Raw genomic sequence first — 470167 nt, 5'->3', positions numbered from 1 at the left:
GGTTGTAGCGACAAACAAGCAGTGATAGAAGCAGAATATCAAAAGATGTCAACAACAATAGTACAATAGGACACATAGGTGTTAAAGATAAAGTTGGTGATATTATCTAAACGAATGTGCTAATTAAGAATGGATGGTAGGGCACTCAAGGTATAGCTCTAGTGGGTTTTTTTTTTATTTTATATAATGGAAATAGGTGGGAAAAGGAAAATCTTTATAATTTATTGGGAAAAAAAAAAAGAGAAGGGGGAAACAGAAAGGGGGTGAGGATGGGGGAGGGGACTCACGACCTAAAGTTGTTGAATTCAATATTCAGTCCGGAAGGCTGTAAAGTCCCTAGTCGGAAGATGAGGTGTTGTTCCTCCAGTTTGCGTTGGGCTTCACTGGAACAATGCAGCAAGCCAAGGACAGACATGTGGGCAAGAGAGCAGGGTGGAGTGTTAAAATGGCAAGCGACAGGGAGGTTTGGGTCATTCTTGCGGACAGACCGCAGGTGTTCTGCAAAGCGGTCGCCCAGTTTACGTTTGGTCTCTCCAATGTAGAGGAGACCACATTGGGAGCAACGAATGCAGTAGACTAAGTTGGGGGAAATGCAAGTGAAATGCTGCTTCACTTGAAAGGAGTGTTTGGGTCCTTGGACGGTGAGGAGAGAGGAAGTGAAGGGGCAGGTGTTGCATCTTTTGCGTGGGCAAGGGGTTGTGCCATAGGAGGGGGTTGAGGAGTAGGGGGTGATGGAGGAGTGGACCAGGGTGTCCCGGAGGGAGCGATCCCTACGGAATGCCGATAAGGGGGGTGAAGGGAAGATGTGTTTGGTAGTGGCATCATGCTGGAGTTGGCGGAAATGGCGGAGGATGATCCTTTGAATGCGGAGGCTGGTGGGGTGATAAGTGAGGACAAGGGGGACCCTATCATGTTTCTGGGAGGGAGGAGAAGGAGTGAGGGCGGATGCGCGGGAGATGGGCCGGACACGGTTGAGGGCCCTGTCAACGACCGTGGGTGGAAAACCTCGGTTAAGGAAGAAGGAGGACATGTCAGAGGAACTGTTTTTGAATGTAGCATCATCGGAACAGATGCGACGGAGGCGAAGGAACTGAGAGAATGGGATGGAGTCCTTACAGGAAGTGGGGTGTGAGGAGCTGTAGTCGAGATAGCTGTGGGTGTCGGTGGGTTTGTAATGGATATTGGTGGACAGTCTATCACCAGAGATTGAGACAGAGAGGTCAAGGAAGGGAAGGGAAGTGTCAGAGATGGACCACGTGAAAATGATGGAGGGGTGGAGATTGGAAGCAAAATTAATAAATTTTTCCAAGTCCTGACGAGAGCATGAAGCAGCACCGAAATAATCATCGATGTACCGGAGAAAGAGTTGTGGAAGGGGGCCGGAGTAGGACTGCAACAAGGAATGTTCCACATACCCCATAAAGAGACAGGCATAGCTGGGGCCCATGCGGGTACCCATAGCCACACCTTTTATTTGGAGGAAGTGAGAGGAGTTGAAGGAGAAATTGTTCAGCGTGAGAACAAGTTCAGCCAGACGGAGGAGAGTAGTGGTGGATGGGGATTGTTCGGGCCTCTGTTCGAGGAAGAAGCTAAGGGCCCTCAGACCATCCTGGTGGGGGATGGAGGTGTAGAGGGATTGGACGTCCATGGTGAAGAGGAAGCGGTAGGGGCCAGGGAACTGGAAATTGTTGATGTGACGTAAGGTGTCAGAGGAATCACGGATGTAGGTGGGAAGGGACTGGACAAGGGGAGAGAGAAGGGAGTCAAGATAACGAGAAATGAGTTCTGTGGGGCAGGAGCAAGCTGAGACGATCGGTCTACCGGGGCAGTTCTGTTTGTGGATTTTGGGTAGGAGATAGAAGCGGGCCGTCCGAGGTTGGGCAACTATCAGGTTGGAAGCTGTGGGAGGGAGATCCCCAGAGGAGATGAGGTCAGTGACAGTCCTGGAAACAATGGCTTGATGTTCAGTGGTGGGGTCATGGTCCAGGGAGAGGTAGGAGGAAGTGTCTGCGAGTTGACGCTCAGCCTCCGCGTGGTAGAGGTCAGTGCGCCAGACAACAACAGCACCACCCTTGTCAGCGGGTTTGATGACAATGTCAGGGTTGGACCTGAGAGAATGGAGTGCAGTAAGTTCAGAGAGAGACAGGTTAGAATGGGTGAGAGGAGCAGAGAAATTGAGACGACTAATGTCGCGCCGACAGTTCTCAATGAAAAGATCGAGAGAAGGTAAGAATCCAGAGGGAGGGGTCCAGGTGGAGGGAGAATATTGAAGATGGGTAAAAGGATCCGTTGAACTGGGAGAGGACTCCTGCCCAAAGAAGTGAGCCCGGAGACGAAGACGGCGGAAGAAGAGTTCAGTATCATGCCGAGCCCGAAATTCATTGAGGTGAGGGCGTAAGGGTATGAAACTAAGTCCTTTGCTGAGCACTGAACGTTCAGCATCGGAGAGGGGAAGGTCAGGGGGTATAGTGAATACACGGCTGGGGTTGGGATTGGAAGATGGGGTGGGGACGGAGGGACAGGCAGGGGTGGAGGGTCCTAGATGGGTGTTGGTGTCGATGAGTTGTTGGAGCTTGCGTTCCTTAGCACTTGAGAGAAAGAGAAAAAGTTTCTTGTTGAGGCGTCGGATGAGCCGAAGGATAAAATGAAACTGGGGGCACGCGCAGCTTTGAAAAAGGGTACGGCGGTGCTGCTGGAGGGAGAGGTCGAGTGTGTTCATATGGCGGCGCATGGCACTGAGAGTGGATTTCAGAATGTGACGGGAACAGCAGTCCGAGAAACGTTTTATGTCCCGGAGATACCTGTAATCCTGGGTGGGTTCGAAACATGAGGGGTGGAATTTCAGTTGAAATCCATGTGGGGTAAGTCGGAGACGGAGACAGTCACTGAGAAAGGAGATATGGCTGTGAAAGCGGGTTTTAGTAAACACCTTGTCAAACACTAGGAGAGAAATGGAAAGCAATGAAGGTGAACAAGGCAACAGAGAAATCCGGAAATCTTGTCGCAGAGAGGAACAGAACTTCTTCAAGGAGGTAGGCATTTCTTGAAGAGCAGTGGCAGTCAATTAAACACAGAGATAAAAACAAAAAAACTGCGGATGCTGGAAATCCAAAACAAAAACAGAATTACCTGGAAAAACTCAGCAGGTCTGGCAGCATCGGCGGAGAAGAAAAGAGTTGACGTTTCGAGTCCTCATGACCCTTCGACAGAACTTGAGTTCGAGTCCAGGAAAGAGCTGAAATATAAGCTGGTTTAAGGTGTGTGTGTGGGGGGCGGAGAGATAGAGAGACAGAGAGGTGGAGGGGGTTGGTGTGGTTGTAGCGACAAACAAGCAGTGATAGAAGCAGAATATCAAAAGATGTCAACAACAATAGTACAATAGAACACATAGGTGTTAAAGATAAAGTTGGTGATATTATCTAAACGAATGTGCTAATTAAGAATGGATGGTAGGGCACTCAAGGTATAGCTCTAGTGGGTTTTTTTTTATTTTATATAATGGAAATAGGTGGGAAAAGGAAAATCTTTATAATTTATTGGGAAAAAAAAAGAGAAGGGGGAAACAGAAAGGGGGTGAGGATGGGGGAGGGGACTCACGACCTAAAGTTGTTGAATTCAATATTCAGTCCGGAAGGCTGTAAAGTCCCTAGTCGGAAGATGAGGTGTTGTTCCTCCAGTTTGCGTTGGGCTTCACTGGAACAATGCAGCAAGCCAAGTAAAAGGTGTGGCTATGGGTACCCGCATGGGCCCCAGCTATGCCTGTCTCTTTATGGGGTATGTGGAACATTCCTTGTTGCAGTCCTACTCCGGCCCCCTTCCACAACTCTTTCTCCGGTACATCGATGATTATTTCGGTGCTGCTTCATGCTCTCGTCAGGACTTGGAAAAATTTATTAATTTTGCTTCCAATCTCCACCCCTCCATCATTTTCACGTGGTCCATCTCTGACACTTCCCTTCCCTTCCTTGACCTCTCTGTCTCAATCTCTGGTGATAGACTGTCCACCAATATCCATTACAAACCCACCGACACCCACAGCTATCTCGACTACAGCTCCTCACACCCCACTTCCTGTAAGGACTCCATCCCATTCTCTCAGTTCCTTCGCCTCCGTCGCATCTGTTCCGATGATGCTACATTCAAAAACAGTTCCTCTGACATGTCCTCCTTCTTCCTTAACCGAGGTTTTCCACCCACGGTCGTTGACAGGGCCCTCAACCGTGTCCGGCCCATCTCCCGCGCATCCGCCCTCACTCCTTCTCCTCCCTCCCAGAAACATGATAGGGTCCCCCTTGTCCTCACTTATCACCCCACCAGCCTCCGCATTCAAAGGATCATCCTCCGCCATTTCCGCCAACTCCAGCATGATGCCACTACCAAACACATCTTCCCTTCACCCCCCTTATCGGCATTCCGTAGGGATCGCTCCCTCCGGGACACCCTGGTCCACTCCTCCATCACCCCCTACTCCTCAACCCCCTCCTATGGCACAACCCCTTGCCCACGCAAAAGATGCAACACCTGCCCCTTCACTTCCTCTCTCCTCACCGTCCAAGGACCCAAACACTCCTTTCAAGTGAAGCAGCATTTCACTTGCATTTCCCCCAACTTAGTCTACTGCATTCGTTGCTCCCAATGTGGTCTCCTCTACATTGGAGAGACCAAACGTAAACTGGGCGACCGCTTTGCAGAACACCTGCGGTCTGTCCGCAAGAATGACCCAAACCTCCCTGTCGCTTGCCATTTTAACACTCCACCCTGCTCTCTTGCCCACATGTCTGTCCTTGGCTTGCTGCATTGTTCCAGTGAAGCCCAACGCAAACTGGAGGAACAACACCTCATCTTCCGACTAGGGACTTTACAGCCTTCCGGACTGAATATTGAATTCAACAACTTTAGGTCGTGAGTCCCCTCCCCCATCCTCACCCCCTTTCTGTTTCCCCCTTCTCTTTTTTTTTCCCAATAAATTATAAAGATTTTCCTTTTCCCACCTATTTCCATTATATAAAATAAAAAAAAAACCCACTAGAGCTATACCTTGAGTGCCCTACCATCCATTCTTAATTAGCACATTCGTTTAGATAATATCACCAACTTTATCTTTAACACCTATGTGTTCTATTGTACTATTGTTGTTGACATCTTTTGATATTCTGCTTCTATCACTGCTTGTTTGTCGCTACAACCACACCAACCCCCTCCACCTCTCTGTCTCTCTATCTCTCCGCCCCCCACACACACACCTTAAACCAGCTTATATTTCAGCTCTTTCCTGGACTCGAACTCAAGTTCTGTCGAAGGGTCATGAGGACTCGAAACGTCAACTCTTTTCTTCTCCGCCGATGCTGCCAGACCTGCTGAGTTTTTCCAGGTAATTCTGTTTTTGTTTTGGATTTCCAGCATCCGCAGTTTTTTTGTTTTTATCTCTGTGTTTAATTGACTGCCACTGCTCTTCAAGAAATGCCTACCTCCTTGAAGAAGTTCTGTTCCTCTCTGCGACAAGATTTCCGGATTTCTCTGTTGCCTTGTTCACCTTCATTGCTTTCCATTTCTCTCCTAGTGTTTGACAAGGTGTTTACTAAAACCCGCTTTCACAGCCATATCTCCTTTCTCAGTGACTGTCTCCGTCTCCGACTTACCCCACATGGATTTCAACTGAAATTCCACCCCTCATGTTTCGAACCCACCCAGGATTACAGGTATCTCCGGGACATAAAACGTTTCTCGGACTGCTGTTCCCGTCACATTCTGAAATCCACTCTCAGTGCCATGCGCCGCCATATGAACACACTCGACCTCTCCCTCCAGCAGCACCGCCGTACCCTTTTTCAAAGCTGCGCGTGCCCCCAGTTTCATTTTATCCTTCGGCTCATCCGACGCCTCAACAAGAAACTTTTTCTCTTTCTCTCAAGTGCTAAGGAACGCAAGCTCCAACAACTCATCGACACCAACACCCATCTAGGACCCTCCACCCCTGCCTGTTCCTCCGTCCCCACCCCATCTTTCAATCCCAACCCCAGCCGTGTATTCACTATACCCCCTGACCTTCCCCTCTCCGATGCTGAACGTTCAGTGCTCAGCAAAGGACTTAGTTTCATACCCTTACGCCCTCACCTCAATGAATTTCGGGCTCGGCATGATACTGAACTCTTCTTCCGCCGTCTTCGTCTCCGGGCTCACTTCTTTGGGCAGGAGTCCTCTCCCAGTTCAACGGATCCTTTTACCCATCTTCAATATTCTCCCTCCACCTGGACCCCTCCCTCTGGATTCTTACCTTCTCTCGATCTTTTCATTGAGAACTGTCGGCGCGACATTAGTCGTCTCAATTTCTCTGCTCCTCTCACCCATTCTAACCTGTCTCTCTCTGAACTTACTGCACTCCATTCTCTCAGGTCCAACCCTGACATTGTCATCAAACCCGCTGACAAGGGTGGTGCTGTTGTTGTCTGGCGCACTGACCTCTACCACGCGGAGGCTGAGCGTCAACTCGCAGACACTTCCTCCTACCTCTCCCTGGACCATGACCCCACCACTGAACATCAAGCCATTGTTTCCAGGACTGTCACTGACCTCATCTCCTCTGGGGATCTCCCTCCCACAGCTTCCAACCTGATAGTTGCCCAACCTCGGACGGCCCGCTTCTATCTCCTACCCAAAATCCACAAACAGAACTGCCCCGGTAGACCGATCGTCTCAGCTTGCTCCTGCCCCACAGGACTCATTTCTCGTTATCTTGACTCCCTTCTCTCTCCCCTTGTCCAGTCCCTTCCCACCTACATCCGTGATTCCTCTGACACCTTACGTCACATCAACAATTTCCAGTTCCCTGGCCCCTACCGCTTCCTCTTCACCATGGACGTCCAATCCCTCTACACCTCCATCCCCCACCAGGATGGTCTGAGGGCCCTTAGCTTCTTCCTCGAACAGAGGCCCGAACAATCCCCATCCACCACTACTCTCCTCCGTCTGGCTGAACTTGTTCTCACGCTGAACAATTTCTCCTTCAACTCCTCTCACTTCCTCCAAATAAAAGGTGTGGCTATGGGTACCCGCATGGGCCCCAGCTATGCCTGTCTCTTTATGGGGTATGTGGAACATTCCTTGTTGCAGTCCTACTCCGGCCCCCTTCCACAACTCTTTCTCCGGTACATCGATGATTATTTCGGTGCTGCTTCATGCTCTCGTCAGGACTTGGAAAAATTTATTAATTTTGCTTCCAATCTCCACCCCTCCATCATTTTCACGTGGTCCATCTCTGACACTTCCCTTCCCTTCCTTGACCTCTCTGTCTCAATCTCTGGTGATAGACTGTCCACCAATATCCATTACAAACCCACCGACACCCACAGCTATCTCGACTACAGCTCCTCACACCCCACTTCCTGTAAGGACTCCATCCCATTCTCTCAGTTCCTTCGCCTCCGTCGCATCTGTTCCGATGATGCTACATTCAAAAACAGTTCCTCTGACATGTCCTCCTTCTTCCTTAACCGAGGTTTTCCACCCACGGTCGTTGACAGGGCCCTCAACCGTGTCCGGCCCATCTCCCGCGCATCCGCCCTCACTCCTTCTCCTCCCTCCCAGAAACATGATAGGGTCCCCCTTGTCCTCACTTATCACCCCACCAGCCTCCGCATTCAAAGGATCATCCTCCGCCATTTCCGCCAACTCCAGCATGATGCCACTACCAAACACATCTTCCCTTCACCCCCCTTATCGGCATTCCGTAGGGATCGCTCCCTCCGGGACACCCTGGTCCACTCCTCCATCACCCCCTACTCCTCAACCCCCTCCTATGGCACAACCCCTTGCCCACGCAAAAGATGCAACACCTGCCCCTTCACTTCCTCTCTCCTCACCGTCCAAGGACCCAAACACTCCTTTCAAGTGAAGCAGCATTTCACTTGCATTTCCCCCAACTTAGTCTACTGCATTCGTTGCTCCCAATGTGGTCTCCTCTACATTGGAGAGACCAAACGTAAACTGGGCGACCGCTTTGCAGAACACCTGCGGTCTGTCCGCAAGAATGACCCAAACCTCCCTGTCGCTTGCCATTTTAACACTCCACCCTGCTCTCTTGCCCACATGTCTGTCCTTGGCTTGCTGCATTGTTCCAGTGAAGCCCAACGCAAACTGGAGGAACAACACCTCATCTTCCGACTAGGGACTTTACAGCCTTCCGGACTGAATATTGAATTCAACAACTTTAGGTCGTGAGTCCCCTCCCCCATCCTCACCCCCTTTCTGTTTCCCCCTTCTCTTTTTTTTTTCCCAATAAATTATAAAGATTTTCCTTTTCCCACCTATTTCCATTATATAAAATAAAAAAAAAAAACCCACTAGAGCTATACCTTGAGTGCCCTACCATCCATTCTTAATTAGCACATTCGTTTAGATAATATCACCAACTTTATCTTTAACACCTATGTGTTCTATTGTACTATTGTTGTTGACATCTTTTGATATTCTGCTTCTATCACTGCTTGTTTGTCGCTACAACCACACCAACCCCCTCCACCTCTCTGTCTCTCTATCTCTCCGCCCCCCACACACACACCTTAAACCAGCTTATATTTCAGCTCTTTCCTGGACTCGAACTCAAGTTCTGTCGAAGGGTCATGAGGACTCGAAACGTCAACTCTTTTCTTCTCCGCCGATGCTGCCAGACCTGCTGAGTTTTTCCAGGTAATTCTGTTTTTGTTTTGGTAAGATGTTACACCTAGCCAGAAGAAGCTAAGCCAAACATTGTGTTTATTTTTCCCAAAGGTTACTGATTAAAATTAGCACTATGAAAAAATTTATATTATGTGAGAGGTAAGATTCCAAAGATATATCGAAACAACAGAATTTACATTAAAAATTGGGAAACATGTATAAAGGAGATGAGGCTATGTGTAGGAGGTGAAGGCATTCTAAGATTTAACACAAGCGTGAAAAGCCTCCAGCCTCTTTGCATCAAATTGCAGTCTATAGAACCAAAGCTGAGAAAACTCACTTTGAATTTTACTGTCCAAGCTGTATTGCTTTGCCTGGGTCTGTTTAAATCTATTTGTTTTTACTGTTGCCTTAATGGAGGTGTAACTGGGAGCCAGATTAATTATTGGTTTTAGGAATTATTATAGTAGTAATTTGTAGACCTATGCATGTGATTGAAATCATTTCTTTTGTTAATAAATGTTTAATTTAGTTTTCTAAAAACCTTTGAAGCTGTGATAGTCTTATTACTTCTGAATTCAGGGCATGCATCTTGAAATAAAATACAAATTGCAAATCAGTTGTGATTTCCATGTCTTGTTTTCAAGTTCTACTCATGTGACCTCATTTGAGGAGCCTTCTGAGATAGCATTCCGCCTAATTGCAGTAATTGACACCTTGATCAATATTGAAACACCACCTCCTCCTTTACACACCCCCCCCACCCAAACACCGTCTCGTCTGAATAATCTATACCCCGGAATACTGAGCTGCCAGTCCTGCCCCTCCCTCAACCATGTCTCAGTGATAGCAATAATATCATATCCCCATGTGTTAATTAACACCCTCAACTCATCTGCCTCACTATCAAGACTCCTTGCATTAAAATAAATGTCATCCAGTCTTGCCATACTCCCTTGTGCCTTAACTTGACTATATACTCTCTGCCTTCCAGACTGACTTGGTTTTTCTTCTATACATCACCTCCTACTATACCTCCACTCTGTATCCCACACCCTGCCAAATTAGTTTAAACCCCCACCAACAGCACTAGCAAATCCAACCCCAACCCCAGCCCCCCGGCAAGGATGTTGGTCCTGCTCCGGTTCAGGTGCAAACTGTCAGATCTATACAGATCCCACCTTCACAGAAATGAACCCAGTGATCCAGGAATCTAAAGCCCTCCCTCCTGCACCAAGTCTTCAGCCACGTATTCATCTGCTCTATCCGCCTATTCCTATACTCACTAGCACGTGGCACTGGGGGTAAACTATAGCTTACAACTTTTGGGGTCCTGCTTTTTAATCTGCTACCTAGTTCCCTAAATTCTTGTTGTAGGATCTCATCCCTCTTTCTAGCTATGTCGTTGGTACCAATGTGAACCACGATCTCTGACTGTCTGCCCTCCCCCTTCAGAATGCCCTGCAGCTGCTCGGTGACACCCTTGATCCTGGCCCCAGGGAGGCAACACAGCATCCCGGAGTCACATCTGTGGCTGCAGAAACGCCTGTCTGCACCCATCACCGTTGAGTCTTCTACCACTATTACTCTTTCTCCTCACCCCCACCCCCCCTCCCCCCACCAACCGTTTTGCAGCTGGGCTCTGACTGCACTCCCCAGAAGAAACGTCCCTCTCACCATTTTCAGAAAAACTGTTCTTGAGTGAGATGCACTCAGGGGCCTGCCCGCTTCCCTCTTCCTGACTTCCCACATACTGCAGGCTGTGCATCACACGGGACTGAGCTCCCCTCTCATACCTTTGGTTAAAAATACATTTACCCTAAATTTAAGCCAAGTAGAAAATCATTTACCTTTTTTTTAAAAAAAGCTAGAATTCTTATCTTTCCTCAATGTAGCTCTTCTTCATAATAGTGGCTATGGAATCATTTACGACCACCTGACAGCGCAGACAAGACCTTGATTTGACATCTCATACAAAATGTGGCACCTCTGACATTGCAGCACTCCCCTCAGCACTGCGCTGGGATTTGTCAGCCTCAAGTATGTGATCAAGCGATCAGAAAGCACTGAAACGACTTCCCCCTCTTACTACCGGAGCTGCAGTCAACTAACTCTGCTAAGATCTTATTATCAAATTGGGGTCCTGGAGTTAGAATCCTATTGGCCATTGCACCAGAGTCAATCTGTCTGACTGACAGCACCCAGACACAGAGCTTCCATCAAAATATTGCTCTCTTCTGACACCTAGTGGTATTATATGGTATAGTACATCCTCAATCCAATTCTCAAAGGTTTCAGCTATGGACCAGAGCAGGCTCATCAATAACATAAGACCGTACAGATAGGAGCAGGAGGCGGCCCAACAGCCCTTGAGTCTGCTCCACTATTCAATCAGATCATGGCTGATCTTTTATCTCAATCCCACTCTCCTGGACTATCCCCATATCTCATGATTCCTTCGAGCCCAAAGACTTATAGATATCAGCCTCGAATATAGGACAGAGCATCTACAGCTCTCCAGGGTACAGAATTGCAAAGAATCACACACTATTAATGAAGAAATTCTCATCTCAGTCCGAAATAGTCGATCCCTTATGCTGAGACTGTTCCCCCCCCACTCCCCCAGGTTCTAGACTCTCCAGCCAGGGAAAAGAGCCTCTCAGAATCAAAACAAAAAAACTGCGGATGCTGGAAATCCAAAACAAAAACAAAAACAGAATTACCTGGAAAAACTCAGCAGGTCTGGCAGCATCGGCGGAGAAGAAAAGAGTTGACGTTTCGAGTCCTCATGACCCTTCGACAGAACTTGCGAAGGGTCGAAGGGTCATGAGGACTCGAAACGTCAACTCTTTTCTTCTCCGCCAATGCTGCCAGACCTGCTGAGTTTTTCCAGGTAATTCTGTTTTTGTTTTTGTTTTCTCAGAATCAAACACTGTCCAATCCTTGAAGAATTTTACACATTTCAATGAGATCACCTCATTCTACTAAACTCCAGAGAGGCCCATTCTACATCTCTTCTCTTAGGACAACACATTCATCCCGTGAATAAGTTCAGTGAACAAAAGCAAAATACTGCCGATGCTGGAAATCTGAAATAAAAACAGAAAGTGCTGGAAATCCTCAGCGAGTCAGGCTGCATCTGCAGAGAGAGAGACAGAGTTAATGTTTCAGGTCAGGATGACCTCTCATCAGATCATCTTTCATCAGATGAAAGGTGATCTCAACCTGAAACGTTAACTCTGTTTGTCTCTACAGCTGCTGCTTGACCTGCTAAATATTTCCAGAATTTTTTGTTTTTATCTCAGTCCATTGAACCCTCATTGCACCCTCTCTAAGGCCAATATATTCTTCATTGATTAAGGAGATCAAAACTATAAGATCTGTCTTTGAATTTTGCAACAACTATCAATACATTGATTTGATAAGCTTTATTTCTCTTATCCTCTCCATTTCTTTCAAATGAGGATGGCATTATTATATTATCCAGACTTTTGGTCTCACAGTTTGCTTTGTATTTGTGTGTGCTCCAGCGTCATGGTTGGTCATTCTCCATGCTTGAACCTTCACTTCCGTATAGCCAATCTCTCCATTATATTTCAAGGATTCAGCATTCATTTTTAGCTTTTATTTTGGTTTCAACAGATGAATTACTTTTAAATACTCTTACACAATTCTCATTGGGGAATGGGTCCCACACACACTGACACTCACTGGGGTAAGGGTCCCACACACACTGACACTCACTGGGGTACGGGTCCCACACACACTATCACTGGGGTACGTGTTCCACACACATTGACACTCACTGGGGTACGTGTTCCACACACATTGACACTCACTGGGGTATGTGTTCCACACACACTGACACACTGGGGTATGGGTTCCACAGATACCTATCTCTCTGGGGTACGGCGACAAAGGCATTGGACACACCTCATCCAAGTAATTGTTCCTGCTGTAGGAGCCTGCACAACAAATGTTGTCAGACTGTTTAAGATCTTTCTTAGTGACTTGTCACCAATCAACAGTTGCATATGTGCCTTTGCATCAGCTCTCACTGGATAGGAGGAGGAAGCAGGAACCCAGGCAGATCCTCCGTCTCTGGGCTGCAGCGTCCCTACCACTGCTAACTTAGTGGTATCTGGTGATTAAGGAGATCAAAACTATAAGATCTGTCTTTGAATTTTGCAACAACTATCAATACATTGATTCGATAAGCTTTATTTCTCTTATCCTCTCCATTTCTTTCAAATGAGGATGGCATTATTATATTATCCAGACTTTTGGTCTCACAGTTTGCTTTGTATTTGTGTGTGCTCCAGCGTCATGGTTGGTCATTCTCCATGCTTGAACCTTCAATTCCGTATAGCCAATCTCTCCATTATATTTCAAGGATTCAGCATTCATTTTTAGCTTTTATTAAACATAGAGACATGGATGGTCAAAGAGCGAGGTTTTGAGGACTGTCTTAAAACAATAAGATTAAGTTGAAGCCTTCCTAGGCTCTCTGAATCATCCACTCACTTTCTAAACTCATTGAGCAATTGGGGAATGACTTTGAAGTTTTCAAACACTTACAAAGCAGAGGCACATTGTAGCCAATGTTCCCTCAAAGCTGCGTGGGGGTATGGCCACAACAATCGGGACATAACACACAGTTTAACAAACAGGAACATTGGAAGGAACATTGGTAGTAGCAACATATTCTGTGCAAACCAACTCAAAACAGAGTTTGCTTTATTCAAAGCATTGCCATAAGGATTGTCAATTATTTCATCACATGGCCTTCCATTGCCTTGTTCAGTCAAACTTGCTTTTCTCCCCCAAGGTCTCTGCGCTTCTCCAATTCAGGCCTCTTGAGAAGCCTCAATTTAATCACTCCACCATTGACACCTCTGCTTTCAGCTGCCTGGGTCCTAAGCTCCAGAAGTCCCTACCTAAACCTCCCCACCCCTTTTTCATGTTTTAAGACAGTCCTCAAAACCTCGCTCTTTGACCATCCATGTCTCTATGTTTAATAAGGCCCCTGGGACATTTTGCCACAGTCAAAGCCCTATATAAATATAAGTTATGTTTGTCTCCATCTCCAACACTTTTGTAACTGACAAGCAAACGTGGTTTTTCTCCGACGCCGCAATGTCTTTAATCTTTAAATTCTGGAGACTTCAGGACCCTACACGCAATGTGAATGCTTGGAACAGAAGCACAAACAACAGCACCAACTAAATCCCTCTGAAGTTCCTTTCCAGTGCCTCCTCTTGAATAAAGTTCCTACTGCTGTCGCAATTACACAATTTGCATCACAAACTAGTATAAAACCAGTTATATCAGAAGCGCTGAAAGATATTGTCCTGCAAATTGAACCCTTGTGTACTTTGGGAAGCTGCAAAAACCACAGATGCTCCCACAGACACCAGGGAAAAATAATTTAAACTTTAGAGTGATGCACCTCTGCAATTTGCCCTATTTTGTTTAAAATTGTTTTCTCTAAAAGAGCTCTGAAGGGCCTCGATCCAAAAACCTTAACCTTTCCTTTGCCAGATCATTTCTGACCTAGAATTTTAAAGTGCGGAAGGAGGCCATTCAGCCCATCATACCTGTGCCAGCTCTCTGATAGAATAACCCACTTAATCCTATTCTCCTGCCCTTTCCCCCAGACCCTTACAGGTGAGTCTACAGCGGCTGCTGTTTTCATTAAACAACTTATATCGATTATAGCATCTTCAATATAAGGAAACATCTCAAGACCTGGAATTCGCTGTCTAAGGGGTGATGGAAGCAGAGATGATGAATGATTTCAAAAAGAAATTTGACTGACACTTGAGGTAACTAAACTAGCAGGGCTACAGGGATAGAACAGGGGAATGGGGCTGAATGGATTGCTCTAGAGAACTGGCATGGACCCAGTGGGCCAAATAGCCTCCTTCTGTGCTGTTATGACTCTAAGACACTTCACCAAGCTGGACCAACATAAGTGGGGCATGCACAAGAGGCCAGAATTGGAGGTGCACAGATGTCATTGTAGCAGGTTACAGAGATAGGGTGACGCTAGGCCATTGAGGGATTTGAACATAAGGATGAGAATTTTATTTGCAGCTTCCATTCCAGTTGCATGAGTATCCTCAAACCTTCCCTGTCCCATTGTCTCAGTTGTGAGATTGATGAAAAGTCTGTGAAATACAGAGTGTGATTTTGTGTTGTGCATATCACACTATAGTTCTGCTCTACTCAGATTTCAGTTATGGTCGCAGACTCCAATCAGGACAGCAGAGACACTTTAGGGATGTCCTCAAAACATCCCTGAAGAGATCAAACATCTCTCTCCCCCACCCCGCACCCCCACCCCCCCCGCCCCACCAACTTAAACCAGCTTATATTTCACCCCTCTCCTATTTTTACTTAGTTATGTTGAAGGGTCATGAGGTCTTGAAACGTCAACTTTGCTCTTCTCCGCCGATGCTGCCAGACCTGCTGAGTTTTTCCAGGTATTTCTGTTTTTGTTTTGTATCCCCACCCACTCTTGGGAGTCCCTGGCTTGTGAATGACCCAAGGGGAGAAGGTTCATTCGGGAAGGCACCAACCACATCAAGAGGCTTGATTGGGAACTTGTGGAGGCAAAGTCGAGGCATTGGAGGGAGTGCACAAACTTCCAAACAGCCCATTACCCAACCCTTCAAGCACTGCCTACCCCACATGCAGCAGAATCTGCAGATCACGCGTTGCATTTATCAGCCATCTCAGAACCCATCGAACCGGAGTGGAAGCAATTCACCCTTAATCCCAAGGGATTGCCTTAGAAGGATAGCTGTGTGTGTAATTCACTGCATGTCCTTCCCTCCCTTAAACATTACCTGCCCTGAACATGAAGGCAATGATGTTTTTTGACTACCAACCAGGCTTTTTAACTCTTGCTGTGGAAAGCTGGGCCTCAGAGGCAAAAACTGGGAAGGCGATGGCATAGTCATTGGATTAGTATTCCAGAGACCCAGGGTAACGCTCTGGGGACCCGGGTTCCAATCCTGCCACAGCAGATGGTGGAATTTGAATTCAATAAAAATCTGGAATTAAAAGACTAATGATGACCATGAAACCATTGTCAATTGTTGTAAAAACCCATCTGCTGTCTTTACCTGATCTGGCTACGTGACTCCAGATCCACAGCAATGGGGTTGACCCCATAAATGCCCCCCTGAGCTAGGGATGGATAATAAATGCTGGCCTGGCCAGCAATACCCGTATGCTATGAACAACTGAATGAAGTGCAATTAACAATGAAGTTTAAGTGCAGCGGACCAGGGAATAAAAAAGGTGATATGAAACTATGTTACAGGAAGTATACACACTATGCAAGAATTTGAAATATATTTTCCCTTCCTAGTTGTTGGCCTCAGCTGAGATATGTAACAAACTGGGATCAAAGCTGGGACCTGCATGGGTAGCTGGTGAACAGCCTTGCAGACCTCTAGATTCCAGGTTTATCTGCCAAATCCACAAGGTGTTGGACAAAATGTTCTGTTTTTGTAATCTGCTGACTAGAAAAAACATTACACATTATGGTGGTGTCTTATAATGCAGTCCCTGCCCTCTTTAACATACTTTGTATAATAGACAGATTAAACACTGGTGATTAACTATAGCCTATTAATTGATAAATTGGCAAGGTCAAGACGTACTCAGCCCAACAAAATTATTAACCTATTATACATGTTTGGGCTTAGAATGCTGTTACATAAAGGAAAGTTTCCCCAAAGCAAATACAGCACCAACGTTTTCTCCATAACACACCCCATCGTCAGGGCACTGTTTGGATTTAAATTCATTGCAAGAAGCAAAGATTATGCAATTAATCTGAAACTCATGCATAATGAGGGTGTGGGCAGAAGGGTAATATGCAGTATGATTCAAGTGAATAGAGAATCACTCACTTTAGCTTTAATCTATCAAACTGTAATATAAAGATAGATCCACGAGAGGGAGACAATATTAAGCAATTTTAAAGATGGGGAGATAACAATAACTTATTTTCACGATTAAGGAAATTGCAAGGAAAATAAATTTTCCCACTCAGAGAAAAATATATAACTTCTTTCACAACCTCAGGGTGTTGTCCCAAAGCACTTACAGCTAAGAAAACACTTTTAAGTAAAGTCATTATTGCAGTGGAGGAAAGAGGTTAATATTTTACACATGGCCTTTTACAAGTTGCTTTCCAGTACCTTCCTAATCCTCTGACCACTGTCTAGTTTCCACCTCTTCACAATGAGTAGTCACTGCAACTTCTATAGGTCCACACAGTTTCAAGTGGCTCCAAAGTTAAGAGTTGAACAGAAAATAGCGTCTATGAAGTCTGTCGGAGTAGGAAAAAACAAGCTATGGTCAAGCAGGGTGTGAGAAAGTTGGCAGTGAGCTGGAAAGTGGACAACAGTTTCAGGTAGTTAAAAAACTATCAGACGCTTCTCCCAGACGTCTACGGAGGCTCCAGGTGTGACTATGGCCCATAGAGATTAGAAAGTCGAGGTTGATTTCTGTTCTCTACCGAATGATTTGAGTGATTCGGTGATGCAATTGGCCTCAATGTTGCTGGCCTAGAGGGTAGGATGGAAATAGAAGTCAGCAAGGGCTTTGTGTCCTATTGACCCCTGGATGAGAGGGCAGATGGTGCCTTATGTAAAGCAAAGCTTTTGGGAGCAGAGGGATTTAAATTACACATGAAATGAATGTTTTACTGCAAGGCTGCACACTTGATGAAAGTGCAATGCTTATTATAAGCATAAAGCTCGGAACTAGTACTGTCGCCTCTAATGCTCCCAAACTCCTGGCACCTAAGCTAGAAAGATCCCAGGGTCAGGCAGCTAAAGGCACATCTGCCTATGGTGGAGCAATGATAATCAGGGATACATAAAAGGACAAAATTAGAGGGATGTAGGGTTGGAAGAAATTACAGGCAGGGAGAGGGGAAGAGGCCAGAGAGGGATTCGTCACAAAGGCAAGAATTTTAAATCTGAGGTATTGAGCAGGGGTGAACTTGATTTGCAGTGAGTTAGGAGAGTGGCAGAGTTTTGGAATGAGCTCAAGAGGAGAGTAAAAAGTTTGAAGTAATCCACATACAAACAGAACTTTCATGAGGGACACAAGAATGCAGTGTGTCTTTACATATCAGTGAAACACACACTTGAAGCAAAAGAACCTGCAACTGTCCTGCCCTCTTCCTGTGACAGTTTTGGAATGCTGTGGGAAAGCCAGCATTGAACGCAATGGGCCGAGTGGCCTACATCTGTTCGGCAAGCCTGTGCAGTTCTGCCCAGCTGGTTGTTGGTGCCTGGCACTCTATGATCTCCAGACAGCAAGCTATTGGTTGGTTAGGGGATTAAAAGCCGACAACTAAGCCTCAGGCCCTATGTTGGGTCGTCACTACCTTAGCTGACTCAGCACTTCATGGGTTTGGCATGAGACCTTGCAGGTTTGGATAGTTCCCCACCCCAGTCAGTTTACTCACTGAACCTTGTTGCCTGAATGTTCCCAGTGGACAGTGGTTTCCTGGAAACAGCTGACAACCTTTCATCATGGGATCTTTGATTACCATTGGGAGGAAGTAGGATAAGCAACAGAGACGTTAAACTGCTGACATTTTAAAGGCCATAGGCTGTGGATATTAAAGTGAGCAAAGCTAGGATGTTCCTCTGATATTTCTATAGCTATTCATACAGTTCCCAAGTGTATAAAACTCATGCAACTGATTTCCTATGTTAATTAGTCTGCACCAAATTAATTTTGAGACATTTAACACTCTGCCTGATGTTATCTGTGTAACTGAGGTTCTACAGGTGCTATGTCTCCTTTTATGGATCCAGACACAGCAAGCATTGTAGTCGTCGATTCATGTCTCAGGAAAATGGTTTGTTTCATTGCAGCCGATCCTAATAAGGTTGTGCAAATGCAGTCAGTCAGACTTTACAAATGTGGTGTAATGTAATATAATGCAGCCTTTCCCATGCTCAGATACTGCCAGGACACCAAATTCAGGTCAAACCTGACAACTGTGTAAACCCTTCACAAAACCACACCCAATTCATTCAAATACAAGACCAAAAATTACACACAGCAGAAGGATATGTATAGCAACAGCTGCATTTTGAGTACGCTGGTGACAGGCAAAAACATAGGGATGGGAGGTGGGGGGTGTGCAGGGATGGGAGGGGGGGTGTGCAGGGAGAGAGAGGATGCTGATGTTGTGATAATGTTACTGCACTAGTAATCCAGAGGACCAAGCTAATGCTCTGGGGGCAAATCCCACCATGGCAGCTTGTGGAATTTAAATTCAGTTAATAAATCTATTAATTAGATTTATAATAAATTATAAATCCTATAATATTTTGAAATGGGAATTGAAAGCTATTCTCAGTAATGGTGACCATGACTGTTGTTTTTAAAAAAAATCTGGCTCACTAGGAAATCTGCCAATCTTACCTGGTCTTGCCTACATGCGACTCCAGAGCCACAGTAATGTCATTGTCACTGATGCCCTCTAAAATGGCCGAGCAAGCCACTCTGCTCAAGGGCAATAAATGCTGGACTTGCCAGTGACAGCTACATTCCATGAATGAATAAAAAAAAAACACCTGACACGATTAAGCTTAATTGAGACAAGCTCAAAGCTTCCTTAAGTGTCAAATAAGTCATATTACTGTCAGAAAACATGGAGTCATAAACTACAAGAGGAAAGACTATGGGTATGGCTTGGGGCAAAGCATCAATCCATCTTCAACTCCACAGCTGAGTCATTGGCTGGAAGAGGGGTAATTCCACACACCTGGGGCAAACATTTTAATTTAGGGATATTAGCACTCATTTGTTTGTTGGTGTGGACATCACTGACTGAGAAGGTGGTGGAGGAGCCACCTTTATGAGCCATTGCAGACCATGTTTGTAGGTACACCCCCAGTGCTGTTAAGAGAAATTTCTATGATTTTGACCCAACAATAATGGAAGAGCTGCAATATAGTTCCAAGTCAAGATGAGAGATGGTGGGAGTAATCTCACAGGTGGTGGTATTCCCATGCACCTGCAGCCCTTGCCCTTCTAGGTAGTAGAGGCCACAAGTTTGGAAGGTGCTGTCAAAGGCGGCTTGGCGAGATGCTGTCATGCATCTTGTGGATGGTACAAATTGCAGCCACAATCTGCGCTGGCAGCAGAGGAAGTGAATGCTTGAGGTGGCAAATTCGGTGCTAAACCTCGATGTCAGGCTTCTGAATATTGTTGGAGTTACATTCATCAAAGTAAGTGGAGAGTATTCCATCACACTCCCAACTTATACCTTGTAGATGGTGGAGGGGCTTTCAGGGCTACACAGAAATTGAATAGCACTTTCAAAAATCAGCAGAGAATGAGTTCATTCAGCCCTTTTTGCCTGTACTGTATCATTCTATGATTCTGAAGCAAGTTGCTAACTGCAGAACTTGCATCCTCTGAGCTGCTCTTGTAACCATAGTATGTGTGTCTCTGGTTCAATTTAAGTCAATGATGAGCCTCAGGGTGTTAATATTACCATTGCTGCAACCCCCACCATTAAGTCAAGGGGAGGTGGCTAATCTCTCTTTAGAGACTGCTATTTACCTGGCACATGATGCACGAACATTACTTGCTATTTTCAGCCCAAGTCCAAAGGTTGTCCAAGTCTTGCTGCATGAGGACTTTGGCCTAGAGCTAAGATATTTGGCCTCCAATGTCAAGGAAAGAATCTAAAGGACACACCTTCTCTGGCTAATAAAGTTAAAGATAGCATCAAATTGAAAGAAAAAGCAGACAATTCCACAAAGGTTAGGTTGTCAGATAATTGGTCGGAATATAAAAAAACAGCAAAGAGTAAAAAGGTAGAAATTAGAGTACAAGAGAAAGCTAGCTAGAAAGATAAAAACAGATAGTAAGAGTTTCCACAGGTGTTTAAAAAGGAAAAGAGTAACTAAGGTGAGCACTGGTCCTCCAGTGAAAGTCTCACAGGAATTAATGGAAAATAAGGAAATGGCAGGTGAATGGAACAGATATTTTGCATCTGTCTTCATTGAACAGGATACAAATAACATTCCAGAAATAATTATGAATCAAGACGTGAAAGTGAGGGAGGAACTGAAAACAATTACAATCACCAGGGAACGGGTACGAGAAAATTATTAGAACTAAAAGTTGACATCCTCAGGTCCTGATGGACTTCATCCTAGGATCTTAAAAGCAGTAACTGCTGAGGTAGTGGATGCATTGGTTTCAATTTTCCAAAATTCCCTACATTCTGCAAAGTCCCATCAGATTGGAAAATAGCAAATCTAACTCTACTCAAGAAAGGAGGGATACAAAAAGCAGGAAACTATGAGCCAATTATTTTAACATCTGTCACAGGGAAAATGTTGGAATCAATTAAGGTTATAGCTGAGTACTTAGAAAATCTCAATACAATCAGGCAAAGTCAACATGGGTTTATGAAAAGGCAAATGTGTTCTGACAAATTTATTGGAGCTCTTTGAGGAAGTAACAAGCAATGTGTATAAAGGGGAACCTGTAAATGCCATTTAGATTCCAGAAGGCATTTGATAAGATGCCATAAAAGGTAAGAGCTCATGGTGAAGGGGGTAACAAATTAGCATGGATAGAGGATTGGTTAGCTAACCGGAAGTAGTAGACATAAATGGGTCATTCGCAGGTTTCAGGATGTAACAAGCAGAGTGCCACAAGGGATCTGTGCTGGGGCCTAAACTATTTACAATCTATACCAATGATTTGGATGAAGGGACCAAATGTATGGTTACTAAGTTTGCTGATGACAAAAAGATAGGCAGGAAAGTAAGTTTAAGACAACACAAGGAGTCTGCAAAGGGATACAGACAGAGTGGGCAAGCAAAGATTTGGTAGAAAGGAGTTTAATGTGTGAAAATGTGAACTTGTCCACTTTGGCAGGAATAGAAAAGCAACTACCTAAATGGGGAGAGGTTGCAAAACTCTCCAGTATAGAGGGTTCTGGGCATCCTGGTACATGAATCACAAAAAGTTAGTATGGTACAGGAAGTGATTAGGAAGACAAATGGAATGTTGTCATTTACTGCAAGGGGAATGGTAGGGATGTTTAGCTACAGTTGCACAGGGCTCTGATGAGGCCACATCTAGAGTACCGTGCATTGTTTTGGTCGTCTTATTTAAAAAAAGGACACGATTTCTTTAGAAGCAGTTCAGAGAAGGCTTTTTCGACTGATTCCTGGGATGAAGGGGTTATCATACGAAGAAGAGCAGAGCAGGTTGGGCCTGTATTCATTGGAGTTTAGAAGAATGAGGGGTGATCTTACTGAAACAAAGATCCTGAGGGAACTTGACAGGATAGATGCTGAAAGGATGTTTCTCCTTGTGGGAGACACCAGAACTAGGGGAAAGTTTAAAAATAAGCAGTCTCCCATTTAAGACTGAGATGAGGAGAAATTCTCTCAAGAGGATTATGAGTCTTTGAACACTCTTCCCTAGAGAGTAGAGGCAAGGCCATTGAATATTTTTAAGACAGATAGATTCTTGACTAACAAGAGAGTCAAAGGGTATGCAGAAAAGTGGCAGTGATATCATATTCACATCAGCCATGATCTTATTGAATGGCAAGCAAGCTCAAGCCTACAATAGCCTACTCCTGTTCCTAATTTTATGTTCACAACCAACTTTAGTTCTGGGCATGACCACAGGCTGTGATATCAAATTGAGTAAATCTATTTGACTTTGGTAGGGGAGATCTCTAGAGAAGAACATGATGAATCATTCACTTGGAACTCCTGGTTGAAGATGATTGCAAATGCATCATAAAAAAAGGTTTCCCATCTGCCAGTATAAAGCAAAGTACAGAACTAATTGCACAGAGGATGATAGAATCACATGGTTGGAAGATGGACTAACCACAATGTCCCCTTCTCACTTGCTGACCCTAGCACTGCTGTGACATCATTTCACAGAAGCAGCATTGCGATTATAGCTAGTTTGGTCATTCGCTAGAAATTAAGACCCTGCAAGCATCAGAGAGACAAAAACATTCAGCTGGGAAACTGTTTGGATTACAGTCTTATTGATGGGATGGTGGTGCAAATATAACTGGATGCATTCACATTTATTCATTTAATGCATTTTAATAGTCCATGCAGGTGTGCTCTGTAACCCGGGTACCAGCCTCTGGGGATTGCTTTGCACCATTAATGGGTTCCTCATTTTTGCATTTGGAAATAAACCAATGTCACTGGACTCTTCATGACATGAAAGGAGAAAAAGGCAATAATCAGTAGGAACCTCAGTAAAGCAAAATATCAATATTAATTGGTGTGCACAATCTAGGCAATTGAGAATTTGGCAGGAACCAGTTAACTGTAAGAACATTCTTTAGTACATGAAAACTAATTCGCTAGAACTAAAAATTATGCAATTGTGCATTGGTTTGCTTTGTTTCATAAAATTCAAGTTTACCTAGCCAGCCTTTACAATAACCCATGTAAAAAAAATTCATAAGCTCATATACATATATGCCAAGGTTTATTTTACTTTTCAAATAAAAAACATCTCAGTTGATCTTATTGAATGGTAGAGCAGGTTCAAAGGGCCAAACTCCTGTATCAATATTCCTTATGCGTAGGGTGTGTGGCTACTGAATTTGGATGCCAGGGAGAGTTGTATGCTCAATCTCAGAACTATATGGGTGTACCAGATATAAAAGATGCTGCAGATTGAGAGCAGCAACAGATAAGGATTCTTCACTATAAACGTTACCTTTTAAAATACAAGAACTTGTTACTGTTTACAACTAGTAACTTGGTATGCTGGAACATTCCTCACATAATATGCAAGTGATGGTAGCACTTACCATGCATAAGCTCAATTTTCTACCACAGAGCCAAAATTCTGCATTAGTTATTTCAGTGAAAATACTGCTTTATGAGCAGACCTGAATGACAAGCTGCAATGTACAATAAATACAAAAAAAAAAAATCAATGGGCTGTGTTGGCTCCAGAATTTGAGTGAACAAATCAAAGTTCAACTGAGCCACAGTGAATAGTTGAATGGTCCAGGAGCAGGTTTTGTAAAGTGTGAAATGGAGTATGGTGCACGTACACACAAAGGAAGCCAGTCAAAGACTAACAGTTTTGAAATAAGAGTCCAGCACCTTTTCTTTCTCAAAAATATTGATGATTTATTTCATCAAACAGGGCTAAGGTAGCAGAGACCAAGTGAAAACACCCTTAAATCAAATGTAGAAAGGCAGCCCTCACTTATCGCACCTCAGAAATATGGTAATATAGGCTATAACAGCAGGGGAGAGAGAATATGTTCAGAGAAGCCTCTTCACTAATATTCCACAAAATCTCATTTGTCCACTGGAATGTTCTTCAGAATGTTCAATTTATTTCCTCTTAAAATCAAGCAGTAATTACAGTCCATGAAAGTGTTTCAGATGATATATCTTTATATACTGTATAATAAGTCCCCATGTTAATGTAAATAGAAAAAGCCCTCCATCACCACCAAAAAAAAAATACTGCAGCTATTACTCTAACTCAAGGCCAGCCTGTGTCTCACAGCAATAATTCAATGTGGAGTAGTTCCCAGGAGCAAGGAGAATCGAAAAGAATTAAAACAAAACCCACAACAGCACCCGTTTTTTTTTCAACCAGGGACTTGTTCCTGCAAAAACAGTACCTTCACAGAAAATGCCCAGCTTTGTTTTTTTTTTTAAAAAAGGCAGTCTTTTCATTCAAATTAATGGTCACTGCAGTATGTACAAGAAAAAAAAGATTAAATATGAAGAGATAAATATCTTTTCTCTACCTCAAATAAATGTGCTATTTTGAGCTCAACTGAACTATCAAAATGTGTTTTTGGGGGGGGCTGGAAAACAGGTGGTAAATTTCTCCTGATGACAAAGTTTAAACTTTGTCAGGTGCCCAATGTACAGAAACTTAAGTGGAACCGATAGTCACCATACTCCCCCGTTAAGCTTCAAATACTTCCTGGTTTTGCTTTAGAACCACATGATTAACATTTTAGAATGCACATTTGGAACAGCACAATTTCATTTAAACCCCTCTGATTCCTTAATTAACAGCCGACTCAATGATTTGACTCTGGTAGGCAGAGTATGCCCCATTTCTGATTCCAAATTCACTCCCTACCCTGAGGTGCGCACGACTCTTGCTCACTGTAGACAATCCAATGTATTTTATGGATCTGGGGAAAAAAGACTTATTGGATTCAGTCTGGATTTGGGCAATTCTACACCCATCACCCTTGCTTTTTCATGGTTTAGCCTCTTCCAACAATTTATGGTAGTGATTTGGATTTCCCAGTGGGGAGTGACTGCACTATTCTGACAAATGGTTTCACTGGTGCTACAGGTTAAAAAGGAGAAACCCTATTATATAATACCATGGATGGTTTACTCTCTTCATTCCCTCCTGGAAAAATAATTACTGTAGTACCAGTGCCTCTGGTCCCACCTCAGATTTTGGTTATGCCTCATCTGTACTCAAGCCACTTAACAGCAAATGAAATCAAAGTTTAATAAGCTTATATATAATAAATAACTGGCAACTATATTGCAGCAGTAACTCATCATTGGAGTTCTGATGACTCTCCGAAACCACTTTACCCTCATGGTTCATTTAGAATGCCATCCAAGCCTCTCAACTACATTACCTGCCTTTAAACCCACCACCAGCCATTTTTTTTTTAAAAAAAAAGAGTAAGGGCTGCCTCTTCAGTGAGTGTCTTCTGAGCCATTTGAGCATGTGTTTTCCAATGGCTTAACTCATTTTGTACACAGTGAGGATAGTATGGGCCATGCTGGTACACTGAATTAAGAAAAAAAAATGCAAACTAGATCAGCCATGATTTTCAGTAAAAACATTGCCAGGTAACCCAACCCCCTTTAAAGAAACTACTAGTTGGGGGAATCAAGTATATGCCGCACTGTAAAGCTAAGTATCGTAATGATAAAATACATTTTTGTGCTATTCATACATGGTCCATCCGGTGCAAATTTTTTTTTTATATATATAGTAGTAGCTGCAAAAAAACAATTCATTCATCAAAGCAGCTCGTCTTTATCACACTTCTAGATTTGTGGGGGAAAGTGAAAACAGCAGGAATACTAAATATTTATAGTACAAAAATATTTAGTTTTACAGTATCGAGTACACTTGGAAAAATACAAAGGACCCAGTTTCCTATGGAATTTTTAGAATTTAAAATCAAAACCTCCAAATTCCCAGACTGATTCTCACGTTCCTGTGGCACTTATGAACAACAGTTGATATGCCCCAAATGTTTGTAACAGTTCGCAGAGAAAAAAAATATTTGCAGAATTACCACCCAATATAGAAATGGAAAATGGAAATATTTGCATAGATTTAAGACTGAAAGTCATAATATAAGAACACAATGGAATGTACGGTAAAGGTTCCTCAGATGTATGTGCTAACTCCAATATGCTGTATATAGCACTGATTTTAGGCGGTGGTGGGGAGAGCGCGTGTGCGAGAAAGGGCGGGGGGGGAATAAAAGTGGGCTGGCTGTAGAAAGATGATCAGATTACAGGTCACTTTCACCATACAAAGCTGTGGAGAAGGACATGTAATCCAGAGCACCAGGCACTGCGTCAGGTCCTCTATATGGAGCCATCCGGGCAATACAGTATTCAGCTTGATCAGGGGGAAGCTCACGGCGCAGCTCCTCTGCTGTGATGTAACTCTGAAAAGAGAACAAAAAGTCACAAAATGCTCATTAGATTTTGAAACCCCAACCAAGGAAAAAAAAAAAGATTCAAGCTATACTGCTGTCAGGACACTTTTGTTTAAATTTGTTCCAAGTGTGATCAAAGCCACATTATTGCCCATCCCTGGTTTGTGACCCGCCTTCTAAACATTTTAATTTTACAATGGAGTGGCTTGCTAGACTTTATCAGGAAACAGTAAAGAGTCATCCATGTTGTCTGGGATTGGAGACATAAGCAGGACATAAACTTGATGGGTTTTGATTACAGCTATTTTCATTCCTAGTGCCAGCCCACAAATGGCCAGATTTATTAAATTCAACATTTACAACTTGGCATGGTGAAATTTGAACTCTTGCCTCTAGATCACCAATCCAGTACCCTAACTATGTTGCTTAGCAAGGTAACATAATAGTTAAATACTATGACATTAACTAGGGAGATAGCTTACTGAAGTTATTGGGTGGGAGAATTGAACGGAAAATCTTTGGGTTTAAGAAATAAGAGTAATGAAACCTCATTTAATAGGTTTCCCAACCAAGATTCTCAGTTTTTGAACTGATCACCACTTGCAAATAATTTTGGGAGACCATTACAGAGTGATACAGAAGGCAGCCATTCAGCCAATGTCAGCTCTTTAGTCAAACTGTCCATTAGCCCCATTCCCCAACAGTCCTGCACATTTTTCCTTTCAGGTATTTACCCAACTCCCATTTAAAAGTTAATACTGAATCTGCTTCCAACAGCCTCAGGTAGTGTACTACAGGTGGTAACAACTCGCTTGAAATCTTTCGTATTGTCACTTCTGGTGTCTTTGCCAATTACCTTAATTGTGTCTCCATCTGGTTACCAACACTTCAGCCACTGAAAGCTTTCTCCTTATTTACTCTATCAAAGTTGTTCATGATATTGAACACTTTCAACAAATCTCCTCTTAACATTCTGTTCCAAGGAGAATAATCCCAGCTTCGCCAGTCTCCTCTCCACATAATTGAAATACCTCAACCCTGGTATCATTCTATCAAATTTCTTCTGTGGACTCTCCTAGGCCTTGACAGCCTTGCTAAAAAGCGTAGTGCCTAAAACTGAACAATACTCCAGTTGAGGCCTAAATTTTTATTTATATATATATAAAAAAAACAAGCTTCTCAACTTGAACTTCAAAAAAAATTTCTCAATTACTGCACCCCTTTTAAAACTCTTCAAAATTCATTTACTTCCATAAAATGTTTCATGAATCTTCAGAAAACAGGATCTGGCATCTCCTTTTTCCCTTCCAAAATACCTGTACTGAAGCTTGATCGCTTTTGCTGCAGAAATTAAACTAAGAATTCAGTTTTATCTTAAGCATTTAAAAAAAGTCAGGATATAGATGATACTGGCAAAGCTGCATTTACTGCCCATCCCTGGTGATTACAAATGAGGGACTTGCCAGGTTACTTCAGCGTATAAGAGTTGACCACAGGGTGGGCCTTAAGTCACATGTAAGCTGGACTGGATAAGGGCAGCAGGTTCCCTTTCCTAAAGGACATCGCTGAACTAGTTTGGGTTTCTATAATAGAACTTTCATTACCACTTATTCCTGGTGTCAGGCCACGAATTACCAGATTTACTGAATTTGATTTTATCATGGTTGGTTTTGAACTCAGACTTTCTGACCTAGTACCATAATAACTACACTAGCCATTGAAGAGGAATTAAACTTGGTTTCAAAATGACACCAAACAGAATTGCAATTGGTGGTGGTGGTGGTGGGTGTTGTTAGTCCCAGATTATTTTCAGGAATTTTTGCCAGTTAGGAGGAACTCGGCTCCACAATCTGGAAAAGGGGAACTCGAGGGTCTGTAGAGAAATTAGTGAAAAGGAAGTTCAGTAGAGATAACTTTTAAAGCTGAGAGTATTGAGAGAATGGAACTAATTATGCTATGCAATGCAGCAAGCAGTTTTATTTGGCTGGGAAGAGAGTACATTTTTAAGTTACATTTTAGTTTCAAGATTCCTATAAAAAATCTTTTTGCAGCTGCACTCGCCTCAGTCTCTTCCTCCCCCATCCTCCAACAAGCTTTGATCAGTATAAAGTGTTGAGGTGCTTGTGATGTTTAGACAAGTCAAACCCTAACACCAGCACTCCACTCAGTGATTCTGTCAGAAAGAATGGAAGCTAGCAGACTGGTGGCCATGTCAGGGTGCAGGGTGAATTACTTCTATTGCTAGGCTTCATACACGTGAGCTTAAAATAATTTCGTAAAAATACTACTACTATCTGAATATCAAACACCATTCATCCAGCCCAGAAGCAGCCATTTGCATTAAATTATGAATTCAAGATTATTTTGAGTTAAAGTATGCCACAATAGATTTTTTCTAACAGCTTTTTCTTACCAGTTCATGTCCTCATGTCTTTTAGGGGAGCTTATTATTTCAATTAAATTATTGCACTTGTGTTGTATCTCAGCCATTATTTATATACAAACTTCCATATCAAATATTCAAATAGTAGTTTGATAGTACAGGTCTTGAGTATTGCTGAAAAAAAGGACATGTTGAAGCTTTTTGTCTTGTCCCGATGAGTGCAAGTCCCGATGAGTGCAAGTCTAAAATCTTCAACTTGTCTCTGTTCAGCAATACATGCCAAACACTGATGGGCATCAACTACCAAAGCATCAAGGCAAATCCATAAAATGTGGATTTCTGGTTAACAATTGCAGGGTGAGTCGGGAGCTCAGCCAACTTTCCAATCCCTAACTCTGGGTTGCCAAGGCCTGATATAGCCTTTGTATAACCACCACCTGAGCCAAGATTAACTAACTGAACACAGGCCTGCCTGGTCTTTATGGTTCAGCTACTCATTTTGCTGTGAACCAATCAAGTGCATTCCAATGGGATGAACAAGACATCTGACAACAGGCTCCGACATGCCCCACAAATATCTTTAATCAAACACAAGGGCTTTTACTCCACTCACAGATTGCATCTGGTCTCTAAGGCAACAGCTAATAAATCGCCAATGCAATGATTCACTGACACGGAGACTAGCTCAAACCATGCGACTGACAGTAGAACCTGCCTTTACAAAAGACTAGTGTGTTATTTCAAAAATCTGTGAAGGACTTGGGGAAAAAAAAATGTTAGGTATATTGTGCTGTTGATTGTTACTTTCAGATCGTCTAGAAAACTTCACAGATATTATATTTTACGATTCAAAGCTGCAGAAAGAAGTCATTCAATAGTAGGAATACAAATGTTGATCAAGAACTCCAAACCAGATTTATGAAGAGAATTATGTTCTAGATCAGTGTTCATATCTTCCTGTAATTTCTTACCTTGTCTCCTGCCAGAATCTTGAAGGAGGCCATGACTTGTTCAGCTGTATCAGTGTCTGTTGTCTCTCGTGACATGAAGTCAATAAAGGCTTGGAATGACACTTCATCAGTGTTGTTGGGTGCAACAACACTCATTATACGTGCAAACTCTGCTTCACCCTGGGAATTACAGAGTAAAAATATGAACTCCTAATCTTGTCTCAAGTCTCTGTCTTAAGAGGCAAGAATAAACTAGTCTACAATCATCTTTTCCAATCTATTGCCACATCCTTACACTTGGACACCTGCAGCTAGGATACAGGTCAAAGGTTATTCCACAGCATGTCAACATTGTAGCTGAGGCTGGCTGACAAGATGTAAACTGCAATGAGGGAACCAGCAGCATGCCCCTCACCATTTGATGTAGGGAGTTCCAAGCTTGCAGTTCATTTTGACCAGAAGTCATGCCAAGAGTTAAGGAGAGCAAACAGTGCTGGATATATTGCCCAACTATCAAGTGACAAGAATTTTCCATTTCTCTCATTTTCGTCAAAATCCTCCTCAGTTGAAGGGTCAGGAAAACTATTTTAATTGACAATCTCAGTCAACCTGTACTCACTTAACACCCTGCAAGTAATTTCCAACAAGAGCAATAGCAAGCAGGAATTCTGGCACCTTTCCCCCCAACTAGTCTGGAAGAAGGGAAGTCAATTATACCACTTCAAGAGAGGTTCTGGCTGGGATCAGCTGACTAGGCAGAGATTAGAGATTGATGTTGGCACATCTCTAGTCCACAAGCCTCAATATCAGCGTGCCTGCTCTCAGGTCATTAGAGAACCCATATTATTAAAGTATCTTTCTATTCTCCACTCAATAAAACATTTAAATGAGACAAAATTCAAATTCAAGGATACACCCATGATTACCCACTTTATCCTATCCCTTGATTTTTCTAAAAATGCTGACTATTGTAATTAAGCAACCAGAGAACAGTTCTTTCAAGGCTGGGGTAGGTGCAAAAAGAAATCTGGCATAGAAGCTAATGGACTGCCCCAACACCTCATATGGTGGACTTGAGCTTTTGTTTGTTGAAGTCAAAGGAGGTTCTAATGCCTCAAGAAACAATGTAATCTCAGAACTATTCAGGTATTTTAAAAAAGACCAGGAATTTTCAAACAAGAAACTGGCTGGGTTTTCTGCCTGTTCACACGCCAGCCTCGAATCATTTTAACGGAGTAGAAAATTGTAGGCTGGTTAAGTGCATCAGTAGAAAACCCAAGCGTGTTAGACATCAGGTCATAGGAACAAAATTAGGACACTTGAAAAAAAAAAAAAATTTGCAACTAGTGGCTTTTTGTTTTTAAATAAAAATGTCACGTTTCCTAACAAATGCTATTGGTTTTCTGTTGCACTGCATTAAACTCTCTCTGGTCACTTAAAGTTACAAATTAATACCCAGTACATGCCAACACTGCAGAAAATCTACTTAAGTAGTAGACATAGCAGCTTTATAAATTTTGTTTTTTTTTAAAATGAAAGAAAATCTATTTCTACGAAATAAAAATTTACTAAAATATGAACGCTTACAGGTCAAACCCCTGGTATTTCTGGGTGAAGATGTGGAGAAGGGAAGAGGAACCGTACCAGACTGTAGCCCGTAGAGATAAGGAGAGCTCGAAAATCATCAGCGTCCATCAGCCCCGTTCGCTTCTACTCCAACAGGAGTAAGCAAGAGAAAAAAAACACGCACACAAGATGGCACAGTACCATGAACAAGGGTTTTACAGGTCAGACAAGACAAGTACAGAACCAAACCCAAAGATGGGAGGAGAGAAAAAGGAAAAAAATAAAAGGTTAGGGTAATTCAACAAGGAATAAGGGAATAGGTCAGAACACAGAATCCAGGAGAGAAATGGAGAAAAAAAACATAGTTAGATGTTTACTGACTTTTATTGCATTCAAATCATCAATACCTGCTGGTCATTTCCAACATCGTAGCCCAAGCTGATAAGGCAGGCTTTAAACTCTTCTGGTCCCAGTTTCCCGGTATGGTCCTACACGAAGTCATGGTGCAGAGATCGGAGCATGCAGGTAAATGATGTGTACACACAGTGGAGGTTGGTGAGGAGTAGGAACATGGGGAAGAGGACGGCGTTGGTGTAGTTGGTGATGCAGCACAGCATGCACCGTGCACAAAGCATGCAGACAGGGAGAAGGAAAATAAAAATGTCATGTTAGACAAAGGACAAATGAAAAACATTTTTAAACAAAAAAGAAAATGCAAATGAAACCATGAACCTGAAACATCTTTCAGCTGCAAAACAGTGCCAAAGAATTACATTATGAACAATTGGTAAATGCAGCTTCTGCATCTGAAGCTTTACCATTTTGAAATTTCAGGAAAAGGATTTCTTTGCTGCTGAGTGTAATATTTTCTATGTATTGCAACTGCAGCCAGCACGATGCACTCGAGTCAGGTACAAATGCCATCGTGCATCTGGGCTCAGTCTATTTTCCTTAGAACTCAGGAGCTGGAGGAGCCATCCAATCAGACCTTGCAGAATCCCAGGTCTTAAGAGGTAAAAGGACAGTACCTCAAACATGCTTAGGATTTTAATAAGTTAGCATATATTCTCTCAATGAACATTAAGTCCTGTTCATTAAGGTTGGTGTAAAGTACAATTCCAACACTGCAACTTTATCTGTGTCGTCATTGTTTATCACATTGCTGTTCAACTAAAGTATAAGCTAGTACAAGTATCACATAAGCAAACATGATAGCCAGGGTTAATTAAACAATTCAGAGTTGGTCCTCCAGATTTTTACTCAGTTCTACAAGGCCAATTTTACTAAGTAAAATATATTAAACCTAAGAGATTGATTTTAACATTTTATATATTACAATTTGCACAACTTATCGTCCTCTGAGAAGTTGAAACTAAGTGACATTCTCTTTGAAGGACATTAAGCAGAGTAGAACTCCCTCAAGTTCAAAGGCTCAGTATTGTCTATAATCACTGAAGTACATTTTTAAAAATTCATCACATCATGGAATTAATATGCCATGTGTGTAAAAACATTAACGCTGCAAATGAAGTCTAGCTCTGATGAAAGGTCATCAACCTGAAATCTGAACTCTTGTTCCTGCCACAGATTTTGCCTGACATGTTAAGAATTTCCAGTATTCTTATTATTCCAGGACTTTTTAAATCAATTAAACATTTCTTGCTAATATTAAAGAGGTTTTCTACATTATTTGTAAGAAGTTTAACATACTATTCCTCCTGCAGATATCCAAAAATCAAATCAGATTACAATTTGTTTTTTTTTTGGTCAATTAAAACCTAAGGCCAAGCAAAGAAAATTGTGTTTCTCAAAAGGGATTAACACTAAGGGAGCCAACACAGAATGGGTTGGTTTCTCCTGTGCTGTAAACTTTTAAAAGGAACTGTTTTGACGTTTCTAAATTTCATCAGGAATACTCAAAAAAAGATGAAAATCAAAAGATAATAAAATTTGGCCATTCGAAACGTTAAAAGCCACACTTCAGAAACAGCTGCTACAAGTTTAAGACACCGATCAGAAATGGCTGCAGTCCTACTAGATACCTGTTAATAATACGAGGCACTATTCTCAGCACCATGAGACAGTTCCAGCTACAATGCAACATTGAATATGCAGCTGAAAACCAATATTTTCTGCATTCCACTTTGCATTCTCATAACCCACCAGTTCTGGAACTGCAAATTGTGTTTTGCACGCATAACTCAGTCTGCAGCATCTCAGGAGGGCTTCTGGTGAGACTATTGGAACACTGGGTACGGCAAAAACAATTCTGCTTTAAAACTGCATTTAATGGATCCATATAATTTAAGGCCAACAGATCTCCCAGAGGGAATTTGGGTTTGTGGTTGTACCCCCCCACCCCAACCACTGACAATTTGCAACAGGGAGAGGGGAAAATCGATACTTCTGATAGTCACTGAAAACAAACTGCTCTTGAGCCTACTATTTTTGATGGATTTAATTTACTTTAAATTTTATGACGATCAGGTGGGCTGATCTACAGAATATTTATATTCTGTAAATATACTGACTGATAGGAGCCAAACACAAACTTCAGTAGTGAAGGAACCGCCCAGGTTGCTCACTTCTGTCCCAACTGCTCAAGCATTTTCAACATGTTCTGGCCTATACATGTCATGTCTGAGGTAATTTGAAAATGCTGTAAATAAGTGCTCTGCACATTTCACACATCATTTTGCTCCAAGTTTAGCTCTTAAACTAAACCAAGACAAGATTGACATGGTGGATCCCAATGAACCACTTGAAAGACCACCAGTAGAAGAGTGGGAGATATTTTGCTAAAATTATGCAGATTTGGGGGGGGGGGGGGTTGCAAATCAACATATACTGTTCTGATTTAATTACATCTTTTGGAAAGTAAGCTTAACTGCGATTTCTAGGGTCTATGCTTAAAAAAACATTTTTAGCTTTGAACATTCAATTTTGTTCACATGGGGTAAATACGCAGTCATTAAGATAAGCTAGTCATTCTATCACTGGTCGCAGTCACTGGGATTCAAAAATATCAACGGACTTGTGCATACAAGTTTGGGAGGAGGTAGAACTGTGCATTCAACAGCAATATGTAGATTCAAGTTCATGGACAGTGTAAAATTCAGCACCTCAATATGCAGTAAAATAGTGGAAGACCACCACGTTAGAGGCAATGAAGACTGGGCAATAAATGCTTGCCTTGCCAGTAACACCTATATCCCGAGAATGAATAAAAAAAAGAAATAGCCACTGATTATCATTAAATGAATAAAATGTAACACAGCTGCATTACAACCTATTATTTGCTATAAAGTTTTCTTGTTATAAGTACACAAAATCCTGAGTGAACCATCCTTAATCAGAGACAAATCAGTTAACAGTATTATTCTTTTGTTTCCCTCTAAGGAATGTTTAATCTAATAGACTGGTCACGACAAGACATTTGTTGTGCTAGAATGCAAAAGCATACATTTTATATTCTCAAGGAATACTGCATATTTTTCCACATCTGTCATCATATGCACGTTATGCAGCTTAACATAACTAGGAATAGGAGTAGACTATTCAGTCTCAAGCCTGCTTCATTAATATAATCATGGCTAATCTTCTGCCTCAACTCCACTTCCTGTCTGCTCCCCATACCCCTAAGTTCTGAGAGATCAAATATCTATCACTCTCAGACCTGACTATATTCGATGATGGAGCAACACTCTGGGGGTGAACAATTCCCAAGAGTAACCGTGCAAAATTATCCACAAGCAGGCATTTGGAGTTTACAACACAATCATAATTACAGCAATGCTCTAGAACAAAAACCATATTCTCAAATGACTAAATTAAATAAATGGTAGCTTTACAGAGGTGGGGGAGGCCAAAGGGGAGAAAAGAAAACAGCAGCATTGGGGAATCACGTGCTTCTACAGCTAACCTGTTGCATTATAATTCTGAAAAAAAAAATTAACCCAAGGACCCAGCACGCCATATGTAATCCCTTAATGACAGCGACTACACTTCGAAAGTACTTCAGTGGCCGTAAAGCACTTTTGAAACACCCATTTGTCATTAAATGCTGTATAAATGTAAGCTTTTTCTTTTCTCAATGATCAGGTTATACATCACATCAAAACATCTTTTAGTTCCTTCCCACGTATGGCACACAATAATCTGTCCTGCAATCAATATTTCATTCTCCCTATTCACTGAAGATTAAAACTCTGTTCCTCCCCCATCCCTCTGACCCCATGACAAACAAGTGACCCAGTGAACTGATGATCAGTACACTGGCGTCAAGGCACAAATAAGTCAAGGATATACACAAAATTACATATTACTTGAAGTGGTCACTGAACTACAACAGCTCAGCTCTGACATTATAATAGCTGTACCTCCTGGCACTTCTGCATAAACATGTCCCTCTCTTGAAAGAGCAAGAAATAGGAGTACACCACACGGCCCATCGAGCCTGCTCCACAATTAAATATCATGGCTGATCTTGCATTTAAGCATCTTTTTCACGCTGCTCTTCATATCCCTTAATTCCTTGAGATATCAAAAACCTGTCTATCCCAGCCTTAAATGTATTCAACATTGGAGCATCCACAACTCTCTGGAATTCCAAAGATTTACAACCTTTTGAGTGAAGTAACTTCTCAGCTCAGACCTCTTATCCTGAGCCCACCATGTTTTAGATTCCCCCACCAACAGAAACAATCTCTACCCTGTCAAACCCCTTCAGAATTTTATAGGGTTTCAACGAGATTGCCTCTCATTCTTCTAAACTCCAGAGAAGCTAAGCCCAATTTACTCGGACTCTCATCATAGGACAACACCCTAGGTTGGGAGATGGTGATTTTAGACCGGAGAGCAGAGGCCAGCAAGGGAGGGCGTGAAAAACGGAGACCGAGGCCAGAGAGGAGAGGCATATCCTCAGGACCTTCAGGCAGTGGAGTTTGCAGTGACATTACGATTCAAAAAGTGACGCGACACTGGGGAGGCAGCTGATTGTTAAGTAGGGTCAGGTGAGTACTTCTACTTTTTCTGCTAATTAAACTGCTGCAATCCATTAGCTTAAACAAAATGTGAGGACTTTGGACAGTAGTGAGTTTGTTTAGAGTGGAATAAGGCCCCTAGCATCGTTAGTATTCTTTAAAGGGAGTAATTAGCGAGCTTCATCTAAAGGGAAGTCATTAGCTTGACCTAAATAGCCAAGTGCTTATGGTACTGGGTTTGTAACCCCAAGATCAAGAGTTCAAATCTCACAATGGCAAGCTATGAAACAATGTAACTTCATCTGAAACAAATGGAAACATGTTTGTTCTCAAAAGAGTTACTTGACGGTCTCTGTGGCGCAATCGGTTAGCACGTTCGGCTGTTAACTGAAAGGTTGGTGGTTCGAGACCACCCGAGGACGAAGCTGTTGCTGTTTTGCTTGGCCTAAATAGCCAAGTGGTTATGGTACTGGGTTTGTAACCCCAAGATCAAGAGTTCAAATCTCACAATGGCTAACTATGAAACAATGTAACTTCATCTGAAACAGATGGAAATGGGCTTATAGCTTGGCCTAAATAGCCAAGTGGCTATGGTACTGGGTTCGCTTGGCCTAAATAGCCAAGTGGTTATGGTACTGGGTTTGTAACCCCAAGATCAAGAGTTCAAATCTCACAATGGCAAACTATGAAACAATGTAACTTCATCTGAAACAGATGGAAACAGGTTTACTCAAAAGAGTATCAAGAGTTCAAATCTCACAATATCAAGAGTTCAAATCTCACAATATCAAGAGTTCAAATCTCACAATATCAAGAGTTCAAATCTCACAATATCAAGAGTTCAAATCTCACAATGGCAAACTATGAAACAATGTAACTTCATCTGAATAGGAACAGATGGAAGCGTGTTTGTACTCGAGTTACAAAAGAAACTAAAGGGAAGTCATGGCAGCAGAGCACACACCCATGATATGCTCCTCCTGCACTCTGTGGGATGTCATGGACTACTGGTTGAAGTACTGGTTAACTGCATTTCAGAGCTGGAGCTACAGGTGGATTCACGGCGGAGCATCCGCGATGCTGAGGTTATCGTGGACAGCATGTAGAGTGAGGTGGTCACACCGCAGGTAAAGACTAAACAGGCAGAAAGGGGGCTGCCAGGCAGAGTAGAGGAAGGCAGGTAGTGCAGGAGTCCCATGTGGCAATCCTGCTCTCTAACAGATACAGCGTTTTGGATACTGTTGGGGGAGATGACATCTCAGGGGAAAGCAGCAGGAGCCAAGTCGTTGGCACCACAGGTGGCTCTGTTGCACAAGCGGGGAGGAAGAGCAGCAGGGCTATAGTGATAGGGGATTCAATAGTAAGGAGAATAGACAGACATTTCTGTGGCTGCAAAAGAGACTCCTGGATGGTATGTTACTTCCCTGGTGCCAAGGTCAAAGGTGTCTCAGAGAGGCTACAGAGCATTCTGAAGAGGAGGGCAAACAGCCAGTGGTTGTGCTACATATTGGTACCATCAACATAGGCAAAAGGAATGAGGTCCTACAAGCTGAGTATATGGAGTTAGGCTGTAAATTAAAAAGCAGGGCCTCAAAAGGTAGTAATCTCAGGAGTACTACCAGTGCCACATGCTAGCACGAGTGGAGATAACAGGATATATCGGATGAATACGCAGCTGAAGAAATGGTGTAGAGGGGAGGGATTCAGATTCCTGAGACATTGGGACCGGTGCTGGGGCAAGTGGGACCAGTGCAAACAGGATGGGATGCAATGTCCTTGGGGGCGGGGGGTTTTACTAGTGTTGTCAGGGAGGGTTTAAATTGGAATGGCAGGGTGATGGGAACCTGAGCAGGGAGAGTGGTGGTGGGGGGGGGGGGGGGGGGGGGGGGGGGGGGGGGGGGGGGCGGGAGCGCAAACAAGGATAGAAACGAAGGACAGAAAATCAAAAGTGGAAAAAAGGGCAAAAAACAAATGGGGTCATAGTGCAAAAGTAAAACTAAGGTGACTTAAGGTTAAAAAGACAAGTCTAAAGGCATTGTATCTTAATGCATGGAGCACTTGCAATAAGGTAGATGAATTAACAGCATAAATAGGTATAAATGGTTATGATATAGTTGCAATTATGGAGACATGGCTGCAGGGTGACCAAGGATGGGAACTGAACATCCAATATTTAGGAACGGCAGGCAAATAGGGAAAGGAGGTGGGGTAGCACTGTTAGTAAAGGAGGAAATCAATGCAATAGTGAGGAAGGACATTGGCTCAGAAAATCATGCACTGGAATCTGTTTGGGTGGAGATAAGAAACACCAAGCTGCAGAAAACATTGGTGGGGCTTTCTATAGGCCCCCAAACAGTAAGGGAGATGTAAGGGAAGCATTAAACAGGAAACTAGAGGTGCATGCAATAAGGGTACAACTGTAATCATGGGTGACTTTAATCTACAAATGGACTGGACAAACCAAACCAGCTATAATACTGTGGAGAAGGATTTCCTGGAGTGTACACATGATGGTTTTATAGACCAATATGTTGAGCAACCAACTAGAGAGCAGGCTATCTTAGACCGGGTATTGTGCAATGAAAAAGGATTAACAATCTTGTTGTGCGGGGTCTTTTGGGGAACAGTGGCCATAAAATGACAGAATTGTTCATCAGGATGGAGAGTGAAGGAGTTGAATCCGAAGCTAGGGTCCTGAAACTAAATAAAGGGAATGAGGGTATGAGGCACGGGTTGGTAATGATGGATTGGGAAACCTTACTAAAAGGGTTGACAGTGGATAGGCAATGGCTGATATTTAAGGAATGTATGCATGAATTACCATTATTCATTCCTGTCTGGCACAAAAATGAAACAGGAAACGGTGGCTCAACCATGGATTACAAAAGAAATTAGGGTTAGTATTAAGTCCAAAGGGGAGGCATAAAATTGCCAGAAAAAGCAGCAAGTCTGAGGATTGGAAGCAGTTTAGAATTCAGCAAAAGTGGACAAAAAGTTTGATCAAGAAGGGAAAAATGGAGTAGATGAGAGTAAACTTGCAGGGAACGTAAAAATTGACTGTAAAAGCTTCTATAAATATGTGGAGAAAAAAAAAAATTAGCAAAGACAAATATAAGCCAGAAACAGGGAAAATTATAATGGGGAACAAAGAAATGGCAGAAGAATTGAACACACATTTTGGTTCAGTCTTCACAAAAGAGGACCAAAATTTCCCAGAAATGTTGTGGGTGGGTGGGTGGGTGGGATGGAGGGATGGAGGGAGGGAGATTTGAAGATATTCAGCATTAGTAACAAAAAAAAAAATGGTGCTAGAGAAATTAATGGGGTTAAAGGCTGAAAAATCCCCAGGGCCTGGTGATCTATATCCCAGAGTAGTAAAGGAAGTGGCCCTGGAAATATTGGATGCATTGGTGGTCATCTTCCAAAATTCTATAAACTCTGGAGCAGTTCCTACAGATTGGAGGGTGGCAAATGTAAGCCAGCTATTTGAAAAAAGAGGGAGAGAAAAAGCAGAATTACAGACCAGTTATCCTAACATCAGTCGTGGGGAAAATGCTAGTACCTATTATAAAAGATGTGGTACAGAACACTTGGAAAGCATCAACAGAATTAGACAAAGTCAGCACAGGTTAATGAAAAGGAAATCATGCTTAACTAATCTACTGGAATTTTTGAGGATGTAACTAGCAGAATAGATAAGGGAAAACCAGTAGATGTGGTGTATTTGGATTTCAAGGCAGCTTTTGATAAGGATCCACATAACAGTCTAGTGGGCAAAATTCAAGCACATGGAATTAGGAGTAATATACTGGCATGGATTGAGAATTGGTTGACAGACCGGAAACAGAGAGTGGGAATAAATGGATCTTTTTCTGGATGAGAGGCAGTGACTAGTGGTGTACTGCAGGGATCAGTGCTTGGGCCCCAGCTATTCACGATATAAATGACTTGGATGAGGAAACCAAATGCAATATTTCCAAGTTTGCCAGCAACACAAAACTGGGCGGGGTTGTGGGTTGAGAGGAGGATGCGAGGAGGCTTCAGGGCAATTCAGACAGGTGTGTGGGCAAACGCATGGCAGATGCAGTATCATGTGGATAAATGTGAAGTTAAACGCTTCAGTGTGAAAAACAGAAAGGCAGAGTATTATTTAAATGGTGATATATTAGGAAGTGTGGACATACAAGGGGTCTGGGGGTCCTTGTACACCAGTGAACGAAAATAAACAGGCAGGTGCAGCAAGCAATTAGGAAGGCAAATGGTATGTTGGCCTTCATTGCAAGAAGGTTTGAATTCAGAAGTAGGGATGTCTTACTGCAGTTATACAAGGTCTTGGTGAGACCACACCTGGAGTATTGTGTGCAGTTTTGGTCTTCCTACCTAAGAAAGGATATACTTGCCATAGAGGGATTGCAGCGAAGGTTCACAAGGCTGATACCAGGGATGGTAGGACTGTCATACGAGGAGAGATTGGTTAGACTGGGCCTGTATTCACTAGAGTTTAGAAGAATAAGAGGGAATCTGATTGATCCGCATAACATTTTAATAGGGCTAGACAAGACTGGATGCAGGGAGGATGTTTCCCCTGGTTGGGGAGTCTAGAACCAGGGGCCACAGTCTCAGGATATGGGGCAAGCCATTTAGGACTGAGATGAGGAAAGATTTCTTCACTCAGAGGATGGTCAACCTGTGGAATTCTCTACCACAGAAGGCTGGATCACTGAGTATATTCAAGAAAGAAATTGATAATATTTTTGGATATTAGGGGCATCAAGGGGTATGGAGAGAAAGTGGGAATGTGGCGTTGAGATAGGGGGTCAGCCGTGATCATACTGAATGGCGCAGCAGGCTCGAAGGGCTGAATGGTCTACCCCTGCTCCTAGATTCTATGTAACTCCCTCATCCCAGGGACCAATTTAGTGAACCTTTGTTGAACTACCTCCAGTGCAAGTATATTCTCTGAAATGTGCAGACCAAAACTGCATATAGCATTCCAAATGTGTCCTCATCCAAACCCTGTACAATTGTAGCAAGCCTTCAGTAATGTTGCTTAACTTCTAAAGACATTTTTTATTCACACTAGTTTCTGAAATATGAAATAAGGAAAACAGTAGATATTAAAACTTTGGAAGATTTTTTAAATCCAATAATGATAGATGGAGACAAAAAAGTCAACTTCCTTCTTTCTGATAATCACCCGGTAACACTGATTGGAAAGTGAAAACATCCAATCAAGACAAGATGGGGCTAGTAGTGATGGCTTCCACAACCTAATGGCTAATGTTCAAGGTACAGAATCACATAGGAATGGTAATTTGAGTGAGGTACTGGAGGGGAATCAGCATCTACAAAACTCTTATACTCAGTGCATATTGGGAAGGAGAAGAGTGAAAAGCATGTCTGTCTGTCTTGTCTTACACTTGTTTACCAAATTGCCTCCCCTAATTTGACTATGAGGTATCAAAGTAACCATACTGCAATAAAGTGGCCTTTTGTCACGAGTTGCATCAGGGAGCCGAGCATACATTATTATGGGAAAGTGGCAGTATCTCAGCTACAACAATCTTATCCTTCTCATCTTATGTCTAGACAATAGGAGTTGCTAGATAAAATAGAAATAGAGCAGGAACCCTGGCAGATTTCCCCTATCCACTCTAGTTAAGTCCACACAAAACCCATCACCTGGCTGAATAAATGCGTTAAGCCACCATATACGCTTAGATTATCTAACTTAATATAATGCAGAATTATAACGTAGCCCTTAAGCATACTACAGCAAGTATTTAGTGAACTAATGCACAAATAGAACAATTCCCAGTATATATCCAATTTAATTAACAGTGAACAAAACCAGAGTGATTACATGTTCAATTATAAAGGAATGAATGTAATTTAAATTAAACTCCTCACTGATACCATAAGTCCACCTCAGGAGCACTGTCTATGGACTGGCTAGCAGCATGTTCGAATGGAAACTGGGAAGTGCACAATTTGCTTCACTTGTATGTTCTGAAGGATACGCTAGCCTTTATAGACAGAGGGCTAGAATACAAGGGAGTAGGAGTTATGCTTCAACTATAAAGCTCTGGTTAGATCATACCTCGAGCATTGAGAGCAGGTGTGGGCACTATACCATACAAGTATTTTTGGCCTTAGGAGGAAGTACAGCATAGAATGACAGCACACTGCTAAGAATTAAATTACAAGGAGAGATTACACAAACTATAGCTGTATTCCTTGGAATTTAGAAGGTTAAGGGATAATTTGATTGAAGCTTCAAGCTATTAAGGGGAGCAGAGTGTAGAGACATATTTTGGCAAATCCAGGGCTGGGGCAGAGTCAAAAACTTAGAACCAGGCCTTTCAGGAGTGAAATTAGGAAACGCTTCTGCAAGCAAAAGGTGATAGAAGTTTGGAACACTTCTACAAATGGCAATTGATACTAGATTAATAGCCAATTTTAATTTGGGATGGATAATACCCTTTGTTAACAAAACTAAGGGATATTGGTCTAAGGCAGGTATATAGATTTATATCTCAAATCAGCCATGATCCTCATTGAATGGTGGATCAGGCTCAAGGGACTAAACAGCCTCCTCCTGCTCTCTTAGGTGTCTCAAAGTAAAAGTCTGTAGTGGAGACACCGCTGTAGCACAGGAATCCTCCAGGTTAACAGTAATGCTAGTAGCCCCAGGCTGTCATTTCACCAACATATGGAGCAGCTATAAAGCACCAAAACAGGCTGCCAATTATATGCCAAGCCTAAAACTTTTCCACCTTCATAAAAACCAACAGTGTTTTTTAAATTTCAGGAATTAAAGCTAATGCAACCGTATAGTTTAGCAGCTTTTCAATAGCCAAAATTTGCAATTGTGTTGAATGGTACTCCCAAGGCAGGAAATCCCCATAGGTGTCAGCCACAATCAGACTGCACAGATATCTGGGGAGACAAGAGATTCTTCAAGACTCCAATACTTAGAAATGCAGGGACATACCCGCTTTCTCTGTACTTCCTCTCTCTGTACTTCCTCCTAAGGCCAAAAATACTTGTATGGTGTAGCTCTCGGGTTAATTCTGCTCAAAAGTACAAACTCAGTGGAACCTATGTAACATTAAAGGTACCAACTTCCTGATTAACCCTTGAAGTACTGCACACAATTTCAGACTTGAATTCAATAGTGAAAATTAAATAGATGAAAAATTAATAAAAATTAACTAGAGCCATACAAATGCATATTACAATTCATGCATTCTATTTACAACCAAAGATTAATTATGCAATTATCAAACTTCATTCTGGGTAGAAATCAAGCAGATTGTGGCAAGTGTGAACGGGGCAGGAGAAAGCAGGAGAATGACAATTTCACATGTAAGCCACTGTTTAAAAGGAAAGAAACTTGCATGGAAAATTTGGTCAATACTGCATGTTGGAAAACATTCTGAAAATTGCAAAAAGACAACCAAGTAACCATTGGGTAATACAACATGCCACACACTATTTGAAGTGGCTATAGAAGACATATTCCTTATTTTAATGTTGTCTTTATTCTGAGTAATTTATGTTATGATCACCCAAGAGAATTCCCTCCACCCCAACCTTTTGTTCCCCCTTTGCATTCTAACACAACATGCTTGTAGTGGCTGATGTAGCCTTACTCTCAATCACTTCTCAAAGGACAACTTTGTTGCAAATCAGATCCACAGTAAATAGGGAGTCTAATTCTCTTACTGCAGCTTCAACTCACTAGAGATGACATACAAGTCTCTAAGAATTGAATTCCAGTCAAAAGGGAATATTTTTCTGGTTCAGAAACCACAGAACGATGAAGGTTTGCAAATGCTTTTTGAACTGTTCAGCTGGCTACATATCCCAAAATCATGCAGAGTGACCATATTGCATAAAAAGCTAAAAACACTAGTATTTCAAAAAAAAATCTTTCAACTGCCACAGCCAATAAGTTACAGCACCAATGGGATTTCAGTACACGTATTAGGGAGCAGGGCATCAATTCTTTGTGCTCAGTAGTAGTCCATTACATTACTGTTTTCCTGCAAGGAGGGGAGCGGCCATGATCCTCATTTTCTCTCCATGAAAGGAGACTGGGCACGAAGAAAAACTCTGCTCTGTGAACAGCTATACACCCATCAACAACATATGATCAATACAGCTGCTATTTGGCAGATCACAAACATCAAGTTAATTAGTACAAGGTCCCTCATTGTTTTGTGATTCGATAGATGTATTAGGTTAAATCAATCAATTGCTGAGCTTGGTCTTTAGAGGATAAACTTAAAGGTGGCTGCAGGATCATTATAGCACAATAATTCCAAACCCAGCGCAGCCACTAATCAGTGAATTTTCACACCATCTGCCTTTCATTCTTTCATGGGATGTGGGCGTCACTGACAAGGCCAGCATTTGATGCCCACCCTTAATTGCTTTTGAACTGAGTGGCTTGCTAGTGTTTCAGAGGGCAATTAAGAGTCAACTACATTGCTGTGGATCGGGAGTCATACAGGCCAGACCAGGTAGGAAGGCAGATTTCCCTCCCTAAAGGACATTAGCAAACAAGATTTTTTTGTTTTGAAAACAAATCGATGATAGTCCAAGGTGACTATGAAACTAACTTTCAATTCCAGATTTTATTAGCTAAATTTAAATTCCACTAGTTGCCATAGTGGGATTTAAACCCATACCCACAGAGGATTAGCCTGGTCTCTGAATTACTAGCCCAATGACATTACCACTGTGCCACTGCCTCCACCATTTAACGTGAAAAGCAATTTCATTTAACAAAAGCATAAACTTGAGAATGCTGTAATGAGAACAGATCTGCACTCAAGTGTGCTAATTTCATGTGTTATACTTAAACCCGGTGCAGTAATCTGGATTTAGTACATGGAAACATTGAAGGTAGATTAACGAAGCTCCACAAGTCATTGCGTACATCAGCAATTAAGCCTGCAAACAGTACCCACAGCTTCAGCACACTGTGCTCGACACTGGAGGTATTCCAACAGTTTATATAATGAGGGCATCAGGATACCAGTTGCTCATACACTAGCCACAAGACTGCACTGAGACCTCTAATATTATAAAGCAACTCATCACTTTGCATCTAACTGGTATTAGAATTAAATTGATGAATGGCATGCACGCTGCTAGTTACAAAACGCACCTTGTCAAAGTGATTAAATGATGATCGGAACTCGTTGAGCTGATCCTGGCTGATGCCTTTCGCATCACGGGTGAGGATTTGGTTTTCTACTTCATTAATAGTTCTGGCAATCGTGGTCAGCAGCTGTTCCCAGCCAACTCGGATGTGCTTTTACATAAAAAGCAAAAAATAAGTTGTGGTATTAAGACAGTTTATTTGGCATACATCATACAGCAGGAAACAAAGGAGCAAAAATTAAGATCAAAACAATCTAATCTGCTAATGTCAGCATAGGCTTTGAGCAACAGGTTTATTTTTAAAAAGCTGGCCTTGTTAAAAACTGGGCAGCACGTGTTAACCAGACATTTGTCATCTTAATTAACACCTTTCCAAATCCAAAGTGCATAGGTCTCAGCTGCATTGAAACCAAGATTTTGTGTAGGCAACAAGGCTGTAATCTGAAGTTCCAGTTATATTGCACCAAGCAGAGCAAATTCTGGAGCTTTTAACGTGATTTGAGGCAGCCTTGACTGTATTTGCACCATGCTTGCCTGGAAAATGCAGCATGGTGTGCATGAGAGTTGTTCATCAACCTGTGCTTGTAAACTTTCTATCTTTAAATAAAAAGATAGACAGGATAGTCTAATAGAAATTCCAAAGCAACAAATCAGCCCATTTAAATATATTACAAACTGCATTAAAGTCAATGCTTTGCTGGAGTACGAGTTCAGCAAACGTTTAGAATTATCCAATGACCATTTCATGATCTATCAAAATACTTATTCTTAAAGTGGCACATTTAGCATTGGTACAGTGATTCTGCCCTATCAATATCAAACTATTAAGCATAAAAATGTGAGGCCAAACTGGAAGAGTACAATATGCAGTTCCCCAAATGACTCATCTAAAGATTTAGTTATGTTACTAGTATTTGCATCTCTAATACAGGAAATTACAAAAGCAAGAAAGCTAAACTGTTACAAATCACTGGTTAGGCCTCACACCTCCATATTGCCCAATTCTGGGCACACACTTGGGTAGATGCCAACATCTTGGACAGGGTACAGAGGAGAATTACTAGAATGGATAAGGGCTTCAGTTAAGCAGAGACACTGGGAATTTTCTCCTTAGAGCAGGGAAGATTAAAGAAAGATTTAATAGAGGTGTCAAAAGTTTGACAAGATGAGAAGCCACCATTTTAATTCGTAATAGGGTTGGTAACCAGAACACACAGTTTCAAGAATTTGCAAAGAGGGAGAAGAATACTTATTGTTTTATGCAGTGAGTTATGATCTAAAATGCACAGCCTGAAAGGAAGGGCGACGGAAGCAGGAAGCAACTTTCAAAAAGGAAGAGATTTTTAAAATTCTTTATGGGATGCAAGCATTGCCGGCAAGGCCAGCAATTATTGCCCATTCCTAATGCCCTCTTGAATTGCTAGAATCCATCTGGTGTAGGTACACCCAAAGCACTAATATGGAGAGTGTTCTAGGATTTTGGCCCAACGATGAAGGAATGTGCAATTCCCAAGTCAGGGTGATGTGCACAGAGAACTTACAGATGGTGCCCCCATATGCCTACTGCACTTGTTATTCTAGGTTGTGGAAGTTGCTGGTTTGCAAGTGAAAAGGAAACATGTGCAGTGTTATGAGAAAGAACAGGAAAGCAGGACTAATTGGTTAGGTCTTACAGAGAGCTGACAGAGACACAATGGGCCAAATTGTCTTCTGTGCTGAATGCTAATTGTTAGAGGAATGCTTCTGACTATTAGCAGAGCTGTTGAAAGCTACTCAAACAATGCCTCTAATGTATAATACTGCTGCAATGTACCATTAATATAAAATATTAAAGCAGGGTTGCATGCCAGTTACTTTAGTAGATTTTCTTGTAATTTATTATTTCATTACTTTGCCTTCATTAGCAAGCTGGATAATCAAGTTAAGTTATGTCGCTTACTTCCTCCCAAAGTTATTAACTCTGGAAAGGTAAATCCAGTTACAGCATGGCAGGTCTGAGATTTCTCTCAGGATTGTGAATCTTTGGAGTTCTCCAGCAGAGACCAGTGGATGCTCAGTCATTGAGTACATTCAGGACCAAGATTGATAGATTTTTGGGCACTCAGGGAATCAAGGGGTACGGGGATAGGGCAGGAAAGTGGGGTCGAGGTCGATGATCAGCCACAATCTTAACAGCAGAGCAGGCTGGGGGGGGCGGGTGTATGGCCTACACCTGCTTAAGTTCTTTCAAAGTACAACTTTACTGTTAGATATGCATCTTCATCAGCAAAACTCTTCCAGAGGGGCAAAATGGAACAGTTAAAGTGCACAACTGAGCCTAGGTATAATGAAACTTCAGTGTTCTACAGCAATAGACATTTTGCGGATTTTAAATAACAGCCTAATTCATCTGGCAAATAGACTGAATCCAAAAACATAATCAGTACCTCCATGGTGTAGTTGGTATGCTTGTTATCAAAGATGAGAGCCTCCTGGATGAGCTGGTGATCCTGCTCCAATTTCTCAATGTTGGGTTTGTAATTGATGATACTGTTCTCATACTGCTTCAGTTGATTTAGCTGGTCTTCCAGTGTGCCATGCATTTCAATAGAAATCCGGCCAATTTCCTAATTGCAACAAAAACAATAGATCAGTATCCAATATAGCTTTTCTGCCAACTCAGTCATCTCTTGTTTTCCCCAAACCAATGTCACCTTGCATGCAAGCCTTTCAGCCAGGAGAACTAGGCAGTTTTGTTTGGAACTGTGCAGAATAACTGCTAATATTAAACATTTTTAGGTAGGAAGTTGGGTCATTTTAATTTGACTGATCTATTATAAACTTTGACACTTAATAATCTTTCTGGGGACTTTATAATCAATGCCCAATTAGTGGTCTGTCTACTCAATTGCCTCTGTCATGCAACAATGGATCTTATTTCTTCTTTCACAATACAGCAGCAGCGATGCTCAAAATTGGTTCATCACCCCTATTGTAGAGGGGAAAATATGCCCCGTTTGTTACTACTAGAGACCATAACAATACATGTGTGGATGTTGGAAGAGGGTGGGATTCAACTTGGCTGTGATTCCCTAATTCGAAATGCCCTAACTGGGCAAGATCAGGATATCCAATTACCATAGAACTATATATGACCACGAAAGCACCTCCAGGAGAGCAAAGAAACTTTAAAAACTAAAAGGTAAAATCACTGCATAGTGTCATTGCAATACTTTTAAGCTTGGCATCTGCTGCAACTGCAGTAATGCCATGGCTTTTAGGAAGGATGTACAGGGTTAATTCTGAGCTCAAATGTGGGTGACATTGCATCACTCATCTTGACAACGAAATGACCTGTTAGGATATTTTCAAGGACATTAGAAATAGAAATAAACTATGGTGGGGAATGGATTTCCATGCTGATTAGACCACGGATAGTTGGCAGGTTCCCTTCTTGGCTTAGGAAAAAATCCTACTGCAATCCAGCAGCTTTCCTGGTAATTTTTCTAGACATGGTCAATAAAATTTACAAGATTTATTGAATTTTACAACATGGCACACTACTATCCTTATGTACTGTGAATGGCCAACTTGCCAGTTGGAATTATTAGAAGCAACAAATCTATTGATTAGTTACCAACCTGCATCTTAGTCTGAATCCAGGGTCCAACAACATTAGCCTTGCTTGCAAACTGCTCACGCAGGTGCTCGTTGGACTGTTGCTTGTTAAATTCTGCTTGCAAGGCTTTGTCCCGCGCTGGCACTAACTGCTGAACCTGTAAACACAAGGACAGTGAATAAGTTTGAGAACCCTAATTTTTGTTCAAGCATGTTATGCAAATTACTTTTCTGGTCTCCATTTTTTTTCCCCCACTTTCTAGGTCTGTTGCATTAAAATAGATTCATTTGTCAGATGGAAACATGTTTCCATGCCATTACAACTCAAGGTACGCAACAATTGGCATGCTCTCAGAACTTAACACAGGAAAGTCAATGATCAGGCCAGTCAGTAAAGCTCATTGCTAATACAATAACGCCCTTGGATTATCCAACTTTATTTCAAGCAACTCCAATGTTATTGCGCCAGTAACCTGTTTGATAGCTTAATCCAAATATCACAAACCACCCTGACACTAACAAGTCCTCTGACTATCATCCCATTTCAGAGAGAATTGACTTTGCACGCAAAAAACTTTATAGCAACTGCACAGCTGCAATCAGAATCTAGCAGATCAGGAACAGAGGCAGCTGGTGACAAAATAAGCAGTAAGCCAGACTGTAACTTTGAATTACTGTCATGCAGCACTCAAACCATCAACATTTTTGATTGACTATCCTAGCTTCATAATTAGGTACCTTTCTAGGCCTTGCATACAATCTAAAGATTTGCCCTGTGCACAAGAAAATAGCATTTCTTATACACAGTGGTCAGGCGTGTACTATCCCTACCCTGAAACATCTTCATAAGAAAAGCATTTGTAGGACACTGCACATAAGTGATCACACTTTGTACAATGTATTTTATATACTGACAACCTTTAGCAGACTCTTACCTTATCCCATTTATCATTAATACTCTGCGAAGTGATGGAAGTGTATGGATTTACACCAGACAGTTTGATATTATAGGACTGGGCAATTTTCATCATTTCATTGTGGATGCCCAGGATAGCCTCGCGCTCTTTGTCAGCATCTGGCAATGTTGCTTTAAATTGTTCATGTGCTGCAATGAGGCCCTTCAGAAAAGACAAAAGTAGCTTCAGCCTATTTTTTTGTAAATAATATAAAAAGTACCATGTGATTATATATCTCACACACACACACACACACACACAAACACACACAGTACCTGGATCTCCTCTGTGGTATGGACAATAAACATGTCTTGCAGGTCTTCCATTGCTCCTTCCATCCAGTTGTTGAAAGGTGCAGCTCTTTTCGCATATTCCAGATATAACTGATCAATTGTTTCCTGCAGCTTTTCAGTCCTCTGTTAAAGAAACATGAATTTATTAAAAACACTGCATTTTTATTTTTTAAAAGGTTTAGAAAGCAGCCAAATACTTGGCAAATTAAAATATTGGAAACCTTAAAAAAGATCTCTACACCTATAAGCACAAACATTAAAGGATAACAAATGGACTGATCTTGATTTAGCAATAGCTGGTTGTTCCTAGGGATAGAACACAAAAGTCTCAAGCTTGAGATGTGCATTTTGCAAAACAGACAGACTTGTACTTACATAGCACTTTACTGCCAATGAAGTACTTTTCAAATGTAGTCACTGTTGTAATGTAGGAAACACAGCAGCCAACTTGCAGACAGCAAACTCCCACAAAAAGCAATGTGCGAATGGCCAGATCATCTGTTTGTGATGCTGATTGAGGGAACGTGAGCAGGGGGGTAGGAGGGATAACAGCAGTTTGAAGGGGGGGCGGTGGTGGTGCTGGACAGAAGAGAAGAGGAGGGGGACAGTCAGAGATTGCCTTTTCTGCTCAAAGGACAATCGCAGCCTCTCCAATCTGTCCAATGAACACCTCAGGATCATTAAAACTGGGGTGAGTTAGTGAAATTATACTGCATTATATACATTAAATGAATATTGAGTATCGACTTCCATCAATAAATTTCCATTTCTATGCCTGAAGCTTAGAGCTTAATTGAAATTATGGCATAGGATGGGTTGCAGTTTTCCAAGGTTGACTGATTGTCTCAACATTGACCCCTAACCTACTCAATGTGATGAGTGATATCAATGGAATGCTGCATCACACTGGTGGCAGTGTGCAAGACACCACTGGACATTCAGACTGTCACACTGCCTGTACAAGAGTACCACCAGTGCACGTTCTATTGTAATGGCAGAGAATAATCCTTTACTGTCACTGGGGCAAAATCCTGGCATTCCCTCCCTAACAGCACTGTGGGTGTTTCTACACCAAACGGACAGCTGCGGTTCAAAGCAACAGCTCACCACCTCAAGGGCAATCAGAAATAGGCAATAAAAATGCTGGCCTAGCCAGTAACACCCACATCCCATGAAAGAAGTTTTTAAAAAGTGTGCCGTACCCTGGTTGTGAATCAGATGTGTCAGATATAATTCATTATTTTGAAACGCAGTCACTGTTTTTATGAAAAAAGATAGGAGCCATGTGCTGCACAGTAAGGTCTCAAAAAAACAATTCAATAAATGGCTAGTTAATCTGTAGCAGTGTTGTGCTTAGAGGAAGAATTTTGGCTCAGAACATCTGGACATCTCAACTCAGTACTGCCCTTCTAACAGCACATCATACTGTTTCTCAGTCTCATGCACGTTCGTAAAGTCGTTCAGTCACTGTCTCCAACACACCCATACTCACCACCTCACCTACAGGCATCCTTAGAGCCTCAGCCTCCATACCCCCTCACCCACAGCTCTTTGAGCAAGTTATACCCCATCTCCTCAAACATAACTGAATGCCAACCCCAAAATCCTCCTTCACTGGGGCTGATTACAAACAGACTCGTTTCAGCTCAATTCATCCTACCCACTCATTCCCTCATCACCTCTCCCTCTTCCCCCACTTTCACACTCTCCTTCCCCAAATTTCCTCACTGTCTCTTACTCTTCCCCCCTTTCCCACCGTCTTTCCTACTTTCATGCTTTCCCCCTTTAGCTCCTAGAAAATAACCCATATGACCGTCAAAAATCACCCCTCGATTCTTTCGCAAATATTTCATTTTCAAATCAAAGTTGCCTATTTCCCCCCAGAACAATTTCTATACAATTCAGTAAAAGGCAATTTCTTTTTAGCCAAGTAAATTCTTCTAAACAGGAAACTCCATTCTGCCACGTTCACGGAAGCATGGTCAAAGCGAGTGCTTGAAATCCCTGATTAGCCAATTGGTGCATTCTGACCAAATGGCCAATCACAGGGAAGCAGAGAGTTGACTGATGCCAAACTAGTGTGGGAAAGAAAAATTTGCGGCCAGGACACTCGCTTGCTCTTCAAAATCGTGCCATTTCCACAGAATCTTTGATATCCACCCAAGGAGACAGATGGGGCCCTTGTTCAAATATCTCATCTGAAATATGGCACTTCCAACAGCGCAGCACTCCCTCACTGACACTCAAGTACAGCCTTGATCTTGCGAGTGGGACTTGAACTGGGAAGCTGACTCAAGAGGCAAGAATGCTACCAACTGAGCCACGACCAACACAACCAAGCCACCAAATCATAGAATGCATTTGTCACAAGACCAAACAATAAGGTTAAATGAATCAAGTTTAAAACCAACTTTTACAATTATTTTGATTCTATTTGATGTTTTTTCTACATAGCGTTTTGCCACTCATAGTAGCTGCTGCTCTTTTCTAAGGCACAAGTCTTATACTAGTAAAGTTTAACCACTGACATCCATTTTTTCAAATACTTAGGATTTATAATTTCTAACAATAAATATACCTACAACCTCAGTAGTTTCATTTCCACGCAACTATCCATGGTCTGAAGGCACCTTCCTTACTTGAGGTAGCTTAATGCACTGCAGAAAGCACATGAACCTGCTAATGCCTAGACAAGTCTAAGTTCCACTCAAGAAACAAAAATTCATTGAACTCTCAAAAGATTGACTTTGGCTATAACACCCCTAACAACTGTTAACTACTGAATAACGCAGGGTCGAATTGGGAAGGATGTAGACTTGAACCTGGTTTGCTCAGTTACCCAATCTCAGTTGGATTAGTGGGACAGGTGTGCAATTGGTCAATATCCCAGAGGCAGGGAACATAGGACTTAGGATGAGTAGGTCAATTGGTCCCTTGGAGCCTGCTCTGCCATTCTTTCAGTAAGATCATGGCTGATCGGATTGTGGTCTCAACTCCACTTTGTCGCCCTCCACAACATTTGACCCCCTCGTCCACTAAAAATCTAACTTGGTCTTGAATAAATTCAATGACTCAGCCTCCACTGCTTTCTGGGGAAGAAAATTCTTGACTCAAATAAAATCTCCTCAATCTTAAAAGGGAGACTTCTTATTCTTAACTATCACCTAGTTCTAGTCTCTCCACAAGATGGAGCATTTCTTAGTATCCATCCTGTCAAGTTCTCTGAGGATCCTGTGTTTCAAGATAGGGGAAATAGGTTAGTCAGAGTTTCTATCATTATTTCAACAGCCCTTAATGGACTCTGCTTCCTAGTTGCCAACTCCATCTCTCTCCCTGTGGCTATACAGTGTGGCTCAACCAAACAGTTTGGAACTGTATGTCATATTTGAGCCAGAGATGACCTTCCAACCATGTAGTCAAGCAATTGAGGCTGACTTTCCACCTCCGTAATATTGCCCGACTCTGCCCAACCTCAGCCCATCTGCTGACGAAATCCTCATCCATGCAAATGTTACCTCAAGACTTTACTATTTCAACGCAATCCCAGCTGGCTTCCCACAATCTATCCTCCATAATCCTAGTCATGTAAAACTCCACCATTCCCTGAATGCACTAAGTTCCATTCACACATCATCCCTGTTCTCACTAACCTACACTGTCTCCCAATTACGCAATACCTCAATTTTAAAATTATCCACCCCACCCCCAGCGTTTTCAAAGCCCTCTCCCCTCCATATCTTGAATTTTCACCAGCCCCAGAGCCCTCATATCAGTGTACTTCTGACCCCTTGAACATCCCAATTTTAATTCATCGGTGGCCATGCCTTCAGCCACGTAGACCTTAACATCTAGAACTTCTCCCTAAACCATTCCATCTCTCTTCCCCCTAAAATGACATTCCTTTAGGCCTAGCTATGACTGCACTTAGGCCATCTATCCTGATATTGCCCCATGTGATTCAATGTCAAACTGCTTTATAAAGCACCTTGGGACATTTTATTGTTAAAGTGCAATAAAAATTACTGCTGCTTTTGAAACTGCATAAATGGGACTGAAGTAAATACGGGATCAGGCACACCAAAATATTAGGCACATTTACACAAGGCTATAGAATGATAAGGTTGTACTGTTGAAGTGCAGTGCCTAAGGAAGGGGGAAGGTGAAGAGCAATGGAAAGAACTCAAAACAAGTATATCTCTCGTGCTTGCATGTACAATTTGCTAAAAAGATATAAATTTTTCTATGTCCAACCCAAAGGCTGAATATTGCAATGCTGGTAAACTGGTTGACAAGCAAATGTTTTCCAATCAATCTGAAGCTACCACTGCATGGTTCAGCTGGCACTAAAGTTTGGTTCTGATATATTGATCATATAGAGGCACAAATTCACAGGCATAAAATCCATTGGCTTGGGTCTCACCTCCAGGGCATCCCTCCTGTTCTGTGTCAAAGAGCCCAGGGTGTCCCAATGGTCACAGATAGTCTGGCAGCGGGCATTTACATTGGGAGAGTCATAATAATCCAGATCACTGTTGAAGTCAGAGATAAAAAAAGTAAATAAATGCTGGTAGCAGCCTGAGACTTGAGACATTTCTCTTCATACTAGTATAGTGAATTTGACTCGATAACATAAGAGCAATAAAGAAGGCATTCACCATCCTGTTTCCTACTTATTACAGCATGCTAATTGTTTGTGAATTTATCTGACTGTAGAGAGATCCAAACTCAATGGCATCAGTTACAAAAACTGTCCTTTAACATTGAATGGCTACATGGTTGCTGCAAACAATCACATTATTGTACGTACTTGAGTTCTTGTGCGATGGCAGCGATCTGCTCCACTCTGTCTTGGTGTGCTGCCAGATCACTCTCAAATGCCTCATGTTTCTTCAGCAAGGCTTTGATGTCAGCCAGTGTGGCTGTTTCATAGTCTTTCTGTGTCAACATTGCTTCTTTATCTGAAGGGACAAAATGGGGAAAAGGTTTAACCTGAGATTTTTAATTCAAGAATCGAGGGATAACATTTTTTAATTGCCTATTCATTATCTTTAAGTGCAAGTTAAAAACCCAAATTTTAGGTGCCACCCCTCCAACACAAAGGATCCATGGTGCATAATGCAATTCACAAAGGCAAAAAGTCTGGACATCCAGGCTTCCAGTATAGATGTCTCACATAAATGTAGCAACCCAAGCCCAAGTTTCAATATCTTTTGGGGATTAGTGGGGAGGAGGAGCAGGACCAACATGAAGCTAGTTGCCAGAATGGCTTGTCTGTGCTATAAATACTATAATAGGTCCCTGCATTTGAACACAATGGCTACACTGCACATCCATTTGTATTGTGAATCTACCAATCTTCCAATTGTCCTAAGATACACCAGAGGACTGGAGAATTGTAAATGTTACACCCTTGTTCAAAAGGGGTGTAAGGATAAGACCTGCAACTACAGGCTAGTTTAACTTCCATGCTGGACAATCTTCTAAAACAATAATTAGGGACAATCTTAACAGTCACTTGGACAAATGTGGATTAAGGAAAGCCTGCACAGGTTTGTTAAGGGCAAATCATGTTTAATCAACTTGATCAAGCTTTTTGTTGAAGTAACAAAAGGATTGATATACGGTCTTCATTTAATAAAGTGCCACAGAGCATGCTAGTCAGTAAAATTAAAGTCCACGGAATAAGTGACAGTGGCAGCATGGAAACGCAGTTGGCTGCGTGACAGGAAAGAGTAGTGGTCAAAAGTTGTTTTTCAGATTAGAGGAAGGTACAGAGTGAGATCCCACAGGGGTCAGTATTAGGACCACTGCTTTTCTTGATGTGTGAAGTTTTGGTAGGAGGAATAAGGAAAGCCAATACAAAAAAGGATACGATTTTAAATGGATGCAGGAGCACAGAGACCTTGGGTTATAGATGCAAAAATCATCAAAAGTGGCAGGAGAGATTGAGAAAGCAGTTAATAAGACATAAGGAGTCCTTGGCTTTATAAATAGAGGCACAGAGCAAGTAAGTTAACAGTGACTCTTAAAATAATGGTTCAGCCTCAACTAGAGTAGAGTGTTCAATTCTGGGCTCCACACTATAGGAAGGATATGGAAGCATTGGAAGGGGCACAGAAAAGACTTGCAAGAATGGTTCTGACAACAGGGGACTTCAGTTACAAAGATTGACTGGAAAAATGGGATTGTTTTCCTTAAAGAGGAGAAGCTTGAGAGGAGATTGATGGAGGTGTTCAAAATTATGAGGCACCTGGACAGAGGAGCTAGCACAAAATCGTTCCCATTAGTGGAAGGGTTGAGAACCAGCAGGAACCTAGGAACATAGGAGCAGGGAGCCATTTAGTCCCTCAAGCCTGCTCCAGCATTTAACTAGATCATGGATCGCGACACCATCTTCCAACTTTCTCCTCATAGCAGATGTCATTGGTATCTAGAAATGTATTGACACCTGCTTTGAACATACTCATTAACTGAGCCTCCACAACCCTCTTAGGTGGAAAATACCAAAGATTCACCACCCTCTGACTGAAGAAATTTCTTAACCTTTAGAATAGATTCTAGCATTTTCCCTAGTACTGTTGTCAGACTAACAGGTTTGTAGTTCCGTTTTCTCTCTTCCTCCTCTGTGGAGTGGAGTTACATTTGGTATCTTCAAATCTGCCAGAATCTATAGAATTTTAAAAGATGATCAACAATACATCCACTATCTCTACAGTCACCTCTTTCAACACAACATTTCTTAACTCTACCCAAACAGATTCCAGGTCATGATTTTCCAAGCCAATGTCCTTCCTCACTATTGCATTGATGTTCTCCTTTGCTAACAGTGCGACTCCACCTCCTTTCCCTATTTGCCTGTCCTTCCTAAATATTGAATACCCTTGGATTTCAGTTCCCAGCCTTGGTCACACTACAGCCACCTCTCGGTAATTGCAACTATATCATAACCATTTATATTTATTTGCATTAATTCATCTGCCTTATTGCAGATGTTCTGCGCATTAAGATACAATGCCTTTAGACATGTCTTTTTAACCTTGTTGGTCATCTTAGCTTTATTTTGCACTATGACCACATTTGTTTTTCGCTCTTGTTTTTTCTGCTTTCCACTTTTGCTTCTTACTTTCCTGTCTCTTGTTTCTATCATTGTTTCTCCCTTCTCTGTCCCCCAACCCCTCTGCCATTCTAGCTCTTTCAGATAGCCAGCATAGATACTTTAGGCCAAATGCCCTCCTTCTGTAGTCTAGCCATTCTATGATTCCAAAGTAATAATAAATAGTACCCTTAAGTTACAGTTATAGAGCATTGAGCTGTAAAATAATTATAAATTATTAGTCCTTTTGGATGTCACCAGTGGTACAATTGGAGGCAATAAATTAACAGGTGCTCTGGTACAGCATGAACTGATCCAAGTGTGAATTTTTCCAAACTGTGTAATTTTAATGAAAGTTATTTAAAATAAAAAAAATATTAAAACCAATAAATTCAACACTTAAATGCACCTGGTGACAATACAGATAGAGGACTCAACTAACAATAATGGTAATGATTTTTTTCACATTAGCACGATACTGTAAACAAAATAACTAACTCAAATCATATATGGGGAAGTGTCCAGCTTCAGTTCAACACCAGAGTGGCTGAAATATGTAAGCTGCCATGTTTTAGGAGGAGCACAAGGAGAGAAAACAATCAACTCCCACATCCAGTCACCCTGCATCACTCGTGCATTAAAGAGCAATGCAATGGTCTAAAATAATGGGAAACAATTCAGTAGCATTGATACAAGCCATTCAGCTTGTAGCTTTACATCTAATTTTTCCCCAGCTAAGTGATTTGTCTAGGCAGTGAAAACAAATTAAATGTTTAAATGTGGACTGTTTTATATATATTCTGGACAACTGCAGCAAACAGCAAATAAATTGTTGCAGGAATTGGATCTCAAATGAAATGAAACATCATTGAGAAATCAGTTTCCACTTCCATAGGTCCCAATTCACTGATTCAAAATGTTAGCGCTTTCTTGTTAAAATGATTCATGCTAAGATTCACAAAGTACTATAATTAAATATTTCAGGAAAAACACTTGTGCTCCTGCTCAAGAAAAGATTTAATCAAGATACAAATTAAACTCATCACGTTTTGACCGAAGTGATACTGCAGGTGAAAAGTTTAATCATTTTATATCCAATCACACTAGCATTGCTTATTCAGCATTGTAGCAATGAACTTAACTCAAGGGTAACTTCACAAATTTCAATTACACACACAAAAAAAAGAAAATTCTGGAAGAGCCCACAGTTCCAACTGAAGCAGGAGATGGATCTTTCAAGTGTTCTGACCAAAGGTCTATGGCCAAATTCCTTTTTTGTCTTTTCTCTTCAGACACTAACAGGCTGTTGTGTATTCTCAATACTTTTTATTTCATTTCCAGCACTAGCATTTTGTTCATTTAATTGAAATATTTAAAATAATTTTCTTCCTCCCTCAATCGCAAGGCAATAACAGCCCCAGTTTACATTCATATTTCAAAAAGCTGAAAAAGGATCTACGAGCTTTAAGTTAATGACATCTGTTAATTGAATTCCCTCATCATCTGGCAACAAGCTGTGTCAAATTACTCAGCCAATATCAACATGGTGTATTTTAAACAAAAAAATTAAAAAGGCTATCAAGGGCACGCACTCAGTCCATGGACTTCCAAATCCATTCAGTTTTGCAGAACATGTGTAGTTGCCTTATGGCTCAAAATGAAATTCAACCAAAAGCTAATGCTGAACAAGGATCCCACCTAACCTGTCTCTACAAACCTACAAGTTAGGAGAAGTAGGCCACTGGACCCTTTGAGCCTGCTCCGCCATTCAATAAGATCATGGTTGATCTAACTGTAACTTCCCACCTACCCCCAATAACCTTTCAGATACTGTAGCAGCTTTACCAGTTATTTAACAGCTTGCATTTACATAGCACATTGAACACTTCAGATATCCATCAAGAAACTAAACACCAAGCCAGGAAAGGTGAAATTAGGAGAGATAACCCAAAGCTTGGTTGAAGAGATTTGTTTTGAAAAGCAGCGAGATGGAAAGGCTGAAAATTTCAGCAGGTGTTTCCAACGTGCAGGATTGAGGCAACTGAAATTACCATCATCTATAGTGGCATATAAGCTGGAGGTAGAGGGAAGCAATGCTCTACGTCATGTACAGTTGGAGATTGTAGAGATTGGGTGTGGCACGGGCATAAAGTTTTGAGTACAGGGATTTTGAATTTAATGCACTGGGGGACAGGGAGCCAGCAGAAGACGAAGACCGGAGACAGGGTAAATGCAGCAGGGATTTGGACAAGTTGACATCAGGGTGCACAGAGGATGGGAAGCCAATAAGCAGTATTAAGGGCAGTTTGAACAAGAGGCGACAACAGTTGTACAAGAGCTTCAGTAACAGAGGAACTGAAATAGTAAGACTGCCTGCCTCTGGGCCTAAGGAAGGAAGTAGTTTTGATGGTGGATAAGATGTAGGGTTTAAAACGAAGCTCAAGATCCAAAAGTACACCAAAGTTGTGAAGCTGATCTGATGTTTGTAGTATTCACATTCTATCATCTTACTAAAATCACAGTTGTCACAAGAAGTAATGGGATTCTGATGGCAGTTAATGTAAAGCTTTGAAACAGTCATTGCAGAGCAGACATTTATAGAATTTTTCTGTTTGTCAACCTAAGCCATGGCAGCCACAGTTTGCAATAACTAACCCAAAACATTTACACAAGCCAGCCCTCCAATTGCCAAGCAGTAGATTTTGCAAGAACTTGTGTTGTGCTATCTCATGCTCAAGCATTAAGATGATTCTAAATAATTTGTAAATAGTGATTCACAGACAAGTTAAAAATTGCGACTTGGAAGCTAGTTACCACTTCAGTGCATGTCAGTATTATATCTTCCTTCCAGAAGTGATTTGGAACACTAACTGGTCAATATTCCTTGGATTCCTTTACCTCTCTCTGCCTATTTACCATGCAGATTTCTCAATTTATTCAGGATGATCCCATCTCAACAAGATTCTCAAGTCTGCAGAAAGGAATTAGCATTTAACAGATTTTTCTGATGCTGAGTAAAGGACAGTTTGATTATGGGGTCTTATGCTAATCCAACTAACAGGAAGCAAGAATTAGGCTCCAATTATCAAATAATTTTTATTGAGGATGCTTGGAAATCTTAGCTGTAACAAAAATGTGCAGGTTGCCAGACAATCAGCAAATCCACAAGTTAGGCTATCAATTCCATTTTTTGTCACATTATTTTTGAGTTATCTTTTGATTGATACATTCACACAGCACAATGCTTAGACATGCTGGAAATTTTCAAATATTATTTTAAGTGTTCAAGAGGGGGAAATTGGTGGACACATCAGCTCTGCAAATTTATCCAGTCAGGGATTTTGAAGGAGAGCAAAATTAAAATAGACATGCGCAAGTCAGGTGGAGTGTCAACCTTTGACACTTTGTGAAGCCCGCTGGGATGTTTTCCCTCAAAAGGTACCATAAAAAAAGTCAGATTGTTGCTGTTATTAACGGAAGAACAAGGATCATTCAATTTCCTATGCTTCAAAATGACCCTACATAAACAAGACCAAATTAATTTGTGATCAGCAGAATCTTAATTTTCTTCCTTGGGTTTGATTACCAAAGACCATCAGATGCAGGGGCAGAAGTAGGCTATTCGCCCTATCAACGTTCTTGCAAGCTGTGCGGACAAGAGCGGGGAATGTAGGGAAAATGAGCAAACTGACCATGGCACTGGGAGCCATTCAAGTGGGGGGAGGAAATAGAAATGTAGGAGACAGTATAATTAGGGGGATAGACACTGTTCTCTGCAGCCGTGATCGCAAGTCCTGAAGGCTGTGGTGTCTGCCCGGTGCCAGGGTTAAGGACATCTCCTCAGGGCTGGATGAAAACTTGGAGTGGGAGGGGAGATTGATCTATATCATCTCTAATTTTCAGCAATATTAGGAGCTTTTAGATCCAAACAAGGATTCCACAAATTGTTTAGCATGTTTCGCGAAATTTCTATCGCACAGCTCTCCACCAATTTGATATATTATTTGTATATTATTTTACTTAAGTTGTAAACATGTTACCTTTGGTCCAATCTTCATGAATGGTAGCTTTCTGTCTGAATTTTTCTGCCAAATGGTCAAGTCTTTCCAACCTCCTTATCTCATTCAGCAGCCATTCCTCATAGCCCTTCTCCGCCTGCTCTAGACCTTGCCATGCATTATTAATATCCTACAACACAACCAAGAGATTACATTACTCCACAGAAATCAACTGAGATTCAGCTTTCTTTCAGAACTGCATAAAGCCAGGTTTAATCTCCAAATAAAAACACCTGGCAATTACAAATACATTCAATTTGGATTATTTCTTTCAGAATTAGAGATACAGTGCACAAATAATCTGGGGACACAATTTGGGAAATGTAGCGGACTTGAGGAACAGGTAGCTATGGACCTATAGCTCCCAAAGTTTTCCACCACTGGGGTTTTGCTCACCTCATGTCTTGGTCTGCTATAGACTGAGAGCGATTGTTATGATATGACTCCATCACTGCTGTGTCACATGACCAGAATAGTAAAAGGTGAAGATGGACCGTGGTGCGTCTAGCAATTCTTGTGTAATTTGCATTTATTTATAGAACTCTTTTGCATACCTCCTGCCCCAAAACATTTCAGAATTAATTACCGTTTACATGTAGCAAAATTCAGTCGTATTACGATACCGCTAACAGAATGGAGATAATAACTAGTCCATCCATTTCTGTTGTTGCCTAAAGGAGGAAATGTGACTAGGAAATCTGTAGAAATGTTGCTTTTCCTAATGCACTCAGGACTTTTTAAATTTCACTGGAACAAGCAGCTAGGGGATACTATTTAAAACTCCATCAAAAAAAAGGATATAAAAGTATTTAGTTTATTGAGCTAAAAAGTGCAAGACCAGAAAGTCTGCAGTAGATTTGGGGGGCAGGGGCAGTGAAAGGAGCGGGGAGAGAATCTGAGCAGGAAATTGATGAAGTAGTAATTGCAAGGCATTGTGCTTTGGGGGGGGGCGGGTGGTGAGTTCAGCAATTTGGAATTTTCAAAGATATATTCCAATTCAGCTCCATGTCAAATACAAATCCTGCCCGACCAGTTTAAAATGTGTTAACAGCACTTGTTTATTTTGGGAATTTTTCTGCATGTAAGTAAGAATGTTGACCACAATTCATTCTCAAAAAGTTCCAACTTGTCAGCCTGTGGCAAAATAGGCATGCCGTCAGTTTCAATTTTGATTACATAAAACTCCCACTTTGAGCAACAGAGTTTAGGTTTCTTCTCCCAGAACGCATATAAAGTCCTGTTTAAAGCAGTATAAAAGCAGTATTGAGGAGTGTTCAGTGGAAAACTAACCAAATAACGACACCAGTGTTCCAAGTATACACAACATGGTGACGTTAAGCAAGAACAGTTACCTCACTAGGTTTTACAACCCACATTTAAAATGAAATATAAACATTATTGGTTTAAAAACCAAAATGGAACAAAACTTCACTATTACACTTCTTGGCACACCAAATAAAACCAAAAAAGTCCAAATTATTATGACATAATGGAGCATTTATTACTGTATGCAGGGTAATAACACTTTCAGAAGAACAGTGTGAAAAGTAATGCTGTTAATTCTTTTCACTGAAGCACAGGATAGCTCAATTGGTAAATGCATGGCCTAGTAAGGATTGCCCTACACTAGTCAAGTAAATTCCAGATTCAATCTCTGCACTGTGCCAAGTTAGCCAATTTCAGCCAGGGAGCTGGCGAGGCTGCTTCGATTAACTGAAAAAACCCACTTAAATGACCAAAGGCCATTTCAGTAAGGTATCAGAATACAACATGAGCCTGTAGAATCCCCAAGATGCCTTTGTGAATGACAAGGAAAGGAAAGGCATAATTACTCTAATGTGGGGAAGGAGGGCAATGGGAAGAGGTGTATGAGTTTCTATCTTCTTCAAAACACCCTTAGTTCTTTGACCTGCGAATAACCTGGAATTAAAGGTGTTAAGTTTAAATTACAACCATAGTCGTCAGCTGTCCCTCGATCAGAGGATGACTACAGCAAGAAACAGTAATTTTCTGATTTCAGAATCCTGAATGTGACATCGGATTAAAAGGTGTTGTGAAATCCTTCTTACCGAGACCATTTTCCCTTCAGAAGGCATGAATGCTGGTCGATTGCTGAGCCGGAGTTTGGTCTGCAAGGTGTTGAAGTTGATCTCGAGCTGACACTTCTCCTGCACTTTGGGGGGTTTGTGGACACGGCGATAATCGCGGAAGTCTTCCAGTTTTTGCTGCATAGCTTGCATGGTTTTCTCAGGCTCTCTGTTCTCTAGCCAGGGTTTGGTTTGACGAATCCACTCCAGCAACTGAAAAGAAAAGGCACCAATTTAAAAATTGGAGGTTAAACAACAAAACTGAAGGCAAAAATTAAAGCCGATAACTTATTGAAAAGATGCGGACGTATCTGAAATTGTTGTTGCGCTTTATTTTACAATTTCTGGCATTAATATTTAGCCACAATTCCTAAAGCACACTGACATTTTTCACAGTTTTTAAAACGCTAATGCTTGCTATTTAGTTCCCTCAACATCAGTCATGCTGTGGTGCAAGCACTTCCCCAGTTCAAGTCCACTGACTAATTAGTCCCATTTGAAAAAGGAAACATAGCCGAATAACAATGTTTTCCAATTGCAACACCAATAGTACTCAGATTTTAATACATGCCTGATGTTACGAACAGAAAACCTAGGCCATTTTCTTGTACTAACTGTGAGCAAGGCCATGAAGACTCACTAATATTATTAATAAATAAAACCTGCATTTATCAAAAGATAGTGACAAAAATAAGAATGCAAACTACAACTGGAATATCAACTCTAATCTTCAGTCAATTAACTTAGCACATGCAAATATCAGTCTCTCCTGAGCGCACACTAAGGTTGCTGTGGAGTACCTAATTTATCAAATTATAAATAGAAACTTTACAATACTGAGGCTGACTGCCAGGATCTCAAATGTTTCTAGAATTTTCTGCTTATTTAATTTCTAGAATTTAAAGTATTAATCATGTTTTTTAAAATGAACTACCTGCTATAAGACTTGCATTTATATAACAACCAAACATCTCAAAATACTCTATAGTTAATGATGTACTTTTGTCAATGCTGTAAGGTAGGATACACAGTTGCCAATTTGCACACAAAACTCCCACAAACAGCATTGTAATAATTACCAGGTAATCTCATTTGTCACAATGCTGGTTGAGGGATAGATACTAGTCAGTATATCAGGGATAACTTCCCTGCTCTATGAAAGTGTGTCATGGGATCTTTTACCTGAGCAGGCAGATGGGGCCTCTGCTTCATGTCTCACCCTAAAGATAGCACCTCTGACAGAGCAGCACTCCCTCAGTACTGCACTGGAGTGTCAGCATAGATTTTTGCGCTCAAGCTCTGCAGTGAGACCTGAACACAGAACCAGTGACTCAGAGACAAGGATGCTACCAACTGAGCCACAGCTCCTACAGACTGACTGAGGGAGCTAAACACTAGTAAAGCATTACACAAATTCAAAAACTTCTCAGTGTATATTAATTCATTTCCCATCCATTACCTAGGTTCAATAACTGAACAATAAGCACCGATAAGGATCAGCTAAAATGGGACAGAAAAAAATGCAACGGTTAGAGCCTACAGCACAGAAGCAGACCACTTGGCTGAACTAGTCTATGCACCACACAAGGCCCCATCCAAAGCTAAGTCTTTGCAGCCATTTGCTTTGTTTTTGCTGTGGGGAAAAGGTCTTGATGGAACACCAAAAATTGTAATCCAGAAATCAGTTGAATTGCTGTTAAGAAATTGAAGAGCTTGCCAGTTTTCTTGATTGCTTTTTGGCTTAAAGTTACAATTTGACGAGAACATTCTGAAATGCATTTAGTCAAGTTTTTTTTCATGCATTCCTGCAGGTGATACTCACTACAAGTCAGAGGTAGTTTTATTAACACAGCACACAAATGTAGAATACATACATCACTGGCCAGTTTTTCATAATCTTCCATCAGATGTTCATTTTCTTGGTTTACTGCCAGGACTTTACAAATCCTATTGGCTGCAGTCTCAGCCTGTCAGAAACAGATTCATGGTTACAACCTGAGTACACACAGATCAGCCCATAAAGTGTGAAATTACCACAAATTAAAAATTGGGAAATTAAAAAAAGGTGGTTACGTTGAACTTCATCAGAAAATCTGCTAAACTTGTGTAAGTTACAAGGGTAAGTGTAGCTTTTATTAGCTATTACAAAAAAAAATTGCTCAATTCAAATACTATTATATAAATTAAAATTGAAAAAAGCCATTTGCAGCTTTTAAATAGAAGAGCTACTGTTTGCTAAATAAATAATTTAAAATGAACCGATTAACAGATTACTCTACACAGCTGAAGTCACACTGCTCATTGAAGCAGACAGTATGAATGGATTCAGATGGCAAACTGGAACAGAGGTGGTGAGTAGATAGGATTGAGGTTCAACAAAAGGAACTGAATTTTAGTCCGATTGGTTTTCCCTTCATCCTAAAAAAATTGAGGGCATAAATATAGATAATGAGGGATTCTGCCTATAAATATAAAAAAGAACAATAGCAAGAGCAGGCCATTTAACCCATCAAGCCTGTGCCACCATGCAGAAAGATTACAATTTATCTACGACCTAAATCCATATATGCACCTTTGCCCCAGATTCTTTCATACCTTTGATGAACAAAAATCCAACCTCAGATTTAAAATTAATAATTGATCTAGCATCAATTGCCATTCGCAGAATGGTTACAAATTTCTATCACCCTTTGCATTTCTTAATTTCACTTCCAAAAGGTCAGGTGTTAAGATTTAGATTATGCCCCGAGTCCTAGACTCCCCAGCCAGTGTTGTGGAAAAAACACTGTAGAGCTATTTCTAACTTGCCAAAATGATAGCACAAGTTTATATTGAATACTGCAAATATATGCCAAGAAAGTCATGACTAAAAAAAACCATGCCAATTTCTAATCTGTTAATTTTTTTTAAAATGGGTAATATTGGGCATAATTAAATGCACGATCTCATCAGTCGAAAATGAAAACAAGCTTGTATGGTACAGCTTTGAATTACTGAAACTAACTCTTGCATTAAGGCTTCTGCATCCCAGAGTGCCAGGAACAGCACTCTAATCTACTAGAAGAATTAGATATTTATCAACTATATTCTATGATGTAGCATACTACATCTACAGGGTATAATAAAATAACAGGTCTTTCACCACAGAAAGATGGCTCATAATAACAAGTAAAAATGGCAGCTATCACATCAGGGCCATCATTGACTAAGCGATCTAGAAGGAAAGCAGAAACTGGAGGTTGAGGGCGTACTGCTCGAAAAAACACAATCAAAACTCTAAGGGTCAACTATACAGCATTTGTGGCCAGGAGACATTCGGAAAATAGTTACAGCAAAGAAAAGGGAAAAGGATACTGTACCTGTTGCATAGCAAAAAAGAAAAAGCACACAAAGAATAAAAGCAGATGAGAGCTGGTCACCAGAGATGGAAACAAATGGTCTACACAGGAAGAGACAGCAATGGAAAACAGGTGAGAACAGGTTCACAAAAGACTTCATAAGAAAAATGAAATTAAGGAATGCAGGATTATTTTACATGCATGTTCAAATGTTCAGTAGTATCTTTAGCACTAGTGGTGCTCATAAGTTTTGACATTATCAGCATACAGGAATTAAATGGCTTCTTAGAATTAATCTTGTCTTATTTTGTTGGACACCAAAATGATTTGGTGCAAAACCAAGTTTTAAAGCTTGCTCGGAAATTATGACAATTCAACACCTACCTTTCTAATTGTTCTGACTGAGTATGCTAAACATCTTGGTAACCCTCCGAGTAGAAATTGGCTGGTCAGAAGCTAACAAACATCACTCCACATTTGCACTGGAAGTGTAAGCATGCATGCAAATATTTGTCAAGTGTAGCCAGACCACTGCTTAAGTGCTGTCCATACTGCATGCACTACAGTTATTCCAACAATTTCTCCAATGATTAAAAAATGGATTTAATATCTGAAATTTGGTAAATTTAGGGAAAGTTTTTGTTTTCCAGACTGAAATTCACAAATCAAAGGATTTGTCCCAAAAGCACAGTCCAGGGCAAAATTCAAGTCTTCACTGGATAATAAAAGGCTCTTCTGTGGTATATGTTGATTAATTATGGAAAAATTTTATAGGAGAAGGTTGAAAATTGTACAAATTGCATGGAATCTATCCATGAATATCCTGCATGCATTGTTAGTTAGCGAAAGAAGAACAGCAAATTATCCCAAGGCACTCTTGCTCCAAGGTATCTTCCAATTATAAATGATATCTATTTGTTAGTAGCACAAAAGCAGACCAAGTGAATTTCTTACGAATTTTCCCCATCTTAGGCTTTAAGGTGACCCAATTGGGATTTTTACAATTAGGAGTAGGAAATGACAAGACTTGTCAAGTGAACAGTTCATTAGCGATGAGTTCAAATGCAGTGGAATACTAGTTAAAAGTTTGGAAGTTAGAAGAAAGTGAAACGAGTCAGAAGAACGTTTTCTCCCAGAAGATAGAGTTATAGAATGTTACAAAGGAAGGCCATTGAAACAGTCAGTATAAATGGATTTAGGCAGATGGATGCATATCTGCATTGGGAAAGGATATAGCAAGTTGACAAAGGTGAGGAAAGGCAAAGGTGGTGAGGGTTGATCTGACGGTTAAAGGCTTGGTGGGACTAATAGCTCTTTAGTTCCTAAAATTTTCAGTTAAGATGGAATCAACCTTAATCAAACAGTCACAAAAACTGAGAAGCAGCGTTGTGGTTATACACCAGATTTGCAGTCACGACATAGTAAAATGTCTTAACTTCTCAAACGCACTTTCCAAAGGACTGTTTCATTAATGAGCATGCTCATTAAAAAAATGGCACCAAATGTCCTTTACAATTGCAGTATCATATAGCCAAGAAAATATGCATTGTCACATAAAGGGTGATAAGATTGAAGATATCCAATGTTTGCCACTGTTAATAATGAGAAATACAAGCAATATAAGCAGCACACCACAGATGACCAAAAGCACTCAGGACAGAATGTTTGCAAGATACAGGAGATAAGAGCTCACCTTTTGAGCACCTGAGAAGGCATGGTAGTAGCATGAAACGTAAGTCATAATAGCCTTTTCATCTGGCCTGAGAGTGCCTACAATATCTGTGCAGAGAGAAAGTCAGAGCAGAGTAAGGTTGCATCATGCCACAAGCAGAAAAACCACTCATTATATGGTATGAGAGAGAACAGGTGCAGCATCATGCCTAGAACCAAGAATTTAAAAATTTGAGGAACAGCTGAAAGAGAAGCATGAGATCAGTTTTGCAGGAAGGGAGGGGTCCTTGGTGACTTATGGTACCTTCTGTGCTCCTGAAAAGGCATGGTAGAAGCAGGAGACATAGGTCATAATAGCCTTCTCATCAGGGCGGGCGGTGTTCACAATGTCTGTGGGTAAACAAAAATATTAAGAGAAGCTTCTAGTCAACATCTTAAGCTGTTGCATTCAAACACTTCTGCATGCATTAGCTTCGGACCAACTCTGCTCCAACGTACAATTTTACTCATGACATTTTTACTTAGCTTCATAAAAGGGAATGAGGAAGTGATGAAGCACACAAATAGCTTTCTTCTTCTCTCAAATCTACATGGGGCTGTTCATAAAAGGAAGATTGGAGAGAATCAACCCAAAATGCCTTTACTAGATTTTCCACCTCCAAAAGGAAATGAAGTCCAGAACACCATTGCAAACTGAACCAATCACAGCAGTTAAATTCTGGTCTGATCCCGCTGTATTTGAACCACAGCAGAAACTAACCAGACATTATACTTCAGGGTGCTGATTGAAATCAAGTGTGAAGGAATTAAGTATTTTGCAGAAAATGCATCCACCCGAACATTTGCAGAAAAGAAGCAATCCTTAGCTATCCCAGTAAGTATGGAAAATCAAAACAGTATGAGCATCTATATAAATATTTAATTATAATGAGACCACAAAAAACAATTTACATTCTGCAGTCATTCCAACATTCCACAGAAAGCTGTGTTAAAAATATATTTTTTTAACAGTCCATTAAGTATATTCCATCCTTAGGTTATGCATAAGGATGTTTTTCTCACCGCCTACTGATTCCACTGACTTATTTTAAACAAAGGAACAGACCCTGGCAGAATGGAATCCTGGTAGCATTTAATATTCCTGTGTTAACATTGTTTACTAACCATAGTTGGACTGGTTTACTGTTGGTTAATGTATAACTTGCACTACTGCACCCTGCCATAGTTGCTTCAAAAAGACTGCAGAACACCATAATGATGTACCACTCATTTAGCAACCCTCAGCTAGGTGCACAAACTGGACTCATTACAACTTTAAATATTTGGTCAGCAAGTTCAGTTGGGAAAGGCAAAAAGACTAGTATTTGTTCCTGAAAATTCTATTAGCTGTGGCACTATAACTAAAAAGGGCATACCTCAGCTAAGTAAAATCTCAGTTCAAAAGCAGAATAATCTAAATACTGCTCTCAAATGTATTTGGGAGCTGAGTTGCAGCTGATGTATTTTTTTCATAGGGTGTGCTTGTGTGGACATGCAAAAATGAAGGTAGTGCTGTTAAAAAGGATAGAAGGAAAAATTCAGTTATGAATGTGGAAATAATTGTTCATATTGCGTGGTTAAAGCATTGCAGTAACATTGTACAAGTGTGAAGCAAGCATAAATTGCATAATAAATCACATGAAGGTTAAATTGAAGTGTGAATGCCCTTTAGATGTACATAGGTCAAGAGAAGTCTATGAGCAGACATTCCATTGGGCTGTCCAACCTGCAGCTCATTGACCACATACAGCAATTGCACCCGGCCTTAGTAATTCAGCTTTCTAAGCTGACAACTCTGTCCTATCTACCCTTCTATTTATTTATTATCCTATGAATCTTGAGGGTTTGAAAAGAGCTAGGGTTCACTGGTGGATAAATCCCAAATCAATATATTAAGATTTGTTAGTAAAAGTAATTTGAGGTATTTGCAAATTAATGGGAGCTCAATAATGCGTGCGCACACGCAACCCCAAAAAAAAGGTTGGGTGCTCCTGCTGCAGATTAAACAAATGGGTTTTAGCAGTTTCAAATCACAGAATGGATTGTTAAATTGAAACAAGAAACTGGTTTGGAGTTACAAAATGTTGGGGTACCAGAGCATTAATTGGAGAAGTCAAGTCCAGGGAAGTACTAAGCTCAAATTTCTACATTTATAAGACATCACAAAACTATCACTAACAAAATATAATTTTAATTACATAGCCCTGAATGGAGATCCTGTTCCCTAATACGTTACTCCCAATTATGTTGCTGCAGTGAGGTCAATTGCTGGGAGGGTCCATTATAAATGATGGGATGTGACTTTAGACTTACAGATGTCTGGTCCTAGGAACTAAAAGAAAGCAGAGGATGCAAATTTCCTAGCCTATATCTGCTACAGCCACTTCTGGGCAACTGAAAGTACACCTTAAAATGAGTTTATCATGACAATGATCAAAAGGCAGTTTCATTAAAGTTCTTTTCTTTTGTACTTTAAAAGGCTTAATTCAAGCCCATTCATTCTCTGCTGACATCTACCCGTTTGCCTTCCAGTAGCAATCATTGATTACAGAAAAAAAGGAGGATCATGAATCATTTTCCCCACCCTGCCCCCAAATTTAGGATCAACCAACCCAAGATGCCTTTTCTGCCAACTCAGCAGAGTTCAGCTTGTTTGGCACACAATCAAGTTTGTACCCTTCCTGGTCTGTATGGCTCAGCCAGTATAATAGAAAAGCTCCACACGCAAATCAGGAGCAAGGATATATTCAGTCTTTATTTGTTTTTAACAAGTGGAAATTATTCAGAATTACGAATGAAATGATTCAACATATGGGAAATACTGTAAAGACAATTCATAATCTTCATGCATGATATATAGTGTGTGCATCAATGCATCAGCTTTGCATTTGGCAAGGAAACATCGGCATCATCATTCCCTAATGGCAACCATTCCCTACACTAACGATATTCACAATAAACTTAGTTGTGTAAACTATTTTGTGATGCTTGGGTACAGTAACTAGATACAGTACAGTTTCTTGTACAAAGATGTCAGACTCATGCTGCAGATTGCACACTGGGTACAACTAGGCCCAATCAGCCCCAACATTTCTGGGCACACACTCCCGCTGATGCAATTAACAAAAAAGTTCTATCATGGATCTACTCCAGAAAGCCAGTTAAGGATAGTACGACAGCCCATCTTTCTCAGTCTTATATTTAAAGTGAAACATTAAAAGTATACCTAACCACTCCAATGTCTGTGTGTTCAAGTGAAAACCCCAATTATATAAAAGCAAAAAACTGCGGATGCTGGAAATCCAAAACAAAAACACCTGGAAAAAAACTCAGCAGGTCTGGCAGCATCTGCAGAGGGGAACACAGTTAACGTTTCGAGCCTGAATGACCCTTCAACAGACCTAAGTAAAAATAGAAGAGAGGTGAAATATAAGCTGGTTTAAGGGGAGGTGGGACAAGTAGAGCTGGATAGAGGGCCAGTGATAGGTGGAGATAACCAAAAGATGTTACAGACAAAAGGACAAAGAGGTGTTGAAGGTGGTGATATTATCCGAGGAATGTGCTAAGGGTAGAAAGCAGGACAAGCAAGGTACAGATAGCCCTAGTAGGGGTGGGGTGGGGTGAAGAAATCAAAAAAGGCTATAAGATAGAGATAAAACAATGGATGGAAATACATTTAAAAATAATGGAAATAGGAAAAGAAAAATCTATATAAATTATTGGAAAAGGGGGGGCGGGATCGGAAAGGGGGGTGGGGATGGAGGAGAGAGTTCATGATCTAAAATTGTTGAACTCAATATTCAGTCCAGAAGGCTGTAAAGTGCCTAGTCGGAAGATGAGGTGCTGTTCCTCCAGTTTGAGTTGAGCTTCACTGGAACAATGCAGCAAGCCAAGGACGAATATGTGGGCTTGAGAACAGGGTGGAGTGTTGAAATGGCAAGCGACAGGGAGGTCTGGGTCATGCTTGCGGACAGACCGAAGGTGTTCTGCAAAGTGGTCACCCAGTCTGCGTTTGGTCTCTCCAATGTAGAGGAAACCGCATTGGGAGCAACGAATGCAGTAGACTAAATAGAGGGAACTGCAAGTGAAATGCTGCTTCACTTGAAATGAGTGTTTGGGCTCTTGTATGATGAGGAGAGGGGAAGTAAAGGTGTTGAACCTTCTGCGGTTGCATGGGAAGGTGCCATGGGAGGGGGTTGAGGTGTAGGCAGTGATGGAGGAGTGGACCAGGGTGTCCCGGAGGGAACGATCTCTGCGGAATGCCACCGGGGAGGATGAAGGGAAGATGTGTTTGGTGGTGGCATCATGCTGGAATAGGCGGAAATGGCGGAGGATGATCCTTTGAATGCATCCATTGTTTTATCTCTACCTTTTAACCTTTTTTGATTCCTTCACCCCACCCCACCCCTACTAGGGCTATCTGTACCTTGCTTGTCCTGCCTTCTACCCTTAATTAGCACATTCCTCAAATAATATCACCACCTTCAACACCTCTTTGTCCTTTTGTCTATGACATCTTTTGGTTATCTCCACCTATCACTGGCCCTCTATCCAGCTCTACTTGTCCCACCCCCCCTTAAACCAGCTTATATTTCACCTCTCTTCTATATTTACTTGGTTCTGTTGAAGGGTCATTCGGACTCGAAACGTTAACTGTGCTCCTCTCCGCAGATGCTGCCAGACCTGCTGAGTTTTTCCAGGTATTTTTGTTTTTGTTTTGAAAACCCCAATTAATGCCTTGCACTTATTTCTAACTAAAACAATTGATAAGCAATTAACATATTTACATATGTTAATGGTGATCACTTTTGCCAAGTTATTTGAAAATACACTTCATTATATGCAACTTATTTAAAGTCACAAGTTATCCATTCCTCAAATAACTGGATCGCATTTACAATAGGTACAGTGTTACTATAGCCCATTTCAATAATGGGAAAAGTATGTTCACAAGTAGGGATGATCAGAAGGTCTGTCTGGCACTCCTTGTTCATACTGCAGTAAATACAGCCCATCTCTCCATTTCCTTTCTTCTGGCCTATTAATCACTGTTCACCTAAAGAAAATCTTAAGATTCTGAAAGGGCTAGGGTATACAGAGGTTGTTTCCCTGGCTGGGAAAATCTAGGACACAAGGTCAATCATTTGGGGCTGATATCAAGAGAAAATTCCTCAGAGGGTTGTGAATCTTTGGAATTCTCTACCCCGGATGTTTTGGGTGCTTCATTGTTGAGTATATTCAAGGATGAGATAGCGATTTTTGGCATCTCAGAAAATAAAGGATATGTGGAGGGAGCTGGAGGGTGGAGTTGAGGTAGGGCATCAGCCAAGACCATACTGAATGGCAGGGCAGGCTCAAGGGTCTGCAAGGTCTGCTCCTACTTCTATGCCACGTTCTTATGAAATGATATCAAGGACAGAGTGACATTAGTTACCTTATTTTTTTTTTTTAAAAAGGTTAGAAAATTCACTTAGCAAGATGAGTTAACCGGTGACTTTAGAGTTATCCAATCCCAATACATGCGCTACAAGGATGATCTGCACATTGTCCAGCTATAGGTTACCTAGGGTAAACCTTCAAACATGTTTGCATCAATCCAAAATTCTAAACAGGACTCAGAAGGCTGCTCTCTCAGCTTTATTCACTTAGTCAGACTCTTGGTATTTTGTCATTAACCAAATTCAAATACAATAACCCACATTGCCAAATGAAGAAAGGTTAACAGTCATAACAATTTTATGTTAACAACCTCCAGGAACTTTTTAAACCACCCGCTAGAAGAAAAAAATGGTTCACCAACCTACCAGAGCTAGCAATTGGTGTAACTTTAAGGGAAAGTTCAGAGCACTCCAATTTCATAAAGTAGTCTGCAGAATTTTCTGGATTCTTATATGATGTAAGTGTTAGGAAACCATCAAATCCTAAATAATCAGGCTACAGACTGCAAAATCTGCATCTTCAGGCATTGCTGTGATTTCAAGAACCAAGCGTCTCCAAAACCTTTCAAAATTGAGCTAAAGATTGGACTCTTCCAGTTGGCAACCTCAATGAGGTAACTCAACAATTGAGGGTTTCACAACTTGACTCTCTATATTGTTAATAAGTTTAGTACCTTCATTAAAAATGTGAAAACATTCTACTCCAATTTACATCTATTATGAACTAAAAACTCCTGCCCAGAATCTCAAAATCATTACAGCGCAGAAGGCTGCCATTGGTCTATCCTGTCTGCACTGACTCTCCAAATGAGCAATTCACCTGGTGCCATTCTCCCACCAACCCTGAACACCTTCCTTTTCAGATTAACCTGCCTCCACAACACACAGACAAGGCAGTGCATTCCAAGCCTTAACCCATCACTGCATGAAAAAATTCTTGGCCAAATACTTTAAATCGGTGCCCTCTGGTTCTCAATCCTTTCAGGAGTGGGAATGGTTTCTGCTTCTCTACCCTGTCCAGACCCCTCATGATTTGGAATACCTCTACCAAATCTCCTCCTAGCCTTCTCTTCTCCAAAAGAAAGTCCCAACTTCTCCAATCTACATAATTGAAATTCCTCATCCTTGTGATCTTTTCTGCACTCTCCCCAATGCTTTCACATTCTTCCAAAAACATGGTGCCGAGAACCGGAAGCAATACTCCTCGGAGGCCGAACTAGTACCTTATACAAGTTCAACGTAACCTCCTTGCTCTTTTACTCTATGCCCCTATTAATAAAGCCTAGGATGCCATATGCTTTATTAACCGCTCTCTCAACCTGTTCTGCCCTCAATAACTTATGCACAAATGCACCCAGGTCCCTCTGCTTCAGCATCCCCATTACGTTGCACCCTTATATTGTCTCTCCATGTTCTCCAGCCAAAATTAATCATTTCATATTTCTCTGCATTGAACTTCCATCTGCTACCTGGCTGCCTATTTCACCAACTTATCTATGGCAGTAACCTGTTGGTGCTGAACCGCCATTAAATGAACAAACTCTATATGGAAAGCAAGTAACTTGTGCATTCAAAGCCTGAACTGAACCAAGGGTTCTACACAATTAGAACAAAAGAAGTGCACAATGCTTTTTTCAAGGGCGGTCACAGAACAGAGCTATCCATACAAGTGTCTGACAAAATACAGCAGGCGCGCAAGTATTTTATTATAGGGAGGACAAAATGACTCACCTTCTGCATCCAACATCTTGGGTATATCCAGATATTTCTCAGCCACTTCAAAGGCATTATTTAGGTTTGTGAGTGGATCATCCTGAGGTATGAGGGGAAAAGGAGCCAAAGGGTCAAACACTAATATCTCATCAGTAGAGCTTAGAGTTTCAAGGTTTGGACTCTTAAAATGTTTTTTCTATCACAAACATAAGCATCCATTTTGAACAAAATAAATGAACGAGATGCTGCAGTTGTGTCCTTGAGAACAGATCTAACACCAAAACATGCAGGGATCGCAAGGTCTGAGAGAAAATTTTGCTTCACACATTTAATCATCTTGTTCAAATTGTTACATACCTTCCTCAGCTTGTCATAATCAATAAGCTCCGGTCTGTGTCTATGAATGAGCGCGTTGAATGCCAGGCCATCTTTCCAACTGGACACCAACATTAGAAGCAAAATCCAATATTCGAAGATTGTAGGAAAGAAAATAAAAAAAAATCCATTCCCATTATTTCAAACCATTAAGCCATAAAGACAAAGATGAGGCATCTACAATTATAGATGGGTATATTGCAAAAAAATAGAACTCCTTTTCTCTCACTTCTGAAGTACCTAGGAATGTTTATCTACATTAAAGCTACTTTAACAAGAATTGTTCGACATCAAGGGATGGACAAAAATATCAGAAGCGATGTCCATCACCAATACCAGTCACCCAAGCACAGTTATTCTGCCTTCACTGAATTCCAAAATATCAAGTACACAAAGCTGAATTATTGCACAACTTGCTTATTTAGACAAATATAACTCCACTAATCTCAGTACCATTTTTGTTGGCAATGCTTATGTTATAATCCCAGTAGGAACTGTTAACATTTAAAGAGAAACTTGAACATCGTTATTAACCAAAATAAATTACTCCACAAGATTCCACAGTTTAAAACAAATATGAGTTTTATTATACAAGAAACAAGTCTTGGATGAATACTTAATACTTTTACTTCACATCAAAATCATAAAAAGATTTTAAACTAAAATTCTCAACAGAACTTCCCCTTTTTCCCTCATGACTTTCCTCAAAGTCTTTGGCTTATCATCAAGCTGTTGAGGTTCCTCCACTTCCTGAGACCAAACCAAAATGCCACAGCTCTCAGGAACTGTTCCTACTATTGTCTGAGGTATGAGCTTTCTTAGGGTCCTTCCACTAACCTCTAGCTAAACAACCCTCCACCACTCCTTAAGCATCTCAATTGTGGACACTGCAGGTTAGTGCCTCCACCTCAGGAATATTCTCCATTTCTGATAGCTCTTTTGCTTCTGGTTTACAGCTAATTTTCAGCTCTTAAGACTCTTTCTCTGCCTCGATGGGCTTATATCCACCAATTTGGGTGCTTTTAGCTCCAACCCCCAAATCCATCAGGCAAATTGTCAGAATTCCAATCAAGACTCCATTACAAATTTAGAGATGGGTCATTTGTTTTAATTTTCTCACTACTACCACTGACCTTGCAATATAAACACAGGTTACCTTTTAACGGTAATTAACCCAGGTTTGTTTGATTTGTATTCACATGAGGGTTGTTTATCAGTTTCTTAATCAGGCTTGTCCACTTATTCATGTTAAAAAAATTCCAATTCCTAAAACTAAAATTTAGATGCTAAAACATGTCAATTTTGAAACTTGATATTCGCAATGCATGTTCTTTTAAACAGACTTCTGGGTCAAATTACGTCAATCACCCAAGCAAACAATTGGGAAATTAAAAATTGCATTGAAATGTTACACCCTTTATATTGTGGGCTTACTTCCCATGGAAAAAATCTTGTTTGTAACAACCTTCCAGTAACCCTCCTCTAATCCCATCATCATGCTGCAGGGTTGCTGTATTGGCTTTTGCATTCTTTCTATATGACAAAATCCATCGACCATGGCATGAGCCCAACTTTGTATTATCAGAGCTGTATTTACACTATAAAGGCAGATTAGCAGTGGGATGGATGCAATTTAATAGAAATGTGTGACTATACAGAGACAATATAAGGAATGAAGAGTCACCGGAAAAACAGAGCTGGATAAACAGACAACAATGGTTCAATGAAAATTCCTTGATAGTGCAACATCTATAACAAGTATGACAGCATTTTGGGTTTTAGACAAACAGGCACAAGAGGCAAAGATAAATGTATATAAAGGCAATGAGTGCGTAGTTTCTAGGCATTCCGTTATATAAAAGACATTAAAGCCAGAAAACAAACATACACCAGAATGAGAAACTAGAGGAGAGATCTGAAATACTGACCATTTCCAGTGGAGCAATGAAAGCAAAAAAAGGGGATTTAAGACAAGTGTTTAAAACTGTTAAAAGGTGATGAGGAATAGGGAAAACCATTTCCTCTTGTTGGGAATTCAGAGGTAGGGGAGTCCTAAATTGAAAATTGTCAGAGGTTGGGGGTAGAGAAATCTTCAGCACAAGGAGCAGTCGAGTCAGAGAGTACTACATCTTAACAGGAAAGTGGGTAACATTTGAGAGAAGACGAAAAGGGCTAGCCGGAGGATTGTTGAGGGATGAGGGAAAAAGATTAGCTTCTGCAAAACAGAATGCCCATGGACTAAATGGTCTTCAAAAATACCAGTAAACTTGAATGAGAATCTAATGTAGTGTTTTACTTTGCTGCTGAATCAAGCCCACAGAATCCAATACATACTGAAAACTGCAATAACTGTCAGTCCCCTTTATGTGGGAATGGGCTAAATGCCATTCTATTTTATTTGTGGCAACATTTAAATTGCAACAGTTCAATTGAATCAACCACATTATGCAGAAGTGTCACCATTAACTGTAAGCAATCAAGAGGGAAGTGGTTTGGGACAATGGAACAACATGTTGACATGGCAATATTTATGATGCTGCTCATGTTTTTGCTGTAAGAGAGAAAAGGCTAATTAAGGCACAGGTCAAAACTCAATGGATACAATCATGCTCAGCCAAAATGACCAAATGGGCAACTGAACTAGGAGTGCTCGATTCCAAACACTGGAGATTTTTTTTTTTAAAAGAACTTTTACAATTGAAATGTAGCCTTCCTGTTTTTGGGAGCAAATAAAGTTTAAGGAAATGCATATTGCATACAGCACTCTTACCACCAGCAGTGGAAGTTAAGTGCACCCAAGTGCTCAAATGAAGGGCAACTATTAATAGTTTGCTGCAGAGCTTACATGAACATGAGCATCGATAAAGACTTAACAAATAGGTCAAAATGACAACCATCAAAACTGGTTGTGAAAAAAATGACCAGTGCAAGTTCTGTTATTGGAAATCTGTCCCTCCGATTCAAGCACAAATTAGTTTTCTCCTGTCACTACAGAAAATTAGGTGATAGTCTATGCTGCACCCATTACCTGATGTGGAAGTTCTGCACATTTACATTCTTGTATGGTGCAGTCTTCCTCTGGCACCACAGCAGCAATCCCTCCTTCGCAGAGGTCTCTGGAAAAGAAAAGGTTTTGGCAATAGTAAGGAACAAATCAGAAGTGTTGAACTCTCAAGCAGCCCCAGAGCACTTTACAGCATATATCACAAAGAACAAAAAGCACCTTAAAAAAATACACTGAGATTAGCAACTTTGCACACAAAACAAAATTGCTACCTGGAACCATCTGGTTTTCTGAAGTTTACAGACCCCACAGGACATTCTGCATTCAATACCACCTGGCTCACAATGATTACTTCGAAATATGACCCTGACGGGAAGCAATTTCTCAACCTGGAATGTGGATGGTCTCATTGTAGGAAGATATACCTGTTTAGCTACAATAAAGATCACTAACTCACCAATGACTACAGTGCCCAAGTTAATAAACCACTACTTACTGAATTTACAGATCAACAACTGTGATCTCTCAGCATTGTACACTGCTGCCAGTGGAAAGTTTAGTTTTAGAAGATATCAAACAAGATCAACCAGCATACCTCTCAGGTGTCAAGAACCTTTAAAAATCTATGTAGATCAACTTCATGTCAGTTGACATGTAGTCAAAAACAAGCAAAAACAACAGCATCCACACTGGAACACCAGTCCTTAAAACAATTGATAATTAATAAAATAAGATAAAAGCAAAAAACTGTGGATAATGGATATCTGAAACAAAATCCAGAATGTGCTGGAAAAACTCAGCAGGTCTAACAACATCCGTGGAGAGAAAGAGTTAACATTTGAGCCCGTATGACTCTTCTTCAGAGAACTGATAATTAATCAATCTGTCTGATGCAGTCAGAAAGGCCAATTATCTTTAATCCTCACGTCATGCTCAACCACATTTGCAGTTACTTGATCCTGTTGGTGAAAATAATTCAAAAGGTCTTTTATTTCTGTTTCAAAACAGTTTTAAATACAAATTTGCTTAATTGGCGAATTCTGCAGAGGGATACTTTTCCATTTTGGCACCAATTGCCCAAGTAAAGCATTTACATCAGCTACAATGTGGGTAACGCTCCATCTAAGTTGTGCAGCAATCCACAATGTACCGAGCACTGCAACAAATGGGCTGCACACAGGACAATAAAAGTTAGAGGCAACAATAATCATCGGTCAGTTGTACAGTAAGGTTATTGCTAGTGTTCCCTCAGTATTCCCTTCATCCTTTGTAGGGCAATGAGAATTCTTTCCATATCCTGCACCAGCCAAAGTCTGACAAAAATTTATCAACTTACACCGAAGTATGGACAATCTCATCCAATGGGCTCTCTCAACATGAATGGAGTGGAAGCTATCTCAAAGTTTTAGAAATCTCCAGATTTAACAAGGCAAAAGAATCAAAATCTCCATCTGCCCAGGCTGGATTTTAAACTAGGTCCTGGAAATTACTAAGAATGTGGTAAACCACTGCGCCAGCCCCCTTTGGGACATTTTAACACGTAGCTTATACGTGCCCGAAACAAACCACAAACAGTTCATTTTCAATTCTAAAACCACGCATGATCTTCAGAGTAGCAGAAAGAATTCAGCTCCCATGTGCACAATAATCAAGCTATGAACTCAGATCCATAGATGGTCACAATAAGATTCCATGCTTCAGAAACAAAATCTATTCTTACCTTCAACAGATATGTCTTGAATAGCAAAACGAAGGATGATAGTCCAGATCATACCTAGAGTCATCTTAACATTCCCATCCACAATTTCTGGGGAAAAAAAAGGCATGAACAATTTGAAAGTTGTGCAGCTTTTCTTCATCTGCAAATAAATTAATCTCAGCTGGAGCACAATTAATTAATATTGCTAAGATACATAGAACATCCTTACACATCACTTCCGTTACAGGTTAAACACAAACTCTCCACTTAAAGCAAACTGTGCAATAGAATCACGAGGAAATTAGGAAAGCCTCAATCCTTATAGAAGAGGATTTCTTTAATCCAGAGTCACATTATGTCCTTAAATTGTTCCTAAGTGCTCCATAATACTGACATACTGTTACAGTAAAGTCCTGCCTTTTGCAACTTCCTTGTTCACGTATTTGCTTACCCGGGCTTTACTTTGTATGCCGCATTGCCCATCGCGTGAACAATGTTAGCTTATTTCTGTTTCTTTCCTCGTGGAGACAGCAGCCAGGATGAAGGTATGGAACTCGAGGGGGGGGGGGGGGGGGGGGGGAGAGGAGAGAGAGACTGCGAGGTTCTTGAGCAAATTGGTATAGGGAGTGACAAGGTTTTAGAGGTGTTGGCAGGCTTAAAAGTGGACAAATCTCCAGGCCCAGATGATTTGTGTCCCAGACTGCTGAAGGAGGCAAGGGAGGGGATCGCAGGGGCTCTGACCCAAATTTTTAATTCCTCACTGGCCACAGGAGAGGTGCCAGAGGACTGGAGAACAGCTAATGTGGTTCTGCTACTTAAGAAGGATTGTAGAGATAAGCCAGGGAACTACAGACCAGTGAGTCTCAGGTCAGTGGTAGGGAAACTATTGGAGAAAATTCTGAAGGAGAGGATCTATCTCCACTTGGAGAGGCAAGGTTTGATCAGGGATAGTCAGCATGGCTTTGTCAGAGGGAGGTCAAGCCTAAAAAATTTGATTGAATTTTTTGGGGAGGTGACCAGTTGTGTAGATGAGGGTAGTGCAGTTGATGTCGTTTATATGGATTTCAGCAAAGCCTTTGACAAGGTCCAAAATGGGAGACTTATAAAGAAGGCAAAAGCACATGGGATACAGGGTAATTTGATAAGGTGGATTCAAAATTGGTTTAGTTGCAAGAGACAGAGGGTGATGATAGAAGGCTGCTTTAGTGACTGGAAGCCAGTGTCCAGTGGCATACCACAGGGATCTGTGCTGGGTCCCCTATTGTTTGTCATTTATATAAACGACATAGATGACTATGTGGGGGGTAGGATTAGTAAGTTTGCGGATGACACAAAGATTGGCCGGGTGGTTAACAGTGAGGTTGAGTGTCTTGGATTACAGGAAGATATAGATGGGATGGTCAAATGGGCAGATAAGTGGCAAATGGAATTTAACCCTGAAAAGTGTGAGGTGATACACTTTGGAAGGAGTAATTTGACAAGGAGGTATTCAATGAATGGCATGGCACTAGGAAGTTCTGGGGAACAAAGGGATCTTGGCGTGTGTCCATAGATCCCTGAAGGCGGAGGGGCATGTTAGTAGGGTGGTGAAAAAGGCATATGGGACACTTGCCTTTATCAAACGAGGCATAGATTACAAAAGTAGGGAGGTCATGTTGGAGTTGTATAGAACCTTGGTGAGGCCTCAGCTGGAGTACTGTGTGCAGTTCTGTTCGCCACATTATAGGAAGGATGTGATTGCACTGGAGAGGGTGCTGAGGAGATTCACCAGAATGTTGCCTGGGATGAAACATTTAAGTTATGAAGAGAAGTTGGATAGACTTGAGTTGTTTGTGTTGCAGCAGAGAAGACTGAGAGGCGACCTGATCGAGGTGTACAAGATTATGAGGGGCATGGACAAGGTGGATAGAGCAGCTGTTCCCCTTAGTTGAAGGGTCAGTCATGAGGGGATACAAGTTCAAGGTGAGGCAGGAGATTTTGGGGGGTGGGGGCGGTGGTGGGAGGAAATTTTTTTACCCAGAGGGTGGTGACGGTCTGGGATGCACTGCCTGGGAGGGTGGTGGAAGCGGGTTGCCTCACCCTTTAAAAAAGTACCTGGATGAGCACTTGGCACATCATAACATTCAAGGTTATGGGCCAAGTGCTGGTAAATGGGATGAGATAGGTAGGTCAGGTACTTCTCACATGTCGGTGCAGACTCGATAGGCCGTAGGGCCTCTTCTGCACTGAGAGATTCTGTGAAGACGGAACAGAGACTCAACATGTTTTACTGGGGAAATGGTGTCGAAGTCTCTGGAAGCAGATTCCTTCCATTAGTCCTGACCATGAACATGTGACTTTTTTTTGAAAAAGAGCACCTTTCTGACAGAGGTGAGACATGGTGCCCGGAATGGTTGCAGCTGAAATGCAGCCCAAACGGAGAGAATAACTTGGAAATGTCCAAATCTCTCAGTCCAGAGCTACAACAACAGCTCCGTTCAATTTTGAAACGTTCACCAATTTTGTCTACCAGCTCTGAGGCGGCTCATTTTCTTCTTTAATGAGAATTGTCTCTTTAAAATTTCCAATACACGGGGAGAATTTTACACACCCTCCCGCCCGCAGGATTTTTCAATCTCAAAGTCAGACTTTTGAGTGGCTCATCCAATTTTGAGGCTCTGCCCCTACCGCAACAGGCTTGTAAAATTCCACCCCATGTCTTGTATTGCTCAGAGGCGTCCCCCACCATCTGTTGTATACAGGTGCTGTACCACAATTTGCTGTAGAGTAACTACATAGACCAATGCTGCCCCCATCATTCCTGGAACCTAATTGACTCCCATTGAAAAGCAGGTTAACCATTCACGATTTTGCCATTGCGAGGTTTCACAGGGATGTCACCTGTGAACAGCAGGACTTGGCAAGTATGTAATAGTAATGTTCTCCACTCCCATATGAAGAACCTTAGAGGGGTAGAGAAAAGCAGGCTTTCCAGATGGATAGTTAAACATTGGTATTCAGTTCAACAGTTAAAAAGGTCTGCAACAGGTCACCATCCCATATTAGAATAGCATTGCTTGGGCAGGGGGGCGGTTTGCAGAGAAACAAACCAAACTCAAGGAAATCTAATAAACAGTGCAACGCAAGTTCATAATGCAAGAATGATCAAGCCTGATTCTGGCTCAATTACACCAGAAATAAAACATGCATTCTGAAGCAGTTTTAGCTCAACAGAAAGGAAAGGGAACAGTAAGCATGTTGAAAACAAACATTGGAATTATAGCTAAAAATAGTCTGTCACATCTGTATTAGATTAAGAAAACTCTATTCTGGCTTCACTCTAACGTGAACATATTCTAAAATGGCATTTGACTGCATTGTTGAAAGCAACATCCTTTGAGATTTTAGACTAAGAAAACACTGCCCGTCACTGTGGCTGCAAGAACAATGATGTCAGGCAGTGCATTCCATCCTAACTTATTGCATGAAAATGCTTCTCATCACTACTCCTGGTTCTTTTTTAACCGTCTTAAAAATTGGTGCCCTCTGAATGTCGATCCTTTAGCCTTTAGAAGTATTTAATTATCTAAACCCATCATGATTTTATAATATCAAATTGCTACTCACATAATTAAATTACTCATTACTGGAACTATTCTAGCAAATTTTCTTTGTACCCTCTCCAAAACCTTCATATCCTTCCTAAAGTGTGATGCCCAGAATTAGATACAATACTTCGGTTGGGGCTGAACTGAGAGTTTTATATTTAGTTTGCATAATGTGCTCCAGAAATGCAAGGCCTATCTTCCATTTTTGGCACTGCTAAGGGGCAGTCTATATAGAAATCACCCTCCAATCCAAAAATCCAGACATGAGATATTACAGGTTTTTGCCTAAAATATATTGTCAATAAATCACTGTTAGACCATTATGTAAAATCAGATTACTTTGTTCACTTTGCTGACATTTTACAGCTGTAACTTAACCATTACCTGCACCAGTAATTTACTTTGACACACAGACATACATTCCAGTTTGAATCAAATTGTATTCAAAGTTTCAGAAAAACATCTGGAAATCATACAGGACTAAACTTGCGAAATGTTTCAATAACCAATAATAGTTTGAGATTTAACTTTATTCGATAATTGTTTTGGTGTCATCCTAGCGTTTGTATAATATTAACTAGTTTTCCCTACAGTTGCCTTTACTGGCTAGTAAGTCACAGCGACTAGTTTTAAAGTGCGTTCCAGCCCACTTCCAGAGAAACCGCTTCGAAGAGAGATGTATTAGCTGGTTTCTAGGCAACAGAAACTGGCATCAATCGGCATAGTGAATAGTTAAGCCAGAGCATATTCTCACATGGGCAGGAGGTATGAATTCAGCACCCATTTTAATTAGTGAAGTCAGCAGCTCAAATCCTTGAACAGTGATCAAAAAAATCTAGTCTTACATGATTAGTGGAGCTTTGCTCCTCTTTCCCCCTCCAGTTACACTTTATAGAAATTACTTGCAACCTTAACTGAATTTTTGTCTGTAGCCAATTACAGTTAAAAATAATCAAGATACCAAAAATGCATAAAAGATGCATCCAGGAGATTTAGTTGGTAAGCATAGTGATATTGTGTTTCATTCTTAGCAAGTGGTATGTTCAATTTTAGTGAGAATGATCATAAAAGTTATACAACTGGCTTCTCAGTGCAAGAGGACAACAGAAATAAATCAGGGTTTCTGATCATTTGTGACAATATGATGAGAACAGGATCAAGTAGGATGATGACAACACAGCTGAATATCGTTTAAGTATACCGTTTAAGCTTACATGAGAATGGCCACTTGGACAAGTTACATGCTTTCATTAGTGCCTAGAGCCATTTGCCAATACCCGACTCCCCAAAGGAATTCACAGAGCAGAAGTCAGGAATATGACTGAATACTCCCCTCTTGTCTGGATGAGTTTAGCTCCAGGATCAAACAAACATTCAAGAAGTTCACCACCATCCAGAAGGAAACAATCCACTTGATGGTACCCGTCCACCACCTTCAACATTCACTCCTATCACAGGTGCATCGTGACTGCAGACTATACCATCTACATGATGCACTGCAGCAACTCGTCTAGGCTCCTTCAACAGCACCAGATTCATGACCTCTACCACCCAGAAGAACAAGGACAGCAGGCACACGGATGGGACCACTGCCTGCAAGCTCCCCTCCAAATCACACAATCCTGACTTGGGAATATATCACTATTCCTTCACTGTTGCTGGGTCAAAGCCCCGAAATCCCTTCCCAATGGCACTGTGGGTGTACCTACGCCACATGGACTGCAACAGTTCAAGGTTGCAGTTCACCATCACCTGAGAGCAATTAGAAATAGGCAAAAAATGCTGACCTTGCCAGTGACAACCACATCCCATGAATGAACAAGAGCAGGGGTGAGAGAACGATGGAAAAAAATAATATGCTAAGCTATATGGAGCCAAAAGTCACCTGGTATGTCATGGTTAGGGTTGGTATTCAACATCATGACTGGCAAGCCCCATTGTCTGGGCTGCATGTCCAATTTTAAATTAACTAAAAATCAAGAAACAATTTTCTTGAAAAGATTAATGAACACATCCAACTCCATGCAAATTGGTAAAAACCCATTTCTTCATGGACAAATCACATACATGTAAATACTTTTTCTTACCTTCTGCTCCAATGGAAACCAACTTCACTCCCTTGCTTGCAATAAAATCCAGCGCTTTGTTGACATTGTTTATTTTATGCACCCTCATTTTTCCACGCTCTGGTTTAGGTAGTCGCTCTCCTAAACCAAGAAAAGTTTGTATATTTGCTTTTATTTTGCATGAAATTACATAGCCATAATTCAGAGAACCTGCTTTAGGTTGAAATTCCAGTAGTACTTGCATTAAGATTTTAAAAGTTTCAGATCGTTCATTTGATGGTTTAAAAATGAACAAGGAATTAACATAACATAGATAACTGCAAACAAGCAGCAACAGTGGGAAAACTCATGAAAGTCTTGCAAACTAATACCATCAATATTCAAAATTAAGACTTTGCCTGGGTTGGAAGCTTCATAGGTAAAGCTGATGGTGAAGAGGACAGTGAAGACCTAGGCATCAGAGAATGATACCAGCAGGAAAATTCCAGGATATTTGGACAGATGGAAAAAAACTTCAGAACATCCCCTCAGCTATTCTGACTGCACTTTTTGGAATGCTGGAGTATGCATTAACATTTGCATACAAGCAGATTCCAGCTTTTATCCACTGATTAGTTTATTCAAAAACATCATATCAAATCTGTTAAATATGATCACAATTCAAATATACCTGCTCAAAAAAAGTGGTGAGCAGAATCTGATGCTGAAATAGTTTATTCAGCAAGGAATTAAACTATACAAGAGGGTTCCAGCTTCAATCCCCAAACTGTGCCAAGTTAATTAACCTCAGCTGTGGTGGCAATATTTCTACAAATGATCCCTATCCAGTGCCCCAACTAGAATTATGTAAATGCGGACAACTAGCCATGACAGGCTCGAGCTTGGCTCTGATGCCCCAAACAAGTCTGACAATACAAATCGTTGAAGCTCAAACAACGACAGCCACAAGCATAGGAAGGCATCCATGAGACCCAACTTAAGAAAAGTTAACATTTTCAAGACATGGGGAAGTGGAAGGAAAAAAAAACCAAAGCCTGCTAACCAATCCTGCAAGAAAGAAAAATGAAACCCTCATGGATTGAATTCTGTCTATGCAACATGGGTGGTAAAGAATCACAGGAAATTTATTTAATTCTCTCCTAGCTCCTATTTTTTCCCCTCTACCCCTGAAGAGCTGCGGTTAATATTTGTGTAAGGTAGCTTGCATTGCCTCAAAGCGGCCATTTTGCAAGTGTAACTGTTAACATTCTGCTATTCCCAGAACAGGAACTTGGCCAATATTTCCCTTGGGTGTGCAGATAACAACTGGCCAAGATCAGCTATCTTGGCATTGACTTAAGTATGCAAACTCACTGAACCATCCAGAAAAAGGAAAGAAATGAAGTTCAACAAGTCCTTACAAAAAACTGCTTTAAAAAAAATTGAGACTCCAAAAATCCCAGAAGCAGAATGAAATTATATTGCATCAGAGTCCAGGTTTGGTATTTAGTTTAACTGGATTATTACTTACACTGACAATGTCATGAACAACAACATTAAATCTTCACTTTTCAAAATGAAGAAATTATATTCACAATTCAATTCTAAAAAACAGTAAACCAACTGGATATTCTGAATCTTTAAGAGGTGTTCTTTTGCCCTGCATGGGGCATGTTTTAAATTGTGGAGCTCACACTGTTGCCATACAAGTATGATCTAAGTGATTATAAATCCTACTGTTGGATGGTTAGCTCTCCCGCCTATATCAAAAATTAAGTAATGCTTTAAAGGCTGCATTGTGCATTGACTGAGTGCTTTCATTGCAATTATAGGCCAAGTGAATGCTAATGAAATGATCATGGAATGCAAGTTTTGGATATTTGTGCTTCAGAAATTATTCAGACAAACCTTTAAGAGTAAAGAGTTGTAAAAAATTAACATTGGAATCATGTTTTTATATTTGAAGATTAACTTTTACCATCTTTTTCTGCTGATTAAGTTTTGCTTAAACAGGAAATGCTCACATCCTTTGAACTTGGAGCTCCTAAGCCTGACAGCATAAACATGACATTGTAACAAGCCTAGGCATGATTTACCTTCAACTATGCACATCAAGTTAATTCCCTCAGAATATCAACTTCAACAGCTTTTAGGCCAGTCTGAAGGAGGTCAATAAAAGAAAATAAAAATATTTCAAACTGCAAGGGGGAGGAAAAATTGTGGCCATTTTTTTTAAAAAGTGGTAAAGAGGCATTCTTGTATCTTTGGGTGAAAAGACATGTTGGCTTGAAACATTTTTTTTAATATTCACATTTGCAGAGTGTGCACCTCCTCACCTGAAATCACCTCTAGTAGCAGCATAAGTTTAAGTCCATCTCTGAAATCTTCTTCAATTACTTCAATCTGGGTCCCAGCCTTCCGCAAATGAGAGTTGCACCATGCAGTAAATGTCTGCAAAACAAACAAAACCATATTCAGGCCAATTCTGGAAATAGTGGGCAACCAAGGGACTAGTGAAAATGAAGAATTTTAATTTCTATGGTGCTATTGCCTTATTGGGGCTAAAAGCTGACAAATCCCTGGACCAGGCAGTGATCTGGTGAAGGATAGTACTGGAATCAAATCTTTACTCAGTTTTACATTTACTCTCAAAATGAAACATTACAAGCATACATCTTGCAACTTAACCATATCACAGCTTCAATAATGGTCTCTTTATATAGGTGCTCAAGTGAAATTGCTGCCCTCTACATGCATTCAATTAAATATTATACAATGGCCTGCATTAAGGTTTTAAGAGGTGGTTGGAGATAGTGGATGCCCTGTTTTTGATCTGAGAATTCCCTAAATTCTAGAACAGAATCCGTGGGTTGGAAGGTAGCAAATATGACCCCACTATTCAAGAAAGCAAGGAGAAAGAATAGGAAGCTATAGGCCAGTTAGCCTAACCTCAGTAGCAGGGAAAAGGCTAGAATTTATAGAAACATGGTAACGGAGTGCTTAAAATCATATTTGATAGTAACAGATTTATGAAAGTGAAATTACTTTATTTGAGGGTCTAACTAGCAGGGTGATGGAACTAATGGATGTAGTGTATTTCAATTTGCAAAGGGCATTCAATATAAGGTTCCAAAACAGGTTATTATACAAAGCTGGGTTCTGTTAGCATAGATTGGGGATTGGTTAATTAACAGAAAACAAAAAGAGAAATAAAGAGTTTCAAGTTTGCTGCTGTAACTAGGCAGGGTATCAAGGATTTGTGCTCAGGCCTCAGCTATTTACAATCTCTATCAGTGACTTAGATGAGACAATTCAGTGTAACATAACATGTTCGATACAAATGTAGTGGGAAAGTCAACTGGAGAGGACAATGCAGAGGGGGCTGCAATGAAATATAGGCAGCTTGAGTGCGAAGAATGTAGCAGATGGGATATATATGGTGAAGTGTGAAGTTATCCACTGTGGAAAGAAAAACAAATAGAATCTTTTAATTAAGACTGGAAAAGGTTATATTCAGAGGGTCCTGATGTCCTTTTCAAGAAAAAGTTAACATGCAGATTCAGCAAGCAATTAGGAAAGCAAATGGCATGTTGGCCTTTATTGCAAAGAGCTGAGTACATGTGTAAAGAAATCAATGTGCAATTAAATAGGGCCCTGGTTGATGCCACACCTGGAGTAGTATATATAGTTTGGTCTCCATGCCCAAGGAGGGATATACTTGCTTTAAAAGGAGAGCAAAAAGATTAACCAACCAGATTCCTGGAATAAAGGGGGTTGTCATATGAGATTGAGTAGAATTGGCCTATACTCCCAAGCCTTTAGAAAAATGAGTGGTGGTGATCTCATTGTTAGAAATTAAGGGGCTTGACAAGATGGTGTTGGAGAATATCTCCCCTGGTTGGGGAGCTTAGAACTAGGTCACAGTCTCAGGATAAGGAATTAGCCATTTAGGACTGAGATAAGGAGAAATTTTTTCACTCAAACAAATCTTTGGAATTCTCCACCCGAGAGCTGTGGATGCTGTTTGTTGAGTAAATAAAAATCAGATCAACTGATTTTTTTGGATACCAATGGAATAGTGTGGAAAGGCACCGTTGAGGTAAATCAGCTGTTAGCTTCTTGAATGGCAGAGCAGGCTTAAGGTACTCCTGTTGCTGCTTAAGTCGTGAGGTGGTAACCCATGTGATCAAAACTTCTAATCCCTGCTCATGTGGATTATTTTCCCACAAGCAACTTGGAAAAAAAGGTTCTGCACGTATATAGCACTTTCACTACCTCAACATTTCAAAGCACTTTACTTCAAGACTTTTAAGCTTCTCAATTTGTTCTTTGGATGTGAGCCAGAGCTCATTTATGATCCATCCTTAGTTGCCTTTAGATGGAAATGATGAGCCTTATTTCATACTAAGTTTCTTACAGCTCAATGGCTTAAGACACTTCAGAGGACAGCAAATGAACCCAACGTTGCAAGAGTGGAGTCATGTGTAGGCCAGGACTAATGTGAATGGCAGATTTCCTCCAAGAAGAGAGGCAAGTTAGGTTTTTGCACCAATCAAGCAGCTTTAATGGTCAATTTCCTAGTAAGTTTAATTGGCAAATTGGATTCAGAATTGGCCAAGTGGCAGGAAGCAGAGGGTGATGGTCGAGGGGTGTTTTTGTGACTGGATGCCTGTGTCCAGTGGGGCTCCACAGGGAGCAGCGTTGGGTCCCTTGCTGTTTGTGGTATATATAAATGATTTAGACTTGAATGTAGGAAGGTTGATCAGCAAGTTCGTGGATGACACAAAAATTGATGGGGTGGTAAATAGTGGAGGATAGCCTTAGATTACAGGAGGATACGGACAGGCCAGTCAGATGGGCTGATCAGTGGCAAATGGAATTTAATCCGGATAAGTGTGAAGTGATGCAATTGGGCAAGACAAAAGTCACAGGAGTACACGATGAATGGTGGGATCCTGAGGAGTACAGAGGATGAGAGGGAACTTGGTGTGCATGTCCACCGGTCCCTTAAGGTAGCGGGACAGGTAGATAAGGTGGTTAAGAAGGCATATGGGATGCTTGCCTTTATTAGCCGAGACATAGAATATAAGAGCAGGGAGGTTATGCTAACCAGCCTAAAGTGCTGGCTAGCCCACAGCTAGAGTATTGCGTGCAGTTCTGGAATCTGCATTATAGGAAGGATGTGATTGCACTAGAGAGAGTGCAGAGGAGATTTCCCAAGATGTTGCCTGGGCTGGAGAGTTTTAGTTATGAGGAGAGATTGGATAGACTGGGGTTATTTTCCTTGGAGCAGAGGAGATTGAGGGGGGACATGATTGAGGTGTATAAAATTATGATTGAGGCGTATAAAATTATGAAGGGCAGTTAGGTTAGACAGGGAGGAACTTTTCCCCTTGGTGAAGGGATCAATAACTAGGGGGTATAGATTTAAGGTAAGGGGCAGGAGGTTTAGAGGGGATGTGAGGAAGAATTTTTTCACCCACAGGGTGGTGGGAATCTGGAACACTGCCTGAAAGGATGGTTGAAGCAGAAACTCTCGTAACATTTAAGCAGTTTTTGGATGTGCACTTGCAATGCCATGGCATACAAGGCAATGGGCCTAGTGCTGGAAAATGGGATTAGAATAGTTAGGTACTTGTTTGACCGGCACAGACTCAAGGACCTTTTTCTGTGCTATAGACCTCTACGACTATGACTCAATTTGCCATGGTGCTACTGGTAACTTATGATCTACAGAACTGTAATGTGACATTCACCAGAGAACATGGTAGAAATAGTCCCTTGGTTTATAAGCTCACAGCACATGACTCATCTTGAAGTCCAAAAAGCCTTTGCACCAAAGATGAAAGTAATATCAATGCACATGGACTTTTTACATAGAATATACAGAGCGAACAGGCCATTTGGCCCAAACAGTCCAAGCAGTACTTATGTTTCACTCAAAACCTCCTCCCATCCTTCCTAACTAACCATCAGCATAACCTTCTTCCCTTCTCCCTCATGTGCTTATTAACTTTCCTTTAGCTATTCACACCATTCTCTGGCTAAAGTTTCTCTTGAATTCCTCATTTGATTTCTTAGTGATTTATTTTGAGAGCCTCCAATTCTTCTTCCCACAAGTGGAAACACTGTCTATTCTTTCAAAATCTCAATTTTAAGTACTTCTAATAGGTAACCTCCTTAGCCTCCTCTTTTCTAGAAATAAGACACCCAGCCTGTTCCTTTCCTAATAGGTATAACGCTGAGTTCTGCTACCATCCTTGTTAAACTTATTTACACCCTCTCCAGTGCCTCCATCTTTTTTTATAAGTGGTTCGTGCCAAATTCCTGGCAAAATTCTGTATATACTGTAAATTTTTCACAATATAAGTATTTCCAACTCAATAGTCTTTAACCATTGTTGCCACTTATAGGCTACCACAGTTAAATGCACAAAGGCCCTATTGAAACAGATAAACCCATTTAACTAAGGTCTGCAGATTTGTACAACTTTCCACATAGGTCAATGACTTCTGGAAACTTAATTTTAATCCTACAGTCTCTGTACAGTTCTGAGGTTGATTATTTTTGGCGAGAAATGCAGACTAGAGTCTAGGAGAACTGTGTTTTCATTTATTACTGTAACCTCAGATGAGTGCCAATCACAGACCGACAGCACATAATTAGCATCTTATCAGTTTTATGTACTAAACAGCTATACAGTGAAACTGATCAAGAATATGCACAATAAGGGATCACCTACATCTTGTTAGTTTCTTAAAACAGTCCCAAGAATTCCAAAAAAGTGAGCAAAAAATAAAGAGAATGCAAAGTGCTCATTGGAGCACCAGTTATAGTCAGCAAATTGAGAGTATTGCTGAAAGAAATTGAGAGTATTGCTGAAAGAAACAAACATGACTGAGGTTTGTCTTGTACTCATCAGGACACTCGCAAGAAGCCCAATATAAGGGGGAAAACAACAATTTATACTGTGTGAGAAGAGAGTGCTGATTGGTTGACAAATGGCATTGCCATGGAGAATGCACCACTGATGGTGACCGACACTTAACTGCCAAGCATTGTTTGAAATTTAAACCAGGCAGCTTGACCCTGATATTCCTCAGGGCAATGCCTTGACCAGAGTTAGCAAAAGGCTGTCACTTGTTTTGTTTAGCTGAAACAGACACAATGTACGTGCATGTCCTTTGTCTGCAAAGAACAGGACCCTGTGTATTAATATATGTAGCTTCCGGTACATGCAAATGCACCACACCAGGAGCTTGACTGACCATCTTAAATTTGTCAGTGTAATTCTTAGCACACTGAGGATTATTTAGCAAATGTTGTCCAATTGTAGAATCACACAACGTTGCACACTGTTTTGAGTTTTGCAAGTATGGGGTACAGTCTGTACCCTGCCCAGTGCAAACAGCAGCTGGGACATGGCGTTTGATACGATCCACCAGTCTTTGGGGTATATGGCCTATGTACCTTGCATCACACTGGCCCTGAAATTCATATACCACATTACTCATTTGTGTGATAGGCAGAGCATCTTTTTGGTTTGATGGCAGCATTCTGTTAGTGGTGAACACCACTACTGCATAGTAACAACATGAAACAGATGGCTTCACTGGTCAAATATTTGAGACACCTTGCTCTTCCAGGGTAATCTCTGGTAGACTGGGCACTTTTCAGGGCCTTAGGCCCGTTCATGAGATTGCATGATATACAACATGATTTAAATCAGAAACAAAAACAGAAATACCTGGAAAAACTCAGCAGGTCTGGCAGCATCGGCAGAGAAGAACAAAGTTGATGTTTCGAGTCCTCATGACCCTTCAACAGAACTAAGTAAAAATAGGAGGGGGGTGAAATATAAGCTGGTTTAAGGTTGGGGTGGGGGGGGTGGTGTTGGTTGTAGGGACAAGCAAGCAGTGATAGGAGCAGATAATCAAAATATGTCACAGACGAAAGAACAAAGAGGTGTTGAAGTTGGTGATATTATCTAAAAGAATGTGCTAATTAAGAATGGATGGCAGGACACGCAAGGTACAGATAGCTCTAGTGGGGGTGGGGTGAAATAAGACTAAAAGGGCATAAAAAGGTATAGATTTAAAAATATCACCACCTTCAACACCTCTTTGTTCTTTTGTCTGTGACATCTTTTGATTATCTGCTCCTATCACTGCTTGCTTGTCCCTACCCCACTGCTCTCCCCCCCACCCCCACCTTAAACCAGCTTATATTTCACCCCTCTCCTATTTTTACTTAGTTCTGTTGAAGGGTCATGAGGACTCGAAACGTCAACTTTGTTCTTCTCCGCCAATGCTGCCAGACCTGCTGAGTTTTTCCAGGTATTTCTGTTTTTGTTTTGGATTTCCAGCATCCACAGTTTTTTGTTTTTATCGTTTATGACTTAAATCAGGGTAGCCATTACCCTGCAGGATGTCTTTGCATCCTACTTCAGAATCAAGCTTGCATGGTGAGCAAATGGCTTGGGCCCTATTTACAAGGTTGCTGATAAAGCCATTCTTATAGCATGTAGAGCTATAAGAATCCCAACATGTATTTTGTTCAGTAAAGGTAGCTTGCAGTAAACCATGATAGAGAATCCCCTCGTAGATTTCTCAGCTAGTACGTCAAGGAAGGGGAGTTCATTTGACTAGGGAACAGCATTATTTTGAAGATAATCAAGATGAATATGGCAATACACAACCAGATCAATCATGCCTCATTGAGCTCAAGCTTAAGTTGGGAGACAGATTTTTTTTTGCAAGTGGAGGTCAGTGGTAGAATGGAAGCAAACATGGACAAGTTGATAACAAGAAAAACAGGAGGAAGTTGGAGATGGCCTAGCCCTAGACAGTATGTAGATCCCAGATGTGGCAAGGCCTTATGATGGAAGGAGAAAGGGAATGGAGTTTCCACCCAGAATATCATTTATAAACTTCTTTACTCCAAAGTTATAACCAGGAATTTTGAGTGGCAGGGTGAGATTTGAAGGAGTAGAATGGAGTTAAATATGTGATAGGTAAAAATTTACAGATCAACAGTTAACTGAATTAATGATACAACTAATTTGTTGTTAAATTCAACAAACTTAAACCAAACACTGTTCTACAGCTTAAATTCAACTGCAAAGAACACCACGTTAGAGCATCAGTGCTCCAAACAACACTCACCAGCCCTATGAACCATGTTCGAAGTAAATCCCCATGGCTACACAAGCAATTTCTTCATACAGGCAAGCATGTGTACACATTAATCCTTACAAAACAGAGCCACCATCAGATCAGAGCAAACAAAAGGAATGCAACTGTTAACAGAAAATGTAGCAAATTCAAGCCATTCATTATAATTTACAGACAGCTAGAAGGATCATTTGCTCATTTCATCTACACTTAGACTGTTCAGCTTCCACTCAAACATTCTTAGGTGCTGAGATCACAGATTTTAGTTCTTACAAGTGTATCCAGCACAGCTTGCATACTTTTGCTCATGCACACACCCACACCTTGAAGTGCAGTGTTCAGGAGCCACAAAATTTAGGAAGGATATTTTGTACTTCTTGATTGGATAAAGGGCAGTAAAGATTGTGTCAAGTCAGATCATAATTCCACATGGCAATTTTGCCACGTCACTACTCACACTGGTACAGCATCCTATGAGTGACTATTGCATTGAAATGCAAGGAGGGTTTTATGATAGAAAGCAAATGCTAATGACGCTGAAGATGTTAAGTAGCTTTACCACTAATTCATTGGTCTTTTCTAGGTACAACATGGTTAAGATACAGTTTTGGTCGAGTAAGTGGGAAAAACTATTACAAATGCATTTTAATGTGGATGAGTGTGAAGTCACCTACTTTGGACCCAAGATAGATAAACTGGAATATGTTCCAAATGATGAGAAACTAAGAACTGTAGAGGAGCAGAGATTTGACAGCAGGCAGGTACATCTTTCAACTGCTTTATATAGTGAAGGCAAAGGGTAGAAAGTTATGCTTCAATTGTTTGCAGCCTTGGGCCAACGCCACTAGAGGAAAGTATTTAGTTCTCAGATCCACACATCAGCAAGTATGCATTGGCCTTGGAGAAGGGGTGCAGTGTAGATTTATTAAAATACAGGGCTGAGAAGGTTAAATGGTGAGGCCAAGTTACATAAACTTATCTTTTCTCCTCTTTGGAATGATCTGATTGAAATGTTGATCATTGAAGGATTTAATAGTTTCTTTGCATCTACCATATTTCTTCTACTGGGGAAACAACAAATGGACATAGTCTTAAAATTAAAGTTATTCCATTCAGGAGCAAAATCAGGGAGCACTTTTACACTAGAGAAATTTGGAATTCATTATCCACTCTCAGACTGTGGATACTACAACAGCCAGAGTTCAGACTATAATAGTTTTGCTGAAGGGTATCAAAGGATATGGATTAAGGATACTCCATATCTTTGGAGAGTTTCAGAACAGTCATAACCTGATCAAACAGCGAGACAGGTTCAAATGGCCAACTAACCCTCCTAATAAATTGAGGGTATCCTTGTATTTTAAGCATGTTATTGAGTTGCATTTTCAAAATCAAGGTTGTTACTTCAAGAGTAACTCCTCAAAGCAATGAAACATTTTTTGAGCATCTGTACAGAAAGTCTGACAATGTCAACTAATACTTGCCCAGATGTAAAATTGTGCAAATCAGTGGTACTTCAGCAATATTAGCTCAATAAGGCAGCTTATAAATCAAGGATCTATGTTTAGCCAAGTGAGGAGCATTGTTTGGTGAGGCCAAGTTATAGAAATCAGGAAGATTCAAGTTTCATGTTCAGCCAAAGGAGCAGTTGAGTGCTATTACTGACCTCTGGTATCCCTCTGTTTGGGTGTCCTATTTCTATCCAGTCATCCACATGTGGGGCTGTTGGTTATGGACAGCACTGGGTTGGTTATGAATAGGATTGGGCGAATCTATAATCGCTGCCAAACCAGGAAGGAGGCAGCACAGTGCAACTCACTGCCCAGGTACTCATGAACATGTATGTACAGGACAGTTTACAATTACAATTTATTTTCCTTCAGTGTTATTGTACAAGAGGTGGTTCCAAGCTGGCAAACAGCAAGTTTTTCTTGCCCAGTGAAGAGTGATTTAGTACAGAGCAACTGAGGCACTGTATACAGCAATAAACAATTAACATTTAAAAACATTGCATTAAATCCACGCTTAGACTTGTGAAAAATAGATATCAAAATAATCCTGTCCACTATATGATCACTACTATTCCAGTACAATTGGAGAAATCCATTTCTAACTTATGCTAACTTTCAGCAGTAGTCATGTTCTGTATTAAGAAATCACTAACTTTGCTTTTAAGCCAAGATCTGAAAAAACACAACTTTCCATATACAGAAGTCCAAAGGGTACTTGTACAAAGAAAGTTACTTTCTATTACAACTCCACTGGTCATAAGCCAATGTCCATTATTAATTGGAACCCCCATTACGATTTGGCTATCCTAACCACTGCGTCTAGTCAAAAACCAGCAGGTGCTCCTTATTAAAGGCAAAACAAATAGCAACCGTATCTGGAGCTTTAAAAGCAGTGACTGTCAAATAATGCAAGTGCTCCTGAAGGACCGAGTTTTCTCTTTTTGTTCTTGTATGCTGGGGCAAGTGGTCAAGTTTAAAATTTGTTAAATGAGGTGGATCCATGGTTTTGGAGTTCAAGCTAAAATAGTATAAATTTAGAAGTATTTGCTTTAGAGGCAGTGGGTCTTATGGGTGTGTTCTGCATAAAGAGAAGCTATTAGCAGACCTTTATAAGACTTCCAAATTTTTTCCCACAGTTTCTCTTTCAGGGCTCAACCAAACTGTTAATTTGAAGTCTGTGTAGTTTTGCATGAAAAAACAATTTGTTGAAGAGTTTTATGCTCTATATCTGTAAATAAGCTCAGACTGATAAAGATGCAAGACCTGCAAGGCCCCAGGTTAATAAAAACTATATTCTATTGAACAGCTTCCTCTGTCCTAATATCCGCAATGAACCTTCTGCAAATAAGTTCCAAATGCAACACGCAAGAATAAACCTCAAAATGACAAAAGCCTATAAACAGGGAAGAACCAAACACCAAAAGTCATATTTGCTGGCTTACCAAAACAAAAAAGGGGCAAATTTAAGAAATTCCATTGCAATTCTCCCATTATACTGTACACATGATTGTTTCCCAGCAGTTCCAGCTGCCTCTGCATATCGTCTTTCATGCAATTTTGATCTCCAAGTTCACAGATTCTTGTACTTTTCACTTGGACATAATCACAAAACAATTTCAACTAGATCTGAAGAAGAGTCATACTGACTCGAAACGTTAACTGCATTCCTCTCCACAGATGCTGTCAGACCTGCTGAGTTTTTCCAGCTATTTTTGTTTTTGTTTCAGATTTCCAGCATCCGCAGTATTATGCTTTCAAACAGATTATTGCAGCTTCTAATCAAATGGATTGAAGATAAAGCACCTTCAAAAATAAGTCAACTTCATACTTGAGACCTTATATTCATAAAAGACAACTCGTCAGGCAACTGTTCCAATATTAATTTTGCTAGGATGCTTATACATGAAAATGTCAAAAGATTTACATATCAAATCTTGCTGAGTTCCCAAAACAAAAAAGTCAATTTGCTTGGAAGTTAAGCTCTTCATCTTCTGCTGAGGTCTATTGGTATGAGGTCTGTTTGAATTAGTTAAGCACGGATCATTTGAAGGGATCAGATGCAAACAAGATTCCCTCAGATGGAATTCAGTAGTCAATTTAAAATAGTTACTAAAGAGAATGAAGAGGGGGACCAGAGAAATTTCTTTATGCAGGGAGTTGCTAGAGCATGAAATGCTTTGCCACACGAAGCAGTTGAGCCAGAGATTTTTAATCTTAAGGCAAGAATAGGCAGGCATTTGAGCATTGCAATATACAGAGCTGTATGGATACAGCAGAGTGTGAAGTTAGTTTTGGATTATTCTTTCAAAGAGACAGCAGACAATGGGTTAACTAGCCATCTTCACAGCTGAAAATTACCATGATCCTATGATAAATTGGATATTAGACATTAGACCACAATTGTGCAATTTGAGACATTATGCATAAACTATACATGACATGTATTAACCTATGTCACCTACATCAGCATGTAAATACTAAAAAGGGCAAGTGAATGTTGATTTTGAAAAATATACAGAAGCAGCGGCCAAGCCAAATTTCTTGCATTCAATCTTGAAGACCGCTGAACAGCTGGATATAACTGTTTGTAATCACCCATGCATGTCCTTTATTCATTTCAATGATGGGAAGTTTAACAGATATTTAAGTGCATAAATCCAAAAAAGGTAACTCAAAAGGGATAGTAAAAAGCAATGAATTACTTTGGGCAGGGAGGTGGTGGGGGAGGGAGGAGGACGACGACACATTGCTTATCATCTCCGGTTACTGGATCACTAGCTTTCTATGCCCTGTATTTTAATGTTGGATCAATAAACTACAATAACCTGTAGCATCACTATTGTACAATATTGGTTAGTTAGGATATTTCAGTCCAGTAAACAGTCTTTCTAGACTACCTAGAGCTTAAAGATTTTAGACATTCAAATTATATGCTTGGCATTCCCTCGCTCACTTAACACAACTGTGATAAATTAACTGTGCACCATTAATATGTTATCCACGCCCAGGCTCAACTTCACTCCAACAGTATTTCTTCAAACATTAATAGGTAGCATTTTCCTCTTTCTGAACCAAAATTCCTACTCCTAAACAGAAATTGCCATCTAAGTGATTCTAACAGTGCTTTTCAAAGCCATATTGTCGAGCCACATTTCAGATTTACTGTATAGATTAGGATTCATAGGCCTCATCTTTCTATTCAAGCACTCGATCAAAAGTACACATTTTCAGTGGAGTCTACTCCCAGTGGAGCATACCTAACGCTCACTGAGTTACATTTGATTTGTGTCCATTATTATTCACCTTTTTCCTTCTACTGTTGCTTGGTTTGCCAGTTGGTTATACCCTGCAACTTACAGTTAAAACATCGGCCCTCCATATAGCTCTTCTCCTGTCTGTGTACCATCACAGCACCAGCTTGTATTAGCTCTTTCCTCCCAAAATCCCAGCCATCGAGGATGCCTTTCATGCATAGGTCACTTACCCATCTCAGCAACAACAGTTTTAAAAGAACTAGTTGGCTTCCCTCTCCCTCTACAAGGTAATTTTCAGGCAACAGGTCACAAGCTCACCATCCCTTGAAACACACATCTTTCAATGAGATTTTCAGGCCCTGGGTCACATTTTAGCCTCACCAAGGCTGATTCCTAACATTCATCCAATTTCTCCCACCACCTCACTCTCAAGTAGTTTCCCCAGCTTACCCTCCCCCTTGAATTTTCACTTTTTTTCTTCCCCCTCACTAGCCTCTTAATACTGCTTGACCTGAATAGTACACTTAGCCTCAACCTCCCAACTGAACCACTTTACTGTACCACTCTCCTGCAGCAATTCATATGCTTGATATCTAGACTTGCAGGGTCATACGTTTCCACCATGTCCTAGATTAGAGAAAGTCTTAAATTTGTTAAAATGATGCAGAGGTTAGAATCTGCAGTGCAATGCTAGAGGACTAAAATTTGCAGTGGCAGTGGGTAAAGAGCATATTTGTTCAGTGTCTTTTCCCTGCCTCCAATAGTCTACTTCCCTTCCCAGTGCCTTATTTACAAAAGCAGGCTGACTGTACGCACAAAGTATGTGTATGTGCACTTCCTCAATTATTTGTACAACATAAATACCTAGTTTTTTGTAAATGACATTATCTTCAGTGAAATATTTACTGCACAGCAGGATTACATGGTCTACCACCTAGCATCAATGTGCATCTACATATTCTTGTAGAAGCTAAAGGAGGGATGGGCAGGAAATTTTTACTAACGCTCCTATATGGTATCATAACATGATTGAAGTGAAGATGAGAAAAGGTCAAGTATTGAGTCACCTTTTAGCTAAATGATTTTACAGCTGACTCAACTTCAGTCATGCAGATAACACTGACCCGCAACAGCCACTCCCAGGTAATGCTTCAAGGAGATTGCCTTATAAGGCCAAGCTGCTTTGCTGCAAAACTAAGTTATTACATAATGTAGGTGTGGCATACCAGATGTCACTCGTGACAGCCTGCTTGTATGTTCGAAATCATTTTAGCTGCAATCAACAAGATTACATGACATTTTATAGAAAGCAGGCAATCCAATATATGTACTTATTTACAAAGATGTACCAAAAGTTTCAAATCCACATTCAAAACCTCTCTATCTAGTACTTGTAGAGTTGCAAAAATGCCATGCATCTTGTAAATCAATTTAGCAGGCTCTAAATTCCATCTGCAAAGCAGATTAGACAATCCCACTGGTGGCAAGTCAAGCATTCACTGAACTCAAGGTGGATACAAAGCTATTTTACAACAATATTACTGCACATAATTACAGCAGACCAGGAAAATGATATATGGCTCCAATTACTGCCTACTTACAAGGAGAAAAAGCACATGATGAAACTGTTATAGATTGCTTATACATGTCATTTATTTTTGGGTGGTGCAAGGGGAAGGGTCAATAAGTTACCAGTAAAAACTACTTGGCAAGCAGTAATGTCTCAAAAAAATGACAGGAAACTGAGAATAACTGAACTGCAAGATAGATTCCTCAGTTTACGCACAATCCTAGCCAAGCAAATAACAGATCTGCCTTTTGAACTTGCCTTAACTAACAACTTCTTGGTTATAGCTTATCACAGTTAAGTAACTTCACTAATATATTTATTTCAGAAGAGTCACTTATGCCATTTGAAAATTCACCCACGTAAATGCTGGCCAATTACTAAGCTTCCCCAGTTGAAATCATCTCGCAAAAGCTACAAAGTCAGTATTAGATTTCCATGGATCCAGTTTAAAAAGTCTCCATACTCATTCTAGAAAGATTTCTCTCAAAGAACTACAATACTGAGGGACTAAGGGGGAAATGCAACCACTATATTCACATCATTAGGTAAAGAGTGACTTTCCAGACTCCAATCTGATGCTGTGATTTTGTTTTGGTAATTGAGAATTATGTATTAAGTGACAAAAATATTAAGGCATGCAAATCAGTTGTGAAAAATACATTCTACTGTAATCAAGTGCCCTTATTTTAATAAGTCATAAATTACTTTGCAAAAAAAAAATTCAGTGGCCCAAAGTAAACTTTATATTAATAAAAAGTATAACATCCCTGGAAACGCTTCTCAAAGCAGAGGCAGGCCCAACTAGATGTTGGACAAAATCAAACTGCCTTACAAAATGAACAGCTGTAGACAGACTCTCCACTAAAGAATCCAGAAGAAATGTCTATCAGTTCCAAAGGGAAAGCTCAATTGAGAATGATATTGCAGCCAACTGGTTTCTTTCCAAACAAATCAATATCCCCAGTTTCCCTACCCCCTCCCACTACCTTTCAAATTGTTTAAGGTAATCATGCAAGTAAATTTTCCAATTATCCATACTGTTTTCTCCATAAGATGCATGCATCTGGCTTTGAATTATTTACCCAGGGTAACGTCCTAGAAGTAACACCAAGGAAATTCAGACAATATGATCCTCATATGCGAGAGGACAGCATTTCAGATCTGTCCAAGAAAAGAGAATAGAATGAAGATATTTAGGGTCAGTGATTCCTCTAACCAAAAAAAAACAGATTTACTTATATATCCATTTATATTTTATTAGTTCCTCCCAAGGTTCACTACCTCAAGGGGTGGTTCTGTTCCCATCTTTAGTGACAAAACATTGCTGGAAAAAATGAACAGCCACAGTACCATTTGGTTTTGGTCAATATCAGGTGGAATTACTTGATTACTCATCTGGAGATGCCTTCGCCAACAATGGGGAATTCTACAGCCAAACAGCAGCTGCAAAAATTTGAATCAAGGGAACAGAGCTGGATCGTATTACGGAAAAGTGCTAGCATTTCCTCTGGCTTGAAGTGCTTATTCCTCAAGAGTTGCCTTTTCCTTTACGCTTGATGCTGGCCAAACTGAACCACCTACAGTAACAAGCAGACTCAAATTTGAACAGGCTGGAAAAGAACTATTTAGAAGAGCAAAGCAGTTCTTCCAGATGTCCTGGTCAATAATTGTCCTACAACCAACAGCACAAACAGATTACCTGGTCACAACCACATTGCTGTTTGTGGAAACTTGTGCATAAACTGGCTGTTGCTACTTACAAACAGGGCTTAGCCTTCATTAACTGAAGTATTTTGGAGCACCCTGAGGTCGTGAAAAGTGCTATACAAATGCAAATTTCTCTTATGTCACACAGTACTTGAACTTTGTCAAAATACCTGTGCACACGAATAATTCATTTCAGGTTTTATGTACTTATCAAGTGACAAAATGCTTTTGCTTTTGAACATGTATGGTTAGCAGTTATTTTGACACTACAATTGATGATACAAGCTTCATTTGTGCAGGTTTCCATCATAAGAGTTAAATGGCACCAAGATTTGCATTCTTTACAAATGTTGTGATTGGAAGAAAGCTATTATGTAAATTGCTGTATGCAGTGCAGACAGAGTCTTACTGTGTGCAATTTACACATTTTCCACCTTTTAGTTAATAAGTCTTTCCCTAAATACACCGGTGATAACCACATTTGAAGTTTCCCATTAAAAATTACTTTACAAATTTCAATGGAACAATTTAGTGATCAAATTATACTTGTAGGTGTATGCTTACACTTATGCTAAGCCAATATCTTAAAGCTTCCATATGCAAGTCACTTCCAACACTGGCAATGTTTATTTAAAGCACCACTTCTGGTGCACAGTGCTGCAGCATGTTGAGCTGCTAATCTGCAGTGCCAGAAGGGAGGAATGCACAGGCAATTCATCCTTACTCTCAAAAAAAAGGAAGTCAGGTGCTCCCCAGAGGAGAGGAAGATTACAGATGCTCACACCTATTTACTTCAATATGATAAAAATATTGATTTTAACAGGATGTGCTTTTACATGCTCAGATTGGTAGGACCAATGAGTTCCATAAAATTGCTTTCCCTACTCCATGATATTTCAAACACCAATGGCAGGGACACTGGCAAGATGCCAGGTGTTTTGTTCCACTATAGCCCAGTACAATACACAAATAATAAACATTACTTCTACTCACTTTTTTATTCTATATCTAGTGTTTAAACTCATCTTTCTCTAAACATCCAGTTTAGAAGTCTCCTTTTACCTCTCTTCCAGAAGAGGGAATCTGACCTCTCACATTCAATCCTCTTTAGCTGAATCCAGTTTTGAAACAAATTTCCCAATTGGGAGACAAAAGTTTTAAACTTGAATATACTTACTCCCTTCTACAATTGTAACACAACTTAGCACAGGAAATAAAGCACACTAGAACCAGTTTGTACCAGTTGCAGATTTCCAAGGCCCGTTTTCAGTTCTCAGATTCAATGCCATTGTCCTCTGAGCAAAGAATAAGATGCTTAATAAACTGGTTATGTTATTAGTTTTATTGCAAAGTCCACAAAAAATTCTCACTGCAATAAAAAAAATTGACTAAAAATTCAAAATCTTAAAATATTTTAAATTCTAATAAAATTTACCACATCCTTCCAAAGAAGTTTCTTTTCCTCCCTCAAATTTCTCCCTTTTTCAAATAGCGACAAGAACTCATGCAGGAATACAGTTCTACATAGATATAAGCGGCCCTTCAATACCTCGCCTTAATTGCCATCATCCTGGTTTGAGCCTGTATAATGAGTGGTGCCCACATTTCATGAAGTAAAAATATTGTTGGGCTCAACACTAAAATAAGGGTATTTTTCCCTGTTTCTCATGAAGGTAGTGGCACTTGCTAAAAAAAAATGAAGTTCTGCAGTGCTCCAGAATGCAAGCACCATTTCTACCTACATACCTACAGCTGAATAGTGAGTGTCAGCAGGCTACTAATCATAGAAGATTCCACAACCATGATCAATCTCATTGTCACACAACTACAGGCATGGACTTTCCAGCAAACATTATTGGACGGCAATCATGATCAGGGACATATCTTTTCCCCCTTCAATGTCCACATTTTGAAACCAAACAGTAGCTCCCAATTGCTACCCTGCTTTCAGCCATGTTAACTCAGCAGGCTGGACAATCAATCCATCCTAAGGTTAACGCATTGGGTCTTTGACCTTTCATCAGAATAATCACTTTTCTCTCCACAGATTTTGCCAGGTGAATATTTTCAGCATTTTGTTTTATTTCAGATTTCCAACGTTTGCAGTATTTTGCTTCTGAATCAATCCCAAGGCCTTCTTATCTACATCGGTTAGTGCTACGTTAGGCTGCCACTTTCTATACCTGTAACTAAGGCAGCCTCAATTTGTTTTTAATTTAATATGAAGTTATTTCATTAATTTTACCCTGTGGCAAATGTTGAAAACTGCCATTCTGTAGCAACTGACTGCTTCCAAGTATGCAGAATTTCACATGCAGATGAAATATGTGACTGGAAGAAACACCACCTCCAAAAAAAAAAAATTATAGCTTTGCAGTCCCAAGAAGGTATTCAGTATAATTATGTAGAACTTAAAGTTTCAGGTTTATTAATTGAATACCCAAGTCACAGAAACCAGAAAGACCTCAGTTGGGGAGAAACAGAATTTACTCCAGGCCAGATCTGAGTTTCTAAATCACAAACTACTCCTATGAGTGCATCTTTGTGGGTGCAAGGTCAGATCATGATGAGACTTGCTTGCGATGCTCCCCACCCCAGTGGTCAAGTAACTGTGATTACTATAGATGGCAAGATATGCAGAGAGTTTCAAGATCTGAGTTACACTGGAATATTAACTTTCTCTTTCGATTAAGATCAATGTACCACTGCACTCTTGTCCTTATGTATGTCTTGATTGTATACCATTCTAACACGCAAATTAGGCTAGTCAATTGACACCAATGTTTTGGTAACTTTTCGGCCCCTTGATAATTTCTAATTTCAACTGAAGTTATCCTTCATTTATAAAGAAGTGTCAATTGCTCATGTATAACTCTATAATTCACCACTTAACATGGATATTCTAATCTGCAAGTTACTACTCATAATTCATCAGAATCCTAATGTAAGTTTCAGGAACTTGCACTAATTTGTCATGTCTTGTAAAATCTGCTTAGTTTCCTATGTTGTACAAGACACCCAAAGTTTCTCACCTCACCAGCTGAAACGTCAAGGGGAATCTGCCCATGACCCTGATGATTGTCCGCAGCAACTTAACATTGGGAGCAGCATTAATCACTTTAAGACTACACTTCCACCCCTATCTCAGGGGTAAGTCCCACCTTCAAGCACTGCCAGCCAATTAGACAGTCAGTGGATCTGTAGTCCCAGCAATGCAAGCAGGCAGTCACATGTCAAGGAGCCCAGGTTATTTTGGGATTGTTTGGTCTCAACGAAGAAGCTGAAGATGTCGAGGCCAGGGTAGAGATATGGGAGGGGAACGTATAATGGGGATGAAGAGGGTATCTCTGATGGGCTGGGGACCCTTGCCTGACACCAGCCCGTGCAGCTAAAGCTGCTGGGCTTCCCGTATGGTGTAGGCCTCCCATGCTGAATGTAAAATACTGGGACAAGCCCCTTAATTAGCCAATTAATGGCTATTCTAAGAGCCTCAATAAGCCCAAGGGTAGGTGGCTACCTGACACACACACTCTCTCTCCCCACCCCCCCTACTGTAAAATTTCAGACAGGTCAGGCCAGTAGGTGTGGGAAGGCCACCCGCTCGATTTTATGTGCTCCCTGCCTTCAAACCTGTAGTGGGGGTTTTGGGGGGGGGGGGGGGGGGGGGGGGGGGGGGGGGGGGGGGTGAAGAGAAGGGAAGAAAGAGCACGTGCAGTGGCGTCAAATCCAGCCCCAAATCTATTTTATCTTGAACACTTTTTTTGAAAGCATGATTTACAAAGATAAGGCTTCGTCGAAATAAATGTAACTAAAGGAGAAAATTAACAGAACAGTTGAGGTGAGATGAAGTACAGTATGGGCAGGCAAGCTCCCTACAATATTATGGCAAGCTGTAATATCAATGAATAGTTCTACAAGGGAAAAGGTATCACTAGTGGTATATTTTAATATTTTAGAGAACAAGCTAGAGATCTAAGTAAAATACCATAATTCCAAAACTTCTGTTCTGGGCAGGTAGAGAAACCACCAATTTCAGTGTTAATTAAACACGGCAACTCTAGATTAACTTCCACAAGACTCTAATTTTAATATCGGTCAAGCATTTATATAATCTAGTTATGCCATGTCATTTGCTAATCATGATACGGCATGGCTCTGCATTAATTTGTGCCAACTGCGGATATGATCCACACCTTAGTCATCAATGATTTCAGTAAGTTCAAAACTTAAACCACAGATTCCAAATACTCAAATGTTGAAGGCCTACTTTAGGTGAATGATTTCTTTGACACAGCTTATGCAGCAATTAAGTTCTGAAAGAATATTCAGCAGGATATCTTGAATTCTGTAAATTCTGAAGTTTTTTCTGATCTTTGGAAGCACAGGCCTACAATCACTTGAATCTTAACATTGGGAAGCAACTCCATAGTTAGTGACAGAGCCAAGCATAAAAGGAGTAACAAAATATAACAAGCTAAAATCAAGAAATGCTACTTTGATGGTATTAAGCATGGGCCGAAGCCTGTAGGAGGACAAGTGAGGTAAGGCATTTACAGTTTTGATGTGTTTGGGGGAAAGTGTTGATAGATCATGAAAGAGTATAGAGGTATGTGTGGAGAGGGGAGATGTGGTTGGAAATGTAAGACAAGCACTCAAACCCAGATTTCTCTCCCCAGACAAAGTTTCAGGTGCTCACATTGCTCATGTTGATGCCAGATGAGCAAAGATAAACTTTCTCCAAGCAAAGCTTTGCAGCCTTTCACCAGATCTTTTTTTGCAAAGCCAGTCTAAAATAAGTGTGTCTGCATAACTTCAGATAAAAGAACTTGAATGCCAAGTCTCTTATAGGCAGTTCCACATTCCATTTGATATTACAGCAATGGAGTAGAGTAAAAATATTCAAAAAGGTTTGCAAACCACACCTAGAATCAGGTAGATAAAAGCAAAAAACTGCGGATGCTGGAAATCCAAAACAAAAACAAAAATACCTGGAAAAACTCAGGACTGGCAACATCTGTGGAGAGGAGCACAGTTAACGTTTCGAGTCAGAATGACCCTTCAACGGAACTAAGTAAAAAGAGGTGAAATATAAGCTGGTTTAAGGGTGGGGGTGGGGCGGTGGGACAAGTAGAGCTGGATAGAGGGCCAGTGATAGTGGAGATAACCAAAAGATGATGTCACAGACAAAAGGATAAAGAGGTGTTGTAGGTGGTGATATTATCTAAGGAATGTGCTAATTAAGGGTAGAAAGCAGGACAAGCAAGGTACAGATAGCCCTAGTGGGGGTGGGGTGAAGGAATCAAAAAAGGACCACTTCACCATATACCACCCCCACTACGGCTATCTGTACCTTGCTTGTCCTGCTTTCGACCCTTAATTAGCACATTCCTTAGATAATATCACCACCTTCAACACCTCTTTATCCTTTTGTCTGTGACATCATCTTTTGGTTATCTCCACCTATCACTGGCCCTCTATCCAGCTCTACTTGTCCCACCCACCCCCACCCCCCAAACCAGCTTATATTTCACCTTTCTTCTATTTTTACTTAGTTCTGTTGAAGGGCCATTCGAACTCGAAACGTTAACTGTGCTCCTCTCCGCAGATGCTGCCAGACCTGCTGAGTTTTTCCAGGTATTTTTGTTTAGAATTAGGTAGTTTAAGTTCAGATTAAAAAGAGGGCTGCTGTGAGGAATTTTAACTATTCATGGGATTCTGATTCTAAACATTACAAGTTTCCACCAAAAGTGGGGTGTTCAGCAATTCTAAAGATTTAGCCTCTTTCACTAGGCAGATATTTATAACCACATAACACTTTTAAACAGCAAGGAGCAACAGTTAGAAGAATCAGAATTGAAGAAATAGAAAAAAAGCCAAAAGTTTAGGCTAGAAAATACTTTGATTTTTTTCTGTCCAACACAAAGCAATACAAGTAGCAAGGTGAGCTGAAACTTCATTAAGTTAACCTTTCCCACAAGTCGATCTTAAAATCCAATATTTGCATTATCTTATAATTAAGACCAGTTCTGATAGTCCAAATAAAAGATTGAATAACTATGGCATATATTGTCACAGCTCACTGGGGATAGTGCACTGTAATATCAAGCCCCATTGTTCCCAGAGCCGTGACAAATGTGAAAAGTTTGATCAAACCACCGGATTGCCCCAATTCTACCTGTTTAATTTAGATTAACAGAATATGAGCACCAGGTTTGTAAACTTAAGTAAGTAACTGTTCATTGAACAAACTGTTGTTAACTAGTAAAAGAAAGAAATATGAACTGCTAAATTCTGACACTAACTTAAACTCTACCCCTTCTTAAATCCCAATATACACACACAAATCATGGATTTTAAGGGTGAGATAAACAAAATTCAATATCAATTTGGGTGTACAGGATTCAATGGGTTGATTTTGATTGCCTTCCAAATTCCTTTCAGTTCTTGATGATGACACAAGGTGGTCTTCCAGCACCCTCAGTATTTAGTTCACTGGTTGAGCACTTGCCTTTCAATGTCTAACAGTGATTTTCCCCTTTATCTCTCAACAGGGGTTTTCAGAGAGAGCAGGTTATAGAGATGAGAAGAAAAGCCAGCTAGCTATTATTGTGAAATTACTGGAATCTTCCACACACAGGAGAAAAAGAAGTTTTAGGTCTTGGTCAGCTGCACTGCTCTTCACACAAACCCTAGTCACCTGGTCAGCGGCCAATTAAAATGCTGCTGTCAGATAGCTCCCGTGGTTCAGGACTCATCGTGTTCCAGTGCACATGTCTTTCAACCTGCAGCCATTGTAATTCTAACCCCAGTCCATTGGAAATAAAAAGATATGTTCCTTACAGTGTGTATATTAAAAAAATTACAGAATTGATCCTGTTTTTTTTAAACTTAACTCTTTCCAGCCAGGTGGCAGTAAGGAGCATTAAAATCGCCTTGCAATTCTGGCAGAGGGGAGGTTCCATGAAAATGCAACTAGGAATTTTATTTTTAATTACTTATCAGCAATCCTTAAACCATATACAAGAGTTGCATGCAAATGTATTCTGATGCAGCTGTGATGCTTGCTACAGTCAAATAAAATCACTTGGATGAGATACCAACAGAACCAAACCACAATGTCAGCTAGTGTATAATTTGACGACACTGGTGTTGTTAGTAGGCATGTAGCATCAACAAAGTAAAAAAACTTGCATTTAACTAATGTACTTTAGTGGCAAACATAGTGGCTCAAGAAAAAGCAGCAGCTGATATCAAGAAGTTATAAAGCATCTTCCCCATCAGTGCAACAATTCTGTAAGCTCTTGAACCTTATGGAGCATTATCACCATCATTTGGAAAAACGTTGCTGTTATCTGCATTTTTAATATACACTCAGGAGTCAAGAAAAAAAATTTCAAGAACTTCCCAAAGCAGCCAATTTTATTACTCAAAGTTCCTCACTTTCAGTTACACAACTGGACAGGTTCTTCATTATACTGAAACCTAATAACCTACAGAACTACTCAAAACAGATGGTTATGACTTTGCTGATGTCCTTTATAACTGCTATGTTGCAAATGTTTTTGCAATGAAAAAAGGAAATAGAATGAATTGGTTAAAAACTTCTGCTATTTCACAATTTCTCTTAAATATTCAACATGCATCTTTGCTCTTGAATTTCCTAAAAAGGAAACAAGTCTCCATCAAAACCATAATTTTGAAATGTTCCTTATTTCATTACCATCAAGAGTAAATGTGAAATTTCTAGAGAATGGAAACTTAGTTCATATACTCACAAGGGTTACAAGCATTCAAGGAACTGTTACCCCAGCACAAATTGCTACCCTAAAAAAAGGGACAAGGTTTTTAGGAAGCTGGTAATATTGTGATGTCAATATGCTCTCAGGTGCTACCCAAATTAGTCACCAAGGCACCAGCTGCCCTCCAGTGCCACCCAGAGAAACCACAAAACATGCACCAACCTTGACAGCAAGGCTATTCAATGTTAATCACCAACGAAAAGCTTCAGTACACACTAGAGATTGAAAATGTGACTTCTCTAGTCCATATGATCCAACTATTCAGTCATGGGAAAACGTGACACCCAATATTCTCTTTTAATCTATACCACTAGCTATTGGAAACAGGGCATTATAACAAGCCACAGATTTCCAAAACTGAGGAGGGGGTGGGGCTGGGGCAAGGAAACAAAAGAACAAAAAAAGTTATTCCTGTTTCCGATTACCATCTAGCAACCCATAATGGGATGAACAAATATATGGAGGTCAGATAAGGTCTGGTTCTGGCTCAAACCATATTCCTCTGATCAAAGTACTGCCAACACATAACCATGATAGCTAAATGACATTGTAGCAGAAATCTTCCCTAGAAAGAACTACTTGTGAGCAAACTACTCAATGTTGATATTTTCCATCTAATGTAATACCTTTATTCTTTTTTCAGACCCAATTAGGAAAAAGTTAAACAGCTTGAATCCTATTTTTGCTTCCTTTTAGTGAGGGCTTTTTGAGGTGGTGCCAATGTTTCCATATTAAGCAATACACAATCCACAATCATTGTATGCCTGTTCTACAAGATACTTCTGGAGATACACACAAAAATCACATTACAAAATTGATGTTCATCCATCCTAAGGGTTTTACAGGTATTCAAAAAAGTTGAAATTTATAGGACCTTGCCAGGTGAAGTCAGTGACATCTAGTTTTTGAATATTCTATCCTTTATACTAGCTTACTGTTCAAAGCTGGTAAAAGAGAAAATGCTGGAAACATAGGTCTTTTGACAGATACTGACAAGTTAGTGCTCCAAGAGGTATACACCAGGCCTCTTTATCTACAGATGCTGACCTGCTTTGTATTTCCAGCAGTGAACTTTCAAGATTTCAAGTTTTCCCTTCTTGTTTTACAATTTAGACAAGATTTAAACTGCACAGGATTAACTACAGATACTTTGGTAACCCAGCCTGCAGTACAGGGTGTAATAACGTTTTCTGGCATGTTTCCACATTAAATTGCACTTTGAACTAGTCAGTGAATATGCCAAAGAGCTTTGAACATTCCATTCAGGGAGCTACCTCCAGTCTGAAATTCTTTAGAACTACTGAACTAACCAGATTCTTGAATTATTTCACTAGAGCAAAGACACAAAAATGGCCCTGTAGAACTGTAAAAACACAGAAAAGGACAGACAGTAAAATAACTGTTTTGATACACTTCTTAGACCAAACAATAACCCTGTCAGTGTCCAGGGCACTTCAGATTTGAACAGATGAGATTTCAATTGTATTCTGAACAACAAAAACAGATTTATAATCCATGATGGATTGAAACCAAGTGTTACGACTTTTGTAGTTAAAAATTGCACCACATGGTCACTTTTTGTACTTAACGGCATTTCGCTACTGAAAGAAAAAAGGCAATGAGAAAATCCAATTACTTCTAATATTGTACACAAGACTTTAACAATTGGAAGGTGTTTAAGACAGACAATTCAATATCTAATTGGCCTGGCCTCCTGTCCAAATACAATTCACTATGTCAAAATACGTGTAATGTATCCTCTATCACCTGGGACATGCATAAGATTCAGAAAATAAAGAGAGGCATCCTATTTTATGCAAATTAATGGGAATGTTGACCTGAGTGCACACCATCAGTCTATTCCTGATAATTCAATGCACAACTTCCTTCTAACAAATTGGCACAAGACATTTTTAAGCAAGTTTCTGCAAACATAATGGATTGGAAGTCCGTTGTATTATGCTCCAATTATCCAGACCAACAGCCCAAACTACAGTGGATCTCCTGTCTAAAATCAATATAATGGAAAGGTTCTCTTCCCTCCCTACCAAACCCTTGTAATTTCAAAAAAATGTCATGATAGGCAGCTATTAAATGTGTCAGAGCATCATCACTCTATCCAATGGAAGATTCAAGTGCATGGGTCCTAAATTCCATTTAGCCTAAACCTGTCAGAACAGATGACAATCTTATTCCACAATCCCCATCCACTAACAGAACAGACCAAGTGGAAGATTATATCCAATGTCTGGACCATTTGGTATAAACTTTTCAACCCTGTGGTACAAGTTATTGACGGGGTCTGCATACTAACAGAACAGCTACCATTAAGCAGCAAACATAGCCTATTAAGGCAGAAAAATCTGAGGTATTTAGTGGGGAAATTCTGCTAATAGCTCCTCTGTGTCTCAGTGGCAGCAGTTCAGAAAAATGTTGGACATACAAAGGTGACAGGCTGCACTGGAACACTGAGGAAACAGCATTTCACAAATTCCTGGCAATAACATCTCGGTGCCTGCATTAGTTTTTCAACAAACTGTACAGATGCACTACACTTGGCTCAGTCTGGTAAGATACTGAATAATATCAAATATAGTGTTCCCTTTTCACACGAACATACGAATTAAGAGGAGTAAGCCACTCAGCTTCAAGCCTGCTCCACCATTCAATAAGATCATGGCTGGTCTGAATGCAACCTCAACCCCACATTCCTACCTACCCCCGATAACCTTTCACCTCCTTGTTAATCAAGAATCTATCTAGCTCTGCCTTAAAAATATTCAAAGACTCTGCTTCCACTCCCTTTCGAAAGAGTTCCAAAGACTCTCAACCCTCAAAAAAGTTCCCTCATCTGTCTTAAATGAGCAACCTCTTATTTTTAAACAGTGACCCCTAGTTCTAGATTTTCCCACAAGAGGAAACGTCCTCTCCACAACCACCCTGTCAAGACCCCTCAGGCTCCTTAACATTTCAATTAAGTCACCTCTTACTCTAAAATCCAGTAGATACAAGCCTAAACTGTCCAGCCTATCATAAGACAACCATCGTCCTCATCATAGCACTATTTCTGGAATTTGACCACAGTATGCATTCGCTACACACAGAGGAATGTGGTTTCAGCCAAAAGCATGGAGAATATCTCTTGGGTTCTCCAAGGCACAAAATCAGAATCAGAACTGAAGATTGTCCCAGAAAAGGTGCAAAGGAAAACTTATGCCAAACAAATTGGTGAGAACAACATGGGAAGGCAATATAAAAGGGGTGCAGGGGCAGAGGGATCTGGGTGCATATGTGTATAAGTCATTGAAGTTGGCAGGATAGGTTGAGAGCATGGTTAATAATATACATCATCCTAAGTTTTATTAATAGGGGCATAGAATACAAGAGCAAAGACATTATGTTAAACTTGTATAAAACATTTGTTCAGCCTCACTGGAGAATTGCATTTAGTTCTGGGAGCCCCACTGTAGGAAAGACGTGAAGACATTAGAGTGCAGAAAAGATTCACGAGCATGGTTCCAGGAACAAGGAACTTCAGTTATGTAGACAGAGTGAAGAAATTGGGATGTTTTCCTTGGAGAAGAGAAGTTTGAGAGGAGATTTGATAAGAAGTTTGACAGAGGTATTCAAAATCATGGGTGAATCTTATGATGTCCATAGATAGGGAGAAACTGTTCCTATTGGAAGAAAGGTCAAGAATGATAGAGGGTACAGCTTTAACGTAATTGGCAAGAGAAGCAATGGAGACACGAGGAGAAATTTTTTCACAAAAGTAGTTAAATTCTGTAATGAGCTGTTGTGTGGTGGAGGCAGGTTCAATCGAGGCATTCAAGAAGGAATTGAATTGTTATCTGAGTAAGGAAGAACGTGCAGGGTTAAGGGGAGAAGACGGGGGAATGGCACTAGGTGAATTACACAGACAGCCAGCACAGACAATGGGCCAAATGGCCTCTTCCTGTGCTGTAACAATTGTGTGATTCTGTCCAACTCTAACTGAACTAGCAGACAATACACAAAAAACTGAACTTCAGAAGTTATGATCTTGTCATTGCAAAAACCTTGATTAAACACTCCACAGTTAAATGATAGTGTGATACTGTGTTAATGCACTTGTCTCAAGGGCAGGTAACGATATGTACATTTCCCAGTCTCTGAATCAATGGCCAGCACCCAAGTGCAGGGGGGAAGAAAATGATTTTCCTTGAGGCACATCTTTTTTAAGATAACAGCATGGGTCCACACAGTTTTCTATTTCCAACAGCATGGGAATCTTAGCGTAATTTTGGGGCAACATAAAGAAGGAGCTTTTCTAAACAAAATCAGATCATTATTCTCTCCAATTATCTCTTCCGAATTGTGCATCATGCTTAAACCTAAATTCTAATACAGAAATTGGAACTGTACTTTGAGGTATTCAGAGGCTGGGTAGAAGAAATTAACTGTCATATCAACTTAAAAATGCTAAAAAACAAAACTGTAAACAGCAAGATTTGCTGACTTATCCAAGTAGCTAGAATAGGATGGGAATATCATTGATAGGGCATTACCATAATTCACTGGAGAACACCAACATCCTCAGACTATCAATCTTTATGACGAAGATTGCAGAAGAGAAAATATCAATATTCAAACATCTAGTTTGGCTTTCATGCTGTATGCAATAGGTACAAAACAGTTCATTTTTGCAAGCAGATAGGATTCGGGTCATCTAAAATTTGGGAATCAAAGAATACATTTTGTTTTATTCACGAATACCTTGGTAAACATTATTTGGCAAAACTATCATTGCCTTAGTGGTAGGTGTGGAACTGCACTGCTGTCTAGTCAATGCAATCCATTGTTAAGGACATCACCATGTTCAAATTGTGAAAATTCATTCAAATGCAGATTCTGGAAATGTGAAACTGACAGATGGTGCTAGTAATGCCCATGTTGGTCATATGTCCAAGGGAGCCTTCCTTGGAGTCAACCTGATTGAAACAGCAAAAAATCCAACTGACAAGCTATTAGAACCACACTTTGGTCCGTTTCATTATGATGTCAGAATTCTAGTTTACTGGAAAAGACCATGTAAACAGCCAGACCAGAAGACGCCTATGCTATCCCAGCTAGTTTGAGGAAGTTAGTTAAGCTTGAATTTAAACTGTATAATCAACACAGGACAAAAGCTATACAAACTGATCACAATCATGTTCATTTTTGTTACATTTTTAAGATCTTAAGCCTTATTGCATTAAATAGCATATATTGCATATACAAGTGAACAGATCAAAGCACATACAGGTACAAATAAGATTCGTCCTTAAATGGACACAAAACTTGCTGGGTTGCTGAGATGGGAAGACTAGTTTTTGTGTTTGACTCGACTTGTGCATTATGATTCTTTGCAAAATTGTAGAAATAATTCCCAAAACAATGTAATTTTTAATTCAATTTATTCAGCAACATGAGCATCAGTTGCCCTGAAAAGTTTTAATTTTTGTGCAATCTTATTCCAAACCTATACTAATGACGCAGTATCAGAGATCAGGGCATACAGAAACCCCCACAAAGAGATGGAGAGAAATTAAGTTATAATCAATTTACCAATTTCTAATTCTAATGAAAGAGACAATTACATTAGAAAGTCTGCCACAACCACAGGACATCCCAAAGGTGCTTTCCATGCAATGAAGTACTTTCTGAAGTGTAGTTACTGTTGTAATGCAAAAATCATAGCAGTCAATATGTGCAAAACAAGCTCCCACAAATAGCAATGTGAAAATTACCATATTTCTTTCTTAAAATACCAAGAGATGAATATTGGCCAGGATGCTCAGAATAACACCCTTGCTCTTTAAGATAGTGCCATGAGATCTATGTCCACTTGAACTCGCAGAGAGGCCCATTGTTTAATGTCTCAGGCAAAAGGCTACACTTCCGATAATACAACACTCCTTCAGAACAACTATCAGGTGTCAGCCTAGATTTTAGTGTCTGAAACCTCGAGGGGGATTTGAACCCACAATCTCAATTCAGGCAATGATGCTACTTACTAAGCCATGGCTGACAAAGCTCTATATTCTGAAAGTAACTTTGAGGAGAACAAAGCTTCCCAATTGACTCAATCTGCAATTGCACTCATGGTATCAGCCACATTCATCAGGAAGAGCTGAAGTTCTATCCCTGGATCAGTATAGTGTGTTACCCTAACTTAGCTTTAACAGCTACAGGGCACAATTAGATGTGTTTCATGGAAAGAAATGGTAACAAGTTACTTAGTGTACGTGGACCTAACTTATCTTGGTGCCATGATAGAAAATGCACATATAGACAAATAAGGCTCATTATAGATGAGTTTGTTCTATGATCAAACTACCCACTAACTTTATCCAAATACATGCACAAAGCGTAGTCACTTAAAGTCACAACACTGGGGTACTGCCAGTCTTAGTGGAAATGCCCTATGAAAAGTTAGCATGTCAAAAAACTGGAAAGGAGGGGGAAAAAAAGTTAGAAAAATATTCCTCTGTCTGGAGTTGAAGTCTGGAAGGCATAATATAGAGAGGCTTACTATTAGAGCTAAGGGATAGGAATCCCTTCCTCTAATTTGGCCTCTAATTACATGACCACAAACTAGAACAAGACTGCATTCCTCAAATGATTTATAAATTTAAAAAAAACTTGCATGCACACACCCACCCTTTTCATCTGAAATACAATATTGTAAGAGATCTCTCAAATAAATTTTGATCCACTGCCCATCTTATTGGCTCAGCAATGAGGCTCACTTCAGGGTGTCTTAGGTCGTGTGGTTCAAGGCCCACAATGAACTTCAGCACATAATCTAGCCAGGAACTTCAGTTTGGTATTATGGAGAGGTACTGCATTGTTGACGATGCTATATTTCAGATGACTTGTTAAATGGAATGTCCTAGCTGCAGTCTCAGAAGGATTTAAAACCCCATAGCATTAATCAGAGTGTAGCAGATGTGTTTCCCTGGTGTCTTACCCAACATTTATCCCTCAACCAAACAATCGGTCATTCATCTCACTGCCATTTTTCAAACTGCTGTGCACAAATTGGCTAAAAAATTTGTCTTTTAATAATGACTATGCTTCAGAAGTAATTCATTGGGTGTAAAGCACTTTGGAATAGCCTGATTTTGTGAAAGGCACTATACAAGAGAAAGTGGCCAACACATGGGGTCGACTCAATCAGCAAGAGACCACAAACATTTTAAGCATTCATAATGTAAATCTGAACAAAATGCCACCCCCCCCCCCACCTCAAACAAAGTGTAGGGAACATTTATAACTTCAAACTGAAAGGGATTGTTAGAACAGGCTGAACAACACAAATCCCATGGGATAGATGGCATTTATCCCACAATAAAATAAGTTGGAGCTTGGTGCAGTGCTTATAAGGATGAGTGAGTCAGGTCACTGGAAGTACCATTAGAAGCAGACTAACATGGTGCCCATATTTTAAAAGGGTACAAATCAGGCACAAGCAGACTTCTGCTAATTTCAAAATAAAGTAAATAAGAGCAAACTTTGATTGTATTGTAATAACCTAGTAAATAACAGTGAACATGGACTCTGACCAACTTCTGAGGAGGTAATATTCCAATTGGACTATAATAAGCCCATGTATTGTACCTAGACTTTCTAAAGAAACAATAAGTTGATATGAACTGTCAGCTAAGGTCAAAAGTGTGGAGATTCAGAGTAAATCTTATATTAGAAAATATGTATTTTGATAGAGGAGTGATGTTAGGTGGCAATAGGGGGGGAAAAAGGGTTATGGGCCAAGTTGAGATGCTGCAGGATTGATGATCAAGCCGCTATTGTTATTTGCATCACTGAATTCAAAGATCCAAGCCAACGGTATAGAGGGGTGATTTTAGGAAGGATACAAGGTGGTAAACATTGTCCAAAAATGAACTATGAACTTTCACAGTTCAACCAGAATTTTAAAAGGCAAAAGAATTCAAGGCTGAAGTTCAAATCGTCAAAGGTCGTAAACATAGAATCCTCTATCTGCTGTCATTCTCCCTCTCTTTAAAGGGAGGGGTAACCAAAAACAAATGTAGGAGATTCTGAGCATTAATCTTCCCTAACACATCTGCTAGTTTATTACAAATCTAGATTAGTAAACAAGTTATAGTTAGACTAGCTCCATTTCTTAGTTTCACCAGACTGACACACAGATTTTATAGATAGCAAAGTAACCTTACTGAATTCATTGAAGCCAGTCATCAGGAAGCTACTTGAAACACAAAACTTTAGGCACCCTGAAGTGAGTTTCACTGCTGAGCCAATAAGATGGACAATGAATCAAAATTTAATTGAGAGATCTCTCCCAATTTAGTATTTAAGATGAAAAAGGAGGGATGGGGGAGGTATGCACATGCAAGTTTTTTTTAAATTTAAAAATCATTTAAGGAATGCTGTCTTGCTCTAGTTTGAGGCCAAATTAAAGGAACGGATTTCTATCCCTTAGCTCTTATCTAGTCTTGGTAAATAGTTGTTATATGTACAAAATGTATTGGTTCTGATCAACTATAGGAAGAGCCTATAACCACTAAAGCCTCAACTTAAAAATGTTTCTTAATGACACATGGTTCTCATCTAACCAGAAATCTCAATCTTCAGTAGTTCAACGGTTAAAAACTTACAATTGAAACTATTTTTTCACTGGTTACCCAAGTATTATAGGAGGACATAACAAAGTGATATGTATAAATAGTGTTGACTGGGCTTAAAGTTGCCAAAATCAGACTATTTGCCAGCAAAGAGATTTTAATGACCACCAAAAACAAAATAAACCCTCAAAAATGGAGTTTCATTTAAATCGACTCAAGTTACTTCTACCAAAAATAAAGTCAACAAAATCACTCTGTAGGGAGGACACTTTTAGAACGGAGTTTTGACCGAATTCCTGCCTAATCCGTCTATTTAAAAAAAATAATAACGTATAGCTGAAGAATTCAGGAGGCACTGATGCAGCTTTTTCAATCTCGTTCTCTTGAGAAAACCACAAACATTTAAACTGCGCCATTTTCTCTTCGTATTTCATGGCCGGATGTCGTTTCCTGCCACTTCATTCATTTTCGGGGGGGGGGGGGGGGGCAGCAGAAACTTTTAAAACCATTTAATCTGCAATACAGAAAAGCGCTATGTAAACACAGCGTCTCCATAAAAAAAGGGCTCCATGAGATTCACGAACGGAAACAAGGTTCTACAAGCTTCAAGCAAAACTGAATGCAATCCCGTCACCAACCAACTCCTCCCAGTCGCAGGAAGTATTCAAAAGCATTTGAACATCTTTAGCGACGTTAACGATGAGCTAATGCTATTTTGAAGCATTATGATTAATAACGTCAATTTAGTGAACGCGTCTGTCTATTTGCGCCTTAGGACTTCAAATTGTATTTGTTTTAAACTCTATCAACATCAAAAAACACCCGGATCAATTTGCAATCTCTACCGAACCGAAAATTAATATATTTGAGCTATGAAATTAATCCCGTTTTTCTGAACCATTCGTAAGGGGCCAATAAAAAAGGGCAACACCCAATCATTTTGAACGTAAAGAATTCAAATTGCCCAGAAACATTCCATCCCAATAAATTATGATTTGTACATATGATTTGTCCGATCTTCCTAATGGAGATATATAAATAGAGCAGTTTCTAATTATGAAAAGGTGGCTAAAATAATTGATTTATAAGATTAAAGTTTAAGATTGCGTAGTGTTCCCGACGGGGCCCATTCGTTGCCAGCACATTGCTAACATTCCACACAAACACACGCAGAACCGCACTGGTCTAGGAATGTCAGGCGGTACTGCAGAAACATGGAACACAAAAGATACCTCAGAAACTGTGTTAACAGACAGTTAGTGAGACAGCATTACAACAATAGATAGCCACGAAAAGTCAGAACTGGGTCCAAACTTTATTCTCAATAGCCGTGTAGATTTTTCGTTTTTTTAAAATATTAAGTTTGTATCGTAGTCTCTCCTCCGTGACCCAGGGCATTTCTTGCAATGGGTTCTACAGTCTCTCGGACAGCCACTGCTGGTGTGGCTCAGTTTTATCCTTGGGCCCCTCAGTCTGCATCTATACGCTGTCACTTGAATCAACTCCAGGCATGGGATCAGCACTTGTTTACACCCAGCTTTACCATTTCAACCTAGCAGTTGACCGTCAAGTAGTTGAACAGTGTGACAAGTCATGGATAAATTCACACCAAGCCCATCACCCCAGGACTAACAGAGCTACAAGGCTCCCAATGTCACGTTAACATTTTGCCCTGGTCTTTATTTCCTATGGTCTTGCCCCTCTTGATGGGTACCCTCCTCCAGCCAACCATTTTTGACTTCAGCCCACCATGGGCAGCTGTGCCTCTAACCACACAATTCCTACTCTCTGGAATTCCAAAATCCCTCAATCTTTCTAACTCCCTCTCCTATTTAGGAAAGGGCTTATTTATATAGTGCCTTTCCAGTCTTGAGAACATTCAAAGCATTTCACAGCCATACTTCTGAAATGTAACCAGTTTTAATGTAGAGAAATGCAGTATGCAAATTTTCAATACAAACAGTATAAAGTGACCTGGCCTTCTATCCAGCTTCACCTGCTCCAACCCCCCTTAAACTGTACAACTTTCATCACATTTCTAACTTCTCTTTAGCTCTGAATAGTCATACGGACTCGAAACATTAACTGTTTATTTTCTCTCCACAGATGATGTTAGATCTGCTGAGTTTTTTCAGCATTTTTTGTTTTTATATTAAGCCACCAGATAATCTGGTTCAAACAGTGTGGGATTGAAGATAAATACTGGCCAAAACAGCAAGGAAACTACGTACCCTGATCTGGTGATACAGTAGCACCCAGTAGCAGACAGAGTACCAGTTTAATGTCTCAGCCAAAAGGCAGTGTAGCAGCCCTTATTTGTGCACTGTTGTCACTCTAGAAATGTAGATGAGTTTAAAAGTACCCAGAGCAAGAGGTGAACCCACACCTTGAACAAGAGAACTACCAAAGGAAAGACTGACAATTACAGAATCTTTACAGTGCAGGAGTCCATTCGGCCCATTGAGTCTGCTCGCTGAAAGAGTAATTTACCTAATCCCACTCCCCTGCCTTATCCCTGTAACCTTTCACATTCTCTCTTTTCAGAGAGCAATCCAACTCCCTTTTGAATAACTCGATCAAACCTGCCTCCACCATCCTTTCAGGAAGTTCGTTCCAGACTCCAACCACCCTCGGTGAAGAAAATTTACATCACTTCTCTGCTTTTGCCCATTATTTTGAATCTGTGCCCTTTAGTTCTCGATGTACTCTTGAGAGGGAACATTGGCCACGACCAAGCTTTTGGCTATCCCTCGAAATCTCCCCTTTGGCTCCACATTCATGCTTCCACAGTGCCTTCAGATATTTTATAGAATTGCAAGTTCATGTTGCAGGGCCAGATCCTTCTGTAGCTTATCAGTAGCAAGACCAAAACCATCCACTTTGGCTCATGACAATGCCTCCACAGGTTTACACGAGACTCCATCTCTCACCTGGCTACCTGTTCATGCTGAAATTAACACTTCACAAGCTCATCTCCTCCTTGACCCTCAGCTGTGCTTAAGCCCCACTCGGTATGTAAAGATCACATACTTCTCCATCTGTAAAAAATACCAGCCTTCATCCTATACCTCAAATTGTGACTGAAATTATTCAATTTCTCAGTACCTTTTGATTTAACCTCACTTGTCAGATCCGGAGGTTCACCCCACATATATTCCAACTCAAAAGTCCATTGGCTGAATCCTAACCAACAATAAGTCTGTTTACCTGGCAATCCCAATGATTATTGATTATAAAACCCTCATTCATCATGAGGGGCGACTTGATAGAAGTTTACAAAATTATGAGTGGCATGGACAGAGTAGATAGTCAGAAGCTTTTTCTCAGGGTGGAAGAGTCAATTACTAGGGGACATACATTTTAGATGAGAGGAGAAAACTATAAAGGTGATGTGCGGGGCAAGTTTTTTTACGCAGAGGGTAGCGAATGTCTGGAATTCGCTGCTAGAGGAGGTGGTGGAAGCAGGTACAATAGTGGTGTTTAAGAGGCAGCTTGACAAATACATGAATAGGATGGGAACAGAGGGATACAGACCTCGGAAGTGCGAAATGTTTTAGTTGACGGGCAATATGATCGGGGCAGGCTTGGAGGGCCAAAGGGCCTGTTCCTGTGCTGTACTTTTCTTTGTTCCCTTCCCCAAAATCCAATAGTAAACCAATTGGCATTTTTGCAACAATTCTGTAACTTTCGTGTCTTTTTCATCCCAGTGACAGCCCACAAATTTTAGATTTATTCAATTCAATTTATAATTTGTGATGGTAGGATCTGAACTTCTGACACCTGGGGTGGCTAGTTCAGTAGCATAACGACTACACAGCCGTATCACTGCTAAGCATGACATGACTTACAAAAAAAAAATTAATGCTGGAACTAAATGCTTAATGATCTGTAAAAATGTCTTAAAAGTGCAAACAGAATTTAAGGAGTACAAACATAACCAGTACGGAGTGGTCTTCATAATAGAATAGAATGATATGGCACCACAATGAAAATTATAACATGCAGCTCAATAAAATACTATTGTCCAGAAAAATTACCAACTCAATTGGTCAGAGTTAAGACCATAAGACATAGGAGCAGAAATTAGGCCACTTGGCCCATCGAGTCTGTTCGTCATTCAATCATGGCTGATAAGTTTCTCAACACCATTCTCCTGCCTTCTCCCCATAACCTTTGATCCCCTTACCAATCAAGAACCTATCTATCGCGGTCTTAAATACACTCAATGACCTGGTCTCCACAGCCTTCTGTGGCAATGAATTCCATAGATTTACTACTCTCTGGTTAGTAAAATTGAACCAGTATTTTCTTACTGCAATCAATAAACAAATTACATTTATACAATTTCTTTAGCATACAAAAACACTTCAAGGGATTTAAAGCAGAGGCAAAGGAGAAAACTAATGGAGGAAAAATTGGCCTGGGTAACTAAAAGCCTGGGCAAGGATGTTCATTGAAACAAGGGTCTTGGGAGGCCAAGAGATAGAGGGGTTAATGGAGGGAATTCCAGAGCTTGGGGTTCAGACAGCTGATTGCTTGACTTACAAATGCTGGGGGAAGGATGCACAGGAGTTGAGGTTTCAGATAATACTGGAGAAAAAAATGGCTTGGCTAGTCCTTGAAAAAATAAATTTGAAAAACATTAAATCAGGATAAACTGTTAGTGTCTAGATTCCAGGCAGCTAATTACTGGTTATTGAACACCATGGGATAAGTACCCAACATAATCTCAGAGACTAACAGAAGGCCAATGAGCAGTACCAACACAAATTGACAGTAAAGATCTCACAACAACAACTATACAGGGTGGATCAAAGTGTTTGCCTACATAGCAGTAAGCACATTAAAAATAAATCACTACCAAGTGTTTAGAGACAAGAAAGAGCATTACTGAAATGTAGGTTTGTTTCAAGCCCTACAGAGGATCTGAGCACAATTTGAATTGCTGGTTAAGTGCAGAATTGAGGGATGCTTAATCAAAAATGAACTTTTTCCAGATATCCTGAAAAGGTTTGAAAAGGATCCTCAGTTTAACAAGACACACCACCTATGGCACATAGGTGCCCTCCCAGTGCCCTGGGCAATATTCTTCCCTCATCAAATGCAGATGAACAGGTCATTTAACAATAATAACTCAAACAATTTCAAAACACCTCTACAAGTATATGCTTCATGGTGATATAACCTGCTTAAAACAAAAATACACAACTGCTTAATAAGGATGGGTTACAAATTAGACTCTTAAAAATAATCAAGCTCTCATGTGGGACTGACACAGAGGAAGGAGATAATAAGAAGCATGAGAATCAGATATACCAACTACCATAACAAAGCAATTAATCTGTTGAATATCCTGTGAATTGTTCCTTTTTAAAAAAAAACTGAAGGTGCTAATGACAAGGATCGTGCTCAAGTAGTGAAAAGCATCAGAAAGACAGGGAAAAACAGTTCCATATTGCTAGTTGTGGTTGCATTGTTTTTAAAAAGAACAATTCTTTGCTCATTTAATGAAAATCTGAAAGTACCTATTTCAATTTAAAGTCCAATAGTGATTTACCTCCATGGCCTCTTTGTGCAAAGAATTCTAATATTCTCAACTCAAAATGTTTTTGTTGTTGTATCCATTTTACTTCTAATTTAAAATTGTTAGTGAGCTATTGAGGAAAAGAACACTACGATCAGAGAAAGCGTAATGGGAATGTTGGAATTAGGTAGGTAAGTCTCTGTTTTATTCGCTATCCCAATACATGCAACAGTATGGATATAACAATTCTGTGCAAGGAAAAAACATGTATACATAGCCTTTTGTTTTTTAAAAAGCAAGAAGTATGACAAGTGAGGCAGGTAGATGGGAATGACAAAAGAATGTATTAGGCAACAAAAATTAGGTTCTAAGAGATAACATTATACACAAACCACAGGCTTGTTGAGGATTGCTTAAATTACCCAGTTTTGAGTCGCTGCAACCTACATAATGATGCAATAAGGGCATCACTGGAATTTTAAAAATAGCCTACGGTTTACTACTAGGGTATACTTCATTATTCTACCCCAGAATGAAGCTGATTTTTAGCCCAAGCGTTTCCACCCTTTGCATAAGGTTTCAGTACAGACCTCAGGTAGTGGGAACACAGACTAACAATAGTTATGGAGACAGAAAGAGGAGGAAACTAGGCTGGAGCTTCAGGTGTAGTTAAATAATTTTCAACACCCAATTTATTGCAACAAGAGCACACGGCTAGGTCCTACTTTCCACAGCAAGATTCTAATAAACTTCAAAAACACAACTACAAAAGTTAGTGGCAAAACTACTGACTGTCCATACTCAAAAGGAAACTAACATTAGTGGCAGACAAGAAATATCACTGCAGTCAAAGCCCACACATTAGCAGTTTACAGCATTCTGATAACTAATTTGTTTTTGGCAAGCTCTTACCATTATTGTCAGTACAGCCTGGGTCCCAGGAGAGATGCTAAAATGACCTCTGTATTCCTCCCCCATTTTTAGATTGAGGTCTGACACTAGTCTCTAGCAATCTCACTGGAAGGTGGTTGGAAGCATGGAGGTCTTAGCTGTGATGGTGAATTATGAAATCAGAGGAAAATTATCAGAGACAAAAGCTATCAAAAACATTCTATTTATAAAATAATCTAGAACACTGATTAATATCTGTTTGCTACAATGGTCCAGATAGACAATTTTCACCAAAGCAATAGTCACTGGTGACAAACAAACATTGTGCCTTTTTTTTTTACCGTGAGCTAGTCAACCATTTAGCTTGCTTAGATAGGCTGGCTCTGCAGTTTCCCCAATCATAGGCCTAACCATCAAGAAGCCTGAATGAACAACAAAGTCTTAAACAGCTTCTTCTAATAGATAACCATTTGTCATCATCTAAGCTGGATCTAGCAGGGAGTAGTTAGTGAGTGGCTGCGTACCATCAGGATGCTAACCCAACAATGAGGGGGATGGTGTGGGTCCTGAACAAAAATAGCCTTGGTTACCAACATCTTGTGGATACCGAAAGTGCAAAATCATAATGAATAATTTGCACGTTAAATGAAAGAACTGAAAAGCCTGCAATCATGCAATAGTTTTGCTAAATAAAAATAAAATACTGTGGGTGCTAGAAACCTGAAATAAAAACAAAAAGTACTGAAATACTCAGCAGGTCTGGCAGCATCTGTGGAGGGAGAAACCGAGTTAAAGTTTCAAATCCAATAGGAAGGCCTACCTACTTTCAGTTCTGAAGAAGTCATATTTGACTCGAAACATTAACTGCTGCACATCAACAATCAATCTCCAACTTTGATTACAGATTGGACACCAGTTGGTAGACACCAGGATGTGGGCAGCTAACTTGTGGGGACAAATAGCCGATCAGATGTGCCAGACAGCATTTACATTTTATCCTCCGTGGCAGACTTCACAGTACAAGTGGCAACAAACTACAATAGACATTAACTTAAACTGCCAATTACAACTTTGCTTTTCACCAGATCTATCCCAATGGCTGGGAAAAATCTGCATTTGCTAATGTTGTCTAGTTCTGTTTTTAATTATTAATAATCACATATCTGCTGTTTCAAGCTTATATGGAAATCTTCACATACAATATGTATAAAACTACAAGAAGCAACCCTGGCGACATTCAAGGATATAACTGTTCATCTCACTTCTGTACGTTTTAGTTTCAACATGAACCACCAATCGGGACTGTGTATTAATGCTTTGTTTTACTAAAGCCAGTTAAACAAACATTAAATAAAAGTAAAGTGGGTCTTAAATTGCCTGATAAGAGTTAAGCTTTGCTCATTGGGTTTTTTCTCCCCAGTGCAGTGCTAATAATGCTTAAGTAAATATACACGTTTTCTAAAGGTTTGCTGATGAGTGGCAGCTAAGTGTGATATTCTAAAAGTGGGAGCAAGTCACTGCTTTCAGATATCAGATTCCTACTAATCAAAACTCATTTAAAAGGAACACTTTTGCTGCACATTTTTTTTAAAAAAAAGTATAACATTTAGTGTTCCAATAAACCATGTAGTTTGCATTTAACCTACAAAATCTCTTTTTCTAATTCTTGGATATACAGGTAATCGGATCCCAATGTTTAAAATTTAGATTTTTCATACATTCCAATCAGACTACATTGTCACGTATCTTCAAGATCACAGGGTCTTTCATCTATTGGGATGTGGTAAATCCCCAATTGGCTCTGTGCAAACCATTGACTTATAGAGGCATAAGCACAAGGGCTTCAAATGCATCCAAGCCTGTCTACACAAGGTTCAAATTTAAGATTCATCAGCTTTAGAAAAAATAAAAGATTGTTCTGACCAGCTATTTTTAATCACAGACACTAACAGGTTCACCAGGGGAAACTTCACTTCCACAAGGTTTTTACAAACTGCCTCTGAAAAGACACCTGCACAAATAAGGAAACAAAAGCCTGATGACAATGGCAGACTAGCAGTTTTTACTGTGAGCCATTAAATTTGCACATTAGTGAGTGCAATTTATTTGCAACTTAAATCTTAGCACCTGGATAGCTTCTCATGTACATTAGAATTATATTGATAAGTAAGAGCTCAGCAGCACCTGCTTATTGCCACAGTCCACGCAAGGGCCATGACCTCTACATTCTGTTCTGCCTTTACACAATGCCAGGGAAAAGAATGGCAATACTATCATGTCCACAAAAAGTTTAAAGGGCAGAGTAATCAATTGCACAATTAAAAAACTGTTGAAAACAAACACCAGCATCCATAAAAATACAGATTAAAATTTGGATTCCCATCAGAAGAGCACTGATTATTTCCCTTGGCTAACAGATCAGTGTATTACCAGAATATCTTTTTTAGCAGTTTTTATTGGTGCATATTTTGTTTCCCAACACAGGTGAATACAATACTGCTCCAAGTTCATCCTGGCTAAATACTATAAATCAATTACAAGGTCCAGGAAAACATAGGAAACTTGTGTTCGTACTTCCACTGTTCTCTGGATCACATTGGAAAAGTCTAGATTAAAGACAGGCATGAAATCTTGGAATGTATCTCCATTAGTATAAAAAGTGCACTTGCGATTTTCAAATTTGATAGCCTAAACTACTGTTCAAAATTTTTTTTATGAAAAGGTAATTCAAGTAGCAATACTAAATTTAGCTTACTCTACATTTTAATCAGGATCTGAAGAGCCTGTTTTCATACCAACTTATAGTTCATATATGGTTCAACCGAGGCTCAGACTCCTAAAATCATAGTGTCAAAAACAGCCAACTTGCCCCATTTATACAGCTTTCCCACAAATGGACCAAACAATTTGAATGGTTCATTTAAAAAAGTGTGCAGACATCAGCATCTTGCAATCAACTGGAACAGCAGAAGCTGAAATAGCCAACTTGCTGGAAGAACACTGACCACTTAAGCTGCCAAATGTCAAACAGTCCAGGGGCAAAGCCTATCCAGCATAGGTTCAGCACACACAAGGCATTTTTGAATTAAAAATGCAGAACTAGTACAGCATTGAAGCTCACTATGCCATTCTTCCCCATTTATATTTAATGTCACTGCTCCTCTTAAAAACTTTCACCATTAAGAAATAAGAACAGTTCACAATCATGAGTCAAAGATTCTGTCAGATCTCTCACTTTATAGAGTGTGACAACCTAGCATTAATGCTTCTATAATTTAAGCTGCTTCTACAACTTAACAGAAGTTGACTCAAATGACTTATGATGCTTTTGAAGTATCCAATTTGACATATATTTTATGTTCTATTTTTGAAAACTTTTACAGCTTCCCAATGGCTTAGCAAATTTATGATCCACGTAGACATGAAGGTCCAAGGTTCTATTCCCTACCTGTGTTAGATTGGTTAATCTCAATAGCAGCATTATCATTGCATAAGACATCCATGCTTCTGCACTTATGAGCATAAATCAGCCAGAATTACTTGTTCACTACTGTACTGCCATATTTCACACCAAGATGAGTTCCCAACCCCATATCCACGTCAGCATGAAGACCATGCAATTCTACTCCACAGCTGAAACTCTCATCATTCCTAGTTACCTCTAGACTTGATTATGCCAATGCACACATGGACAACTTCTCACATTCCATCCTCTGCAAGCTTGATGTCACCCAAAATTCTGCTGCCCATGTGCTAACTCATCCCAAGGTCCATTCGTCCATCACCCATGCACTCTCTGGTCTGTAATCAGCTCCCAGTTAAGCAATGCTGAAAATTTTAAAATCCAATCCTGGTTTTGAAATCCGTCATGGCCTGGCCATCCCTAATCTCTTCTAGTACCACAATCATCTTTGGTGCTCTATTTCTGGCCTCGAGCATCCCAGATTTTAAAATCATACCATCGGCAGCTATGCTGTCAGCTTCCTGGTCCCTGGAATTTCCTCTCAAAACCTCTCCACCTTTATACCTCCCTTCCCCAAGAAGTTCCTTGAAACCTACATCCAACCAAGCTTTCAGCCACCTGCTCTAACATCACCTTAAGTGGTTCAATGCCAAATTTTGATTTACAACACTCCTGCAAAACCCCTTAAAATGTTTTATTATATCAAACGATACCATATACAAGCTGTTGATGATTGCTAGAGTGACTCCTACTGGTAAGTGTGCAAACAGAAAATTGAGTGAAGGCAATTTGCAGTACTGTGATACTTTCTAGTCAAACCATTTAGCAACAAACACTACCCAAGTTTACAAATAAAATGCCCACTGGGACATTACACAGGACTGCCGGCCTCCTGTCTACCTGCCATAATCAAAGCCTTCAGAGGGACAAATACAATTAAAACACGTGGTTTGCTTAGTCAACTAGGTCCAGGACTGCAAAAGTTGCCATTTTGCAGACCTGAATACCTTTCGTAGTTCGCTTTCAAACTCCTCACACTGTTGAATCACAAAAAATGCAGGAACTTTTAAAGCACAAACAGTTCAGGATGTGCTTTTTGCCTTCCAGCACACTATATGTAACCTTCAAAGACAGAAAGTAATAAATGCAAACCTTGCCTTATTCCAGAACTACACAGTACATTTGCTTTCACAACAGATTGGCCTTTTACCCATCTAAACTTTGCTGGTTCAGTTTTCAAAGAGTATAAGAACTGTAAAGTGAACTAAAGGCAGTCTGGCTTAAACAAAAATCCAGTCTGTCAATTCTGCAAATTGAAGAGCGTTGCCATAATAGCAAATGATCTTATTTGTTTTTCAGACCTCCGGGTTAACAGGCGTGACAGATACACCTAAAATTAATGGGGTTCCAGAAATTCAAGGCTTTGTGCTCAAAAAGAGGAGCCGGTGACGTTTACAAGAAAACATTGCTGACTACACAAATCGCAGTTTTCTACTTTGAAAGGAGGAGGAGGAGGAGGGGGGAGGGGGGGGGGGGGGGGTGCACATTTTTCCAGCTGTGGGGCCTGGTGCAACTCAATGCATTTGCTTTGCACATGGAAGAAGTGATGTTTCCCCCATGGCCCTAACCTTCCCTCCTCCGCCTACCGAACGCCTTGCCAAGGATTTATTATACGGCTCGGGTGGGGTTTTTTTTTCCTTTATATAGTGGAAGGAGGGGGGAGGGTTTACCTTCCGTTGCTGTCGCTCCCAGGCCGGGTCCAGCAACAGGTCGCGGTCCCAGTCCTCCTCAGGCTGCATGTAGTCCCCGTGGTTGGGCTGCTGGAACTGCGAGTTGGCTTCGTGATAGTCGACCATGTCCGGGGCGAGGGTAGGGAGAGAGAGAGAGAGAGAGAGAGAGAGAAAAAAAGACTCCTCCAGGTGCGGCAAACCGGCCAAATAATAAAAAAAAAAATCACACGACAGAGCGGCGCGCGTTTCACTCGCGATCGGCCTCGACAGTCCGGCGAACAATAGCTCGGGGGTAGGAGAGGGGGGGGGGGTGGGGGGAGGAGAGAAGAGGGCAGTAATCAACAAGCTTCGAGCCAAAACTTATCTCCCCCGCTTGTGGTGTGAATATGTTTGTGGGTGAGAGACGATGCTCCTCCGTGGCCGCTCGCTCTCCTTCTACCCGCCCGCCTCGCTCGCGCTCCGCTTCTTGTGCCTCCCCCACTTCCGCCGTCGGGTGCGCGCGCGTCCGCTCGCTCTTCCTCCTCACGCGCGCTCGCAACCTCCAACCCCCACCCCCAAACAAACGGGTCAGGAAGGGCGGGGCACGCGGACGCCAACGCGCCTGCGCGTTCTTCCCGCCTCCTGCCGCACCCACCCGATCTTTCACCCTGCCGCACCCCACCCCACCCCACCCGGCCTCCTCCTCCCTCCTCCTCCTCTGCGCCTGCGCTTCGCGGCCCTGAGGCAGGCTGGGATTTGTAGTTGGCGCCCATTTTGCGGCACCTGCAGTCCCACTCCAGGCGACCAAACTGAGGCAGAAAAGATCAACGGTGGGAAGGCGGTTGGTCGTTTCATGCTAGTCTCGTCGATGATGCGAATGAGAATTGACCCTTTGCAGGTTTGGAACAAAAGCACGATAAGTTTGAAGGTGGCAGAGCAAGTTGTATCAGAGGATGATTATAACACAAGGTCATTCGGTCCATCGTGTCCTTGTCGGCCTTCTGCAAGAACAATTCGCCAAGTCCCCCTACCCCGCCCTTTTTCACCTATCTCTGTAATTTTTTTCCTGTTCCGATAATTATCCAATTCTCTTTGACTGAATCCACCATCACAATGTCAGGCAGCAAATTTCAGATACTAACCACTTCTGCATAAAAAGGTTTTTCCTTGTGTCACCATTGCTTCTTTTGCCAATCATCTTAAATTGATGTCCTCTGGTTCTAGATCCTTCGGCCGTCAGGAACAGTTTCTCACAATCTAATCTGTCCAAATCCCTCATGATTTTGAACACCTCTATCAAATCTTCTCTTAATTTTCTCTTCTCCAAGGAGAGCAACCCCAGCTTGTCCAACCTATCCATCTTCCAATCTTCCTCTCAAGGCTGAGGAGGGAGATCAACGTCTTGAGTGATTTGCGCTTGCCTCCTCAACGATGAGAATAAATTAACTTTGCAAAACAAGTCTGGAACAAAACAAGACAATTTTGGAACTGGCAGGACAAGTTGGTAAAGTTGTGTCTTTTTTCACAAAAAGTACATGGCATCCTTGGCTTCATAAATAGAAACAAAAATGTAAAAGCAAGGATGTTAATGCTAAACTTTTTAAAATTACTTTTTATAGCATTGTACCCAATTCTGTACACCAAGATGTCAAGGCCTTGGAGTGAGTTCAGAGGACATTTGCTAGAATGGTACCAGGTGGGAGCGACTTCGATCATGGGACCTGGGTGCCTCTGGCAATGCCAGCATTAATTGCATATTTCTAATTGCCCATGAGGTGGTGGTGGTGTTGCCATCTTGAACCGCTGCAGACCATGTGGTGTAGGTATACCCATGGTGCTGTTAGGGAGGGAATTCCAGGATTTTGACCTAGCTACGATGAAGGAACAGCAATATATTTCCAGGTCATGGTGGTGTGTGACTTGAAGAACATGCAGGTGGTGGTGTTCCAATGCACCTGCTGCCCTTGTCCTATTAGGTGGTATGATTGCAGGTTTGAAAGGTGCTGTCGAAGGAGGCTTGGGGAGTTAGAAATCATTGAAAGTTCATGGCACATAAAGAGACCACTGGACCCATCACGTCTGTGACAACTGAAAACGAGCCACCCAGTTTACTGTTGCTGCAGTGTATCTTGTAGATGGTACATAGTATGTGATTATATAGAATTATAATACCAGCACAAAAGCAGGCCGTTCAGCCCAGTTAGTCTGTGCTGGTATTTATGCTTCACGAGGCTCTTCCTTTCCCATCTTCCTCATTTCAGCCTTTCAGCATATCTTCCTATTCCTTTTTCTCTCATGTACTTGTCTCAGTTCCTTTTGAAAGTATCTAAGCTATTTGCCTTAACCACTTCCTGTGGTAGTGCATTCCAAATTCTTACCATTCTCTGAGTAAAAACATTTCCTCTTGTTTCCATATTGGATTTATTAGCACCTCTTTTGTATTTATGACTCCTAGTTTTGGATTCTCTCACAAGTGGAAATGTTTTACATCGAACCTCCCCAACCCATTCATAACTTTAAAAATCTCATAAGTCTTTCTAAAGAAGAAAGCCTGTTCAGTCTTTCCCAATAGCTATAATCTCTCATTTCTGCTACCATCCCTGCAGTTTCCCCAGTGCTTCTGTGCTCTTTCTATGGTATAGAGACTAGAACAATGCACAGTACTCTTCAGTGTAGCCCAATAAGCTTACATACAAGCTTAACATAATTTCACTATTTTTGAATTCCACACCCCTAGGAATAAAACCCAGTGCTTGTTAGCACGTTTAGTTACCTTCTAACCTGCAGTGCTGCTTTTACTGGTTTGTTCTCCTGCATCTCCAGATCCATTTGCTCTTCTAGTCCATTCCTATTTTCCAGTGTAGAAGATTTTTGTTTTACCTACCAAAGTGCAACACTTCATATTCATCTATGTTAAAGTTCATTTGCCACTTAAACTGTCCAGTCTGCAAATTTCCTAATGCATTCCTGTGACATGCATTGATCTTCTTGAAGCAGAGAAGATTAAGAGGAGATTTAAATGAGATGTTCAAAATTATATGTGGTTTGATAAATTACATGGAGAGAAACGTGTTTCTCGTGGCAGATGGTGCCGGTAATTGGAGGAAACGGCCATAAAATAATTAGAAAAGAAGCCGGGTTGAGGGAGCAGGGTCAAGACATATTTTTACTTAGAGTTATGATCTGGAATGCACTGTCTGAAAGGATGGTGGAAGCAAATTCAAAACAACTTTCAAAAGGCCAACAGATTTCCACTTAATAAAGGAAAACATTTCAAATTTATGGGGAAAAAGCAAGGGGGCTGGACTAATGGGATGTCCTTTCGGGGAGCCAGCATTGGCATGATGGGCTGAATGGCCTCTTCTTATACTGTATGATTCTAGGTTACAGGGTGGGACCCTTCCCAGGTGAACAGATGTGTCTGGCCACTCCACAGGGACTGAGCCGTTGGGTGTCTCCATCTTTTTCTGTTTCAGATTTCCAGTATCTGCAGTATTTTTCTTTTTATTAGTTTGGTTATGTTGTTTATTGTCTATTTTTGGTGTCCTTGCCTGGGTGGGGAAAGGTGGGCTGACTCGTGTTTTTGTTTTCATTAATCTCAGTGCCAGTCCACCAGCAGCTCAATTCAAAATAGGAGAGATTCACATAGTGTGGTTTGCAGAGTTAAATTATGAGGACGGTTGTATAAACTTGACTTCTTATTCACTTGAGTATAGATGGTTGTGGGATAGCCTAATCAAGATGTTAATAAAAAAGATAAAAGATCTGGTAGGGTAGATGCAGAGTAACTGATTCCTTCCGTGGGGCAATTCAGCAGAAGTGGACAAATTCTTACAATTAGAGCTCAGCCATTTGGGAGCAAAATCAATAAACACATTTTTATACATATCATCATGGAAATCTTGAAAACTTGTCACCAAAAGGCTGTGGAGACTGGGTCAATTTAAATTTTCAAGCCTGAGATTGATAGGCTTTTGTAACAAATCAAAACTGATTGAATGTAGTTGAGGTATAGATCAGCTATGATCTAACTGAAACATTGCAGAACAGCCTTGAGCAGCTGAATGTACTCGGCATGTTCCTAAGGAAAAGGCTGCATGTTACTTCATTGTTGTTTATCATCCTAGGCCATCCTCATGCATGTCTTTGTCACCTCTCGACTTGAGTATTCCAAAGCATCCTGGCTGGTCTTCCACATTCTACCCTCCATAAACCTGAGATCTTCTGCTGCCCGGGTCCTTACTCATACCAAATCTAGTTCACCTATCTGGATTGGCTCCCTGGTAAGTGATATCTCCATTTAAAAGTTTTCAACCTTATTTTCAATTCCCTCCATGGCCTTGCCCCTCCCTATCTCTGAAATTCCCTCCAGGCCGAAAACTCTCCAAAAATACCTGCACTCATCTAATTTTGGCCTATTGAGTATCCCTGACTTTAATCGCGAAACCATGGTAGCAGTGCCTTTCTCAACTGCCTGGGTCCTAAGCTCTGGAATTCCCTCCTTAAACCTTTCTGTCTCCCCAGCCCTCTTTCCTCCTTTAAGACATACCTTAATACCTACCTCTATGACCAAGCTTTTGGCCATCTGACCTAATGTCACCTTACATGGCTCGGTGTCAACTTTTGCTTTACAATTCTCCTGTGAAGCGCCATGGGATGTTTCATTACATTAAATTAGATAATGCCAAGCTTGGTCTTTAAAAGTCAGTAGGATTTCATTTTATTACTTTCCCCTTGCTTGGATTAGAATTTAATCCATGAAGCAGGATGAGACATGCTTGTGTATCATATTCCAAAATGTACACACACAGAGCTCTGTGATCAGTAGCCTGAAGAAAGAAGACAGCTCATTAATGTCCTCGCAGCCAGACTTACAAGCATCAGCAAATCCTTTAATACCAGGCTGTACGATGTGAAGCCCACAGACAGAACAGCGACCAAGTTCTTCCTGACCTCAACTTCAGAGGTTTTGGACACTAGCCAGCAGGAGAGTCTAGATTACCGGCGAACAGTGGACAAGCTGACTAGACTGTCCAATCCTTCGAGAGGAGTAAAACTCCAGGAAGTGACGGTTTACGAGTCAAGTTGTATTCAACTTTGTGGAACTGTTTTAACTCAGACCTGCTGGAAATGTACAAGCCTATGCTCCTGATCAGCAACAATTCAATTCATTTGGAAAGAAATCATCACCTCACCTAGGAGCAGAAAGGGGAGAGAGAAGACATCAGGAATGTCTCTGTTTAACATGGGCTACATTGGAATTCTGTCCAAGGTGATTGCCAGTTTGGTTAAGTCTGCTCTGGAGCTGGTGATCCACTCGTATCAGGCCTCTGCTGCACCTGGCAGGATGAGCGACTCAAGCTACTTCAGAATATAGTTACCTATGTACAGGACAGGAGGGTGGACACCTCTTAATCAGCTTCAACCAGGAGCAGACCTTTAATAGAACATTACACACATACATGATGGACGTGCTCTCCAAAGTGGGGTTTGGAGAGGGAATTCACAGTTGGATCCAACTGCTCTACATATATAAGCTGGAATCAGAAAGCTTTCCTATCAAACCCGGAGTCAGGCGAGGCTGCTTTTTCTCTTTGGTGTTGTTTGTGCGTTGTATCGAGCCCTTTGCCAAGCCCAACTTTAAAGATATGGGCATAAGTAGGGTGATGATCCCAGATAGCAGAAGCACCCTGGTCAGTACTTCCCTGTAATCTTTAGAATGATTGACCTAAACGCAGATGGTGTATTTGGTGACCACTTTCATGCTTTTGGAAACAGCATGCTTGGCCAGTTCCCCTGGCAGCATGAGGCAGACAGCGCTCTGGATCTCTCTGGCCAAGGTGACATGGCGCTTGTTGTACATACACATTGCTGTTGTCTTCTGCTCATTGATCTGCAAACTGACAGTGAATGCATGAGTGTCTGCGACCAGTTCGAACTGGTATCTTGGACAGAGTAAATTGCAACAAAAGCTGAATGGCATATTTGAAATTTGGGAAAAGCAAGGAAAATAATAGGATTATATGCCTGATAATCTGTTCACTGTGTGACAAGGGCCTGTTTGAATTTGTGTGACTCATCTCTGACAGTGCAAAATCATGGTTTGAAAATAATTGAAAAGTTTCATATGTCCCATCCTGAAATAGTCAGTGGACGAAAGTAATCGACTTTTATTTCAGAAATTTTGCTCTTTCCTCCCTTCCTCTTAGCTGTCTTCCTTTTGCTGTGTGGCTTACGCTTAAGAAATTCCTGAATATTTCATTATAGACTTAATTGTCTGGACAAAACCCAAATGCGTGGCAAACTTAACTCACTATATATATCAACCAAGACACCATAAAGACAGATGCACATTTACGATACATAATGGTTCTACATTTGTAACAATGATCTGCTTATAAGAGCTGGTTTACGTAAACATTTCACTATTGTGACTGCCTGTTGTAATATTCACTAGCAAAAGTCTTGACAGGATAATCGTGCTGTCACCAGGTTTATAATGATTAAAGATTCTGGTCTATAAACAGCTATGTTCCAGTGTTTAGTATCACCCAATTTCTGTTTTAATTGTTTGTGCTTTTCTCACAAGAAGTTTCCAAGAGCAATCTAATATACCCACAATGGGTATCCATAATAGAACTGTCCTTCAGATTAAAAGGGTCTTTAGATTGTACATAGAGTTGCCAACTCTGGTTGGAGGTATTCCAGGTGGTTTGCCCAGAAGACATCTGATCACGTGAAGCTGGTCAGGTGATGGCTGATCATGTGACACCCACAAATGTCAATGCATTTACCTTATAAAATTCAAGTCCAATGCAGTTGATTATCCCTTTGTTGGTTTGTGACAACAGCTGTTATATTAGAAGTTCCAAGAACTAGGAAGCCACGCGCAAGCTGGCAAAGCTGAGGAAGACTAGGAACTGAATGCAGGGGAAGGGATTCACAAGGAGGAAACCAGCAATGGGGACTCACTTTGATTTCACCAGTTTCTCACTGAAATTGCATCTTTAACGTACTAATAATGGTAACACCCAGATTCTATTTGTAACTGACAATATAATAACTCAGTCCATATGTAATCGCTAGTAATAGGTGTAATGCCCCAATATCCTACCTATAAGAACTAGGAGCAGGAGTAGGCAATTCTGCCCCTTGAGCTTGCCCGCCATTCAATAAGGTCATGGCTGATCTCATTTCGGCCTCAGCTCCAATTTCCTGCCCTCTCCCCATAACCTTTCAACCCGTTACTAATTAAAAACCTGTCTATCTCCTCCTTAAATTTAGTCAGCGTCCCGGCATCCACTGCACTCTGAGGTAGTGAATTCCACAGATTCGCGACCCTTTGAGAAAAGTAATTCATCCTCATCTCTGATTTAAATCTACCACCCCTTAGCCTAAAACTATTGCCTCTCATTCTACAATGCCCCACAAGGGGAAACATCCGCTCCACTTCTTCTTTGTCTATCCCCTTTAGCATCTTATATACCTCAATTAGATCCTCTCATCTTTCTAAACCTTAGCGAGTATAGGCCTAAACTGCTCAATCTCTCCTCATAAGACAAGCCCCGCATTTCTGGAAACAATCTAGTGAACTTCTTCTGAACCGCTATAACTAGTAGTAATCTTATAATCCATTGATATTCACCCTCCAACCTGAGCCAGAATTCCCTCGGCATTGCAGTCAGGCTCCCCAGTCAATGCCATTTTTAACAGACTCTCATCTCTCTCCCTGACTCCTTAAATGGGAGAAATTGGCAAGAAAATAATGGACATAACTCAGACCTGAAGTTGCATGACTTTGCTGTGATTATTTGTCTAAACAGCACAAATCATGTTCTGTTTGCTTATCATTCCCATTCACATTGGCTCCCTAGTTTGAGCTCCTTATCATCATCCTCAAATCCCTCTACAAGTTTGTTCTCCGCAATCTCTGCTGCATTTTAGATTAGGTATTAAACCCAGGCATTATCTGCTGTTCAGATGAATGTAAAAGATCCCGTGATACTTTACTGAAGAAGAGCAGGGAATTCTAGTGACCTCGCCAACATTCATCCCTCAATTACATGTGTCAATTGTATTAATTTAAGTTAAATACACACAGGTGGAGGGCATTGATTGGATGGTTACTTGAGCACATATAAAGGGACACTAACACAAGAATTGAGTGGGGTCAGGGTATATATACCAGACATGTTTCACTCTGAATAAATCTATTTCAAGTTCTCATTTCTTCTTTCACTAACTAGCTATCAGTATGATAACAACATGTCATCAAAATTAAATTAGCTGGTCATTCAACTCATTGCTGTTAGTAGGATCTTGCTGGGTACAGATTGCTACGAAACAATGACTACACTCAGAAGTAATTTATTGTTTGCGAAGCATTTTGTGACATGCAGCAGACATGAAATGTTGTAGAAATGTAATTCTTTCCTCTAATGAGCAGGAGGAGTGAAAATTGACAAGAACTAAAAGACAGAAACATGGTATATTGATCTGTATAATATTGAGCCAAGTTTTTGCATCAAATTGCACATAGTGCAGTGTAGCAGAGAAAAGCCAGAACTTGAGTTTGAAAACAAAGAAACTTGAGAAGTCATTAAACAGATCGTTTGGCACTAACATAATAGTTAAATTGTAGCTGATCACAGTTTCATGTTAGAAGTATAACAGTTTAAGTATGTAGAGTAGCAGAGAGTTCTGTATTTAATCACAGTGCAATCTACGCATACTCATTTCACAGATATGAGAAGTATTTCTGATGGGGCAGTAGCCTGCATCAATTAAAGTTAACTACAGCTGCTTTTGTCTCGCATTTCATGGCGTGCTAATGCTGCCAGCTCCCAATGCATGAGTCTTCTACACTGGCGGCAAACTCAAAGGAAGCTTGCTGGATTTGCTTAAGCTGATGACCAGCAGGACCCAATAAAAAAAGTGTTTTTCCTGCTGCCAGCCTTAGTGAATTCAGCAAATTAACTTAGGCGTTGTCACTACCTGCATGTTGCTGGTTAATGAAAACTAATTTTTAGTGTTCTCATCTAATTCACTGTATTTGTATTTCCCAATTTCTCCACTCTCGTCCTGAAAGTAGCAACTCAATAGTCCATATCCACAGTTCTCAAGTCCCTCATCCAAAGCTTCCATTCATGACAAACTCTATCACACTGTTCTGATGAAGAATCATACGGACTCGGAACGTTAGCTGTGTTCCTCTCCGCAGATGTTGTCAGACCTGCTAGTTTTTCCAGCTATTTTTGTTTTCTGTCACACTTTATCCAATACCCACAAAAGCACATTTCCATTTAGTAATAACCAGGAATGGGAGTTGGCCCAAAACGAAATTCTACCATTACAACTCTTGCATTTGTTACTGCGTGTCACTCAGTCAGTGCTAGTAATCTGCCTTCATAACATTAAATGGCCCTTCCTCCATTTTTTAAGCACCAGCAGTTCCCTAGTGCCTCACTCCATTTGCTATGGCATTGCTTGTGGTAGTGTGATGTCTGGAGCACAGTTGTGATGTTCAGCTGCCCAAGCAGAGCTGTGTTGATCCAGACCTATCTCTTTAAGACCTCTGCTCAGATACTCCCCATAGGGAAGTGGCCCAAAAAGGCACAACCAGAGGCTTGATAGAGGTCAGTTATTAAGAGCAGGTGCTTAATTGCAAGGTCAGAAGAAACAAACAGGAAATGATTGGGTTTTTTTTGTCAGAATGCCTTTCATACTTTGAAATTGTATACCAGAAGTGTAATGGATGTGCAGTAAATGCAAGATTTTGAAAGATAAATAGCTTCTCAATTGCAGTAATGTGGTGAGTGACTACAGGTTTACTGCAGGCACTGTGTTTCTATTTTTTAGCACATGTAACACATTATATAGGCTTGTTTCCTTCCCACCACAACTTCAAAGTACTCACCTCAAATTCAAAAAAATATAATTAACATAACAGAAAATTTGATTCTTACTAAGAGATCTTTTAGGTGTCAAGTTAAGTAACAGTCCCCAATTTGAGGAGGTTGGTGGCTGTTTCCTATATTGCTAGTAGTTATTCTTGGGAGCTTGAACTGCCTCTAAAGCTATGAATGCATTATTAGTGTTTGCTGATGCTTCCTTGGCTCATTGTCCAACACTATGGAACTTTTCACTGCATTATTCTCATCCTTTCAACTTCAAAGGCAGCATTCACTGATCATTAGCTCTTTCCGTGTTTGAAGTGTCTACGGTGCCTGCAGGTGTTTCTTTGGTAGAAAGACATTCTTCCCTGAAGTTTAACTGTGTCAACACCCATAAATTTAAGAGACTAGGAAAATTCCAGGTTCAGTTACTGTTCAATTTGTTCGTCTCAGGCAAGATCAGCAGCAAAGTGCTACGGTTGGCCTCTGGTTAGAGGGAGGAAAATCGTACAGAATACATGCTCCTGATTGCTATTCAGTGGTTACTGCTAGGCATACACGTGTGAACATTAGAATGGGACAGGGGTTGACTCACCTGTGTTGAGAAGCTGTCAAATTACTTCTTAACACTTCCTACCATTGTTGACACTGAAATAATGGCTTTTTGTTATGAGTTACAACTGCAGATGGGTGAATGATGGTGGTGTAGTGAATTGAGCAGCCTGAGAGGTTGGAAAGAATGATGGGTAAAAGATGTCCTTTGAAGGTGAAGTCAATGATCTTGACCACCCACATTAGACCAGGGAACCTCTTGCATCATTACTGCCAGGTCTTTGGGGTCAGACTGCAGGCATTGATTTTCCTGGTAACCAGCTCCCATTCCTTTCTGGGGATCCGACTTGAGGCACTTGCAGAAACATCACCTCTCCCCTCCTGTCAACCTCCAACACTAAGGCCTCCAGTGCTGCATCTGTGAACCTTGGAGCCCTTGCCCTTCCCTGGTGCTCCATTTGTGTAGCTCCCATGCAACCAGTATCAGCACAAGCAGCCAGCAGCAGTTCCCTTCCAATGAGTGCAGCCCCCCTCTTTAAGAGGATAAGGTTGGCTGCACCATATGCTATCAGTGCACACTGCTCAGCCCCCTGCTGAGTGCTCAGGTAGCCAGCGGTCTGAGCCTCATTCAGACCAAAACTACAATTAGCTGCATGAGGAGGAGCACCAAGTTTGTGTGTTGTCTGCCTCAATGGGTGTAGGCAGCCGCAAAGTGTGATCATTGCATCCAAAAATAGCCTTCAATCTTTGGTTTCTGCTTTCTGTATTGCACAGGTTGAGTTTGCAGCTCCATGTTCCTGTCTCTGTAGCTCTCCACTTGATATCTCTTCATCTGCCTTCAAGAGCTCATAAAAACCAAATACTTTGACCGTGGCTTTGATCTTCTTCCCCCTTCCCTAATTCCCTCATTAAGTGCCCATTTCATAAAATGCTCTGAGATTCTTATCTACCCAATGAATGCTATATAAAAAGGTAAGATTGCATTGTTCTATGATCCTAGTATGTGAACTATGGATAGGTTTCTGATTTAGTCATTGTTACTTAGTACTTGCTTTACCACACACTTCCTGTTGTGAAACTTATTTCCTATCAGTAAACTCCATTTATAACCAACTAATTTACTGCTTGAAGCCACTGCGTGGTTGAGAGCTGTTTGCCAAACCCTTTTTCATTAGTCACAGGTGATCTTGTCCACAATATTTGCACCATTTCCCAAACAACCCAAGTGCTCAGGTAGCCTTGCAAGTGAATGTAAACTTGAAGCACTCTGCTTTTTATTAGTTTTCTTTGCTCCCAGTCCATGTGTTTGACTGAACCTATGGCAACACAGCTTTTAAACTTGCCAGATTCGCTAAAGCTGGCAATCAGTTTTTTTAAAAAAACATGCTTTTCCAATCCCTGGCCTCAGAAAGTTGGTCACATTTACTTCGGTGTTGCTGTGGGTTGTATAATATGTGCGTGCTGGGACCAAGTGGCATTACTATGTCACTAAGTCAATATAAAAGAAGCTTCTATATGTTGTGTTGTTTGTTTTATGCTCTGGCATGTCCCAATGACTAGAGATAATTATAAATTTAAATCAATGCATTCAATTCACCTTTTGCAGTAGACATATAGATTTTCTTTGTTGTTCCTTTCCTGAGGGAAAATGAGCTTAAAACAATATTCTACCCCCTCCCTCTGAGTTTATGCTTCAATGTGTTGCTGTATCAAAGCCAATGTTCTGAACCACTACCCAGTGATCCATGAGTACCCATATGCACAGATCACTAAAAGCTCATACAAAAAGTACTCAAAAAGGCTATTGGAAAGGTGGCCTTTATCTCGAGGAAGGTTGAATACAAAAGTGTGAAAGTGATACTTCAGCTGCAGCAATTCTTGGTCAGACCCCATGTTCTTTGTTCTTTGAGGATATAGCAAGCAGGGTAGATAAAGGGGAACTAGTAAATGCAGTGTATTTGGATTTCCAAAAGGCATTCATTAAAGTGCCACATAAAAGGCGGAGCTCATGGTGAGATAGGAGCTCATGGTGTTGGGTCTAATATATTAGCATGGATAAACGATTGGCTAACTAACAGAAAATAGAGACAGAATAAATGGGTAATTTTCAAGTTGACAAACAGTGGGGTGCCACAGGGATCCATGCCAGGTGATCCTATTTCTTATGTAATGCATTCAGTTTTAGACAGCGAACCTCAGGAAAGGACCTTGGAGGGGTGCAGATTCACCAGAATGATGTAAAAGTGTTAAGTTAACCTCTTAACCGTCTAAACTCAAGTTATTTAATCAAGGTGTTTAAAATGATAAAATCATAATATAGGATAGATACAGAGAAACTATTTCTCCAGATGGGGGATCCAAAATAGTGGGGCAATCTTTAATCTGAGGATTCAGAAGTGAAGTCAGAAAGCATGTTTTCACACAGGATAGTGATAATCTAGAACTCCTTTCCCTAAAAGGCTGTGGATGTTGTGTCAATTTCAGTTTTCAAGATTGAGATGATTTTTGTGAGCTAAGTTTTTTTTAATCAAATTATATGGGGGGAAATGGCTTGTGAATGGAGATGAAGTATAAATCTGCCATTATCTAGTCGAGGAGATATGGTGACATAATGGTAATGTCACTGGACTAGTAAGCCAGAGGCCCATGTTAATTCTTTGGGGATATGGATTCAAATCCCACCATGACAGCTGGTGGAATTTAAATTCAATTAATAAAATCCCTAGTCTCAGTAATGGTAACAATGGGGCAGAATTTTGCCCTTGATGGGCGGGTGGGCCCCAGCGGCAGGCAGGCAGCCAATCGCTGCCACCAAAACAGGCCCCGCCACCATTTTGAGTGGGCGGGCCAATTAAGGCCCGCCCAGTGGGCAACCCGACACAGTGGGGGGGTGGGGGGGAATTCCCCAACTGTCAAAAGTGCACTCTTTCGCACATGTGTGCAAGAGAGCGCACATCTCCCTGAGACTAAGTGCTGCCTCAGGGAGAGCGCTGAAAATTTTATAAACTTAAAAAATAGAAAAATAAAAAAATTAACATGTCCCCCTCGTGACAATTTCACACGAGATGGGACATGTTAATAAGTATCACATAAAGTTTATTAAAGTTTTTTAAAACAGACATGAAACCTCATCTCGCCGGTGGATGAGGTTTCATGTTTTTTCAGAAGCCTGCTGGGGCTCCTGGCCTGCCTGCCAGCCTTAAGGTTGGACGGGCAGGGCCTTTGATTGGCTTAATTATCCTGTCAATGGCCTCAATTGGCCATTGATAAGTCGGCGGGCGGAGAGCTGATTTCGCTGTCCACCCATCTTCCTGAATATTTAAATTGGGCAGGATGATGTGAGGGCCCCGCCCCCCAACTCGCTGACGGGAAAATTCTGGCCCATGATTGTTGTTTTTAAAAAATCTGCATGTGACTCCAGCCCCACAGCAATGTGGTTGACTCTTAACTGCTTTCTGCATAGGTCTAGAAAGGGCAATTAGGGATGGTCAACAAATCTTGTTTTTGTCAGCGAAACCCACATCCCATTAAAGAAAGAATAAATTTTTAAAAATCAATGGTGGAACAGCCTCAAGGGATTTAATGGCCTAGTCCTGTTTCTATGCCACTGTGATCCTTAAGTGGATATTATTTGAGGATAGGTTGCAACACTGGTTTGATTGTCAAGGGTCACACATGAAGGATAACCTCTCAGATGAGTTACAGGAGGGTTGCTGGTGCCAATAAAACTACCCAAGAGAGCATGAATGCCTTCAGCAGAGTTGTAGAAAAGCACAGGAAAAGAAATATAATGCATAAAGAATTCCAGACATCAACTGTGTACCCCACTCATTAGATAACCTTTTACTGCAAAAACAATCTTTTCAAAAATATTGGGTTTTGCAATATAAACCTAATGTAGCTTTAATGTACAGTTATTGTATCACTTGAATATTTCGTCAAGCTTAGACATGAATGTATTGTAATCACACCCAAAGACACATAATGATATAATAACTACCTGAGTTGCTTGGATACCTGAATCCTGGCCGGTTAACATCTAAAACAGCAATTGTGTAACATTCAGTACAGTTTGCCTTGTAGCAGCTGTATTATCAATACCACGAAAGGATAAATAAGCGGAAACTGTTTCCATTGGCAGGAGGATTGGAAACCAGAGGATACAGATTTAAAATAACTAGCAAAAGAATCAGATGAGAAATGAGGAGACATGTTTATACATATCGAGTTACCATTAGTGGGAATTCATTGCCTGAGAGAGTGGTGAAAGCACATTCAACAGTAACTTTTAAAAAAGAATTGAATATATGCTTGAGACAGAACAGACATCATGGGCCAAATGGCTGCCTACTGTGCTGTATGATTCTAAGGATGCGGAGAAGGAGCAATGGAAAAGCAAACTTCAATAATTTTACATAATAAAAATGACCTCGCCCTGGGTGTTGCATGTCAGCATGTTTCTTCCTGGGAGAATAGGATAGTGTGAGTGCATGTTTTAAAGCTGTTGTGATTGTCAACAAAGAGGTGTCATTCCTCTTGGGTCGGACTGGACTTTTTAGAACATAAGAAATAGGAGCAGAATGAAGCCATTTGACCTCAAACCTGTTCTGCCATTCAATAAGTTCATGACTGATCTATCGTATCTACGCCTTTTCCCGCTATTCCCATATCCCTCGATTCCCTTATTATCATGAAATTTATCAATCTCTGACTGGAATATACTCAACAACATAGCATCCACAGCTCCTTGAGTTAAAGAATTCACAACCTTTTGAAGAAATTTCTCCTCATCTCAGTTCTGAATGGCCGGTTACTTATTCTGAGTCCGTGACCCTGTCTTCTAGATTCCACAGCCACGGAGGTTATCATCTTAACATTACTGTGTCAAGCCCCTTAAGAATTTTACAAATTTCAATGATACCACATCCAATTCTGCTAAACTCTAAGGAATATAGGCCTAGGCTCCTCAAACTCTACTCATGACAGGATCAGCCTAGTGAATCTTCATTGCTCTGCTTCTAAGGCACATATATCCTTCCTTAGGTAAGGTGACCACATTGTTTCATTTTTCTGACCCAATTCCTTCACTGCTCCATCCCCTCCTGAGGTCACAGAGGAACCAAGTCATGTGCCAGTAAAGCTTATGATTCAAATCTGGAGATTGTGTAAACAGGAGCCAACCACTCTGTTACCAAAGCTACAGTCCTGGCCACATGTCACATTACAGTGGGTAAAAGGAACTTGACCTTCAAAAACAAATTTTAAAAGGCATTTCCTGTTTTCAATATTCCTCTTTTTGTTTTGAACTTCTGTAATTTCATAAGAAACTGCCACTTATATTTGGCATTTGAGGCTCTATGTTCACACATTCAGCACTATTCCTTCCTCTCCTCTCCCCCCCCCCCCCCCCCCCCCCCCCCCCCACACACACACACACACACACACACACACACCTGGTTTATTGCTGTCACTTACAGAAAAGGGATTATTCTGAAAATGAAAAATGTTTTGCTGAAATTTATCGTTTATCTTTCCCTCTCCTAGAATAAAGTCCCTGTACTGTTTACTCAATCCTGTGGTCTGTGGCACAATATTGCAGCACCAGACGCTGGGAGAGTAGGGTGGGGCCTTCCTTTTGCAAGGCGCCCAGAAAGCAACGTGCAGATTCCTGTGGTGCTGAAGCAAGTTCCAACAGCCTCCTGTAAGACAGCTGAGGATTCTCCACTCAGTGTCGATCTTATAACTGAATTACATCCGCTTGTTGTTAAATTGCCTGCACGGTGGGTGGGGGAGGGGGCAGTGAGGGAAAGCACAGTGCTTGAACACTAAAAAAGTGAGGATTCTGGCAAATGTTGCTGAATCTCTTAAGTGTTCAACCCAAGACTTTCTGCATGTGTAAATGGCCTCAGACTGCAATCTGAAATGTTTACTTCAAATTTGGGACAATTATTACCCATGCCAGGCACTTTAGCAGCTTACCAGAACTTTTCCCACTTGCTGCCCTCTGTAATTTTGCATCTATGTTTGGCTCATGAGTAATATGGATTTAATTTTTTTTAATAAGCCTGTGTTTTTTTTTACAGAAAATCACAAATTTACAAGTAAACCAAAGCACAGAGGCCATTCAGTCCATCTGTGTCTGTGTGCCTGCTCTGGACTAGAGCAATGCAGAGTTAATCTCACTGCCCTGATCTCTCCATGTAATCCTGTATTTTCCTCTGCTTCAAATATTTATAGTAGAAACCATGAGTTTGTTATCAGACAGCAATAGGACAAAGTTAGTGGGGGCGTCGCGGTGGGTGGCGGAGGTGGTGGTGAGAAAGGTGCGGGGTGCTTCTTTTCTGGCGGTGTTGAGGCATGTTGGGCAATAGCCAGAGGCACAATTGAACTGAAAGTGTTAGGAGGATGTCTCAAAAAATTCCGGGCTTTGCATCAGGAGAATAAATTCTGGCTAAAATTGTTTTTTTGGGGTGGGACAATACGAAATGTCAATTTGTCACCGTATGCCATGATAAAATGCATGCTTTTCTCGCACTTCATGGCTATCCAGTGAACCCATTTTTAGCACTATAATTATTTACTATGGTCCTATGGTCATTAATTACTGCACAAGTAACCCAGAGGCAACAGTTCAAATTCCACCATGGTGCACAGTTACATAAGAATTAAATAATTTTTAGAGCACAGAAACTACACCAGTTTTTCTGCACAATATAACCCTCCTCCCATTTGTGTCACCCAATCAGCACATCCTTCTATTCCTTTCTCCCTCATGTACTTATACAGAATCCTTTTGAAATGGACAGGTTGTGTAATTGAACTCAATGAATTTGTGGGTTTAACGCCAGAGAAATTAGTTGTGGAACCTGCTGAATGTCATTAAAACCCAACAATTCATTAATGTCCTTTGGTGAAAGGAACTTGCTTCTTCTATATGGCCTGGCCTGCATCAGACATGATGTGGTTAATTTCTAAAAGGTCAATGAGGTGGCCTAGCACTCAGCTACTCACCGCTACAAAGGCCCACCAACTAGCACCTTCTCCAGGCAGCTAGAATTAGCCCATATAAAAGTAGCCTTACCAGCATCACCCATATCCTGAAACACACTGATCTCTAGTGAAGGTGAAACAGAGTACTTGATGTGCTTTACAATGGTGCAATTATTTTTCAAAAGTAGAGATTTAAAAGTTACATTCATAACGCATGGTTTTCATAACACAAAATAAAAAGATACCTTTCAGTTGGAAAATATTAGATTTAATAACTGCCTAGATACTTGCTTTTATCATGTCATTCTCATGTATCAAAACACTTAACGCAGTGACAGTTGTTATGTGGGCAAACATGGTAGCCATTTTCACCAGCAATGTCACAGAAAGACAGTAGTGAGACAAACGACTCTAACCTTTTTTTTTAAGGGGGTTGTTGGTTGAGGGAGCAATTTTGGCCACTACACCAAAAAATATGCAATACTTCAAATAGGGCTCAATTTAAATTCTCTAGCACCCAGCCAACCAAACGTGCTGAGGTCCGAACCCTAATCCCTGCTGTGCTAGTTAAATTAATATATTTCCCCAGTCCCCATAACATTCTTTTTTAAAGTTGCCGGCTGCTGTACTGTAAACCTGCCAAAAACAGAAATTAGAATTCCGGATGCTTTCTGAGGTATTTGTAATGTAAATAAAGCTTCCTGTAAATCTGAAACATTCAGACACATTCCATGTTACTTCTGACTCTTCAGAAATGGGGAAGTTTGTCAGAATAGGACAGAGTGTTTGGAAAGGGCTAGGAATCTAACTTCAAGCACATCAGATAAAGGGACGACAATGAGAAAGGGAACAGGAAATACAGGACTGAGGTGTTGTATCTGAATGCACGTGGTATACGAAATAAGGTAAATGAGCTTGTGGCGCAAATTGAAATTGGCAGGTATGGTGTGGTGGGCATCACGGAGACATGGCTGCAAAGGGATTAGGACTGGGAGTTAAATATCCAAGGATATACATCCTATCGAAAAGATACGCAGGTTGGCAGAGGGGTTGGGGTTGCTTTGTTAGTAAGAAATGAAATTAAATCGATAGCAAGAAATGACATAGGGTCAGATGACGTAGAATCTGTGTGGTTAGAGTTGAGGAACTGCAAAGGTAAAAAAAACCATAATGGGAGTTATGTACAGGCCTCTGAACAGTAGTCAGGATGTGGGGCACAAGATGCACCAGGAGATAGAAAAGGCGTGTAAGAAAGGCAAGGTTACAGTGATCATGGGGGATTTCAATATGCAGATAGACTGGGAAAATCAGGTTGGTAATGGATCCCAAGAAAAGGAATTTGTGGAATGTCAACAAGATGGCTTTTTGGAGCAGCTTGTGGTGGAGCCCACTAGGGAACAGGCAATTCTAGATTTATTGATGTGTAATGAGGCAGATTTGATAAGGGAGCTTAAGGTGAAGGAACCCTTAGGAGGAAGTGACCATAATATGAAAGAATTTACCCTGCAATTTGAGAGGAAAAAGCTGGAACGGTATTACAGTTGAATAAAGGCAACAACAGAGGCATGAGGGAGGAGCTGGCCAAAATTGACTGGGAGATGAGCCTAGCAGGAAAGACAGTGGAACAGCAATGGCAGGAGTTTCTGGGAGTAATTTGGGAGACACAGCAAAAATTCATCCCTAGGAAGAAGAAGCATACTAAAGGGAGGACGAGGCAACCATGGCTGACAAGGGGACTCAGGGACAGCATAAAAGCTAAAGAGAAAGCATACAATGCAGCAAAGAGCAGTGGGAAACCAGGGGATTGGGAAGCCTACAAAGACCAACAGAGGACAACTAAAAAAGAAATGAGGGAGAAGATTAAATATGAGGGTAAACTAGCCAGTAATATAAAAGAAGATTGCAAGAGTTTTTTTAGATATATAAAGGGTAAGAGAGAGGCAAAAGTGGACATTCGGCTGCTGGAAAATGACGCTGGAGAAGTAGTAGTGGGGAACAAAGAAATGGCGGAGGTACTTTGCGTCAGTTTTCACGGTGTAAGACACGAATAACATCCCCAAAGTTCAAGAGAGTCGGGGGGGGGGGGGGGGGGGGGGGGGGGGGGGGGGGGCAGAGGCGAGTATGGTGGCCATTAGCAAGGAGAAGGTGCTAGGTAAACTGAAAGGTCTGAAGGTGGATAAATCACCTGGGCCAGATGGATTACACCCCCCAGAGTTCTGAAGGAGATAGCTGAAGAGATCGTGGCGGCGTTAGCGGTGATCTTTCAGGAATCACTGGAGTCTGGAGGGTCCCAGAGGACTGAAAAATCGCCAGTGTAAGCCCCTGTTTAAGAAGGGAGTGAGGCAAAAGACGGGAAATTACAGGCCGATTAGCCTGACCTCTGTTGTTGGTAAGATTTTAGAATCTATTATTAAGGATGAGATTTCAGAATACTTGGAAGTGCATGGTAAAATAGGGCAAAGTCATCATGGTTTCATCAAGGGGAGGTCATGCCTGACAAATCTGTTAGAATTCTTTGAGGAGATAACGTGTAGGTTAGACAAAGGAGAGCCAATGGATGTTATCTACTTGGACTTTCAGAAGGGCTTTGACATGGTGCCGCACAGGAGGCTGCTCAGTAAGATAAGAGCCCATGGTGTTAGAGGCAAGCATGGATAGAGGATTGGCTGTCTGGCAGGAGGCAGAGAGTGGGGGTGAGGGGGGTCCTTCTCAGGATGGCGGCCGGTGACTAGTGGAGTTCCGCAGGGGTCAGTGTTGGGACCACAACTTTTCACTTTATACATTAATGATCTGGATGAAGGAACTGAGGGCATCCTGCTAAGTTTGCAGATGATACAAAGATAGGTGGAGGGACAAGTAGTATTGAGGAGGCGGGGAGGCTGCAGAAGGATTTGGACAGGTTAGGAGAATGGGCAAAGAATGGGCAGATGGAATACAATGTGGGGAAGTGTGAGGTCATGCACTTTGGTAGGAAGAATAGAGGCATAGACTATTTTCTAAATGGGGAGAGAATTCAGAAATCTGGAGTGTAAAGGGACTTGGGAGTCCTAGTCCAGGATTCTCTTAAGGTTAACTTGCAGGTTGACGTGGTAGTTAGGAAGGCAAATGCAATGTTGACATTTATTTCCAGAGGACTAGAATATAAAAGCAGGGATGTGCTGCTGAGGCTTTATAAGGCTCTGGTCAGACCACATTTAAAATATTGAGAGCAATTTTGGGTCCCGTATCTCAGGAAGGATGTGCTGGCCCTGGGGAGGGTCCAGAGGAGGTTCAGGAGAACGATCCCAGGAATGAAAGGCTTAACATATGAGGAATGTTTGAGGACTCTGGGTCTATACCCGATGGAGTTTAGAAGGATGAGGGGGGGATCTGATTGAAACTTACAGAATACTGAAAGGCCTGGATAGAGTGGACGTGGGGAAGATGTTTCCATTAGTAGGAGAGACTAGGACCTGAGGGCGCAGCCTCGGAGTAAAGGGAAAACCTTTTAGAACAGAGGTGAGGAGAAACTTCTTTAGCCAGAGAGTGGTGAATCTATGGAATTTATTGCCACAGTAGGCTGTGGAGGCCAGATCATTGAGTGTTTTTAAGACCGAGATAGATAGATTCTTGGTTGGTAAGGGGATCAAAAGTTACGGGGAGGAGGCGGGAGAATGGGGTCGAGAAACTTATCAGCCATGATTGAATGGCGGAGCAGACTCGATGGGCCAAATGGCCTAATTTCTGCTCCTATGTCTTATGGTCCTAAGGTAGGAGATTCTAGAGAAAGAAAAAGTCATTCAAGCTCAGTCCTTCCAGAGTCCTCTCAGATTATTCAGTCATGGATTCTCACCCCTCTTCCTAAAACAACTCCCACATTCGCCCAGTGTCAAAGTCAAGGAAAGACTTACATTTATTTAGCATTTTTCACAAGGTCGGGATTTTTATTTCCAAAAATATACTTTATTCATAAAATTTGTGAAAGTATGTTACATAACAGTTCAAATTTGACAATACATATAGTGCAATACAGATCACTTTCTTCTAGTACAGTACATAAGGTTCCTCGTTACACTTGCCATTACAGGTTATATTTAGAATGTACATTTATTTTTCATGTCAAATGTTCTCTGGTGGTTTCCAGCCCCTCCATATACTAAGGAGGGAGGGCCTTAGGTAGTAGCCTTTTCCCATTGAATCTTTGTGACAGCTGTCTCAAGTTTTACGGCATCTCTCTGCTTCTCAGGAATATGCCTGTCAGCAACACTCAGTCGTTAATAGCTCGTTGCCCTGAAAGACCAGCAAGTTTCGGGCAGACCAAAGAGTGCCTTTTGCCCAGTTGATGTTTATCTTGGAATGCGCCCCTGGGCACTGCCCGTAAAGCTCAGAGTCCTGTATTACAGAGCTGCTTGGGATGAACCTCAACAAAAAACACTGCATCCCTCTCCAGACGTGCGTTGCAAAGGCACATTCCAGAAGGAAGTGGGCAACAGTCCTGAAAGCATTTTACATTGAATGAAGGAGAGAGATGTTAATGTTGGAAAAGGCAAGCTTCCCTATTTCAGGCAACCACTGTTTGCTGGAAGTAGTCCCAGCTCACAATAGGATCCAGATTAAAGCTCAATTAGAGACGCCAAATCAGCAGTTTGGTTTGTTTTTCAAATTGCACTGGAACAATAAAGAGCTCTAAATATTGGGGTGAAGGCAGGTTATTAGTAGAGGAGACTAATCTGCATATAACTGTGTTATACCTATTATTAGGGTGCATATGTTGACACTGAAGAGCCAGAACTTTGAGGCTCCGATGCTTGAACCTGACTAGACATAAGCGAGTTTGGAGATACAGCTTTTAACACTTTAGCTCAATTCTCACAATCATGGTATTAGTGAGGGCCAGTGCATGACTTATAACCTCGACCTTTGGGTATCCCAAGTGGGAAATACCTTGATGATCACAGAAAGGATAATTTGAAATAAAAAGAGGCTGTCGAGCTACAGTGCCAGCTGAAGCCTCCCTAAGCCTAGCACAATGAAGCCAAATGCAGCACTTGTACTAAAGCCCAGGGTTTCCACTGTGATCAGTTAACTCGGTAGTTAACTGAATAGCAAACTTGGGACAGTCCCGTGAAGCATCAGGGAGCTCTATGTCACCTCCTCCACAGGCCTCTGTTCTCAATGAAATTCCACCAGTGACACCCAAGAAGAACACCGTGGTTACTGGCAGTAATTATCAATGTTGCTGTTATTTTTGCAGGCGTTGTCAGAAAAACGTCATCATGCAGTGTGAGTCAAGAATGCTGTATAACTCTGTGCCTCTAATGTGACAAAAGAACTGTACGTAGAATACAACAATAATTAATTTCAGGAATGCTATCACAGATGTGTAATGGTGACTGAAAAAATGAGGTCAATAATTTTTGATGTTTTCTCTCTTTAAACCAAAACTAGCAAATTATAGTTTAATTGTAATTAAGTTACAGGATAGTACAGTAAGAATATTTTCTGATGCCTGTTAAAAGGCACCACAACAGAACTTATCCTTGATGCAGGATATTGTTGGGACAGAAGTGCACTTCACACTGGAACATGTGAAATAGTTAATTAGCCAGTGAGGCATACTAATTTGTCTTAATGCAATAATTTGAATCAATTCAGGGTGTTGCGACCGGGATGGGAGGAGCGTACTGTCTGTTTCTAGTTCCAATACTCCACGGGTCACAACATATATTTAAATGATTTTTCCAGCTAGCTATATGGCCAATGTGTGCTTTACCTATTAATCTCAGAATCACTACTCCACACCCAGGTTTCTTCAATAAACAACAAAATTATCAGTTTATTATAAAACCAGACTTGTCCAGTAGAAAGGCAAAGCCTGTTAACATACAGTATGAAATATGAAAGTATAATAATTACTTTTTCTAATTATCCCAATTCAGACACACACAAACATCAAAAAAATAAAACAGAGGAGTTCTGCCAAATGATTAAAAGTCAATGCTTTAAGGGAAAAGGATAGATGGTGGAGTCCTTAAAATGGTGTCTGGCTTAAACAATTGGTTTCTCACCACTGGTCGGAGAAGCAATCTTGCACCACTTGTCAGGCAGACTTGAGTCAGTCGATTTTAGAACATAGAGTGATTTCAGAGCAACAACTGGGTCTGGAGCTTCAGGAGCTGGTATGTCCTTTACCCAAGGATTTAATCCTTCTTGTTTGCTCCCCAAAAGCAAAACCAGCCTAACGGCTTTTAAAACACAGTTTTCCAGGCATGGTTTTTTACCAAAATAATAAACCACCAATTGACCCTTTGGTAAACAGCCTATCACGGTAAAGAGATTTCCAGCTTCTTTAAAACTGCTTAATTACTTTTTCTTGTAAAATGCTGTCTTTTCCAGGAACAGCAGCAACCATAGTCCTTGCATTAACCCTTTTAAGGGACAGTGTCTTTTAAAAACACTCAAGTTCTTCCAGAATGTTCCTAGTTCTTGAAGATGACCGTTTTCTGTGATTAAAGTCTTTATGACATGGGAATGAAGCACACAACTGATCTTAATATTCAGCATAGTTTACACATTGGCAGACTGCGAACTAAATCGCACGACTGAGCAGACACTGCATTATATTGAGCATCCCTGATTTCCTTCGCTCCATCATTGGCAGCTGTGACTTCAACTGCTGAGGCCTTAAGCTGAGAAATTCCTTCCCTAAACCTCACTAGCTTTTTCTCGCCTCCTCCTTTTAGGATCCTCCTTAAAACCTAGTGCCTTGGGATGTTTTACTACAATAAAGGTGTTACATAAATGCAATGGGTTTTGCTAATTCACCATATGCCTTTTAAACATGCAGCTTTCTTAAACTATCCACACCTATTTTTGCAAATGTTCATTGTGTGGTTGTGACATTTTCAAAAGAATATTTTAATAATAAGGTGCATTTGGTTCCCTCACCTGATGTCCCAGTGAGCTGTACAGGCTAGGAAGGTTCATTTTTGATTCTCAGCCTCTAGCTGAGGGTCAGACAATCTCAGTTAGGTCAGCAGTTGTTCTTCAAATGGCCTCAATCTGCCCTGTGGATCAGGGTTAAATCAGTCAGGGGTCTTGATCCTAATCACAATCCAGTGAACCCTGCCTGGCTCAGCCATGATCTACCACTGGGGTTGAATACGAACAAGAAGGTCTTGGATCGGATATCAAGAATTAACGTTTGGATGTGTAGGGAGCTGTTGCCTAACAGTAGTCACTCGAAGAGTCATAGAGACATTAGGGCACTGAAGAAGATCATTTGGCCCATCAAGTCCATGCTGGTTCTGTGTAAAGCGATCCAGTCGGTCCCATTCCCCTGTTCTATCCCTGCATCATCCCCCATCCACCCCCCACCCCCGCAACCCCTCCACTCAGAAGTCCCCACGCAAGGAGCTCAAATTTCCAATGGGCAATTACCCTGCACTGGGAACCACCCGATGCTCCAATTTAAATCAGAGACTTTGGATGGTTCTGGCTCTCTTACCAGAATAGTACCCAGTAAAAGTTAGAAGGATTAAAACCACTTCTAACTCCTGGGTAACTAAAGTACTGACACCTCCCCCAAACCCGCACAACCTGACTATTCTCCTGACTCCCCACTGACCACCACCTCACACCCCTAACTGACCACCCTAACCCCTGACCCATCCTACCCACTTACCTTCTCGCAGGCTTCTCAAAGTGGCTGGGATCTTTAAACTTACCTGCTTTACGACACCTCATGCCATAAAAATGGGGCATAGCTTCACTTCCCCCAATGCTGCTACCCTAGATTGAAGGCCTTGGGAACATTGGACTTTTCTCACCAGGCCGGAGTCGGAAGGTCGGGCGAGAAATGTGCTGCTCCCAACTAGAGTAAGTAAAAAGGAGCAGAGTGGGCAATCCAACTGTGATTGCCACTCCTTGGAAGTTCTGGCCCATAGTCTCTGCTTCCACTTCCACCACCCTTGTAGGCAGTGAGTTTCAGGTCATTACCATTTGCTGCCTGAAAAAAGTTCTTCACAGTAGGAGAAAGAAAGGCAGTTATTAAAAGAAGAAAATAAAGTGACTAGCCCAGGGAAGTACAGTCTGTTATAGGGATCCATATATATCCCTTTATCCAGGAGATGACATGGCTGTTGAGACGTGTTGAGGAGGGGTGGACAGGGCGGTGATGTTTAGTCGCACTTGTCCAGCCATCATGATATGGGGCAGTTTGATGGACAACTGGCCTTTTCCTGCCTATCATCTTTGTATCATAGGTGTCCATGAATCAAGTTTTGAAAGTTTCTCGATAGATCACAATAAGTATTGCAATACCAAATTGAAATCAGATATTTGGAGCACTTTGACAACAAAACATACAAAGGAGTTATTATTTCAGTGCTAAGAAGGGTAGAACATGGGAGTTTCTGGATGAATTTAAGGTGCATGCTGCTGCGCAGGTTTGACAGGCACTGACTTATGTCACTCGCAGGAAGATGTGGCTACTAAAACAAAGTGAAATATTTCAGCCACCCTTGTTTTGAAAGCTCCTGTTATATGAATTCTTAAGACTTCTGTTATATGGACACTGGAGGCCCCTCTTTATGCCTTCTGAAAGCCCCTTGTATAGATTCTGGAATAAAACTTGCATTTATATAGCACCTTTCTTGTCTTCTTCATCCCAAATGGTTCACAGTGCGAGAAATTAATTTTGAAGTGCATTTACGTTTATTGCTCACATGACAGTCCCACAAACAACAATGAGGAAATAATCAGTTAATATGTTTTTGGTGTAGATTGAGGGATAAATGTTGGAAAGGAAACTAGGAGAATTTTTTGAATAAGTGCCATGAGACATTTTACACCCAACTGAAAAGTTAGACAGGGCCTCGGTTAAGGTTTCAGCCAAAGGATGGCACCTCTGGCAGTGCAGCACTCCCTAAGACCCAAGACCTTCTGACCCAGAGACAGAAGTGCTACCAACTCAGCAAAGCTGACACACTAAGCTTGTACTTTTTATAATTAAAATAACTACTTTTACAGGTAAATGCTGAAAGTGGGAAAATCAAACATTTTATTTCATTTTAAAAATTCAAAGAAGTAATTTAAAAAAACAATCTGCTTTAGGGTGAAGGAACTGCCTCTAAAATTAATGATTTATTTTCTGTGACATTACTTGAACAGACATGGCATCTTGCTGCCTTTCAACAGAAAGGTTACAAGATGGTGATATTTCCTGTGTTCAGCAAATTGACATTATCACAACTGCTCAGCTCCTGCTGTATGTCACGCAAACAAAACACTAGGGTTGATTTTTTTTCCCTTAAGTGGGGAGGGTACACTGCAGACTGTGTTCTCAAACAGATTCTGTTAATTCCTCTCTCCACTCCAGTGCAAGCTTGAATCAGGAATGTGATATTTTTTATACCAGAGAAGGCAGTAATTAACTGTTAGTGGATGAGAAGGATGTTGTAAAGATTCTGTTTGCTTTCAAGTTACAGTGCCACCTCCCATTATCTCTACACCCATCAGCAGAATTCAGTAACAAACAATGGATACTGGGAGTGGTTAAATCATAACAACTTGCATTTGTGTATCAGACCTCATATGGAAGCATGTTTCATGATTTGTAGAGGGGCAGGAAAGTTTTAAAGGGAGGATCTAAACAGGCAATCAAGGAAGTAGCTTTTAAGAGATTTACTAGAGAAGGCAAAGTGGTTTAAGAGAACTTGACAGAGTAGGGCCACTGACTGCAGGCCTGGTCTGTAATGGTGGGGAGACAGATGTGAAGTAAACTGGAGTGGAAGTTGGGGTTGGGAATATGTGACTGGGGAGGTCACCTTAAAGTAGGGTAGAGACTTTGAAAGAGATTCTTAAACAAGGCAGCTGAAGTGATGCACTGGCAGTAGGGAAGCAGGGATTGTGTTGATAGGGGTGCGAAACTGCTTGAGAGGGTTCAGGTGGCAGTTTATTGGATTAGCCTGTGAGGGGAGACCAGTGAGCAGAGCATCTGAAAACTTACGTTTATTTATCGGAAGACAGAAAGACTTGTATTTATATATCATCTTTCACAAAATAAGAACATAAGAAATAGGAGCTGGAGTAGACCATTTGCCTCTTCTAGCCTGTTCACCATTCAGCAAGATCACGGCTGATCTCCCACCCCACCTTCCTGCACAATCCCCAATTCCCTTAATGTCCAAAAATCTATCGACCTCTGTTTTTGAATATACTCAATGACTGAGCATCCACAGCTCTCTGGTGTAGAAAATTCCAAAGATTCATATCGGGCAGTCCAAAGCACTTACAGCCAATGAGGTATTTTGAAATAAAATCACTGTTGTAATGTAGGAAACACAGCAGCCAATTTGCACACAGCAAGCTCCCGCAAACAGCAATGAGATAATCATCAGATAATCTGTTTCAGTGACGTTAGTTAATACTGTATAGTTAATATACTGTGTAGTTAATATAGTAAATATTGGCCAGGACACAAGGGAGAATTCCTTTGATATTCATATAATGCTGTGGGATCTTTACATCCACCTGAGAGGGCAGATGTGGCCTTGGATTAATATCTCATCTGAAAATGGCACCGCCGAAAGTTTAGGGCTTCATTATTACTGCCCAGAGTGTCAGGCTCAGTTATGTGCTTATGTCCCTGGAGTGGGAATTCAACCCACAACTTTTGGTTCATAGGTGAGAATTGTACCCCCTGACAGTTGAATATCCAATCACTCGATTGTAGAGGTGGTGAAACATGAATTAATGTTTTGGCTCAAAGAGAAATGGAGGTAGGAATACAGGTGGACACTTCTGCAGGTGATGACTGACATGGAATCTCAGGGTTGAGCAGAGTGCCACCTGGCTAAAACTGAGACAGCATCTGGCAGGCTGACGAAAATGGAGGCACAAAGACAAAAACTGCAAAGAATTAAAGGCTGGAATCTAATGAAGGGGTTTACTTTGATATGGATGATGGATACCTGCAAGTGATTAGAGGGCAGTAATCTAATTGAAAGGCATGGGTGATTTATAGGGAGAATAATGGAAACCCATGATATTCACAGTGCAGCAGTTAATGTCCTGCTGCCCCTTCACTGATTAACTTCCTTGTTTCTCTGCACCTCCATTCACAGTCTGCCTGGCTGTGGGATGTTCGCAGAGCTGGGATTCAGTGACCATCCATTCCTTTTTCTGGCAAAGGAAGGCAAAGAGATGATACTTGGAGCAGGACTGTTCCCAACTCCCATAGGGCAAGTGAAATATCCTCATTAAAACAGAACATAGGAGCAGGAGTAGGCCATTTGGTCCATCAAGCCTGCTCTGCCATTCAATTAGATCATGGCTGATCATCTACCTCAATGCCACTTTCCCGCACTATCTCCATATTCCTCGATGTCATTTGTCTACAGAAATCTATCGAATTCTGTCTTGAACATGTTCAATGATTGAACTTCCACAGTCCTCTGGGGTAGAGAATTCCAAAGGTTCACCACCCTCTGAGTGAAGAAATTCCTCCTCATCTCAGTCTTAAATGGTCTACCCCTTATCCTGAGATTATGTCCCCTGGTTTTAGACTCACCAGCCAAAGGAAACTTATTATCTATATCCAGCCTGTCACACCCTGTAAGAATTTTGTTAATTTCAATGAGGTCACCCCTCATTCTTCAAAACTTTAGGGAATACAGACCTAATCTCCTCAATCTCTCCTCATAGGACAATCCATATAGACTGTGTTCTTGACTTGAAGCGTTGCTCAGTAGAAGGGGTTTCAGATCTGGCCAATTCATCCCATCTGGTCGACGTTTCGAGTCCTCATGCTAGGTTCATGAGGACTCGAAACACCAACTCTTTTCTTCTCCGCCGATGCTGCCAGACCTGCTGAGTTTTTCCAGGTAATTCTGTTTTTGTTTTGGATTTCCAGCATCCGCAGTTTTTTTGTTTTCATCCCATCTGGTTCCTGTTCTCCCATTGAACAGGGTTCAGCACTGGGAGCATCAGCTCAATTAATTATTCTTGTAATTTTTTTGGCTCTTTTGGGGCAGTGTCTGGATTCCACTCAGCACCTGCCCACTTTGAAGAATGAATGAACTTGTATCCATGCAGCAACTTTTATGACATCAAGTAATCCCAAAGCTTTTTGAAGTGTAGTCTATGTTGCAATTTATTAAAGGTGACAGTCAATTTGCACACAGCAAGCTTCCACAAACAGCAATGTGTTAATGGCCAGATAAATTTGTCTCTCGGTGATATTGGTTGAGAGATAAATATTGACCCAAGGCTCCGGGTGAGAATACCTACTCTTGTTTGAAATAGCGGTGATGGGATCTTTTGAATTCACCTGAGAGAGCAGAGCCTTTGCAATTATCGCCTGACCTGTGACACTGCTAGGGTATGGTATGTGGTGAATGCAGAGGAAGAGGGTTGCTATAATTGACTAACATCTTTAGGCCATGAAGGGGAAAACTCCAGTCACAATGCCCTGCTCAAAAGTTCAGATGTAAAGCAGAGAACAAGAGCAGTGATGCCCTTTGTGATTGAATAACACAGGCAGGTATGTATGGAAATTAGATCATGCTTGAATTGAAGAGCAATCTGCACTCAGCATGTGCTGCTCAGACCACAGCACTGCAGCTATTGGTCCACTGACCTCCTCAATTTAATACTGGCAGACTATGGGCACCAGTCAAAGCCCCAGAGAGCTTTTGCCACTCATAGCAGGGTAAGATCATCAGCTCGAGGTCCAAGCAAGCAGCATCCTACTGTTATAATGAAACTGAGAACGGCACTCCTCATCTTGGATCCACAATAGAATCATACAGTTTAGAAAGAGGCCATTCAGCCCACCTTGCCTGTGCCAGCTCTCTGTACAATTAATCCACTTCAGTCTGAGGCAGTGCTCTTGCAGAAAGAGAGGATTGGAGGAAAAAAGGGGAAAAAGAGCTGAATATGGATGAAGGAATAAAAGCACCTCGAATTTGCTCCTGACTAACACACAGCAACTGTTGACACAGTGGCCATTATAAAATATTTATGAGTGGCAGATGCAGCCCATGAGATGTGCAATTCAGGTTTCAGTGCAATCATTCAGCTATATATTGCCGCTTAAGTACACAGGGATGTAATCAGGCATTGGTGGATTGTAAATTTCAGTGACACGTCTTCATGCAGCTTTGCTGAGCTAAATAGACTGTGTATAAAGAATCCACGTAATTTTTTTTTTTAATTGTCCTTGGCTCACAGGCGGAGCTGGTAAGCCCATATTGCACTCTCGTCATTCAACGCCCCAAGGTAGCAGTGGCCCTCCTTGCTTTGTGGCAACTTTGTTTTTATTTTTACAACTGAATGGCTTATTAGGCCACATCACAGTACATTAGAGTCAGCTCCATAGAATGGGACTGGAGTCACGTGGAGGCCCAGGTTGGCTGGGGATGATGGATTCACTTTCCAGAAGGACATTAGTCATCCAGCTGGGCTTTTAAAGCAATCCAGGAACTTTTCTTGGTTATCCTTTCTAGTGTAAGACTACTAGATTTATCGAATTAATTGTCACAATTTATCTTGATGGAATTTGAATTCGTGGGGGTTGGGTTGCTGGTCTGAGGCCATCTTCCTGGCAACAATCTGAGGGTGAACCAAACTGTTTGTATTTTGGTGTCACACCAAAGTGAACGTCTGACCACATAGCTGTGTCATCACTAACATCGTCTATTTTCACCTCTGTAATATCACCCAACTCCACCACACCTCAGCTTATCCACTCTCATTCATGCCTTCATTTGCCCTAGATCTGATGTCCAACCAATTCATGGATGGCTTCCCACATTCTACCCTCCATAGACTTAAGGTCATCCAAAATACTGCTACGTGTGTGCTTTCTGACACCAAGTCCCGTTCTGGCTCCCAGTTCAACAATACATCAGTTTTAAATTCTCATCCTTGTTTTTAAATCCCTCTGTGGCCTCTCCCCTCCCTATCTCTGTAACCTCCTCCAGCTCCACAATCGTCAGAGATCTCTTGCACTCATCTAATTCTAGCCTCATGAGCATCTCTGATTTTAACTGCTCCACTATTGGTTGTCATGCCTTCAGCTGCCTAGACCCTAAGCTCTGAAACTCCCTCTCTAAATCTCTCTGCCTCTCTCTACCTCCTTTAAGACACTCCTTAAAACCTACCTGTATGACCAAGCTTTTGTCCATCCAGCCTAATATCTCCTTATGTGACTTGGTGGCAATTTTTGCATTATAGTGCAGCCGTGAAGCAACTTTCAATGTTTTATGTTAAAGGTGCTATTATAGATACAGGTTGTTGATATTATTATTAACTGCCACATTGCCAGCACTCTTGCCTGAGTTGGAAGGTTGTGTGTACGTGTCTCACTCCAGAGACATGAGCACAAAATCTAAACTGATGCTTCATTGCACTGGTGAGGAAGTGCTGTTCATTGGATGAGATTTTAAATCAAGGCTCTGTCTGCTCTCTCAGCTGGATGTAAAAGGCCCATGGCACTATTTCTTAGAGGCCAGAGGGAGTTCTTCCTTGTGTCCTGGCCATGATTATCCCTCCATCACTAAAAGTATATTATCTTATTTTTATCGTGTTGCAGTTTGTGGGATCTTGCTTGCACAAATTAGCTACCGCATTTCCTACATTACAATAATGACTGCACTTCAAGAAGTACTTTGTTGGCTGTAAAGTACTTTGCAACATCCTGAGGTCATGAAAGGTGCCCTATAAATGCAAGGGGTGAATTTTATGTCCCCCATACCCTCCCAGCTGGGTGTTTTTAGCAGGGTGGCACATAAAATATGACAGGTGATTAGCCCACTACCTTCCCGACCACCCCCGACCTGTTCCCCATAGTACTGTGTGTGGGTAAGGTGCCGACTAGCCTGCCCACCCTTAGTCCTATTGAGGCCCTTAACCGTCCAATTAAGGAGCAATTAAAGGCCTAATTCTACCTCTGCCTCCAAGTTCTGGTATGATAGCCAAGTGGTTATGGTACTGGGCTTGTAACCCCAAGATCAAGAGTTCAAATCTCACAATGGCAAACTATAAAACAATTTTGCTTGGCCTAAATAGCCAAGTGGTTATGGTACTGGGTTTGTAACCCTGAGATCAAGAGTTCAAATCTCACAATGGCAAACTGTGAAACATGTAACTTCATCTGAAACAGATGGAAACAGGTTTGTACTCGAAAGAGTATCAAGAGTTCAAATCTCACAATGGCAAACTATGAAACAATGTAACTTCATCTGAAACAGATGGAAACGGGTTTGTACTCGAAAGAGTTACATCTTAGCTTGGCCTAAATAGCCAAGTGGTTATGGTACTGGGTTTGTAACCCCAAGATCAAGAGTTCAAATCTCACAATGGCAAAACTATCAAGAGTTCAAATCTCACCATGGCAAATTATGAAACAATGTAATTTCAGCTGAATAGGAACAGATGAAAAAACGTGTTTGTACTCGAAAGAGTTTACCTCTGCCTCCATAACACTGTTAGCAGTGGAAGGCAGACGAGAGTGAGCAGGCTGCTTTTTCAATAATTCTGGTGAAAAAGCTGGAAGGAAAGGGGTTAACTCCTTTGTGGAGTGTTCTGTGTGCATCAGGGGCACCCCCAAGAAGCACCCTTTGTGTTCCCCACCTCCCCAGCCTCCAAAACGTGACCCCCCCATCACCTCCCACTCCTCGGATGCCCAATCCCTCCATACTCAAAAATCCCAGACTGATCCGAGTCCAGAATCTATACTGTCTTCGTGGGACTGTATGAACTACCAGCCAGTCTGATTGGCCAGCAGCTCTCGAGGGTGGGATTTTCCTTCTTCTGAGGGGCAGAAGGACTATGCTGAGCTTGTTAAGGCCATCTACAGCATGTTATCGCTACTGGCAGCCTTTTTTAGAGTTGGTCGGTTCGCCTCCAATGTTGGGGGCACAAGCATTAATATAATAACCATAAAATTCTTTTATTATGCATCTAACTTCTGCTTTTTTGCTTTCTCCAATTCTGTTTTATGCAAGGCTATAGTTCCTCAGCTGCCTTCCAAAAGCTCATCTCCGTATGTGAGCATAGACAAATGTTTGACCAAGGTATTTTACCATGAAGTACGTCATGGCCAAGCCTGATTCTGTTGTCACTTGATGACCTGCACATCCTTTCCAAAAAAGGTCAATAGTGAATGAGAATGGGAACTCTTCTAGGGGCACCGAGGTCCAATTTTCATAGAATGCAATCTTAGCACAGGAGGAGGCCACTTGGTCCCTCATGCTTGTGCCAGCTCTTTTTAAGAACTGTCCAACTTAGTCCCGCAGCCCAGCATTGTTCCCCATAACCCTACAAATTAGTCCTTCATTTGGCTCCCACACCATTGCCCAATCTAAAGTCAGTTAACTCAGTGTGGAGCAGTTATCAGACCTTGAACCTGGTACCCATGTACTTCTTGATTCTGTAGTGCACTTAATGCAAACTGTGACAATGAATAATGGATCTACAATTCTAGGGACCTGTGGGAAAAGTAAGTGCAATTTTGGAAACAATCTGGTTTTGTTGGATTAGTGTGCGAGCCTGAATCTCTCCTTGCTTGATGTCCACAAATGCACTTTGAGCAAGTGTCATCAGATAGGATCCAGGATGGGACATCTGGCCAATTTTCCCATCCCTAACGCAGAGGCACTCAGGACCTGAGTCCAACTAACTCTCAGCACCAATTGTGGACCAAATTGCTGCTTCATAGATAGAAAAGAAGCTTGATTTATATGGCACTGTTCAATTTGGTAGGATGTTCCAAAGTGCTTCACAACCAATGAATTAATTATAGGTTGGTCACTGCTGTTACAGATGTGGCCAGCAAATTGTGCAGAGCAAGATCCCAAAACAGCAGGTGAACAAATGGCAGATCATCTGTTTCTGATGCTCTGGGCTGAATGAAGAATGTTAGCCAGGACACCACAGGAGCTTCCTCCTTCCGAATAGTATCAAACATTTATATGTATCTGAGCATGGCCAGATTTAATGTTTTAGCCAAAATGGTCAGCTTAGATTATGAGCTTATAATTGTTGTTTATTGTAAGATTCAGTTACTTACATTACTAGCATTACAACATCAGTTACTAGCCCCCATAAGTCAACAGACAAGTTATAAATTATAGTTATTATTGGTGACATTTCACAATCTGATTTCTACCAGAATGGAATTACTGACCTTTTTCCTGCTGTGTTATATGAGAAAGCTTAATGTAGCCATGCCAGTCAGCCAGAGAGAATTCTACACAAATTATTAGAAAGTTTGCCAAGGAGGTTACTTGGTAAAGGAGGTTTCACCAAGAGGTCAAGAAGAAACTTGCATCCATTATGACCTGACCAAGTCCCAAAGTGCTTCACAGTTAATGAATATTTTTTGCAACAGTCACTGTCGTTTTGTGGGGATTTGCAGCATTCAATTTGCACACAGCAAGTTCCCACAAACAGCAATGAGATAAGTGACCAGATACACTTGTACTGATGATGGTTGAGGGATAAATACTAGCCAGGATACTGGGAAAATACCCCTACGCTTCTTCCATAAGTGCCATGGGATCTTTTGCATCCACCTGAGACGGTAGATGGAACCTCAGTTTAACATCACATCCAAAAGTGGCACCACTGACAGTGCAGCACTCCCTCAGTCAATATGGCACAGGATTGCAACCAGCTTTGTGACTCCAACCCACAACCTCTTGATTCAGGCTAGATTTCCAATACTGATATGGTGTTAGGGCCCTCTCTTGGAATCGCAGAGATACTACGAAGGAAGCCATTCAGTCCATTGTGTATGCACTGGTTATTCAACCAGGTGACTGCATTTGGAACGCACCACCACTACTCAGGGCAACAGCTGCGTTTGCTGCCAATGTCATGCATGCGTAGTACTAGTGTTTCTCTGCCATTTTTACTGTTTTACAGGCTCTCAACTTGAATCTGTGATAAAGGAAATTCAAACACAAAAGGAAACACAAACTTTGATGGCACTTGGACACATCCTCGGTTCTGAAGAGACAGGGCCATCCTTCTGGACTTGCAGAAAAAAGCATCGGAAGACAGAGTGTACAGAAATTAATGAGAAGTTTCCCCATTTCAACCTCATTACAGATAGAACAAAGTTTCCAAACCTGGAGTGGGCAAAGGTCAGTGGGAGTTGGGTGGTAGTGAATGTGGGGTGGCAGTGGATGTGGGGTGGCAGGGACCCACAGCATTTAAAGCTGTGTTGTTGATACATTTATATAAACTAGGAGCAGGAGTAGGCCCTTCAGCCCATTGAGCCTGCTCTGCCATTCAATAAGATTATGCCTGATCTGACTGTTGCTTCAATTCCACATTCTCTCACCTTCTCCCAATAACCTTTGACTCCCTTGCTAGTCAAGAATCTATCTACCTCTACCTGAAAAATATGAATTGGCACTGCCTCCACCGCTGTCAGGAAGAGAGTTCCACAGAATCGCAACCCTCAGAGAAAAAATTTCTTCTCATCTCCATCTTAAGTGGGATACCCCTTGTTTTTAAACTGTGCCCCCTAGTTCTAGTCTCTCCCACAAGAGGAATCATTCATTGAGTTCCATCCCTTCAAGTCTCCTCAGAATCTTAAGTTTCAATAAGATCACCTCTCATTCTTCTAAGCTCCAATAGATACAGGCTCAACACGACCAACCTTTCCTCATAAGATAACTCCCCAGCCTAGGCATCAGTCAAGTAAACCTTTATCTGAATTGATTTCAATTTGCAGCCATTCCCTAGAGTTTTTTTGTGATTACACTGGAACTCCTTTTCAAACTGTTTCTCCTTTTCAAATTGAATTTGACTCCTCTATGAGCGCTCAAATTTAAATATTAGATTATGAACCAAGTCTGTCCCAATTACTCAATACCAAATGTATTATGGCCTACCATCTTGTACCAGAATTATATCCTGTGTGCAATCGAGACATTAATTGCTTTCGGACTGAGCAGAGTGACATCTGAGGGGACCGGCACGCATCCGCAGACGGCCGTTTTGCGTTGGCGGGAAACACAGTGCAGGGCAACTGGGGTTGGATGATAAATGCTGACCTTACCAGTAAGGCTCACCTCCTAAGAATTAATGTTCTCAAAAAGTGAAAAAAGAGGAGCTTTGTTAAAATAATATAAATTGATTTTGGTGGGTTTTTTTTCAAATGCAGTTTTTATTCAATATTCTTTGGTATATAATTACATTCTGTTAAAGAATAGTATGCAAAAAATATTAATGCAAACATCTGAACAATGCAAAATGAAGCACAGGTTTTATATTTGAACTCTTAAAGCTATGAGCCGCAGGTTAATTTCCTGTTTCACATCGAATTCTTGTACAAAGCAAAATACTATGGATGCTGGAAATCTGAAATAAGACCAAAAAATGCTGGAAACACTCAGCAAGTCAGGCACTATCAGTGGAGAGAGAAACGATGATCATCTCGAGCTGAAACATTGACTTTGTTTCTCTCCCCACAGATACTGCCTGACCTGCTAAGTATTTCCAGCATTTTTTTTTGTATTTATTAGGCACATGAAAGATTTTATTCGGAGCATTTTTTAATGTGATGTGGATGCCACTGCCAGGCCAGCACTGGCTGCCCAGCCCTAACTGCCCTTGAACAGAATAGCTGACTGGCCATTTCAGTGGGTAGTTAAGAGTCAACCACACTGCTGAAGTAGCATGTAGGCCAGATGGCAGATTTCCTTCCCTCAAGGACATCAGTGAAATAGATGGGTTTTTACAACAATCGAAGATAGTTTCATGGTCACCATTACTGAGACTAGCTTTCAATTGCACATTTATTAATTAAACTTATGGGGGGATTTGGACCCATGTCCCCAGAGCATTACCTGAGCCTCTGGATTAGTAGTCCAGTGACATTACCACTATCTCCCTATTGGTGCATTCGTTGACCAAGAGACTGAAGTAAACAGCTAAACCCAATGCAGTACATTTCTAAAGCTGAAAACAGTTGGAGAAAAGTAAGGTAAAAGTAAGAAAGACTTGCGTTTATGTAGTGCCTTTCACAACCTCAAGATGTTCCAAAAGCACTTTGCAGCCAGTGAAGTACTTTCTGAAGTGCAGTCACTGTTATTATTTAGAAAATGAAACAGGCAATTTGCGCACAAGCAACGTGAGAATGACGAGATCATTTGTTTTTCAGTTAGTGATGTAAATTGAGGGATAAATATTGATGAGGATACCAGGAAGCACTTCCCTACTCTTTGGAATAATGGGATCTTTTGCATCTATCCGAGAGGGCAGACAGGTGTCTTATTAACATCTCATCTGAAAGACAACACTTCCAACATTACAGCACTCCCTCAGGACTGCACTACAAATGTCAGTCTGGTCATTTTGCTCAAGTCTCTGGAGTGGTACTTGAATTCACAACTTTCAAATTTAGACGAGAGAGTGCTACTTGCTATGTCTTAATTTACACCAAGTCCGGTTCACCTATCGGCTGTGTGCTCACTGACTTACATTGGCTCCTGGTGAAGCAACGTCTTGATTTTAAAATTCTCATCCTTGTTTCCAAATCCATCTATGGCCTCTCCGTTGCCTATCGCTGTAACCTTCTCCAACCTCATAACCCTCTGAGATATCTGTGTTCATCTAATTCTGGCCTCCTGAATATCCCCAATTTTAATCACTCCACCATTGCCAGCCGTGGCTTCAGCTGTCTAGGCTCTGGAGTTCCCTGCCTAAACCTCTCCACCCTTCTCTATTTCCTCCTTTAAGACGCCCCATAAAATCTACCTCTTTGATCAAGTTTTTGACCAGCTGTCCTCATATATATATCCTCATATATGGCTGTGTTAAATTGTATTTGACAACACTTTTGTGAAGCACCTTAGGATATTTTGCTATGTTAAAGGCTCTATATAAATGCAAGTTGTTGTTGAGCCAGAGCCTCTACAAAATTAGATCAACTGACACCAAGCTTGACTTATAAAAGCAGCAAGAAAATGTTTAAAGGAATGAGGCATTGATATAGGAAAAAGGTGAGTAAATGACTTGGAGAACTACCTCAGGATGCTGGAATATCCCTGCGGTAACCGTGTCTCATGAGCTGACTATGGTAACACCCCAGGAAATCTATAAGGATCTGCTATCTACTCAATGGGTATGCAAGGGTGTGCAAGATTGAATGGGTTGTATAACCCTGCTTGCAACCAGGCTTCAGGGACCCAATGCTTCTCGAACCTTCTTGTGCGGGACCTCCTTTTCCAGTTGATTGACTGGACGGGTCATAGAATCCTAGCTGTACATAGTCATCTGGAGCCACTAGAGGGAAAGGAACAGAAAGGATGTGTTTAAGGAAACTAGATTGGGAAATGATAATTCCATATAAACAGAAACAGTGAAAGCAACCAGTGGAGATGCTCACAGTTCATTGGAACAACATATTCACCACTTTATGGAGTAAAATTACATCAAGAACAATAATTTGCACCTTTAATTTAGTGAAACCTCCCAAGAAGCTTCACAGGAATGTAATCAGTCAAAAACTGACACCGTAACAAATAAAATGCAGTTTAGTTGCATACAGTAAAATTAGTCATTTTTGATATGTTCAAGTTAGAGTCTGGGTTGCATTTAACTGGAGCAAAGGGATGGGAGTGCAGGTGGTGTAACTTGATTTGGGCATCTAAGAAGATGAGTCAGACTGCAGAGATTTGGGTGAGTGCAGGGAAGATCATTGAGCAAGCGGAGGAAAAATCATCAGGACTTAGCTAGCATGTTGTTACTAATAGTGAGAAAATGTATCTGCATTTATGTCAAGAATTCGATCGGTGACTGGTCAAGAAAATAAGAGCCCATGTGATCCAAGTCAAAGTGGCACATTGGATCCAAAATTGGCTGAGAGGCAGGAAGCAGAGGATGATGGTAGAGGGATGTTTCTGTGACTGGAAGTCTGTTTCCAGTGGCGTTCCGTAGGGCTTGGTGCTTGGGCCCTTGCTGTTTGTGGCGTACATAAATGATTTGGACTTAAATGTAGGGGGTATGATCAAGAAGTTCGTGGATGGCACGCAAATTGGTAGGGTGGTAAATAGTGAGGAGGATAACCATAAACTGCAGGAGGATATCAATGGACTGGTCAGGTGGGCAAAAGGAATTCTACCCTGAAAAGTGAGGGATAAAGCACTTGGGGAGGGCTAACAAGGCAAGGGATTACACCATGAATGGTAAGAAGGCATATGGGATACTTGCCTTCATTAGCCGAGGCATAGAATACAAGAGCAGGGAGGTTATGCTGGAACTATATAAAATACTGGTTAGGCCACAACTGGAGTACTGTGTGTAGTTCTGGTCACATTATAGGAAGGATGTGATTGCACTGGAGAGGGTGCAGAGGAGATTTATTAGGATGCTGCCTGGGCTGGAGGGTCTGAGCTATGAGGAAAGATTGGATAGACTGGGGTTGTTTTCCTTGGAGCAGCGAAGGTTGAGAGGGGACCTGATAGAGGTGTATAAAATGAGGGGCATGGATAGGATGGATAGGAAGGCACTTTTTCCATTAGTAGAAGGGTTAATAACCAGGGGGGGCATAGACTTAAGGTAGGCGGTAGAGGCTAAGAGGGGAGTTGAGGAGAATTTTTTTCACCCAGAGGGTGGTGGGAGTCTGGAAATCACTGCCTGAAAGGGTGGTTGAGTCAGAAACCCTCGTAACATTTAAGAAGTATTTAGATATTCACTTGCGTTGCCATAGCCTCTAGGGCTGTGGGCCAGGCACTGGAAAATGGGATTAGTGTAGTTAGATCTTTATTGACCAGTGCAGGCACGATGAGCCAAATGGCCTCTTTCTGTGCAGTAAATGTTTATGAGTCTGTAAACCTTGTGTGAAGTAAGTATACTGGTGCATCTTAAAGTTACTGAAGTGAATGAGTCTCCTCACCTACCTCTTTATAGTTGATATTAATCACTCCTGTTCCAAACTTGTCCATAATTTTGAACGCTCCTAGAACAGAATCAAAATCCATTATCATTGACCAATGTTCACAATTGATTAGAAATGTCATACTTGCAGTTACTGAAAGAGTCTTGTATTCTATATTTAATGTTTCCACTTGTGGGGAAGAGCATAATGAGAGGCCTTCAATATAAGATCGTCATCAAAATATCTAATACGGAATTTAGAATAAACTTCTTTACCCAGAGTGGTGAGAATGTGGAACTCCATCAGAAAGAGGTTGAAGTGAATATTACAAATGCATTTAAGGAGAAGCTAGATAAGTATATGAGCGGTCTTGTGGTGCAGTGGGTGGCGTTCCTGTCTCTGACCCAGAAGCTCCAGGTTCAAGTCCCATTCCAGGACTTGATGGCTGTTCATAACATGGCCAAAACAAAAACACTAAATCCTTCCAATACACCTATGGCAGGCGGTAAGAGCGGGAGAGTCTCCTGGTCAGCCAGAACCTGCAGAAGGCAATGGCAAACCACTTCAGTATCTTGTCAAGCCTAACCAAGGGCTTACACATGGAAGTCCATGGTTGCCAATGCCCTTTTAAGACACAGTACCTGCAGAGAGAGGGAATAGAGGGTTATGATAGATTTAGATGAGGAAAGATGGGAGGAGGATGTTGGACTGAATGGCCTGTGTCTGTGCTGTATATCCTATGTAATCTTAGCTAACATTCTATTCTCTATAAACTTAAAGTCATCCAAAACTCTGTTGTCCCTGTTCACTGACACTCCTGTGCTTGTTGATTTACATGAGCTTCCAATCAAGCAATGTCTTGATTTTTAAATTCTCATCCTTGTTTTCAAATTTCTCCATAGTGTCGCCCCTCCTTATCTCAGTAAGGTTCTCCATCCTCACAATGCTCCAAGATAACTGTATATATCTAATTCTAGATTCTTGAGTATCCTTGATTTTAATTGCTCCACATTGATGGTTGTGCCTTCAGTTGCCTGGGACTCATGCTCTGGAATTCCCTCCTTAAACCTCTCCACCTCACATTCCTCCTTTAAGACACTCCTTAAGACTTACCTCTTTGACCAAGCTTTCGGTCACCTGACCTAATATTTCCTTATGTGGCTCAGTGTTGTGTTTTGTTTTATAATGCGCCTGCGTAGAGACTTGACACATTTTATATTTGTATAGCACCTTTAACACAATAAGTTGTTGTTTTTGTCACCTACTCCCTAATGAATTCCTTCCCAAGGCTGTGCAATTCTCTGACCTTTTAAAACTCAAGCTGGCAACAACATAATCAATACCTCTTAAATTATCTCATCTTCACTTCTTAACCTTGGTGGTATCCTTCACCTCCCTTGAAGATAAACATTCTTTCTCTGCATTACAGGGCGTCGATCTATGTGCAGCATCCAACCTGACCTGTCTTAGGCGTGTCTTGGTATGTACATGCTATCATTCGTCTAATTGACGGTCATTCTTATGGTAGTATTGTTCATGAATCAAAGTCCCTTAATTATTGAAGAGTGAAGTAATGTCAGATCAATGTGAAATTGCACCTTCTTGGGACAGAGAAGGAAAACAAAAAATCCATACATAGTACAATGCTGAACGAGTGCTGCACTATTGGAGGTGCTGTCTTTTGGATGAAACATTAAACCGAGACCCCATCTGCCCCCTCAAGTGAACGTAAAAGATCCCGCGGCATATTTTTGAATAAAAGCACGGGAGCTTTCCGCGGTTAATATTTATCCCTTAACCACCATCACTATTAACTGGTCATTTATCTCATTGCTGTTTGTGGAAGCTTGCTGTGCACAAATTTGTTACCAGGTTTCCTACATTACAACAGTGACCACACTTCAAAAAGTGCTTCATTGGCTGTAAAGAGCTTGGGACGTCCTGAAAGCAGGTTTAAAAATGCACTTGTTATAGCCTAAACACAAAAAAAAAATCTCATTCTCAATGAAATGGAGATTGTGGGGCGGAGGCAGAGATATTCAAATCTATAAAAACAGCGTTCCTGTGTCATATCAGAATCTTGGGTCCCTGCCCAGGTCACGCTCCTTTAAATGGAATTTAAATCTTTCTTTGGTGTGAACACACCTTGTAAATGCTGAATGCCAGAAACAAGTTATGACACTGCCATTAGAGATGTCTTCTCTAGGATGATATTGCGCACTGACGTGATTAATGAAAAGGAGGAGGGCTGGATCCCCATTGGCTGCTTCTGCACAAGTGCCCTCCCGTGGAACTGAGTCTGAGGTTAGGAAGGCAACATAGGGTTAGGGTGAACATGCCCAGGATTAGGCAGAGTAGCAGTCTAGTGGTTGTGGAACTGGGTTAGTAACCCAGAAGTCATAAGTTCAAATCCCCTTAGGGCAAAGTTGTGAAAATGAATTCAATAAGTCTTGTAATCTATGGCTTTCCCCAGAAAAATGGCCATTGAACTGTTGGATTGTTGTTTAAAAAGAAACTAACTGCCTCACTAATTAAGAGCGGGCAACTTGACTCTTATCCTGGCCTTTCTGAATCCAGTTTACTCTTAATGCCCTCACCTCAACTCAGGCTAGACAATGAATGTAGCCTTGCTACATCCCTGGAACGTATATATATATTGTTATGTCAAGAAGACATGAAAGAAATCCAAACTATGTATATCAGACTTTATTCTTTTTTTGTTATTTGTTTTAAATGGACTTTTACTGAACAACAAGATGGCTGCTACAGGTCACATTACTCAAGATTGACCATCTGTTTTAGAAGCTTCCAACAGAGCTGGAACAAAAGAGTTCCAGTTTCATTCTTAGGGAATCTTACACCTAATTGTAAGGCCACATTATAATCATGAAACTCGACGACTAACAGATGAACTTGACTCCCCCCAGCTGATATGATTGCGAAGACAGAGACATCGAAACTCATTATACCTGAAGAGGTGTTAACAGCCATTTCCCTCCCAAGGGAAACAATGGATTTTGGCCAGAAGCATGGAAACTGCTTGCAAAGTTGCAATTAATGAATTAATTAATAGGCCATGTCACATGACCCCATGCTTTTAGCCTTTTGGATTGTTTTAATATTATGTTTCTAGCCTCACAGCTCAGTCTGCTGAGTTAACACCAACCGGAAAGAATTCCAGCAGATCTCCCTGCTCACCAAGCAGCTGGCCACCATCTCTCAACTCCTCAAAGCCCGTTTGATTTTAAAAGTCTCTGATCATCACCTGCCAAGTGGTCTAAGCACAAAAATCCCCATCGTGTTGCATTGTCATTCATTTCAAGGATTTTCAAGTTGCTGTCTCCAACTAGGAACTCATCTGGACTGAACTCTGCCGTGAAGAAAATACCTTCGGACTTTGACTTTTTCCAGACTTTGGAAATCACATGAACTAATATTCATTTGTGATTCTTTTACTGTTGTTGCCCATAGTTGTAAATCTTCCTCTTTCCTAACCCCCCCCCTTGCTGTGTTTGTGTGTGCACGTGTGCATGACTAAAGTTGCAAACACTCACCCCTCCCCCCGTCGGCTTGAATGTGAATAAACTAACTTTGAGTTAGTCATAACACAAGTTTGCTGCAAGTTATTTTTAAATTGGATCACACAAACTGAGGGTTTGGTAAAACACACCCCAGCCTACTTAATTAGAAAACACCTCTGCTTATGGACAGACAGGAGAAGATAAAAAAAGTTCAGTTTGCTTCTCTCCTGTCCATATCAATATTTTTAAATCAGTTATTCTTGTTCCCTGGAATTGAAGTGAGGACATCAGCAAGGTCCACTGAGATGCCCAACACAGTCAAATAGTTGGCCAACACTTACTGTCAATACATTAAGAAAAGCAACAGCTTAAATTATATGGAGTACCGCAGGCTTTTGTGGGGCTATAATCCCATCACAAACCATCACTTTTAGGAGAGAAAATGGAGGATTAAAAACTAAGATTTACAAACAAGTCTTCAAACAACAATCAGCTGTTGATTGAGCCCTGATAATATTGATCTGCCTATCCCATAAATATAGTTTAAAGTTGAAGACTACATTAGAATTTAAACAAGGTGATGAGAGCAGGGTAGTCATTGCAATTTACCTTTGTTTTATTGCTGAGCTATGGCTCACCCACATCACAATGTTCTGGGTTCAAGTCCCACTCCAGGGCTTCAGCACAAAAGTCAAGGTTGATCCTCCAATGCAGTCTGCAGTACTGAGTGAGCATTGTGCTGTTGGAGGTGCTGTCTCTCGGGTGAGACTGAAGTGAGACCCTGTCTGCCTGCTCGTGTGAATGTAAAAAATCCCATGGCACTATTTAAAAGAATGGCAGGGGAGTTTTTGCCCAGTGTCCTGGCCAATATTTATCCCTCAAACAACATCACAAAAAACAGACAATCCGGTCATTATCATCTAGGAGTTTGCTGAATGCAAAACTGCCGGATTTTCTACATTATAACAGTGATTACACTTTAAAAAGTACTTCTTTGGCTTTACTGTGTAAAGTGCTTTGGGACTTCCAGTGGTTGTGAAAGTTGCTATATGAATTCAAGTCTTTCTTTTTCAGTGCTTTAAACCTGTCCCAGTATTGTTGCCTAGAGGTCACTGGTTGTATTGCAATATAATCAGATTTACCACAGTGCTCACATTACCTTAACTGAAAAGAAATTCTCTCTTACATCCCATTTAGAATTGTAAACACCAATTAGATCAAAAGCTTGACCACTGCTTGCTGCTACTTCCGAAGCCACTGAATATGCTCTAAACTAGGAGCAACCCTAAGCAAAAATCTGGCCAGAAGACCTGGTCTTGATCCGGTACATTCCACCAAGGCACTCAAGCAGAGTGGTTTCAACCCATCCAACACACAAACCAGAAAATCGCCAGAAACGCAAAGCAATTCAGTCATTGTCTGATAGGTGGACATTTCAGGCACGTCTGTGGATCAGGGGGCCCACCCGAGATATTAGTCCGTCTCACTTCTTTTAAATGCTGATTCATTTGCTGATTTTTCCCGGCATTTTCTGCTGTGATTTTACATTTCTACCATTTGATTTTTTTCCCTCTTTAATCTCTTTTTCTAAAGAAGTGCCTATTCTGGCTTTTGTTTTGTGTACAATGGCAGCCTGTGTAATTCAGAGGCTGCCTGGGAAACTAGGGACACGTTCTTTGGGTGTGACATTAAATCGAAGCCCCTACCTGCTTATGCCGGTGCTTCAGGTGGATATTAAAGAGCTTGTGATGCAATTCGAAAAGCATGGAGTTAAGAAAGAGGGACTTGCATTTCTGTACCGCCTTTCACAACCTCAGGATGTCCTGAAGCATTTTTCAGTCAGTCGATGAAATACCTTTTGAAGTGTAGTCATTGTTGTAATGAAGGAAATGTGATAGTCAATTTGCGCACAGCAAGCTCCCACAAGCAGCAAGGAGAGAATGACCACATCATCTGTTTTGGTGATATTAGTTGAGGGATAAATATTGACCAGGGCACCGGATAGAATTTCCCTGCTCTTCTTTGAAATAGTGGCTGTGGAATCTTTCATACTCGCCCAAGAGGGCAAAAAGGGCCAAACAATAGCTCCTCTGAGTCAGAGTAGGTACTACTTAAATCAAAATATTATTACTATTTTCAATGACCAATCATCCAAACAGCTTTAAACTGATTTATAGGCAGATACAACTGCAGCTCAGAGGTAGCGAGCTAACCTCTTAAGTCACAAGGTTTGTGGGTTCAAGTCCCACTCCAGGATCTGAGCACATGGAATAATGAGACCTAGTTATAGCTGCCATTCCCTGGTTTTGACTCATCCGACTGGAGATTAGCCTTTGTAGCTTTCCTGATATATTCTTCAGGGCAGGGAAAAATACAAATTACTCACGGATCATCGTGTCCAGCCTTGTCAGACAGCAAATAAAATTCACGTAACTGAAGGTCAGATCAGGGTCTGTGTATCGCAACCCAATCAACTGCATCAAGAACTCATCTACCTGGAAACCTAGGGAAAAGTAATTAAACCAAGAGACAAAACATTGGCCAAAGCATTAGCAAAGCAAGTCAGATCTAACTGTATTACACTGAGGTTTAAAGGTCTGATAGGGGAACAAGAACTCCACTCAGTGGTTCACACCAGTAGACCATTCCTGTTTAGTAACCCAAGTAAAGTACTTTCAAAGACTTCATTGGGAAAGAAATGGCCATCTAACTACAGCCGGGTAGTAAATTAAAAATTAAGCTGCAGTGTTGGTTCCCTACCACCAGTAATCACGCATGTGCCTTGAGGCTATTGCTCAACGGGACTGAAATTAGCTCTATTACCCCACCTGCTGCTTGCAAGGCACTGAACATTTCTTGACTATCCATGGTCCCTGATCCATTCTTATCAAACTGACTGAAGACTCGCTGGAGGAAATGAAAAAAAGCAAAAGGTTATTTGTTACAAAAGTGGTCAACTTTATATCGCAATTTCTTGAGCTATACAATTAATTAGTACAGTCTGTTTCTGAATTTGCTTCCATTAATTATTGTATTTTTCTGCATTTCTCAAGTGACGACTGAGCTAAACCTCCTAGGTCGAATATTAAAACACAATTTGCTACCTGATGGTGGTCTCTCTCTCCCCTTTACCCTTTATTCTCCCTCCCTCTACATCACAGCCCTTCTTATCTTTTATTTGAGTCTTTGAATGTTTTCAAGACAGAGGTAGATAGATTCTTGATAAACAAAGGGGTGGAAGGTTATTGGGGTAGGCGGAAGTTACACTCAGATCAGTCATAATCTTATTGAATGGCAGAGCAGGCTCGGAGGGCCGACTGGGCTACTCCTGCTCCTAATTCGTATGTTTGTATTTCAATTCTACCACTTTCCTCTTGCTCCTCCTCAGCTTCAAACACACTTTGTTACCTCCCCTCAGCATCCTCACTGTGATGAAAGTAAAACTTGAATTGCAACAATTTTGATTTGTACAGCGCTACACAGGAGCGTTAGGAGAAAAGAATTGGCAGTCACATAAGGCGTTGTGAGGATAGAAAATTGTTAGTTTTAAGGGGTATCTTCAAGGAGGAAAGGTAGAGAGGCAAAGAAGTTTTAGGATGGAATTCTGGGGCATAGGGTCGACGTGGCTACAGTCACAGCCACTAATGGCGGGGCGATGTAAATCAACACTGTGCAAGAGGCCAGAACTGGGGGACTGCAGAGATCTCAAGAGTTGTAGGGAGATAGGGAGCGAGTGAGGTTCAGGAGGAATTTGAACACAAGGATGAGAACTTTAAATTGGAGATGTTGCCAGACCAGGAGGCAGTGTAGGTCAGCAAACACAAGAACGGTTGAACGGGACTTGATGTGAGTTATGATACAGGCAGTGGCATTTGGATGACCTCACTGCACCATGTCTGCTAAGCTTTACTGGAGCCTTCAGAAATGTGCAATTCTGTCCCTCCCTCCACTTTCTGGGATAGACCTGTTGGGCTAAATAGCCTGTTCCTGTGCTGTAAATTATACATAATTCCTTTCCTCCTGCACTGAAATCTTTTAAAACACATGCTCGGCATCTGACTCTAATGTAAATTCTGTTCTGGTTACCCATCTCCTGCTGGCAGAAAGGGTAAATAGGGAGAAACTACCAAAGTTTTAATAATTAATCTGTAATAATTTTAAACACCTCTACTAAATCTCCCCTTACCCTTCTCTGCTTCAAGTGGAACAAATCCAGAACAACAGAGATCAGGATATCCCCAGGTTCAGTTCCCTCCCCTGTAGCGCATAGTAAGAGGGTTCCTGGAGACTAGTTCCAGTACCTCCACCCAGCTCCACTTGATTACTAGTCCTCCTGTGTACAGGTACGTTAAACTTTGCTGTGCCCTTTTTACTCACCGTCCATTGGCAGATTTTACCCCAGAGATTACTGAATTCCGTGAATCGCATTTTCCCAAATCCACATCTCTGAGTTTATCCCAAATTAAGGAATTATTCAGCAGCCAAGAGTTAAACTAAAAATCAAAGGTTCGGCAACAGGAAGCAATGATAACGAGCTTATACTCAATCAATTCCCAATAAAATCCATTGATATTTTTTACAAGAGATATTTGCTTTCTCCCCATCTCTTATGTGTTTGTTTCACATCCATTCCAGAGGGGTAGTCAGATCCCAGGTCTCAGACTCCTGTAACTCTACAGTTGGCCACTGAGAGGCACACAAGCTGAGTCTGGGGCATCGCTTGTGTCCTTCGATTTCCCCTTTAAACTACATGGAACTCATCAATGGCAGCAGGGCCCTTGGCGCCACGGAGGCAACCCAGGTAGTCAACCTTGGAAAGATCCTGAGCTGAAGGCCAGAAAATGGATTAAAAAGTTTTGAATGCCAAGAATGTTATCATAGATTATATAAAAAATATAAACGTGGCTCACACAGGATGCTGCAGTGCAAAAACAGGATACTAAAATAAGTGGTCAGCCATGTCTGCTATGGGCAAGCTTCCCATGTTTGCCTCAGTAAATATTCTATCTTCAGTCACAGGCCCAGACAGCACAGTTCAAATTCCAGCCTTGTCACGTGGGCAAGTGTGTAGGTGGGAAGCATCTTATCACTTATGAGCTCCAGATCATGTAACCATAAATGATTCCTGATGTCATGTGCTATAGCAATCCATCTGGATTATCAGACAATTACATCAGCCTCATCACTGTGCTCAGAGTTAGCTCTGTAGGGACATGTATCTCTCTCATTCATTTATAGAGTCTGAATGTGATTGTTGTGCACACCTGCTGTGTGCTGATTTCTTGCTTTGTACTGTTGAGTCTTGGACCAAAAATATTTAATTTTAGAAGTTTCTGCCTGGTTGTTAGTCACTGGAATTGGCCTCAGTGTGTTTGGGCTAGAGAGGTAAAAAAAAATCAGCCAGCCTGACTTCCTGCTCCTGGCTGCTCTTCAGCGCCCCTTGCTGGAAAACGTGTGTATGGACATGGTCAATGTGAGTTGCACTGCCTTCACGGTTGAATTGCCCACATGCACTCAACCTGGTTAAAGTAACCGTGCCTCTGCAGGCACTAACATACAGCTGAGTGAAATATCTAGTCTCACGTGTGAGGAATGGCCCCTTAAACTACTCCTGAGGAATCAAAATTCAGCTTGAGGGAGAGAAAATAGAAAAGAAAAATAGAAAAGGTGCAGACTGAAGAATTAACCATCCACAACTGATGCCTCCACACATTACGGCAGGATACGTCTGTCAGGGAAATGAGGCTCTTGCAGGCATCCAGGCCAAACTCATCCCACTTCTCATTAAGACCTAGAATGAGAAAACATCAACAGAAATTTGTATTTATATAGCACCTTTAACAATCTAAAACATCCCAAGTTGCTTCACAGGAGGATTATAAAACAAAATTTGACACTGAGCCACATAAAGAGATATTAAGGCAGGTGATCAAAAGCTTGATCAGAGGTAGATTTAATGGAGCATTTCAAAGGAGGAAAGAGCAGTAGAGGCAGAGAGGTTTAGGGAGCGAATTCCTAAATTGGGAAAGAGAGTTCCAAATCTCCAATAACCATAGTGTGAAGATGTGCTTCCAGATATCTCTGAACTTTAAGGTTATGTCTCCGTGTTCTTGACCCCCTCCCACCAGAAGAAATAGAGTAAACAGACAGAAACTATAAACTCCTTTAATTATCTTAAACACCTTAATTAGATCACCTCCTAATCTTCTATACTGTAGGGAACAAAAGCCCATTCTAAGCAACCTGTCCTTGTGACACTGAAATCATTCTGGTGAATCTGGAGAGTGGGCTATCTGAGTATCTTGTAATTTTGACGTGTATTCATGCATCACTCCAACAATGCGTGTGCGCTTTACCGGCTTTCTGCAGGATTTCTGCCAGTAGTTTCTGGAGCTCCAACGCTGAAATAGCTTCATCCTGCAAGAACGATCAGATCTTAGTTAAAAAATAAGCACAAAACTGGTTATACGATCCCACCTTCCAGTCTAGGAGTGAACACAAAATCAAAATAATGAATTCCTCTTTAATTGTATCACTTCTTAAGGTTGTCAGTTTTGGGTGTGCAGAGTCCTGAAAGTTTCATAACATGATTTCCCATTCCCCCAACCACTCAAGCCGGTCAAACAGCCTCTTTGGAAAGTAAACTGGGTGATGCCTCAACGAACAATTAACCTGCCAGCATAAATACCCTAGAGAGAAGTCAGCATCTTTGTGAGAGGACAGAAGAAAACTCAGGAGGTGAATAAATGCAAAACTCACCGATCCACAGAACTTGTCAAATAATTCCTTGGATTCTGCAGCAGAGGGAAGTGGACAGGGTTTGAGGGCTGGTAAAACCTGAAAATAAAGTGCGTACAGTCTCAATATTTAAAGCTCAGTTCTTATAATATGCATGCTCATCAAGCCTATTCCACTAAAATACATCATTTAATTGGATTACTACTTAATTTATTTACAAGATCAGTTAACTCAGAGACACAGGATGAAAGCTGGGATCTTCATGATCTACTCAACTGCACTTACCTGCTGAACCACTGAGGGATGGCTAATGGTTAATACCCATCTTATTCACAGACAAGGTTATTGTTCTTTACAAACGTTCCAGTGATTGACACCCCATCCACCACCTTAAACATTCACTCCATTTACCACCAGCACACCATGGCTACAGTGTGTACCATCTAAAAAACACACTGCAGCAACCCGCTAAGGCTTCTTCAACAGCACCTTCCAAACCCCCAACCTCTACCACTTAGGAGGTCAAGAATTGCAAGTGCATGGGAACACCACCACCTGAACATTCCCCTCTGGGTCTCACACACCAGCCTAACTTGAAATTACATCACTGTTCCTTCATGGTTGCTGGGTCAAAATCCTGGATCTCCCTCCCTAACAGCATTATGTGTGTACCTACACCACATGGACTGCAGCGGTTCAAGAACGCAGCTCATCACCACCTTTTGTAACGATGGGCAATAAATTCCGGCCTTGTCAGTGATGCCCATATCCCAAGAATGAATAAAAAGACACATGCGCACACACATACATGTATGCACACATGCACGTACACATGCACAGACGCACACACGGCTACACACTATGTGTCTGTACTTGCCTGAGGAATCTCAGTGGATGAAGTGTTCCTCTCTGCAGGCCTGGAAGAGAGAAACATTAATCAATCCAGGTTCTCCGCCCGAGAATAATGTGGGCGTACTCTGTGATTCATTTCACTTCATTGTCTGTAGCTCGAAAGTTTCAAAGTCAGGCTGTTCTGTGATACACAGCAGGGACTTTGGCAAATGCTTTCCTATGCTTATTCTCTCTGCTTTCAATTAATTCCCTCCCCACTTTGGCAACAGTTGGTTTGTTAACTGCAAAGGACAGGCCTTGACCTGCTCGTAACAGTTGGCTCAAGTTGGTGTCAGGTGGCCCTCACCAGCAATGACTGAGGCCTCATGCAGCCTGCTTTAATTAACAGAGAAGAATCTGACTGACTTTCATACAGGCAAGTTCAATCCTTGGGGTTGAGAAAGAACTTTTATTTGACAAATTAAAATCTAGCAAAAACTGTCCCCAACCCTTGGGGTTTTAATATCACAGAATCACACAGTGCAGAAGAGGCCCTTTGGCCCATTGAGTCTGCACCAATATGATCCTGAAAAATTCAGTAACTCACGCCATACATCTTCCTGACTTAATCTCCTGTGAGAAGTGGATTTCCTAAACAAAAACATCTGCGGAGCTAAATCTCAGCTTCTCCTTTGACTCGACGGTAAAACTACCATCTCTGACTCAAACAGGCCCCAATATCCAAGGCTGAATCCTTAGTCTACACTGAGTGATCTGTCAGGAAACCAAGGTTAGATACAACTGGCCTCAGCACCCCTGAGTTTGAGCGTGTGGGGACATCAGGCAGAATTCCCACTACTAATTGATGTCTGGTCAGCTCTGCTGGAAAAACCACACAGGACACATGGACAATGCACAAGGATTCACCACATTCCTTTTTTGCTGCCGCTAATCATCGAGGCTCTTGGGTGAATTATAAATCTTTGGCTAAAAGAACACAGCCACTATCAATGGAGCTGCTCCTTAGCAGTGAAGAAGTCAACAATTACAAGAGGGAGAGGTGATTGGTGAGAGAAAGCCAGCCTTAGGACTTAGTCCCTCTCCTCAAAGATTAACTTAGAGAAATCCTTTATACAACTTACATTAATCAGACCGATTGTATTCCACCAAACATCCCCTCCATTTCTTCTACCAAATGCCCATCGGGGATTAAGCAACATGTGAAGCAATATTCCATACCTGGGTTCTAATACCAAACAGCCACCCAGCAATTCTCTCTCTTCCCATCACGTCTTTTGCTATTCATTGAATCTTACAGCACAGAAGGAGGCTATTCAGCCCATCATGCCTGTGCTGGCTCTTTGAAAGAGCTATCCAACTAACCCATGACACTTCAAGTCCCAGTGTCTTAATGATGAGGCAGAGCAGCAGCAGAGAAGGAAAGAAAAGGAAGCAAATGCTGCACTCTAGATCCCACTACCTCTTGGGACATCCTGCCCAATGGGCCCAAAGATCTGTGGATCGAGCGTCAGCCTGTTCAGTCACATGAAGACCCATGGCAGAAACTCACAACCCTGAATGGACGTCATTCTCAAATCAAATAATGACCAATTATTCCCACTCTCTTGCTCTTTTCCCCCACAGCCCTACAAATTTCTCTCTTTCAAGTATTTATCCAATTCCCCTTTTGAAAGTTACTATTGAATCTGCTTCCATCGTCCTTTTAGGCAGTGCCTTCCAGGTCACAACAACACGCTGAGTAAAATAAAATGCCTTATCACCCCCTGGTTATTTGCATTCTTGGATAGAGAAACTCTTGCTTACGCTGCGGAGTTACCCTTCTCAGTGAAGACTCGCAGAAGGAATTCTCCCTCTTCATTGGGATTGGCGGTTGAAGGGATGATGATATAGTGGCCTGGTGGGAGACGGCCTCGCATCATGACCTCAGTGCTGTTTTTGTGCTCCTTTATAGACAGCACGGGCGTTGCTTTCTGCAAATCCTCGTGTGTCAAGTAAGTTTTGGTCGGGTCTCCCTGTGAAAGAGAACAGATGCAGCAGGGGGGTGTAGTTATTGAATTAGAGAGTGTTTGGTGGCAGAAGATAGTTGGGACCATGCAGTGCAATCTGACCTTAAAGATGTCAAACCCCACATACAGGAAGTTGACTCCCATAAGCCTCATCCGCCGCCTATGTTTCTGCATCAAGACCACGAGGAATGTGCAGGTCACCTCAGGGTCTTCAGGATCATCATCTTCTTCAAACAGGGTGAGTTTAAACTGTGGGTTCATCCAGTAGTACTTATCTGAAAGTAGTAGATCAAAAAGGATCACGCAGATACTCTCTACACCACCGGGCCATCAGAAAGACCTTGGCTTAGAAATAGTGCCCATCCTTTAGTCACCAGAGCACAATACACACCCACTAACTCAAGGGCAATCCATTGGACATTGGGATTAAGAGAGATTACGATGCTCCTTTATCCATGCTGTGACTCGTAACGATGCACATGCATCGTAAAGTCAGCACTTCACAGGAGCATTATCAAACAAAATTTGACTCTGAGCCACATAAGGAGATATTAGTTCATGTGACCAAAAGCTTGGTCAAAGAGAAAGGTTTGAATGAGCATTTTAAAGAAGGAGAACGATGCACAGAGGTTTAGGAAGGGAATTCCAGAGCTTAGGTCCTAAACGGCTGGAGGCACAGCCACTAATGTTGGGGTGAAGAAAATTAGGAATCCACAAGAGGCCAGAATTGGATGAGTGTAAAGATCTCAGAGGATTGTAGGGCTGGAGGAGGTTTCAGAGTAAAAAGGCTGTAGGAAAATTTGAACATAGCAAGAGGGTTTTAAAATGGAAGCGCTGCTGGACTGGGAGCCAATGGGAGATCAGTGGGCGTAGGTGTGATGGGTTAACAGAACTTGATAAGAGTTAGGATAGGCACACAGAGTTTGCAGAGGGTACAGGGTGGGAGAATGTTCACTTATGGATGATGAGAGCATTGAGTTTGACTGTGAGGCCCCTCAGAGTTAACATTTGCTCAACTTATAAAGAAATACTTTGGACACATACGGCGGGGGGGGGGGGGGGGGGGGGGGGGGGGGGGGGTCGTAGGGGGGCAGGGCTGTGGGGTGCTAGCACCCATCTACTAGACCACAGAATGAATCAGAGGTCAGTGAGGTGAAGCAGAAGACTGGCAGTGGGATGTGGGGGAACCAGTAGGGTAGTGTTTAATGAAGTTCAGTTGTGTTCTACCTTTGTAATGCAAGTTGCCACCGGCCGAGAAGCCCCGAATCCAACGTCCCTCATACACCATCTGTACCCAGGGTTTCAGCTTCCCATCCGGGTTGGACAGTTGATCCAGACTCAGGTGGCAAATCTCCACATTGTCAAAAATTTTCTTGAAGTCCTCAATGGACATCCTGATCAAAACAAACATGAAAAATAAGCAGATTAATGAGCATCAGGAACAATAGATCACACCCACTCTCAATCGCCAATTATGGTAGCAGCTTGTCTCAGTGGGTCTCTTGCCTCAGAGTCAGGAGGTTGAGGGTTCAGATCCCACTCCAGCAATTTGAACCCATAGTCTGGACTGATGCCTTCAGTGGTGCACTGAGGGAATGTTGCACTGCTGTCCTTCAACAACAGGAATTTGCATTTATGTAGCACCTTTAATTCAATAAACTGACCTAAGGTGCTTCAGTGGAACGTTAAAGCAAAATGAGGCAAAATGAGCAAAATTGGTGATATCATAGCAGATGACCAAAAGTTTGGTCTTAAGCAGGTCTTCAAAGAAGAGGGTGGAAAGATTTGGGAAGGGAATTCCGGAGCTAAGGCCCTAGGCAGCTGAAAGCATGGCCACCAATGGTGAGACATCATGAACATGCAAAATAGGAGCAAAAGTCGGCCATTGGGCCCCTTGTGCCTGCTCCGCCATTCAATAAGATCATGACTGATCTGTTTGTTTCAAGTCCTACATTCCCACCTACCCCTGATAATCCTTGATTCCCTTAACCTAACAACAATCTATCTAACTCTGCCTTAAAAATATGCAGTGACCCCGCTTCCACTGCCTTCTGAGGCACAGAGTTCCAAACCTGCACAACCCTCTGAAAGAAAAAAATTCTACTCGTCTCTGTCCTATAAAGGCAACCCCTAATTTTAAAACAGTGCCCCCTGGATCTGGACTCCCCTACGAGGAACCATCCTTTCCACATCCACCTTGTCAAGACCGTTCAAGATCTTATATACGTCAATTAGGTCAACCCTCACTCTTCTAAACTCCAATGGAAACAAGTGGAAACAACATTAATCCCATGGCACTGTCTGTCCCCTCAACCTAAGCCTGAACTTAATGGAGTTCGGGGAAGAGACAGGCAGGATGTGGCTGTGGAGGGATTTGAAGATAAAAATAATGATTGTATGTTCAATGTGTGAGCCAGTGTAGGTCAATGATTCATGGAAAGTCTGAGCCTACCCACCTCATGACATCTCAACAGGGGAAAGAGGGGTAGATTTACAATCAATCAGCTGCTTACCAAAACTCTCCATCTTCCAGGTCCCCCATCTGAGCACAGCTTTTGTCAGTGACTTGGCTCCACTCTGCAGACCTGCACAAAAAGGCAGCTGTTATATAGCATCTTACTGTTCAAGATATAACCCCCCAGTACAATGGCATTGAGGCCAGGCTAACAGTACAGGGCATGTCGTCAGTATGGAACACTCCAGAACACCAGTAACAGTCCTGTCCAGCAACCTGGAATAAGGCAAGTAGCAGACATTTGGACAATGAGACAAGAATACATTCCGCACAATCCCCAAAACTAATTCTCCTGCCAATAAGAGGCATCAACACCAAGTACAAATGTTTCAAGTCGTGCTTCTTGCAATCTTCCTTGCATTTTGCATTTACCTGTTACATTTATATAGCATTTTTAATATAAACAAATACCCTGAGGCGCTTCACAGGAGCGTAAGCCAGGCAGATAATTTAACACTGAGACACATATGGAGATATTAGAACAGGTGTCCAAAAGCTTGGTCAAAGGGGTAGGTTTTAAGCAGTGTCTTAAAGGAGGAAAGAGAGAGATAGAGAGGCAGAAAAGTTTAGGGAGGGAATTCTGGAGCTTAGGGCCCAGATAGCTGAAGGCACGGCTGCCAATGTTGCATTAATGAAAATCTGGCTTGTTCAGCTGGAGCAATACAAAGATCTCGGAGGGTTATAGGGTTGGTGAAGGTTAACAAGGTAGTGAGAGGCATGGCCATGTCCTCAGCAGTGACAAGATTTTCACAGAGGACATGGAATTTCAGAGGGTGAATTACCCCTCTCTCAAACCAAGCAGCTCTTAAGCATGTCATAGTTACTCATTATAAAACAGGACTGATACATAGCTTGCAGCAGATACTGAATAAAGCCTCTCAGACTGGATAGTCTGTTGACACATTTAGAGAGACAAAATTCCATCTGCAGATAACAAACTAAACACTTTAACACTTCCACGGGATTGAAATCTGCCCAGAATTAATCAAATAGTGGAAACGGAAATAAAAACTGTAATTCTGAGATGGGTAACAGCAAATTCTGAGGATACACAGTCTATCTACCAGTGCCTGGTTAACTCTTAGCGAGAGATTTTACCCATTTCTTTATCACTAATCACCCAAGGCTGCAATTTCTGGTGGCGTGGAAGATTGCCACTCTGCTCATAGTTCCTTAACTGGAAATCCAGCCGCTCCTATCTCATGCAACGTTCTGACTCAGGCTGTGTGTTCCTGAGGCTTCCTGTCCAGGACTGCAGCTTCGGATGTAAGGAGGACACGCCCCCTTTTTAAAGGCACTTGCTGCCGTAAAGCAGATAAGTTAAACGGTACAGCCACTGAGCAGCCAGGGAGAAGGTAAGTTTATGAGGTAAGTGGCCAGGACTGATGGGGATAGGATGGGTCGGGGGTGGGAGGGGAGGTGATTGGGGTGGACCTGGGTGGTGGGGGGTGGGGGGGCTGTCAGGTAGTCATTGGAGGGTTGCTCAGTTGTGGGGGGGGGGGGGCGGTGGCTTTGGATGATCAGTCAGGGGGTACTCAGTGTGTGGGGTGCTCAGCAGAAGGGTCCTGTGGTTAGTAGGGATGATGATCATTGGTGTGGGTGGTCAGTGGGCCATGTTCAGCAGGGCGAGTGGTCAGCGGGGGAGTCGCATTGTGGGGAAGGGGGTATAGTCGAGAGGGAAGTGGAGGGCAGTTGGGGGGTGGGGGTGTAGTCAGGGTCGTCCCGTGGGAGTCGGATATTCCCATGGGCAGTCGGGGCGATGGGCTAGTCGGGGGAGTGGGGATATAGTCAGGTTTCCCATGAGGGGTCAGGGGGTCCCATGGGCAGTAGTTAGGGGGTGGGGAGGTCAATCGGGATTGGGAGTATAATCAAGGGAAGGTCCCGTGGGGGGTCAGGAGGGTCCTGTGGACAGTCACGGGGGTAGTCAGATGGTGGGGAGGGCTGTTGAGGTTTGGGGGTGTATTCGGGTGGGGGATTCCCGTGGCCCATGGAGCTCGGATGGGTATCTGTTGCTGTAAGACAGTCAGAACCATCCAAAGTTTGCAATTTAAATCACATTATTATATGGTTCCCAATGCAGGGCAATTGCCCATCGGAAGTTTGAACTTCCCAGGCAACTGCCATCCAAGCCTTACCTGTGAACCTTGGTGGGCGGGGGGGGTTGCCACAACACATTTTTGGGATACTCCCAGTGACACTGCTCCGGAGCCCAGAAGTTACGGGCCCATATGTGTGAACAAGTCGAGAGAGAACAATGGCTGATAAAGTGATGTACAGCTGTTCAAAGGTCACCCAATTTCCTAGGGTGTCTCTCTCCTTATAAATAAATGTGAATCCCTCTTTGAGAACATCTCCCCCGTCTCCTCCGACAATGCAGCCATGATGTAGAAATAATCTAGTCTGATACTCGATTGCGGTGCTGAGGGTGCTGCAGTGCTGGAGGTGACGTTCTTCTGAAAAGATGTTTAACCAATGCCCATCTACCTCTTCGAGATGTTTCTGGTCCCATGGCATTGTGTGAAGAGAGCAGTGTCTGGGCCAACATCCTGCCTTCCATCAAAAATAGTTTAACTGGTAACCTTTTCATTGTTCTTTGCGGGATCCTGCTCTGCATACAGTGACTGCACTTCAAAGCAGTTCATGTGAACTGCTTCAGGGAGTTTCTGAGATGCTGTATGTAAGGAAGCTCTTGTGTCTTTACTCCAAGTCCTACATTGCTCCAATTCAAACAAGCCATTCTCAGATCACTCTGTGAGAGAACACGGTAATCATCATAAAGCTGTGGAAGAACCACAGAACTGTGCCAGTGCTGGAGGCTGCCATTTGTCTCATCATGTCTGCACCGGCTCTCCAAACGAGCAATTCACCTAGTGCTATTCCCCCACCTTCTCCCCATAACCCTGCACATTCTTCCTTTTCAGATAATAACTCAATTCCTTTTTGAATGCTTCAATTGAACCTGCCTCCACTACACTCTCAGGCATTCTACACCTTAACCACTCGCTGCATGAAAGTTGTTTCTCATATCACTTTTGCTTCTTTTGTCAATAACTTTAAACCTCTGCCCTCTCGTTCAAGATCCTTTCATGAATGGGAACAGTTTCTCCCTATCTACACGGTCCAGACCCCTCATGATTTTGAAAACCTCTATCAAATATTCTCTCTCCTTTTCTCCAAGGAGAACAGTCCCAATTTCTCCAATCCATTTTCATAACGGAAGTTCCACACCCCGGAACCATTCTCTTGAATCTTTTCTGCACCCTCTCCAATGCCTTCACATCCTTCCTAAAGTGCAGCACCCAGGACTGGATGCAATACTCCAGGTGAGGACCGAAACAGACATCCAAACGGCCCCAGATATTGCCTCTCTCCAAGTGTTTCCCTTACCTGTCACTCCAAGCCCCGTTCCACTCCACTCTCCCCCACGGATTGCGAACTCGCACCAACTCCACTCTGCTTGCCTTGAGTTGAATCTGTACAACAAGCAAAAGAGAAGCAATTATTGAGTCAGGGAACTTCTAATAACCCCAATGTGCAGCAGACAAGTTACTGACAACTGGCTACAACCTCAAAGTGGAGAACTGACAGTCAAAGAAGAGCCACTCAGTGCAGTAATTTTAAAAAAAGACATTTCCACTTAAGGAAGGAAGTCAAGGTCTTGGAGAAGGTGCAGGGGAAACTTATCAGAATGGAACCATTAAGGGCTTCAGCTATGTAGAGAGACTGGAGAAGCTGGAATTGTTCTCCTTACAGCAGAGAAGGTTAAAGGAAGAGTTAATAAGAACGTTCAAAATCATGAAGGATTTTGATAGGTTAAATAAGGAGAAACTGTTTCCACTCACCAAAGGGTTGGTAACCAGAGGACAGTGAATTGAGATACAGTAATTGCCAGAAGAGCCAGAGTTATGATGATCTGGATTGGACTGCCTGACAGGCTGGTGGGAGCAGGTTCACTGATAGCTTTCTAAAGGGAATTGGACAAATACTCGAAGGAAAGAAAGCTGTTGGGGAGGGTGGGAGGAGGGGTGTTAATGTTTGGATTGCTGCCAAATAGCCAGCACAGGCACAATAGGCCCAATGGCCTCCTTCTCTACTGCAGGGTTGTGTGATTCCAAGCCTGCCTTGCTGGTTCGGCAGTCAGTTTGAGCACAGCAAGATCCTGCAAACAGCAATAACGACCAAAAAAATCTGTTTCAATGATGTTGGTCAACGGATAGATATTGGCCAGGATGCCAAGAGGAACTCCCCAACTCTTCTTTAAAATACTCGCCATGGAATCTTTCACTGAATGGACAGATGGGGTCTCGGATTTACATCTGATTGAAAAGACAATGAATGTTGGAGACTGGGGGAAGAGGCATTCCTATAAGCAAGAAACCAATGGTTTGCAGGGAGTGTGGGAAGGTGAGAAAAATCAGAAAGATACGGAATTCAGTTCTTTACAGCATCACATCTTGGGACACTGGGCCATCCACTGGAGCCACAGGTTCAAACTTCACTGCCAGTGTGTTCCAGGTCACGACCGACCTGCCACAAGTAGGCAACAAGCAACATAAGAAGAGAAATCATCAGAGGGAGATTATTCAAGCCCATTCCCAAGTGCTACCTGCTGGCTGCTGCTGTGGGAGACTGGGAGAAGGTCAGCATTCATTCCTTCAGCCAGAGAAATTGCAAGGGTTCACATACCTCATCAAAAGCATGTGAATTAGGAAAGGATTCAGTTCACATTCCAGGAGCAGCTCACCTGGTCCACACCAGTCACTGAGTATGCATGCCCGGTTACAATGCCGCATTCATTTAATACACCCACTGGACCCTGCAAAAACAATATGACAGGTGAGGTTATGAAACGTTTGCTAAATTCTTATTCTCATCACAGTTATTCACCCAAGTCATTCATAGTAATATTGACATTCAAGAGTCATTGATCTCTGCAAATTCCTAGATTTTATAAAAGGTCACATCTACTGGGATTTCATTTGTCCCTAATCACTGTGTTTTAAGTTTAACAGAAACATTTAAGGGTTTATCCCACTCCTTCATTGTAACACTCACCAGATATATCCCGCTCCCTCATCGTAACACTCACCAGATATATCCCACCCTTTCACTGTAACACTCAGATATATCCCACTCCCTTTCACTGTAACACTCGCAGGTATATCCCATTCCCATTCATTGTAACACTCGCAGGTATATCCCATTCCCTTTCACTGTAACACTCACAGGTATATCCCATTCCCATTCACTGTAACACTCACAGGTATATCCCATTCCCATTCACTGTAACACTCACAGGTATATCCCACTCCCATTCACTGTAACACTCAGAGGTATATCCCACTCCCATTCACTGTAACACTCACAGGTATATCCCACTCCCATTCACTGTAACACTCACAGGTATATCCCACTCCCATTCACTGTAACACTCTCAGGTATATCCCATTCCCTCACTGTAATACCCACAGGTATATCCCACTCCCATTCACTGTAATACTCAAGTATATCCCATTCCCTCACTGTAACACTCACAGGTATATCCCATTCCTTCTCACTGTAACAATTAGATTGATCCTAAGCCCCTCACTGTAACATTCACAAAGCATTTTTAAAGTACAAAACATTACAAGACATTTCACAGAGAAATATACAAAACATGGACACTGGGCTAAAGGAGGAAATGTTAGGAGGGCACCCAAAGGAAGGTCTTAGAAAGAGAGGGAGTTGGAGTGGTTTAGGGAGTGTAGGGCCTGGACAGCAGAAAGCACAGCCTCTAATGGCAGGATCATAGGATTTGGGAAGCACATGGGCCAGAGTCCGAGGAATGGAAAGTTCCAGAGGGAGAATGGAAGAGATTAAAGAGATAGGGAGAGAAGAGATTTAAGCAAGAAATTGCACTACTGTGTCTTTTTAATGTAAAAATAAATATCTCTAGGTGCGTCACAGAGGTGCAATTAAAATTAGAAGTTGGTTTTGGAGCCGGTGTAGATCAGTGAGAACATGGGCTAATCTCATTATTTCTTGAACTCCAATTACCGGTTTGGCACAGCAAATTATCGAGCCTTTCTCTAGGAGCTTTCTCAAGAATTTCCAAAGATCCTTTGGCATCTCATTGATCTGAAATGATTCAGGGGCTCCCCCAGTGAGATCGACCATCGCCTCTAATGGGTAACCAATGTAGAGAGACTCATAGCAGCCCTTCAGCCTGAGAGAACAAGGGAACATGAAAAAGAAATAATTCATTAAACAAAGTCACCTTATCTATTCTTTCATGGGATGTGGGTGTCACTGGCAAGGTCAGTATTTGTTGCTCATTCCTCATTATTCTTGAATTGAGTGGCTTGCTAGGTCATTTCAGAGGGTAGTTAAGAGTCAACTACATTGCTCTGGATCTGTCCTATGTAGGCCAGACTGGGTAAGGATGGCAGATTTCCTTCCCTAAAGGACATTAGTGAATTAGATGGGTTTTTACAACAATTGACAATGGTTTCGTGGTCACTGTTATTTAGATCAGCTTTTAATTCCAGAATTTATTTTAATTAATTGAATTTAAATGGTGGGATTTGAACCCATGTCCCCAGAACATTAGACTGGCCTCTAGATTACTAGTCCAATGAAATTACCATTGTACCATTATCTCCCCTTATAACACACCACATTCTGGGAGATTTCTTCCCTTATCTCAAGTCGTTTTGCCAGTTTTCTTTCAAGCACTGACCCTTTCTATGTTACAGAACCACAGATGCCAGCCATCTTATGCTACCTTGTTCATGTCAGCATTCATCCACTCAGCTTTGAGACACTCCCTCAGTACAACACTGGGAGTGTCTGCTCAAGTTTCTGGAGTGGGACTTGAACCCACAATCTTCTCACTCGGAGATGAGAATGCTACAGCTAACTAAATTAACTCAGCAAAGACCAAGAACTGAACTCACGGCCTCCTAGGTTGTGTGGCTCAATTACTCTTTAAGACATTAGAAATGCAGTAGGCCATTCGGCCCTTCGAGCCTGCTCTGCCAATCAATAAGATCATGGCTGATTTTCCAGCTCAACTTCCCCTTCTTGCATTATTCCCATATCCCTCCATTTTCTTAGTACCCAAAGTCTATCAATCTCAGTCCTGAAGATACTCAATGACTGAGCAGCCACAGCTCCCTGGGGAAGAGAATTCCAAAGATTCACAAACATTTGAGTGAAGAAATTTCTCTTCATCTCAGTTATAAATGGTCGACCCCTTATTCTACGAATGTGACTCTGTATTCTAGATTCCCAATCGGGGGAAAACAGTCTCTCATCATCTACCCTGTCAATCCCCTTAAGAATTTTATATGTTTCAATGAGATTGCCTTTCATTCTTCTAAACTCCAAGGGATATAGGCCTCATCTACTCAATCTCTCCTCAAAGGTCAATCCGCTCATCCCAGGAATAACCTATTGTGCTATCAGCACAGCTGTTCTCTATTTAGTTGCAATAATTTCCCATTATAGACACTGCGCAATTCTCAGGTCACACTTACTTGGCATAGGCTTTCTCCAGGAGTGGGCTCCAGAACTCATTGTTGTCTTTGGAGTAAAGGAATGCCAACTTATTGTTAATGGTGGGCAGCCGATCATCCACCACTATCTCAACCCACTGCCCGTACTGCCAGAACTTGGAAAATAACAAAATGGACATAACATTAGGAACGTCAGCAGCATTGACCCAATTCTCTCTTATGGGGGTTGCATTCGAAGTGTCAGCCTAGGTTTTAGGCTCAGGTCCCTGGAACAGGATTTGAACCTGCAACCTTCTGAGCCACAGCTGAAACACAGCACCCAGTACGGTCTGTCTGAGAGAATATTTACATCAAACACTGGCACATAGGAGACATCAGGCAGATGCATAACTCAGGTATACCTTAAAGCGAAAACGCCCTGTGTAACCTTCCCCAAATCCCTGGTCAGGGGGTATGACCTGTTCCATCACATGCTTGTTGAGACTGAGGCAGGCGATGACAGACAGGAACCAGCAGTCACCTGACAACAAAGATATTCATGTGTTAATAATCAGAGGAATGAGAGGGGAAATTATACACACCACAGACACACACACATAAGTGGACTGAACACTCCTCATGGCTCAGTGAGTAAATGCATCACCTAGTACGGTACTGAACCAAATACACCAAACACGATTCAACGTTGACTGGTTTTTTTGTGTGGACTTAACCAGGGCCGCAGGAGAAATGCCACAATTGGCCTCAGTGCCTCAAGGCTGTCAGGGGTCCTCATTGAACTCTGATGCATCCTCAGGATGTGGCATCACTGACAAGGTTGGCAATTGTCTGTCTCTAGTTACCCTGAGAAGGTGGTAGAGCGATTTCTTCTAGCTGTTTGGTACAACTGATCTTGGCTCTCCAGGTCACTTCAGTTGACAGTTAAAAATCAACCACATTGGAGTGGGACTGGAGTCACGTATAGGCTGGGACCTGGGCAAGAGCAGCAGATTTCTTTCAGGTTGCACTGTTAGTACAGAGCAAGTCTTGTAGTTCAGTAGGTAGCATCTCTGCCTTTAAGCCAAAAGCTCTGGGTTTAAGTGCCATTCCAGGACTTCTTGTCCACAGAGGCATATTCAAATGGGTTGATAATCAGCCTGCTAATCCTTCCAGTGCTTCCCCACTATGTTCCAAAGGGAAGCAAATGTGTGTGAAGATATGAAACAAACAACATTAGTGAACCAGTTGGTTTTTATGGCAATCCACAGCTTCATTGTCACTTTTTTATTATTGCTCTATGAACTGTGAAGAGCAGCATAGAAATGAGGGTGGGGGAATGTGTGGTATGGTTGGGGGTGGAGGAGGAGGAATGGAGGAGTAAGAATGGCTCATTAGCTTACACATGATTTTACAGAGTAAAGGACACAGTCATATTTGGATGCAAGTTCCTCGCCATCTTTTCTGTGCAACTTGTGCATCATATCTTTACAAAAGAGAAGCAACCCAAATGTAGGATTCTGTCCTCACCATTCTTTTATTCCTCTCCAACTTATATTTTTTATCTTGAAAGCATCACCCACCAGCACCTCATCTAAGTGGCTATTATTCATGTACTAGTTTCATACTGTTCTCAGGCTCTTTGACTGCAGGAGACCTCGCAGTCAAACCCAATGCGGTCCGCACATTCAGGGAGAGGTGACTGGATATCGATCAGGAGTAGGAGTGAGGTCTGATTGTCCTATAGTCTCCCCAGGATGTTGTGGGCACTTGTAAGGCTTCTAAACCATTGCCTGACTGCTGTTGGATAACTTTGGCATAGATAGAAGCTTAGAATCAGCCTTTCCAAGTCCACTGCTGCCAGAAGGTTTGCGAGAGATGCTCAGAGTCAAACATTTCACTGCCACATCTCCCTTTGGGGGAATGAGCCCATTATCCAGTTTACAGCATTATGTGAACAGTTTTCCCAGGCCTCATTTTCCAAACACACTCTCTTTCTTTCTTTCTCTCTCCACTGTATAACCACATGAAAAGAAATATATTCGATTTTAATCCAGATCATTGGTTCTCACCCAAGGCTCCCTGGCAGATATCTGTTCTGGTGGTTCCATCAACAATGAACTGAGGATTGGCACAAATTTCCTGTAAATTTGAAAGGAAAGCATCAGCACAAAATAATTTGTGGCAATTTATAGTTGTGTTAATTTAAAATTTCATAATGCTAAGTGATCATGTGGAATCTCATTAGACACAGTAGCAACCGACCTGGTTGATGCCACTCACACAGACTAGAAGCTATGAAAGGGCTTTGATCCCACAAACTCAACTGTTCGAAACTCATTTTGACCTTCCTGACTACTAGCGGAATGGTTTGTTTTTGGGATGATAAGTTCATGCATTTGCTTCTGGACACATTTTGTTTGTTAGGATTTACAGTCTCCTTATATATAGCAGAATAAATTAAAAGCTATTGGGCATGTTTCATGCCATGTTTCATTTTCTGCTAATCCAGCTGTACCATTCCCTTGTTCAGTCCTGGACAACAAACTGTGTATTCCATACTCAAAAACAAAAATACCTGGAAAAACTCAGCAGTTCTGGCAGCATCTACGGAGAGGAGCACAGTTAACGTTTCGAGTCCGAATGACCCTTCAACAGAAATAAGTAAAAATAGAAGAGGGGTGAAATATAAGCTGGTTGGGGGAGGTAGGGTGGGACAAGTAGAGCTGGATAAAGGGCCAGTGATAGGTGGAGATAACCAAAAGATGTCACAGATAAAAGGACAAAGAGGTGTTGAAGGTGGTGATATTATCGAAGGAATGTGCTAATTAAGGGTAGAAAGCAGGACAAGCAAGGTACAGATAGCCCTAGAGGGGTGGGGTGGGGTGAAGGAACCAAAAAAGGCTAAAAGGTAGAGATAAAACAATGGATGGAAATCCATTTAAAAATAAAGAAAAATCTGTGTATTCCATACTGTCTGATACATCTTCCCTTCCCCACCATACACCCACTCTCCCTCCCCCCACTCACCCCAATCAACCCTGTGTCCAGTGGTGGAGAGCTTTGGGAACCATAAGTTCAAAATCTTCTTCCTCCCAAGTACATTACAGTTACCACATGTCACTTCTCAAATTACTCTTGTGCATTCTGCATCACATACAGCAAATGTGTCTGTGTGGACATAATTTTCCTGCTACAGATGGTGGTCCATTAACACAGTTGATGCTAATAAATTTTAATCCTTTTTCATAAATTACATGGCCATAAATTGGCCACGTGTGGTCATGCAGGGGAGTCTGTATCAGTAGCTTGCTTTTGAAGGACATCTTCCCATTACAGCCAATGTCCAGAAAACCAGCAGCCACTATAAATTCATTGACATTGAGAATAAAGCCAGGGAAAGAAAAAAAAAATGGTCATACAAGCAGTGTCCAAAACTTGAGTAAGTGAGTGCATCTGGTATTAGTGAATTTCTGTATCTAATCAACTCTAATTTGGTGACCAGGCCAAAGACAGTTCATCTGAGCATTTGTGAAGAGCAACAGTGATTATAAGAGCAATGGGATGATCATTGTGGTCCCCAATATTCCCAGTTTTATCCAGTAACACCCCCTCTGGACGTCAGATGGTGACAGATTGGTTTGGGTGTCATTGGACTCAAGTACCAGCGGACCTGATTAGGAAATTCAGCCACTAGAAAGTGACTCCTGCTAGAGGTGCACATGTGTGGAGACCAAACCTAGCGCCAAATATTCCCTAATACATTTCCTCACACCCCTATGTGACAGACCTGCAATTATCATGACTTCACTCCAAATTATAGGGCTCAAACTGCTCTCTCCAGAAGCAACACAAACTTGGAAGTGCTTAATTTGCATTTCTGCTTTTTATAGTTTGAGGAAGGGTGCAAACATTCAATCCACTCAAATCTATCAAAATCCCAACTCATCACTCTGTACATCAAGAGCACAAGCGCCCACCCAGCCTTTTATTCCAGCGAATTTACAATTATAATTTAAAAGAAGCTGGGTTTTGGCTACGGTTCCCCAGCTGTTTATTGACACAATTGCTGGCGGCTGGTCTTACCCGTGGCCTCATCCACCGTGTAATGGAAAAGTTGAACTGCGAGGCCCCTGCTGGGCCATGGAGCGAGGAGGTGGCCGCAGGGAACTGCAAGTCTTCGAACAGGACGTTTGGCCGGGGGAGCGGCCTGGGGACCTGTGCTGCAGCAGTTCCGGGACTGGGGTAACAAGCGGCGTTCCTCCGCAAAACCGGACTGCTGTCATAGAAACCAGGATTGTGATCCCCCCCGCTCCAAGGCATCGGGTACATGGTGCAAACGATAAAGACCCAGGGACGGCTTAGAGGCAGACTGGGGGGTGGGGGTGGTGGGTTGATGTGCAATTCCGCCTGTATCTTGCCGGTTGCTCTTGGCCAGCCTGTTACGCAGGAAAATCATCTGAGTCGAGATACAGTAACATCCACGTCATGGTGAAGGTGGAGCAACCTCAAGTCCAAGACTACCGCGAGACAAAGGTTGACTTGTGTTGGGAACCAATTGCCTAAGGACCACCGCATGTCTTGCAATCTCGTCAAATGGGTGAGCCTCAGGACTGAGAGATCATATAGAATCTTAGAATGGTACAGCCCAGGAGGCTATTCGGTACATCATGCCTGCGCCGGCTGTTTGACAGAACTAAGCAGCCTTAACCTCCGCCCCACCTCCCCTTCCCCATAGCCTTGGACATTTTTTCCTTTTATCCAAGTATTTATCCGATTAATAACACTCTTCCCACCCCCTCCCCAGGTCACTTCTTTTGCCAATTGCATTAAATCTATATCCAAAATTCATATATTGACATTGGCATGTTCCAGAATCCAATGTTAAAACGGATTTTAAGGATGGGTCTCTCCAAACTCCTGAGTGATTGTATTGAGCTCGGTTTTTCCAACCTCGTTTACATTTATTTTCTTCTCTTTTCAGGTGTCTAACTTATGAGATATTATCTCTTGAATATTGCTGAAAAGAGAGACATGTTGCTGAAGCTTTTCATCTTGCACTCTTAGAATAAATGCAAGAATGTCAAATTTCAAACGATCGCAACAGTTTACACTACAGGAGAAAAGTCTGCTGATTATAGGATGTGATTGCACTGGAGGGGGTGCAGAGGAGATTCACCAGGATTTGCCTGGGATGAAACATTTAAGTTGTGAAGAGAAGTTGGATAGACTTGGGTTGTTTTCGTTGGAGCAGAGAAGACTGAGGGGCGACCTGATCGAGGTGTGCAAGATTATGAGGGGCATGGACAGGGTGGATAGGGAGCAGCTGTTCCCCTTTGTTGAAGGGTGAGTCACAAGGGGACATAAGTTCAAGGTGAGGGGCAGGAGGTTTAGGGGGGATGTGAGGAAAAACTATTTTACCCAGAGGGTGGTGACGGTCTGGAATGCGCTGCCTGGGAGGGTGGTGGAGGCGTGTTGCCTCACATCCTTTAAAAAGTACCTGGATGAGCACTTGGCATGCCATAACATTCAAGGCTATGGGCCAAGTGCCAGTAAATGGGATTAGGTAGGTAGGTCAGGTGTTTCTCACGTGTCGGTGCAGACTCGATGGGCCGAAGGGTCTCTTCTGCACTGTGTGATTCTGTGATTGGTTGGCAAGTTGACACTGATTGGCCGAGACGATGCCATGGAAAAAGCAATGGGGAACTATAGGTTCAAGTCAAAAAAGGCATAAGGCTTGAGTATATTCTTTTTGTTTGCAGAGAACGGGTCTCTTCATATGAAAGTGTGTTGCTTCTAGCAAGCATAAATGAGCCATGTTATGAACTTGACTATCTTAAATCGGTTTTAGTGTAGCTATTAGCACACTCAGGATTGTTCAGTATGTGCTGCCCAATTGCAGAATCATATTTAACAGGCATTTTGTTTTGAATTTTGCAAGCATGGGCTGGTTGAGTACACTTTGTTCTCTGCCTATTATGAACAACCAAAGGAACAAGATATTATTCCCCTCCTTTCAATGTCTTTGTTATAGAAACATAAGAAAAGGTCATTTAGCCCCTCGAGCCTGTTCCATCATTCAAAGATCTACAACCTAATCCCATACACTCACCTTTGCCCTGCATCCCTTAATGCTTTCATATAACAAAAATCTATCAATTTTGTATTTAAAGTTAACAATTGATCTAGTATAGGTTGTCATTTGTGGAAGAGTTCCAAATTTCTACCACCCTTTGTGTGTTTCTTAATTTCATTCCTGAAAGGTCCAGCTCTAATTTTTAGACTAGACTATGCACCCTAGTCCTAGACTCCCCAACCAGCAGAAATAGTTTCAATATACTCTATCTGTGCTGAAATATAAATATATCATATCCAGAAGCAAGGTGTTCTTCCTACATTGCCCTAAACAGATTGCTTGTGCATCAAAATACTTTCACTCTCAATGGCATTAAATTCCTCATTCAGGCAGACCAACTCTAGCAAAATGTTAATCTGTCTTTTCTCTTAGAAATGCTGATTGTCTTTCCCTGTATTTACTTTCCAGCATATGTTCATTTCTTTTCCTTCCATCTCCAATTTTGAGATGTCTCATACTGTTAGGAGCTTTGTTTTCCATGCACCATGGACTAATTGTGTTTCAGTGTTCAAAGGCTTTGATTACTTTATGCCAACACAGCTCTGTCACCATCTATCACATACTGAGCATTCTGTTGTAGCAAGTCTGATTTACAGGATCAGGACACAGTGCACCTTTCATAACAAGAATTAAATATCCCATATTTGAATGAGGGGAGGTCATGTGGTGAAATGAGTAGTGTCTCTACCTCTGAGCCAAAAGCTCCGGGTTCAAATTCCATCCCCAAGACTGGATGGCCGAGGAAGGTGCATTCATAAGAAGGCCAAACAGGTTGAGTATCAACCTGTAAATCCTTCCAACACACGCCAATGGCAGGTGGTGACAGGAGAGTTTCTTGGTCAGCCACATGGTGGAAAGAATGTTGGAGCCTCTACCATCACTGTCCGTAGCTCCAGATTACAATGTGCATGTAAAAAGCATATGTTGCCAAAGCAACCTGGACTCCGAGTGAACCACCCACCGCTACTAGACTTTATCATTTCATCTGTTGGCTGAATAAAGATCCTTGAGCTCTAAAGGTTTGGACTCAGGTTCCAATTTAGGGCTTACAGCTTTAAGCTGCCTCATCTTTGCTGCTTGCCACGAATTTTGAAGTTTTCCTTTCAATTCCGTTCCCCTCTTATTGATGGGGAGGTGGGCCATCCGTTTACCTGAACACTTACTGTAGGAACGCAGATTATAAAGGAATGAGCTCTCAAGAGCTTTAGTGAGTCAGCCTCTAGGCACTTTCCAATGAAATCAACCGAGTTGGTGTTCAGTGGCAAAGTAGGATTTTGTTGCATTTGCCCCCAACAACTTATATTTATATGGCACTTTTAACGTAATGAAAGGTCCCAAGGTGCCTAGTTCCAACCTTCATTGGCCAGATGCACAGAAAGAATTTGCCAGCCATTTATTGAAATCAGAACAGTTTGGAGGGAATGAGGGGGAAATGACTACATCAGTGATGTTGAAACCATGGCCCACAATCCCTGCCACTTGCCCCACAAATCTTCAGGAATTCAGTTTGAGTTTAATCATTTTTCTGACTCTTTTCTCCCAGTTTAATTTTAAAGATATGGAGGCTGGGAAAGCATTCGTGTTCACACTATTGTCTCATTGGTGGATGATTTGTAAACTGGAATACCAAAATCTACTCTTACCAGCAACTTGAAGTAGACACAAATTAATAGGAATATGGATTTTTGCTTGTTGTGTGAATGGCTCAATGGGTAACACTCACCTCAGCAGCAGGAGGTCCCGGTTCAAGACCCACTCCAGAGACTGAAGTCTATAATCTTGGCTGACATTTTAGTGCAGTACTCAGGGAGTGCTGCATGGTTAGAAGTGCAGCTTTTCTGATCAAATATTAAACTGAGTTCCCGTCTGTCCTATCAGGTGAATGTGAAAGCTCCCATGAGCAGGATAGTTAACCCTGGTTTCCTAGCTAACAATCAGTTTCAGGCTTTAGTTGAGTGATGAATATCTGGTAATAACCTCATTTCTGATTGTGAGACCTTGCTGTACACAAATTGGTCGCCACGTTTCCCACTTCACAACAAAGATTATATTTCAAAGGTACTTGATTTTCTGTAAGGTGCTTGGGGATGTCCTGAGGTGGTGAAAAGTGCTATAGAAATGCAAGTCTTACTTTCCACAAAGGAAAAAAAGCTCAATACTCCTCTTCCACTTGATTTAACCTCGTACATATGGGAAAGCACCTTTTTTTCTAAAACATACTTCCTGTAGCAAAACGTTATGTAGCTAAAATAACCATAATTGTTGGCCAACTATAGCATTGCAGCAGAAAGACAATTGGAACCAGGGAGGTCCCAGCCTCTGATTACTGGCCTGTACTGAGTTAGGTAGGTAGGTAATTAGCCATAGTCTGAGGCACTATAGGCATCTCAATAGAGACACACAGCTGGTTATATAGCTTGAGGAGCACCACTCTGCATTAAGGACGGGGCAGGCGAGGAGGCCGGTCCCAAGTCCACTACAGCTGACACAGGAGTTGAAGCTGTTATTCTGAACCATAAGCTGGTCATGTAGTCAAGTGAGCTAACCAACTCATCCTACACCCTGCCCCCAACCCCGTACTGAGTTATCCAACTCGAATCTCCAATGTTTGTTACAAAGGGAAATTAAAGTATTAGCAGATTGCTCTCTCCTGATTGTCTTCCCGAGCATACTGCTGGGTAGACCCCACCTGCAAGGAGACCACAATCAAACCATGTGCTGACACCCACTGCCTAGGCTCACATACACACACACACACACACACACACACACACAGAGTGTCCACTTGGGTGAGGTTCTGACGATAGATTCATCCTATGTAGCTTTAACTCAGCAAGAGTTAGGAGAGGAGTGGTGGTGGGAAGGGGAAAGGACAAAATTGTCAGTGACTCATACAACTGTGTTTCAATAATAAATTGTATTTATACGCCGTTATTGTAGGCAAACACCTCAAGGCACTTCACAACAGAGTTATCAGACATAGTTTGACAGTGAGCCACACAAAGAGAAAATTGGATAAAAGCAAAATACTGTGGATGCTGGAAATCTAGAACAAAAATAAAAATACCTGGGAAAACTCAGCAGGTCTGACAGTATCTGCGGAGAGGGATACAGTTGACGTTTCGGACTTGAGATATTTGGATAGGTGGTTAAAAGCTTGGACAAAAAGTTTTAAGGATCTTCATTAGGAATGTAAGAGAGGAGAAGTTTAGGGAGAGAATTCCACAGCTTAAAGCCTAGGCTGTTGAAGATATGGACACCAATGATGGAGTGACTACAATAGGCGGTGCACAAGAGGTGTCTGCTTCTGTATATCAAATGGCTTCTTCATTCATTAACTAAATCTGCTTGTACAATGCAAGTAATTTCAATAATTTTATTGACAAGAATTATAGAAATAGCATTTTGGTCAGAAAACAAAAAATGACTGGAAGTTTGAAATAGCAGGAGCTCACTGTGATGACGCCATGATGCTAGCCACACCTGGAAATCAAAGAAAAAACACTTGTCAGCTCCATATTCTCAATCTGAAATTGAAAAACGCACACACCATAAAGATATCGCCCGTCTTTAAATGTAGGGTGAGAGTCAGACTTAATTGTGTATTTATAAAAGCTCCATAGGACAACACTCAAGTCTGAGAGAAATAATCTGTAAATTTGTTTGATCAGCACAATAATAATTAGTTGGTCTTAGCCAGAACAGTAGTGGGATACTACAACAACAACTTGCATTTCTATACTGCCTTTAACACAGTAAGATGTCCCAATGGGACCATTATCAGTCAAAAATCTGACAACCAGCTATATCGTTCCTGGGCAGAGGAGGGGGTGAGGGGAAATCTGCCCTATTTCTTGCTCCCAATAGTAATCCAGTGACCACTATCCCTCCAACTCAGAGTGCCTGGGTGTGTGACTATCAGCTGAGGGTATGACCAGTTTGAGCTGTGTCACCTCACCCCACGATACAATAGGCTGCCTGTGCTCACATTTGTAAAATGGGCAGACAAATGAGATGTCATGAGAAACACAACCTCAGCGACTCACTGCCTCCAGAAAGTCTTTTAGTAACGCAAGAAACACAGTCACAATCTAACTGTGCCCATCCCCGGAGTGAGGAACTGCTTGATATATAAAACTCACTGTCAAAATCTATCTTTTCCACAATGTTTTTGGGTTTGATACTTTCTTCTTGATTGCAGATGAAGATTTTGTCCGGTACGGCCTCAGTCCAGCCGTATTTACTCATCCAAACTTGCAATTGTGTATCTGAAAAATAAATGTTTTCACACATTATTGAGACACTGGAGATAATTTAACTTTCAAAGACAAATTAAAACCACAAGTCAGAGTGTATCCAGCCAAACTCAGGGATTTTGGCCAGGTGTGCAACGTCAACAATGAGTTCACACTCTGAATCTGACCATGCCAAATAGGGAGGGGTTGCATGAAGGTCATGTACTGTTACAGAGAAAAAGGCGATTCACCTCTGTGCATTCCCCCAAGCGTCAACTGACTAGTTTCCAGAATTGCATAATTTCCACTTCTGATGTTCAGCTGCATCAAGCTCCTAAACTCACCACAATACAAAATAGTTTTTTTTTAAGAAACTAATTTTCAGATATGGCATTGCTGGACAAGCCACCTGTTTACTGAGCAGCTTCTGAGAGTGGTTAGGAGGTGTGGAACTGAAGTCAGGTATAGGGCAGGCCAGATGAGGCAGCAGGTTTCCTTCCTTAAAAGACATTAGTGAATCAGTTGATTTTGTTGACAATCCGGCAGCGCAAAATGTGACAAGCAAAGTGAATAATGGGGATCCTGTAGATGTAATATATCTGGACTTCCAGAAGGCCTTTGATAAAGGTGCTACACAAAAGATTAATACACAAGATAAGATCACACGGAGTTAGGGGTAATATATTAGCTTGCATAGAGGATTGGCTAACCAACAGAAAGCAGAGAGTCGGGATAAATGGGTCTTTTTTCTGGATGGCAAGCTGTAATTAATGGGGTGCCACAGGGTTCGGTTATTGGGCCCCAACTATTTACAATCTATATTAATGATTTGGAGTCAGGAATTGAAGGTACTATAGCTAAATTTGCAGATGACACCAAAATAGGTGGGAACGTAAGTTGCAATGAAGAAATAAGAAATTTACAAATGGATATAGACAGGTTAGGTGAATGGGCCAAAATCTGGCAGATGGAGTTTAACGTGGATAAGTGTGAGGTTATCCATTTTGGTCGGAAGAATGAAAAGGCGACTTATTATTTAAATGATGCTTCAGAGGCAGAGGGATCTGGGTGTCCTCGTGCATGAATCGCTGAAAGCTAGAATGCAGATACAGCAGGTAATAAGAAAGGCAAATGGAATTTTGGCATTTATTGCTAAAGGAAAAGAGTATAAAAATAGGGAAGTGTTGTTGCAACTGTACAAGGCATTGGTGAGACCGCACCCGGAGTACTGTGCACAGTTTTGGTCCGCTTACTTGAGGATGGATGTAGTTGCACTGGGGGCGGTTCAGAGGAGGTTCACTAGATTGATTCCAGAGATACAGGGCTTGTCTTATGAAAAGAGATTGAGCAGTTTGGGCCTATACTCACTAGAGTTTAGAAGGATGAGAGGATCTAATTGAGGTATATAAGATGCTAATTGGGATAGACAAAGTAGACGTGGAGCTGATGTTTCCCCTTGTGGGGCAATCTAGAATGAGAAGCCATAGTTTTAGGGTAAGGGGTGGTAGATTTAAATCTGAGATGAGGAGGAATTACTTTTCTCAAAGGGTCGTGAATCTGTGGAATTCACTACCTCAGAGTGCAATAGATGCCGGGACACTGAATAAATTTAAGGAGGAGATAGACAGATTTTTAATTAGTAACGGGTTGAAAGGTTATGGGGAGGGGGCAGGAAATTGGAGTTGAGGCCGAAATGAGATCAGCCATGATCATAATGAATGGCGGGGCAGGCTAGAGGGGCTGAATTGCCTACTCCTGCTTCTAGTTCTTATGTTCGTGATCACTTTTACCAAAACCATCTTTTCAAAGTTGAATTTAAATCCTCAAACCGCCCTGGCGAGTTCCAAACTCTGGATTATCAGTCCAGTAATTTAACCACTGGCTCAGTCAGTTTAGATGGCTAGAGTATGGTGCAGGATAATGCCAATGTTCAATCCCTGGACTGTCTGAGGTAGTTCTTGGGGCATGCCTCTTCATCTAACCCCATCGTGAAATCATGGCATGAGCCATGATTAGCAATACACGGACAATGAGGAGAGAAAGAGAGGGAGGGAGAGAGAGAATATAACCACTATGCTACCGTACCCTCAAACTATACTGGTATTCAATGGACTTGAGTGAAAAAACAGTCTATCCATTACAAGGAGAACTGCGCCATTAAACTGGCTCAGCCTTACTTTGAGTACTAGATATTTGATATCCTGTATTTTCATCTATATTTTTGCATCGAGTCTGGTGAAGCACAGAGGTTTGGAGAAAGTGATGTCACATGCTAAGTATACAAGTTTTTGCAAGTCAGTTTGAATTCACTTTTCACTTTGAATGTGAAGCTATGAACAGTGTACACTGTGGTAATGGATGAGGACTGGAAAGCGTAAAATCAGGTTTAACTAGCACAAGTTGACAGTTTATTTATGCATACATAAATATACAAATTATTGGCATGGATTGTTCTACATGTTGCAATAGGATATCCTCAAATGGATCAACAGGAACCACTGTACCATGGTTTTTTTAAAAGGGGAACCAAAACGTAAATTTTAATTGATGCCAGGTTTCAAACTTTGGTCCCAAGAGTGAAGATTTTAACTGTCTGATACTGCAGCTGGAAAAGCAACTGTTTCCTTCTCCTCCCTCCCAAAGGTGGGTTCAAGTGCAGTCACCTTCAAGCGGCTCACCCGAGCAGCCACTCTCCACATGCAAATGTGAGCAGGTCTTCCAAAAACAAATACTGGTGTTTAGACTGCAGGGAAATCATCTGGTGGCACTTCATAAAGAAACAAGAGGATCAGCTGGTAAACCACGAGAGGGTCCGAAGTACAGTAAGATCCAATTGAGGAAAAATTGTATCAAAAATGCTGGAAAAACTCAGCAGGTCTGGCAGCATCTGTGGAGAGAAAGACAGAGTTAACGTTTCAAGTCTGTATGACTCTCCTTCAGAGCTCAAGCAGTCATACGGACTTGAAACGTTAACTCTGTCTTTCTCTCCACAGCTGCTGTCAGACCTGCTGAGTTTTTCCAGCTTTTTCTGTGTTTGTTTCAGATTTCCAGCATCTGCAGTATTTTGCCTGATTATAAAGATTGAATCAAACTGGGGACATTCCTATGTTTATGTCTTAGTTACACGCTGCCTTTACTAACAGGCCCAAAGGACAGTCCGTAATATTTTTACTGCGTTAAGAAACATACGTGAAGGGCCATAATCGAAAATGAAGATTAACTAAGTCATGAAGAAGTGATTAGGCAATGCCAAGCATAGTTTTAAAAACTTGTAGCTCACGAAAGGAACAGAAGATTGAGCGACAAGTCCCACAGCTTTGAGCTCCTTGGAAAGAACAAATTAACAGACGACAACACAATGATTTTGATTCTAACACTAAGGGAGCGGTGAAAGTGAACCATATTTCTGACTGTATAACAGTATGTTACATTTACATTAAATTTAGTTCTAAAGAGATTTTCTAGCCGTAAGTTTTATAATTGCACCTCAGTGCAAACCAGCCTTGTGCAACAGTCCAGGGCAGTTCCATTTCACAGATGGCATTAACCCTTACCTGTCAGATCTCCTAACATTTCAGCCAGCAGCCATTTCTCAATTGTTTGATAAGTGATTCCAACGACATGACAGATAACTGTGGGCAGAATTCCAACAAGTTAGGAGCCATCCTTGATAGAATAGTTTGAACATCCCCACACAAAAAACTGGTTTTACCTCAGACACCTGATCTCCTCCACACGGGAGGCAACTAAAAAGTCCTGCTGGCAATTGAACCAAACAAAAATAGCTGTTCTTTGCGAAACCCATCAAATGGCAGCATTATAACAAACAGTGGTTAATTATTCCAACAAAGATGCAGCTTTCTTTTTAAGATCCCACAAATGGCACAAGAATGTTGCCTTGCAGCCCAAATATCTGTTCTTATAGAATCATAGAATGGCTACAGCACAGAAGGAGGCATGCAGTCATAATGGGGAATCCTATTATGAATGGGTCCCTGTGACTTTAATTACAGGTTATGCCAGAAGCACCTTGGAACATGTTACTGTTAAAGGTGCCACAAGTTGTTGTGACTGCTGCTCGGTGATGACATTGCCTCTCTTTATCCTCTTGTCTCGCTGAGCAATGCCACAGGAGATCTACTAGTTTAAAACCCACATTCTATCAGTACCTGCTAGATATAATATTAACCCCTTGCACAGTTCCCTTCTCCATTTACAAGAAAATGAAAGCAATTTTCCGATCGTGGCCTGTACTTACATTTTCGTACTGAATCTTCAAAGCTCGTTATGCCATCAATCAGCTCAGAGTTTTCTTCCAGGTTGCGCTGGACAAAGAAGTACATTGAAATTAAATAACTGTCACTTCACAAAAGAGGGTGGTGAGCTATCATGCTACTACCTTAATCTCCAGAAACCCACTGTTCCAATCAGTCAGGCAGCATGTACTTCATTGGAGGGAAGGAGGGTTTGATACAGAAATTATACTGTATGATACACACTTCCTCTTCCTCCCTCCTGTCAAAGCACAATGACAGCCCCCTTATATATATGTTAAGACCCAGGTCATTTGCAGAGCTGAGGCTAACTGACGGATGGGGACTTTAGCAGAAATACAATAGATGGACAAGCAAAAGCCAGATATTTTAATTTCTCTGTCGAGAGTGTTGGTGTATCTTATATCACCCTATTCTCTTAGCCTCCAGCACTGCCACTTTATAGTCAGTCACTAGACCAAGTGATAATGGTGCAAGGTGATTGCTCTATATCTTCCCTCTATTTGTAGGAAACCATTTAACCTCCACATCTTCAGAAAATTAGCACAGGGAGGGAAACTGCAGTGGCAAAACTTTGTGCTGGTTTAAGTGCACTGAAGCATCACAATGCTACATCACTGTGCCCCCACGCCAGAGGCCAAGTTGAACAGAATGCAACATCAAAGTTACATTTTAACTCTCACAGATCCAAGGGATTCTCCTGTCTTGCACTCAACGATAAGGTACATTTTACTTGGGAGCCTCTAACATGACAACACAGCCTCAGATTCTTTACTTACCCAGAAGTCCTGGAAGTGACAGGTCTCCAGCAGATCGCCGAGATTCAGGATCTGTTGGATCGGTCGCTCCTCTTGCTGTTTATGATCCATTAAGGAAGATTAATTTCGATACTTTCTGTGCCTTGATTAAGAAGGATTACTTTTCAATTCATATAATTCTCACCACTTATCCCGGCAGCCACCTACATTGGACAGATGGAACTAACCATTTGACAGTCCCACAAGGGTCAACCGCTTAGAAGACAAGTGTGCCAGTTTTATCGGGCAATCTTTCACACCCTATTAACCCCGCACAATATTTAACAGAGAGCCCCAGGAAGCCTTGAGGTTGCCCTGTCTCTCCTGTTAATCTGATGAGCAGGCATCTGGTAAGGGAAGAAGCTGGAGCCAGTCTGTAGTCGACATAGGTTTATTCACAAAGCCCAGTGTAACCTAAGTGCATAATAGTTTCTCCCCCACAGAGGTGGAATCTGGTTCTTATATATGTGCCCTAATCTTCCCCAATTAATATCAGCTGCTCTTAATCACTAGAGCGTGCAATCAATTGCCACAGCATTTGCAACATCTACACTGTAGCACTCACTTTGCCAACAGACTGTACAGGTAAGTACAGGAGACAAGAGTGACAGCTGCATCTCACACACCATTTGGTATCATAGTGAGCAGCAGAGACCACAAGGATCATAAGAAGGGCTTTATCACCCGCCCCTCAAACTGAATAAATTGCATTAACACCAATGTGCTCACTATTATAAGTGGCAGAGACTGTGTCTCAAAACACAACCATTGTTGGCAGTCAACATGGGGTGGAATGAGAAGAACAGTGAGGGAGGACAGTGTGAAGATGCATGGTGAAGGTGACTTCAGTGGGTAGACTACTCAAAGCAGGAGAATTGGAATCATTGCAATTTCTCAGAAGCCAGGACTGGCAAAAAATTGCAAAACTGTTCTCTCAAAAACTGAACAGGAAGGTACGAACAGAGCTCCTCTGATGCTATGCTAGATCAATACAATACTCAATTTACAAAACTGTACAGAAGCAAGGCTCAAAGTGAGACTTGAACCCACAACCTTCTGAGTCAGAGGTGAGATTGCAACCCACTGAGCCACGGCCAAGTAGAGAACATCAGCAAAAATCAAGAGATCATAGCACAGTGGCACCAAACTTGGGTCTTAAAGCCAAACAGAGGCCTGAGGGAGATAAACAGTTCAATTTTTTGAAGTGAGTGGTAAATAATCCTCGAAAGAACCGCCCATTCCATCAGTCTCGGTTTTTTACCCTTAGCTGGAAGGTGAAAACCTGAGTGCATCAATATATTAGTTGTTGATGAAAAGTAGAATCTGGCAACCCCATGCTGAAGCAGCAGCCTGTTTTGCAAGGATACATGCGTCTGGTCAATCATACATTTACAGAGTGTGAAATCTGTGTGTGGCAGGTTCGTCAGCGCTTTCAGCAAGATCTGTGCAGTGACGGTGGTCTGGAAGAAAGCGGGATTGAACTGATACCTGCAAGGAAAAAGAGAGGCAAAAGGATCACTAAGAGAGCTATTTTCGCACATGTTGTTTTAAATTTGAGGGAACTCCCTTTGTTCTCATTTCCTTTCAGCGCGTCTCCCTACATCACAGCTCATCACTGAGGAGCAGAACAGCTAAACTGATCTCAGCTCTTGGTCAATGCTTCATCTAGCAGATCAGTTGTCTAAAAAGCGCAAAACTCAGATCAGGTATGTGTGAAGAGTTTCAATACAGTAAATAAGGAGAAAACGTTTCCATGGACAGGGGTGTTGGGAACCAGAGGGTGCAGATTTAAGTTGATTGGCAGAAGAACTTATGGTGATATGAGGAATTTTTTTTTTCTGCATCGGGTGGTTAGGATCTGGAATGCACTGCCTGAGAGTGTGCCAGAGGCAGGTTCAATCAAGGTATTCATTAACTGGGCTACAGGGAAAAGGCTGTGGAGTGGCACTAGGTGAATTGCTCCTACAGAGGGCCAGGATGGACACAACGGGCTGAATGGTTACAGCACAGAAGGCAGCCATTCTGTGATTCAGTGTTTGTCACGTTAGCTTGTTTCAGACAGGAATGCTACAATTCATCTCTGCACCCTTAGGTTAGGGGGAAGGTAATTAGCCAGTGTTGGGCTTGGTCTCCGTAACAGATTACCTTGCAAAAACTCTATGTTCATAATGGTGAGATTCTATGAATAATGATGCAAGCAAGTGACTAGCACCCTGGAACCATGAACTGTACTCCAACAACAGAGCAGTGCCTTCAAAAAGGAGAGAAAAGTGGAACAAGAGATCAAAATATTCAGACTTCTCAAAGTTAAATTAAATTCAGTTGACGAATAAAAACAGAAAATGCTGGAAATACTCAGGTCAGGCAGCCTCTGTGAAGAGAGAAACTGTTAACACTTCAGGTCAATCTAAAAAGATATACGTACAGCTTAAGAACTGCCAGATTGGCTTCCAGATCATATGCGTTCTCCCTGGCCTGTGTCTCCACATAGCGTTCCAACGTTGAGAGATTCTCAGGGTTATACCTGTGGGGAAAAAGGACAATTGGAGCTAACATCTTCTCACAGTAATCCAGAGGCCTGGATTAATAACTCAAGAGAACATTAAATCCCACTTTAGCAGTTTGAGAATTTGATCTCAATTAAAATAATCTGGATAAAAATCTGACATCAGTAAAAGATTCCATGCAGTTATTGGATTGTCATAAAAATCAAACTGGTTCCCTATGGGGTGGAAACCTGTTATTCTTAAAAAGTCTTAACCATGGTTGACCCTTTACTACCCTCAGGTGTATGAAGACCCAACTCCACCTCATGTGGACAAATAGGGATGAACAATAAATACCAATCTTGCCAGTGATGTTCAAAACAGCAATGAGAAAAAAAACACAGATAATCTGCTTTTAGTGATGTTGATGAGGGATACACGTTGGCCAAGACACCGAGGAGAACTCCCATATATTCAATAGTGCCATGGGATCTTTTACATTGATCTGAACAGGCAGACTTGGCCTCAGTTTAATGTCTCAATTGCAGCACTCCCTCAGTACTGCACTGAAGTGCCAACACATTACGTGTTTGAATTCACAATACTTCGATCATTGATACTCCAGTTATTGATACCCCAGTCACTAATATTCCAGTCACTAATGCCAGAGGGTCAGCTGTGGATGAGTGGGTGGCACTTTCACTTGAGTAACAAGGTTCTGGGTTCCAGGATTTGAGCACAAAAATCAGGGCTGACAATCTCCATACAGCACTGAGGGAGTGCTGCCCTGCTAAAGGTGTCATGTGTTTCCAGTGACATGTTAAACCAACGTCTGCCTTGACAATTTTGAAATAGAGCATGGGAGTGCTCCCTCGTGTCCAATATTTATCCCACAATTAACATCATAAAAACATTATCTGTATCATTATCATATCCCTGTTTATGACATAGTAACCAGCTGTCCCGGATCTTACGGGATCGTCCCATAATAGGGCCAGTTGCCCTGGATTGTTTGAGGCTTGGATGCTGTTTTCCCCATAAATATGATGCTGGTGCTTTGCGCAACTGCAGTATGTGCCCATTCTCCTGTTCCATTTCCTCTGTCTGCTCTGGAAGCTGCCACCCCACACCTCTGCCAGAAACCCCACCCTTTCTCTCCTCCCACTCTTCCTCCTCCTTATCTCCCTCTCGTCTCCCCCTCCCTCTCTCTCCTCCCTCCCCCGTCCCCCCACCTCTCCACTCTCTCTCCCCCCACCTCCTCTCCCCTCTCCCTCCCCCCTCCACCCACCTCTCCCCTCTCCCTCCCCCTCCCCTCCTCTCCGCCCTTCCCCTGCCTCTCCCCCTCCCTCCCGCCTCTCCCCCTCCCCTCCCCCCACTCCTCCATGCCCCCCCTCCTCCACTCCCCCTCCTCTCCCCTCACTCCACTCCCCCCCTCCACTTCCCCCTCCCCCCACTCCACTCCCTCCCCCTCACTCCACTCCCTCACTCCCCCCACTCCAATCCCCCCACTCCACTCCCCCTCCTCCCCCCACTCCACTCCCCACTCCACTCCCCCTCCTCTCCCAGCTAATGGCTGCTATGTTTCCCACATTACAACAGTGATTACACTTAACAAGATTGGCTGCAAAGTGCTTTGCAACAGCCTGAGGTTGTGCCAGGCGCTATGTAAATGTAAGTCAGTATTCCTATTGCTGCTGTTTCCCGGTCCCCGGTCGCTATGCTCCGGGGCTTTCGTTTCTCCGCCTCACCGGTCGATGCCTTTCAGCAGCTTCCCCACATTGGCCCTCATCTGCTCGATGGCGCTCATGGCTGGACCGCGGGCCTCTCCCCCGCTCCGCACTCGACGCTTTCGGACCTGGAACGAGCGAACGAGGCCTCGGCACACGCTGCTCCACCACCACACCGGGGAGGTCAAAGGGGAAAGCGGCGGGCGGGCATGCGCAGCTCCGGCCTGACCGCCGGCGCACGCGCGTGCGCAGAATGCACGAACGAGTGGTGCATGCGCATTCTAATGCTCCAATTGCTGGCCATTGTGTTTAATATTTATCATTTTACAATCCATCTTCCTCAAAGATGTGTAGGAACTTACTTTTGTTTGTTGCACAGATGATAATCATGCTTACTCCTGATAATCAGTTCCATTATTTAACAATGAGGAAGCAAGACAGTCTAGAACATCAGGAAGAGGCCACATAGCCCCTTGAGCCTCTTCCACCATTCAGTGAGATCATGGCTGATATACAACCTAACTCCATAAAATCACCTTTGTCCCATTATCCCTTTATGCCTTTGGATCTCATTCTCTTCTAGGACCATGCCCTGAGAGGGTGTTGGCGACCACGGATATTAATCTTGCTCCAAAGGCGTGGGCCATCTTCGTCAGTGGTGCATTCGTCCAGTTTGCGAGGCTCTTTAAAAAGATTGCTCTTTGTCTCCCTCCACCTCTTTTACCATCGATCTTTCCGGATCATTTCAGAATTTCTAAATCATGATTCCTTATTATTAGGGGCACAGTGGTATTGTCACTGGACTAGTATTCCAGAGACTCAGGGTAATGCTCCAGGGACCCAGGTTCAAATACCACCACGGCAGATGGTGAAATTTAAATTCAATAAATATCTGGGATTAAAAGCCTGATGACCACCATGAAATGATTGTTGTAAAAACCCATCTGCTTCATTAATGGAGTTCAGAGAAGGAAATCTGCTGTCCTTATCTGGTCTAGCCTATCTGTGACTCCAGACCCATAGTGATGTGGTTGACTCTTAAGTACCTTCTGAACAAGAGCAATTAGGGGTGGGGAGTAAATGCTGGCCTAGCCAGCGACACCCACATCCCATGAATGAATTTTTTAAAATGTGCCTGAGAAATTCCGACTGTTTTTTCCTGATCTTGGTCTTTGTCTCTTCATTATTCACCTCAAAAACCACAACTCTGCAGCTTCAATTTTTCTCTACATTTGGATAACAAAACTTTATCAATCTCACGTTTAAAGTTTATCAACTGATCTAGTATTGCCATTTGTGGGATTAAGAATTCCAAATTTTGCGTATAGAAGTTTTTCCTAATTTTACTCCAGAAAGGTTCCAACTTTTTAGGCAGATGGAGTTTAATGTGGATAAGAGTGAGGTTATCCATTTTGGTGGGAAGAATAAAAAGGTGACTTATTATTTAAATGGAGAGAAACTTCAGAATGCTTCAGTGCAGAGGGATCTGGGTGTCCTCGTGCATGAATCGCTGAAAGCTACTATACAGGTACAGCAGGTAATAAGGAAGGCAAATGGAATTTTGGCATTTATTGCTAAAGGAATAGAGTATAAAAATAGGAAAGTGTTCTTGCAACTGTACAAGGCATTGGTGAGACCGCACCTGGAGTACTGTGCACAGTTTTGGTCCCCTTGCTTGAGGAAGGATGTAGTTGCACTGGAGGCGGTTCAGAGGAGGTTCACTAGATTGATTCCAGAGATGCGGGGCTTGTCTTATGAGGAGAGATTGATCAGTTTAGGCCTATACTTGCTAGAGTTTAGAAGGATGAGAGGAGATCTAATTGAGGTATATAATTTGCTAAAGGTGATAGACAAAGTAGATGTGGAGTGGATGTTTCTCCTTGTGGGGCATTCTAGAATGAGAGGCCATAGTTTTAGGGTAAGGGGTGGTAGATTTAAATCAGAGATGAGGAGGAATTACTTTTCTCAAAGGGTCGTGAATCTGTGGAATTCACTACCTCAGAGTGCAGTGGATTCCAGGACGCTGAATAATTTAAGAAGGAGATAGACAGATTTTTAATTAGTAACGGTTTGAAAGGTTATGGGGAAAGGGCAGGAAATTGGAGTTGAGGCCAAATGAGATCAACCATGATCGTATTGAATCGCGGTGCAGGCTCGAGGGGCTGAATTGTCCACACCCGCTCCTAGTTCTTATGTTCTTATGATCTATCCCTTTTAGATCCAAAGTTGATGGTCTCCTACTTGCTATATTGAAATCTATTCACCACAGTTTAACTCATTCGCTTAATCAATTATATCTTTATAATTTTATCCTTCCATCTACACTGCATACTGTAGGAGCAGGTGTAAGCCATACAGCCCCTTGAACCTCTTCTGTCATTCAGTGAGATCATGGCTGATCTTCTCAACTTCACTTTCATGCCCTATTTCCATATTCAGTACTTCCCCGTGTCTCCCCCTTTTTAACACACATTTGTTACCATACTATTGCCATCTCTCCAATTTCAAGTGTTTTCCTATAATGATTATCACAGTTACTCACAAGTTAATTCCTGGACTGTCCCAGCACAGTAAGGATGAGTATCATACATCACCACAGGCTTATTTTAATCTGATTTAGCGTAACTAAAATTTCCATTTCTATCGGGTGAAGTCTTGGTTTTACTTGAGATATCCTTATTTGTGTTGGGCCTGTTGCTCATTTCTTCCCCCATGAATACTTGGAGAAGTAGTCACTCAGAGTATTTGCCACTTTGTACCCTTCCTCAGTCCAAGCTAATTTGCATTAGCTCCTCTCTCTCTGATTGCTCTCTCACTGCTGTGGTACTAACATGAATGTTAGCATAAAAACAAACATCAGGAGGTGCACGGCATATACAATGCGTTTGCTAATTGTTAGCTCTTCCAAAGAGCTGGCAAGCAGTCTTGATGGGCTGACTGGCCTCTTTCTGTGCTGTAACATTGTATAATTCTATGAAAGTGGGAATAGCAGGTACAACAATAATTTCAGTTTTCACGAGGCAGGTTTATTTTTCAATCAATATATGTGTACAGCATACAGTACTGGATATGCATTCTGCTCCTCTGCCTTAGAATGGGCATGGGCACTCCATGTTGCACATGCGCTGTCCGCTGAGGAGTTGGCGGTCACATGACCCCCAACCATTGAGGCTGTGATCATCCCCAGTCACTTTCCTCTCACTCCCTGTCGGGTTTTTCCTATTGCGCTGGGCTGAACAATCACTGGACCGATTTCACTTTTGGCCCGTGGAAACTTTTAAACGATATCCTGAGGCTGAGTTGAAGTGAAAAGCAATTGGCTGGGAAGCTGCATAGATTAGCATAATTAGGCAGCGGCTGCATAAATGTAAAATAAATTGGTCAGAAAGACAGAGTTTCTTGCTCCTTTCGATAAGTTTTTATATTTCTCACAATGTGACAATTACGTTACAACTCAGAATTCAAATATAATGTATTTACATAACGCTTAAATTGACCACCCTCACAGTAATAGCTATCAATATTTCGGATTATAAATAATGTTGTCAACACGTGATTAAGTTGTGTTGTATGAAAGGAGAGAAGGTTAGCACTCCCCTTGATAAGGATGGAAGGGGTCCTAGTGGCCTTACAACACACAAATGGTTAAGGCATTGCCATCTACTTAGTGGCATCTAACCATGTTTTTATTTTATTTGTTCATGGGATGTGGGTGTTGCTGGCTCAGCCAGCTTGTCCCTAAATGCCCTTGAGATGAGTTTGATGAGTTGAAGGGCTTGTTGCTGTGCTGTATAACTCTATAACTCTAAGGTGGTGGTGGGCTGTCTTCTTGAACCGCTGCAGTCCATGTGGTGTAGGTACACCCACAGTGCTGTTAGGGAGGAATTTCCAGGGCTTTGACCCAACAACAGTTGTTACGATCCCATCTGAGGTTAACCCTGGCCAAGCCTGATCCCAGAGTGGAACCCAGCTTCATAGATCCTCACTTTAATTTTTTGTTTAGACACATGGAGAGTAGCTACTGAACAGAGGCACGGAGGTCAGCTGATGAACTTTTAACAAAAGACATTTATTCAACAAGAAATGATGAACTATATTTTTATACCCCTTCACCCACAACTATACCTTTACAGATGGATACAGATTTGTAAGGATAACACAAGTTACAAAAACTATCTTATACTCTAATGTACACAGTAAGTACACAATCCATGTAAATGGCCCTGTGGTCAGACACACCACACTTTGAAATCTAGTGACAAATGCCACCTCAACAAGATGCTATGAATCTCTCCACCACCACCCCCAGACTCTTGTCACACTGTGAACCAACCAGTCTCACTGAATTCCTTCACACAAGGGTTTCCAGTCTCCACTCTCCAAGACCTCGCCTTGGAATCTTCTCCAAACCAACGCTTTCTCTCAGACATCTTCTGCAAGGGTTCACCCCCAGGGTTTTGAACTCTCCTTCTGATGTTCCTCTTCTCTGTGTCACCACATGTAATCATGCTGTCTTTCACACAGCCTGTCTCTCTGACTTAGCCATGAACAGTACACCAATGCTCCATATATTCATAGCAAAGAGTTACAGACCTTCAGTTGTCTCTTTGGATCTTCTTGCCTCTTGCAAGCTGTTCTTGCTTTAAATCTAGATTATCCAGCTTTTATCTCTTTACATCTGAAGCATGGAGCCTTTCTTTCTGCCCATCAATCTTAGCTTCACTTAACAGGACTTTTTCCCAGGTTCCTGCCCTTCCTTTGCTGAGAAGGTCTTTTTTGGACTTTCCCCTCTTCCACTCCCTTAGAATTTTTGCAGTTTTTCTTTAGTTTGGATTGGCTTTCTGTCCCCTTTGCTCCTCTCCTGGCAGCAACTTTCAGAACCAACTGCACTCAAACAGCTGCCAAAACAATTGCTGTTTCTCTTCTGTGTGTGTGCCTGTGGGAGGGACCCGCCTCTCTGGGTCCCTGTTGCTAGGCAACAGTCCAATCCTTCTACCTTTGTATGTTTACTTTCTCTTTAGGAGCCATAAAACTCGTCATTAGAAATGCAAGCACCTTTTTAAAGTGAAACTAAAACTCCATTTGACCTTCCTTAATTCACAGATACAGGAATACAAATCAAACTTAAACTTTAAAGCTAAAACTTATTCCTAACACCCACAAATCTCTCCCCACGATCTCAGGTAGAGATCATGTCTAACAAATTTGATTGAATTTTTCGAGGAGGTGACTAGTTGTGTACATAAGGGTAGAGCAGTTGATGTAATCTACATGGACTTCAGTAAGGCTTTTGACAAGGACCCGCATGGAAGAATGGTCAAGAAGGTAAGAGCCCATGGGATCCAGGGCAATTCGGCAAATTGGATCCAAAATTGGCTTCGTGGCAGGATGCAGAGGGTGATGGTCGAAAGTTATTTTTGCAATCGGAAGCCTGTGACGAGTGGTGTACCTCAGGGATCGGTGCTGGGACCCTTGCTGTTTGTATTGTACATTAATGATTTAGACGTGAATATAGGAGGTATGATCAGTAAGTTCACAGACAACAAGAAAACTGGTGGTGTGGTAAATAGTGAGGAGGAAAGCCTTAGATTACAGGGCAATATAGATGGGTTGGTAAGGTGGGCAGAGCAGTGGCAAATGGAATTTAATTCTGAGAAGTGTGAAGTGATGCATTTTGGGAGGACTAACATGGCAAGAGAATACACAATGGGAAAAATTTTCCCCCCACTGGGGGGAAAGTGCGGAACCAGGTGGGCGCATCTCTGATCAGTGCCCCCAATCGGGGGTGCAATGCCATCTTATGTGGGTGGGCCAATTAAGGCCTGCCAAGCTTGACATATGCTCAGAAGCGTTAAGCCCTCTCTGTGTAGGCGAGGTGGGTGGTGGGGGGGGGGGGGGGGGGGGTGGGGGGGGGGGTTTCCTGAGCTGGGTGTGCACTCTTTTGTGCATGTGTGCAACAGAGCGCACAGATCTCCCTGAGGCTAAGTGCTGCCTCGGGGAGATTGGCTCGGAATTAAAATTTGTAATACAAATGATAAAAAAATTTCCCTGACATGTCCCCTCCATGTGACACTGTCACATGAGTTGGGACATGTCCATCACTTTTATTGAAACCTTTAATAAAAGTTTAAATACCCTCATGAAACATCATCCCGCCCATGGATGAGGTTTCATGCTTTTGTTGAAGCTCACCAGTGCTCCCAGCCTGCCCGCCCAACCTTAAGGTCGGCCGGGCAGGTCATTAATGACCTTAATTGGTTTTTCAATGGTCTCAATAGGCACTTTACAGGTCGACGGGTGCGCAGCTGACTTGGCTGCGCCCCCGCTGATCTGAAAATGGAAGTGATGCAGGATGACGTCGGGAGTTCCACCTGATGTCATCCAGCGTCATTTTACGCGTCGGTGAGCAGGCCCCGCCCCCACTCACTGACCAGAAGACCCTGCCCCATGAATGGTAGGACCCTAGGAAGTACAGAGGATCAGAGGGACCTTGGTGTACCTGTCTATAGATCCCTGAAGGCAGCAGCACAGGTAGATAAAGTGGTTAAGAAGGCATATGGGATTCTTGCTTTTATTAGTCTAGGCATAGAATATAAGAGCAGGCAGGGTATGGTGGAGCTGTATAATATGTAGTTAGGCCACAGCTGGAGTACCATGTGCAGTTCTGGTCACCACACTATAGGAAGTGTTATGACACAGCAGTTGGTAAAGGCTGAGTTGTTTAAATCCCAGAGGGAAACTTGAACTATTGTCATAACCTATATTTTCAATTGGTATGTTTGAGATGCATCTCAGAATTCAGAAATAAAACCACCAAGCCTCAGGAGGTTTTTTTTATATAAAACTAACTTAAACATTTATTGATTTAACAACTAATTAAACACATCCACATGTCTATAAATTACTACCATAATAACTTTTAAACAAATCCCCAAATTAATCACTCCCAGGTAAACCTTGACCGAGGCAATAACAACTCAAAGGCTTTAAACAGACACCATGCAAAGCACATTTGATTTTATGAATTCAAAATGAGGTTCCTTTCAAATTGTTTCCTTTGCAGACAGTTGTAGGGCTTACAGGCTGCTTAAATCTTACATGCTTCTGACCTGCACATACAAACTCCTCTTGGGTTACACCTAGCTTTCTCTTTGAATGTAAATTCTCATTGTATCACTAGGACTTTGAACTCCACCTCTTCTACCAATAAAACCCCTTTCATAGCACCAATTTTATTAGTAATATATTCCTTGGTGTCTCCTATTCAACAAATGCAAATATACTCTTTGCCTTTTAGCTTATGTTTATCTAATTAACATCTCAAACTATTATACATCAAAGCACCCAGACTAGCTGGTTTTAATCCAATTAAAACACACACACACATGCACACCCGTAGGCACAGACCCTACTACAAATCAAATTTAAAAATAATTTCCAATAACATTATGTACATTAATATTGCTTCATGACAGAAGGATGTGATTGCACTGGAGACAGTGCAGAGGAAATTCACCAAATGTTGCCTGGGCTGGAGCATTTCAGCTATGAAGGGAGACTGGATAGGCTGGGGTTATTTTCTTTAGGGCAGAGAAGGCTGAGGGGGGACCTGATAGATGTATACAAAATTATGAGGGGCATATATAGGGTAGATAGGAAGAAACCTTTCCCCTTAGCAGAGGTGTCAATAACCAGTGGGCATAGATTTAAGGTAAGGGGCAGGAGATTTAGAGGAGATTGGAGGAAAGTTTATTTCACCCAGAGAGTGGTTAGAATCTGAAACACACTGCCTGAGGGCGTGGTAGAGGCAGGAACCCTCACAACATTTAAGAAGTATTTAGATGAGCACTTGAAATACCACAGCATACAAGGTTATGGGCCAAGTGCTGGAAAATGGGATTAGAATAGATAGGTGCTTGATGGCCAGCATGGACGCGATGGGCCAAAGGGCCTGTTTCTGTGCTGTATAACTCTATGACAAATACCAGTATAACTTACTTAAACTATCTTTATTTCCTAACACAGTGAGGGAATGTCGATATAGTTCTAAGCAGGATGGTGAATGGCTTGGCGGGGAACTTGCAGGTGGTGGTGTTCCCTTGTGTCTGCTGCCTTTGTCCTTCTAGATGGTAGTTGTTGTGGGTTTGGAAGGTGTTGCCTAAGGAGGCTTGATGAGTTCCTACAATACTTCTTGTAGATGGTACACACTGCTGCCACTGTGTATGGTTTCCTTTGCTCCTGCAGCTTAGAGACTGTTATTAGCTCTACTACAAATCAATGTTCTTTTTGCATCAATGGGGAGGAAGTCTATGAAAGCAGTCTGAGCTAAACCTCCTTCAAACTCCACCTACCCCACCACCCCACGCAACACCCCAACCCTCCCAACCACCAACCCCCCCCCCGCCTCCCCCCAGCCAACCTCGCATTCCTCTCAGTCTCTTTGTCTTACTTGCCAGAATACAGTTTAGTATTGGCAGCTTAGCACTATGGTTACCCTCAGTATCGTGGCAGTGCACAGCAATGGTCCTGATTGCTATGCTAAGTACGTTTTTTTTAAATCAATTTTTGATTTTTACTCCCCCCACTCCCCAAAAAAGAAACATTGCTCATTTCAGAACATTATGACTTTGGTAAAGTGTTTTTGTTTGGTGTATGTGTACATAAGTCATTGAAGATGACAGGGCATGTTGAGAGAGCAGTTAATAAAGCACATAGTACCTTAGGTTTTATTAATAGGGACATTGAGTACAAGAATTAGGAGGTCATTTTGAACTTGTATAAGGCACTAATTAGACCTCATTTGGAGCACTGCATCCAGTTCTGGGCACAAAAATTGAGGAAGGATGTGAAGGCATTGAAGAGAGTACAGAGGAGATTCACAAGAATGATTCCTGGAATGAAGAACTGTAGCTATGAGGATAGATTGGTGAAGTTGGTACTGTTTTCCTTAGAGAAAAGAAGGCTGAGAGGAGACTTGATAGAGTTATTCAAAATCCTGAGGGGTACAGACAGGGTAAATAGTGAGAAACTGTTCCCACTCAAGAGAGTGCACAGATTCAAAATACTTGTTAAAAGGAGTAAAAGTGATGTGAGGAAAAAAACATTTTGACCCAGAGGGCATTTGAAGTCTGGAATGAACCTCCTGAGAGGGTGGTGGAGGCAGGTTCGATCGAGGTATTCAAAAGGGAATTGGATTGCTACCGAAAAGAAAGAATGTGCAAGATTATGGGGATAAGGCAGGATAGTGGGACTAGGTGGAATGCTCTTTCAGTGATCCAGTGCAGACTTAATGGACTGAATGGCCTCCTTATGCACCTAATGTGATTATGTAAAATTAGCGGGAGTTATTTCTGTGCGCAAAACATAGTCATAACAAAACTGCAGCCTCAGTGACAGACCACCACGTTTCCACACCCAGCATTAGGATAGCAAGGTCTTTTCAGATCTCGGGGGGGTGGGGGGGGTCTTCGTCCCTGCCCTTTTGTGTGTTGCCCCTAGGCCCAGGTAAGGGTACAATGCTCAGGGTTATGAGCCATGGCCAATGGTGGAACCAGCAGATTGTTGTTGGTGATGGCAGAAGAGCTAGAACGTCGAAGGACAATGGCTGCTTACAGTCGGATAATTCTTTGGGAAGAGGACTTGTGTTTCCTTTAAGCACACATGAGGAAGGCAACGGGAAGCCACCTCATGCACTCTTTTCCTTAGTCTTATTGCTCATCGAAATTGAAAATGGGAGGCTCCTAGAAGCAACTGAAGAGGAAAACGTAAGACCATGAGGCATGGAGAAATGAGCAGAGGTCCTCCCTAATGCAGATCACTACTGCATCATAAAACATTAAGAAGGTGCCCATAATAAGGATGCCATAATAAGCCTTTTTTTGTCAGCATCTACCTTTTCATCCATTCATTACCACTCCCTTGCTTTTTACCATATCCTTTTTGTCATTTAATCATTCCCATCCCCCACCCTATCACAGACCTTTCCCCTTGTTCTTTCCCCACAGCCATTCCTTTTTCCTCTCTCCATATTTCCTTATAAATGATGAAATCTCTTAACTTCTTCCAGTTCTGGTGAAAGGTCATTGACCCCGAAATGTTAACTCAGTTTCTCTCTCCACAAATGTTGTCTGACCCGCTGAGTATTTCAAGCAGTTTCATGTTTCCACCTAAAGTTCAATCGCTGATCCCAACTGGGATAGCAATTGGGTTGACCTGGTTTGGTTCAATGATCTGGGTTAGTGAAGTTTAGCATCAGCCAGGGTTCCTGCTTTTGATCCCCAATGACAGCTGCTGGAAAACTTGTGGATGTTGAATGAGGACATAATTGGAGTCAACTGTGATTTCAAGAAGCGGGAAGCACCCAAGTGTCTTGACTCACAAATGAAGAACAATAACTTGGGTCAAGTAGCAGGACACTGGCATTATATGCCAACGACTACCTACCAGGTCACTTACTAACTGCAGAACAAAAAAAAAGGGGAACCAAGGAAACCTCCTTTTGTCAGAAAGGAAGTATCAATTGGTCACCATGCAATGAATGATAATCATTCATTACAGACCTCTCCATCTGCTTTCAGTTTAGAATCTCCCAGCCGTTTCCATTTTCCCTGATAATCACTGATTTAAAACAATGATCCAATACTGAAGAACCTTCTATACATTCTATAGTATCCAGTACATGTTATTAAAGATAGTATGTAGCAAAGAGATCTACAAACATTATTTTCTATTGCTATAAATTTTGGTTAGTTTTCTGTCAATCACAATGTAAATTGTAGTGTCAATATATTGCATTTAATTTTGCTATGTCAACTGTCACACTTTCGTTTTAGGCTTCATGTATACGATCTGTACACAGTTACAGTTAGATATTGAATTACTACACACTTACAGTCATAGTTAATGAATACTTCAATTCTTAATCTGTTACAGTTAGATAATTGATTGGTCAATATTTGCAAGTCAACGTTAAATGATCAATTATTCCACATTTAGCCTGTTATTGTTAATGAATTATTCCACATTTACAGTCTTCTGATTAATGAATTATTCAATTTTTACAGACTGTTATAATGTGATGATAAATTAATTTGTATTTACAGTTTGTTACAGTCAAATAATCAATGATTATATATTTATAATCTGTTGCAGTTAATTAATTATTCTGTATGTACAACAACAACAACTTGTATTTACATGGTGTCATCAACATAGTAAAACATCACAAGATGCTTCACAAGAACATTAGCTGATAAAAGGTGACACTGAATCACATGAGGAGTTATTAGGACAGATGACTAAAAGCTTGGTAAAGAAAAGGCAGGTTCTACTGATTGTCTTAAAGGAGGAGAGAGAGATGATGAGGCAGAGAGGTCTAAGAAGGGAATTATAGAGTTCAGGGCCAAGAAGGATGTTGGCCATTGATGGTGGGGCAAAGGAAATCAGAGGACGAGATGCTAGAATTGGTGGAATGAAAAGTTCTTGGAGGGCTGTAGGGCTGAGGATAAGGAGGGGTGAGGCCATAAAGAGGTTTGAACTCAAATTAAAGTTTTAAATTCAAGGTAATGCTGGATCAAGAGCCAGGGAGGTCAATAAGCACATGGGTGAAGGGTGAATGGGGGAAAAAAACAACAGCAAATAGGGTCAAAGGGGAACAAATGGTAAAAAAGGGCAAAATTAATGGACCTTTACTTAACTGCACATAATATTCAGAAGAAGATAAATGAATTAACGGCATTAATAGAGGTTAATCGGTATGATCCTATAGCCATTATGGAGACATGGTTCCAAGGAGATCAAAGCTGGGAACTAAATATTCAGGGGTATGTGACTTTTCCAAAGGACAGGCAGGGAGGAAAGAGTGGTGGGGTAGCTTTGTTAGTACGAGAATGAATAAGTACGATAGTAAGAAATGAAATTGGACCGGAAGATGTAGAATCCATATGGTGGAGGTAAGAAATAACAAGGGGAAGAAGACACTGGTGGGAGTAGTCTATAGGCCCCCTAACAGTAGCTATAATGTAAGACAGAGAATAAATAAGAAGATAATGAAGGCATGTAACAAAGGCAGTACATTAATCATAGGTGACTTTAATCTTCATGTAGATTGGGAAAATCAAATTGGCAGAGGTAGCCATGTGCAAGAATTCATAGAGTGTATTCAAGACAGTTTCCTAGAACAATATGTTGTGGATCCAACCAAAGATCAGGCTATTTTGGATCTGGTAATGTGTAATGAGGCAGTTTTAATAAATGATCTCAGAGTAAAAGATCCCCTAGGAAACAGTGACCATAACATGGTAGAATTTAGCATTCAGTTTGAGAGTGAGAAACTTGGGTTGGAAACAACTGTGCTAAACTTAAATAAGGGAAATTACAAAGGAATGAGGACAGAGTTGGCTGGAGTGGACTGGGAAAGGAATTTAGCAGAAAACACGGCTGATGAACAATGGCAGACATTTAAGAAAATAGTTCATGACTCACAACAAAGATATACCCTAGTGAGGAAGAGGGATTCTAGGAAGGGGATAAACCAAACATGGTTAACCAAGGAAGTTAAGGATAGTATCAAACTGAAAGAAAAAACATACAATGTGGCAAAGATTAGTGGTAAGCCAGAGGATTGGAAAATTTTTTAAAACAATAAAAGATGACCAAAAAATAATAAAGAGGGAGGAAAAAAACTTTGAGGGTAAACTAGCAAGTAATATAACAATGGACAGTTAGAGCTTCTTTAAATATATAAAAAGGAAGAGAGAGGCCAAAGTGAACATAGACCCCTTAGAGAATGAGGCTGGGGAAATAACAATGGGGAACCAGGAAATGGCAGAGGAGTTGAATAAATACTTTGCATCAGTCTTCACAGTAGAAGACACTAATAACATTCCAAAAATACTAAATAATCAAGGGGCAAAAGTGGGGGGAGGAAATAAATACAATAACCACCACTGGAGGTAGGGAAACTAATGGGGCTAAAGGACCTGGTGGGTTGCATCCTAGGATGTTAAAGTAAGTAGCTACAGAGATAGTGGATGTACTGTTAGCAATCTTCCAAGAATCCTTAGATTCTGGAAAAATCCCAGAGGATTGGAAAACTGCCAATGTAACACCCTTATTTAAAAAAGGAGGGAGACAAAAAAAAACAGGTAACTATTGGCCAATTAGCTTAACATCTGTCTTTGAGGAAAATGTTGGAGTCTATTATAAAGGAGGTAATAGCAGAGCATTTAGAAATACATAATATATCCAGCAAAGTCAACATGGCTTCATGAAGGGGAAATCATGCCTGACAAATTTATTAGAATTCTTTGAGGAGGTAAAAAGCAGGATAGATAAAGGGGAATCAGTAGAAGTAATTGGACTTCCAAAAGGTGTTTGATAAGGTGCCGCACATAAGGCTGCTTAATAAAATAAGAGCCTATGGTGTTGGGGATAGTATATTAATATTGTCAGGAAGATATAATAATTCTCATAATGTTATTGGAATTTATTGTAAAATAGTAGTATCTGTGTCCGTATGTGTATGAAAGAGACTTAATTAGATTAAAGGCAGCTGGTCTGAAGGGTTTGATGTAAACATGGGGGAAGTTTAGAATGTAAGGTGTAAAAAGTACACTTGCTGGCAGGAAGAGAAACTGGAAAAAGGGTGATCTATTTTAAAGGACTGAGGGGTCTAGGGTGTATTTTTTTAGGAGGGGGATAGTAGTTTTGACAGGCCATATACATAGTCATTGACACTACAGGCACTTACAATAATTTAAAAATGAAATGCAAACCCAAGATACCAAATTGAATAGTTAATGGAAGGGTCATGAGGACTCGAAACGCCAACTCTTCTCCGCCGATGCTGCCAGACCTGCTGAGTTTTTCCAGGTAATTCTGTTTTTGTTTTGGATTTCCAGCATCCGCAGTTTTTTTTTGTTTTTATAGTTAACGGATGTAGGTTTATTATTCTAGGAACGTGTTTTTGAAGGGATTGTTTTCCTCTTGGAGGGAAAAGATCAGTTAAAATTGCACCACGAATTTAATTTTATAAACATTCTGAAAATATGTTTATTTTCATAAACTCATTATTGAGCAGGCGATTGTGCACTAAATTTCTCAAGCGATCACGCCTCAGTTTGAGGGAGGATGTATTTAACGGTTTGAATATTGGTTCTCATTGCAGTCAGTACCACTTGAATGAAACCGTTTTCTAGAATTTCCAGCCTCGGGTGCAGTACTGACTGATCAATTGAACGAGTCTTGAGCCCTGAAGGAGTTTGTGTGACGCAGACGGTGACGGTCTAGCCACAATCTTGAGCTGCTGCTCAATGACTTTATAACGAAACCCATCGGAACAGCACCAGGCAGACGGAGGAGCTGAGCCACTCTGGTAGGATTGCATGAAATTGCCGAAATCGTTCGTGCCTCTAAATGTAGCAATCCGTCCGCAGGGCAACACTGATAAAATAGCAACAAATGCAATAAAATGTTACAGCCGCTGCGAATTTCTCGGGATTTAAAGGGCGCTGGTTCCACGTTTAAAATGGTGTTTTGACAGGGACGCGGCCGCTCCTTTAATTGCTGTTTTCCTTCCAGTTTAACGTTGACGAATAGACGGAATCAAAAGTAGTAACATTTGATACTCCACACCAGGGATGTTGGGTTGGTTACATGTTATTTTCCGCGGTGTCTTGTACCGTTTCGGTGACGCAGATTGCAATTCATGCAAGGCTGCTGCTGTTTGGCCTCTCTATTGTTTAGCATCCTCGGCTGAATGAGAGGGAGCTGAAAACAAAAATGGCAAAACAAGCAGAACACCGATCAATAATGCATGTTGAATTATATTAGTATCACACGTTTTTCCTAACGGTGTTTCTGATGATTGTCGCTTATTTAAGATGGACTTTCAATAAATATTATTTTACATTGTTAAGGATACAAAGTCTCCCAAAGCAAAGATAAATGAAAAAGAAGCCTTTCATATCATTAAAGATTGTAGTGTGTGTGTGTGTATTTAAATAGTGTTTTTCCAAATCTCAAATCAAGGCTCTGGACTGGAATTTATCCTGTGGTGTGCACATAGGCAGATTGTGCAGATTGATTATACAACATTTACAGATTTTTTTTCACAAGTTAAATAAATGCTAAAAAGTTTTAACATTCCCCAGAAAATTTCATTCACTATTAAAGTAATCAGCTGCTTTTATATCGATTTGGAATGTATAGTAAAATTTCTGATTAAATGCATTTGTGCAGTAAGTATATGATAGAATGTAATATATTGGAGTATAATCATTTTAAATGTTAAATGTACGGGTGACTTGAACGGAGTGTTTTGTGTTGGCTAAATAATCAAAGCAACAAAGGAACCCCCACCACATTAAAACTGAATAAGTTTTATTGCTTTTCTTTTCAAGTGGAATCTTTTGAAAGATTCACGAATTTGATTAGCATCACCGTGTGTTAGTCATTTTGTGTAGTCCATTTTGATCAAGTCATCAAAAGGCTATGGACCTGAAAGGGTTACCTCTATTCCCCTAGAAACCAGCCGTGTGTTACCAGACTAGGCTCCTCGTAAAGGTTAAACATGAACTCTCTTTCTCTAGCTCCCAGAATTATTTCAGCTCAGATGCACACACTGCATACATTTAAAATAATAATGAAGCTATTTTAAGTTTTTGTGGGAGGGAGATTACTTCCCCTTCTCCGCACTCCTGCTTCTTCCCTCTCCATGTCCAACTTGTCCCTCATCCTCTTCTCCTCCCTTACCCCTTTTCACCTTCCCTCCCCCATTCCCACTTAGCCCCCTCCCCCATTCCCACTTAGCCCCTTCCAATTCCCATTCTCCTTGCAGTCCCGCTTTAGCCCCTCAGTTCCCGCAGGTCCCCCCCTCCCCCTTCCTTCCTTCCTTCCTCCCCCTTCCTTCCTTCCCTCCCTCCTCCCCCCTTCCCTCCCTCCCTTCTCCTCCTCCTCCTACCCTTCCCCCTTCTCTCTCTCTCTCTCTCGTTCCCCATCTTCTTTCTCCTCCCTCCCCCACCTTTCCACTATGTCCCTGGCCCTTTTCCCTCTCCCAAGCATACAAAATTGCTGTTCTGGCATTGGCCTCAGCTCTGAACAGCAGACTCAGCACCGTGGTTTAAGTCCACACTTCTCAGAATATTTTTCAATTACTCCCACCCTCCTACCCCAATTTTCAATGTAAATTTCTCTCCTCCAGTGCAACACAGCGTGCCCCAGGCTTAGTGAACCTGGATGATGATTGCCTCTTAAATGTTGCTTTTTTCTGAAGTTCACCAGCAGCTACCAGGGTCACTGAACTTCTGAATTTCTCTGCCTCTCCTCCTTCCTCTTTGGGGATATGCTTTGTCTACACTTGGCTCTGTCACCATGGTGCGTGCTGAGATCAGGAACATGACATATGGAGAATAACAGGTGTCAACCCACCTTCCTCCTGTGAATGCTTGGCACAAAATCAGCTCAGAAACTGCATTAATATTATCAGGCCTCCCATGGCTTTGCTGAGACTAAGTCAGTTGATGTCCTGTTTTGTAATAACAGGAGTATTATATCCTGAGATGTGCAATGTATTATTTTGACAGTCAGGTGACATACATTAAGATGCTGTCAGAAGGCATTGTCATAGAGTCACAGAAGGAGACTATTCGGCCCATCAAGTCCGTGCTGGCTTTTTGTAGAGCAATCGAGTCAGTCCACTCCCCGATCTATCCCCGCATTCCTGCAACTTTATTCCCATCAAGTGCCCATCCAATTTCCTTTTGAAATCATTGATCATCTCCGCTACCACCTTGTAAGCTATTAGTTCCGGATGATTACCACTCACTGCATAAAAAACTTCTTCCTCCCAGTTCCTCTGCATCTCTTGCCCTAAACCCTGAACCTGTGTCCCCTCGTCCTTGTACTATCAGCTAATGGGAGCAGCTTATCTTTGTCTACCTTATCTAAACCTGTCACAAGCTTGTACACCTCTATCCAATCTCTCCTCAGTCTCCTTTGCTCCGAGGAGATTAACCCAGATGCTCCAACCTAACCTTGTAGCTAAAATCCCTGATCCCTGGAACCATTCTGGTAAATCTCCTCTGTTCCCTCTCGCGAACCTACATATCCCTCCTAAAGTGTGGTGGTCAGAATGGAAGCTGACTGATCCATTTTAAAGCATTAAAGTTCTTATTGCAAGTAAATACTAAGGTCCATCAGACTTTGATTACTCTTTTGGTTATGGGAGATTTGCAGATAATGTTGTTAGAAATTTCTATCCCTAGGTTATGTAAAACACAACATGGCTTTTTTAAAAAAGTACTTTAATGGTTAAAGTGTGAAATCTGATTTGAACATGTGCCCTTTTTTATAAATGGTTATTGACTGTGATGAATGCACATTAAATACTGACTGACACTAGAAGGTAAATTCTGTGAAATGTTCAAATCGCGTTATCTGCAGTGGTTGAGAATATTCTTGTCGCATTTGCCTGAAGAAAGGGATTCAATTTCAATTTATATGGAACGGATCCATGCAGACAAGGAAGATGCCACGCTCTGTCCCACGTTAGTAGCTACCCAAGTGCTGCAGGTGGTGTCGGTAGGGGTAGGGGTGGAGGTGTGGTGGGGGTGGGTATGGGGTCAGTGTAAGAGGCTGCTGTGATTTGGAGAGAGTAAATATTGACAGGAATTCTTGCTCCTGATTACCATCTAGTGCTCTCCAACATGTAGAGATTGTGTGTAGAGAGATTACTTAATAATGGTACCGGGTTTGGTTGTGAGGCCCCATCTCTCGTCCCAGTGTTTGAATGGATTCGGTATTCGCTGCTGAAGATCTTGTGGTCCAGCCTGTAACTTTGAAACTGTATCTCAACATGAATCTGTGCCTTCAGGAGGAGATTTGAGGAATAGGTAGATGGGGTATCAAAATTACATGCTCATTTGGAGAACAGCTTTTATGAAATGGAGGGTTTCAAAAAAAATAAGGAGACATTTTCTGTTGCCAAATGTCAGTGTTAGGGAATTGGAGAATTTTCCATCTTGTCTGCTAATCAATGAATTCCAGGCCAGAAGCTAAATACTGCAAATGCTGGAAATCAGAAACAAACACCGAAAATGCTGCAAACACTAAGCAGATCAGCAGCATTTGTGGAGAGAGGGACAGAGGTAACGCTTCAAGTTGTGGGCTTTCATCAGAACTGGAAAAGTCAAATGTAACGGCTTTAAAGTCGTTGAATGGGGCGGGGGCTGGGCAGGTGGTTAAAAAACCAAAAGGGGAGCTTGGTGATGGGGCGGAAGATGGGAGCCATTAAATGTCATGTTATTGATGGGGCAGAGCCAAAGGAAGTAGTAATGGGACATGTACAGAAACAAAAGATGGGCCCAAAGAAGGTATGAATGGCAGAATGATGAATAGCTGCTGTCCAAAATCAAAAATGGGAAAAACAAGTTTAAGGCTGAAGCAAAGTGAGGGAAACAAAATGGGGGAGCAGAGGTTAGGGCCCGAAATTGTTGCACACAATGTTGAGTCCAGAAGGCTGTAATTGAAATATGAGGAACAGCATCTTCAAGAGATGTATGAGCTCTGCATCGGGATGGGAAAAAGATCAGATGATAAGTGGCCACTTCACGTATACCGACCCCTGCGTGCCTCACACAAGCGCCATATACAACCCCATAGGGACCTATAACCTTTGACCTTTACTAAGGCTCTCTGCATCCAGATTGGAATGCCCAACCCATCCCTGAGCACCCCTTACCCTAATGTATAGAACAGTGCAACTCTACGTTGTTTGTGACTCTCGTGTTACAGAAAATAGTAGGAATCACGCCATAGTCATGTGACAACAAGTAACCTTGTACACAGTTAAATGAAAGGCCGTTTTGCACTGTGTACTTGTGCCCAGTGAGTACTGAAGGTGCCAGGCAATTTCATTTCGAATTCAACATTTGGCAGAAAGAATCAGAAACGCACACAAAGACACACTCTGGCCAGGCTGGCCTCGGTCCCAGGTCTAAGAGGAGAAAGGAAGACATTCTAACTGCCTGTGTTACTCAATCCTTTAGCAGTGTGTGCCTCTAATTGTCCTTGTGATGATGTTGAGAATTTGAAATGAGATGGTCTTTGAGTCCTAGACTTTGGCTTTTAGTACAACACAGATCAGTTGGCATGAATGGTAGATAAGATGGTTAAGGCATACGGAATACTTTGTTTTATTGGCTGAGATATGGGGCTGGATTAAGGGCTCCCCGCACCCCAGCGTAAATGTTAGGGTCAAGTCTACCTCTGCTTAGCTGGCTCGGCATGCTTTAATTTGCATGAGGTGGGACTCCTGCCTGGCTTCAGGAGGAAGTGCCACCTCATAGAGCTAGCAACCAATTAGAGACCAGCAGCTCTGCGCACAGCACCACCAGCAGGAGTGGTGGCCACTGCTAGTACTGCAGGTAGACCAAGGAGGTGATGTTCAGCGATGGACCCGGACATTCAGGTACTTCCAGGATCTCGCTGGAGCCAGGCTGCAAAACTGTGGAAGAGGCCTCCGATTGGCACTGGGCACCTGGCAAGAGGCACTCCCTCCATCTTAACTAGTCAGCAACCCACAGGGTTAAACCTGCCAGGCTGCACATTGAGGGGCAGCCTCTCCAGCCGCCTGTTAAATCAGATCAACGGTGGGATGAGGCCCTTACGTGGGCATTAATTGCCCATTTAAGGATCACAACTGGGCCTTGCCAGAACACCTCCCCTGCCGCTTGTAAAATCACAATGGGGGTGGGCGTGCAGGGAGCGGGCATGCTGCCAATGGCACGGCACCTGTATTTACAGGTCCACCTGCCTGCTTTCCCACTCGCGAGTGGCCTGTAAAATTTAATTGGCAGACTCTGATTATTCATAGAGCCAAACAACTCAGGTGACCAACCCTCCTCTAACCTCCAAGCTGTCTTACTGTCAGATTTCTCAGCCTTTTCTATTTTGTTAATGAAACCATAGGTGGTGCTTTGCTATCTTTCTCTCTCTTTCTCTCTCTCTCCCCTTCTCTCTGTTTGCTCTTCCTCACCGACAAATATGCCTTTATTTCTCCTATGAAGAGTCATTACACCATCTCATACTCTAATTAATTCTTTTTGGAATCTGAGTTGCAGAATCCTTATCTCCAATTCTTGGAAGTGTGTAAACTCAACCTCACATTACCCAATCATGTCTTCCTGATTTGTTTCCTCTCATGAATTCAGCCCACTCAGAGTCTGACCATCAGCTTTCACCTGCCTCCAAGGCTTCTCAATTCAAGGAGGAAAAGAAATTTAAATCCTAAGAGGAATCGGAGATTTCTCTTTGGACGTTTCATCTTAATTTCTAATTGCTGTGGCATAGGCAGTAATGATGAATTACAGGATGGAGCCCAGCTCTCAGTAATTGGCTCGTTCCTAAAGGTATTTCAGCAGCAGAACGTTCTTCTTACATTTGCCTAATAACCTGTCAAAATGGCCTTCTATCAGAAATCACTCCCTTTAATTGGCTGGCTGATCAATATTTTAATTGATTTCTTTTAAATGATTAGTAATAATGGAATGGGGGAGGGGAACAGGACTGATGTTTCCCCAGAAACAGATCAGCAGATTTGACTTTATTGAACAATCCTCAGAAGCAATGAATAATTTTGTTGTGTGAGCAAATACAGCTGCTGTTCACGCACCGTCAGTTCCCACAAACTGATATGAGGTTAACCTGTTTCTGGTGGGGCTGCTTGAGGGAGGAATATTGTCCAACACACCCAGGCGAACTCCCATGCTCTCCTTCTGTGGCATCCATACCTGTCCACCAGCAGTTTAACAAGTCCTAATGATGCTGACGGACCAAGTACCCTGAACTTTGAGCACAAGGGTGGGGCTTGAACCCATAACTCTCCAGCTCGGAAGGTAGAATTTTACAAAATTACAGCCAGTGGTGAATTATTTTAAACAGGTGAACCATTGTGTTAAAATTTGTAAAGACCAGAATTTGAAGCCACTTTTATATTAATTTTTGCCCACAGGTCTATCGTAGTTTGAACATGCGAACATATGAATTAGGGGCAGGAGTAGGCCATTTGGCCCCTCCAGCCTGTACCGCCATTCAATAAGATCTGATTGTGACCTCAGTTCCACATTCCGCACGCTCCCGATAAGGACATTAGTGAACCAGATGGGTTTTTATAACAATCGATGATAGTTTCATGGTCACCATTAATGAAATTGCTTTCAAATTTATATTTTATTAATTAAATTTAAATTCCACCGGCTGCCATGGTGGGATTTGAACCCAGGTCCACAGAACATTCACCTAGGCCTCTGGATTACAAGTCCAGTGACTTTACCAGCACCCCACCATCAGTGACCAGGTGAAGCTAGAAGGGTTGGATTTTGTTTAATGGGCAGTCAAACACACTTGTCCCTCCTCCATCAGTCTTAGCACCATCGGCTGGTCTAATTGTGATCAAGGGCTCTTGATAGTGCAAGGAATGACTGGCAGGGAAAGACCCACTGGGCCATCCGACTTTTCCCATATCCGGTTATGTTGTCCGGTGCATCACAAGATATAAACTCCCCTCCCCCACCTCAACCTGGAAGTCATGTGATCTCACGGACAAGTTGAAAAACCCGGGCTAATTGTGCGGTAGAAAAACCTATCAAATTCTGCATTCGGATAGTGCTGAGAGGACAGGTTAGACTTAGCTGTGATTCTGCCCATGGTTCAGTTTCAAGAATGAGTAATGGTCACTCTGTTGAAGTACTGGAGGATGAATAGGATTGTGTCCCAATGCACCAAGGGCAGCAGGAAGAGAGGCCAGACAAAATTAGTGAGAAGTTAGCGGGGAGGGGGAGACAAAACAATAGCCCGATCACTCCCTTCATGCCACGTGCTCACTAGTTTACTGGGGTTGAGACGGTCCAAATTCTAAACAGTCCCTGCGAGACCCAAATTTTCAAACTGGCTTTAATTATTATTCCAGTCAGGGTTATCAATGTGACTTAGAATGTACCAAATACTCCGTGCACAGGAATTCAGTCAATTTGGAGGTATGTCATGGGCCATTTTGATCCTTTGCTATAGTGGGAATTTTGGAATCTGTCACTGTTCCCCTACGGAACAGACAGTAGAAGACATTCTGGAGGTTTATGCTTTGGGTTAATGGCGAGTAGTTCTGGAACTTCTTAGGTTGTCGGGAAATGATTTAAGTGGATGAGCCAGCACAGGCACAATGGACTGATTGGTCTCCTTCAGTGCTATATGATTCTGTAAGAGCAGTTTACGATGTGTCCTCTACAAGGAGCTTGTACCGACCCATGTCAAGGTGAAGGCCACCATCTTGTTCATTTTCTTCTTACATTTTCTGTCCTTGCACAAGTTTTCTGACTCCAACCCCTCAGTGCTGGGTTTTTCAGCACAGTTTGAAGGCTGCATTCCTCTACAGTTGGGACCATAGTCATTCCTTACATAAATAAAAACAAAAAAACTGCGGATGCTGGAAATCCAAAACAAAAACAGAATTACCTGGAAAAACTCAGCAGGTCTGGCAGCATCGGTGGAGAAGAAAAGAGTTGACGTTTCGAGTCCTCATGACCCTTCGACAGAACTTGCGCAAGTTCTGTCGAAGGGTCATGAGGACTCGAAACGTCAACTCTTTTCTTCTCCACCGATGCTGCCAGACCTGCTGAGTTTTTCCAGGTAATTCTGTTTTTGTTTTGGATTTCCAGCATCCGCAGTTTTTTTGTTGCGCAAGTTCTGTCGAAGGGTCATGAGGACTCGAAACGTCAACTCTTTTCTTCTCCACCGATGCTGCCAGACCTGCTGAGTTTTTCCAGGTAATTCTGTTTTTGTCATTCCTTACATGTTTGGCATATTTAGTGCTCCTCTGCAGAGGTTGGCCCTGACTATTTTCCTCTCTCAATTCCTCCCTGTCCCCTAGGACGCAGTTGTCCTCTATCACACAGTGGCCTCATCTCCAAGCTCTGAAAATTCAGGGGTGTTCAAACAAGTGTCACAGGGATTGAATTAAAACCCACTCAAAACTGTGACACAAACCAAAATCCTAGTGTACCACTTACTGGAACATAGTCAGCCCTAAGATTTATGTGAGAGTCAATGCCAAGTTAAAACTGACTAATTAATTTTAAAACTTGCTCTGAAGAGTCATATGGGCTCGAAATGCTAACTCTGTTTCTCTCTCTACAGGTGCTGCCAGACCTGCTGAGTTTTTCCAGCACTTTCTGTTTTTATTTAAAACAAACTTTTGTCTTTCAGGTGAGAAACTGAGGCCTGGCTGTCTTCTCAGGCAGCTGTAAATAATCCCATTGCCCTATTTTGAATAAGAACAGGGGAGTTCTCCCCGCTGCCCTCAATCAGTAGTACCTGCTCATCATTAGTTTGCTCTTTGAGATCTTGCTGTGTGCAAATTAGTGGCCACATTTCCAACATTACAACAGTCGCTATAATTCAAAAGTGCTTCATTGGCTGCAAAACACTGTGGGATGTCCAAATGTAATAAGACTCAACTCCTGTATGGTTTTGGATGTTCTCTCTGTACTAAAGATGTGTTAGAAATATCATGGCCAAGATTTTCAGGAGAAGGCAGTGGAGAACACATCCTCTCTGGTACTGCCTGCCCTGCAGCCATTTCATGCTCCAACAAGCGTTAATTGGCTGGAGGTTGGAGTTGTGCCCTTTGCTTCAATTCTCTACTCCATGCAGCTTCTGAAGCTGCTGTGGACAGGACTGGGACTGCACCTACCCACAGTCTGAGTAACCAGGAGCCCAGGACCAGGTAAGTATCGGGGGGTTGTCTCGGGGCAGGGTGGGGAGGTGAGGCCAGGGGGGTTGGGCAGAGGTGTAGGGGGTGTTAGTGGAAAGGCTGGTGAGGGGGGAACAGCTGCAGGGGCTAGAACATTGGGCACCAATCAGCCATGGCTAATCCCCCGTGTGAGATTGCTGTTCTAGTGCAAATTAGTACCAGGTTATGGGTGCGTTTGTAGCTTGAAGAAGTCACCAGGAACTAGGCTGAAAGTCCTCGGGATCTTTAAGCCTTGATTTTTCCTCCTGGTGCTATTTTAATGCTGCCAGAGATCTGGCCTACACCAGTAACAAGACGAGACTTTCAGTCCATCAATTTGTGTTTGAGTCAAATCTAGGACCCTAACATTTCCTTGCCTGTAAACAACTTTTGGACGGCACCTTTAACATAGTAAAATGTCCCAGTGAGCTTTACGGGAGCCAGTTATGAAAAATAAAATTACACCCAGCTATATAAGGAGAGATTAGGACAGGTGACCAAAGTCTTGGACAAAGGGATAGATCTTAAGAATCAGCTTAAAGGAGGAGAGCGAGAGGTGGAGAGGTTTAGGGAGGGAATTCCAGAGAGTAGGGCTCAGGCAGCTGAAGGAAAGGCTTCCAGTGACGGAGCGATAGAAATTGGGGATGTGCGAGAGGCAGAATTGGAGGGGTGTTGGGGCAGGCTGAGGCTGTAAAATGTTGTGACTCCCACCCGCCCCAGCCTCTCCTCAGTTTTACACTGGGATGGGTGAGGCCTAAGCTAGCCCACCCACACTTGCCTCAGTTGAGGCACTTAAGTGGCTAATTAATGATTTGTATAAATACAAGTCCTTGCTCATGAGGTAAAAGACAAATGCATCATTCAGCTGCTCCACAACCTCCCCCCGCCCCCCGCAACTGAGAGTAATTCTAAACCAGATTTATGAAGCAGGCAATTTCCAGATTGGTAAGAAATGTGCTGAGCTTCTGGCTTTTTAATTAGCTTTATTGTTTAACTCTTCATGCAAGTCTGGTCTGCATTAAGCCAGCAACGTTGCCATTAATTTGTCAGAGAAACCACCAAATTGGATTGGAGCGTGTAACTTGGCAGAGTGTTGGAGCGTATAAGGTTGATATTGAAGGTCTAGGTTGCTGTGCCAATGCCCCTTCCTGTGCAGTGGATCCCACTGAATGAATTAACCCCTTCCCTGACCAACCTGATCATGTAAAAGCCCTCTGACTTTAGTGAAGACTTGACATTATTGTTGAGTTTACGTGTTTCCAACAGTTTTGGGAGTTGTTAGTGCAGGAAAGATCACATTTAGCTGCCCCTGAGCTGTGCAGCTAACGGCCACTTCACAGGACTTTGAGTCCGCCAAGAATTACAGGGCTGGAGTCAAACGTGGGCCACACCTGTTAAGGATGACAGGTACCCTTCACAGAAGAACATTAATACAGCAGCTGAGTTTTTACAAGCCAGCATGACCTTTTTTTCTAGTGCCACCCACAGATTTATTGAGTTTAATTCTGAAGGTCATGTCTGGGTTGGGAATAGAGATTGCGATCCTTCAGTGGGTTATCCTGCAGCTTCCTGCAATGCAAGATTGGTCTCCGAGGAACTGCTGCACCCAAGGGGGTATTATCATTGGAATATTAACTAGATAATGCCATTTTAAAAATTTTATTTAAACACTTTCTTTTATTAACTGTGAGGAAATATTGGAGTTTGCTTGCAGAAAGAGCTGCTCCACTGAATCATCCAATCAGATAACGAGATGTCTGCACGCTTCTTGATTGGCTGTGGGAGGGTGGGAATACCAGGAGATGGACATGTCTGGCAACCAGTGGCAGGGGTGGTTGGCAGCGGGATGTCATGTGATGAAACCTCGAGGAAGATGTCCAACCAGAGTTGAGAACACTAGCAATGACCTTAATGCCACGAGCATCTTGCGCCATCCCCACTCTACAGGCCACACAGGACACCCACACAGGCTGAGGAATTGAAACTTGGACTTTCCTAAAGCAAATTATAGACTGATGTGACTTATTGGCCAGTTTTTATGGTATTTTAAAGAGAGTGTGTGAATCCTGAGAGCCATGCTATTTTCCATATGGCAGCAGTGCTGTAAGGGACATTATGGCAAGATTACCGTATTGCATCTTGAATTTATAATTAAACCCTCAAAAAATTTATCAGATGCTTTCTCACAAAGGCAGCACCCTTTAATGATTTTGTTTTTGGTCCAGTGGTGATGAATTTTACACTGCGACATTTGAATGTTTTTCAGAAACAACTGAAAATGACAAAAGAAAATGTGACAGACGTTGTTTCGGAGGAGGAGCACCAAGAACCTCAGGAACATCAGCCAGCAGAGTTCCAGAGCCCGGTCCTAGAGAGACGCAAGAAACCAGTTGTTTACCCCTCTGTCCCGGCACCACTGCCCAAGGATTATGGTAACTGTTTTGAACTGTAATTGGCACTGTACCCAATGCTGAGCTTTCAGTCCCACATCTTCCCCCATCAGCCAGGATGCCCATGTCTGCCTCTGCAATATTGCCCGTCCTAATGTGCCCAAATTGCTGCCAATGACCCTCATATAAACATCTCAGTCACTTTCTCTTTCTCATTCTCCCAATCGATGCAGGACACTGGGAAAATATTATCTAGTATTCACAGCCATGCAGCCCAGCAGATTCATGCCACTGTTAGGTGGCTTCCCCTTCACGCTGTGCGGAACTATCTGTTCCTTGTCCTAAAGGTCTTTGGTTTGGCAGAAACCTGTGACTGTCAGATTTAGGATGAGCCACAACTTCCTCCAGTTGAACCCTGGAAAGACCTTAAACTCCCCAAAGCTACTCCATAGACTGTTCCCCAGCACACCTGGTCTCTAAAGGCTGTTGCCCAGACTATCTGATGTTGAACTCAACTTCAAATGCCCTTTCAATTCCAATCCATTCCCATTCCTGCTCACTCACATCTCCACAATATCATGTCCCCACATTCAGCACCAGTTGATACTCATACCCAGGTTTGTGTCCCCTCCAGGCTTAGTTTCTACAACAGACCCCTGGCTGACTTCCCGACCTCCAACACACCAGCTCCCAATTCATCCAGATATCTGCTGCCCACATCTGTCACACACCCAGTCCTGTTCTTTCTGTAAATCCTTTCCTAAACCCTTCTGACCTACCTCCTTGAAGCCTGTTTCCTGGACCACGCTCTCCGTATCACTGTTAACATCCCAATTACTTGGAGCCCAATTCGAGAGGCATTTTCCACATCAAAGGCCCTAGAGAAATGTAAAGATTAATGGAAATACTGCTATCTGGTCCCTGCACCAGCAGCTTCAGGTGACATAATGGGGATGCAGGTCCTAAAGGTGGCCCTGGACCTCTGGCCCTGGCTCAATACTGCATGACAACAGATCAGTAAAACACAGTGATTGGTTGAAATATTCTTCTCTACAGCCTTCACGTTCTTTGACCCAAATGACCCAGCCTGTCAAGAAATCCTGTTGGACCCCCAGACGACCATCCCTGAACTCTTCGCTATCATCAGGCAGTGGGTACCTCAAGTGCAGCATAAGATCGACACCATCGGAAATGAGGTGAGTCAGAGTGGGAGGTATCTGGGAGCTTTAGAGAATCACACAAAAGATTGGAAACGAGGAAAGCTAATTTTACTTTTGGAAGATTTAATAACACAAGACTTTAAACTTGGTGAGAGTAACAATGGAAATGCCCTGACTTTAAACACTAAGGGCGTTAAGGGGAGGTGGTGGTGTAGTGGTATTGTCAGTGGACTGGTAATCTAGGTTAATGGTCTGGGGATCCATGTTCGAATCCCACCATGGCAGATGGTGGAATTTGGATTCGATAAATATCTGGAATTAAACCATTGTTGATTATTGTAAAACATCCTTTAGGGAAGGAAATCTGCCATCCTTACCCAGTCTGGCCTACTTGTGATTCCAGACCCACAGCAATATGGCTGACTCTTAAAAATGCCCTATGAACAAGGGCACTTAGGGATGGGCAATAAATGCTGGCCTAGCCAGCGACACCCACATGCAAATATAAAAAGATGATTTCATTTAACGTGTTGACCAAAATGATTGAATTGTTTAATTTTGATTAAGTGGATATAAAACTGATTTCAAGTAATTCACATAATATGCTCCAGGCTGCACTGTTAATTCAATCTGATTTCGGGGCAACAGTCAGACGGGGTCAAATGCCTCGAGCTAGTTCTTTTGTTAAAAGACAAGCATTTGAACCTTTTAATACTTAATGTCTCAATACCTGGGAAAAGAATAACCTGACTGCATGATGAGACTTTCAATAATAAACGTGCTGTTCATGGTGCAGCTCCTATTCAGCTAGATGAACACTAGGGCTATGCCTCCAGGTAGTCTGGTTTCTCATACTTAAGCGTGAGAAGAAATGGCAACTACACCATTGGTGCTGCGGCTATGGTGTGAATGGACCTGGGCTTAGTGATGTATGGAGGTGACCCTCCCTCTGATTTGTTTCTTATCCATCCTGATCCTTTCCCCCTGTTTACAAATTGATGAAAAACTTTAGTGCTGATAGAAAGGTTTCACGATGTTGTTGACTTTGTACCAATAGTAAACTCCCTGGGTGCAGACACTGGTCTGTTTCTGAGCTCTGAATTAATTCAACCCAACTGACCTGAACTGGTCCTTAAGCTCCATAGGAGCCTTCTCCTGCTCTACTTTGCCTACCTGTATCAGTATTTGGAGCACCTTGAGTTATACACCCTATCTCGGTTGCTTATTATAAGCCTGGCATGCTGGATGCAGCCTGAACTCAGGCCTGTGGATGATTTCTCTTGTGGATTTCAATTGCTTTTCGAGCTGATAATACCACTGAAATGTCCAACATGAGGACCCAGCAGGGCCAAGGGATGAGAGGACTGATTTATTACTAGAGAAACTGTCCCGAGATGGGACAAAGTAGGGCCCCAGGGAGATATACAAGATAGTGCATGATATAGAAAATATATATGGCACAGGTGCAATGGGCTGAATGGCCTCCTCCTGAGCTGTACCAGTCTATCATTCTATGAACACCACATCAATTTAAACAGTACATTTGGACACAGAAGCACAGGATCAAAAGAAGTGGTAACTTTAGGTCTGTTATATACTTGAAAAGGATAGATTTGCAAGGGAATGGGGGAAGAGTTGAGGAAGTGGGTCTAATTAGATAGCTCCTTCAAAGAGCCAGCACAGGCACAATGGGCCGAATGGCCCCCTTCTTTGCTGTATTTCTGTAATGTCCGGAAGTGTTAGCTTGTGAAATGGACTTCATGGCAAGGAGCTGGAAATCTCTGGATACGGTGTTGTATGTTGGATGGGACAGTTGATTTTATTAGCTGGAGGAGCTGAAATTGGGTGAATGGTCTTTCTCCACTGTACCTATCTATTGATGGTACCAGATGTGAAGAATGGAATGCTAGATGACTTAGTGACGTCAATGACTTAGTGAAGTGAGATTCTGATCCCTTGTAGCCCACTGTCTAGATTTATGAGCCACTGCTCACTCCGATGATTCATTATCACTTGGTTAGAGTGGTGCTGCATGCTGTAATGTGAAGCCATCAATGAGCGGGACAGATCTGAAGCAGTAATTCAAGGGCATTGAGAGAGCCGCACCCTGCGTGCAGCTTTTTAACCTGACACAGGATAACGTGGATCATGTTCCATGCAGGAGAGTGTTACTAACCCATCTCAACTAACAAAAACCTTTCTCAAAGCCTCTTTTTGACTAAGCTTTCAGTCACGACTCCTATAACCCTCCTACTATGGTTCGACATCTATTCCTTTATCTCCCTTATTTATTTTCTGCCCCTCCAGGAAATGCCTTGGGATGTTAAATGTGCTCTATCAATGTACGTTGTTCAAAGGTATGTCTGACGTTTGAATCCTCCCTGTTTCAACCCCACACAGCTGCAGTGGGGAAAAGCTGAGATTCCTGCCTCTGCAGAGTGCCAGAACTCTGGTGATTGAATCAGTGGCCTTCCTTGGAGATTCACTGTGTGTAATAAACAACCCTACAGATATTAATCCATCGATCAATCTCTCCAACATACTGAAATTTACAGCTGTGTCCATGGGTGAGTCAGTAACTCACAAGATTCATGAGCACTGGATTCAGGTGAATCGAGGGAGCTTTGTCCTGCATTTTAGAAAGGATATATTGGCCTTGGAGGGAATTTGACGCAGAGTTAGCAAAATGATACCTAGACTCCCATGGGATAAATTGCAAGGAGAGATTAAATAATCTAGGGCTGTATTCCCTGAAATTTAGAAGGTTAAAGCATGATTCCCCTTAAAGAAATTAAGGGAAATGGATGGGGTAGATAGAAATTATTTCTGCTGGTTGCAGAGTCTAGGACTGGGGACATGGTCTAAAAGTTAGAGCCAGACTTTTCAGGAGTGGCATTAGGAAACACTTCGACCCAAAGGGTGGTAGAAGTTTGGAACTCTAATCCGCAAACAGCAATTGATGCTTGATCAATTGTTAATTTTTAATTTGAGATTGATAGGTTTTTATTAACCAAAGGTATGAAAGGGTATGGGGCAAAACTGGGTATTTGGAGTTAGGTTACAGACCAGCAGTGATCTCATTGTGTCAGGATCAAGGGGCTACATGATTCCTATGCATCTGACCTGGGATTGGGAAGTCTTTACTCCATGTTGTACAGGACCTGAGCCAGTGCTGTTTAGTCCTGAAGTGGGAAACATGCATTTTGAGAGTTAATGAATGAAGTAGAACAGCAGCAAGTGCTTGTGATTAGGGTACTGCTCATGTGGAGGATTAATACCCAGCACGAATTGTTTGGGCTGAATGGCCTGTTTCTGTACTGTAATTAATTCCAAGTAAAATGGGAGGAAGAACAAACAGAATTCAATGTCGATTTGCACCAAATTTATGATCCGCTTCTGTGTGGTTACACTGATGGCTGATGTGGGAAATAGCAATTGAATATTCCAGTTCCGAGGTCAGGATTCAGGCCACCTTGGGAGAAGATTTCCTCTGCTTCAAGCGGAATCTGAAATGAGTTCTTTATCTTAGTCGTTCAAATAACAAGTGGTGAACATTCCCCTGTAGGGAAATCGCGGTTTCACATTAACCCCTTGATATTCCTGGCACAGACACGATGGGCCAATCAGCCTCCTTTTGCACCATATATTTTCTAGATTTCCATGTAATGCAGGTGCTCGGTGTGGGTACCAAGCAGCCCAGTGGTTCTGGTGGAGGTCGTGAGCTCAGACCCACGAGGGCAAATTGTGAAATTGAATTTTAAAAAAAAAAACAAAAATCGGTGATTTGTGAGCTGAATCAATAAACCATGAAAGTTCTTGGATTTGTTGCTAAAATAAAAAGCCAACCGGTTCATGAATGACCCCCAGGGAAGGGAACCTGTCAACCCTACATGGCCTGGCCTGTATGTGACGAGGGTTGGACACTGATGGCCCTTCTCAAATACCTGCGGCCGAATAGCAATTTCTCATAGCAACAAGGATGTGTAATAAATTTAGCTCTGGCAGTGTGACCTACATCCTGGGGGTAAATAATTCCCCCCCCCCCCCCCCCCGCCCCTCACTTTGAAAAGCACAAAAAAATTGATCTTGAACCAAGTTAAATAAATGAAACTGAAGGGATTGAGAGCGGAATATTTTGCTTTGATTTAAAGACTATGATCCACAGTCTAGCTGTCTGTGCTAAATTGAAAATAACTGAGAATCCCATATCTCTGTGACCGATTTATTATAGACCCATTTGCACTCTTGCTTTCCCTTGACCCAGACATAAATCCCATGATTTCTTCATAATTTAATTGTCAGATTGGTATTTACTATCTGAAGCCTCTGATATGGCTCTCATGCGGTTCATTCAGGACTTGAAATTAGAGAATTGCTCTAGTAAAACTCTAAGGCATCAGTTTGGAAGATAAATCAGACCAGAAAATGCTTTTAGTTTTGAGAGAATTGTTGATCAGGATTAGCATCGTTCCTCTGATCTTCTGTCTCTCACTCCTCCTTCGATCTGTTTGGTTCTACAGCAGACTGGGAGGCTGCTAGCTCTCTGCTTGAGCAATTCAAAACTGCCCCTTCCCTCTTCCTGGATACATGTTTATTTCTGTTCCTCAAACATAAAGGCTTGGAAGTCATGAGATCTCAGCACAGCGATGACCACTCGGCCCAATTGTGCCTGCCCGGCTTTCTGAACGAGTTATTCAGTTAGTCCCACTATCCCCGGCTCTTTGCTCAAGTCCAGCCAATATTTACTTTTCAAGTATTTACCCAATTCCCTTTTGAAAGTTACTATTGAATCTGCTACCGCTGCCCCCAACCATCAGGCAGTACATTCAAGATGACAGCAACTCTATGCGTAAAAAGAATTCTCCTCATCTCCCCCACTGACGTTTTTGCCATTGTGCCCCTCTAGTTACTGACCCACCTCCCACTGCAAACAGTTTCTCCCTGGGTTTTCCATCAACACCCTTCATTGTTGTGTTAAATCTCCCTTAAAGCTTCTCTGCGGTTAGGAGAACATTCTCCAGTCTCTCCACATAACTGAAGTCCCTCATCCCTGGTACCATTCTGGTAAATCTCCTCAGCACCCTCTCCAAGTCCTTGACATCCTTCTTAGCGTGCAGTGCCCAGAATTGGATACAATCCAGTTGAGGGCTGACTAATTTAATGACGCTATAATAATTTTCATAATATTTTTCTGGTTTATTGTAAAGTAGGCTATGGGGACTTGTGTTGTTCTTTCTGTGTGTGTGTGTGTTTGTGTTTGTGTGTGTGTGTGTGTGTGTGTGTGTGTGTGTGTGTGTGTGTGTGTGTGTGTGTGTGTGTGTGTGTGTGTGTGTGTGTGTGTGTGATTTAATTACATTGTGTAGCCAAGCAGACTGCAAGTTGTGGTTATCAAAAGAAGCAAGGTGTAGAAGTGTCTTTAATATGCTAATGAGTAAACATGGTTGGGGTCTTAGTGTGGACGGTGTGACAGGAATTTGCATTCTTTGATGGATGAAAGGAGGTTTGAATTTCAAAGGGGTTAATGAGAATAGTGATAACATGGACGTGAGTGGAGGTGGGCCCTTTTAACCTGCCCCTTTTAGAGCCAGCCACACTTCCCTCCCACCTTGGGTCTGCCAAAGTGGGCGGCAGGCCGACCTCGAGGCCAGGTAAAGCTCCAGTGACCGCAAATCGCGCTCCCCGGCAGTTTGGACGTGGAGGCGGGAACGTGACTCTGGTTCAGTCCCACCTCCCGATTCCCACCTCCCACGGGAAAATTGGGCCCCAGGGCTGCACCCATACTCCAGGTGCAGCCTGGGATTGCCTCTGCCTCTCCTGAGCGGTCCAGCTAGATATTAACAATTCCTACTGCAATTGTTTGAAGAGTAAGTAGGGGTTTCTTCCAATGTCCTGTCCAACAATCTTCCCTCTTCCCACCGCACCCTCGCCAAACAACACTACCTAAGATAACCCAATTTAACAGTCCTTTTCCTATCGATGTGGTTTGTGGGATCTTGCTGTGTGAGAAATGGCTACCCGGTTTGAAAAATTGCCGTTGCACGTTGAAAGCAATGGATTGCGAGTGAAATGCTTTGACTGATTTTGAAGGATGTGATGAGGTGGATTATAAATGTACCATTTTGCCTTCATTGGTTTCATCAAGGGTGATTTCTGCCATGGAGGTAGATCACTAGCCTGTGTATTACTGTCCCTTTGTTGTCTCTAAAATAAAAGAACCCATAAATAAAACAGCCCTGTTCTATGCGGAAAGAATTTAAGAGCCTATTTATGAAGCATTACTGGGGTCAAGGGATGGCTTCAAATGATGAACATTGCTGGATGGAAGCCCGGGGAACATTGATTTTTCAGAGCGGTATATTTTCTTGATGTACAGTCAGTATTACCCAGTTAAACCCGGTTGTAACTGTGTGTTAGTGATTGATTTTACACCAGATGCACTGGTTCCCTGAGATAGCAGCTGAGATCATTACTGCCCCCACACGGTAGCCTGACCTTCAAAGCCAGAGTGAGGTGGAGAACGATTTCGCAATTGGTCTTTTCAAAGATTTGTTCCTCAAGGTTTTTTATTCCCAGCCAGGCTCATTTCACAGAGAAATCTAGTCTAGGAGCAGGAGGCCATTCAGCCCCTCTATCCTATTTTACCATTTAGTGAAATCATGGCTGATCTCTATCTTAACTCCAGCCACCCACCTTGGTTCCGTAAATCCTCATACCCTTATCTAATAAAACTCTTGTCAGTCTCCGTTTTTAAATTTTCAACTGAGTCTCCTGCTCACACCAGCCTCACGAGCTTTTTGGGAGAGTGACTTCCAAATTTCCGCTACCTCTTCCATTGCTACTTTAATCGTATTGCAGGGGAAGTTTCTGCCCTGGGAAGTGTATTTACGAGCTCATATTCCTTATGTTTGCTCTGCTACTGAATCTGATCCACAACGCACAGTTGGATACCTATCAGGAATTGAAATGCTTGCTGATTCCCACCTCTACCCCACCCCTGTGTTCCCCAAGCTCAGGCCAATGCACAGCCCTGCCTACTGCTCCAGCATGTGATGACAGGATTGGGTCTGTATTACTCAGTGGGCAGTGAACCACCAGGAGAGTGAAAGAAAGACTTGCATTTTTTTGGACCTTTCGTGACCTCAGCACACCCCAAAGCACTTTACAGCTAATGAGGTAATTTTTAAAGTGTAGTCACTGTTATAATGTAGAAAATGAGGCAGCCAATTTGTGCTCAGCAAGATCCCACAAACAGCAATGTGATAATCTGTTTTATCTGGAGTTGGTTGAGCCATGGTCTTATTGAATGACAGAGCAGGCTTGAGGGGTCGTATGCCTAGTCCTCCTCTCATTTCTTACGTTTATTGATGTTGATTGAGAGATAAGTATTGACCAGGACATTGAGGGGAACTCTGTCGCTTTTTTCTGAAGTTATTCCCTGTGATCCTTTACGTTTACCTGAGAGGGGCAGACAGGGCCTCAGTTTATTGGCTCAAAGAAATGACAGCACCTCCAACAGTGCAGCACTCCCTCCATAGTGCACTGGAGTGTCAGCAGACCTAGACTCTTGATAATGAAATATATTTACTCTACACTAACCTGTTGTTCTCCTTTCACCAGTGTGTATCCTTGCACGTTCCAGGTGATAAAGAGGTCTCTCGTTTGTTTTGCGATACTGACCTCCTCTTGCTCTTTCTGTTGATCCAGATTCTCAAGCGAGGTTGCCATGTGAATGACAGGGATGGGCTGACAGATATGACCTTATTGCACTATGCATGCAAGGCAGGAGCAAATGGCGTCGGTAGGTGGTGAAAGTGTTCAGCTTACATAGGGTGACAGAACCGGTTATGTTCTGAGATCTATGAACAGAAATGGCGGGTGGGGGGGGGAATGGGAATGGGAGAATGCGCTTGTTCTCAACTCTGACACCTGCAGCTTGGATGAGAATAAACCTCCACCCAAAAACAGTGAGGGTAGATTGGGTGTAAACTCCAGAGGTAACTGTGAAATTATGCACCGAACTGGGCTTTGCACGCTGCTTATGATTTCTATAATGAAAGATGTTGTAATATGCCTTTAAGGGATATCTATATGACATCACTAGAAGGGAAGTGTGTCATGTGATACGAACATTCGTACATAATGGACAAGGAACAGAAGTAGGCCATTCGGCCCCTCGAACCTGCTGCACCTTTTAATAAGATCGTGGCTGATCTGATAGTAACCTCAAATCTGCATCCCGCATACCCTTGATAACCTATCACCCCCTTGCTTACCAAGAATGTATCCACCTCTGCCTTAAAAATATTCAAAGACTCTGCTTCCACCGCCTTTTCAGGAAGAGAGTTCCAAAGACTCGTGACTCTGAGTGAAAAGATTTCACCTCATCTCTATCTTAAATGGGCGACCCCTTATTTTTAAACAGTGACCCTTAGTTCTAGATTCTCCCACAAGAGGAAACATCCTCTTCACATCCACCCTGTCAAGACCCCTCAGGATCTTATATGTTTCAATCAAGTCGCCTCTCACTCTCCTAAACTCCAGCAGGTACAAACCTAACCTGTCCCAACGTTTTCACATAAGACAACCCGTCTATTCCAGGTAGTTGTCTGGTAAACCAGTCTTAGTTTCACTGTTGCTTTGAGCAGAGTGCGCACACCCACAGCTCCTAGTGTCTTCAAGCTTTCCAACAGTGCAAGACTGTCTAGTCTTAATAAATGAACCCACAATGTGTTTACCCAATCCCTTATGAGCAATAGGGTATTATATCATTATAATAACACAACAAAAGAGAGCCTACAACACAACTTAAAAGAAAAGAGTTTATTGCTGCATTGGGGTGTTTCCAATGAACCCCAAAAGCAATGGCCCTTCTTTTGTGAAAAGTGTCATTTCATTTCAATAAAGGTAAGTTAAGAGGCAACGGTTTTAATTTTTAACCCTCTGTAAATTTGAGCTCGTCCAAAACTCTGCTGCCAGGGTCATAACTCGCACCAAGTTCCATTCATTTAAACTGCAACCCCCCACCGTGCTCACTGAGATCTACATTGGTTCCCGGTCCACCAATACCTTAATTTTAAAATTCTCATCCTTGTGCTCAAGTTCCTCCGAGATCTCTGCACTCCTCCAATTCCGGCCTCTTGTGCACCCCCAATTTTAATCACTCCGGCATTGGCAGCTGTGCCTTCAGCTGCCTGGACCCTAAGCTGTGGAATTCCTTCCTTAAAGCACTCTCTCTCTCTCCTCCTTTTAAGATGCTCCTAAAACCGCCCTGTTTGGACCAAGCATTTGGTCACCTGTCCAAATATCCCCTTAGGTGGTTCAGTATCAAATTTTGTTTGTTAACTTTCATGTGAAGCGTCTTGGGAGGTTTTCCTATGCTAAAGGCACTATGTAAATGCAAGTTGTTGGTGTTAAGACATGTCTTTGCACCTGGTTTAGGGGACCCTGTGGCTGCTGTGCGATTGTGCAACCAGCTGATTTCTTTGGGGGCCGATGTAGGAATTCGCAGTCGCTGGACCAACATGAACGCCCTTCACTACGCTGCCTACTTTGATGTACCGGAAATAACTCGGATCCTCCTGAAGGCTCACAAACCAAAAGGTAGGGGGCAGACTGCCAATATTCTGATCACTTCAGAGCTCACGCAGTTATGGGCCTGGAATTCTCTGCCATTTCCCCAGTACCTCAGCACCTTGGCAAACTCTGCTTCCTAGGTCTGTAATTGTTCTGCTTTACTAGCGGGAATCCAGGCTGAAAGTTTCAGCTGTTCCACAGCCCAATGCGAGGTCTCGTTTTCATAGAATAATACAAAGGTAAAACACAGAAGGAAGCCATTTGGCCCACCCTGTCTGTGCTGGCTCTTTCAAAGAGCAGTCAGGCCCATACACATCTCTCATTCTCTCCTAGTTTCTGGCGCCCTTGTCTGAGAGCTTTTACATGGGGTACAATCTTCATGGTTCCTACCCTTCCAATTGGTGGTTTGAGAAGGAAATGCAGCCCTGGAAGTAGGAGATTTCAGTCTCCCTGACACCCGTGTTTGTGAGATGTCGGGTTTTCCTGACCTGGGGCTATTTTCTGAAATGTTTGTTCTGCTGTATGTTTGCAGTGCTGAACTCCACCTGCAGTGACTTCAACCATGGGACAGCCCTACACATAGCAGCTTCTAACCTGTGCCTGGGAGCTGTCAAGTGTCTCCTTGAGCACGGAGCAAATCCAGCCGTCCGGGTAAGTGGAGATCTTTTCATTCCTTGACTCCAACGTTCCATCCTTTTCTCCCTTGCAGATACACATTGCAGAAGCTGCCATCGTGCACCTCACCAGTTGACCATTCTTCAGGTGAGTGTCGGCAAGTTGCCTGATTATTTGATTCAGATCCTATCACCTGGCATCCATCCACTTTTCCAGAGCTGTGCTGCATTGCTGGATTGAGGCAAGGAACGGGAATCCCGGATGATTTTTCTTCCCCACTCGTTTCTACCCGGAGAATTCCAAATCCGGCTGCAACACACCTGCCATTCCCCTCGCCTTTATATTGGGTTTGCTGGGCTCTCTACTTCCGGGAGTAAATTTTCTGGATTTGCTAAGGTTGGAAAGTATGAAGGGTCCCATGAGCCCATTGCACGTGGAGTGAGTCTACTCTGGGATTGCTGCCCACTCCATGTGACCCACCCATCCCAGCACCAAACATTGAGCAAACCCAACACAAAGGCAGCTTGCAACCAGGGGGACAGTAGCGCAGTGTCACTGGACTAGTAATCCCCTCTAACGCTCTGGTGAGATGAGTGTAAATCCCACCATAACTTTTGAGGGGATTTAGATTCAATTAATTAATAAATCTGGAATAAAATGCTAATCTTGGATTCCTGGATTGCCATTAAAAACCCACCTGGTTCACTAATATCCTTTAGGGAAGGAAATCTGCTGTCCTTACCCAGTCTGGCCTACATGTGACGCTAGACCCACAACATGGTGGGTAACTCTTAACTGCTTTTAGAAGTGGCCTTTAGGGAAAAAATAAACAGTGTGTGTGTACCTCACTACCACCTTCTTAAGGGCAATTAGGGGTGGGCAATAAATGTTGGCCCTGCCAATAATGTTCACATCCCAGGAACCTATAAGAAAAATCTGTTTGGCCTTTCTTGGCTCAGTATTGCACTGTTTTAAAATGAGCTTGTACAGGCTACTTCCCCAGCCCATACCTTGATTACCTCACTATGGTAATAACTAGACGCGTGCCTCTTTTTAAAAAAAAATATTGTGACTTCCCAATCTTTTCCCACCCAACAGAATCGGAAAGGGCAGGTTCCTGCAGACGTTGTACCAGACCCAATGGACATGACACTGGACAAGGCCGAGGCTGCCATGGTTGCCAAGGAGCTGAAGCAGCTGCTGCTCGATGCAGTACCTCTGAGTTGTAACCTTCCCAAGGTCACCTTGCCGAACTATGATAATATCCCAGGCAACCTGATGCTCACCTCACTGGGCCTCAAACTCGGGGACCGAGTCCTTGTGGATGCAGATAAGGTAAAGAGATTTTTGCAGAAGGCAAATGCTCATTCTAACACTGGCTGTGGGTGTTGTGTGTGAGTTGAGAGTGATGAGAAGAGTGAATTACCTTGGCGGAATGGAGCAGGACCAGGACTGGGTATTGTGGACGTTTGCCTCCTATCTTGAGAAATCTAGATAAGGAACCAAGGCCCATAGTCCAGAACATGGTGAGGAAAGATAGACCAGCTATCAGTAATTATATGTTTGCAAATAAAATGAATGAACTAGTCAAGACTGAGAGGGGTAAGGAATTCTACTGTTTTGAGATCCAAGCAAAGAATGATTTTGGGTGGTTGTGGTGGAATTACACCGTGAAAAATAAACAACCTGTTTTCCATGTGAATCAAAGCCCCTGAAAGGAAGTGAAAGCACTGACCCATTTCTCTGGAGCATTTCCAAGTACCTCGCATGCACCTTGCAGTTCATTTTTGTGGGCTTAATAAGCACGACAGCCATTTTGAGCACAGCAAGATCCCACGAGATTTCTGATCTGAGCTTTTGGTCAGGTGCAGAATTTTGGCAGCATGTCCGCCAGACTGGGCCGCAGTGTAAAGTCACATCATACGGGCGGCACCTGCGAACGTTAGGAGCCTGGGTTATGTGCTCAAATCCTGGGGCGGTGGGGGTGGGGTTTGAATCCTGAATTTCCTTGCTCAAAGCGGAAGTGTGTGTGTGTGTGTGTGTGTGTGTGTGTGTCCTGTAGCTTAAAACATTTGATTTGTTTTCCCACTCATTCTAGGTTGGAACACTTCGATTCTGTGGCACCACTGAGTTTGCCAGCGGGCAGTGGGTTGGCGTCGAGCTGGATGAGCCTGAAGGGAAGAATGATGGAAGTGTCGGAGGGATAAGCTATTTTATTTGCCCTCCAAAACATGGTAAGGGGAGCTCGTTCAGCCAGGGTATCCCACATCTGGGACGTTGGTCTGGTTCTCATAGGAACAGTAGGCCATTCGGCCCCTCAATCCTGATCCACCAGACAATTCGATCACAACATCCTTGTTTTGAATTTCCCCACCAGAGGAAATGTCTGCCATTGTGAATCAATTTATTATTTTAAATACCTCAACTAGATCACTTTTCAACCTTATGTTAATTTCATTAATCATATATTGAGGGAAGGATGAACTGAAGCCAGTCTTTTCCTTAAGCCATGTTTATTTCCAAGACTGCAGAGTAATGGCATAGATTCCTCTTGTTCCCCCACCCCAACTATTTTTAAACGCTTGTAGTCCCTTATCTTTCCCCAATTGGGGGCAGCTGCTCTTCATTCACTAGCTTAAAGCCTACACTCTACTCCAGCATGATAAGCTTGGCCTAAATAGCCAAGTGGTTATGGTACTGGGTTTGTAACCCCAAGATCAAGAGTTCAAATCTCACAATGGCAAACTATGAAACAATGTAACTTTATCTGAAACAGATGGAAACAGGTTTACTCAAAAGAGTATCAAGAGTTCAAATCTCACAATGGCAAACTATGAAACAATGTAACTTCATCTGAAACAGATGGAAAAGTGTTTGTACTCGAAAGAGTTACTCCAGCATGATTAACATCTTAACTCATCACCCCCTGTGCTTGCTGACCTCCATTGGCTCCCAGTCTCACAATGCTGCAATTTTAAAATTCTCACCCTTGTTTTTAAATCCCTTCCCTCTCTATCGCTGTAATATCCTTCGGTCCTCCAATGCTCTGTGATCTCTGCACTCGTCCAATTCTGGCTTCTTGAGCATCCCCGATTTTAATTGCTTCACCATTGGTGGCTGCGCCTTCAGCTGCCTGAGCTTCAAGCTCGGGAATTCCTTCCCTAAACCTTTCCGCATCTCTCTCCTCCTTGAAAACTCTCCTTAAAAGCTGCCTCCTTGAACAAGCTTTTAGTCACCTGTCCTAATTGCTCCTTATGTATCCCAGTGTCAACTTTTGTATGGTAATATTCCCAGACGCCTTGGGACATTTTACAATGTTAATGGCACTATATAAATGCAAGTTGTTGTTGTTGTTGTAAACTTAGTGCTTGTATGTTAGTTCTTAAAGTCTTTTTGCCACCAACTACAAGGATCGTACATAAAATGCCCCTGAGTTTGTCACAGACCATCTCCGATCCACATAGGAAACTGTTCTTAATTCAACACAGATTGGCACCAAACTGACTCTGGGGCCACAGAAATGGCCAGTTTGGACAGTGAGATTCGCATGTTAAGGGATGATTTCCTAAGCTAATTGCTAAAGCATGTTTTTGAGATGGATTAAAGGATCTTTACCCCTGCATCCAACTAGTGCTGTACTGAACCTTGGAGATCATCTACCTAATGAGTACAAAGGACAAATTTCCCAAAAATGTATATTTTTAAACTAGTTTATAGGAAATTAGGTACAAACCATACTGTACCAACAGGGGTCTTTTGTACTCCAACCCCTCCCACACCCACCTCCCTGCCCCACTGAACACCCCTCAGTATCTCATCCACGTTTGTCATTCGTGTAGTGGGCTATTTGACTGTGGCAGGAAGAAAGAGGAATAAAAGCTGTGCTGTCACCTCATGCCTACACACAAAAGAGATACTGGAGAGCAACCGGGAAAGGGAAGGTTGACAGAATTCTTTACCCCCATCCATCCAAAATCCCACACCTTCTCTCTGCTGAAATGAGCTATTGGCAGAGCTCCGAGATTGACTGAGAGAGCTTCTCTGGTCTGTGTGATTTATGACCACGTTAAGTGGCTCATTTAGCCCTGAACATTGGGGCTGGAAGCTGAATTACCTGGAAAAACTCAGCAGGTCTGGCAGCATCGGCGGAGAAGAAAAGAGTTGACGTTTTGAGTCCTCATGACCCTTCGACAGAACTGTCAGTTCTGTCGAAGGGTCATGAGGACTCGAAACGTCAACTCTTTTCTTCTCCGCCGATGCTGCCAGACCTGCTGAGTTTTTCCAGGTAATTCTGTTTTTGTTTTGGATTTCCAGCATCCGCAGTTTTTTGTTTTTTGTTTTTTATCTTGTGGCTGGAAGCTGTTTATGTGTGTCTCTAGTAAATGATATTATAATAGTCACCGGATTGAGCAGTTCCAGCTTTCTTGCGATTGTTGTGCCTATTCCACATTTTCAGTGTGTGCATTTTTTTTTAACAGGTTATTTTTCTCCAGTGTCTAAAATCAGTAAAATTCTCGATCAGACTCCTTCATCTGTAACATCGACACCCAAAACTCCCAGAATGGACTTTGCACGAATGACTGGCAAGACAAAGAAAGATAAAAAAGGTGTGTTTGTCTCTATTTCAATTTCCGATTCTTAGATAAATATCTAAGTATTTTTACCCTTGATTAATCATCTCCCAGAAACAGTTCAACATACTCCACATGCAGTGGCTGGGGCAAGCACATCAGCCAATTTTTGTTCAGGAAGATCCCACAAAGAGCAGTGAGATGAATGACCAGCTAGTCTTTGTTTTGTTTTGTGGGTTTGGTTGAAGGATGAGCCTCAGGTCTGTTCTTTCAGTGGTGGCCGTGTTCCCTGTAGGGAGCCTTGCTCAAAGCGAGCACAGGCTGGAAAATCAACAAGATGCGCTGCAGGAATTCACCAAGGTTGCTTAGACAGCACCTTCCAGACCCACGACCACTACCACCTAGAAGGACAAGGGCAACAGATACATGGGAACACCACCACCTAGCAGTTCCCCTCCAAGTCATTCGCCATCCTGACTTGGAAATATATCGCTGTTCCTTCACTGTCATTGGGTCAAAATCCTAGAACTCCCTCCCTATCAGCGCTGTGGGTGTACCTATACCACATGAAATGCAGCGGTTCAAGAAGGCAGCTCACCACCATCTTCTCCAAGGGCAACTAGGGATGGGCAATAAATGCTGGCCCAGCCAGCGAAGCCCACATCCCACGAATGAATAAAAAAATGCCAATGTCATCACTCCGTGCTTAAGCACAGCTCCTCGCTCAGAGCAATGATGTTGACCTGGACCAAAGGGACAGGCCTCGGCTTAAGGTCTCATCCGAGGGATGGCATCTCCAACAGTGTAGCACTCCCTCCGTACTGCACTAGGCGTGTCAGCGTAGAAATTGTGCTCGAGTCTGTGGAGTGGGGTTTGAATCCTCACCACCTGACTTGGAGGTGAGAGAGTGTGAGCCACAGCTAGGTTTAGTTGGATCAAATCTGAAATAATCCTAATCCGGGCCAGAATTTGGACATTGCAAAATTCCAGTGGCACCATCCATATCTATCTAGTAGATCGATGTGGGTTTAAACATGTGACCTTTGATCGTGAAAAGCAGTGAGATTCTGTTGCAGGAAACAAATATACAAGTTAGAGACTGGATTTAGCCTGTCCGCCTTACATCTTCTGAAAGAATAACTTGAATTGCGATCATTTAAAATTTCTAGTTAACTGCTCATGAAAGGCATATTGAAAAATGCCAGTGAGTAGACAGAGAGTGATAGACACCCAGTGGCATGATGTTCAGATGCTCCAAATAAAGATATAATTTTCTCTGTTTGCTACTTTTGGTGAAAAGATCAATGAAAGAATGAAGCCAGGTATAGCCCTGTACAGAATAATGTACAGTATGAATGATTATAAGGCAGGGATTTTTTTTATCACGTGTTCACGTGGTATTGTGTAAAGTTGTCACTTTACAGGCGCATAGTGTATGTGACAATATTCATTTAATATACACCCAAGGTTTAATTTAATCTGAGGATACAGGTCAAAATGTATGAGTGAATATTCTTTGTGTGTAATTTTTACAGCTGTAACAAACTTGTTAAGGGAATTTAAACCTCTTTGTTAATTAAATTGTTAGGTCCTAGTTTGAATGCAATGAAAATTTTTATCATCTCACTCAACAATTATTTAATCCTCTCAACCAACTGTCAATTATTACAGCAGTTCCATGATACTAATTAGGTGTAAAGGCTGTCTGTATAAATGTCTCCTAATTAGGTGTAAAAGCTGTCTGTATAAGTGTCTCCTTGCTGGCTTGGCACACAGTGATTTCCTGTTATGATTCCCTGATACGAACATGCAAATTAGGGGCAGGAGGAGGCCACTCAGCCCCTCGAGCCTGCTCCGCCATTCAATTAGATCATGGCTGATCTGATATTGATCTCATATTCCTGCCTACCCCCGATAACCTTTCACCCCTTGCTTATCACAAACCTATCTACCTTCTGCCTTAAAAATATTCAAGGACTCTGCTTCGGCTGCTTTTTGAGGGAGACTATACCAGAGTCTCTCAACCCTCTGAAAGAATTTTTTCTCCATCTCTGTTCTAAAGAAGCGACACATTATTTTTAAACAGTGACCCTTAGTTCTAGATTCTCTCACAAGAGGAAACATCCTCTCCACATCCACCCTGTCAAGACCCCTCAGGATCTTATATATTTCAATCAAGTCATCTCTCACTCTTCTCAATGCTAATGGACAAAAGCCTAACCTGCCCAGCCTTTCCTCATAAGACAATCCACCCATTTCTGGTAATAATCTAGTAAACCACAAAAAATTTAAAAGAAGGTTTGGCCCCTGTCGCAGTGACTGAGTCACTCTGCCAGGTTCACGCAGCCTGGTGTCCGTATCAACATTGGCCTCGCCTCCAGTTTATCCCTATGTTTCTCCTCAGCTATGAGAAGGAAATCCCTGTCCATGGGAAGCCTTGATCGAGAGGGCGTGAAGATCGAGATTGGAGACCAAGTGTTGGTGGCGGGTCAGAAACCGGGAATAATTCGGTATTATGGGAAAACCGATTTTGCTCCAGGTGAGTGAAGTCATTGAGAGATGTGGAGAGTGGAGCGGGTGAGCTTTCACTCTGATCTTACATTGTGGCCTCGCGATTTCTGTAGCGGTTACAAGTCATTAACCACCAGATCTTGGTGATGTAACCGTCTTGTCTTGGAATATTGCTGGATCTCAAGGAATCGGAAACGTTCTGACCATCTCATTTCTAGCAAGGCTGAATGGCTGGTCTCTGTGTTGGAAATACTAAATTAATCTGGAGCATGATTTCAGGTAACCAGCCACATATAGACCCAAACCAGATAAGGAGAGTAGTTTCCATTCCTGAAGACCAGTTGGTATTTTACAATTCAATAGCTTCATGGTCGCCTGAACCAATAGCAGCTTTTTTTACTCCAGTTTTGTGTAATTAATTGCTGAGATTTGAATTGGCATCTCCAGATTATTAGTCCAGGCCTTTTGGATTATTAATCCAGTAACATAACCACTTAGCCAACGAACTGGGTTATCTACTGACGCAGATATTGGTCTCCTAGGTCATGGAATAAAAGTAACACAGATGCCAGTAAAGAGATTATGGCTTTCCTGAATTAACCCATGTGATGAATTTAAATCCACAGAGGAATTGCCCCTCAGTGAATAATAGGTAGCCATTGATTCATGTGTGTCACTGTACGCCTTGTTTAATGTCCACGCCTGTTCATGCATGTTGAAAATTCCTTCAACATCAAGAGTAAAAGAGCTAGGATTGAGAGAGCAAAGCACAGATGAGGCTGCTAATTCTTGCAACCACTTCATTTGTACCATCTGATGAGGGGTTGTGACAATTGAACCGTTCATCCTACATTCCTCTCTCCCCTGAACGTTTCCAGCCTTTTCTGGTTTTTAATTGTTGCTCCTGGTGCTTTAGGTGTATCCAGCAAACATCTGAGCTGTGTTGGTAGCTACATGTTTCTCAACTGGTTGATCATGACTGAGTTTACCTGTTATAAGTCATAGCTGTTTCTGTTTTCCCTCCCAGGGTACTGGTACGGTATCGAGCTGGACAAGGCAACTGGGAAACACGATGGCTCAGTGTTTGGTGTCCGCTATTACACCTGCTCTCCAAAGTATGGGGTGTTTGCCCCTCCCTCCAGAGTGCAGAGGTAACATTCAGTAGCCAATCAGCTGTTGTATTCCTGTGTCCAGGGATTTAAAGGGCCCATGCAACACAGCCTAATTTAAGATGCCCCCAGTTGCGCACGTGGTTTGATATTTTCCCTTTCTGCAGTTGAGGAGCCATCATTTATCAACCCTAATCATTCCTTGTACAGTGGGTGGGCATAAAGATCTTCGTGAGATTTCAGTGACCAAGGGCAGTTCTGGCTTCTGCGGGTGTCCTACCTTGAAGGTGTCAGCTGTGGTTCAGTGGGTAACTTTGTGCCTCTGAGTCAGAAGGTTCAAGTCCCACTCTCTGCTCTGAGAGTAGCCAATTATAGAGAAATGTTGAGAGCCTTACTGTTTCACTGTGGGTTGATACCTGTTGTGGAACAAGCTAATCAAAAAGAAGTAACTCACAATTCTTTATTCCAACGGAAACACTTTGGGGAAACAGTATTCTTGTCAAATTAAGCCGCAGGCTCCACTCCTGGTGGTGCCCTCCCATCAATCCCTTTAAGTTTTAGCTTTGCAACCATACCCCCCCCCCCCACCCGAACCCAAAGACTTTGGTTTCCTGGAAGCTGCTCGGCGCGTTATGGGAATAACGCCGCTGGATCGCTCGTCGGGCATCATTTATGGTCGGAACTACGACGGTATCTGATCGTCTTCGAAACTCCGACTTTCGTTCTTGATTAATGAAAACATTCTTGGCAAATGCTTTCGCTTTTGTTTGTCTTGCGCCGGTCCAAGAATTTCACCTCTAGCGGCACAATACGAATGCCCCCGGCCGTCCCTCTTAATCGTGGCCCCAGTTCCGAACACCATCAAAATAGAACCAGGGTCCTATTCCCTTATTCCTAGCTCGAGTATTCAGGTGACCGGCCTGCTTTGAACACTCTAATTTTCTCAAAGTAAACTCTTCGGATCCCCAGGATACTCAGCTAAGAGCATCAAGGGAGTGCCGAGAGGCAGGGGCTGGGACAGGCAGTAGCTTGCCTCGCGGCGGACCGCCAGCTCGATCCCAAGATCCAACTACGAGCTTTTTAACTGCAGCAGCTTTAACATACGCTATCGGAGCTGGAATTACCGCAGCTGCTGTCACCAGACTTGCCCTCCAGTAGATCCTCATTAAAAGATATAAAGCCTACTCATTCCAATTACAGGGCCTGGAAAGAGTCCTGCATTGTTATTTTTCGTCACAACCATCTACAAGATGCACTGCAGAAATTCACCAAGGCTCCTTCGACTGCACCTTTCAGACCCACGACCACTGCCATCTAGAAGGAGATAGATGGGAACACCACCCCCTGGAAGTTCCCCTCCAAGGCACACACCATCCTGACTTGGAAATATATCTCCGTTCCTTCGCTGTCGCTGGGTCAAAATCCTGGAACTCCCTCCCTAACAGCACTGTGGGTGTACCTACACCATATAGGCTGCGGTGGTTCAAGATAGCAGCTCACCACCACCTTCTCAAGGGCAACTAGGGATGGGCAATAAATGCTGGGCCAGCCAGCGAAACCCACATCCCGTGAATGAATAAATAAAAAGCTGCATTCTTGTGCAGAAAATTAGGAGATCTTGTCCCCACAGGCCATTGATGGGAGGGATGTCAAATTAACGATTTTTTTCTCTTCTGATGCTGTAGGATCGCTGGCCCGAAAGGTCCCCCAAGTGATGGCACCACTGGCAAAAAAATTCACCAAGTAACAAGTAAGTTTATGTTACTTCAGTCACACAAAGAAGCTCATTAATTAGAATCAAAGACTTGTACATCACAGAAGGAGGCTATTCAGCCCATTCGTGTCTGTGCTGGCTTGCTGAAAGATCGATCCCATTAGTCTCCCTCCACTTCTCTTTCACCATAATCCTTTTAAATGTTAAACCAGGTAATAGAAGCCTGTAGACCATAGGGGGAAAGGGGTTTCACAGTTCTAGGATCCCCTGGAAAGGGTAGCAGATGGCATGATACAGTGGACAGTATTGGTCTCATTATTTAAGGAAAGATGTAAATCCATTGGAAGTAGTTCAGAGAAGGTTTACTAGGCTAATACCTGCAATGGGCGGGTTGTCTTATGAGGAAAGGTTGGACAGTTAGGCTTGTATCCACTGGAATTTAGAAGAGTAAGAGGTGATTTGATCACAACCTTTAAGATCCTAAGGGGTCTCAACAGGGTGGATGTGGAGAGGATGTTTCCTCTTGTGGGAGAATCTAGAACTAAGGGTCACTTTTTAAAAATGACAGTCATTCATTTAAGACGGAGATGATTTTTTTTCTCTGAGGGTTGTGCCTTTGGAACTCTCTTCCTCAAAAGGTGGTGGAAGCAGAGCCTTTGAATATTTTTAAGGCAGAGCTAGATAGATTCTTGATTAACAAGGGGGTGAAAGGTTGTTGGGAGTAGGCAGGAGGTTACAATCAGATCAGCCATGATCTTATTGAATAGTGGAGCAGGCTTGAAGGACTGAGTGGCCCCCTCCTGCTCTGAGTTCATATGGTAAGTCCTAATTTCAACATAATGAAGATGCAGAGAGCTTGAGACTCCCCATTAACGTGGACCACATTGTACATGGTTTTGTGCTGTTGGAGTCACGTCACTCAAAGCTGGGTTGACCACATCCAAACATTCCATAAGATCCTTTCCAGTCACCAGAAAGGAAGCTTTGATTTCCCGGGTATGTAATGAATTGGAATCCACGTTCCAGGAGTAACCAAGGAACATGCTGTCCTATATCTGGGTGAAACCGAAACCAGTTATTACGGGTGAAGGGTATTTGCAGTAAAATTTGGATTTGTGCTGATGTGTGTGTGGTCGTTCTGGCTTGACCTCAGTCTTTACCTTTTGTTTTCATAGTGACTCAACCCAAGAGGAACTTAGCAGCTGTGAGGACTCCCAAAGACATTGCATCAGAGAGCTCCATATCTAGGTAAAGCATTGCCCTGCATCGGTCTTGTATTTTGTGTGCATTTATAAATAAGGGATAGAATAGTGAAAGTTACCTTCTCCACCTTCCGATGAAATGCTTTCTATCTCCTTTCCTGCTTCCTGATTTTGCAACCTAACATTTCAGTGTTAGACAAGAACATCAAGATTTATAGATACCAACATCTCTCAGTAATAATAACTCTCTCCAACTCCCATTCTCTTCCTGTGGCCTTGCCTCCTTTGCACAGCTCTCATCTCTTATCTTTTCCCATCTCAGCCCTCGTTGCCACCTCCTGTCCCCCTCTAGTCTGAACTTTTGTTAAGGAGCTCACCCTTGGTCTATCGGACATGGAGACCTGCCATTTCCATTCAGGATGGCTGGGTACAAATGCAGGAGGTTCTCCCCTTGCCTAGCCTAGGGAAGGGGGTGGTGGGGAAGGTGCGGAATGAAGCTAAATGGCAGTTCCCCCAGTGGCTGAGACCAGTTAACTCCACACAAAGGGTCAGCCATGCCCCCAAGTAATGTCCAAACTTGCCCATTTCCACATCAGGAGTCACTAGTAACGATCAATAGTGGGAATTTGGGGTTTCTTTTCAGCCTCAATGGCCCAAGAGATGCTGACGTCAAATTAGCCACCAACTGCAGTCCCGTTGTATTGGTTAACCCAGAAGGCTGGAAACCTTTTGCTTAGATTGTCAAATTTTTTATCCACCTGACATCTGACGGCTTTCTTTGGCTAATTAATAATTTTCCTGAACATAAACTGTATGAGTGAATGTAAAATTCCTTCAATAAAACAGAAAATGCTGGAAATACTCAGCAGGTCAGGCAGCATCTGTGGAGAGAGAAACAGAGTTAACGTTTCAGGTTGATGAACCTTTGCTGCCAGCGCTGTGCATGCTCAGTTCTGGGTGGGTTTAGGAGCTTGGGGTGGGGTTATGGTGGAGAAACCAGGAAGCGAGGATTTCTTTGAGTTCCCCACTGCACCCTTCCCTCCAGCAGAAACATTAATATTACAGCTTTTACTGGGGTCTTCCCCACCTGATGCACAGCCCAGAACTCGGGGGAAGGGTGAGGTGGGGGGTTGGGGGTTGGGGGGTGGGGGGGGGTGGTTGGGGGCGCAGTTTTCCCAGGGAAGGGGAGGGGGTTTTGTGTCCATGCAGGGGATTCCATCTGAGCTTGCCTGCTGCCTTTTTTTTTCTCTTGAATCAGTAGCTCTCCATTCCTAACCCTGTTCTAACCTTGCTGAGAAACCTACCATTGTTTTATAATGGAGAGGCCTAGATGTCTGAGGACAGTTGCTAACCAACTCCCACCTCCTTCCAGACCATGTCTCCAATACCGATGCCAAACTGTTATTTCCCTGACCCTGGATCCCTGTGACATTGTCCCACCAGCCCCATGGGCGTGACATCACTGGATTTACGCACATGCACGGACGAGTGCGTGTACGCAGTCGGGTATCGGCCATCTTGCCCAGCCATCTTGGGAGCCAAAGGGAGTGCTAATGTGTATAGTAAAGAAACAATTCACGTTCCCAGATGAGATGTGAATGGCTGCGTGGCGGCCGACCGGGTTCAAAGTGAAGAAATAAAGAATTGAGAAGAAACCAAACCAGCAAAAAAAAACATGAAGCAAAATAGAACGAGTATTCCCAGCCTTTTCTGTTTTAATTTGGGATTCGCAGTTTTTTTCTGCTTTTATAGAAGTTGTTTCAATCTTTAACACCATGGGTTACCTAAATATTAGCCACGTGATTGTTAGTACTTCCACTATGTGCGTGTAACTTGGGCATGTGTGTTGGGGAGCTTTTCATCTATCTCTGTGACATGACAGAGAGACCTGTGACCACAGTGCACAACAAAATGTTCACTAGGTTCAACTCTTAACAGTTCCTGGTTCCTTGGGGAAATGGAAAGCCGCAGAGCTAACATTTAGACTGCCTTCGAACCTAGGACAGGGGGATGCAGAGCGGACCTGTCTGGAGAGGCTGGAGAATAGAATGAGGCTCGTACAGAAGGTGAAGAAAGTAACTTGCCAAATGAGGAGAGGAGTGTTAGCTTTTTATGTAAACTCACTTTGAAAAGTGATTTTTTTATAAAGAGCAATTAACGTGCCATAAAATTTGAACTGAGTTTAAAGTTGCTTTCGAACAATTTGATTCTAAACAATCTCTTGTCACTTGAAGATTTGACCTCTCACAGTGAACCCATGTGGCTAACAGGAAACTTGCCCACACATTCAAACTGGTTTTGAACCCAAATGCTGTAGATTTTGAAGGGGGGGTGGTTGGGAATTGCAACTGGGACGCTTTGTTTTGAATTCAGCAATTTCTGGCTGTAAGCCAGAGATTCCTGAACTTGAATAAACTAGGTTCCCAGCCTCTGTATCCAACATGGTGGCAGGTAGGCTAACCTTGAGTAGACGGGTTCGGCAGTATGGGGGTGGTAGCTGCCACCATGTTGGATAGACCATCGCTGTTGGTAACAGGCTTGGGCTGCTTATAAGTTGCTGTAATTGTTCACCTCTCCTTTCCTTCTCATCCCAACGTGTTCCTCAGAGAGGAGTGCTTCAACCTCCTGGATCAATTTACCTTTTTTTTAATGATCAACAGTGTGACATTGTGCTCCCTCACTAAGTCGCTGTTCAGTTTGTTCAGGCAAGTCATTGTGTGGAGGGGCCTCCATTTCTGATTTATTTTGGTTTGAGTGATCTCCAATCCTCAAGATGGTGACTATTTCCATTCCCCTGGTTGTCCTCTATTAATCAAAATACTTTGCATCTTTAATCCAGTTTTTGACACTATTTCTTGAAGGTGATGACTTCAGGCCAACAGTTGGGATGTTAACAATCAGGATCAGTGTGTCCCTGGCAGAATTTTTTGCTTCTGACAATTATCCAGTGGTTAATGTGCACCCTCTGAAAGTCCAATGAGGACAGAGTGAGAGTGTGATGCCCCACTTGGATCACCAGCCTGTTGCCTCTCGTTGTCTAACCTCAGATGGAGGTCGGCCAGATTAGGTGAGGTGAATGGAGGGCAAGTATTGAACTTTATGCAGTAAGTGCATAAGGGAAAAAAAAAGGGGAAGAAAATTGGGGATGGGATTCGATAGTGCAGTACCCCTCCCACTGGGTTCACCTGCTCCATTGCTGATGAGGTGACAGCCATAAACTCAACGTCCTGTGAGATAAAACCACGTTCAGGAATATTGCAGGGTAGTCAACATAGGCCAGTGCACTTTCTGCTCTTCTGCAGGTGTCTAGTTCTTGATACAACCCTCGATTTCTCTTTGCCTTTCATGATTTCGTAAAGGAACACTGTTGCGTTGTTATTAAGAGATTGATAATATAAATTAACCCTTTGAAGGCCCGGACGTTCACAATACAGTGAAGTCCACTGGTCTTTCACTGTTTCACATAATGTCACAGGTGTTGTACCCCACTGGGCTGCTTTACATTTATAAAGTCACTTTGCTTCCTCTGCCGTAATATATGAAAGGCCACAAGTTTGTATTTTGGAAAGGACATGTGGAATTCAAGGGGTTAATTGAAAGGGAACATCTCGCCATCAGCACACACCTTCTGAATATCAACACAGGTTTGGACGGAACTTGTTCAAACCAACGATTTAATGAGAGAGAAAAAAAAGTGTTATATATGGAAAAGTTTGAAGGCTAATCAGAGGGTTTTGAAAGGGTTACTGAGTTTTAACAAGGGAGTTGGATGAACATCATACAGCTAGACATGCAAAAAAAAACCTTTCATACATTAAAATTCTTAGCCTCTTCGTGCACCTCCGGCTTGCAAAACATTACTCCTTGTTGTCAAATTCTTGGCAAGTTTTTGTGGGAACATTTTCCAGTGTAAGTGCGGGACATACGCAGTTATAATGGGAACTTCCACATGAACCAGTGCTTTAATTATATCCTCCTGGCAGCGATGGCACCAGAGTGCCACAGTTTTGGCTCATCCTGTGCTCCAACAGCTCAGTTCTCTGCTTCCAAATTCCCAATTCTGCCTCTTAATTCTAACTGATGTTAAAATAAAGACCAAATGTATGACTTTAAAATATTTTTTAATTTATTTGTTCTTGGGATGTGGGTGTCGCTGGCTGGGCCAGCGTTTATTGCCCATCCCTAATTGGCCTTGCTTAGAGGGCATTTTAAGAGTCAACCACATTGCTGTGGGTCTGGAGTCACATGTAGGCCAGGCCAAGTAAGGACAGCAGATTTCCTTCCCTAAAGGACTGTAGGGAACCAGATGGGTTTTTATGACAATCAGCAATGGTTTCATGGTCATCATTAGACTTTTAATTCCAGAATGTTTTCATTCTGCCTTGGTGGGATTTGAACTCAGGGCCCCAGAGCATTACCCTGGGATCTCTGGGTTACCAGTCCAGTGACAGTACCACTATGCTACTGCCTCCCAGAAAGTGAGAAACAGCTCAGACCAGTACTCTTATTTCCCAGTTTTTTTACTGATTTTTGTTCTGGGCTGCGGACTAAATTTGGTCCTGACTCCAGTGCCTCATGGAGGTCACAGAATTGTTACAGTGCAGTAGGAGGCCATTCAGCCCATCATGTCTGCACCGGCTCTCCGGATGAGCAGTTTACTTAGTGGCATTCCCCTGCCTTCTCCCCATAACCCTGCACATTCTTCCTTTTCAAATAACAATCTAACTCCCTTTTGAAATAGTTTTAAAAATTAATAATTGAGCCATCTATAAATTAATGATTCTAGTCACACTCTGTGATTCTAATAACAGATTTGTTAATGAAATGCCTTTATTGTTTTAATTCACTGGATTTTGTTAAATAGCAGAGAGAGGAATTTCATACAAGGCATTGTGTGTATATGTGAGTTTGTTACAATTGCACAGCAAGAGGTCAGGCCAGGTTTGTCTGTTAGTGTTGGTTCAGTCTTGCATGTGTTCAAGCTCAGTATCCAACTCCCTCAGCGATGTGTCATCAGCACCTGACAGTTAGAGGTGTTATTGCTATGGTAACTTAAGACACTGTTTCTTCATTGGGCACGGGAGTTTGGAGTGATAATATCACTACACTTCGACCCATATCAATCCAGGCCAAAGCTTCTTTAGAATTCTGCCCCAAATGACAATGGGGAAATATCCTCAACGGCCTCACGGACTCTGGGTTGGTTTAGACCTCAACCACACTGCTCTTGGAGTCACTGAGCCACCACTTTCTCTTTCATGTCTTCCTTTGGAGTCTGCTGGATAAAGCAGGCACTGCTCCATGATAAAGCTGAGGCCTGTTTGGTGGTGGGAGGTAGGGGCAAGTGAGGAGAACAAATGCAGGCCCCAGCACACCAGAACTTGGCATATTCAAGCCAATACAGGGGCCCATTATGCCACTTAATTGGAAACCCTTATTGAGAGAAAAAAAATGGTTTGACATCTAGAAGCAAGAGTGAATGGCAAGGTTCCCTTTCCATGACAAAGGCTGACCCTTACTATTGGAAGTGCTGTTCTGAGTCACTGCTATCTTACAGGCTTATTAAAATACTTCAGAATAGCACTTTTGGATTTTCTGAAGAGACCCACATCTAATAAGGTGTAACCACTGGTATGTTGATGGGAAGATTCTATTTTGTATTTTTCATGCCATTTGGAACTGTTTTACATGACAGAGTTGACACTGAACAAGGCAGTGATGGACGGGAAGCTGAATGCTTCTCTTGGGTGTCATACCGCAAAGGGAGTTTGCGAATGGTGGGTGGGAGGAGATAGCCTGTGGACTTTGTTCAGATCATGGAATGAAGATGTGGTTCCCTACCCCCCTTCCCCACCCCCGTTTTGTCATGTGGTGCTTGGTACATAAAACAAGTTCGGTTGGTAAATCCATTGCCTGGTGATGGAACTGAGCCACACTGGCCAGGAATGTTGGTAGATTCCACCCCGTGATCTTGACCAGAGCCACCGCAGTTGGTGCATTAACCTCTAGGGCAAGATGGGGGTGGGGAATGCTGTGGGCGGGGGGAAGGTGGGTGGTGGGGGGAGGCGAGAGTTTCGACCCAGTGCCCCTTCCTGGAAAACGTGTATGTTTGGATGTCCCATGAGGCTGTGAACCCCCAATCCCTGTCAGTAATCCATGGAAACTCACTGTCTCATCTTCATGAAGTGTGGCTCAATGGATGAAGGCAACCATCCAACTATGCCAAGCAGTAGTTGGCATCTTCTTGGCAAGATGTAAGAAAAAGGACCGATGGCAAATTTTGGTAAAATTGATTTAACCGTAGAGGAGCCACAACTTCTGGGTCCATTACTGCCTTCCATTGGTCTTTTGTTCATTACAGGTTTTTGTGTTCCGAATCTCCAATTCCCAAGTTTTTACTTCAACATGTTAAAGACTTTACTGAGCTGGGGATCAAAGGTTACGGGGAGAAGGCGGGAGAATGGGGTTGAGAAACTTATCAGCCATGATTGAATGGCGGAGCAGACTCGATGGGCCGAATGGCCTAATTTCTGCTCCTATGTCTTATGGTCTTATGGTCTAATGTGGAGTAATCCAGGAAAAATACCAAACTCGACAAGTTTTTATTTTGTTTCAAAATTTTCAGGACATTTGATAGGATGTGTTGTGAGAACAGCAGCTCAACATTGGAAGATTTGCCTTTGACCAGATCACAGATTTTGTACAAATCTTGACCCATTGACCTTTGGCATGGGCCAAGTGCAGTACCTGGGTATCATGTGCCAACCCATTTCCATGACCATATTTCCAATGGGTGAATTTGGCATTCACTAATCACTAATTTAGTTCTATTAGGGTTTCTGGGTATTGGCAACATACTTGCATGAAACTGGAGTCCTGGATTAGTTCAAATTGTTTCTGCCATGGAACCATCTGTGTATCTATGAACTCCTCCTGATGTACACCGAGTGTACAGGAGGGTCTGTGCATACATTTCGGAGATAGTCAGAGCGAAACTAGAAGCTTGAAGCACACACAGTTACTCACTCACTCTGTCTGTTACACTGTATGTCCTCACACTGTCAACATCAGTCTGAACAGATCCGGGAGAATCTACTCGATTATAGGAAGCCCATAAACGCATCAGCGAGGAGAGAGATCCTGCCTAAGGGTTAACAGCACTGACAGAGCAGCTTTTTTTTTTATTGGTGGTGGGCTGCAGTGTGGTTCTCACATTGCTTTGGGCCCCAAGAGAAAGGCCAGTTGCCTGATATCAGCTGTTGGGAACTGTGTCAAATGGAACAGGATGTCAATGTTATCTTCCTGCTTACTGACTGTATGCTAACCTCTGAACAGTACCATTGAGAAAATAGGCGTTCACTCTCCCCTTTCCCCTTTTTACCTCTTCCCCCCCCCTACGCTCTAGCTGAAGGATGAATTTCCTGGACATGCTCAGTTTGGTCTCCCTGCTAAATTAGTTCCAGCCCATAATCCCACCCTCCCTCCCCAAGATAATTCCTGTTTGAAGGGCAGAGGGCGAACGATCCAGAGGTTGGAAAACTGTATTGACAAAGCCTCGTAGACAGCGAGGAGCAAGAACACAGCTTTTCCAGCGACCTCAGGGATGGGGGTAGCATCGGGGTTACCACCTCTGATCGGCCATATTCCTGGAGGCGTCATCCCTCCCATCTCCATATTGTTAAACTAACAAACAAAATGTTCAAATAAAATTTTAAAAATTTGCTTTTTTAACATCCCTGTTTTATTTTCTCTCTCACCTGAATTGTTTACAGCAATGCCCAGGAGATTTGTTGTAATTGCTGGAGGGTTAGGTGGAGTAGTGGTCAATCATACAGCCTCAAGTCTTCAACCCAATTTTTATTTCCCACGAGATCCTGTGGATGGTGAGACCACTGCCCTACTCTGCACAGTGGACCTCGTTGTTGTTGTTTATTTATTCTTTCACGTGGGCCAGCATTTGTTGCCCATCCCTAATTTCCCTTGAACTGAGAGGTTTGCTAGCCCATTTCAGAGGGCAGTTAAATTAAGAGTCAACCGCATTGCTGTGGGTCTGAAGTCACATGTTGGCCAGACTGGGTAAGGACAGCAGATTTCCTTCCCTAAAGAGACATTAGTGAACAAGCGATGATGGTTTCATGGTCACCGTTACTAAGACGAGCTTTATATTCCAGATTTGCTAATTGAATTTAAATTCCACCAGCTGCTGCAGTGGGACTTGGACCCATGTCCCCAGAGCGTTAGCCTGGACCTCTGGATTATTAGTCCAGCAATATTACCATAACACCAGGATCTCCCCCTCTGCCTATGGATGTTTGAATCTGTATAGGGTGGTCCAATCTTTAATTGTGCTGCCCTTTCCTGTAGTTTCCTGATTCTGTGTGGTGATTCTGTCAAAAGACTATTCAAGTGAATAGTCAGAGTGAAACTAGAAGCTTGAAGAACAGGCATTCACTCGCATGCTTTCTGTTACACTGCACATCCTCACACTCTCGACATCAGTCTGAACAGAGCCGGGAGAATCTGTTCAATTATAGGCAGCCCATAAACCCATCCTGTCTGTGATTGTTCTACAATGAAACTCCAAATACTCCAAATTTATTTCCTTTCCCCTCACATCAAATAGGTTAGTCATTTCAAACAGTGGGAGGAACAAGAAGGAGCGATTGGTTCTGGGTAGCTCCAGTAAAAAGTTGACATGGACACAATGGGCCAAATGGCCTCCTTCTGTACTGTAAGCTCCCGATGGTTTAATTGTGGACACTTCTGCCTCAGTAGGGCTCAAAGAGAGCAAAGGCTGAACTGTTGGCAGTGCCCATCATGCAGTACTGAGGGAGGGCTGCACAGTTGGCAGTGCCCCTCATGCAGTACTGAGAGGGGGGCTGCACGGTTGGCAGTGCCCGTCATGCAGTACTGAGGGAGGGCTGCACCGTTGGCAGTGCTCCTCATGCAGTACTGAGGGAGGGCTGCACCGTTGGCAGTGCTCCTCATGCAGTACTGAGGGAGGGCTGCACTGTTGGCAGTGCTCCTCATGCAGTACTGAGGGAGGGCTGCACTGTTGGCAGTGCTCCTCATGCAGTACTGAGGGAGGGCTGCACTGTTGGCAGTGCTCCGCATGCAGTACTGAGGGAGGCCTGCACCGTTGGCAGTGCTCCTCATGCAGTACTGTGGGAGGGCTGCACCTTTGGCAGTGCTTCGCATGCTGTACTGAGGGAGGGCTGCACCGTTGGCAGTGCTCCTCATGCAGTACTGAGGGAGGGCTGCACTGTTGGCAGTGCTCCTCATGCAGTACTGAGGGAGGGCTGCACCGTTGGCAGTGCTCCTCATGCAGTACTGAGGGAGGGCTGCACTGTTGGCAGTGCTCCTCATGCAGTACTGAGGGAGGGCTGCACTGTTGGCAGTGCTCCTCATGCAGTACTGAGGGAGGGCTGCACTGTTGGCAGTGCTCCTCATGCAGTACTGAGGGAGGGCTGCACTGTTGGCAGTGCTCCTCATGCAGTACTGAGGGAGGGCTGCACTGTTGGCAGTGCTCCTCATGCAGTACTGAGGGAGGGCTGCCCCTTTGGCAGTGCTCCTCATGCAGTACTGAGGGAGGGCTGCCCCTTTGGCAGTGCCCCTCATGCAGTACTGAGGGAGGGCTGCACCTTTGGCAGTGCCCCTCATGCAGTACTGAGGGAGGGCTGCACCGTTGGCAGTGCTCCTCATGCAGTACTGAGGGAGGGCTGCACCGTTGGCAGTGCTCCTCATGCAGTACTGAGGGAGGGCTGCACTGTTGGCAGTGCTCCTCATGCAGTACTGAGGGAGGGTTGCACTGTTGGCGGTGCTCCTCATGCAGTACTGAGGGAGGGTTGCACCGTTGGCAGTGCTCCTCATGCAGTACTGAGGGAGGGCTGCACTGTTGGCAGTGCTCCTCATGCAGTACTGAGGGAGGGTTGCACTGTTGGCGGTGCTCCTCATGCAGTACTGAGGAAGGGCTGCACCGTTGGCAGTGCTCCTCATGCAGTACTGAGGGAGGGTTGCACTGTTGGCAGTGCTCCTCATGCAGTACTGAGGGAGGGCTGCACTGTTGGCAGTGCTCCTCATGCAGTACTGAGGGAGGGTTGCACCGTTGGCAGTGCTCCTCATGCAGTACTGAGGGAGGGCTGCACTGTTGGCAGTGCTCCTCATGCAGTACTGAGGGAGGGTTGCACTGTTGGCGGTGCTCCTCATGCAGTACTGAGGAAGGGCTGCACCTTTGGCAGTGCTCCTCATGCAGTACTGAGGGAGGGTTGCACTGTTGGCAGTGCTCCTCGTGACGTCTACATCTCAAGAATGTTTTCTTTTAAATGTAGCAGCTGTTTGTTTTCTTGCATTGGAATTAATTTTTGGGGCTCTGGGTGGGTGATAGGATTACAACATAAAATAAAGTAATGATAAGAGGAATTGAATATAGAAAATTACGACATGGACATAGGCCATTCGGCTCATCCAGTTCGTGTTGTATTTATCCTCCATGAATTCTAATCGCACTGCCTGTTCAGTTCCAAAATCCCTTTATCCCCTTTCATCCACCTAACAGTATCTACCTTAAATGTTTACCTGGTATTTGCTTCACTCGTTGATTCTAGATTATTCCACAGCCTCAGAAGCCTCGAGGTATAAATCTGTCTCTTGCTCCCTGCCCTAAATCTCTCAGTCCCCTTGTTCTGGACCCCTCAAAGTCATTGGCCTGTTCCTATCTGCTATCCAGTCTCTTTCTGATTTTAAATGACTTTGTTCAATCACATTGCAGTCTCAAAATCAAATGGAAAATACCGGAAATGCTGATCAGGTCAGAAAGTGTTTGTCGAGAAACAGAGTTAACAATTCAAATCAAAGATTTTCTCTCAGAACTGGAGATGGTTAAAGATTCAGCCATGTTTAAGTAAGAACCGTGGTACAGAATCTTGCGTTCTCAAGTCTAGCTTTTGTGTTTCTTAAAACTTAATGTGCTGGTGAATCTATATCAAATTCTCATCCCTTCCCATAATGTGGAGCCCAAAGCTGCACACAATCCTCTGATGGTGAACTTACTAAGGTTTTAATAGATTCACCATTTCATCTTGACTGATATTTTCTATTCCTTTTGTCATTAGTTTATTTTATGTTGTCCTCCTGTCGCCCACCCAGAGCCCCAACTATTAATTCCAATGTAAGAAAACAAACAGCTGTTACATTAAAAAAAATTCTTGAGATGTAGACGTCACATGAGGAGCACTGCCAACAGTGCAGCCCTCCCTCAGTATGGCATAAGGGGCACTGCCAACAGTGCAGCCCTCCCTCAGTACTGCATGAGGGGAACTGCCAACAGTGCAGCCCTTCCTCAGTATGGCATAAGGGGCACTGCCAACAGTGCAGCCCTCCCTCAGTACTGCATGAGGGGAACTGCCAACAGTGCAGCCCTTCCTCAGTATGGCATAAGGGGCACTGCCAACAGTGCAGCCCTCCCTCAGTACTGCATGAGGGGAACTGCCAACAGTGCAGCCCTCCCTCATTACTGCGTGAGGAGCACTGCCAACAGTGCAGCCCTCCCTCAGTACTGCATGAGGGGAACTGCCAACAGTGCAGTCCTCCCTCATTACTGCATGAGGGGCACTGCCAACAGTGCAGTCCTCCCTCATTACTGCATGAGGGGCACTGCCAAAGGTGCAGCCCTTCCTCATTACTGCATGAGGGGCACTGCCAACAGTGCAGCCCTCCCTCAGTACTGCTTGAGGAGCACTGCCAACAGTGCAGCCCTCCCTCAGTACTGCATGAGGGGAACTGCCAACAGTGCAGTCCTCCCTCATTACTGCATGAGGGGCACTGCCAAAGTTGCAGCCCTTCCTCATTACTGCACGAGGGGCACTGCCAACAGTGCAGCCCTCCCTCAGTACAGCATGAGGGGCACTGCCAACAGTGCAGCCCTCCCTCAGTACAGCATGAGGGGCACTGCCAACATTGCAGCCTTTGCTCTCCTTCAGCCCTATTGAGGCAAAAGTCTCCACAATAAAACCATCGGGAGCTAACAGTACAGAAGGAGGCCATTCAGCCCACTGTGTCCATGCCAACTTTTTAGCGGAGCTATCCAGAATCAATCGCTCCCACTGTTTGAAGTGACTAACTTATGAGAACTCAATAGGTTATTCCTGAAATTCCCACTGTAGAACTATAGGAGTCTCCTAGAATCCTGTGATGTTTATTCAAATAACACAGGGGAGCCGGAGAAAAAAATTACTAAAACTGCATAATTGAAAGGATTTACAAACTATACCCAAAAGAGAGGATTTTACAAAATATAATTTGGCTGTGTATAATGTGTAACCAGTTCATGTGTAAGAAACACAACTGTCATTGTTAATGAGTGTGTTAAACACAAAAATATTGGGGGCAGGAATCTTGTCCACTAACTTCCACTCAGAAAAATCCTGAAACCTGAAGTTTAGAATTACTGCATTTGAGGGGTTGAAGAGAATGATGAACTTGCGGTTGGAAACATATTAAAAAACTCAGCAATTTATTAATTGCCATGTCAAACAGTTAGCGACCAGCTGAGTTAAAGGTGGATGGATGACTGGGAATTTTCGGGCTCATCCTCTGTTATGTGTCTGGTCTGAGTGACCCTCTCTGAATCTTTGATCCTTTATGTATTGGGAATGTCCCTGTCTCAATTCCCTCCCCTCTCTTGCCTCTTCTCGTTCCAGATTACTCTTCTGTTGTTGGTTCCCCTGGATGCTGAGAGCAGAAATGCAGTCGTAAAAAAAAAAAAACCCTCCTCACCCTCCTCCTCGGACTCTTCTCTTCCTCCTCGACTCTTGTTCTTTATTTGTGCTTTGGAGAAGGACTGCCGATCACAATCTTAGATGCTAGTTCAGCCAGATGCAGTCATAGTTGATTCTAGTGCCTTGTACCTTGACTAAATATCCCTGCATTCCACAGTAGTTTAAGTAGATAAAGTAACCTTTCCTTTGATACTGACTGAAAGATTATATATATATATATATATATATGCATAATATATATATATAAATGAGCGTGAAGCTGGTTTGTGATTCCTCTATTATTTGAATGATAAAAGCTGAGGGAGCATTTACTGTCAAAATTATGGCCTGTACCATAAAATTGAGAATATGGGTACAATCCCTATTTTGCAGTGAAGCTTATGTCCCATTGGTAACTGTCAACTACTTTACTGTATATTAGAGTGTTAAGGAATGTGAAATGTATTTGGGATTTTATGAGATTAGTGAAACTCAATAAGGGAGGATGGATTATTGAGTGTTTCAGTTTATGCCAGATGGGAATAAACAGATAAAGTGCTGTTTATTAGTTGAAGTATAAACCAAAAATAAAGTTCAGGAAAGGTTTATGTATGCACTGCTGCTTAGAATGATCTGAGAGACCCAATGAATTTTTATAACAACTTGTCAATAACTTGTTCTTCATTTTCTCATTTCCCCACCCCTCTTGAAGGTATTGTGAATCCTTGCTAGTTTGACAGGTGAGCCTCGACGTTGAGTGGGGACAGGCTATTTGGCTACTGGAGGCATCACAGCTAAGCTTGTCCTCACCCAACATCCCCATGTGCCCTTTCAAGCAAGAGACGTGTAATATTGATCAGTGGCAGGAACTCTGGCATCGTTCCCGCCACCTTCACGTAGCCCCCCCCCTCACCATGGGAGCTGGGATGACTTAATGCTCTCAAACTCAACCCCAATTGAGGCCCTGCCAACTTGGTGAGGCCTGGGGCAGGGGAGGTGGAATCTGGGATCTTCCTGTGTTGCACGGGTAGAGTTTCATTTCTGTTATCCTGATCAATTGAAATTTAGATCGATATTAATTGGAGACGTCACCTTACCTTACCCATCTTCTGATTGGATGAGAGCATCATGGTGCCATTACGAGTTTGACTGAGTGCCATGACTGATTGGAGCCTTGTTTCAATTAATTTGCACTAATATTTTCAATCCCTAACCCCCATTTGTAATTTCCAACCATCTCCGAGTAGGATCTGATTTACAGAATTATTGATTATGTTTCTGGGTGTCTTTTTTTTATTTCAACGCGGGAAATTCATTCCTTTAGTTCCAAGACATTGAATTTTCCAACTCGTGCACTTAGCTTCCAACTGACTGAAAGCAAATACTGTTTGTGAAATGGGCTTGTCAGTCTCAGTTCAGTTCTCGGGGGTCAAGTACCCAGAGCAAGAGCTGCTCCGAACTTCGGTACTCAACTGTCACAGGACAGGCCAGAGGGTGGCTAATGGAAACATCAGTTAGGGTGTTCTTCTGAGGTTGGAATGAGGTACATTGTTGGGGTGGAGTAGAGGAGCTGGGTGCTGCATCTAACCCATGCCGTACTGAATCAGTGAGTGCTTGATGCTGACAGAGAATGCCAAAAGAGGGAATTCCCAGCACAAATATTCCTCACAATGATCAGAACAACAGAAAAGTGAAGGTGTTGGGAAAAAAGGAAAGCATCACTGCTTGATCAAAGCCGACGTTTTCTCACGCTCCTCCCAGCAGCATCCTGTCCTGATTTTTGGATTGCTGTCTGTCGGAAAGTATTCACTGTCCTACACCGGATAATCAGGTTTCAAATCAGAAAGAAAGGTAGGATCCTGATTTCTGATTAACCAAGTTTACCTAAATGCCAGAGTCTCCCGATGCAACTTGAGAAAATATCCAGTACATAATCTTCCATAAGTCCAACAGTAGACAATAAGCAAAAGGTCCCGAGGGAACGCAAGTAGCTGCCGGCTGTCGTCTCGTCACCAACCAGGTTTGATCCAGATTTTTAAGTAAGGTAACCAACTATTTCGGAAGCTGGAAACCAGACACCAGAAGTCTTGAAGTGTTGTCCGCTTAATACCATTTCTGAGTCTTGTGACGTGGAGGTGTTCACTTTTCAGTGAATTTTCATCTGCAGTAAGATGGTTTCGGTTTCTGGTTTTCATGGAAAAACGAGTGCCAGTGACTGAATGCAACCTTCAAAAGAAAAATCAATGAAATCCTAGAATCCTGCGTAATAATAAAACCAGAAATTGACTTTTCAGCTGCCGTAAAGCATAGGATTCTAATTTATAGTTTGGTGAGACTTCCGGCTTTTTTTTTGTTTTCACTGAATCACGGAGAGTGAATTGCCAATTAAGAGCCCCAAAATGCTTCTGATAAAACCAGTTCTTGACTTATAGAGTCACCACCAATTGGCCCTGATCACCATCAGCACAATGAAGGTGAGGACCCCAGGCACTGGTCTCCCCCCCCCACCCAGTCACCCCTTTCTCCTCTATTCCACCCTATGTCTAATTTTAGACTTGTCAAAAGGCAGTGATCCTACAGCTACAGAGCAGAGCTACTGGGAATGTCAGCTGGAATCTGGAACCACAAGCCACCTTTTCCCAGGACTTGCTACTTTAATGTACCAATCAATGTAAAAAAAAGTGTTGTATTTAACCTGTGTGTGTGCGCGTGCGTGAGTCATGGTAAATTTGGCAGCTATAAGATTGGATTTTTTTTAAAGGAAGGATAGTAATGTGGATAGATAGATAAATGGAATCTATGAAGAGAAGTGTAGAGAAACATTAGAAATTCCTGATGTTTTTGGTTACATATGTTATTGATATGTTGATCTTTAACATTTGAATGTTGGAATTATTCCACTAACAACTAAAAATTGTGTTATTTTAATCCCCTTGCTTTTGTTGTTACTTAACATAATGCTTGAGCAATTCCTCTTGTCCCTGTAAATAACGATATTGGAAGCATGTTTGCGTTTACAATGAAGCTGTGGCACCAGCTCTCCCCCTCCTTACTGCTGCTTCCTTACTTCCCCCTCTGCCCTCCTCTCACTGTATCCCTCTCCTCACTACATCGTCTCCCTTTCTCTCCCCTCTGCCTGTCCCCTCACTGCCCCTAACCCCTTCCCTCTCTGCCGCAGACTCCCTGTCCTCTTTCCTTTGCACCCCCTCTCCTTTACTGTCTCCCACTTTCACTGTCACAATTATCGCAAGTTAAATAACTTTAGGTTTGTAGCATAACAATGGACCCTAATCTCTGGAAGTTCCTTTCAGGGAAGTCAAACCATATTAAAGAGATGGCATTTATGTGTGACTGTCCAGTTAAAGGGTCAGTACCACCTGGTAAATTAATCCAGTTGTGTACTTGCCCCTTATAATTATGTCCTGCCCAATATTTATCCTTCAGCTAATATCACTAAAACAGATTATGTGTCCATTTATCTTGTTGCTGTTTGTAGGAATGTGTTGTATGTTAATTGGCTGTCATGTTTCTCCACATTGCAATGGTGTCTACACTTCGTTGGCTGTAAAGCACTTTTAGAACATCCTGGGGTTGTGGAAGGCGCTATGGAAATGCAAGTCTTTCATTCCGTGTTACAAAAGGTCACCTGCTCCCCTCCCTCTGCTCTCGAAAATGTTGACTCCTACTGATTCCAGGTGCAACCCTTCAGTCACTTTTATTGTGAAAAGCTAGGTAATGAGTTTGTAAGGCTAATTGGCTAAGGAGGGCAGTGCTGCTGAGCCAGATTCAGTCCTTGCCCTAACAGCATGGGTTACCGCTTAGCAGCCAGAGAAAAAAAAAGCTGAGTGCAAGCTTCCAACCTTTGCCTAGTTTCAGATCACCTAGCTCAAGCGCACACCTTCAGCTTTCTGCTGTTTGCTTCGTTGCTGCATTTTCTGCCTTTAACCACCAGAGAGAGATATTAGAATTTCTGAACAATCTACATTGCAAAAGCTGACATGATTGATTAATTTTTCACTCAGTCTCACAAGCTGCATAAAGAGTAATTCAGGTCAGGGAAAACCCCTGACAAGCTCATGCAAACATGTGAGTGCAAAGTACAGTGTTATAAAATGCAGTCAGAACGATCTTGTTTACCTGCACTGCATGGTTAACCTGTACTGCTGCATAAAACAACACCAACTTGCATTTATATAGCACTGTTAATGTAGTAAAACGTCCAAAGGCACTTCACTGGAGCATTAGCAAATAAAACTTGGTACCGAGTCACCTTATGGAGGTATTCTGACATGCTTTGTCAAAGAGGTAAGTTTTAAGGAGCATCTTAAAGGAGGAGTGAGTTGGAGAGGGAATTCCAGAGCTTATGGCCCAATGATTAAAGGCATGGCCACCAGTGGTGGAGTGATGAAAATGAGGTTGCATAATCTCATTGCTGCAACACTTGACCAGTCAGATGCTCGAAAGCACAGCCTTATTTCCCTGTGATAAATCTAGGAGGTGCTCTGGATTGACTGGATCTAACCCAGGAGGTGATACTTTTTATACAATCATGGGGCGTGAGTATTGCTGGTTGGGCCAGCATTTGTTGCCCATCCCTAACTGCCCTTGAGAAGGTGGTAGTGAGCTGCCTTCTTAAATCGCTGCAGTCCATGTGGTGTAGGTACACACACAGTAGTGATAGGGAGGGAGTTCCAGGATTTTGACCCAGTGGCAGCGAAGCAACGGCGATATATTTCCAAGTCAGGATGGTGAGTGGCTTGGAGGGGAACTTCCAGGTATCTATCTGCTGCCCTTGTCCTTCAGTAGAAGTCATGTGTTTGGAAGGTGCTGTCGAAGAAGCCTTGGTGAGTTGCTGCAGTGCATCTTGTATATGTACACTCTGCTGCCACTGTGCATCGATATTGGAGGGGAGGAACGTTTAAGGTGACGGATGGGGTGCCATTCAAGTGGGCTGCTTTGCCCTGGATGATGTCAAGCTTTTTGAGTGCTATTGGAGCTGCACTCATCCAGATGAGCAGACAGTATGCCATCACACTCCTGACTTGTGCCTTGTAGATGGTGGACAGGCTTTGGGGAGTCAGGAGGGGAGTTACTTGCCACAGAATTCCCAACCTCTGACCTGCTCTTGTAGCCACAGTATTTATATGACTGGTCCAGTTCAGTTTCTGGTTAATGATAACCACAAGATGTTGATGGTGGGGGATTCAGCAATGGTAATGCTGTTGATTGTCAAGGTGAGATAGTTAGATTGGAAATGGTCACTGCCCAGCACTTTTGTGGCACGAACATTACTTGCCACTTATCAGCCCAAACTTGAATTTTGTTCAGGACTTGCTGCTATGATTGCAGCTTAGCACATATCCTGGGTCCAAAGTGTTCTCTCATACATTATTCTAAAATGTTTGAACATTCTTAGATCAGACAATGTTGAATGGGTTGCCTGGAAATTTCCCCAACAAACTCATCGTTGATTTTCTTTTTTAAATAAAAGTTAATTTTCTCCTCACCACTGTTGCATCATTCATTAATGGTATTTATAGGAATCCAAGTTGTTTTGTATTACATCATTGTTCCTAATCTTGCTATCACTCACCACTAGGTTTGGCCCTTCCCTGTCACCCAACCCTTGTCCACACATCTGTCCCTACCTTGCCATTATAAATCCTACCTCATCTTGCCCCTGTCACACTCTGCCCCACTTCTGCTCCATTCACATCCTGTCTGATTTTCAGAAAACTGCTCCTCTTCTGCACCCACCCCCCCATCTCCTTTCAAATGTTTTTCCCCATAAATGTGATAGCTGCTCAGGTTATCTGATCCTCTGTTTTGAATTCCCCACTGGAATTCCTGGTTGCCCAACTTTTGGATCAGCTCATTAAGGGGTGGTTCCTGCTGTAACAGTACTCCGGGCTTGTCAAAAATGTGAATCTTTGTGATGTTAGGGTGAAAATGGCTGTGAGCCCTCAGCATGTCGATCAGACAGGCCAATGCCTGCTACTTCACTGGGGATTTTAAAAGCAGGAGACAGTAGAGTGTCATCTTGTGCATTTAGTATTTGCCCCCTAGGACTGGCAGCATCACTTTTTTTTTTACTTGAAAAGGAAAAATTGCAGGGCTATGGGTGAAAATTCAAGGGGAATGGGACCAATTGGATAGTTCTTTCAGATAACAGGCACAGAAATGATGGGCTGAATGGTCATTTTCTGTGTGGTAAGATCCTATGATTCTGAGACTTGCCCTCATGTGTCTTCCCCAAAAGACCATTCTTTAAATGAGAGCTAGTCAATGAGATCCTGGAATCCATTCAGACTGAGGCAAGGTGACAGATCCCAGAAGGTCTCCTGCAGACCCTCAACCTGATGCTCACGTACGCACACTTTCAGCAGGAGTCGATGGCTGCTGATCATAACTGCTTTGTATTCTTTCTGTCTCTTGCTCCAAGGGGACATGGAAGCTAATTGTTGCAGGCTAACCATTGTCCTGGCTGAGATCAGCTTACTGGACTCGAGACTGGGAATCGAACCTGAGAGCTGGTAGACTCATGTGACTTGGTAAATCGCCAAGTGGAGCAAATACCCACTGTCCTGTTCTCTGGGTCAAAGCTTTATAATTATCTCTTTGAATGGTGTTCTTGCAGTTTCAGTGTGTAAAGGGTTTAGTGACTATGCAAACCAGATGGGCATTTGAAGGTAAGTAAGGATGACTGTTCTTGCGGACTGAAGAGCAGAGTTTTCCTGTTTTTTATCGTTGCTTTTTTATTTGTTGAGGCTTTTCTGCTTCTGTTGTGTTAACTTCAAGTCCGCAGCCCTGTGAGGTACTGCATGCCTAACTGATGCATATTCTCTTCCTGTGGAGACCATGTATTTCTGAATGATCTGTTGCTACTGGCATGTATTTATGATCTTGCTTAAATAAACATATTTCTATGTGCATTTTACCATCAATGGTCACAGGTGTTTTTTTTTTGTAATGAAAGCTGCCATCTCCTCACCATCTTCATGGAGAGCCTATTCTTTAGATTCCTTTCCAATGCCTTGATGGAGCGACTTTGAAGTTTGCTATCAGCCTGCACACTGTAACTATCAATAATTACAGTAAGGGTTAGAACCTGTCCCACCATCGCATCCTCCAAGTTTCTCTCCTCTCTTAAAGTTCCTATCTCTGGTTTCATGAGTGGTCTTCTAGTTTATATTTTGCACTTAACTGTTCTGTTCCCTGGAGTTTTTGGAAACTTTTATCAAGCTTGTGGACAGATGAAAATCACATGTCTCACAGCCTGGTGCACTTGGGTCACAGTAACTCCAGCTACTTATACACTGTGCAAGGTGAGACCTGATTGGTTGGTGGTGGGGTCAGGGTGTGGTCATCAAGAGTGAAGAAACACCAAAGGTTAAAGCCCGATACAACAAAGCTACTGTGGAGAAATTGAATGGGGCACTAGGGTATATAGCCAAACAAGTAAAGTAGGATACCAACAACTTGCATTTATATAGTATCTTTTGCGTAGTTAAAATGTCCCTAGGTGCTTCACGGGAGTGTTATAAAACAAAATGTGACCATAACATGATAGAATTCTTCATTAGGATGGAAAGTGAAGTAGTCCAATCCAAAACTAGAGTCCTAAATCTGAACAAAGGAAAGGGTGAAGGTTTGAGAGGTGAGTTGGCTATGATAGATTGGGGAACTTCATTAAAAGGCATGACAGTGAATGACAACGGCTAATATTTAAAGAACAAATGCAGGCATTGCAAGTTATACATTCCTTTCTGTCCCAAAAATTCAACAGGAAAAGCAGCCCAACCATGGCTAACAAACGAAATTAAGGATAGTATTAGATCCAAAGAAGAGTCATATAAAGTTGCTAGAAAAAGCAAACCTGAGGATTGGGAGCAGTTTAGAATTCAGTAAAGGAGGCCCAAGAGATTGATCAAGAGAGGTAAAATAGAGTACGAGAGTAAACTTGCAAGGAACATAAGAGCGGATTGTAAAAGCTTCAAGTATTTGAAAATAAAAAGATTAATGAAGACAAACGTAGGTCCCTTATAGTCTGCAACAGGAGAATTTATAATGGAGAACAAGAAAATGGCAGAGCAATTAAATAACTACTTTAGTTCTGTCTTCACCAAAGAAGACGTAAATAGCTTCTAGAACCAAGGGTCTGGTGAGAAGGAAGAATTTAAGGAAATTAGTATTAGTAAAAAAGTAGTGCTGGAGAAATTAATGGGATTGAAAGCTGATAAATCCCTAGGGCCTGATAATCTACATCCCAGGGTACTAAAGGAGGTGGCCATGGATATAATGGAAGCATTGGTTGTTAGCTTCCAAATCTCTAAAGATTCTGACATAGTCCAGGCAGATTGGAGGTGGCAAATGTAACCCCACTTTTTAAAAAATGATGGAGAAAACAGGGTATTACAGACTGGTTAGCCTAACATCATCAGGATTAGACAAAGTCAGCATGGATTTATGAAAGGGAAATCATGTTTGACAAACCTACTGGAGTTTTTTGAAGATGTAACTAGTAGAATAGATAAGGGAAAGCCAGTGAATGTGGCGTACTTGGATTTTCAGAAAGCTTTTGATAAAGTCCCACATAAGAGGTTGATGTGCAAAATTAAAGTACATGGGATTGAGGTAATGTATTGACATGGATTGAGAATTGGTTAGCAGACAGTAAACAGAGTAGGAATAAATGGGTCCTCTCTGGAGTGACAGGGATCAGTGCTTGGGCCCCGGCTGTTCACAATATATATCAATGATTTGGATGAGGGAACCAAATGTAATATTCCAAGTTTGCTGACATCACAAAACTAGGTGGGAATGTGAATGATTAAGAGGCTGTAAAGAGGCTCTAAGGTGACTTAGACAAGCGGAGTGAGTGGGCAAATACATGGCAGATGCAGTATAATGTGGATAAGTGAAGTTATCCACCACAATAGGAAAAACAGAATGGCAGAGTATTATTTAAATGATGGTAGATTGGGAAATGTTACAAAGGGACCTGGGTGTCCTGATACACCAGTCACTGAAAGCAAGCATGCAGGTGCGACAGGCAGTTAGGAAGGCAAATGGTATATTGGCCTTCCTTGCAAGAGGACTTGAGTACAGGAGCAAGGATGTCTTACTGCAGCTGTATGGGGCATTGGTGAAGCCAAGTCACTGAATATATTTAAGAAGGAAATAGATAGATTTCTAGGCAAAAAGGGGCCGAGCGGTATGGGGAGAGAACAGGTATGGCATTGAGATAGAGGATCAAACACGATCATATTGAATGGCGGAACAGGCTCGAAGGGCTGAATGGCCTACTCCTATTTTTCTAAATTTTGACACTGAGCTATGTGAGATATAAGGACAGGTGACCAAAGATTGGTCAAAGAGATAGGTTTTAAGGAGCATCTTAAAAGAGGAGCGAGAGATAGAGAATTGAACAGGTCCAGGAAGTGAATTTAAGGCTGCATTTAGAAAACTTTGTCTATATATGGCCTCTTCACATGGTGGAGTGATATTGAGGTCCACTGAAAGGTTCAGAGGGAGGCCATCAGAATTATACCAACCCTAACAGGCTCAGGAACCTGGGGTTACTTTTCTTTACAGAAACATTTTTTTGGGTGACAGTGCAGAGCAGGCGATAGTGAATCAACCTCCCTCTTTACAATCCACCCAACATTCTTTGCCCTTGAAGTCTATGGAAAACAAAATTGGGGTGGAGTGTAAATACAGAAGGGTGGAAATGGGATGGAGTGTAAGTGCGGTTGATTTAAACAGGGTGGACTGTAAATGGGGTGGTTGACTTGCTATCACCCAAGATGAATTTAACTCTCAGATTTCGAATGGTTGTGATGAAGGGAGTACATTCTGTTCATGTGGGTAGGTTATTTGAGTTGGATAGAGAAGGAGGTCTATCACTACACAATAAGGAAAGAGGGAGTTGGATTTAGACACCAGGAGATATTTTCCCTCCACAGAGTGTCAGTGACCTTTGAACTGGATTTGCTTCAAGGGTGGAAGGACATCTAGAGTTATGGATGATAGCTACAGGGATGTCTTTATCAATTGCTACTGTCTCCTGAAGCTCTCTGTTCCTGAGAGAAGAGGAATTTGCCAGGGTTTGTTTTTTTATCTCGAATTAACTGATGATTTTTTTTCTCTGTTGTGCCTCTCCTAGGAGATTGTGTATCAGAGGGGGTGGTTGGATAGATTTCACCAGGACTGAATGGACTAGGGCTACACATCCTCCAGGGTCGCTCTGGAGTCTCCATGAAATAAAGACTAATCTCCAAAGCTGTCTGTATTCTTCATCTTCTTTTATTGGATAAAAAATTTGGAGGAGAATTTTTAAAAAGGCTGTTTAATTGAGTGTGGCAGTAGGTCGGGTGCTGAAACCTCTGGGAATACGTCCAACCAGAGTTGGCAATCCTAGGATGGATGAATTGGGACTTCCCCTGATGTTTTGTATCCTCCTCCATGGCCATAAATACCAAGAAGGTTAGATCCCTGGTATGTAGAGTTTCCCGATCTCAGGGTAGCTTTAGGACTTCGATAGTTTGTCTACGTGGCCCTAGGGGAAAATCCATCTGGAATGCTACTTGTTATTTATTACACTTTGGTTGTGGATGTTTGGTGGCAGGATTAGGAGGGAAGATGATGCTTCCTGCAATCAGAAAAGCTGATCACTCTCTGGACTCACACTGGAATAATGGTCACTCGGGTGAGGTTCAGAGGGACGGTCAGTAAACTTGGAGCCATGTGTCACAAAGTGGACAACACCATCAGCAGAGGAGAATAGAAAACCATTAGTGGAATGAGGAGAAAAATGCCCATGGATTATTCAAGACAAAACTCTCAGATATTCATGACAGCGGAGAGAAGGAACGAATGCAAGAACTTCCTGCCTCTATACACCTTTACACACTATGTGACCAGTTGCAGAGGTTTCCTATAGAAATACACTTAAAAACTCCATTTCCCACCATTTCTATTCTGGAACTGTTATATATTATCTGTCTATACAGGCGTTACTTGATTGTACTACCAGCTGCAAAGTGAAGCAGAAAATTTAACCAAAGGTTAAAACTTGTTATCACTATGTCTTTTATAAAAATGTACAAATGGCAAATTGATTCCAGCTCCTGTGGAGCCCGAGAGAAATATTCATGGCAAAGTCTTTTCATAATCCACCGTAGCCATGATGGATTAAGGTGCTGGGGGCAGGGGTTCAGCAGTCAGCTGTTTTTCACCACATGATCGAACCACCCAGTCAACATTCAAAGAGGTGGACAAACAAAATCTGACTTTACAAAAATATTTTACTGGGAAGATCATTAGCAGAAAAACTCTGGGGAGCTAACAGCTAGTACAACCCACAGTAGCACAGTGACAAGAAGAGTCTATGGTATTGGCCACTAGCCAAACAAGGACAATGAAATGAGGTATATATGTATAAATATATAATAATTGACACCTGCATTCAAGACAGTAATCTGTGGCTTTTGGGTAGTTGAAATGTTGGTTAAAAAGATCTTGGGCTGTACTCTTATGCTTTATGGTCTTACATACATTCTAGATTCAAATTGAGTATTCTGTTACTCATTATTCCCCAAAAGTATTCAGTATTAAGCTTTTATTTTTGCAAGAGAATAATATTTACTACACAATTCAACAGGATTCAGAAACTGGCCTTAAATGAATGTCTGAAGGAACTTGGGCTTTTGACCTTTGAATGAGGTGATTAAGACAGGGCTCCATAAAATGAACAGTAAATAGTACAAGACAGGTAAGAAGGCTTAAACCATGAAAATACAACAATGGGGCACAGGTTCAAACTAGTGCAAGGACAGTTTCAGAAGTTCTTCAAAGTGTCATCAATGTGGAACAGAGCTCTGGTGACATGGTGAAGGTAAAAACAATGGAATCAGCACTAAGAAAGAGGTTGATGATTTAATAAAAACAAAAACTAAAATACCTGGAAAAACTCAGCAGGTCTGGCAGCATCAAACTTGTTGAACTCAATATTCAGCCTGGAAGGCTGTAAAGTGCCTGGTCAGAAGATGAGGTGCTGTTCCTCCAGTTTATGTTGAGCTTCACTGGAACAATGCAGCAGGCCAAGGATGGACATGTGGACATGAGAGCAGGGTGGAGTGTTGAAATGGCAAGCGACAGGGAGGTCTGGGTCATGCTTGCAGACAGACCAAAGGTGTTCTGCAAAGTGGTCACCCAGTCTGCGTTTGGTCTCTCCAATGTAGAGGAAACCGCATTGGGAGCAACGAATGCAGTAGACTAAGTTGAGGGAAGTGCAAGTGAAATGCTGCTTCACTTGAAAAGAGTATTTGGGCCCTTGAGTTCAACAATTTTAGATCATGAACTCTGTCCTCCATCCCCACCCCCTTTCCCATTTTTCCCCCTCCTTTTTGTTTTTTCCAATAATTTATATAGATTTTTCTTTTCCCACCTATTTTCATTATTTTTAAATGTATTTCCATCCATTGTTTTATCTCTACCTTTTAGCCTTTTTAGATTCCTTCACCCCACCCCACCCCCACTAGAGCTATCTGTACCTTGCTTGTCCTGCTTTCTACCCTTAATTAGCACATTCCTTTAGATAATATCACCACCTTCAACACCTCTTTGTCCTTTTGTCTGTGACATTTTTTGGTTATCTCCATCTCCGCCCCCCCCCCACCTTAAACCAGCTTATATTTCACCCCTTTCCTATTTTTACTTAGTTCTGTTGAAGGGTCATGAGGACTCGAAACGTCAACTGTGCTCTTCTCCACCGATGCTGCCAGACCTGCTGAGTTTTTCCAGGTATTTTTGTTTTTGTTTTGGATTTCCAGCATCCGCAGTTCTTTGCTTTTATCTCTGACAATTTAATAGGATAGCCTCTAGGATTTCTCTCTTGGAGGCATGAGATGGTTTGGTCTGAATGACCTCCCTCATCTATACCTTGTGAATGTCTTTTTACATTTTACTTCCCTAAGGTTAGGGAAATCTGCATCAGATTGAGAACTAAGTGGTATTTCTGCATGTGTCCATCACTAGTCCCTCCATGCTCAGCTGTCATGAATCGGTGTTGCTGTGCACTGTTTAGGGCATTTGTCCATTGCCTCTGTGCCGCTGAACTCGCTCAAACTGTCCAACTGCTCCAGGAGAGGTTTCTTTTGTTTCCTTACCTTTGCCCGTCGGTTTTTGAACCAGACCTGCATAAATATGATGAGCATTAGAAATAAGGATACAGGAATAACAACAACTTGTATTTATATGGTGCCTTTAACATAATAAAACATCCCATGGGGCTTCACAAGAACGTTATAAAGTAAAATTAAACACTGAACCACATATGGTAATATTAGAGCAGATGACCAAAAGTTTGATCAAAGAGGTAGGATTTAATGGCTGTCTTAAAAGAGGAAAGTGAGCTAGACAGGTTCAGGGAGGGAATTCCAGAGCTTACAGCCCAGGCAGCTGAAAGCACGACTGCCAATTATCGAGCGATTAAAATTGGAGATGCTGAGGAGGCCAGAATTAGAGGAGTGCAGATATCTGGGAGGAGGTTACAGAGATCAGGAGGGGCAAGGCCATGGAGGGATTTGAAAACCCGGATAAGCTTCTTCAAATTCGAGGCATTGCTGGACCAGAAGCCAGTGAAGGTGAGTGATTACAGGGTGATGGTGAACAGGACTTGGTGCGAGGAAGGACAGGGGCAGCAGAGTTTTTGCTGACCTCAAGGCTATGGAGGATAGAATTTGGGAGACCGACCAGGGGTGCACTGGAATAGTGAAGCCTAGAGATAACAAAGGCGTGGATGAGAGGTCCAGCAGCAGATAAGCTGAGGCAGGTCAGACTTAAGATGTGATGAAATAGGCAGCCTTAATGATAGCATGAATATGTGGTTGGAAGCTTACCTGAGAGTTGCAAATAGTTCAACCTCAGACATTTGCCAGGGAGAGAATGAAGTTGGTAGCAAAGAAACAGATTTGTAGCAGGGATGGAAGGTAATGGCTTCAGTCTTCACAATATTTAAAGTCAGATAAGTAGTCTGACAATTTGGAGGCAGTGGAAGGAGTTGAGAAAGGTGGTGGTGAGATAGAGCTGGGTGTCGTTCATGTGAAAACTAACACTCTGCTTATGGATGGTGTCGCCGAGTAGCAGCATATAGATGAAAAATAGGAGGGGCCCCAGGATGTACCAATAAGGGACACCAGAGGAGTTGTGCTGGAGTAGGAAGAAAACCTATTGTGGTGATACTCTGGCTACACTTAGATAAGAATGGAACCAGGTTGAGTGCAGTCACATCCAGCTGGACGTCAGTGGAGAGGCATTGGAGGAGGTTGTTGTGGTCAATTTTTGTCAGAGACTGCAGACAGGTTGAGAAGAACAAGGAGGAAAGTTTACCTTTGTCACAGTCACATGGGATGTCATTTATGATTCTGATAAGGAATGGTCAAGGAAGAGTAAAGCCCGCTCAGCCCACTGAAGCTAGTCTCTCAGTGTCTCTTTTTCAGCTACTTTCAGCTCATTGTTCCTGGTGTGTCTCAGCCTCAGATTTGAATGGGTATTTACGGCCTTACACAACTGCTTGACTTGAGAGAATGGCCTACCTACTCCGCTCCATTTATCAGGGGGTGATGCCATTGGTCTTCCTGTAACTCAACACCACTGTGAGCACACACTCAGTTAGACTGCCTGTGACAGTTTGGCCAGTGTGTACATGTGAATGACTGACATTAAGGCTGTGCACAAAGATAGCACATGGCACATCATTACATCGCTTCATTTGCAGTCACCACTGTCAAAAGTGCTGCTGTCAAACTCTATCGTTTATGGACCTCGGAAGTCAGCAGTTGGGAAGATGGAGTTAAAGCTACTTTGCATTGGAGCCAGTATAGAAAATCCAGTGATTTTACCCTAATGTTGTCACTCACTGCACGGAGACGCAGTGCTGGCTGAGAACCATGGCTTAGTATTCCATGTGCTGGGCCATTAGTTGGGGCTGGGTCCTGGATCAGACCGGGTGCTGCTGATTGCAGCTGTCAGCATTTACGTGTCGAGAAATGAGAGAGTTGGTCAGGTAATGAGCACTGAAAGTGCCTCTGAAATCATCTCCCTAATCCAATGCCACTGTCGGGGTAGCTGGCTTTGTTGACAAACACCAGTGACTACAGAAGTGAGGGGGAGTGACAGAAATCATTTTGCACTGAGGTACCAATTAATACCCTCTTCAATCCAGTGGAAAACTAATAGTTTACAGGAACAGTAGGGTCGGGGTGGAGTGGAGGGGAGGCAGACGTTAAACTGTTGAATAAACGAGCCAGGCAATGCTGAAACATCCATTATTGGATTAGCAGCTTTAGATGATTGGTTAGGTCTCACCTCTGATTTCCATACAATACATCCACTTCAGCAGGTCATTTAGCATCTTCTTATAGTAAATCTGTAAAAGCTGCTCAGATCCTGATTATAGTGGGATACCGTACATATTAATCTCCAAATCCAACCACTTTTTAGGAACTTTTACATTGATGCTTTAGTTTGGACTGAAGGACAGGTGTGTCCATGGGCTGGCTCTTCACATGCATACAAGATAATAATCAGTATGGAAAGCCTTTCATATATAAAAGCACAGAACTGCGGATGCTGGAAATCCAAAACAAAAACAAAAATACCCGGAAAAACCCAGCAGGTCTGGCAGCATCGGTGGATAGGAACACAACTGATGTTTTGAGTCCGCATGACTCTTCAACAGAACTAATTAAAAATAGAGAAGGGGTGAAATATAAGCTGGTTTAAGGTGGCGGGGGGGGGGGGGGGGGGGGGTGTTTGGGACGAGAAGAGCTAGGTAGAAAGCCAGTGATAGGTGGAGATAACCAAAAGATGTCACAGACAAAAGGACAAAGAGGTGTTGAAGGTGGTGATATCATCTAAAGGAATGTGCTAATTAAGGGTAGAAAGCAGGACAAGCAAGGTACAGATAACCCTAGTGGGAGTGGGGTGTGGGGAAGGAATCAAAAAAGGCTAAAAGGTAGAGATAAAACAATGGATGGAAATACATTTAAAAATAGGTGGGAAAAGAAAAATCTATATAAATTATTGGAATAAACAAAAAGGAGGGGGAAAAATGGGAAAGGGGGTGGGGATGGAGGAGAGAGTTCATGATCTAAAGTTGTTGAGCTCAATATTCAGTCTGGAAGGCTGTAAAGTACCTGGTCGGAAGATGAGGTGCTGTTCCTCCAGTTTGCGTTGAGCTTCACTGGAACAATGCAGCAGGCCAAGGATGGACATGTAGGCATGAGAGCAGGGTGGAGTGTTGAAATGGCCAGCGATAGGGAGGTCTGGGTCATGCTTGCGGACAGACCGAAGGTGGATAGGATACCGTAGTCTGCGTTTGGTCTCTCCAATGTAGAGGAAATCACATTGGGAGCAACAAATGCAGTAGACTAAGTTGAAGGAAATGCAAGTGAAATGCTGCTTCACTTGAAAGGAGTGTTTGGGCCTTTGGATGGTGAGGAGAGGGGAAGTAAAGGGGCAGGTGTTGCATCTTCTGCGGTTGCATGGGAAGGTGCTGTGGGAGGGGGTTGAGGTGTAGGGGGTGATGGAGGAGTGGACCAGGGTGTCCCGGAGGGAACAATCCCTATGGAATGCTGCCGGGGGGAGTGAAGGGAAGATGTGTTTGGTGGTGGCATCATGCTGGAGTTGGTGGAAATAACGGAGGATGACCCTTTGAATGCGGAGGCTGGTGGGGTGATAAGTGAGGACAAGGGGTCCCTATCATGTTTCTGGGAGGGAGGAGAAGGTGTGAGGGCAGATGCATGGGAGATGGGCCGGACACGGTTAAGGGCCCTGTCAACTACCGTAGGTGGAAAACTTCGGTTAAGGAAGAAGGAGGACATGTCAGAGGAACTGTTTTTGAAAGTGGCATCATCAGAACAGATGCGACGGAGGCGAAGGAACTGAGAGAATGGGATGGAGTCCTTACAGGAAGTGGGGTGTGAGGAGCTGTAGTCGAGGTAGCTGTGGGAGTCGGTGGGTTTGTGATGGATATTGGTGGACAGTCTATCACCAGAAATTGAGACAGAGAGGTCAAGGAAGGGAAGGGAAGTGTCAGAGATGGACCATGTGAAAATGGTGGAGGGGTGGAAATTGGAAGCAAAATTAATAAATTTTTCCAGATCCCAACGAGAGCATGAAGCAACACCGAAGTAATCATCGATGTACCGGAGAAAGCGTTGTGGAAGGGGGCCGGAGTAGAACTGAAATAAGGAATGTTCCACATACCCCATAAGGAGACAGGCATAACTGGGACCCATGCGGGTACCCATAGCCACACCTTTTATTTGGAGGAAGTGAGAGGAATTAAAGGAGAAATTGTTCAGTGTAAGAACAAGTTCAGCCAGACGGAGGGGAGTAGTGGTGGGTGGGGATTGTTCGGGCATCTGTTCGAGGAAGAAGCGGAGAACCTTCAGACCATCCTGGTGGGGGATGGAGGTGTGGAGGGATTGGACGTCCATGGTGAAGAAGAGGCTGTTGGGGCCAGGGAACTGGAAATTGTTGATATGATGTAGGATGTCAGAGGAATCACGGATGTAGGTGGGAAGCGACTGGACAAGGGGAGAGAGAATGGAGTAAAGATAGCGAGAAATGAGTTCCGTGGGGCAGGAACAGGCTGACACGATCGGTCTGCCAGGACAGTCCTGTTTGTGGATCTTGGGTTGGAGGTAGAAGCGGGCCGTCCGAGGTTGGGAGACTATCAGGTTGAAAGCTTGCAGACACTTCCTCCTACCTCTCCCTGGACCATGACCCCACCACTGAACATCAAGCCATTGTTTCCAGGACTGTCACTGACCTCATCTTCTCTGGAGATCTTCCTTCCATAGCTTCCAACCTGATAGTCTCCCAACCTTCCCATGCAACCGCAGAAGATGCAACACCTGCCCCTTCACTTCCCCTCTCCTCACCGTTCAAGGGCCCAAACACTCATTTCAAGTGAAGCAGCATTTCACTTGCACTTCCCTCAGCTTAGTCTACTACACTCGTTGCTCCCAATGCAGTTTCCTCTACATTGGAGAGACCAAACGCAGACTGGGTGACCGCTTTGCAGAACACCTTCGGTCTGTCTGCAAGCATGACCCAGACCTCCCTGTCGCTTGCCATTTCAACACCCCACCCTGCTCTCATGCCCACATGTCCGTCCTTGGCTTGCTGCATTGTTCCAGTGAAGCTCAATGCAAACTGGAGGAACAGCACCTCATCTTCCGACTAGGCACTTTACAGCCTTCTGGACTGAATATTGAGTTCAACAACTTTAGATCATGAACTCTCTCCTCCATCCCCACTCCTTTTCCCATTTTTTCCCCACCTTTTTGTTTTTCCCAATAATTTATATAGATTTTTCTTTTCCCACCTATTTCCAATATTTTTAAATGTATTTCCATCCATTGTCTTATCTCTACCTTTTAGCCTTTTTTGATTCCTTCCCCCACCCCACCCCCACTAGGGCTATCTGTACCTTGCTTGTCCTGCTTTCTACCCTTAATTAGCACATTCCTTTAGATAATATCACCACCTTCAACACATCTTTGTCCTTTTGTCTGTGACATCCTTTGGTTATCTCCACCTATCACTGGCCCTCCACCTGTCCTACCTCTACCTGGCTCTTCTTGTCCCAACCCCCTCCATCTCCCCCCCTTAAACCAGCTTATATTTCACCCCTTCTCTATTTTTAATTAGTTCTGTTGAAGAGTCACGTGGACTCGAAACGTCAACTATGCTCCTATCCACCGATGCTGCCGGACCTGCTGAGTTTTTCCAGGTATTTTTGTTTTTGTTTTGGAAAGCCATTCAGCCCATCTAAGTTCACCCATCCAGAAAGAATGCACAGATCAACCCCACTGATGCCCCCAATTGTTCCTTAGTCAATTTTAGGATTTTCCCCTTCATTACTCCATTACAGAGTTCATTCCATGTGTTGAACACACTTTTTATGAAAAAGAGTTTCCTGATGCTATTCCTAAATTTCCCTTCTTTGAGTTTGAACCAGTGCTCTTGCTCTACTCTTACAATTTAATTTAAGGTAATATTTGAGATGTTCCTTTTCCATCCCCTTCACTATCTCGTATACCCCTGGAAGTTCAATTCTCAGCTCTTGCTGCAATATGTCTGCCCTCTGGTTTCTCACCAAAAATGGCCATTTTTTATATGCATTGAGTGTCTTCACTATTTGTCCATGGATGGCATCACAACTGATCCAACCTTGTCATTCCCCAGTGTCTACATGTGTACACATTCAGCAGAATTTTCTGGATAATAGGCTGAAGATTAATCTCACCAGATCATAACATATCAAAAGGTGAACTTCTATTTAAAAACTTTGATCCCATTTATCTTTTGTGTACTCATCTCTATCCCTTGGGAGAATAAATTTTATGATATTGTAATCTAAAATTCTGATTTCAGACAGGTACAGCTTTAAGAGAATCCCAAGGAGGTTGTTGAAATTGGTCACTGAAGTCAAAAACAGGCGGCTGATTGGCCTGTTTTGGGCTAATCCCAAAAATGTATTTCACCATCCCAATCAGTTTATACACTGGCTGCCATTGCTGCTTCCTGACAGGCTAGACACCCTTTAACTGGAAGCTTTGTACCTTGATTGTCTCCTCGGAGAGGTGGGTGGTCCTGGCCAGTTTTTCCCTGGTGCCGCTGTCTGGGTAGCTTGTCTTGTTGAAGAGGGTCTCCAGGTCCCTGAGCTGCTGCTCTGTGAAGACTGTCCTGTGTCTCCGTCTCCTCCTCTGAGCCTGGGCCAGGAAGTGGAGCCCCAGCTGAGACACGGCAGTAGGTCTTGAGGCACCTGGGGCAGGGACATTGAATAATGACAAATTGCATTTGTAAAAACACCTTTAACCTGGTAAAATGTCCCAGGGCACCTCACAGGAGTGTTATCAAACAAAATTTGACACTGACCCACATAAGGAGATATTAGGACAGGTGAACGGTCTGGTTCAGCCTCGGACAGCTGCCAGTGATAGGGATGGGGTCAATGCTAGGGATCAGAGTTTCTCCAATGGATGTAAAAGGTCTCGTGGCACCATTCAAGGAACAGGAGGGAGATTTCCCTGTGTCCTGGCCAATACTCGCCCCCTTAACCAACAGCACCAAAAAGACACGAAGAATCTGGTCATTCTTTCATTTGAGATTGTGGGATCTTGCTGTGCATATGCAGGCTACCATGTTTGTCTACAAAATAACACTGACCGGACTTCACAAATAACTCGTTGCCTGCAGAGTAGTGTTTTGGACAATTTCCTGTAATACAAGCTAAACAAGCAGTATTGTACAGAGTGTTCATATGAGACTAGGCCCGTTGTTGCAGTTTGAGTCTGGACAGAGGTTTCTGATATCTGTGCAGGATCAGAAAGTGAAGTTGGGAACTGTGACATCCTGAGCACGACTTGCAAACTTGCTCTTTAAATCAGCTTGATTAGGCACTCCAAATTCCACAGTGTGGAACAAACCAGCTAAGTCCCAGGCTTCATCTCCAACCTGACCTCAATTAGCACGTCTCAGCCACTACAGTTTACCTCAGGAACCCTGAGCTGGGGACTGAAGCTCCTCTCTCTGGTTGATAGCCCCAGCATGTATCAACATTGCAGAAGAGCTGTGGTTCAACCATGATGCCCCCACAGCTGGGAAGCCTCGTGTCACATAAAGTGAATGGCTGCTTTGCTGAGGCCAGAGGTGGGGTCTGTGTAATCTTGGCAAGAGTTAGCAGCTTCAGGGGAAAATAGGAAAACCAAAATTTTAAACTGACTACACAGAGTAGGCAGAACAAAACTGACTTACAATCATTGTTTGATCTTTTAAGGGAAATCCGACCAGGAAAAATTCTTAGTAAACTACAGTTGGGTTGGGAAACAAACTGGAATAATTTTAAACTAACCCACCCAGATTGGATCTGCTGCCTGTCTCATGTGAGTTTGCAAAAACTCATTAGTTTCCCACCAGTCACTTCTGGTTAAAATGACTTTGACTGACTCGTTTCCAAAATAATAATATAGGTTACCACACACTCAAAATCTAAGCTAATACTTTAACACAGCAACTCTATCCTATTTTTAAACAGCAAAACCTCCTGTTGTGTTACCTGTGTGTCCTGGGCAGTAATGGGGAGAGGGCTGGTGCATACAATCCAAACAGTACGATTGCCTCTCTGCATGTCCATAGTAAAAATCTTCATGTCCCAAGATGCCACTAATTGGCACTGATCCTGGAGCTGAGTAGAGTCTAGAATAACCAAAAGTGTGTTGGCTGGGCAGCAAATCATCGGCAGAATGGAGCAGGAGTGGGCAGCAATGCCAGAGGAGCTGTTCGGAAGGACGTTTGGTGTCCTTGTTGGATAGGATGCTATCTATACTGAAATCACTGGCAAACATTGGAATCAGATGTGTAGCGTTCCCAAATGTCCAGCTTCCAACAATAGATGAGAGTAGTTTAAAGTTTCTGTTCCCCTGGGAAACTGGATTGTAATGTGTCTCTCCGGGTTTATATTCCCTTCAACCTGGGGTTGGTTTTATGTATGACTGGACTCTCCCAGACTGTATCCTACAGTCCTTATCTGAGGGATCTCCTGTGTATTCATATTTATCAGTCAGATCAGACGTTTCAAACTGTGATGGGCTATTGTTCGTACAATACATGTGTATTTAAGGAGACACCAATCTAAAAGCAATTAGGGACATCAGATGATTCTCATCATTTCTGCACAACAAGGAATAGATTCCAAACCACAAGAGCTTAATTTATATCAAAGTTAACAAATTCTCCATTATTCATAAATGTATATTCTCTCATTGATTAGATGACAAAGTGGAATGAGCTATTGAGCTTTGATGGGGTACCTTTCTCTCTCACATGTAACCTTCAAACTGAGTATACCAAACTTTCTTACTATGATTTTATGGATATGCTAAGTGGTTTGTTGCAGTGCGACATCCAGCATAGACACAATGGGCCAAATAGCCTCCTTCTGTGCTGTATCATTCTATGATTCTATAACGAACCCTGTGAATCTCTCCATTCATTGCTGTTGATTTTGACCTTTGGCCCATCGACCAAAGGAGTGTGCTGATTGGCTACTGGTTCCTGCCTCAAAGACAATGTCTGCCAACCATTCTCTCCAACACCACCAGTTCGAGGCCCTGGCCCTATTTAACCTGCCAGGTGAGTTGCTGAGCACCAAACAGTTGTTTGAGGCCTGATGATCGGGTTGGGATGGCCCCCATCCAGTTAAGTTTGGGGTGGGTCCTGATTGCAAAGGGAGGGGAGGGTCCCAGGATGGGAGTGGCCCAGATTATTTTGCAGATTCCCCTCCCACAACACTTGCTGGTTTGGGGTCCACGAAAATAATTCAGCACTTACCTGAGCCCCTTCTGTTTCATCACCCATGGAGTTGGTCAGAATGTGACCAGTTCTGGTCTAAAATGACAATTGTCTGCCATATTTTCTACAAAAGTGACCACACTTCAAAAGTACTTAGGTAGTTGACTGTGAATTGTTTTGGAGAACCCCGAGATTGTTAAAAGACACTATACAAAATGCAAACCTTTCTTCTTTCTATACAGAGTCACGAACGGAGTAAGACTTCCCAAGGTGTAATCTGTTAGGATTTGACATTGAGGCAAAGGTGGTATTAGGGACAGCCTACTTAAATCTTGTTCAAAGAGTTAAGTTTTAAGGAGCATCTTAAAGGAGCAGAGAGAGGTGGAGAAGTTTAAGGAGGGAATTCCAAATGTAGGGTCTAGAGGGTTGAAAGCACAGCCGGCAATGGATGGGCAGAGGTATTGAGGGATCACATTAAGTGATATTATGTGATTAAGGCATTAGATGATTGTATGGAAGTAGCAGTTTAGTCTAAGACACACATAAAAGATTCATTTGGACTTTGCGAGGAATCTGAAGACATTCATCCTGGTGTTGGACCAATAAACAGGGCAACAAGCTCTTTGAACAAGATTTTAGTTAGCTATCCCGTGGTGTCAAATTCTGACAGGTTACACCTTGGGAAGTTTTACTCCATTCATAGTTCTGCACAGAAAGACTTGCAGTTTGAATAGTGTCTTTTAACCATCTCAGGGTTTTCCAGAACGTTTTACAGCCAACCGTTGAAGCATGGTCACTTTTGTAGAAAATACGGCGGGCAATTGTCATTTTAGACATTGGTCTAGAACAGTGTCCTACACTGGGTTTAATATATCGACATTGTAAACAGCTCTCTGACATTTTTAGAAACATCTATAACTGATATTACTCCCCAGGCATCTGCAGTTAATTAAACTGACAGCAATTCTTCTCCCAGTGGCCAGTGCTTTTCGACCAAGGTTCCTTGGAACCCAAGGGTTCCGCAAGCATCCAAAAAGGGTTTCGCACAATTTTCAGGTCATTTTAAAATTGCCCCAAATGTTTCAATTTTTCAAGATATTTTGTACTTATATTTGAAAGATAAAAAACTTTTCATTTTCATTCATTTGTTCCATAGAGTTGATTTTGTTTTCATTTTTGTTTTACAATATATATACCGTGGGAGGGGAGGTGAGGGGGGTTTGGAAATGTGATTGGGGTTGCACAGAATTTCACAAAATATTATAGGGTTCCTTGACCAAAAAAGGTTGAACACCACTGGGTTACATACACTGTCCAGTACGGCACTGAGCCATAGAGACCACAAAGGTCCTGGGTTGGACCTCGAGTCCATAGGCTATTTTTCATATTACTGGCTCTTGGTATTTATAATTTTATATCCAAATCACTTAGACCCGAGAGGTCTGAAGTGGAGTCATACGGACTCGAAACGTTAACTCTGTTTCTCTCTCCACAGATGCTGCCAGACCTGTTGAGCTTTTCCAGCATTTTTTGTTTTTATTTCAGATTTCCAGCTTTCACCCTGAGAGGTCTTGCTGCATTGCTTTTAACAGGGTCTACTAGTCTGATGCCAGTCCACGGAAATAGGATTTAACAGAAATGCTAGAAGCTACCTTATGGACACAGGAGACCCTCATGATCTGATTTAAAAACAGGACCACTATTAAAAAATAACCTTGCACTGTCTTGGTTGCTATCACCCTGTGGTGGGTGGGGTTTGATCAATACTCCAGTGCTGCCCCTGGGTGAGTACAGCTAACTCGCCCATGGGTTGTTAATTTAACTCAGGACTTTATTACATCAGGCATTGACTGTAGGGCATGAGGAGGCTGATTTGGGCAATGCTGATTAGAAGCTTGTGTATTGATGATGTGAGAGAAGACTTGGTGAAGAAGAGGGAAGTAAGGAATATTAAGGGGGGGCTGAAAGGATAAGTTTTAGTGGAGACAGAATGATGGGGTGATTTTAACTCCAAGCAGGGAGGGGGATGAATTAGCTGGTTGGGAGGAAGTTCACAGCAGCAATGACTATTTCGTAACGTACCCATTGTTGTAAAGTTGATCGCTTGGTTTACACAGGAGTGAGTGGACTTATTATTATGGGATGGCCCACCGCAACAAGCACTTCTAACGAGTGTTAAAAAGCCGTCTGACACAAGGTGACAACAGGATGTCAAACTTTTGAAAGTTTACAAAAGGGATTCACCAGGGAGTCTGTCGAGATGGGAAGAGAAGAGACAAATAAAAGGTGTCAGATTGAGCCATTAGCACCCGGCCGGCTGCCATGTGCCTTTACACCTGGAAGGTGCTCACAGTTTGCAGGAAAGCCGCACCAGTTGCCCTCGGCCCAGTTCAAGCCCAGCAGCGAAATGTGGTATTTCACTGTCTACAACAGCCGCTTTAGTTTCTGGATTTTAATATCATTGGGTTTCTGTGCGCCGGCTCAATGTGTTTTCAGCCAAGATCTATAGGCAGACACTTCCATTGTTAAACAGACGAAATTCAACAACGGAAAGTGCGTTGTAAGTTTTTGCATGGAGAAAAAAACTAACCTTCGTAATCCTGCATGTCCCAAAGCACATTACAGCCGATTAATTACTTTGCAAAGGCAGGCAATTTGCGCACAGCGACAAACAGCAACTTGATAACAGTTCATCTGTTTTAGTGATGTTGGTTGAAGGATTAATGTTGGAAAGGAAATGGGGAACACTCACTCCCCTTCGCTTCAAATTAGCGCCCTATTTCCAAGGGCGGATGGTGCCTCAGTTTAACATCTCAATCTGAGTGACAGCACCTCAGACAATGCAGCATGCTCTCAGTGCTTCAGTGAAGTGTCAACCTGGATTAAATCACCAGAGTGGGGCTTGTAACCTTGACCTTCTGCTCCTAGAAGCAAGGGAGAAACCGCTGAGCCTTAAAAATAGTGTAAGTATCTTTATGCTTTTATATTTATTTTTGTGATTTGAGTGTCACTGGCAATGCAATTATTGCCCATTCCTGAGGGGTAGTGATGGGTCTTATTTTCTATGTTTCTTCTAGAAACACTGTCTGAGAAAACTGACTTGGTTTGCCAAGTCACTTCAGAGGTACTTAAGAGTCAACAAAGTCGGTGTGGGACTGGAGTCACATATAGGCACAGACCGGGTAAGAATGGTAGTTTTCCCTCCCTAAGGAACACTAGTGAAGCAGTTACCCTTCCATTGATTGTCTTATATTCCTGTATCCACCTTGACTGTGTCATTTGGCTGTCTTATCTGTGCATTCTAAGGCATACATGCACAATCTTCCAGCAGGGGGCAGGAAATAACAGTTGGAGTGGTATCAGTGGCCAGTGTTCCCTGTTAACCCCGGGGCACAGGTCAGTTGTTGTGCCCCTACCATAGCCCTGGCTGGGACTAGTTGACAGTGCAACAACCCACCCCCTCACCCGAACATTGTTGTCAGAGCCTTCCAGCAGACTAGACCCTTTACTCCTTGAACCTTGCTGGTGAATGTTTGGAAGAAAAAGTTGGGTTCAAAAAATATTAAAGTGTGGTCCAAGAAAAGGGTCTTCCACTGAAATTCCTTAACTCGTCAGTTTTGTGCCAAGCTCATGCTTTTGTGAAGATAACAGAAAGCGCTGGAAATACTCAGCAGGTCTGGCAGCATCTTTGAGGAGAGAAACAGAGTTAATGTTTCAGGTCAATGACCTTTCATCAGACCTGAACATCCAGCATCTGTAGTATTTTGCTTTCATATCCATGTTTCTGTCACTAAATTCAGTATGCTTAATCCAAGCTTTTTACAACAATCTGACAGGCCACATCCGCTGGTACCAGATCTTTATTTCCACATTTTTTCAAGTGAATTCAAATTCTCAAATCTCTATGGTAGGATTTGAACCTTCACTGGATTAGTTCAATAATTTGACCATTATATTAATGTACCTGTTTTGGATAAAGTGTATTAATCTTTAAGAAAAAAAGAAGAGATAACCAGAGTGAAACATCACCTGTACTTGGATTAATAGGAGGGTAGAGTACAAGAGCACGGAGGTTATGTCGAGTTTGTATCAGACACTAGTTCAGCCTCACTTGGAGTATTGAATTCAGTTCTGGCGCTGCACTTTAGGGAGTAGAGAGTGCAGAAAATATTCACAGGAATGGTTCCAGGGATGAAGGACTTCAGTTAAGAAGATAAATTAGAGAAGATTGAACTATTTTCCTTGGAGAAAAGAAGGCTGAGAGGAGATTTGATAGAGGTATTCAAAATTGTGAGAGGTCCAGACAGAGTAGATAGGGAGAAACTGTTCCCACTCATGAAAGGATCGAGAACAAGGGGGCACAGATTTAAAGTAATTGGCAAAAGAAGCAAAAGCGATATGAGGAAAAAACTTCACTCAGTGAATGGCTAAGGTCTGGAATGCTCTGCTTGAGAGTGTGGTGGAGGCAGGTTCAATCGGAGCATTCAAAATGGAATTAGACTGTTATCTGAAAAGGAAGAATGTGCAGGGTTATGGGGAGGAGGCGGGAAAATGACACTAAATGAATTACTCATTCGAAGAGCGGGTGCAGACATGATGGGCTGAATGGGCTCCTTCAGTGATATAATAGTTCTGTGAATCCATGTTTCGAGCACCATTTATGTCAAACTTGCAACATTTGACATACTCAGAGATGGTGCAGCTGTAAGACTTCCCCCAAGCACCAATAAAAACTAAACGAACTGCCAGTTCTGTGGACGTGTATGGCAATCTCGCATTGGATTCTTTAGTCATGGGAGGATCCACAGAAGACAATGAAATTATTTACAATTTAGACATACTCAACAACGAGGGGTATACCACGATGAATTCACTCCTGAATTAAGTATTTAATGACAGAAAGGTAAAGAGCTTCTGCAACAACTGTTAACCAAAGGTTCTTTTTTGAGACAACCAATCCAATCCTGAAAGTTTGAAATGATTTTGTGCTAATCCTATCATTTAAGTTAATCAAAATAAACACAGCCAAGTTGGAATGAAGGGCTGAAGATGAATTATTAGACAATATGTATTGTGACTTAAGTACTATATACAAGGTGAAAAGTGTGTATTTCAGTGCCTGAGGGCAGAGCAGATGAGTTTAAAAACCCCATCTGGTGAAATGATTGAAGATGTTCTAAGTGAGTTCAATGTTTTATTTAAAAGCATTAACCCAAGGAACCAGTACTTGAACACCAAAGACAATGGGATGTGAAGTTATTGGTATGAATGAGGACAGATCAGTAGGAAACAAGTGTCTGAATCACTGTTAACTATGTGAAGCATTGAGGGATGGCTTTATTAAAAGGATTTGGCTATCTATTTTAAGCAGGTCATAAGTTCTTCCATGTCAAAATGCAAGTAGTAGTAGTAGTAGTTTTCACTGCACTCACATAATCTGTAGCTCAGAATACACATAAGAGGATAATGCTGCTTCTAAACTAATTATCCAATCAAGTGATCCTGTTAAAGGGGTTCTGGTGCTTTGAGGTGCTTTATTTTGCTAGTAATCGAAATCCACTAGCCACTGTCTGAGGCTGAACCAGAACAATTGCAACTTTGGTGTTGTATTTGACCAAAATGGGGAAGGTTCATCTGGAAAGGCACCAAACGCATGAAGAGACTTTGCAGGAACATGCACAGAGCCAAGGCCAGGTGGTCAGAGGGAGTGCATGAACCTTCAAACAATCCATCTACTCGACCCTTCAAGCACCACCTGCCCCACACGGCGCAGAGTCTGCAGATCACACATTGGACTTATCAGCCAACTCAGGACCCATCGAACCAGAGTGGAAGGATGGCCCTTGATTCCGAGGGGCTGCCTAAGAAAAGTTGTATTTGACCAGGAGATGAGCTTTCAGCCACTTATCTGTACCGTCACAAAGACTACCTACATCCACTTCTTAACATTGCCTATCTCTGCCTTTGCCTCAGCTCACCTCCTGCTGAAACGATCATTCATGCCCTTGTTACTTCTGGAATTGACTATTCCAACACTCTCTCGGCTAGCCTCCCACCTTTTAACCGCCAGAGACTTCAGTCCATCCAGCACTCTGCTGCCCTTATGACCTTATGCCTATGTTCTAAATTGCAACTAGTCGTTCACCCATCACTAATCCACATTGGCTCCCGGTCTGGCATTGTCTGAATTTTAAAATTCTCACTCGTGTTTTCAAATCCCCCCATGGCCTCACACCTCCCAAATTCTGTTACCTCATCTAGCCCTAAAACTACACCAAGATCCTAGCCTTCAAATCCTGGATTTTTATGCATTTCTATTTTAACTACTCCACCACTGACCATCATGCTCTCAGCTGCCTGGGACCTGAGCTCTGGAATTCTCTCCCTAAACCTCTCCAGCTCTCTGTCCTCCTTTAAGTCATTCCTTAAGATCTACGTCTTTGACCGAGATTTTGGTCACCTCTCTCAATATCTCCTTATGTGGCTCAGTGTTAAATCTTGTTTGATAACTCTCCAGTGAAATACTTTGGGATTTTTTACTACATTAGAAGCACTATATAGACACAAGTTATGTTGTTGCTTGTGAATCAGCTATTCTCTGTGCCTTGGGCCCATGTTTATTTTATCTTCTTTGGTATTGCTCTCTGCAGGCCTGTTGTTCAGTGATGGAGAATGCAGGAACCACACCCATCTGTTCATGCCTGGAGTATGTTACAACCATTACTTGCATTTGTGTAGCTCCAATCATGTAGGAAATGTCCTGAATCACTTCATGGAGGTTAAGCAGAGGGTATAGAAGAGCGAGGGGAGAGAACTGGAACTATGTTCAAAAGGTGGGTATTGAGTCAGCTTTGAGGTAGAGGAGGGGAGTAAGCAGGACAGACAAACTTAAGGATGGAGTTCTGAGAGTTGGGTTGAGATGACTGAAGGCTCCTTACCCCTCTGCTGACTCTCTGACACCAGCCATGGATGGGCTGCAATGTCCTCTGGCTAAACTTTGGAAAGCCATGATTGTTTTAGTGCCTTCTGCGCCAAGCCACCATCCTCCATAAGGTTCAGCTTATTTTTGGACATGGAGAACTGGGCATGATGGACTGAATGGCACCCTACTGTGCTGAAAGATTCTATGAAAACCACTGGTGCCCCTTTAATCTATTGACTACACATAGCTATGATTGTGCTCAATGCCTCAGAGAGAAAAAAAATCAACTGTTTCTATTTACTATCCACCAACACCCCATCCCCTACATTAAAAATGAGCCTGTGTACAGGTTGGCTGAGGAGATATTGGCTGTGATCCCGTCCATGGTTGAATATCCTGCCACCATTCGCTATTCAGGCCCAATCATCAAGAATGACCACTTACATGAGATACTAGAAACCAATAGCGATGTCCCCTGTGGAGCTGCATTTCAACAAGAATCATTGCCACTGGGAGAGGGGGAGAAAATGGCAGATGGGAAAGCTTGTAACCAATTTATCGGTAGCTCAGTGGGTTAGTGATCAACCCACTGTGCTAAAGAATGCCTTCCTCGATTGTCCATAAAGCAAATTTGTGATCTTGGCTGTGTCAGGAAGAACTGAACTGTCTAGCAGTGCTGCTAGGGGCTCACCTTGCCCTGGCCTTCTGTACAGGAAGTACCTCTGACAGTACAGCACTCCCTCAGCAAGGCACTGGAGTGTCAGCCTGTATTTTGTGTTCATCAGTGTGGCTCTCAAATCCATGGCACCTGACTCAGCTGCAAGAGTACATGATTGTGCAAAGAGCTGACACTTTCAAAACAATTGTGTAATGTCTCCACTTCCTGATTTATTGAAAACCATTCAGCTTTCATTCCAGCCTTGGAACATCAGATATGTGTGGGGTTTTCAAATAGATCCAAACACAGATCCCCAGGGAGGCAGCAATTCAGTGAAAGCAGTGTTTTAACTAATTGTCAGATTTGCCCACGATGTGAGTCAACAGGCCTCTGGTTTTTGTGACGGCATCAGATGCTGGGAAATTCATGAAAGTCATTTCTAAATTTGGCACCAAACCCTTCCTGAACCAGTCTTAACACAGGACTGATCAATAGACACCTGTTCTGCATGCAAACAGCCTGTGAGAATGATTCATCCTCTTTGCGTAGATTCAAACGTTTCAACAAGGAATCATACTTTAATTGCATCAGATAAGAAAGATTTTTGTCCAGATAAGATTGACATGCAGAGTATGAGAAGGAACAGAGAGTGAATTTATATTTTTTCAGTGACCGATTTTTTTCTGTTAAAGGTAAACCTATCCGAAGTTTTCTCTTGAAGTTTTCATTAGTTCAATGTTTTGCAATATTTTTCTGGTGAAGTAGTTGCCTGTTGACTCCTTGATGTGTTATCTTTCACGGGTGATATAATCCCTGTGCCACCCTCATAGAATTCAACTTCACAAGCAAGTTGACCATAACTTGAAAAACAATCTCCAGTTCTTATCCTAGCCCAAAGGCACGTGCAGACTGAGATTCCCATCAATCAAGATAAAGGGCACTTGCGTCATCATGTATCTAGAATACCTTGATAAGCAGATGTTCATCCAGCTCTCAGTTGACAGTCAGTTTTACAGTCCATCAATGGAAATAGAAATGGTGAGATTTTTGTCAATTTGCATTCAATCATTTCACCCTATCAAACAAAGTGACCTCCCCTACCTCCGTATATTTAATCAAATTATTGATATGTAGAAAAAACAGATTATCGGCACATTATTTCATTGGTTTTGAGGAATCTTGCTGTGCACAAATTGGCTGTAGACCTTCAGGTTCAATTCCTGCTCTGTGTTGAGTTAGCTGCACTCATCTTGGACAGGAGTTGGAGTGCTACAATTGACCAAAGCACATGTGGAGTATGGAGAGAATGGATGAGCCAGGCTACAACTCCTGATAACAATGTGGCGATTCTTCCTGGAAAATGAAGGTAGATGGATGTGAGGCAGGAACAATTCAGGTTTGAATGTGATGCCACCTAAGGTTGAACAGCACACCAAAATACCCTCTATTCTCATAATTGAAAACCCTCGGATGCGGTAGCAGAGGCTTGTTTGTGGTTTAAAATTGACCTCCAGTGCATATAGTAAATAAGGGAAGAAAATTTAGGCAACAAATATAGTAAATTCAGAGCCCAATTGGTGGACGATACCCACAAATAATCAGAAGATGTTATACAAATATTATGACATATACTTAAGAAAGTAATCTTGACTGAATGCGCTTTTGTCTTTGAGTCAGAACATCATGGGTTCGAGTCCCAGTCTGAAGGCTGAGCACATAATGTGGGCTGAAACTTCAGCACAATACTAAAAGGGAGTACAGAACTGTAGGAGGTGTCACCTTGTGGATGAGTCTGCCTTCTCAGGTGGAGTTAGAAGTCCCATAGAACCATACAAGGAGACACAAGAGAGTTCTCCCTTTGTCCTGACCACAATTTATCCCTTGGGTTTCGTACATCTCTTAAGGGACACTGCAAAAAAAAAAGAGGTGTTTTGAAGGTATGAAAGTTTCTACTTCAATGCAGGTTCTTCCTTTAGTAGCAGATGGAGGCTGGCTAGGAGTTACTGGATTATGCAGGCTGTAGCCTTTGCTCCAGTTCCATATTTAAACACGTTAATGATTAACTATATTGTTCAAAGGATCCTGGATCATATGGTTTCCTGAGCTACAGTCCACCTCTCTCATGACTTCATAACTACTGAAAGTTTGTCCTGCTAGCTTTCTATGTTTGCTTAAATGCTCTGGTAACCCATCTCTAAGATGAATTCCACATTCTTTCTTAGGGCTAAAACAACCACCGGAAGATACATTTTTTTTCCATACAGCCACTTAAAATAGATTAAGTTAGATTATGCATTTTAGAATACAGTTGGGTTGCCAATTCAGGTTGATTGTACGCAAAGAGCCATCATGGCACAGGAGGAGGCCATTCAGCCCAAGTTCCTAGAAAATTAATTACATGATCTCATGTCTCAAAATGATCTCGCTTCCACTGTTGGTCCATCCTTCCAGCTGACTGCCTTCCTCTGTCAATTGGAAAGTAATCAAACATTTGTTACCCAATTGGATTAACCTTGGCTGTCATCAAAGCCTTACCTAGAATTTTACACCCCTGTCTGGGAGTGGGCTGGCAGGCAGGGTGAGGGAGGGGGTGTAAAATCGAGTGGGCGCCTCCACCGGAATTTAATTAGGTGGGGTGAGGTGTTGGGCAGCCTGCCTGCTCTTGGGTCAGTTGAGGCCCCTCATGATTTACCAGTAGATCTTGGAGGAGGGATATCCTCCCTCACAGCAGGTGGAAGCCACAATATCAGGAAACCAACTGCCTGACAGACGTAAACTCCACTCAGAGCTTCCAGGGCCAGTGGAGGCAGGCTCATCCCCAACTTTCCAACCAGTGGATGGGGCCATCACCTCTGCATTAAATCTGGGGCCCCCCGATCTTCAATGTTCTCATGACTAATGTATCAAAGAGTTGGGAGAAAACAAGAAAAAACAGGATTTTTTTAAGTTCCCGTTTCTTTTCTCTCCGAACTGTTTGCAGCAGTATCCTGGAGATTAATCTTCAATTGTTGGAGACTCCAGGACACTCCTGGAGAGTTGGAAAATGTAGAATAGAGTGAGCTGATGTTGAGGGTTGGGGGAGTGGGGGAGTGGGGGGGTGGGGGGTGGGGTAGGGGTTGTGCTGGCAGCAGATGTCAGAGTCCTGTCACTGAAGGTGGTTAAAATTCCAAACAATGTTCATTTAGTTTCCCATCTTCCTTTTTTGTGATATTATAATCTACCTTTAGGGAAATGGTGAAAGAATCTATCTTATGGCAATATGTGAATATGGTTTCAATGCTTTGAGCACAATTGCTTGAAAACACAATCTTCAACATAATTAAGGATACAAGGATTTTTATTTTCTGAAAACTGTTCCATTTAAAGAGCTTTATGTGCTTTGGTTCAAGTGAAACTTTCTGAGAAAACCAGGCTCATTTCAAGTCTCCATTGAAAGGCACTCAGAGCCTGGGTTCTTTAATGTTTTGAGTTTATAGTTCTAATTGATTAGTTACTTTAGCCTGTAATATTTTGCACCTTCTGATAATCCAAAGATGCAGTGTAAATATTTATGGAAATTTCGGTATGTAATTTACTATAATCAGAGTTAATTGTTAGACTTAGGGGATGTCATTGCAGAAAACAAAAGATGGTGATTGCAGTTTGAAAGTTTCTTTACAGAAACTGTAGCAGGTGGTTTGAAGAAGAAAACAGTGTTTGCAAAGTCTAAACTGGAATAGTAGGTGAAATTTGAAAAACCACAGATGCATCATCACAGTTGAAACAGTGAAGAGCTTCAGCCAAGTCTTCAGAATTAGGCAGAAGGTACAGAACACCAGATTGATCTTCATGATATGAGGACAGGGCAGGAGCCTTTGATCAAGATCACAGGGTAATTACAGATGTGGAAGGCCATTTGGCCCACCTCAGCGCAACTAGAAGCACACTACAATCCTCCAGTACCATTGCCCATTGTTGTTTTGTTTAAATAACTTAAGAATTTATGCCTCCCCTACTTTATCTAGGAATCTGTTCTATATCTGTACATTAAATTACTAGTTTGAACCTGTATTCCCTTGTCCTGCTTTCACAATTTAAAGCGATACTCTGAATTTACCTTTTTCCATTTGTTTAGATATTTGTACAGCTGTTGGATGCTCTTGCTGTGATGTGGCTTTCCCCAGGAGATCATTTTTCACGTGAGAGAATTGGGCAGCGAGTGCCAAAAGATTATTTAACCATACATGCCATCATAGCTAAACCCAAACCTAATCAATCTATGTATTTTTAGAAGAGGTCACTGTAATAGGACCTTCTTGTGGCCATTTGTGTTTGCGTGTATATATAGTCAAACCAGAATAAACTAGGGGCAGAATTTTGCCCTTGGCATGTGGGATTGGTGGGGGCAGGCAGTCGGGAAGCTGACCGCTGCCCGTGATTGACAGTGCACCATGATTTCATGCTGGCGGGGTAATTAATGCCCACCCAGTGTGATACGCGTGCGTCAGCACTGAGCACTGCCTGTATGGGCGGGGGGGGAGGAGGGTGAGCAGGCCTGGTGTGAACTTCACGCATGCGTGCGAAAGAGCGCTGAATAATCTCCCTGAGGCAGCTCCGTGCCTCAGGTAGATGAAGAATATATTGAAAAGATTATTAAACAGCAGGAAAATTTAATGAAACGTGTCCCCTCATTTGACTCTGTCACATGAGCAGGGACATGTTTTTAATTAAAATTCAAGTTTTTATTTCATTTGTATTTGATTTTGGAAACCTCATCCTGCCCGTGGATGAGGTTTCCAAAAAAATGCAAAAGCCACTTGGCCTTTTCGCCTGCCCACCAAGCCGTTAGGTTGAACCGACAGTGAAAAGCACAATTGATAACTTAATAGCCTTAAAAAGTCTTTTAATTGTCGGTGAGTGTGCTGCTGGCTCTGGCACTCATCTGCTGACCGAACTGCGTGTTGACGTTGGCACGCTCGGCCAACGTCACTGCACATCATTTCACGCTTGGTCATGTCTGGCGCACACCCACCCGCCAAGCTAAAAATCCAACCCTAGCTCTCAAGAAGAGTCATACGGACTCAAAACGTTAACTCGGGGCAGAATTTTGCCCTCGGTTGGCGGGTGGGCCCCACCAGCTCAGCGGCGGGCGGGCAGCCGAACTCCACCGCCGAAACGGGCCAATGAAGGCCTGCCCGACAGGAAGTGCTATGCGCTTCCTGTGCGGGGGTGGAGGGATTCCCCATCTGTCAAAGTGAGCTCTTTCACACATGCGCCCGAAAGAGCGCACTGCTGCCTGAGACTAAGTGCTGTCTCAGGGAGATTACTGACAGTGTCAAAAACATTAAAAATAGAAAAATATAAAAATTATTAACATGTCCCCCTCATGTGACAATGTCACACGAGATGGGACATGTTAATAAAAAAGACATAAACTTTATTAAAGTTTTTAAAAATGGACATGAAACCTCATCCCGCCGGTGAATGATGTTTTATGTTTTTTCAGAAGCTCGCTGGGGCTCCTGGCCTGCCTGCCAGCCTTCAGGTTGGACGGGCAAAGCCTTTAATTGGCTTAATTATCCTGTCAATGGCCTTAAATGTCCATTGACAGGTCGGCGGGCAAACAGTTGATTTCGCTGTCCGCCCATCTTCCTAAAAATCTAAATGGACTAGGATGACATCGGGGGTTCCTCCCAATGTCATCCCACGTCATTTTCCCATTGGCGAGCGGGCCCTGCGCCCAAACCAACGGGAAAATTCTGGCCTCTGTTTCCCTCTCCACAGATGCTGTCAGACCTGCTGAGTTTTTCCAGCATTTTCTGTTTTTCTTTCAGAATAAACTAGTTTTCAGTTGGGAACTTTGAACTCCATGTATTGCACACAGTCCTTCAAAGATAACACAGTCATTGTATAACTAGCTGGTTTTATTCTTTCCTTACTAATGCTCCCACATTGTAATTTTGCAAAGGATGGATTTTTGTCCTGAGCCTCAAAATCCACTGACCACCCATAGCAGTTACACTGGGAGTGCAACCACCAGAAACCCCACCATTGACACCACAGGATGTAGCTTACAGCAGTGTAAGTGCCACATGTAAGATAATCGACGGCAGGATTGGTGTTAAAAATTTCCACCTTATGCAACAACTGAACTCTGGCTGAACTTGGTCAGGCAGTAATGCTATTGACTGAAGTTCCTTCATCAAATAGGCGTCTGTTTAATGGAATGTTTTTCTGGCATTTCAGTGCTCAAGGTAACTGAAGGACATGTCATGACTATTTGCATGGCTAGTTTAATATCTACCATTAACTGTAGGAATCATGAATTGAACTTGAATTTGGTTCTAGGATTTTATGTAATGATTGGTTTGCACCTTTTGAGTGAACTTGGAGCAGAGTTTCCTATTTTTTCACCTGAGGCTATTGGATCACCTGGCTGCAACGAACACAGGAAAATGGGCTGGGAGAGGCACACACGTGATTGAAGACTGATTTTCCAATCATTTTTAATGGGTAAAAATTGGATGCACTCCCTACAGGTGAATGCTCTCACCACATGAATTTCCTTCACTTACTACACCCAGGTGACTCAATAGATCCAGGCCCAAGGACAACAGCAATCTTAACTTGCACTTATATAACACCTTAAACAGAATAAAATGTCCCAAGGCATTTTACAGAGCCTTTAAGGAAAGATTTGACACCGAGTTACATAAGGGGTTAGCAGGCCAGATAACCAAAAGCATGATCCAGTGGATGGGTTTTAAGGAGTGCATTAAAGGAGGAAGAAGAGGAAGAGAGGTAAAGATACATAGGGAGGGAGCTCCCAAGCTTGGAATCTTGGCAGCTCAAGGCACAGCCACAATCGTGGACTGATTAAAATTGGGAATGCTTCAAAGCGAGATTGGTAGAGTGGGGAGACCGAGGTCAATTGTGAGGCTGAAGGAGGTTACAGAGAAGGGTGGGGGCAGTGATTGGTTGGATGGGGGGGGGGGGGCGAGGGGGAGTGGGAAAAGGCCATGGAGTGATTTGAAGGTTTAGATGAGAATTTTAAAATCGAGACATTGCTTGACTGGGGCTGAATGTAAATAGAAAGCACAGGGGAGATGGGTGAGTGGGATATGGTAGGGATCAGGACTTGGGCAGCAGAGTTTTGAATGACCCAAGTTTGGGGAGGATAAAATGTGGGAGACTGGCCAGGAGCATGCTAAAAGGAAATATAGACTTGCATTTGTATCGTGCTTTTCCTGGCCACAGAATATCCCAAAGTGCTTTACAGCAAATAAATACTTTTGAAGTGTAGTCTTTGTTGCAATGTAAGAAACGAGGCAGCCAAGTTGCACACAGAAAAAGCAATGTGATTATGAGCAGATAATCTGTTTTTTGGGATATTGATCAAGGAATAAATATTGGCCAGGACACCAGTGATAACTTCCCTGTTCTTCTTCAAAATTGCACCATCAGATCTTTTACATGCACCTGACAGGGCAGATGGGATCTCAGTCTAACACCTGATATGAAAGACACTACCTAATGGGGCAGCTCTCTTCTTATCACAACACTTGGAGTTGTCACGGTTTGATTTTTGTGTTCAAGTCCTGGAGTGGGACTTGTACCTACAAACCCCTGACTCAGAGGCAAAATTTCCACCAACTGACCCACAGCTGACTTAAACAAGTCTAGAGATAACAGAGGACTAGTTGAGGGTTTCATCGAAGCTAAGGCAAGGTCAAATTCAGGCAATGTTACAGAGGTAGGAAAAGGCCATGTGATGGTGTGGATGTGTGGAAGGAAGCTCACCTTAGGATCAAATCTGACACCAAGGTTGAAAACAGTCTGGTTTAGTCTCAGTCAGTTGCCAGGGAGATGGATGGAGTTGGTGATGAGGGAATGGAGTTGGTGATGCGGGAATGGAGTTGGTTTGGTGATGCGGGAATGGAGTTGGTTTGGTGATGTGGGAATGGAGTTGGTTTGGTGATGCGGGAATGGAGTTGGTTTGGTGATGCCGGAATGGAGCTGGTGATGAGGGAATGCAGTTGGTGATGTGGGCCAAAGACTATGATCTCTATCTTCTCAATATTTAATTGGAGAAAATTTCTGCTCATCCAATACAGGATGTCGGACAAGCAATTAGACAATTTAGAGACAGAAGAGAATCAAGTAAGATGAAGAAGAGGTAGAGCTGAGTATTGTCAGTGTACATATGAAAATTGAGGCTATGATTTTGGATGATGCAGTTGAGGTGCAGCAGTGGAAGACAAAAAGGAGGGGGCCAAGAATATATCCTTGGGGGAATGAGAGGAGAAGCCATTGCAGGTTATTCTCAGGTTATGATAGGGCAGAAAAATCTGTCCCCTTAAACCCCTTTCCAAAGATATCAAGGACTGAAGATGACATAATGTACATTTTGTGTTAATTCTGTGTAGTTTAAGGCTTACAAATTCAATCACCATGAAAACAGAATAGGTTTAGGAATTACAATCAAACCTTAATTGTATTCAAATGATTACCAAATCAATCAGTTCAGAATTATAGCATCATTCGGTATGGAAGATTATAATATGTGAATCTGGCTAAAGAGTGACATGTTGCTGAAGCTTTTCATCTTGCACTCAGCAGGACAAATACAAGAATACCAAATTTCAAATGATCACAACAATTTATGCTACAAGGGAAAAGAGTGCTGATTGGTTGGCAAGTTAACTGTGATTAGCCAATGTGTTACCATGGAGAAAGCAGGAGGGAACTATAGGCTCCCTATACTTCCAGGTAATTCAAAAAAGGCACAAGGCTTGAACATATTTCTTTTGTTTGCAGGGAATGGGCCCCTGTGTGTGAATGTGTGTCATTTCTAGTAAGTGTTAATGAACCTCGCTGTTAAGGCTCATACCATAATAATCATTTTTTAAAATGTTTTCGTTCCCATTCCAGGAGAGGAATTTTGGGTTTACCCATGGTTGAGGTATAATGCCACTGGCTTATAATTAGGTCCCCCCTTGGGTTGTCAGAGTTTTGGGGCCTGTGTCAACTTTTGTTAGTTTCCTAGACAGGTAGGTAATCCTTTGCTGCGAAACAAAACAACGCAGGTGAACAAGTCCCAGAGGATGACTCCGCCACTGGTTCTAAATTGCCCTGGCATAGTTCAGAATATCAGGCTAAAGAACAATGACCTCTGGCAGCTCAAATCATAAGAGACATTGCTCTATTGCTTCATCAAGGCCATGCACTAAGACCGACATTACAATTTCAAAAGACAACACTTTATTGGTTGTAAAGCAGTTTGGGACATCCTGAGGTTGTGAAGGAAGCTATAAATGCAAGACTTTCTCTGGTCTTCAGTTGCCCTCAGATAAGCCAATTGAAGAAAGGTTTGCTGTTCTGGTGGGTATTTATTCTTGCATTTGGTTTTGCTGTTTACAAAGTTAATCGAACTCTTTTAATCAGGTGGAAATTAATTTCTTTTTATTCTTCTCCAGCAAACAGTTTTCTGAATATCTGAACCAGATCACAGCCTTTATTGTTCCTGTTGGAATATGTCTACATTCATTGCGCTGTCACCATGGATTTAAATGACCCAGGGTCAACTTTGCTTTTTGCTTTCCTAAGTATTCTGTTTGTTGTGTGGTTTCTTAAAAACAAACAGCGGCAAAAAGGCAGACTTCCCCCAGGTCCTCCTGCTCTCCCAATTCTTGGCAACTTGTTTCATGTGAATTTAAAAGCACCTCACAAATCTCTCATCAAGGTAAGGAGAGCTTCGTTAAATAAGTAAATGCTGTATTTCAAAAGCCCTTTTTGTTTCTTCCCAACTTTTTCTCATCCTTCCCCTTTGACTCATCCAAGAGGCAATTCTAAAACAGTTAGACTGGCTTAGTCAATGTTGGTCACCTTTTAGAGGGAGACACATTATTAAGCAATGTCAAAACGTACTGGGCCAGATTTTTGTGGCCTAACAGGCCTTTAAAAATGGTGGGTGGGACCTAGATCCAGAGTTTCACCATCCCCTCCCCTTTTTCGCCTGATCCTGTTTTCACTAGTAGGGGAAAGGGGACTCGGTGTTAAGCACACAGGCACAAATTACAAATCAGCTAGGCCATTTAAACTCAGTGCACAAGACAAGGGAACCCGATTTTCACTCCAGGAGCGGCCTCAACCCGTGGTGTGTGTTCCACGACTTTATGGTGGAGATGTAAATGCTCTCAAGGGCAGATAAGGTATGTAGAACTATCAAGTTGTCAGGTTATTTAAATCCCCTGGCCTTTAAAATTTGAAAAATAAACTGCCTGCCTGTGAGTAAAAAAAACAGTTCTAGCAGTTTCAGTAGATGTTTGCTGACATAACCCTAAGTGCTATCATTGTAGCATTATGACTGCTTTCCACAACCTATCATCAAGGTTGGGGGCTGGTTATAAGTTCAGAGTTTGATTGACAGCTCAGAAATTATTAAAGTGTTATCTGTCTTTGATATAGGGTTATGAATATAAATGTTTGTTTTTATCAGGGATTAAGTACTTATGGGGATTTAAGTGTATTGAATGGGCTTTCTTGAATGAGATATTTTTATATACTGAAGCCTGTAATAAATATTTTGAACTTTATTTTCTTTTATCTTGGTTCCTCAGATCTACCTACAATGGATACTAGGTGAGTTGGCATGGAGGGTATAAGGGCGAAGGATAGTGGGGGCATTGGTTGGCATGAGTTGGCACTAATTTTGCATAGGGGCTCTAAAGGACAATGGGGACAGGTAGGGGTCATGGGTTAGCATGGAGGGTATGAGAAGCCGTTGGGGGTGCTTGGAGGCATGAGTTTGCATGGATGGGGCATGGGCAGTAGGTGAGGGTGTGTGAGAGGTGAGGGCTAGAGGGCCTAATATTTAACAAAACAACTGGGACAAAGTCCCAAAGAACTGAGCCAGGCCTTTTAGCTAGCCTGCCTTGCCATTTGGCATCCCCTGTGGCCACCTCTGATCTACGTCCAAGACAGCGGGCCCGATTCCATCCTGAACCTGCCCACCTGCAGTGAAAATCTCGTGATTCAGCGCATTGTTTTTTCCTGAGGTGGGTGCACTGAGCCGGGAAATTTCCCAACTCAAGCCACCCGCGTCAATGCTGTAATTTCCATTATGGGTTCTGTTTCTTATAGTTTGTGGAGACTCTTTCTGAATAGATACAGCAGACTGTTTTCTGCAGTGCACTGTTTAAATAGACTGTTTGCTGAGTAAATGGACTTTGTGTCCTGCTCCGCCCACTTTCATCCCATTGGTTAAAACAGTGGTGTTAATAGATATTTTGATGCTGTCCGGGGTGCAGTACCTTTTTTAACCGTTGTTACTTATCTATCATGTCTTCATAGCTGAGTGAACAATATGGTCCAGTATTCACTGTCTGGTTTGGTACCTACCCTGCAGTGGTGCTGTGTGGCTTTGAGACTATAAAGGCAACGTTGATTGAGCGAGGGCATGACTTTGGCAGTCGGTATTCCCTCCCAATTTTCGAAAAGCTATCAGGAGGCTATGGTGAGAACTCTTTTTACTCTGTTCAAATTACTGCCACTGCTTTTGCCCTTGTAAGATTTGAGCATTTAGAATCAGAATGTACAGTACAGGAAGAGGCCATTTGGCACATTGACTTTCTGCCATTGTTAGATTGTCAACTGGAGTTACACTTCCCTGACCTTTTCCTGTATATTTATATGTCCTTGCTTTTGAAATAATGTTTTCTGACTTCTCCTTCATTCACCTAGTGATAATACTGATTCTATGCTACCTTGGCGAAATTTAAAAAATAAGTGAGGAACAAAATGAGGTCATTCAACATATCATAGGAATATAGCACTAATTTTACAAAGCACCTTTTCCATTCTCATGACATCCCAAAGCTCTTTCTTAACCAATGAAGTGCTGTGGAATTATATTCACAGCTATTATGCAGGTGAACATGACAGCCATTGAGCAATGACATAACTGATTAGGTAATCTGTTTTTAGTGGTGATTAATGGGTCAATATTGGCCAGGACACCAGGAGGACTCCCCTGTACTTCTTCAAAGGATTCAATGGGCTGAATTTTGCTGTTGGCGAGCAGGGGGCGGGGCCCTCTTGCCGACGCACAAAATGACGCGGGATGATGTCAGGGGAAACTCCTGACATCACCGCACCCCATTTAAATTTTCAGGAAGGCGGGTCTGCAGCAAAATCAGCTGCAGGCCTGCCAACCTGTCAATGGCCAATTGAGGCCATTGACGGGATCATTAAAACAATTAAAGGACCTGCCTATCTAACCTTAAGGTTGGCTGGTCGGCCAGGAGCCCCGGCGGGGAATAGAAAAAACGTGAAACCTCATCTACCGGTGGGATGAGGTTTCATGTAGGGATTTAAAAAGTTCAATAAAGTTTTAGTGAACTTTATGAACACGTCCCATCTCATGTGACATTGTCACATGAGGGGGACGTGTTAAGGATTTTTTTTTTCTATTTTTAATGTTTTTAAAACTGTCAGCAATCTCCCTGAGGCAGCACTTAGCCTCAGGGAGATGTGCGCTCTATCGTGCGCATGCCCGACTGATACTTCAGGGCAGTATAGGCCCACCCACCCAGTAGGCAGAAAATTCTGCCCAATGGGTTATTTTACAGACAGATTGGCCTGCGTTTAACACCTCATCCAAGGGTAGCACCTATACTGCCCTGAAGTATCAGTGTAGGCTATACAGTAAAATTCGGCTGTGGAAACTGAACCCGCAATCATCTCCTCAGAGATAGGTGTGAACCAAGCACATCCAATCTTCAGTGCCATTCCCTCACAAGGTATCAATTTTGTCCTTTGCCGTCAAGAGAAAGTTAGGCTAGGATTTTTCAGTCAGCATGCAGGGTCACGCCCTAAATGTCGGCGCGTAAAGCGATGCACGATGATGTCGGGCATGCATCCTGACACCATCGTGCTGTCTTGTGATGTTTTGGTTGGCGGGTGCATGCCGGAGTTGGCTGCGCACCCGCCGATATTTAAAAGGCCTATTAAGGCCATTAAGGAAGTAACTAAGGTCAACTTTACATTAATTGCCCCTTGAGAAGGTGGTGGTGAGCTGCCTTCTTGAGTCGCTGCAGTCCATGTGGTGTAGGTACACCCATGGCGCTGTTAGGGAGGGTGTTCCAGGATTTTGACCCAGCGACAGTCAAGGAACCAAATGCCACCGGACCTTCTGTTTCTGTTTTTATTTCATATTTTCAGAATTTATCGTATTCACTTTTGTGTTGTCCCACCTAGAAGAACACAGCATTTTGGGTGTACCCACACCACATGGACTGCAGCGGTTCAAGAAGGCAGCTCACCACCACCTTCTCAAGGGCAATTCAGGATGGGTAATAAATTCTGGCCCAGCCAGTGAAGCCCACATCCCGTGAATGAATTAAAAAAATGACCATATGATTGAGGTATCCTTGGCAGATGTGGAAAAAGGGAGAAAGTAAATCAAAAATATTCAATTCATCTTGCCCAAGGCCAACTGAAAATTCAGTTACAGCTAATTTTCACTCATGTTAATGTCTCTTTTTGCAGGAATTATTGACAGTAGTGGGGAGAGATGGATGCAGCTTCGGAGATTCTCTTTCAGCACTTTGAGGAATTTTGGAATGGGACAAAAAGGCATTGAAGAGCGGATCCAGGAAGAAGCGCTGTTCCTGGTTACAGCTTTCAGAGATAAAAAAGGTTTCTGACTAAAGTATTAGAACATTTTATCAATGATTAGAGATAGGCTTGTCTTTTCCAAGTTAACTGGGGATAGGCAAGGATCACTTCTAGGGTCTAGTGGGAAGGGATAGCAGAGTGAAATGGAGTAAGGTTTGACCTGATGGCTTCAATTCTCAAATTAATTTTGCCCCGATGGAGAATTTATCGGAAACTCAGTAATCTAACGCCTACACATTCTGTGACCCAGAACCAGATTGATTGGAGCCTTCGTGAGATCCCACCTGGAGTATTTTGTAAATTTTTGGTCTCCTTATCTAAGGAGGGATATACTTGTCACAGCAGGAGTGCAATGGAAGTTCACCAGATTAATTCCTGAGATGACGGGATTGTCCAATGAGGAGAGATTGAGGAGATTGGATCTGTATTCCCTGGAGTTTTGAAGAATGAGGGGTGACCTCGTTGAAATTTGCAAAATTCCTACAGGGTGTGACAGGCTAGATGTGGATAGGATGTTTCCCCTGGCTGGTGAGTCTAAAACCGGGGGACGTAATCTCAGGATAAGAGGCAGGCCATTTAAGACTGAGATGAGAAGGAATTTCTTCATTCAGAGGGTGGTGAATCTTTGGAATTCTGTACCCCAGAGGGCTGTGGAAGCTCAATCATTGAGTATATTCAAGACAGAAATCGATAGATTTCTGAATACTAATGACATCAAGGGATATGGAGATAGTGCAAGAAAGTTGGGTTGAGGTAGATGATCAGCTACGAATTACTTGAATAGTGGAGCAGGCTCGATGGCCTTTTTGGCACATTCCTGCTCCTATGATTAATTCAGCACAATCGAACTTGGTGTATAATTCCAGTCACCTTGGAGTATTATTATTACCAGCACGCAAAGTGTATAGGCCATCAGATAGTTTGGAAAGTGGGCACAGTTCAACAATGTGGGAACTGGTTTGTGTTTGTCCTCATGGACATTTTTTATCACAAAGCCCAATTGGTGAAGACTTAATGCGCATTCTGGAGTGTTGAGAAATGCCCAATTATGACATAGTCAGGTGAAACTTGGTTCATAATCTGTAAGTTCAGAGGTGATATGGTGATTTATCGGAGCAGCTGCTGTTCATGCTTCACAGCTACAATCTGGTAAAGAAAAGTTAAAGGAATCAGGAAAGGTTGACTGTATTCGGTGTCTAGTAGAGATCTATGGTGTTGGTGGATGAAACAAATCTGAGTGAATTGACTACATCATTTTTTCTCAAAGTCTTTTCACCATTTTTGTTCCCATATCTGAATCAGGAAGAGGTGGCTGAGCTGTATTGCAGAGCACTGGTAACCATGGGTGGGTGCGGTGGGGGATGGGGAGCAAGGCTCATTTTTTTCCCCCCCCCTCTATTGTGGATGTGAGCATCATTGGCAAGACCAGCTTTTGTTGCCCATCCCTATTTTCTCTCATTGTGCTTGATGCACGGGTAATGTCTATTTGAGTATCTACCAGTTTATTGTGCGATGAACAAGGATAGGGAGAAGAGTAATATTCTGCAAATGGGTAGCAAAGTACAAGAACAGGTGAGCATAAAGTGGTTCACCAGATAGTCGGCAAATTTGGCAATTAGGTTATTTCAGGATTTGACTTAGCAGTTAGTAGATTTTGCAACTGGTCGAGGGAGATGCCTAGTAGATTGGCTGGGCATTATATTTGGAATAGAAACAGAAAATGCAGGAGATACTCAGCAAGTATGGCAGCATCTGTGACGAGACTAACAGAGTTTAGAGAATTTTCAATTGGTGGGACCAGAGGTGATTGGGCCTGAAATTTTCCACTACTGGTTGACCTGCCGGTCTCCTGTTCTGGTCCTGCCTCTGGGCCATTTTCGATCAGGCAGGATTGATGGGAGTGGGGTGAGGGTGGTGGGTAGAATGATGGCCACCTGCCTTTAAGTGGCGGGTAGCCAATTAAAGAGCCTGTTAAGATTACTTTCTGATGCTGGCTGGAATCTTCTGAAACAGGGCCAAGAGATGGAGGCAGCCTCCCAATAGTATACAGGTTTGGGGGGTTTCCAGTGCTCCATCCTGCTAGGAAACCCATCCGTTGAACCTGCCATAGCCAGAGGGTCACAGCTGTGGCTGCTGGCTGTCCAGATCATCCACAGTGATGCCTGGGCCGCTGTGCCCCTTTTTGATTTTTAATGTTTGTGGAAGTTCTTTAGGGGGTGCCTCCATCTTGAGGCGCTCTGTCTCTCTCTTCTGCCTACATCGGCAGCTCCCACCTCTGAGAGTGGGGCTGCCAGTTTCTATGCCGGAAGCACTCCTTTTGATGGTTGGCCTGCCCATTGTCTTTAATTGGATGTGGTTCCTTAAGGGGGCCACTTAAAAAAATCACCATCTAGTTCTCAATGCTACTGTGTGTGTGCTCCCAACCCGCATTTCAACCCAATGGCTGAATCAGGACCACAAATGAAGTTCTGTCGAAGGGTCATGAAGACTCGAAACGTCAACTCTTTTCTTCTCCGCCGATGCTGCCAGACCTGCTGAGTTTTTCCAGGTAATTCTGTTTTTGAGTTATTTATGTACATGTTTAAAATAGAGGTGCTAGTAGATAAGAGAAAATTGACTTTTTTTAAACCAGCATTTGGTGTCTGTTTATACTTAAGTGCCTTTAGAAACCTAAAGATATCTCAGAGCGCTTCACAGCTAATTAAGAGTTTTTTGAACTGTAGTCACTGTAATTAAGGCCAAGTATTTGGACAGCCCAGACTAAAAACAAATAATTGAGATCAAAATCAAACAGGTGAGTCCTACACTGGAAGTGCAATATGTGGTAAAGAAAGACACATTTATTTAGGGTCTTATTACACGTCCCAAGGAAAATCATATGAATCACTTTGAATTGCAGTTAGTGTACTTATGTTGGCAAATGCAGTGTATCTGCACACAGTGAGGTCTCACAAATAAACGAGGTGATTGAGCAGCTTAGGGAGTGATAATGGTCAAAGCACCACAGGTATCTGTTCAGAGCTACAAAGGGAAAGGTTGAGACGATAGAACATGTAGCGATGTGGGTAAAGACAAGTAGAGTGGGGCAGGAAGGGACAGAGTTCAATGCTAATAGTGCATCATCAGCGAGTGAGGTCCATGGAGAGAATAGTAAAAAATAAAATTAAAGGCCCTTTATTTGAATGTGTGAAGCATCTGCAATAAGATAGATGAGCAAATGGCACTAATAGAGATCACCATTACAGAGACATGGGGCAGGATTTTTAGCTTGGTGAGTGGGCACGACCAGTGGCCCAGGATCGTCCGGGGAATGGACTGCCGACTGTGATCGGTCCCCGACTGTGATTTCATGCTGGTTGGCCAATTAACAGCCAGCCAGCGTGAAACATGCGCTGAGAAGCTCAGCGCTGCCGGGTGGAGGTGGGAAGAGAGAGCAGGCACTGACATCAGCGTGCATGTGGGCAAGTGCTGACAGAAAGCTCCCTGAAGGCAGAGAGCTGAAGACCTGAAAAGCATTAAATTAAGCTTTTAAAAATCAGGAAAAAAATGTGCAAGCATCACAATCAGTCACCTGAACATGTACATGGGCCAGAATTTTACCTGCGCTCGCTCAATATGCATGAACGTAATATGACGCGTGTATCGCACTTGCGCAATATTTCGTTTGGCGGCGCGACCCGGAGTCGGCTGTGCGCCTTTTGATAATTTAAAGGACTATTAAGGCCATTAATGAGCTAATTAACTTCAAATTTACACTTCCTGTCCAAATCTATCAGTCGGCGGGGCAGGCAAAAAGGCCAAGCAGCCTTTACCGTTTTTTAGGAAACCTCATCCACGAGGTTTCATTTGGCATTAAAAACATGTCCTATCTCATGTGACACAGTCGCTTGTGAAAAAGCGCTTCAATCTCTGCCTCAGGGAGATTGAGGCGCTCTATTGTGCACATGCATGAACTGCGCGCTAGGCCCAGTTCTCCCTCCTCCTCCCCCGCCCGCACAGGCAGTGCTCAGCGCTGCAGCTCGCGATCCACACAGGACGGCTTTCCGACCGTTCCCGCTCGCTCCCTCGGAGCCCGCCCAACCAGTAAAAAGTTCTGGCCGTGATAAAAATGCTGTCCATAGATTTTTCTTTTTCTTTCATTTAACAATGGAAACCTCATCCCGCCCTTGGATGAGGTTTCATGAAAAATGCAAAGTCCACCTGGCCAATTTGCCCATCTGCCAACTGTAAGGTTGGATGGACCACGAAAAATTGGAGGCAACTGCACCTTTAATTACCTTAATTGGCCTCTTAATTGTTGGTGGGCGCGTTTCCCACTTTTGCATGCGCCCACTGACTGAAATATCTCGCGCGATTTTGCATCCGATTGAGTCGGGCGTACATCCGCACGCTGAACTAAGAATCCTGCCCGTAGAGTTGGGCATATCATTGATAGAGGATTGATTAATGGGTAGGAAATAAAGAGTAGGGGTAAATGGGACATTGTAAAGTTGGCAGGCTATATATAGTATAGTGCTGCAAGTTTCAGTGATTGGGATCTCAGCTATTTACAATCTATAGTAATGACTTACACAAGGAGACCGAGAGTAATGTATCTAGGTTTACTGATGATACAAAGCTAGATGGGAATACAAGCAATGCGGAGGACACACAGGTTGCAAAGAGATATGGATGGGTTAAGTGAGTAGGCAACAAGGTAGAAGATGGTGTATAATATCTGTTGGTTGTAAGAATAGAAAAGCAGAATATTTTTTAAAAGGCATGAAACTTCTAAGTGTTGATGTTCAGAGGGACTTGGGTGTACTTGTACAAGGAACATGGAAAGGTCACATGCAGGTACAGCAAGCAATTAGGAAGGAAAATGACATGTTGGCCTTTATTGCAAGGGAATTGGGAGTACAAGTCTTGCTACAATTGTACTGGGCTTTCGTGAGATTACGTGTGGAGTTCTGTATGCAGTTTTGGTCTCCATGTTTAAGAAAGGGTATACTTGCATTAGAGGTGGTACAGCAAAGGTTCACTAAATTGGTCCCTGAGATGAAGGGGTTGTCCTATGATGAGAGGCTGAGTAAATTGAGTCTACATTCTCTAAAGTTTAAAAGAATGAGAGGCAATCTCACTGAAACACAAGGAGCAGAATATTACGCTCGGCGTTTGGGTGAGCGGGCGAGCGCCCGAACATAAAATGACGCGCGATGACATCAGGCGTGCGTCCTGGTGTCATTGTGCAGTCTCACGATATTTCGTTCATCGGGCACGCCGGAGTCAGCTGTGCACACACCAATAATTAAAAAGCCTATTAAGGCCATTAACAATCTAATTAAATTCAAATTTATGCTTCCTGTCCAACCTAACGGTCAGCGGGGCAGGCGAAAAGGCCAAGCGGTCTTTACATTTTTTAGGAAACCTTGTCCACGAGCAGGTTGAGGTTTCCTAAAACAAATAAACATTACATTAAAACTTTATTTTTCAATTAAAAACATGTCCCAGCTCATGTGACAGAGTCACACGAGGGATCATGTCTTATGAAATTTTTATTCTCTTCGGTTTTTTTTTACACAGTGCTTCAGTCTCTCTGAGGCAGCTCTGTGTCTCAGGGAGATTGAAGCACTCTTTCTTGCACAGGTGTGAACTGCACGCTAGGCCCGGCTCTCCCTCCTATCCCCTGCCTACACAGGCGGCGCTCAGCGCTGCCACTCACGATCCACGCAGGGCGGTCCTTAATTTGCCCGCCTGTGTGAAATCGCAATGCAGAGCCGATTGCGGGTGGCGGTTGGCTTCCCAACCACCCCCGCCAAGCACCCCTGCCAAGGGCAAAATCCTGCCCAAGATTCTGAAGGGGCTTGAAAGGGTAGACATTGAGAGGTCATTTCTCATGGCTGGAAAATCCAGAACATGGGGGCACACTCTCAGGATAAGGGGCCGATTATTTAGGACTGCGATGAGGAGAAATTTCTTCATTCAGAGTTGCGAATCTTTGGAATTCTCTACCTCAAAGGGTTTTGGATACTCCACTGTTGAATATAACTAGCTCAGCTAGTTGATAGCAGTGAGGAGCTTAGCCAAAGACTAGGAATGCCCCATGCACAATCCTCCAAATTGTCTGGCTCCAGCTGGTGTGGTGTTGGGGTAGCTACAGTAAGCTTTGGCCCTAGGATTGGAAGGGAAATGGCAGTTCTTGTTCCAAACTTGCCCAGTGACCCCCATCCCCACCTCTTCCACCAGGAGTGCATGTACATGGACATTGGATGAGGATAGGATCAGACGCAAGATGGGAGGCTCCCACAAAAAGCTACTTGACACCTTTTTTAACAGAAATTTCTGATTTTGTAATATCTATCAAACATTTGTTTGCCTCTGGCATTGCTTTTTTAAATCTACCTTTCTAACTTGCCTTTCTCAATGATATCAGAGGACCCATTTAATCCAGATTTTCTGCTGAAATGTGCAGCGTCAAATATCATCTGTTCCATTGTCTTTGGAAATCGTTTTGAATATGGAGATAAGGAGTTTCTCTCGTTGCTGGAGATGATGGCAGAAAGCAGCCAAATTTTTAACAGCCCCTGGTTGCAGGTACTCCTTTTTTCTTTTAGATCATAGTGTTACTGAACTTGTGTACATAAATCATTAAAATGTTAAGGATACAAAACAAAAATCAAAAGGCTAATGGAATGCTGAAGAGGATAATAGTGATACTGTAGTTATACAAAGCTCTGGTCTGGTTAGACCACACCACTGTGAGCAGTTCTGACCACTATATCTTAGAAAGGTTATATTGACCTTGGACAGAGTGCAATGTAGATTTACTAGAATGATAACTGGACTCCAAGGGTTAAACTATGAGGACAGATTACACAAACTAGGGTTGTGTTCACTGGAAATTAAAAGGTTAAGAAATGATTTGATTGAAGTTTTCAAGATGTTTAAAGGTCTGACAGGGTAGATGGAAAAAAACCATTTTCTGTACTGGACATAGCCTAAAAATTAGAACCAGACCTTTCAGGAGTGAAGTTAAGAAACACTTCTACACTCAAAGTGTAGTAGAGGTTTGAGGCTCTTTTCTCCAAACAGAAGTTGATGCTGGGTCAATTGTTAATTTTAAATCCGTAATTGATAGGTTTGTGTTAAACAAAGATACTTAGGGGTATTGGGCAAAGGCAAATTATATGGAATTAGGTCACAGATCACCCATGACCTAATTGAATGGTGGATCCAGAGGCTAAATGGCCTCCACCAGTTATTTTGTTCCTAATTCTAAACTGGTCAGATTTTCAGATGATGCTTGGTGATCCTGAAGATGAGGTTCAAGATTTGAAAGAAAGATTAGATGAATTGCTTATCTGGGAGACAATTTAAAGTTAAGTTTGACAAATGTGAATTAAACTAACTTGGCACTTAGAAAGGTATCTGGGAGTAATGGTAGAGTCGTCACTTTCAACATCCAGTTAAGACAATGGAGTAACCAAACAAAAAATATTCTGAAAGATATAGCTGCAGGAAAACACACATTCAGAGGGGTTGTGTTAAGACTCTGCAGTGCACTGGTTAGACATTACTGAGTGTTGGCCACTAGATTACAAAACAGGTCCGGGCATGGCAGAGATTGAGGAGGTGGTGAAAGGAACTGAACCCAAGAGTAATGGGGTGTGTCAGGAGGAAAGATTAGGGATCCTGAAGCACTGCAATGTCGACAAAAATTGGTTATAATTGGACCTTATCAAGATCTACAAACTATTAGATAATTAACATCTCAGGAAACCCAGAATATTACTTTAACTTAAGACAGATGAATAGCAGCAAAGGACAATTAGTTAAAAGTAAACTTAAAACTGGTATCAGTAAGAACTTCTTCACTCAAAGATAAGAACTATTTGGGACGGTCTAACCAGTGGGGTATTGGAAGCAACAACGGTGAGGTTGAAGTACACAGAATGTTGCAGCGAGAGAGTTACCAGAGAGATGAGCTTTGTGTTCAGATTAAAGCACTGATTGGCACGGAATACTTTCCTGTTTCTTAATTCTGAATGGGTCATGGGCATCAACTCATCAAGCCCACTCAATCCTGAGTCCAAGCAGGATATTCTCAGTTCAGCTATTCTAATAGGAAATTCCCTCTCACATCACTTGTTGTTTCCCTTTCCCGGTCTCCCTAAAAGTATAATCAAGCTGTGCAATTTAATGTCTTTATAACCTCCAATTCAGCTTCTCAGTAGGGGTCAGTGCAACTCCTTTTTAAAAGCGGCCTAGAATCAACTATCTTAACTGGGAGCCTGTCCTACTGTCCACTATCCAGTTTGGGTGGGGACAGAGGGTGGATGGAAGGGCAGTTTTCTTCATTAACTTCTAACCTTGCTTGAGTCATGTGAATTTTGCACTGGTGTCCTCTATTTCATTGTTTATTTTCCAGGTTAAGTAGGATGTTTACTCCCATCCAACTATTCTTTTTATTACTATAAAGTTCCTGTATCATGTTCTCTTTTCCCTAGCAGAAAGCTCAGTCATTTGCACCTTTCTTCCTAACTTTCCTCAGCCAAGATAAGCTGACCAGTCTACATCTCTCCTGGTCTCTGGCTCAGCACTGGACCAGGAGATGGAAATGAAGTAGTCTTCCATTTAGGATATCTGATTCACACTTAACCTATTGACACCAGCTGGCTAGAAGCACTACTTTGTTAATGAAAGTATTGTTTGCTTTGCAGCTGTACAATAACTTCCCGAAGATCATGGATTTTCTGCCTGGGCCTCACAAGAGGATCTTCCAACTGGTAGCAAGTCTGAAAAAATTTCTGAATAAAAATATTCAAAGTCACAAAGAAAGTTTCCAGAAAGGTTTCTCCAGGGATTATATTGACAGCTTTCTCATCAAGATGGATGAGGTACTTAGAATATTTTCCTTTTATAACCATACGTTTCAAATTTTGTGCCTCCTCCCTGAAAATGAATCATTTTCCTGGAACTGGTGAATTAAACAGCACTGCATTGAGGTTATCTCCATCTGAACAAAACCATCCGGGAGCTGGTGTAAACAAATGATTATGTACAATATGAGAACGTTAATGTTTTAAAGGTAGAATCATTTGTTTTGTTTCAGGAGAAACACAAGCTTGACTCAGAATTCAATGACAAGAACTTGTTGATGTCAACAATGGATTTATTTATGGCTGGAACTGAAACAACCAGTACAACACTGCAATGGACTCTGCAGATCCTGGCAAAGTATCCGCAGATCCAGGGTAAGCATCATCACTGGAAGCAACTGGAGGATGTATTTCAACAGTGGAACCTAAGGGATGTTAGTGTTGGAGATTGGAATATGTTCTCATTTCAGAGACCCCAGTGTTAGTATCAAGTAGAGCGTACCTAGTTGCTGTGTAAAGCTCCATGTTCCCTGTTTCTACAATGTGTCAAGCCACAGCCAAAGAAACCATTTCTTACCCTACCCCACTCTGAATCAGATTGCTAGCTGAGAGCCACATTAGGTGCTGTGGCCTCACTATCTCCTTTGATCTCTGATGGAAACCTCTCCATTGTTGAAGCTGCTGCCAAGAAACTTTGTTCGCTCTTTGCTGCCAAACACTCCTTTACTTCTAAACTTGTAACTTTAGGAACTGCAGGAACTAGAATCCTGCTCTTAAATCTGTGGAGACTCTGGTAGCTGCTCTCTCTCAAACCTAGACAGTACCAGTTGATTCAACTCCAGTGATGGGAAAGTTTTTATAAACAGTAATTTGGGACAAAATTTAACAGTCACTTGGATACAGGTGGACCAATTAAGGAAATCCATCACTGATTTTTTTGTTTAATTAACTTGATTGAGTTTTTTGATGAGGTAATACAGAGGGTTGATGAGGGTAATCTGGTTGATATGGTGTTCATGAACTTCCCAAAGGTGTTTCATAAAGAGCCACACAACAGGCTTGTCAGCAAAGTTAAAGCCTTGGAATAAAAGGGACAGTGGTAGCATGGATACAAAGTTGGCTGATGACAGGAAACAGACTATGGTGAATGGTTGTTTTTCGAACTGGGTGATGGTATATAGTAGACTTCCCTAGGGGTCAGTTCTCCAGGGACCACTGATTTTCTTGATCTAAAGTAATGTTGGACACAATTTCAAAATTTATAGATGACACAAAATTTGGAAGTATTATGAACTGTGTGCATGGTGATAAACCTCAAGAGGACATAGACAGGCTGGTAGAATGGATGAAGAAGTGGCAGATGAAATCTAATGCCTAGAAGTGTGAAGTGAAGCGATGGCAAGAATGAGGGGAGACAATAGAAAATAAAGGGTACAATTCTCAGAGGTAGAGGTGCAAAAAGACCTGGGGTCTTATGCACACAAATCATTGAAGATGGCAGAGCAGATTAAGAAATTGGTTAATAAAGCATACAGGATCCCGGGCTTTATAAAGAGGGGCTTAGAGTGTAAAAGTACTGGAGTTATGATGAACCTTTATAAAATACTGGCTTGGCATCAATCAGAGTATTGTCTGTTTCTGAGCACCACATTTTAGGAAAGGTGTGATTGGGTTTAGAGAGGTGAAGAAAAGATTTACAAGAATGGTTCCAGGGATGTGGTACTTACGTAAATAGATTGGGGAAGCTGAAGAGAAGAGAAGATTAAGAAGGAATTTGATAGAAGTATTCAAAATCATGAGAGGTATGGAGAGAGTAGAGTGAGAAAAACTGTTCCTTTTAGAGCGAAGGTCGAGAACTAGAAAATACCGACTTAAGGCGACTGGCAAAAGAACCAAAGACAACAGGAGGAAAATCTTTTTTGAAGCATCAAGTGGTTATGATCTGGAATGCATGACCTGAGAGTGTGGTGGAGGCAGATTAAAATGAGGCATTAAAAGAGAATTGGATAATTACCTGAAGGGAAAGAAATTGCAGGGCTATGGAGTGAGACTAGTGAGTTGCTCTTGCAGAGGACTGGCATGGGTATGACGGGCTGAATGGCCTCCCGCTGTGCTGTATGGGCTGAATTTTCACCTCGGCGTGCAGGTATGCGCCTGACACGCACCAGCGTGAAATAGCGCGCGATGGTGTTGGGCGAGCGTTCTGACATCATCGCGCACTTGTGCGATATTTCAGTTGGCGGTCGCGCCCGGGAGCCAGCAGCGGGTCCGCCAACAATTAAGGGGGCTGTCGAGCCCATTAGTAAGTTAATTGAACTGAATTTTTTCCCCCTGCTGTCCAACCTTATGGTTGGCGGGCGGGCAAAAAGGCCAAGCAGCCTTGAGTTTTTGAGGAAACCTCATCCACGGGTGGGATGAGGTTTCTGAGTTAATCAAAAATAAAATAGAAATATTTAAATCTCATTTCTAACCTGCTCATGTGAGGAGGGGGACAAGCTTTTCTTTTGTTTCAAAAAACCTTATTTTTCACGTGAAAAATCGTCAGCTCCCCGAGGCAGCTCTGTGCTTTCAGGGAGCTTTCAGTGAGCGCACCCACCCACATGTGCTGATTTCCACACTCACCCTCCTCCCCCTCCGCTCCCCTCCCATCCAGGCAGCGCTGAGCGTTTCAGCGCGCCTTTCACTCTGGCTGGCTGTTGATTGGCCAGCCCAGTGTGAAATCGCTGTCGTGGCCCAATGGTGGGTGGTGGACTGTTGTACAGCCCCTCCCAGGCCTGCTCACCGCACCCACCCAACGAGGGGAAAATTCTCCCCCACGGTTCTTAAAAAAAACATGGTTGTGCCTCTCTCACCTCTAGCTTTCAGCCAACCCCACTCTAATCCAATCTGTTGTGCCCTCTCTATTTTATCAATACTACTATGATCACTGCTGTTCTACTTTCCATTTCCATTTCCTCTAAGTTGCATCTACAGGATACACTGCAGCAACTTGCCAAGGCTTCTTTGACAGCACCTCCCAAACCCACAACCTCTGTCACTTTGAAGAAGGGCAGCAAGTGCATGGGAACTCCACCACCTCTAAGGTCCCTTTGAAGTCACTATGATTCTGACTTGGACACATATTATTGTTCCTGCATCACTGGGTCCAAATCCTGGAATTCCCTACATATCGTGACTGTAGGAGCAGCCTCACCACAAGGATTGCAATGGTTCATGTGCACCTTCTCAAGGGCAATTAGGAGTGGGCAAAAAATGCTGGTCTTTCTACTGACATGAATGAAAACTTCCATTCTAAACTCATCGCTCTTCTCTGTGCTGAAGACTCATCTTAGTACTTCCTACTTTCATTCTTTGCCAGCACCTCAAATCAGTACAAATTATTTACCCTCCTTAATCTTTCCTTCTTCCTATGGTCTTTACAAACTCAAACTTGTTGTACCAAACCTTGGACTGCGGGCAATAGTCCTTCTCAGCGTTTCTACATAGAAAACCGCTCAAAAACCATTTCATTTCCCACTGGTCTTGCAATTAGATAAGAATGTCTTATGAATTGACAATTCACATGAATTGTGTTAGAAGATGGGAGTCGAGTGGTGCTTGTAAACTCAGTACATTTTAAAATAATTGTGAAACTGCCTTCATCCATCAGAGAAAATTCACCATGAGATTGAAGAGGTGATTGGATCTTGTCGATGTCCTGCTAGTGAAGATCGAGCAAAAATGCCATACACAGATGCTGTCATACATGAGGTCCAACGATACATCGACCTGGTTCCCATGAGTCTCCCACACATGGCATCAAACGATATAGAATTCAGAGGATATCTGATTCCCAAGGTCAAAATCAAACCTGTTATAATGATCCTTTTTTATATAGTACCTCAGGATATCAAACCATCACATAAGAAACTATATCATTGATTGTTGTAAAAACCCATCTGGTTCGCTCCAGTCCTTTAGGGAAGGAAATATGCTGTCCTTACCTGGTCTGGCCTACATGTGACTCCAGACCCAGAGAAATGTGGTTGACTCTTAACTGCCCTCTGAAATGGCCTAGCAAGCCACTCAGTTTAAAAGCAATTAGGGATGGACAACAAATCTTGCCAGCAACACACACATCTCACGAAAGAATAAAAAAAAAAGAAATTACTTCTGAAATTTTGAGACTATTGTTATTGAGGCAAATGTGGCCCTCGTTCTATAACAGCACTACCTCGTAAAATACAAGATGAAAAACCAGTTCCTCTGTTTTGGTGTTTGGTTTTTAAGGAAGAATCTTGACCAAGACACAGACTTGATGGGCTGAATGGCCTCCTCCCATGCTGTAAATGACTTTAGACACCAAGTTCAGGTTCATGTTTGAGTAGCATCACAGGATCTTTAATATTGACTTAAACCAAAGGAATAGAGACATTTGATTTTGGTTTAAATTCTGATCCTCAATCACGCACTAGGATGTCAGTATAGGCTGGGCTCAAACCACACTCTGGAACAGAGCTTTAATCAACATCTTCTGTCTTTGATTACTGACCAACCTGAATCAAACTTTGCATAAAGTGGCTATAACTTGGGAGGATGTTGGGTGTTCTACACCATGGAGTCAGGGGTGCTATTACTCCCAGCAGAGTACAAAAATTAAGGTACTTGTCATGAATTCTCTCAATAAAGAAAGTAAATTAACAAGCAACACAGTCAGGCAGATTTCAAATATAACCGATAACACTCTGGGTTTCAAGGTTATTTTTAATAATTCTTATGTAATTTTCTTATCTGCCTTTTGACAATGTTGACTCTTGTTTTATGCCTCACAAGACTGGGCATTCTTCATTTGTGAATGATGCAAGTTATTCCACTATGAATGGCACCATAACCAGGCTGATCTGGTCATTACATAATACCCCCAAGCTCACTCTTAACAGCAGATTTTACTGGATAATGATCTCCTGTGGATCGGTATCAAATCAGACAGTATGCTAAATCACCAAGGGAGATCTCTTTCAGGATTTATAACATCATCTCACTATGTTACTGTGCTGTAATAAACTGCAGGTTGTTATGGATGTAAATTCTGCTTGCTTCCTTGTCTGAACTTGTGATAATTTTATTTTTAGGGCATGCTTGTGATTCCTGTACTCTCCTCTGTTCTGAAAGGCACCAATCAATGGGCGAATCCAGAATCATTTAACCCAAACCATTTCCTTGAAGAAAATGGATGTTTCAAAAACAGTGAAAGTTTCATGCCATTCTCTGCAGGTACAGATTCTTCCCTTTTCTATCTAATCTAAGTTCTGCTTGTCTTCTGGCCAAAAGTGAGTATGCATTTGAAAGACAGCTGAAGGAGCAAGATGAAGATACAGTCCCTAAAACTTGTACCAGGAGGTTGGTGCTACACGGTCTGCCTGCTATTTGTGGTAAAAGCTCAGTTGTTGTAAAGAGCACATTTGCTCTATGTGATAATTAACAGACTAAAATGTTAGTATCCAAGGTACCTTAATGAGTGTGAACAGCTGGTTGAAGACCTAATTTTGTTCAAAGTAACCTATAAAATGGTATAAACGGTACCTTTGTAATCGACATCTGTGGGAATAACCACCAGTAGTTTGCTGATAGAAATGGTGGCCCATAACTTGGGGCTTCAGAAGCGAGGGGGCCTGTAGAAATCAAAAACTCAGAGATTGATGCTTTTCATCTTGCACTCATCATGACAAACACAAGAATGCTATTTTGACAAAAAGTTTCAGCAACACATCCCTCTTTTCAGCAAGATTCAAGTTCTGTACTACCAAGCAACTGTTTCAAAGAGGTAGGGGGAGGTAGAGGGAGGAGGGGGTTACAAACTTGCTCAGTTTTGACACTCATCTACTTAAATTTATACTAAACTTCTCACTCGTGAAAAAACTGGAAAACTGTCAAATTGAGCAATAGAGGGTGCAGAGTATTTAAGTGTTTTTTTGATCGTTGGGAGTGCTTTAATTTTCTTGTGACTGAATGGTTGTAAATGTTTGTTAAGGTGCACACATGGAAGCGTATTTACCTATGCTGTATGAATGTAGGTAAGGCATTTTCTATTTAAAATTAATGGTTTGGACAGAGGAAGAGTTGTGCAGAGTGCTCTGTAAATCATTGTGGAAAATGGGAATGTCTCATGCCAACACTGTTTATCTCACTTAATACTGAGAAGGTAAAGAAACCAACACAGCATCCTGTTTATTAATGGAACATAATATTGAACAATCAACAGTTGAATGCTTTTAGAACTGTTTGTTCAATAATATCTGTTTCTACAGGGAAGAGAAAGTGTCTGGGAGAGTCCTTGGCTCGGATGGAACTCTTCCTTTTTTTGACCACTCTACTCCAGAACTTTGTCTTCAATCCTGTTATTGACCGCAAGGATATCAACTTCTCATCAGTTTCGAGTGGAATCCTGAATTTACCCCGTATGTACAAGTTCTGTGCTATTTCTCGTTAAATCAACTGGGATATCAATTGTGAATCTTAGCAGGTGATGTTAGAACTTCTTTTGCTCCTCTTATCTAAGAATTCTAGACCAATCTTAAATACACATGTTCTGTGATTTTTACAAATTTATTCATTCTAAATGCAGTCTAAACTTCAATACCTTCCTTTTCCACATTCCCTACACCGGTTTTGTTCATAGAAATTACTGACTAGCCACAGGTGTAACCTACAGCAACAGCTTTTTGGCTATATGTACTCATTTTATTAGGGAACACAGTACAGGCAAATTTCACACAGTACAGGCAAATGGTTTTCCATGTCTAACGTTAACTCTGTTTCTCGGTCCATACATGCTACCAGACCAGCAGTTTCTGTTTTTATTTCAGATTTCCAGCATCTGCAATATTTTGCTTTAGTAATGGTGTCCAGTATTCATGTTTTAAAATGCAATGAGCCACTTCATAATTCCCAATAATTTACACGTGGAAATAGGAGTTTATATTGGAAACGTTGTCAAGAACTATGCCAACATAACTGTTTAAATCTATTGAAAAGTCTATCTTTTCTTTTACTGGCATCATAACAGCTGCCGAAAGCCAGTACAATCTGTTGTATTAATGAATGATGAGCACATGAATATATTACAAACATAAATAAACCATTGCTTTGAAATTGTATAATAATGTAGCGTGCTGTTTTATATTATTTGTGTCTTCTTAATGCTGCTGAAGAATTGTTGGTAAATATTTGTTTTTAAGAGCCTGTATAATAAAGGTGTTTGAGGAATCCATCTGTGTAGTCTGAACTGGTTTTGTTATTTGCATTTGGTGTTTTATTTTATTTACCTTGCATTGTTTTCACTTTTCACCAGTTTGTTCCCCACATAATCCACACTTTTTATATTCCCTGATTTGATCCCTCTGCTGCCCTCCCCATTAGAGCTCAAGCACCACCCTCTGTGCCATGGTGACTGGCCATCAAATCCTCACCATACTTTTAAATTAAATTAATTCAGAGGGTACGGGCATCATTGGCAAAGCCAGTATTGAGTGCCCATTCCTAATTGCCCTTGAGAAGGTGGTGTATAGTTGAACACAACTGAATGGCTTCCCAGGCTATAATCAAAGGGTCACATATGGATCAGACTAGGTAAGGATGGCAAATCTCCTTCCCTAAAAGGACATCAGTGAAGCAGATGAGATTTTCCATTTGGCAGTTAAGTGGTTTCATGGTCACCAGTATTGATCCTAGCATTTTTATTCTAGAGGCATTTGATTAATTAAATTTGAATTCTCCACCAACTATGATGGGATTTGAACTCATGTCTCTGTAGTATCGATCCAGGCCTTTGGATTATTAGACCAGTAACTGAGCCATTATGCTACTGTATCCCTGCAGACCCATCAGTCTAATCCTCACTTATTACCCTGACTCCCTACTAAAGAAGTCATAGGCCAGAATGTTTTGGCCCTGCCATGGCGTGTCTTCCCCCAGAGGATGCAATGAGCCATTTAAACCTCCTTTCAGTTTGGCGGGACTGTAATATCCCATTGGGCGGGAGAGGCCGTAAGATCCTGGGCATAGAATCATTGTCTGGTTACAGCAATGAAAGAGGCCATTAGGCCCATTGTGTCTGTGCTGGCCTTCTGAAGGAGTAATTCACCTAGTGGTCCTACGCCTTCTGAGTCACCTGTTTATTGGTTTACAGGAAAATGTCTGAGACAGGTTTGTAAAACAGTTCTCAAAATGTCTCTAATTATTGTGCTCCATGTACAATGCCATCTGTGCTGAATTAGCACTGGAGTTAGAATATTCCTTCTGTTTTAATGAATGTTACACTCAAAATAAGGATCAAGGATTTCCTTGTGGTCACCCAGCAATAACAATAAGTGCGGCCAGGGCAGGTATGATATGGACTCAGTTATGACAATGGTTCCCTCTAACTGAAAATGTGCTATAGCCACCAGCTCAGAAGAAAATTAAAAACAAGAAAAGGGAACTTTTTTTAACAAACTTCAATAAATGTGGTGACATATTTAATCTCTTTAAAAATAAAACAATATTATTCACAGCGTTCATAACCACAGTCTAAACAAGCAATGGCAATAATTCTAGGAACAACCAGTGAGGTTGGAGAATTTATTCATTTCCATAGTAATTGCTAATTAAGTAGCTGAATGTAATTCAATGAGTTACTGTAGGCTTGATAGAGTTGCAGTTTGGTGTTCTCACTCAGGCTGATATTGTTCTACATTCTCTCAATCAGCTTGGACTGAACAGTTGCAGCTTTTGTGATGTGTGTGTTGATTTCAGCATCACCAGATTTCTGGAAATTGTGGATCCTAGATATGTGAAGCTTTCAACAACCTCTGACATCAATGCTGATACATTGCAGTCTGGCAACATCTGACCATGACATTTGTCGTCTTAATACTGATGGTTAAACCAAACTCTGTCCATTTGCTGCTGAAAGTGTTCCTTGGAAGGAACGCTAGAGTGGCATTGGCATCGTGCAGAGCAACTCTCTGATGAGAACTTGGCCTGCCTTTGTTCTGAATCTCAGGTGAGCAAGGCAGAAGGGCTTTCTGTCCATTCTGGTATCACCCTCTGTAGATGACCTGAAGACAAATGACACTAGCAATAAGAATATGCCAAAGAGTGTCAGTGCCAGAACATAACGCTGTTTGGCCTCACTGCAGATGTCAAAATGTTCTGATATTGCCCTGCCATAGCCAACTTTTCCCCTAATGCTGTCATGGAAAGAGGAGATGAAACGGAACAGCATCGGTGGGCAGCCAATTTTTTTCCAGCAACTTAAATAGAATTTCTCTGCTCACATGGTCAAATGCCATGGTGAAGTCGATGAAGGCAATATATAACGGTCTCCTTTGTTCATGGCATTTCTCTTGCAACTGCCGGACTGAGATGATCACATCAATTGTAGATATTTCTATTCTGAAACCACAGTGGGATTCGGGGTAGATGTGTTCAGTCAGGAGCTGCTGTCTGACCAGGGCAACATGGGCAGATACTTTGCTCATGATGCTCAGCAGAGAGATGCCTCAATAGTTGTTGCAGTTGCTGTGGTCGCCATTGTTTTTGTACAGGGTCCCAGTCTTTGCATCACGCATACCCTGCGGCTCTGCCCCTTCCCCCAGCAGAGACGACAAGTTCATGCAGAAGCTGGAGGAGTGCTAGTTTCCCTTGCTTTATGAATTCAGATGCCATAGCATCAATGCCTGGAGCATTGCCCATGGCAAGTGAATCAATAGTTTTCCTAAGCTCCTCCACCGTGGGTTCGATATCCAGCTCTGCCATGATAGGCAGGATTTCTGTGACATCTAGAGCTTCCTCAGTGACAGTGTTCTCCCTAGAGTACAACTCAAGGTAGTGTTCCATCCATCTCTCCAACTGGTTTATTGCAGTTGACCTCCTTTGTCTTTGTTTTCTTTGCTGATGGACCTCTTGTCTTTTTGATCCCAGCATGCATACCACTAGCATTCCGTGTGTTGAAAAACATCTGGATATTCTGACAAAGTTGTAACCAGTAGTCATTAGCGCACTGCCTAGCAACCTGTGGACTTTACTTGGAGTGGTTCTTAGTGCATTCTGATTCTCCCTCCTTAGATCTCTCCTGTAATTAATGAGGACAGACCACTTGGCCTCAATGACAGGTTCTAACACAGTGATGTTAGCCTTTTTCCGCTTTTGCTTCCCTTATGTTGAGAGTGTGATATTGTAGATAGTATCTCAAAGTATGTTCCATTTCGCTTCTGCACTCTGCATGGGAATGCTGAAGAGTGCCTGTTCAATTAAGTCGAGGATCTGTTGGTTTTTATCTGCATGCATAGGCTGTAAGGCTGATATGAGGATGGCATTTCTACCTTGAATGAATTAGCTTCAAGGGTAGCATCCTAACCCCGGTGCACACCAGGGAGTGATTTGTATCACAATTAGCACTGTGATAGTTGCACGTGTTGAGAATGCTGTTCATGGAGTCATGTCTGGTGATGATCAGATCCAGCTGGTGCCAATGTCCTGATCTTGGACATCGCCAGGACACCTTGTGGCATGGTTTGTTCTGAAAGAAGGTATTAGTTACACAATGCTTGTGCTAACAGCAAAGCTCGAGTAGTCTCTGTCCGTTCTCATTCATCTTTTCCAGGGCATGATGTCTAAGGCAGGAGGGCCAGATCTCATGATCTGTGTCTGTGTCCATTCTTGCGTTGAAATCCCCCACTAGATAAAGACATTCTGACTTAAATATTCTGCTGATAACAGTGTTAATTCCTCATAGAACTGGCCTTTTGCCTCTGTAAAGGACCACAACATTGGAGTCTACATAGTCACGTGGTTAACTGGCCCCGTTTGAGTAGAGGGACAGATGAAGAGAACACATTCTGCACATTTGTGGAGGGTTCTATCATCGGGAGTAGTGAGTTCCTAACAGCAAAACCTACACCTTGCTGACACACTTCCTCTGAACTCTTTCCCCGTCAGATGTTTTTCTTTCAGTGATCCATTCTAGGTGAGCCTTATCTCTTTTAGGGAAGCTATGTCAATGGTCAGCCTCTCAAGTTTCACGTCAATCAATTATCTTGCATGTTATCAACCAGCTGCAAGTCATCAGTCAGACCTTTGCACATGGTCCTGATGTTCCAGCTTGCTAATCAAAGAGTTGGCATCTTCCTTCCTTTTCATTTGTTTTGTTAGTTTGCTTGGTGTGATGAATTCCATCCACTTGTTGAAAAGAGACTCTAAGCTCCAAGCACCCGTTGAAGCAGATGGAACATAGCGAGTCAGCATCTTACTAGTTAGGGGCTGCCCAAGTTGAGGTGAGCAATGGCTGACCAGTGGGACACAATGGTCCCTCCCACTATCAGAGACAGTCCATAGCACATGTCCTCTATGACAATTGAGTTAGGCTTATCGATCTGCTGGGTCCCATGTTGCAGTGCAGTGAAACTGAAGTGTCCTTTGCAGGACACAATCCCGGGCAAAATTTATGGAGACCCTGAACTGCCCAATGTCAGGGTCCCCCTTTTGACCTCCCTGGTTGAGTCCAAATAAATGCAAAGCACCACGTTTTGCAGTGGCTTTGTTGCAGGAAAGATGGTATGTTTAGATTTTTTTCAGTGTTTACTACCTTAGCATTCCACTCTCACAAGGTATCCACAAGGCACTGAAGCTATTTGCCCACAGCTGGGATTTTGGTTCACAAGTGCCAGGGCGTATACACATGCCAATGGGCTGCAAATCTTGGGGCCAAACCTCCTCTGAGTTCCCCTGAAGCTTTAGCTTAAGGCTGTCAGAGGTCCAGTTTCCGTACGTCACCATGAGGAGGCAGCGTGGAGGACTTGCTGATGGAGAGGCTGTGTACTGACAGGGAGACACTTCCACATTCGGCTCTCTTTCTTGCATTGTTGCTAGCCAGTGGTGTGGGCTGAAAATGAGAAGCAAACTAGCACACTTACGAACATACGAATTAGGAGCAGGAGTAGGCTACTCGGCCCCTCGAGCCTGCTCCACCATTCAATAAGATCATGGCTGATCTGGTTGTAACCTCAACCCCACATTCCTGCCTACTCCCAATAACCTTTCACCCCCTTGTTAATCAAGAATCTATTTAGCTCTACCCCAAAAATATTCAAAGACTCTGCTTCCACCGTCTTTTGAGGAGAGAGTTCCAAAGACTCGGGTGTAAACTCCAGTGTATATAAGCCTAATCTGTCCAACCTTTCCTCATAAGATGACGCATCCATTCCTGGCATTAGTCTAGTAAACCTTCTATGAACTGCTTCTAATGCATTTATATCTTTCTTCATATAAGGAGATCAGTACAGTACACAATACTCCAGATGTGGTCTCACCAGTGCCCTGTACAACTGAAGCATAACCACCCCATTTTGTAATCAATTCCCCCCACAATAAGTGATAACATTCTATTAGCTTTCCTAATTACTTGCTGTACCTGCATACTAACCTTCTGTAAATCATGCACTAGGATACCCAGAGAGCTCTGAAATCTCTCACGATTTAGATAATAAGATTCCTTTTTATTCTTCCTGCCAAAATAGACAATTTTACATTTGTCCACATTATACTCCATTTGCCAGATCTTTGCCCACTCACTTAACCTATGTCCCTTTGTAGCCTCCTTATGTCTTCTTCACAATTTACTTTCCTACCTATCTTTGTGTCGTCAGCAAATTTAGCAACCATTCCTCTGGTCCCTTCATCAAGATATTTATGTAAAATTTATATAAAATATAAATTATATATAAGTGGAAAGCAAGCTGTCTTCACCCACACACTAGATGCATCACATCAACCTGTGGGCCAATTATCTTCATATTTATATATTTTCAATCTTCTATGCATTGCTGGTTCACAATGTTTTATGCATCCGCCCCCTCCATTATGGGGAAGATAGTTGCATTTACTCACAGCTTAGGTTATAAAGCCACAAGCTTATAATCAGCGTTCTTCTTCGATTGTCAGGTTTTTGGTATCTGTGCCAACTTTTGCTGGTTTTCTGGGATGACACATACTCACATTTTCTGACAGGAAACAAAACAGGCATTGAAACACCACAGGGTGGCTCCACCATTGGCTCAGACTTTCACTGACATATTTCTGAACTGTATAATAGCCTGAAGAGTAACTCCTTTGGCAATCATTGATGAGTATCAGGGAACTAAATGCTTTATTTTTTATACAAGCTTCTAATCGTCCTTAATTAAATAGAGTGAAGGAAGATTTGCTGTTCTGAAGAGTCTTTATTCTTGAAACTCCTGGCTTTGCTGTTTATAATGTACATTGAGCTCTGTGTTAATCAAGTGAAAGTTACTTTCTTTTTATTCCGTGTAGGCAGACAGTCACCCAAGTAGCGGAACTAAATCACGGCCTTCATTGCTCCTGCTGGAACCTCTCTGCATTCTTAACACTCTCATCATGGATATAAGCAACTCAGAAACAACTTTACTTATTACTTTGCTAAGTGTTTTGCTCATTGTGTGGTTCCTTAAAAGCAAGGAGCCACTGAAAGGCAGGCTTCCCCCAGGTCCTCCTGCCCTCCCAATTCTTGGAAACTTGTTCCAAATGGATGTCAAAGCACCTCACAAATCTCTCATCAAGGTAAGGAGATCTTTTGTTTCTTTAAATAACTAAATAATTCAAACAAATCTTCCCCCTTGACTCATCTGATAGAAATCTACAGGGGCTAGCCACCCCAAGGGACCTCAACCGAGAGACCGTAGTAAAACTGCAATCCTGGGTTTGTAAGTGATGGTGATCTCTTAAGGGGGTGTCATGGCCAAACCCTATATTGGACTATTTTCATGGAGTTGGAGGGACTCCAAGGAGGCGTGAAAATGGAGACCGGGAACCGATTCTGGATTCACTACCCCATTCCTGACACCCCCAATTTTCACCAGTCCTTTTAACAGTGGGACTTGTTGGGGTCATGAGCCCGCACCTGGTACTCTTGACCTTACAGGCTCCATTGCAGATAGGGATGTCCTAGTCCTCTGCAACTTCCATGGAGTCGGGTCCGCTTTTAAAGGACTTGTGGCTCACAGCCCCTCAGAGGTGTTATGAACCTAGTCTGGATGAGGGAATCTTTCGAAAGGTAAGTTCAAAAGGTCTTACCCATGCCCCCCATGCCAAGCTATGTTCCTCTGCCCATCCCCCATGGCTTCTCATACCAACTGTAAGCTGGGAAGGGCAGCGAAAAATTTCAGTTAATTACCATTTCAATGGCCCTAATAGGCCTTTTAATTGTCGCGTGTCCACAGACCGAAATATCGCACAAGTGCACGATGATGTCGGGACGCTCGCCCGACATTATCGCGCGTCATTTTACGCTCGATTGGTTCGGGCACACGCCTGCTTGTCCAACGATCGAAAAAGTCTGGCCCATGTGTTTGGATGTTGGACGACACCAAGATGGGGTTTAAATACAAGATTTCCCACAGTTAAAAAGTTGGCTGTTTCCCGAATTAACAAATTGTAAGTCTTACCCGCCTTCAATACTTTGGCTGATACATTGGTGTTAGTGGACATTGTGATGCCGTCCAGGGTGCAGAACCTTCTTTAACAGTTGTTACTTGTCTATTGTGTCTCCACAGCTGAGTGAGCATTACGGCCCTGTTTTCACCATCTGGTTTGCTGGCTTCCCTGCAGTGGTGCTGTGTGGCTTTGAGGCTGTGAAGGAAGGGCTGATTGAGCGAGGGCATGATTTCAGTGGCAGGTATCTCTTCCCGGTCCTCAAAAAAATTTCAAACGGCTACGGTGAGAAATGTTTTTTCTCTATATTCAATTTACTGACTCTGAATTTGCCCTCATGAGATCTGAGCATTTAGAATTATAGGAGGTCATTTGGCCTATTGAGCTGGTGCCAGTGCTAGATCTTCAACTGGAGTTACCTACCTCTCCTAGATATCCCTTTAAAATAAATTTATTTTAACTTCTCCCTCTTTCTCTCAGTGATAATCTGAAATCTTATGGTCCCTTGTCTCTAATTTCAAAAAGTGAAGATCAAAACAAGGCCATTCCATCCTCTGCTGTCAAAATATCATAGATATGTGGATTTTTCTTTAACAAAGCACCTTTTCCATTCTCATGCCATATCAAATATTTCCACAACCAATGAAATACTTTGGAACTTTATTCACTACTGTTATGCAGGAAAATGTGGCAGCCAATAAGCAATAAGTTAAACGATCAGATAAGAACAATTTTTGGTGATGTTGGTTAAGAGATAAATATTGAGTAGGCCACTGGAAAAACTCACCTGTTCTTCTTTGAAGAATTCAAATGGATCTTTCTCAGGCAGATGTGCCTGGGTTTAACATTTTACCTAAAGGACAGTACTCTCTCTTTACAGCACCAAAGTGTCAGTCTAGGCTGTGTGCTCAAATCCTGCAGTGGGAACTGAACTCACAGTCAAACTCCCTATTCTTTTTTAAAACAATATATATTAAACGGAATCTTGATTTAATATCTCATCTCCAAGACAATGCAAAATTCTCTCAGTACCGCACTGAAGTGTCAGGCTAGATTATGTGCTTAAGTTCTGAGTCTTCAGTGGGTCTTTAACCTGCAAATCTCTCACTCAGAGGTGATATACTAAGTTAATCTGAAGCTGGGAAATAATGAGGGGTACAACAATTGGCATCAAGATCATTTAGGTGAAAAGGAAGCATAAAGTTGGCACAATTTTGTTAATGATGGAAATGTTCAAATAGGATCAGACTCAGCTGTGATACTCCGGTGGTCACAGATCCTTATAGTACACACTGTCAAAGTTTATTCGTAAAGAATGTCACAAATGCTACCCTTCAAACCATGCCTTAGTCAATGCCTTCAGGAAGTATCAGGAGCAAATGGAAAAAAAAATTTCTACATAGCTAAGACTCATATGCAGAGAATGGTCAGTTGGCTGAGGAACCCTCCCCTGCATGAGACTGTTCCACAGCTTGGGTCACCACAAAAATGCTGTATAAACACAAGAGCATTCAAACACAAATGAAATGTACAATTTCACAACTTCCATAGCAGGATTTGACTTGACAATAGTTGGGTTTTTGGTCTAGTGTCATGACCACTAGGCTACTGGATCCATATTATCCAAGTGGTCATTATTCACAAGTGAACACAGCTGATGAGTGTTGACCAGCCGTTCTACAGTGGGACAACACAGTCAAACTCAAACCTGTCTTTAGTAGCCATCCACGCATGAAAACCTTCCCTGGGAGACCCTGGATTGAGAGCAGGAGCAGGAATTGTGGCTGATTTATCCCTTTCAAAATTTCCTAATACTGAGGCTAACTGCAATACTAACTCCCACCCAGAAAAACAACCATTTGGTTGAGATGCTCTAAGTCTCCTGCTGTAGAAAAGGAGAATAATGAAATTGAGAACAATTCAGTACATTTTGTTCAGCCAATTAAAAATTGCATCCCAGGTAATTTCCACACATATTAATATTTCTCATGCAGGAGTTGCGTTCAGTAGTGGAGAGAGATGGAAACAGCTTCGGAGATTCACTCTCAGCACCTTGAGGAATTTTGGAATGGGGAAAAGGAGCATTGAAGAGCGGATCCAAGAAGAAGCACAGTTCCTGGTTACAGCTATCAGGAGTAAAAAAGGTTTCTGACTAAAGTATTAGAATGATTAGAAGTACAGTTGCTTCCTTTACCAAGTTCCAAAGTGGGGATAGAGCTTGGGGTCACTGTTAGGGATGAGTGGAAGGGATTGCAGTATCGGGTGGCTACAAGGGTTGACATCATAGCTTCAGTTCTGAAGTTACTTTTTCCCTTGAAGAAGAATTGACTGAAATGCAGAAGCTCAGGTAATATAATGCCTTCACTTCTTGCGACACATATATTTAACCCAAGCAGAATTGTTGTACAATTTCAGGAACCTTGGTCTGTTGTCATCACTAGCATGCAAAATGTGTAGGCCAGCAGTTAGTTTGAGTAGTAGGCATGATTCCATGATGTGGAACATGGTTTGTGTTTGTATGCAGGGAAATGTTTATTCTGAAGGGCTGATAGGTAAGAAGTGAGGCACATTGTCTTTATCCAGTTCGAGAGTGTTGTGTAGTGCATAAATGTGATGTGGCCAATTGAACACTGGTTGACAGTTATTTATAGGACGTCTGCTGTTCACTTTTCACAACTCAGGAGCTGGGATGGAAAAGTCAAAGGAATCAGGTGAGGGTGACCATGGTGAGAATTGGTTGATGGACTAAAACAGATTGAATTGCCAATATGAGTTCATCATAAAGCCTACTCACCATTTTTGCAACCTACTACTGATGTCTGATGAGGGAGAATTATAGTCTGCTATCTAGTTTAGCTATCCATCTGATGGCCTCCTAAGATGACAACTGTCTTCTGCAACAGATCTTATTGGGGAGATTGATGTGGTGTGTTTTATGGTCTGAGACTCATGGCCACAATCACACTTCAGATTGTCCTTCACTGCACTTATGGTGCAGGTTGGCACATTGCCCATGCCCTGTGCAGATTTGGTTGAGTGCTGTGTCCCACTGTCTTTGAGGGAGGCTGAGGCCAAGGATCTCCGCTGTTAGATCAGCGATGAGAAACACAGGGCCAGCAGTAGGCCATTTAGCTCCTCAACCCTATTCTGCCATTCAATGAGCTCATGGATGATCTGCAACTTAACTCCATATGCCTGTCTTTGAGGCGTTAGTTCTTTATGCTCCATGCATCCTACAATTCCATCCATCTCAGTGGGTTGATGCCAGCTGCATGAACATTAGTTGCTGTTTCCCAGATGGCTGATATGATTTTAAGTGCTTTTCGTGCTGGATTTTTCCAAGTTCCTGTGAATGGGAAGATCAATGTTGCTCATGATCTTTTCCATCTCATGGAGCATAATGGCATTGTGGCCAATGTTAAATGGGGCAGTACTGCAAGCTTTCCTCATGACATTAGCTGTGTGGCCAATGCAGGATCATGAGGCAGAGCAATATTCTGCAGCAGAGTAAACCAGGGCCATCGTTGCAGTGAGAAGTGTTCTGGCTGTGGTCCCCCACGATGTCGCTATGAAGTTCTGGACCAGGTACATCCTGGTTTTCAATTTTTGACTAGTGTTAATGAAATGAGGCCAAAAGCTGACAGTTCTTTCCAGTTTAAAGGTATTTTGAATGGGGGTCATGGGTTAGTCACCTTCCTCAGAAGGAAATATTGAGTTCTTTTCTGGTGGTGTTTTTCTTCGGATGGAATTCTGACTTAATCTTTTTCTCTGGATTGGAGTGGAGGTCTGGAAGTAGCATCCCTGTCTGTCCAGGTTTTTGCTGCCATATCTGAACAAGGAAGATGTGCAAGAGCTTTACCACAGAGGTCTGTTAACCATGGGAGGGGAGCAGAGCTCATTGTCTCTGGTACAAGACACTCAATAGTACCCAGTTGAGCATCTGCTAGCTTAGTACATGGTGAGTGAGAGTGTATTCACAACCTCAGAACATACCAAGACAATTTACAATCAATGAAGTACGCTTGAAGTGTAACAAAGTGCAATAGCTGATGAGTGTAAACTGGAGGCACTTGCCCAATAGGCAGAGCCAGCAAGTTAGACAATTAGGTTATTTCAGGATTTGACTTTCTTAGCAGCTTTTAGCAGTTGATTTTGCAGGTTAGTGACTGGTGAACCGTGATGCCTAAGTAGACTGGGTAAGCATCATGTTTGACAGGTTTACCAGTTTACCATTTAAGGTGATATAACAAGTTCACTACAGGCACTGGCATTTTGCACAAAGTGGAAGACGGAGGCCAAAATCTCCACGGTATGTCATTTCAGGTAGTGCTCCACCATAAGTTTAAATGATTAGTGAATATGGTCACCAGGTTGTATAGCAGAGGCACTACCATCAGCATGGATGGATTACTGCAATCTACCCATGGTTGGTTTGTTTATGTACAGGTTGAAAAGATCGGTGCTAGTAGATAACAGAAACATATTTTCATTTTCTTTTTAAAAGTCATTTGGTGTTTATTCATAATTTTAAAAAAAAGAAAGACTTGCATTTATATATTGCCTTTCACAAGTTCAGAATGTCCCAAAGTGTTTGTGAAGTACTTTGGAAGTGCAATAGGTGGACGTCCCATTCTAAAAGAAACTATCCAATTCAAAACCAAATAGATGGGACTTTCATTGGAGGTATATGTGTGGTAAAGGAAGACACACATTTTTTTAGGATCTTATCACATGAACATGAAGGTACGTCACATGAATTGCAGTCAGTGTTGTTACACTGGCAAACACAACAGCACTTCTGCATACAGTGAGATCTCACAAACTGCGAGAGATGAATAAGAGTTTAGTGAGTGATGATGGACAAAGCACATTGGGTATCTGTTTAAACACACACCGGCTAGTGAAAATAGAGATTTTTGCAGGTATAGGTATTTATTTTGCTATTAGCAAAAGATAGCAGATCTCAGCCAATGTTCCAAAAGTTAAAAATAACAATCAAACTTTGTTACATGCTAGTTGCAGTTATCACCTGCTGGGAGCTGTCGCAATGACAACAGCTTATCTTAATTTAGAACTCTTCATGAATGAGGGAGTAAAAGGAGACAGAGGAACAGAAAGCATGCTTGAGAGAAGGGTTTGAACGGGTATTTTTAAAACAACTACACACTGAAGCTGCATCACACAGTGAATCAGAATTTCCTGGCTGCTCGGTTTATTAATAATTGAGAGTTATTGAGCCATAAAGACCAGGAAAGTCCCAGGCTCAATTCTCTGAACTGGCTGGTTCCAGCTGGTGTATGGTAGTGTCACTACCATATGATTCAGCCTTAGATGGGGAAGGAGAAGAAACAATTCTTGTTCCCAGTTTTGCAGTCACCTCAGTGACCCCCCATCTCCACTGGGAGTGCATGTAAATGGTCACTGAATGAGGATAGAATCAGATTCAGATGTGGCGCCTGCATAAGACGCTCGCATAATCGAACCGCTAACTGACTCTTTTTAAACAGGAGCTTCATATTTTTTAATATCTATTAATTGTTTATGTCTGCCTCTGTTTGCTCGTATAACACTATGTAACTCTCTAACTGGCATTCTCTTTCAATGATATCAGAGATCCCATTCAGCCCAAACTTTCCATTAAGGTGTGCAGTGTCAAATATCATCTGTTCCATTATCTTTGGAGAACGGTTTGAATATGAAGATAAAACGTTTCTAACGATGATGGAGAGAATTGCAGGAATTAGCCAGGCTTTAAGTAGCCCCTCGGTACAGGTATTTTCTTCCTTTTACAATCACAATGTTGAAACTAATCCTAAACTAGTCAGGTTTTTGATAAATTTCAAAAATTGAGAGTAGGGAAGAAATGGTGAAGTCTGAGATCTGAAAAAGAATGTTGATGGGAGAGGAATAGAAAATTAAATTTAACACTGATATAGGGCAGTGATTATTTACTGGACCAGTAATTCTGACTTAGATTAATAATCTAGAGACATGAGTTCAAATCTCACAATAGCACTTCTGAATTTTGAATTCAATTAAGTAAATAATTCTAGAATAGAAAGTTAGCATCAGTAAAGATGACTATGAAATCTATTGGATTGCAATCAAAATCCATCTGCTTCACTAATGTCTGTAAGGGAAGAAATCTGGAGTCCTTACCAGCCCTGGGTCTATATATGAATTCAGACCCACAGCAATGTGGTTGATTCTTAACTGCTCTCTCAAATGGTCTAGCAAGTCACTCAGTTGTATTAAACTGACACAAAAAAGTACAATAGGGATAAAACTGGACTGGCCACCTGGTATCAATTTGGACACGAGTCTTCAGCACAACTGCCAAGTGAACCCTGCAAATTTCTTCTTGATAACAACTGCAGACTTGTGCCAAAATTGGGACAGCTGTCCCATAGACTAGTCAAGCAACAGCCCGACATAGTCATACTCATGGAATTATACCAATCAGTGAATGTCCCAGATTCCTCCAGCACCATCCCTGCCTTTCCCACTGGCAAGGCAGACCCACCAAAGGTGGCAGCACAGCAGTATACAGTTGGGATAGAGCGGCCCTGGGAAGCCCTGGCCTCAGCATTGACACTGGACCCCATTAAGTCTCATTACATCGTAGACTAGGAATCCTCCTGCTGATTACCACATACCGCTCCTCCTTAATAAATTGGTGCTTCTCCATGTTCAACTTCACAGTCTGTATCCTCATGGCCTGATATATCCCTTACTTAAGCCATCACCATCAAGCAAGGAGGGCAATCCTGTTTCAAAGAGGAGTGTAGAAGAGGCAATATCAGGCAGACCTAAAAACGAGAGGCCAACTGATTGAAGCTACAGCACAGGACTAAAACGCATTCCGAATAGCTGGAGAAGCTTTCCAAAGATAGCTAAATGATCACGTAACCAATAGATCAGATCAAAAATCTGCAATGCTGCCACAGCTGATTGTGAATGGTGGTGGTGGACACTAAACTAACTAACACGAGGAGGTGCCTCCGTAAACATTCCCATCCTCAGTGGTGGCAAAGTCCAGCAAGTGTGTGAAAAATACAACTCTGAGTGATCCTAACCATCTTCAGCCAGAAATGCCGAATGTCGTACTGGTATTCTTTAGTGTCTAGTCCAATGCTCACTGGGCAAATTAAGGACGTTGCTTGCTCCTATACCATCTCTTCCTTTCATTATAGTGAAGCCCTATATCACGCCTTTTTTTTAAGCCAGTGGGAAGAAGGTTAACCACTTAATGCCTTTCTTCCTAAGTTTCCCCAGCTGCAGTCAGGGATCAAACCCCAGACTCTTGGCCTCTATCGATCAGCATCGGACCAGAGATGAAACTGTTTTTGATGCAATGTCCCATTTAGGATATCTGTTCCGCACTAACCTTTTGACATCCTGCAAGCCAGAAGCACTATGTTGTTAATGAAAATATCGCTTGCTTTGCAGATATACAATAACTTTCCGAAGATCATGGATTTCCTGCCTGGGTCTCACCAAAGGCTCTTCCAAAATGTAGCAGATTTGAGAAATTTTCTAAATAAAAATATTCAAAGCCATAAAGAAAGTTTCCAGAAAGATCTGCCCAGGGATTATATCGACTGTTTCCTCATCAAGATGGAAGAGGTACTGGCAGTACTTTCCATTCTACATTCATATATTTCCAATTTTCTTGCCTACTCTCCTGAAGGTGAGAAAGAGTTTTCCTGAATGCTGATCCAACAGGTGCAAGCTGAGGTTACTACTGGCTAAACAATTCTCACGCTTTGGAAACTTATCATTAACTCTCATTTGGCATCAATATATAAGCAGCAGAAAAAGTACATTTTGATTAATGGCATAACTTGAGTTTAAGAAATCTATGACAATGACTAAAAACCATACAAGATCTTTCATGTTTTAAAAGTAAATTTGATTTGATTTGCTTCAGGAGAAACACAAGCCTGACTCAGAATTCATTCATGAGAACCTGTTGATGTCAACAATGAATTTATTTCTTGCTGGAACTGAAACATCCAGCACAACACTGCAATGGGCTATTCAGATCCTGGTGAGGTATCCCCAAATTCAGGGTAAGCAACATCATTTGAAAATAACTGGTGATGTATTTTAATTGTCCAACACAAAGGTTAGTATTGGAGAATGGAGCACCTGCCCATTTCAGACACCCCAATGTAAACATCGAGTATGCAGTCACAGAGTAGAACATACCTGGTTGTCGAGTGAAGCTCCTACAATGTGTCAGCCCCAGCTTCAGGAGAATGTTCCTTATTAAACCATTTCTCAACCCACCTCACTCTCCCTGAGTGAGGTTACCAGGTTGGGGCTAGATCATGTGCTGTGCGGTGTCCTTGGCCTCACTACCTCCTCTGATCTCAGATGGAAACTCCTCCATTGCTGAAAGTGCCTCAAAGGAACTTAGTTTCTTCTTTGCTGTCAAACACTCCTTTACTTCTCACCAACCCTTAACTTCTAAGAATTTCAAGTCAAACTAGACTCCTGCTTTTAAATCTGCAGAGACACTTCTAGCTGCTCCCTTGCACAACATCTAGACAAAAAAAGTGAAGGGCCATGCATCTCTCCCTCTAGCTTTAAACCTCTCCTCACTATCATAACTTGCTGTACCTTCTCTATGTTAACAATACTTCTATGGTCACTGCTGCTCTGAACTTTCCTTTTCCCCCTTCTAATTAGCATACACTCGATTCTACACACCTTGCTCTCGTGGATTTTCACTGTGTTTCATTCTTTGATAGCCCCTCAAATCAATACAAATACTTAGCCCCTCAATCTTCCCTTCCTCCTAAAGGTTTCAAAAACCTAAGCTTGGTGTACTTAGTGCTGGAATAAGGACAATGGCCGTTTCCAAGGTTTCCATACAAAAAGGAGAGCCAGCAAGCAGCTTAAATACTATGTCACTCCTCACTCTACTTGTGATCGCATGAGATTGTCCTATGAAATGATATAATGTAGACCAGTCTATGAAGTGTGACAGAAGACTGGGGTGCTTGTAAACTAAATACATTTTTAAAAAAAGATTGTTAAATTACAATTTCCCTCCTCCAGAGAAAATTTATCAAGAGATTTATGAGGTGATTGGCTCCCGTCGAAGACCTGCTATTGAAGATCGAGCAAAAATGCCGTACACAGATGCTGTCATACACGAAATTCAACGATACATCGACCTTGCTCCCATGGGTATCCCACACATGACAATGAGCAACATAGAATTCAGAGGGTATCTGATTCCTAAGGTCAGAATCAATCCTAATTTAATGACAGTCATATTTGAATAGCGCTTTGTGATATCAAACCATCACATAAGAAATTACTTCAGAAATGTTGTGACTATTTATATTGTGGGAAAAGTGGCCTTCACTCTGCACCAGCACTGCCTGACAAAAACATGCACTGAGGTGAAAGGCCAGTTCTGTTTTTGGTGCTTGGGGTTGAAGGAGAAATATTGACTGTTATGATCCCCAGCTGAGGTTACTACTGGACAAGCCTGATCCTAGGGTGGAACCCTGCCCGATAGATCCTAACTCCTACTTGTTGTTTAGATACGTGGAGAGGGGCTTCTGAACAGAGTCACTAGAGTCAGCTATGAACTTTTAACAAAAGCATAAAACATTTATTAAACAGAAAAGATGAAGCATATTACAATACTCCTTCACCCAAAACCAAATCTTTACAGGTGGATACAGATTTGTAAGGATAACACAAGTTATAAAAACTATCTTATACTCTAATGTTCACAGTAAGTACACAATCAATGTAAACTACTAGGCAACCTGTGGTCAGACACTCCACACTCTGAAACCAAGTGACAGATGCCATGGATCTCTCCTCCTCCCCTCAACTTCCCTCCATCCTGCAGCACCGCGCCCCCCCCCCCCACCCCCCCTTGACCAAACGTGTCTGGGAGGAGGTGGCGGACATGGTGAGCTCCCGTGATGTGGTGCAGCGGACCTGGGTCCAGTGTCGAAAGCACTTCAACGACCTGTTGTGCTCAGGAAAGGTGAGCACCATGTTGGCGTTGGTCACTTAACCCAGCAGGTCGGCTTTCCCCCCTGGTGCCCCCACCAAGCCTGAGTGTAGTGACTGCATTGAATCATTGACGCCATGTGTCCTTCGCTGGGTGGGCCAGCAGATATTGCCCATGCCGAGGTCACCCTGAGAGGGTGGTGAAGAGATGGGTTCTGCTCCCGCAGCATGTGGTACACTGAGACCCACATGACTGTTTTGGGGGCGACCTGGAGGAGCTGCACCTGGGCGCAGAGCTGGAACTCCAGGACATGCCAAAGTCAGGGTGATGAGATGCTGGGAGGGGAGCTTCAAGGTGGCGTTGGCACCGATTGATCTGCTGTCCTCTGCGTTCCATGTCCTTGCGCCTCCTTGCTATGGAAGGTTAGGCCGTGTGGGGCCTAATGTGATGTAGGCAGCATTTGGCCAAGGGGGTGGGGGGTCAGGACAGGCCTAGCATCTTTGTGTGAGTGTTTGGCAGCAGCGGGGTGAGGAGGCACTGGATCCCTGCAATGTCCCACTCTGGTTGGGATGGGCCGTCCACGGAGAGAGTCCAGGTACAAGAAACATGAATCAATGCTCTCCACTCTCATGGAGAGACTCCTCCAGAAGACCAATCAGGGCTTCCTGGGGATGCTCTCTGACCAGCAAGCCCTCACATCGGCATTGACCTTAGCTGGTCAGTGCCAATGTGGGAGATAGTCTGGGCACCAAGTTTCCCAGCTTGGTGCCCATCCATCCACGGTGAGCAGGGAGGTTCAAAGTGACCTCATGTTAGCGCAGCAACTGCCTTTCGTCTCTGCGGGCTCCTCTCAGAGCGCTCTGGGTGATGGTGGCAGCTCCTCCGCCCCTCTCCCAGAGACCATTGCATCTAGTGAGGCTGCAATGACTGGGGAGATACCAGCCGTGGAACTGGCAGCTCCTTCCCAGGCGGGGTCAGCACAGGCTCCACGGGCCAGAGGACGACTGCCAAGGTCATCGAGGCCAACAGGACAACAGAGTGGGCAGGCTGGCTCAGATTCCACTCCCAGCACCAAGACGTAGCACCCGGAAACGTAAACCTAAGGCACCTTAGGCACACCACAGGTTTATCATTGGTGCTTTTCTGTTGGCTCGCAATGAGGTCTTTATGAGTTGGTGTGATTTTTAACACCTTTGTCATTTTGTTTTCTTAAGTTCCTTTGGTTGTAATATTAAATTCAGACATGTCACTATGGCTGAGGGTGCCTCTTTTCTTCTGCAGGTGGGTGGTTTACAAATATGTTCTGAGTGCTTTGTGGGAAATTCAGCTTTATTAACAAGGCCCTTAGTTAATGTTCCTATCCAGGCAGATTTTGGAATATGGAGCCCAGGCTTGTCCTGGAGGTCCATATGTGGTGTGCTAGCTGAAGGTTTGTTGGATTAAAGCCTCCCGGTGTCCCTGCCTCCCTGGAGTATGTCCACCACACAGTTTGCGCAGATCTCAGGCCCAATCATCTGACAGATATAGTTGAGTATCTCCCTTGAGAGATGGAGCCTCCTTCAGCACTGCACCTCGGACATACTGAGGTAGCTGCTTCGCCGCCTGTAAACCCTGGTAGCAGGATAGTGGCGTCTTCTGCAGCCCCTTCCACCTTGGACTACCTCTTGGTCCTGCACCCCTTGTGCCTGTGCCTGTCCTCCCAAAGGTGGCTCCCCTGGAGGCTGAATATGCACTCCTGGCCTTCTCCCCCTTCTAGCCTTCCCTTCCTCCTCAGAGAAGGTGCCTCCAGTGGAGAGTTCAGCTTCCATTCCCAGGCTAAGGGAAGGCTTCCTGAAACCTGCGGGCCCAAAAAAGATTCCTCACTGTGGAGTGCTGACCTGAAGGCTGTGAGTCCAGACCAAGCAGCTGGTATGCAATTTGAAGTATTGCAGATCACACAGGCAAGTATCAGTAACTTTGAAAAATCATATTTGACAGAGCACACTCACAACCCCACTGAGCCCTCTTATCCTGCCCGTGGATGAGGTTTATACAAATGTGTCCTACCTGCCTGCCCATTGCGCTCGTGTGCTGACCTGAAGATCGCACGGGCGCTGAAAAATCACTGTCGATTTGGCACCTCAAGGGTCTTAAGTGGCCCATTAATTAATGGCGGGCACGCATCAGATATCATCGCATGCCCACCCAATGAAATATTGCGATGGCGCGCGGTGACATCGGGACACTCACCCGACGGGGAAATTCTGATTGTCATTAGCACATTAGAATGTCAGTCCAGATGGGGCTTAAACTGAATTTGTATCACTAATGTAAATTTGCTTGTTTCCTTGTCTGAACTTGTGATCATTATGATTTTAGGGCACATTTGTGGTTCCCCTGCTTTCAACCGTTCTGAAAGCCACGAGCCAATGGGAGACTCCAAAATCATTTAACCCAAACCACTTCCTGGATGAAAATGGATGCTTCAAAAAGAATGAAAGTTTCATGGCATTCTCTGCAGGTACAGTCTCCTCCCTTTTGCAGAATAAAGTTTCCTCTACCACAACACATCTAACTTCAGAAGCTTAACCCAATTACACAAATGTGATATTCCTATTTCCAATCTGGACAAGGCAAGAATCTCTGTTACAATCCCAAATATTTAGATGGGGGAAAGAGGTTTTGTGGAGGTGGGAGGGCTTCGGTTGACTGGTAAAAAGTGTGATGTGGATAAATATTCTGTCTATTTGCTCAGTCACCACCTAGGAGGAATTAATTTCAGAAAATTGTAATTGCTAAACACAAAAAGACCAAGGTGCATTCAATTCACCTTCTACCGTCCCGGTGGTTGCATGTTACAACAGAGAAGTTGTTGGCTAATCACAGCAATCAATCTCTATTAACACCACCCCCAGAGTTGAGGTGAGGAAAATCCCAGCGGTGGAAAGCTTTGACAGGCATATATCTATAGTTGTATGTTCCTCCCAAGCATGATACATTTAACATATTCCTCAAATATCTCAAAATGTTATTTTATGAATGAAATCCATTTAATCTAAGTTCTGCTTACTTGTGAACAATAATTACAGCTGAGCAGTAAGGCTCAAATGTAAGTAACCAAGGAATTTTTCACCTTAGCGATTGTGGATAGCTGATCAAGACTGGATTTTGCCTGAAATAACTGTGGAGCTTTTACATTGGCGCCTTTTTAACCAAGATTCATGAGAAAGGCTAGCAGTAGATGGTTGGTATGAGCAGTAGCCTGTAATAACCATTGCTGTCAAGATAGGGCCGTACGTACAAATTTAAAGCTCAATATGGTCAGAGGTGAGAGTGGGGAGCAGCAGGTTACAAATTTGCTCTTTATTGGCACTCATCTCTCTCAAATATTTGTGCCGAACTACTGACTCGTGTGTAATATTGAAAAAAATCTCACACACATGATCAAGTTCTGGCACTCACCACCTACACTGAAAATGGCTCCAAAAGAACCTTGGGCAGGCATAGTGCTGCTGGGCCCCACAGCTGCTCAGGATACAGTGTGGCACACTGGCCTGCTCCTGAAGCTGTCCAGAGTGCTTCCAGCCTGGGTCGGACCAGTTGTTGAAACATTCCTTTGCAACAGATGTTTAGAGTCTACCTTGGGCAAGGGAGAAGTGCATGGGGAAGATGGGCCAATGGACTGCCCCAGGGCTCAGTGCCAGCCCCAACCTGTTTAACATAGATACAGATGACCTGCCAACACCCACGTCCCACAAGTTCATCTATGCTGATGACCACCCAAGCTCCATCCTTCTGCACTCAGGACCAGGTCCTTAATGAAGACGTTACAAAATTGACTGACTACTGCAGGACATGTCACCTCACATTGAATTCCTCTTAAATCAAATCTAGTGTATTCCACCTCCACAATGCCAGTGCCAAAAAAGAATTGTCTATCTACATGGATTGCCAGAGACTAAAGTACAGCATACTTGGGAGTGACTCTAGATTGGACTCTGTCCTTCTGGGATCATCTGAAGAAAACAGCAGCAGAGGTCAAAACCAGAAACAACCTACTAACCAAACTTGTTGGATCTACATGGGCTGCTGCTGCTGCAACACTCCAGACCTCAGCGCTTGCCCTGGCATACTCCATAGATTGATGCGCAACATATTGTGCGCCTGTCTGCCAAAGGTCATCAGTTGAATGCAACAATGCACATCATAACTAGAACTCTCCACTCAATACCCCTCCCCTGGCTTTCTGACCTCGAAAACATCACCCCCCCCATGCATCTGCCGACTGATGGAAACCCACAAGCTGGTTGAAATCATCCTCACTTACTCCATGATGACCTGTTCAACCCACCTACTGCCCACCTTCCATCTCAGCACCCCATATAGAGCGCCCTTCCTGATCAAGACCTGTGAGCAAACATCCTTTGATTCAAAGAATGGGAAACATGGGAAGTCACTAACAAAAGTTCCTTGTGACAAATCCCATCTGACGAATGGCAGGCTTTGAGCGGCGAGAGTGCTCCTTACTAAACAGGTACAGGACAGGCCAGGCCACTGTGCAGCCAACCTCCACTGCTGGGGCCTGGGTACAAACTCCTTATGCACTTGTGGAAAGACACAAACAATGCTGCACATTACTGAGGAGTGACCCCTCGACAGGCTAAGCGGTGGACACATCACCTGAAACTCAGCAAATGTGGAACCTATCATTTGTGTTGGGGATTTGCATACACTAAATAAATAAATATCTTCCCCATCTCTCTGGAAAACGTTAGAAGAATTGCTGACTGGATGGCAAACTGCTTTACATTAATGCTGATCAATGGAATGTCAAAGCTCAGCCAAATACTTAAAACATATAATGCATATTATGACACCGATACTTGGTTCTAACTGAGAACTAGTGAGGAAATTGCTGCAGGACTCGATTATTATAAGTAAACCTAATTTCAAAACAGCTCGCCTGTTGCTTGGTAACAATGTTATTTGACCATTTTTTGAAGAAGTCATTGTTGTCCCATTTTGATTTGTTAAAAGTCTTGCATGAAATCGCTATTATTAATCTTTTGTTCAAAACCAGCACTGTGCCATTCGTCTCAACTATTTTCACATTGAGGCTGTAAGCTGCAATAGCGGCAGTGTTTCTTTTGAAAATAAAGTGCTTTTTAGAACCATCAACAAACTCCCCAGAGCAGCCAATTTACATATCCTTATGAATCTACAAGTCAACATTTTAAACTCTAGAAAAAAAAGTCCTGCTTAATTGCAATGCAAGATTCGGCGGCAGGTTCAAAGAATATTTTCTGTAGCGAATTAAATTGTATTGTTACAAATATGACCCTTTTTCAGGTCATTGGAAAAGTGTTTAAAATTGTCAAAGATGAAAGTTTTAAGAAATGTTAGTGTTCAAAAGTATTTAACATCATAATAATTTCATCTGCCTTTAGGGCTGAGGTCTGACCTTAGTAAATGAGGAGGCTATTGCGGTTTATAGGAATGTTTCATGCCAATTCTGTTGATCTCCCTTTGCCGAGTACAAAATTTCAATGGAGAAGTCAAAGAAGCGAATCCAGCACAACATTCATTAGCGGAATGGACTTTTAAATAATCAACAGTTGAATGCTGCAAAGAAACTTCAGAGCTTTTCGCTTAATACCGTCTCTATGTTTTTGCAGGAAAGAGAATGTGTCTGGGAGAGTCCTTGGCTCGGATGGAACTCTTCCTTTTTTTGACTACTCTACTCCAGAACTTTGTCTTCAACTCTGTTATTGACCACAATGATATTGACATCTCACCGGCTTCTAGTGGGATACTGGTTACGCCCCGTGTGTACAAATTCTGTGCTATCCCTCGCTAAATCAACTAGGATTTCAATCATGAATTTTAGCAGGTGATGTTAGGACTTTTGTTCCTTGATCTAAGATTTCTTAACCTATCTTTAAAATCACAGGGCCTATGTATTTTAAACTTACCCATTTTAAATGTACCCTAAAGTTCAGTACCCAGGATCAAAATCTTGTAATAGCTGAATATTATTTTTAAACAGCCTGTATAATAAAGGCTTTTGAGAAATCCATCTGTGTACTTGTCTGGGCTGTTTTATTGCTTTGTTTTATTAGATTTCCTTTCAATATTTTTCAATCTTCTTTTGAATTTTGCTCCCAGCACAACTGAGATCATAATCCATACTTATTCGCCTCTTGATTTAATTTCTCTAACATCATCCTCACCAGCATCTCATCCTCCACCCTCCTTAAACACCCAGGTCCAAACCTGCACTACCCTTCACTGACTGCCTACTAAAGAAGTGGTTCTCCACTCTGAATCACTTGTTCATTGGTTCACAGAGAAATGTCTGAGGCAGCTGTTAAGATATGTTTAAATTTTGTGCTGTTGAATGTTCGATCCTGTCAATGCTGAATTCGTACTGGTGTTAGAATATTCCTTGTTTTTTAAATGATTTTGTAGCCAAGATGAGAGTCAGGTTTTCCTTTTGCTTGTCCAGCAATAACATTAAGTGTTCCCAGGGCAGGTGTGGAATAGGCTCTATGCTGACAACAGTTCCCTCTACTTTAGCTGAGAATATGCTATAGCCCAAAGCTCAGAAGATGATTAGGAGCTCGTCTCAAAGACATCATCATCTGATTGAAGTGTTTAAGATTATTAAAGGAGTGATGGGTAAAAGAGAGAAACTATTTTCTCTGGGAGAATTCAGAACAAAGGGGCATTAATTTTAAAATTACAGCTAGGCACAGTTTGATGTCAAAGCACCTCACATAAAAGGATAATGGAAATCTGAATGTCTCTCCTAGGAAGCTGTTGAGGCTGGGGTGGGGGACAGGGGCAATTGAAATTTTGGAAACCAAGATTGAAAGCTTTTCGACAGCATCTGTGGAGAGAAAGACAAGAGTTAACATGAGCCCGTATGACTCTTCTTCAGAATGGAATCCTTTTATGTGAGGTGCTTTGACATCAAACTGTGCCTAGCTGTAATTTAAGATTAATGCCCCTTTGTTCTGAATTCTCCCAGATAAAATGGTTTCTCTCTTTTACCCATGACTCCTTTAATAATCTTAAACACTTCAATCAGATGATGATGTCTTTGAGATGAACTCCTAATGTCAGACCTGCTGAGTTTTTCCAGCACTATTTGTTTTTGTTTCAGATTTCCAGCATCCGCAGTATTTTGCTTTTATATTGAAAGCTTTTTGTTAAGTAAGGGTATTAATAAGAAACTATGACTTAGAAAGTCTGATGCTGATGGGAAAGATTGATGGTAAAAGAAACCGAGGTAGATAAAGAACGAGCTTTCTAAAGAGCCTCGCAAACTGGGTGAATGTATCACTGACTTAGATAATCCACATCTCCAGAGCGTGATTAACAATGGAGGTACATGGTTACCAATGCCCCCTCAGGGTATTAAGAGGTACAGAACCAAGGCCAATAGAGTTAAATACATATCAGCTATGATCTAATTAATTAAGCAGGAAAACAGGCTCTAGGGTCTAAATGGCCTACTCCGGTTCTTATGTCCTAATTACTACTGCATTTAAGTATCCACTTAGATCACATGTGCCAGTCCTGATTTGGGGCTTGAGTCCATGTTCCTCTCACGGGGAGAGTACAGCCACTGAGCCAAGATAACACTAGTTAAGAGGCTTTTCATTATGAGTTCATTGTCAAGCCTTTTCTTCACTGGCAGTCAGGCTCAGCTCAAGTTGTAGAGAGCAGGAGCAGTAGTTTTGGAGTAGGCCATCTAGACTGTCAGGTGCAAGTTGTATGGTACTTGGCACCAAAATATAGGAAGGAGAAAAGTAAAGAACATACTGGGGAACAGGAAGATAATTTAAAGTACCAACAATAAAGAATTGAGGAGTATGAAAGCAATTACAACTTGAGGCATTCTTTCCAGATATTTGCTGAAAATTAATTTTGCTATGAAATGCCACAAACATTATCCTGTGAGGTTCATCAATATAAGTACTGGAGCGTTTCAAGGATAAGAGTCCACGCTGTCTTTGTTTATGCTTTCAAAGTTCAGCCATTAGGTCATTGATCTGCAGCTTCAATGGGGGAAAAATAATCATGGGATACAGCTCCAAAGCTCTGGTAAGAATCCTGTACTCCCATGTAGTAAGGACATAATTTTCCTATTCAGTTACTATAACCCAGTTCCTCTGAACTATGGAGAGAGTGTTCCGATTCCTTTGGGTATATGATCATTTGGTTGGTCAGTTGAAAATCCAATTACCACTGTGCTTAAAAGACTGAAAATCCTCAGACCACCTTAGAAATGTGCGACCAATTACCCGCCTTAAATTTTTAGATCACCCCAGCCTTTCATGTTTTCATGCACCCCACACGCTTTACAGGGGAGGAATGTTGGATTCAGCAACAGCTTGAGTTACAAATCCACAATATGATGGTCAGGGTTCTTCTGAGTTGCCAGATGTTTGCAGTCTGTGTAACTCCTTGCTAGTTTTCTAGGTTGACACATACCCACATTCTCTAAACTAAAACATGCGCACAAACACTAGAAGGTGGCTCTGTGCCTCCCTGATGTTTGACAGTGTGTGTATCGCCACGCAGGAGATGCAGCACTGCCATTGAAGATGGCCGTCAATAGCCAGCAGCTGTTTCCGACAGCACTCCCGAGTATTGGGACCAGATCGCTGGAATTTTTCGGCATTCCTTAGGCCACCATTATGGATTTAATTGGTCCAGGAACAACTCTACTTTTTGCGTGCTAAGTGCTAGCACTTAGCTCATTAAGTGGTTTCTTAAAAACAAACAGCTGCAGAAAGGCAGGCTCCCCCCGGGTCCTCCTGCCCTCCCAATTCTTGGCAACTTGTTCCAAGTGGACAGAAAAGCATCTCAAGTCTCTCATCAAGGTAAGGAACACGTTAGCTTAAGCCACTAAATACTGCAAATGTCAGTTTTTCTTTCCATTTTTTCCCTTCCTCTAAAGGCTTTGACTCATCCTGGAGCACAAATTCACAGAGGCCGGTGTGCCTCTGAGGACCTCACCCAAGAAGCTTGTCTTAAAACTGTTAGGCTGCTTTAGTGAGTACGTTATGACACAACAGTTGGTAAAGGCTGAGTTGCTTAAATCTCAGAGGGAAACTTGAACAACTGTCATAACCTATATTTTCAATTGATATGTTTGAGATGAAGCTTTGAATTCAGGAATAAGACCACCAAGCCTCGAAAGGTTTTTTATATAAAACTAAATTAATTTATTAATTAAACAACAAATTAAACCCATACACATGTTTACAAATTACTACCATAATAACTTTTAAACAAATCCCTAAATTAATCATTCCCAGGTAAATCTTCACCAAGGCAACAGTAATCCATAGACTTTAAACAGACAACAGGCAAAGCATATTTGACCATACAAATTCAAAATGAGGTTCCTTTCAATTTGTTTCCTTTGCAGATACAGTTGTAAGCTTACAGGATGCTGAGATCTTAAATGCCTCTGACTCACACAAAACCTCCTTTCAGTTTACACCTCGCTTCCCCTTTGAATGTAAATTTTCCAAATTATTACTGGGTTTTTAAATTTTATATCTCCTTTCATTCCAGCAATTTTATTAGTAATATAAACACATTACTTGGTGTACTCATTCTTTTGAATGGTTTATTCAACAAATGCAAATTTACACTTTAACTTCCTCCTTACTGTTTCTCTAATTAACATCTCAAGCTACTGTACACCAAAGCACCCAGACTAGCTGGCTTTAATCCAATTAAGACACACACAGACCCTACTACACCCTGTCCATGCCCCTCGATCAGCTTGCCCCTCAGTCTTCTCTGCTCCAACGAAAACAACCCAAGTCTATCCATCCTCTCTTCATAACTTAAATGTTTCATCCCAGACAACATCCTGGTGAATCTCCTCTGCAACCCCTCCAGTGCAATCACATCCTTCTTATAATGTGGTGTCCAGAACTGCACACAGTACTCCAGCTGTGGCCTCACCAAGGTTCTATACAACTCCAACATGACCTCCCTACTTTTGTAATCTATACTTCGATTGATAAAGGCAAGTGTCCCATAAGCCTTTTTCACCACCCCACTAACAAGCCCCTCCGCCTTCAGAGATCTAAGGACACACACACCTTAACCAATATCCAAACAAGCTCATTTTTCAGCTCGGGTACTTATAGTGCTCAGGAATAAAGGTTGGCTGATGTAATTTTCTACCTTGTTCTGGAAATATTGACAGTATTGCTAGTGTCTCTATCACCATCCTAACTGAGACTAGCTGATCTGCCCAGTCCAAAGGTAGAACATACAGACACAGAACTTGGCCCATAGCCTTGAATGTTATGATGTGCCAAGTGCTCATCCAGGTATTTTGGATGGTGATGGTGGTGAAATTATTGTTAAATTGGAATTGTAGTAGGGTGGCTTTTTCATTCAGCCCTGTGAATGTTTTTCTTTCCCTAAATGTCACGGTGTAGGATCATAAGGCCGAAGTAACAATTTTCAATAAAACTTTTTCCATCTGAAGCAAAATCTAGACAAATATTTATTAAAATGACCTTTCGTCCGTTGTTTCAAATCCTAGCCTGATGAGAACAAAGTCCGTTTGTTAGCTGTATGCATTGATGTGAATTGAATGTCAGAGTCATAGAGCTTTATAGCACGGAAACAGGTCCTAAGGCCCATTGTGCCTGCACTGGTCTTCAAGCCTCTATCAAGCGTGGTCCGTCTCAATCTCATTCCCAGTGGGCAGAAGACCAAGAAAGAGACCTCCCTAGTTGCTGGTCTTAGCAAGTGTACTAATCAGTTACAGCTGTTTGCACCAGACCAGTACATTATAGGGCAAAACTAACACCAGTAGTATAGATAAAAGCAAAATGCTGGAAATCTGAAATAAAAACAGAAAATGCTGGAAAAACTCAGCAGGTCTGGCGGCATCTGTAGAGAGAGAAACAGAGCTAACGTTTCGAGTCCATATGACTTCCCCAGAGCTAAAGAGTGGTAAAGATCTTGTGCAACAAAAAGGTATGAATCTGGGAGTTCCCAGATTTGATCCCCAGTCTGAGTGAGCTGTTCTTATTGGAGATCTACAATTGTCTTCAGTGTCTTAGATAAAGGGCTGATCAAAGTTCCTCTGCAACAGCATTTAAACAGCTCTAGTCAAAGTTACCCTTTTCTGCCTTTGCTTCAGCCGATTTGTTACTGAAACCCACATATATGCATTTGTCATGCTTGGTGGGAAAGTAAGTTGCTATGAAGAAATAGAAATTTACAAATGGATATGGACAGGTTAGGTGAATGGGCCAAAATTTGGCAGATGGAGTTTAACGTAGATAAGTGTGAGGTTATCCATTTTGGTCGGAAGAATAAAAAGGCGACATTATTTAAATGGAGAAACTTCAGAATGCTTCAGTGCAGAGGGATCTGGGTGTCCTCGTGCATGAATCGCTGAAAGCTAGTATGCAGGTACAGCAGGTAATAAGGAAGGCATTTTGGCATTTATTGCTAAAGGAATAGAGTATAAAAATAGGCAAGTGTTGTTGCAACTGTGCAAGGCATTGGTGAGACCGCACCTGAAATACTGTGCACAGTTTTGGTCCCCTTACTTGAGGAAGGATGTGGTTGCATTGGAGGTGGTTCAGAGGAGGTTCACTAGATTGATTCCAGAGATGTGGGGCTTGTCCTATGAGGAGAGATTGAGCAGTTTAGGCCTATACTCGCTAGAGTTTAGAAGGATGAGAGGAGATCTAATTAAGGTATATAAGATGCTAAAGGGGATAGACAAAGTAGACGTGGAGTGGATGTTTCCCCTTGTGGGGCATTCTAGAATGAGAGGCCATAGTTTTAGGCTAAAGGATGGTAGATTTAAATCAGAGATGAGGAGGAATTACTTTTCTCAAAGGGTCATGAATCTGTGGAATTCACTACACTGCACTGGTCAGGCTTCACTTAGTTTTGCTCAGGTTGGTTGCATTTCAAAAATGCGTATATGCAAGATAGAGGTTTTAAAGAAGAACAACTAGACTGATGCCAAGGGCAAAATCGTTACGCTATAAGGATCACAAGGTAAAATATGATTGGCATTTATCTTCCATAATAATAAATACATGTAAATAACTTCCAATTTCTCAAGAGAATAAAAAAATTCAGAACAGGAGCACCATCCCATTAATCCAATTCTATTTAGAGTACATGCCGTATTCCTGATATGTCACTTGCTGATCTCCGATGCTGGTCTCCCTAGAAAAATTATCAAACAGTACTATGCTATGTTTGTATAGCCACCAATACAGCTTCTCAACATGGATCAATCCAGTACCTTTGGCTGCTAATTAATTACATCACTAGGAATCTGTCCTATATGTTTACCATTCAGTAGTTGAGGAATTGGGGAGTGGGGGGGGGGTCTCTAATTGTGAACCTTGATCAAGTTCTGAATTTTTCTCCTCCGGATTCAGACATTGCTGACAAGGCTTACATTTATTACCAATTCTAGTTGCTCAGGCTTCAAACATCTGAGTGGCTTCTAGGCCTCTGCAGAGGGTGGTCAATCACATTGGGGTAATGGTATCCTTCCTTCCTTAAAGGACATTAGCTAACTAATTTGATTTTCATAACAATTCAACCATCTGTTTTTCATATCCATGTTTTTTAAAAAATTAATCAAAACTCCCAAACTGATTTGATAGCATTTTTTCTGGATTATTAGCCCAAAAACGTAACCACTTCTCTGGCTGGGTGCCATCCTTGTGTCCTCTAACCAATGTTTGTTCTCCAAGTTAAATAGCTTGTTTACTCCTACCTAGTCTATTGCTGTCGTTACTTAGAAACTTGAGCCTTTTTCCCAATCTTAGTGCCAGGTGTTAATGGCTCAGCTTACAGCAAGAATCGAATCCAAGACTCTGTTGGTCTCTCTGGTTCAGCGTGAGAGCAGGAGGTGAAACTGTTTTTCATAGTGTTCCTTTTAGGATAATTGGTCCACACTAGCCTATTGACACCAGGTGACCAGAAACATAAGTGTCAACGAAAATATTTTTTGCTTTGCAGGTATACAATAACTTCCTGTTGATCATGGATTTCCTGCCAGGGCCTTACAAAAAGATCTTCCAAAATGTGGCAAATTTGATGAATTTTATAAAGCAAATGATTCAAAGTCATAAAGAAAGTTTCCAGAAAGATTTTCCCAAGGATTTTATTGACAGTTTCCTCATTAAGATGGGTGAGGTGCTGGAAGCAATTTTCTTTTTACGTTCATGCAGTTCCAATTTTCATATTATCTCCCCTAAGGTAAGGGTTTCCCTGGATACTGATCTGGTGAGTCTAACAGGTTAACACCAGCTAAACAATACCAATATTTTGGGAATGAATGTTGTAAACACCCCATTGACACCAATACATAAGCAGCTAAAAAATGCAATATAAGGATTGGTTAACAGCACAACCTACATTTGAAAAGAAAATCTAAAAGTGACTACACACAATATAAGGCCTTTAATGTTTTAAAAGTAGATTTCATTTGTTTCTGGCGGAACACAAACATGACTTAATTCATTCACATGAACTTGTTGTCAACGATTAACTTATTTATGGCTGGAACTGAAACAGCCAGCACAACCTTGCAATGGGCTATCCTGATCCTGGTGAAGTATCCACAGATTCAGGCTGAGCAACATCACTAATTGGAGAAGGTCCAACACATTGGATTATAAAAACAAAAAACTGCTGATGCTGGAAATCCAAAACAAAAACAGAATTACCTGGAAAAATTCAGCAGGTAAGTTCTGTTGGAAAGTTCTGCTGAAGGGTCATGAGGACTCGAAACGTCAACTCTTTTCTTCTCCGCCGATGCTGCCAGACCTGCTGAGTTTTTCCAGGTAATTCTGTTTTTGTTTTACATTGGATTATAGTGTTGAAAGAATGGAACATTCTCGTTTCAGATATCCAGAACCCAACTTTAACCTGGGGCTGGAGAGTGGCATGTGGGGGCTGGGGCAGGAGGGAAGAGCCTACTACAGCAGGAGGCCTTGGGTATTTTTAATTTTTGGGTTTCATTTAAATGTTATGTTGAATCTGCCTAAAGCCGACAAAGATGTCATTAAAGGGTGGTAGTAGGGAGCCATATTTCTGGTAGCAGGCGATCAACACTGGAGACCTGAGGGAATGGTCTCCGCGTTTATTGTGACACAGCTGATGGTAAAGGCTGAGTTGTTCAAATCCCAGAGGGAAATTTGAAACAATCCATTTTTTGCAATTTGTATGTGTCGAGATACAGGCTTTGAATTCAGTAGTAATAAGACCGCTGAGTCTCGAGGCTTTTTTATAAAACTAAATTAAACATTTATTAATACAAGAAACATTGTAAACACATACATATGTCTAAGAAATTACTATGATAATAACTACAAAAATCCCCTAATTAATCTGTATCTCAGTTACACCCCCGTCAAGGCAACAGTAAAACTCAGATTAAAAAAAAACCCAGGCAAAGCACATTTGACCGTACAAATTCAAAATGCAGTTCTTTGCAGACACAATTGTAGGCTCACAGGCTGGTTAGATCTTAAATGCCTCTGCCGTACACACACAAACTCCTTTCTGTTTATACCTAGCTTTTTCTTTCTCTTTATACTGAGCTTTTCCTTTGAATGTAAATTTCCCACTGTGTTACTAAACATCGCATCTTCTAACAATAACATTTTCATCACACTAATTTTATTAGTAATATAAACACATTGCTTGGCATCTCCCAGCTAGGTGCAAGATTTTACTCCCACTCTCGAATGCTTTATTCAACAAATGCAAATGTACACCCTTAACACCTATATTTCTAAACTTCCCCATGTTTATCTAATAACCATTTCAAACCTACTTCTTTCTATACATCAAAACATCCAGGCTGGCTGGCTTTAATCCAGTTAAGACAGACAGACACACACACACACACACAGACACAGACAGGCACCATTGAACTCTATTTTTAAAAATAATTTCCAATAATATTTTAGACATTAATCTGTTCATGACAGCATTACATACATATGTACAAACATATGAATTAGGAGAAGGCCGTTCAGCCCCTTGAGTCTGTTCCACCATTTGATAATATCATGGCTGATTTGATTGTGGTCTCTACTTTTCTGTCTAACCCCCATACCCTTTGTTTCCCTTGTCAGTCAAGACTTTGGGCAGGATCTTCCGGTTGGCAAGCGGGGGCGAGGCCTGCTCGCTGATGCATAAAATGACGTGGGATGGCGTCAGATGGGCTTAGGAAAAAGCATGAAACCTCATCCATGGGCTGGATGAGGTTTCGTGAGGGTCTTTAAATTTTTATCACATCTTTCAATAAAAGTTATGGACATATCCCAACTCATGTGACAGTGTCACATGAGGGACATGGCAGGGAAATTTTTAAAACCTCTTTATTTAAAGTTTTAACTCTGAGCCAGTCTCCCTGAGGCAGGACTTAGCCTCAGGGAGATCTGTGCGTTCTTTCGTGTGCATGTGCGAAAGAGCGCACTCCTGGCTGAGGGAATCCCCCCCCCGCCTGCACAAGGAGCGCATAGTGCTTCCGAGCAGACGTCACACTGGGCGGACCTTAATTGGCCCGCCCACATAAAATGGCGGCACGCACCACCCACGCCTGCACTCTCCCCCGCACCCCCCCACCCCCCGCGAATGGGGGAGAAAATTTTTCCCTCTATCCAAATCAGCCTCAAAAATATTTGATGACTCTGCCTCCATTGCTCTCTGGGGAAGAGAATTCCACAGACTAATGACCCTCAAAGGAAAATTTCTCCTCATCTCAGTCTTAAATGGGAGACACCTTGACCAGAATCTTTGGGTCGGCGAGCAGGGGTGGGCCCCGCTCGCCCATGCGTAAAATGACGCGCGGTGATATCAGGTGTGTCACATGAGATGAGACATGTTTTTAATTTCAAAATAATGTTGTTATTTCATTTGTATTAGTTTTAGGAAACCTCGTCCCACTCGTGGATGAGGTTTCCTAAAAAATGTAAAGGCCACTTGGCCTGATCGGCTGCCCAACTGTTAGGTTGGACGGGCAGTGTAAACTTCAACTTAATTCCCTTGTTAACGGCCTTAACAGGCCTTTCAATTATCGGCGGGCACGCAGCCGACTTGGGTGCATGCCCGCCAAACAAAATATCGTGACGGTGTGCGGTGATGACAGGGCACATGCCCGACATCATTTTATGTTCCAGCGTGTCGGACGTGTGCCTGCACGCCGAAGGTAAAATTCTGGCCTAAATGTGGTTTCACCAACACCCTGTACAACTATCATAAAACTTCCCTACCTTTATACTCCATTTCACTTGCAATAAACAACTTTCTATTTGCCTCCCTAATCACATGCTGCACCTGCATGCAGTACTAACCTTTTGTGATTCATGTACCAGGACACCCAGATCCCTCTGTATTGCAGAGTTATGCAATCTCTCTCCATTTAAATAATATGCTGCTTTTCTATTCTTCCTGCCTAAAGTGGACAGTGGGGTGAGAGGCAGATGAGAATCACAAACAGGGAAGGGGAGCGAGCATGAGGGAAGAAATGAGGAAAGCCCAGGGCACAGAAGGTCCAAGGTTTCCTCGTGGGGCTTGGAGGAGCACCTAATGAAGTCCCCTACATTTCTCTGCTCTGCTTCATAATGGCTCAGCCTCCGTGAGATTGCAAGCTTAGGATCAGACAAAGTGCTGTGTAGTATCTTTGGCTTCACTATCTTCATTTATTCAGCTGTAAACTCCTCCATTGTAGAAGCTGCCATCAAGAAGCTCAGTTTCTTCTTTCCTACCAAATACTCCTTTATTTCTCAACAATCCTTAGCTCTCAAGTGCAATTAGAATCCTGCTGTTACATCTGCAGAGACTCATCTAGTTGTTCTCACACCTGGACAGGATCCAAGAAAAAAATGGTCACATGGCACCTCTAGCTTTCAATCACTGCTCACTATCACAATCAGTGTCTTCTAAATTTATCAATACTTCTATGGTCATTGCATCTCTGAACTTTGCTTTCTTTTTCCTTCTGACTTACATATCCTTTGTTCTGCAACCTTGCTCTTCCCTGGATCTTCATTGTGTCAAAATCAAGACTCATCCACTTGATTTTTAAAAATGATTTTTCCAGTACCTCAAAACCATACAATTCCTTACCACCTTCAATCTTCCCTTTATTCTAGAATCTTCAGACTTTAAAGAGCCAAACTTTGTGTACCTAATCTTGGAATATTGGGATTGACTCCCTCCCCAGGGTTTCTAAATAAAGACAACAGCTCAAATACGATCTTACTCTCTTCAGTAGTCTTGAACCAATGTCTTGTAATTGGCTAAGACAATCCAATAAATTGGCAGTCAGGTGATGTAGTGATATAGACCACGAGGTGTGAAGTGTGACAGAAGATCTTGATGATGTTTGTAAATGAAATATATTTAACAACTTAGAGCTGCATTTTTTGTCCTCCCAAACAAAATTCATGGAGAGATTGATAAGGTGATTGATCCTGTTGAAGATCCACTGTTGAAGATCGAGCAAAAACAAAGATGCTGTTATACATGAAGTTCAGCGATACATCGACATTGCTCCCATGAGTCTTCCACACATGACGACAAGAGATAAACAATTCAAAGGATACCTGGCTCCTGAGATAGAAAATTCGAAGGATATCTGATTCCTAAGGTTGGAATCAGAACCATTATTTATATAGCACCTCATGATGTCAAAACAGCATTTTGCATTATGGAATTGCTTTTGAAATGCTATGACCATTGTTATTCAGGAAACTATAGTAGCTATTCCTTACCAGCGCTCCCATAAAACACACAATGAGATGAATGACTAGTTATTTTGTGTTTGGTGTTTTTTGGAATACCAGGAGCAATTTTACTTTAATATGATACGGTATTCAATAGCACAAATATAGGGAAGCTATGTCCTCTAATGGGGAAATCCAGTACAAGGGGGCAATAGCCTTAATACTAGAGCTAGGCCATATGCAAGTGAAATCACGAAGCACTCTTTGACACACAGGATCTGGTATTTACTCCCCAAAAAGATGTGGATGCTGAGTCAATTGAATTTTCAAGACTGAGAAAGGGGGATACATGGAGCTGATGTATAAATTAGCCATGATTTAAGTGAATGACAGAACTTTTGAATAGTGCACGTGATCATTACTGAAAACCTGAGCCAAAGACTTAGAGGTACTGGACTTTGTTCTAAATTCTCATTGTTAATGGCACACAAGAGTGTCAGTCCACTCAAATGCACCCAGAATTGGGCTTGAATCATCACGTTCTAACTTACAAGCACCACCAACTAAATCAAGCTAACATGTCTGTTCTAACGGCTGACATTCATTATACGGACTCACTTACAGTAGTTTTTCGGGTTCCAAACAAATGTTATTATCTCCACTTTGAAGGTGTGAATTTTTGTAGGGTATGGGAGCTCTTTGGGACCTCACACAAGTGCCCATTCTTCATGCAAGGACTTTAATGGTCAATGGTGACAGGCTATTTCACTGACATCACAACCAAGGTTGAGCATCCACAATCTCATTCTTCTACTTGATAACCTTATATTTGGAAATCCTATATTAACTTTGCTTCAAATTTCCACCTCTCTTACCTTTTTGTGACCCACTACTGACCATTTTCTGGACTGGTTCTTTCTGTATTTGAGATTGGCTTTCCACTGACAACAAATACAAGCCCTGAGTCCCACAAGTACCTAGATTATAGTTCTTTTCACTCCATCCCCTGCAAGGACTTGGCTCCCTTCAGCCAATTTTTTCATTTTCATCAAATCTGCTCTGGTGATGCCAACTTTCACATCAGAACTTTTAAAATGTTCTCCTTGGCTGATAATGTACCTCCACCATGGGTGATAAACCTCAACGGAGTCCATCCTGTTTCTTTGCTTCTGCCTTCACCCCATCTCAAAAGTGATAGAAACTCACCATCCTTGCTTTCCATCCTAGCAGCCTCCACATTTTTGCCATCTCCAATGCAATTGGTTCCATCTTCACCTCCCCTTTCATTATTCTAAAGGAAAGCTTCCTCTGTGATATCCTAGTTTCCTCTTCCATCACTCCTATCACCTGGCAATGGAATTGCAGCATGTACCCATCCAAGTGCACCCAAACCACTGTCCAAGGGCACAATCAACCCTTCCAAGTATGATAGCAATTTATATGTACTTCCTCCAGTCTCTATACTGTATTTGCTGCTCAAGGTATTGTCTCCTCGATGTCAGCATATTAAGTGCAGATTTGATCCTCACTTTGCCAGACAGCTTTATTCTGTTCTCTAGTGTAATGAAGAAGTGTCATTTGTCACTTCAATTCCTGACCCCATTGTCACTTAGGATTTCTGCTTTGGATTTCGATACAGTTCCAATAAAGCTCAATGTAAGCTGAGGAACAATGCCTATTTCTTTTCTATTTTTTTTAGCTCTCTGGTCTTAGCACTGACTATTACAACATCAGGATTTGGCTTTCAGTTACTCTTCCAGTAGATATTGTCAATGTAGAATATGCGTGACAGAGTTTTCATGATGTGAGAGACCAGTGTGTTGGTGCTTGGTATGAAAACACCATGTGGACTAATAACACAATGCTATTGTGACAGCCTGCACCATTGCTGTCAATAGCTTATTTTTCTCAGACTCTTGCAGCCTGCTCTATTTGTCTAGATTTTCGTGACTCCCATTCTACTATTCCCTATTAACTAATCTAAAACTCAGTGGGCAGAATTTTGCCGATGGCGAGCAGGAGGTGGGGTCCGCTTGCCGACGCATAAAATGACGCGGGATGATGTGGGGAGAAACCCCTGACATCATCCCGCCCCATTTAAATGTTCAGGAAGGCGGGGGCGCAGCAAAATCAGCTGCGGGCCCGCCGACCTGTCAATGGCCAATCTAGTCTCCATCTAGACTTTTGATAGGTGCATCTGCAATAAATGACCAATCTATGGAGAGTTTTGGGACCCACCAGAACACAAGATAAAATGAGACAAATCCAACTGATGCATGGTAATTTTAAATAAAATGAAGTGTATTTAATATTTGAAACTACTTGTATAGTGAGAAGGTTCTGGCCCGATCAGTGTTCCTGGTTAAATAATTCCACGTTTTCATTCCATTTGGTGTTAAATGGTTATATGTGACTTCTTCCACTCAGCAATTTCTAACAACTCCTGAATCACCTGAGATGCAGATATGGCCCTCTGTCAGTATGTAATTAGGGATCATATATACCAAAGAAGTTGTCCTACATTGAGTCACATGTTCAGCAAATACAGGAGAATGTCTGAACTATCTTTTTTAGGTCATTATTACAATATCCCCAAATTTTGATCTGCACATTTAATGCCCTGGCTGGTCTGTGACGAATTAACCCTGGAGTTAGAATATTCTTTATTTATTGTTCTCCAAATTAACGTTGTATTCAAAATGAGAATCAGACTTTCATTTTTCTTCACCCAGCAATAGCATCAAGAGCTCCACAGCCTGGGTTACTCCTCTATCTTAGCTGAAAGTGTACTACTGCCTGAAACGCAAAAGAATTAGGAAAAAAGGAGATGGGGAGAAACACCTTAAAAAGAACAATAAAGTAGTGACATGCACTTAGTCATTTATAAAATAAATAAAATTTATTCACTCCATGTTTATAACCACAGTCCAAACAAACATTATTTATTCTAGAAAGAATCAGTAACATAGGAGAATTCATTCTTTTCAACTGGTGGCTGAATTACATAATGTAATAACTGAATAGATCTTAATTTATAATTCAGGAAGTGGGCACCATACACATTAGCAGTTGGGGCAATGTGTTACAATTTTTCGTTAAAATACACACAAATTCTTTTAAAATTCATGAGACTGGGACAGTTGCACGTGACTTCTTCCTTTCAGCAATTTCTAACAGTGCCTGAAACAACTGAGACACAGACTTGCTACGTGCCACACCAAGCAACATAGTCCAAGAGGCTCCAGGTTTAATCCCAGTCTGTGTTGAGCAAGCTAAATTTAGCTGTAAGGGCACTGTTACTAGTTTCACTGGCCCAAGGATAGGGGCAATGGAGATCGGGGAAGGTGGGGAAGAAGTTCTTTCTCTTAGTCACCATACATTGACCCCTGTTGCAGAGTGTACACGTTTGAACAATGAGTAAGAGTGATATCACACTTACTTTGATTCCTTTCACAACTGAACAATCTGACAGCACTCATTTTCTTGGTGTACGTGAGGGATATCCATTTAAAGAGGCACCATCGTGGAGGCACATCTAAGGAACCGCATGCTAAGAAATAGTTCCACATTTTCAGGAGGAAAGGTGAGAGGAAGCTGAATAGGGAATCCAGAGACTTGTACCACAACATATTCAAAAGAACAAATGTCATTTCTTCCTCCCTAGCAGTATGGTAGTTTTTAAAACCTTTGGCACATAACGAATAGTCAGGGATATTCTTGTAGTTCTTTTTAAAATAGCCCCAACATTTGTGTTGCACAATTTCAAGTTAGCGACCTTCTCTGTGACAATGTCCTCCATCACAGGCCTGATGCCATGCAGATACTTCACGTACATGTCATCCTGCAGCACGAGGAGGCTACGTGGCTCAAGGAGAAGAGACTGAAAGTAGCGGTTCTCTTCAGTCTGAGGAAAATAAACCTGGAAAAGGTAGGGGAGGAGTTATACAAGATCTAATTTGAAGATGACATTTATTTTCCTAAATGTTTCTCTCCAATCTTTTGCCACTTCCAATACACTGACTTTCTCTTGGATACATTTCTGGCTCCACTGGTATCATTAGTCATCTAATATTTCATCCAAGTGGTCAATATTCATGAATGAGGCAGGATGTTGAGCAGCAAGACTAATTCATCGAGCCTTATCCCATCCAAAGGCATGAAATTCCAACAGAGATTGTGGATAGAAATCAGAGGCAGGAACCCCAGCTGAACAAGGAAGAAATCTGAGATCTACCTGATCTGTATACTAGGCTGTTCACTGAATAAATTCACTTAAATCTGTCTGCAGCCTTTGACATGGCTCAGCACACCATCCTCCTCTAACGTCCCTCCTCCATTATCCAACTGTGTACGACAGTCCTGGGTTGGTTCTATTTTTATCTATCCAGTTACAGCTAGAGAACGTCAGCAATGATTTCTCCTCCTACTGTTCTATTAACTCTGAAGTCCCCTCAGGATCTATCCTTGACCCCATCCTATTTGTCATTTACAAGCTGCTCCTCAGTGACACCATTCTAAAATAATGACAGGTCCACATGCACACAGACGCCCAACTCTACATCATCTCTCTCAATCCTTCCACTGTCTCTAATTTGTCATGCTGTTTGTCTGACAGCCATTACTGGATGAGAAGTTTCCTCTAATTAAATATTGGAAAGACTAAATCCAGTGTCTTTGCTCTCCACCACAAACTTAATTTTCTACACTGACTCCATCCCTTTCTCTGGCCACTGTCAGGCTGAAATAGACTGTTCATAACCTTGGCATACTTGCCCCTTATTTGAGCTCCAATCTCATGTCTTCTATCACCAAGACCGTTTACTTACACTTCGATTTATTGCCCAGCTCAGTCTTTACATCAGCTCATCTACTGCTGGAATCTTCATCAAGTGGCTCTCAAGCAAGGCACTGGATAGTATGGCAGCCCTCAATAAGTTAATGAGAAGCACTGGTGAAAGCTTACTCTTAAAAAGCAATGCAACTTGTAGAGGAGGATTCAAGAGGGTAGCTGGTGAATATCATATTATACGCAGAATGAAGGGGAGATGACAGTGTTGTAGTGGTAATGTCACTGTGCTAGTAATCTAGAGGCTCAGGCTAACTCTTTGGTAGCATGTGTTTAAATCCCACAATGGCAGCTGGTGGAATTTAAATTAAATTAATAAAAAAATCTGGAATTGTAAACTAGTCCATGGTGACCATGAAACTATCATTGATTAGTAAACCAGGTGGGTTTTTACAACAATGTGCTTTAGGGAAGGGAATCTACCATCATTACCTGGTCTGGCCTACATGTGACTCCAGATCCACAACAATGTGGTTGAATCCTTCTGAAATGGCCTAGCAGGCCACTCAGTTCAAGGGCAATTAGGGATGGGCAATAAACGCTGGCCTTGCTAACAACACCCACATCCAATAATTAAAAGAGTGAACGCCTTCAAGAGAGATGGGAAGGGAAAAGGTGAACAACTCTGTATAGGACAGCAATTCTGTTTCAACAAAAAGACTTCTTAGTGCTTTACAAAATCAATTGTAAAGAATAAAGTGGGAATTTGAAGAACATTTTGCATGTTGAGGGTTATTAGAACTTGGAATGTTTTACCGCAATTGGCTAGTGAGTCAGAGATTATATCATCATTTAAAAAGTAACTGAATAAGTACTTGAAAGACTTGAAAAGAATGCAGTAAAAGGCCAGAGGAATAGATTGCCCGGCTCCAGTTGAAGAGCTGGAACCAGTATTGCCAAGATGGGCTGTGAGCATTCTGTGTTGCCAGTTTTATAATTAAATAAATGCTCCAAACGGTACTTTCATTGGTAATCTTAGGCAGTTGCAGGAACTGAGTGATTCAGCCCTTATTATACCTCTGAGGTATGTATTTAATCATGCTATTTTCCTGCCTTTATGTAATATGCATTAATCACTTTGCTGTCACATTTAGACTGTGCAAGCTGAATGGTAGATTCACTTTACCCATGAAGTTTCATAAATGTCTTGTTTTCATTTTCCAGTCAGGGCTTCCCCAGTGCCAGGCAGCATCTGTTTGAGGCCAGCAATGACAAAAATGATTGCTGCCCAGTAGAGATACCTGAGAATTCACCCATCTAAATGCCAAGGTGATGACTATGATGCAAATGCCACCAATCATTAATTATACCATCAGAGGTGTCCAGTATAACCTTTTCTCTACGAGAACTTTAGTAACTCCTATGCCATTCACTAGATTGTGTTGCACAACTGCCTCCAACAGCACTCTTGTCATAAAGTCAAATCTATGGGATATGAAAGAACAAAGCTATATTCATAACAATGTAAAAACATGTCCACAGTGTATAAGTGAGGACTAGATTACTAACCTCTCCCTCTTCATCCTCTCTCTCAATGGGATGATAGAAATCTAACAGAGTTTGAGAGCCAAGGCTGATAGTGGTTACTGTTGGAAAGTACAGAGGCCCATCCTCGTGAGGCTATAAAGACAAGAGACTGATTTCATTCAATAGCTTGATAACTTTAACTAGGATTGTTATGTTCATCTGCCATAAAGCAATTTGCATTATGTCACACCTTTAATGTAAGAAAACGTTCCAAGGTGCTAACAGGCACAGCAGTTAATGTCAATCGACATATTGTGCAAAAGTACATTTAATACTTCTTCCTTCATTTGGGGTACATCTTAAATTTTTACCCAGAAGCTACAGTGAAATGAAGAGCTGAGTGGGGATAGGAGAGAGAGAGACAGACAGAGAGAAAGAGAGAGAGAAATGGAGTGAGAAAAAGAGAACAAAGAAAAATGGCAGAGATTTGCATTTAAATATCACATCTCCCAAGCAGCTTCACAAATAAGCTAAAGAAGAACATGAGTCAGAAAGAGAGGGATATTCAAGGAGAAGTAAACCAGCAGGCATAGTAGAATCAAATTAAATAGAAAATAGAAAAGCAAATTGATCATGCACAGAAGAAGGGAGCATGGAATAAGAGAGCTGGAGAGAAAGCAAGACGGAAACATGTAGAGAACATAAAAGTAGAGAGAAAGCAAGCACACGAGCTTGAAAGTGAAAAAGGATAGATGCCAGAGTCCCCCCTATGCTGGTTATGTTCCCTGAATTATTTTAGTTGAGCAATAATAACTGGAAGTTTTGTAATAATTAAACTTAAGGTAATCAGAAAACCTATGAAACAATTATTGATTAATGGAGATCAAAAATCAACAAGTTAACTATTGCTGAGTTACACTAGTACCATTATTCCTTCACCAGGGTTGTATTCATTAACCAACACATGATTAGCAACTTTTCCTCTGAAGGGTCCCAGGGATGAGATTTTCTTGGCATACTTGTCCAGCCAGTCAGGCAGTTTCTCAGCAAGCATTCCCTTTGAGTGAGGTAAACCACCTGCAGATCAGGAAAGTTGACTAAATATAACCACAACTGTACCAAATTCAATTTCCAATTTCTTTTCTTCCCCTCAACCACTAAAGGTACTGACTTATCACTTACGGGTTTAATCCTAGAACACTGCTGCATCATCACTGATCTTAGATTACGAATTGAGGGAGGAAGACAGGGATTTTGAATCTCAGAGGAGCCCCAGTACAACGGACACTGAATATTGAAAGAACTCCCTGTTAATTCTCACCATCAAAGCTCACCCATAAAGAAACTTGGGCAGGATACTAGAGGCTGCTGGCCCAGGTGAAACTGTACCTGCATAGCTTCCAGGAGAGAAAGTTTAAAGTATAACTTAAGCTTTTAAAATTCATGCATAAGCAGTCGAGGTATACACCTATGTTATTTGTACAATGTTATTCCAGAAGTTTCAACGCAAAGACAGTAGTGCATCTCATTAGTTTGAACAGGGGATAATGCATCCAATTCTACCTTAGCTCTGAAGAAGAGTCAAACGGACTTGAAACATTAACTGCTTCTCTCTCCACAGATGCTGTCAGACCTGCTGGGTTTTTCCAGCATTTTCTGTTTTTATTTCAGATTTCCAGCATCCACGGTATTTTGCTTTTATCTACATTAACACCATCTCTCTCAATAATGCCCCCACCTGCATATAAAATCAGAGTGGGTGTTCTACACAATGGCTCCCATCACTCAGTCTGCACTCACCCCAGTTCTGCAGTCTCCTTCCTGACAACTGAGTCCATTTCGGTTTGGGAGAATTGTAAACCTGAAAAATCACAGATGAGAACAGTGAAAAACACAACTTTCTCAACTTGTCAAGATGTCTAAATAATTTGAGACGAACAATATCACAATACAAAAAAGTCTAGATGATGCACCTATTTTTCCTCTAGATTCATCACAACCTGTCTCAAAGACTCCATGCCACCCTCCCACCTAGGGAGACAGGTTTCTTCACAGTTCTCAGGCTACTTCAGGCAAGATGGAGGCGACTCTTACTTGGACACGGCCTCAGAACAGGAGTGAGGCTTGTGGGTCATTTGTCAACCTGAGTATGTAATTGATGCAATTTTGTTAAGTCATTTATCACAGGTTAAAAATAACTAAAACAAGCAGAATGGTTTATAAGAGAAATTTACCTCTAATGTCCCTAGAAACTATGCAAGATGAGTACTAAGGAGCAGAGTTTTGCCCTTGGTGGGGGAGTTCGGGAAGATGACCACCACCTGCACTGCAATTTTACGCGGGTGGGCCAATTAAGGCCCGCCCAGCTTGGAACGCGAGCGGCAGTGCTCAGCACTGCCTGTGTGGGCGGGGGGAGGAGGGCAAGCAGGCCTAGCATGAACTTCGCACATGCACGAGAAAGAGCGCTTTAATCTCCCTGAGTCATGGAGCTGTCTCAGGGAGATGAAGCGTTGCTTAAAAAAATTAATAAAGAAACTAAAAATGTCATAAAACATTTCCCCTCATGTGACTCTGTCACATGAGCAGGGACATGTTTCTAAGTCAAGTCTTACCTTTTTATTTTATTTTTATTCGCTTTAGGAAACCTCATCCCAACCGTGGATGAGGTTTCCTAAAAAATGCAAAGGCTGCTTGGCCTTTTTGCCTGCTGTCAACTGTTAGATTGAACGGGCAGTGAAAAATTCAGGATAATTGTTTTACTTAATGGCCTTTTAATTATCGGCGGGCACGCTTCCGTCTCCGGCACGCACCCGACAACCTAACTATTGTGAGAGTACCCATTGACGTTGGCCGACATCAACGCACTTTATTTCACACTCGGGCATGTTGGGTGCGCGCCCGCACGCCAAGCGTAATTTTTTGCCCAAGGACAATCATTATCAACAGACTGTGCTATATTTTCTTTCTGGGTCAATTAATTTGTTTTCTATGAGATATCAAAGTTGTAAATATAAATTCTTGGCATGTGCAAATTTAGCTGACCTCAGCATGTGGCAGTGAAGGAATTACAATGGCCTGAGTACCCTTAGGCTGAGGGACATATCCTGATCCTTCCCAGAACACTTGCTGGGAAGCACATGCACGATGCCAGGTGAGAACAGCCCTTGAAGGTTAAACAGCCTGCCGACATTGGTCTTACACATGAAGAATAACCACTCGTGCTGGATGCCAGAGAGAATTTGGGGCCTTTGTATCCAAACCTGAGTATGTGTGCAAAAAAAATCTTAGATAACACTCTTGTTATAAAGAGGTCTCTCTGTGTTCACCTTCCAAATTAATTAATTTTGCTACTGTGATGAATCAAAATGCAGTAACATACCTGCTGTAGAAGGTAATTTTCTTCTGAAGCAGTGATGAAGTTGGGGAAGTAATACACAGTAGCTGGAGCCTAAAAGAGATCCAAAACAATACCTCAGAATAATTAGCATGACACACAGGTTACCAGGACATTATCTTGATGCACAAACTTCCCACAAATATATTTTTATTTATATTTTCCCAGATATATATTTCCCACACCAACATGAGGCATACAGTAGAAATGGTTTAAAAGAGAATAATGGAAATGATTACAAGCTTGAATTTAAATAGTGTCCCTATATGCCTCAATGGATCAGGCTTTCAGTTTGGCTACTGTTAACGTAACTAATAGTGGTTAGTGGTTTAATCATCGGGCATATTTTAAATAAAAACATAGGATGTGGGTGATATTGCAAGGTCGCATTTGTTGCTCATCTTTGAAAAGCTGTGGTGGGCACTGTTCATGAACCACTACAATCCGTCCGCTCCCATGAAAGTGATTGTGTGGCAATTCAAATTAATGCACTTCCCCTTTAAAACACAGCAACATTCTATTTTAGGCAGTTAATTGCTAAGTGCAGGCCAGGCATTTCCTCACAGAAGGGGAGAAAAGATAAAATGGAAGGTGGTACAATCTTGCCTCTACCAGTGTTTCCTTATATTATTTTGGCAGGATGCAAGAAAGGAAACAGTAACAATTCTGAATCTCAGCCTGGTCAGACAGACCATGAATTTAAGGCTACATGCAGATGATGAGGAAAATCTATCGAGACCAACAGATGTAGAGGCTGCGTGTGCCCCCTTTCCCCCACCCATGTAATGCACTAACCTGATCCACATGATGAGGTTCCAACTCACAAGGCCTACAGTTTTGAGCTTCCATGCTTAAGTTCAAAACAGTGAAGCTGACATCCCTCCTTCAGTGTTGTCAAGTTCATGAACAGCTGTATCGTACCTTTATAAGAAACATAAGGTGGTGAGATTGCGAACCAATTGAACATACTTAGAACATCTCCTAATTTCAACACATTAAGTCAAAACGTCTCGAACCATTTTAGAATATTTATTTCCCTTTTCTTCCCTATGTATACTTCTAAATTCTGTACCACGTACTCCAGGCAAGAGGAGTTCCACAAGTCTCATCATGGTGGTCCATTAACACCACTCTGTGGTTAGCTAAAAAGGGAGGGGACAATGAAGTCCAAGCCATAGCTAAACGGCTACTATTTAATCACTCTCCCTTTGAATCCCTGGACTGTGCCAAGGTTGTTGATTCCAGCTCAGGTTGAAGTTAATTATGAGGGCAGACTGAAGAACTAGGGTTCTTTTGATTACAGGCTACAGCATAGAAGATTATGATGAGATAACAGATAAACATGTTCAAGATTATCCAGGATTTTTAAAGGAGCTTTGATGAGTTCCTGCAGTGTATCTTGTAGATGCTATACACACTGCTGCCACTGTGCGTCGGTGGTGGAGGGATTCAGTGTTTGTGGATGGGGTGCCAATCAAGCGGGCTGTTTTATCCTGGATGGTGTCAAGCTTCTTGAACGTTGCTGGAGCTGTATTCATCCAGACAAGTGGAGAGTATTCCAACACACTCCACACTTGTGCTTTGTAGATGGTGGACAGGCTTTGGGGATTCAGAAGTGAGTTACTCGCCACAGGGTTCCTAGCATTTGATCTGCTCTTGTAGCCACAGTATTTATATGGTTAGTCTATTTCAGATTCTGGGCAATGATAACCTGCAGGGTGTTGATTGTGGGGGATTCAATAATGGTAATGTCATTTAACGTCGGGGGGGCGATGGTTAGATTCTCTCCTGTTGGAGATGGTCATTGCCTGGCACTTGTGTGGCACGAATGTTACTTGCCACTTGTCAGCCCAAGTCTGGATATTGTCCAGGTCTTGCTGCATTTGGACATGGACTGCTTCATTATCTGAGGAGTCACGGATGGCGCTGAACATTGCGCAATCAGCAGTGAACATCCCCATTTCTGACCTTATGATGGAAGGAAGATCATTGATGAAGAAACCGAAGGTGGTTGGGCTGAGGACACCACCCTGAGGGACTCCTGCAGCGATGTCCTGGAATTGGGATGACTGACATCCAACAACCACAACCATCTTCCTTTGTACCAGGTATGACTTCAACCAGTGAAAAGATTTCCCCGATTCCCAGTGACTCCAGTTTTGCTACGGCTCTTTGAGGCCACAGTCTGTCAAGTGCTGCCTTGATGTCAAAGGCAGTCACTCTCACCTCACCTCTGGAATCTAGCTCTTTTGTCCATGTTTGAACCAAGGCTGTAATGAGGTCAGGGGCTGAGTGGCCCTGGTGGAATCCAAACTGTGTGTCAGTGAGCAGATTACTGCTAAGCAAGTGCCACTTGATAGCATTGTTGAAGACCTTCTTCTATCACTTCACTGATGATAGAGAGTTGACTGTTGGGGCAGTAACTGGCTGGGTTGGATTTGTTCTTCTTTTTGTATACAGGACATACCTGGGCGATTTTCCACGTTGTCGGGTAGATGGCAGTGTTGCAGCTGCACTGGAATAGCTTGGCTAAGGGCATGGCAAGTTCTGGAGCACAAGCCTTCAGTGCTATTGCTGGAATACTGTTAGGGCCCATCCAGCACATTCACCGTTTGTTGATGTCACATGGAGTGAATCAAATTGGCTGAAGACTGACATCTGTGATGCTGGGGACCGCCGGAGGAGGTTGAGATGGATTGTCTACTCGGCACTTCTGGCTGAAGATTATTGCAATTGCTTCAGCCTTATCTTTTGCACTGATGTGCCCAGCTCCCCCGTCATGGAGGATAGGGATATTGCTGGATCCGCCTCCTACTCCAGTGAGTTGTTTAATTGTCCACCATCATTCACGACTGGATGTGACAGAACTGCAGAGCTTAGACCTGATCCATTGGTTGTGGAATCGCTTAGCTCTGTCTACCCCTTGCTGCTTATGCTGTTTGGCATGGAAGTGGTCCTGTGTTGAAGCTTCACCCGGTTGACACTTAATCTTAGGTTTGCCTGGTGCTGCTCCTGGCATGTCATCCTATACTGTTCATTGAACCAGGGTTGATGCCCTTGGGGAATATGCTAGGCCATGAGGTTACAGATTGTGGTTGTATCATGAAAAATGGTGGAAGCAGAATTCATAACAGATAGTTAAAAAAAAGTAGATAAATAATTGAAGAACAAACATTTAAAAGGCCAGGGTTAATGAGATCAGATGAACTGGCACAGGTACGATAGGCAGAATGACTATTTCTGTGCTGATCAATGCATTAATCTTAGCAATCTGAGCTAATGAGAAAAATCCACTGCTGATCACCATCCAGTGATCTCTGATGGAAAACCCCTGAGTAAGTTGACATTCAATGAGCAGAGAATCCAGCTCCTGTGTGATGTGCCCCAGTGCGTGTCCACTTGCATTTTTATCAATGACAAAATGCAATTACTATTTGTGGACTCACATTATTTCACTCGTGCAGTAAAATGGCACAGACTTCTCCAGACATTACCCTTCCCCAATTTTTGAAAATCCCTCTCATGCCCCTGATAATTAGATGGTCAAAAGGCACATTTTTACACCATAAAAAAAATCCAAACATTTAATCAAAATTTTCAAGAAAGAAACTGGATTATCTAGTGTTTTTCAGATAAGATGTCTTGCTGTCTTGTCTGCATTTGTTGTGGCTGTAAAATATGTTACTTGGAAAAAAAAGTATTCTCCTGGTGTCCTGGCCAAAATTCCTCCCTTAAATCAACACCAACAGAAATATCTCATTTACTGTTTGTAAATTTGTTTATGCACAAATTGTCTGCTCCAGCAGTGACTGCACTTGAAATAATTCACTGGAAGAGTTGGGATTTAACACTGTGATCATGGGTTAAGTTAAGTCTTGGGGTATAGTGTTAGTTATGGATTCAGATCATTGGAAATGCAATTGTCATAGATGCTAAATTTTCATTTCTGCTTTTTAAAAAAATACTTTACATAGATGTGTCACAAAGCAGGTTCACGAATTGCTCATTTAAGGAACATGGGCCCAGATTATCTAAGCAGCGGTAATGATAGTTGACTGCTGCTGGGCTCAAAATTCCTCCCAACTCAATGCTGCTGCGCATTTCTTCCAGGATCTTTCAAGCCCAGCATTCACACAAATGTATAGCAGTGTCCCTCAGGGAATGGAATAGAGTCCACCCCATTTTACAACACTAGGTGCAGTATGGTTAAGTTTAAAAGTCCAGTCTTAACGTTAGTGAATGGATGAGTGGAGAAATGGGTAAGTGAGTGAGCGGATGAATGGGTAAGTGAGTGAGCGGATGAATGGGTAAGTGAGTGAGCAGATGAAAGGGTAAGTGAGTGAGTGGACGGGTAGTCCGGTTCGGGAGTGGTGGGGGGGAGGGGGGTTAGTCGAGTGATGAGGGGTAGTTGGGTTGGTTCAGGGGGTAGTCAGTGGTTGGTGTGTGATGGTGGGGGGTGGGGTCAGTTGTGTAGTTACTCAAGTGTTAGACTAGGTTTTAATCTGCCTGACATTTCCTGGGTAACTACCCAGGTACCATGGAATTGCCTGAAGTCTCCGGCTCTAACTCGGAGTTTGACACATTTGCTAAGGGGCCTGAAGAGCAGGGGTATTGCCCATCACAAGTTTGAACTTGCTGGGTAATTCCCATGTAGGTCCATGCGTCAGGACTTCCACACGGTCCCAATGCACATCTTCAGTCATACATCTAGTCTCCGGCAATATGGAGAAAGGACAATTTGGCCCATTCTTCCCTGCCCAGGCTCCGATTTCCTCCATCTTTCACAATTCTAACTTTCCCACATCGAAAAACGAGATTAGATTTAAGCACAAGAACAGGGAATGGGGAGGGGATGGCAGCATCAGCTTTCTTGCTTCTTCTGAAGGGCTGCTGACAATAGCATATCAGGCGTCCCCAACTGGCATCTGATCCCACCTTATGATCCTCACTCGTGATAAGCTTTTTGCCATAGCTGCAGCTGATTTCGCCACCATGACCATCCCTCACACTGGGGCACTCTGATTTCCATTTTATAGCTTCAGTGTAAGGGGGTCTCTGGATTTGGACTGAGAGGAAGCTCAGTGTCACCATCTGTTTAGCCCATTCCAATTTACTCAACCATTATTTTATTATTTCAGTCTGCCGCAGGATTCTTCCATTTATGTGGGATGATGGACATGCACCAAGTCAAATCCTTGGGGGTGAGGTAGCTTCATATGGTGCACTTTTGCTGATGGCTGAAGAGGCCAAACCATGAGGCCCAGATTCTGCCACAAGTGCAGCATACGAAAGTGTTCTTGTGGGTTGTTTCCAGTGTTTACTCAACCAATATTTTTAATGTTTTTTTCCTCATGTCTTTATTTTTTTCAGCCTTTGTTAAATGGTATTTGACTGCAGGGGGGGACGGGGCAACTCAAGTAGAGGTGCGAGCGGCGCTTAGCATTCAAAGTCCAATGGCCAAAGCACGGGGGTGGGGGGGCTCTGTCTGGAAGGAGCAGGAAAAAAGGAAAGCCGTGATTGGAGGAACAGCCAACATTGGTTTTGGGGGGTGGGGGGGGGGGGCGCGTCACTGAGCATTCAAAACCCAATGGCCAGGAAAGAGCGGGAACAATGGGAAGCTCTGATTGGGGGAGGAGCAGTCAGCACAAGCAGGAGGCATCTCCAGTAACAGCTTGTGGCAAGAAACCATAAAACACCCCAAGGCCCGACCTCAGAAAGTTTATGGCCCGGAGCTCAGCTGTCAAGGTGTTGCTGGGCACGCGATAAAAAAAAAATCCCGATAGCCAGTCTCACAGCCTAGATCTGGCCAGCAACTGGTATGTTTAACATCCCTTAATGTCCCCATTAGCACATTCCTTAGATAATATCACCATCGTCAAACCCCTTTGTCCTTTGTCTATGACATCTTTGGCAATCTCTTCTTTGCCTCCACCTTTCGCAGCTCTACCTGTCTCACACCCCCCTCAACCAGCTTATATTTCACCACATTTCTATATTTCTTTAATTCTGATGAAGAGTCATTTGGATTTGAAACGTTAACAGTGTTCCTCTCCGTAGATGCTGTCAGACCTGCTGAGTTTTTCCAGCTATTTTTGTTTTTGTTTCAGATTTCCAGCATCCGCAGTATTTTGTTTTTATCTTAGTGTTTAATTGACTGCCACTTCTCTGCCAGGAATGCCTACCTTGAAGAAGTACTGTTCTTCTCTCCGACAGGATTTCCACTTGTCTCTTTTGCCATGTTCACTTTCACAGCTTTCCATTTCTCTTCTGGTGTTTGATAAGATGTTTACTAAAACTCACTTTCACAGCTATATTTCCTTCTTCAGTGACTGCCTCCATCTTCGACTCACCCCACATGGATTCCAACTGAAGTTCCATCCCTCATGTTTCGAACCCACCCAGGATTACAGGTATCTCCCGGACATACAACATTCCTCGGACTGCGGTTCTCATCGCATCCTGAGATCCACACTCAGTGCCATGTGCCGCCATATGAACACACTTGACCTCTCCCTCCAGCCCCACCGACTCACCCTATCTCTAAGCTGTCCTTGCCCCCAGTTTCATTTTATTCTTCATCTCATCCGACACCTCAACAAGAAACTTTGCCTCTTTCAGGTGCAAAGGAACGCAAGAAGCAACAACTCATCGACACCAATGCCCATTCAGGACCCTCCAAGCCTGCCCGTCCCGCTGACCCCATCCCATCTTCCTACCCCAGCCCCGGCCGTGTATTCACCATACCCCCTGACCTTCCCCTCCCTGATGCTGAATGCTCAGTGCTCAGCAAAGGACTCAGTTTCATACCCTTACGCCCTCACCTCAATGAATTTTGGACTTGGTACGATGCTGAACTCTTCTTCCACATCCTTCATCTCTGTGCTTACTTCTTTGGGCAGGAGTCCTCTCCCCGTTCAACGGATCCTTTTACCCACCTCCAATATTCTCCATCCACCTGGACCCCTCCCTCTGGATTTTTACCTGCTCTGGATCTTTTCATTGAGAACTGTCAGCGTGACATCAGTCGTCTCAATTTCTCTGTGCCTCTCACCCACTCTAACTTGTCTCTCTCTGAACTTGCTGCACTCTCAGGTCCAACCCTGACTTTGTCATCAAACCTGCTGACGAGGGTGGTGCTGTTGTTGTCTGGCGCACTGACCTCTACCTCGCAGAGGCTGAGCGTCAATTCGCAGACACTTCCTCCTACCTCCCCCTGGACCATGACTCCACCACTGAACATCAAGTCATTGTTTCCAGGACTGTCACTGACCTCATTTCCTCTGGAGATCTTCCCTCCACAGCTTCCAACTTCATAGTCTCCTAATCTTGGACTGCCCGCTTCCACCTCCTACCCAAAATCCACAAACAAAATTGTCCCAGCAGACCGATCATGTCAGCCTGTTCCTGCCCCGCAGAACTCATTCCTTGCTATCTTGATTCCATTCTCTCTCCCCTTGGCCAGTCCCTTCCCACCTACATCTGCGACTCCTCTGACACTTTACATCATATCAACAATTTCCAGTTCCCTGGCCCCAACTGCCTCCTCTTCACCATGGACGTCCAATCCCTCTACACCTCCATCCCCCACCGGGATGGTCTGAGGGCTCTCCGCTTCTTCCTCGAACAGAGGCCTGAACAATCCTCATCCAACACTACTCTCCTCCGTCTGGCTGAACTTGCCCTCTCACTGAACAGTTTCTCCTTAAACTTGTCTCACTTCCTCCAAATAAAAGGTGTGGCTATGGGTACCTGTATGGGCCCCAGTTATGCCTCTCTCTTTATGGGGTATGTGGAACATTCCTTGTTCCAGTCCTACTCAGGCCCCCTCCCACAACTCTTTCTCCGGTAAATCGACGACTGCTTCGGTGCCGCTTCATGCTCTCATCTGGACCTGGAAAAATTTATTAATTTTGCTTCCAATTTCCACCCCTCCACCATTTTCACATGGTCCATCACTGACACTTCCCTCCCCTTCCTTGACCCCTCTGTCTCAATTTCTGGTGATAGACTGTCCACCAATATTCATTACAAGCCTACCGACTCCCACAGCTATCTCGACTACAGCTCCTCACACCCCGCTTCCTGTATGGACTCCATCCCATTCTCTCAGTTCCTTCGCCTCCGTCACATCTGTTCTGATGATGCCACTTTCCAAAACATTTCCTCTGGCATGTCTTCCTTCTTCCTTAACTGAGGCTTTCCACCCACGGTAGTTGACAGGGCCCTCAACTGTGTCCGGCCCATCTCCCGCGCATCCGCCCTCACTCCTTCCTCTCCCTTCCAGAACTATGATAGGGTCCCCCTTGTCCTCACTTATCACCCCACAAGTCTCCGCATTCAAAGGATCATCCTCCGCCAACACCAGCATGATGCCACCACCAAACACATCTTCCCTTCACCCCCCCCCCACCCAGGCGGCATTCTGCAGGGATCGTTCCCTCCGGGACACCCTGGTCCACTCCTCCATCACCCCCTACACCTCAACCCCCTCCCACGGCACCTTCCCATGCAACCACAGAAGGTGTTACACCTGCCCCTTTACTTTCCCCCAAACAGTCCTTTCAAGTGAAGCAGCACTTCACTTGCACTTCCCTCAATTTAGTCTACTCCATTCGCTGCTCCCAATGCAGTTCATCTACATTGGAGAGACTAAACGCAGACTTGGTGACTGCTGTGCGGAACACCTTCGGTCTGTCCGCAAGCATGACCCAGACCTCCCTGACGCTTGCCATTTCAACACACCACCCTGCTCTCAAGCGCACATGTCCATCCTTGGCCTGCTGCAATGTTCCAGTGAAGCTCAACAGAAACTGGAGGAACAGTACTTCATCTTCCGACTAGGCACTCCACAGCCTTCTGGACTTAACGTTGAGTTCAACAACTTCAGATCATGAACTCTCTCCTACATCCCCACCCCCTTTCCGACCCCCTCCCTTTTTCCAAATTTACATTTTTAAAATATATTTTTCTTTTCCCACCTATTTGAAAATTTATTTCGATCTACCGTTTTATCTCCACCTTTTAGCCCATTTCGATCCCTTCCCCCCCACCCCACCCCCACTAGGGCTATCTGCCACTAGCTTGCTACCCTTAACGTCCCCATTAGCACAATTTCTTAGATAATATCACAACCGTCAACACCCCTTTGTCCTTTTGTCTATGACATCTTTTGGTTATCTCCACCTATCACTGGCCCTCTATCCAGCTCCACCTGTCCTCCCCACACACACCCCCCCACCCCCACCCCCACCCCCCCCCCCAACTTATATTTCACCTTATTTCTCTATTTCCTTAGTTGTGATGAAGAGTCATTCGGACTCGAAAGGTCAACTGTGTCCCTCTCGGCAGACGCTGTGTGGGGGGGGGGGGGGCTGAGTTTCTCACCCCCCCCCCCCCCAGCACTTTCTGTTTTTGTTTCAGATTTCCAGCATCCGCGGTATTTTGCTTTTATCTCAAGTGTTTGACATCCCTGCTACGCACCAGCGATTTTTATTTAAAAACGGTGCCCAACAGTGGGGACAGAAGCAAAAATTGCTGGAAAAAACTCAGCAGGTCTGACAGCATCTGCGGAGAGGGATGCAGTTGACGTTTAGAGTCCGTATGACTCTTCATCAGAACTAAGACATATTGAAATGAGGTGAAATATGAGCTGGTTGGGGGTGGGACAGGTGGAGCTGGATAGAGGGCCAGTGATAGGTGGAGGCCAAGGAGAGATTGCCAAAGACGTCATAGACAAAAGGACGGTGGTGATGAACGGCGGGCGTTTCAACGACGGTTCGATTCTCACAAGCCTCCCTTTGCAGCGCTGCCAAGCAATCGGAGATTTAAAACATAAAAATCAAAAAGATACCTGCTTTAATAAATCCATCATCCTGGCGCCACTGACTAACTCGTCATTTGCCGCATTGGGACAGTAAAAACCGAGACACACGGTGGGGTGGGGTGCGGTGCGGTGGGGGTCGTGGGGCGATGTCAATCTTATTGATTGACAAAGGATCTGTCCAATCAGTTACGGAACAGCGCCCCCCCCCACCGCAATTCAGCCAATGAGAGGGAGAGCCTAGTAGGCGGGTCGTATGGTTCCGCCCCTCAACGGTCGCTGAGAAAAATGGACCCAGAGCAAACCCGGCTGAAGCTCGAGCCCCACAGACTAACTCGTCGGTTGCCGCATTGGGACAGTAAATCTGAGGCGAGGGTCGCGAGGCGATGTCAATCTTATTGATTGACAAAGGAATCTGTCCAATCAGTGACGGAACAGCGCCTCCCTACCGCAATTTAGCCAATGAGCGGAGGGCCTGGTAGGCGGGTGGTTATGGTTCCGCCCCTCAACGGTCGCTGAGAAAAATGGACCCAGAGCAAACCCGGCAGAAGCTCGAGCCCGACTGCTGCGCCCACCCCCCCCTTCCCCCCCACCCTGAACAGTGAGCTACAATTACACACACGAATCCAACAGCGATCCCTACAGTCGTAGAACCGCCAAAGAGGCAGGTTAATATTATACTTCCATCTGAGAGTTTGATCACTTTTGGATTTGAAAGGAGGCATTGGATAAAATGGGGGAAAAAATTCGCATACTGTTCAGCCCTGGTTTCAGGAAAGACTGGACAAGCGGGGGCTCTTTTCTCCAGGAGCTGGAAGGTAACCTGACAGAGGCCTTAAAATTATGAAAGAATGAGGAGATGTTTTCCACTTGCAGGGCAGACCAGACTTAGGAATCATAAATATAAGATAGCCAGTTATTAATAAATACGTTAAGGGAAAACTGCTTTGCCTAGAGAGTGGTGAGAATGTGGGAATTGCTACCACATGGAACATCATAGCTACCTTTAAAGAAGCTAGGTGAACATATAGGAAGACAGGAATGGAAAGGTATACTGATAGAGTGAGGTGAAGAGGGATGTGGCGAGGTCTTTGTGGAGCATTAACACTGGCACAGATCAGTCATTGTAATTCTTCACCCCACTCTGACCTTTCTTTCCATTTTCTTCCCACACTTTTCCAATGAAGCTCAATGTAAGTTCAAAGCCTAACAGCCCATCTTTCAATCCGCACTCTACAACCTTCCAAACTTAACATTTTGAGTCCAGCAATTTCAGTTCATAATCTGCCACAATTTTGAGTTTTATTTAGTTTTAGATGACGGTTGGTGGCGATTCCACTTTTCCTATTTACACCTCCTCTGGCTCCAGGTTTTATTTCTTTACGTGTCCTATTACTGTCTCCTTGTGCCTTGTATCATCTTCCCTTTTGTCATTTAATCTTTCCTGCCTATAAGAGGCCTTCATAGAGCCCTTCCCTTCTGTTCTTTATCCTCCTCTCTTTCCCTAGTTCTATATTTGCTTCCTATTATAACTCTGAGAAAGTTATTGACCTGAAATGTTAACTCAATTTCTTCCTTCATAGATGCTGCCAGACATGCTGAGTATTTGCCGCATTTTCTGTTTTTAATACAGGCTTAAACCATTTGCGCCAAATGGCCAATTTCCGTGTTGTAGACTCTAGGGTAACTCTATTTAATTCCGAGTCAGAGGCCAGTTCTACAAGTGGCAGTGCATTTTGTCACTAATGCATTCAGGACTGCATTAACGCATTGGCCTACGAGGCTTATTTCCAAGAGCCCCTTGAATACAGTTCACCGTAATTATGAACAGTGCTGCCTGCTGATTGTGTTAATTACAGAGCATATCAGGTAAGGACTCAGATTTGAGCTGTCAGGCAGGTTGGTTGCAGTGTTTCAGGTGCTTGACTATCATGTCTGAGCCATGGCCCCACTTGGGAAGAAACCTGTGAGCAGAGTACGGAATATGTCATTGGAGCTTAACAGTAGGTTGTGAAGAAGTTATGGACGAACTTCTAGATGACTATGAAGTTGTTTGCAAAGTTGAGTATGAATATGGTAGAAGATGATAGTAAGCATTGAACACAGTCTAAGTGCTTCAAGACATTTGCTAAATGTAAGGAACTACACAAGTTCCTGGAACATACACAGCTAGATGGGTTTTTTACATTCCCCATTAGTGAGCTGTGGACCTACAGAAGTAACACAGAGAGAGGTGAAATTGTAGCTCAACCACAAGCAGATTTTGATTACCAGCAAAATAAAGCATCTCAAAATGCCAGAATTCCCATGACAGGCTTATTCGATTAGATAATTAGTTTCGAAGCAGTGTTATCTTTTTTATATTCTGAAATAGAGATTATGTCAATCTAATAAAAAGAACTGCTTGGATTTTGACATGGAAGAATTTATGAACTGCTTAAGATACAAAGCCAAATCCTTTAAATAAAGTTATCCCTCAACACCTCACATAGTTAACAGTGATTCAGACACTTGTTTCCTGCTGATTTGTCCTTATTCATACCAATAACTTCACATCCCATTGTCTTTCGTGTTCAAGCACTGGTTCTTTGGATTATTATTTTAAATGAGATATTGAACTCACTTAAAAGCAGGCACAGCTCATCGTCTGCTCCGCGCTCAGCCAGTGAAATGCATACTTTTCACCTTGTAATTTCTACTATTAGTTCGATGTCACTTAATTTGTATTAACTTGGGGATGACACGGCCACTTGGTCCACAAGTGGAACAAGAAGAACAGTTCAAATTGTGACTGTGGCCATCCAAGTCAGACCATCACACAAATACTGAGCTCCTGGCCTGAGAGATCCATTCATGGTGGCATCACAACCATTCACATTGCATCAGTTGAAGTTGGTGAAAGGGTTGTTAAGCATCAAACTATATCAGCTTCCCCAGCCATAAAAATGGATATATATCTGATAATTAAAACTGCATTCTTACTTGACTGTGTGTATTTTGCTTCATTCAAAAGATTGGACAAGCTTCAAAATCATCTATGATTATTTTGCTAATCATCTTAAATTTATGTTCTATCATTATCAACCCTTCAGCATTGAAAACAGCTTCTCTTTATTTACTGTATTTGAACTGTTCATGATTTTGAATATCTCCATCAAATCCTCTCTTAGCCTTCTCTATTCTAAAGAGGATCACCACAGCTTCTCCAGTCTACATTTGTATGTAATCCTTCATCCCTGAACCCATCCTAGTAAATCTCTTCTGTACCTGCTTCAAAGCCTTTATGTCCTTCCTAAAGTATGCTGTCTGCTACTGAACACAATCCTGCAACTGTGGCTAAGCCTGGCTGAACATCAAACTGTAGTTGCATAAAGTTCTTGGGCTGAATTTTCACTTCGGCGTGCGGCTCCACGCCTGACATGGACAAGCGTCCAGATGTCATCGCACACTCATGCGAAATTTCGGTCGGTGGCCGCGTGCTGGATTCGGCAGCATTCTCGGTGACAGTTAAGAGAATTGTGAAGACCATTAATTCATTCATGCAATGGAATTTTTCCCTGCCTACCCAACCTTATGGTTGGCAGGTGGGCGTAAAGGCCAAACGGCCTTTGGATTTTTTTGGAAACCTCATCCATGGGTGGTGTGAGGTTTCCGATGTTAATTAAAAATAAAATAAAATGTTTAAATCTCATTTCGAACGTATCCCTGCTCATGTGACAAAGTCACATGAGGGGTCATGTTTTCCTTAATTTTACCATCTTTATTTGTAAAGTTAAAAATCTTCAGCTCCCTGAGGCAGCTCTGCACCTTCAGAGAGCTTTCTGTGAGCACACCCCCACGCTTGCGCTGACTTCGGCGCTCACCCTCCTCCTCACCTCCCACCCAGATAACGCTAAGTGTTTTAGCACACGATTCATGCTGGCTGCCCGTTAATTGGCCAGCTAGCCTGAGACCGCAGTTGCGGCCCAATCATGGGTGGCAGACTGTTGCCCGCTGCACCCACCCGAGGAGGGGAAAATCCTGCCCTTTAACTTTCTGCCATTAAGTATCTAATCTAGGAGTGAATTATTCACTCTGTACTCCCAGTGCACACTAATAGCACATAGCATGAATCACCCATATCTAATGTTAATTTGAATAGAATGATAGGCATGGGCTTGTCCCAGGAGTGCAGTTCATAATTTACCCTACGGTTATCAAGTTGTACAAATTTATATTTCACCCAACCATAAACTACATTTTCGATGCAAATTTAGCTTGTGAAAGGTATTTATTGTATTATTTTCAGATGTTAGAATAAATTATAGGAAAATCAGTTTTCAGAGGTTAGAAATATGTAGTTCAAATTTTCAACAAAATAAGGGAAGGAGTTGTCGATTGTACTGTTAAGTGAAACGTACTCAAACTAACCTGTTCACTAATGCTCAGTTTTGGGTTCTGTCAGAACGATTCAGCAACAGATCTCATGGCAGCCTTCGAACAAACCTTGTTACGAGCTGAATTCCGGAGGTAAGTTGAGGGTAATTACCCTTCATATCAAGACATGTTTAACTGCGTCCAGTAACTTTCAACCTTAGCTGGTCCCAGTAACAGCTTAATTAACTCTTTAATTAGGACAGATCCTGTAACAAGACCTTAGGAGATTATAAGTTTGATCGGTGTGTAGATGGGACAGCATCTTGTAGATTCTTCATCTTTAAGCTTCACAGAAGTCTGGCATTTTTGATTCGGTGTTTGTAAACTTGAAGGTGGTAGGAAAGGATTGTATGGATCAGACATACACTCCTAGGGTGAAAAGTAACACTCGTAATTTGTCAGGAAGCCTTTGATTCGATTCATTCCATGTGTCATGGTTGAGTTCACTGAATACAGAAAAAGGTTACAGGTCTTGTTAACATCCTGATTATAGCGCAGGAGACCAGAGCTCCAGAAATAACTCTGCTTATACACAGGCTGTTCCAGTACAGCTACAACAATGACATCTACCCGACAAAGTGGAAATTGCCCACCTGTGTCCTGTCCACATAAACCAGGACAAATCCAATCCAACCAACCATCATCCCATCAGTCCACTTTCAATCTTAAAGTGATGGAAGGTGTCATCGATAGGGCTATCAAGCAGAACTTAATCATGAATAGCCTGCTCGCTGGGTTTTGGTTGCACTAAAATCACTTAGTGCCAGACCTCATTACAGGCTTGGTTGAAACAATGATGAGCTGAATTCCAGGGTTGAGATGACATCAAGGCAGCAGTCGACCAAGCGTGGCACCAAGAAGCCCTAGTTTGCTGGCGTCTCTGGTCCTGGAAGATACCAGCGGCAGATGGTAAAATAGCTAGGGAACTGCTGAGTTGATTGCTGTAGAAACCTGAGGAAGAAGTGGAAACCCCATTCCTGTCTACAGGACGGAAGACCAGACTTTAGAAAACTTATGGAAATATCAAGGGTAGAGGAGGGCCTAGACAGAAATGGGGTTGAGAGATGCTATACCATCACTGAAAGAAACTAAAAATTTAAAGTAAATAGTTGCTCACTTTCCTCCCACAGTTACAATAAATATCTTACTTCTTTGCATTCCTTTGGTCATCTTCTCTAACTTCTATCACCTTTTTGTGCAAGTTTGTTTTGTGATTGATACTCGAGTTAAGCGTGCAGTAGGGGGCGCAGCCTCACCAGGCATAACACTAAAATCGAAGTAAAATTTACCCACTTATGCAGCAGCCATTTAACATATGAAGGATTTGCATCTATATAAAATGAGCTTCAGTACATGGCAGGCAGCGCGTCATTATATGTGTCCCAGAGAGAGTGAGATAGGGCAAAGATTGGGGCCTGAAGTTCTCTGCACACAGGGTTTCAGTCCTGGCTGCCCCCTCAGTGTCAGGCAAAGGATTCCCCTCCGCTGCCTCATAGCAGGGATATGAAAAATCAACAAGTCAGTTACCTCACAGCTACATTTGACCATTACTGTTCCCAGATACTGGTGGCAATGTCCGATGCTCATTCTGTGAAGCTGACATTATGAGATATGGAACCAAGGTAGTTAAATTGAGTTAAGGCACAGTTCAGTCTTTATCTAATTGAATAATGGAATAGTCTTGAGGGGGTGAATGGCCTTCTACTTCTATGCAATGTTGGGGGATTTCCTGTAAATCCCGTACTATTACTGAAATGATTGTTTAGCAAATTACACTTCTCTGTAAATCAAAACGCTGGCTGACTATCTCCTCACAGTAGCCATCTTGGTAAGTGGACTGTCCAGAGTGGCTCTACAAGCTAAGGTGCAGAGTTGAATACTTACTCTGAGCTGAGTTAGCTGACCTCACCTATGATGCCACTAAGAATTGTCACAGTTGACCTCTTCATACATGAACCAGACTAGATGTGGAGGGGGTGAAAATCAGCCAAAGCTCTTGCTGCTGATCCAGATAACTCAATGAAAAGTACTCATATGGATTAGATGACAGCAAGATTGACTCAGCTTTAACTGTGGCACAGTCCACGGGCAGTTAGTAGACAAATAACCACCAATCCATTCCTCACTCCATATTGGTGCCTTTAAGGGAGGTGAGGGGGGAGACTGGTATCAAACTATAAAATTGAGTTAAAAATAAATGATAGGATATGGGGGCAATTGTAACTTAACCTACACATCAGGAAATTGACTGGATTGAGTGTAATGCTTGTTTCTCACCAAACGCAATTTTACTCTCAACGTTCCACTCAATTCTCCGGGTTTCCCATCTTGAGTTAAGTTAAAATTGCCTCCATGGGTCACTATCTATCAATGACCATAGGTAAGGGAGGTCATTTGGTCTGGGTAGTTCATCCTTCACTAGAAAACCACAACCCTCTCCACTATAGCATCTGGCTGGCTTTCCATTCTACCAAATACATTTTAGTCTTCTAAAACTCATACATGTCACAGTGTTAGATATCTTTTAGTTCACAGAAAATCTTATTGTAAGTATCTTGTACTAACAGTGTCTCAAGTTGGGTATCATAAGCCAGATCCTGGGTTCACACCTCTAAATCTGCTGACTTCCTCTTTTCCCCTCATTCTACCTTCTCACTACCTTTCTTCTCAGCAATAAATCCAGCCACAACCAGTGTCCACTCCTGGAGTTGGGTTAAAGCACTCCTGTGTAAAATGTGAAACAACAATCAGTGTTTTTATGGAACTTTACCAATTCAATTGTTTTGCATGTGAGAGTCTAACTTTTGTGTTCTTAAGGTGTTGTTTGCAGCTTTGACCTATGCAGTTGCTAGGAGTAGGCAAGGGAAGAAAGAGAAAGATGATAGAGATTGAATGCAGTGCTGGGTAATGTAATTCTAGTTTCAGATACTATAATGTCTATTTCAGGCACTCCTTAATCTTTATTGCTATATTTTTGAATGAGCAAACAATTAAGAATAGAACAACCATTAATTATACCTAATTGAGAGATTGGGCAGGTGGTGGCATAGTGGTATTGTCACTGGACTAGTATTCCAGAGACCCAGAGTAATGCTCTCGGCACCTGGGTTTGAATCCTACCACGGCAGATGGTGAAATTTGAATTCAATAAAAAATCTGGAATTAAAAGCCTCATGACGACCATGAAATCATTGTTGTAAAAACCCATCTGGTTCACTAATGCCCTTTGGAGAAGAAAATCTGCTGTCCTTACCTGGTCTGGCTTACATGTGACTCCAGACCCACAGCAATGTGGTTAACTCTTCAATGCCTTCTAAGCAGGGGCACTTCGTGGATGGGTAATAAATGCTGATCTAGCCAGTGATGCTCACATCCCCTGAATGAATTTTTAAAAAAAATAAATTCTACAGAATTTATAAAGCATATAGGGGAAGATTTATATATCAATTGTATTTTGTAGATCATACTAAATCCATTTCAACTTCTTTTCCCCTCAAATCTCTTCTTTCTGCTCCTTCTCTCCATCTTTTTTTTATTTCTCTTCCCACTCTTTGCTCCTCTTTTTTTTCCATCTTGCTTTCTGTCATCTTTGTCTCCTTTCCTCTCTTCTCCTTCACTCCCCTTTTGATTACTATCTTCTGTTCCTATGTTGTTTCCCTGCTCTCTTGTTCACCCAATTCATCCTTTCTTTCTCTGTCCCTTGCTCACGTTGTCTTTCCTGTTTCCAAAATAAATTAGATATTTGAAAATCACTCGCATTTAATTCACATCTCATCACACAGTTAGGAAAGGGGCGTGCAGTCTGGCTAAAGCATATTCATTCAAGACATCACTGGTGAAATGATTCATTATTTTTACTTTGTGTTGAAGCTGTGATGAAGTCACATGTGTAGGTTCTGTGTTTTTTATATTTATCCTCTGAAGCTGAATGCAAGTTTAACGTGTAATCCCCTGGCAATTTGCGGAGGTGTTACTGATGGGAGTTGAATGTCAGCAAAACACTTCAGGAATGTATCTGTGGAGGTTTATTCTTCAAACACCATCTCTGATCCTGCTCTTGGTGATTGCAGACAAAATATTAGAGTAAGTGTTGATATTGGCTGTAACACAAAGGTATCGTTAATTCAAGTCTGAGTGGGCTGTCCAGATATTTCTAAAATTATATACCAGACATAAAAGGCTGAGTTTCTTTTGTCTTTTTTCCCCACTTCCTTCTGTATCTCTTGAATTGGAGACTTTATTAAAAGTTCTCAGTAAATTTTCATCAAAAGTCAGGCAGATGCCAGGACTCCAAGCAGGATCCCCTATCTTCACCTAATCTTTAAAAAAAAATCTTGCATTTAAATGATGCCTTTCATGGCCTAAGGATGTTTTGAAGTTCTTTAGTCAATTGAGTACTTTAAGTGTAGTCACTGCTGTAATATAAACACAGCAGTCACTTTGTGCACAGCAAGCTCCCACAAACAATCTCATATACTGTAGTGCTACAGGATCTTTTTACATCCATCTGAGAAGACAGGTGGGGTTTTAATTTAATATCACATCCAAATGATGGCTGCCTCTGACAGTCCACACTCCCTCAGCTCTGTACTGGGAGTGACAGCCTAGATTTTTTCCTCAATTCAAGGTGGGACTTGAACTCCCTGGCTCAGAAGTGTTACCCACTGAGCCACACCTGACATGTAATTTAGTAAAAGGTGGCAATCTCAGATGGAGCTGAGCAGGTCAGTCAGTAACAGTGACTTTATCCAGTAAGCAGTTGAACCCTATAAACCAAGATAGTCTCTCATTCAACACTCAGTCCGTATTGAGTTGATTGATCCCAGCTTAGGAAGTAGTCGGTGAGCCTCTTGGCCTTAGTGGTGATGGGTTGGGGAGAACAGGGAGTGAAGAAAATCAGTCAGGGTTCCCACTGCAATCTCCTCTCCTTTGACTGGAAGAATGTACATTTCAAATGAGGCCAGGCTTGGCTGTGGTATGCCCCTATAGCTGAATAGGCTATCTTTCCTCATTGGGGAGGCTCACGTTATTAGGGGAATACAAGCCAATTGGAAATTTGTTCATGATTCAGTATTTAAGATACTGACACTTTCATCTTCTTTTGCACAAAGCTCTTGCTGCTGGGTGAATTCCTGGAGAGCTGTTAGTGAAAAGTGCACATGGAGCTGTACCTAATTTCAAATCAGAGGCCATGGATGAAGGGAGGGGAAAACAATAACAATTAAGAACAGAAGTGGTTTGTTTAAACCGTGGACCAGATTCTATAGCAACATAGGATGGATTCAATAACAACTTATCTTTCTACTGTACTTTTGAGGTGATGAACAAAGGTACTTTATATTATGACACCAAGATCCCCAGAATGAATAAATAAAGAACCCATTTTTATCTTCAGCTCTCTGCAGCAGTATTCCTTGCTTGGGATACATATGAGTACAGAGGAAGAGCTAATTCAGCAGGTAGAGACAGGTTAGATCGAAAGCAAAATTCAAATTGGCCCCCAGTTGCCTAGAATCCACACATCTGGAGCTTTGCTACACCCAATAACTTTAGCCCTTTGAAGGACCATAGAGGGGATCATACCCCCAAGCCTCTCCTCACCCAACTTTCAAGCCTATGCATTTTCCAGCAAAGATCACTACAAAGTGAAAAGGCGCAGAAGCTCTGGCTAATTTAAATTAAGGAGGCAGCATCTAATCATAGCACCCAACCGAGATCATATAAATTAGTACAGAGCAAGGATCAAAATTTGGGCCTGCTTAGTAAGGTTTAGGACCACACAGAGCGATGTCTTCTATCCTCCAGGCCACCTGCAGAGCTGAAGGATTGATTTAATTAGAGCAAGTACAAATTAGTCATATTCAAACCAGCAACATAAAATTCTTCACAGGATCCTGATATATTTCTTGGCAAAGATGTACTGTATCAAGATTCAATTGGATTATGCTTTGCATGAGCTACAAGTGTTTCTTCCAGTCTAGGCTTAGTTGCAACAACCTACTGGAACTTGAAATGTCTTAGGGTGGGGGAACCGGTGATTGTTGCCATGGTAGGTTGTCATGGACAACCTCTTCTTGTACAGAGAGGAAGAGAACACAATGATGTAGCCTGCAGCCTTAAACTAACCAGGCCTGTTGCTGCAGATTCAGTTTTAACATCACTTTTGGCCTTATTCCATCCCCAAAGGCTGGCTCCACAAACATTCAGGGCAGTGGTCCTATGCATTGCATGCAGAATTGTAGGAATAACTAATCTCTTTCTATTATGAACTCTAAATAGGTTGGATCCAAACACCATCCCCATCACCAATATGGAGCGCTCCAACTGTTGGTATCTGTACTGTTGTGATAGTGTTCTTATAAGGAGTCCTCCTTCTTCTGCTAAGAAGTTGCCATTGTTAACTGGCTTCCAAGTCAGATTATGAAATATGAGCCTAGACACAAATCCTTTTCCTGATATACAGCTTATTTACAGAATACAGCATCCTACATCTCTGCCTTTTACCTACCTACCAACTGTTCCAGCAGTCTTTTTATTTAAAAAAAAATTTTTTTTTCTAGTGCCAGAATATTGTCAGGGCCCATAGCCTTTGCAGTATCCAGTACCCTCAGCCATTTCTTGATATCACATGGAGTGAATCAAATTGGCTGACATCTGTAATGCTGGGAGCCTCTACAGGAGGCTATAATACAGCAGTCTTTTTTTTTCAGAGCGCCAAGACAAACGATCACCAGCAGCTCCAAGGAACAAAAATTGTGCTTCCGAAATCTCTTGATATCGATTCCACACAGATAAAACGCAAACACCTCATCCATGTGCCATTCACAGCAGAAACCCTTTTATGTGCTCAAGATACTTAATCACTCAATACCCTCCACCTGTTCATCATTAACTTTAACAATACAATTAACATAACATTAACAGCCATGCTTCACATGTGAGAATAGGCAATGAATGTTAAGGAGCTATTTGATTATAGAGGGCATCACATCAATCCCCACACCCCGATCCAATGCTTATACACGTACACTTTCCTGCAGGGATCACTGGATAGAAATCAAGAAAGGGAACCATGATTTACTGCTTCTCCCCAGTAGCTGGGGGTTATCAAATCTGGCTGAGGGGCATATTACATTGCAACATAGTTGAGGTGGGAGCATCCTTCTCCTAGTCCTGGCTTATAATGCATCTTTTCTTCAGTGCATTTTTAGCACTCATGAGACAGCTGGTTTTACTATCATCATGTATTTTTAATCAAAACACACAGATTACCTATGCAGCAGCTTGTTGTCCTGACCAACCCTCTATCAATAAATATCACCAGATTAGCTAGTCATTAAGCCCTTTGTTGTTTATGGGATCATGATGTGCCCCAGATATTTTCCATCCCCTTTGAAGTTTAATGAGTACCAAAGGAAATAAGATTATGTATTGTGTTTGTCTCCATAATGACAATGATTGTCCAGCATTTTAAAGATACCATAAGATGCTAAGCGTTATTTTGTATGAATTGTTGGCATTCTCATCAGAAGGTTGTGAGTTTCATCCCCATTCCATAGATTTTGTTTTATTCGTTTGTAGGATGTGAGCATCACTGGTTAGACTAGCATTTATTGCCCATCCCTAATTGCCCTTGAGAAGGTTGTGGTGAGTTGCCTTTTTGAGCCGTTGCAGTCCATGTGTTGTAGGAACACCCACAGTGCTGTTAGGGAGGGAGTTCCAGGATTTTGACCCAGTGAAAGTGGAGGAACGGCAATATAGTTCCAAGTAAGAATGGTGTGTGGCTTGGAGGGGAACTTGAAGGCAGTGGTGTTCTCATGCGTCAGCTGCCCATGTTCTTTTAGGTGGTAGAGGTTGCGGGCTTGGAAGGTGCTGTCGAAGGAACCTTGGTGAGTTGCTGCTTTGCATCTTGTAGATGGTACACACTGCTGCTACTGTGCATCAGTGGTGGAGAGGGAGCCAATCATGTGCACTGCTTTGTCCTGGATGGTGTTGTGCTTCTTGAGTGTTGTTGGAGCTGCACTCATTCAGGTAAGTGGAGAGTATCCCATCACACTCCTGACTTGTGCCTTGTAGATGGTGGACAGGCTTTGGGGAGTCAGGAGGTGAGTTCCCACAGAATTCCCAGTTTTTGACCTGCTGTTGTAGCCACGGTACTTATATGGCTGGTCCAGTTCAGCTTCTGGTCAATGGTAACCCGCAGTGGAGCATTCAGCAATGGTAGTACCATTGAATGTCAAGAGGCGATGGTTAGATTCTCTCTTATTGAAGATAGTCATTGCCTGACACTTGTGTGGCGCAAATGTTACTTGCCACTTATCAGCGCAAGCCTGAATGTTGTTCAGGTCTTGCTGCACATGCACAGGAACTGCTTCAGTATCTGAACAATGTGCAATCATCAGCAAACATATCCACTTCTGACCTTATGATGGAGAGAAGGTCATTGACAAAGCAACTGAAGATGGCTGGGCCTAGGACACTACCCTGAGGAACTCCTGCAGTGATGTCCCGGGGCTGAGATGATTGACCTCCAACAACCACAACCATCTTCCTTCATTCTAGGTATGACTCCAAAGAACGGAGAGTTTTCCCCCTGATTCCCATTGATTTCAGTTCTTCCAGGGCTCCTTGATGCTTCACTTGGTCAAATGCGGCCTTGATGTCAAGGCATTGATTCTCACCTCACCCCTGGAGTTCAGTTTTTTGTCCATGAGAACATAAGAAATAGGAACAGGAGTATGTCATTCGGTCCCTCAAGCCTGCCCCGCCATTCAATAAGATCATGGCTCATCTGCCCCAGATTTCAACTCCTTTTTCATGCCAGCTCTTCATAGCCCTCAACCACCCGATATTTCAAAAACCTATCTACCCTGTCAAGTCCCCACAGAATCTTAAACAAAAAACAGAATTACCTGGAAAAACTCAGCAGGTCTGGCAGCATCGGCGGAGAAGAAAAGAGTTGACGTTTCGAGTCCTCATGAACCTTCGACAGAACTTGAGTTCGAGTCCAAGAAAGAGTTGAAATATAAGCTGGTTTAAGGTGTGTGGGGGGAGCGAAGAGAGAGAGAGAGAGAGAGAAGTGGAGGGGGTTGGTGTGGTTGTAGGGACAAACAAGCAGTGATAGAAGCAGATCATCAAAAGATATCACCAACAATAGAACAAAAGAACACATAGGTGTTAAAGTTGGTGATATTATCTAAACGAATGTGCTAATTAAGAATGGATGGTAGGGCACTCAAGGTATAGCTCTAGTGGGGGTGGGGAGAGCATAAAAGATTTTAAAGTATTTAAAAATAATGGAAATAGGTGGGAAAAGAAAAATCTATATAATTTATTGGAAAAAAACAAAAGGAAGGGGGAAGCAGAAAGGGGGTGGGAGCGAAGAGAGAGAGAGAGAGAGAGAAGTGGAGGGGGTTGGTGTGGTTGTAGGGACAAACAAGCAGTGATAGAAGCAGATCATCAAAAGATATCACCAACAATAGAACAAAAGAACACATAGGGGGTGGGAGCTCAAGACCTAAAGTTGTTGAATTCAATATTCAGTCCGGAAGGCTGTATAGTGCCTAGTCAGAAGATGAGGTGTTGTTCCTCCACTATGCGTTGGGCTTCACTGGAACAATGCAGCAAGCCAAGGACAAACATGTGGGCAAGAGAGCAGGGGGGGAGTGTTAAAATGGCAAGCGACGGGGAGGTTTGGGTCATTCTTGCGGACAGACCGCAGGTGTTCTGCAAAGCGGTCGCCCAGTTTACGTTTGGTCTCTCCAATATAGAGGAGACCATATTGGGAACAACGAATGCAGTAGACTAAGTTGGGGGAAATGCAAGTGAAATGCTGCTTCACTTGAAAGGAGTGTTTGGGCCCTTGGACGGTGAGGAGAGAGGAAGTGAAGGGGCAGGTGTTGCATCTTTTGCGTGGGCATGGGGTGGTGCCATAGGAGGGGGTTGAGGAGTGGGGGGTGATGGAGGAGTGGACCAGGGTGTCCCGGAGTGAGCGATCCCTATGGAATGCCGATAGGGGGGGTGAAGGGAAGATGTGTTTGGTGGTGGCATCATGCTGGAGTTGGCGGAAATGGCGGAGGATGATCCTTTGAATGTGGAGGCTGGTGGGGTGATAAGTGAGGACAAGGGGGACCCTATCATGTTTCTGGGAGGGAGGAGAAGGTGTGAGGGCGGATGCGCGGGAGATGGGCCGGACATGGTTGAGGGCCCTGTCAATGACCGTGGGTGGAAAACCTCGGTTAAGGAAGAAGGAGGACATGTCAGAGGAACTGTTTTTGAAGGTAGCATCATCGGAACAGATGCGACGGGGGCGAAGGAACTGAGAGAATGGGATGGAGTCCTTACAGGAAACGGGGTGTGGTAGTCTGTAGTCGAGGTAGCTGTGGGAGTCGGTGGGTTTGTAATGGATATTGGTGGACAGTCTATCACCAGAGATTGAGACAGAGAGGTCAAGGAAGGGAAGGGAAGTGTCAGAGATGGACCACGTGAAAATGATGGAAGATTGGAAGCAAAATTAATAAATTTTTCCAAGTCCCGAAGAGAGCATGAAGCAGCACCGAAGTAATCATCGATGTACCGGAGAAAGAGTTGTGGAAGGGGGCCGGAGTAGGACTGGAACAAGGAATGTTCCACATACCCCACAAAGAGACAGGCATAGCTGGGGCCCATGCGGATACCATAGCCACACCTTTTATTTGGAGGAAGTGAGAGGAGTTGAAGGAGAAATTGTTCAGCGTGAGAACAAGTTCAGCCAGACGGAGGAGAGTAGTGGTGGATGGGGATTGTTCGGGCCTCTGTTCGAGGAAGAAGCTAAGGGCCCTCAGACCATCCTGGTGGGGGATGGAGGTGTAGAGGGATTGGACGTCCATGGTGAAGAGGAAGCGGTTGGGGCCAGGGAACTGGAAATTGTTGATGTGACGTAAGGTGTCAGAGGAATCACGGACGTAGGTGGGAAGGGACTGGACAAGGGGAGAGAGAAGGGAGTCAAGATAACGAGAAATGAGCTCTGTGGGGCAGGAGCAAGCTGAGATGATCGGTCTACCGGGGCAGTTCTGTTTGTGGATTTTGGGTAGGAGATAGAAGCGGGCCGTCCGAGGTTGGGCGACTATCAGGTTGGAAGCTGTGGGAGGAAGATCCCCAGAGGAGATGAGGTCAGTGACAGTCCTGGAAACAATGGCTTGATGTTCAGTGGTGGGGTCATGGTCCAGGGAGAGGTAGGAGGAAGTGTCTGCGAGTTGACGCTCAGCCTCCGCGAGGTAGAGGTCAGTGCGCCAGACAACAACAGCACCACCCTTGTCAGCGGGTTTGATGACAATGTCAGGGTTGGACCTGAGAGAATGGAGTGCAGTAAGTTCAGAGAGAGACAGGTTAGAATGGGTGAGAGGAGCAGAAAAATTGAGACGACTAATGTCGCGCCGACAGTTCTCAATGAAAAGATCAAGAGAAGGTAAGAATCCAGAGGGAGGGGTCCAGGTGGAGGGAGAATATTGGAGATGGGTAAAAGGATCCGTTGAACCGGGAGAGGACTCCTGCCCAAAGAAGTGAGCCTGGAGACGAAGACGGCGGAAGAAGAGTTCAGCATCATGCCAAGCCCGAAATTCATTGAGGTGAGGGCGTAAGGATATGAAACAGGCACTGAACGTTCAGCATCGGAGAGGGGAAGGTCAGGGGGTATAGTGAATACACGGCTGGGGTTGGGATTGGAAGATGGGGTGGGGACGGAGGGACAGGCAGGGGTGGAGGGTCCTAGATGGGTGTTGGTGTCGATGAGTTGTTGGAGCTTACGTTCCTTAGCACTTGAGAGAAAGAGAAAAAGTTTCTTGTTGAGGCGTCGGATGAGCCAAAGACTAAAATGAAACTGGGGGCACGTGCAACTTTGAAAAAGGGTACGGCGGTGCTGCTGGAGGGAGAGGTCGAGTGTGTTCATATGGCGGCGCATGGCATTGAGTGTGGATTTCAGAATGTGACGGGAACAGCAGTCCGAGAAACGTTTTATGTCCTGGAGATACCTATAATCCTGGGTGAGTTCGAAACATGAGGGGTGGAATTTCAGTTGAAATCCTCGTGGGGTAAGTCGGAGACGGAGACAGTCACTGAGAAAGGAGATATGGCTGTGAAAGCACTGACGTCTACCTCGCGGAGGCTGAGCGTCAACTCGCAGACACTTCCTCCTACCTCTCCCTGGACCATGACCCCACCACTGAACATCAAGCCATTGTTTCCAGGACTGTCACTGACCTCATCTCCTCTGGGGATCTTCCTCCCACAGCTTCCAACCTGATAGTCGCCCAACCTCGGACGGCCCGCTTCTATCTCCTACCCAAAATCCACAAACAGAACTGCCCCGGTAGACCGATCGTCTCAGCTTGCTCCTGCCCCACAGAACTCATTTCTCGTTATCTTGACTCCCTTCTCTCTCCCCTTGTCCAGTCCCTTCCCACCTACGTCCGTGATTCCTCTGACACCTTACGTCACATCAACAATTTCCAGTTCCCTGGCCCCAACCGCTTCCTCTTCACCATGGACGTCCAATCCCTCTACACCTCCATCCCCCACCAGGATGGTCTGAGGGCCCTTAGCTTCTTCCTCGAACAGAGGCCCGAACAATCCCCATCCACCACTACTCTCCTCCGTCTGGCTGAACTTGTTCTCACGCTGAACAATTTCTCCTTCAACTCCTCTCACTTCCTCCAAATAAAAGGTGTGGCTATGGGTACCCGCATGGGCCCCAGCTATGCCTGTCTCTTTATGGGGTATGTGGAACATTCCTTGTTCCAGTCCTACTCCGGCCCCCTTCCACAACTCTTTCTCCGGTACATCGATGATTACTTCGGTGCTGCTTCATGCTCTCGTCAGGACTTGGAAAAATTAATTAATTTTGCTTCCAATCTCCACCCCTCCATCATTTTCACGTGGTCCATCTCTGACACTTCCCTCCCCTTCCTTGACCTCTCTGTCTCAATCTCTGGTGATAGACTGTCCACCAATATCCATTACAAACCCACCGACTCCCACAGCTACCTCGACTACAGACTACCACACCCCGCTTCCTGTAAGGACTCCATCCCATTCTCTCAGTTCCTTCGCCCCCGTCTCATCTGTTCCGATGATGCTACCTTCAAAAACAGTTCCTCTGACATGTCCTCCTTCTTCCTTAACCGAGGTTTTCCACCCACGGTCGTTGACAGGGCCCTCAACCATGTCCGGCCCATCTCCCGCGCATCCGCCCTCACACCTTCTCCTCCCTCCCAGAAACATGATAGGGTCCCCCTTGTCCTCACTTATCACCCCACCAGCCTCCGCATTCAAAGGATCATCCTCCGCCATTTCCGCCAACTCCAGCATGATGCCACCACCAAACACATCTTCCCTTCACCCCCCCCATCAGCATTCCGTAGGGATCGCTCCCTCCGGGACACCCTGGTCCACTCCTCCATCACCCCCCACTCCTCAAGCCCCTCCTATGGCACCACCCCATGTCCACGCAAAAGATGCAACACCTGCCCCTTCACTTCCTCTCTCCTCACCGTCCAAGGGCCCAAACACTCCTTTCAAGTGAAGCAGCATTTCACTTGCATTTCCCCCAACTTAGTCTACTGAATTCGTTGTTCCCAATATGGTGTCCTCTACATTGGAGAGACCAAACGTAAACTGGGCAACCGCTTTGCAGAACACCTGCGGTCTGTCCGCAAGAATGACCCAAACCTCCTTGTCGCTTGCCATTTTAACACTCCCCCCTGCTCTCTTGCCCACATGTCTGTCCTTGGCTTGCTGCATTGTTTCAGTGAAGCCCAACGCAAACTGGAGGAACAGCACCTCATCTTCTGACTAGGCACTTTACAGCCTTCCGGACTGAATATTGAATTCAACAACTTTAGGTCTTGAGCTCCCTCCCCCATCCCCACCCCCTTTCTGTTTCCCCCTTCCTTTTGTTTTTTTCCAATAATTTATATAGATTTTTCTTTTCCCACCTATTTCCATTATTTTTAAATATTTTAAAATCTTTTATGCTCTCCCCACCCCCACTAGAGCTATACCTTGAGTGCCCTACCATCCATTCTTAATTAGCACATTTGTTCAGATAATATCACCAACTTTAACACCTATGTGTTCTTTTGTTCTATTGTTGGTGACATCTTTTGATGATCTGCTTCTATCACTGCTTGTTTGTCCCTACAACCACACCAACCCCCTCCACTTCTCTCTCTCTCTCTCTCTCTCTCTCTTCGCTCCCCCCACACACCTTAAACCAGCTTATATTTCAACTCTTTCTTGGACTCGAACTCAAGTTCTGTCGAAGGTTCATGAGGACTCGAAACGTCAACTCTTTTCTTCTCCGCCGATGCTGCCAGACCTGCTGAGTTTTTCCAGGTAATTCTGTTTTTGTTTTGGATTTCCAGCATCCGCAGTTTTTTTGTTTTTACCCCTCAGAATCTTGTACATTTCAATAAGATCACCCCTCATTGTTCTAAACTCTAATGAATAAAGGCCAAATCTGTTTAGCCATTCTTGATAAGTCGACCCCTTCATCCAGGAATCAGCCTAGTGAATCTCTTTTGAACTGGCTCCAATGCCATTATATCTTTTCTTAAATACAGGAACCAAGACTGTACACAGCACTCCAGGTGCAGCCTCAACAACACCCTGTGCAGTTGTAACAAGACTTCCCTATTTTTAAACTCCAAACGTCTAGCAATAAAGGCCAAAATTCCATTTGCCTTCTTAATTACTTGCTAAACCTGCATGCTAACTTTTTGTATTTCATGCACAAGAACACCCACATCCCTCTGTGCTTCACTTTTCTGGAGTCTATCTCTATTTAAATATTAGGCTGCCATGTTTGGACCAAGGCTGACTAACCCTGGTGGAACCCAAACTGAGTGTCGGTGAGCAGGTTATTGCTGTGGAAGTGCACTTGATAGCACTGTCGACAGCGCCTTCCATCACTTTGTTAATAGATTGGAGTATATCATTGCCCCTTCATGTTCAACGGCATTACTATCACTGAATCCCCCACTATTAACATCCTGGGGGGGTTACCATTGGCCAGAAACCGAACTGGACCAGCCATATAAATACTGTGGCTACAAGAGCAGGTCAGAGGCTAGGAATAGTGCGATGAGTAACTAGCCTCCTGACTCCCCAAAGCCTGTCCACCATCTACAAGACACAAGTCAGGAGTGTGATGGAACACTCTCCACTTGCTGGGATGAGTGCAGCTCCCACAATACTCAAGAAGCTCGACACCACCCAGGACAAAGCAGCCCCGCTTGATTTGCACCCCATCCACAAACATTTACTCCCTCAACCACCAATGCACAGTAGCAGCAGTGTGTACCATCTACAAGATGCACTGCAGGAATTCACCAAGGCTCCTTCGATAGCACCTTCCAAATCCATGACCACTACCATCTAGAAGGACAAGGGCAGCAGATAGATGGGAACACCACCACCTGAAAGTTCCCTTGAAGCTACTCACCATCCTGAGTTGGAAATATATCGCTGTTCCTTCCCTGTTGCTGGGTCAAAATCTTGGAACTCCCTTCCTAACAGCACTGTGGGTGTACCTACACCACATGGACTGCAGTGGTTCAAAAAGGCAGCTCACCACCACCTTCTTGAAGACAACTAGGGATGGGCACTAAATGCTGGCCCAGCCAGCGAAGCCTGCATCCCGTGAATGAATAATAAAAAATATAACCTGGGTTGACGTTACAATGCAGAACTTAGTGAGTGCTACACTGTCAGAAGTGTTTTCTTTCTCATGAAAGTTAATTTAAGACCCTATCTGCCTTTTCAGGTAACTGTAAAAGATTGAACAACATTATTTAGAAAAGGGCAGGGAAATTCAAACACTGGTTCCTTATCCAACACCACCAGAAACAGATTCAATAATCTTTCTTCCCTTGTTGTTTATGGAACCTTCTTTGAGCAATGCGCCCTCTAAGCTATGTGGTCGAACATCAACCCAAAAGTCCCCTATCAGGCCACATGCAAGTAGACTCCCTATAAATTACAGCAGGTGCCTGGTTGCACAAAAAAATTAAAAGGGCCGCGCACTTAAATTGCTTGCACACTCCAAGAAAAAGGGTACATCGATTGTGAGTCCACTTCACAAGCGATTCATAGGCTGGAAAGCACTTTAAAGTATGAAGGTTGCTATATAAAGTTCTTTTTTCCCCTATTCTTTGTTCTTTTTATATAAATTTTTCAAGAGTTCACAGAATCACACAGTGCAGGAGAGGCCCTTCGGCCCATCGAGTCTGTACCGACACGTGAGAAACACCTGACCTACCTACCTAATCCCATTTACCAGTACTTGGCCCATAGCCTTGAATGTTATAACATGCCAAGTGCTCATCCAGGTACTTTTTAAAGGATGTGAGGCAACCTGCCTCTACCATCCTCCCAGGCAGTGCATTCCAGACCGTCACCACCCTCTGGGTAAAAAAGGTTTTCCTCACATCCCCCCTAAACCTCCTGCCCCTCATCTTGAACTTATGTCCCCTCATGACTGACCCTTCAACTAAGGGGAATAGCTGTTCCCTATCCACCCTGTCCCTTCTCCTCATAAACTTGTACGCCTCGATCAGGTTGTCCCTCAGTCTTCTCTGCTCCAATGAAAACAACCCAAGTCTATTCAACCTCTCTTCATAACTTAAATGTTTCATCCCAGGCAACATCCTGGTGAATCTTCTCTGCACCCCCTCCAGTGCAATCACATCCTTCCTATAATGTGGCGACCAGAACTGCACACAGTACTCCAGCTGTGGCTTCATCAAGGTTCTATACAACTCCAACATCCCCTCCCTACTTTTGTAATCTATGCTTCGATTGATAAAGGCAAGTGTCCCACATGCCTTTATCACCATCCCACTAACATGCCTCTCCGCCTTCAGAGATCTATGGACACACATGCTAAGGTCCCTTTGTTCCTCAGAACTCCCTAGTGTCATGCCATTCATTGAATACTTCCTTGTCAAATTACTCCTTCCAAAGTGTTTCACCTCACACTTTTCCGAGTTAAATTCCATCTGCTACTTATCTGCCCATTTGACTATCCCGTCTATATCTTCCTGTAGCCCAAGACAATCAACCTTACTGTTAACCACCCGGCCAATCTTTGTGTCATCCCCAAACTTACTAATCCAACCTCCCCCCACATAGTCATCTATGTCATTTATATAAATGACAAATAATAGGGGACGGAGCACAGATCCCTGTCGTACACCACTGGACACTGGCTTCCAGTCACTAAAGCATCTTTCTGTCATCATCCTCTGTCTCCTGCAACTAAACCAATTTTGAATCCACCTTATCAAATTACCCTGTATCCCATGTGCATTTGCCTTCTTTATAAGTCTCCTTGTCAAAGGCTTTGCTGAAATCCATATAAACTACATCAACTGCACTACTCTCATCTACACACCTGATCACCTCCCCAAAAAATTCAATCAAATTTGTTAGGCATGACCTCCCTCTGACAAAGCCATGCTGACTATCCCTGATCAAACCTTGCCCCTCCAAGTGGAGCTAGATTCCCTCCTTCAGAATTTTCTCCAACAGTTTCCCTACCACTGACGTGAGACTCACTGGCCTGTAGTTCCCTGGCTTATCTCTACAACCCTTCTTAAATAGCGGAACCACATTAGCTCATCTTCAGTCCTCTGGCACCTCCCCCGTGGCCAGAGAGGAATTAAAAATTTGGATCAGAGCCCCTGCGAGCCCCTCGCTTGCCTCCTTCAGCAGTCTGGGACATAAATCATCCAAACCTGGAGATTTGTCCACTTTTAAGCCTGCCAACACCTCCAATACCTTGTCACTCCCTATATCAATTTGCTGAAGAACCTTGCAGTCTCTATCCCCGAGTTCAATACCTTCATCCTCATTCTCTTGGGTGAAGACGGATGTGAAGTATTCATTGAACATTCCAGCGATGTCCTCTGGCTTCACCCATAGATTTCCCCCTTGGTCCCTTATGGCCCCTACTCTTTCCCTGGTTATCCTCTTCCCATTGATAAACTTAGAGAATATCTTGGGACTTTCCCTACTTTTACTGGCCAGAGCTTTCTCATATCTCCTCTTTGCTCTCCTAATTGCTTTCTTAAGCTTCACCCTGTACTTTCTTCACTCCACTAATGCCTTCGCTGATTTGCTTTCCTTGTACCTCCTAAAAGCCTCTTTTTTAATTCTCATTGTAACCTGAATATCTCTGGTCATCCTTGGTTCCCTGGACTTGTTACTCCTTCCTATCACCCTAGAGGGAACATGTTGAGCCTGTACCCTTCTCATTTCCTTTTTGAACGCCCCCCCCCCCCCCCCCAACTGCTCCTCTATAGATTTCCCCACAAGTAGCTGTTCCCAGTCTACCTTGGCCAGATCCTGCCTTATTTTACTAAAATCCACTCTCCCCCAATCCAAAACATTTTTTTGCAACTTGTCTATTTCTTTGTCCGTAACAAGCTTAAATTGTACCATGTTGTGGTCGCTATCACTAAACTGCTTCCCTACCACCACCTCAGCCACCTGCCTGGCTTCATTCCCCAGAATTAGGTCCAGCAATGCGCCGTCTCTTGTTGGACCCTCTGCATATTGACCTAAAAGTTCTCCTGTACACATTTCAAGCATTCCATTCCATCCAAGCCCTTAACACTATGGGCTGAATTTTGCCGTCGGCGAGCAGGGGGCGGGGCCTGCTCATCGATGCATAAAATGACGCGGGATGATGTTGGGCGGATCCCCCGATGTCATCCTGCCCCATTTAAATTTTCAGGAAGGCGGGTCTGCAGCAAAATCAGCTGCGAGCCCACCGACCTGTCGATGGCCAATTGAGGCCATTGACAGGATCATTGAAACAATTAAAGGACCTGCCTATCTAACCTTAAGGTTGGCGGGCAGGCCAGGAGCCCCAGTGGGAAATAGAAAAAGCGTGAAAACTCATCCACCGGCGGGATGAGGTATCATGTAGGGATTTAAAAAGTTTAATAAAGTTTTAGTGTAATTTATGAACATGTCCCATCTCATGTGACATTGTCACATGAGGGGGACATGTTAAGGATTTTTTTTTCTATTTTTAATGTTTATACAGCTGTCAGCGATCTCCCTGAGGCAGCACTTAGCCTCAGGGAGATGTGCGCTCCTTCGTGCACATGTGGGAAAGAGCGCACTCTCGCTTTTGGGGAATTCCCCCCCACCCACACAGGAAGCGCATAGCACTTCCCGCCAGATGTCACGCTAGGCGGGCCTTAATTGGCCCGCCCACGTAAAATGGCGACGGGGCCTGCTTCTCCGGCGGGGTTTGGCTCACTGCCCGCCGGAGATTGGGTCAGGCCCGCCCGCCCAGCAGGCAGAAATTTCTGCCCTATGTCTATCCCAATTAATGTTGGCAAAGTTGAAATCACCTAATATAATTCCCTTTTGTTATTGTTTTTACACAACTCTGCAAATTGTGCACATATTTGCTCCTCAATTTCCTGCTGACTATCTGGGGTCTATAATAAACACCTAACAATGTGGCTGACCCTTTTTTATTCCTAAACTCTACCCACAAAGCTTTATTCGATGCCCCCTCCAAGATATCATCTCTCCTTGCTGCAGTAACTGACTCCTTAACTAATAATGCAATGCCTCCTCCTCTTTTACCCCCTCTCCTGTCTCGCCTGAAGATTCTATGTCCCAGAACGTTGAGCTGCCAATCCTGCCCCTCCCTCAACCACGTCTCAGTGATGGCTACTATATCACAATTCCAAGTGTCAATCCTCACCCTTAACTCATCCGTTTTACCTGTAATACTCCTGGCATTAAAGTAGAGGCCATCCAGCCTTGCCTTACTCCCCTGAAACTTAATGCAGCTCCACTCCCTCCGACTTGATTGTTTTACTGTATTTTAATGTGTCCCTTTTCTGCTAACATTCTGTGTCCCCTCAGGTGAATGTAACAATTTCAAAACATTCTTAAAGCAATAGTCCCAATAGAATGGCTACTTTTACAAAGTACAGAGTGAAATCCTGGCAGAGTCAATGTCTTTTGGAAAATAATATTTTGTGACAGGTATGCAAATAATTTTGAGAGATGAAGTATGTTAAGTGTACCATGCTTGGGAGGGTAAAGGTGACTTTGAACCTATGGTTGCCAAAGCTGTCCACTGTTGTGATTTTCCTAGCTTCATGTCTGGGTCTGTTGTGAACTTGTTAATAGTGATTGATTGCCATGATCAGTCAACAACTCCATGATCACTGTATCACGCGACCACAAAGGTCAGTAGTCTTTTTCCACCCAGCAATTGCTATGTCCCAAAAAGGGGAGGCAAAACCCTGAGCAAAATAATTCATCTGAGAATCTCTGTTGTGCACTTCTTAGGGGTCATTTCAGAAATGTGATGCTGGAGTCTTGGAAGCAGGTCAATTGGCAAGGTGAATACAACAGCAGGAAATGTAATCACACAATTCATACCAAGCAGCAGGCTGCACAAATTAACATCAACTCTATAAAATTACACTTCATCCTGTTAATCCTGCCAGGAAACCGTACACTTGGATTAGGATCTGTGAAATTACAAAGTAAAAAAGGGAAATTTGGAATATTTGTACGTTGGCTCATGTTTAGAATTCATTGCAGCATGCATTCTGTACTGGAACTTAGATTATCACTATAAACCTCTTATTTTATCTATTTATGTACAAAATGAAATATGAATAATCCAGGACAGGAGTAGCTTAATCCTGAATTTTTAAAGAGTGAACTGTGCCTTTTTATTATAAATGTTAGCCATGAAGCCAGAAAAAGAGAAGGAAGTCATTTATTTATATTGTGGTTTACTACGTCTATTAAAGATGCCTGAAATGCTTTAATGAAATTAATTATGCTGTAAGTGACTTGTTTTTAGATAAATATAGCAACCATTTTGCTAACAGCAAAGCTCCACAAAAATGAAATGAATGACAGGTTAATCTGTTTTTGTTTGTGGCATTCATTGAGATAAGAATCTTGACAGGCTGTTGGGTGAACCACCCTGCTCTTCTTCAATCTTTAGCATTCCTTAATTTTAAGTTTTTTGTATGCTTGTTATAGATAAGGGTATCTGGCATAGCAAGGGTTAATGTGGGAAACAGTACCATCCACAGTGTGATGTAAAGAGACACATGACCTGAGACAAGAGATGTGTGGAATGGACAGAGACCTGTATAGAAGCAAGCATGGAGTTAGGTCATAGCTTGGGCTTTACCCTGTACATAGTCATGTGTTATCAATAAACAGTTAATGTTCAACCATACAAGATCCAGAACCTCTTTGTGAGACCTACTGAACACACAACATACAACACTTTTAAGCCATGGTTCAATGAGCACTTTAACCTCTGAATCAGAATGTTATGGTTTCAAGCCCCACTTGAGAGATTTGAGTACATAATCTAGGCATATATTAAATGGAATATAAATGGAGGTGCTGACTTTTGGATGAGATTTCAAACTGAAACCCAGCCTGCTCTCTCAGGTTGTGTAAACGATTCCATGACATTATGTAGGGGAGTTCTCCCCAGTGTGCTGGCCAATATTTGTCCATCAACCAATATTACTAAACAGACTATTTGGTCATTATCTTACTGCAGTTGTGGGAGCTTGCTGTATGTTAAGTGGCTGCTGCATTTCCTACATTGCAACAGTGCACTTCAAAGGTACTTCATTGTAAAACAGTTTAGGACATCCTGAGGACATAGATGGTGCGATATAAATGCAAATCTTTCTTTTCTCTTTTCTTTCCAAGACATGAAAGAGCTTATTTACAGAAGGAGAAAGATAGTGAGGTAAAAAATATATGATGAGAGATCCAAATAATAGCATTGGTGGAGTGGAGAGAGTAGGGGATTGAAGGGTGTATGAGTGAAGCTGAAGAGGATGCTACTGCCAGCTTTGCCGCCACTGAGTTGTAGGAAGTTGCATCTCATCTAAGACAACATGTAAGAAAAACTAAAGCTAAAAAAGGTAATTTGATCCCTCAGAATCCATCTTCCTAATTCTTTCATTATGGCAACTTTTCAATGTCTCTAATGTTCTTGCCTGTACTATTCCACAATTAAGTGAAAAATTTAGTTCTAATATGTTTTCAAACTATTTTGCATTTATTTATCTCCTTTGACCCTGTTTTGCTGTGCTTAATTGATGAAGTAATATTCATGATGTAACCTGGCTATACCATTTAATATTTTTTATATCTCTCAAGTTTTTCTGGATTATAGAGCTTAAACTTCTCTAATCTTTCCTCATTTTCATCCCCTTTGCACTTGGGATGAGCCTTGTTGAACTTGACTGGATGCACCCCAGTGCTTGTATCTGCTCCTTATGGTATGGCAGTATTCCAGATGAGGCCTGACATGTGCATTCTGAAGCCCCAAAATAGCCTCCAAAAGCAACCTGCACTCTAATATCTGATTATATCTCTGAGTGTTGTGTTTGCTTTGTCACGTCGTCTACCTTTACTCCAGGACATTTTCTCATTTCTACCTTTTCTAATTCGACCACATAAACAGTTTATTTACATTGCTCTTTCCTGTGACAGACAGTGTTTCACATTTATCCGTATGGCATTTCATCTGCCCTTTATCTGCCCAATTCAGCAGCCAACTGGAACCATCCTGTACAATATATTCGACCTTGCTGCTCTCCCTATTTTGACCATTCCCATTACAGCATCAATTCTGGTAAGGAGCTGCTAAAACAAGGGCCATTGCTCAAAGAATTAACCTGGATTTCAGGAGAGGACTTTTGCAGCCATGCTGCTGGTACAATGAAGCTCCTCCAGTCAGCAGCATTCTATCCAAAAAACATTGTTAGGAATAGCATGCAGGCATTGGGCCACATGGGGTTGGCACCTGTGTCCATGACATAATGTCAGTATAAATAATGTTGAGTTTTATTTGATGTTCTAAATGGGAGAAATATAGATCACAATCACAGGTCCGTACTGTACCTGTTTGGCCTTGATGCGTTTTTAAATACTCTGTTGCATTTGTTGCTGCACTCGTTTCTCTAACTTTTGTGGTCTGTGTTTCAATTTCTGATCAGAAAGCAACGGAATTGCTGCTCTTAAGCTTATCTCAAAGTTATTTCCCTTTCAAATTCTGTATAGCATAAGGGGTGAACAGCATTATTAAGTATTTGAGAATATGATTATAGTAGAAACACCAGAGTTGCCAGTGCTAATGCTGGATGGCCATACATTTTGTTTTACTTTGGTGTAATATTACGAGTCCATGTGCCAGCAAGAGAGCCTTGCCCAAAGCAGTATTTATTTTAAATTTACAGACTCTGCATATAAATCCAGCACTGTCATCACAAGCATGCAATGCATGAAGACTGTGAGATAGTTAGTTTGTTTAGTGGGCATGATTCAACACTGTTGCACGTGCTTTGCATTTGTCTGTAGGATCACTTGTTATAGTCACATAGATGAAGATTTGAGGCGCACTGGTCCTGTCCACTGTGACTCTGAGTTCGAAGTCTGTTTCAAGAGTTTAAAAATCCCCATAATCTTCGTAGGCATTTCAGTGCATTGCTGAAGGAATACCATACTATTGGAGGTGCTGCGTTTTGATGAAATATCAAACTGAGGCCCCATATGCCTGTCATGTTGATGTTAATGACCCAACAGCATTGTCTCCTGGGTAACATTGCTCCTGCTACCAACATGACCGATTAACTAGTCATTAATTCCTTTATTTTTTGTGGGGTCTTGTTTTGTACACAGTGGATTATGTTTGTTTACAACCAACAGTCACTGCACTTTTTTAAAGTACTTCAGGTGAAAAGCTTTCAGACATATATAGGAGCTAATAATATGCTATATAACTTCAGGATTTTCTTGCTCCTCAGCTGGAGAAGTTGACATGCAACTCTCCAGGACCTTGCCCAAGAGGTTGTTCTCTATTTGTGAGTCGGGCATTGAGGTGTTGCAGTGGAACAGGGAGACGCTGGATAATAATGAGGAATGGAACCCCTCTCTCATTAACAGGCTGTTGATTATAACACTTCTGCTGTTATATCACTAACTCATACATTTGATATGGCACTTAATGGTCTGAATTTTTCTCTCGGCATGCATGCTGGATCGATGGACACGGAAGTGGATGTAAAGTCCATTCCTGTCCAACACTGGTAACTGACAGCAATCACCTGCTAACTGGCCAATTAACAGCTCGCTGAAAGGGCCTGCGCTGTCAGGGTTGTTTTGGCAGGGAGAGGGAGGGACCCAGGAACAGGGCAAACTCTCCTCCAGGAAGCCAGCTGTGGGCAGTGGATTTAAAAGGACACCGGGAAGGACAGTGGGAAGACTGAGGGAACAAATTTGGGTCTTTGTGCAGTGGCAGGACCCTCTTCAAAGAAAGTCAATTTTTGCTATCCTGCAGCACAGGCAGAACCAACTTGTGAAGGGATTTATAGCATGGCGTCAGAGGACAAAGCCAAGCAATTGGCAATGGAAATGTCTGCACACAACAGCCCCTTGTTTCTCTGATGACTGCTTGTGAGCCCTTATGCTTGCCAGGTGATGGCACAAGGAAGCCTCCACATCAAACCAAGAAAGCCTGGACAGAGGCGGTGGTGATAATGAGCAGCCATGGGCTCGTGCGTAGGACCTGGGTGCAGTGTTAGAAGAAGGTGAATGACCTTCTCTGCTCTGCAAGGGTGAGTAATGAAGCCAATTTGCATCCTGAATGAATGTATATGTGTGAGCATTTGGTGGGACTGGTTCCTATTATGTAATCGGCTCCAGACACAAAGGAGACCTGTGCCCTGTAAGGCTGTTTATTACTAGATAGGATGGCAGGCAAGCTTTGAAGAGAAAAGTCCTGCAATGTGTTGGGCACATGGACCAGCAATGTTGGGGAGGAGCATATAAACCTCAGCCATATAGAAAAGGGACCCATGAATGTGTTTTTGTCTTCACAGGAGAAGAGGAAGCACAATGCACTTTAATGCAGCCGAACAGGTGGTGGAGTTCCAAATCTGACAGTGCTGACGCCAACGAAGGAGCACATTTTAGAGTTAGCATGCGAGCAGGAGGTGAGATCTGCTGGTCGAGGAGATGTGGTGGTTTTTAAGGATGGTGAGAGTGAAGGGGATACACTTTTGATGGAGAGAGGGTTTCAGAAATGGAGGGTTGGGGCAAGAAGTGCAAGGTTATGTTTGTTGTTCCTCTGTCCTTGCATGAGTATGTGTTGGAATTGCACCATGCCCACGTGCAGAATGCAGCAGCAGCTACTTTACTTCTTTAATGCTCACGGATACTCACTGCTGTTTTTCGTCCATTAGATGGATCATCGTCCAGAACAATTGAGGATCCAGAAGGACCACCATTACCATTGAAGGAGCAGGGACCCACAGATGCTGCTGGGTCACATCCTCGCTCATCACCTCACACCACCTCAGATACTGGCACCTCAATGGGGTTGAGCACATTGGTACAGGTGGTAGCACATACAGGGGGGAGCATGTTACATTCACCTGAGCAGTTGTTGGAGACTGAGAGTTCCAAGGCCTCTTGACAGTCAGAGAAGTGTTGGAAACCAGGACAGTGCTGACCCCCAGGCAGGTGATGAGCGTCCATCAGGCAGCAAGTGCTGGATGTTCAACAGGAGGTATGTAGTGATCTGCAGAGCTTCTAGAGGGTGTCCATGCCCTGGTCCGTACAATGGAGGAGTCCATGCGGGACGCGAGCACTGCGGTCACCTCCTGCTCTGAACGCACGGCATCCCCCATTGAGAGATTGGTGGGTCTCATGGAGAGCCAGCTCTAGCCGCTCAAAAAGGGTTTCTGGGGTTGTGTTTAGATCTACAAGCCCACACACCAGCAGTGATCACAGCAGGGCATTGCCATTCTGAGAGATGAATGAGACACCTGGTGCCCCTGCTAGCTACTCACCCACCTATGGTGAGGAGGGAAGTCCAAGCAAACATGTTGGCAGTTGAGCGGCAGGGATCTGCATGTGGGAGCTCCTCTCAGAGCGCTCCTGATGTTGACAGCAGCTCTTCTGCCCCTCTGCCATTGACAATATTGTCTGAAGAATCTGCTACAACTGAGGAGTGTCCTGCCACTGTGCAGGACTCTTCCGCCCAGTCAGAGTCCTCACAGCCTCTGGCAGCCAGAGGATGACCACCAAGGTCATCCAGGCCAATGAGGCATCTGAGTCAGCAGCCTGCCTCCAATGCAGCTGCCAGCGATGGGGGAGCACCAAGATGAAGCACTCCTAAATGGTTTAAAAAATCACAGTAAACACAGAAGGGCAAGCACAGATGAAATCTTTTAGCTATCTGTCTTGTTTGGCGTTGTTCCACATCGCCTAATTAAATTGTTATTTCATATCACATGTTCTTCTTGTGCTATGAGTGCCATTAAGATTGGAGGCCTGCAACTCAAACCCAAAAAGTAATTGAGCATGATTGTTCTTTCTCAGAGGAGGTGCAAGCCAGAAGGGTTTCATGTGGTCTGAGCGTTTATGTAACTGCAGCTTTTCAAACATAAGAAATGAAGACTTTGGAAACCGACTAGAAGCTTCTTTGAATGAGAGTTTCCCTGGCTCCCAAAAGCTGCTGCCCTGCTGGCTCCTCAACATAGCCCTGTGAAGCCATCTGATCTCCCAAGACAGAGCCAGATTATGCAGAGCAGGGCACACAACAGCAATGGGTGACATGCAACCTGGTGCATATTGAAGAGATCCTCCAGACCAGTCCAGGCAATGGGACCTCACTTTGAGCAGACTCTCAATTATGGCCCTCATGGAGGCATGGCTTCTGTTGTATCTCTCTTCTGCGGGGGTTCGAGGATGTCTTAAAGGTGTCATCAGCCATCTTTTTAGAGGGTGTTACTACAGTCTTTCTAGGGTCAAGTCTTTATTTAACTAATGTAATATGGCTGCCCCCAGACATTCCCTCGTGGCAGAGGTCACATGACTATGGCAAGCCACGTAGGACACTTAGTAATGATTGCATTTCAAAACCCAAAAAGAGGGTATCCTTTATCCCCTACCAGCCAGCCACCCTAGCACAAATCTGGAGGATCTACTGATGATAATTGCAGAGTAGCTAGATGTTGAGCAAGTGCTCATTTTTAAACCATTGGATTGCTCAGGTGCAGACTCAGTGATGCTATGGCCAGTCAGTAAATGGCTCTTTTAAGGACAGAAGTTCCTTAGCTCAGAAAAAAATGAGAACATGATTCACAGATCAATCAAGAAAGTCCAGACGTACGCAGGAAATATTTACTCCTACCTCCACGCTCTTTGCTCCATCCTCAGCCTTACATCCCACCCTGGATGTGAAACTCACATCCTAATTGTGAGTTTCCTGTCTGCCAGTACAGCCCGTGCGGCGACAATTAAGACACACAGCCTGCTTAAAATTGCAGTGCATTGCCTTTTTAATTGGATGAATTGCCCTTTTAATTGATATCGGGCAGGCTGCCCTGCCCACCGAAATATTGCGATGTGGCATGATGAGGTTGGGAACCCCTACCAGCATCATCACAATGTATTTGATGGCATGTCGAGAGTACTGTGCGCCCACACCTGTGCCATTAAATTCTGCCCTATTTCACCAAGGAAAGAGAGAACTAGAATTAAAAATAAACAAGTCAATATAAATATGGGCAGAATTTTGCATATCATCGAGCGTCCTGCCAAGGGCCCACACCCGTCGCGCCCCCTGCCCCCCCCAACCCCCCCAGCAAAAAAGCCGACAGCAAACCCACCCCTGCTCCGGCAGGCTGCCCCGTAGCCATTTAACGCTTGGAGGAGCGTTAAGTGGCTCAGTGCAAAACTTCTGCCCCCATCTGGGAAGGAAGTCCCTCCAAGAGCTGCTGGCGGATTGTTGGTGGTGAGGTAGGTTGGGGCAGCTTTCCTGGCAGGACCAGGCTAGGAGGCCTCGGCGAGTGGGGCGAGTGAGAGTGGGGAAGGGGGTGTGCAGGTCCAGAGAAGGGGAACCCTGAGGGGTAGGGAGGGTAGGCAGGATGGGCAAACCTTGGTGGCGGGGGGCAGTGTCCAGGGGGCTCGTAAAGGAGGTACACACCTCCCATCCAGCCAATGGCCCGAGGAGTGGGAGTTGGTGGGCTTCAAACAGTCTCCTTCCTTCAGCTGCTGCAGGATAAGTTGCGACAGGGCAGGAAAAAGTCCTTAAAGTGACCATTAATTGCCTAATGTATCCCCCAGCCACGTGTAAAACTTCAATGAGGTCAGCGGCAGGTGGGTAGGCACTAGGAAAGGTGCCCATGGTATTGCAGCCATTTTTATTCCCTGCCTGCCTGCTAACCTGCTCCTGGGGAGTATTTCTGGCATGTTGTGCTTTACTTCATTAATCCCCTTGAAATTTCCTTTTGAAAATTTCTGTGGTTTCCATGGATTTAACATGACTTTGTGGAGCAGATAGACGGACTCCTATATATTAAATTTCTGAACCCACTGATTAAATTCCAGCCTGTAGCTCATTCCTGGGTATCCGTTATTCTGTATATAAAGCATCTGAGCCCCTTAATTTGTTCAAACCGATTACACACTGCCATTCACTTTTTTGCAGTGCTAGACTTGTCAAAGAGCTTAAAGCAAAACTATAATTTCTACTGTCTTTTGATGGGACATTAAACTATGGCCTCGTCTGGCCTGTCAGGTGGGCGTAAAATATCCTGTGCCACTAATTAAAGGAGAGGAGAAGAGTTCTCCTCAGTGCCCTGGTAAATATTTATCCCACATGCAACATTTAAAACAGATTATCTGATCAATTGTTTCATTTATGTTTATGGGATTTAGTAGTGCACAGAATGGCTGTTGTGTTTCCCTACATTACAACAGTGATTGCATTTCAGGTACTTCATTTGCTGTAAAATGCTTTGGGACATCCTGAGGTCCTGAAAGATGTCAAAGAAAGACAAGTTCTTCCTTCATTTATTTTTTTTGTTAGATTTCCTTATTTATCGGTTAGGAAATTGCATTCACAACCAATCCTGTGTTACTGAATAACTCTTCATGAACACTGCAGTCTCTCATTAGGATATGGGCCCTGGCAGCAAAGAATCATTTCAGTTGCATTAAAGTGTTAGGTAAAATAAAATAGATCTGCTCTGGAGTCATAGTCCCGGAGACATAATAGAAGCAGTGACCTGGAAATTATACAGCCTTTTCAGCATAATTTCAGTGTACTACTGGATCTAGTAACCTTTTTAGGCAGTAAAATGTGGTGAAGTTTACGTTGGTTTTCTGCCCCATCTCCCAAATTTCTTAGTGCTTTTTGTCTCTTCACACAAGTCACCCTCTGAATCTTGAGGACCTTCATTTAATGAGGGCCTTTGGCTTTGAGTTTCCTGCTTTTACATTTGTAATAATTTACTATGTGTGCCTTAAACTAAAAAATATAAGATGCAGCCACTTCCCAGTACTGGGGATCCACCAAAACTCCACTAGAATTATAATTGGCAGAGCTGGGGGAGCTCAATGAAGTTCCTGGTGAAGATGTCTTAGACTGAGACCTACTGGACAAATGCCCTAAACAATCTTAAAATAAATTAAACCGATAATCAATTGAGCTGTTTAAGAGGGATGGACACTTTGTTGGGAAATAAAGATATGCAGCAAGATGAAGAAAAGGCAAGAATGGGCATTAAAGACATACAGAACAGCCATGGTTTGAAAGTAGCACAGCAGCCTTGATGGGCCAAAGGCTTACTTCTGCCACCATGACATCGCAAACTGTACTTGTTGCACTTTTTCCTGTCTGATCAAAGAAAAGATGTTCTATTTAGTCTCAGACAAATTGCCACAAGACAAGAGAGCATGAAAAGACTCTGCAGCTATGTTTTGGAGGCCAAGGGTCGACATTTTTCAAGCATGAGTTATTACCTCAGAAAGATTTATTTAGATGCAACTCGATTATGGCCAGAGGTGGTGTGATATTCCAGTGTGCAACCTGTCAAAGCTCTGAGGGGCAGGAGCAGGCAGTTTAACTCTGATCGTTCGCACCTGGCTTGCGTATATCTTCTGTGGAATTCCATCAAATATAAAATAAATATTAGAAGTCATATTTTCTGTTCCTGTCACTGTATTTATTGAGGCAATTTTCACAACCATTAATTAAAATGTGCAGCCTTTCTTTCTAAATTGACCACCAACTCCCACTCCCCGCCCCTACACTCTCTGAGGTACTGATCCATTCCATGTTTCTACAACTGTCAGCCTCCCTCAAAAAAATATTTTGTATGTGTCAATCTAGGAGTGAGTGCTAGTAGATTGCTAGAGAATACCACATTTTTGTCTGATTATGGTCTCAGTCGGCCTTCACACCAATCCAAACTTTCCAGCAGAACTCTCATGGTGCAGGAACTCTATCTGCTTTTTACACTGTTCCCAGTTGAGAAGCCAGCAGTTTTGATTCTCCCGAACAACAAAAAATTGTATTTATTACACCTTTAGTGTAATAAAACGTTCCAAGGCACTTCTCAAGAACATTTCATCCATCCATAATTATCTATAGTCCACGAAGGGGCTGTAGGCATCTCCCTCTGTTCATTCTGTGTGTCACTGTCATTCTTCCCTCTGTCCAGTTTTTGATGTTGTCTCCCCATCCAGTCCATCTCTGACCTGGCCTATTCTTTCCAGGTGTTTAGCCTTCAATTGGCAACACTGGACTCTCACCCCACCTTTTCCAGTGGTCGCATTTTTTCAATTTCCGCTTCATCATTTCAGCTAAGAGCCTCAGATTCTGGGAGTCTGATTTTCCTGTGAACAAATTCATTGGTTTGTTGTTCTGTCCAGCGGATCTAAGGGCCCTTCACCATAGCCATGTTTCAAAAGCTGTAATATTCTTCTCATCAGCCTTATTTAGGGTCCAGTTCTTGTGCCTTTACAGAGCAATGCTCCACACCAGCGATTTTGCAAGTTGCTTTTCCATGTGCAGGCTGATGTTGGATGCATAGGAACATTCTCAAACAAGCCACATAAGGAGAGAAAAGAACAAGTCACCAAAATTTTGATCAAAAGAGGCATGTTGATGGGATATGTTCATGTATGGCATAGATGATGATGTATCACTGACACTAGTCAGTTGTGTGTTAGACTATCAGGAGAGAGATTGGAATCAAACCAAAAAGCTCCATGCCTATCCTAATCTGTTTAGAAGTAGTACCAATAAACAAGTGTTAAACAGGTACCAGAGTATGTTTACAGTCTGTCAAAGAACTAAGTCCCATGCTTAGAGCCCAAGACCGAAGGACCCAATCTCAGACATGGTGGCAGTAATGGAGACATCGATGTAAAAGACATTGGTGTTATCGAAGGAACCACAAAATGAAGAAATCTTTTAAGCAACTCGAGAAATTTTGGTGTAGAAGGAAGCACACTGGAGAGAGGTAACAATGACCATACCCAGTGAGAAGTCCCTGCCTTTGCCCCACCTGTTTGACTGCTTCGAGAGCCTGCAGAGAGACCAGCTGTAGGAAAGGTGGAAACGCCATTTTCTCCATACCAAGCAGTGTCAGGTCTTCACAAAAAAGAGCTAAAGCTCCAAGTTAGTTTCTTTCTTTACGCAGTAGGTCCAGTAGCAGACAGCATTCTCCTAAGGCAGGATGTGCAGAAGTCCACAGTGGATTTTGATTCCATTATTAAAGCTTTTGACACCTATTTTAGCCTGAAGCAAAATTTAGTAATTGAAAGAGCACTTTTTAACCAAACAACCTGAGAAATCGATTGAATTATTTCTAACCGACCTATATGGCCTAGCTAGTTCTTGAGGATATGGGGTGCTGAGGGATGAGCTAATCCGTGATTGCATTGTCATAGTTGTTTGGGATGAGAAACTCTGACTTTCTGCAGACCACAGAAGATCTTGCATTGGATAAGTGATCCAGAATTGAGGCAGGCCGAGCTTAGAGCATTTAACCGGGGTATTATTCATGGTGACACTGTGGCTTCAGATGACTCCATAGGTTGGGTAGACCCACAGGCATTGGCCCCACCCATAGCCTGCCAAACAAACTGAAAGGGTGGGAAACTCTGCGCCAGCAACCATTTTGAGATGCTTTCGTTGTGGTGCAAAAACCCAGAATAGACTCAAGACTGCCCAGCAGGTGGCACGGAATGCTTTCAGTGTGGCAAAACTGGACATTTTAAGCGTTTCTGCAAAACCAGCAATTTTAATCGAAGTCGCAGACTAGCAAATATTTATGAAACACATTCCTTCCAAGAGGTGGAAATTCCAGGAAATGACAACCCTACAGATTTCCTAGGGAAAGTAGATAATCTTAATCCATTTTACTGATCAGTTACAGTGCAAGTTCAAGGCTTCAATTCTTCTTTTAATATTGATGTTGGAGCAACTGTTAACATATTAGCAGATGACCTCAACTGTCTTCAGCCTATGACCCTTATCCAGCAGATATCAATTTACAAGGTCTAGATGGCATTGCCCTTCCAATTAAAGGAAGGATTATTGCTCTTAGCTACAAGGGGCGACAGATTGTTAATTCTCTCTATGTTCTTCATTGTCAATCTTAATCCTTATTGAGTGGTGATGTTGGCCTACTTCTTGGAATCTTAGAAAAACCAAATGATGCTCATCATTTGCATGACTCACTGATCATGGCAACAGACCTGAAACTTTTATTTAGAAGCAGTGGAAATTCAGCCTTCAGAAACTGAGGAAGTTTATACACTCGGCTGTAAATTCCTTTATTTCACAGACATACTATCCACTAAGCCCAGGGTAGACAGGAAGTTATGAATTTCTCAGTTCTTCATGAAGTAAGGTCAGAGGTGGAGCGTTCAAAAAGGCACTGCAGCAGACAGTGGCCATCCCCGTGAAGAGCTGTTGGACCTGAATTGGCTCTTCCTAGAGAGTGATGAGGAAAAATCTCTTGCAGTTTTGAGTGATCTCTTGGAGATTGAGGTCCCAGCGAATGATTCATCTTCCCGATTGTTGGATGCACCTTATGATGTCTCTGTTGTCTTTCTAGAAAAATCAGCTGTGCTTTTAGTGGCTAAGCAGCATTCAGACCTTAGTTCCGCTGAACCTACTGATGTATTGCTACTTTATCTCCTGTTGTTCATGAAGAGTCTTCCACAGAGAATGCCCTTCCTGAGTTCAAGTTAGAGTCCAAAGGGGATTACACTGTTAGAGAGCTGTTATCTTCCCAGGGTGAAAGTCAGTTCAGTCCCAGCTGAAAGCCTTCCTCTCTTCAGAGCTGAAGGTCAGCACAGAAGTTGTGGCAGAACAGCAGTCTTGTCCCAGAGTTGATTGTTTACAAAAAGTTTCTCTCAATACAGAAGATGACATTTTCTCGTCTCCATATTCTCAGCAGTCCTTCCTGCTGGCCATAGTGGAGCAACCTCATACAGAGAGAAGTGTGGCTTTCTTGCTACTGCGTACAAAAAGCAGAAAATCGTGGGGAGATCATCTCTTCTTTTCCTGACAATCTTCCAGGGAGTTGGTTGTTTTTCCCCTTTGTCATCTAAGCTCATTGAAATCTCAGATCTTCAATGCCTTTACAGTCTTTGATAGAGCAGTGGATGAAACAGCTGTGATAGTCTTCCCAAGAGTTAAAGATTATTCCTTTTCTGGTGCTTCTTTCCAGAGTCCTTCAAGGGAGCAACAAGTTCCTCAGAGTGTCCTGAGTTCATTTCTTCTAGTCCCAGAGGGTCCAAAGATCGATTCTCTTTAGTCTTCTTTTGAATCAATCTTTAGTTGAAAAGTCTTCATTGTCCTTGCAGTCCAACCATTCTGAAACTCACACTCAACTTCCCAGCTATGCTGACAGGAATGCTGATGAAGTGTTGTCCCGTTCTGCAGATGATGATCTCCTACCAGATGCAGAAGAAAACTCTCATGTCTCCAAGCCGTTTTCCTTAAGGGCCGAGAAAACAGTGGGAGATTGAATCCCCCAGAATAATGACTGGGGAGGGGAAGAGTTGGAGTTAGAGTTGAGTAGAATCAGTAGTTCTAAAAAGGGAGTTACAGAAATGCAATGAAACTAGTTAAAGATATAGTTTCATGTTGTTGTTAAAAAGTAAGATAGCATACTTGGGGGCAGGTGTAGAATAATGGGTTAACAGATGGGATATGCTAATGCATGATGTAGATGATGATGTACCACTGACACCAATCAGTCGTGTGTTAGACTCGAGAGAGAGAGAGAGAGAGAGAGGGTGGAATCATGCCTAAAAACTCCATGCCTACTCTGTAACATATTTTGAAGTAGTACTAATAAACAAATGTTAAGTAGATATCAGAGTATATCTATAATCTGTATAAGAACCTAGTCCCACATCTAGAGTCCAAGACCGAAGGACTCAATCTCAAAACAAGGTAAACAAACAGTAAGGAGTGATTTAAAGGAGGAGAGAAGTGGAGAAGTTTAGGGTGGGAATTCCAGAGCCTAGGGCATATAGGGAAGGTGTAGACACCAATAGTAGAACAGTAGAAATAATAGATATGCCAGAATTAGAAAAGTTGCATTGACCTCGAAGTGTTATAGGGGATTACAGAGATAGGGCCAAGGCCACAGGAGTATTTGAACATAAGAATTAGAATTTTAAAATCAAGCTGTTGCCAGACCAGGAGTTAATGTAGTTCATCAAGCATGAGGATTGATGGTTGAGCAGCACTTGGTGCAAGTTAGGGATCTTTATGTGGTATGGTCATCAGAGAGTGTAAGAAAGTCCCAGTGCTGTCAAAATGACTGACATCTAAAGTGATAACTGGAACTTCAAATGTTTTTTAAACCCTATTTTCATACTTTATATGCACCTTGATGCTTCTCCAGGCGAGGGCTTTCAGCACTGGGTGTGGGACATTTGTCCATCTCTTGTGCCTAAGTATTGAGCAGTCCCAAGCCAAGTGCAGCACATGTTAGAGGCACAGTGATGCATCTCCCAGTCTGACCCAACAATGCTTCATATCTCCAATGTCAGAGAAGCTTTACCAACAATGTTACATTTCCAATCTCAACACAAACATCCTTGTGACCAATCTGAATGAGATTCTGGGGCTGGGATGTGCTCAGGGCCACCATCACTGAGCCTGCCAAGATTTGTGGATTGAGGTGAAGGCCCTTTCATTGATATTACAATGATGGATATCCATGTTACTACGGGTGCCCATTGCTTCAGAAGTGGTGAACTGCAGCAGAAGTATGGCAGAAGGATAGGGTTTCAGGACCTCTTCCAGAAAGACTATGGTATTGTCCAATTGCCGTCCTCCATTTGTTATTTGGCGTGGGGTTGGGGGGTGTTGAAAATGTCTTTGACATCTTTAGGGACCCAGGTCATAATCCACACCTAGATCTCCAGGTGGTCTCCACCCATGCCATTCAGTTGGCCTGCACTTCTGGTCTCAGTTGCTTAGGATCTGCTGGGTTGTGGTAGGCCAGGAATGTGGGACCTCCTGGCCTTGGAAGTTTACCATCGCACATCGTTGCCACGCTACAGGCCTTTCTTAGGGTAGATGGAGACTCTGCCCCTTACAAGGCCCCACAGAATCCCTGGAATGTGCCATAAGTGCTTCAGATTTCTGGCCCCTGTGAAGTAAGTGCAAAGCAATATTAAAATAATAGCAATCTTCCCTTTCTCACAGCCACTAGGAACAGAGTAAAGGCTATCCAAACCAGTTAATTACACCTGGCAAAAAGAAAAGATTTCAATCAGTTAGTTTGGGATAAGATTCTGGAATGCCTGTGTGTTTCTTTTGGAAAGTTGCGAAAATTAAATCTTGCACTCTGCTGTCTGCACTCACTTGTTTAAATCTGATCGTTCTGATTATTTAGTTAAGAAGTTGGAGATCGTTCTCTATGCTCAGTGTAGTACTGAGGAAGCACTATACTGTTGGAGGTGCCATCCTTCAGTTGGGATGTTAAACCTGTTTGCCATTTTTTTTCCAGTGGTTTGGTTGGACATTTAAGATTCCAGAGCACAATTCAAGGAACAATGGGATGAGGGGTATCCTGGCCAACATTACTCCCTCAAACAGTACCACAGATTAACTGGTCATTCATATCACTGCTGTTTGTAGACTGCTGCTGTGTATAAAAGCTACCATGTTTATCTATATAACAGAAGTCACTGCATTTCAAAGGAGCCCTGTCCTTAGAGCCTTCCTTTTTGATCAAGCTTCAGTTTACCCCTCCTAATATCTCCTTCTTTGGCTCAGGTCTATTTAAAAAAAAACACCCCTGTAAAAGGCTTTGAGGCAGTTTTCTAAATTAAAGGCAATAAAAATACATTTTATTCATTGTGTCAGAAGTAGCTTGAGATATTTCTGCAACACATGATAAGGGGCACCATTTTGGGCTGTGGGTTGGATCCCTGATGTCAGGGTCAAATGGGGATCACAACTTGCACTGTGTGGGAAATAGTCACCCAGCAGTGATTTTCCCCAAACTGGCCAACTAATGGCTGGAAGGCAAGCTCACCTTCCAGGTCTGAAAGCTCAGGTAAGAAAGAGAGGGTGCCTCTATCTTGAGGCACCATCTCTCCAACCACTTAAACTTTAAGATTAAAAAATGCCCTCAGCAGCCAGGCCACCTTTGTGGACAGGTTCCCTGCAATTGTGGCTAAGCAGGCAGACAGAGCCTCAAAGACTGCTTGGGGCAATTACCCCTGGTCTGCCAGCGGGCGGCTGTCTTCAAGCAGTGGGCCTATGCCTCAGGAGGCTTGCAGGCTAATTGGAAAATTCTAGTCAGCTTCTGACACTGGTCTTAATCAGCCATTTACCCAGCTTAATTGGCTACCTGCCACTTGCAAAGGGGTAGCTCTGCTGAGCCCCGTCCCGCCTCTGGAAAGAGGACCCAAGGAAGAGATGGTGCTGGCAAACTATCAAATTACTTTTTGCACTGCACTCCTCCGAATTTGCTCCCAGCTTGGGTTGAAAATCCTGCCCAAGGTCTCAGTTTTGGCTCAGTAGTTCAGAAGTCTCATCTCTATGTCAGAAAGTTATGGGTTCAAGAGATTTAAGCATAAAAGCTAGGTTGACACTTCCTTTCACCTCTGTACCGTCCAATTTCCTCAACTAACTTCTTCAAGTAATATTACTTCTGTTGCTGACAGGCAGACCACCTACATTTTCCAATTAAATGTTAATTGCTTTTAGCACAGTAAGAGCAGATTAAGATGTAATAGATACATGCAGCAATATTTAACTTTGTGCCAAGTTTAATTATGTTTAAGGTTTGCATTCTTTTTTGATGTAAGGACATGAAGTAATGGCAAATTTAATGACAGCGAACAGTTTGGGTAGCCTGTGCCTTGATTTAGTATTTTGGACTTTAATCTTACAAGCTAATTTTATAAGAGGACCAGTCAATATGCAGGCTTCCCTGCTGGCTCAATAGGTAATATAGTTAAAATTCAAACAGGGAAATCTGGAATGAAAAGCTAGCCTCAGTGTTGATGACCATAAAATGATCATCGATTGTCTGGTTCACTAATGCCTCTTTAGGGAAGGAAATCTGCCGACCTTGCCTGGTCTGCCCTAGATGTGACTCCAGATGCACAGCAATGTGGTTGACATTATATGCCCTTTGAAATGACCTAGCAAGCCATTCAGTTGTACCAAATTGCTACAAAGTCAATAAAGGATGAAACTGGACAGACCATCTGGCATCAACCTACTCTCCACAAATGACATATCCAGTCCTATCAACCTTGCAAAATCCTCCTTACTAATATCGGGGGACTTGTGCCAAAATTGGGAAAACTGTCTCACAGAATAGACATGCAGCTGCCTGGCATAGCCATGCTTGCCAAATCATACCTTACAGACAATGTCCCAGGCACTACATCATTTTACCTGGGTATGTCCTGTCCCACCATACCGGAGGTGGCAGTACTGTTGGGAGGAAGTTGCTCTGGAAGTCCTCAACATTTACTATTTACTCTGGCCCCCAGTTTAAACATAGGCAAGGAAACTTCCTGATGATTATCATCTACTGCCCCCCACCCTCCCACTCAGCTGATGAACCCCACTTGGAGGAAGCACTGAGGGTGGCAAGGGTACAGAATTTAGGGAGGAGACTTCACTGTCCATCACCAAGAATGGTTTGGTAGTACCATACTGAACTAACTGCCTGAGTCCTGAAGGACATAGCTGCTAGTCTGGAACTGTGGGAGGTACTGAGGGATCAACACATGGGAAACACGTACTTGATCCCATCCTCACCAATCTATCTGTCGCAGATGCATTTGTCCATGACAGTTTGGTAGAAGTGACCACCGCACAGTCCTCGTGCGAGACGAAGTCCATCTTCACTAGGAGGAGATACCCTCCATTGTACTGTGTGACATTACCGCCATGTTAAATGAGATACATTTCAAACAGATTTAGTAAATCAAAACTGGGCATCTAAGAGGTGCTGTGGGCCATCAGCAGTAGCAAAATTATATTCAACCACAATCTGTAGCCTCCTGGCCCGGCATATCCCTCACTCTGCTATTGCTATCAAGCCAGGGAATTAACCCTGGTTCAATGAGGAGTGCAAGAGGGCATGCCAGAAGGAGCACCAGGCATACCTAAAAATGAGGTGTCAACCTGGTGAAGCTCCAACACAGGACTTCTTGCATGTCAAACAGCAGAATCAGCATGTGATAGACAAAGCTAAGCGATCCCACAACCAAAGGATCAGATCAAAGCTTTGTAGTTCTACTATGTCCAGTCATGAATGACAGTGGACAATTAAGCAACTAACCTGAGGAGGAGGCTCCACAAATATCCTCATCTTCATTGATGGGGGAGCCCAGCATATCAGTGGAAAAAACAAGGCTGAAACATTTGCAATCATCTTCAGCCAGCAATGTAGTGTGGACAATCTATTTCGGTCTCCCCTGAAGTCCTCAGCATCACAGATGCCAGTCTTCAGCCAATTCAATTCACTCCACGTGATATCAAGAAACGGCTGTAGGCATTCGATACTGCAAAGGCTACGGGCCCTGACAACATTCCAGTAGCAGTACTGAAGACTTGTGCCCCAGAACTAGCTACACCCCTAGACAAGCTGTACCAGTACAGCTACAACACTGGCATCTACCCGATAATATGGAAAATTGCCTAGATATTCCTGTCTCCAAAAAGCAGGACAAATCCAACTCAACCAATCACTGCCCCATCAATCTACTCTCGACCATCAGCAAAATGAAGGAAAGTGTTGCTGACAGTGCTCTCAAGTGGCAATTACACAGCAATAACCTGCTTACTGATTCTGCCAGGGTCACTCAGCTCCTGAACTCCTTACATCCTTGGCTAATAAGTGGCAAGTAACATTCACGCCACACAGTTGCCAGGCAATGACCATCCCCAACAAGAGAGAATCTAACCATCTCTCCTTGGCATTCAATGGCATTACACAGCTGAATCCTCCAATATCAACATCTTTTGGGTGGGGTGGGGGTTTGCCACTAACCAGAAACTTAACTGATCCAGCCATATAAATACTGTGGCTACAGAAGCATGTCAGACATTGGGAATTCTGAGGTGAGTAACTAAGCTCCTGACTCCCAAAGCCTGTCCACCAACTACAAGGCACAAGTCAGGAGTGTGATGGAATACTCTCCACTTGCCTGGATGAGTGCAGTTCCAACAACACTCAAGAAGCTCAACACTATCCAGAACAAAGCAGCCTGCTTGATTGTTGCCTAGGGCCAGGGAGAGAAATTATGGGCCCTGGCACTTCTCCTGTTTCAGGCCCCTTATTCCCAGCCCCCCCTCTATAATCCTCCCCCTCACACCCTTCAGGCACCCAGAATTGGGAACCGGTCACATTGAGGTTGAACTGTTTTTTATAAATTTAACAAAACTTCTTGGCTTTTGTACTCAATGGCTCTGTTTATATAGCCCATTGAAAGCTTAGGTTTAACTATGTTACACATTACAACCACAGCTTTGTCAGACAATTACACACAACATGGTTGTTCATATTATGCAACCAACCCCACTTCTTTGAACCTGGCCCAATATAATATCCGGACAGCAACATCAAAAATACTTGAACCTCACAAGCACAGCAAATAACAATCTCATGTACAAATGAAAATATCTTGAACTAACAGTTCTGTTGGTAGATGACTCTTGATTTCAATTCCAAATGGCAAGACCTTCCAATAAATTAGCACCAACCATTTCACCAGCAATAATGTGCTATTTCTATCCACACAAGTGGCCTTTGTTAACAGAAAAATTAAACTTTGCATCAAGTGATAAATATTTTCTCATTTTAAGTTGAAACTAACCACACTTACAAATGCCCAGCATGGAGCACACAATAAAACATAGTACAGCAGATGCTGTTAATCTCCAGCTGAAATATAAAAATAAATTGCTGGAAATACTCAGTCGGCCAGGCAGCGTCTGTGGAGAGAGAAACAGAATCAACGCTTCAGGTCCACAATCTGCACTAGTTCTGACGAAGGGTTACTGATCTGTTTCTCTCTGCATAGATGCCACCAAATGTGCTAAATATTTCCAACACTTCCCATTTCTACTGGAGCAAAATAACCCATTTTGCCAGCTCTCCAAAAAGCAACCAGACTTCTTGTGAGGCTCTCAAAAAAAGCAATGTCAAAACAATAAATTGATAATTTTTTTAAAAGTGTAATTAATAAAAATGACCATTAAAATGTGCCAAGCAGCAGAGCCTACCAATAAATGTCTTTTCACTTAAGAAACAGAGTTAGAGAGAGACAGACTAGGCCCCAAGTTCTGGTCATCAGTGAAGGGGGAGGGGACCGGGGCCGAGCTAAGGAGTTGGATCTAACAAACACCAACCTTGTGTTCGCCTCTGATACTGTGCACTCTGAGCTGGCCTTGTGTGTGTGTGAGTGAGAGAGCACTAAGCAGCTTCTGTGTGTGTGTGTGTGTGTGTGTGTGTGTGTGTGTTTGTGTGTGTCTGTGTTCAGCTCACACTCATTCACTCACACACACACTTGCTCACGCACTGTCACACTCCCTCACTCTTTGCAACTTTGATGATAAAGCCTAAACTTCTCAAGTTTCTCTACCTAACTCTGCCTCCTCATCCTTCAGTGACGAACGTATAATGGACCTTTTCCAATACTTTTATATCCTTGCTATTTGAGGGTGCTCAAAACTACACAGTAATCCCAAGTACAGTCTAATTATGGTCCTGTAACGTTTGAATATTACCTCCTTTCTTTTGTATTCTGTACTTCTAGACACACCAAGTTTTTCTATTTTTATGGCGCTGAGTACTTGTGCTTTGTCTTTTAAAGAATCTGCACAATAAGTTTCCTCTGCTCCATTTAAAGTCTTACATTTTCGAGGTCTGTATTTCCTTTCCTTATTCTGAATTCTAAATGCTATGTGCAACTACCCAACCGCTGATCCTTTATATATCTTACCAGTTGATGTCCTGCTATGTTCTTTCACATTCGGCGTTCATTCAGTCATTCCCGACCCTGGAGGTTTGGAGATTAATATTGCTGAGGAGGATGTTCGGGACGGCTGTGAAGATGGCAACATGTGCTTTCTCTCCAGCCTGTCTAAAACTCCAACTACTCCAGACATTGATGTTGCCGTAATCACCACACCTCCTGGCCTCCATGGCTTGCTCTGCCATCTTGACCCCCGTAGTCCATTAGTGGACTGGCATCTGCATGGGATGGTGAGAGTGTGGCCAAGGGTGGACTTGGTGCATCACCCAGAATGCACCCTGCCTGTAAAAACAAATGGCCGCATGGACACGGGCTCTTGCTCCAGGACAATAAGATCTTGAGCACTGGAAATTTGTCCCAGAACGGATCGCCCACCGTACGCTTGTTTGTGAGCATGTTGAGGCATGAGGTAGCCACTTGAGAGAGCAGGTGGTGCTGTCCAAGCCCAGGCCCCCAAAAGACATGGGCCCCAGTGATTAGCAATATTTGCACCCCCCCCCCCCCTCTGTTGGCACCTCACCAACCAACTTAAATATTCAAACCCTCCACCACTAACACAGTGACAGCAGTGTGCACTACCTACAAGGTGCTGCAGCAACTCACTGAGGCAGCACCTTCCAAAACCACGACCTCCACCATCTGAAAGGACAAGGGCAGCTGATGCATGGGAACATCACCATCTGCAAGACCCCCTTCAAGCTACACACCATCCACTTGGAGCTATATCGTCATACTTCCACTGTTGCTGGGTCAAAATCCTGCAACTCCCTCCCTGACAGCTCTGTGGGTGTACCTGCACCACATGGACTGCAGTGTTTCAAGAACCCGGCTCACTACCACCTTCTCAAGGGCATTTAGGGATGAGTGGCAAATGCTATCCCAGCCAGAGACACCCACATCCTGTGAAAAAAAATACTATGGCCGTCAAATGAATTTGTGTCAATACGTTTGGAGTAAAAGTCAGGCAGTGTTTCTGCTCCTATAGCCACTCAGAAGAACATAAGAGCTAGGAGCCCCTGGAGCCTGCTCCGTCAGTCAATAAATCATGGCTGATCTGATTGTGACATTAACTCCACTTTCCCGCCTGTCGCCCTTGATTACTTTGTCGATCAAAAATTTGTCTAAACTTAGCAACTCTATTTTAAAGTGTACATTTGGTGAGGATAATATCAGATCTGGCTGTGATGCTCAGATCCCCCATACCCCCCTCTCATCCCCTCCCCACTAGAGGGACATACATGCCTCTGCTCCAGAACAACGACGCCCCTTTAATTACTGCACAGTACAACAACAAAAAAATAGTGTGAGAAAACTGTGCCATTATGGCCTAGCATTTCAAACCTATAATTATTTCTTTGCTTGCTGTAAAAATGAAAGTATCTGGGCAATTTGGGCCAAATTCACAAAGAGTTGTGTCTGCTTGGATAAGGTGAGTTATAATACGTGCCAAATTCGCTTCTCTCATGACCATTATTTACAAAACTCTTCTATCCTTTTGTTGTTTGTAGAGAATGGGCTCAGAAAGCAATGTGTGGGCTGAATGGTGACTTTTGTCTCCAGCAATGTTTGGCCATTTTTGTTTAAGAACCTTGAATAGTGAAGCTAAAATGCTCCAAATACTTGAAATAATGGTGCAGGTGGTAACCTTTTTAAGAGAGTGTATTAGTAGATCTATACCAAAGAGAGCATTTAATATATTATTAAAGCACAATTATTTAAACAGTCTTATCTCTTAATGGAAGGAGTCTTTCTGTTTGTGATAGTATTATGTCTAGATTTGATTGTGTGAAGGAAGGTGCTGACACAATGCAGTAACTTACAGCATTCACCAATCTATCCTTGTAAAAGCCAGTGGAGCTGTCTGTTAATGTGCATAGTTTGCAGACTTATATCAATGCCATAACCAAATATTGTCCCTACAGTTTCAAGCAATTGGCTTACTGACAAACAACAACCTTTTTTTTTAAAGTGAAGATTTCTCGAGTCCTTGACCATGTTTAGATATCTCGTACTAATTTCAATCCTTTTAAGACTGAGGAAAAAGAGCATTTGAGGACTAGCTTCTCAAACATGAGACCACGGTCAGCCCACATATTGGTTTACCGGGCTGCAGTGATCCCTGCACTCCTATATACTTCAGAGACTTGGACAACTTGCAATAGGCACCTCAAACACCGGAGAAGTGCCACCAGTGGGATCTTTGGAAGATCCTCCAAATCTGGTGGCAAGAAAGGTGGTGCAACAGCAGCATCCTCTCCCAAGTCAACATGCCCACCATTGAAGGATAATCACTCAAAATCAATTCTGCTAGATGGGTCATGTTGTTTGTATGCCTGATGCTAGACTCCCGAAACAACTTCTCTATTCAGAACTTAGTCGCAATAAGAGGGAAGGAAAGCAGATACACTTTAGGGGTGTCCGGAATGCATCCCTGAAGAGGTCAAACAACCCTGCTGACTTATGGGAGTACCTGGCTTGTGACTGATCAAAATGGAGAAGGTTCATTTGGGAAGGCACCGAACACATCGAGAGGCTTAATCAGAATCACACAGAAGACAAAGTCGAGGTATTGGAGAAGGCACACAAATCTCCAAACAACTCATCTACCCAACCCTTCAAGCACCACCTGTCTCACTTATGGCAGAGTCCGTAGATCATACATTGGACTTATTAGTCTTCTCAGAACCCATCGAACCAGAGTGAAAGCAAGTCACCCTCAATCCTGAGGGACTGCCTAACAAATGTGAATCAAATAATTGTGTTTTTTGCCCATTGATTTCTATGAATAAAAGTCCCCAGACTAGGGCATCTACTATTTTTCCAATTTGTTTTTATGTCTTTCTATGTGAGAAGATTTGGAGTGTCTGTCCTATGTGTAGGCTGGAAAAATATTTCACAGCAACAATGGCAGAAAATGTTAATAGCCATCAGTTCAGTAAGCATCTGTGGAAAGATGAAACAGAACTGTTCTGATGAGTAGCCCTGTTAACCTGTTTTTTGTTTCTGAATACATATCGATTGACCTGCTGTCAGTTTCCAGCATTGTTTGTTTCTCTTTCAGATTTCCAACATGTGTCGTTTTCTTCTTTCAGTTTGATGTCTCAAATAGTGCTGGGCACGATGGGGTGTATACAGAAGATGTCATTGAGTTAGGAATCAGGAACTAAAGGGGAAGAGATTGGTTTTCAGGAAGCTTTGGAAGGCAGAATAGTGAGAGCAAGGCATATTGGTTTGGAGAGAGAATTCCAGAAGGTTGAATGCTTAGTGGCTGAGTTGGTGGAGCAGAGGGATTGGGGAACAAGCAGGAATCTAGAATCAGATGCTGATGGGTACAGGCAGGGTGGAGATCACTTACACGGGTTTCCTTAAGATTGTGGGCAGATTTGAAAATGAGGACATGAGTTCTTGGAATTGTTACAGCACAGGGGACAAGAAGTTCTTGGTGAAGGTGGGATGAAAGGTGGGTGGAATTTCATATTGGAGTGTGAACTAGTTGATGTTTGTGAAGATAGGAAGGAGAGCATTTGAGAAATCAGTACTGAGGTGATGGAGTGGAATGGGCTTTCATTACTGAGGGTGAAAATTGATGGCATAAGCCAGCAATGTTCTGGAGGTGATTGAAGATGGTTTTGGTGAGAGATTAGATGTTGGGTACAAAGATTAGCTCAGGGTTGACCAGGATGTCAAAGTTGAGTTGTCAACCTGGGAAATTAATACAGTTCAGCCCAGAGCCAAGTGGTGTTGACAAAAAAGAAGGAATTAGTTTTAAATCCTTTAGTTTTACCTGTGGATCGGAGAGAAATTTCTACTCATCCAGCACCTGATGTTGAATAGGTAGCCTGAATACAGCAACAGCCTTGGAGTCTATGCTGACATCAGAAAGACAGGACTGGGTATTGTGTCAGCTTGGCTTTGTTGTAGCACTCTCACCTTTGAAGCAGACAGCCATGAGCAGGCAATGACCATCTCCAACAAGAAAGAACCTAACCATCTCCCTTTTACATTCAATGGCATCCATTGGTGAATCCCCCACTATCAATACCCTGAGGGTTATCATTGACCAGAAACTTAACTGAAAGAGCCTTATAAATACAATAGGTCAGAAAATTCCACAGCAACTAACTACCTCCTGACTCCCCAGAGCATGTCCATCTTCTACAAGGCACTAGTCAGGAGTATGATGGAATACTCTCCACTTGCCTGACCGCAGCTCCAACAATACACAAGAAGCTCGATACCATCCAGGACAAAGCAGCCTCTTGATCATTATTCCATCCACCATGTTAAACATTCACTCACTCTACCACCAGCACATAGTGACAGCAGTGTACACCATCTAAAAGATGTACTGTAGCAACTTGCCAAGCATCCTTTGATAGCACTTGACAAACCTGTGACCTCTACCATTTAGAAGGACAAGGGCAGCAGATGAATGGGAACACCACCAACTGCAAATTCCTTTCAAGCCACACACCATCCTGATTTGGGACCTATATTGCTATTCCTTTACTGTTGCTGGGTCAAAAGCCTGGAATTCCCTTCCTAAAAGCACTGTGGGTGTACCTTGGCCAGATGAACAATTAGGGCAAGCAAGAATGGGCAACAAATGCTGGCCTTGTGGCAATACTCACATCCCATAAATGAAATAAAAAGTTGAAGACCCACTCTAAGATGACATCTCTGATAATGTCGGACTCCATCAGTACTGCACTGAAGAACAGCCTAACAAAGCAATGGAAGATCTAATAGTGTGCTTAACATCTCGATACAGTCCTGCTCAATTAACTGAAGAACATTTCATCATCTTTGCTTTTAGCTTTCCTCATTTTCTAAAAGCAGAAACACATGCTGGCATATAGGCAAGGACTTTTAGGATGGTGGAGTTTCCTTTCTGTCCGCCAAAAGTCGACACCGAGCGTATCCCAGCCATTTCATTTAATGCTTCCAACAAGCATTAATTGACTAGAGATGGGATTTCTACCCCTCACTTGGGAAGAAGTCTTGCCTCAAGAGAGCTGCCAGCCAACCTGATTGCAGATCTCTAGTCCATGGAGCACCAGAAGCTGCAATGGACAGAATTGGGTCTGCAAGCAGTCCCAGACTCTAAGCCCCAGGAGTCCAGACCAAGTAAGTTTGGAGGTCACAGGGCGGGAAGGAAGGTGAGGCACCAGGGGTGGCGGGCAGCAGGGGAATGTTGGAGAAAAGGCTGTGGGTGGGGGGGTGGTGGTTGTGGTAGGGAGCACCCACAGGGGCCATACCTTGTGGAGAAGGTGCCCAATGTTGAAAGGAGATGCCACCCTTCCCCACCCGAGATCTGAGAAGGGTCACTTTCTGGGCCTCTCCCCTGCACCTGATCTCTTCCCACCAGCCTGAAAATTGAGGCTGGGTGGGAAATGGCCCTTAAGTAGTCATTAATTGACCACTTAAGGGCCTCAATCGGGGCAAGTATGGGCAGGCCAGCCCAAGACTCACCTGTCCCACTGTTCTATTGCGGAGAGGCTGGGGCAGTTGGGAGCCTGATTGGAAGGCCACCTTAGAAATTTTATGGGCTCCCCCCTCCTGCAAGCCCACAGGCGGAAGAACATAAAATTCTGCCCCTAGTTTCAATGGTGCTAACTGTCCTCTGTTATTTTGCCCAAGTGTTTATTCTTCAAGTTTGATCTGTGCAGACAATTCAACTGTAGCTCTAGTTGGGATCAGCAAATACCAGAAATGAAACCTGGGACCTTATTATTTATTTGGTTTTGTACTACACCCTGCAATTGAGCAAGCTTGCCTAAGCAGGAACAAAGGTAGTTGGGCAAAAGGTATTGAATATTTCTGTTGACCGAAGAATTGATGACATATTGCAGGAGTAGAGTTGGAGAGTTAGAGTCACGGAGACTTTGTCATGAAACTGTGAGGCAACTGTCAATCACAGACTCTATTATTGACCTCAAAGGGGGAATAACTTTAGCCAACTGCATGAGCCAGAGTGCTATTTATGAGCTTCCCCTTGACACATCTTTGGCATGATTGCAGGCAACAGTTAAGATCACAAAGTTGTTGAATCTCTGATAATCTCTGAAAATAGTTGGCGAGAAAATTCTTGGATCAGGATCTCTCGAAATTGCAAATACAACTGAATTGGGCAATTATGACCAATTTAGGAATCTCTGTACCTCAGCTATTTAATCATCTAATCAGAAATAGGGAGAGTAACAAAAAATAATGATTATGTTTTACCAACAATACTTACATTTTTGAATAATTTCTAGGTGCCATTTGGCAGTGGGTTATTTTCATTTTGTCCAGTGATTGCTTATAATCAAAACTGTGGAGCAGGAGATCATTCGATCTACAAATCTGTGTAATTGTGAAAAGGTAAAATGATTTGCTGTGTTGGAACTTTTTGTGTCCTCTAAATTTTATCCTCTCCTGTCTTGTTAGAGTTTGGTTATTCAAGTGCCAGCAGGCCCTTTTAATAACCCTTTCACGTGCTGCATGGCAGCTGAATTTCCCCTACCTTCTAATAACATTCCCTCACACTCATTTTGATGGAGAACAGGTAAAGCAGAGAGAATAGCACTGAATCCCAAAATCCTATAGCTAGGAAGGTTACCAACAGAAACTCAGAGACAGTAGCAGTGGGGAGGGGGAGTGGGGGTGGGCATGGGGTAAAATTTAACCTGGAAGACCATTTAGGTGCATGTGGGAGGTTAAATTTGGCAAAAATATGAGTGCATCAGGAATCCAGCTCCTACCTGCCAACTCAGCATGTTAGGCTAATTACGTGAAACCCCTTTGGGAGAGGCAGGCTTGAAAGATCATAGGAAACGAGAGCAGGAGCAGGACATTCGGCCCATCGAGCCTGCTTTGCTATTCGATAAGACCATAGTTAATCTTATTGTGACCCCAACTCCACCTTCCTGCCTGTTCTGCATAACCCTTAACTCCTTTGCTGATCAGAAATCTGCCTAACTCAGCCTTGAATATATTCAATGACCCAGCCTCCACTGCTCTTTGTGGAAGAGAATTCCAATGATTAAGACCCTCTGAGAGAAGAAATTCCTCCTCATTGTCATGACCACGATCATAGCCCCGAATTACTTACAGACCTTTTGAACTGTTTAAATAAAACCTGTGTTTTTTTTTAGAAGGACATACAAGCAAAAGCTGGCTGAGACTGTAAAGTAACCACTTGCTGAAAATTCCTATAAGGATTACTTGATCAACTAGTCAGAGAGAATGGAATATCACACCTAAAATGGTGTGACATGACCTACTTCAGACAGAGGCACTTCAAAGGAAGGCGTGGCTGGGGTTGCCTATTAACATACAGTATGGTAATCGCTCAGTTGGAGCAATATTTCAACATATTTTTGAGTTTAACATTGTATCCACAAGTTCCCCAGAGCTCCTGAAACTTGTAAGTGAAAACAAGGCAAAATACAATTGGCAATTGGGTCCATTCCAGCTCTCTGAAAGAGAACTCACCTGGTCCCTTTCCAATGTCTTTTCCCCATAGCTCTGTAATTTTTTTCTCCTCAGGAAATGATCCAATTCCCCTTTGAAAGCCCCAATTGAATCAGGCACTTCATTCCAGATCCCAAACACTCACTGCGTAAAAAATGTTTTCCCTCGTTGTTGTTGCTTCTTTTTGTCAGTACTGTTAAATGGGTGCCCTCTTGTTCGCAATCTTTCCATGACTGGGAACAGTTTCTCCATATCTGCTCTGTCTAGACCCTCATAATTTGATTTTGAATACTTCTACGAAATCTCCTCCCAGCCTTCTCTTCCCAAGGAGAATAGCCACAGTTTTTCCAATCTGTCCACGTAACTGAAGTTCCTCATCCCTGGAACCATTCTCATGAATCTTTTCTGTACCCTCTCTAAAGCCTTCAAATCCTTCCTAAACCGTGGTTCCCAGAACTGGACACAACACTCGATATTATAATTACTCAGTATTCACAGCTGCTTCCTTACCTACTGGTGGGAAAACATTTGTTCATATTACTTTTGCTGAGAGTTTACTTTCTGCACTTCGGAGTTTTTCTAAATCACATCAGGATGGGTGGTGCCTTGGTCATGTTTGATTGGACCTCAGATCTGAAGCAATATAAGTAGCATTGGCAGCAGCACACTGTTGAGAGATAGCAAAGAGGCAACCACCAGCAGCAGGAACTTGCTGGCAAAAGACCTGCAACTGGACAGCAGAGAAGGATACACAGGAGTGCATGAGGCACTAACCATGCCTCAGGACAAACAGGGAGAGGCTGAGTTAGGTTTGGGTTTTGAATTGCAACAGTAATACATGTCCTATCAGGCTTGCTGTGGTCATGTGACCTCTGCCATGAAGGGAAGCTCTGTAAGCTTCCTTCTTACAATCAGTTGAATAAAGACAGACACTGAGAAAGCATTGCAGTCTTTGAACTCAAAACATGTTACCTTGACATGCTGGAACAACAATGCTTCAGGACGCTCAGATTATTGTATCAGGTGGTGGCAGGTATCTGTAGCCTCCTAGAAAAATACCTGCTCCCTGCTGGACCTGGTTGCCGTGTGTTAGCCGTGACTGTCAAAGTGACTATTGTTCTCAACTTTTTGTTTCTGCCCATATCCTTCTAGGGGGTCTGCTGAAGACATATTTAGAATCTCCCAGTTGGTTGCCCACAAATGAATACAGCAGGTTATTGATGCATTGGGATATATTGATGGGTTATTGGTGAGATATATTATTGGTCACTCAGCTTCTGACCTCATTACAGCCTTGGTTCATTTGTGGACAAAAGAGCTGAACTCTAGAGGTGAGGTGAGAGTGACTGCCCTTGACACCAAGGCAGCATTTGACCGAGTGTGGCATCAAGGATCTCTAGCAAAACTGGAATCAATGGGAATCAGGGGGAAAACTCTCTGCTGGTTGGAGTCATACCTAGCATAAAGGAAGATGGTTGTGGTTGTTGGAGGTCAGTCATCTCGAGTCCAGGACAACACTGCAGGTGCTCCTCAGGATAGTGTCCTAGGCTCAACCATCTTCAGCTGCTTCATCAATGATCTTCCTTCCGTCATAAGGTCAGAAGTGAGGATGTTTGCTGATAATCGCACAATGTTTAGCACCATTCGCGACTCCTCAGCTGCTGAAGCAGTCCATGTCCAAATGCAGCAAGACCTGGACAATATCCAGGCTTGGGCTGACAAGTGGCAAGTAACATTCGTACACACGAGTGCCAGGCAATGACCATCCCCAACAAGAGAGAATCTAACCATCACCCATCAATGGCATTACCATCATTGAATCCCCCACTATCAACATCCTGAGGGTTACCATTGACCAGAAACTGAACTGGACTAACCATATATATACTGTGACTACAAGAGCAGGTCAAGGGCTAGGAATCCTGCGGCGAGTAACTCACATCCTGACTCCTCAAAGGCACAAGTCAGTAATGTGATGGAATACTCCCCACTTGCCTGGATGAGTGCAGTTCCTATAACACTGAAGAAGCTGGACACCATCCAGGACATAGCAGTCCACTTGATTGGCATCCCTTCCACAAACATTCACTCCCTCCACCACTGACGAACAGTGGCAGCAGTGTGTACCATTTACAAGATGCACTGCTGAAACTCACCAACGTTCCTTAGGCATTGCCTTCCAAACCCACGACCGCTACCATCTAAGAGGACAAGGGCAGCAGATACATGGGAACAGCATCACCTGGAGGTTCCCTCCAAGCCACACACCATCCTGACTTGGAAATATATCGCCGTTCTTTTACTGTCGCTGGGTTAAAATCCTGGAATCCCTTCCTAACAGCACTGTGGGTGTATCTACACCACATGGACTGCAGCGGTTCAGGAAGGCAGCTCACCACCACCTCTCAAGGGCAATTAGGCTTAGGCAATAAATGCTGGCCCAGCCAACGAAGCCCACGTCCCATAAATGGATAAAAAAGAAATAATGGATGCCAGTCAGAGGCAGTAAGTGCTAAGCTTTGCATCTCTTGCTGGCTTCCGAAAAAGGTGAAGAGTGCAGATCATCTATGGTTTATTCTGAGGAGGAGGAGACTCATGACAAGGAGGAGGAAGACAATGAGGAAAATGTGGAGGCGGCTGTTTACGTTGCTTATCAGGGATGCCAGGAATGCTCCTATTACTGAATGTTTCAATTAGGTTGCACCAATGCACCACTGTCAGAACCACATGTTGGCATTCCAGATGTGCATGCTGTGGTCAAGTTGCGTGTGAACTCATTTGATTGCTGCATTTGACATTCCATGGAGTTGGCCACTCCATCCATGCAAGATGACATTATCACAATATCTATAACATCATCCCACTCGTGCTTGAGGCTGACTCCCTCCCTGGCAGCACTGTGGGTGTACCTACACCACATGGACTGCAGCGGTTCAAGAAGGCAGCTCACCACCATCTTCTCAAGAGCAATTAGGGATGGGCAACAATGAAAAATGCTGGCCTAGCTAGCGATGTCCATGGAAGAATAAAAAAAGACTGTTCCATTGTGTCTGCAATCATAGTCAGTATGCTTGGCAGGTCTGTCAATAAGTCACATTTTTTCTGCTCCTTCTCAATGATTATGCTTTTCATTGATAACTCCCAGAGTACAGTTTCTTTGCCCAACTCAGCTAAGCTTGGAGTGGACTCTCCACTGTTGACCCTGCCACCAGTGTCTGGTCTTGCTTACTTGTGAAGTATCAGTCTCCAAGTGAAAACCCAACTGCCTGACTAACTGGTTCCACCTGAAGTATCTGAGCTGATGCATTGTAAGCATGAGTCCTATCTTGATGCCTCATCGTACTCGAGGACCGTGGATCTTGCTGCATGGGTGAAGGCCCTAACGGAGATAAATTTTTATTTTTTATTCATTCATGGGATGTGGGCTTCACTGGCTGTGCCAGCATTTATTGCCCTTGAGAAGGTGGTGATGAGCTACCTTCTTGAACCACTGCAGTTCATGTGGTGTAGGTACACCCACAGTGCTGTTAGGGAGGGAGTTCCAGGATTTTGACCCAGCGACAGTGAAGGAACGGTGATATATTTCCAAGTCAGCATGGTGAGTGGCTTGAAGGGGAATTTCTAGGTGGTGGTGTTCCGATTAATCTGCTGCCCTTGTCCTTTTAGAAGGTAGCGGTCGTGAATTTGGAAGGTGCTTTTGAAGGAGCCTTGGTGAATTCCTGCAGTGCATCTTGTAGATGGTGGAGGGAGTGAATTTTTGTGGATGTGATGTCAATCAAGCAGGCTGCTTTGTCCTGGGTGGCGTCAAGCTTCTTGAGTGTTTTTTGGAGCTACACTTATCCAAGCAAGTCAGAAGTATTCTATCACACTCCTGACTTGCGCCTTGTAGATGGTGGACAGGGTTTGGGGAGTCAGGAGGTGAGTTTCTCACCGCAGAATTTGTAGCCTCTGACCTGCTCTTGTAGCCACAGTATTTATATGGCTAACTCAATTCAGTTTCTGTTCAATGGTAACCCCCAGGATGTTGATAGTTGAGGATTCAGTGATAGTAATGCCATTGAACAACAAGGGGCAATGGTTAGATTCTGCCTTGTTGGAGATGGTCATTGCCTGGCACTTGTGTGGCATCAATGTTACCATCAGAATCATAGAATGGTTACAGCACAGAAGGAGGTCATTAGACCTGTTGGGTCCATTCCAGCTCTCTGAAAGAGAACTCACCTGGTCCCTTTCCACTGTCTTTTCCCCGTGGCCCTGTAATTTTTTTCTCCTCAGGTAATGATCCAATTGCCCTTTGAAAGCCCCAATGGAATCTTGTCACTTGTCAGCCCAAGCCTGAATATTGTCCAGGTCTTGCTGCATTTGGACATGGACTGCTTCAGTAGCTGAGGAGTCGGGAATGGTGTTGAACATTGTGCAATCATCAGTGAACATCCCCACTTCTGACCTTATGACGGAAGGAAGGTCATTGATGGAGCAGCTGAAGATGGTTGGGCCTAGGACACTACCCTGAGGAGCTCCTGCAGTGTTGTACTGGAGCTGAGATGACTGACCTCCAACAACCACAACCATCTTCCTTTATGCTAGGTATGACTCCAACCAGCAGAGAGTTTTCCCCCGATTCCCATTGACTCCAGTTTTGCTGGAGATCCTTGATGCCACACTCGGTCAAATGCTGCCTTGGTGTCAAGGGCAGTCACTCTCACCTCACCTTGGGAGTTCAGCTCATTTGTCCATGCTTGAACCAAGGCTGGACTGAAGTCAGGAGCTGAGTGTCCCTGGCGAACCCAAACTGGGCGTCAGTGAGCAGGCTATTGCTGAGCAAATGCTGCTTGATAGTACTGTTGTTGACTCCTTCCATTACTTTGCTGATGATCGAGATTAGACTGATGGGATGGTAATTGGCCGGGTTGGATTTGTCCTGCTTTTTGTGTACAGGACATACCTGGGCAATTTTCCACATAGCTGGATAGATGCCATTGTTGTAGCTAGAACAGCTTGGCTAGGGACACAGCAAGTTCTGGAGCACAAGTGTTCAGTACTATTGCTGGAAAGTATATGAATTAGTACTGGCAGTGTAAGAATGTTGCAACTTATCATTATGAAGATGATGATATTTCACTCCCTCAATATGACTGGGTGCTTTACAGCACGTGTGTGCATTGTATTTTACTTTGACACTCGAGGGGGTTGCCATCTTTGATGTTAAGGGTGGTAAAATGATCCCCACTGCTTCTTTCTCTGCAGTTTTCAGGTGTGATCTTTGGTGGGCCAGCCCTGTGTCCTCAATCACCCTTGAGTTCCTGCTCATTTCCCTTAAGGTGGACAGAACAGCTCTATTAGTAACTGTAATGGCATGTATTCACCTGATAGATGGACTACATTTGTTTTTTATTTATTCATCCACAGGATATGTGCTTCGCTGGCTGGGCCAGCATTTATTACCCATCCCTAGTTGCCCTTGAGAAGGTGGTGGTGAGCCGCTTTCTGAAATGCTGCAGTCCATTTGGTGTAGGTACACCCAGAGTGCTGTCAGGAAGGGAGTTCCAGGATTTTGTCCCAGCGGCAGTGAAGGAACGGCGATATATTTCCAAGTCATGATGGTGAGTGACTTGGAGGGGAACTTCCAGATGGTGGTGTTCCCATCTATCTGCTGCCCTTGTCCTTCTAGATGGTAATGGTCTTGGGTTTGGAAGGTGCTGTCTAAGGAGCCTTGGTGAATTCCTTCAATACATCTTGTAGATGGTACACACTGCTGCTACTGTGTATTGGTGGTGGAGGGAGTGAATGTTTGTGGATGTGGTGCCATTCAGGCGGGCTGCTTTGTCCTTGGCGGTGTCAAGCTTCTTGAATGTTGTGGAAGCTGCACTCATCCAGGCAAGTGGGGAATATTTCATCACACTCCTGACTTGTGCCTTGTAGATGGTGGACAGGCTTTGAGAAATCAGGAGGTGAGTTACTCATCGCAGAATCCCTGGCCTCTGACCTGCTGTTGCAGCACTGTATTTATATGGCTAGTCCAGTTCAGCTTCTGGTCAATGGTAACCCAAGGAATTTGATAGTGGGGTATTCAGTGATGGTAATGCCATTGAATGTGAGGGGGGCAATGGTTAGATTCTCTATTGTTGGAGATGGTCATTGCCTGGCACTTGTGTGGCGTGAATGTTACTTGCCACTTGTCAGCCCAAGCCTGAATATTGTCCAGGCCTTGCTGCATTTGAACATGGACTGCTTAGGCTGACTTTCAAGGAGAGACATCAAATTGCACAAGGATAAGGATAATTGGCAGTGGTTGATGGATTGATGTGGATGTGAGAAAATGCATAGTAAGAGAGACTGGGTTTGCTTGCGAGGTAAGTGAGTTTGAGGAATGATGTGATGGAGTAGGCTCGAGGAGTGTGGTGGTCAGGATGATGCCCTTAGCAGAACATAGGTGAATGTGTAACTGTGCCTGCCTTTCCTGATCTGCTTTGGTCATTAAAGCTTCTTGCACCGAACCCAGGAGCCTAGCACAATGCTCCTGCTGCTCACCTCTTGGGGTCACCTTAAGCCATGCCTTCTTTGTGGAAACTGCAAGTATTTTCCTCCCATTTCTGGGAAGAGTATCCCTCTCTAGCTGCCCCTAAAAGTACATCAACAAAGCATTATTAAAGCAGGCCGCCGCCTTATGATCATCTTGAATCTGTTCTCACAGTTTGGCTTCGCTTGCTTCCAACACTTCCAAATTTCAGCTTTGGGTTGGCCTTTAAATATGCATTTGAAATCATGCCATGCGGGCTCTTGTCACACCTGCTGCTCTATTTGTAATTGGCGCTGAACTCAGAAATAAAATGAGAATGAGGCAGGGATATTAAGATGCGCTGAACATTTTTTCTGGGTTTCCCTTACAATATCAGATCCCCTCACTCCAAACTTGCCTCCAAGTTATTATCCAATAAGTCACATGAGGGCCACAGATAAAGGGCAGACATCTCATATATGGCTCCCAAGACATATTATGAGTAGCACTGACCCAGTGTTTCATTTGTGATAGTTGTTGTAGTGTCTTACACAGCCATTAATTGGTAAGAATTCTGAAGCTGATTACTTTGACTTATTTAAAGGACTTAAACCCTGGAATCCTTTCGGTCAACTTGGCTGGGATGGATGAAGGCAGTAAATTTGGCAGCCATTGGGAAAATTCAACCCTAGCTTTTAGTTAGTTTTCTTTTCTTTCCTTCATGGCTTTCATATCAGTGCCAGTATAATCTTGGTTAAATAAATACATTTTACTGTAACATCCTTCCAGTAGACAATTGTTAAAGTAATATCGCTAACAACAATTAGCCCAGGACGACTCAGTTGGAGACAACTCACTTCAGTATGCATAACGTAGGCACTGGGTGGCACTGTGGGTTAGCTGCTCTGAAGCTAGGGTTTGCATCTATCCCAAGCTAATAGGATTTGAAACATGTTCCCTATCTGTTGGCTGTAAGGTCCTATGTGAATCGATTTGGGTAATCTGAAAATTAGCACCTTTACTTGCAGAAGCCCACAGGATGGCTGGTTTGAGAATTGGAATGTGACCCACTGGTGAGTGGATGGTGGAGGTGCCCTTGTGAGGCTGGGGTCAAGCCCAATTGTTGTAACATAGGGAGCTTTATTTACCAGACCTGGAAGTATGATAGGCTGATAGTGGATGTTCAAAATATTAAAGTGTTCAATTTCCCAGTGTAAACATCCTTCACCTTGATAAGCACCGACTGTGTAGTATAAGTAGGTTAAATTATTTGCATGACAAATACTCTGGGGCAGGGGTCACCTTCTTCGGACAGTCTTAAGGCATTCATTGATGTGATTGATCTGCCTGTGGATGAGGTTTCCGAAAAATGCAAAGGCTACTTGGCCTTTGCGCCTGCCCGCCAACCGTTAGGTTGGACAGGCAGTGAAAAACTTAAGTTAAGTAATTACTTACTGGCCTTAATAGGCCTTTTAATTATCGGCTGGTGTGCTGCCAGCTCCGACGCGCACTCACCAACTGAACTATCATGCGACTGCGCATTGACGTTGGCATGCTTGGCCGATGTCACCGCGTGTCATTTCACGATCGAGCGGGTCAGGCATGCGCCTGCCTGCTGAGCAAAAATTCCTGCCCACTGTTCAAAATGGTACCTTGGGATCGTTTATCTCCAGCTGAGGCAGGGCTTCAGTTTGATCTCTCATCAAGAAGATTGCACCTATGTAAGATCAGTGCAGCACTCCATCAGTACTGTATTGGAGTGTCAGCCTAGAATTTTATGCTGAGGTCTCTGGAGTGGAATTTGAACACACAACCTTCTAACTTAGAGGTGAGAGTTTTACTCACTGATCAACAGCTCATACGATCATTGTCCTTTTAATACTAACTCTGTCTATTAAACATGTCTTCAATGACAATCATACAGAGCAACTTCAAAATTCACTGCTAATTTGCTTAGTTCTCTTATGTTTAAATTATTCTTGGAGCTAAGCTGTAAATTGATGATCGGGATTAATTTACATAGTAATTTACAGCAAATTTGGGCCTTGTTCCATTCCCACCCCTATCATCCACCTGGACTCTTTATTTCAAGTTTTGCTGCATTTTGATTAACAAAAGATAAGTTGGATCGAATCACTTCAGGGCTCCTTCAACTTAATTGAAGGGAAATCTTTCATGCTTTTTTCTGTGAATGTTCAATGTTTTAAGTTGTATAGGAATCCCCAAATTTTGTAACTCAATAGTCAAAAGATTTATTACGCTAAGGAATTAGCTCAGATGCAATATAATTATATAAAGGCATATACTTCAAAAAAATCAACTGTTCACTATGAATCATGTGGTTAGCAAGAAAGTTAATATATCCCAATAGGATATTCACTGGCTGTAGAATTTTCTAGAAATTGACTGGAAATTATTTTCCTCCAGCCTTTTTTCTGGAATTTTCTCCCCTCGGTTCCTAAAGACTGGAATTGTAGGCTGGATTTTCGATCCAAGGTCGGGAACGCAATGCCTGGATTATTTCGGGGTCCCTACCCTGTGTTGCCTTACTATCAGTGATGTGATGCAATTTTGAAATGCAAAGGCATAATTGGCCTAGGGCGAGTTTGGCACCCAGTTAGCAGTGCTGAGCATGTCCTAGATGCGGGATCTAGTAACCAAAGGTCCTTTAAAAAAGCAAAAGGCAACAATGACTGGGCTTGCCATTCACTGAAGTAATGGAGTAGCAGGGACTGCAAAGGACCAATGCTGGCATGAGCAGGCATCCCTGGATGAATGGCACATTGATTTTCAGATGCCTGCCATGAGGCTTTAATGAGTGTAGTCTTTAACAGAAGATATGTTTTGTTTTCAGTATTTGGAAGAATAAATTTGCCTAGAGAAACAAAGAGGTCATGGATGGAAGTAGCGACAGAGGTCAGCAGCTGGGGAGTCACCAGAAGGACATGGGTCCAGTGCAGAAAGCGATTCTAGGACCTGATAAGATCTGGAAATGTGAATGGCAAGCGAAACCTAGGTGACAAATTTCCAACTCTGATTACACCATCATGTACTCAAGCTGAGCAGATTGAGTGCCTGTAGTTCTCCTTAACTCTGTCAGATTGAGTGGCCTGTTGCATCACTGAGGCACCAGCAGCCCTCACATTTGGGGCAGAATTGAACAGAGGGCATCATTGAGAAGCGCAACATTTCAGGCTTATTCAAGCGAGGGAGGCCAGCCTACTCATAAATTTTCCTCCTCATCCTGCAGGAGAAGAGATCACATTATTTTCAGTATGGGTGGTGGCATGCTCATCTCCACACTCTAACCTGATAGGGGAGACAGCGCTGGAGATTGCAAGGGAGCCATTGCATCAGGCAATGGGAAGCTGGAGGCCATGAGTGCAGGGACATTTGATTGCTATCTTCAGATGAAGGGCATGGAGGGGTGTTCCTGTTCAATCTATGCTGTAGCTATATAATCGCTGTCATTATTTGGGTTGGTTGTGCTGAGGCATCTGCTGAGTTGCCCGAGTTCTCATCACTACCTTCTTGTGTTTTCCACAAGGCTAGTTGTGGAGGGGACGCACAATGTCCCAGCACAGTCTTCACCAGTTTCCTGGGCAGGAAGAGATGTTTCAGAGCCAGCACCAGCACAGATGCACTCACCTCAGCTGGGTCTCTATCTAACATAAAATGGTGGACCACTCCACAAATTAGCAGGAGGAGGAGAGTGATGCAGAGTCAGCTGTGCACAGTCCCCCTTGGAGGACGGAGGGCAGACACAGCCGTGCTCTGCTTGGTGAAGATGCTGGGCCTTGTGTGTCACAAACAAGGAGAGTTTTTCTGGAGCATTGCAGGCAGATGGGTTCTCAAATGCTGAAGACCCCTGAGTCTTTGCAGAGCCATGGGAAATCAATGGGGGATACCATGCATCGCATATGCTCTATTATCACTCAAAGCTTTGAGTGCAAGAGCTCCTCCATTGAGAAAGGGCCAACCTTTTGGAGAGCCCTATGCAGCATCACTCTGACTGGATGCAGAAGCAGTGAGCTAACAGGCACAGAAAGGGTGGAATTTAATGAAGCCCGCTGGAGTGGACGTGATGGCAGACGGGGGGCTGGGAGAATTGAGCAGGAGTCTTCGTGTCCAATCCCCAGCAGCGAAAAACTGCCCCGCATTTGGTGAGGGCCAAGAAGGGCCTGATGTGGGAATCCTACCCGCTGAGGGATGGATGTCAATTAGGCTCATTAACAAGCCACTTGAGAGAAATTATCCCTGAGCCCACTGGGATTTAATGGTGGCTCAGGGATTTAACGGCACTCACATCAGTCTCTCGAACATTCCGACAGCTATCCAGCGAACCCTGTCAGGTTTGCCTGCAGCCTCGTAAAGGATGCTCCTTTATTCACAGGCTCTCATTGGGAAGAAGAGCCTGCATCCAACCCCTCTCGCCAGCAGACCCCTCCCTGCAACCCATACCCACACACCCTTACCTGTCTTCAGGGATCCAGCATTTATCCCTGGTGAAGGCCTCAGGGCATTATCAGCAACAGCCTATGTTCCCGTGCATTGTCGGAACTGGAGAGCTGCAGGTGTCTGATGGCCAGCAGCTCTTGGGTAGGATTTCTGCCCAGCTCGGACCTTGATCGAGGGGAAGGCCTGACGCTTTCCAGGTAAGCGCCTGATTGCACTTAATTGGCATTGGACCTCCAGGAGAGAAGCAGTGCAGGGTTCCTGCCACTTCTCCAACTGGCGGCAACATCCCCCACTGCACAAAGTAAATTCAGACCAAAAAGTGAAACTCTTTATAGTGTCAACCGCTCAGTATTGCTGATGGTGCAGAGATGCTTGGAGCTGATGTCAGCTGCATCCCAGCTGGTGGCTTCATCCAGTATGCAAGGGCACTGTAAAAGGGCTGAGGCAGTTGAAGATGCTAATGAGGGGCCAGCATCTTCCCATGCCTCCTCACCAGCACCATCCCCCACCCCGTAACTCAAGGCCCTGTGACAAGGCTAACACTGCAAGGACGCAGGCGCAGATCAGTTACAGATCAGTTAATCTGTTTCTTGTGTTGGTTGAAGGAAGAATATTCTGATCTTTAACAGCACGGTTTGAAGAATCAGCACTCAATGTTTCAGTCTCATTTCTGAGTGATTATGATTCTGGACTCCATATTTGCAGTGGTGTAACTACCACTGTTTGAGCCAACCTGACACAGCTAAATCTATGAGCGCAAGAAAAAAACCCTGAATTTCCCCTAACATAATGGAGCAAATTATCTGATTGGAAGCATTGGAGAACTGGAATTTGTTTGGTAGAATGAACGGTTGCCTTTGGTGCAACAAGCTTATCTCTGGAATGATGTCACCCAAAAGGCCAGAACAATCTTTCTCTTCCCCTGCTGTCTTTTCATATTAAACAGAAAGTTGATGTTTGGCTAGTTACTGCTTTCTCTAAGCCTGACATACGGTTTTCTTCAAGTCTTGACTCTGCTATGGCTGCTGTAGCAAAGCAGAGCTTTCTTTGCCCATAGTGGGTGTGTGCACAGGTGATTGTGTATGGCGATGTGGGTGTGCGCATGAAGGTGTGTAAGAATTCGGTGAGAATAGGAATACTGTGCTCTCTCTCAACAGAAATGTTTTTCTTCATATTCTTGATACAACAGTGGTTATGGTACAGGATGAACAACCTAGTGATTGTCAATTCAACTCCCACCATGCCAAGTTGTGAAATTGAATTTAATAAATCTGGTGATTTGTAGACAGGCATCAGAAAAATAACCATGAAAATTGCTGCATTAGTGTCAAATAGCCAACTAGATCATTAATGCCCTTCAGAGAAAGGAATCTATAATCCCTACCCAGTCTAGCCTATATCTGACTCCAGTCCCAGATACTTGGTTGATTCTTTACCACAATATAGTTCATACCATATAGTTAACACTTAATGACATTTACAGTAGGCTAGTAACCTACTCAGTTGTTCAGGATACCTAGGGATGTGCAGTAAATGTGACCTTACCAGTGTCACCTGCACCCTGAAAAGAAATTCAGAGAATTTAGCTGCAGAGAAAGAGGGTGTGAAAGAAGGAGATGGGGCAGGAGAGGTATAGATGGAGACAAAAGGGAGAAGTAGATGGGGCAGAGGGGGAGATGCAGGACTGAGGTGGTGAAGAAAGAGGCAGTAAGAAGACGAATAAGGGGTTGAGGCAGAGACGAAGGAGAATGTGGAGAGCAGGAGGCAGACAAGGGAGTACCCTGCCCAGAGTCTGAGACGTTTATTTTAAGCGTTGAACTTTTCTCATTCACTTGCACTTTGCCAACTCTTCAGAATGAGTAGTGCTGAAAAAAGCAACTATGCAGCTGAATGAAGCCACCACAGAAAGAACTCACCTTACAACAGTTAGCCATTTAAGTTAATCGGTTTTGAAGTATCCACGAGTTGTGGCAAAGGAAAACTGTAATTCCACACAAATAATTAAAACCTTAGCAAGATAAAATTCAGCCATTATTAATAATTTTGTACAAATGAAACAGAAAAAGAAATAAGTCGCATTTATTTAGCACCATTTACAACCTCAGGACACCCTAAAGCACTTTACAGCCAATTAGTACTTTTGAAGTGTAGCCATTGCTGCAATGTAGGAAGATCAGCAACTAATTTGCAAAGAGAATGATCCCATGATCAGTAATAGGATAATCACCATATAATCTGTTTTAGTGATATTGGGCGAGGGATAAGTATTGACCAGGACATCAGAAGGATTCCCCACTCTTCTTCGAAATACTGTCATGGAATATTTTTCATTCACCTGAGAGGGCAGATAGGGCCTTGGTTTAATGTTTCATATGAAAGACAGCACCTTCAACAGCGTAGCACTCCTTCAACGCTGCACAGGGAGTGGCAGTCTTGATTTTGTGCTCAAGCCTGTGGAGTCTCACCTTCTGACTCAGAGGTGGGAGTGCTATCACTGAGTCATCTCTGACATCTTTTCACAGGTTCAATCGTAGTTTGGAACTAATTAGAAATTTGGATGAAATAATGTCAACAAAGAGAAGAAAAAAATTCTTTCCCTTGACATTTACTTTCAAAACAGGTATATACTCGTTAAAGCTGGTGGAATTTCCTGATTTCAAACCCATTCTCCAAGGTAAAAAGAAACCTCCTTAATTTTGTTTTCAATTTTTCTTGTCAGTTATCAAAAGATTAACAAAGATCAGAACTATGTGTTGCTGACCTGATTGAACCTGTCTTCCTTCAAGCTGTAAGGTTATAAATTGAGCCTGATTGGTCTTGTTAGACCAAAGAGCATTCTCTTTTTTCAGTTTTCTCTTATCTACTCCTGATGTTGTTGATTCTTGCCAAGTCCCACAGGTGCTCATGACTCTCTGGTACAGTGCCCATTTACCTAATGTGAGCTTAGACCAGTCAGCTCCAGCAGGCTATTATGGTGTGCAGGACAAGGCAAGCAAGTGCAATCCTGCCCTCACTCAATATCCAAACCATAGCCACTTCCCAGCATAGCAATCAGGAATCCTGGAAGAACTTTTAATTTTTTACTATCTCTGTTGTTAAGGCCATTTCTAAGGTGTTCAGTAGCTGCCTCAGTTGAGCTCTATCAATTGATTGGTTTACTTCAGCTACAGACCTATTTGTATGCTTAAAAACATTCATTATGCTGTCAAGCCTTAGATGAGAGGGCAGCAACTAACAACTTTTTTAAATGGTTTGTATCTCTCATTCATTCCTATTTAACGAGTAATTCATTGCAGTTTGTTGCCACCATCATTCTGCTTTTAACAGCTTCAATGATCCCATATAATACTCTCAAAAGATTATTTCTTGTAAATTACTCCCTCTACACACAAACACACATACTCACATACATATACAGAAATGCACATTACTCACATACATAAACACACCTGAATGCACATGAACAGTCACACACAAACATACACAGGAGCTTGAGATCATGAAAACATACAACCCCATAAAAATCCAAACACAGATGAATGAATGTGCATGAATATTTGCATGCATGATGGTCCCCACACATAAACACAGCTTAGATGATTAATGAGAATTTTGACAAGATGCCAAATTGCCTGCTCAGGATATCCCCCAGTGATTAATGATTATAGTAATGAGAAATCTTCATCTTTGTAATGTTAATAATAAAAAAAGACATTTGCCTTGGAGTCCAATGTCACAGAGATTTCCTCATTGTGGTTAGCTAGAAAGTTAGATTTTATCTGCTTATGTAGACTGATGCTTATGAATGCATACTGTTCCAAAATCATTTCAGCTGTTTCTCCATCTTTCCTGAAGGTGCTGACTATTGCTGGGATACAATATCATCAGGTACAAGTGTTCTCTGTAACCTTATACAAGTTAAAATTCTTCAAGCGTATTGACTTTGTACAATAGTGTAATACAGGTAACAGTGAGTTGGCAGCCTGTTTTACATCTCTCTCATTTTTATTTCTATTGAATTAAAACTTATTTTGCGCTATCCTATAAAGTTTAAATCTACAGCTGAGTGTTACAAGGTGCAGGAGCATCCCTTTATATCCACTTACGTACATTTGACACCACAGGCCATTGGACAATAGCAAGAAATTGCTATTCCCATAGGAAGTTTCAAACACTTCACAGTCAATTAATTATTTTTAAGTGTGGTCACCCTTATTATATAGCCAATTTACATTCTGTATATCAATGAGCAGATCTGTTTTTGGTGCAGAGACAAGTTTTAGCCAAGGACACCAAGTGAACAGCACCTTCACTGTGAATTCCCTGCTTTTCTTTCAGGTGTGCATGGAATCTTTTACATCCACCAGAATAGGCAGACAGAGCCTTGATTTAACATCTCATCCAAAAGCATTCCAGTGGTGCAACACCCTTTCAGTACTGCAGTCTAAATTAGGTGCTGCAGTACCCAGAATGGGGCTTGAACCCATAACCCCTGCCTCAGAGGCAGGGATGCTATCCCTGACCAAAGCTATCACAGATGCACACTGTTGCAATAATTATGAAAGGAATCCCATTGGTGGTCATCTTCATCAATTTACTGTTCAGAGTTGATGTCCAGCTTTGTTCATCACTGCCCTGTGTTTTATAGCCAAATAGGCTGTCAAGCGTAGAAGCAGAAAATCCTGCATGATACACTTAAAAAGACAAGAACATAGAAGTGTTTGTAATATAATTAAAAGCACTGTGAAACTCATAAGCCAAGATGAATTGGATTTATTTTTAAAACCTTGAATCTGGTTTGTTTCTGAACCATTTTCATACAAATTCAGCCCCACCTTAGGACAATTGTGGAATATTTTGGACATACAAGAGTGTCATTTGAGATAAATGAAAACGGGGTTTGCAAGGCTCAGATAATGGTTAGCGTGGCATAAATAGCAAAATTATTGCACTATTACTGCTAAAAGCACAATATAAATTGGATAACATTCAAAAAAACATCCTTGATTTCATCAAAAGCAGCCAGCACAAAGCAATGTATTTGGCATCAAGGACCTTGACAGGGTTTATGGCTGAGTTTTCTGGCATCAGCCCATAAGGTGAAGCTTCAGAAGAATTAGTTCCCCTGGCAATTGTGTGTTGGTTGACACTTCTGCCTGAGCATCATTTGGCAAAAACTAAACATTGTATTTTCTTATTTTGATTTCATGGGATGAGAAGAGATCTAGTGATTGTAAAATGGAATCAAAGACTGACAGAAAAAAACTAACGGAAGAATGGATAATCTTTAAGGAGGAACTGCTTCAAATACAGTCTAGATATATTCCAACAAGGACGAAAGGCAGAGGAACCAAAGCCAGAGCTCATTGGATGTTGGGGGAAATAAAGAATATGATGAAACAAAAAAGAGGGTGTATGATACATGCCAGCATGCTAAAAAAAAATTTATCAAGTAACATGTAAAAGCCTGATTAACAAAATATTGGCTCATGAAATAAGAGGCCAAGTGTCAGCTTGGATAAAAAAAACTTGACTTAAGGACAGAAAATAGTGAATTGTGATAAATGGTTATTTTTCAAACTGGTTTCGGGATAGTAGACAGTGGTATTCTCCAAGGGTCAATGACCTCTGCTTTTTTGATATACATAAATTCCTTGGATATTGGAATATAGAGCAAAATTGCAAAATTTGCAAACTTGAATTGTTGGCAAACAGTACAGATGATACAAATTGACTGCATCATGTCATAGCAAGGCTGGCAGAATGTTCAGACAAGTGGCAGATGGAATTTAATATAGAGAAGTGCGGAGTGAAGCATTTTGGCAGCAGTGTTAGGAAGAGGCAACATATATTTACTGACACAGCTCTAATGGGTGTGCAGAGACAGAGGGACCTGAGGGTTCATGTGCATTGACCTTTGTAGGTGGCAGGACATATTGAGAGGGTGGTTAGCAAAGCATATGGGATCTTGGGTTTCATAAATAGAGGTATTAAGCACAAAGCAGGGAAGTTACGCTGAACCTTTATGAAGCTCTGGTTAGGCCACAACTGGAGCATTTTGCCCAATTCTAGTCACCACACTTTAGGAAAGATGTGAGGGTCTTTGAGAGGGTGCAGAGGAGATTTACCAGAATGGTTCCTGGAATGGAGGATTTTAGTTACAAGGCTAGGTTGGAGAAGCTAGCATTATTCTCCTTGGAACAAAGGTGATTGAGGGAAGAATAGAGGTGTACAAATCATGACAGGTTTGGATAAGGTTGACAAGGAAAACCTGTTCCCATTAGCTTATGGTAAAAGGACTAGGGGATACAGATTTAAGGTTTTGGGCAAGAGATGTGGGGGGATATGAGGAAGGAATTTTTAGGTAGCGAGTCCTAATGACCTGGAACTTGCTGCCCACAAGGGTGGTGGAAGCAGAGATGATTAATGATTTCAAAAAGAAATTGGATGGGTACTTGAAGGAAATAAACTTGTAGATCTATTCAGATAGAGCAGGGAAATGGGGCCGACTGGTTTGCTCTGCAGAGAGCCGACATGGACTCAATGGGTTGAATGGCCTCATTTGTGCCGTAAATGACCCTACAACTTTATAATATAACTGACTATTTAATGAGATGCACATTCTGCTGGTCAGTGGTAGAGAATGCATTTTATCCAATAGGTGCATGTTACCAAATATTTGATAACTAGCGATGAGTGAAGGAATATGTCTCCATACATTGATCACTTGATGATATTTGTAACTATGATTCGAGGGTGGGAATAATTCCTGTGATCATGTGGTTTGGCAATGAATGTTTTTCTGTTAAAGACACAAAGAATGGACCTCAACTAATCTTATGGTGGTATGTGTTTAATCCAAAGTGCTTGAGTACTGTAATGCAATACACAAATACCTCTAATGGATAAAGTTCATGCTCAGTCCTTGGTTTAATGCTGATATAGCACTATTTGTTCCAGTGTGGCTCCCCCTTTATGTCTTCTGAAGAATCTGATTATTGTTGAGGTACACAGGTTTCTTTGGAACTTCATTCTAAAATCATATGAACATGCAAAAAAAACAGACAAGAAAAAATTTACTGGTCCAAATGGCTTGTCCCATCTAATTGTGATGCTTAGTGGATCACAATACATACATTCACCATCCCACTCCACCAAGAAACGATGTAATCTCGTGGGAGTGGTGAAAGCCGGATATATACACATAACAATTAGGATGATTGATTGAATCCTTAGATTGAATGTCAGCAAGTTGCTTGTCCATGGTTGGTATTACAATACAATCCAATCCTGTTCTTCCCTTAGCTTGCACATTCTAACAAAGATTACTGGACTATTTCCCCATGATTCCCTTGGGAGCCTGTCTAAGACTGAACCAGACAGTTCTCGCAACCTCGTGACCCTGAGATGATCTTCCAACTGCATATCCGCATAGTCACCATGACCATCGATTTCCATCTCCGTAACATTGCCTGACTCTGCCCCTGCATTAGAAAATCTGCTAATGAAAACCCTTTCTGTGCTTTTGTTACCTCTAGACAACTGTTCCAAAGCACCCTGGCCAGTCTACACATCCTACCCTCTGTAAATTTGAGGTCACCTAAATCTCTGCTGCCATGTTCTTACCTGCGCCAAACCCTATACATCCGTCTGTGCTCGCTGACTTACAAAGGCTCCCGGTTAAGTAACGCCTCAAGTTTAAAATTCTCATCCTTGTTTTCAAATCCCTGCCTCCCTCTGTAATCTCTCCAGCCCCATAATTGTCTGAGATATCTGCACTCTTCTAATTCTGGCTTCATGAGCATTCCCAATTTTTAATTGCTCCACCATTGTAGCCTTGCCTTTGAGGCCCTAAGCTGTAGAATTCCTTCCTTATACCTCTGTGCCTCTCTCTACTTTTCTTTCTTCCTTTAAGATGCCTGTAAAAACCTATCTCCTCGACCAAGCTTTTGCTCATCCGTCCTGATATCACCTTATGTGACTCAGTGTCAAATTTTACTTTATAATGCTTCAGTGAAGTGCCTGGGGTTATTACAATACAGGCACTATATCAATGCAAGTTATTGCTTTTGGCAAACCGTCATGATGTTTGATGTCAAACACCAGACCAGATGGTTTATTAGTGAAGTACTCCGATCTGATTTAATCTGAATCAGCAGATCTTAACCAAGCAGTGGTGAGAGTGGTACAACTGGGCTCATGATCTCTGAGCCAATGAGGAGTAAGAAATCAGCCAGGATGCCTGCTTTTATCTGGACACTGCTCTAACCAGTGATTTCACCAAAGCAGCATCTGACAGTTACCATGGAGAAGGAATGCAATCTGCTTGAGAAACTATGTTACAAATGCCAAACTTGGAGTCTCCTGCCCACTACTTCCCAGTTAATCTCATCTTCTTTCTCATAATGATGTTCTGCATTATGGGTATTGGCCCTTCACTTTGAATTTAATGAACAAGTTGGCAGAATGATGTTAGAATTTCAATACCTCCGCACCCACAGCACTGTCAAATTTTCATCAGTAGTTTATGCTCTATTTCTTCAATTTAAAATATTTGAAATCCAAACAATCCTCCACATAACAGGGTTTACTCTTAGTGAAATATGCAGCTTTGACTGGAGCCCTCACACATGTACACTTACTTGATGCACTGTCTCTATACCTGAGGCATTTTGCCTGCAGCTGCCTCCAGATCCTCAGCAAGTCGTGTAATACTAGAAGATAAAGAATTCATTCAGATAGAGCCAGAGAGTGGCCCGGGGGGGGGGGGGGGGGCGCTGTGGTGGGGGAATGCCAGCAACACATCCGGTAAAACAGCTTTGCATTCTTACAAACAAAAAAAAAATCATAGGCCATCCCTTGAACAATAAATCACAGCTCAACACACCTGAAATGTGAGACCAGTAAAGAATACAAGACAGCTTCAAGCAGCGCCTGATTTGGATCAGATTACATTTTAATTTGTGACCACTTTTAATCCTCTGTTCAGCTCACTTGTGTCATGGTGAAGTATGTAAGTGGCTAAGAAAACTTCAAGCGACTGCAAAAAGCTTTCAATGTTGATTCATGTTTAATGTTTCACGTTTAATGCTGTAATCATTAAATATAAACATTCATTTGACAATCCATTTTATGTTATATGACACAGTGGTGACTTGGAAATCCAACCAAGTTAAATCAGTGATAGTATATCAGTTGAAGGCCTTGATGAATTAATGAGCTCTTCATCAAAAAATATTTTTTCTATCATTCAAATGTGGCCTCTATGGAAGGATTAAGTGTTATGTTAAAATAGTATATGCTCCTGCCACAGAGGCAATGTCTTCTATAATTTCTACCAGTTGTCCTGCGCAATCACCCAGTGGGAGGCATAGTTTCAGCTGGAAATCACTTTGGATTCCTTTATTCTTGTTGCTATGTTTTGTCCTAAGTCTGCCCACAGTTTTGTGGTATACCACCCAATTGGTGATAAATTGTGTGCATTTTCATGATGCAGCCCTGTGCCAATAAGGAAGTGGTCTGAGCCCACCTAAACTTATCTTACACAGATTCTTCACTGCTAGCAGAAAGACTATTTCATCCCATGTATGGGGGTGCCACCCCGTACAGTATATGGCTGAAGAGAAGCTATGAGAAAGGATGGGTGTTAAGAAATATAATGGAGCAGATTTTCCTCGTGCTGAGTTATATTAAGTCATCTTCACACACCACATGTGGGAATGTTGAGTAGCGAGGATTGTAATACTGTCGAATGCCCCCTATTTTTGCATCGTTAACAAGTGTAATAAAGAAGAAAAATGCCCTTACAAGTTGAAACAAATAGCCTATAAAAGCTCATTGTCTAATACTTCCGTTCTCCCAATATGGCATTTGTTTGCCTATATGCTTTTGCTTCCTGTAATTTGTCTAGTAGTTATTCCTAATGTTTCTCAACTCTATCATTGAAAGTTTTTCTTACTGACACAGTGGTGACTTGTTACTTAACTGTTTTAAATTTACTTTTCACTCTACTTTTCTGATTGAACCTTAAGTAATAGTCTTAATTTTTCTTGTCTACCTGTACCATTCATATTTTATATACATTAATTAAGTTCACCCTTACCACCTTCCTTCTAGACTATAAAGTATAGTCTTCTGTATCCTTACCTCCGACTTCATCCTCTTTCTATCCTTGGGATCAGTTTTGTTTCTCTTCTCTGGCCCCTCTACAAAGTCCATACATATGGTTGTGGCATGTTAATTAGAGTTAAATACAGTTGTCTGTGGACTGATCAATGCATTCTAAAGCCCCACATGTACTCTCTGTACCCTTGTCCTCTGCTGCTCTGACTATATTTTAATATTTATAGCTTTAATATTTTTTTGGGATGTGGGCTTAGCTGGACGAGTTATCCTGAGAAGGTCGCTGGTGTGGATTCCTGGTGGTGATGTCCTCCTGTTAAGGACACTGTTAAGGAAGGAATTCCAGGATTTTAATTCAGCAACAAAAAAGGAACAGCAATAGGTGTTCTAGTGTGGTAATCTGAGGTGCAATACACCTTTAAGAGAAAGTGAGCAGATTGACCACGTGATTGTATTACCCAATTGCTGTGTAGCTCAGGCTACAATGTTAATCAGTTGTTTACAATAGGGTCTGGTTGTCTTAGCGCTCTGTTACTTGTGTTAATAAACAGCACATGCTTCATCTTACATTGGTCTCTGCATCTGCAGAATCTTGTTTACCAACTCACACACCATTAGATAAGTGTGTAACTGTGTTCACTGAGCAAAGCGACCCAACAGAGAAGAAACATAACAACTGGCGACGAGGCAAAATACAATCAGTCGACAACATTAAAGAAAGCCGCGAAAAGTAAACAGAAGTAAATCAGCCGGACCTTGCAAGGCAAATTGTAAGTACAGTCTTCATCATAGTCATCGAAGTTATCTCCCACCAGTATGCCACAGTGTGGCCGTATCGAACCATTTGATCAGGCTACTGATGACTGGTCACATTATATTGAACATTCTTCTTTTTGGCCAACGACATATCGGGGGAGGAGCAGAGATGAGCGATCCGCTTATCGAAATATGGCGGTAAACCATTGGGCCTTATTCGTAGTCTAACAGCACCCAACGCCCCAGATTCCAAGAGCTTTGTTGACTTGGTAAATCTTGTGAAAAGCCACTTTCAGACGAAGTCCTTGGTAACAACACAGCGATCTAAATTTAACTCGAGGTGTTGCACCCCTGGAGAGACAGTCGCTTGCTATGTAGCAGCCTTAAAACAACTGAGAGAGCACTGTGAGTTCGAGACATCGATTAACGACATGTTAAGAAACCGATTAGTATGTGGGATTAATGAAGACGCCATTCAAAAAAGGTTGTTGTCAGAATCAAATTTAGACTTCAGCAGGGCACTGGAGTTTCGCTCGCAATGGAGAACACAGTCACGGATTCAGAAGCAATCAAGAGAACACAAAATGGTGCCCTCCATTGCGCCAGGAGGGAAACACCAGTTAGAAATGGTGCGGAAGCCCAGGGCTCCGCGGAAAGGCAGGAAACAGCCGCCATTAACAGACCAACAAAAAGCAATGGTTTAACAGAGAAAACCCACAATAATAACAGCAGAAATGGAACCAGACAGCCTTCAAGCGAACGACAATCTAAGGAATCAAGTGTTTTTACTGCCATCGTAATGGGCACATTATGTGATATTGTAAAGACAGATTAAGACAAAACTTTAAGCAAAAAAGTAGAAATCGCAAAATGCACCAAAAGAACCAGATTCAGATATTTACACCACACAAGATATTCACTACACAACTTAAAAATGGGTAAAACAGAGCCAATCAACGTGACAGTGAAAGTCAACGGGAAACTCATTGAAATTGAGGTGGATACAGGAGCATTCACGACAGTTATAGGGGAACATACATTCAAATATCTGAATGGAGGAGACTACTCATTAAATCTGGAAAATTTAGATGCTAAATTAAAAACGTATACCAGTGAAGACATACGAATAAGAGATATATGCAAGGTTACAGTACAATGTGAAAATCAGTCCATTAATCTACCCTAATAGTGATAACAGGCAGAAGATTGAGTCTCACCGGAAGGAACTGGTTAAGAGAGATTAATCTTGAGAGGTACTGAGATCTCAGTCAGAAGCAGGAAATGTTACTGTATGGAAAAAGGAATATGTAAAGACTCAAAAAAAGTAACTCGTAGAGGTGATGCTTCAGGACAGAGTTCGAGTTGAAGTCAGTAACCTCCAAAAAGAGAAAGAAAACCTGCTGAAGGACTTTTGCATATTGAAAGATTCCCTCAGATCCCAATTTGTACCACCAAAAAGGTATGAGGAAGAACAGAAAGAATTCAGCATATCTCTGGCCGAGATGAAGAATAAATTAGTCAAGAAAACGCAACAATGTTTAATTTTCCGGGAAACAACTAACAAATGTAAAAAAGATATGGAAGAGCTGAAGAATCAGCTACGTAAAAGCCAAGAAAGCTTTAAAAATAGAGACCCCTGAATTTCAAAGGAGCTGACAGTTGAGGAAATGCTGGAAGCTTCAACCATTGAGTTCACTCAAATTGAGCTTATACCTGAGCCTAGTCTGGCCAATAGGGAAATTGTAAAGAAGGCCGAGATTAAAGTCAGCACCGCCAAGAAGAAAACCCATCAAAACAAGACACATGGGAAGAAAAAGCTGAATTACTAACAAGGCCCTGAAAACATTTTTTACACAACAGGATGCTGATCATACCGTGTTGAATTTAGCCTTGCCCACATCCTGATTTTAAGAAACTTCCTGACAGTTGACCTTCATATTGTTGAACTTGGAGGGGAAGGGCAGCAGAAGGATTGGGCCCGAAAGGGGGTGAAAGCATTCCCGTTGGAGTCAACATCACATGTGGAAGGAACTCCACTTGGTTTGGAAATACTTGTAGGATTTGTTGAGCTTGAGGGAGTCAAAGAAACAAACTTACAGGTTTCTCCGGGAGAACCTGGAGGATAGATGACTCCTGAGAGGGAGGCCTTGGATAAACTGTCCAAAGTCTTAGAACTACGACATTCGACACGTTTGAAGAAGCCTCCAGAGCGACTGAATTTGTAGTTTATTGATGTAAATAGTTAATGTATTGTAAGGATTGTAAATTGTATTTTCGAGTAAAGGGAGAGGGATGTGGTAATCTGAGGCACAATACACCTTTAAGAGAATGCGAGCAGATTGATCACGTGATTGTATTACCCAATTGCTGTGTAGTGTGGGCTTTAATGGTAATCAGTAGTTTAGAATAGGGTCTGGCTGGAGAAGCACAGGTGCTAGTGCTCTGTTATATGTGTTAATAAGCAACATGTGCTTCATCTTACACTTGTCTCTGCATCTGCAGTATCTTGTACCAATTCACTCACTATTAGATAGGCGTGCAACCATGTTTGTTGAGCAAAGTGACCCAACAGAGAAGGAACACAACACCTAGTCAAGATGGTTTGTAGCTTAGAGAAAACTTGGAGGTGATGGCATTTCCATGAGTTGTTGCTTTTTTGCTTCTTGGTGGTAAAAGCTGCAGAGCTCCAATTGGGAGTAAATTTAATGAGTTGTTGGAATCTACACATTATATATATTATATATGTATGTGTAAATACTGCAACCACACTGGCAGGTGAAGAGGATGGGTACTGAGCCCAGTGTCAGGAACACTTGGCAAACAGACAGTTGAATCTCTTGAGTATTGTAAATATCATCACAAACTTGTAGATGGTGAATAGTAGGATACTACTTGATACTCTTTTGAGTAAACCTGTTTCCATCTGTTTCAGATGAAGTTACATTGTTTCATAGTTTGCCATTGTGAGATTTGAACTCTTGATACTGTTTTGAGTAAACCTGTTTCCATCTGTTTCAGATGAAGTTACATTGTTTCATAGTTTGCCATTGTGAGATTTGAACTCATGATCTTGGGGTTACAAACCCAGTACCATAACCACTTGGCTATTTAGGCCAAGCCCAGGATACTACTTGATGGTGCTATTGCTGACTCCTTTCATCAATTTGCTGATGATTGGAAGGCGCTTGACAGCACTAGAATTTGTCCTAACTTTTTTGTGGATGGGACATACCTGGCCAATTATACATGTTCTCAGGTAGATGCCAGTGTTATAGCTGCACTAGAACAGCTTGGCTAACGTTTCATACAAGGATCGATACCCAGTCGGTACTAAGTTAGCTGACCTCAGTTAAGACTGCAATAGGACCTCTGGTGGAGACAGGAATGGGAATTAAAAAACAGCCACAATACTAATTCCTTACTAATAACCCATGAGCCTGCAGGAAAATGTGAGTGAATGAATGTTGAGCGAGGACTGGGCTCAGCTGTGATGCCTCCCTTTGTGCCTAAATAGGTTCACACTGAATTAATGGTCGTTCGTGCGAGGTATCAGAGGAAATCCAGTCCCAAGAATAGCATGACTCAACAAGGAGCCACAGCATTCAGAACAGAATGGAAGGAAACTAGAGGGAATTACAAACATAAAAGAGAATAACAATTGCTGCAACTCAACTTAATGGAGAGGAATCCTTCAGTATGTTCCATTACTGTAGTTCGGAACTGACCCATCTCCTGTCATAACTATCCATTGTCTCAGTGTCTCTTTATCAGTCAGTTACAAGATAGTCCAGTTCATAAATATTTCTGCAGATATCAACAATGCAGCTCTTCACTTTATCTACTGGGAGATTTACCTTGAGGGATATAGTGAGGGAAGCACCCACTCAACTTTCTTCTATTCAATCTCGAGTGAGAAGAGACATGACCTGGAAGTAAATGCCAGCTGAATACAAGGCTCCCTAGTTCAACTAGGAAAATAGTTGTATTATAGCCACTGGCATTTTTTCAAAATTTAACAGCTTTTCAGATTGACAAGTCACCACAGTAAACAGATGTAAATATAGTTCTGTCTTTAGATTCAATATTCTTTCTTCTTTTTTGTATTTTCAGCTTTTAACTTGACAAAGAAACTGCTGACAATGAACTAGAAGCTTTAGCAGAAATACAAAACGTACATATTGTATGTTAACTACATGCAGTTTTCTCTAAATTATGTTAGCAGCAATGCCTCTAGTATACCGTATTTCACAATTCAATAGCCAATGAGGCTGGGGTTACGTATCTATGGCTGTTTACCAACTATAAACTCTTTTTACAATCATCTTACAATTCACAGTGCACATATCTGCCAAGGGAAGGTGTGATTGAAGTGCTCAAATCCAGCTGTCTGTTGTAGGACCTTTACTGGATTCTCACTTGTTGAAGCTCCCTTTTCATGGCTTGTTTGCTGCAGAAAGTGAAAATGAGCATTTTAGAGAAATTATTTCATTTTACTATTCATCCCTCCTCTGCTGTGAAATCATACTCCGAGCCTGAAATGGTGGGGAAACTAACCTGCTCTTAGACTCCCACCAACCTTCCTCTTGCCAGTGATTGGCATGTGCATCAGAAATGACTAGTGTCTACCTGGCAAGCATGGAGGAAATCAACTTGTAGATAAATAAATGCTTAAATTAGAATAAAGTAGACGAAGTAGCTGACAATTTCCCATTCACTCCCAATGTATAGAATTAAAATGCACCAAA

The 470167-nt window shown here is 42.6% G+C and overlaps 7 protein-coding genes, 1 long non-coding RNA gene and 3 other non-coding genes across 16 annotated transcripts; 6 read left to right on the top strand and 5 right to left on the bottom strand.

The window, feature by feature from the left end:
* Positions 1-23831: 23831 nt before the first annotated feature.
* Positions 23832-132156, bottom strand: LOC121272733 (alpha-actinin-1-like). 2 transcript variants are annotated; one of them, XM_041179512.1, is made up of 21 exons: positions 131696-132156; positions 88783-88897; positions 86489-86608; positions 80836-80922; positions 79140-79227; positions 76094-76172; positions 75755-75836; positions 68569-68654; positions 65412-65504; positions 63520-63750; positions 61433-61580; positions 55107-55257; positions 54720-54828; positions 50282-50422; positions 49986-50168; positions 49074-49208; positions 47880-48059; positions 45458-45604; positions 31705-31785; positions 29753-29911; positions 23832-26407 (listed from the first exon to the last, which is right to left on the bottom strand). In XM_041179512.1, exons 1-21 carry the CDS (start codon positions 131819-131821, stop codon positions 26249-26251), a joined length of 2700 nt encoding a protein of 899 aa, XP_041035446.1. In that variant the 5' UTR covers positions 131822-132156; the 3' UTR covers positions 23832-26248. The 2 variants fall into 2 exon arrangements, with proteins under 2 accessions (XP_041035446.1, XP_041035445.1); XM_041179511.1 differs by lacking the exon at positions 68569-68654 and adding an exon at positions 68851-68936 and having other exon boundaries at positions 131696-132153.
* trnan-guu lies at positions 36628-36701 on the top strand. The gene has a single exon. It is a non-coding gene; the product is annotated as a tRNA-Asn (tRNA).
* A 277-nt stretch (positions 132157-132433) lies between the features above and the next one.
* clip3 (CAP-GLY domain containing linker protein 3) lies at positions 132434-315632 on the top strand. Of its 4 annotated transcripts, none has more exons than XM_041179235.1 (16): positions 132434-132572; positions 135802-135957; positions 228915-229121; positions 240799-240964; positions 241979-242118; positions 249787-249880; positions 251521-251682; positions 252188-252306; positions 253369-253605; positions 254369-254504; positions 256749-256877; positions 259246-259380; positions 260380-260503; positions 262147-262211; positions 263351-263423; positions 315536-315632. In XM_041179235.1, exons 4-16 carry the CDS (start codon positions 240811-240813, stop codon positions 315630-315632), a joined length of 1665 nt encoding a protein of 554 aa, XP_041035169.1. In that variant the 5' UTR covers positions 132434-132572; positions 135802-135957; positions 228915-229121; positions 240799-240810. The 4 variants fall into 4 exon arrangements, with proteins under 4 accessions (XP_041035169.1, XP_041035166.1, XP_041035167.1 ...); XM_041179232.1 differs by lacking the exon at positions 228915-229121 and adding an exon at positions 173415-173465; XM_041179233.1 differs by lacking the exons at positions 228915-229121; positions 315536-315632 and adding exons at positions 173415-173465; positions 276076-276802.
* Positions 168869-199671, bottom strand: LOC121272581 (calpain-3-like). 2 transcript variants are annotated; one of them, XM_041179230.1, is made up of 20 exons: positions 199179-199671; positions 197165-197234; positions 195518-195636; positions 195138-195271; positions 193657-193825; positions 192362-192433; positions 191005-191090; positions 187616-187687; positions 186330-186496; positions 185205-185377; positions 184900-185108; positions 183122-183161; positions 182266-182343; positions 181863-181923; positions 181233-181297; positions 179884-179952; positions 178335-178413; positions 177893-178009; positions 172008-172066; positions 168869-170391 (listed from the first exon to the last, which is right to left on the bottom strand). In XM_041179230.1, exons 1-20 carry the CDS (start codon positions 199422-199424, stop codon positions 170365-170367), a joined length of 2112 nt encoding a protein of 703 aa, XP_041035164.1. In that variant the 5' UTR covers positions 199425-199671; the 3' UTR covers positions 168869-170364. The 2 variants fall into 2 exon arrangements, with proteins under 2 accessions (XP_041035164.1, XP_041035165.1); XM_041179231.1 differs by lacking the exon at positions 179884-179952 and having other exon boundaries at positions 181182-181297.
* Positions 204591-214948, bottom strand: eif3k (eukaryotic translation initiation factor 3, subunit K). Its single transcript, XM_041179239.1, has 8 exons — positions 214769-214948; positions 212960-213058; positions 211902-212022; positions 210517-210591; positions 209722-209788; positions 209018-209095; positions 205371-205496; positions 204591-204711 (listed from the first exon to the last, which is right to left on the bottom strand). Exons 1-8 carry the CDS (start codon positions 214825-214827, stop codon positions 204680-204682), a joined length of 657 nt encoding a protein of 218 aa, XP_041035173.1. The 5' UTR covers positions 214828-214948; the 3' UTR covers positions 204591-204679.
* LOC121272741 lies at positions 218311-218437 on the top strand. Its single transcript, XR_005941904.1, has one exon. It is a non-coding gene; the product is annotated as a U6atac minor spliceosomal RNA (small nuclear RNA).
* LOC121272584 (cytochrome P450 2C42-like) lies at positions 315619-335843 on the top strand. The gene is made up of 9 exons (XM_041179237.1): positions 315619-315801; positions 317412-317574; positions 319608-319757; positions 326149-326309; positions 328436-328612; positions 328828-328969; positions 332244-332431; positions 333706-333847; positions 334882-335843. Exons 1-9 carry the CDS (start codon positions 315619-315621, stop codon positions 335061-335063), a joined length of 1488 nt encoding a protein of 495 aa, XP_041035171.1. The 3' UTR covers positions 335064-335843.
* Positions 335844-341679: 5836 nt separating this feature from the next.
* On the top strand, positions 341680-359100 carry LOC121272583 (cytochrome P450 2C18-like). The gene is made up of 9 exons (XM_041179236.1): positions 341680-342190; positions 343183-343345; positions 345055-345204; positions 348672-348832; positions 350510-350686; positions 350991-351132; positions 352127-352314; positions 355404-355545; positions 358700-359100. The coding sequence occupies exons 1-9, from the start codon at positions 342008-342010 to the stop codon at positions 358879-358881; spliced, it is 1488 nt and encodes a 495-aa protein (XP_041035170.1). The 5' UTR covers positions 341680-342007; the 3' UTR covers positions 358882-359100.
* A 14573-nt stretch (positions 359101-373673) lies between these two features.
* Positions 373674-390462, bottom strand: alkbh6 (alkB homolog 6). Its single transcript, XM_041179117.1, has 7 exons — positions 390347-390462; positions 381292-381417; positions 380482-380550; positions 378903-378963; positions 378028-378179; positions 377145-377255; positions 373674-374708 (listed from the first exon to the last, which is right to left on the bottom strand). Exons 2-7 carry the CDS (start codon positions 381343-381345, stop codon positions 374436-374438), a joined length of 720 nt encoding a protein of 239 aa, XP_041035051.1. The 5' UTR covers positions 381346-381417; positions 390347-390462; the 3' UTR covers positions 373674-374435.
* Positions 390463-390980: 518 nt separating this feature from the next.
* Positions 390981-460366, top strand: LOC121272650. The gene is made up of 4 exons (XR_005941897.1): positions 390981-391134; positions 394761-394825; positions 458400-458432; positions 459765-460366. It is a non-coding gene; the product is annotated as an uncharacterized LOC121272650 (long non-coding RNA).
* LOC121272740 lies at positions 401440-401574 on the bottom strand. Its single transcript, XR_005941903.1, has one exon. It is a non-coding gene; the product is annotated as a U11 spliceosomal RNA (small nuclear RNA).
* Positions 460367-470167: the final 9801 nt, after the last annotated feature.

Source organism: Carcharodon carcharias, chromosome 34 (genome assembly GCF_017639515.1).
Source record: "Carcharodon carcharias isolate sCarCar2 chromosome 34, sCarCar2.pri, whole genome shotgun sequence".
NCBI lineage: Eukaryota > Metazoa > Chordata > Chondrichthyes > Lamniformes > Lamnidae > Carcharodon > Carcharodon carcharias.
The sequence above is the reverse complement of the archived record's forward strand: the minus strand, read 5'-3'. Positions and strand labels throughout refer to the sequence as shown.

Coding starts and splice junctions, on each gene's coding strand:
- alkbh6 (XM_041179117.1), bottom strand. CDS start 381,345: ATGGAAGCTCAAAACTGTAGGCCTTGTGAGTTGGAACCTCATCATGTG. Junction 378,180..378,902: donor AAGGAGACTGCAGAACTGGG/GTGAGTGCAGAC, acceptor CCTGATCTGCAG/GTGGTTTACCTCACTCAAAG. Junction 377,256..378,027: donor ACCCTGGTGAAGGAATAATG/GTACTAGTGTAA, acceptor TTGTCTTTATAG/CCTCACGAGGATGGGCCTCT.
- LOC121272733 (XM_041179512.1), bottom strand. CDS start 131,821: ATGGTCGACTATCACGAAGCCAACTCGCAGTTCCAGCAGCCCAACCAC. Junction 86,609..88,782: donor GCTACTAGAGGTGATTTCAG/GTGAGGAGGTGC, acceptor TTCTTGGTTTAG/GAGAGCGACTACCTAAACCA. Junction 26,408..29,752: donor AGATTCTGGCAGGAGACAAG/GTAAGAAATTAC, acceptor TTCTCTTTTCAG/AGTTACATCACAGCAGAGGA.
- eif3k (XM_041179239.1), bottom strand. CDS start 214,827: ATGAGCGCCATCGAGCAGATGAGGGCCAATGTGGGGAAGCTGCTGAAA. Junction 210,592..211,901: donor GTATGATTGACCAGACGCAT/GTATCCTTGCAA, acceptor GATCATAAACAG/CAAGAGGAGCGACCGATCCA. Junction 204,712..205,370: donor GGAAAAGATAGATTTTGACA/GTGAGTTTTATA, acceptor TTTGATTTCCAG/GTGTGGCTAGCATCATGGCG.
- LOC121272584 (XM_041179237.1), top strand. CDS start 315,619: ATGGATTTAAATGACCCAGGGTCAACTTTGCTTTTTGCTTTCCTAAGT. Junction 326,310..328,435: donor TTAACAGCCCCTGGTTGCAG/GTACTCCTTTTT, acceptor TTTGCTTTGCAG/CTGTACAATAACTTCCCGAA. Junction 328,970..332,243: donor AAAGTATCCGCAGATCCAGG/GTAAGCATCATC, acceptor TTCATCCATCAG/AGAAAATTCACCATGAGATT.
- clip3 (XM_041179232.1), top strand. CDS start 132,528: ATGCTAGTCTCGTCGATGATGCGAATGAGAATTGACCCTTTGCAG. Junction 242,119..249,786: donor TCGACACCATCGGAAATGAG/GTGAGTCAGAGT, acceptor CTGTTGATCCAG/ATTCTCAAGCGAGGTTGCCA. Junction 259,381..260,379: donor GAAAACCGATTTTGCTCCAG/GTGAGTGAAGTC, acceptor TTTCCCTCCCAG/GGTACTGGTACGGTATCGAG.
- LOC121272581 (XM_041179230.1), bottom strand. CDS start 199,424: ATGTACCCGATGCCTTGGAGCGGGGGGGATCACAATCCTGGTTTCTAT. Junction 183,162..184,899: donor GAGAAGGGTAACTCCGCAGC/GTAAGCAAGAGT, acceptor TCTCTCTTCCAG/GCCTGCAGAGAGGAACACTT. Junction 181,924..182,265: donor TTGACAAGTTCTGTGGATCG/GTGAGTTTTGCA, acceptor TCGTTCTTGCAG/GATGAAGCTATTTCAGCGTT.
- LOC121272583 (XM_041179236.1), top strand. CDS start 342,008: ATGGATATAAGCAACTCAGAAACAACTTTACTTATTACTTTGCTAAGT. Junction 345,205..348,671: donor AGCTATCAGGAGTAAAAAAG/GTTTCTGACTAA, acceptor CAATGATATCAG/AGATCCCATTCAGCCCAAAC. Junction 355,546..358,699: donor TTTCATGGCATTCTCTGCAG/GTACAGTCTCCT, acceptor ATGTTTTTGCAG/GAAAGAGAATGTGTCTGGGA.